This window comes from Poeciliopsis prolifica, unplaced genomic scaffold (genome assembly GCF_027474105.1).
Source record: "Poeciliopsis prolifica strain line A6 unplaced genomic scaffold, Auburn_PproV2 SCAFFOLD023, whole genome shotgun sequence".
In the NCBI taxonomy this organism is placed as follows: domain Eukaryota; kingdom Metazoa; phylum Chordata; class Actinopteri; order Cyprinodontiformes; family Poeciliidae; genus Poeciliopsis; species Poeciliopsis prolifica.
This window is the reverse complement of record NW_026562398.1, coordinates 321,029-897,744: the sequence shown is the minus strand read 5'-3', so window position 1 is coordinate 897,744 and position 576,716 is coordinate 321,029. Positions and strand designations below refer to the sequence as shown.

At 38.8% G+C, this 576,716-nt stretch overlaps 20 protein-coding genes, 3 long non-coding RNA genes, 1 other non-coding gene and 2 pseudogenes across 44 annotated transcripts; 10 read left to right on the top strand and 16 right to left on the bottom strand.

The window, feature by feature from the left end:
- Nucleotides 1-70,445: 70,445 nt before the first annotated feature.
- LOC129370170 (uncharacterized) lies at nucleotides 70,446-74,680 on the top strand. The gene is made up of 5 exons (XR_008607025.1): nucleotides 70,446-70,588; nucleotides 71,314-71,345; nucleotides 72,450-72,680; nucleotides 72,757-72,849; nucleotides 73,556-74,680. It is a non-coding gene; the product is annotated as an uncharacterized LOC129370170 (long non-coding RNA).
- Nucleotides 74,681-88,309: 13,629 nt separating this feature from the next.
- Nucleotides 88,310-98,234, bottom strand: dhx35 (DEAH-box helicase 35). The gene is made up of 21 exons (XM_055046341.1): nucleotides 98,168-98,234; nucleotides 97,675-97,802; nucleotides 97,493-97,585; nucleotides 97,195-97,272; nucleotides 96,967-97,071; nucleotides 96,828-96,889; nucleotides 96,123-96,192; nucleotides 94,631-94,690; nucleotides 94,068-94,180; nucleotides 93,889-93,985; nucleotides 93,575-93,733; nucleotides 92,052-92,262; nucleotides 91,829-91,953; nucleotides 91,664-91,718; nucleotides 91,367-91,557; nucleotides 91,194-91,271; nucleotides 90,940-91,069; nucleotides 90,737-90,818; nucleotides 90,573-90,644; nucleotides 89,193-89,304; nucleotides 88,310-89,103 (listed from the first exon to the last, which is right to left on the bottom strand). Exons 1-21 carry the CDS (start codon nucleotides 98,205-98,207, stop codon nucleotides 89,065-89,067), a joined length of 2,100 nt encoding a protein of 699 aa, XP_054902316.1. The 5' UTR covers nucleotides 98,208-98,234; the 3' UTR covers nucleotides 88,310-89,064.
- Nucleotides 98,235-99,162: 928 nt separating this feature from the next.
- rab5if (RAB5 interacting factor) lies at nucleotides 99,163-103,146 on the bottom strand. Its single transcript, XM_055046342.1, has 4 exons — nucleotides 102,856-103,146; nucleotides 101,269-101,372; nucleotides 101,035-101,164; nucleotides 99,163-100,729 (listed from the first exon to the last, which is right to left on the bottom strand). The coding sequence occupies exons 1-4, from the start codon at nucleotides 102,961-102,963 to the stop codon at nucleotides 100,688-100,690; spliced, it is 384 nt and encodes a 127-aa protein (XP_054902317.1). The 5' UTR covers nucleotides 102,964-103,146; the 3' UTR covers nucleotides 99,163-100,687.
- A 5,176-nt stretch (nucleotides 103,147-108,322) lies between these two features.
- zhx3b (zinc fingers and homeoboxes 3b) lies at nucleotides 108,323-123,752 on the top strand. Of its 5 annotated transcripts, none has more exons than XM_055046095.1 (8): nucleotides 115,050-115,264; nucleotides 115,781-116,692; nucleotides 116,766-116,873; nucleotides 117,757-119,286; nucleotides 120,196-120,471; nucleotides 120,610-120,924; nucleotides 122,506-122,764; nucleotides 123,119-123,752. In XM_055046095.1, the coding sequence occupies exons 1-8, from the start codon at nucleotides 115,259-115,261 to the stop codon at nucleotides 123,139-123,141; spliced, it is 3,429 nt and encodes a 1,142-aa protein (XP_054902070.1). In that variant the 5' UTR covers nucleotides 115,050-115,258; the 3' UTR covers nucleotides 123,142-123,752. The 5 variants fall into 5 exon arrangements, with proteins under 5 accessions (XP_054902071.1, XP_054902070.1, XP_054902069.1 ...); XM_055046094.1 differs by having other exon boundaries at nucleotides 120,196-120,924; nucleotides 123,119-123,157; nucleotides 123,251-123,752; XM_055046096.1 differs by lacking the exon at nucleotides 115,050-115,264 and adding an exon at nucleotides 108,323-108,813 and having other exon boundaries at nucleotides 120,196-120,924.
- Nucleotides 123,753-124,391: 639 nt separating this feature from the next.
- plcg1 (phospholipase C, gamma 1) lies at nucleotides 124,392-159,438 on the bottom strand. Its single transcript, XM_055046091.1, has 33 exons — nucleotides 159,142-159,438; nucleotides 156,889-157,173; nucleotides 146,503-146,652; nucleotides 146,262-146,355; nucleotides 146,133-146,180; nucleotides 144,874-144,958; nucleotides 144,658-144,741; nucleotides 144,301-144,323; nucleotides 144,143-144,215; nucleotides 143,947-144,048; nucleotides 141,594-141,712; nucleotides 141,030-141,115; nucleotides 140,763-140,883; nucleotides 140,387-140,555; nucleotides 139,764-139,886; nucleotides 139,431-139,532; nucleotides 138,918-139,105; nucleotides 137,895-138,095; nucleotides 137,592-137,711; nucleotides 136,635-136,815; nucleotides 136,457-136,534; nucleotides 136,275-136,378; nucleotides 136,036-136,129; nucleotides 135,810-135,879; nucleotides 133,401-133,561; nucleotides 133,125-133,221; nucleotides 132,813-133,037; nucleotides 132,551-132,699; nucleotides 131,600-131,714; nucleotides 130,060-130,221; nucleotides 129,877-129,965; nucleotides 126,663-126,919; nucleotides 124,392-126,581 (listed from the first exon to the last, which is right to left on the bottom strand). The coding sequence occupies exons 2-33, from the start codon at nucleotides 157,100-157,102 to the stop codon at nucleotides 126,545-126,547; spliced, it is 3,921 nt and encodes a 1,306-aa protein (XP_054902066.1). The 5' UTR covers nucleotides 157,103-157,173; nucleotides 159,142-159,438; the 3' UTR covers nucleotides 124,392-126,544.
- A 1,458-nt stretch (nucleotides 159,439-160,896) lies between these two features.
- On the bottom strand, nucleotides 160,897-171,794 carry top1b (DNA topoisomerase Ib). The gene is made up of 21 exons (XM_055046393.1): nucleotides 171,652-171,794; nucleotides 171,306-171,330; nucleotides 169,614-169,710; nucleotides 169,148-169,298; nucleotides 168,173-168,228; nucleotides 167,931-168,038; nucleotides 167,733-167,823; nucleotides 167,571-167,656; nucleotides 167,351-167,466; nucleotides 167,148-167,269; nucleotides 166,943-167,065; nucleotides 166,674-166,861; nucleotides 165,056-165,200; nucleotides 164,817-164,960; nucleotides 164,550-164,735; nucleotides 164,256-164,324; nucleotides 164,032-164,146; nucleotides 163,815-163,942; nucleotides 163,617-163,711; nucleotides 163,266-163,415; nucleotides 160,897-161,994 (listed from the first exon to the last, which is right to left on the bottom strand). Exons 1-21 carry the CDS (start codon nucleotides 171,682-171,684, stop codon nucleotides 161,892-161,894), a joined length of 2,331 nt encoding a protein of 776 aa, XP_054902368.1. The 5' UTR covers nucleotides 171,685-171,794; the 3' UTR covers nucleotides 160,897-161,891.
- Nucleotides 171,795-172,552: 758 nt separating this feature from the next.
- Nucleotides 172,553-186,289, bottom strand: ncoa6 (nuclear receptor coactivator 6). 5 transcript variants are annotated; one of them, XM_055046197.1, is made up of 17 exons: nucleotides 186,193-186,289; nucleotides 184,067-184,404; nucleotides 183,495-183,650; nucleotides 183,277-183,399; nucleotides 182,774-182,902; nucleotides 181,876-182,685; nucleotides 181,639-181,761; nucleotides 179,461-180,739; nucleotides 179,259-179,377; nucleotides 178,575-179,110; nucleotides 178,254-178,487; nucleotides 175,164-178,131; nucleotides 173,957-174,007; nucleotides 173,826-173,856; nucleotides 173,404-173,445; nucleotides 173,037-173,170; nucleotides 172,553-172,940 (listed from the first exon to the last, which is right to left on the bottom strand). In XM_055046197.1, the coding sequence occupies exons 2-17, from the start codon at nucleotides 184,362-184,364 to the stop codon at nucleotides 172,894-172,896; spliced, it is 7,080 nt and encodes a 2,359-aa protein (XP_054902172.1). In that variant the 5' UTR covers nucleotides 184,365-184,404; nucleotides 186,193-186,289; the 3' UTR covers nucleotides 172,553-172,893. The 5 variants fall into 5 exon arrangements, with proteins under 5 accessions (XP_054902172.1, XP_054902173.1, XP_054902174.1 ...); XM_055046198.1 differs by having other exon boundaries at nucleotides 178,254-178,484; XM_055046199.1 differs by having other exon boundaries at nucleotides 182,780-182,902.
- Nucleotides 186,290-187,003: 714 nt separating this feature from the next.
- LOC129370425 (glutathione hydrolase 7) lies at nucleotides 187,004-196,796 on the bottom strand. 2 transcript variants are annotated; one of them, XM_055046406.1, is made up of 16 exons: nucleotides 196,578-196,796; nucleotides 195,371-195,904; nucleotides 194,882-195,108; nucleotides 194,550-194,701; nucleotides 193,845-193,962; nucleotides 193,680-193,747; nucleotides 193,227-193,300; nucleotides 192,855-193,048; nucleotides 191,567-191,654; nucleotides 191,109-191,236; nucleotides 190,918-191,006; nucleotides 190,677-190,829; nucleotides 190,483-190,597; nucleotides 190,247-190,384; nucleotides 190,062-190,161; nucleotides 187,004-188,976 (listed from the first exon to the last, which is right to left on the bottom strand). In XM_055046406.1, exons 2-16 carry the CDS (start codon nucleotides 195,588-195,590, stop codon nucleotides 188,804-188,806), a joined length of 2,037 nt encoding a protein of 678 aa, XP_054902381.1. In that variant the 5' UTR covers nucleotides 195,591-195,904; nucleotides 196,578-196,796; the 3' UTR covers nucleotides 187,004-188,803. The 2 variants fall into 2 exon arrangements, with proteins under 2 accessions (XP_054902381.1, XP_054902380.1); XM_055046405.1 differs by lacking the exon at nucleotides 196,578-196,796 and adding an exon at nucleotides 196,225-196,438.
- Nucleotides 196,797-198,534: 1,738 nt separating this feature from the next.
- Nucleotides 198,535-210,740, bottom strand: LOC129370328 (tumor protein p53-inducible nuclear protein 2). 4 transcript variants are annotated; one of them, XM_055046251.1, is made up of 5 exons: nucleotides 210,692-210,740; nucleotides 209,420-209,528; nucleotides 204,706-205,071; nucleotides 202,293-202,863; nucleotides 198,535-202,197 (listed from the first exon to the last, which is right to left on the bottom strand). In XM_055046251.1, the coding sequence occupies exons 3-5, from the start codon at nucleotides 204,827-204,829 to the stop codon at nucleotides 201,930-201,932; spliced, it is 963 nt and encodes a 320-aa protein (XP_054902226.1). In that variant the 5' UTR covers nucleotides 204,830-205,071; nucleotides 209,420-209,528; nucleotides 210,692-210,740; the 3' UTR covers nucleotides 198,535-201,929. The 4 variants fall into 4 exon arrangements, with proteins under 4 accessions (XP_054902226.1, XP_054902227.1, XP_054902225.1 ...); XM_055046252.1 differs by lacking the exons at nucleotides 209,420-209,528; nucleotides 210,692-210,740 and adding an exon at nucleotides 208,218-208,496 and having other exon boundaries at nucleotides 202,293-202,449; nucleotides 202,549-202,863; XM_055046250.1 differs by lacking the exons at nucleotides 209,420-209,528; nucleotides 210,692-210,740 and adding an exon at nucleotides 208,218-208,496.
- Nucleotides 210,741-216,234: 5,494 nt separating this feature from the next.
- trnaa-ugc (transfer RNA alanine (anticodon UGC)) lies at nucleotides 216,235-216,306 on the top strand. The gene has a single exon. It is a non-coding gene; the product is annotated as a tRNA-Ala (tRNA).
- Nucleotides 216,307-222,775: 6,469 nt separating this feature from the next.
- Nucleotides 222,776-224,870, top strand: snai1b (snail family zinc finger 1b). 2 transcript variants are annotated; one of them, XM_055046304.1, is made up of 3 exons: nucleotides 222,776-222,975; nucleotides 223,339-223,767; nucleotides 224,068-224,870. In XM_055046304.1, the coding sequence occupies exons 1-3, from the start codon at nucleotides 222,894-222,896 to the stop codon at nucleotides 224,247-224,249; spliced, it is 693 nt and encodes a 230-aa protein (XP_054902279.1). In that variant the 5' UTR covers nucleotides 222,776-222,893; the 3' UTR covers nucleotides 224,250-224,870. The 2 variants fall into 2 exon arrangements, with proteins under 2 accessions (XP_054902279.1, XP_054902278.1); XM_055046303.1 differs by having other exon boundaries at nucleotides 223,213-223,767.
- Nucleotides 224,871-240,790: 15,920 nt separating this feature from the next.
- LOC129370451 (homeodomain-interacting protein kinase 1-like) lies at nucleotides 240,791-244,349 on the top strand. Its single transcript, XM_055046464.1, has 2 exons — nucleotides 240,791-242,517; nucleotides 244,308-244,349. The coding sequence occupies exons 1-2, from the start codon at nucleotides 240,832-240,834 to the stop codon at nucleotides 244,347-244,349; spliced, it is 1,728 nt and encodes a 575-aa protein (XP_054902439.1). The 5' UTR covers nucleotides 240,791-240,831.
- Nucleotides 244,350-245,358: 1,009 nt separating this feature from the next.
- Nucleotides 245,359-254,303, bottom strand: LOC129370410 (deoxynucleoside triphosphate triphosphohydrolase SAMHD1-like; annotated as a pseudogene).
- Nucleotides 254,304-260,227: 5,924 nt separating this feature from the next.
- samhd1 (SAM domain and HD domain 1) lies at nucleotides 260,228-268,234 on the bottom strand. The gene is made up of 16 exons (XM_055046399.1): nucleotides 267,924-268,234; nucleotides 267,752-267,818; nucleotides 267,540-267,612; nucleotides 267,182-267,342; nucleotides 266,165-266,280; nucleotides 265,679-265,749; nucleotides 264,785-264,943; nucleotides 264,270-264,370; nucleotides 264,045-264,153; nucleotides 263,867-263,958; nucleotides 263,648-263,763; nucleotides 263,334-263,473; nucleotides 262,926-263,021; nucleotides 262,679-262,783; nucleotides 262,315-262,452; nucleotides 260,228-261,533 (listed from the first exon to the last, which is right to left on the bottom strand). The coding sequence occupies exons 1-16, from the start codon at nucleotides 268,108-268,110 to the stop codon at nucleotides 261,381-261,383; spliced, it is 1,884 nt and encodes a 627-aa protein (XP_054902374.1). The 5' UTR covers nucleotides 268,111-268,234; the 3' UTR covers nucleotides 260,228-261,380.
- Nucleotides 268,235-271,473: 3,239 nt separating this feature from the next.
- On the bottom strand, nucleotides 271,474-282,821 carry LOC129370406 (NUAK family SNF1-like kinase 1). The gene is made up of 7 exons (XM_055046375.1): nucleotides 282,320-282,821; nucleotides 278,626-278,746; nucleotides 278,039-278,190; nucleotides 276,891-276,956; nucleotides 274,683-274,802; nucleotides 273,720-273,852; nucleotides 271,474-273,613 (listed from the first exon to the last, which is right to left on the bottom strand). Exons 1-7 carry the CDS (start codon nucleotides 282,650-282,652, stop codon nucleotides 272,472-272,474), a joined length of 2,067 nt encoding a protein of 688 aa, XP_054902350.1. The 5' UTR covers nucleotides 282,653-282,821; the 3' UTR covers nucleotides 271,474-272,471.
- An 856-nt stretch (nucleotides 282,822-283,677) lies between these two features.
- LOC129370407 (bone morphogenetic protein receptor type-2-like) lies at nucleotides 283,678-290,530 on the bottom strand (annotated as a pseudogene).
- Nucleotides 290,531-291,440: 910 nt separating this feature from the next.
- On the bottom strand, nucleotides 291,441-298,397 carry LOC129370256 (kelch repeat and BTB domain-containing protein 12-like). 2 transcript variants are annotated; one of them, XM_055046100.1, is made up of 10 exons: nucleotides 298,292-298,397; nucleotides 296,766-296,966; nucleotides 296,433-296,617; nucleotides 296,204-296,336; nucleotides 295,893-296,126; nucleotides 295,412-295,770; nucleotides 293,997-294,270; nucleotides 293,179-293,326; nucleotides 292,459-292,656; nucleotides 291,441-292,317 (listed from the first exon to the last, which is right to left on the bottom strand). In XM_055046100.1, the coding sequence occupies exons 2-10, from the start codon at nucleotides 296,934-296,936 to the stop codon at nucleotides 292,169-292,171; spliced, it is 1,851 nt and encodes a 616-aa protein (XP_054902075.1). In that variant the 5' UTR covers nucleotides 296,937-296,966; nucleotides 298,292-298,397; the 3' UTR covers nucleotides 291,441-292,168. The 2 variants fall into 2 exon arrangements, with proteins under 2 accessions (XP_054902075.1, XP_054902076.1); XM_055046101.1 differs by having other exon boundaries at nucleotides 296,766-296,963.
- A 4,615-nt stretch (nucleotides 298,398-303,012) lies between these two features.
- Nucleotides 303,013-312,953, top strand: LOC129370254 (solute carrier family 26 member 6-like). Its single transcript, XM_055046098.1, has 19 exons — nucleotides 303,013-303,209; nucleotides 303,698-303,837; nucleotides 304,030-304,140; nucleotides 304,243-304,415; nucleotides 304,505-304,669; nucleotides 304,863-305,015; nucleotides 305,224-305,306; nucleotides 305,622-305,769; nucleotides 307,300-307,413; nucleotides 307,565-307,642; nucleotides 308,676-308,771; nucleotides 308,855-308,961; nucleotides 309,071-309,140; nucleotides 309,659-309,751; nucleotides 309,870-309,980; nucleotides 310,052-310,324; nucleotides 310,398-310,452; nucleotides 310,821-310,951; nucleotides 311,067-312,953. Exons 1-19 carry the CDS (start codon nucleotides 303,070-303,072, stop codon nucleotides 311,091-311,093), a joined length of 2,268 nt encoding a protein of 755 aa, XP_054902073.1. The 5' UTR covers nucleotides 303,013-303,069; the 3' UTR covers nucleotides 311,094-312,953.
- Nucleotides 312,954-312,958: 5 nt separating this feature from the next.
- On the bottom strand, nucleotides 312,959-330,163 carry si:ch211-117c9.5 (sodium- and chloride-dependent creatine transporter 1). Its single transcript, XM_055046099.1, has 15 exons — nucleotides 329,665-330,163; nucleotides 329,344-329,573; nucleotides 327,875-328,177; nucleotides 322,696-322,827; nucleotides 322,292-322,613; nucleotides 321,877-322,009; nucleotides 320,473-320,607; nucleotides 320,233-320,336; nucleotides 317,618-317,742; nucleotides 317,427-317,539; nucleotides 314,937-315,077; nucleotides 314,658-314,760; nucleotides 314,474-314,574; nucleotides 314,225-314,395; nucleotides 312,959-314,092 (listed from the first exon to the last, which is right to left on the bottom strand). The coding sequence occupies exons 2-15, from the start codon at nucleotides 329,372-329,374 to the stop codon at nucleotides 313,964-313,966; spliced, it is 2,043 nt and encodes a 680-aa protein (XP_054902074.1). The 5' UTR covers nucleotides 329,375-329,573; nucleotides 329,665-330,163; the 3' UTR covers nucleotides 312,959-313,963.
- Nucleotides 330,164-332,371: 2,208 nt separating this feature from the next.
- LOC129370271 (transmembrane prolyl 4-hydroxylase-like) lies at nucleotides 332,372-341,879 on the bottom strand. The gene is made up of 9 exons (XM_055046130.1): nucleotides 341,174-341,879; nucleotides 340,791-340,872; nucleotides 336,362-336,558; nucleotides 336,138-336,228; nucleotides 335,042-335,204; nucleotides 334,759-334,944; nucleotides 334,509-334,599; nucleotides 334,289-334,412; nucleotides 332,372-334,122 (listed from the first exon to the last, which is right to left on the bottom strand). Exons 1-9 carry the CDS (start codon nucleotides 341,537-341,539, stop codon nucleotides 333,908-333,910), a joined length of 1,515 nt encoding a protein of 504 aa, XP_054902105.1. The 5' UTR covers nucleotides 341,540-341,879; the 3' UTR covers nucleotides 332,372-333,907.
- On the top strand, nucleotides 338,186-339,875 carry LOC129370272 (secreted frizzled-related protein 2). The gene is made up of 4 exons (XM_055046132.1): nucleotides 338,186-338,715; nucleotides 339,122-339,297; nucleotides 339,372-339,458; nucleotides 339,556-339,875. The coding sequence occupies exons 1-4, from the start codon at nucleotides 338,186-338,188 to the stop codon at nucleotides 339,873-339,875; spliced, it is 1,113 nt and encodes a 370-aa protein (XP_054902107.1).
- LOC129370270 (cyclin-dependent kinase 17-like) lies at nucleotides 341,880-385,929 on the top strand. 6 transcript variants are annotated; one of them, XM_055046124.1, is made up of 18 exons: nucleotides 341,880-341,979; nucleotides 352,317-352,477; nucleotides 356,832-356,993; nucleotides 368,152-368,285; nucleotides 372,121-372,246; nucleotides 377,145-377,201; nucleotides 377,291-377,405; nucleotides 377,533-377,627; nucleotides 377,711-377,773; nucleotides 378,179-378,302; nucleotides 378,895-379,015; nucleotides 379,563-379,660; nucleotides 379,761-379,866; nucleotides 380,029-380,071; nucleotides 380,154-380,244; nucleotides 380,328-380,405; nucleotides 381,129-381,250; nucleotides 383,003-385,929. In XM_055046124.1, the coding sequence occupies exons 1-17, from the start codon at nucleotides 341,927-341,929 to the stop codon at nucleotides 381,230-381,232; spliced, it is 1,731 nt and encodes a 576-aa protein (XP_054902099.1). In that variant the 5' UTR covers nucleotides 341,880-341,926; the 3' UTR covers nucleotides 381,233-381,250; nucleotides 383,003-385,929. The 6 variants fall into 6 exon arrangements, with proteins under 6 accessions (XP_054902099.1, XP_054902100.1, XP_054902102.1 ...); XM_055046126.1 differs by lacking the exon at nucleotides 341,880-341,979 and adding an exon at nucleotides 343,420-343,764; XM_055046125.1 differs by lacking the exon at nucleotides 381,129-381,250 and having other exon boundaries at nucleotides 341,881-341,979.
- Nucleotides 385,930-387,354: 1,425 nt separating this feature from the next.
- ddx20 (DEAD (Asp-Glu-Ala-Asp) box polypeptide 20) lies at nucleotides 387,355-393,321 on the top strand. Its single transcript, XM_055045800.1, has 11 exons — nucleotides 387,355-387,569; nucleotides 387,837-387,931; nucleotides 388,602-388,770; nucleotides 388,869-388,983; nucleotides 389,070-389,212; nucleotides 389,301-389,439; nucleotides 389,555-389,613; nucleotides 390,652-390,734; nucleotides 390,852-390,957; nucleotides 391,892-391,993; nucleotides 392,083-393,321. The coding sequence occupies exons 1-11, from the start codon at nucleotides 387,374-387,376 to the stop codon at nucleotides 393,162-393,164; spliced, it is 2,289 nt and encodes a 762-aa protein (XP_054901775.1). The 5' UTR covers nucleotides 387,355-387,373; the 3' UTR covers nucleotides 393,165-393,321.
- Nucleotides 393,322-395,377: 2,056 nt separating this feature from the next.
- On the bottom strand, nucleotides 395,378-498,688 carry LOC129370364 (potassium voltage-gated channel subfamily D member 3-like). Of its 2 annotated transcripts, XM_055046321.1 has the most exons (9): nucleotides 498,609-498,688; nucleotides 498,393-498,497; nucleotides 496,450-497,629; nucleotides 418,234-418,402; nucleotides 405,636-405,737; nucleotides 400,752-400,784; nucleotides 400,545-400,637; nucleotides 399,423-399,685; nucleotides 395,378-398,919 (listed from the first exon to the last, which is right to left on the bottom strand). In XM_055046321.1, the coding sequence occupies exons 3-9, from the start codon at nucleotides 497,550-497,552 to the stop codon at nucleotides 398,745-398,747; spliced, it is 1,938 nt and encodes a 645-aa protein (XP_054902296.1). In that variant the 5' UTR covers nucleotides 497,553-497,629; nucleotides 498,393-498,497; nucleotides 498,609-498,688; the 3' UTR covers nucleotides 395,378-398,744. The 2 variants fall into 2 exon arrangements, with proteins under 2 accessions (XP_054902296.1, XP_054902297.1); XM_055046322.1 differs by lacking the exon at nucleotides 400,752-400,784.
- A 34,233-nt stretch (nucleotides 498,689-532,921) lies between these two features.
- LOC129370368 (uncharacterized) lies at nucleotides 532,922-535,496 on the bottom strand. Its single transcript, XR_008607048.1, has 4 exons — nucleotides 535,383-535,496; nucleotides 534,347-534,430; nucleotides 533,682-533,774; nucleotides 532,922-533,509 (listed from the first exon to the last, which is right to left on the bottom strand). It is a non-coding gene; the product is annotated as an uncharacterized LOC129370368 (long non-coding RNA).
- A 2,074-nt stretch (nucleotides 535,497-537,570) lies between these two features.
- LOC129370369 (uncharacterized) lies at nucleotides 537,571-540,102 on the top strand. The gene is made up of 4 exons (XR_008607049.1): nucleotides 537,571-537,684; nucleotides 538,638-538,721; nucleotides 539,292-539,384; nucleotides 539,555-540,102. It is a non-coding gene; the product is annotated as an uncharacterized LOC129370369 (long non-coding RNA).
- Nucleotides 540,103-576,716: the final 36,614 nt, after the last annotated feature.

Sequence of the window (576,716 nt, the reverse complement as noted above, 5' to 3'; positions counted from 1 at the left end):
ATGAAAGGTTTGTGTCAAAACAGATGTCCCAAAACCATTTGACCCTGCAATGTCTGGCTTCAGATGAAGAATATGTCAACTTATGTCAGTTGCAAGAGCTAAGTAGTCATTTTCTGAAATGGTCAACAAGAAACAGAAAATTGCATGAATAGGTCCTTTTTTGATGGATAATTTGACTTGACTTATTCTTCATCTCACTGCACACGTGGCAATACGGCCGGCACAAACGCAGTGCGTTTACACCGCTTTTAATTATACAGACTCTTATTAAAAGCATCTTTTCATCTGCTTATTGGTTTCTTTAGTTACAACCGGGACACGGAGAAAACCCCATCTGAATGCTGAGCAGTTGAAGCAGGCAAGATAAAACACCAGAAGACTACATCAGGGTCCACTCCCGTCAGCTCTGAACAAAATTGAGGTTTAAGTTCACACAGGCTCAACAGAATGGGGCAACAAATTGGATGAATGGATATGCTTTTCAGACGACATATTCAGATGGAATGGAGAGAATTCTGCAAAATCAACTTGAACGCAGCAAACTTGAATGTTTGTGGATGGTGACGGGTAAATTTTTATTGCACACTTTTAGCCCCTTAGTACAAAATGAACATTATGTAAATGCCACAATGAATTCTTAATTTTACAATGTGCATTTAGCTGTTTCACGGTTTGCCCTGAACTCTGCAAGCTGAGCTTGCAGGAACATAGTTCACAGTCTCCTACCACACTGACAATGACTACAATAAAGGCTTAAAATTCATTATTATAAATATTAAAAGAAATCCATATAATTATTAGAGAAGTGGCTACACCTCCCTCCAGTGACATTATTGCACAAGTGATATAATTTATATTTTTATAGATTAAATATGTCCCACAATACCTGTTTTTAGCTATTGATTCGAAAATCCCTACAAGTGAAAGAAAACTGTCAACAATACTCTTTGTCTGGCTAAACATTTAGCTCAAAAGGTGTCATACAAGCTTGCCCAGAAGACTTGCCACATCCACCTTTTATTCTTTCTGCTATAAAGGAGTCTTCACCCATTTCCTCTGATTCTTCATCCTCGCCTACACAGCTTCAAAAAAGTCCCACAAGGGTTTTTCACACAGCACCCTGAAATATAGACCAGAGTAATGGCGCACTAAATTAACTCCTTGTAAGCATAGTCTAAGAATGGCTGTAATTAGCATATAATAGGTGTCGGAGAGGAGGTAAAGGGCCCAACCTGCCCTGGGGGCCCAAAGGTTGAGCTGAGGCCCTCGCTTCTCTTTTTCTCTAATGGCAGCTGAAAGTTCAGCCTTATAAACATGTCAGTGAGCCACATGATTAAACGGCATTAGATAGTAGATACTAGCACTGTAGGCTACCTGTCACTCTTCTGCCAGTCGCGCTCATTGCTACCGTGGTGTAGTCTGTCACACACACACACATCATTTCAAGCTACTCTGTTTTATTGTGCTATCAACTCGCCAAAATACCACTTGCAGGATAGAATAAGTAAGAGTGAGATGAAGGGGGAGAGATAGAGAAAGAGAGCGGCCCCAGTGCAGAGCAGCCTGACTGATGTAGTTCCAATAATTGCAAGGCCCTGCTTCCTCGTCCAAGTGCCTTTTACTTATTTAAACTGTTTGCTTTAAGCGCCACTGAAGCCAATTAGGAAAGGCATAATTCAATAAGGCAGGGAATGAGGTGAGTAGGAGGGCTGGGAGAAAGAGAAGGGGGAGAAGTGGGAGGACACAACATGGCTTTTCAGCAGACCCTTCATCATTTTCCTGCCCTTTTATATCTTCTACTTTTTCACAATGACAACAAGGTTAATAAGAAGGTTTGAATCTCAGCCCTGATCATTCTCTAGATAATTCTGCACTTTTTTTTTCTCTCTTTTTTTTTTACAAGGTGGAAACCTCATGTTTGGTGTAGAAGTCTTTTATACAAGTAATAGTGGGTGTCACTCAGTTAATTCAAGAACAGCTGTAATGTACACATGAAATACAGAGAAAAGTGCTAAATGTGCGACCTTATCTGTTTTACGTGAACTTAGCAAAGTCTTTGTGGTTTGTAAATCAATTTGAGTTGGCATGGGGCATAAAAAAATCTAACTACATAGGTATTTTTATTAAAAGATATTTTCCATCAGGCCAGGGAGACTCCCTGCTTGAGCTGCCCAGCAAACAGTTAAAATAAGTAAGCGAGAGATTCTAGGACTGGATAAAATGCAGCAAACTTGTAGACTAGTTTCAATAGTTGCCAGCAGCCAGAAGAGGAATGCCTCCTCAACATGTGGTGAAAGCTTCTTACCGCTGACATAACTAACAAAAACCAAAACTGTTACTATTTGAAACAGGTTTGGGTCATTTCAGTTTCATACATATTTGTTTGCTCGTATCCAGATGTTTCAGGCACAAAGGGAATCAAGTAAATTCATACCAGACTTGTGAACAATTTTTCACACTGTATGATAGAGATTTCAAGTAGTTTTCCATTTTCACTTATAGTTTGCTGTAAGAGGAAGAGAAGATAAATGACTCCAATAAGTATCATCTGTCATCAGATGATACTTATTGGAGTATCATCTGATGACATTTTGGCCTGATTTATTGGTCATTTATTTTTGGCCTGATCAGGAGTCAGTTTGAATAACTTAAAATTAAATTATGCCAGAGATTAGAGCATATACATTATTATATCCTGATTTGACAAAAATGATAAATAGATCAACATACCATGAGTAAATGAATAAAATGTAAGCAGTGGTTTTGTTTATGGGTGCAAAATGTAAGTAGCAGGGGAAAAAATAGCACAGTATGAAAAAGGTGTACAAAACTGGCCAAGGGGCGAGTTAACCCATAGCCAAAAAAAAATAGATGGCTTTAACCTATTTAGTAAAAAGCTGGTCCTCAATACTGAGCAGAAAGGTAGACTGGGAAATAACAAATCATTCCACACCACACATCTTTATGCCTGTGCACTTGAGAAATTCACTTATTTTCAAGAGGTTTTAAGCTTAATAACTACTGAAACTGGTAGTGGGACGCATGCTGGCCCAGACCTTTACTCATTTTAACAGCTGTTTAATAAATGTGATTGCAAATGGAACTTGTCACTTGCACTGGGGAGAGCTGGCCAGTCGATACCTTAGCTGGCAGGTGCCTGGGGTCACATATAAGTCAGGGAGTGATGGATATGTATCCAATAATTGATGTAGGGCAGCAGTTATTGTCAGTTTGGCTCCTGCCTCTATTGCTTATTAAAAGCTGTTGGCCTTAAGTACCAGCCAGCCAATTACTGAGGAAGCACAGTGACTGTTTAGGAGCCTGAACCCTCAGGCTTTCTGCAGGAGAAAAAAAAAAAGACCAGACTTATCCTATTGTTTTAAAGCACGAATGCCTCTTTTTTACGTTAACATGTATGTGTGTGCCTGAAATCCTCGTGTTTATTTTTTTTCGGTGGATTTCCACTCTGGCTCATTGTTCTTCTCAAGTGTTTTCCTCAAATGTGAAGTTACCGTAATACAGTGAGCATTAATCTGATGTATGAACTACTGCCTCGCATCAGGTCAGAGTAGAGCCAATGTTCCTCTTCCATTGTTGTTGTTGACCTTGCAGGTTATGAGAGAACCTGAGAAAAGTAGAATGAAGCAAACAGATCTGCTCTGTGCCGACCCGCTGGCCTTGCCTTGCACTGTTTAGTTATTAATGAACTGGCAAAATTCGCCACTTCCTCCACCTTAGTTCAAGGTTAGCTCATCCAAAGAATTTTTTTGTGCTGTTGGCAATATCTCAAAGCGGGGCAGGAATTTCCACTATTATGCGCTGCGGGAGACATGAATAGGGAACTACGTCCTGACTACAGCAGCATCAGTGATTCTGCAGCCATTTTACCACAGCAGCCCAATCTCCTTAACAGAATCTCCCCCGTTAAATGCACAGAAGGGAGAAAGCTGAATGAGCTTCAATAACGCTCCCTGCCGAAGGCTATAACCCCAAGACTGTGGGGAGAGAGGAAAGGAGGAAACTTTGGATGTGACCATGGTGTGTAGTAATTGTAAAACTCGGAAAGAGCTGCTGAAGCAGAATTCTGACATGTAGCGCAGCTTTTCAGTTCTGATCAAAGGGTCCACCAGAGCAGCGGCTGATAACCCAATCAATTCACTTCTTTTGTTTTTCGCTGAATGATGCACGTTTATCGCTAACCTCCAGGCAAAGAATGAAAAAAAAAAGAGAGAGAGAAAGGTTTGGGGGGAGGGAATGAGAAAAGCAAAATAAAATAAAAGGAGAAGTAAAAATCTGAGTTTAAAACCCAGAAGAAATATCTAAAATTCAAAGACGAAAAGTTGAGATTAAATAATTTTAGTTTGTTGGTGAATTTGATGGCTCTGTGGGACAATATTATGCGGTGCGACAGGGGATGTGACGTATGCACATGCTGATTTGAATAGAAAATGTTTTAGAAAAGAATAGAGGACAGAAACGAAGCTGGAGATGGAGGGGAGATTAAAAGATTACCTGTCTGCTGCTCCTTTTGCTTAGCACAGTGAATGAGAGCCCAGTCTCTTTAGAGGACAATTAGAGAGAGAACAGAGCAAAAGTATGTGCTGTGTAGGAAATAAGATGTTTTTTTGATTAATCTTTTACAAAATGAAAGTTTTTTTAATTATAATTGACTAAAGCAGTAAAAAAAAAGAAAAAAAAAGATCAGCAAAGTTTCACAATTAAGAGAAGCTTTCACACACCAATCAGTGAACAGGTTAATGAGTCCCTTGTTAGTACTCACCATGACAGAGGGGAGAGTTATACATGTGGTCATTTATGTAGAAGTGTAAAACTAGCTTCTGAGAAACCGATTTACTAAGTGGTGGCAGATAAAGAGCACAACGCCTCAAATATAAGCCTGAATGCATGGAGGTGAATCAAGAGTACAAACTAAAATTATTATAGAAGCATCTTAATCAGTATAAGCTGATTAGTTTCAAAGGTCATTTTGCAGAACTTCCCCATAGAAAGGAATTTTGGGAGGTAGTAAATATCATAAGTAACAATATTTAAATAATAAAACATAGTTCATAATTGTCATTATTAATTCATTCTAACTAGCTTGTTTCGGTGATAAATCTTTCCAAAAACATGTTGATTAGAATTTAACTGAAGGCTTTTCAACAGTAAAATGGATCAAAGTTGTAAAAGGCTTTATGCTTTGCGACAAAGATGTGCAGCCTTTGTTTATTAATTTATCCTGCATCCCACAATGCGATGCATACTTGAGGACAACCAGGCAATAGAAATAAGTTTTCCACAGCTGTTTTAATAAATCTCTCTCTACCCATTGTGATCATTAACCATTGTCCTATCAAAACCAAGACCTTATCTCTGACTTGTGGGTAGGATTATACAAACTTGAACATTTTAACTTTACACTTCTAAAGGCTTCAAAGCTCATTAGAAGAATGGAAGAATCTTCCAAAATCTTAAAATTAAGCACATTTGGAAGTGCTAAACAAATTGCTATGATCTATTGGCTGTCCAGAAATATTGAGAAATTAGAGACAGGAGGTTTTTGTTAATCAAGAAACCATGAAAAAAGTGGTCATTATGACCAGGTTTTAAGTTCATTTGAGGAGAGAGAAAAAGCTCAGAGGAACAGAACTTATCTGAACAGTCCTCCAGCAATCGGGCCTGCAAGGGAACAGATAGAACATTCCTCGCTTTGAGACTCGTGACAGGATGCTGGAAATTTTCCAAAAGGCATCTGAGGCAACGCTCAGACTACAGAGCGCAAGATTCTACTGATCTGATTACACCGTTTTTTTTACAAAAACATATCAGCTTCTTGTCATTGACATGGTCTGTGCCATCAAACATGACCATGCTTGTATTGTTTTATGCCATTTATGGAGGAGACACTGGAAAAGACAGATACGATCATGCTGAAAAAAAAAAAACTATTGTCGTAAAGGAGGCTGCTATTAGAGAAACTTACTTTACGACAATGACCCACAATTCAGGTTTGAATTTCAAAGGTTGGGATTCCTCCAGTGACTTCTGGGTCAAAACAGGGTCCAGTTGTAAAAGAAAGAAAAACATTTTAATTTACTAAAAATTTTCCAAATCACTTTAAATTCATCTTGTGGCTTTTGAACAAGATCTTTGTGTGAACAACTGTACAACTGCTGATTAACACTGGAGGCGACAAACACGTAAACAAAGAGGAAGTGATTTTTACCCACGTCACTTTTCATGGCAGAACAATGTTACCCATGAACTTCAGTTGCAGCCTACGTGGGGCTGGCCTGCCCTGATGGATGGGGATTAAAAGACGCTAATGTGGGTGTGGGGGTGAGTGACCTTCTATGCAGATTGACTTTACACCGGTGGAAATAGAAGCCGGTAAATCAGCAGACTGCCGTGACACTCATCGGAAAGCATCACTCCCTCTGACACCATCAGCCCAGAACATTAATCACAGGTACGGATACTATGCTTTAGCAATAGAAGTGTCCCATCCATTCAACCATTTATCAACAGCTTTAGCACAGAGCAAATAAATGAGCTGGACCGCAGCTTCACATGTGGAAGTTAAACAAGAAAACACAATTACCTACATTTTTCTGCAATTGAAAGCTTTATTAGATCCTAATTGTATTCCTGAAATTGAGCTTTTCTTCGCAAATTTGTAAGGATCAGCTTTTTTTTTCTTTTTTTTTTCTTTTTCTTGCTCTAACATTTGTTCAGAGACAAGTCTTTTGTTAGCTGTCTCTGGCAGCCAGGCCTGTTTAAGGGAGAGGGAACATCTGTGATAAATTTCACCTCAAATCAAATGAGCTCTGGCACAGCAGTGGGTCCATGACAAACTTCCTGCATGTGCTAATATGAGGATGGATATTGGAGCCAGCCAGTCGCACACTGGCACACATCTATGCACATGTAGACACCTGACAGACACGCAGCAAAACACCAACATGCTCACTGTTATCTTGAGAAAAGTGCAGAGCACTTAATGAAGGTTGTGGAGGAAATTATAATTAATATAGTTTCAGTGACGTTTATAGAGACTTACAACCGTTTTTATATTCTTTCTAATATGCTACAAACAATTTCAACCAATTTTGTTGGTATTTTACAAAGTAAGAAAGCAAGGCACTGTGACATTGAACAAAAATGTACAGGGCTTCAAAATAATCTTATTCCTCCTATCTACAATTCAACTTGTCCACCTCACAGTTTCACCCTGGGGATGGTGAATTCAGAGCAGAGTGCTGGTTTTCTGTCACAAATACAGTTTTGCATGAAGGCCAAAACGTTAAATTAAGATTTCACCTGAACAGGGCATGTCTGGTGGTGAACTTTATATTGGGCTTCTTAAAACTTTCTTTCTTCAATAATGTTTTTGTTTTTCTTACCACACTTCCATAAGACCAGATTTGAGGGGTGGAAGAATCATTTTCATGTTGCCATATTGTCCTACCTAAGCTGCAGATGTCCACAGCTCATTTAGAGTAACCAGGGGGCTCTTGGGTTGGATTCGAAGTTGTATCATAATTTAAATTTGAGCCTTGTTGTGCTAAAAACCACTGATTATTGTTTTGACTGTGAAACTAGATGTGGCTTAAGCGAGGTAAGTCACAGCCAGAATGATCAAAGGTTTGGGATACCAACTCCTTTAATAAATGTATGACCTTCCTGGCATGCACCTTGATGTTCATGAGGTCATGAGGCAAAGAAAGGCTAATAATAGGATTAAATTATACGCCTTATCGCTTTGGAAGTCAACCAAAGTGATAGCTGCAATGTTTTCTGAAAACTGTGAATCAGTTATTTTTGCTAAATAGTTGTGCGCCATTTTGTGTTGGTCTTTCATAAAATCCCAATAAAATGCATTTAGGTTTGTGGTTATCCAAGTCCAAGAGGTATGAATATTTTTAAGGTACTTTAAAAAGACGGGGAGAGAAAGGCTATGAAAGTAGTATTCATCTTTGAAATAAAAATGTCTCATAAACACCTACAGGAGAGGTAAAAGGTATTTTTTTATGATTCTTCGGAGCATAGTAGAGTAATATCAGCACTGAAGCAGTTTCAGTGTAGTACCTGGTAGAGTTCACTCAGTCTCATTGACCAGTAAAAGGCCCCAAAGAGACTTAAATCCCTTTATAGAGTGGCCCCCAGCATTTCAGGATACACTGACCAGGGGCCAAGGGGGCATTAACCCTCCCATAGGTCAGGGCTTTAACCCACTGTCTTTCCAAGCCCAAGTGTGGCCCACTCCACTCAATACCCTTTTAATTGCACTAGGATGGTTTGCGACCTATCGATTAATACATGTATTTATGTCATCCAAAGTCTGGGGGCTACGTTGTATTTCTGTGTGGCATATTCATTTATTTACCTATCTGTCCCGCCCCTCATGCATCATCCATATATCTGTCCATCTCTCCTAGGAGAGCACTTCAATTCAAGGGCTCCCATAATTACTGCAGCCCTATAATTGAGTGCTTTGATTTAGGATTTTTCTGTTCCTTTCTCCCCCCTCCCCCAAACGACCGCAGCCATCATTCGCTCCACGCCTCTTCCAATGAAAAAGACAGAAGGATGAGATATGGAAATAGAAAAATGGGTGATAGAGAGTAGAATATACACCCGCCCTTACAGACACACGCATTCTCTTACTGTCTTATCAGAATCTACTGTTTCAGTCATCCGGGACGGGGGGGAAGGGGGAGAGTTGATAATTACTGAGGGAGATTCATGCAAATCGATGCCAAATTAAAGCATTATAAAAGCTTTTATCAGCTTTTCTTTTCCAAATTGAAGGCGATAAAACCCCATTTGAGAGACGGGAGAAATGGCCCTAGTTCCTTAGTTAAAAAAGAGAGAGAGAGAGAGAATGGTAATTATGTTAACACCAATAGAATCCAGAATCCACTTTCCTTAACTCGCTTACTCATTCATAATTAATTAATTTTTCCAAAAAGTGGGCAAGAAGAACAATGTAGTCCTGTGTCTCCTCTCCCCTTTTGGGGCTTTCAGGAGAATAAGATGGAGCGCAGGAGATATTGTTGGGTTTTGTGACAGAGGGCTCATTTACATACCTACCCCTTACACTAGGATTCAGTTACTGTAGCTTAGCTCTGTGTGCCTTGGGGTGGCAATAAAAGTGGCTCTGCTTTTGAAACAAAGATTGGGCGGACCAAAATAGGACAGAAACTGAGGCTAAAAATAATCAAATCTGAAAGAAAGATGGCAAAGCACCAGCCCTTAAACACAGATATTTCTATTAAAGTAGGTTTAATTTACCACTTGATGGCAACAGACCTAAACTTTAACTCACAGCTAAAGTAAGGAGTTCCCTGTTTGTATGTCTTGGTCGGTTTACTCTGATAGCTCAAGGCTTCAGAGGAACAACAAGCAACAGAAAAAGAAACGGAGAGCATGATGTCCGCCTGACGGACAGTGAACTCAGGGTTTTCTTGTCTGATCTATTAGAAACTCAACGCTGCAGTTACAGAACGCTTAACGGCAAATCCTTGACTCACCCGCTGTGGATCTGAACGCAGCAACAGGAAAGACCAAAGACGTCTGAAAGTGTTAAAGGGGAGAGAGGTGGAGTGTTTCACAGAGAGATAACCTGTCACTGCAACATCACACATGGCTGGCATATTCACAGAAATCAGCCTAATGCCTGTCGTTTGAGTCTTTTTATTGTCAAACCCTGTAACACATACTAAACAGAACATTTTAATCCTACTAAAATAAAATTGTTGTATTTTAACAATAATCATATATCAATGCCTAGTGTCTCCTGTAGTGGCCTGAAATTATGAAAGAATGGTTCATGTAAAAAAAGGCAGAATCAAAGATGCATCCACAGAATTCAGACCTGAACCTGCTTGAGAGTCTTTGGGATGTGGAGAAGTCCACAGTGGTCAGACGCTCTGCAAGATCTTGATGAAAAAATAATACAATATCAAATGTGTATTATGAGCAAAGTTAAATGTGGTCCAATGAAATATTAGTCTGACTGTTTTACTGGAGACAACTTTTTTCTGGCCTGACTGTGTTAGTTTGGCACAACTACAAACCCAGTAAGCCATGGCCATCTCCAAATGATAAAAGTTTCTGTGAATTTTCTTTCCACCAAAGCACTAGTTGTCCTTCAGTGTGCTTCACACACATGCATATTGCCAAATTTAAGAATTCATTATTTGTTTGATATTGCAATACCTTGACTTGAAAACATATTTCTTCTGCTTGAGACTTAATTTACAATTATTTGTATTTTAGACATTAAAATTCCATTACTTTGCAGATCACCTCATGTTCTTTGCTTGTCTGATACCATCATTTCTAAATGTTAAATCAGTCACCATCATCAGTATTTGAGAAGTCTTTTTACCAAATACGTTTTTGTGCTTTTTTTTTTTTACTCTTGAGAAAGTTCTTGGGCAGCTACGTTTTACTTTTGAGTAAAAATATGTTGAAGTATTGCTAGTTTTACTTGAGTACAATTTTTGTGTACAATGTCCACCTCTTAAAATAAGCATCTTTGCACTTTTTTCTTTATGCATTAAAAGTTTTCTATATGCATACTTTTCTTTTCTTTTTATGTAATTTGGACTTTTGAGTTTGTACAAATCTGTCTATATATACTGTCCCATTTTTCTTTTTTTGTCTTTAAAACAAAAGTAAAATTGTTTGTTTGTGCTCACAATCTGTGCCAGCAAAGCTGATTGTGATCCTAACTGCAGCAAAATGCGTTATTACTAATTGACCAGCGGGACACTCATTTGAGCCACACTTTTCATTTATTTCTTTAACGTAAAACACATTATTCATTTTTAATAAGTTTGCAATGTGTCAAGAATAAAAAAAGTAAAAGGGACTGAATATTTTTGCATGTCGCTGTAGTTGATGTATATTTGGAGAGGTCAACACCAGCAGCCAGAAGTCACTTTGCCGCTAATCCAGGCTAATGTGCTGTTGACAACAGCCCAATTACACAGAGCGCCAGCTGAGTGGAGAGAAGTGGAAAAAGGAGGGGTTCACTGCAAGGAGAAGTGAGCAGAAATAGTACAGTCAAAAAAGAAACGCAGCAGATGCCTGCAGAGCACGAGACCAGGGGTGGACATGAGAAACAAAAAAACAACATTTAAGAAGGTTGTTACCAAAGATCATGTATGTGTGTGTCTCTGTGTTTCGGCAGCAGAGAACAGTGCTGTGCAAACACAGGCGAGCTGGGGTGGAAAGGCCGAGGAAGCCGGGGTGAGACAGTGTGGAGAAGCTGTGGGGAGCCTCATTACACCCAGCAGGAGCTTCACACTGCCTCATCACTTCCGGCTGAATTGGGAACAACTACTGCTTATTACCATACCCTTGCACACCACGGCACCAGATGCCGCAAGTACAGGCAGGCTGACCTTCCCACGGTTCAGTATCAATCATCCGAACTGTTTCAGTGACATAAGATGCTATCTGCAGGAATTATCGTCATTGATTCATTTATTAAATGAAAGTTTTGCTTTCATGTCCAGTCCTTGAGAGTTACCAACATGCAACTTTCAGATGAGACTGGATGTGTTCAGCTACAACATGCTGTTAATTTACTCTTTCAAACATAAAACTACAACTTTTTATGCTTACATGAACACAAAAATGCAAAAATGGCTCATTCGCTTCCCTCTAATTGTAACACCATAAACCCACCATCATTATTATTTCTTTCAAGAACTGACCCATTGTTAATAATACTTAAGAGCTTTAATTATGAACCCCATTGAGGACTCAAGTTGTACAAGGCTGGATTGATATTTCATTTTGAATCAGTTTTACCTGCTCAAAAACGAGAAAGAGATTAAATGCTTCTTCAGATTTGGGTTTGAACCTTGTCTCCATTTTCTTTTTTACAAAGTGACGACGAGTTGGAGTGAAACACGGTTGACCATTAGGGAGCTGCACCAGTATGTTGTGTTTGAGAAAGGAGCCATAAAGGAGAACCTGCATGTTTTCTGGTCCGTCTGTGTTCAAGCCCTCACACGATCATGACAAATAGATTATGACTGGAAGAGTGAGACCATAAAACAAGCAGCTAGAATGATTTTTAATGAGAAGGTAATTGGACCCAATTCTCTAAGGAGAAAGGGTAAGGAGTTCAGCCTTATAAACGGCTGCAAAAATAGAGTTGCTGAACCTCTGCCATGAAAGGAATAAGCAGATTAGGTTTTTCATCGTCTTCTTTGGAGGTTTTTTGTGCAAGACTTGCTGTTAGCAGACTGGTGTTGAAACTAGTGGGTTTACTGCAATTCATTTTCTTCTTTGACCTCACAATCCCTTTTAAACTATTAAGTAGTTTAGGTTATGTTTGCAGTGCAGCCTTTATTTACATCTGGCATAGAAAAGTAGAAATGAACAGGAGTATAAAATCCAAATCACATATAGTCTCTTGACCTAAAGGTCTTGGAAAAAAATCTTCAGAAGATTTTTTTCCAAGACAGTTTTATTGTACCCATTACTGATATTTGAAGAAATCTCACTGCCATATTCAGACAGTTGAGGGAAATAATGTCTCGATCAAACACTTTCTTGCCTTACCTTGCACCTGTGTTAGTAAGATAGAGTTTTTAAGTCACACGTGATCTAAAACACAAAGTTCAACCAAAAACAACTCTTTCTGAAACCACAAACTCAGAAGGTTAAATCCAAATAGGTTTTTAAAACTTTTGCAAAATTGAGCGGATAAAAGGGACAGCAGAGAGAATAGGAAGACAATACAAAGGAGAGAAAACACGCAGGGACTCCAAAGAGGAAGTAGGAAAAGCATCAGGAAGGAAAAAAAGAAGTGAAAGGATGGAGCAGTGAAACCAGAATAAGGGCAAGGAGGAGCAAGTGAGCGTCTGAATGAGAGAAAGAATTAAATAAAAATGCAATAAAGCAGCCGGTGTGAAATCAATCTGCTTAGAGTTTTGTTTAATAAAAATTCATGAAGGGCTGGTGGCCGAGAGCTCATGAGAAATATTGGTGGCAATGCTGGGGGACGCCGTTCTTCCGAGGGGAGGGGAGGAGAGGGTGGTGCATGTCTCTGTTGATGGTGTGTGTGAGTGTGTTTGCTTTTGGCTGTTTATCAGTGTGTTTGTTTTGACATCAGTGTGAGTTACAGGGCTGCAGTGAGTCCATGAGAGAAGGGACAAAGAAGAAAATATTGAAGGTCTTCATAACAACAGCATTCCTACAATACAGAGAGAGAATGGAAGCAAGCTGTAAGTCATGGTGTCTGCCTCCATGTTTGTGTGCGTTTGTTTATCTGCACACATCTTAGTCTTGCTGGCTGTCATAGTCACCCCTCTTCTGTTTTCTCATCAAGGCCTCGGTGTTTGAGCTACGGCAGGGCTTTACCAACTTTGTGTAAATCTCTTTCTTTAACAGCAAACAGGACGGATGGGGTGGGGGGAAATCAGCAGTTTCTGTTCTGTCCTGAAGGCTGAGGATGAGACTCAAAGCAGCATGCATTTGGCTGCAGGTTTAAAAGACTACAGACTATATAGCCTGAACTTTAAGTTAAAAATACAATTTTTATAATCTAACTCCTAAATTGGCTAATAAATCCTAATAAAGCTTCTCTGTAAATGCCAAACAATAACTAGTCATCTCAAATGACCAGCTTTGATCTATAAAGCAAATACTGTTAATTTCTTAAAACAATATCTCCATTAAATTAAACATTTTAGTTAACAGATATTTTTTTGTTTAATTTGTAAAACACTTATAGTTTTACACAAGTTCATTTAAAAACTACTGGAGTGTATTATACAATTTGTATTTTTAAGAAGTTTTGACTCAATGCAATGAGACATTTGTTCTGACAGTGACAATAACAACTAATGGTCTGTTGAACTTTAGCCAAATATTACTTAGTCAAAAATTTTGAAATTTAATCCCAAGCTTCTTAATGTGCTTATAAATATTTCCTTTACTTGTCATACATGTTAGCAAAATAAATAAGATTTATGTTGGTAATGTGAAATTTTTTTTTATCAGGGTCCAAATGTGGCGAGAGGAAGCCAAAGTTGTAAAACATGCAGTCCTGCTGATATATGGAGTATTTGTATGAATCACAATTTAACTATTATGTGTGTATGGGGATGAATGATGTAAAATGGAACCACATCATGTTATCACCACAGAATGTTACGTTCTGCTATTATGGTACTGTGTTGGTTTTTGGCGGAGGACTCAAGGTTTTGACCATCTTGCGATGAACGTTCAATGCTGTATGTGCACAGGCTATAAGTCATTCATTGTGTTTATGTAAAATGCTTTTCAAGCACCAGCTTTCTAAGCATCTTCCTAAAGTTTAAGAAACCATGTTCAGAAAACTACAATGTAAACATGTTGATAAAACTACAACACTAAAAAGTTACAAGATGATTAACATAGTAGGCGTTATTATCAAAGTCAATAAATCTCCATAACATGCCCTTTAAAATGTTGAGCAAGTTCATTGTTCAGCTATCAAATGGGCAACTTATAGAAAATAATTTAGAAGAAGGACAGAATACTATTTCTGTATAACTATTCTGAGATATTGCTGCCACTTTTATCCTTCCATAAAGAGATTTGGGTTTTAATTATGGCTCAGAGGGTGCTTAAATCAGTGCAGAGGAAACTGCAAGACTACAGAACACCCACCCAGCATGACGATATGTTAGATAAGCTCAGCAATTTCAGGACTGCAAACCTCGACATCAGCCAGAAATAATGCATAACTACAAAAAAAAAAAAAAAAAAAATTAACTCACTCATATAAATATGTCCTGAAGCGATATATGTGATCGCCCACCAGTCAAGTCTCTTTCTTTGGCCTCTCTTTAATGGTCGCCCTATTCTGATACTTAGAGGACCCATGCATCAAGTGTTACCTCCGAATGATCAGTTTTTAATTGCACAGACTTGATCAAATAATAATAATAAAAAAGAATTAGAATGAAAACTCTCACTTCAAATAAGATCCATAAAAAAATAATTCATCTTTGGCTGTTCTTTTCATTCGGAGGATCTGAACTTTGCAGTTGTATTATGAAATATCTCAATAGCCCAGTTATCTGTGCCAAAGGTCAGAAGAGAGGATTCTTCTGCAAAATTAGACAGGATCCAGCTGCAGGGAAGCCCTTGATGGCCTCATCCTTTAAAGGTCTAAAATACAGGCACACAAATATGCAGAGGTTAGGCAATGCAGCACATTCACTCAAATCATTTTTTTTAACTAGATGCAACTTTAATGACACTATTTTGAGTAATCGCTTAAAAAATAAGCTCCATACCTGTCAAAGTTTAGATTAATGCGCTCATTTGTCAGAATGCCCCGCTTTTTATAAGCAGAGGTTCAGGAGCTTCCAGGTCAGAGGTCATGACATTGTTTTTGATTTATCATCTGAAGTCGTAGGACATGTAGGTCAGGGCCAAGACAATTGAGATAAGAACTCTATCTGGAGTCCCCTCCTTCCTTTCCTTTCTTTTGCTTTCTCTCCTCAAAGCCAAAGGTTACAGAGTGAAATCTGTTTCCTGAACTTTCTGTTTATAACTATTCCTTCTGGGGCAAAACTTTCAAGAACAGAGCCTTGAAGAACAGCAATAAAATAAACATGTTGGTAAATTGTGATTTTCTTTTAATTTATATGAACATAGAGATGGTGCTCTGTTGCCTTCGGAAGCACAAGCTGTTTGTCCTCAAGGCCAGAACGTGCTGTTGACGCCACCTCTGTGCAGCGAGTCATATTACGGTAAGACATGATGGATCTCAGACATTCAAGACAGCGGCCGACAGCCTCCAAATTAAGAAAGTAAAAGCATTCAAGTTCATAATGACATCAAGCTGAAGGTTAAAGGAACTGACTATCCAGAGTCTGGACAACTGTGCATTCCCGTAGTAGTCTAAAGCAGAAAAACAAATCAACTTAAAATGTAAAAGATTTCTTAATTCGCGTTATCTACGCTTCTGATTCTGCTCTGATTGTTTTGCTCTTGAAGGTCTGAAGTAAACCTAGGCCTACTGATTAGATTGTGCTATAAAATTTCAATGCATAATACTACCTCTGTAAGAATAACTGGTATATTTGAGGTATTTTCTGCTTTCCAGGAACAACCAAGTTTTTCCACAGCTCCATCAGAAAGTTTTTCTTTGAAGTTCAGTGAAGTGTCTGTTTTCCTGGCTCTACTTGAACGATGAAAATAGCTAAATTTGCCCGAGAGAACATTTTAAAGTCTGGTGATGTTCCTTTCTTCATTTACATCGCCACACTCTTAAACAATGTCCCACACACGGTCCTGTCTTTTTCTACCACCTCGTACATTCATGCAGCCAGCACACGCTTTCCTTCCGCTCCCATTGTCGAAGACGGGGGGAATTCCCTGCACTCGGATGCGAGCGCTTTCAAATCCCTGTCATCTCAATTGTCCTCATCTCTGCTCCTCGCTCTGCCTAACATTTATGTAGCTAAAGAGAAACAGGTGAAGGATAGGACATGCTTTCTGCACTTTGTGCCATGCAAAAAAATAAAATCAAATATTAAAAATCCATAACCTTGAGCTTTTAGAGATTATTTCTAAAAACATATTGCATTTTATTGGGATTGTTTCTGATATAATACAAAGAGTTATGTTATTATTACATGGGGGTATGACGCATGGTTTTCAAATTTTTGCAAATGTGCATTTGTACTCATCCCCTTTATTCTGATAAACCTTCGAAGTCAGATTTATCAGAATAAACTAAGAAAAAGATAAATTAAGAAAAAGCAACTGCTTTAAGGAAGCATTTTAATACCTACAGTAAAACATAGTGGTGGCAGCATCATGCTGTGGGCATGCTTTAGCAAGTTCAGTGAAGACAGTTAGAGCTGATAGGAAGATGGATATAGCTGCACCTGCAGGATGATGCAAAAGACTTTGGCCTTCAATCACGACGATGGCCTTCGACATGCAGCCAGAGGATAGGGAACTCTGATCACTAGACATTCATGAGACACAATGTAATACAATGGCCCAACCAAAGTCAAAATCTAAAACCATCCAATCTGGTGATGAATGTAGCAAACAATAAAGGGTTTATCAGATGTTAAAAAAACTAAATCCATAAAGAGTAAAATGTGAAAATTGAGATACATAGAGGTCTCTTCACAGCTCTAATAAAAAAAAAGTCAATACTATCAATTTATACAATTGCTGTTCACTTAAGACCACCACTTTTAGGGCAACATAAGGTCAGAACTCTGATTTTTACATTTAACTGTGTGCTTTGCTGCACTTTACTGTCCCTCTTTTACCCTTCCTCCCACAGCCTTCCCTAATTTCCCCTCCCTCACCCACTTTAATTCCTGTAAATACGCTTTCTCTCCATGTCCCTCTTGTTTCAACCAACCCAAAACTCACACTTTCCCTATCATTAACCAACTTACGGTCCCATCTCCAACTACATTTCTGAATCCCCACCAGCTGTTCAGGACAAAGTGTCAGCTATTGGCAGCGTTTTACCAATAAAAAGGAGGGTGGTTGTCTCCAACCGTAACATGTGGTGGTTTTACTCTGAGCCGGACTGCTGCTCTCCCAGCTCCACCTGACACACGAGCACTGGTTGTTTTTAAAATCATCCCAGAAAAACAACTTGCTCTCTGCCGGAAATCCATTTTTGGCAAGCCCAACGTTAGAAGTGAAGGGGAAATAAGAAATAACCTCCTCCTTCCACCTGTGCAATTAAAAGGAGAGCCAATTAAAATTAATGTAATAGTCCCTGCCGGGTGAGTTGTTAAACAAGATGGGGGTTATTGTCCTTGGAGGAAATGGGCCAGAACTCAAGACATCTTCTTTTCTTGGTTCAATGCACCTGCCCCTCCCAGTTGGAACACCCTCTGTGGAAACTTGCTGCTGTATTAAGGTAGAGTTCCTTAAAGAAAAGTCAAGTGCAAATTAACCTGAAGTGGACACAGAACCATAAAAAGTTCCCGTTCAGAGAGTTATTTAAACATATCAAAGCAGTCTGGATTTGTACAATTCCAAGGATGAGATAACTGGCAAGTACAGACACCCATCTGCAGATTCACATCCTGCCCAGCTACAATCCTCCACCAGGATTCTTCCTAATGAACCTTATGTAAGCAGGAATTGAGTGAAACATATGTGCACCGTGAGGCCTGCGTGACTGCAGAGTGATGAAAGTGACAGAACAGAAGGAGGACATCACGGAGACAAGCAACCAAATGACAGGAACCGCTTTATCTTATGAAGTCAGTGTGTTCTGGCATTCCTGTGGCAGATGACTCTTCCCTTGGTTCAGTGTGACACTGTGCCAACGCGCGCGAGTACATCACTCCCATGCTTTAATGTCTCAATCTCAGGAGATTAAGGGCCTAATCAAGCCAGCGTCTGCAATAATGGGGGAAATGGGAAGACAGATATGGTACTTTACACAGATGATTAACCAGCAGATTGTGTGTCTGCGTACATCATTGCAAGAATCTCACACTCTGAGCTCATTAGGTTAAGCAGGTTTGTCATACCCAAAGCAAGATAACATTGTATTTGTTTGTGCACATTTATCCAGAGGTTTACACTTATTTGACTTGCAAGCTCATGTGTAGACTTTTAATGCAACACTTTTAAAGGCAAATTTTCTAATATTTTTAAACCGTTGGCCAACTCACTTTGCTGTTAAAACATTTACTATTAGTAATTTCAGTACCAACTGATTGCCTTCATGTTCAACAGAGTTCATCTTTTGTGACAAGACTAACACAAAGTAGTGAATAATAGTGAAGTGGAGGAAAATGCATTTGTAATCAGCTTTCAAGAGTCCATACTTTGTGGAATCACATTTTGCTGAAATCACAAATAGTTTTTACCAGCTTAAACATGATTAAAATCTGAAATATGTCCGCTTTCTTTGTAAACTTCACATCACTTCGGTCGGAACCTACCCATTTAAAAATGACGATGCTCCGATCGAAATTATTCCGTTTTAATACCGGTTGTATGTTTTGGGTCATTGTCCTGCTAGATCCTCCACTTTGCAGCCTATAAACCTTTTTTTCAGGTTTACTCTAAACTTGGCTCCGGTCATTTTTCTGTTATTCACAGCGCATCACTTTATTCATGTTTTATGTTGTTACAGCCTTAATTGTATTAATCTCTTTCCTCCAACACACAAAAATACTGCATTATGTCAAAGTAGATTAAAGTTTCAGAGAGCTTTGATTAACTCTTATTTTGTTGATCTACCTTTGGCAGTGATCATAGCCGACAGTCATTTTGAATATGATGCCACAAACTTTAATCACTTATCTTTAAGCAGTTTAGCCCATTCTGCTTCAAAGTACTTCTCAAGCGCCATCAGGTTGGATGGAAGATGCCTGTGCAGCCTTTTCTCTGCAGAGATGTTCAGTCATATTCAAGTCCAGAATCTAGTTTGGCAACACCAGAACATTCCAGAGGGGTTCTGATTCCAGTCCGTTGAGATCTTGACCATGTGTTTTGGGTCATTGTCCTGATGAAAAATGAACCTTGGCCCCAGTCTGAATTGAAAGAGATTGGTAGAATTTTCAATAAAACTGTAACAAAATATGCAAAAGGTGAAGTTCTGTGAATGCCTTCCAGATGCACTTTACAATTTTTTATTTTTTTTACTCTTCTTCCATAATGGCCTGTCAAAGTCTTCCAAAAATTGGCTGCCTTGGTTTTTACTTGCGGTTGTCGGAGTAAAGAGAGCTGAATACAAAGGCATGCCTTGGATTTTTAATTTCTCTTTACCATCGTGGGCAGCTTCGTGTCTGTTGCATAAATTTCCAATGATATATGCAGAAATTTATAGCATTAAAGAGGGGAAATGTATAAAGATTAAAGTGGTATGAGTTGGAAGGTACTGCGTGTGCCTTCTTGTGAAATAGTTAATTTCCACTTCAAATAACAAAATTCAGGGAGGACTAAACTTAGCCGTCACACCCTTCAAAGCCGTTGTCCATGTTGTTGAAGTTTTTCGTTTTTTGTGTAAAACCAACATTGAGAAGTTTGGATGAACGCAACACTAATTCATGGGTTGACAGGGATAACAGCTAAAAATAGTATCTACACTAATTTACATTTCTTGGTAAACTACTATGGTCTGTGGCAAGACAGTTGCTAGTATTTATGTCCGCTGTTCAGTAAAGTTTCTAAAATGAGTGTCTTTATTAATCTGTTCCACATCGTTTGCTTATGCCGCTACGTTAGGATCTCAAAACATATCAGCAGCTACAGTTTATTCTTCAGACAATTAGTGTCGTCCCGCTTAACACATTTCTTTGAATAAATGCATTATCCACTGTGTGTTTCTTTAACTGTGTGAAAATTCTTCTGAGACCAGTTTAGCTTGTCTGATCTACTACTATAACCCAATGTCCTCTCCGTGCCATAAACTTCACATTTACTAAAAGAGTCCTAAATGTCTGCCAGGTTCTATTGGTGCATTTTGTTCCTAAAGCGACACAAAAAAAAAGATGTTAAATCTTAAATCTTTATGGCTCTAATTTATGCCCTCAGTGTTTGATTGATGGAAGTGGGTGCCAAGATTATATCTTAATTGATGCAGTAATTGCTGTGTCAATAACAAGTGTTTAATAAATTGTTAATAAGTGCTACTGAGCCTCTAACAAGTGCGTCAGCTGTGTGCGCGAGCGTTTCTCTCTGAGGGGCCCTGTCAACCCATCAACTTTATCAGCTGAGTGAGAGGCCTACACACCGAATATCTCCTCACCTTGCACATAAACAGTGTTGTCACCGTATCTCCTCACCGCGGAACTGTGGAGGGTCTCCAGAGGGGGATGCGTACCTCATGAGGCAAAAGAAAGGGAACATATGGGAAGGGGACAGGCGAGAAAAGCCTGCAAGTGTGCGTGTGTGATGCTGTTAGCAAGGGGTAATGAGTGCCAGAGTTGCAGATTATGCTTATAGGTGTAACAGGGTGCAAAAAGCAAGTATGTCAATAGGTGCTGAAAAGGTGGTAAACGCAGCGGGACAGCAAGAGGACAAGTGAAAGAAATAAAAAGCAGCTGCGTGTGTGTATGATTGTGTTGGCGTGTGGAACAGAGAGCGCGGGCAGCGGCCTATGCAGTGTGGTGGAACTTCTCTCATCTCAGCGCATTTGGTTTGCTCCCATTCTTCATTAACTCCATTAACAGATGAGCCGCGGCGATTAGCGGAGCTACCCGCTGATTCAGCTCGCACACCCCAACCCCCGGCTCCCCCCGAACTCCTCTATCCTCTCCCCCCGCTGTCGTTCCGTTGCATCCTCTCTTCCTCGTCTCAAAACTGTTCCGTACTAAACAAATTTTGGTACAATTGGGTTAAAATACTGATCACGTCTGATAATTTGCTGCAATAAGTTAAACAACCTGCTGTGCATGGAGGACCATAAAGTCAATCTATCTCTCCGCAGTGGCTCTTTCATTCAGCTAACAATTTTTACTGCTCTGTGCCATCTTAAAGCCCTATGCTCCTCCAGCAGGCATTGCCAAGGGGGCAGTCTGCCTGCCGCACACTGTGCCATTAGCCAAAATTGGCTCTTTAGCTAAGAAAGAGGAGGGAAAACACAGATCGACTGCCAAAAGTTCCTTTGCACAAGCAAGAAAGGGACATTAGACATAAAGAAACAAGCGAAGGAGGTTTTCCTTTAATTCTCCAGCATCTGTTCCATAATAGGCACGATTAACAGATTAATTAGACTTGCATTCCTTCCTGCTTCATTCGCTTCCTTATTGTTCATTTACTCAAAAACAGATACTGAAGTTTCCAGCATGCAGAACCATAAGGCTTCCCTTACTTACCTTTCCTGGCCCTCAGGTAGCATGAATCTTCTTAATGACTCTTTCACGTGTTTTGACATACCGAAGCATCACAGTTCAGATCACAAACCCATATGACAGCAAAAGGACAAAATTTTGTCCATCTGTCAAGACCTCAGTTTTGACTTCTGGTAGGTGATGCATCATACAACAAAGCAGCCGTCACTCAGAAACTCTTCAACAACATGTGAGATCTAAGGGGTTGTTATAATGGCTTTGACGCTTTGGGACGACGACGACAACAAAAAGACTTTCAAATGCATAAACACAGGTTTCTTCAGGGGCTTGGTGTATGATTGTTAGGTGCCCATTTTTGTGTTTTGTTTTGTGTGTGCATGTGTGTGTGACTCCGTCTTCTCCAGCTTTCTGGTTTTCCATCGTGAAATTAATGACCTGCCAGGTGAGTGAAGAGGGGCTCCTTTTTTTCCTGTATATTTGTGTCAGTTGTGCACAATGGTGAGTATTGTGTACGTGTGTGTGTGTGTGTCTGCAAATGCTCATTTACATATGTCTTCAGTTGTTTATATGTATTCATATCTTGAATGTGCAAAGGCTGTGCTCCGTAGATGGCGAAAGCCTCGGGAATTGTGTGTAGTGCTCTTTTTGCCCTTCCGACACAAGGCGCTACCTATAAATTATTGACACGTCTCTATCGTCTCCTTTCCCTCCCATCCATCTCTCTCTCTCTGCCTTCAACACTCATCTCCACACTTAAAAAGGGGATTTCTACCTGTGTTTCCTTTCACAGAGTCACGTACGCAACTGATAAACAGCAGGGAAGAGGCCTTCTGATTGAAGCTCTGCACATTGCTCCAATTTGACTGAGCATCCCAACACAGAAATCTTACGACATGCAAAGGAGCCTACCTCCCTCCATGATTTCATCTTCATCAACTTATCCCCTTTTCAATCACTCCTTCCATCTTTCCTCATGCTGAAGACAGAACCAGCTTTGCCATCTGGCTGCAAGTCAAAATAATATTAGACTTCTTTTTATAATTAAACGACTTGCAGCACTTTGGGGAAAAGTATTCATGTTCATTGAAATTTTTCTCGTTTTGTCACATTGGAAATATAAGCTTTAGTGTAATTCAATGGGATTCTACTAGTACAAAATAGTGGAAATAAAGAAAAATTACAACGAATAACATTTCTATAATGTTGCCAAATATCCTCAATAGGGTTTATAGGTGGATGTTGATAGTGGCATTCTAACATATAAAAATGCTTCAATCTAAGTAATTCTATTGTAGCTCTGGATGTATTTTTAGAGCAGATTGTCTCTCGTCTTTTACAGATTTTATTCCAGGATCTGTCTGTGTTTAGTTTTATTCTTCTTCCCTGCACTGCTGGCAAAATTCCCTATGCCTACTAAAGAAAGAGCATGGTGCTACCACCATTAAATTTCACAGTGAGGACGGTGTGTTCAACATAATGTGCAAGTTTTCAACCAATTAGCGTTTTTTATGCAGGCTAAAATGTCCAATTTTGGTTTTATCCACCCAAAGCTGCTCCTTCCACATTTTTATTGTGTTCTTTACATGGCATGTGCAAACTGCAAAGACATGGCTTTCTTTCAACAATAGTTTTCATCTCCTAACTCGTCAACTAGAATAGACCTGATCTGACAATTAATAGTTGTCTTGTTACGGCATTCTCCAACCTGATCTGCGGATCTATGCAGCACTTCCAATGTTACGACGGGTTTCCTGGCTGCTTCTTTAAATTATGCCGTCAGTGAAAATGGACAGGCCATTTCTTAGTTGGTTTGTCTTTCAATTTTCTGATCAAACAGAACATCTTGAGAAGCTTGAGATGTTTTAAATCCTGAACCTGCTTTAAAACGCTACACAACTTTACCTGTCTGCTGTTTTCCTCAGTTTTCATGAGGCTGTTAGTTCACTAATGTTCTTAATCAAACATCATAACTTCAAAGAACAGCTGGATTTATAGTAAAAATACACAGAGGACTTCTGAAAGTGTGGGGTTATTCTTAAATATCAAAGGAAGGGGATGAATAAATGCTGATCACACATTCAGGATTTTAATTTGTGAAAAATAAAAAGTTCCCTTTACTTTCTCACTAAGCAGCACATCGTCTTTGAATCTCTCAAAATTCAGATAACATACAATAATAGCTGTAATTGTAGCCTGGAAAAATGTGAAAAGGTTTAAGAGCTATGAGTAATTTCATAATGCACTGTATTATCACAGAGAGCTCTACTAAAATGTGTTCTGTATCATCTACGTGTTCAACATTTAGGCCCGTCTGTCTTTTGTTTTGTTTTTTAACACTGCTGTGGGTTCCCTTTTGTTCTGAAGTGCATGACAGTGCAATAGCGCCGTCTCATCCTCGTCTTCATCTCATTCAGGCCATCTTGTCTCAAGCCAATTCCAGACGCAGGCAAGCTAACCTATTTTAAAACAACTTCATGCTATTAGGATCCTAAATACAACAAAAGGTTCCAACAATGGAGGAAGAGATGCTCTGGATTGAGGAAGAGAATGGAGCAGGCTTCCATTCTTCCAGCGACTCTTGCCTGTCTCCGACATGAATAAGAGGCATGGCTAAACGTGCTGCATAATTTGTACTTTTAATGGCAGAGCCTTCCATTCCTGTGACATGACTTAATCAATAACCAGGGCCTGTCGGAGTCTCAGCACAGACTCGGCTGGCGTTTTATTAATTTTGAACAGGCACACTAACTAGGCGTCTGCTAGCAAGAGGCATTTCACACAGGATAATAGGCACGCTGGATTGATAGGTTCATTCCATGTATGCTCAAACTCTCATCCCTCTATTTTTCCCCTCCCTGTCCCTGTACCCCTTTTATTTCTCTCACTTCATCTCCCCTTTCTTTGCCTCCGTCTGTCAAAGAGTGATTTAGGAAGGACTGCTTTTGTGTCATCTGAGGAAGAAGCAGAAGATGAATAAAAAGAATGAAAAGTAGAAATAAATAAAGTGGAATAAAAGAAAGGACAGGAAGAGGTTGTGACAGGTGGAAAAAAGTCAGGTAAAAGAGTGTCATGACCTATGGTTGTCCAATATAAAGCTGCATCTGTCTTTTCCCTTTAAGAGAAGATGGTCATGCAGACATTGTTGTGTTCAAACATTCTTGTAACAACAAAAATGTTTTAAGAAGTGGAGAGATAGAACGCAAAACACAAAAATGCATCTGATCAAAAAAAAATAGAGCTAGTCAGTTTCTATTTTTTATATTTTTTTATATTTATATATATATATAAAGATACAGAATTATATTTACATGGATGGAAACAAAAATGTTGTAGATGTTGTAGTTGGTTATGAAATGAGGAAAACAGCAAAAACACCAGCATCTGGAGCAGACTTATGAGTTTGAAGAATAAAGTTGAATGATGTTTTGGTCTTTGGATGATCTTGTAGGTGCAGATATGTCCAGAAATCATAAAAATCAGAGACAAATATCCTCACAACTCAATCACAAAAATGTGATGATAAAAGTCTGAAAATATTTGCCAGGTTTTTTGTCAGCCTTTTTACTGACATCTGTGACAGCTGATTTTAAAACTAGAGAACAATCATTTACTCCGCAGATAAATCATTTCTTATAGCAGACTGTTCAGCAGTCACTTTATTTGGGAATGTTTTCCCCAAGAAGGCGATGTATCACAAGCTGTTGTCCACCATATTTACTGGCTTGTCAAATACATCATCTGAAGTTTGATACCAGGCAGGAATTATCATGCAGAAGTAGCTGCATGTGGCCAGATGTTAGGTCAGTTTACTCTTCTGTTTGGGGTTCTTGTTAAAAAAATAATCTGGTCACTTGCGTATTATAACTGCATGTATTTTCTCTGGGAAGGGAGAGAGAGGGGAGTATGACCTGCACGGAAAACAGAAATTTGATCTTCTAAATCATCACGTCGATGGTTACCAGATATCTCCACTCCCCTTTTCTGCAAAACACCGCTTAATTTCTGTTATCTCTCTGTGTGACCTTGAAGATCACCACATTCACAACAAGCACAAAATGTCTCAGCTGTGTTGTTGACATCATGTTTATCTCTGACCAAATACAGCACGAGCTTGCTCACAATGAGGGTGGAAAGTTTCAGCATCATCACATTTGGCCAGTTTGAGTCTAATACGGTTGTTTAGTTGGGCTTCCAGGGCTAAAAGGAGAGGACCAAACATTTACCCCCTGACACAGGCAGTACTGTGACTCATCTTGTTGATAGGACAAGGGACAGAGGGGGAGGCAGATGGATGGAAAACAACACAGCAGTGGGGGAGTGAGGGAGGTGCAACTGATACAGGAGGTTTTGGTGGGTGAGAGTGGAAGAAAACAAGGATTGTGTGTTTACCAGAGACAACCAAGGAGAAAAGGAATGCATCTGTAAAGATGAGTCACTATTGTCAACAACCTACTCATTGCTTTTTCAGTCATGACCAAACATGAGGACAAAGAAAGGCGTATTATGTTGCCACTTTTCAATGATCACATATAATCCAAACAGTCAATAATTCTGCATTTAGTCGTATGTCTCTTCCCTTGACACCAGCGCAACGGCACACAATGTTCCTAAGGTTTCTGCATAAGACAGGTTGTACTCTAACACTGTGTTTGGGTACTTTAGATTTGAGGAGAGGTTGTTCAAAGCACATTACAAAATGGGATCGGTTCACTTTCCAAGAATTCCCATCATTCCTTACTCCATGTTAGCCGTTTCTGACCTTTGTATCTTAGTATGTACTACTCAAACACTCAAAGATTTGCAAAAGCATAAAATGATCAGTGATCACTCTGGTGAATGTTTTGAGCAGGTTTACGTCACGCTTAGTTTGTTCTCAACAGTCTGAACCCTGTTTGGAATGAAATATCTTGGTTCTGACCAGCTGTCTTTGATTTTTGTCTGACACAAGTTGAGTTATACAGCACAATTAAAGAGTTGATTCACCTCAAGTAAAAATACTTCTATTGGTAGATATAAACACCTTCAGACAACAGAATACACTTTTACAATGACCAAAAAAAAAAAAGTTTCCTTTTTTTCCAAAGTATGTTTACATTGGGAAATAAAGACTTAAGACAAATATGCATAAAGTAGAATAGGTAAAAAAAAAAATATGAATGAAGTTTTGAACAAGATCCCAATTTCAACTCAATCTTAAGGTGTATGAATTCTTCGGTGACCTTTGGCCTTCTTATCCTGATGGACAGCAAATGTCAAAGTCTTTAGACTTCGCTGACATAACTTGACAGACTTCTCTCTGCTCTAATATGCTGAGTTTGTGTCTTTAATAAATTCATACATTAACTTGTGCTCATACTTGGCGATTCCTACCTATATTAGCTCAATATTTTGATGTTTCCTGAACCCAAAGTTTCCTTCTACTCTCTGCGTCCATCAATTTTTCATGAAAATTCAGCGACAAATTTATTTGAATGCGATCCCCGGCAGTGACTTAGAGCCGGATGAACAGATTGGGGTGGCAGTAGGCTTGTGAGCGGCAAGGTAGTGAGAAGCTTTAGCGCATACATTAGTCACACGTGCACCGACTGCCAGTGACAGAGAGTGGGGCATATGAGAGGTAGTATATAGGGTTTTGTTGGGGATGGGAAGTATTGTGTGTGAAATGCATGCATGTCTATCACAATGTGTTAGTGAGGGAGAAGAGAGAGAGGTGGGGGCACTCTGAGAATTGAAGGAGTAAATTTATCATAGTTATGGCTTTCTCAGGAATCCATTTTCTTACGGTCTGTTGACAGCAAGTCGTATCTGCATACTCCTCCTTCCCCCCTCCTCTTCATCCACACCAAGGTTGATTGACAGCACCGAGCTTCAGCCTAATAGGCCTGGTTACACACTTCAGCACTGGATACACAATCAGATACACCACATTCTTCTCATACTTCTAATATTCTTTCATCGAATCAGCGATGATGGTTCTTACTCAAATTGCCTTCTGACAAATATTCATAGTAACTCCTAGCAAAACCATAACTTTCCAGAAAATGTTTCTCTCAATTTAGTGGGCTTATAATTAAACCCAAATTTCAAAATAATTTAGAAAACCAAACCGCAAAACCTGGTTCTACCAGCATAAGGTGAAGTTATTGTGTTTCTTATCACGTTTCTAAGTAAACTCTTAAATTCTACTGTGAGTCATTGTATGTTGACACCATTTCACATCAAAACCAGATATATTTAAGTGACCAACATGAGTATGACATTAACATGTATTAGAACAACAGGAAAGAACCTGTCAGATATTTTCAAAACCTTAAAACTTTTCTCTTTTTCGAGCTGCTTATAACCAAGTACACCTTGTGCTTAGTGGTAGAAGATTAAAAACACAGTACCATCTTGTTACACAGATGTACTGATTAGAATTTTGGCAGCCCAGTTTCATTATCCATTAAGGTGCAGTTGTACATTACGAGTCAATTCAATTCAAAAATACTTCATTGATCCCAAAGGGACATTAAACGTTGTTGTAATTCATGTTATCCAAGCTTCTCCAGTGTTGTTTCAGATACTGATGGGTGTGGGCAGAAAGCGTCTCCTGTACAGAGTCTCTGAAGAAACCTTCAGCAGCAGACACTGAAGACAAGATTATTTTGGGGCAAACACTTCAAAACATCTTGACCATTATGTTTTCTATTAGTACAGTTCGTCTTGTTTAAAACTCTTTAATACTCAAAACACTTGCATGTAGGTAAATTAGTCCAATGGGACTCTGGTCTCACCATTACAGTTAAGGGGTTAAAATCTCTGTGAACCCCCAACAATTCCTCAGACCTCTTCAACTAAGTTCAACAGTATTTTAAAAACTGCACAGGTATCTTTAAGAAGAAAAATGTGCAAAATTCATTTCAATAGTCATTAGACGAAGTTTAGTGATATGTATGCATTTCTAACCTAAAGCCAGTATTCCATATCTTTTCAGTCACTTCATATTCTCCCACCTATTCTTTCTTAAAAGCTTTAATAAACACTGAACATACATATCTATATATTTAACATAAAGTTAACACTATGACTTTTGAAACCTTTCTATTTTAAATACATGTCATTGTTCTGAAGGGTGGAAATATTTTGTTTTGACCTTGTTTTTGTTTTCCTAATTATCAGCTTGACTGGTTATAAAACAAAGAGAAAATGTAGGTTTGTAAGAAGTTCTGTGTGAATCATGCAATAAGGGAGAGAAACACCTGGCTGAGAGGATGGATGGGACCTGCACTAGGCAGACGCGGTGTAGAACGGGTTTCCGTGGGACACTTCATCGCAGCAGACAGAAAATGAAAGCTAATTGTTATAATAATTATCATGACTGCAGGGAGAAGAGAGGAAAGAAACTGATTATACCCACAGAGACAAGGAAAGAGAAAGAGGGAGACGGATTACCTGCCTGTGAGTAGCCCGTCATTAACCTCACTTTCTCCCACACACTCTCTCTCTCTCTTACACACACGCACGCAATCGCACACACGCCATCTTGTGCAGTCTCCAGTCCAGTGGAGTCCCAATCTATATACCATTGTTCCCCTTGTCTCTGCTGGACTGCACTAATTGAAGGCAATCTGAGCACGCTCCTGCCAGACTCTTATCTCACCTCTCTCTCATCCTGAACACGTAACCATTCAGACACACCAGCGCACCTCTGCACACACACGCAGCTTTCGCTAACACAGCAAATAATCCAAAAAGCTAAGATTTTAACATTTAAATACTTGATTGTTAAACATAATCCAGATGCCCATTCAGAAATTTACAAATTAAACATTTAAAAGTATTTTCTCATCTTGTATCAGTACTGAGTCAACTTATCAGTTTGTTGTATATAGTATACAAACACTGATGTCTTGCGTCTCATACGGGTAGGTTAATACATTGCAAGAAAGGCATAATAAAGGTCCAGCATGGTCAAAATATGGGTTGTTTTTTATGAAAGAAACACTGCTTTGCATGCACAATTAAATTCCCGACAGTGGATAAAGCAGAGATGAAGGAAGGCTGCATAAACCGTCTGATAGAACGACTACTGCAATGTCACACAAACTGTAGACACATCATGTTGAAGTTCTGGCAACATAAACTCTATGATATCCACAAACAAAACCTGCCGTTTACGATCAAAGTACATTTTTCCATTGTCTGCTACATGCAAGAATGTTTCAGACTTTTGATGCAGGAAAGTAAAAATACATAATAACTTTGCACGTACATGATCATAACTCCAAATGATTTACAAAAAAAGCAACCACACAATAGAGGTTTTCGTTGGGCTACAGGAGTACTAAGTACTGTACTTCTGGTACTTTTTGGTTGAATAGGGAAGCATTTAAGGCCTGTAAAATCTCCTTTAAGTTACTCACCTGATACAGATTATTAAGATTAACTGTAATCTGTAACTGACAGATGTATGTGCAGAGGTGCACCAGTGTGTCTGAGAAAATAATTCTCAAGTTGTTGCACCCTCAACAATTTCTAATATATATAAGACAACATTTCTATCTATATTTGACTACCTTTGATCATCTGAGCAAAGAGTCAACAAACTTTAGTAGACCTGCAGTAGGACTGTGTCAAACAAGGCTGGAGGTGGACCCACGTTTATCTTATCAACTCCCACATTAAAGTTTTTTTTTTTTTTTAATGCATATTTTGATCATCAAAAGTTAGTATGGATAAAAGAATATGACTACTAGGTTAATTATTTTCATATTTATTGTCAGGCCAATAAATTCAAGTCTAATAGGATTGTAAGGAAGTTCAAAAACATTTTGAATTCACTATTATTGAAGAATGGTGTAAAATTCTGAATCCTCTTTCTAATCAAACTGTGATCTTTATATATCCAGGTTAAATGTGTCATTTAACCTGGATATAAAAAGGAAAAATAGCAATAAAGTAATATAAAATAACACCATTTAACATGAAAGTTAAATGCAACTTTCTAAATTTCAAAGCCTTGCTTGAAGCAACAGCAAGATATTTGATTATAAAAAGCCTCTGATAACTACTTTTGGTTTTGCAATAATAAAGTGTCCGATAGATTCATCTTCCATGCATCTCATACATTCCCAGAGCAAATCAAAAGCAGCAGTTAAATCTAAATGAAAGCTACAGCAGATCCAATATGTGTTTATTGTAAGCAAACCAATAGTGATGTTATAACTAAAGCCTGGTACATTTATGAAATATTGTAATTTTATCACCAGTTCAGAAACTAAATCAATTTGAACCATGCACTTCCCCTACATGTTCCTGGTACAGAACACTACAGGCCAAATATTCCTTTTTAATCTTCAGTACAGATGCAATCTCAGGCAAATTCTTTTAAATTAGTTTTATTGTGACTGAGTAAATTTCAGAGAAGTGGAAGAAGGAGATACAAATTATACAAACACTATAATCAAGTCATCATTCTGGGCTTTTCACTAAATATTTTTTCAAAAGATACTCAAAGATATGGGGCATGCAGAAGAAAAGGAAGGAATAAATAGGCTGTGTTTTTAATGTAATTAGAGCACATGAAAACCACCACTGTGCTGAGAAATTAAGTAAACACACTGGAAAAATGAACACACACACGCGCACACACAATGCACTGCTGAGTATAGATCGCCCTCTACTGACAAACCCGAAAAACTCAACTGCAAAACCAAGTGAAGCACATTAAACACAGGCATAATTTAGAGTATATGAAAGAATATTGGATGCTTCTTTCAAATATAATCAAAGTTTATTTTTTTCCCCATACTGAAGTAGATATAATTTCATAAGCTGAGCCCTTTTTGTTCAAGACACTTTACACAATTATCTCAACATAACACCCAATTAGCAGAACATCCAAGAGCTTTTACCAAGTAAAACAAGTTTGTAAAAATTTACACCAATTTCAAAACAAATTTGCTTTGAGATTCAATAAAGTTGCATAACAGACATTTCTCTGAGCATCAGATTGTGTGTATCTGTTTACAAGATGGGCTTATAGTTTCGTTCTGTTGGCCAAAATCATGTTAGAACTGGCTTTGTTCCTAAATAACATCTCTTTCACCTGCAATCTGCAATCTCTCTTTTGATGTTTTTTCATAGCAATGGCTTCTTCCTATCGGAGTGGCTTTCATTCCTACATCGGCACAAGACTCATTTCTCTCTAGAGGAAACCGTCTTACCAGCTTCAGTCAGCAGCTCTAAATGACCTTTAGCTTTTGTTTTAAACAGGTGAATGTGGCACCTTCAGACATCTGGAAATATTACTAAGATAAGTATGTGGAGGTCCACAATTTTTCTCATCTTTTCTGATTTCTTTCAATTTTCCCATGATGCCACACAAGGTTTGAGGTGCACCTTAAAATTGATCCACAGGTGGAAATAAAAACATTCCCCTGAAAAATTCTTCCATCATTCTGGCTTAGCAAGCAGAAATAATTTAGGCATTGTAACTGACCTGATTCATTGCCAAACAGTGAGAGGAGAAGTGGGCAGAAGGGAAGGGGAAAGGCTGCATCTGTTTATACAAAGCTTGTGAATTTTTGGTTTCAGCTTTAGCGTGGCATCTTCTCAGACTTGTGACTGTAATGTGCAGGAACTGTTTAACAGCTGGAGAAGCAGAAGATTCGAAAATGACCAGGACTCTAATGTGGCGCAGGACCACTTTGCTATAAAGTCAGTTTTGTAAAACTTCACATAAAGCACTAAAAAAGAAACATCTGTCTTTAGTGTTGGGCTCTCTGCCAGTGTGTTGAGCAAAGAAAACTGCATTTTCTTATATTTGTACTTTCCGGCCAAATGGGTGTGATGCCATGACGAGTAAAGTCAGACACAATGAGGGTCCCTATGATCAGCTTGGAAAATGTGTGCGTGAGGACATGCATGTGTCGTGCGTTTTGCGTACACACTTCGATAAGAGGCGTCATCGCGGGTTCTCTGCTCGTCTGAGAAAGTCACACTTCGTGCTCGTTTCCAACCCCCCCTGCCAGGGACAAGACCCGCTGACAGCACCCGCATTGTTATTTTTTTCATGTTTGTCAAACGCGGCGTCTCAATGCACAAGCTCAAGACACAGATGTTGTCAGCATGTTACCATCTTTTCAGACACCTCTCACTCCCGAGTGAGACGGAGTTTGTCAACTCGTTGCCGACAACATCCATGGAAACTGCACACTTAGTTTCACAGTCCCATCTCAAACCCATCGACTTGCTTTCCAATTAAATTCCTAAAACAACTCGTTCTTCTGTCTGCTGCGGAGCAAGGCCTTGGATCAGCAGCAGCACAAGAGCTATTTCTTCGCCATATGAGATCATGACGCATGACGCATGACGCAAGAGTTTTATCCGTCCACCTGCTTTCAGGAGGAGCACCTCCTGCTTCTTCCGCCTGCAGCAGACTGGCCTGCTGCTTATGTCTCCGTCTGCAGGCAGACCCCCTTTTCCAGCTCAGCAGCTGAGAAAGTGCCAATCCTACAGTTTAAAGGCCCCACTGGCCCTGCCAGCATGATAGATAGTTTAGAAATGAGGACGCGTGTTTAAAAGAGAGGAGGAGAGGGGGGAAGAAGTGGGAGGGAAAAAAAAGGCACGCAGCAGCAGCTGTCAGACAACACACAATCCAAGCTTCACTGACCATGCTCCTGGCCGACAAGAAGAGAGGCACAAAATAAAAGCAAAAAAAGCTTTTTTTTTGATAAAAAAAAAGACATGGAAAAAAACTGAAAGGACAGACAGCAGATAAAAACATCAAAAATGTGACATGCATCATAAATGACCAGTTCTGATAGAAGGACGTTTTTGTGGTATAAAGTGGGAACTAAATGTTTGCATGACTCCAGCGCAAAGACACCTGAATGCAACAGTTTGAAACAAACTGCGGTTCCAAAAAAAAAAATAAATAAAAAATGCCTTCAGGGAACTGCAAAACATAACTTCAAAAACAACAAAACGGACATTTTTCTTGAAAATCCTAATGTATCCATTCACATACACACAACCAAACAATTTCTTAGATTTTGTTCAGCAAAACTGAAATCAGAAGTCACATTAATCTGGTCTGAATGAAGCCCAAGTGCTGTGATGAAGGTGTAATTTTCATGTGTGCAGTATGAGAAAATTAGCAGGTTTTCTGAAATGTCACCCCTCTCTGCCCCCAGTCGAGTTATCCAAATTGGCTGTCGAGTTGACTCTTAGTGTTTGCAGCTCTGACACCTTCCGCTCTTTTCATCTCCACCATGCAAACACGTGCATCAACTCAACAGGTGGGACTTTGCTTAAGTCTTCAAACATTATAGTTCATGGTGCTGCAGAAACATTTTCCTTGATTACCAGTTTATAATTTAGATCGGTTTTAGTGTATGGAATAAAAAAAACAATGCAAGAATCTAATGGATTTTATTTTAATGTTCCATCACTCAGAGATGAAACAATTAAAAACTGTAAATAAGAGCATAAATTACATCAGATATAAAATTATTATACATCAGTGTATAAGCTTTTACACTTTAACCATTTTATTACTTTCAATTGGACCCTAGTCACTCAAAGTCAATCTTTTTTTCTTGTAAGTATAGAATGTATATTTATATGTGCATGTTTAAACATTGTTAAAGGCTTTCGTACATATCTGTTTGCTCTGAATGTTTGCTGAAAATACAGCATTGCTCGAACAATTACATAAATTAGATTAGATTAACCATTTGATGATTTTCTAATTCATTTTGTTTTTATCCAAGGGCTATTCCAAAACTTTTGCATTTTTTTTCACATCTTCTGACTATACAATCACAAACAATTTCACTGGCATTTATGTGATACAAGTAGTGCATAACTGTGAAATGGGAGAAAAACAAGAATTTTTTTTTATATTTTCACAGTCGAAATTCTATGGGGTGCATTTAGATTCAGCTCCTTTTATCCTGATAATCCTGAAAAAAATACACTGAAAATACACTGAATAAAATAATCATAGATTATTCAATTGGAAAATGGAGAAACTGGTCGGAAAACATGACCAGTCATTCACAGAAGCCCGAACAGATTATGTCCACCGTTAAAAGAGGTGGTGGCAGCATTATACTATGGGAATGTTTCCCATTAGCAGGCTGGAAACAGGAAAGCTGGATGGAGATGCACACACTGCACTCCCTGAAGAAAACCTGTTGGATGCTGCAATAGATGTTGTGGGTTGACAACAATTTTAAATATTCAGCCAGAGCGTCAATGAAATAGTTTAGATCAAGGGACATTCATGAGTTATAGCAGCCCAGTCAAACTAAATGCCAAAATCTAAGTAAGAATTTGAGATAAGACTGAACTTTAATGTTCAGGACACTCTCCACAAACAGGAAAAAAAGTCACTCTGGAAGTGAAAGCATGGTAGAAGTGTATCCTAACTTTCTTGTGCCAAGTCCTGTGCATAACTTTTCAATCAATTATTTTTGTGTGTTCTTTGGATTCTCTTTACGGTGTCAATGCAGTCAAATGGGAAAACCCCACAGAGTTTGCAGATGTATACCCTCCATCTCCTTTCCCATTGCTCTCACAGGGACCCTGCCTAAAACTTATTAAACAGATCTTAAGAGCATCTTCATTCATCATTGCCACCTCTCTTATGTATCAGTGCCTCTCTGTGTGTGTGTGTGTGTGTGTGTGTGCGTGTGCGTGTGTGTGTGTGTGTGGGTGTGTGTGTGCGTGCATGTACTTGTGTGTGTATTTATGTGTTGCGGGGCTGTGAATCTATGTGTGTGTTGCCCCAAGAGGCTCACTGTCGGTTCAGAGAAGGGATGATGTAGGAAGATTAATACTGGTGTGACGGCAGAACCATGCCAGGGAGGAAGGGTCACTCATTACCCATCTGACCAGCCATTTTCAACCCCAAAGACGAGGAATAAAAAAACGCTCACACAAACACAAGCACAGATGGCAGCTGTAGAGAGGAGCTTCTCTAAACTGTCTTCATCCGCCTTCCCGTTTCCGTGCATTAAACGCTTTCCACACCACCCTCGCCTGTCCCATTTTTTTTTTCTTCCCAGTTTTGTCTTTCTTTCATCTGCCTCTCAAATTGTTATCAGTCCTGCTGAAATGCATCACATTAGTCTGGCTCACTTCAACAGGGGGGGAAAAAAACCCTGACGTATAAAATGAATCGACTGCCTCAGACTCATCTTTATGGCTGGACCAGGGAGGATGTATGGACGGAGAGGAGATGGGATGTGCTGCAGACAGGAGAGGGGTCAAAGACTGCAATTACCACCCAATTGATTTCCATTGGTGTGATGGAGAAAATAAGTGTTACTCCGTCAATGTTCACTCAACCTGGCAGTGAATCCTCCTCTGAGAAACAGAGAGAAAGACAGAATTCTCTCAGTCCATTCATTCAGCCTGTCATTAATTAGTGTGCTCATTTAATTTCTTGCAAATGTTTATTTGTTCACTGAAGCAGCTGATGATCTGCAGCAGTACACTTCCAGACAGATATAAATTTAATTACATAATATTTAGAAGTGCTTGTTGTCAGAGGGTTTCTGGAAGTTTCACCAAGTTAAATTTAAGACCTGTTTTTGGGGTGGGGTATTTAAAATAATAAGGGTTATCTTCATGGCAGTAAGAAATTATATTTAAATTTCATGACATAAGCATGTTAATTGCAGCCGTCAGCCTATAGACCATATAACTCTGGCCTATAGAGTAGCAGACAATATAACAGGATGTTTTCATTGTAATTGCCAAAATATGTAACAAACCAATTTTAGCAGAAAAAAGTCAAGACAAGGCCAAATGTAATTAGAGACCCACTCTGGAAAATCTGGACATATTCAGAACTTCTTACAGAATTAAAATGTATTGAAGACGATTGAATTTAGGAGAGTTTATAACTTTAAAACCCTGCCAGAAATCCAGGTCATGTCATCCAGAAATTTCTCTGAACTTCTAACTAAAAGATATTTTGGCATATAGTTTTATTTCTTTCATAGTGTTTGGCCGGACAGAGGTAGTCACAAACATTACATTTGCCATTACCAATACGGAACAGGGTTTGTGTGCAAACCTGTACAAATAGACCCTTTCTGTCATAAAGAGTTTCTGCAGGTTTCACCGAGTTAAATTTAGGACCTTTTAAAGATCTCTTGTCCAAAGTCATTTTTAGGTGATCCGAAGATTTTCCTGTAGATTTAGCTTTGGACCTTGGCTGGGCTACTTGCAAACTTTCATTCCCCTGAAGTTATTCTTTGTGGATTTAAACTTAGTGTAATGGTACAGCTCTCCAAGAAATCCCTGAAGGTTCTGAGCCAAAACTAACTTTCATCTAGAATTCAAAACTTCTCTCACCTTTACGACACGTTTCATCTCGAGAAAACTACCATGTTTCATTGTGTACATGGATTTGTTTTGGTGAAGTTATTTTCTGAGAGGCTCACCAATTCAACAGACCAAAGGAGACACCGTTTTTCTCTTCAATTATTTTTTTGTGTGGCTTGTTGTCAACAATGCTGCTGATTTCTAACCTCTCTGCAAACACTGGTATTAACTGGAGGATGATGGCAGATGTAAACCAAAGATCACTGGATGTTGAAACAAAATTAAAAGCTGTTTCAAGTTTGAGGGTCTGCTCAGTAATGGAACCAGGTCATGAGAGATTGTTTCTGACACTTTCATGTATTTCATGTTATATGAAACAGTTCAAACTATTTTCTCCATCATACTAACCTGGAATAAAGTGGTATTTTTCAGAGACCCTGGAGATGGATCCCAAATGAATGTACAAAATAGCATCATAAATTGCATTGAACTTGCATGAATAATACGGTGAAGGGTAACTTGGCTTTAAACCCAACATTTTTAAGTGAAACTTAATAAGTGTATCCCTTGTTAAGTTAATAGTGGATGACTTGACATGAAGGTTCTCAATGTAATTCCCAAACGTCTGATAAACAAATAAATGTGCACATTTCATATTTATGCAGTTTGGAAATCTGGGCACGTTCATGACTTTTTAAGCCCTGAATTTGTGATTATTAAATTTAAGGCTTTTTAAAACTGAGCAAAAATCCTGGTTAAACCACCCAGGACATGATCACTAAAAGAAGTTTTGGAGTGGAATTCTGTCTCATTATGGTTTCCTTAAAACATTTTTATATCAGTTGTAAATAAAGATCTGATGAAGTCATATGCTGGAAATTTAGCAACATGAGCCGATCAAAGAGGCAATTAGAGGATCAGATGGAACCTGGTGTGATTTTATAGAAAGTACTTAGATCCTTTAATGCAAACAGAGTTGGTATCAGTAAGTTTGACTAACTCTTCCACTGCCAGGCCTTTCTGTAGAAAAAGACAAGAATAACCACAAACTCTTTGGGCTTCGATATTTTCTCTTTTTTTTATTTGTTTCCCCATTTTGTCTTCTTTTTTATTACCCTCTTATTCTCTCTGTCCCTCCCACAGTCTCCCCTCCCCTCTCTGAGCCTCCAGGCTTTAGGGCCAGACTGTGGTCTGTCGATAGAATCAGTGGAAAACAGTTTGGAAACCCAAACCTCAGTGAAATTATTTGATTACAACCTCCCATTACTTCTTGGTTTGGAGGCATTAAAAACTCGCTGAAAAGTAATGATTTCCATTTTGTGTTTGAGTTGTTATACAATATTTGCTGTGGGGTTTCTGCTTTTTCATCTGAGGGTAGTTTGCAAGAGAGGATTTGCTTATTTTTTTCTGTTTAAATGAGATAATTGATTCTGTGTTTAAGGGAGGAAAAAAGACAAGAGGAGGCACTATTAAACAAAAATGGAAAACTTGTGCAATTTACCACACTCCATAAAGTCCCCCACTTACCAAGCCAGGCCTTTTTCTCATCCTGTGGGGAAGGTTTGAGTTAGTCTGCAGTAGTTGACTAATTAGCCAAAAGTCACAGAACAATGACCTTGCAGTACAACAGAAGATAGACAAGGACTAATTAAGGCTACTTTGCCTCTCACCGGCAATTAAAAAACAACAAAGCTCTGCAAATTTTCACCCCAAATCTCTTTGTTTCTTCTTCTTAGACTCTCGACCCATTTATTCTTTCCATTTATCTCCTTAAAAACAACAATGTTCCTTTAAAATGACAGCAGTGTGACAGAAGAGTCTGGAACATGAAAGAGTTGTACTAAAGGACGACAGAGAGGGAGGTTAAAGAGGAGAGGAAGAGGAGTTTGATGACGTAGTTTGTCTGTTAGGTGTTTTTTATTACACACACACACACACTTACAGCAGCTTTTGTGTAGTTGTATGAACGCAGCCGTGTGTGCGAGAATGAGAGCACACATATAAGTGTGTGTGATTGGGCTGTTTGGCAGGTAGAAGGCTGTGAGTGCAGCCTGTCACAGCCCAGCCCTGATTACTCTGCACCATTCATCAAAGTGTCACCTCTCTGACAGCTGCTAATAAATATACTGCCACAGACCCCCACTCGCACCTGGCAGCGCACCGCATTTACACACAGGCATACACACCACGGCCCCCTCGAACACACACACAGACACGCAAACGCGTTCCCTCTGCCACCCCCAGCAGCACAACGCAGCACCAAGCAGCTCCAACAGCAACACATCCTGGAGCTCATTTGCTAATTGCTGCATTTCCCATCAATTCTGCTTCTGTCTTGTTCAAATGTCAACAGGAGAAAGAACACTGGAATAGATTAATAATATATAGAAGATGTGACATTAACGCATCCATATTAACAAGCTGTGTATGATCTGTCCAACTTCTAGCTGCGATGGCATGACCCAAACTTTATCAAGTTACAGAATCTTGAAAATGCGTCTTTGTGACAACAGACCTCAAGGTATAAAGTGACCTTGAATGTGTATGGTCAATTTCCTGCTTGAAGGAGAACCTCGGTCCCAGTCTTTGAGTCTCCTATATGGGTTTGTTGCAAACTAAACAGAAGTTCTTATTCCTTTCTTTGAAGAGAGGCATAAGTATCAGATTTGTCAAGGGTAAGAATAATAGATATTCTGGAAACAAATTCTCATTCATAAATTGTGAATTTCTGCAGCTCCCCCAGAGATACAATGGGCCACCTGGCTGCTTCTTTAATTAATGAAGTGAGTTGTAGATGTACAAATCTACAACTCACTTTAGAGAAATGGTCGTATATTGCTATGTCTGAAGAAGATGACCTAAGTTTTAGTCTTTAGGATATTGTTTTTAACTTTTCTACAATATTCTCCATCACTGGCCTGCTGTCATGATGCTGTTTATTTACAAATATTTTCTGACAAACCCGAGGTCTTGAGTTGGATTTTGTTTCATTTATTTTTTCTGTGAAAAAAAATGTTTGAAAACCATGCATAATTTACCACACAGTTTTTTTGTTTGTTTGTTTGTTTGTTTGTTTATTCAATGCATCTAAATGCTTCATACATTTATTCTAGAATGAACATACATTAGTTTCTATTTACAGTAAAACTTGTGTAGGCAACTGAAACAACCCTGCAGCATGTGGTAATGTACTGCTGCACCGGGCCACAAAAATACCAAACACTGCTGCCTCAAAAATGTGCATTTGCATGTAATTGCTGGTTTGCTTTCCTTTATTTCAATTCATTTGTCGTCAGTGTGGAACACACACCCATGTGGTGATCTTCCTGTCCGTCTATGATCAGGAACTGTGGGATTGCTGCAAGAATTTGCTCTCTAACTGTAAATGGAGCCTGCAGGACTCCTGTCTCGGTTATGGCAGATGCTCCCCGGCTCCCCCTGTTGGGAGACAGATGAAGCGTGTGACTCAACAGGGCTGTGTGAGTGGCTGTGCCTTGTGTAACACAATGAGTGGGACTTCGGTGATCTAGTGGCGGAAGCGTGGATATCAGTGTATCCTGCGCTGGACGGTGTCCTTGCCAAGCTGAGCGTGTGTTCAAGAGAGTCTGTGGGCGAGTGTGTGTGGACACAAGGCTGTGGGCATGCTGTGCTGGCAGATGGCATTGCTGCATTGCCGGGGCCACCCTGGATAACAGAGGGGAGGACAGGGAGAAGGTGGAAATGGGGGAGGCAATAGGATGTGAGTCAAAAGGCGGCAGTGTGAGGATAGTAGTAAAAATGAAAACAAAGTGGGAGTAAGCAGATGGGAGTAAAGTTTGCATTATTACAAGAAAGATGCGGTTGATGGAGGGATGAAATAATGCATCAAAAGGAATGAGGAAAGTAAGGAGAACATGGACACTTCCAAAGAAGAAAGTTTGAAAGCAGGAAATTTTCCAGTCCAAATGTGATTTCTTATCGTGGTCAGTTGCCAGCTGCAACTCGAGTTTTGACTGCAAGCGTGTACACGTGTGTTGCCATGCATTGCATGCCTGCTGGACAGCAAGGCTGGGCCAGGTGTAGAGTGGGAGTGTTGGGAAGTCTGGGAACAGTGGGCCTGTTAATTAGAGAGGGGTGATTAATGGGACAGCAGAGGAGGAGCACTGAGTTAGGGAGATGAGATGAGCGATGGTGGAAAGAGTTGAGCGGAGGAGATAATAGGCTTGGGAAAAGGAAATAATTAAAAATAATAATTTCTAATAACCAAAATTAAGTTTCAGCCTGTGTTCAAACTGGGTTCAAGATGTCATTCCTGCACATGACGTGATCGGTGACGACGTCTGAATAGATAGTATGTGCGTTATTAAGATGTAAGAAGCGGCATTGTGACAAACGCTCCTCGGGGGATGTGCCGTGTAAACACCAATCATTTGGCAGATGCGCCGTGAGCAAATTGGCAGCCTATTCCCAACGGACAAGACACACACCATTATCACGAACGAGAAGAATCGAGTGCCGTCTCCCATATGAGGAGCAATTAATCCACACCGAATCAAACTTCCAGAGAACAGAGCGAGGGGTCATAAAAGTGGAGAAAATAAAGAATTGTGAAGAAAAGAGTGGAAGGGAGAGAAGAAGAAAAGAGTGGAAGGGAGAGAAGAAGGAAAGAAGAGACGTCATTAAAGAGTTTGGAACATTTCTGTTAGGATCAATTTCTGCTTTGGTTTATGTGCTAAAAAGCATCAAGGAATTTAAACCCTTTTTTGAAAAAACTGAGGAGAATAAGGGACAAATGAAGGGAGGAGAACTATATCTGTTAAGCAGCTCAAAATTTAAAAGTGTTTCATGCCTTGCCACATTCAGCTCTTCATTTTCCCACTTTTACATCACCACAAACTTCAGTGCATTTTGTAGGGATTTTATAAGACAAACACAAAGTTTCACATAATTTTAAAGTGATGGGAAAATGATACGAGGTTGTTTTTTTCGTTTAACTGAAAATCTGAAAAGAGCATCATGCATTTGTATTTAGCCTTCTTTGCTCTCATATCCCTAATAAAATGCAATGAAACAAATTCCCTTCAAAACTTATCGCATTCCTAACTACATTCCCGTCCATACATCATTTCTGTTTTGGGTTCTTCATTGGGGGGCGCTTTCTAAGGGTGCTGATGCTGCCCCCGTTAAGTTGCCCAGATCACACATATCAGAATCTGCCAATAGACCCCGGCCCGTTTTTAGCCCTTTGAATGTTTGTGTTCACATGTAGAAGCCAAGTCATTTTTTTCTGCCTGATTGCTCTGTGCCAACACAATTAAGGAGAAGACTAAAAGGAAATGTTTTACTAGGAAGAAAAGTAGAGCTGGTCAAGTTTTAATCTTCTGCAGATGAGGGATTCAGAGAGAAAAAGCAAAAAGAGGTTGGAGAACAATGTGATTTGGGATATAGCACATAATTTACTCATTTTGCAAAATGCTGTTTTAACAATACATCGGAAACATTTTACTCCATTGCAGACCGGTTGGCTTCCTGCCGTGAGACTGACAGCAGAGCCAGAGTAAAAGAGATGTTTTCAAAGCTTCTGCAATTCATCACTCTGTCACGGGAAAGCCCAGTTCTACACATAATTTTAAGATGTAATCACAGCTTTCAGAGGAGGTGCAAAAGGAGGTAACACTTCGAACTTCCCGAGAATAGGGAGTTTGTTGAATTCACAAAACTACTTGTAGTAATTTCATATGTAAAAGGAATGGAGTTTTTTTTTTCTTTTTCAAATCGAACTCAACTAGTAAATTAAACATCAAAATGGCAGGAACAGAAACTCTGCTGCAGTATTAAATTAAGACAGTCATTTTAATTTAGATTGTAATATGGCTTTAAGTATGGAACTGAAAAAACTACAGATGAATGGATGAGCGTAGGGACAAATTGTCAGATGGACAGATGGATAAGTTTTGGGACAGATGGAAGGACAGACGGATGGATACAACTTTATCCTCTTGGTACTGAAAATAAAGTCTGATCACATGTTTTTCCATATTCCGTTTTCTTTTTCCACCATACAGACCAAGTAAGTACTTTCCTACTTTCCCCTCATCGTTCCCATAACCAAAACCTAGAAATTCAAAAAACAAAACCCCCTTATGTAATAAAAGGCCTGACAACGGTCCCCTATGAATGAGTAAAGACCAATCAGTTGAGCTTTAACCAAAAGACAATGTGACTGAGCACAAAGCTGCGCATCGGGATGTGCTCTGCTCAGCATTCTCATTACTAAATGTGCTTGATATCAACTCTGTTTTGCTAGTACATTAATATTTTCCATCGCTAACACCTTTCCTCTCAGTGCTGTCCTGGCAAATTAGCTGGAGAAAGCGGTTTATCAGCTTGTTATGTCAATCTCTCAACCCCCTACCTTGACATTTTTTACCCTCCATGTGTTCTTGTGTATGTGTGCGTTAGATCAGCAGACTCTTGAATAGAGAGTGTCGGCTCGCCGGCAGCCCCTGCTTCGCTCCCACAGAGCAACTGTGAGCGTGTGTTTCCTGCAGAGCAAACATGTTAGTTCATCTGCTTTCACAGTGGGCAAACAGTGAAGGGGGCTCATGAGCAGTGTTAATGGAGAGAAGAGAGAGGAGCAGCAAAAGAGCGGGTGGATTGTGGAAGCAGAGCAGGAAGTAAAAGAGCAGACAGGTTTGTAATTTAATGTGCAGCGAGACTTACGTCAGTGCTTTACGCAAGTGGCAACTGATTTTTATGTGCCTCATATAGACTAAGTAGCGTGTGCGCGTGTGTGTGTGCGTGTGTTAGGGGCTGCAGGGAAAACTCAGAAACTCCACTAATTGCAACTTTTGGGTTTTGCATGAGGGTCTTCTCAGGCTAATATCATTAGCTAATCTGCTGTGTATTGTCCTCTTCACCCTCACTGTCAGCATTCCCATTTCTGGTAGCACAACAAGCACGTCCCTGCCCCCTTCTACCCCCCATCTCCAAACACCCCCACTTACACTCACACCCGGTGCCTTGCTTCCCAGAGACCAGATTGCTGAGTCCAGGCTTGTACTTCTGGAAAGGCCCTACATCTGGCCTACACTGACAAAGAAGATTAATACCTCAGACACTCGCAGGCACACAAGCATGGGCATACTCGCACACATCTCTCACCCACGCACCAAGGTACCATCGTGGATCATCCTCAAAATGCTCATAAACATGCACGATTCAGCCTAAATCAAAACTAAAAAACAGAGGGCATTCCACCTTCCCACCACTCCCTTTCATCCTGTCTGTGTTTCTTTGGGCTGTGGACCAACCTACCTCCCAGTTTTCCCCCTTCTCACCCCCAAACCACCTAAGTCCCCCACCCACACATTCCACTTTGCACAGAATCTGCAGGCCACAGAAAAAACAACTTTCTGCTGATGCGACTACTCCTTCATCCTTCCGTCTTCCTCTCGATCGCATCACACACACACACACGCACGCACGCCAGTTTTTGGGGCTGAATGTGAGCCCTGAGCTGTGCTTCAAACGTTACATCTGAGTGGGTTACAGCATGCTCCAGGTGGCCCCCCTCCTAGAGAGCAGAAGTCCACAAGGCAAACATCCTTTTAAAAGTCTGTTTTCAATTAAAACCAGCAGAAGTCTCAATGCAGTGCCTTGCAGAATCATCAATATCTCTTGCGCTTGTTATAATTTGGCACATTACAACCACAAACTATGATGTATTTTATTGAGATTGTACGTACAAGAGCAGCAAAGTAACTTCAGTAAAATATGTGGCTTTGAAACTTTTTTACAGATACAAATGTGAAAAGTTTAACATGTGCATGCTATTGGCCTCTTCATGTGCCAACCCTTAAAATGAGATATGTATATAAAATACAACAGAAAAACTTAACCCTCTCATTTGTCCCTCAGTGAAACACAGTAGTGGCACCATGATGCTATGGGATGCTTTTTTTTTCTTTTAGCTGGAACAGTAAAGGAAGTCAGATTTGACTAATGCAGGGCAATAGAAGAAGAAAGCCTTAGAAAGGCAGCAGGAAACCCGAGACCCTCCAGGAACTACGACCCGAGACTTAGCAAAGTTCAAACAAAAATCCAAATATAAACTTGTGGCAAATCAAGATATTAATGTTCACAGATGTTTTGCATCCAATCACACTCAGTTTAAGCCTTTTTCTAGAGGAAAAAAAAAAAAACAGCACCATTTTCTGTCTAGGAGTATAAAGCTGACGATGCTAGACACAAAGTGGTGATTTTGTTAAAAAAAAAAAAAAAGCTTTGCATTGTGTTTCTTATAAAAAAATATATCTAGTTGTGATGTGACTTTTGCATGGCATTGTATTTATCAACAAGAGTACAAAAGAATGATTTACAGATGCTTTTACACATTGCTAAAAATAGTTGAAGGTGAAAACTTAGTAAAAGGAGCCAAAGGAGATGAACACTGCACAAAAAACAGGATTCAAAGGGTTATTTCCAGATGAGAATCATTTCTGTCCTCAATCTATGTGAGTTCAGAGTGGAAACTCCCTGGCATTCCCCCTGCGGGCTGCCAAATGTGTAGCTCGGCCCACAAGAGAGTGGAGAGAGTGGTGTCAAAGGAGCGAGAGGTGCTGACATAACCTCCTTCCCCCACATTCACCTGCAACGGCCCACATGACTCAAGCAGCACACCTGTCACTGGAGGCTGAATATGTACAGTTGAGCTGAACAGAAACAGCATAGAGCAGAATGGAGAGGTGACAGAGAAAAAAACATTTTACTGCAGCGCCAAAGCACAGGATCAGATAAAGGAGCAATTACTGAGATAGGAACGACTCTTACACACTTCCCCTCATGTCGTCACATTGCTAATCTGAGAATAGAAAGACAGCGACGGAGGGAGCGAGACAAAAAGGCTCATCGACAGAGGGGTCCATGTCAGGATGGAAACCGAAAGGAGATGATGCAAAGGACGTTCTGCAAGCTGCTGGGTTGGTTCGATTACGACCCAACCAGAAATTACTGCTGTGTTCAACAAATACTGAAAATAAGTGATTATAAAACACAGATGATCAATGGCAAGCAGCAACACTGTTAGACTTTTAGTTTAATCAACTAAAAATTAAAACTGCACATCAGCTTTAAGATCAAGCAGAAGAAAAACAGTTTGATGGACAAGTAACAAAAAAATGGTGATGAATACCTAAACATTGAAAATACTAGATTTTACTTTGTTTTTTTGTTTTTGGTTTTTCAGAAGACTTTTTTATGCATAAAAACATTTTTTTATGTCTTTTTACATGCTTTCATGTTTCAATAGGAACAGCTAATATCCCCTAATTTAGCTAAAAAGTTAATTAGGACAATAAGAGTTGGTAATATGAACCTTGACTTTTATCATAATCAATATGCTTTACCACTTATTTAGAAAACAAGTCACACCAAAATGTATTTTAAAATTTTACTAAACATTCTTTCTAAAAAAAAAAAAGTAGCTAAAAATGTATCAAAATAAATCATAATACTACATGTCAATTGGACTTAAACAAAAAACAGCTCAAACTAACATCTTTTTTCAATTAAAGTTTATCATAATCAAAATAAATGATAATTTCTTTCCACGATAATGATAAATTTTACAATAATTTCTCATCTCTACATGATATTTAAAAAGTTAACAACTGAAATTAAATCTGAGTTCCAGTATGTTTCCTCTAAAATATAACCGATGACTCCAAACTGAGAAACCGATTTGTTGCTGGCTTTTACAGCTTCTGTGAAAATAAATCAAACCATCTTTTCAACACTGTGTGTGAGGTGAGGAAAGAGCAGAGAAAATGTAAGTTATTTAAACAAAAATAATAAAACACTTTTACCATGCAATTTTGCCAAGAGTCATATTTCAATATCAGAATATAAAAGGGAGCATCCGTGAAGATGATAAAAATGAATAACTACGCTGGAAAGTGTCATGATCCAAGTTGTAATGTTGTTTGGGGTATATTGTAGGTGTATTCTTCCACTCTCTGCACCCTATCGGACCAGCCTTCCGTGTCCTTATAAATAATTCATTTTTTAATCTGATTTCCCAGAGCGGCTCTCAATGCGTTAGTCACATATTCAATAACGGTGCGCCGTGAATAATCTGGTTCTGTGTTTCTGTGATCCCACCACCACCACCACCCCCGGTTTCCACAGAGGAGGTGGGGAGGTCTGTCAGAGACGTCGTGACGGTAAGAGCGGAGGAGAGGAGAAAAGAAAAAGAGAGGAAAAGTGGAGTAGGAAAGTCAGGTGCATCATCTGTCAACTTCCCTACGAGATGACAATGAACAGATGCGTGCAGTTCTGCTGCATATCCATGTTTCGGATTACTTGTCTCTCTCATTTGGAGCCAGAGCATCAGAGCTGCCTCTCCTGGCGGGTTCTCGCAGCCACGCATCTGGAGAGCTGGGGATGACTTGTTCAATGATTAAACAATTTCTCAACTGACAGGAACAAATAGGAAACTATAAAGATGTAGGGGTGGGAGGGGCGGCGATACAACACAGAGTAGTCTTTAAGCACTTCTAATTTAAGCATCATGTAGAACAGAGTACATGGCAACGTTGTGCTTTTGTATTTTGACTTTTCTGTCCAAGATCGGTGGAACCACGAGAATATGTCAAAAAACACTGACATAAAAGGTCTAAATTAGAAACACACATCACATCTTATTTTTCATACTTCATTTTTTTCTGGTTCTGGGATCATTTCCAGTATTTTCATACTAGAACCCAAAATGTGAAAAACAAGACAAATGATTTATAGTGGAATACAGCTCATGGAAGAATTTGTTTTTTAATAACAATAAGAAAATCTAGCGACAAAAAAATAAAAAAAATTATATATATATCTTGCTTTATTTTTCCCAAAAGCACAAAAAAATATGAAAATGTGGTAATACTTCTTTGCAGTATAATGACAATGTCATTTATGCTATTGTGCCTTGGGTGCTGTGTTTTTTTTCCCAGCCACTCTGTCTGGCCGCAAACAACTGAATGCACTGATTTTATTATGCTGCTTTTTTTGCGGCTCACTTAAAAAAAATTTGTTTCCTTGCACAAGAACCAGTTAGATTTCTTTTTTCTTACTTTTGCCAGTTACAAGTACACTCCAGAATAAAAAGCCATGGGTCAGTACAAGGATTCATGCCATATTGGTATGAAAGACAATGTACTGTATCTCACTCCACAATAAACACTTTAGATACAGTGTAATGCTAAAGAATATTTCAAAAATATTTCAGAGCAATGAAATAGTGAAGTTCTACATTTGACAACATGTAAAGTGAGCTCCATAATCATATCAGCAAATAAGGCTCGTTATATCCCGTCTTGAATTTTGTGAAGTATGTATTTGTGTAAAAGTGTCTGTTCAGAAAATGCCTGCAAAAGGCAAAGTTAGATGTCTCAAACATCCAATTAGTTCACTCTATTTTGTCCTCTCAGCAGGTCTGTTCATATTCAACCACATTAAGTTACTAAATATGAAGCAATGGACCAAACTCTATAAAAACCTTCATCTATTAACTATTATCCTGCAATACTTTGTTACTAGGAAACTTAACCTCTGACCATTCTGCTAGATAAGCAAGCAGATAGTTAATCATAAAGATATTTTGTGGAAAAGAAGAAGAGTTACTAACTCCTAGCTCAAACACGAGGCAGCAAGTGGAGATGATGTGCATATCTAGATGTACAGAAATCCACACGAACACCTGGAGAAGAATAAGATTCAGTCCTTGGCTGGACAAACCTGGAGCACCCCCTAGTGTTGCTTTACTATAATCCACCAACTTGCACTGCTGTGAAACTCGCATCTAAATAAAGAGGGCAAAAAACTGCATTGGTTCCCGACCGCATTTATGAAAGGGCATGTTTGTTTGAGGAAAAAAAAAAAGGCCTATAAACTTTTTTTTGTTTTTTACAAGATGACTTAAAGGAAAGATTTAAAAAATAATAGTAATTAAAATAATAATGATAATAAAACGTAAAGGACAGGATTTTGGTCATCTCATCCAACCTCAATAAGTTTAGCTCTGTTTAATGTGCTGATTATTTACCGTCCACTTTAGCGCCACAAGAATTTAAGCAATTACTGGTTTGTAGATTGGAAAGTTTAAAACTGCCCAGAAGTCTTTCACTAAGGCCCACATCTCCCTTCTGAAAGTGATCCAAGGTCCTGCCCTGCATCCAAATCCTCAGTGAAATCCTAATGCACGATTCCATCCAGGTTCGTGTAAACGTTTGTGTGTTTGTGATTAAAAAAAAAAAGAAAAGAGGAGAGATATGAGAGCCGAGGCGTTTCTGCAATCTTTGCACATCCTAATTTGGTACTCGGGGAGTTAGCACACCTGCCAGCTTCCTGCTGACGAGGGTGATTTCTTAACTGTTGTTGTTTGTGCGTCAGTTTAAGGAGAGGTGAGGACAGTGAGAAAAGGGAGCGAAGTCTGCGGCGGGCAAGACAGAGCATGCATGCACGCACACACTCAGATCCCCGGCTGCTGCCAATAAGAGGCAATTTGAACATGTAAAAATGTTGACTGCTTGATGATTGATGGTAGTTATTTGTGGCTTTCTAACCCCCTTCTGTTACCACCACTTCCCCTTCTTCCACTTATTTTCTTACCTCTAATTTCATTCCCATTTTTTGATGCCCCCCTTGCACCCCATCCTAGAATGATTAACATTGTGTAATGTTGTGTAAGGGGTCCAATTTCCATCAGTACCACTCTGTCTGACGTGCAGAACCTGAATTTGGACTACATAGCCATGACCCTTTCTATAATGGAATTAAGTAAAAAAAAAATAATAAACTTTTGTTCTAAATTTAATAAGATTTCACCAGCTTTTTATAGGGGAAATTAAACCTCTGGCACAATTTCAGTTTGAAAAATAACCAAGATTTCTTGTAAAAAAAAATTTTTTTAAATCTTCGCTCTTATTTAAGGGTATAATTAGGGGTTAGAAATTAAAATCTCTAAGTCTTGATATCTGGGTGACTGCCATCACTGCCACCTCGCCATCCATCACCTCCAAACTCTGCTCATCGAAGTCTGTAAAGAAGGAAGAGAAAGATAAGGAGATAGGAAGAGGAGAGGACACAGGAGGCCTTAGAGCAACTTTCCCATCCATCATTTCTCCGGCCCAAACTTTAGAGGAGCAGGAAAAGGAGAAGCCAAAGGCACACACGAACTGTTTTCACAGAATGATCCTTTGCTTCCTCCCACGTTTCCTCAAGCAATCAACGGAGCACAAGCGTATCCTTAACTGTACGGCCGCAGGGCCAGGAATTCCTCCAATTCTCTTCCTGACCCTTTATGGCCAGAAATCATTTTCCTTTCTGCCAGTTTCCCCGTTTCTTCCTCTGGCCTGGTCCGCAGACAGACGTGGGGGAGGGTCAGAGAGAAAGCGGGAGGCAGGAGGAGTGGGTACAAGACAGGACAGGGCCTTTAGTCTAGAGATCATTACCTTTACATTATTAATGTATGGCCAAACCACAAAGGACACTCGCAGACAATGAGAAAGAGAGTGACTCTGTTCTAAACAGGAACTTCTAGAGAGAAGGTAGATTCCTAGACTAAACTATGTTGAATGTTTCCAACCACGAGGCGGGAATTTCAAGAAAAATGATGAAAGGCAATTTAATACATAGATCTTATATGCATACAATTTAAAATTCTTATCTACAGCTGACCTTTTTTAGCACTTTTAAGCATTACAACCTCCAGCCAGTGCATTTTACATGACGGATTAAGAAGAACTTTTGTGAATGGGAAAAAAAAAAAAAATCATGTGACTTTCATTCCTTTTTACTATTTGAAATCCAACAGCCACCCCTTTTATTTCAAGATCCCTAAATAAAATGCAGTGCAACTTATTGGGTTCAGACATCACCTAATTAAAACCCAACAACTCAATAATCAATATTTTTGGAATAATTTTTTTAAAATATTTGTCCATGTTTTCATCTAAAACAGCCCTTCCTGAGTCAGATCACAGAGAATATGTTTATCACACTGACTGCTAAAGGGATTTAGGTCATCCTCATATCTGAGGCCCTCCATGCACACAAAACAACCCATCTTCAGAACAGTGCAGCAAAAGATTGCACTTGTTGAGAACTCTGATGAAGTTATGCGCTTCCTTCCATCACGCCATTTCTGCTTCGCCAAAAGCATCCTGACCGTGGGGTGCTACAGCGGGACTTCCACAGGTGACACAATTACTTTGCAGACAGAAAAACAAAATGGCAGAAAGGTTAACACTCCTTTGTGCCGAGGAAGATGCCTGTAATCCCTGCCCTATCTTCAGGAAAGCTCAACCACACTTGATGCAACTTCTGCAACGTGAATTACATCTAGTAAACAGTTATCACCACGCTGAACGCTTCCATGGGTTCTCGGAAACCGTAATTGTGAATGACAGTTTTAGATACTTCACAACAAACGTGGTAGCACTTCAAAATTATTTTGTCTTGTCAAAATTCTATCCATTTCAGAATCTGGTTCATTGGGAATTGCCACACTGTCAAGGAGTTTACTTATTTTATCTACTAATGAAAGCTGCTTTGAACCTGCTGCAATACAGTTTTGTTGTAAATTTGTACAATTACAGTAAGCCCAGTTCTCAAAACAGCATACATCTCCCCTCACATGATTAACACTGCAACCCAACAATGTCACATGTTAGGAGTGCGAAAATTTTGATTTTGCTTTCTGGATAGATCTTGGCCTAAGGAATAGCACAGAGGTTCTTTGTCTTTTCACATTAGAGATTTAGTGATGTGCCAAGCATATGCATGGCTTTGATTTTAATAGAGTGTATTTTGCAACCGTGTCCTGTATAAAAATGCAATCAGATTAAGTGTCTGTATCAGCAAATGTTAAACCTTTAGCATGTCTGAACTGTCAAAAACAAAATGTCCTGATTGGGACATATTAATATTATACCTTTATCTAAATTAAAAACCTCTAAACATGAATTTTTCTTCTATTTTTTGTGAGCATATGTGTGTACAGCATAGTTAAAGAATAAAGAAGATTTAACACACACTTTGGGGAAGCCATAAGCATAATTAAGAAGTGTGCTGTGTGTTTCATTAAATGCTCAATATATCTTGTGTTTTCTGGATCATTTAAGCCCCATTACAGAACAGTAGCACCGCTTTAATTTCTAAAGTGCCTTTCAAAGGCATCACCTCCGGCACTTGTTTCTGCTTTCGTATTCACACCTATGCATGCGAATACATTTGAATGCGAGCATCATATGCATCAAGCACACCGTCACACACATTTCTGCACAAAAACAAAAGTGCCTCCTACACCTGCTTTTTTACCATAGAATAAAATGTATTATATATATATATATATATATATAATATATATATATATATATATAGGAAGGTCCATTTTTATTCAATTTCAAAAGCTTTTCTTTGTTTTGCCGTTTTATCTCCTTTTGTTCATATGTAATTTTCTGTGTAATAGATGAGAGCAGCCTTGCTGTAGCTGCAGTCGCTGTCTTGGCTCCCTGAACCATTTGACTTGCCAGGTTGGCCGGAAGATAAACCCCAGCACTAAGTGGTGCCAAGGTCAGATTCCCTCTTCGGGTGTGTTTGCATGCACACATTCTTGGACTTGTTCGTGTAGTTTGAGGTGTTTGCACGGATGGTGTGTGTTTGGTTACCATTGTGCAAAATCTAATTGGAACCGTCTCATTTAATTTTTTTATTTTTTTTACATTTCTAAGTTTGAACTTGAAAACTCGCATGAGAAAGCACGAGCTGTGTGTCTGCTGAGCCAGCTGCAGGCTGAGGGGAGGTGAAGGTAAACGGAGTGTTGTTCAGAGCAACTGATAGCCTACATCACGAAAAGTCTGGGCTTCCTGTCCGGGTTTTGTGGCCAAGATGCTAAACGCTTCAGGAAACCAGATACACTTGCACACGCTCTAAAGAGATGGAGAGACAAGGAAAGGTGGGGGAACATGAGGGATGAGAGAACAAGTCACTTTGAGGTTCTAGTAACACCTCTAAATAATCTGAGGTAATTCAAGCTGTTTAGAGTCAAATCAGTATTCAATTTTCAGAGAACGCCTTCATCATTTGTTCTCCTCCTCCTCTGTAATGAGGTGGAATGTGGCTAAATTAGCAGCTGAGAGGCATTTACAAGACAATCAAATGATCCTTTACAAAACACACTCAATATGCATTAGATGTAGACTCTGTGTATTCAGACTGGACTCCCTATGCACTCAAATGAGGAGGCTGGGTGGATGGGGTTGGGTGGCGCAGTGACAAAAACAAAAAAAATGCCAAACTGAAATCATCCATCACCGGCGATAAAAAAGGCCTGCAGCAGTCCGAGCGGATGAGAGGAGTGAGATGTTTGCGGTGGCCCACTGGGTTCCCTCCCACCCCCTCCGAACAATCTCCACGAAAGACGAAACGTGCAAATGAATGCGTAAATGTTAAGAAATGTTCTCTTCTATTAGACGAATTGCATCATTAAATCACATTATAAAAACAAAAAATGCACCATTAATTTTCTTCCCCAAACAGCCGTAAGTACGCGGCGCTCCTCTGTCCGTGCGCCCATCTCCACCAAGCCCCACAGGGCGTCTATCTCAGAGCCATTTCATTCCATTATACACAGATCATGAGATTGATCTCAGGGGAGAAAAGAGTCAGACGCTAAATAAATAAAATAAATAAATAAAACCAAAGAAATTTTCTCTGCAAGTCTCAGACATGCCAGCAAACAGGTAGTGTGTCCTTTTCCCCTCTTGAACCTCCCTCCATTAGGGCATGAAAGGTAACATGAATAATAGATAAGGGAGGTGATGAGATCAATCAGAGGCTATCAGTCTGGGAGATAGGAGTGGACAGCATAGGGTGTATATCTGCAGGGGACTGGACTAGAACAGCAGGCCGGCTGTCAGAGATAGCAGGAAGAGGTGGAGATAAGATGTGATCTATGGAACATGGGGACGGCTCAGCTAGAGCGTCGCCGTATGAATGCAGTGCTTTGCGAAGGTATTTGTTCTCTCGAACTATTTCTACATTTTGTGCCGTGGTGCTTTCGTAGACCCACAAATAAAAGGAAATATGTCCTCCATTTTCCCTCATGCCAGTGACTTGGTTTTTATCCTTTTGAGATAAACATTCATCTTCAATATAGAGAAGGTGCGTCTTGTTGAATAGCTGTCATTGTCTGACACTTATGACAAATAAAAGAAAGCACAAGTTTGTTGTACGTCTTATTTTGGTGGGATACAACTCATTCTAGTAAAGCTTATTGTACCAGTGAGCTTATTTAGTGGTGAACTTTATGTGATCGTTCAAATTTAACTTGTAATCCATACAGTCTTTAGTCCAAGGGAGACTAGCTGAGTGTTGATTTATAATTTGGCATTTTTGTGACCAAAACCACTGTTTGTCTACCTCAAAATGCAGGAAACTATGAGTTATTCACATGTGGATATACTGGGCCTCAGTGACTGTAGTAAATTATGAGGTGATACACAGTCATAAAAGAAATAAATGAGCCTTTTGCTTGCTCTGATCTATAATTATCAAATGACACAAAGTTCTCCCAGATTCCCTAGTAAAAATCAACTGACAACTGATTACACAGCAATTAAGGATAAATCCTGTTTGATTTATTCTTAATTGGATAAATCAAAACACTTGAAACTATAACGTTCCAATTACAGCAGAAAACTTACCTTAGACATACATCCAGGATTTAGCTGCACATTAGATACTAATGTGCTGCAACGGCCCAGTCAAAGTTCAGGCCTAAATCCAACTGAAAATATATAGTAAGATTAGAAACCTGATGCTCAGATGCTATGAATTTAGTCTGCCTGCACTTGAGTTGCTTTGTAGCAAAGAATGAGGATAAGTCAATATCTGCATGTGCAAAGTTTTGAAAGGTAAGCACCAAAATACAAGAAGTTGTAACTCCAAGAAAAATTGGTTTCATCTCTTCCCAACTTTGGTTTTCTAAAATCTGCCTAAATACGATGGAGAATTAATTGCAAGACTTAAATTAATGTTCACCGATGCTCCAAATCCAATTGGACTAAGCTGTTTTATAAAGTTGGAAGATACATCAACTAAAAGACCTGCACCTGTAATGGCAGCAAAATATTCCACAAAACTCAGAAATACTCATGGGGTCTGAATAGAAATTTAATGTGAAAAAATGTAGGAAAGTTCAGGTATCATGCATACTTTAGCAAGGCACTTTAAAGCGATGGGCTGAGAGAAACTTCAAAGCTACTTGCATCCATGTCTGCGCCTACATGTAAGCGACCTCCAGCACTCCTGTGTTCTCACATCTGTGACAATGCCACTGCAGTATGACAAATGCAAACAAAAGGTTCCTCTATTCATCACTGTGCACACACACGGGTGAGGGCTAATTATACAACTGAGAAAATCATGACATTTTGTTTGTCCTCTAAGAGATTACAATGCTGAGCGTGAGGAAGGGGAAAAAATAGCCTTACAGCCTCTCACTGAAGAGACGCATAAAGGTGGAGAAAAGACCAGAAACACAAAAAACAAACAACAAACATAAATGTGTGTACACCACCTATTCCTTGTCTCTGCTTGTGGGCATTATTAATCCAGTGCACAGTGAGAAGATTTTGACCCTAAACAGAAAAGTACTGTTGAGGCTACAGGAGGCATTGATTTATGTGAGTGCAACTCCTTCCACATTAATTATCCCCATGCAGGTGCAGGCCCAAATTCCTTTTCCACCAGCTGTAGCCGCATGCTGTATACACCCCTACACACGCATACACGCAGAGGCTTGAAATAAATAAATAAGGCAAACACATGCAGCTCGCCCCCATTGTCTTGCCAGGCTGTACCTCTGGTATCTGGGTGGCACAGAGAACAGTGGCCATCAGAGCAGTGAAGGATTGCGCACCCAGATTTAGCAGACACACAAATAACACACAAACAGAAGATGCATGAAAGCTGAACTGATTCTGGGACGTCCTCTTGCAGCCCAGATTTTAAATGCATCCAAGTGCTGTTTTTGTTGTTCTTCTTCTTCTTCTGGAAAACACAGTTTTATTGTAGAAAAAGGAAAAAGTGTTGTTCATTGTGTTCATTACCGTTTCCATATTTTGTCCTCATACAACCACAAACTTCAATGTATTTTATACACATAGTGTGTGATACATCAACACAAAGTTGAAGTGTTGTAAAGTAAAAGAAAAAATTGGGAGACACGAGCTTACTATATTTGCAAGCACAAAATTCCTTGATCATGTTGAAATATATTTGGAGAAAAAAAAAGAGCAAATTAAACTTCTGTCTGTTAAACATAAATAGCAAACGCAGTAGTGTGTTCTCACTGTGTCTTCTGAGCGCCCAGAATGAATCCGCTCCAGGTTCCAAGCTGAGGCGTTGCTGCACTCACTAATTGAGCTACAGGCTGAGCAGCAAACACTGTTTGTCTTTCTACCTTGCAGGGTGAGAGATCAGGACAAAATAAATATCCTTCAGAGTTTTGACCGTAACCAAGCAGCGTTATGCTTCATTGCAAAACCTTCTAGCCGCTGCATGCAGACATGTATCTTGCTAACTTGGCATAGGGCACACATGCGCAGTCAGTTTGCCACAATCAAAATAATATGAACTGATGGCGAGAAATTGTATATGGTAGAGTTCAGAATTTATCCTTTCGTCACTATATGAAGTCATCCAGATCCAAAAGAGCAAAGAAGCCCAAGACCATCACACCACCACCACGATGTTAAACTGTTTTCTAAAAGTTTTACATTGAACATAAGGGATGCAAACCTCCAAAAAGTTCCATTTTCGTCTCACCAGTCTGTAGATTATTCTAAAGGATTTGCAGATCATCAAGTTGCTTTTTGATGTAAAAAGTTGCTTTTTGTGTGCATTAACTTAGGTCAGCAGTGGTTTTGGCCTTTGACCTTTCAATTAAGCAGTGACCACAATTGATGCAAAGTGCTTAGATGTTCTGGGACCTCTTGGGTGAGTCATCAATGTGCTCTTGGAGTCATTTGGGTAGAATGGCCACTGTGAGCTATAGCACTCATTCTCTAATCTTTTTCAGACTTAAAGATTTAACTTTGTCTTCTGTTCTTTAATTTCTTTAGATCATGGACTGGTGTGTAGCTTTTTAGAGCTGTTTCAGCTGACTTCAGGCTGTTACGTTTGAGTGAGTTTGTAATTCTACAGCTCTGGGAGCATTGGAGATGAAAATGGAAAAAATATGATTAAACATAGTTTATTCATGATTTAACAATGAAGTAAATGTATATTTTACATACAGTTAGAACTAGAAAACCTTTAGGCTTACAGTGGGCAAGAATCAGGATTTGGTGTCACGCCAGCAGTCGGTTATGTCTTATTTAAACTCCCAAATTAAAAACTGAGCCACAATTATAGTGATAACCAGACCTGGCAGCCACACTGGAAACTTGGCATATTCTAAGTCATATTTTTAATCAGGATCTCCTTCATTTCCTTCCTCCCACCAGGCTGGGACTTACACCTGTGTTTGTGTGTCTGTGTGGTACCAGTGGCTCTACCATCGCACTTTCCCTAACAGACCAAGCGGTATGTCACTGAGGGCTGCTCTCATTATGGCCTATATTAGCACCCTACCTCGTCCTGATTACTCCCCCGCTGAGCCGAAATCTACAGCGTGAGTGAGTTTCTTTGCGTGTGTGTGTGTGAAACGGAGAGAAAGACAGAGACAGAAGTGAAAGTGTAAGGGGGAAAGAGGGGCCTTTTCCACCCTAGGACGAACACCATCTTCATTCCGGTGACAGCTTCCTCATTTCTATGAAACAAATGGCTGCCAGTATCGGTCGGCATGCATCAGAAGCCTCAGCGTGGGCCCCATCACTGCTCCTCTGTCGCTCTCATTTATTACCCAGTTTGTTTGCACTCTTATCCTCGGCCTTGCCCTGCCAGCCCATCCATCAACAGACACACACAGATCCACACACACTCACACCCACGCACGTCAGTCTGCCGACTGTCAGCACCTTGCAGTCGTGGACATAAGACACAAGTATACTGTTTTGAAATTTGCATCAGTCCTCAATATACTTATCGTGACACCCTTATACTATATGTCATAAAAACACAAATTTACACATGCAGATCAAATGATGAGGTTTCCCCTCCCCCCATTTTCTGCAACATCAATTCATCACTGTCACCTGTTCTCTGCCTAATGCTGCCTCTAGGTTCAGTTTTATGCCATTGCAACAAATCACATCATTACAAATCCACAAGAGTTTAGAACTGGTCAAATACTCACTCAGCTTTATCCGATGTGCACAATCCTTTATCACACAACATACTCTTAATGAAATCTTAGAGCTATTAAAGAACAAGTAGCTGATTTTATGGCAAGTTGGAAGAGTGAAACATCATGGAAAGAGGAAGACATGCTTAAAAATGTACAAAGTCAAAATCTGTATGGAAATAAATTCACTGATATAGCAACAAGCCTGTGGAAGGCTGTTGTGATCTTTTGGGCTCTTCTCATGCAGAATATTGCTGTTCTGCATGGTTTGAATCTTACATAAAGAACAGGGATTTCTTTGTTTCAATTGGAAACTTCTCATCAAAGAGGTCAAAGGTCACATGTGGGGTACCCCAAGGTTCAATCTTAGGACCCCTCTTATTTAATATTCATATTCTCCCACTAGCTCAGGTTATGACAGGAAATAATATTAGCTACCATAACTATGCGGATGACACACAGCTCTACATTACGATGTCACCAGGTGACTCTGAACCCATCCAATCACTGAATAAATGTTTAGAACAGATAAATGTGTGGATGTGCCAAAACTTTCTCCAGCTGAACAAAAACAAAACTGAAGTCATTATTTTTGGACCTAAAGAGGAACGATCTAAAGTCAATGCACAGCTTCAGTTATTACAACTAAAAACTAGCGATCAGGCCCGAAACCTGGGAGTAGTGATGGACTCGGACTTCAACCTTGCGAGCCACATAAAGACAATTACAAAGTCGGCCTTCTATCACCTGAAGAACATCTCCAGGATTAGAGGACTAATGTCTCAGCCAGATCTAGAGAAACTCATTCATGCGTTTGTCTTTAGTCGCATTGATTATTGTAACAGCATCTTCACAGGACTGTCCAACAAATCAATCAAACAGCTGCAGCTGATCCAGAATGCTGCTGCTCGCGTTCTCACTAAAACCAGGAAGATAGAGCACATAACGCCAGTTTTAAAGTCCCTCCACTGGCTCCCTGTAGCTCAAAGAATAGACTTCAAAATACTGTTGTTAGTTTACAAATCACTGAACGGTTTGGCACCACAATACATCAAAGATCTGCTGTTGTATCAACCTTCCCGACCTCTCAGGTCTTCTGGTTCTGGTCTGCTCTGCATCCCCAGAACCAGAACCAAGAGAGGAGAAGCAGCTTTCAGCATCTATGCACCAAAACTTTGGAACAAACTTTCAGACAACTGTAAAACAGCAGAAACCCTGACTGCTTTTAAATCGCAATTAAAAACACACCTGTTTAGAATTGTTTTTGAAATGTAATATGTAACAATGTATTATCTATTATATGTTGCATGACTTTGTGTTCTTGTGTTTATGATGTGAAGCACTTTGAAATGCCTTGCTGAAATGTGCTATATAAATAAAATTTGATTGATTGATTGATTATATTATGCATCAACACATTTTATCAAAATGTCTTATTTATTGATACAATTACTACAGTCACATTGTGTAGCTAATGTATTTGCTCAGTTTTTAACCCCTGAAAAATGACATAAATCCAAATGCTTTCAGGGACGCATGGGAATGTTAAAGATTGGCAGCAGCACAGTTTTACATTTGTTCACAATGCAGTTAATAATAGTAATTGCAGTAGCAGTGATCTCACTCCAACTCCTGTTAAAACACACTTAATGAAAACTGTCACGTTTTGGCTGTGTATGAGGAGGATCGGCGATGCTGTGGTCCAGTGAACTTTGTTAGAGTGCATGAACTCAGATGAAGCATTATGCTTAGAGTTAAGATCCTCTGTGGCCTCTTGGATATTCGTCCTACAGCCGGATTGCTGTAGGACCCCTTCTCTTCCTCGTGCTCCTCCCTCCCTCCTCTCCCATAGAGAACTTTGGGACATTCGCTCAGTCAGATCAGACCCACTGAAAACTGGGTTTTTATTGTTTGGCAGAACAATGAAAACCCAGTTCTGTTTGATTTCTATGCGAAATAACATATTCCTAAATAACGATTGAAAATGTTCAACAAAATCAGCCATCTCCCCCGTATCTAATTCATATAAAAGCTGTGAGGTTAAGTGAGGAGAACACAGCAGAAGAAAGTACCCAGGACTCTGGATGATGCAGAGATTAAAATTAAAGAATTAAACTCTTCTCTTTAGGAGAAAACCAAGTGCAATTCTGTGGGTGAAAAAACGCTCAAGTTTCATTTTTATATATCTTTTATGATGAAATTTGTAAGACTTTTTAAAACATTTTTTAAGTACCAGATATGCTCATAATTCTGACAGAACCTGTAATATTACATGGTGGCTCCAGATAAATATTTGTTTAATTTTAGAAAACAACATCTCTTGATAAATTCTTGCTACATAAACTATTGTTACTTTCTACAAATCAAAAACTAATCAAGTTATTGTACTTGGGTAATTAAACTGAAACCTTCTCAAACAACATATACTCCAAAGTCAACAACTATTTTTAAGAGTAGACCTACTGATGAGAACAGCTTGTTATTGACAGGTGTTCAGTGCCGACCAGGCACCATGAAGACGGCAATATAGATTTCTCTCCATGTCTTAAGGACACCTTATGGAACAAAACCCTTCACCTTTAGGTTAAATGTTCCCTCATGGAAGATATGGCTTTTTCCAGGAACAGGTCAGACTGCGATAATCAATAATGTTAACTATGTTTACCGGAGCTTTGACTTTAACTACTAGGTCAAGTGGAAAATACTTTGAAAATAAACAATAAGGCGTTGAGAGAAACAATTCCCCGAGTCAATACTGATGGAAGACAGCAGTACAAGTCCCCCAAGTATGATAATGTTCCATCAGATGCATCAACATGAATATAAAATTACTGGCATTGTGCAACGAGATATTTTCATGCCCACACAAAGCGCAGTGTGGCCACACGCATACACAGGCACACACAGTGCATATTTTGGGGGCCAGCTGCCAGCAAATGAAGGATCTCCTTCCCAATTCACTTGTTATTGTGCTGTCTGGGTGACAAGTATACCTATAGAGTGAGTATTTATTTCCGGAATGTTTTGTTCCGTTTTCCAGCAATGATGAATGTTTCTTTTATAAATCCATCGCTGGGCCTTTTAAACCATAAACAATATTTCTCAAGCCCAGATTCCTTGTGCAGCAGTCTTGGGGAACCTTGAGATTTCCAGGCTCTGATTTAATGGATCGTAATTCTTGAAAGGCAATCCTTCTTCACCCTCCAACGCTCAGATGCACCCTCGTTCAGGGCAGCCCACCCCACACTCGGCCCCTGCGCCCCCTCCAGATCCCCAGGCCGGTCCAGCACCAGTTAAAACCGTTCAGCTGGAAACGGCACTGTGGCCCCCTGTGTCAGTAGATTACCGACTGTAAGCTGACAGAACAGGGCTTCGTGGAAAAGTTTTTTTTTCTCTCATTTTTATAGGTTATTATGGTAACAGCACGGTGCCTGGTGGTGCTCCTATGCTGCTGACCAGTTGGTCAGCCACTATGACCACTATCATAATGGCTGACTGAACTTAACTCCTGATCTGTCATTTTAAAATGTCCTCAATGGGAGCGCCTCGTCAATTCTGAGTCATCTCCAAGTGCTAAAAGACTAAATCTGTCAGGTTGTTGTAATTTCAAATATGAGGCTCTGCTTTTAACTTTGCTCTCCATTTGTATTTCACTGTGGTGACACACAGAAGAGGTGAAGGTAGTTTCAAGAACCTCCAATAAATGCACATCGGCAAGTCAACAAAGCACAAGGGAAAAACAACAGCAAGTTTAAAAAGCAATCATTAAGCTGGTATCTCTAATTGTGTTCTTTCCTCTCCTCATGTATAATCCCTGGTTCCTCGGTTTGCCTTCATTAACAATGGATGAATTAATTAGAAACCTTTATAGGATTTCTGCACAGTGAACCCCAGAGATAAAACACATCCTATTCCTCAGACCTGTTCCTTTCCTTCTGTTCTTTTTTCCCCCCTCACCACTCTCTCCTGCCTCTGCTCTTAATTGTATTGTTTGCTTGTAGTGTCGATAGCAGGATTAATTTCACTATAGATCAGGATTATTGACCTTCTCATCAATGTTATTTCATTTCTATAAAGTGCTAATTATTGGGAACAGGGGAAAGCAAATTGCACTGTAACTTGCCTCACTTGATTTCCAATTAAAACAGACAGAAAACAACATAAATTTCTTCTTGGTTGTCTTCCATGTAAAGTATTTCATAGACCAGTTAGAAAAATTGACATCTAGTCAGAACGTCGTAAGTGACTGCTGCACTGGTCTGGTCAGGTTTAAAGCTATGTTCTGACCCACCCTTGCTGTCCAATGGTGGAGAAACTAAAAAATACTTAAATATTACAAGTAAAAGTACTTGCTGAATGTAATACCTAATAGCTAATACAATATCATTAAGTGTATCCCATCATATTTAATTTTAATACATCAAAATTGTGCCATTTTAATGAACAATGCCATAGATGAAGCACATTTTTGTGTGTTTACTCTGTGACAATTTGAATCTAGATATACATGCAACCAAATTGCTTCTCAAATTGATCTGAAAGATCCACATTCCCATGAAAACACAAATATTAAATAATAACTTTAACCAACGTCATCAATTCAAACTTTTCTTCATTCTGCTTTGCTTCCATCTCTGTGCCACAAACCACACTGGTCTTATGCCATCCCTAAAAACATAATGCCCTGGGCATTTGCCCCTATTGCCCATGTCAGAAACCACAACTATCTGCACCATTATACATAGCAATGAAGACAATGCCCTAATGGTGAACAACGCTCAACTATGAACACTGTCCAAGGCGCAACAAGCAAGAAGTAACCAACCCGAAGGAGCGCATTGTGATTCTTCTCACCCTCTATCGCTGTAACGTCTGCCACCATGACAGGTGACAAAAACAAGAGAATGAGCATGCTATGCATGCTCTTAGATTCTTGTTTTATTTATTCGGCAATTAAATAAATATATATATATATGCATATAAATATATATTAATTAAATAAAATAACTACTGCAATGTAAGAGCCATTTAGAAGAATTGGATCGTTCAGGAATATATATTGCAGACTTTTGGTCCCATATCTGCGACACATCAGTCAACACCTCTGCACAATGATGAGTGACAACTGTTTTTCATTCAACATATGTGTCTCTGTACATGTGAGCTAGCTTTGGTAACATCATGTTCTTTAAGTTTCTTTTCCAAGTGACGATAAAAGTTGGACATAGTCCCCACCATCTGGAAAAGCGAAGCGCTGCTGATTTCACAAGTCCCTGAACTTCACATTTTAACAGAGAAACAAAAAACGCAATGCAACTGGGATGTAACGAGTAACGCGATGGAATTGTGGAAATGTAGTGAACTATAAAGTACAGATACTTACTGTAAAATGTAATGGAGTAAAAGTTGAAAGTATCCAAGATAAAATCTACATAAGTACAGATACATGAAAATTGTACTTCAGTAAAGTAACGAAGTACTTTTACATCGTTACTTCCCAGCACTGTTCCTGTCACACTTGCTGCACTCACCGCTCCTTTCTTTGTTGTCTCGCTTCGTTTCAGGGAAGGAGTTGGGCACAGTTCATAAACAATTAACCGGCTGGATAAGTGATACACTCAAGCTCTAACAGACCTGAAAAACATCATGTTATAAATTCTGTTAATTGACTGCAGGGAGGTGAGAATCAGGCCACTGAGACTAAGCAAGCACCTTCTCTCTAGCGCCGGCCCTTTTTGCATCGTTATTATCTCATGTGAGTTGACAAGAGGTGTGTAGATAATTGCATGACAATGTTTAAGGAAGGCGTTACAACGTGTGAATCAAGCAATGATTTGAGATCCCTCCAAAGGTCTTCATATGAAAGTAAGCCCTGAAGACACTTTTCGCCACCTTTTCTTCACCCCTCCCCTCTCTAGCAGTTCTCTAATGAAATGAAAGGTCAGAGCACTAATAAAACTATTAGCAAAAACGAATCTCTCAGATGTGTTAATGCACTTTTAATTCCTGTTAGCAAATTTCATCCCCCAGCAGTTTGCGGCCCGCTAATGAGAAATAAAACGCCCCGCTCCAGGGATGGGGGCAGGAGGGTGGAGCGGGAATGGGTCGATGCTCTGGCTACTCCATAGCGTTCTCCGTACACACACACACACACGCACACACCCACACACACACACACACACACACAAGTAATGTACACTAATGTTAAGAGTTGCACACAGACACACACAGCGTGAATGTGCTGGGTGTTATTCACGGGCCGAGGCCTGTTTTCAGCCCTGTGATTCTGCAGGGTTAATTAAAGAGCACATCTCCATCTGTTCTCATTCAGCCTGATCTCAGTCTCTTCCCATCGAGCACACCGCACTGTCGTTTCACACACACACACACACACACACACACACACACACACACACACACACACCCACACACCACACCCACACACAATCACGTTCACTTTTCCCCACTCTGTCTGCTCTTTTTCATCGGGTGCCATACTTGACATGATGGCCTTCGCAGGGACACGGATAAACATGCCTGGACTTATTAAGACGCGATCTGGCCTCTGACCCGGCTTGTCTGCTGACCTGACTAATGAAGTACACCCCGAGCTTGACCTTGATGTCTTCAAACCACCAGAGGATATTCAAGCCACTGCAGCCAAGGCAGTCATGGTCTGTGTGTTAAAGTGCCGGTCAGCCTGATGCCACGTCTACTTTCCAGGAAATCAGGGTTCAAAGTCTTTTAATGGGCAAATTTTCTCCACTTAAAAGGAGCAACAGGCTCTCATAATAATTCAGTATTCTATTTGAAAGTTATTTTAATAGTAAGAAGCACAGCCATCCAAAAATGTACATATATCTTTAATAACAGGAGTTTTCTTTTTTCCACGAAGAAAAATCACACTACTCCTTTATCTATGGGATACAGTCAGAGTCCAAACATTTTCTTTTGGATTATTAAAATGTGCAGTCTCACAGTTTTTTGGTATAAATTGAATTCCAGGTGACTAAAATATGTCTGCACCTTTTTTCTAATACATCTTTGACTAATCCCTTAAAAAAAAAAACCTACTAAAAGATTTCAAAACTCTCTTACTTTCCTATCACCTCACACAACAACATTTTGTGTATTTGGTGGATTTGTATCCGATAAAATGCATTATACAAGCAAAATGAAGTAAATTCCCATCCACCTAAATACAGTGGAGGGGGGATTTTATGTTTAATTTAATTTGTTAAACAGGAAGAGCATTAATCAAAGAAATAGCCAAGTGACACATGGTAGCTCTGGAGGAGCTACAGAGACTGACAGATCAGGTGAGAAAATCTGATAGGCAATTATTTGTGCAAATAATACGTCTAACCCTCATGCAGACTGTCGAGAAAAAATAAAAAAAATAATAAACCATCCAACAAAAGGAAAATTGCTACAACTACCATTTCATGCGAGAATAAACTTCTTTAATTGAATACAACTATTAATCTGAAATGCACAGCAACAGAGATGAGACAGAAAAAACAAAAAGCATGAGAAGAAAATAAAGAAGCTCTAAGGGAGGGAGGCACAGACTTTCTATTACCAAACTAAGCCTTTTAATCAATAAAGAGATAAAAGATATTTTAATCAAAGACATATTTCCTTGTTTGTCTAATGCTTCTGCCGCCACTGTGCACATAATCTTTAAACGGTAAAAACAATGCATAATGCTCTCCCAGAGAGCCACTCATCCATATAAACAGAAAACAGGAGCAGTCAGCAGAAACGCACACCAGCCCAGCCCAGCTCACAGACACTCCATAGACGCCAAATTACATTAGGATGGGCATATTAAGGGGAAATGCATCCTGTAAAATAGGATATTATTCCCACATACAAACACATTGCTGGTGCACACCCACATTTTTTGAACATCATATTTTCTGGCCCTGTGCACAGCATTCCATAGCAACGCTACCTTGTTTGTGCATGTACACAATGCGCACGCACACACACACACACACAAGCACACACACACGTGCAAACCATGTTGCTATTAGTGTGAGGGCTTTTTGTCGGACAAGCAGGCATCCGCTGGCCGTGGGTAAAGCGTTTCAATGAGATTAGAGAGGTAACTGGAACCTTTGTAGATCTGCTGGACTGAGAAAACAAGTCCAGCAGCAGTGTTCAAACTGGATCAGGTTCCAGCAGATAATGAGTCCAAGACTAACTGACACTTAATTGAGCAATAAAGGGTGCACGTTTATGTCTGGGGAGCAGGTAGGCGAGTAAGTAAGAAGCGTCACTCGCCTGTATATTTTTTGTTGACCCTGTAAAAACAGAGGACCTCCAGCACATGGAGCTGCACTACGTTCTACGTGTTAAAAACAGCCTTGGCGCACATGTGTGTGTGTGTGTGCTTGTGCATCAGCTAGTGTGAGGTCTGGACTGTCAACAGAGCATCGTAGTTTGCACTTCTGCCGAGCACCGGGGAGCAAACAGCAGGTCCGGTAATAATGATTCATGCTTTCCGTCAGGCCCCCTGACAGGCAGAGTTCGATCCCCTGTTCAGTGCGCTGTAGCGGCGGCAGCCGAGGCCGGCGCAGTACCACGGACATCATCATAACAGCCGAGGGAGAGCTGGGCTGCTGACATATTGATCGGCCCCTCAGTTAGGAGATTTGATGGATTGACCCCAGACTCTTGACTTTAAACAGTGAAACGCAGAGGGCAAATCAAAAAGTCATGGTGGGGGGATGGGGAGAACGGAGATCAGCGGGGAAAGGGTGAAAGCAAAACAAGTGACTGAAACAAAAACTCAATAAAGTCATTCATGACAGCTGCTAAAGATTATGTTTGGATTCAGATTAAAACAAGAATTAGTTTTAGGCATTTTAACCAATTGTATCAGTTTCTTGGAGCAAAAGGTTATACAATCAGCATGACTATTGATTTCAGGTACAATAACATACCAGAAAATGTCCACTTTTTCTCAGATTTGCTAAACAAAATGTAAGAAAATTAAATAAATAAGTCACCATAATGTGATGTTTTAGTTTTTAGTTTTACCCCATGCTTATTTTTTATATTGCAGTAGAATTTGTGTAACTAATTACAATAATATTTGTGCCATATTTAAAGTATTTTTAATAAAACATTTTTATATGTACAATCTAATTAAAAGCTGTAAGATGGAGGTATTGAGGAAGTTGTGATTAGAAGAATAAACACCTCAAGTACACCACAAAACTAATATATAAATTATCTACAATCCCATAATGAGCTAATAAATCTTCCATTTGACCAAGTTTCTAAATGACATGTAATTTTTTTTTATTCCCATGTTCACGTGTATTTCAGAAGAGGGAAAAAAAAAAAAAAAAAACCAGCCACTGATTCCAGCCATCAACTCATTACCTGTGAGTAAATTACCTCACTGTGGTTTGAAGATGTGGTTCGGGGAAGGATTACAGTCCAGGTGAACAATTCTTCACGTTTAGGACCCGGAACTCTAAGGGCGATTTTCTCGAGGTCGCAGTAATTTTTAACAAGAGTAATCTGTCTCACACCATGGTGACCTCTGACTCAAAGTTACTTTAGTGCAATGCTTCTGTCTGTAAATGCTCTAAACACAAACTCATCGTCTTCAACTGTACTTAAATTAAAATCCAAACTCTAATTATACATTTACTTACTCATGTTTTCTCTAGAGACTTGTTATCTTCATGTTTTTAAAACGCCTATGCATCTGGAACATTTCCACTTAAATATTGAATGATGTACACAAGCAGTTGGTACAGTCTCATTATACATTATCAACCAGGTTTTCTCTATAATGTTCATAACTTCCGTCTCTTGTATTTTCAACAGGCCAACAGACCACTTACTAAAATAATGTGTATCATTATTCTTGCAAACAAACCTCTTTATCCTGAAAAACTTTACCTTTATTCTTAAAACAAGCCTTTTTCAACCGCCGTACTTTGTCACATAACCACAAACTTCAGTGGTCACGGATTTATCATCATAAAATAAAAAATTTATATCATCATTTTAAATTGGGTGGAACATACATAAAAAACTGAAAAGTGTGGTGTGCATTTGTACTTATTATATTTCTTAAATAAAAGGTACTGCAATTTCTCGATTAAAGTAAACAGAGTCCATCTAAGTGGAATTTATTAAATACAGTGATTCTGTGACAGCCTTAGAGGTTTGTTAGGAAACATTAGTGGACAAGGTGCATCATGATAATAGAGGAACACAGCATAAAGGTCAGTAGAAAAGTTAAAAACAACTGTAAACTTTGAACAGCTAAACTGACAAAACCAGGCCATCAGGGTGTGATTCAGAGAAGCAACTAGGATGCCCAGAGTACCTCCGGACGAGCTGCAAAGACTCAGTGAGGTGGACAATTTGTCAGCATTTATGAAAGTGCTGGAAAACGAGAGCCAAAAAAAACACCAGTTTCTCAAGCCACATATGAAATATAGCAAAAGATTGCCTGTTTAAAAACACCACCACAGTGGACCCTTACATATTTGCAGATTTTTCTATGGAACATAACTCAAATTTTTTTATTATAACTCGCATTTATGGGGATTTCTTCAGAGAGGATATACAAAATATTAGAAAGAAAATGCAGCTTGGGGAACAAATCCCTTGGCTCAGCGCTACTTGAGGCACCGTTGGTTGGTGTCAATCTAGGAGCCCATTCAATTTGGCACCGACTGGCTGCACCGTCTACAGTGGAGAAAAGGAACACTGTAGATGTTAGCTACTGTGGTAGAGATAAAACTGTTTCAACTGTGTGCATCAATGCACATTAAGGTATATGTGCTGTTTCAAATGATTAAAATAGGCAGTTAATAGCTTTTTATAGGGGGTTTCATGTATTCACGGATTTTAGATGTTCATGAATGCTTGAGGTTCCTAAACGATGCAAATCTTAGGGGTCCACCATAGTTGACCTTTCAGAAAAATTTGGCAAAAAACTTCAATCTCTGGCTGGGCAAAGCTGGAAGTGACATACAGTAAAAGACCTGTAGCTGTAAACACAACAAATAATGTCATGACAAAACAATACAGTGTACATCACAATATATATTGTAAAATATATCACTAATTTTATCACTAATCTTTATAAATGCAACTTGCATTTCTCTAACCGGTGCTTACCAGCAGCACTTTATGGGAAGCATTGGATACTTTATAAATACACCTAAAAAATTTGTTCATGCCCCATGCGGAGAGCATTGATCAGCATTCAGTAAGTGACGGCCATTATTGAACAAGCAAATGAGCTATGAACCCAAGCTACTCCATTGCTAATCAAACTTATTTTTGTTAAAGCTCCTTTTTTATTGTTTATTTCCTAAATCAAGCAGAAGAACCAATTTTGGCATCGTAAATATGGCTCACAAGATTTCCATTTGTGAAAGCGTGTTCTTCCTCCCGTCCAGGGAAAGAGTTGCTTAAAAGAAGCAGCTCCACTGTCCCACAGTCAGTGCTCTGTGGATACAGAAAGAGCTGTGAAACAAATATTGAAACCTTTTGACAACTGTAGAAATATTTCTCAGATCAGTTTGTTTTTCTGCCAGGACCTTCTTCATCTTCAATGACTGCCTGCAAATACAACTTTGACTTCAAATTTGTAAAATATAAAAAGAAAACAGAAAGGTATTGTGTGTGAACAAACGCATCCCTTCTTCACTCCTCTTAAAGCAACCATCCACTGCAACTCAGACAGACGCGCTAAGTTGCCTTAGTCCCTCGCCTCGTCAGGCCCTGTGGGCTTCAGAGGCCAGGCAGGACCAGAGAGGGTACAAGCTTACACTAACGATAGAGGAAGCCACACTCTAAAAAGTGTATTTGGGCTGTAGTTAATGTTATGGCCTTTTTTACATTAACCTGACTTAATTGTTTGGCTTTAGTTATGTCAACTTACTTTCATGAGTTCAATTAACTTAAAAGACACACATTTCATCTAAAACAACGGTTAACTTTGAGTTGACGTGAACCAATTAAGTTGAATGCAGTTTTACGTCTGACGTCATTACGCAAGCTTTGCCCGAGACAGATCCACTTCTTGTACCGACCGCTTGTGCAGCCGCCATTTCTTCTGACCATCGACTGTCCACCGGATTGTAAAACAGTAAGTATTCTACACATCATGGCAAAATATTATTTAAACGGTGTAAAAATATTAATGACTTTTTCTACCTTTAATTTGAAACAGTTAACTGTTTTTAACGTCGAAGTATCATCAGTTATTTGCTTTGAACACATTTGCTAGTTGTAATTTGCCGCGCTATTCGGCATGTTTGAACTTAACTGCTCTGTTAGTTAGTGAACGTTTATTTTGAGTGTGTACTTTTTATTTGACCCTAAAAACTGAAATAGCTGGAAGCCGGGTATGTAGTGAAAAACATGAAATGTGATTTAGACTGGAGACGTTCAGGGCTGGTGCTGGTGGACCGAGAACTGCTGGCGTGTTCCGGTCGGAAGCTAGACTGGGTCAAAGTGTGGGAGCAGCTAATGCACTGCAGTGGTGGCCAGATTTTATAACAAGAACTACTGGACAGGTTGATTTTTTATGGGTAATCTTAACGTACAGTTTACGGAGGTGTAGTGTTATACGCAAAACTAATTTAATGTGACGCAACTGCGCTCTGCTTGTCACTTGTCACCGTGAGCTGCAGTCAGGGAAGCATTTGTTCCAATTGTCAGCCTGCTTACTGACGACATGATATAAAACGCATAATATCCTGACTGCGCTAATAATCCATAAGATGTCATTTTTCTTAAAAAAGCAAAAAACAAAATAAGCAATTCATGTTTGTAGGAACTTTGAGTTAATTTCTCTTTCCCACTCTCCAGGCCTGGAGCCAAGCATCATCAGACCATAGAAGGTAAGCCATATTTGCTTCACTAAGCTTCTAATTTAGAAAAAAAAGTTAAGTTATTAGTTAATATGCTGTATTGTATCAATAATATGAAAACATATACTCTAAACTAATTCAAAAATAGTTTCGATAAATAACATCATTTTAAAGTAAAAGGAATAATAGGTGGTCAAAGAACGAGATGAAATTAATTTCCTCCAAGGGTTGATGAGCTCTCACTCAACATGGGGTCAGAAGCTCAGTCATCTCGGAGAGGCTGAGATTAGAGCTGTTGCTCCTCTACATCCAGTGGAGCCATTTGAGGCGGCTCGCGCATCTGATTAAGATGCCTCCTGGAAGCCTCCCTGGTGATGTTTTCTGGGCACGGCCTGCCAGGAGGAGGCCATTGTAGCGGGACTATGTCACTCAGCTGGGCTGCAAAGTCTTTAGGATTCCAAAAGGTAGGGAGGTGGCTGGGAGAGGGAAGCTGCCCTTGCAACCCCACTTTTGATTAAGCTGTTAAGAATTAATTATAGTTAAACAACTTTTTGTTTTCCCACCAATATCTAACATTATTTTAATTTCTAACACTTAAAGAGTGGACAGACATAAAAATAGAAAGGCAATGTCATTTTTTGTCCCTCATAGGGAAAATTACATTGCAACAGCAGAAAGTGACAGGCAATTTGTTTACACAAACATACATATACCAATGTGTGTTTTTAAATATGCACACACAGAGAATTAAGAGAAACATACTGTACAACCAGGGCAAAATTACAACCTAAAAATACTTTGGTAGACTTTAAAGTTTAATCCCATCCTAAGAAATATGCAATTGAGAAGGACAATTTAAGAGATGTGCAATTTTGCCTAAAATATTTGCAATACTAACAATATGACATTTATTAATATAGAGAATGTTTTTTTCTAGGATATTAAAAACATACTGTAATAATTATGGTTAAAAATGCATTCAGAATCTATATTTTACCAAACAGATTTCAAGTATTGCATGGGGTAAGATTGTAACAGTACTCAAAATTGACTCTGCATCCATATTTGTTTAATCTTCCTTGCCTTCAGATTTGGCAACATACATGTAACACAGTTCCTCTCTTATCCTTCTAGTGTTTCACTTCATGTGGAGATGCAAAGACTGCGAGAGCTTGTTTTCCAGAAGATCTGAATTGCTCAAGCACTACAAACTAAACCACAGGCATTATGGACGGGGCTATTCATATCCATGCACATATTTAAGTTGCGCATGTAGATTCAAGACCTAAAATTTTGGCAGAGGTGGAATTTGCATAATTTTGAAGAGCATTATTAACCCGGTGGACATGTGGGCTGCACATTATGGTATTTGAATATATTACTGTTACATCAGAAATCTTGTCAGAGATATGGAATATTGATAACAATACATTTTCTCCAGGTGGAGGACATTGGGATTCGAAGGGAATGTGTTCTGAAAGGGCTCATCACCTTTCTTGGAGAGGATCCAGAAGACCTTATTAAGGAATACAGTGTAAGTTTCTTTTAAAGGTTTGAAGCCGCATCTTAACCCATTCAGGAAAATTGAAAAATTCAATGTCAGTTGCTTGTACCTTTTAAATTATTTCTGGCCTGCATTTTCTATATTTAAACATATGTTTTAATACATCAGGCAGATTTGGTGTCAGAATTGTAAATTTAACATGGTTATGTCCTGCTTAAATCCAACAGTGGTGTGCTTTGCTATTCAGCAAAGACCATTATCTAACTTCACTATCAACTTCATTTCCTGTTCACCAATATAACAAACAAGTTAATAAGAATGTTTTAGTCATGCTATTTTCATACCAGCTCCAAAATATCTGATAAGTAACAGAAATATGCATTTTGTGTTGATTTCCAACCTAAGATGACCATTGGCTTGGACTACTATTCTGCTTTGATGTATAATCTATGAATTTGTTTAAGCTAAAACCTGCAATATGACAAAACACATATAAAGTTACATCCTTGTATTATCTTTTCTAAAAACCTTAAAAATCACCCTTTGAGTTATTCAATTTTTAATGCAACTTTGAACTTGGAAAATTTATCAAGGATATTTCAGATGCCATAAACGATTCTCTTCAATTCACAAGCTGTGCACTTGTACTTAATGCTTGCATTTATAAGGCTTTTATTTGTCAACTGACAGATTAGTTACAGTCTTCAAGTTTAACATATGGTTTATCTCACTACAGGGCAGCTGTGGAGATGATGCCCAGATGGATCTCAAACAACTCACCCTGGCAATGTTTGTGATTCGGAAGAAGGGAGAGGGATTGGAAGAATCCCCAGAAGACATTGGCATTGTCATTGAGGGAGTGGAGGTGTTGCATGACCTGACTTCAGTTGCCTCAGCATGTGCCCTGCTTCTGGGTTTGATATATGCCCTTAACCTGGCTTATCCGAAGCCTCTGCGCTTCACATTTGAAGTGTTTCAAAAAATCTTCATGCAACTTGACCAACACAAAATGTCTCCTAAAGTTCAGAATTTGTTAGGAAGACTTCAGACCTCTCAGTAAAGACAATTGTATGTTGTGCAAAATGACAGATTATTTTCTGTCTTTGTTTGAACATGAGGGGGCTGTGTTTTGGAAGCTTAACCTCAAGGGACTGAACTTTTTGAATTTCTTTTGGGACATTGTGCATATTAAAGCCACAGCATTAGTAGGCTGCTGTAGTATTGTTCACAGACACTTTCACAGTGTTTTTTCATATTTTTTTTCAATTTGGATTAAGCAGTGCTTAATGTTTACTATTCTGTTCTGATGTCAGTTAACTTAAGTATCGGAGATGGTTTAAATGCTGCAAGCCATGACCCCACAACCTTGTTTGAAAGCATGTAGATGTTATTGCTTGTTTTCAGTTTGTTCTTGAAGATGTTAAAAACAGACACACATGTTCTTACATTTTATGTAAAAACAGTTTAGGGATTGAGAATGTTGATTTCCTTTATTTTAGGAGGACTTGTGGTAAATCTGAAAAACATTGTTTTTCAGAGGAATACATCTGGATTCTACAAGCTCACACAGGGATGTCCAAAGTTTGTCCTGGAGAGCCATCAATGTGCAAATGTCAGATGGACTATTTCAATACCACCTTGCTGAATTTACACACCAGCAGACACTCAGCTGAGCAGAGGCATAGTAATGAGCACTTAATTTTATTTGGAGATTGGATTCATCTGAAAGTTGGAGGATGGTAGCTCTCCAGAACTGGACTTGGGGTACCCCATGTTCAGTTTACTAAAAAGCTAACTCAATTAAGCAGACAAGCAAAAGATCTGTGTAGTATGTTCAGTGCAAAATGTGTTGTGAAAAATCTGTAAGTTTGTGATTTCACAATAAAATTTAACATTTTCTATTTGTGCAGTGTAGATTTGTTATAACCAAGTTGAATTTTTGGGTAGTGTAAAGGAATTTTACTGCTATTGTAAAAGCTAAAACATACTTTAAAAGTGATTTATATTTAAGCATTATTGTAAGTACAAAATATGCATAAACGACTTTGGGGTAGTTTCATTTTTTAACTTAGAACAACTTACATTTTTGAGTTGACTTTCTATAAATTTAAGTAAGATGGATTAAACATTTGTATATGAAATAAAGTAAATAAATTGCGTTAGACTGACCTAAATTTATCAAGTTAAACAAACTAAAAAAATTATGTTGATCCAACTTAATTGAATTACTTGTTACCTACAGAAGTAATTCAATTAAGTTGGATCAACTTTTTTCTTTTTAGAGTGCATGTCCAGTGGGCTGGAGCCTGAGAAGACCCTGCACCATTGTTCTGCCAACCCACTGACAGCGTGTGATTTAGGACCAGAGCTGCCCAGGAGCGTTAGGGGAGGAATAGGAGCAAGGGAGGTCACAGAGTGGCTCCACAGGCGCCCTTCAACAATCCTACCCGAATCCCTCCATCCATGAGACGGCAAAATGAATCATGGCTGACCCAGTGCTAGGCCTGAGCTTGGGCCTGGCCTGGCCATTCCACTTCCATCAACCCCCTCCTCTCCCTGGAAAAAAACTTGACAAATCTGGTGTTTATTTACTTAAAAAGACCAGGAGAAAGAGCAAAGGGGGGGCAGGTAAAAAAACTGCTTAAAATCAATACAGAGTTAGCAGTTCCTGCCCTGCTGCTGCTCTTTTTTTGTTTGAACGGCAGAAGAAATATAACCTGGAGCCTAATAAGAATCCCAGGTGGAGACGGGTTGCAGGTGTCCTCTGCAACCTGCACATAACCAAAGGGAAACTCTAGAAAAGGTACAGCCAGCAGAGAAGAGGAGAAGAGATCCAAAAGTGCTCTTTAGACCAGCTGACATTAATGAGGTAGGTAACAGTATGCTGGGCCCTAAACAGTTAAAAGAAACACAAAACACAATAGTCAAAGTCCAAACTGTAGATGATGTATGTCCTTAGCCAGAGACATGAGAGACAAAATTTGTCTTCAAAGTTTGACTCCAGACAACGAAGCATTGAATCCACAAAGCTTCCACTCTCACCACATGACAGGGAGAAAACAGATAAGGCAAGCTTTCATGGGAGAGGGAGGGTGGCCATCACGCTGGCCCCCTAAAAAGAAATAGCAGCGGTGAGCTGTCAAGGTTTCTGTCATATCCTACATCACCTCAGCCGCCCATTCCATCCCATCTCTGGCAAGCCATGCAGACGGCTACGGCCAAGGATGAAAGTGCTGGAAAATGGAAGTCATTGTAAACCATTTTCTGCCCTGGAGCCCCCACCTCAGTCGTCCTCTCCATCTCCACCCCTCTTCTTCCCAACTGCTCTTGAAGACAAATGGGCGCAGGGCAATGACAGAGTGCCTGGTCCACAAATCACCAGCGGCTGAGCTGCACGTCCACTGCTTCCTCTTCCCCCGCTGCCCCCTCCCTGCACGTAACCTCACAACCCTCCACCCCCCAATTCCCGGCCGCTCCATTAGTCATGTGCACACGGGCAGCAGCCAGCAGCCGTAATTAGACAAGGACAAATCGCCGGTCGCGGACACAGACGAGTCCGGCCGCTAAATAAGGCCCTTCCATCCTGTAGGGTGGGCGGCAAAAAAGGGCCAAGAAGGAGACTGGGGTGTCAGACAGAGAAGAGGGAAGAGGATGGTACTGTCCAAAGAACAATATCATGTTGGTTTGGCCTGAAATGATAACTCATTATTATACAGCAGGACAGATCAAACCCATTGACCAATAAAGTAAACAGTAAATCCAGTATGGATCAACCTCTGCTGCGCTCCAGAATGATCAAAGCCTGAAGTTATAAAATACTACTAGAGCACCTGGTGCTGCCTTTGGTAAGACTTAGAAGTAGTTTTGGCATCAAAACATGAAAGTTAATTTTATGTATAGCTTACTTAAAAAAAAAAAAAAAAAAAAAAAAACATTAAAAAGTGTGGTGGAGAATATATGAATAACTTCCAAAGAGGCAAGTGTGCAGCAGAACAAATCCTGGTAAGCACTTTACATCTGAAGCTGCAATATGGATCATACAAAGTTAAATAGATGTAAGACATTCCTTATATGTTTTGGAAAGGTCAAATATGATCAAAATGATATTTACTGTGCTCAAGATGGACCCAGTGTTTGTGTTAAAAGGTGACACTTGGATCAGAGATCAAGTTTGATCAGTGATCCACCCAATAATCAAGAGAAGACCAAGTGTTTTGTTGCTGCAAGTAATATTTTGACTTGCATTCTGGAAGAGTAAGACATTTATCTGTAAGGTAGAATTGATTCATATTATTCTGATACAGCAAAATTACTTTAAGAAGACAATCTAAAGCATTCTGAAATACTGAACTGTGCTTAAATTATTAAATTTAACTAGATTTCCAAATGTAGCTTCACTTTTATTAGAAGGAGGAACCAAATCAAGATAGCATTACATTCCTTTGAGTGCAACTCCACTACGTCATTTGTTTTTTTGATGGCCCAATCAGTTTTAAATATATAAATGAAGTAAATAATGCAAAGCTGAAGCAATAAAGTGCAATAAAGAGGTTTCAGGGTCCGTTAAGTGCAACATTAGAAGGATAAAATTACCCAAACTGAGAACTTACTGAATCAGATTACACATAGACGAAGAAACCAGGAGTCAACAAAATATAAATTAGAGCCATATGAGTGTAGAGCAGCCTGAATCCACAGAGGAGTATCGGTAACAATTGCTTTGGCCAGGTCAGAGCTGCAATACATTCCCTGGGCAACATGAAACTGACCAACACACACGCACAGCATGCTCCACTGGAGCAAACTTTATTGATCTGCCACCTAATTTCCTAATTAGTTTTTATTGGATTTCATAATCGTCATCAGGGCACATCAAAAGAAACTCAAAACCCCAGCAACATTTTCTGCCCTCCTCAACATAATTTTTTTAACAGTTAAAATGAAGCCATGTATTCAATTGCAAGTCCCCAGCTGTGAGAGCAACTCTTTTTTTTTTTTCCATTACCCCTCCAGAACTCCTTGGACAGCAAACACTGCACAAACACACCATTTCTCCTATGTGCAGTAACTGATGTTTAGCATTGCACATTTTCTGCATGATCTGCTGCTATTTGTCACAGTGCTCTCTCCGCAGTCGCCTCTTACTTGTAGCACTTGTTAAACACACTGCAGTATGGGGCCTGGAAAAATGTGGAGACGGCAGAAAAAAAAAAAAAAAAAAAACAGTACCCTTCAGACAACAATTTAGTTGTTTAGCCTTTCTACTTCCTTATGTTTTTACATAACTAAGCAATAAAACTCTCCCGACCAAAAACTTTTAGTCATGCTCCTTTCTCTTCAACGTTTCTGCTTATGAGCCACACCAGCCTGTCAAGGTTTATGCTCAAGACACAAAAACTTCTTTAAAAAATAATCTGTGATTAGCACAGCTGTCAGCTTCATGAATAACTGAATGTCAATCAGCAATCCGAACTATTTAAAAAACACAACCACGGGTTAGTGGTTGTGGTTTTTTTCCTTAAAGACTGCAGGACTTATGACTGCTATGGAATAACATTTTCTACTTTGTGCCATCTAGCTTGTCACAAATGAAAGGACAACGTAGAGGGATGAAATGGTAGTCTGCACAGAAAGTGTGTATTTGCAACTCTGATCTAATCTCAATACCATAACATAAAAAATAAATCTGGAGCCTTTTGTTCCACTGCCAGATATTCATCAATTGATCCATCTTTCCATCGTTTTGTCTACGGCATGGACTTTAAGAATGCAGGGGAGCCTTTATACATCACATGTTTTAAAAAAGCAGAAGGAGGGAAAAATATGGAAAAATGTGACAAGAGTCCCGTTATTGTTAGTGGACCATAAATCCAAAATGATGAGTTAAAGAAAAAAGTGCAGTGGGAGTCAAAGACCACAGCCCCTCGCAAAGATTAATACCCGAGACTCTCCCCTTACTCTTATAACAACCTATTTTAATGATGTGAAACACCAAATACACCTTAATGTACATTAGCACACAGTAGAAACTGCCTCAGCACTGCCCCAGAAGCTGAAGTCCTCAATCTGCCAATCAGCACCAAGGAAAATGATTAGCACTCCTAGTTATGCCCCTTTTCTCCCTAGGAACTTCAACTCCTATAGCTTAATTTTCTGTCAAATATTTTAAATGTGCTCCTCGCAAATCTATAATAAATGTTTAGACTGTTTAGTTGTGCAGCAGCAATAGTATTGTTTTTTTTCTACAAAGGTATCAAACATTTTGCAATCCTCTGTCTGAAAAACTATAAAATATTCCTCTTTAGTCCTTTCTTTCCTTTTCTCCTGATGTACATAGTTCCACTTAACAGCAAGTCAATACCATTTAAGCAAAAGATCATTTCTTCTGATTTACTATTTATTTTAATCCAGATTTCTTTGATCCAGTCCAATAATTTACAATCCAAACATTTAGACTCCAATCCAAACAAAATTCTACAAAATTCTATAATTAAATAAGTGATTCATTATTTTGAATACAAAAAAATACATGAGTTTAAAATGATTTATTTCCCTAAATAATGTCAACAAACCACTCAACCAATTAGATAAAGTGGAAAAATTCTGCAGAAGTCAGAAAAATCTTGTAATGCAAAAATAGCACAACTACACACTGTGAAGTACATTAGTCAACCAATTAGATATTTTTTGCTCATGAACAAGAAAAGTATTTAGATTAAATATTTTTATGAAACATTTGAATGCAGTAGAAAATAAGGCAAACATATTTAAACAGGATTAAAGTCTGTTACAGTTTTATCAAATTTCACTGCCTTTTTTCACACAGCGAGGACATGACTCCAGCTGTTGAAATCCCTCTAAATGACCCAACCTGTGCTCACACTGGGGTGCCTAACAGGGTCCCAGGAAAGCAGGACAAACTTAAATCCCAGTGAAGATGTTTTTGGCCTTGATCACCACACCCATCGATCCCTGGCTGATTCCCACTCAGATACGTCTTATTTTATTAGTGGCTTCGGCCTTCTGCCGCCCCATTCGCCTGTGATCAATACTAGCATGAGGATGGCCCTTATTTTTCACTTTTAGTGCCTTAACGCTGTTTAACCGTGTCACCTGATAAACGACAGGCCCTCCCCAAACACTGATGTCCTATTGATTTCTCCCTCATTCGGCCATCCCTTCCTTCGTCACTGTTCCATTGTTTTTTATCTCCAGTTATCGCTTCTCTCCCATCTCTATACCTTGACCCCCACGTTCACAAGAGACCTTGGTCGTCTCTGACAGGGGAATGTGAAATACCAGTATATTCACCTCTTCACATGTACTAAGGAAGGGAGAGATACTTTAGTGCTGCGGGAAGGATTCTTGTTTTCTACTTTCCATCAACATCATCTACCAATGATGCCCGCACTTGCGAGCCGGAGTGGAGATCAGTGTGCATGAGCGCATCCACTAAGCTGGATGCAGTGAGCACAATGCAACAGATGTTATGACAACCTGGAGGGAGACAGCTCCATCCATCATCCCCTGAAGTCCTGATGATCGAAGCAGGGTTCGGAAGGAGCAGGGTTTGTGGAGAAAACGGCTCTGGGGTAACTTACAATCCACTTACATGACTTCTATCTGGGCTATAATTATATAAACATCTAATGTGTGCGTAATATGGCGGAAACAGATGAACTGTAGAAAAAGACGTCGGCGATCTGAAATAAAACTCAATTTACAAAAGGAATTACAAACGGGAGGATTGACGCGCTTTTTGACTGCACCCGTTTGAGTTCATCTCTTTTCTCAGACAGTACATTATTTATGCAAAATTAAACCTGCTCTTATTCCTGCTTAGCCTTGCTCATCCACTCAGTTACCACTTTATTGATCTCTCATCTAAAGCACTTCTGTAAATCCAGTCTGCTACCTTCCAGCCACAGAGCCAGGAGAGACGGGTTCCTTATCACCAAATAGGTTATGATGCCAACTTCAACTTCTAATTCACTTGATAACGTTATCTTATTGTTGTGAAGTGCTTGTTTTTATTTTTACCCTGGTAAGTGTATCAACGTTTTTGTTTGAAAGTTTATGAGCTTAAATTTCACACAATTGTGATTGTGGTTTGTGTCTGGAAAAGAAGAGATGTGGAAATATTCTTAACCAAAACTTTTTTTTATTAGAAATACACATCTAATATTCTGCAATGTGTATAAAAATATACATAAAAGATGTGTGTATGTGCAAAGTTTTACTTTAATTTGGCCACACTGCAATCAGCTATGGAAACGTAATATTAAAATTTTGATGGAACAAACATCACTTAAGGAACAGTTTATGCAATTTTAACTGTTTTTGGAAAAAAAGAACAAAAGAATCATTCCAAGTGTTCTCTATAATACTGTGGGTCACAGTTTCAACTAAAACATATCCAGAACATCCTGTACTAGTTCTTCCTTGTTTGTTTATGTACAGTTTCTTTCAATTGCATCAACGGGCCAAGCTCAAAATCAAATCAAAATCCCTTCATCTACAACTTAAATTCATTTCATAACCACAATATTGTGCATGACGCCAGCACAAACCATGTACCTACTTTTCTGTATTTGTTGGTTTGTTTAAACTTTCTAAACTACACTGAACATCAGAACAGCATTTTAGTGTACAAGAAAAGAAATTAGCAACACAGAATAATTTACTCTTCAAAATACAATTCAGCTATAAGTCAGTTAGAGAGTCTGGCAAGGTGTTACCTCTTTGCATTTCATTTAAATAATTAAACATCGTCTTTTATAGAAGCATGGCCTAGCATCTTTTATTAGCCTCTGCCGTCCACTCCAACGGTGGGTTAAGTGATAAATTGACATTTACAGTCTGCCCTGCCAAGTTACACAGGGTACAGAGCACACTGAGAAACTGGCCGTGAAGCAATAACTGGGGAACAGGCAAGAGATTTTCTATTAACACAATGGGAGAGGAGTAAAAGAGGTTGGGGGGAGAGGAGTGGGTACGTGAAGTCCATTTTCTTGAGCAAAACTGCCCCACTCTTACAGCCGCTCCAGCCTGTCTGAAGAGTTCAAGGTGTAGACTTGGAGGAGCTCTAGCCCCAGCTAGTGGTATTAGAGTCCCACTGCCAAGACAGACCACAGCAAACACATTAATCATGACCAGGGGAGTGTAAAATTCAATCGGCTCCTTCCATCCATTTCATGTGAAGCAGACTGAAGGCCGGCCTTGTAGTGCCGGAAAAAGGGAGGATGGGAAAAAAAGGGAGAAAAAGGAAAAAAAAAAAAAAGGAGCTCCCTACACTTCATCAGAACCCCCTACTTCATAACAAATGGAGTGTCTCTCCAGTGGAGGAGTGCCATCAGAAATGCGCGGTCTCTCTATCCATTTAATCCCGGCAGCGGAGGAAGGGTCAGGGAGGGAGCAGTGGGCGCGTGTTCTGCTCTCCGCTTGCCGCTTCTCCAGTCACACAGTAAACTACCTTTTAGGAATTGTTTCTCAATAAGAAATGATCAGTCCATTTATCTGCGCCAGGCGGGCCTGTCTCCTCACCCAGACCTCCAATATTTTTCGTTTGACCTGATCAGGGCTATAAACTAGACCGAGACACTTTCAATTTGTCACCCAAGGAGGCCTCTGTGAGTCCCAGGCTACTGATTGCATCCAGCCTCCCAAATATAAAAATTCCTCTGGAGCTTGAAACCTAAGTGTTTTTTTTTTCTTCTCTTTCAAGTATACAGCAGCTCAGAAAAAGGGTCCAAGCAGTGGAAATTATTGTTGATAATAGAAGTCTCTTATAATGTTGTCTTTACAATACACATTTATGTATCAAATACACACAGAGCCTTCAAGTATTCATATTGTTTTTACATTTTTTGGCTTATTGCAACTTCAAACTTCTTTGTGTTTCATCTGGATTTTATGTCCCAGCAACATGCAGTTGCACTGAAATGTGGCATGAAAAGAATATATTATTTCATTTATTTTTTTTACAAATGGGAATCTGAAAAATGTGGCATGCACATGTTTTCAGTGCCACCTGATTCAATGGGAGAAGCATCAATTAACTCAACATGCTAAAACAAAAATATTTGCCTTCTTCACAAAATAGTTCAAACTCTAATTGAATGGTAAGCATTTGCCAACAACTTTCCAAGTTTCACCATAGGAACTAGACGTAAATCCCACCCAAAGTGAGATTTACTTTGACTGGGCCACTCTAAGATAAGAATATGTTTTGAATAGACCCGGGCAATTTGTAGCCCTTGGAATAATTTTATGCGTAAAGGTCAAATTTGACAGCAAATAAGGTTGATGTAAATTTACATTTTTTATTTTTTGTTGTTCTCATTACAAAGTAAAACCTTAAAATGGAAAATGCTAGAACACAAAATCTTTGGTCTTCATCGACCATCATTTTTGCTTTTGTTTTATTTTATAATGAAAAACTACTACAAATATCCATTCACTTTTATTCAAATTTAGGCACACCAATTTATTAAACTTGACTAATTATAGCAGACAGTTTAACAGAAAGAAATACCCAAATCTTTGTTGTTGACTTTAGACAAAGACAAAATTTCAGACCAAAACAACATTTGGGATATTCCATTAATTTTTTAATGACACACCAAAAAAATCAAAACTGTTTTGGTTTTCGGATCTACAATAATTTGAAGATCCCTCAGACTACTTTGCACCTTTCATTACCATAGCTAATGCTTAGTATATTGTCAAGATGATTAGAAAAGTGCAAATACTTTGAACTCAATGATGGCATGTGGCAAAATAGTTTGAACATCCCCTTCTGCTGTCACTCTCACTGTATGTTACCAGTTATTGTAACATACACAAAGTCTAAGGAAGAAAACCCTAACAGATTTTCTTCCAGGATTAGCCTGCATTTACCATCTTCAAACTTCTCATCAGTACTAAACAGCATTATGTCCCTTCAGATGAAAAGCATGATGCCACCACCACCATGCCACCACCACCATGTCTCAATGTGAGGAAGGAATGTTCAGGGTAATACAGAATTTTTCTTTCCAGGAATTTGCATGCATGTCAAAAGGTAAAATTTTTATCTCATATGACACCTTTTTGCACCTTTGCTGTGTTCTTTATACATCTTGTGGCATATAAGTTTTACATGTTATTGCTGTCTTCTGGATAATCTGTCATAAAGGCAAATTTCATGAAGCATTTGATAAATGGAGTGACAGAATCTCCCATTTGAACTGGAATTTATTCAGATGTAAAAAGGGCTGAATACATAGTCAATGATTTTTTTTATTCAAATATATGTTGAGAGGGAGGGGGGACTTCCTCTCCTCCTCTTTACAATTATGAACTACACTGTGATGGTCTATCACATAAAATTCACATAAATATTCATAAATAAAATTAAAGTCTGTCAATATAAAATATGAAACAGGTAAAGAAGCACCTTTAACTAAAAAGCTACAGATATCTTTGAAGGGCTCAACAAGTATAAGAAAATAATCCAAAAACAGGTGAAAATCGTTCATTACTAATTATTCAGGGTGGAAACATATTAACCAACTTGTTTTCTTTCAAAACATGAACAAACGTTGAACTGGGGATAATTACACTTCACACATGACTTCATCTCCCATCAAGCCCTCTTAAAATAGTTAAACATTCCTTGAATTGGATGGAACATGTCAATGATTTTTTTGACAGCACTGAAATATGACGAGAAAACGCTGAAGCACACACTCACAACCTGTTCAAACTGCCGCCTCGTTCCGGTCACATGCATGCTATTAATCACTGATGTCTCCGGCTGTCACCTCACATGTACGAGCTTATAGAACACTAATGGGCCACTGAGCGAAGCAGGAAAACATATGTACTAATGTGGCCTTTCTACACTTACTTGTTTTTGTCCTCCGTGCAGATATCAGGTGGATGGAGTCAGGCTTCCCATTGGATAATATTGAGATAATACATGCAGATCCAGTTCCCCCTCAAAGGATCCCTAGAGAAAAAAAAAGCAGGAAATGGTTTTTCTTAAAGCTTTTTAGGACAAGGAAGACTTTTGTTCCACTGTACGTCAGCAGACAATGTCATAATTGCGTAACCTTAATTTATCTTTTTATAGCCGGACTAATAAGCCTTATTACTAATCAGTCAATAAAAGTCTAAAGATACAGTAGTTTGGAATAGTCTTTTTTTTTCTTTACTGTCAAGTTTTATAACTCTACTGTGCTTTGCAAAAGTTTTTATAACCTTTTTCCATTTTGTCACATTAGACCAGGGGTGGGCACTGCTGGTCCTCGAGGGCTGGTGTCTGAGATGTCTCCCTGGTCCAACACACCTGAATCCAATATCTGAATCACCTCCTAAATCCAGTCAAGTTCTCCAGAGTCCTGCTAATGACCTCATTATTTGACTCAGGTGCATTGAAGTAGAGATACATCTAAAAGTTGCAGGACTCTAAACCTTAAAGACTGGATTTGAGGACCCCTGTGATAGCTCAACACCAAGTAGTGCATTATTCTACCTACTCCTAGTGTTTTTGGCATCTAATAGTTGTGGGGTGCATAAAGACTTGGATAGATTGTCCCGAAACCTGTGCCATCTCTTTTGCTTTCTTGTTTGCATCACCGTTCAGGTGAACCCAATTTGTCATTCTTGTGCTAACAGACACAACCACTTTTTATCGGTTGTGTCATCTGGGATTGACATCTGCAGACAAACGTCTTTTCTTCTTTGCAGTGTAAAAAGTTACAGATTAATAAATTTAACAGCAAAACTAATTTTAAAGATTAGCCTAATCTATTACTAATACTATTGGTATTGTTATCAACTCTCCAACCATGCAAATCTCTTAGCACGAATGAGGCTTAAAACACAGTAAGTCAATTTATTTATTTATTTATTTATTTAGTTTTTTGTAGATACACATTCTCAAATTAACCACACAGTCTTGGAGAAGATATGATGAAAACTGTTGTGGAGAAATGACGTTTGGGACTCACTCAAACAAGAAACATAAGTGATTAACCAAATCATGTGCCTTTCAAAGCAGTTAATCAGTACAAGACTTCCATTAAAAATAAATCGTAAAGCATATAAAGTGCAGCTTTAACACAACGCTGTGTTTTGTTTTCTCGGTCAAAACAAACTTTGTTTGCAATATGCAAAATATGCATGAAATTAATAAGTAAAATGCACTCCAATCTTTTAGGATCCTGCCACTTTTGTTGTGAGGCACATTTATCTACATGGCTGAAGGACATTGTTTCGTTTTCCCCTCTAATAGGTTTAGTCTTATTTTATTTCTTCAAGATTCACGAATGCGTGATTTTTGGTCCAATATCATTATCTAAGTCCATCAGGCTTCTTTGAAAATGCGCGACCATTAAACAACAGGCAGTATTTAGGCCACACCTAACCACATCTGATGGCGATCACTGTGTCACACACAACTTTACATCTAAAGACACAAACACATGAAGATATCTTTAAAGTACCTATCAGGGATATAATGCAAAAAATTTCATTAAATGCTATCAAAATTCTGTGTTACACTAGAAAGTGTATCAGATTGTTTTTAAATTAAAAAATAAAATATCAAGGTCACCTTGTAGCAGAAAGGAATAAAAGGACTTGATGTTTTTTGGGTTTTTCTTTTTTGTGAATTGTTGTTTGAGACTTATTTACTCATGTTTTCTGTTTCTTATGTTTTCTTATCTTTTTTGTTTGAAAGGAAATATAATTAAGGTAATCTTGCTTACAATTATTAATGTGGGTCTATTTTTTTCCCCGTTTTACATTTTTCAACACCTTCTTGAAGCTCTTTAACTGAACTAGTTCAGGTTATCTATTCTGTATGATTCCATCTGTCTCTTTTGTTTTTTATACGGCTGTGGCTGATTTTATTGATGTTTGCTGGCATTTGTTCAAGCACAGCTTCCATAAGGTCCACAGGTCATTTCAGACCTTTAATTTTATTTTTTTCCAGCCATTATGCAGTGGATTTTTTTTTTTTTTTTAACGCTTGGATTGTTGTTCTGGTCCAATCTTCAACTTTCTTACAGATAGCCTCACATTTGTTTCTAGAATTCTTTGGAGTTCATGGTCCATTCAATGACCATGAACAATGACTTCTATGTGAACCACAATCTATTCCCGAGGCAAGTCAAAGTGCTTCACATGAAAATAAAGGAGTCGGGATAAAGAGATTGACATTAAAATCAAGAAGTATTGCAGTGTTATCAAATAAATCAGTAAGAATAGAAAAGAACGGATAAAGCAATACTTTACCTTCTCTGATTTCAGTTTGATAAGTCCAAATAATCACATTTGTACTTGTGCACAATGCACATCACTGTTTGATAATTAACACAATTAACACACAGTTGTCACAGTAGATTAAAATTTCCCTTAAAATTTGTATCTTAATATGTTTTTCTTTTAATGCTGTTATGTAAGTAAACTTTCCTTGTCTAAACTGGAGAGCAGTGCAAACATATTTTTCGTACATATACATATATTCAATAAATAAACATGATGTTGGCAGGATCTCATATTGTTGCAACAAGGATCTTCTTAGTTAAATGGACTAAAACTGTTTTAACACATTTCCCGCCACCAAATGTCCATATCACGCAGTGTTTTTAAATATAGACCAACATATTACTACAGCTACTGTCCCACATACTCTCCACAACACATCATTAAACTGACACGTGTTAACAGTAAAAAGCTGAAACAAAAAAACACTTTTGTCAAATTAAAAGCACACAGTGATCAAATGCTCTGACATTCGCTGACTTTACTTAAAGCTGAAGTTCTAGTAATATTTGTAGAGCAACAGTGACACCTCCTGGCGAACAGACTGCATGACAAAGCAGAACCAACTAAACGCGAAAAGGCAACCATAAGCAATCAGTTATTGTATGACAATAAGGCTTTATTTAAGGATGTCACGAGAAACGGACAGGTGATAGTTTTAGTCTCGGAGGTGAGCTGCTACACATGTTTACAGATGGCTCCTTCACAGACTGCACCGAGAAGAGTGAGATCTCAGTCGCGCTGGAACTGTGTTTTCCTGAAATACATCTACATAGTGTATAGGTCTTGGTTAGAATGCCATTTCACATGCAAATGTACTTCATTTTATAATCTAACAGGTTTAAGTGCAAACTACCAGCTGTAATGTGCTGTTTTTGGGTGATTTTTACAGTTTCACTTAACTACTCTAGCAACAGTTTCTATTATAGAAATAAACAAAAGTAGACATGTCAAATTTTGCCATTCCAGCAGTGGACCAAGTGAAGTAAAGCTTTTAGGGTCCGAGGACAGATATGGGCAAAAAACACAAGAAGTTGTTCATGCAGATGACATGGAATCTGGTGCATATTAGGAATTACGACCTAAATTAAATTAAGAGAATAAACCGTATATTGTGGCTTGTAATGGTTGAGAGGTGTGTCTAAATGCTTTTTGTTATTGCAGCAACAAATGGCACTTCTGTCCTCGTTTTAATTTCACAGCGATACATGTACAACATTTGGGAGTATTTACACATTACACAAAAGTGAAATGTGAAACAAGCTGTTTTAAACAAAAAAAAGAAAAGATTTGGCACAGTGTGGTGACAAGGCCACTAAATCTGAGCTATACTGGAGCTAAGAGGGAATTCAGTGTAAAAGAAACGCAGCTTCTTCACAGTATCAATCAGAGAACCAGGTGCTGAATAAAAAAATAGAATGAAAAATCCTGAAATAAAATCTGTAGGTGAAGATGATTCAATTTAACTTGGGTGAAAATAAACTGAGTGGAAGGTAGGTGACTAAAATATAAAGGCACCTAGGACATGAATGGACCAAATACGGTTAAAAAAGAAATCCCTCATTGATAAATTACATCACAGTCTATTGTCATTCAGTATTTTTCAGAAACAGAAAAAAAAACAAGTTTGAAAGAAAATAATAATAATGAAGCCAGGTGTGGATGGGCCTGTGGTACTGGAGCTGAAACCTGCTTAAATCGATGCCCGTCAGGCCCAGCCTGGCCTCCTCAAACATTCATTTCTATGTAAACAAACACACAGCCAAGAAAATGACATTACCTCTTAAAAATCTACAATTGAGATCAATTGTAACACGGCCACTCAGTGTGGAGAAACTTTTCTAGGTGGACATGGACAATAAAATATATACAATGAAAAACGATGGGAGCACAGTGGCAACGTTGTTTTGCTTTCCCTTTGGGATGGTTTATTCAGAGGACTCTGGATCTCTTGCTGGCCAGTGACCCATGCTACAAGACAAAAGGAGCACAATGAGCACAAACTAGTCAAAACATGGAGAAATGATTTAGGGGATGTGGTGTAATTGATCAAGCCATACCTTAGCTTGTTTGTAAAAATGAGGGGCCAGCTCGACCAGCCAGGACGACTCCACAGCCGTCACATCACGCATGTAGTATTTTGATGTCTGCACCACTTCATTAAAGACAACCCTGAGAAGAGAGAAACAAAAAGTGATGAGTAAGAGTTGGGCAACTTTTTTTTTTTCTCAAATGACCGTACTCAAAGTACTGTAAAATGTGAGGTGGATTTTAAAATTCCTCTCCCATAATAAGGATTGCATTAAGAACCAGCTTCTATCAGCTTTGCACATTGTTGCTCATTCTTTAAAAACTAGTCCAACTAAGACTGGAACATTTTAAGCCCAATTTTCAGGCTAACAATCCAAAATTCTCCATTGGATTCATATTTGGTCTTTGACCATGCAATTGTGACAGTATTTTTAAATTTAAATCATCCCCTTGTTGCTCTGGCTGCATGTTTAAGGTCGACCTCCATCCTAGCCTCAAGTCTTTTGGCACATCTAAGATCTTCTTCCAGAGCCACCCTGTATTTTTCTCCGTCGATTCTCCCATCATTGTTGACCATCTTCCTAATTCCTGTAGAAGCAAACCATCCCATGATGCTGCCGTCACCATCTTGTACAGAAGATGGTTTCAGGATAGTTTTGCACCATCTCCATCAAAAGGGTGTAATTTAATTTTATTTAACCACACCACTTTCACAACATATTTGCTGTGTCCCTTACATGTGGTTGATGGAGAACTCTAAATGAGTCGAGTTTTTTCGTCACCATGCTTCTGTCAAAGTCAGATTTGAGGAAGCGAGAGCGATAAATGTCCTGTCGACAGATTTGTCCCCCAGAGCTGTGGATCCCTGCAGCTTCTCCGGCGTCTGATTAAATCTGTCCTTGTCCAGCCTGTCAGCTGAAGGGGACAGCCAGCCCTTTCCACAGACTATACTGAGATTAAATCAAACTGAGGTGGACTCTTATTTACCAGTTAGGTGACTTTTGAAGGTTGTTTTATGCTCTGTATTATGGCTGATTAATATGAAGATATATATACAGTTGAATATTTTAATGACAATATGGATTACAATTAACACACATTTCCTGACTCCCTTCATTCTTTCTTTTTTCTTATTAAATACAGCATCCTAGATTTTGTTTAGAGGTACATTACACTTTAAATTTTCATCCTTTTTTTTTGTCCCGCTTCACAATTTCTCCCTACATTCTGTGGTTCTATCACATAAAATTCTAATATAATATATTAAGGATTATAGTTCCAACATCTATAGGTTTGAATACTTTTACAGGGAACCACATCTGAAAATATTTTACCAAAAGTATTCACTAATTCATGCACTGATACAAAGTAATAGATGAGAAACATTGAACCAAAGATCACATACTGACCACTTTGGAGGTTTCTCTCCATACAGCACAGAACTGGGGTGAATGTGAAGCTCGAGATCATCTCGTAAAGTTCTGGCAAGACGACAGAAAACCCGAAACTTTAAAAAAAAATCGAATTAAAAGCTGAAAGTCATAAACAACCCAAGACTGAATTGCACTCTCACCGATAGGAACCAGAATGATGAATGCGGGCAGCATTAGCAAAGAATCCAGACACGATGCACTTCAAGATCACATCTGGGTCGCCTGTGTAAAACATGCAGTAGTAGGACTTAGTCAAACCTCTGCAGACGAGTAAGGTCACAATGTTTCACGTCTGTGGAAGCCTTGGCTAATACAATATAACATTATTGTGACAAACACGTACCCTCACTGGAATTTCGTGGCACTTTGAACTTGTTCATGAGACGGCGCAGCTGCTCTCTCACTGTGATGGCGCGCTGCAGACCTTTGTAATTGAGAAAATGCTCCTGACACCATTGGGAACTTTTCTGATGCTGCAGAAAATTTAAAAAAAAAACAGTCCCATCGCCATGATTAGAGGCACAAGTTCTGGGAGTTCACAACAGCCTGAAGAGTTTTCCACCACAGAACTGAACTGAATGCGTCCGCGTGCTGTACCTTAATGAATGCCTCGTATACATTCAGCATGGTGAGGTGGTCTCCCTCGGCGACTGCAAATTTTCTGTGTTCGCGAGCCTGCAGGGGGGCAGATTGCCAGAAAAACAGAATAACTGTTAAGCTGATGAAGCAGAAAGTACAAAATGCTCCGAAAACAAAGGAAAATCCCTTACGGCATCTTTCTTCTGATTGGGCGGCACAACAAATATATTCTGAATCTGCATCATCGATGCTATGGTCACTATCTCTTTGGAGCAGCCAAAGTTTCCAGACTCCAGGAGCATCTTGGCGAACATGGGGCTGAGAGGAAACTCAGCCATCCGCATACCCAGGGGGTCAGTGAGGCGGCCGTAGTGGTCCAGACCTGCCATCAAACACGCAGACTGTAAACACTTTCTGTGGCTGCACGGCTTGGCTAGTGTGAAAACAGCAGCTGTTTTCCCCCAGCTAACAATCAAAATGTCTCTTACCTCCGAGAGCATAAAGAAGCTCCAGAGCCTGAACCATAGTTTGAGCAGGAGGAGGCTGATACAATAAACCACGAGAGAGAATTAATTCACAATCTGCTGTCCTAAAGAAGTTCTTATTAAAGTGGGTGATCACTTCACTGAGTGGGTCCAATGTGAGTGACCTACAGAAAGGAAACTGAAACGCAGCACATTGTCTATGCCTAGCGCTTTTAGCTGAAGGATCACAGGCGCCAAATTGGAGCGCTGCATCTCTGGAACAGTAGCGGCAGGCAGCTTCTCATAGTCCTCCTCTGATGAAGCACAGAAAGACAAGGTGGTGATTATTAAAAACACCCCGGCTTTCCTCAAGTACTTTCTTGTGATTCTGTTACAGCAATCCGACACAAACCTGTGTACAGCCTGAAGCACTTCCCGGGTCGGTTTCGTCCGGCCCTCCCGGCCCGCTGGCTGGCTGAAGCCTTGGAGATGGGAGTGACCACCAGCGATTCAATGGCGGTGCGAGGATTGTAGGCCCGGAGCTTCACAAACGCACAGTCGATGACGAACATGATCCCATTTATGGTAATGGAGGTTTCAGCTATGTTTGTGGCCACCACAATCTGGAAATAGAAAGGAAATAAGATAAGATAGACACGGACAGAAGTAAGGTCATCATATCCAAAATGGCCTTTTATAGAAGTCTTTCTAAAAGATAAAAATTTAGAACCATCTGGTGTTTCCTGTTTAAGATCAACTGCCTGATTAAGCATGGGCATCATTTGATGGGTAAGCGACTTCTCAGCAAATAAATGTATTTTGGTTGCAGTTTGAGTTTCACTTTTTAATAAAAAAAGAAAACAAAATGGGAACAAAAAGGGAACAATCTAAGATGTTAGAACACATGCATGTTTTGTATAGTAACACACTTGTGTCTAAAATAACACATGTAAACATCAAGAGTTAAGGTTTTCAAAGTAAGTTTATGATTTTTCAATAAAAGATTATTGTTAAATTAGTTGGTCATAGTCAGGTTTTCCACCTTCTAGCAGCCGCAGAATCAGGGCTGAATTCCCATTTCCTCGAGTTAAAAGTAGAAAAGAATTAGTTCAGTGATGTGATCAGAAGAAAATCGGAAAAGTTTAGGATCTCATCTAATCAGGACCAGCAGAATTTTTCACAATCCAAATTGAGCTGTGCTTTATGAGCTTTAGATGCAGATAAACAGCACTAAAGTAAATAACTCAGCATGCCGATCTAAGAAAGGTTCAGAGTTCACTTCAGCTCAATAAAAATGGATCAGAAAAGACTATAATTAAAAGACCCAAAACATTAGTATTACCTTTCGATTAAACTCTTGTCTCAACCTAAACAGAGTGGCACAATTTTGTAAAAGAAATCTATAAAGATGAAAATATATTTATATGTTTAGAAACATGTAATGAAAACATCAATATTTCAACTCACTGAAATCTGTCTGCTATTCCCTTAAATTCATTTTTATGAGACTAGTAGGAGGACCAGCATACTTATCAGGTTGGTCATTGCCACACATGGACCTCTATTTGAGGATGCAGCTGAATATTTGTAACAACATTTGCTGGCCGTAAAGCTTTGTTTAGCTTTGGCTTCACTTATTTCTCAAGTTAAGCCAAAGTATGAAAAATACCCAGTTGGCATTTAGACAGGAGTGACGCTTCCTCCCAAGACCTGATAATTCAGAAGCATTAAATCAGTAGATGGATGGGAGGACAGGCAGAAGGGAAGAAACCACAATATTCTTATATCTTCAGTTTGTTGAGGTTGTTCAAGTAGAATTTTAAGAAGGATACTTTGTTTGGCATAGATTTAGTCAAATAAATTGAGAAACAACCATGGAAAATACCCAAACAATAATGCTTCTCTATAGAAATCCACAGAAAGATAAATATTCACCTTCCGAACAGTAGGGGGAGCCCGTTCAAAGACTTTCATCTGGTCTGCGTAGGGTAGGCCAGAGTACATGGGCAAAATCCTCAGGTGTTTCTTCATCCCATATCGAGAAAGAGCTCTGGCCTGTTCCTGCAGGAGGGACACAACCTTCTCCACTTCCTCCTAAGATGGATTTTAATATAAGGATAAAGAAAAATCAATATGTATGTGTCAGCGTTACAAAAGCTTAATGACTTTGGGGATGATCACCCTATAAATAAAAAAAACAAGCAAAAATAAATAAATTAAAAATAGCAAACATACATATAACCACTGACCTGCCCTGTGAGGAAAGCAAGAACGTCCCCGTCATCCTCCATCTCGTGGATCTTCATCACAGTCTCCACGGTGGCTTTTACGTAATCTGGGACGGGGCTAAGGATAAACCAGAGATGAAAGTCACAAAGGAAGCGATAAGTGATCACTTCTTCCAGGATGAAGCTCCGTTCTGGACTACCTGACAGTGTAGAAGATGTCCACCGGAAAAGTGCGTCCCTCTACTGTCAGGATTCCACACGTGTCCTTGTTCGGATCCCCGGTTTCATTCAGGTTAAAGAACTCGTGAAATTTCTTTAGGTAGTGAGAATATTACAGTGCATGGAGAAAAAAAAAATCTTAGTTTTTAAAATTGCAATTATATTTACAATTATTTTCCTCAATTAAATACGCCAAGAGGTAAAACAAGAAAATACATATATGCATATATATTTGCAAGAAAACAATTAAACCACAAATGTTTTAAATTTGACAACTGCCAAGGTCTGTAATTATTATATTGTTTGCAGCATTAGATGACAGCCTCATTACACAAAAATCATAGCAATTGTCAGGCATATTTTAGCTGACTTGCTTAATGCTGAGAGTGTTTTTGACCCGATCCTGGTCATCTATCCATCATCGGGTCATCGCAGATGTGAATGCATCCTTATTCCCCCTGAGGGCTACGCTCCCCTGGTGCTTGTCGTTGTTGCTCTTTTCAAGTTAGCCTAGCATATCTGTTCATCTTAATGATGCAGTCACCTTGGCATCAAGAGTGGCAGAGGCCACAATCACCCTCAGGTCTCGCCTCTTCTTCTGAATCTGTCGAGGAAGCAGAGAGAGAAAACGGAGGAAAGTGATTGAAAATACATTTAAAAAAGCTAAAAGAAGTTTGCTGAATTGAGTTTGATATGACTACAGACGAGTATATAAGCACTGACTGATTATGAGAACTTGCCCATTTAACAAGGAATGAACAAACTCTCTCTTTCAAAATTGTAGTTTAAATCTTTTATAAAAGCTTCCACAGGCTGACTATGTATTTGTGAGGTTTCTGCATGATTATCTCACAGTGCGAGTCCCTCCTTCTGCCAACATTCAAGCTGAATTACATCAGATCCAAATGTTTGGGAAGTTATTTAGAAATTACATGATGATAAAATGACAATTAGTTAATTAGTTGAGAGGATCAGCCAATAGCAACACAGGAGAAGCTATTAAAGGACCGACGGCAGATCCAAGTTCGACCACAATCAACACTATTGGTAACTCAGTCTGCCTTAATGGACTGAATCTTGCAGCCAGCTGTTGCAGCCACAGGGCTATTTTATGATGCCAGTAAACATTTAAATGACTTGGAGGCGGCATGAGACAAACAGTTTCGGTCAGAGAAAACCAAATCTTGGTCTCCAGAGTCTTGTTTATCAGGTAATTATTTGATTCAGGTGGGTTGGAGCAGGGACACAAATAAAAGCCAACAAGCGTAAATAAAGACTTCACCAGGACAAGTCGGCCCAAATCTATCTAGAGATAGAATAAGTAGCCTATTGCTCTACAATTCTATTATTTTAAAATACTTTTAATAAAATAACAGGTAAAGTGTAGAGGAGACTGAACGTATCACGGCTCTTACACCCACCTATTGCCATGTTTCATGTTTCTCTCTTACAAGAAAATAAGTTGTTGTATATGAACTCTCTCATTGAGGTAATATAGTTTTAAAACTACGGTCAGTAAGTTGAGAGCCGCAGTCCTTTAGAGAAGTTGTCTATAGTCTGGCTGAGCATAGATCAAATTAATTGACCAGATATCATTTAATTATACTTGTCTTATCGTATAAAGAGTAGAACAGCAAAAAGGAATTTACTGATCTGCTTCATTAGAAAGCACTGCTAAAATAAGTAGGTGTGTATCTGTTCTTGCACAGCAAAAAAAAAAAGATAAACAGATGTCATGGAAATTATTGAAACATCAAAAATCAATGTGTTGTTACTTCATAAAACAAAAGCAGAGATAATTTTATAGTATTTTTACTCGCACGATAAGAATCTAAAACCTTCATATGTCTAGTTCAAACTGGTGATCAACAACAAGAAAAGTCAATTTTTATGTAATCATATACAAATCAACTTTGAATGCTACGTCAAGTTTTTTGGAACCTGAACTTTTCTCTACATATGAAATCTAAACTTTTAATGTCAGAGATCATTGATTTTTTTCCAAAGTCAACAAACATTGCATCAGTTGGCATTACCTTCTTCAGTAGACCAATGGCTATATCTGTGTACAGAGTTCTCTCATGTGCTTCATCCAACATTAACACGCTGAAAAGAAAAGCATAGACTTAGTAGCCAATAATGATCCCATCCAATTAATGTTAATGCAAAATGGACAAAAAAAATAAATCCTGACTTAAAACAAAAACTAAATATACACTCTCTGGCCATTTTATTAGGTAGACATGTTCAAATGTTTATTTACTCAAATAGCAAATTAGTGAACCAAAATCCAGGAACATGACATGGTGAAGATGAAACAACTGAGCATCAGAATGGGAAAGAAAAAACAGTCAACTGTATGGCTGTTGTATATTGCTGATCTGCTGGGGTTCCCATATTTATCTATCTCTTTGGTTTCCACAGAATGTTCAAAAAAAAAAAGAGAGAAAAAGAGTAGAAATCGGACCATAATGAACTGGAAAACATTGCCTTGTCTGATCAGTCTTGATTTCAGCAGCAACATTCAGATGGGAGGGTCAAGTTTGTCCTGAACAACATGACAGCATGGCTAGATCATGGGTTGCATTAAGGGCTTAAGTCAGCAACAACTGAAAGATGCCATCACGTCCATATTTACCAATCAACGACATGAAAGCCAAAGAGTTCTGCCCCTCTTATAATAGGAAAGGTGTGCCTAACAAAATGGCCTGTGAGTGCACCTTCTACTTCCAAACATGTACCTGTATTTTTTTAAAAGCGGGTCGGCCATCATTTCTCGCACGAGCATGCCATCTGTCAGAAACTACAACCACAGAGGCATTAGTAAAGACCGACTGACGCCACGCACAGGACGGACTGCAGCCACCTTCCTCGAGCTACCTTAATCCTCGTGGCGTGAGGATCGGAGCAGTCATCGAACCGGATGGTGTACCCCACCTCGTGTCCCAGCAGGGCCCCTCGCTCCTCCGCCACACGGTTTGCCACCTATCAGCAAACGAGAACAAAGCCTGAAATTTGAAGCAGGCAAGCGTCCTACAGCGTGAACCAAATTCGCCTGCAGCCGGATGACATTGGCAAAAAGTGAGAGGACATAAGCTGAGCCCTTACAGAGATGGCGGCCACACGTCGAGGCTGCGTCACTCCAATCACTTTCCCCTCTGCTGCCCAGCCAGCCTCCAGCAGGTACTGATTGAAGGCAGATGAAAAAGAGAGAACAAAGCATGAATAACAGATTCTGCATACATTAAGCTTTAGCTGATGTGGCTCAAACTCTGTTCTATAAAGAAAAATAGGCTTCTAAGCATTCACTCAAGGTCATATTGAACCGCTGTGGAGGAAACTGCTGAATTTGTGCATCTCTGGGCAAAACGCTTCAAACTCATTTGATGGTTTTACAGACACTAACCTGGGGGATCTGTGTGGTCTTCCCGCATCCCGTCTCCCCAACTATTATGACAGTCTGGAAGCTTTCAGCCAGGTATAAGATGTTGTTTCTGTGCTGCATTGGGAATAAATAAGAAAATGCACAAACTGACAGGCAGGTGGCCAAATACAATGAGCTGTGCGTGTGTGGAAGCAACGAGAAACCTTAAAAACTGGGAGTTTTTGCCGTTGTTTCTCTATAGAGAGGGCCGTGTTTGGGTTGAAGATGAAGGGGGATCCGGTGGTCTCTGAGCTCAGATCCCGTTCCTCTGAGATCCCCGGAGCCTCGGCGCCTGGAGGAGAGCAGATGGCGAAGGAAAGCAGGAGGAGGAGGAGATGTTTTATTAAAATGTTTCACCGCAAACTGCGGGTTTTCAAAGAATGACAGCCAGGATCTGGTGCACCGCCCTGCAAAGGCCTTGCGACCAATCTATAAATTATTATTATTGTTATTATTCCAAACTGGTTTCGTCTTGGTTGAATTCATCGCAGCTTATCCGGAGTTTAAGAGCTCAGACTGCAGAAAGCACGCAGCAGCTTTCTGCAGTCTGGAGACTCGCGTTCATCATCGATTCACGACAGTAACTGCACATGTGCAACGATCAACCTGAAATAAATCAACATTACAAGCCCTCTCCCTTGTTTTCTTTGCACTTACCCGGCTTCCAAAATTTCATCGTGGAGTGGGGAGCCGCCATCTTGGCTTCTACGTCACATCATTTTTTTTTCTGCATACGAATGATGTCAGAGTATGGCATGCCGATTCACCAGTTAATCGGTGAACGCGGTATAAGCAAGAACTCACGGTTTAATTATTCATTGTAAAATATTAGAATCGTATTATTGTATCATATAACGATAAATACCGTCCTGGCTTTTATGCCATATAGTGATAATCAATATAGCTTATATGGATTGCCATTTACATTGAGATAATTTTATACAATAATTTCAGATGTCCAGAAGTCGGTTCAATTCAATTAACAATACTTTACTCATCCCAAAGGGAAATTGTTGCTGTAATTCATATCATCCGCATTTTTTCCAAAGAGTTCATCTCATTAAAAAATTTATGTTTCCCTAACAATCTCCAGAGGTTCCAAAGCAGTGGCCAGAAAAAAAACATGTTACCAAAATAATGACATACGGAGGTCAAAAATTTTTAATAATGCTGTTACTTCAAATATTCAAAACTGAATCAATTTTATGCTTATAGAAATATATATATATATATATATATATATATATATATATATATATATATATATATATATATATATATATATATATACTTGAAATGTAGTTTCAAGTAAATTACAAAAGTGTATTTATAAACACTCCTCAGTTTTTGATTCAAGCTTATATTTATCGGTTTATATCCTCTCCAATATATAAATTTTCTTCAAAACACTAATACATAAAAAATAAAATAATAATAAATAAAAAGCATTTAAAACTGTTCACTATATAAGCATCTAAAATTATATTGGAATGTTACGTCCTGGAACCAGAAGTTCTACCTGTTTCTAATATTTCACAACTACGTGACATTTTATGTTGTACATGAAAATGCTCCATTGCCAATGAAGATATAGCTCCTTATAGAATAAATACATGAAAAGAATAAAAAGTTTTGCAATGAGAATACTCAGGTCTTTGAAAATGGAGGCCAAATGAAGCCCATGTTTAATGATTCCCAAAAGATTTGATCAGAAAATACAATCCTTTCAAACACCAGCTGCATATTGAATAACAGTATCATAACATCTTAGCAAGAACTGCTTCTTCACTATAAAATACTGAGAAATATGTTACATCTAAAGAGATATAACAAATACAAATAAATCTGTGTAATACAAGATGGGATTTGACAAAAAAAAAAATGACAGACTATACAAAGTTTAAATAAATTTTCCAACATTGCTTATCTAAATGAGTAGTTTCCAATCCAGACCTACTGCCCTGCAACTTCTAGATGGATTCCTCCTCCAACACATCTGCATCAAATGATTACAATGCCTAGTCAAGATTTTCATAAGCAGGCCTGGTAACAAGTCATTCATTCGATTCAGATATGTTGGAGCAGAATGCATCTAAAACCTGAAGTGCAGTACCTCTTTAAGACTAGGATTGGAGACCCCTTACTATTAAAGAAAAAAATAGAATTTTTGCATTTTTCTCTTTTTTTTTTTACCTCAAGTGTATGAATAATGGCAGACAAAAACCATCAGCAAATCATGGCAGTGCACAGATCAGGTTCAGCCTAAAAACAAGTCTGCATCTGAACATAAACTCCTTCACTCCTCTTTGTAGTTCAAGACTGAACTTGAGCAAACAGGAGTCTCTTTCCAAACAGCATCTGCGTTAATATTAGAATATATTTATTACCAGCTGTTTTTGGATGCAACGTTCCCCTTTTGTTAGACTCAAACATTCGACAAGCAAAACCAAATTAAATAACAATTCTGGCTCTTGTTAAGACAAACTACGTAAGCTCCAAAGAGACACTATAACTGTTAAGCATGACTCCTCATTTTTTCACAAATAATTTAGTTGTAAAATTTCAGAGCAGGTATTAAAAAAACTAAGGAATCAGAATTAATTAACATAGAGTGGCTTTGTTTATCTGAAATGTATTACTTTAAAAAAAGGAAGGTTTCCACACACTCATGTTGAAATGTCTCTTTGTTTGCTTGAGACCTCAAAGAGTCGAATCGAACCGATAAGCAGGTTGGTAGCTGTAACTTGTCATCTTTGCAGTATAAAGTCTTGATTCATGTCAGTTATTTAAATTTGAAAAAGTAGATTGATTGAGCTCCGTTTTATATCAACAATGTATTGTGATAAAATCAATTTTTTTACTTTCAGCAACTTTAGTGTTTGTTATTGTTATTTTTTAAACGGCACAAAAAGAAGAAAAAAAATTTAATTAAATTTGGGAAGCATAAGGAAAGATGTCCTTTAAAAAACGGAAGCCTCAAATGAAAGAGATGTACAGCTTCTGAACGTGTTCATCTTGCCGGATCTTGTTAAGCAAACTTGCATTCCCATAATGCTTTGCATACAAAGACGTCTTCACGTAGAGCACTGACACCTCCCAAACCATGAAGTTCTTCAGTCTCATCTTGTCAACTTACTTCAACAAAAATGTTCATATTTATTTCTTCGTGCATTCCTCTCAATCAAAATGTAGAGCTGTGTAAAAGATTATCCACACCACCTGGTAAAGAAAAAAAAATTCAAATAGATTGTTTTGGTGATTGATTCGGGTAAAATTTTAATCTAAATAAATATTTTCTTGCATAGCCTTAACTCAGCTTATGCATTTCAAAGTGGGACAATACAAATAAGAGAAACAAAATTATCCAGCACAGAATCAAGATAAAAGTATCTTGATTCTTTTATCAAGATAAAAGATAAAAACAATTTAAGATCTATTTGAGATCTTTTGAACTTAGCAAAAAAAAAATTAAAAAAAAATATATATATATATATATATATATATATATATATTAGTATATTTACCAGGAAAAGGGCAAAAGATGTCATGAAGCCTTCTTTGGTGAGTTCCCACGTGCCTCCATACTCTTCTTCGTCAATCTGCTGAAAGCTGCTGAAGTATATGTACAGGAGACCTGCATTGATGACGCAGAAACTAAAGAGGCAAACAAGGGAAGATGAGAAGTTTTCAAATATTTTCACCCATACAAACTAATATTAAAACTGGAAAATATTAGATAGCGAGCTCAGAATACATACATGGCTATTCCTAGAAATCCTTTCAAAGGTGCAATGCCCCATATCACACCAAGGATAATTGCAATAATTTGTCGAAGCCAGTAAATCACATCCAAAAACTCATCCTGTGGAAAAACCACATTGACAGGCAATAAATGTTATGGGCCAGATTTAAGCATTTAATTACAACCCATTCATAGCTATTAACACTGATCACTTCATTTATCCCAATTGAAACCAAGTGCATTAAAAGTCTCACGTTAGTAAGGGACACTGAAAAAATACAAATAAATCAAAGGCCATATCCAAAAATAGACCAGGTATATTTGGAAACAGTAGTAAGTAATTTCACTGTCAGACGATCAGAACTTCACATGTTTAAAACAAGCGACTAATAAAAGCTATGTTTTCAAAACTGACTTTAAAGGGATAATGAATTGCGATTGGGTTTTCAGTTGTCAAGAACCGAAAAAAAAAAAAAGACATTCTGATTTGATTCTTTCTGGTGGATTGGTGTCCCAAAATTTGTTGGGAAACAATCTACGGTTTTACATTACTCAAGCTGTAATGCAGCTGCCACACAAGCTGTGATGGAACACAGCAACATGTGCACAAAGTGGAAAGAAAATCACAACAGTTCAGTTACTTTCCATGCTGGGAATTTGTGTATTTTTCAAGATGGTAGAGGTAGATTTATATTTAAGTGAAACTGACAATTAAAATTCAATTTCCCACTTAAATGTCTTGAGGTCTCTAGGCTTTTATATATTTTCTTTTGTTAATAATTATAATAAAAATAAAAACAATTCAAACATTTGACATCAAGCACAGGATTGACTTTATTTAGGGAATGTAATGTGCAGATTTCTCTGACGTTGTCACTGTAGCTATCTCAATGGAGTCAACTAAACTTTCTTTGACAGATAACTGTTTACTAGAGAACATTATACAGTACAATCAAACTGATTTTGATTATACTGTATTATAATTAGCATAAAGTTGCTACACATGTAGATGGACCTAAATGAAACTATATGAAAACACCGTAATGCAAAAAAAACAAAAAAAAGATTTAAATTTGGACAGAACTAGACCATGACAGCATATGAGTTGGAACCATTTAGATGACCTTTGTGAATTGGTGCAATATCTAATTTGAAAAATAGTCTCATTATAAGATAACGAAAACATTGAAGCAATTGGATTACTGGACATAATCTTAATTTCAGAAGTAATGTTTAATTTGGAAAAAAATATGATGCCTTTTTTGTTTTTAAAGGTGCAATATTCTCTTATGCATTTTTGTGGTAAAAACAAAATAATAATGGTCAATTAAATGCCAATTATTTAATAAAAATTGTTTACCAAAAGTGTCCTAATTTCCAATGCCCCAAAATGTCAGCTTTAACGACAGACAGATCCTGGGAAGAAAATCTTTCATTATGCCAGTCAGCTAAACTAACCAGATTAATCCTTAGCGTAAGGGTTAGCTTCGGCTACATGTCTTTATCCATACCGGTTATTAAAGTCCGGAAACTCACAACTTCTAGCAGAAAATAGAAAGGAATTGTTACAAAAATACAATTAAAAAGTGCTTAAATGACCCACCTTCTCTTCCCAAACGGCATTACCGCAGAAGGCTTTGTTCCATGTGGATTGCTTCACAGCCCCATTCAGCAGGTGACTTTCCTCTTTCCGCTTAGAACTGCTCGCCATTCTTCTGCTTTTTTCAATCAAGACGCGTTGAAAAGTTGCAAGTCGTATCTAAAAACACCTTGAGTAAGAGTTAACTCCCCGGCGCCGGCCAAAACAAGGTGGTACTAGGAAATTTTTGAGGATATTAGACGGACCTTAGCTCCGCTGAGCTGACAAATTTCTGTCGTTAACAGTTAAAGGGAGTTGGCGCATGCGCAACACTGTTTAACCCCAGTGTGAGCCAGCCAATCAGATAGTGCGACGTTTAGGCAGTGTTTTGGCAAAGTGACTGAATGAAAACCACAGTGACCTCTGTTGGACCAGAGTCATAACAGCAACTGAAGTACTGCAGTGATTCGCAAGGTTTTTTTGCTTTTGCTGGCCCAACAAAGCTATTACACAGCTTCAATATCTCACATAACATCCCTATCAACACGCTCCGTTCTTTGTTAAGGACGACTGTTGACAAACAAGAAATGAGAGCAACAAGTATCTCCATTAATTAACAGCCCTTACAGCACTGGATTCTCCTTGACCTGCTTTGAAAAAAATATTTACAACCTGGCACAAACAAATTATTCCACCTTAGCTCACTTCTAGCACACAAACAATAATAGCAGCACTTAAGTGCTTCTAGCTTACTCTGATGAACAAATATTTGATTTATTGCAAACAGGTCTTTAAAAACAAGCAATTTGTAGGACAGAAAAATAAAACATGCATACATAAACAAAATAATTGGCTTACCACTCTTTTTCTGTTTGAACACTTATTTAATTCTATCCTTTATCTCAATAAAATGGCTTACTTACAATCCCCTGATTATCAAAGTTTATAATTTAAACCATGCTATAATATTTATGTCCCTGTTTGATATACTGTGCTTAAGAGCCAACAAACAAAATATACTACAGAGACCAACTGGTTACAAACTAACTCATAAAACAAAAAAAATCTACAGAAACATAATAGTAATAATGACAATTTAAATAACAATCAGACATATAGCCATAGAATAGCCTACTTACCTTGCCAATGTATGCAGACAAATTCTTCTTAATTTGTGTTTAACCATTACACTTTGGGTTTTCTCCAGAAAACTTGCTGAGCCCGGTGGAAGAGCTGCTGGGGTCGTCCATCAGCGGTCTGCTGTGTGTTTGGGTCAACAAATGTCAAGTTACAGAAAGACTGAGGTGCAGGATGAGGCATCAAACTCAGAAATAACAGCATGTGAAGACAACAGGCAACTGATGGGACGGCACGATTGGTTCACAACTCCTCAGTCAGTTCAGTGTTTCAACTATAAAACCTTTACTTTAATCTGTCTTTACTGTCACTGGTGTAGAAGGCCAGAAGGTGGCGCTCTCGTGTTTCTAACTAAACAGCTAGTTTAGTTAGAAACTTTTCTAACAAAACAGTTTAGTTAGAAACTAGTCCAGCAGATTGAATGGTCATTATGTACAGCATTCACTCCAACTGACCAGCAGAGGGGGACAACAAATCGCTTGCGTTGAGTCGTTGACTTTACAGCACTCCCTCATATAGAGTATGCACGTAGCGACGGTGGAGAAGAAGAATTCCCTTCAACCAGTTAGTTACACTGGATGTTATTTAGACGTGCAGAATAAAGAAGCATAAATACAGAAGAACACCACACTTTTCAATTTTTTATTTCTAAGGCTTCATCTTTGTCTCTCAGCCTCACAAAAAGACCAGCATCATGCTGGTCTCAAGTATTTTACAACATGTGTTTGGTTCAGATGTTGCTCAACTATTCATAGGATGTAAAATTATCCGGTAAAATGGGACATGTTTGGAGGGCCTCCAAAGCTATTATTTTTTACCAACTTAAGGAAAAAACAAGCTTAAATTGATTTCTTTTTTTCCCCTAGTTTTCTGTCTCCAAGAATTTTGTGTTTTTGTAGGTAAGATAACATGAAATCTGGTTTTAGTGATCTGTGCATTTTCTATAGCAATACTCTCTTGCATGGACTTTAATTGACAAAACAGAACATCGGGATTTATCCCTTTTGTTTAAGTGAATACTCATGGACCAACATTGCATTTCTTCTAACTTCTGTCGCTTCCTTTTCCAGTCCAACAGTTTCAGGAGAAAGCACATCCCAGCAATGTTTTGTGTTGACCTAAATAACCCTTTCACTTCCCATCAACAGCAGAAATTCCTTACATTATTCCCTGATATTGCTCATTTCTGATTAACATCATTATTTTCTTTATAAAAATTTGTTTTAAGCTTTTGTTATGACACTTAGTAAGAAAATTTCAGTTTCTCTTTTGAATAACTGACTCATTCAGGAAGTGGTGGGCGATGTGTCAGCATTTTCAGTTTGGAACAAATTTATAACAAAAAGCTGCTTAAGGATTTTTTAAACAAAAGCAGGATAGTCATCACGTGGGCTTATGCTGCTTATTGTTGCTCACTTCAGATTAGTCCATGTGGAGCACCACTGATTTGGGTCAGTTTTTTGGGGGGTTTTGCAAGGGATGAGAGAGTTGTGAGTCTATGCTAACATCCAAGAACCAAGTTGGAGTCTGAAACTACAAAGTCATGAGAAGGTTTTTTTATTATTATTATTTTATGTCACTTACTATCACACCAGCAATGTGTTAGTAAGGACAGATTTATGCCAGAAAATTTAACCATTCTGTTGAACCTTTGGCTGCTAAGGAATCATTAATGCTGTTTTATAGTAAAAAATTACAACCATTCAATACACTAAGTCCTCCTGACACTTTTTAAATAGCTTGAGCCAGGAAAATGCTGATTTCTTCTGGTGCATTAACAATATTTTATTTTGATCCACTGTACGTGCCTGTGAATATTAATGAATATCATTGTTTCTATTTCCCATCTCAGATCCCATCAAATCTCCATTATTTTATCTTCTGTGTATTTTTTAAAAATGTTTTTTATACCCTGAGCTCTTCGGACTGTTCTGAATCTATGACCATGAAGGTGATATGTTTATTTCAATGGCTCTGTAGACATAGCAAAGACTTTCACAAAGTAACTTAGCCTTTTAGTTTGGCTTCCAATAATAAAGTCACATACCTGTATGTAGAGATTACACTTTGAACAATTTTTGGGCTGTTTCTTATGACAATTTTATAGCATATGTGTGTAGGTCTATTGCTGGATGAAAACGAGCAGCCATGAAGTGGACCACATGATGAAATATTTTGCTTTCTAGTGCTTTCAAAGTGTCCCTCTCTCAAAACTTAAAGCTATTTCACATTGTCTAATGCAACGTGACAATTGCTTTTCAATTCTGCTGGCATAATTCCTTCCTGGTGATGTCACAGGGGCAACACCTGTCTGATTTTGACCAGTCTTTAGTTGTTAGTTACTGAAGGATTAAATGGGATTCCCATGGTGCTCATTAATCATATTTCCTTTTATTAACTCACCTTTATGTAATGTATTTAATCTAACAACTAAGGTGTTTTAAAAAAAGCTCTGTTTCTATTTCAGGAGGACAGTCAGACATTGATAGAACTTGATACAGTTGGGCCTTAAATTCGCTGATGGTATTTCACATTTCTTTTTAAGTAGGTACTAATTTTATGTTTGTTTAGATTCTTTCCCTAGGCTGTTCTAACCAGAACTTTTCACATTTCATAACCAGGGTGCCATGTCTCTGCTCCTTTTTCTGAGGCAGCTTCAACTTTGAGTATTATCCAGTTGTTCAGTTTCATTGTTAGGTTTTGAAAATGAAGTAAAAGTTCAAAGTTCAAAACAAACAAGAAAAAACACATGCCAAATCCTGTCTGTACTGATGGGTTGGTAGTAGGAGCATTGTTTAATCAATAAAATAAATTAGTGTGACTACAAATGGGTGATTCTGGAGTCTATTAACAAATGAGTCCAAAGTAATCATTGAATTTCTTATTGAAGTGATTGCTCTGAAGAAATAAGAGTGAAAATTCCAATTAATTTCTCTTCTGGATTCATAAAGTATTTTGAATTGCTTTAAATTAAATTAAAATGAATTGAATTAAACTGACTTGAACTGAAATTATATCCATTTTGTTATTCTCAAAATGGATATATATAGTAAATAAATGTACTTAATTTCTGTAAGGCATGCAGACATAGCTTAATGTAATGACAGAAAGTCAACAATAAACAAAACAAATTACCCTTCAAACGTGATTACTGATATTTGTGTCACTATTTATTCATGGGGCTGATAATAAATCATCTCTAATTACATCAAAACGTATTTTCAGATTTAAAAAAGTAGTGCTATATTTTAAAGTGTAATAACTTTTTAATATCATTCCATAATCACATTAATTAAAGAAAATGCCTCCTTGATTCACAACACATTTACTGTCCATTTATGGCCTGTAACAAATCATTGCAACGTTGTTCTGAGAGGTCATAGGTGAATTGTTTTGACGGATAGGAGGATGCTCTTACACCTTCATGGTCATAACAATAATGGCCCAGGGAATGAAAATTATGTGCAACATGTGGTAATCTATCTGAACACAAAAGAGGGAATCTGATACACAACTTTAGCAACTCTCTACATCTCCATCATTGCCAGTAAACATGAAAAGAACAATATTTTAAATATTGCTTAGACCTGATCAAGAGTCATTTGAAGTTAATGTAAACAGAAGCACTTCATAAAACGCCTTTAGTTTGTCAAATTTTTTAACTTGAATTAATAATTAAAAATGTTGATTATTTTTTTCACATTTTATTTGGGTATATTTACTTAAATCACTTTCTAAAAAGTATTCAGGTACAAGAACAAACTTTCTATGGAAAATATCAATTGAGTAGAACTATGTAGCATGCATTTAAGGTATTTGATATAAAAATACTGTGTAACAAATACTTTAGCTTAATTCTCTCATATAATTAGATAAATAATTGTTGGTTTGTTCATCAGTTATGTATGCTTGATACATTTGGTGGGGATTTTCAAAATAATGCTTATGCAACTGAAATAACACATGCATTAATCACCTTATAACCTCTCTTCTTTTGCATTGAATTGGTTGTTTAAATATTGTGAAAATAGTGAGAACAGAATGATCACTCTTTTCTTAGGTCAAAAAATTGAGTTCGGTTATAAAACGTTATTAAAGTGTCATATTATGATTAAGTCATGAAAACGCGATAAGTTTTGGTAAAGTGTGCTTTTTAATTCTGAAAGGTGGACTGTGAAGGACTGTGGGGATGCATTTCTTTTCAGCAGAGGCAAAGACATTAGTTATGATAGATGGGTGCATTTACTGCAGTCAGACATAATCAGGGTTTTATAGTCCGGGGTGTCTTTTGGGGGGACTATCCCTTTAAGAGAAGTTACCTGAGAGGAGGGGGACAGGTGAGAGCTGCTCGAACATCACGCTAATCCGCAATTCTGTTAGTTTCTGCGAGACACTTCAGCGGGAGTTCAGAGCAGAGGTACGCAGGGTCAGGGGGTCGAGACGGCGAATCTGACTCACTTTCTCTCACTCCGCATCTCCGAGCTCGAGCCCTCACGCCAACTCAACCGTCAGTGACGTCTGCGTCACGTGTGCGTCTCTTCCCTCGGTACGTCCGTCGTATTTTCCTCCCCTCCGCTGTCTGCTCCAACACCGACGCGGAGCAGAGCCGAGCCGAGCCTGGCGAATCAGACACGAGCCCCAAGACAGAGCGTCGCTGTCCGGACGCCGGGTGTCGCGTTTGTCTGCAGCCGATGGACGGAGGGGTCTTCCACCTATAAGTTGTCATCAGCGAAGTCCGTTAGTGGCTCCTGCGTGAGCCCGAATCAATGTAAACTTTTCTTTTTTTCTTTTTTTTTTTTTTTTTGAAGAACGTTCACTGCGCACAGTGAGACCCAACAAAGCGAGGTGAGTGTGGTGTGTTGATACCCGTATATTTCAGTGCTTCATCTCAACTCAAACTTCTCCGAGCTGAGGGAAAGCCTCACCTTTGTGGGCTTTTGGCTCAGCAGCGCTGGCCAGCTGCATGTCGCCTGCTTAAAATGGCGACAGCCGACAGGGGTGGGAAAAAGAGAGAGACAGTGTAGGGTTTTTTTTTTGTTTGTTTTTTGGGGTGTGGAGGGGTTGTGGAGGGGGCTCGTCTCTTTTCTCCTATCTGAATTGGCCATACTGCTTGCAAGCCTTAATAATGCACACGAGCGAATTAAGTTGGGGATTACTCCGCCTTAAGTTGAGCGGAAGATGCATCATTTTCGGATACGTTCAGAGCTGCTGTGCTCAGTGACGCGTCGAGACACTTTTTTTCCACTCCAAATACCGCATTTCTACAAAATACTGTTTCAAAGAAGTAGTAAATAAACTGTCGAAATATTTTACAGTTCATGAAAAGTTACATGTTGGCTCAGACCGACTTTAGTTTGAATCAAGACTGACCCGGAGTTTACAAACAATAAGCAGCAATGTTTATTTTTGTTATTGTTTCGTGAAGCGTTCAAGTGATTGTTTATCTTTAGAGATCGCAATCGGCTGGTTTCCCCCCTAATTGACTCATTAATTGTTTCTGACATAAACATTGCAGTACAGCTTTATTTATGAAGCATTTCAAACTACTGCACAGGACTGAATGGAGGAACAGAGAAATAAATGGACGTTTTCTTTCTTATTGATTACATTTATCCCTGCTTAGAACTCAAATCCTTTTCAGAGAATGACGTCAGCAAACATTTAAATGTATGCACTTATTGGGTTGAATAAAAAATTGTCTTGGAGGCCTTGATGCATAAGCAGAGATTAACATGTATTCATCTTCTTTCTGATAGTGAAAACTGCTAGTTCTGTTAGTGAAATCTGTTGCACCCCTCGATAAAAATGACCAGAATCAGCAGGTCAGATCTCAAAGGAAACCGGATATTGCTGTCGACCAAGAAAAGCTGGGTCTGTGCGTTTCTGTTTATCTTGATAGTTTGTGTCACTCCTAGGATTAGGCCAAAGCTTTCCCTGGAAGCTAATTTGTGTCTGACGTCCACGTGAGTCAAAGGTTCGACGCACAGCTTAATCCAGCTTTCTGTTTATCGCCAACGGTCCACTCTCACTAGTGGCCGCTTGCCTCGTCATTGCTGATGATCACATGGAGAATAAAAATAAGAACTCATGAAAAGCATGAGGTGATCAACTTATCAATCATGTGAGAAAATATGTTGAACTTGTAATAACTGTCCAGTGGTGTGCATTTTTTTAAATTAAATTGACAGAAACACAACTGGGTAATAATTAGCATTTTAGAATATGTTTTTTTTTATGGATAAAAACAAATCAACCACTTTATTCTGCCGTCTTATGAAAGTTTTGATCTCCCTTGCGGCTCGAATGAATAGCAGACATTTCCCGATAACAGAAAATACAGCCTCATTCTTAAACAACTCACGTCACTTATGAAAAAGAGCACACTCGGAGTTCTTTCCACTCAGTCGTAACTTCCATACTGGGAAGTGTTGACGTTCTCAGGAAAACAACATTTCTGAGTTTTCATCTGACCTCCAGTGGTCGGAGCTGATGAAGCTGAACGTTGGGCGACTCCACCACCTTCAAGTTTCTTGCTGTCTCTTTAAAAAGAAACGGGCTGATCATCTGGCGTTAGGAAACACTGTCGGAGACAAATGACTTTTGACAGAGGTTGGCATATAATGTGAAGCATCCTATTCCAATGTGCCCCCCTTCTCTTCACAAACTGCTTACATTTGTTTTATTGTTGCCAAATCTTTCTTTAAAAGGCAGCGTTGTCAAATAGAGCTCAAGCACTTTGCTGCAGCTGCACAGAATACAAATTAAAACATTTAGATGAAGAATTGGACTGATAATAAAGCGTCGAATTAACAGCAAATACCCCACAGTCTTATGTGACGTCACGAGAGGCATGTGCATTTGGAAGCTGGTTTGTGGGAGGTTAGATTTTATCTATATTATGTAACAATTTACAACAACATAGCAAAACAAATGGCGTTGTTGTGGAAGTGACAAACTATTTAAACTGAGTTTGAGTCTCACAAAAACATCTCTGCCTTGTAGCTTTGTTGCTCTCATTGTGGTGTATAACTAGTATTATGTTTTATGTTATTTCTGTAGGAAATAAAAATCTGAAGGCATTTTACTAGAGCCCATTTTAAGTAAAAAAAAGAGACATTTTTGCAAATTGATGCAAAAAAAACCTTTTCTTGCTTAAAATTCAATACGAAAGCATCTTCTTACTGCATGCTTAATAGTTTGTAGCAGAGGATGCATTTGCAGTTTAAAATACTTTTAACATCAAAATGTGAAAAGCTCAGCCCTACAGCATAGGGCTGATCTGTTGACTGCTGTTTTCAGTAGTAAAAGATGCTTTGCAAATTTTCTTTCTTTTTTTTTATCTTGATTGCAAAATGAAGATATTCTTTGGATAATTTTGGCTTAACTGTTGCTCTAAGTTTGTTATTTTTGTCAGAAAATAGCCTCTTTTTATGTATACCCCAGGGAACGATTAATCGATTATTGAAATAATAATTTATTGAGAAATTTATCTGATTAATTGCTTCCGCCCCCGCTATGACCACTTCGCTCTACAGGCTGTTTTATTTTTTCCTGAGTAGCTCCAGATTTATGTAGCTAATAACTCTTCTAAGGAATCAGTTAACATGAGAAATGTTCTGACCGCATTAGGCGAGTTGAGTCGTTTTATCTTTCCTGTATCCAACCGTGTAATTTATAATTAACTTTTCACCAGTTATGACCAAGAAAATCCCGACCGGGCCTGTAGCAGACTAGTTTGGATCGTCGCAATATCTTCACTCTGCTTGACTGGTGAACAGCCTGTGATGTCGGCCATTTTAGGGTGGACTACAAAGAGCGACCGCCATGTTTCTCTCCCTCCCCTCTCAGCAGTCCAGTTTAAATCCATGCAGCCGCAGCAGCCACAGCGGTGCAGCCCACGCAGCCCATCCTCTCCCTGACCCGAGGAGCAGCCCACATTGACTCTCAGGGATCCGAGGGAAGGAAGGAAAAACGATGTAGGAACACTGTAATTGAGGTTTCCCGATTGTTGTGGAAGACACAAGTCGAGATGCACACAAGATGAGCGCGTGATTGACAGCTGGAGGTTAGCTGGAAGGTGCTGGTTTATGGTGGGAGAAAGTAGCTGAAACAAGCACTTTTATCTTGTACTAAGACAAAGAAAAACATGGCGGAAGACGTGGAGGCAGACACTGGAAGGTGGATCGGGCGTGTGCCGCCGCATAGGTGCAGTCTTGATAATTGGTTGGAACACACTTGGGGTTTAAGGCTGTTTTTAGGGCCCTCTTCCCCTGAATGAGTGAGATAGCATCTGGCGTAGCTCTTGCAGCATAGAACATAGCAACCCTGTGTGACGGAGGCCCCTGCAGGACCACAGAGTGCTGTGGGGGAAGCAGGGGGAATAGGGGCAGGATGGCAGATGTCTGGACACAGCCCTGACAGGAAGAGACGCCGTCGGCTCCGGCCAATGGAGACGGCAGCCACACCTATCGGAGAGACGGGAACGCTCGGTGCGGGAAGCTGCACTGAAATAGGAGCAGGGCAGGGACTCTCCAAATACCACTCTGAGGGGTGTGTGGAACAAACAAGCCCCACTCTGGCCTGGGACTGCATGGCACAGGAGATCTCGCTGTGTGTGTGTGCATGTGTGTGCGTGCATTTACCCACATGCGTGTGCTTTAGAGAAGTGAGCTGGTAAGAGAAGGCGGGGGGCTAGGAGGTGGTTGCCATGGGGACAGTAACACACCAGTGCCGCTGCCGACCTGTCTCCGAGTGCCAAACTTGTTCGGAGAGGGAGGCGGGGTGAGGGAACAGCAGGAGGGGGCAGAGGGAGGAATAAAACGGGAGCAGCTGAGGAAAGGCCTGTGCAGAACACTCATTAGAGTTGAGGTTTGTTTCCTAGAGCAGCATCTGTAGTCTCAAGTGATCAGCTGCAGGATTCTCAGGTGAGCTGATTATTTGGCGTCATACTCTACTAAAGCGAAGATGCCTTCGGTTTTAAAAAGATCAGACTTTTTCTGGACCACATCAGTTTCTGGTTTTAAGGTGGAACCTGGGGACACACGAAGATAAAATCTGTTATTTTGTTTTCGTTAGTGGTAGCGGTTAGCAACCCAATAGGCAGCAAAGGAAATAATACTTAAACTACGACTGCTTTAAAGTTTGAGTAGCACTTAAACACTACTACTTAAACTGGATCTTTTAATAACATTGAAAAAATGTGCATGAGAGTACATTCTCTTGGTGCATTCACAGACATAAAATGGGGGCAGTTTTTAGCTTTGTTGCATTTATTGGGCAAAGGAAAGCACTTCACTTATCAAAGATCAGAGCCGATCGAGGGGAAATTTGTGTTTATTCTGCTCTCTTGTTGACTTATTGCATTGGTAGTTTTTTTTAACTTAGAGTATGGAGGTATTTATCAATTTTAATGTGTTTTTTTATATTATATTGAATTAAAAAATATGTTTTTTTTCTTTTCTGTTTCCCTTATTGATTTCCAATCTCAGCTGATCAAGAAAAAAATAGGCCCAATTTCATCCTCTGGCCCGATTGATTGATTCATCTTTGGTTTCAAGCTCAGACATTTAAGACCTTGTTTTTATGTGTGTGTCTGAGAGGGACTGGGAGACGTGTGATCTCTCACACAGTAAAAAATGGCAGCCTCACCACCTTCATAAACAGGCTTCACACAGGCATGCAGACACCCACCCCCGCACGTTACATGCACATGCACACACACCCACCTCCCTGCACTTTACTCTCAACCTCACAGGAAATTCACACGTACAAACGTTGACAGTGTCACACAAAACACATCCACATTACCATCATGGCTAGGATGGTCAGTCGGTGAATGTCAACGCACAGAATCGGTGGTCAAGTTGACCGAAGTTGCCTAAGCAAAAACCGATGAGGCCAGGGGACTTTGTTTCAGCCGTCACCTGAGTTAAGTGACGCCTCTCAATCAGTTTTATACCCATTCGGTTTGGTGTTGGAAGGCACTGCAAGCTGGTTTTCATGAGCTCCAGGTTGTGTCCATTGGCAGAACATTCCAGGCTTCACAGCGCGGTGGGGAGGGAGGGAAACAGTGTGTGACTGAACCTCGGAGCACAACGGGGGCTCGGAAGTGCGGGGGTAGGCTGGTTGCAGTGGTGGGGCAGGGGGGGTACCATGAAGGAAAATTCCTCACAGAAACACCTCAGTGGTTTCTTGACGATAGTTAACACCACCATCACCCCCCACACCCCACCTCAAACGGCCTGCCCATCCCCCCACCATCATCAGCATCTACCGTTTGCTCTCCCTCTCTCTACTCTCGCCTGCCACCCACACCCAGCACACCACGTGATGGATGACTGCGACTGCCCACCCATAAGCCATTGTGTCGGTCATGTGACCAGCCTGGCTTGGCAGAGCGGTGCCCCCTGATGCAGAACTGAATGGCGGCGGTGGTTGGGGTGGGGGTCTAGGTAGGAGGGGCAGACGGCAGCTCAAACCAAGGGCAGTTGCTGCTCTCAGTGGGGTGGAAGAAGGGGGGGAGAGGGGCATCATGTTCCCTCAGAGACGAACCTCAATTGCCCGTTAACCCCTCACACAGATGTATGCAAGCACACTCACACTCTGCCCCCTTATTTACCTTTAAAAAGGCCCAAAGAGTCCTCCTTTAATGCAGATTTCTTTTTTTTAAAGATAAATCTAGAGGCTGACTTCGTTCTGGTTCCTCAAAGTGAACTCTTTGTACGTTGTGTCACACCCCAGTCCTGAGGGGGTTAACTGAGCGCAGAGCTAATGTACCATGACCCATGTGTGGGGCAAACCAAGCATTTGCTCATGCTGTTGTAGGTGCAAAGAAAAGCAGCAGGTTTGCAATTCGAGAAAGAGATATGCAACCAGAAAAGGAGGGATTTATTTAATGACCACATGCAATCTGGGTTTCTTTCACACCTTGGCACAAATATGTTGCAGGAAGAGGATTACACCTTGTTTCAGTTTGGATCCCCTTCTATTCGGTGAATTTTGTGTTCAGTGTTTAACGTTTAAGGAACATTTTTGCAAGAAGAAACGCTGTTCTGCGTTTCAGCTGTGGAGGCTCGGTGAGCTTCTCGTTCTTTGCATGAGATGTCATGTTGGGGCAGAATAGCTGTGAGAGTAATTGCCCTAAAGCCGTCCTTCAATCCTGCATCGTTGCCTCCATGTTAGGCGGAAAGAAAGGGAGGAGCGAACCCCTTCACTCCACAGGAAGCTTCGCCATCTCCCCATAAAGACTCGGACTCTGGATGTGGGACGATTTTTAAAAATCTTTTTTGAGATGCAGGTGTGTTGCTGTTGGTCCTGATTTTTCAGGAATGTGTCTTTCCAGAAAATATGTGATGAAATGCAGCGTTGCTTCATTGTCAAGTTCCTGGCTGTATTGAGCAGCAAATTTTAAAAGAAAAATATATTCAGAGTGCATTGAAATGTGTTTAGTGCCACTTCAGAGGCACACAGCTCACAGTCTCTGTGGGGGTGTGTCTGAAAGAGAGGAAGTGAGAAGGAGTAGCATGGGGGAGGGGAGTAAGAGGGGTAGTATAGGGTCTCTCCCAAAAAGCCTGTAGTGAGGAGGCAGACTGAGACTGAATGGCATCATAAATGAGATTGAGTTTCAGGGGATGGGAAAGTTCAACCTTACTTTTAGCTTTAATACTTTAAAGATGTTTTTTTTACCCTGAAGATCCTGATATTACATGAAACTTCTGTAAGAAATCCTTTTATTTTTGTTGGCCTACCTTGTCTAAATTCCAGGTGATCTAGATATTTTAGATATTTTAATTTTCTCTCTCTTCTTTTTCAGGATTCTACTAAAACCTCTGCAGAGAATCAGTTGGGGACTTATGGACGAGCCCGTCCACTCGCCTTCCCCCATGACTGGACGATAGTGAAGGAGGAATCCATCTTCTCTCTCTCAGCCCCTCAGCCATTTGACCCCCCGCCCACCTCGTTTCCCTCTGGTCTCACCATGGCCAGCAAAAGGAAGTCCACTACACCCTGCATGATCCCCAGTAAGGTCATCCGCTCTGTGGAGGAGGCGGAGCGGGACTCTCTGGTTCCACTCCGTCACTCCAGGGTTCCTGGAGGTGACAGACGCAGCCCTCTGGATGCCAGCGGTGACCCAAATCAGGAGGCGGGGGATGCAGATAAGGACGGCGGCGGCGGCACTTACACTTGCAAGCTGTGCAATTTTGAAACTCACGACCTCAACTTGTTCTTAGATCACGTCTACACGGGGCACCCGGACTTTAGGGCGGACCCTGGCTTCGTCTGCATGAGCTGCGGCGTGTCGGCGCCAAAGTTTGAGGGGCTAGCTCTGCACAACGCCAGAGTCCACCCTAGCACTTTGAATACGACCCTGCAGCTGAGGAGGAGGGAGAGGAGGGTGGTGGTGGAGCAGAACCTGGTGATAGGGGCAGAGCTGTGCAGGGACAGCGAAATCTCCATCACTAAGACGCCAATAATGAGGATGCTGAAGGGCAAATCTGAACCCAAGAGGATTGTGGTGTCTCACTCGGTGTCAGACGAGCCCGCCTCGGACGTGCATCCTGCCTCTATATCCAGGGAATCCGAAAGAAAAGAATCTTCTGCTGTTACAGTCACCCACGTCTCCACAATCGTCCACAACGGAACGAGCAAGACCACTCTGCCCTCGGCGATCCAGATTGTCAACGGCTCGACGGGTTTACCCCTACTGAAGACGCCCATCACACAGGTGGCACTGATACTGGTGTTTTATTTGTTTTAAGTGAATTTACTTTATTAATTGTGTTTTTAATTCCTTTCAGGTTGTGTCTGTAGCTCAGAACCGAAGTCTTCACCATTCAGCACCTATCACAGCTTCCTCTACTGCTTCTTCCGCTTCTTCATCCTCATCCTCACAAAATCTTCCCAAGGTATGAATTGGCTTTTGTGTAAGTGTTACACAATTTACTATTCAAGTACACGGGTTATATGCAATCATCAGCGAAAGGAAACGTACATTTTATTTCTTTTTTATGATGGGTTTTATCATCAGTAGTCCAGGATGGTGTGAAAACACAAAAGCTCAACGAATTAAAAACAACAATTAGGTTGGAAAATTTTCAATCTGACATTTTTGTGGAATACTTTGCGTTACTTGTTTTTAGTTATTTTAAAATTGTTGCCTTCCTGCCTGTGGATCTGGTTTTGAACAATAAGCCACACAATTTTAATGTGGCCGTAAGTGGAGCCCTTTAAGATTCATGAGGACAGCTGTGTCCTCCAGACCCATTGACTTGCATGAAAGTACTTTTGGAGTGACCGTTAAGAGGTCAATGCAAAACCAGTGTTGATGTGTGTTTTGGTCAGAACTTTCTTAAAAACTTCCAACAAAAATAAGTTGGACAGGAAAGTGTATGTTTCAATGAGGTCCAGCTTGAAAAACGTGGCTTAAACCATTTGTGAGTAAACAACATATTCACACTCAGTACAAATTATTATTATGTAAATTTTTTCAGGGCAACTCATTTCCACAATCATTGTCTTGTTGGATCAGCCAACTGAGCCTATAACAATACAGAGCTTGCAGAAACATCAGGATGAGTAGTTTCATCCTGATGTGGATGAAACAGGAAAGGTTATGCCACAAGTTTCAGCAATATTTCAGATATTTGAAATAATATCAATATCGACTGATATGAAATATATGATATATAATGTATATTTATAATATATTTTGATATAAAGGTTTCATCTATGTCGTTAAACTGTACGATTCAATCCGACTCCACCCTGATTTTCCGTCTCTCCCTGCAGGTAATGATCCCTCTGAGCAGCATCCCCACCTACAGCGCCTCCATGGACTCCTCCTCCTTCCTGAAGACCTCTTTCAGCAAGTTCCCATACCCCACCAAGGCTGAGCTGTGCTACCTGACCGTTGTCACCAAATTCCCCGAGGAGCAGATCAAGATCTGGTTCACCGCTCAGCGACTGAAGCAAGGCATCAGCTGGTCCCCGGAAGAGATCGAGGACGCCAGGAGGAAGATGTTCAACACCATCATCCAGACGGCGCCGGTCAGCTCCCAGAACCAAACCCAGAGTCACCACAGCCCGGCGCCACATACCATCACAGTGCTGCCCGCCTCCCTGGGGCCCACCGGGATCCCTCAGTTCCTGCAGGGGTCTCTTGTCAGCCCAGGCGGCGTAATCGTCACGCAGCCTGTTGTGGCAAACGGAATCCAGGTCAGCAGTGCCCCCGTGGCCCTGGCGGTCACACCGAAGCCCCAGGCAGCGGCTCGGCCCACTATGCAGGCCCGACCCGCCGCTGCTCTGGTGGCGGATAAAAGCCCCAGCATGCTGGTTGGAACGGTGGGCAGCAGTAAAGCTGTGGGAGGGGGCACCAACAGTACCAGCAACACTGAGGGCGGTGTCATCAATCTTAGTCTTGGAAGCAGTAGTCATAGCAACACTAAGGGGAGCAGTGTCAATGGTAAACACGGCAGTGCTAATGCTAACTCGAGCGAGAAAAACAGCAATGATGTTAGCAGCCGTGCTAGCGCCAGAAACACAGACAGTAAACCTGGCGGGGGTGGGAACGGGGACGGTGGCGGCTCAGGGCAGATGGACAGTAAGACCCCCACAGAAAACAAAGCTGTCATCAGCAGCTGTGAAAACCTGAAGAGCAAAGATGCTAATGGTAGCAGCAACCATCACAACCTGGCCAGTGCAGGAACTGAGGAAGCAGATCCTTCTGGTTGTGACTCTCCAACCATCAAAATGGAGGACGCTTCATCTCCCACCTCCAAGTCCTCCTCCCCAACTCCTGCAGGTCCGGGCTGCAGCTCCGGCTCCCGGACCCCCTCCAGCACCTTCCTGGACCCCATCTTTTACAAAGGCAAGAAGTCCCAGGAGCAGCTCAGTACCCTGAAGGACAGCTTCCTGGTGAGCCAGTGGCCCGACCAGGAGGAGGTCGACCGCCTCATCGGCCTCACCGGGCTCACGGTGCGCGAGGTCCGCAAGTGGTTCAGCGACAGACGCTATCATTTCCGCAACTGCAAGAGCTCCCGCTCCAGCACGGGTGGGCAGAGTAAGCCCAGTGCTGGAGCGGGGAATGGCGGAGGTACACCTGGTAGCAGCGCCGCCGGCTGTAACACCCCCGTTGATCTGTCGGAAAGTAGCAGCAGCAACTCCGGTGCCAAAACTCCCCAGCACAGCTCCAGCACCGCCACCCAGAGCCCTCCGCCAACACAGACCCCCACATCGCCCAGTGCTCCTTCCAAGAGGCTCTTCAGGTTACACGCACCTGATTTCACAGCCGTCCGCTACAAGGAGAGAGACCCCCACCAGGTGAGACCCAAACTCTCTCTCATTGCAACTCTCCTGAATTTGGACCAATCCTCTTAGCCCTCTGCTAATTGAACTTCCTGTTTCACAACGTTTCTTGAAAGCCGAATCTGCAAGAAGAAAACATATGTGACGCTAAATGGTAATGCTTGTATTTTTTTCTTTACAAAATCCATTTTGACAAATTCACAGGACATGACTTAATATGGATTAAAGATGCTATTTCAATAAGATACATCAAATAGTTAAAATTCTGTCATTTGGGAAGATGTGCAGCAATTTCAACTTTTTTGCAAGACCATGTCGGGCCAAAAATAAGGCAAAAATAAAAACGTGCAAATCTGACTGCAAGCTTTTAAAAAAGGTGTCAAAAATCAGTCATTTTAGGTTGCAACCATCACACAAAAATCATTTCACCATCCTGGAGAGACTGAAGAGTTGTGGCCTGTGTCTGAAGCAGAGATCCAGGATTTGATCTTTGACTCCTGCTTTTCTTGCGTTCAGCCGTCCTGACCCCGAGACGAGGTCAGAAGCTCACATGGGAGAAAAGGGCCTTAACTGTGTCTCCGTGTTCTTTCAGATAAAAGCAAATTTTTCTCTTTATTTGATAACCAGAGTGAACTTTCCCCAGCCAGTGAGTTTTTGGGTAGCCGTGTCAGCTGTAGGAGTTCTCTTTGCTGCTGATAAGCTTTATGGAGATGCTGATTTCATTTCCTGTTAGACTTTGTACCAAAACCTGCTTTGGTACGGCTGCGTTTGATTGGTTGGCTCATCCCTCTAACATCGTCGATGCAGTAAATCATGCAACATGAGCTATGACTACAGTACACGGGAACACTAAATAACTAAAATAAATCAACCTTCCCATGATTTTGACAGCAATACTCATCTCTTTGCGTGTCCTACGTTCAGGTAATAGCCCTTGAGGCCAGCTTTGCCCAGAACACTGACCCGTCAGGAGAAGAGGTGGACAGGCTGCGCTCTGAAACCAAGATGACTAGGCGGGAGATACACGGCTGGTTTGCTGAGAAGAGGAAGCGAGTGGCTGCTGAGAAGAAGAAGGAGGAGGCGGAGCGGGAGCCGAAGGAGGACGAGGAGATGGAGGTGGATGGAGAAGAGAGGCAGAGGGATGACGGTTCAGGGGAACCGAAAGTGAACCCCATCAAAATAAATCTGAAGATGCTGAAGGTGACTGAGGCTAGCAGTAAAGCAGAGGGGGAGGGATCTGGTAGTACGAGCTCTCAGCCTGGCAGCACGCCTGCCTCCACCCAGGGTCCCACCTCTTCCACCACCACTAAACCTTCCCAACCTTCCACCCCAACACAGAAAACCTCCCACTCCCCCAAACCCGCCACCGTCCGAGGGAAGAAGACGGCGGAGCAGCTCCACCTGCTAAAGCAAGTCTACGCCCGAACCCAGTGGCCCAGCGCCACTCAGTACGATGAGCTCATCTCAGGAACAGGGCTGCCCAGGCCTGAGGTGGTGCGCTGGTTCGGGGACTCCCGCTACGTCCAGAAGAATGGACTGCTGAAGTGGCTGGAGGAGTACCAGAACCTGGCCCTGGAGGAGGAGCTGCAGAGGGACGGCTCCAAGGTCCTGCAGGACCATCTGGACGCCCACGGCAGGCTGGACGACTCTCAGGTACAGGTCATCACCCACTTTCCTGTCTGACCACACTCAAAAAAACGGTACTGGAGTCAACAAAACACAAAATGTAATGAAGTTAGTTGCAGAATCTGCTACAATTACTTATAATTCATTGTACTTCAATCGAAAACCATATATCAATAAAATAATCGTTTTAAATTCATATTCCCTTTTTGCACACATTTTTGAGTAAATATACACATATAAGCTCAACAGCGTCCGTCGCTGCTGAAACACATTTATAAAAAGCTTCTGACTCAGAACTTCTGCATGTGTAACATGATTAAGTGCATGAAAACATTTCAACATGATAAAAATGAATGTCATTAATTCATCAAAATGAACACGTTAAAGTCCCAGCTCTATTTGCTGCATAAAAACCAAATAGTGTAACAAAAGGATGGCATAATGTTTGATAATAATTTTACAATATTTTTTTAAGTTTGAGTACTATTGATTGATTTCAGTCGGAAGTTCAAAGGTTAACTACCCAAGTGATCAACATTCCTGCGATTTATTTGCATATGTAAACGCTGGTTTCTAAGCCGTTGAGCACCTCAGCAGAACAACAAAGGAGGTGAAACGATTTTGTGAAAGCGTTTTCTAAACGTAGGCATGTTAATCCTGTATTTTTGTTTTTCTCGCTATATAAATATCCAGAACTATGATTCTAATAATAAAGTAGGCTGTGTGTCATGTTTGCAGCAGCAGGTGAAGCTGATGCTTTTCTGTTTTTGAATAACAGCAGTTGGATCACATTAGGCACCATGGTGTTGTAAAACTCATCATCAAACCATGAGGCTCTCATAACACAGTCATGTGACATTTTAGATAGTTTTAAAAATTATATATATATATATTTCTTCAGATGCGAGCCATGCTGCTCTGTTTGCTGTGGGAATTCTCAGGAAGCTTTTTGGATGCTGAGATCTTTGAAGTTTAAGACACACCTCAGGTCTTGATTCCTCCTAAATTCATCTGTCATCTTTTATCTCAAAAGAGATGAGAGTCTTTTGTTCACTGAATTACATTAAAAAAAAATCTCCTGATGAAAGAGGAAAGTTTTAGATGTTTTCATTTTGAGTGAAATCATCGCTTTGCTGTTTTTGTCCTCCCACTCCAGAGACGCAAACTTTATGTTGTAGTTTTGTTTATTTGTATGAGAAAATGTTTCTCTGTTTGGTGTTTTATGTCGGTTCGGTAAACATTCTCTTTCTTCCTCATCTATTATCCATGTCTCCCCTGTATGACAGGAATTATTTGATGAAAGCAAAGTGGCAAAGCAAAACACCTGGTATAAACAGTTATAGTAAATATTTTATATCATCTTATTATCTATAATAACAGACATTTCCCAACTATTTCTAAGAATTCCTCATTTTTTGGGGGGGTTTCATTTATTTTACTACAAAATAAAATGCTTCACATGGTAAATGTTTAGATCACTGAGGTAAATGACATTTTGCATGAAACATGGAAAGAACATTTCAAATGAGTTGAATTTAAATGATCAAGGTGTTCAGCTTCAACACCCGCCTGCGTCTAATCAATAAAACCTTTGTGATTACGTCCTAGTTAAAGAAGCTGGCTGAGAAAACTGGCCTGACGAGCGACTTGGTGCGGCATTGGTTCTCTACCAGGGGAGCGAACCCCGACGCTAAGCAAAGCGCTGCACAGCGGGGGGGAACGGAAGCCATCGCTGCAGAGGAAGCGGCGGCGCCGCCGACAGGATCCTCGGCTCTGGAGCCACAGCCGGGCGGCGGGACGAATGAGAAGACGGAGCAGTCTGTGTGTGGGTCAGAGGCTGACGCCGACAGCTCTGCTGCTGCTGCAGGTAATCCTGGACTCCATCTTTTATTGGGTTTTTTTAACCACAAGAAGAAAAATGTGTGTATATGAAGTATAATTTGACTTCAAGAAGCTACCACTCACACACCTCTTAATAGTTAAATGCAACAGAGAAAAATAGGAAATCATCTGTGTGTGTGCGTGTGCATGCGTGCGTGTGTGTGTGTGTGAAATGATCAGGTAGCGCAGAAATGCAAGGGTGGAACATACAAACACACCGATATTATGATGAGTAATGAGGCGTGCTGTGGCAGATATTCACTTTCCGCCCAACTAAACAGCTCAACTATAGATTTACATCTCTTCTGAATCACTTGTTGCTTTTTTTTTCCCTCAACAGGAAGTGAAGAGGCCTCAGTATGAGGACAGAGTTCACAAGGCAGGTGGTCTTTGTTCCGGCAGGACAGCAGATGGTTTGTAACTGGATCAGTGGTTTGAAACTGACCCCAGATCCGTCATCTCCCTCTGCTAGAGACGGACACTGCAGCCAGCCCTCCGTGTGCCATGTGACGCCATCATCCCGGTTTTACTTGATGACCACATGTTTGGTGGACGGAGGTCTGACCACGAGCGATGGGAAGTCTGTCATCAAGTCGTCGCCTTAGATGAACTTTTTTTTTCCCTCAGTCTCGCTCTTTCTGCTCAGCTAAACATTCAAACTCGGCCGCTCTCGGCGCGCCTTCGTCGCTCCTTGAACGCGTTTTCTCTGCTTGGATCGGACGGACTTTGATCTGGGAGACGTTTGGACTGAAGGCGGGCATCCTGTGACGCCCAAAGCAATGGGACGATGTGCTTAAAACCAAGTGGAGTTCGGATCTTCTCGTAGCATCAAGTGCTTCTCTATGTCTCGTTTGTTTTTATGAAACTGTCTTAGGAAAAAATGCAAAAGATCTGAACTTTTACCACAGTTCCATACTTATGCTCGATGTACAATTTTTACATGTGCATTTGGAGAATAAACAGAATGTAACAAATTCCAACTTGTTTCTCCTTCACTGGTCCAAGATGAGTGAACCAAACAAAATAATCTGAAACATTTTACTGTTTGAAGGATAATCTCTTTAGAAGACAAAATACAGAAACTTTCAACTGAATTTCACTGAGATGTAATGTGATACAGTGCTCACTGTAACCTGCGTAGAGGAGCAGCGTTATTGTGATGGGTTTAAAAAGACTGGCAAATTTCTTTTAAGTCTGGTTTGATCAATACAGCAGTTGATAAGTAATGGTGATCATTTATTGTGTTACAGAATGGCTGGAAAATACATAAGAAGGGTCTCTAATCGAGTGTTCTTAATCTGCTTCTAAGAAAGAGTTGCTGGATGTATGTAGTCCTACTTACATTAAAAAGAATGCAAAGCAACCTAAAAGTTTTAGGTTGTGCCTAATTTTAACACTTTGCATTTTTCAAAGGCTTCCTGCACCGTAAAGATTCACTCATTTCTTCAATCAAGGGATTCAAAGCCACACAAAATCATTCTGATGGCTCCAAAGAACACCAACCTTTGGTCAACCCAGGGTTAGTTTAAAGCAAATATGTGGGAGAGAATGGCTCAGTCAAAGACCAGACTCAATGAACAACCTGAGAAGAAAAGTAAGGCCCAGAAAGGATGTATAAAGCAGTGAGTATTTTATTGATTTTTCAGGCTTGAATATGTTTCATATGAAAGGCAAAAAAACAAAAAAAATTAATACTTCTCGTCATTGAGGTTTAGGCACATTACAGGAAGGCAAATGTAATGCATTGCTCCACACACATAAAAAAAAAAAATCTAAACACACTGGAGGAAGAGTACACGTAAGACAAAGGAGCTTTGGGATTAATGATTTGAGTGCAAATGCAACAAACTGCCCCAGCTGACCAGCATGATGACCCCGCTTTCACCTTACATCGTCCTTTATGGCTTAAAATGCATCTCAAAATTCTAAGAATGAGTATCAGTCAAAATCAGGGAAACACCGTTTGTCCATCGAACTTGGACCTCGAGTCCAGCTATAGGCTAATCCGTTTCCAGGCATGTAACGATGAGATGCAGCGCTGAGCTGCATCTCTGTGGAACTTTGGACCTTTCATTCATTATCGTTTGGTCGCTGCCGGTCTCCAATGCTCGTTTATCTCAATGCTGTGACTCCACTTGCACCGAAACGAGTGGGAAAGCAGAAATCCCGTGTGAGCAGAGGTAGAAGACTTTTTCAGCGACGCTTCAGAATCCACCTCCATCTGTATTCATCGGCAGAAAGCGATCCAGACCGGGATACTGGGCGGCAAAGCTGGGTCACTGTTACAAACTCCCATCTTTGTTTTTTTTACCCATAATTCCAGCACGAAAATCTTGTATTAGGAATGAGCAGAATAAACTCTTGTGAGAGTCTTAAATTTACACACCGCTGTTAAAATTCATGTTATTGTGATTAAAAAAAAAGAAAAGATTAATCGCGATGATTAGTTTTTGTTTAAAGGTCTTTTACACTTTTAATGTGACGCAGCCTGTATAATCGAACTTAAACATAAACAAACCAGCTTGAACCTCATTGCATAAGTTTAGACATCCTACAAATGACCAGTGGAGGCATTTCCTGACGACTGCAGACGTTCAACTGGAGCAACTCAGCCTGCAAACGTCTTCTATCTAAAAATCTCAATTTTAGGCATTAAAACGTTTTAGAGAAAACGTTTTTGGCTCAACCCGCGGGATGATGCGTTTGGAGGCCATTTTGAAAAGTAGAGGCCAAATATGCGACATACTCTCTAAAAACTAAAAAGCTGAATGGTGAGGACGCTTATAAAACAGGCAATTCCAGTTCTCTGGCATTTCTTAGATGAATTTAGAGCATCTGAAACATGTATCGTTTAACAAGGGTGTGTTTTAAGACACTGATGTGGATAAGAACATGATGGTACTGGGTGCAAACAGAAACAACAATCAGTCACCATCAGAGTCCAGGCCCGACCTCCATGGCTGCACCGCCGAGGTGCCAGTAGGGTCAGTGGAGGTGGTTAGCAAAGCAAGACCATGGAATGATGTGCAGCTTTCGCTTCGTTGGAATGTAAGTGAGAAACGCGATGCTCCTTGGAACGCAAAATCAGGCCATGACCTCTTCCTCCCCGGCTTCAATAATTATAATGATGACAATAAAACCAGAAACGCCTCTGAGATTTCAGTCCAGGCTGTAAGTCAGAGTCAGAGCGGAGGCACGTAATGTCTGTCACGAAGCAGAGCGAGGTTAAACGTAGCCGCAGAAAGCCCTCATGGTTCACGCCGACATGAAGTCACATGATGAACGTTTAAAGGTTTAAATAACTGGAATATTTAAAAACATGGAGACAGGAGCTCTTTGAGAGCAGGCCGGCTGCCGCTGCTGCTCTTCGGCCGACGTCGCAGCAGGAATAAATATCTGTCCAAACAGCAGAGAGAGAGGAGGGACCGGAACCAGAACCGGAACCAGAACTGGAACCGGCTCTGTCCCTTTCCTTCCGTTTGGTCTCCAAACTAAGCAGCTGTTGTCACAACGACGACAACAACAGTGGAAATCACAGTCCAGGACGTCTCCAGCCTTCCGGTTTCTTCTTCCTGTCTGCCGCCGTCTGCTTCCTGTCGGCGCCCTTCCGCCCCGCAGCAACCTTTCCCTCCTCCTCGGTTGGACACAGAGGCGGTGATGGGGAGGGGGGGGGGGGGTCTGTAGGAGGGAAAGCTGCCTGAAATGTAGGCCAAAGCGGTGGTGGGCGTTTCCATGGAAACAGCAATCACAGCAGTCAGTGACATCATCAGTACTGGGAGAGGCGACTGGTCCTCCGCAACATCCTGGAGAGAAAACGGAGATAGGGTGAGGTCCACGTCCTCTTACACCACCGACAGCAGCTGTCCGGCCGTCCACACACTCACCTTCGGTTCTGGGGGTCCATCTGGTCCAGCAGGGCCTCCTGGGACACCCGGAAGTCGTCGATGGGTGACTGGTAGCGGGATTCGAACGAGCCCTCCCTCCCTCTGTAGGACGTGGCCTGAGCGGGCGACTGGGGCAGCGGGGACACGGTGGACGACGTCGAGGACACGGAGCCCATCTCTCGCCCCACCTGCGCCGACGCCGGCGCCGACACGCTCCCCGCTGCGGAGAACGGGCTCAGGACTTCGCCGTTCTCATCCTGGAAACCACGAAGCAAAACAGGAGAGGATGATCCAGGAGCAGCACAGCTGCTGGTCCGACAGAAAAAAAAACAAACTTTCATTTCACCGGGTTTGAAAGAAGCAGTGAAGCTGAGCGATCATCACGTCTTCTAAGTTAGTTAATCGCTTGTTTAATCAGGATGCAGCTTGTTACAAAGTAAAGACAACTTATTTTCATCATCGGGGAGGCGAGTATGAAGGGACAGGAAGCCCGAAGCTATTTAAAGAGAAACTGTTTGTCGGGACTGGAGCGAGAGAGAGCAAGACATTCAGCAGAAATCTGAAGCAACGTCGATGACAAACACAGCTCAAGAGTTTAGAGCATGAAGAAAAAGCTCAACAATTCTGTCATCAAATTAAGTGAGACTTTCAAACTATCGCAAGCCGACATTTCCACAAGGGTGGAAAGCGGAATATTGTGAAAAGAGCCAAAGCATTTTCGCAGACAGCTGGGTGAAGGGAAAAGCAAAATCCATCCACTCAGTGAACTGAGGCTGGAGCCATCAAGATCCAGCACACACATCGATCAATGTCCAATTTCTGACCAAGAGGCATCAGACGCGTCTTACCTGGGCGACGGAGAAAATGAACTGCACTGTCGTTTAGAAGTTCAAAGTCAACCTTCCAAATGAAAGGAAACTTCACATTTCATTTGGGAATGAAGGTTGTAGAATTTGGAGGAAAAGTGAAGAGGCACAGAAACCTCGCTGCTTCAAATCCAGTGTGAAGTTTCCAACACCAAGCGCATCCCGTCTAACCTGGAAGCTTCACAGCAGCTCACACTCCCTTCTGCCGACAAGCTGCACGGAGATGCCGGGTTCTTTTCCCAGCAGGACTTTCCTATCGGATATTTACACTGGTGACCGTCTTTCAGCTGGAAAGTTTTTTTCCTGATGCAAAGAGTAGCTTCTCGTTTCTTAAACAGGGATTCTAGTCTGTTTAAGAAGAGTCAAATCATTGGCATCAAGCAGATGAATTATCTAAGGAGACTTGAGAACCTAATATCAATACATTATTAAAAACTACAAGGGTGAACCACCGTCATCTTTGAGGAAGAAATGTGGTTGGGATAAAAGACGTTTGTGGTCGTGACCAATTAAACGTTTGGCGACACCAAATTAAGAAAAACAACAGTAGAAATTAGAGGCGTCGTCAATAGAGAAAGTAAGATCGTTTCGTCACGGGAAACTCAATGAACTGGGACTGAACAGCTGTGTGACCATAAAACCACTAATCAGTGGCTAACCAGAGAAAAAAAGGCTTTCATTCGGAAGGAGGCATAAAGATGTAATCTGATGAGTCCAGATTTATCCTCTTCCAGAGCGACAGGCGCATCAGGGTAAGAAGAGAGGCAGATGAAGTGAAGCACCCATCATGCCTGTGGGGGCAGCACTATGATCTGGGTGGGGGTGGTCAGGTCAAAGTTCAGCAACAGGTTATCCTATCAATGGATTGGTTCTTTGCTGGCGGGAGGGAATTTTACAAGATGACAAGGCCAGGACTCATTGGGCTGAAACGACGCCACGGAAAATAAAAGCTAAACGCGTTCTTACGAAATATTAAAGTGTTCTTCCTTTTTTGTGCCAGCCAGTATATTTTGTAGTCTGGCCAAAAGAACGTATGTAAGGATTTAACTTTTGCAAATGAGAAACAGAAACTTTTCACAGTATTCAAATTTTTTGTATCTATATTTGTAACTCTTTGAGCCAAACAGCTTGAATGCGTCTGCATGTCAAAGTCTGACTGATGATCGGCTGATGACAGGAGGACGAAATCCTGCTGTTCATCAGTCGCTACTCTCACCTTTCTAACTCGATTTGTTTTGTTGTTTTTTTCTACTTGGTGTGAATTTCCAGTCAGCTCGTCCGTCTAGTCTTACTCTGAAGTGAGATTCAAATGACCAGGAAAGAGCGCTTTAAATATTCTGCTACTCATTACTGGAAGGGATTACAGCAGGCGTATTTTTAAAACGTAGTTTTAAAACGTTTTGAAGGTTGTAATTGTCTTGTTTTGCTGTCGTGTAGCCCAGGACTCCGGTAAAATGACATTTTTAATCTCCACAAGTTTTTTTTCTCTTCCTTGTTAAGTAAAGGCTGCAAACGAACATCGGTGAAGGTGGTGTGTTGAAACCATCAGAACCCCCAGAAACCCGATCCAATGTAAAAACTGAAAGACTTAAAAGAAAAAACTAAACTGGAACATTTCTCAACAGATTTTATTCAGTTTGTACAATTCTGCCATTTGGAGTCAAGTACAATTGACTTAAAAATAGTATTTACATTTTAAATAGTAAACACCACCACCAACACCGAAATAAAATTCCCATTTACAACATAAAGTTTAGGTTTTAGGTGCAACGCTACAAAAGTAGCAGAATATGTCTTATGGAGATGCCATAATCTCTTCAGGGTTTAACATCAGTGAAGATTTTGATTTGAAGATTTTGACTAAAATAGTAAAATAAGGCATTTTAAAACCTGGCATATGACGCTTACATACAAAATGTCAATGTAAATCTTGTAGGTTGGAATTATATTTAACAATTTGTAAAATATATACACATTCTTTCCCCCTCATCTCACACTAGTCAGCGACATGTTGTTCTCACATCTAGAACAGATGTGAACATGCAGCTTCAGATATGAATCTGTAAATAAACGAGTGAAACAGACGAGTAGCACTTCTGCAACGATGAGAGAACCGATTCTCCCAGAGTTGTCAGTGTTTAGACACTTTTAACCATCTTTCCATAAAGCCAATTAAATAAAATACTCTTGCGGCTTTCCTCGACTAAAAACAGCAAACCTCCTGGTTTAGCATTAAAATAATTTCTTAATCATAAAACAATAACATCTATATGAAGCAAGTGCATGGTGCCTTATGGCTTTTATAACCGGCGGGTTTAGAAGAAGCCCGGGTAAAGAGACTAACCCACCCTTCCTCTGGTGATTTCCATGTGGACCAACAGAGAAGCCAACTCCAGATCTTCACTGTAGCTGTTCTTCAGCGGTACCGACCTGTAGCCTGAAAAACAAAAACACACGCATTTACAGCTGCTTGCATCCACGCAGCATCGAGATTTTCCTCTCAAAGACAAAGATCTGGGGAGTCAACACACCTGTCTTGAGGCTCTGAATGGGGAATGTCGCCTGAGCCAGAAAGTTTTGGTCGTTGAACATGTCGATTTCATAAACCCCGAAGCGCAGGAAAGCAAAGGCAGAGTTGCAGACCGTGAAGGAGAAGGACTTCCTGGGCCAGGTCGGGTTCAGGCCGTTGTCAGCTGGAGAAGACCGCAGACATTGACGCAACATGAGACACTCAGAAATGAGCTGAAATAGTTATTTATCCTCCAGACGATGAGTCTGAGGTTGTCACAGCGTCCGTCCTTTATGATCAGAGGCTCCTACATATCAATAAGTACACGTAGGAAAGTCTTTAATCTTATTCTGCGAGTTTAAAACTCAATAAGCTTCTAAAATGATCCATATTCATTTACAGATCAGTTGCAGTTTTGAAAACAAAGTTCCACACAATGTCTGTTCCCCACAAAACAGACATAAATCACATAAACACAAAATCTAAATTTTGATGAATGCGGATACATCAAAAAACACATTTTGAGCTGGATGTTGAAAACGCTGAAGACACCAGAGGACCCAAAGTGTTTTCCTCTCTGGGATTAGTCCTCCCTCTTTCTCTCTTGTAAAACGTTTTTTGTTTTTTTTAAATAATTCATGAAACTCAAATCCAAACTGTGTGAAACTTTGAGAGACGCTCACGCTAAATCAGCTGAAAATATGTTACATTATAGTTAGAAATTGCTTCTCAGGTCGTGCTAGTGTGAAAAAATTTATTTCTTTACTTAATTCTTCATTTTTGTAAGCAATAATTGCATATTTTAATCAGTTTACGTTACTTATGCCTTTTACTGTTCCTAATTGTTAAATATCTGTCTCCGTTTAAAGCACCATATTTCACTTCCATATAAAGAACTCTATTAAAGAATGGCTGGATGGCCTTTTGTTTTGTCTATTTACTTAATCATTATAATAAGTTAATTTGGTTTATAATGGATTAATTGATTGTATGAGCGAATCATTTCCAATAATCATTCTATTACTAATCTTTAAAGAACCATTGTTGTATATATGTGTGAATGAAGCTTACTTTGGAGACACTATCGTGGCTCTGCCACCAGGGGGCAGTGTGGCACTCCTTTCTCACATTCCACCAACTACAACAACATTGCCAACGGGCTTTTATTGACATGAAGGAGCCACATCCTGTTAGGCATGTGGTCTGATCAGAGCATCACTGCACTAACAGAAGCTCTGATGACACTCATTGAACCGGATCAGTTGGAAATAAAAAAACTAAAATCAGCCACATGTTGAGAAAACCCCCACAAGTTTCAATGTAAACCATTCCACCTGACAAACTACAATTATGTCAACACTGCACAATGTTTTTGCTTTTGTATTCCCAGACAAGGACAAATTGTTTGCACAACTTCCTGTTTTCCTACGACCACAAAGGAAATTTTACACAAAAGGTAATTGATCCAATAAACAATGAAAAAATTAATTTAAAAATAACTCCTTCCGACGGATTTGGCGCATAGGCTCATTCCTGGAAGCTGCAGTTGAAGCGGCGCTCACCTGCGTTTTCTGTTTTCTGCTTGTCGTTGTCGTAGTCCGCCCCACACACCTCGATCTCGATGAGAGGAGAGACGATGCCTCTGCCGTGCTTCGGGAGGTGCCGAGCGCCCAAAACCTTGAAATAAACAGTCACGAAATTCACATTCATCCCACCTCAAACTACAAATACACATGCAGTCATTCATTAGATTTTTTTTTTTATCTACATGGTTCTGCTGAGCTGGACTTCTACAACTTATTTATAGTTTTTGCTTATCATTTCAGTCAGCTTGAAGCTTATGATTTTTCACACTGCTTGATTTACAATTATTGCAAAACTGCTTTTGACTTTTGAGATATTTAGACTTCAATTGAAAAAAACAAAACAATTCACATCTCTGAGATGCAGATACAGTCTGGGAATTTGCAAGCATAGAAAACGTGCAGCGTGGTGAAGAGTGTGAGAGAGTGCAAGCAAAAGAAGAAAGAAAAAACAGGTTGCTGTGAGCAAAGTTGTTCTGTGGCAAATTACCACAAAGAACTGAAAGCATGTGAAAGAAGCCCTGGTTTGACTCAGCCGAGGGGGAATCAACAATCTCACTGCTCCTCTTAGGAGGTGGTTTCCCATCTTTGCAGCCTACTTGCTGAGTTGTGCTTCCTAAAACAACCGACTGAAGAATACAAACATCTTACTACGTCTTAATATTTCAATGCCACTCTTACCACGTCGAAGTCAAACAAAATGAAGAGAGCAATACGGTAAAGGGCAAAATTGAATGCAAAATATTTTACCAACATGTTTCTTCTGATTGAAAATAGCATAAAAACTACAACTAATGCAGTTAGTTGTGTCTTAAGTCTTTAATTTTACTTCATAAGTAAAAAAGCTAAATCACAATTAATCAACTTTTCCAAGTCGTCTTAATAAAGGCTCCTTATTGTCTTTTACTAGAATTAAACCTTTGATTTTACCTCTATTTTCATTGAGACTTGGTCTACACCACGTAGTGTGTTTTTGTCGAAGGGATCAAAGGTGTCGTCTCTCATGATGGGAGGCTGGAGGACATATCCGCTCCTTCCATTCAGCATGAACAGCGCCTGGTTCATCTGCATCGGCTTGTCTGTGGACAGGCGGAGAGAAAATGGCCAAAGGAGGTGAAATGAGTGGGAAAAAACTGAAAAATAAAAAAAAGAAAGCCCAAAGATGAATTCTCCTTTCTGCACTTCAACGAACCAGCAGTCTGAAAGTTGAGCGCGACCAGCTGGGAGCCGCAGAGCCACATGGGGAACGGGTCGTAGTTGGAGGAGTCGAGCCGCTGGCCTCTGGGGTAGATTCTGGACAGCTGCAGCCGGTTGTACTGCAGGAACTTCTTCCCCTTGGTTTTGTTGACGTACTTCTCCGCTTTGGTCTCGGGAAAGGACGACATGTCCTGGAAACAGGCCCGCTCTGTGCCAATCTCTGAGTGAGGCAGAGAGGGAAGGACCGCGGTTAATCTCAGAACCGGTTTAACTTCACCATAGATCACAATTTGTGTGTAATCCTCACTTTCTTCATCAAACGGGACCGGCCTGCAGTAGATGACCAAATCTGATAGTTCCAACGCAATCTTCTTCCTCCTCTCCATTATCTTGCCTTCTTCCAGCTGAGCACGGAGACACAAACACGTAAACATGGCAGCAGTAAGGGCAGCATACAGCTCAGTGTGTGTGAAAATAACATTAGCATTCACATGCACTGCACTGTTGGTGCTCATGAAATATTTACAGCTATTATAAAGGAGACAAAGTTCATATTTCTGTGCATTTCCTAATGCGTTTTCACCTTGGCCTCAGAAGTTGCAGCAACTTCCTGGATTTTTGTCTTCCAGTCTTGAAGTTCCTCTGCGCTGTTGGCAGCGACGTCCAGCAAAGTTCCCTGCACTGTGTTGTTCTGAACCAGAGAGAAGACGAACGGTCTGCTGCCCTTCCCTTCAGTGCGCGTGACTGAAGACGAGTAAAGAAAAAGAAGAAAGAGGGAAAATAACATGACATAAGTAACATAAGTTACCAAATAACAGTCCCAGTTAAATCTAGATTTTGTGTAAAACACTAAGCACTGAAGATGTTTCGCTTCAATTTTTTAAAAATAAAAATGATTTATTCTAAAGCCACTAGATGGAGATGTTGAGCTAAAGAAAAAAAATATATATAAGGGAATCTTCTGGGTCAATATTTAACTTAATTTGTTCATACTTTTTTTTTTTTGGCTGAGACATTGGATAATTATTTCCTCTTGTTTTGGATGCTGTGCAGCTGAACAGATTTTTACCCGAATTTCTTTAGTTGTTTTTTTTTTTTACTTTTGTCCAGTTGTGATGTGTAATCTTGACAACAATGTATAGTTTTTACAATTGGGAGCAGCTGATAAGCATCTCAATGGCTCAAATAATACATAAACTACAATTCCTAATCCTAGAGTGGTTGAAAAGGAGACTTCATTGATTCAGAGCAGAACCAAAGAGCAGAGAGAGGAGGAGGAAGTTCAAACCATCTGTTAAATCAATAATAAAGGGCAAAGATTGACTCCAATGTTTCTCTGCCCAGCTTTCTAACCACATGATCAGATAAAGAGGAGTTGCAAAAACAAAAACACGGTAACTGAAGACTGCCATACCGAAAGTGTTACTGTGGAATATCATCTCTGCTGCCCTGGAATTGAACCGGAAGCATGTTCTGATAGCCATGACACGCTCATGTAGCAACAGTCTTCTGTCAGACGCTTTATTATATTCACTGCAAAACTGACTGCTACTGGAGAACCTTCATCAGCATCAATAACCACAATCACACTTTGAAGTTAGTTGGACAGCTGATTTAAGTTCTGACATTTAATTTCCCTTTTGGAATAAATTTAAATAAATAAATAGCCATCCAAATCGCCTTGATTCGATATAAAACATAATTTCCAACCCAATCTAATAAATGGTTTAGGCCTCGTTAGGGAGCAACGACTACCATAAACCATTTGTCTTAACAGGCAATTAGATTCTTCTAGATGAATCTGGGTCCATTGTTCTTTGCAGAATTGCAAATGTTTACAGCTTGTTTACATTCACACACAACAACTCTACCAGACTTTGACTAGGCTACCACAAATGCCCCAGATCGTTACACTACTGCTGCATGTTTGACTTTCACGGTATTCCTCACTTGTGAGGCAAGTGAAGATTTTTTAGCCAGATTCATGCTGCCAGATTTCATGTCTCTAAAGGTCAGGCTGCGATCAAGCCATGGTGTGGCTAGATCAGGAGTGCCCAGAGTCGGTCTTCGAGGGCCGGCATCCTGCATGTTTTAGTTCTCTCCCTGGTTTAGCGCACCTGGATATAATGACAGCTCAGTAGAGGCCTAAGAACACTGACATGCTGAGGAGGTTGTTACTACCACCAGGGAGAGAACTAAAATGTGCAGGTGCCGGCCCTGGAGGACGGACTTTGGGCAACCCTGGGCGAGATGAATGACACTTGATTTAAAGAGGTCATTCAAATCTCTGAGATGTAGATGCAGTCTGGGTGTTTGCAGGAAACGCAAACATGAAGCACAGTGATTCGGTTTACACCCGACCCCTTTTTCACACAGAATCTGATTAGTTTGGATAAACGTCTTTCTTAGTAAATAACTCAGCTTATTGCTGTCTCATATTTAAAGAAAATTGACCCTATGACTCAAAGTATGTAGTCCTTATTTTTCTTGTACAAGCACTTTGAATTGTCTTTGGCTGAAAGGTGCTTTATAAATAAAGTTGCCTTGCCTAAAGACAAATGTTCTCACAATGAGAGAATAAGATGAAAATCAACACAGTGAACTATCGTTTTCTTCATGAAACTGTCAAAACTCTGCAGTCCGGTGGCTTAAAGGCAAACTGATAAAATATGTAAATACAAGCTTTACATAGGTTTCCAAATGCATGCTCAGAGGGTAAAATTCGAACAACCTTATCTTTTAATTCACTGTGGTTTTCCTAGTCTGAACATGAGATAAAAGCGTGTGAAAAGCTATATAAAAAAATAATCATGAGCAACGCAATCTTTGAGCAATGAATTAAGAAAGAGGCCGATAAAAGAGCAGTCAGGAAAGTAGTAACACAGAAAGCACCAGCCTCCATTTTTCAGCCTGAATTGGGGCCTGCTGGCAAGGCAACAGGTTGCTCTGCAGCCCTGCAAAGAGTCTGACAGGAAGTGAAGGGGCTACTCACTAATCTGGCAGGAAGTTACGTCCACACTTCCTCTCAGCAGATCTCCGAGAGGGCTGTTTTCTGTAATCTCCTGCATGAGGAGGAGGAGAAGACAAAAGTAGACAAAAAAAGAAACAGATTACAAAATGTTTCATCTCTGTTGACATTTTATTCCACAATATGCAGGGATCCAATGAGAGAGATTCATGATGTTCAGCAGAATAAACAACAAGGTGGTGATCCTCACAGTTCTGTCTGGCTCTGCTGCCGCTTGGCTGATCTCCTCAACATAGTTTGCAGGGAACCACATCTGCTTCTTCCCTGCACAGTCACCTTTCCACCTGCGGCAAACACAAAAAATTTAAGAGCATTTCTAACCAATGCCACAGCGGCACTATGTTATAATTCACTCACTGCTCTTATTCTCTTCCTAGAAAAATGCAATCTCTGCGAATGGAAGAACAATTTCCTGCGCTTCTCACTCACCATCCACCTTCCTGTTTGTCTACGTTGGTGATGACGGCGTTCTTGGAGAAGGAGAGCTCGTCGTCTCTCTGAGCTTTATACTCGTACATGGCTTTGACTGTACACTGGAACACCCAGAGAGCGTTATTAGATAAATAATAAATAACAGGAAGTGCGAGTGTTCAGAGACGCTGGAAATTCACCTTCAAAGTTGGCATTTGATTGGCCTCCACGTAAAAGCCTGGATTCCTGCCCTCATACAGCGACCCATAGTCTGGCTCCTGTTGGTCAACATGCAGTGTTTACAGTCTGTGGAGCGTTCTGACTGAGTTTATTTATTTTTAATTAACGTCTAGCCAATATGCAGTGAATAGCACTCACGGCAGTGCCTATCTTCTCCAATGTGTCATCGTTGATGGGGTAGCGTAGCTTCATTTTCCGATACAGAGGGTGCTTTTCATGATAACTGATGAGATCGACGAGGCTGTCGAACTCTGAAGTGCCAAGTAACACAACCTGACCTTCCTGCAGCACTCTGCAGTGCTTGATCTTACCCTCGGCCCTGAAACCACACAAAAACTCACAGTCATAATGACAACAAGTGGTATACAGTTTAGAAGTATGCAATGCCGAACAAAGGTTTGACATTCTGTAGAAACATTTAAATGCATTTTTGAATTAGATGGACAAACACAATGACAGAAAATTTGTCTTTTAATGTCACTATTTTTTAGAAATTTAAAATAAAAAAAATGGGAGTTTACACTTGAATCCAGTTAGTATTATTCATTGCTATATAGAATCACCCGTTTCTGCAGTATGTGCAGTTTATAAACCTAAGGATTTCTGTCTGATGAAGTCACAAAATCTTAATATCAAAATATAAGATGTTACTGTAAAATCTCACAATAACTTGGTCTATGTTCAAAACACCTTCTTTTACATGCTCACTGTATCCTGTGGTATTCATACCAAGATGGACTCTGGATATTAGGTGACTGCCGCAGAAAATTAGCTGCACAGAAATTTATTAGGGGTATCAGAGTAAAGAGATCTGAATACAAACAGACTGGTCATTTTAGTTTAGATTAATAACATGTCATTTCCCTTCCACTTTATTAATAGTAGATTGTGTTTGTCTATCACATAAAACCCCAATAAAACACTGCAGTTAAGGGTGACAAAACAAAACATAGGAAGGTTCCGGGGGCATCAATACTGGAAAGCTGTACTAACAGCTCATGGCTAAACCAGGTCTAGTGAATTAAAATAAAAGCTCAACATAGATCAAAAAGGAAAATACAGGCATCAGTCAACAGGGCATCAAGATGGAGTTACCTGAATGAAATGGCAAAAGAGTTGGGCTCTGTCCTTTTCCTGACTAGGAAAGCCCCATCACGAGGAACCCTCATCAGCATGTTCTCTGCCTGGCTCCTTGAAAGGTTGGCGTGGTACCATCTGCAACAAACAACCCAAAACACACCATGAATAACTTCATTCTGATTCTATGGCTCTACGTTATCGACTTATCAGAGAAAACAAAGCTAGGTTAATCCTGAGTTCAAATATGAACACAGTAAATCCATCCGTGAACAGCATCATCAAACGATCTCGGAATTTAAAAGATTCCTGCAAACTCACTCCTTGCTCTCATGAGCGTTGGTCTGAGGCACTGGCTCGGTCAGCTTCATCTCAAACTCGTTGCAGCGTAGCGCCACATGCTGGTAGTGGGTGATCAGAGCAAAGAGCGAGTCGAACACCAGGTTATCCGTCAGGTAGAACTTGGGGCTGCCAGCTTCTTGGCGAGAGTGGATCCGGCAGTGCTGCACACGCCCCAACCGCCTAGCGTACCGCAGGAGGAGAGGAAGTCAGAACAACAGTGTGCTGCTTTGTATTTTCACTGTTCATGCATTGGCAGAGAGTTACCTAGGTTCATTTCAATATGGTAAAAATATTCCCTGACACTAGACATTGTAAAAATGACGCCTAGCCTGATGACCTCTAAGACATAACTAAATAAAATCCCACACAATGGAGATCATTACTAACACACACTTATTTTTGACATTTATCGTAATTTGGTGTTTAATTTGTTCAAAATGAAAAGCGATGCATGCCTGAGCAGCATGCAGGGCCACATTTATCTGTAAAATTATTGAAGTATTTCTGTATGACCTTATCAGCCTCTAATGTCTCTGAAGAGAAGTGGTGGCTGCTATTTTAGACGTTGCTTCCTTTCATTGATTGTTTTAGACGTTTGTTTCTGCTCCAGCCTCCTGAGCTCATCAAAGTACATTTCAATCCATGGCTGAACTTTGACCGGTCGATGCAAAAATCTTTATTTTTTTTAGTTTGTTTTATGCTTAACTGCTTTGCAGATTCAAGAGAAAAACACCAGTGGGAACCAGTGTATCCAACAGGTGTTGTAAATACTGCTGTACATTTTGTTTCTGACCAACGAGTCGTCGAGCATCATAAACCAAACATGTTTTCACTGCTTCTATCCAAAGGTAATCAGAAGAAGAAACCTTGTAGATCAACACTTGTATAATTTGTCAAATTTGCTTGTTACTTCCTAATAAATAGATCAATCTCAGTTTATTCTCTCTGCTTTTTTTCTAGTCTCACAGAAAAGTCTTAAAGCACTGTAACTGCTGTATTTACCAGAACGACAGTGTGTAGTCTCCTACAAAGGTTTCGCTCTCCCGGACCAAGAAGGAGCCGTCAGGAGCTCCGGTCTCTTGGCAGTAATCTGACAGGAGCCTCTCAGCGATCTGCCGTCCGTCCCGCCCGGCGCCAAGCTTTCCATGAAACCATTTCTCCGTCACATGCTGGTCCATAGTATTGAGCACCTTACCAGAAACAAAGACATCAGCCAAACTGTAGCTACAGTGTTTCCATACTCTGCAAAATGCATCAGGTTTAATACCATTTTCTCATTGGCCACCTTTATCTTCCAGACCAGCAACGGTAGTGCAAGTTTCACTAACTTCTGTTAAATGCTTTTTAAGACCATCATTATTTCAATTTAAGACCAAACATATACTTAGAAATATTTAAGTAAGTTCTGCACCTAATTATTAGTGTACTTGAATTTGCATAAAAAAGTTAAAAAGATTTTCTGTTTATGGTCCCCCCCAGTGATGAGATGGGATTTATGCCCTTGCTTGCACTAACCTCCTTAAGCTCCTCATCCTCGTCATTACCCAGGTTATTGGTGGTCTCCTCTGAATAGTAGATCTTATTGTGAGTCAGGACAAAGAAATGAGGGTACCAATCCTGTAAAAATAAGAAGATTAAAGATGCAATGAAATGAAAAAGCGTAGAAAACTTTCAAAACCAACGGATAAGAAAAACTGCAGAACTTTGTGTCTTTTTTTACAGCTGCAACATTTAGAATGACTGGAAGAGTCGGGGATATGAGTTGCAACTTTCCAGTCACCCATCTGTCTCTGAACGGCCTTTCATGTGGCATCAGCTCTGCAGTTTCCAGGCAGTCAGAATGCTTACATGGTTAATGGGATCTTCCAGGTAAAGGATGCCGTTTTTGATGGAGTTGCTGATATCATTCTCGGAATAAGGTGTGGCTGTCGGCACCTCCTCGTAGGCACTGCCCTCTGCCAGCTTCTTATGCTGAGGCACAAAGAAAGAGAAGGACAGTCAGGAGCAGCAACATTTTAACCTGCGTAGAAACGTCATTCCTAAAAAACTGAGAGTGTTAATGGACAAATATATGTTAGAGGAACACAATATCTGAACATAGAAAAGATTTGACATAAATAAATGGTCAGATAAGTAACCAAAAAAAAACTGCCTAACTCACTGAGCCACAGCACTCAAAGAAATAGGAAGTGAGAATCATATTATAGTATATGGATATTAGTGCAACACCTGGATCCACCCTGTCTGATATAGCATGATTATGAAGATAAGGTTTATTTTCTTGATTAAAGAAATTACTTATTTTCTTGTTAAATGTTACATTTATTTGGATGGAATGAGCGTGGTTGCTAAAAAAAAGATCCTTTCCCGTCCTCTCAGCCTGAGGGAGGTCAAAGTAAAGATCCAGAATTCTTGCAAAAAAATATAAAAAATCATACAAAAAGTGCTTAATTGATTTCTTAAGGCCTGACCTTAATGAGAATCTTCTTTTTGAGCTGGTTGGGTGAAGGCAGGCCGTCTGCAGCCATATCTACGGCTTTGGTCAGCAGCATGTCTCCAAACACTTTCTTGAACTGGGTGGCCATATTCCTCTGCTGAACAATGCTACAGTGATCCTCAATGGACAGGATGATGGGATACCTGAGGGAGATGCACCAATTAAACCAAGATAGGTTGAACATTTCCTAAAATATCTTTTACTGCAGACATATTGATAAAGGATGACACATCTACATTCTTTCCACTGTGCAATCTTCTGATCTCAGTCCTTTCTTAGTCTTCTGTTATCTTATCAAGAACAAAGGTCATAAAGGAGAAACACAAGCTGGTGAAGTCAGGAAGACTCACTCGGATGTGACAAAAGCGTGGTCTTTGATGGTGTTCAGAACATCGTTGAACTTGATTTTCGTCGTGAGGGTGTGTCCGTGGTAAATAACTGGCATCGAGTCAGGACCATCCCAGCAATCCACTGAAAGCAAACAGACGACTTTATTCTTAGTAACAAGAAAAACATGACGTATTTGCAGGCACCCAAGAACCTGTCACGGTTCAGCTAAAAGGTTGAAAGTAATCTGACAGTTACAATGACAGAGCAGGTCACGTGTGCTTACGTACATTCGATGCAGCGACATCCCATTCTCAGACAGCGAGCGTACGCCTCCAAGGACGACTCGCTGGCAAACTGGTCTCCCGTCAGGTAGCTAAAAATAACCACGCAAGAATAACTTATGTACACAATGTAAGTTCGTACGTTAACAGTCAACCAGAAATAACAGACACACAGTGTCTTTGTGTATGTATTAAACAAACAAAATTACAAGTCCTGTTTCTCTTTTGTCAACCGAAGTTCTTGTTTCATATCCATTCAAACAGACTCAAAGGAACATGGGAAATTTTCACTTCACTCCCTCAAAAAGTATTGTTTCACGTCTAGGACAAAAGGTTATCATCAGAAGTGCCTTTCTCACACTTTTCAATGCCTGGAAAAATACTTATTCTTACTGAATACCAGCATGAATATTATTCTGGAACATAATAAGGAAATAATACGCTTTTATCTGATACAAGAAGTCAGTGTAAAAGGCTTGTTTGGGGAAGAGGATGCCAGGCTTCAGCATTCCCAGGACCTGACTACAATTGACAGAAGAAAACGTTCTTCATAGGGACAGCTTTTCTTACGTGTTGTGTGAAGAGGAGATCCAGTAGTGGGACAAGGGGTTGTTCATGTTTTCAGCACACACCATGTCCAGGGAAGAATCCCAGATGGTGTTCTCTTTGGAGAAGAGGTATGTGAGGAACTGCAAAGAGGAGAAAAGAACAAAAGTTTGTGAAGGAAACTATTTCAGAAATCCTGGCTTGGTTTATCCAGTTAGTCCAGTTCAAAAAGTTACAATTTTGAACACTGAGATAAATCTTAAACTGGTTACAGCTTGCAGATGAAAACTCAAAATGACACTGCAAAACCAATAACAGATTATTTTTAACTCTTAAATGTCTGGTCACTGAAGATTATGTGCATGTGCATTACAGTAGGTGGTGTAATGCTTTGTCTGGACTGCCTTTGCATGAATGACTACATTAATGCAGATTTTAAAGTAGCTCAGGATGCTTAAATAGCCTTTACATTGTTGGCTGTGATCTCTCTCCTCTTCATTTTGACAAGAACAATAGATGAGCTTAAGATCAGGCAGGTTTTTCCTGCATGGTGATTAAACAAGGTATTGGTACCTTTGGCAGTGTGAGAATGTATCACGTTCAGACGGAAAATAAAGCTCGTCAGGAGAGAAATAAAGTGGTCTAAAATGTCCTGATAGATGCACTGACATCAAACTTCATAAAATACAGTGGAGCAACATCAACAGATGACGTGTCCCCAAAATTACCACCAGCTGTGTAAATGTCACACTGGACTTCATGAACCAGATTGTAAGCTGCAGTCCACTCTCTTTTTAAAAGCTTTTACTCCAGTTCTCTCCAGGCTGCAGTTATTCCTTCTGCTTTGACACCTTTTCCACCACATTTATTTCCATCTGCCCAGCTTCCTAATAATAAACTTGCATTTGGCACTAAAACATAAATAAAAAAATCAGAAACAAAAGAATAGACAAGAATCTTTTGCACTGACTTCAAATGAACAAACAAAAAATGCTAACACCACTAAAATTCATCTCATTCATTATATCCAGGGTGCTTTTAGAATAATTACAGATTGTTTGATATGCAACTACAGTAATGCTTTTTCAACTTTTAGTCATTATGTGAAAACGCAACAAGAAGTTGCTGGATTTTGTTTTTGCCCTAAAGATAGTTAAAGCCTGTTTCAAGCTAGAGAAATTTCTGATAATCTCAAGCTTAAAATCAAAAATCCTTTGGGTGGTCCACCCTGGAATGAACAGGTTCACCTCCTGTGATGGAGTTGAGATCTGTGAATGTCTGTGGCTCCAGTCATCTGCTATTAGTGACAACGCTGTCCCACTTAGATGTTTGTCACTGTGGTTTGTCAGTTCAGTTTTTCTTCTCTCTTGCTGAAGGTGTAGAAACAGACTTCTACAGTATTTTCTTGTTCTCTTTATCTTTATTTTTCTCTAGGCTTGTCTAATTTCCTCTTAAACTTTGTATCTCCCTTTTTTCCTTTATTTACAGTCTCTGTCTACTACATTTGAAGTGTTTTATAAAAATCAAGCGTAGAATTCTACACTTGATTCTACTGAAAGCTACAATGCTCCACTGACAACTATCCAGAACCACATTGTTCGACAGGACACACTAACACTATTTTAAAAACAGAAAGAGAAAAAACAGGGTGATTATACCACTAATTTAGCACTGGTACCGTTTCAGATGGGGTCCTGGTTGAAACTGCAGTACTGGACACATTCAATCCTGTAAACAATTATTCTATAAGCTGCAAATGCTTTAAAAAAATATTCAGGCGGTAGTGCAGGTTCAACAGTTTCTGTACAGGAAGAAGTTTCTTGAGTCAAACCCAAGTTGAGGCCTTTCTGTGTGGAATGTGCAGTTTCTGTGCTACTTTGTTTCTGCGGTGGTTTTTAGCTGATTTACCCCGACTTTCATTACAAGTCAGTGGTGACATGTGAGATATAATGCAGCATCTTGCAAACTGCTGACAAAGCAAAATTACTTTAATGAACTGAAGTGACTTTCTGGTCCAACTGAAGACTGTATTTCTGCTTGTTAGGTGAAGGCATTATCTAACTTCTGCCAGCATCTTCTGCAGACTGGTTCTCACCAGCTTCCTTTCCTTTTAAGTCATTACATTATAGGTGACCACAAAAGCATCCTTCGCATTCTGCAGAACTGTCATGAAGCCTTTTGGTAAATAGCCTTTTCTGACTGCGTAGGAGATGGTATTTTAGGCCAAGATCTTCGGTATCCATATCAGTGTCTGAATAATCTCCCACCCACAGTTGTAGCACAGAGAGGGGCATTGGAAAACTTTACTTCTGAAAACATCTGAAATGTTTCCATTAACGAGTGAAACCCTCAGAACAGAAGAGGTTAATTTATTTACCTCCTCTGGATGGAAATATGGATCCTCCACTTCCCTTAGGGGGTCTTTCAGATAGCTGAACATAAACTCCTGAACCTTGTTGTTGTCTGAGGCCCATAGTTCCTTAAATGCCCAAACAATAAATAAAAAATACAGTCAGATTAGAGAGCACAAACCGAAACAAGTTCAGTGACATGTTAAATAGCTGAGGGATCACCTTCTGGTATTCGATGAGGAAGCTCTGGAAATCCTCCAGGGTGATCCTTTCATCAACTACGTTACCCATGAACCTGTTTGAGAAGGAAGCAGGAAATTAACAACTGGCATTCAAAAAAGATTTACTGTTCACATCAGAGTCTCGTTTTTAGGATCTACCTTTGCATAAAAGGGATCTCCACCTGAAAAGAGTAAAAAAAGAAAACAAAATATTTTAGTTAATTTCTATCACAGTGCTATACTAATGCTGTATGCAGTTCTGCTTATGTAGACAGACAAAGACTTCCAGCAGGTTGGTTGAGGCCACTGGGGTCATCCATTTAATGTGACCAGAGTCTGTCTGCTTGCTCATCTGTGCGTCCTAATGGCCTCTACTCGAGGGGTTTGCTGGGTTTCACCCGGTGCATATTGATCTTGCAGCCATTTGAGAACACACAGATGGGGGATGAAGTGAGCCTCAGCAGGGGATCGCAGAAGGGGAAGAGAGATGGGAGCACATAAAATGTCTGTACTTACATTTTTCTGCGTATCGAACATGAGGTTACGATAAAGCTGGGCGAACTGGCTAAAGGTCACGTCTCCATTCCTGGTTTCAGAGTCCTTGCAAAGCAAGAGGAGAAGGATGAATGTGTAAGGAAGAACCTTCATAAATCATAAATCTTATGGTGGAACAGGAAGTAGGCAAGGAGAGAGAATGGAAAGGTGGTCTGTGATAAGACGGAGAGAGGTTACCGGAAGTTTGTCTTTGATGAACCTCATGTTTGGCACCTTGTAGTTGACCTGGCTCAGCATGTTCTTCAGATCCTTATAGGATATCCTACGCGCACACACAGGCACGTTTTGTGAAAACAAAAATGATTAAACACTAAAATGCATGAGCACGTAAAATCCATCCAAGCCTGGACACCATCCTATCAGATTTATTTTTCTACTGCTTCGTTTCTACTACAGAGCCTGAAATTGTTGGCAGGCTATGAGAATAGCCTTAAAAAATAACAAAGACAGGGATGTAGCAAACAAACATCTCTGCACATCTCCTTCGTGCTCTGCAGTCTGTTTCCTGCTGCAGGAAAAGGGGCTAGTGTTTGGCTCTTAGGTCAGTTCCTTCACTACACCTCAACTGAGCGCTGACAAAAACACCCAGCATCCAGATAGAACCAGTTCACTTTCCTCTTGATTATTAAACGGCCACTTGAAGAAGGAAAGTTATTTGCTGCTGATCTAAAAAAGGCATTTCACAAAGCAAACTAAAAGAAAATATCTTGTCCTCTATAGCAGTGGCGACCAAACTGTTTTTTTCCCCCCAAAACCATAAAGTTGAAAGTGCCGAGCGATTTAAAAATAAGAAATTTTTAACTAATTATGATGACCCTGTTGAACATTTTCAGTCAGACTTAAAAACTTAAATTCAAAAAGTGAAATTCATATTACAGCATACAAATGTACTATACAGAGATAAACACTTTAAGGCTTTGTTTCTTATAATCTTGATAATTGTGGCTTATAGATGGATTATAGAAATTTCGAACATTGTGTAAAAGTTGCCCATTGAGTGATCCTAATCAGTTAATCAACCACAAGCACATGCAAAGGTTTCCTCAGCGTGTCTCAGTCTGGGTCAGGACACAGTCATGGGGAAAAACTGCTGACTGGTCAAAAATACTGGACTATTGCTCAGTGGCCAAAAGTTCTCATTTCAAAAGAAAGCAAGCTTTTCGTCTTCAAATCAATGTTAGAGTCCTTTTGTAAAAAGTGCAACTGAAAATATTGGTTTTATGTTGTTTACCAGTTCCAAAGTTAAATGTTCTTTTGATAATAAGGTGTATTTATTTTTGACAGAATATTTATTGCATGCTTAAGTTATCACCATTACATCAGTTTAAAATGGTCTTCAAACAATATTATCATTTATCGCAATAATTTTTGAGACGATTAATCGCTCAGCAAAATTTGTTATCGTCACAGGCCTAGTAGTGCTGTCTAGAACTTACCTGTCTTCTCTGTTGCGATCAGCAGCATAGAACTGCTTGCGTAACCACCTGGAGGATGAGAATGAATGGACTTAACATTTTTAATAAACAACAAATTTGGATGATAATGACATGTATGCTTTAGTGTACCTTTCTATTTGTAATGGTGTTGGTGATTTCAATGTATCGTCCCTGAGCCACTTTAACCCCTTCACCCACATGGACATCTCCTCATCAGATGTTGCTGAGGAAAGCAGTCATTAAGAAACAAGAGTCATAAATATGAAGGTACTACATGTAAAAACAAACAGTCATAATTGAAAGAAGATGTCCCTTTTTCCACCAACTGAGGTTTGCTACAATGACAGATGAAGAATGTTTGAGTGCATACCTGCCAAGCTGAGGGATTTAAGGCGAAACTCCGTGCCGTAGAGAATAACAAAGCAGAAGTTGTCGAGCCGTACTGCTGAGTCCTCGACATAGCGCTCAAAGTCCCGGGACTTCTGACCAGGACGGATCTCTTTGATCTCTCGAATGTCAACTGTTGGACCAGACACACACAAAACAGTGAGCAAAACAAAAAAAGTCGCCATTTCTTTTCAGGACCATTTCCAAAGATGATGGGAAACTAGGCACAGGGCCATTCACTGGAATCCAGATACACCCAAGCTTTTAAAAAGGGATAAAAACACTTTTTGCCATACCATTTCCTTAATTACATACACTTAGTACTCTACTCACTGGGCTATTAAGTAAACATCCCCTCCATGAACTGCATTCCTTCATCACATGCCCATATGATTTCTGCCACTGAACCTGCACTTTGAAATCCAGAACACAAGACCAAGGAACGCACAGATGAGCCTGTGAACTTCATGAAGTCAGCTTTGATGACATTACAGGGTAAATATATTTTATACATGGTACTGTTTGGGAATATTGTATAAAAACTTATGAATTTAAAAATATATATATATTTATTTTCTCATGGAAAGTTTATCATTTGTAACATTGCCACAAATCCCCAACCAAAATCCCCATGAAAGGTTTCTGGGAATTTTCCACCCCTTGATGTCCTTTCAGGGAATAATGCAGCGATGCCTTTGCTAATCTGATGTAATGTACTGCCAGAAAGCTGCCTGTAGGAACATTATTACACTTTGACTCTCTTAAGAAATATTAAATAGAAAAAATACAGTCAGTCAAGGTGGAAAATAAAAGGGTGAGTCCCATCCACTGGTGTTTAGCAGCCGACCTGGAGCAGACAGCTCACCTAGTTGATCAGTTGATAGCTTTTTATGCTTGAGGTGTCCCTCAAAGAGCAAAATGTCAACAACTAGAGATGCACTAATCAATTTTTTTTGCCCAATATCAATATCCAATATTAATATTGCTGTTATGGCCAACATTTAACAATGTCTTTTATATTACATCTAAATTTTATAAGAGTCAAAAAATACCCACAATACTGCCAATGTTTCTCTGCTTCAGCTAAAAATCCCACAATCCTGCACTGCATCACTGTCATATAAGCAAACAAATATCAGATAGTGACTTCACTTCCTTCTCCCCCCAAAAACAGAAACGGTAACAAGTTGGAAATTAACACTGCATAATGATTTCAGCACGGTTTCTGTTATGGGACAAACATAGGTATAAAAAAACAAAACAAACCAAAAGATTAACATTGTGTTAATGTTGATATTTCTGGCATCAAAACATCTCATAATTTGTGCAATAAGCAGCTGAAAACAACTACTAATATTAGCAACTCAGCATCATATTTGTTATCTTATTATCATTCTACATTACAGTAAACAAACATTTTATGGTTAAGAAGAGCATCATAACAATATAATTGTCGTTAAATTATTTTAGGAACAGATGTTTTGACAAGAAGGAATTATTGGTAGTTTTTGTTCTAAATAAAATAATTTGGATTATTTTTGACTGGATATATATATTGTGACTTAAAAATACAATTTCTACTCCAGGTTATTATAGTCAGAAACTCAAAGTCAGACATTTGCCTAACATGGACAAAGAAAAAAAAACATGAGTAAAGCTTAATAAGAAACAAACTTTTACATTCTGGGCCTGTAAATGACAACATTTTGTAAGACATAATTCTGTGATAATGTTAAATGTGTACTGAAATAGCTTCAAACTTTCTAAGAATTTTTTTCTTTTTTTTTTCCATTTAAACCTTATGTATAAAAATGTTAAAAATAACAGTTGAGCTAACAGGAACTTGTTTTATGCACCCCCTTATCACATGAAGCAGAGGCTTAGAACATCAGACAAACCACAAATGATTCACTTTATGTGCCATACAGTACAAAGATAATGATCAACACGAATGACACAAATATGGAGCTTACAACCAATAAAATCACTTGAAATTGCATATCGCATCAGAGGCACTTCTATATAAAATCTGTATTCTAACAGGAAACTGGGTAAGCTATGGCGCATAGAGACACTGTCATCTTTAAGGTGTGTCTTGGCGTGATTATCAAGTGGTCTGGAACTTTCCAAGAGTAAAGGCTTGAAGTAACTCGTTGGGTCCCTGTCGGTACTACTTAAGTCGATTTTGAAAACCCAAAACTCTCCTGCTAAAAACACACATTTCTTTCAGCTCCTGCTCCTCTTCCTGCCCCCATACCACACATCCTGTGCTTTTGTCGCCTACACACCACATCTGTGCTTGTGCATAGGTGACGCTGTGCATGCTCTTTTGTCGTGTAGTTTAAACTAGGTCTTCTCGTAGCTTGCCAGTCATAACTCACAACTTAGTTTACTTCACCCACTACACAGCCAGCAGACATCCGTTGACAGCAGGGGAGCTGGAGTTACTGTTAGTCATTTTGAGTCAAAATATTTGGAAGCTTTGTCAGGAAGTAAAGGGGATAGCCAGAGATGTGATCTAACCCTCTTCAGTTCCTCCTTCCATTTCGGTCAAATCCCAGTTCCACAACAAAGTCCTCATATTTGCTTCTTTTAACTAAAAATGCACATGAACAAGTAACTAATATGGCTTCAGGTCTTTATTTAAATATTTAACCGTAAGAAGGATCCACTTATTTGTTTAAGTGGATCCTTCAAGAACACTGTAGCTCACAATATGACACTACACAATCCACATTAGTTAACTTATTGGATTAAGCTAAACTGGAGACTCATATTTTCTCAACAGCTACTCACAACAACATAACTCAACCTTCTCCAGGACACTTAAACTGGATCTACTCAGCTCCAGGGCTGAGCTCGTTTTCCAATGGGGAAAAAGACGAAATTGGCAACATTTTTATTGGAGCTCATTCAGAGGCCCTTTATGCTTGTGTACTTATTTTTCACTAATTTGTTGACGCAAATCTCATAAAAAACACTGAGATGAGTGTCAAGAGTGTAAAAAACCCAAAAAAAGTGCGTCACTTAGAAAAGAAATGAGAGGTCTGAACTGAGTGCATGTGCCCTTCTTTTGCAGGAGGGCTGGAAAAAACAGGTCATAGCGACAAAAAACTTTCCACACATGAACGCAGGTAATTCACACTGCATTTCTACAAATCAGCTACACGCAACCTAATAAATGACTTATTACTTAAAAAGAAAAAAAAAGACACATTTTATGATTTTTTTTTTACTGATGGCTCTTACGTTCATTTCTGTGTTTAAAATCTTAAAGTAGTTAAGCAGAAACTTGTGACAGAATGACATTGTAACTGCTATTCTCAGCAAAGTAAAACAAGAGGGGTTTTTTTTTAAGGCAAATTTGAGCTAAATGCAGCAGAAAATAAACTTTAGGGTAAACAGTAAACAGCTGCTGCTATGGGGTCCGACTGTCAGATTACTGAAAATATGATTGTTGTGAGAAAACACAAATGATGTGTGAGAGTAAACAGCTGCAATTGAAATAACACTTCACAATCACATGGCTTCACTGAAACCACTTTCTGGTCTCTGAGCGGATTGTAATGGTGCACTAGGACACAACACACAGATTCATCACATATCCCTGCTGCAAATGATCAAGTGTATATCAATGGAATACCACGTTTCTGGCAATAACATGTTTATGGGAATAAATTATTCCCATTCCCAATATGTAATTCTAATATTGTACATGCCATTTTTAAAATTTGATTGTCAGAACACTTGATAGAATAATCGGTGACTAAAGTAACTGTTGGTAAAAGTCCTAAATAGAAATTGCTGGCAAATACTGTAATAACTAATTTTACATTTATTTTTTTTAGCTTAACTCAAGTCCTCTCAGCACTCTGTGTAACAACCAGGACCCTGAACAATAATCTCTGAAGTGCAGATGACAGTCCATCAAACAGGTTTTATATCATACTGCAATGCAAAATATGTATTTATTGGCTAATAAACACATTAGCCAGTGTTTATTGCATTCCAAGTTTTCTGCAATATCAAGAATATAATAATAAAACGCTAGTGGTGACAACAGTTGCTTTAAAAATCATTCACTTTAGAAATGACACCTAGGAAGAAACCTATTCTTTTAAGCCCTTTGCAAACAACAGATAGATAAGTAACAGCTGGTGAGCTTGTCTGCACTCAATAGAGATGTGCCTACAATTGGGCTGTTGACGGAAAAAGCACAATTTTCAGCCTAATCAACCTTCATTAGCAACAGCTTAACAATAATAATCTCAAATGTTCATTTTTCCAATTGGTGAACACACAATACACAAGACTTTTTGCTGCCGACAGCGTTACTAAAAGAAAACTTAACTTTAGCCATTTTTAGTTTCATAATGAAAATAAAGTCAAAGAAACATGAACAGACACAAGAACTTATTTACAATGAAACTCTACATGCTGCAGCATGCTCAGACATGTCAGTAGGTTATTCAGGCTGTGGGACAGTGAGAGAGAGCAACACTTGCACAAAATTGTTGTCACTAATGAAGACAGCCTTTATAGAAGTCTCCGGGAATACTTTTGGAGAAAGATGTTTAAGTAATGCACACCCTGCTAACGGTGCTAATTGCAAAGATGCTATAATTTCAAAATGTAACTGTAATTATTTCACTTTTACAGCATAACGATACTTAGCATTAACTGCTCTCTTAGACACACTGATGTTGCTTCTGCTCCTTATTTAAATAAGCAACTACCTTTTTGGAAGGCCAGAAAAACCCGTTTGTTTATATATCACAACTCTTAGAAATAAAAACTAGCCAGAATAGGCAATATTAAGCTACACATCACAATTTCAAAAAGGCCCACAATATAACTATTTTTTGAAAGAAAAAAATGTCAATTGCAAAAAAAAATACATATGAAACAGTGAAAAGGCTGTGATTGAAAATGAATCCACAAAATAATATAACAAATTATTAGTTTCTATGGCTCACATATGAGTCATAGAAACTTGACTTTGTCAAGCCCAAAAAAAGCAACACTTTTCTACAATTATCATTTTTCTTCATGATATTCTGTAACTTACAGAGAAACAGTCTTTAATCATTATGTTTCACTTTAAACTTAAGCGTTGCAATATATGGTTGTCACTTTTCTGCAGTTGGCAGACTTTTGCAACCTCATTATTTGGGTAAATGTGTACATAAAACATGTCACCTATGTCTGTGATCGTTTGTGCTTTAAGAGCATTCGTATTTTGGAGCACTTTGTAATCATATTGTGAATATTTGGGACTATTATGAGACTCTTTTGAACCTTGTCATGCAGCTTTGACCCCACTGACTTTCTACGTCCAGAGATAAAGACCACAGCAAAGATAACTTACTCTCAAGAGGTTTCTGTCCCAGTGGTAAAACTGTATAGAAATTCAAGGTGATCAAATGGCTTAATAGTAAGAGTTGATCCTTTTCCCCAACATATTATTATGTCTGTCACGATCAAAAAAATTTACTGGATGACAAACTGTCCCAGAAATTATTGCGATAAACGGCATTATTTTTAATTTGAGACAAATTTTAAATAATATAATGATATTGGCATAATAGTCCATGAACTGCATTATTTATTGATCTCTGAAACATCAATAAGACTTAAGTTCTCAGTACAATTGAAGTACTATTTAAACATTTTAAACACCCAAATAAAAAAAAAATTAAAAACTCTAAACAAAAAATAAAATGGAAATAAGATCAAAACACAACCAGAACCATAAACATAATGGCTCAGACAGGTAAACAGACAAAACTACCAGTTTTAATTTATTATACAATTAATTGATTTATTGCGACAGGGTTACATAACATACTAAGCACCATCATGTCATACTGACAAACTTTTATGTGGAAGTCACCTCTGAAGGAAGAGGACTACGGTAAGTTAACCATGTTCGGAATTGGTGAAGAGCTTAAAAATTACATTAGGGAAACTACGAAAGGTGTAAAAAGTTTCTTTAAAGAAAACCATTTTCTACTGAGGCTGTCCCTTCAGGTTATTGGAGGTCAGATTTTAGATGACAGTAAGGAGCTGCCAGCATTACAGCAAAGGTTTTCAGATCAAATATATTTGACTGCCTGTAGACATAAGACATTTCTGTTGAAGTTGCTCAGTCAGTTGCATGCCTTAACCTGAATCAAAGTAATTATGTGAGTTTAATATCATTTTACAGTTAGCAACAAGCCAGGAAAATGTTCAAGAATGCGCACTATAGTCGACTATAGGATTCTGAGCGAAGTCGTTGCTTTTAGCTTGAAAAATAAAGACAGTGCGACTTTCGCTTTATACCTCAGAAGTTAAAAGTAGCAGATGGCTTTGATGCATGCTCATGTCACTTGTCATCAGGACCATGCTCAACCAGAATGTCTACAGATCATATGTGAGATATACAGAAGATCTGATGAGCAAGATATTGCGACAAATCTATTTTTGACTCAGACTTTACGCACAGGTACAGAGTGAAATGAGAAGTGAGACCCTCACCTCTTAAAAAGACTGAGATCCGACACTTTTTCATTTGAAATTCAGTGCATATTTAACAACCCCCAATTTTCTGTAAATTGATCCTCATAACCACATCCTGCTTTATACTAAGCCACACATAAATCTTAAACCATCAGGTCATGCGTAAACCACATGTTATTAGGTTTGAAAGATATGTTAGAAGGACAAAAAATAGATGAAGGCTAATTCATAGAATGTTTACGCAGAAAATGTGAAAAATAGTCTTCAGCTATTATAGCCGTTTCCTTCTATGATTGGTGTGCATCATTCCTTAACACCACTGATATGATAAGCGGTAAATAGTCCAGGCCAGACTGATCCTGATTGATGACATACTTCCAGCAAATCCCAAAGACTCTATTTCTGTACATTAATGAACAGCCTAAGCTAATTTCACCTCTCCATGAGTATCGAATAACAGCTATGAGCTCATAGGCTGTATGAAACCCTTCACTGTTAAAGAAGGCAACTAAGCTCCCCATCATTTCATTTTATTTGTTCTTTTTCTTTTTTTTTTGCGTGCTCTCTCTCTCGTTGCATCCGGAGCAGACCACAGCTGTGTGAAAGCCAACAGACAGGAGACTTAACGACTAACCGAAAGCCTGCCTGTCTTCAGCTTGACACCCATTAGTGTAAAATTCTTATTAATGGAGCAGATAGGAAAAATGAAATACTAGGTCTTCTCGTCACTGATCCAGGATTTATTTTTATGTAATGTATAAACATAATTTCGTCAAATACTCTCGTCTACAGTGGGCTGGAGAGGTTGTGTGAAATAGTATTGATCCAGTAAAAGACAACATGTTCATGTAGTTAATTTCAGGAAAAAAAAATTGTCTTCATTGTAAATATAATTTTGCTTGAAATACTAAACCACAAATATTTAAATCCAACAATCTGAGTTTAAAAAACAAACACAAAAAAAACTATAAGGAAAGGGAAGTGAAACAGTCCAGCTTTCCAGAACCTTGGTTGTAAAAAAACAATCACTTCTGCAGAAATAAAAAAATCTGGGCACTGGCTGAGATACATTTAAGACACCTGCTTCTAAGAAAAAAAAGATCTAAATTAATAACTAAGCAAAAAACGGATCAACATGCTCAAGCTGTACAACACATCGACTCATTTGGCACTAATAGAAGTTTTTGCAACATCCCAATTACAGAAGACTGCTTGGATGGGAAATTTGATTGCAGAGTATGTTTCAATTCCCATTCATTTACACTCAATATGGTAAAGTGGAGCTCCAACTTTTTGTGGTTCAGTGTTCACAATTCACCAATAAGTGCACATAACTCCAAATTATGCATGAAAGATTAGCACATTTCAGACCTTTGTTTGTAAATAATATCTTAAATATCTGAAAGAAAATTCAGGTTTGAAAGCTGAAATACATGGGTTCAATGCTACTTGGCATGTGATTGGCTGGCACTTGCAAAGAAGTGATAGCGCTAAGGAAGCATCCACTTGCTACCAAGGCATTATAAGGAGGCTTTTCAAAGTTAACTCGTTGATCATAACGCAAATTCCTTTCAGCGCTGTCATTTTCTTTAACATAGGATTGACAAAACGGCTTTGTGTTACTTGAAGGAGTTCTATTTTTTCACATATTGTCTCGTATTGTACCGTCTGTTATAGTAGTCAAACAAAAATGTAAAAAAACCTTTTTTTTTTTTTAAACAAAAACTATCTACTTCCGTTTTAAACATTATTTCCTTCTTTGTCTCAGCTCTTTCTCAGTGGGGCTAATCCCGTTTCCTAAAAAGTCGATTCCACTCTCTGTCCCACCCTCCTGTTCTACTCAGCGCAAATTGTGCGCTACACTCAGAACAGCTGTGAGTGCCGCTCAGTAGCAACAAATTAAACCTCTCTAATTATTTTACTGTTGCAGACAAAAACAACAACAACAAAAACGCAGCAAAGTAGCATTTTACATTCTATTATTCATTACTGAAGAAACACTAGACATATTGAAACAAATGAAAAATATAAAAAAACGATACATACAAAAGCAACAGACATGAGAAAGAATCCCATGTTACAACTGTCCTGCTTCAGAAATGACTTACTTTGAACAGCACTCTTAAAAGTCTCTTTTAATAAGCTCCTCCTACAGAAAATAGGAAAACACTAGGAAACTAATTATAACTCAGTTTCCTAGAAGTCAGACCTCAAACAAATACAACATGTGAAAACTTCCCAAAAACAAGTCTTATCCTAACGGCGCTTTTTAAAGAGTCCTAGTTCTGTACTTCACTCCCCAATGTTACATTTCATTCATTGCACTCTTTGTTTTCTTGTTATAATCCCACTTAAAATCTGTTGTCTTGGTTAATATTCCTAGATGAAGGGAAAAAGCAGTTATCTGTGGGAGTATATACATAAGAGCATTTCTGGCATTTTTGTTTTTTTTAAGAGAATGTGTCACCTTTATGAATTTTCTTTTTGTAGTATATTCTTAATATTGTTTGTCATGTGTGGTATTGATGAAATTGTAACACACATTTGCATCAAATAAGTATATTTTTAGCAAATTTTACAAAAATAAAAAAAAAAACAAAGTCAAAGTATGTGAAAACCATCTATAAAAACCTGATTAATTTGTTATTAGTCATGAGTTAATAATGGACAACATACAGTTAATTATGATTAAGTATTTTAATCAATTGACAGTGCAAATATTAAGGTATAATCGGTGTTTTAACTATTAAAATTGGAGTTATAAGCATTTTTAATAGGGGGTCTATTCACAGGTGGTTGAGGTCCCTAAATGCCGCATATACTTGGGATCCACTGGAACATGCACTGGTTCATTATGCCCACTTTGTAATATTTCATATTGCATTGTATCTAAAAGTTTGCATTTTTCATATAAATGCTACAAAAAGTTGAGTAGACCTGAAATTCATTTGGAATAATACAGTGCTGCTCACTGCCCTCGCAAGTAGAAGGCTCAGGAGTTATTCTGTCATTTCCAAATAATTTTAATCGGTTGTTTGGAAATATTTCTAGTTGTGAAAAACACGAGACGGTCATGGTGTGGTAACAAAGAGAGAAGCATCTTCCACTACCAAGCAATCCCTGAGCACCATACCCATTGATCCCAATTGGCCACAATAATGAGCACTCCTACAATAAGCACAAAAGCACAGAGAATTTCATCATCGCTTCAAAAAGGTCAAATTGGAAATCTGTCTTGAAAATACTTGCACCTCTTTCTCAAAATGTAGCAGTTTCACACCCACTGAACCACCATCCAGCACCCTAAAAAATACAGTGAAGAAGTTTGCGCATACGTGTGTATGTGCAAAGAAACGTATTCTAAGCTTCATTGGCTCAAGTTGCTGCGATTCTAAAATTAATTTTTAAATTAGATCATTTCCAGAGTAATGGGGATTTCAAAATATTCATGTTGACAGAAAAATTCCTGAAAATGATCTCGTGTTTTTTTGTTGTTGTTGTTGCTGTTTTCTGGGGATGTGGTTGGTTGCTTAAAAACATGTTGGAGAAAAATAAATAAAAGTGACTTAATCATGCTCTTTTCAAGAAAACTCCTGCTGATTTCGTGGAGATAAGGCCAAATCACATTAAGCACATACTGCTAAAGCACAACTGAATGCAAAAAACGGAAGAAATGCTGGTCAGACCTGTCAACCCAGAAAATAGTCTGATGCATTAAGACTACAAATTAGAAGGCTTCAGGAATCACAACAGCCTACTTCCATGCACACAAACTAGTTCTGGCACAAATGGCATTCCGTCCTAACATTGTTCAAAAAGAAAATCATTAACATCTCGGTGTGTGAACGTGTCTTTGCAAGCTACTCACTCTCTCCTTCAATTTTGTCAGTGCTTCGCGTCCAGATAATAGTCCGCGTCTCCAGTTTTACTTGAAAAGTCCGTCTCTCCGGCCTCTGGGACTTCTTTGAGTAAAACAGAGTCATTACTGTGCCCAGCTCCAGGTCTCGGTACAGGTTGTTCATCTCCGTGTCGTCCATCCACGGAACAGGTCCGTTGGACAAGAAGCCAGAGGTCCCAGCCATGTTCACTTCCCCCGTTTGTTATCCGTTTCCTCTCAGAACAATCTGCTTGGTCCAGGCCTAGACAGGGTTACCTACAGCAGGAGGGGGAGAGGAGGAGGATGCATGAAACAACAGTTCCCCGGAGTATTGCAATCCTGTATGTACATTAAACTAGGGCAAATACTTGGAAGTTAAATCCTGGAAAAAAAATAATACTGGAACCAGGGCTGCAGAATATACTGGATCCCAATGAGCAACGCAGCTTCATAGTTTGTCTGGTCGAAATGTTCAATTAGCTACAATATTTCAGCTGTTAAGCATTGGAGGAACTCAACCCATTTATGTATACATCTGATTTTGATCTTAGAGACTAAAATGCTAAAGCAAGATTACTCTGATATTGTGCAGCATTGTTTTAATGCAACAACTTTGGCTATCGTTTGAGCTTAACTCTCTTATGCTACTGGTTGAACTCATCTCCTAGAAACAAACAAAACAAAAAAGAAGAATGTTTACATTATGAGGTGCTAATTTTCAATGATAATGTAAAGCAGACATGTCCAGGTTATTATATATTCATTTTCTCCTCATTCATTCATTCTTGTTGATTGCACTGCTTATTATTGTTGATGTTTCAGCATGGCAAAAAACATCTAAGATGTATCATCTAAAAATAACATGATTAGCTTGCAGAAAAAAAACATAACTTACTATCTAATTTCATAATTTAACAGTATTGGGCTTCATTGGAAACAAAATACAAGCTTAGCAGTTTTTGTTCAAGTCACAATAACCACTGCTGCCGTTAATGGGGCAAATGTTATTTTTAGGATGAATAAAAGAATTATAATTGTTCTAACTATCAAATCTGGGCAGTCATACAATTCCCTTTGCAGAGTCTTTTATTTAATTATCTAAAGAGTTTTCAATGCAAATCACCCATGAATGAAGTTTTAATTGTCTTCAATCTTAAACCTACACACGGTCTAGGGATCACTTAAATGTTCATTTTGTACACCTATTGAATAAATCACCTTTTTCGGTATGGAACTCCTGTAAAAATGCTTACATACATGTTTAAAATCAGAATTGCTCTCAAACGTTGAGCAACCAAAGCCTAAAAATAGACATTTTAAGATGAAGCAAAGAAAAAAAGTTACCTCTATTTATATTAAACACGCTTTAAAGAAAATCCTTCCACACAGTAAATGAATGCAATGTAAACAGGATTTCTGCTTACTATTTTGACACAAGGGCTAAAAAAAAAAAGAGAGAAAAACTGAATTAAATTGGGATTTCTGGATCTTGATGAATTTTTCACTTCTTATGCCTTCTTTCAGATTTCTCAGCACAAATACCTTCAATACGTCAGTACAGGGTACACATCTGCATCACTTTCTTTTTTCTTTTCTAATCTCGAGCATAGATTAGAAAAGAAAAATATAGATTTATAAGGAAAAACATACACTGTAGTCATTTCACACATGCTGACTGTTCTACACAACTTCACACTCAGACAGGAGAATCATTCTTTAACTATCATTAGCAGTGCTGTAGTCAAATGACAGCTCATTACCTCCACAAAAACTGTTTTTTTCCGTCATTAGACATTTAAAACTAATAACACCACATCACTTTTAAATAAGCCTATTTTTGTTTTCAATTTATCCCGGAGGCTGTCAGGTTTTATTTTAATCTAGAATGATGTAAAAGACGCAAACAGGCCTGCAGGAAAAAAACAAAGCTCTGAATACAGCCAAGTTTAAGAAACGACAGTGTGAAAGCAGCGAAGGGGGGACAGCGGTCCAACAAGGAGCGTTTCACTATTTTACCAGCGTGGAAATGGGGCCGGTGGCTGCTAGCATTTTGCCTGGGCCGACAGGAGAACACGGCTGGATTTCTCCGTCATAAACAGGTAGCAGCAGCTACCGTGCCTTTTTCCCCCCTCATCCTTCTTAATTACTCTTAACACCCAGGGAGAAATTAACAAGGGAGAGGTGGTGGGAGGCGCGGGGGGGAACAACACTTAGCAGGAGCTGGGGAGCTCCGTAACTACCTACCGCAGCAATCTCGGCCCGACCGCACATCTCTAACGGCTGCTCCTCATTTCTCCTCGAGCGCGACTCCCCTCGTCCTTCTTTCTCCTGCTCCTTTTCCACGCTGCGGACCCGGGTTTCCCGTGAATTAAATCATCACCAGGCCCTCTGAAGGCACCACGAAGCCGACGACAACAGCTACGATCCCAGCAATACCCCCCTCTCCCCTCCAGCCGTCCATAGAGAGAGGCAGGCAGCGGTGAGCCAAGACTACGTAACTTGGTCTGTTCTCGGATCCAACCAGCGGAGGCCCTTCCCCCCTCTCAGTCCACGGGCAGCAGCATCATCCCAAGCAGAGTCAAAAAGCGAGCTTCCGCTACGGATTTTCAAAATAAAATATGAACAACGTCCGTTTGCTTTAACAAGCGGATGTTTCACCTAGAATGCGATTAACAAAATTGATCGGATATTAGCAAAAAATTAATTGTGCAACAACAATTTAAATAGGTAAATAAAACTGTAAAACTGTCACAGAAATTAATATTTGAACTCTAAATTGCACTTCCAATGACTACTGTCTACTTTGGCACAGTTAAACTAGTGTGGGTTGAGAATACTTGCTCATGACTGATTGCGTAGTTATTTTAGTCAGTGTTAGTTGCTGATAGGCCATTACAAAACTTTAAATGTCCTCCCAGATTTAGCTGTTTGATTGGACTCAGTGTCATGCTGAAAAAAATCAATCACTCTTCATCTTCAGCTTTGTAGCTCACATCCTCTATATTTTGAATAATAATTTAGACATTGGAGTTTGGGCCTTCAAAATGAAGGCCCAGAGCATGACGCGTCCATCCTTCCATTTCACTGAGGGCATAATATTTGTTTGATTGTGCTCACGCTCAGTGTTGATTTTGTGTCAAGCAATTATTTGGTTCATTTTTATCCTAAACTCAAAGTTAAGCATCAGGTTGGTGAAGCTTTGGAAACTGCCTGACCAGATTTTTTTTTTTTTTTTTTTAAGTAACTTAAGTAAAATATCTAGCTTTTGTAATATCACTGCTGTCCTACATTTTCTCAAATAATCAATTGCCACTTTTTGTTTTGGTAGCTTTGAAACTTTTTGTACACTTCCTCTGATTTAGTAATCAAGCGGTAGTTTTAACTGAAGGATTACAAATGGACAAATCCAACTAGGACAGTTTTGTTTTTTCTTGGTTTCATTCAATGCAATATCACTGATAGCAGATGTGAACCTTAAAAGAATGAATGCTGAAACTGAATCAAATGGTGGTTTGACAAGGCATGTGTGGAAAAAGACAACATGCTTTTTAAAATTTATTTTTACAATCTTAACTTTTCAAACAAGTCTATCATAACTGGGGTGTGTAGACTTCTGACAACCATTGTAAGCTTTGATTTTCCTCAAAAAATGACTTGAGTTTGAAACGGACTGCGAATGCAGAGCTGTCTTTTACTTTGAAAGTGTTAACCTTACTTCCGGAAGCTCTTTTGAAGTTTCACTGTAAACTTCAGGTAACTTTTTCTCAACAGAAGCGCCTATTTCAGTCTCTTTCTCCTAAAACTTTTCGTTACACTGTTCATTGTCTCCATTCAGCTGTTCCACAGCATGTCATTGAAAACAAAACACAGCAGAGATAAATTCATATGGAAGAAAGTGATGTTAATTTTAAGGATTATTTGCTTGAATCCATCTGATGAGCTCTAAACAGCTTGGTTTAATTCTACTGTGTACAAGATTAGGATAGCAGACAAACAGAATAAGGTTGATGTTTTATTCTGAAAACTACAAAGCTCTAAACAACAAGCTTTCAAATCAGCATGGGATTGTGTGATAAGTGATCAAATAACAAGAGATATTCATGACAAAAGTTAATCATTCACATTAGAAGAGTTCTCAAAGACATGTCCTGCTCTATTATAGCATTACAAAAACTGCACACCTACAAGGATAGATGATGTGATCATTTTTGGCTAAAAAATCCAGACCCCTGGATCAAAGAGAACGGTCTCTTTGAGCTCTGGCACACAAAAACATGATGCTTCGGGCATTTTAAGTAACCAAAATCACCTTTAGGCCTTGTTCACTGTAAGACTGAGGAAACACACACTCACTAAAGACTTGCAAAAGAGCAATAAGGGCTTTTTGTTGAGGATGCATACAGCACACGCTTCAAAACAATGACAATATGTACATCCCTGAAATAAACAGCATGGATAAAACTTGACATTCTGTGTGCTAATGTGTGTTAGCATAGTGCTAGAGTTTAGTTCCTCGCCGTCACCACTTTGTCCAGCTTAATTTAAACACCACCTAAACATTCGTCAAAACCATCATAATCTCTTATGTTAGTGGAAAACATAATAATTTATTATTCTATCAGAATTATTATTCCCTAGATCTGATGGCTTAGCATCTCAGAACATTGACTCTGACACAACTTACTAGTTAACGTGATCGTGGTTGCGGGAATACGGTCAAAGAGCTGCAGCTACATACACAACATCGCAATGTTTCTAAGGAGAGATGCCGTTCGGGGCAACATGGTGAAATCTTTCAAGAGTTGATTTTCGCCTGTACACAACTGGCCGATATTTACAGCATGATTATTAAACCTGTCTGTGATCACAGCTGGGGTGCCGTCTTGGCTTCGTCCCACAGCCATCGCACAGAGGAATCGTTTGACATCGGCGACAAACCATCTGTACAATCAAAGGCTTGAGTAGAAATGTTCAAATAAAAATACTAAGTGCAGTTAAAATTCATAATCCTTTTCGGCCATGTCGATTGCCCAGGCAAACTTTTCCCTCTGGGTCTTGTTGTAGATCTTCTCAATTGGAATGCTCCACTTCTTGCACCTGGAGAGAATGGGATACGAACCAATTAGGGACAAAAATCTGAGCAGCAGTTTGTGCTACTAATTCTAACTCTTCTTCACTGAAGCAAGACTGGACAAAAGGTATTGCATTTCCATGCAGCTGCTGGTTTTGTAACGATTTAAGGGGATTGATTCGTGAAAACAGGACCGGGTGAGTCTTATCAACTGCAAAAATGGCACCTTTGAGAGAAATTGAATTATGGCAAACATGGCTGAATTCAAGCAAGAAGACTTAAATGATACAAAGCGAACAACCAGAACTAAAACAAAACACAAAAGAACAGCATGAAAACAGAGCTGGGTATCAACGGCACAACATCAAAACCAAACTCAACCAGACCATGGCACATGTATGAATTTCCACTTTGTATTATTGTATCAGAAAAGAACTTCATGATAAAATATTACTTGCGTAATTTATGGATTTTAATTTTATTATTATTAAAACTATCATCAAATTCCACAAATCCTCAATACAGTAATTTAGCAGGATGAAGTGAACTGGCAGGTTCCTGTAGAAACACAGACTGTTCAACCAACTGCGCTTTAGTTTAGTTTTGTTTATAACACTGAACCTGTGGATTCTGTGGCACTTGCATTTATTGTGTAGTATAAGGTTTTAGCTCTGTTACACTGGTAGCCAAGTAACGACATTTCTTTGTCAAGATTCACCTTGTGTTTTTTTTGTACAATGACAATAAAGGAAGTCTAAGTCTAAACCTTTCCCCCATGTTGTCACAGGTCCTACACTGTAAACCAGGTCTGCAGGAACCACCCCATTGCTGAGACCCCCCATCCCTTACACTGCAGCAGGGAGCATTCCTTCGTCCATTGTGCTTGAGGACAAGTTTCTCCATAAATAGCTGTGGAGCATCCTTTAGGGAGGGCGGGCCACTGTTCACCCCTTTCTCTGAGGCATTCTGCCACAGACAGTTCCTCATGGACTTCCCACATGGAGGAAGGAGAGCTGTTTGGGGATGCACCCTAGCTTTCAGAAACAAACCCCATTGTTCATGGGGCTTTTTCTTCCTCTTATTTTCATTCTGTAGCCACTAGCTTTTTCACCTCTGCTGCTTCTTTTCCTACAATGCAAGGCCATTTCCTGCCTTTTAGTCACTGAGGTAGATGTGATGTGTGGCCCACAAGGTACACAAATGGCTGGCCTATGCATCGGCCGGTTTCCTACCCTAACGTTCCAGCTTTTTCAACCACAGAATTCCCAGCATCGGAAGAAAGAAAGTGCGTGAATACCAGGCAACAGAGATGCGTGGATCCAGGTAGTTGAGCTTGGAGGTGCCCAGCGCAATCTGCTTGTTCTCCTCTCTGTCCGTGGCTTGAACCTGGAGTTTCATGAGCTGCTCCTCTATCCTCTGCAAGGCTTTACGCTTCACCTCGACAGTCCTGAGAGTGAGCGAGTACAGAAACAAGAACATTAAAATAAGCCAGAGATTTTGATGATAAAATAAAAACACACATCACATGCACATTCAGCTGTGGAGGTTAAAAACATATTTCCTTTCTACCCCAAAATGGACGGAGAGTGTTAGGGAAGCGATAGATTAAACACTTTGCTGACAGCTAACAGCTCTCAGGCGTTCTTACTTTCTACTCTTTTCATCATGTGAGGCCTTGTGATCGGCCTTGGCGGCCTTCAGCTGCTTCCTGGCTGCAGATAGCTGCTTTTGTTTCTCGTCAATCTGCATCATAAACACACGGTGGATGAGGAAATTAGTGTAGATGATGCATCTTTTTTTTTTTTTTTTTTGCTTCTTGAAAAAACTTTTGCTAAGGCAAGGTTACCTTGGTCTGAAGATTCTGCATGGACTTCTCAAATGTTTTGGGCGGAGCTCTCTGGTGGTTACACAGGATGGCTACGGCTCTGTTAGCTCGGTTGTATGACAGGATCTTAGCCGGGATACTGTCCTCAGCTGTGAACCCAACAACAACAGAAACGGATAAAGGAGAACGTTTCAAAGGAACACAGATGGTTGAAGTGAATAGAAGTAAAGCTGCTCACGGCAGGTGAGTTCCTTGAGCTGCTGCTGCAGGGTGATTGAGGCATTGTAGGTACGGAAAACTTTGGCTGTCAGCCCATCCATCAGCTCCTGTAAGTGCTTGTTGAGGATGGAAGTCTACAGGAAACGCAGAAAAAAGACAGATAGTGTGCAGGTGAGGAAAAGTACCACAGACCTAAATGTAGCCCCATCACATCCTGGAGGCAGATTTTGGCGCTTTTCTTACATTCAATCTGTCAAAGAGGTCATCCTCTGGCTGCTTGTTCTCCAGAAACAACTGAAGATTTTTAAAGACCTGAAGACACATAAGCAGAAAATCAATGCGGATGAGAAAAACTGTACCCTCATTCTTTAATTCCATTCACTGTTGCACCATAACATTTCTAATGAAAAGGGGAAAATGACATCTGAACATTAGACAACTATATCAACGTCTAAGCACAGCGGCAGTTTCATGTCGGGGGTCTGTTTTGCTCTGTGATTCTATGGTGGTGTTGTTTGTTGTAATTTTGCAGCTCACCCGCTTCTCCACCGGGATCTTATTGTAGTAGCGGATGGAGTCTTTTCCCAAAAAGTCAAACTCCACCACGTACTCCTGCTCGTCCAACTTGGGATACAGCTTGATGTGCTCCACCCTCAGCGAGCAGCAGCCGACCGTGTCTGCCGTCTCACCTTCCTCCTTCTCGTTCCCAGCCCTCAGAGCCAGCTACGCGGGCAGGGCGAAGCGCAATGTCTCAGTTTACTGTTTCAACTTCATTTAAGACAGCAGTTACGGAGGTTCACTCACCTTGTCAATAAAATACAGCGCAACGGCCCTCTGCCGGATCCTCATCTCTTTTGACTTCCAGTCGTCTCTGTACTGAGTACGAATCCGGTCCACGCATTTCTTTAAACACCTGGCGGTCTCATACTTCTGCCAGTCCTTCTCTCCCTGCAAAAACACACAAATATTTTTTTTAACTGAGGTAAAAATGCATTAAAAAAAAGGCTAATGAATGCATGGAGGGTTTGAGAAAGAACAACCACCTTGATTCTGGAGCTCGGGTTCAACATGATGTACTTGATGGAGCCCTGGATGTTCTCTGTCCAGGATACTAACCAGGTCACCTTGTTGTCATGGCGAACCTCCTTCCACTTTGTCCCTGGTGGAGGTTTGGGTTGCTTGGAGTCCCTGTGGGAACAAACGGCTGGTTTGATATGAATGTTGGTGTATGGTGGACTAATTCCACCAAAACTACTATTTACAACCCATCAGTAACAACAACGATACAGAAAGACAGAGGCATTTTTCATAATAAACACTGTATGTGAGATATTGTAGTGTAGAGATTATAACCAGCATGTGAGGATCAACACGTCCTCTCTGGGTTGCGCAACTGTTGGCTTTCTTTTACAGGAAGAATACCTTTGACACATTGCCAGTGGTGTGTATTTGAGTGTGTATTCTCATACTGTTGCCGCTTAAATAATAATATTCTTGCCACTGAATAATATTCATTTCCCTGTCTTTTTGATGGTAACTCATTGCTGTAAATGAGTTATAAAAAGAAACACCACGGCAAGCTTTTATGACAATAAACTGAACTAAAGTCTATAAAAAGCTGCCACAACAAGACAGTAAGAAGGAGGGAAATATAAAGAACGATGAGCGTGAAGACTGAGTTGAGGATGATAAACAAATGTGAGTTATAATCCTGAGGAGGAACTCCGGCAAACTGACTCAATCTCAATCTCATCTGACCCTGCAAGATTCCCATGATGTGAGTTCACGTAACTGGATTCAGGTTGGTTTGACGGGGCCACCTTGTGGTATACTGCAGAACTAGGTGCTACTTTCACTGACCTCCTAGGCTTAAAAACAAATAATATATGATTGCCATACAGACAAAATATAGACAAAAATAAAACACAGAAGAGATGACTTCTCATCAAACAATTAGAAAATGCTTTGCTTTAATATTTATGCAACATAGTCAAGAACAGACGAAAAAAAAAGTGGCTGAAGCAAGTTTTTTTCAAATTAATGAATTAAGACAACCCCTTATTCAATAATAAAAGTCCGCTGATTTTTGAAATTAATTTTTGTACTAAAGCATTGATATACGCAAACCAAAAACCCAATGATTCATAGGATGATGCTGTCACAGGAAGGTCTCCTCTAAGGATTCATACATGAAAATAAGAACAAATGTTAAGGTCTACAATGATGGCTACAGCAGCTATTAGCTGGTTTGGTTTTAGTCTGCCAGAGAGTGGAGTTAAAGAAGCAAAAGAGGGTCCTATTTTCATCAAAGTTTATTTTAACTGAAGACAATCTTTTAAATGTCATTAAAAATAGAAACCTTACCTGAGCCTAAAAGTGAGTCTTGATGGACTCCTTTTAAAATATACTGTAAATATGTGGTTAAAAAAAAGAAACGCAAGATAGATATTGAAATAAAGACAATCCCTAAATATTACAAAAAAAAAAAAGAAACGATAGCTTCAACGGGCTAACAACGCCTGTATTTCAATGTCTTTTTTGACACATGGAAGTGCATCTTCCTTTTCTTTGGGTCTCCAGGTAGAGCTCTCTGGTTTCAGCAACATTAGGATGGGAGAAACAGTTGTTGAATCAGGACATAAGAGTCATTTGAATCCTTACTTGCTACAGTTGATGATGATGTCTTCGGGCCTAATGCGTCGTTTCAGCATCCCCATCTTTGGATGGTCGCCTCGTCCTCGGAACAAACCCGGCGGCTCGATGCGAAAGTTTCCAATCCTTTCCTTGTGATTGTCCATGATGCAGAAACCATACTCCTGAAGGATCCGCTCATTTTCCTCTTTGATTTTCTGGAAAACAGTTCTGAAAACACTTTAACTTGTTCCGGCACGTTCCAAAGACGGACAGCATCCGCATAAATGAGTACCAACCTGTTTGTCTTCCTTGGACATCTGTTTGCGAGCCTCTGATTGGGCTTTGAAGTACTCGCTCATTTCTCTGAAGTCACACTTGTTCAGATCTGTGATTATTGACTTCTCTTCTGATGTCATTTCCTAAAACACAAGGGAAATCAATGAAGTAATCTCTGCTTCTTTTTCTGAACTAATACATATCGAAGGTAGGAATTCTCCCTACCTTCCTCCAGTCTTTATAGAAGTTCTTCCTAAAGATGTCTTTAGTGGTGTACTCATGATCTAACATCTTGGCAAAGAAGGTGGCCACTTCCTCAGCGGGAGCACTAAGCTTCATTGGTTTACCTAAAAAAAACAAAAAAACATTACAATCTCAAACAATTAAATGTCTGTGACTTGCAGCGTGATTTTCGAGGTGATACTCACCATCATAGTAGAATTTGACTTTGCTGGGCAAAGGGTCATAAGGTGGAGCGAAGACCGGACCCTTGTGTTCAAGAAAGCGCCATTTAGAGCCGTCAGTATACCTCTCCTCCTCCCACCTGAAAACACAATCAGGGAAGAGAAGAAACATCCCAGTCGCCCATCGGTACTTTGATTGTCATTTTCTAAGTAAAAGAACAATTTGAGCTGAACTTTAGCTTACCATTTCCATTTCTCCTCTTCTTCTTTTTTGGCTTTCTTTCCCTCTGCTGCTTTCTTGTCTTTCGTCTTCTTTTTGTGCTTCGTATTCTAAAAGACACAATTTACATGATTTAATGTGAAGTTTCGTCAAGGCAACTCAACAGGGCACGTTAAATCGGTATACCTCCTCCTCTTCGTCGTCTTCATACTCATGTTTCCTCTTCTTGGCCTTCTTGTCGTGTTCTACCTTGACTTTCTTAGGCTTGTATTCAAACCTGTAAACAACTCCTGCTTTAATAAAGGTTCAATTACAAAGTAGCATAAAATACATTTTTAATTGCAGCTAATTGCAGAAATTTCAATATATTTGAATGATACATACTCCTCATCGTCATCCTTCTCACGTTTGGTGGCCTTGTTGTGTTTGGGAGACGGATAGAAGCCATTGTCATCTTCCGGCTCGCTTTTGATGGCAGCGGGACTTCTCTCTCTGAATCGCACATTAAGTATCATTTAAGTAAACCAAACAAACACATACGTGTGTGATACAATGGTAGGCTAAGATCTTGTTAATTGTACTTGATCATTTGCATATTATATATATAATAAAGGAATACTGCGAACCTCAGATATCCATTTTCCTTCTCCTTTTTGAGTTTGTCAGGATGGGATGATAAACTCTGTAATAAAAAAATAACAACTCCTTTAGTCAAAGCTAATAAACAGCTGGTCACAATTTAGTCAGCTTGACTAAATTATGTCAAGCTGTTGCGTTTTCTAATCTCTGGGAAATACAAAAAATTCTAGAATAGGGCTGCACACTGTGGCAGCTTGTTGAAGTAGCAAAATAGTAAATAAAGCACTCTTTTACTCTGGTATTTTGGCCATAAGTACAACAGTAACAGAAGGGTTCAAAAGCAGCATCTTTTGATGAGATAAAGACATATTATGGAGCAGGAGCAAAGCAGAGGGAGAGAAAGAGGAAGTTTAAACATTCTTTGTCTTAAGTCTTAAAAGGGGAACATAATCTCTTGCAAATAAGATGGATGAGCTGCTGAGGACCGAACCAGAGCATCGGGTAGGAAGCATTACATGTTTCACTAAGACGTGGCTGAAGGGTCATATCCCTCTCTCCAGACTATACTCCTCCACAGACGATCTGAGATGTAATCCACAACATTCTGCAGTAAAATATTGTGCCTGCAGACCTGATGTTGAGATGTTACCTCAAAGATTTTGGGATGTTCACCAGTGACAGCTGAAAACCTAATTTCTCTTTTAAATCAATACATTATTTTTAAGTCAAGCTGAAATAATTAAGTAAGCAATTGTTTTACGAACAAAATAAAATCATGATGTAAAACTAAAACAATAGTCTGAAAGACACTTTTCAAGCCAATTCCCAAAGTGGAAAAGCAAGAAAGAAAACATAGATGGCTCAATCACTAATGGATAGAATAACAAACAGATGTTTGAATGCAGCCCTGCTCTATTTTGTTTACCATACTTGTCCAGACCTGTGAAATGCTTAGATCATAAGCACCCAGTAAGCACGTAGTCATCAAGCTCACCCTGACAGACACTAAGGAATCAACAAACCTTATCCTCTTTCCTCTTCTCTTTGTCCTTGTCTTTGTGTTTTTCTCTGTGCCTGTCTGTGCTGCCGTCACTGTGCCTCGGCTTCTCTTTGTCTTTGTGTTTTCTCTCAGAGTACTCCTTATGTTCGCTGAAAGCCACGGAGGTCACAGAGCTCCAACCCAAGAGGTCAGACAGAGCATGTCAGTGACATTAACTTCTTTAACACAAAGTTAAATCCCACCACTGTTTCTCCAAGAACAAACCGCAACACATGTTCTGCAGATGTCACTGATGTGGCATCTGCAGAACATAAACTTCACTGATTTAATATTTCAGAGTTTTCTTAGCAGTAATCCCAGTAGTATTTGTGAGCATATTTCTCACATAAGATTCTAAAGCAAGCTATATAGTAATGTAATCATGAGACAAACGAAAAATAGATTCACGTTCTGTTCTTCACTTAAGAGGCAGAAAAAAAAATGTGTACCTGTTGCTATGCTTTATTTTCTCTCGTTCCTTGTCTTTCTTGTGATCTTTGTGTTTGTGCTCCTTTTCTTTGTGCTTGTCTTTATGTCTGTGAGAGTCTGCGACACAATGAAAAGATCCAACTGAAGTCACTTGTGGAATGACAACTTGAAGTTAGTTTGATGGAAAAAAACCCACAAACATTCGAGGATAATCTCGGGAAGTATAAACGCTCGCCAGGGCGCCATAATTCGCATAGAGCCTGGATAAGTATTGCCACGTCTGATGTGGATACGTAAAGCAAACTAAAATTAACTCATTTACTAAACAAGCATAATCTCACCCAAAATTTGTAAAAGTAATTTTAATAGATCATATTTGATTAGTGGAGGAGGTTAAAATCCAGTATCAAACATTAACTGTAAACAACAAAGTTCTCTGTGCAACATGTAGTTGCACTCCTAACAATTCCTACAAATATGTCACTTTTGTTTGTAATTTATTCTTTAAATTTAAAGAGTGTGTCGTTACTAATATTCATATACATTACTAAACAAAGAAAAACAATTAAATGGGCGTTTTAATTTGTAGGCCAACACAAATCAGAGCTAAAGCTGCGATGATCCATGTCATTTAAAATGTTTTTTTTTTAATATGAAGAGTATGGCGTGCATTTGCATTCAGACTCTTCTATTCTAATAACCCTAAATAGATGCAACCATGGCTTCAGATGTCACATAATTAGCCAGATACGAATTATCATCTCTGTTTCCACTTTACATTGTTGTAAATTTTGTACAATTGCAAATATTAATTAAAAAATAGGTCTGTGTTCATAATGTGACAAAAGATGTAAATACTTTTAGTTGCTTAGAAAAAGCACCACTGATAAATAAGTGCGGCTTGAGCACCGACAAGCACTTTTTGTTGAATTTGAGAAAAACTAACAAACTATACCTGACATATAAAGATTTCTATGCAAAGAGAAGAATGCTCATGCATTTTGATAACAAATAATCCCAGTGGGAAATAGGTTCCCACTTTTTTCTCTAAGATCAGTGCAAATGTAACCTAACAGAGGGATTAGAAACTCAACTTTTAGAGTGTCACACAGAGGGGGGTGGGTTATAATTAGATTAAAATAACATATGCTTTGAGTAATTGTGTGCAAAGTCCTCCAGTTTTGGATCAAAGTGCTTGAGCCGACGTCTGCTTTCCGTCGGCGGTGCAGACAAACCGGCTCTTCTCTTCACAGGGATGGAGGCAGAGAGCAGCCGGCCGCTGAGATGCGATCAGCGCCCCGGCTCTCGCCTCCATATCGCGGCGGACGGCTCGGCTCGGCTCGGCTCGGCTCAGCGGCGCCCTGGATGCCTCGCGCAGAAAAGAAAATGGCGCAGAGACTAAGTCCTCAGCCCCAATTCCATCACTTTCGGCTCCAAAATGCATCCCAATTGCGTCCGTGTGTCGTCGCACCGAGGCATGCAAAATTGACCAGAGATCGGCCTCTGTCGGAATATGCTCTTCGTTCTGAGATCCGAGGGCGGCAAATGCACGTTTTAGACCCTCTTTTTGAACAATAGCCGCAAGAGAGTGGAGGAGAAGGGACTTAGTCTCTGGGACGCCATTTCTGTCCTTTAAAAACTAACAGTAGACAGGTAGCAGCGGTTACAAACTGGTCAGGATGCATCAAGAAAATCGTCAGAAAAGGACCTACCACTTCCTTTAGATCCACAGTTGACCTGGAAATTGTGAGAAAAATAGTTTTATTATTTCATTTTTAAAAACGCCGGTAGGCTGGCTGTTCAAGTTGCGACTGCAAACTAGAAATACGTTCCTGCGTAAAAAGCAAACTAAACACTAAGATATTAAAAAACAAACAAGCAATACAGCGCAAACAACCTGGATACCTGGAGGGCGCTTTCTGCGGTTAGTCGCTTCAGTTTTCAGAGTTAAATCAATATTTATTTCATAACGTGACGGGTATTACTCATATCATGTCAGTTGTGGGTGGAAATCTTGATTTAAAGAAAACAAATCCTCGACTATGAAGCGAGAGCTACCTGAGAGTCTCCGCGTCCATGATCCCCACTCATGGTCAAGTTGTTTTTGTTTGGAGCGCAGGCAAAAGTTATCACTGACAGGACGACAGTGCAGTGGAGGATGCGAGGTTCAGGGAACCCTCTCTGACAGCCTGGAATGGAGTCCCAATGTTTGTCGACTGCGCATGCTCACTCCATTGGAGAACTCTCTCCTTGTATAAACATCTATGAGGGCTGGCATTTATTACTACTGTACACCAATCTTTTTTTTTAGTTATAAACATGTCGGGGTCAGTCTTGGCATTACTGAAAGGTTTGCCTTCTCCAAACATGGAAACCCCCTATGGATTATTACGTTCACAGATTAGAATCACAGATATTTAAATACATTTATTCAGGTTTTTTTCAGATTGAGATATTTTTTTTCCAAGATTTTTTTTCTCCCTCCATTTGAGTTTTAGATTTTTTTTTCTGTTTCTAGTATTTTAGCAAAACTATTGATGGAAGGATTAAGTCTTGAAGCCAATTGCATACCTTATAATCTATCCACAATCTGTGGTTATGAGACACAGACACCAAACTTAAGAATGTAAACTTGGGTATAAGGAGAAAATGCCCATAGTGTGGCCTGTCAAAGCCTTAAAGTGGGTAAGGAGCTCCAATATTCTTGGAAAGTTTGGAGTAGAATTGCCAGGTTTTCTAGTCAAATCCTGCAGGCAAACGCAGCACTCACTAAAGGGACTCCTTCTGGCCTAAAGACCCCTCTTGGTTGCTTTCCTGAACTTGTTACCTTAGCGGCCCTATCTCGGAAACCATAAACCGTTAAATGGGCGGAAAGGACACAGTCGTAAGAACAATCCATTCTGGTAACATAAAAAGTCTGAAATTAAATTCAACATAATTGACAAAAAGAGCCAGCATGTCATTTCACAGAACAAAAGCAGTAGAAAATTTTATTTGATTTTACAACTTAATCATACAGTAAATGGTGAGTTTCATTATCAATCTTCATGATTAATCCAGCATTTTATAGAAAAAAAAGCACATTCACACAAACTGTATACACACATTCTAGCTACAATCACACATAAAAGCGTCAACAAAACAATAGCTTTACTTTTTTTTTTCATAAAACAATCTGTACATAGTATCTTCGTCTAGTTTAGGTTTTAAACTGAGCCAGATAAACTAAGGTCAACTGATTCACAGCAGAAAACAAAAACATTTACAGTACAGTTCACAGGTAAACGACCACCATTGTGCCTATTTAGACTTCCTTCGTTTGGCTTGGGTGGGGCTCGCTGCGGTTTCTGTAAAACCAAATACATCGGTTAGAGAAAACTCTCTAATGTCTTGCGGATGTGAAAGGCACCGACTCTGAAACGTCACTGCGGTGATTATTGTACCTTTAACTGCAGCACTGGTCCCAGGCCTGGCTGACCTCTTCCGGACGCCGCTGTCTACCGCTGGCTCCTCCTCCGCCTCCTTCTCAGCTCGGGAGCTCCGTCTGCTCGGCCCCTTGGGCTTCTCCACAGCAGCTCTGGGAGAACCACAAAGACAAACAACAAACAAGGGGAGAAAAAAACAGGACGTGGATCTGTTACTAACGAGCGACCATTTCTGCTTCACTCAACATTGCAATACCAAAGAGGACTCTGCTGTTTTTCCTCATCTACCACAGATACTGTCCATCTTCATCCCAACAGCATCCACGACTACGTCGACATGATCACTGCTTCTGCCTTTGCAGCACAACCATGTCAAAATACATACCTTGGGACTATGTTGATGGGCGTCTTTCTTTTCTTTGCCCATCTGTGATAGAAGTGGAAAAACAGCGGTAAACTATCAACTGTGCTGAACAAACAGTTTTACCACCTCACCATGTCACGACAATCCCAATGTGGAGATACAGCCATGTGGTAACGATCTGCCTTTGATTCGACATGCTTTAAATATCATATTATCTCATGCTGATCATACATACCAAGTCCGAAGGCCTTTCCTCATCACGTACCCCCATGGCCAACCAAAAAAAAACCTCCAAATTGTTTCAATGGAGACAGAAATCCCCAAGAATATCCCAAGATTGGTTGTTTCTCTTCATGAAATTAACATTAAAAAAGGGGACAGCTTAGAAGCCCCGCCACCCAAAACAAGCAGAGGGGACAGCAACAGTAATTTTGGAGCCTTACCCCTGCTCTGAACCTGCTGAGATGTCTTCACCTGAGAAACACAGGAGCAAATGATCTATTAGGACTCGAAAGTTTCCATAAATGTCGATGCTTGGTTTTTTCTTCTGGAAAAAAAAATAAAGATCACTTACCCGTCTTCTCAGTTGAGGCCGGCTCCTGTGAGGCTTCTGGCTGCAGAGGTGCTGAAACATGAAGAGAAAGATCTACAGTTGTGGAAAACATCTAGATGGACAACAGTTGAAAAAGCTACAAGAAGCAGCTGTGTGTGTGAAAATAAAGCAACATCATGTGCACCATAGCAAATAAATTTGTTGGCACCCTGAGAAAATGTTTATATAGTTTTCATATAAATATGCATTAAATCTAATTTTTATTTAAACATACTGAAAATTTAAAAAATGTACAAAAAAAAAAAACAACCCAGAGCACAAATGTCCCATATCAATGTCTTTTGACTCATACAATTTTTCAAAATGTACAAGTTAATCAGCTTTTCTAAAAACATAATTAAATCTTAAGTGTGAGTTTTCATTCATCCCCCAATTATTTACCGTTAGGTGATTTTTTTTTAAAAATTCTGCAGTTATCTTTATGTCAAGTAGTAGCTTGGAGGCCATGCAAACAATAAGCCTTTCTGGTCAGGTTTGAAATAACAGATGAAGTAGTGGAAATGTCCTTTTTCTCACTACTAATGGAGGTCCTGTGATCCTATGGGCCAGTTCTTTTTCCAAATGCACCAGGTCTGTTATGACCCAATTACAATACCAGGACATGTTAAATGAACATCAGGTGAACTCTACCAGGAATCTTGGTGAATGTTACACGTCAAACTTAAACCGAGCAATCTTTTGGTTTTTCAATGAAATAATACCGGAGCGAAAAGTGCAAACGTAAGACTTATGGTTTATACAATTTAGTGAAATAGTGCAAAGATGTAAAAAAAAAAAAATTATTTTTACTTGATTACTTCGACATTGTAAAAAGTTACCAGAGAAGACTAGGTGATGTTTTGGGGGGTGGAAGGAATCATAGTAGGGGTAGCAACAACTGTGGCATTGTAAAAAAAAAATCTCTACCAAGTTTTTCACTGTCAATTCAATTAATGCACTCAAATTAATTGATAATTATTAGAATTTATTAATATTGGGAGATAATGGCGCTGCAATATGCTTTCTTTTTATAAGTCTTTGCTATTGATGCCAATAAATTTGTATGCATATGCAGACAATAGCCCTAAAATTTCCCAATTAGGGCCAAAATGTAAAAATCAAATGACACAGGAATGACGATACATATATTAACAAGATGAATATTTTTCATGACTTGCTATGAATGTACCTGGGGAGGCCTGGGTGGATTCAGCTGCTGCTGCTGCTGCTTTTGCTGGCGGCGGCACAGAAGGCTCTGCAGCTGGGACATCTGACTGGCTTGCTGGAACTGCACTGGGAATACCAGTAGGCGAGGAGGTGATGTGGGAAGCCTCACCGGGTCCGCTTGCAGCAACAATTGGAAGAACAGATGTTACAGAAGATTGTATGGGAGGGACTGTCGAAAGCAAAGCACTGGAAGAAACCCCAGAGCCAACTACAGTCGCAACGGTAGCTTGAGAATTTACAGGCGGTGGCTGATTTGGGACCGAGACTGGTGTAGGAGCCTGTCCAACAATCTGAGTAGGAACTGTAACTTGACTGGGGATTTCTTTAGAAATCACAGGTGCATTATTATTTGAACCAGCAGTAGTATGAGGAGCTTGCGTTTCAGTCTGATTAGCAGGATGTAGAAAGACCTGCTGTGGGATACCCCCTGTATGACTCTGCAGAGGCCTTTCTACAGTAGTTTGTTGGGAGTCGCCTTTGCCAGAAACGGATACAGTGGCTGATGTGGGCATTGCTTTCATTTGGGAAGCAGGGGATGGAGGCACAGGACTCTGTCGAACAGCCATAGGGCTGGAGCAAGGAGGTGGAGAAGCCAGAGGTGGCTGAAAGGAAGCTGATACAGATGGACCTGGCTGATGCACCGGGACAGCAGATTTCTGAGAGGAACTCGCCTCACTTGGAGTTTCTGGTTTGATGCTTCCTTGGTTAAACTGCTGAGGAGCTACAAGCGTACTAACTGGCCCTGATGGTGACATACTAGTGGTTATGTGGACCTGTGCAAGACCACTCCTGTTAGACTGAGCGCTTGTCATTGTAGCCCCTGTTGTTTGAGAGGAGCTGGGGGCATGAGAAAGATGGATGTTTGCAGCTGAGACCTGTAAAGACCCCACCATGGTAACAGACTGTGATACGACTCCCGAATTAGGAGCCACAGAGGAAGCTGGGACCTGGAAAATTGGGTTAATAAATACAGGTGTAGTGGTGATAAACTGTGCAGGTCGAGGGCCAGAGCTCTGATGCCGGATGTCTTGAGGTCTTATATTCTTGTTAGGGACAGCCACCATGGTGGACACCATTGATGTTGGCACCTGTGAAGTGGGGGCAGATGTAATGGGGTTTGATGTAACAAACACTGTTATCTGGTTGGGGGAAATGTTACTAGATGACGCGGGAATCTGTATGACTGACTGAACACTGGTCACAGGTTTTGAACTGGGACTTGGTTTGACAGCTGAACTAGCAGCGTTTACTGCAGAACTGGCACTAACAGAGGAGGCGAAAGTGTTCTGACCGGAAGCAGGCATACTGGTGCTTAGACCTGGATTGGCATTAGTGTTAGTGCAGACTGAGCTAGTAAGAGTAGCTGCTGGATTTACATTTGAATTTACAAAGCTAGGTAATGGGTTGTGTTTAAGACTAAGGGTACTACTAGAGTTTGCAGCAGTGGATGGGTGCGAGCTTGGAATTGAAGTAGGTGGCAAGGCAGAACCACTGGTAGGAATGAGAGCAGATCTAGGTATAGCTGGAGTTTCATTTGCAGTAGTAGCAGGAGCAGCAGCTGTAGTAACAACAGACGTTGACTTATCTGTGTTCTGAGAACTGCTGGATACAGGTCTATCTGAATCCAAAGCAGACTTGTTGTTTTCATTCCCTGTTTGCGTGGGCCGAAGTAACATGTTTGGAGTATTTGCGTTATCCAGTAACTGGTTAAGGGATGTTGGAGCTGCTCTAAGAGCAGGTGAGACCTCTGAGTCCTGTCCAGTAGCTAGGTGTGTTGGGGGTCTGTCAACTGTGTTAGCCTGTGTTTCAACATCAGGTTTGACCACCTGATGTGCTGGCATACGAGGGCTTATTCTTGGCGATGACAAATCTCTAAATTGCTGTGTCTGGGCTGGAGGTTGAGCAACTGGTCGTTGCTCTGGTGGCATTATTCCTTGATTTTCCCTAAATCCATCAACAGGGTTACCATGAATACCATGGAGGGAGCTCTGACTCTGCTGCGTCTCTATGGCTCCACCAGTTTGTGAAGGCATTGATACTGGACTCTGTGGTACAGAGGAAGGACTTAGCATCATGGTTTGTCCTTGAGGATTAACCATCTGCTGCTGGTGAGGAGGACAATTCATGGTATTTTTTGTCGCCTTCTGCCTTCCTGGACTTGGAGTGGCAGACTTTCGACTGGAAGCCGGACTCGACCTACGACTGTTGCTAGGACTAGCCCTTTTATTCTGACCCCCAGACTGTTTGTCTTGCTTGGCACCTAAAACCCCTACACCGGCTCCAGCAGATTGTTGGTTGCTGGAGTTATTTCCTCCTAAATTCCCGTTATTGTTGTTGCCTGGCAGAGTTAGGCCAGGAGGAGCCTGGCCTATGGCTTTCAGAGTTGTTGGGTTCAAACCTTGTTGGTCAAATCCCCTGTTAAGGTTTGGCTGTCTTGGAGGAAGAGGAATGTTAATTTTGGGAGGAAACAAGCCTGCAATGGAGGCGTTTAGTCTCTCAGGTGAAAGGTTAATTTCTGAGGGCTCAGTGCTTGGTGGTCGATTAGTTGGAGTGAGGGGATGGTGGTACGGCCTAGGGCTTGCTCTATTTGGGGTTTTGGGTCTTGAGCTCTGTGAGGAGGTTGGGACACTGGAAAAATGAAGACCAGGCATGTGGCCTCCTTGCTGGGGCTGAGTGGTTAACTGCTGCTGAGGACTGGCTCCGGTATGTTGAGGCATTGTTGTTTGCCCAGGACCTTGCTTCATCAATTGAGAGTTGGAAGTCTGGCTGGAAACCATCTGCTGTGTTCCATTTCCAGGTTGAACTCCAATTTCTGAGCCAGCAGGTCTGTCTTGCTTTGTGTGGGGACCAGTGGAGACCTCCTCAGATCCACTGCCTTGGGGTCCTTGTCCTACATCTGGATGAGACATTCTTCGTGCAGCACCTGAGAGCTGGAAAAGATTTTAGAAAGTATTTTAAAAAGTTCTGATTACCTCTGCACTTTTAATCAAAAGTTGTCTTTTGATTATCAGATATAAATGTTTATATTAAATCCATTAATATTAAGCCTTACTTGTGGGTTCACCATTAGGGGCATCCCCCTGGTTTTGTCAGGTGAGGGTGGGACACCACCATGGCCTTGAAGGTTAATCATTACAGGCATGTTTCCCTGCTGCGAAACAGGGTGCCTCTGCACGTCTGTTGGATTGCCTAAACCTCTAGGAGGGAGCTGCCCCCCTGGGGGCATGGGCATGCGGTTCTTGGATTCCTGTTGCATCTTTATCATCATCATCATCTGCTGCTGCTGCTAGAATGTAGAGACAAACTTTAGGAACAAGATACAGCTTCTGATGTTGACAAGAAACAATACCAATAAGTCACACAATATGTGTACCTGTTGCTGTAGGCTGGGCTGTTGCAGCTGTTGCTGTTGTGATTGCTGTTGCTGCTGTTGTTGTTGTTGCTGCTGCAGCTGATGCATCTGTGGTTGACTTTGTCCTGGTGTTTGTGACCCTGGCATCCCTTGCTGTGCTTGAGCATTCTGAAGATTCTGCATTTGTATCATCTGCTGCTGCTGCATTTGTTGCAATTGTTGTTGCTGTTGCTGCTGCTGCTGTTGTTGTTGCATTTGCTGCTGTTGCATTTGATGTTGCATTTGCTGCTGCATTTGCTGTTGTTGTATATGTTGCTGTTGCATTTGCTGCATTTGATGATGTTGCTGCTGCTGCTGCTGTTGTTGCTGCTGCTGTTGATGTTGCTGCTGTTGTTGATGTTGTTGTTGTTGCTGCTGCTGCTGTTGTTGATGTTGTTGCTGCTGTTGTTGATGTTGTTGCTGCTGTTGTTGATGTTGTTGCTGCTGCTGTTGTTGCTGTATGTACTGCATCGGTACCTGTTGCAGAACTCTCTGTTCTCCAGTCTGATTTTGAAAGCCTATTCAAAACAAAGAGGGTTATAGTCATAACTTAAAAACAAATCCAATTTTATAAATTAAAAGAGTATGCAACTGTAATAATTGTTTGACTAATTACTGAAACTTTGTACTGAATAACTTAAGTTTTCTTATTTTTATAAAATGTACCTGTAGGCCTATTAGGAAAATCGGGGAGTTTTTGCCCAGAGTTTTCCAAACCCAAACCCTGCTCCCCACTTAGATTTGGCAAATCTGCATCTTCCATACCAACAGTCCCATCAAGGCCACTGCGAGGAGAAACAAAATGAGCCATGTGACAAAATAACCAGTTTAAGCATTCAACATAACTGTAACATATAATTGTAATTACCCAAGACCCTCTACTTGCTGCTGTCCATCACTCTCTTTGGGCTTCTTCTTTCGGGGTGGTTTCTTCTTTTTAGGTTTAGCTGGATTATCCCCACCTGCTCCCTGCTTCCCCCCTGGTCCAAACTGGCTTGCTGAAATATCACTCTGCAGTAGGTTGACCAGTAATGGGCTGGTCAGTGTAACATCTTTGCTAACAGGAAAGCCACCTGGCTGTCCACATGGTCCTCCAACTGGCATTTGACCAGCAAACTGTGGGTTGAAGTTCATGCCATGACCTGGAAAATGACCATTACCCATCTGCATATGCTGGGGGCCTCCCATCATGCCTTGCTGCTGCTGAGCTTGCATATCAGGGACCATCTGCTGCACACCTAACTCCCCTGTCCCACTATTTGGATCTCCAATGACATGTGGATGCTGCTGAGCGGCCTGTTGTTGTTGCTGCTGCTGCTGCAACATAACTTGTTGTTTTTGTTGCTGAAACTGTTGCAACTGTTGTTGCTGGTGTTGGATGAGATGATGGCCAGCAGGGAGTCTCATCTGTGGGCCATGCATTCCCATAGTTTGATTAGGATTGCCACCTATTGGGATCTGCTGAGGCTGTTGTTGGTTCATCTGTTGGTGCTGCTGCTGCTGCTGCAGCTGTTGCAGCTGATGCTGTTGCTGTAACTGCTGCTGCTGCTGAATCTGAGCCATTTGCTGCTGCTGCTGCGGAGTCATCTGTTGTGGGCCAACCTGGCCCTGGAACTGAGGCATGTTAGCAGAAACATTGGGCGAAGGGCCACGCATCATCTGGCCGGGCATAACCCCAGGTGGAATCTTCCCTCCAAATGCCTGTTTGTTTCCTTGCATCTGGTTGGCAACCATCTGCTCCATTATTGAGTTTTGTTGTTGCTGCTGCTGCTGCAGGAGCATGGCCTGATGCCCTTGGCCTCCAACCATCTGACCCTGCCCATGCATCACCCCCTGGCCTTGCTGTGGCATCATTTGCTTGGGTGGGGTCATCCCTCCTCTCTGCCCTTGACCAATGGGCCTTGAAAGGACAGTCTGACCTCCACCCTGGCCTTGAACCATCTGGCTGGGGGAGGAGGACACAGGCTGGGCCTGATGCTGGAGGCCCATCATTTGGGTCTGGAGGCCAGGCTGCTGCTGGCCCATACTAGCCCCAGCCGTGGTGCCAGGGGGGGGTCCCGGCATACTACTCTGACCAGCCATTATATTAGGTTGAGCGTGGGGTGGCCCCTGCATCGAGTTTGGAGTAGTTGCTGTTGGCTGGGCTCCTGAATTGAAACAGAAAAAAATATATATGAAAAATTGTAGAAATTACTTTTATATTTTTTTATGATACAAACATATTCAGATTTTCTCAGATTAGACCAGTGGTTCCTAAAGTGTGGGGGCGCGCTGCCTAGGCGTTTGGGGGGTGGTGCCGTGCAACTGCAGGGGGGGCGCGGGAAACAGTATGGATGAATAAAAAATAAAAAAAACAGTTACACAAAAGTGTTTCACTGTAAAGATGGTTTGTAGTGTGTTTTGTTGCAACCTGAAGCGTGAAATAAACGTGAGTGGAGTTTGAAAACAAAATATGTGTATAGGTTTATGTCTGGTTGAACGATGTGTGTGCCCACTTGATTTTTTTTTTTTTCTTTTTTGGGGGGGATTTTATTGGAATCCATAGGGGACTCAGAAAATCTTTGGGAGTCACTGAATTAGACAATCTAAACTTCTGTGCAAATTTGGTCTAATTTGGAAAATCATTTTGTAACATTCTGCAAATTATCAATAAATAACAAAAAGTGTCCGATATTACTCTGACATTTAGGAAATTTAGGTAATGCTAACTAACCTAAAATGAAAAAAATTGGTTGGATGTAATTATGGTGAATGAGGTTATGTCTCTTCATGCAGTGCATGCAAATAAATAGTTTTAATTTATGTACACTGTTGTAGCGACGCATGTTTTTACAAATGTTGGTGTTCGTTTTTCTCTGATTATTTTCTTCTCAAACACAACGCCAATAAAATTTGACAAAAATTTTAAATCTAAAAGAAATTGTGAATATTGAGTGAAGAACAATAAAATATAGTTTGGATTAGACCAATATAATAAATTTCCCCCAATCATACAGCCATCATTCTGCTGTGTCATTTGAATTTCTCTTATATTATTAGTTTTTACCGGTGTGAGTCATTTGTTGGTTCTGCAGCTGCTGAGTTGCTACAGGGGCTCCTGGAGTGCCACCAGTCACCTGACCTTGAACAAAGTTCATGTTTGGAAAGCCCATAGGACGCTTTGCCATGCCTGCAATCAGTAGTTATTCAAGAAACCATCATTACATTAGAAATCATAACTTTATAGTGATTGACATGCATGGAAACCAAAAAGAAAAAGAAGCTGTTAACAACGATTACTCACCGGGGTGGACTTGGGCTCCCGGCTGCCCATGTTGGGGCATTCCCATGAATCCTTGCTGCATGTTGCCCTGCTGGCTGAGAGCCGCTCTGCCTGGTGAGCCGACACCCTGGGGGAAACCCTGAGGAGTCGTAGGTCTCTGAGCCATCATAGGAGGCGTCCCAGGAGAACCTTGCTGAAACGGAGACGAGGACGATCCAGGTGACTTGGCAGTGATGTTGCTTTGTGGTCCAGATGTTGACGGTAGGGGCAGCGGGGGTCTGGGTGGTCCGCTGACACCACCTGGACCAGCCTGTTGGCTTTTAGGTTGCGGCGTAGCAAACTGCCCCATTCCTGCAGATTGTTGCTGCTGTAACTGCCCCTGCCCCATTGCATTAAATAACTGCCCCGCCTGCTGGCTACCAAACGGATACGGGGGTGGGGGGTGGTTGGGGGTCTGAACTGTAGCCAGTGACGGAGGACGTTGAACCATTTGGTTTTGAGGGGGGAGTTTTCTCCAGGCAGGGCCTCCTTGGGCTGCTGGTGGCTGGAGTACGCCAGAGGGCAACTGATTCCAGCCAGGGGGCACACCCATCGGGCCCGCTGGGTTGAATGGAGGTCGAGGTCCGAGCTGGGAGAGCTGAGCCTGCTGCTGAGCTTGCTGCTGGGCCTGCTGCTGTTGCAGTGTGGCAGGGTTGATTGGTCTGCCTGCCTGCAGAGCGTGCATGTGATGAGCAGCCTGAGCAGACATGGGGGCTGAAGCATGTGCAGCGCCCTGTTGGTGCTGAAGCTGCTGCTGCTGCTGAACTGAAATCATCATTGGATCCATCACATCTGTGACAACAGAAGAATTTTGTTTTGCAAGTGCTGTAATGTATTTGCAATTCCAACATCAATCATTAGATGCAGCAAAAATAAAGACCTAAACCTGTATGTAAAGCTGGTCTCTGTGCACGAGCGTGCATCTGTCCACTGCTGCCTGGCAACATAGGCTGACCCACCATGCCAGGCCCACGTGGGACCATCGATGGATTGGGCATCCTTACCCCGCCTAGGAAGAAAACAAAAACATCCCATCAGCTGAAAAACATGCCTATTCCTCCCTTCCACTACCACTTCATAGGGCATGACATAAAACTCAAATAAAGCTCATTGAGGTTTGAGCTGTAATGTGACATCATGTAAATAAGTTCAAGGGACATGAAGACTTTGCGAAGAATTGTAAGCAAATCAAGCAAAATCAATATTCTAAAGTGAGCAGAACAATAGCTAAAAAGAAAAAAAAAAAGAATGCTGAATAAAACAAAAGAAAAAAAAACATTTATATTGTTTTTATAACTTGCTCAGACGCAGATGTTTTCTGTAATATAGTTTGTCATTCACTGGATCATCTGTTACTATAAATTGAGAAAAGTAAACCCATACCTGGGCCAGGCTGACCTGGAAAGCCACCATCCATTCTCATCTGACCAGGTGCCCCAATTGGTCCATTCACTCTTACTTCTTGTCCTCTGTTTGGTCCAACAGCCACATTGATTGCTCCCTCGCCTGAACATTAAAACATAAAAGGAAAGCAGTAGATATGAATTTGCATGTTCATTAAATTTCCAAAGAAATCCATGTTTGGATTATGCTTCTGTCACCTTCTATTTGCACAGAGAGAATGCCCAGGTCTCTGAGCTGCTGCTGGTTGTTCTGGGCCAACAGTCTGAGACGCTCTGCTGCATCTCGGGGAATGTTGAAGGTAACACGGACGCTGTTCCAAGGCTCTACACACTGTGGCTGCAGCTTATCAGAGCCTAAAAGATGGTAATTAGATATATATTTGAAGTGATGCAAGAACACATATTTCATATAATCGTAGTGTAGTTTTTGTTTCTTATATGTGTTACAGAAAGACAAGATGGAGATGGAAAGATGAAAATGTCTAGAACACACAAGAGTTCACAGAAACAAATTGTGCGACTTGTCAAAGTTTTTAGGGCTTGTATATTTTATGCAACAAATTGCAAATTCTTTTAATAAAAAATATCACGTTATATTTTCACACTTATCAAGAATATGAAAGCCTTTAAAATTTAAGAAAGTTAAAACCACCTAATTAGAAGGAAACATAAAACATAATAAAGCAATTTTTTCCATTATAAACTTATAAACAGAGGAAAATTGAATCTGATTAATACATTTACTATGTCACAAAAAAAAAAAAACTAACCCATGTTAAGCACATTGGGTATCCCGCTGAGAACCGAGTCAAGTTTCTGAGCAAAGTCCTCATCGTTCATGTTGCCTTGAAAGGCAACAAATACTGTGGAGTCCTCGTCCTTCAGACCGTGCTCTTCCATCCCGTCTGCCTTCTTAACCTCGTCTACTTCAGTTGTGTTGCATTTATGGCAACTATCAGCTTCTTCAACTGCATCGTCCCCAACACCCGAGTCTCTGTCTGAATCGTTATCAGACTCCAGGTGCTCAGCCTCCTGGGACACGTCAGGCGTGGTTTGTTGGTGAGCCATCCTCCGCCTGTACTAGGAGTGGTGTCTGAACCGTTTTAATCTGCAGTCACATGTAAAAAAAGACTCAGGTTAGAACATCTTACAAATAAACAACAAAAATGTCAAAAAACTAACTAACTAGGTTTTCTTGACATAAAAAACCTGCGGCTTATAGTCCGGTGCGGCTTGTATATGTACAAATCATGCAATTTAGCTTCTGCGGCTAATATTCAGGTGCGGCTAATAGTCCGGAAAGTACGGTACACAAAATTTAAGCAATACAAAGTCAAACATATTATTCCTTCCTAATAAAAAAAAACAAACAAGCCAAGCACTCAGAGGAACTGGAGCTGCTCACTGCTCAGCTTTTAATTAACTTAACTCATTTTTTTAATCAAAATGAGTTGATGGCAATCAGAAATGACTTGTTGACATAAACAATTGTTAAAGCAATATTGATATTTACAAAACCACAATCGCAAAAAAAAAAAAAAGACATCAAAACACTTATACTGCACTTTGGAATGATAAAAACCACAAAGTGCTTCACAAAAACTAAAAATACATCAAATGATTTCATTTAGGGGAGATGGGCTAAAAAAAAAAAGCTTATAAAAAAGTAAGGGGCGTAATGAATAACATACTTGGTAGGCTACAATTTCTCAGTGGCCACAGTTTCCGATATTATACTTGTATCACACAGTCTGCTTGCCTTTTAGAGTAAGGCAAGCAGAAGATATTGATATTAGCAGGTCAATTGGTTGCCACCTGGCCCAGGTAGACAGGCAGCATTAAAGGAGCCACAATGCTTAAAAAAAGAATACAACACTCCTGTATTAATAACTAAAGCTCTCCAGTTTTTCTGTAGTAAAACTGATGGGTGTTGCTACTTTAATTTCCACATTATTCTCTTTAGCAACAACAAAAAAGTGTCGAATCACTGTTATGGCTGCACATTACATAGCAGATATATTGTAATAGTGATGTCAGTGTGTGTGGTACTGGTGTGGCAAAGGACTTAGAAGCAATAAGAAATAGGAAAATTCCAGCTGTCAGGAATTTTCATGTTTAACGCCAAAATATATCGAGTTTTTGGGCTACGGATCATACTAGTAAAAATGATAAATACTGGACTAAATTATGGGCCAAAATTTACACTGAATGTGCGGGTGAGCTTAAACATAATTGCGCACTTAAACGACCATTGTTGACACTCAAATATTTGACTAAATTACCTCTGGATAAGTGTGTCACATTAAACAGCGTATAGTAATGTATCTACAGTAAGCACATTATGACTGAAGCAGCACTCGATGCACCTGTAGGTCACATCAATTTGACCGGTGATGTTCAGTCTATCAAAGCAGACGTATCCCAATTTTAGAGGCGTCTTTTATCCATGTAAACTATAATGTGGCTTCTACCCCCAGCCAGTTAATATCACAGGGTTTAAATGGAGCACTTTAAACGAGGTCCAGCTTTTTTGAATGATGATGGGGCCCAGCAGGAGTATGGGCCTTAACGCGAATATAAGGCAACGAAGTTCCCGACGCAAACGCTCATATACAGTTTCGTTTGTCCAAATGCACATTCAGCCGACACCAGACAACGTCTGCACCCCGCATTTTCACGTTTTAGGTGATGCATCTTAAAAATATGCAAACTGGAAGTCAAAACTGTTCATCCGAGCTTCTCCGTCAACTACAGCTAATTCCAGCTAGCCACCGCTAGCCAGCTCTCAGAAAAGGTAACTCATCACGAATCCATTTAAGCGCCTACGCTTAGCTGAAAAAAAATCACTTATTTTAAATTTCTGCATCTTACAATTAGTAAGAGAGAAACACCTTACCACACATAATCGCGGGAAAATAGGGTTAACCAGTTGAAATCTGCTTGCTAGGAAGGCTAACAAAACATGATTCTCGTTAGCAGGTTAACAGAACGACTTCCGGTGATGCTTTCCAAAATAAAACTGCAGTTGTTGTAAAAGCTTGAGCAACGTCGTTTAAAAAAACATACAATTTCCTTTATTTATCCCTCGTGTGTGTCTGGATATTTTGTTTTTAAATATTATTTTCGCCATGATGATGTGTTGTTTCTGTGTTAAATACTCCTTTCCTTCCATGCGGTGGAATTGCAAAAATAGTATGTATGTATGTATAGATAGATAGATAGATAGATAGATGATAGATAGATAGATAGATAGATAGATAGATAGATAGATAGATAGATAGATAGATAGATAGATAGATAGATAGATAGATAGATAGATAGATAGATAGATAGATAGATAGATAGATAGATAGATAGATAGATAGATAGATAGATAGATAGATAGATAGATAGATAGATAGATAGATAGATAGATAGATAGATATTTGCACAAAATAAAAATGGATCAGAATTAATGTTGATGGCAATTCTAGACAATCAATTTTTCAGAAAGTCTCCCCCCAAAGAATATGAGCATACAAAGGGACAGGGGGAAAAACATGAGATTCGCAGAGGTTGAAATGCTGAAAAATCGAAATTATGAAATAAAAAATGAGTAATTATTGTTGCTGCCCCGTTTTCACAATCACAGGTTTCTCTGTTTATGCGGCCATCCATACGTAACCCTAACCCATGTTGAAATCTCATTTAAATGAAAAACAGAAAGATAGAACTAGTTAAACCTTCTTTATTGTTTGGTCGGATGGTTAACTGTTTGCCCAGATATCAGATGTGCAAATGTGTGCGCTGCACTCCAAAAAGATGAAAGACCAAAACTCATCTAACTAGCTGAGATTGGCATTTATATTTCAGTGATAAAGTATGCAAAAACATTTTGCTCAAAAGTTAAATACAATCTAATACAATTGCACCGGTACACACATAAGACGCACTGATTTTTGTGTTATTAAAACTATATAAATGATAACGCATACAGTCAAATAAACATTGTCTTAAAAACAGAAATCACATTAAATTATTTGGAAAGAATCCAGCCACATAAGCTTAAAATTAAGAACATTTAAATATTCAGTTTCTACAGGATTAGATTAATTGCACTCATCAAACATTTACTGATATCTAAGACCTGTGGAACTTAATAAAAATATCTTGATAAGGAAAAGAGAAAAGAACATAATTTAGTCTACAATTGTGGGTATCAACTTATCAGTGTCAGTGCATCCGTACAGTATTCACAGCACTTCACTCTTTCCTCATTTCATTGTGTTACAGCCTTATTTGAAATTGTTTGAAATGTATTTCTTTCCTCAAAATTCTACACACCAATGCTCCATTATGACAATGTAGAAAAATGTTTTTGAGAGTTTTGCAAGAAAAAGAAAAGAAAAACAAAAAAGAAAAATTATTTGAGTCCAGACTTGAATCAAACTAAACATCCCCAACAGAGATCTGGCTGCATGGATGTCTCCCGTCCAACATGATGGAGCTTGAGAACAACTGCAAAGAATGAGATAAATTGCCTAGAGATAGGCAGATACTGATTTTAGGCTGTAATCATTGCCAAAAGCGAATCAACAAAGTATCAAGCAAATGCTGTGAACACTTTTGTAAATGTGATTTCTAGGTTTTCTTTTCTTTTTTTTAAATAGAAGACCAAGAATTAGCTGGTCATAAATTTAGAAACACACGACCATAATGGAGTGTGTGTAGGTTTTTGAGGAAAGAGATTAAATTGACACAATTTTGGAATAAGGATGTAACATATCAAAAAGTAGAGAAAGTGAAGTTATCGGAATACTTTCCGGTCCCAAAAAGTCAACGCAACAGTTCCATTTCCAGCAGCTTCACCAAGTAACATCGAATCACAGTTACATGCCACAGAAAGAGCAGTGGAGGTTGTTAGTTTAGTCTGAGACGCTCCTTCTCAGGTGAGATGCAGCAAGGATTTGTAAGAGGTGTAAACATTTCTACTAAGCTCTAGGTGGTTATGTGAAATGCAATCACAAAGTCAGCAAAGGTGATTCACATATGTTATAAATGATGACTTTTTGGTCTGGCATACCCCTTCATTTTTCCAACGAATCCTTGCAAAAGAGTGATTATTTTCCAAAGGAATTTCACTCATAACTCCTGAAAGCCATTTCTAGTGCAAAACTCGGGAACTTAAGTAGTAAACAAAATAGTTCCCATTTCGCCACCTTCGGACAAATAACTTCACCAACCGCTCATACTTCTGTTTCACTTTGATTCAATAAACTTTACATTACTGTGTATAATACAAGCAGCTGACTTTTAAGCCATTTCTGGGATGGGTGTGTTCACTATTATCAACATTAAAGTGGATCTACTTTCCAATTGAAAATTCTAAAAGAGGGTCAGATTTGTACCGTGTTAGTTCGGGGAAACCTCCATGTGTTTCTGCTGTTAGATGATTGCAGAGCAGATTAGCTTGTTTTATTTATTAAGCGGCCTCCTTTCTTCGTCATTAAAAATCACTTGCTCTCGCACTAAGGCATGTGGGACATAGTGAGGGCGGAGGCATCAGCACTGCGGGGATCTTTCACCCCGATGATGAGATCATTGGTTCTCCGTGTTCCCTCCACCAATGAAAGAACTTCCCTCCATTCGACATTGTGCCCTTTTGCTTCCAGCAGCTCCACGTCATCCTTTAAAAACTCAGCTGTAGCAGGTAAAGTAAAAGAAAAAAGAACACGACAAGAAGGTTAAGATATTTTTTCTCATGCGGTTTAAATATAACAAAGGGTGTAGCAATCACAACTTGTTCAGGTTATGTGTACTGCATGTCTCTATGAGATATTTTACACTGTTGGTCACTTTTATAGCAACCCTGCCTTCAAATAAGTTAATCTTTTAGTGTGGGAGCATAATCTAAAACAGAGCTTTTAAGAAAAGGCACACTTTTTGTTACATTTTTGAGCTTATATGGCCATGTGTTAAGGATGAACATTTCACCAGACCATTTGATGACCCACTTTCTATTTTGTGGCATAATATCCGTGCTGTGCAGTCAAACAAGGTTTCCACAGCTTTTGGAAGAGAAACAGGCCCACACCATAACAGATCCCCCACCATACTTAATGGTCTGTGATGCTGTGCTACATACAAATTCTTTGTTTCAAGCCAGAGCCATCTGGAGTGTGGCTCTGGCTGATGTTTGTTCTCAGCTGATGTTTGTTCTCAGCTGACCACAGTGCGTTCCTCTTATAGTCTCAGTAAGGTATAGTAAATCGGTGTGTTTGCATGTGATACGACAGGAAAGACCCGCATATGGAAAGCAGCTAATAGCTGTATACAGGTGCTGCAGTTTTATAACAGTGATGTTTGTTGACGTTTTCGTGTCTATGATACCATCCTGCTCTCTGTGTGTTTGGTGGAAAAATAAATATGGGTCACTGTCCAACTTACAGAACACATACATGGGTCTCAGTCTCATGTCATGTTTATACTTCAGAAAGACAAAAATTTAAGAGTTACTGTAAGATCCCAGAAAGTCTAAACATCTGACAAAGTTAATAAAGGCATTTAAAATTGTCTCAACATTTTGCTTAGCTCTGGTAAACTGCTGGTATAGACACAGACACTTGGTGTCTTTGTTTGCCAGAGGCAAGCTTCTACTTTACAGAGTGCATAATAAATTATGCAGATAAAGGTAACGATTTGCAACAGAACATGCTTAGAGCAGGAGAGGTTAATATTACTATGTTTGTGATATTAACCTCTCCTGATAAAAGAGGAAAAACTCACCGTCCACTAGGAGTATGTTGTCCTCCAGCTGTGGGTGGAGTCTGCCATACGCTAAACTGTCACTCATATTTTTGCGCAAAGAGAGAACATTCATAAGTACCTGTGGAGGAATTACGTGAACTGTAATAAAATATAAATTTTATGAGAGCTGTACGTGTAACAGGACTAAAAGGTGAATATTTAACCTGTGTGATGCCGCTCAGGGCCTTCTCTCCGTTGGAAGATCCAACGGCCACATATGTGCCGCATAATCCCATGGCTGGCCTCACCGCTGTGGGCATCAGGAAGGACATGGGTCTTTTTCTAGCCTCAATGAGGTTATGCTGCAACAACAAGGAAAACAAAGAAAAGAGCCGTAAGACGGTGCAACAAATAATTTGTTGATGATGAAGAAGTAGGTCAAGCTGAAGGTTATACATACAGGGTTAGGTGATGAGCTCAGTGTTTCATTAGGCCACGAAAAGTCCAGGATCTGGCTATTTAGAAGAATACCTGACGCAGTCACTATCCTACTGCCAAATGGTTTATTTAGCGAGCTAAAAGAAAATAAAAATACAATGAGTTGCAACCTTAACAATTTGGGTATTTTTTTATCAAACTGATAATAAGACGTACCTGACGACTGAAACAATGTGGTCATCTGGGCCCATAACCATGACTTGTGCGGCTGCTGCTCCGTCGTTCATTGGAAATGATGAAGTGTAATGGTTGACAGAGAACGCTTGGGAGTCGTTGATCATCTTTCGGAGCTGGGAAGCCTCTGGTTTACTGGAAGACCAAAGGGAAGAGGTTCTGTACTGACGTTTTACTAAGAGAGAGAATAATTTGGCGTCTTACAAGGTGGAATCATTTGTACCTCAGCATCTTGTCAACAATCTCTGAGACCGAATTGTTAAACATAGGGTCTCCCAGCCCACTGGAAAGGGCCAATGCTATCTTCACAGCCTGGGGAAGTTATTGTCAAATAAAACAGAAGAAAACACAGAAATCAATCCAGCAGGCAAAGTGGTGATACTCTATAATCAGAATTTAAAAATTATTATTTACCTCTGCAATCCAGTGGTAGGTGCTACTTCTGGGTACTTGGCTGGTGATGTTGTAGCCTTCAAGAATATTGAGTGCAGTGATCAATCCAACACCCGCATGTGGGGCTGGTGCGGCCATGATATGATGTCCTTCAAAAACACCAACAAATCACAATATTAAAGACATGATGACATCAAACACAAACAAATCAAATAATAAAATGGGCGGAAATATGTGGTTACTAAATAAGATCAGTGTTTGCATTGAATTTGGATTCCTAGACTAAAAACAGGTCACTTCAGGTCCAAAAGAGCATCAATGACACTTCTGCCAAAGTCAAGAATGAACATTTAGGTCATTCTAGAATCATCCAGGAAACCCAGAGGACTAGTAGAAAAAAGTGTCTATACCACATCAAGTGAATATAGTAGTTGAAAGTGTCTCTCCAACTGCTCAGATGGGTAACAAGGAACATTTACCTTGATAGGTGATTTCCACCGGCTGTTGTATGACAGTGCTGTAGTCTCCAAAGTCTTCCTCCGTCAGCACACCATCTTTTGCTTTCACCTATTACAAAGCTAGAATTAGGTTAAATATGTTTATATTGCTTGCTTTTACAAAACATATTTCATCAGTTTGAGTTAAATATGTTCCTTGTGTCAAGTAAGAGACAAACTTTTCAAGATGGCGATGAGGAACGAGATTTTCCAGTGTTTGCAACCGACTGCACTATGTCATCTATCATCAAGCTAAAGTCTTCCTCGAGTGTGTCAGTGCCTCGCTAATCAAACACACAGCTTAACACCAGGGAGTGTACTTTTAAAGGTCAGGACCTTCAAAAGTAGGGTCACTGAAATGGCTGAGTGGCAATATCAAAGGATGAATGGTTTGTTTGTTTCTAATACGCTGATATTTATTCAGCCCTGTGTAGGTCATTTTATTGAAAAGTCAAATCTCACTGTTCAGCAAGGGTTTTATGTGACAGACCAATAGCGCAGAGATCAACAAAGAGAAAGGAAAATGATACATCCTGGTACAACAGCTTTTTATGTATCAAAAATATGAATTCAGCCACCTTTCCATTAATATTGTTTAATTAAGTTGACTGCAATCGATTGCCATCAGAAGCAATAAGATTACACAGGTGGGATGCAGAGATCAGCATATCAAGTGAGACAATTTGTTTACGACACAACTGTGAGTTAAGCACTCCAAAAATCTGGAGTTTATGGGGTAAGAAGAAAGTTATTGTCGAAATAAAGCAACAAGAAGTCCTGTTTGGAGTCTGTCAAAAGCCATGAAGAAAAGCCACAGAAAACGTGGAAAAAAGTGCTCTGGTCAGATGAGACCAAAACTAAACTTTCTGGAGTGTTAATGCAGAAAAGTTGTCCTCAAATCATCTGTACAAGGTTAATCTGCAGCTTACTCATCAAAGCTACACAATCAGTAGAGTTATCATTGAATGCCGCCAAAATCTATAACTTTCTTTAGAGCATGATGCAACAAGACAGTCTATTATAAATGTGTTAAACTACAGGCTATATAGAAAATTTAATATAATTTGTGTTTATGATATTCCTGTGCAACCAGTGATAACCATATTATCAACATCAATTCCATTTTGACATTAGTGTTCAATAAAACCAATAAAATGATAGAATAAAATGAAGTAGACTTTTGATTGTCTGCAGAACAAAACTCATCTTGTAGGAACACTATACAAAATTTATGACTGCTAATAACTAGACAGAAATCAATCTTCCTTACTGCAGCCACCATTTCCTGTGCCAGCTTCCCAGTGTAGAACTCTGATATTCCTTTGTCTGCAACCGCATCCAAAATGTCTGCTAAATCAAGGCGCCGGGTGAACTGCCCGGAAACTGGAGCGTGACCGTTGGGGAGGAACAAATCCCGAAATGCGTCTGACACATTCTTATTCTTCACTTCATTCACAGCTTCCGCTGCAAAACAATAAACAAATGAAAGGGAGAGCGAGGTGAGGTTACAGCTGAAGTTTGTGTGCCTTCACTTCAAGTTGTTTGAGAGAAACAAGGTGCCCTGCTTCTGCCTGCAAAAAGGAGCAACTGTAAGGACAATTAGTTGCACCCGGAGTCTGGCATGATAATAATCTATAATTACCCAGATCGTGAGTAACGTTGAATCCATTTCTGGCTACATCTGCTGCCATGGAAACAACATCCTTCCACGGTATCCTAACAAAACAAAATATTAAGTCAACAGACAACTTAATAGTCATGCTAGCAATCCTCAGTTAATCATCTTAAGTTGATAAAGCCAGATAGTATAAAATACTGCTTGCTGGCACATGATAGCACAGCAGGCAACAATTTCACTGCAAAAGCAACAACTTTGCTCTGGAATCACAGCCAGATCTTGTATTTTACATCTGAACATGACAGATGTAAATAAAATATTGTTACAGTTCACTTAACACATAAAAAAAGCCATAAAATAAAAGCAAAATATTTAGTTTTATTAAAAGAATTTTAACAGAAAAATGAAATTAATGGAGATATGCAAAATATAATGGCTTCTAATAGATTTAACAAATAACTTTATCTGCATAAGGACCTGCCATAGAGCTGGTGAGCCTGATGCATCCCACTGAGCATCCCTGGAACTCCCACTACCAACCCTGACTGAAAGAAATTAAACGACATGTCAGAGGCAGCAGAAAGCGACTTCAGACCTTTATCTCTCACTTCTACCAGGCTGACATGAAGAAGAAAAACTTACTTTAAGGTCAAGGTTTGCGAGCAGCATGTCCTCCTGAATGGCAGCTGGTGCCGTCTCTCTGAAGTCAATCACTCTTGTCTCATTTTTACGAATGTTGTGCACCAACATGACGCCACCACTACACATCAAAAGAGCGCAACGCAGACGTTCAAGCAAGCATAATGATTAAGTTAGCAAGCATAAAGCATGTGATGAACCAATAAAAAGTAGTGCTGATTGTATAATTATTGTTTTTGAACATTCAATTTTGGCCTCATATACGCTATGTCCACTGCATGCTTTGTGGAGAAATAGTAGAAACAACGCTTCTTATGTTGTTCATTCAACAGTGGTTTTATTTCTGCCATTCTTCAATGATGAAGGCCAGATCTGTGGAGTGTTTGACTAACAATTGCCCAATCATCAAATTCTCTCACCTGAGCTGTAAATCTCTGCAGCTTAGCTCAGTTTTACCACTGGCCTCTTGGCCGCTTCTCTGATTAATGCTCTCCTTCCCTGACAATCAATTTGGGCTGGACGGTACGTTTGCAGTCTCTTCCGATACTCAGATGATGGACTGCATGTAACTCAGTTAGATGTGAAAAGCTTGTTATTGTGTTTTATACACAATAACAAGCTCTTTAAACCTCACCAAACTTTTGTTATTGGTCTTCCTGTGATGTTCCTTCATCTTTATGTTGTTGTTTTTAAGTTTAAGAGACTCACCCTCCAATGCCAGAGGTGTGAGGGTGTACAATTCCCAAACAGAGAGCAGCAGCGATGGCAGCATCCACACTGGACCCCTGCTTCTCCAAAACCTCAAACCCCAGAGATGTACACTGAGCTACATCTGTCACCACCGCTCCCTGGTTAAAGACCTAAAAACATAAAAAGACAACAGAAGGATGCATATTCATCACACCTTTATTGTGAAATGGCTTACACAAGTGCAGACAAGCAGATACACACCGTAATCTCTTAATTATTAATTTCAGAGAAGCAGAAGTGATGCAAAGCTGTTGGCATTAAATGAGCAGGAAGCAGCAGTAGGCCAGTACCTGTGGATCGCCAAAGTAGATCTGCATGATGAGGGCAACAGTGACTCCAGTAGCGAAGGTGAGACAGGCTGTGATAATGACCGTCAGCCCGTCCCGCTGACAGGCGCAGTCCTCTGTGAAAGGGTCGACGGCGGTCTCCCGCAGCGAGGCGACATCGTGGCCAGCCAAGTCTGAGGCGGAGGATGGGAGACGCTGCAGGCGAGCCGTCTTGAGAAACAGATCTGGGTCTGGGATGAGTAAAGCATAAATGAAAAGCAGCCATAAGTGGGAAAGAAGATGACACAGTGTTTCACAAAAAAAAAAAAAAGCACCTGGTGTTAGATTTCACTTCTAAATTACAACTCAGTGTAGTGAAACTAGAACTAACTGAACTTGTGTGAGTGATTTATTGCAGTGGTTCTAACCAAAGATTTAAATGAACAGGCAAGATAAGCACTACTAGGAAGTATTTTTGCATAATGATTCCTGAAGTGACTTCCTGTGTCCTACCTGTGTCTTGCTCGCTCAGGACGTTGTCTTCATCTTTGCGGGATTTCAGGGTGTTTTCTCCAGATGTCACATCATCCTCTGGCAGCCGGGGGAAGCTGGTGATGCTCATGTAGTCTACTGGAGAGTAAGCGCTCCCCAAGGTTGTCTCCGGGTTGGCATCCTTGTCCACTCCACTTGCACCCGGATAGGCTGCCACGGCTTCTGGAGCAGGGTTGTGCATGACTTGCAGTGGATCTTGTACTGACTCTGTTTTCTAAATTCTTGAATTAGGCCAAGAAATACATGTTTGTAAAAAAAAAAAAAAAAGTGGTGGAGGAAGGTAATAAGAAATCTATTGATTTCCTCTTTTTAGGGACTGCAAATCCGGAACCTGCAGCTTCTTTAAATCCTCATGATATCCCAATCCTGCAGGGATTTGTAGTTTTAAGTGTGACTGTGGCACATCTAGATCACTGCAGCCGGGTTTAATTGGGAAACGTCTCATTAAGCCAAAGCACACGTGTGTAGCTCCAATGCAGGTGCTTTTCCTTCCACCTGGACATAAAAACAAACATGCAGATTGACTGACTAGTTTTAGATAAGCAGTTTCCTGATACAGCGACGATGAGCTGCGTCTGATGGGATTCAATAAAACTACAAGACGCCTAAAGCAAACGTTTGCACATAAGACGTCATGTTCAATGGAAAGGTCAACTAACAAACGAGTGTGTTGTCAGTAGAAACAGCAGCGTTGTTACCTGTTAAAACTCTGAGGTTGAATTAGTGCGCTGTTTATTTACCGCGCTGCTACAAGCTAACGCATCTTTCCATATATACTGCTTCTAAGAGCATCGGTGTGAGGCAATAATACTTACCCTCGTCGTAAAATAAATGTTCAATATAAGCGTTCCTTGGCGGTGTTTTTTTTAATTATTTTTTTCTATGTTTTTATGCGGAGCCGGTGAGGAGGAAGGACGGAGACCGAATCGCTCCCCGCAGACAGACAGACAGACAGACAGCCGCAGCTCGACGCTGAAGTTCACTTCCTATTGAGTGTCGGACAACCGGTAGGACTTGTTTGGGGATAATTATCAGAATATGAACACTCTGTTTTAAATATCCATTTGAGTGTAACTGAAAGGTAAAATTGGATGCCTGTAATATTTTCCAAGCGAAAAAATTAGCCAGAGGGCTCTGGTCGTCTTCTTTATGCCAACGTCAGACTTACTTCAGTGGAAAAGAGCTTGAGGCCTTGATGGTTCACTGAAGTCTCCTTCTGGGAAACATAAATCCCGAGCCTCTTCTCTTCGCCTTTCTGCATCATTGCAGGAACAAGAGGGGAAACTCTCTGCGCGATTCCAGGACTTGCTGCCTCCGAGTGTTGGTGAACTGGCTGGAGTGGATAAGCATGTCATAGCAGGTGCATAAACCTGCTCAACCTTAAACCCTCCCTTTATTTATTGTCTGACAAAACAATGAAAGAGTCTCAGATGTCGGTCTACTGTTACTTTTTCTCTCTCTTTTTATTATTTGTTCCGCAAAGGGGGGAAAAAAGATGAGAGAAAAAAAAAACAGGTGGCAGCTATATTAATAGTTGTGTTTTGACATGGGCAAAAGGGCTTTTTGCCCAGGGTAGCATCCCAACCCAGGGCGCCATGAGACAGTGACTGTGTTCATGAGACTCTGACTCCTCTGGAACCCAACGTACAAATAAATAAACTCCAAAATAGAAGCTTATATTTCAGTTCTGATATTAATTGGGAGACACAGATGTCATTCCAGGTCTCAACGCCAATAATTTAAATACAAAAAAACAGACATGCAAGTCTGTTTTTATGTAAGGTACAGAAATTTCTGAAAGCTTATGTGAAGATACTACATCTGCATAATATCGTCACTTTTCTCCATACTTTATGGCAACATTATTTGCAGCGATATACTCACTTGCACTCCCATTTAAAGAACTTTTTATTCAATTTTCTAAAATTTCTTGATCGAGCTCTTGGTTTTCCTCGAAACATTTCCCATTTTAAAAGCACACTTGTGAAAGAGCGCCTCTCCCTCCATTTCCCTTCATGTTCTATTTTACTTTGATTTATTAATTTTGTGCAGGGAATCAGAAGGAGGAACTTAACTGTGGTGCTGTTAATGCAACTCCCCCTGGCCACATTATAACATTATAAACCTGAGACAAAAAATATCACCCTCACTGCCAAAAAGAAATCATGGAGATTTGTGCCGTTCCTTTGGGGTGTTTATTTTTAGCATAATTGTGTGTGTTTTCACAGTTGCTGTATTGAGTTTCTTGTGCACACTATTTTAAGTCAGTGTTACACACAAGAACACAACGCCCAGATCTACAGACAATATTTACACTTGATCGCCACACCCGTCTGTTCACATATTGTGGATTCATTCCTGAACTATTTCTTAACTACATTCACCTTGTTGTCTCCAACTGTATAAGCATAACCAGCCCTTCATTGCTAGGGTGTGTAAAAGAAAGTTTGAATTTCATGTAATAAGTTAAGACATATAAATAAAGATTCTCTTTAACAATATTTTTATGCCAAACTGTTTATTCATTAGAACAACTAATATATCACTTCCTACATTTGGAGATGTTTAATTGCATTCATAAATTAATGTTGCACTTAAAATAATGACACAGAATTCAGGTCTTAACCTGAGTATTTATTCTTGTTGTTACTGTTATTGATCAGTTTCTTTTTTAAATATATGTATATATATTGTTATTGGAGGGGCGACTGTATGAATGCTGAAAATTTCCCATCCGATGATTTTTTTTTAAATTTATTTATTTTTGCATAGATCTTGTGTGTCAGTGGATGACTTGTTCAAGGATGGGGAATCAGTACATCACAAAAACCATGCAGAAACAGTGAAAAGGCACAATCACCATAATTATCAGATACACCAAACTTCAAATGTTTACAGGTTTATGTTTTGTTTTTGTTTGTTGTTTTTTTAATGAATGAGGGAGGGGTTGTACCAACTCAGGTGTAATATGGACAAATCCTCCAGAGTATTTTTAAGCTGCCATTATTTTCAGGGCACAACATGATACTGAAAATCGCCTCCCAGACATTCAATGCCTTTTGTTTGAAACACCCATGCTGTTGAACAACTTCTAATAGCTATGTGGGAAAATACGAGCATGTCCATGTTTTTTTCTTTCTTTCTTTAATGCAGTACATTTCTTTTCATATATAGAAACTATTTGTCTTTTGCCTCTTTTTGTCCACATCCCCAGCATCCATCCACAACCAATTTTTGAGAACTTTCACGCAAAGCATAACACCTTAATGATAATCAGACACAACATACAGAAAATATGTTTCATTTTTTGAGTGAGGAAGGGCAGGGGGATAGAAAAAGATTCAAAACAGAAAACAATTTCCAACTGCAGAGTCATCTGTGGTGATTTTGCACACTTACATACACTTGTGATCTTTCACTGTTTTATTTGCAACAGATGGACATTATCTACCTCTCAGGCACAGAATAGTGTTGGAATACTGTGGCTATCATTAAAGACAGTCGTGTGTGTGTGTGTGATAAGTTCAACACCTCATATGCTCTGCATTATTGAGGATCTAAATGGTTACATAATATTTATCTTCAAAGCAAACAAAAAAAAACAAGGTAGTAGGCTATTCACTTTTTTTATATTTTGAGTGCAAAGACTTTTTCATTCATAGGATCACAAGAGGAAACAAAAAAAGGTACATCAGAAAAAAAATCTTGTAATGTCACTCATTCAAGCAAAACATCAAGACAACAATCAGAAATGAATCCACAGACAGTCTTTCTGTTGAACTCCTGCAGAGATGTATTCAAACTATGTCATCGTTGCTGTGTGACGTCGTTACCATTCATACAGTAGGTGCTGTGCGACACTGCCCTCTACAGGGCAGAGTTTGCCTATGGCACATTAACTGAGTCTAGTGATGTTTTGGGTGTTTTTCTGAGACCATTTGCAGTCTCGTCGAACCTCAGTCCCCACTGGGAACCTCAGCCCACAGTGGGGCCAGAGCCTCTGACATCTATAATGGAGAGTTGTAAATTGTTTTATAATATTTACAAGAAAAATAAATGACCAACACTTTTTTATATATATATAATTAGTATTTTCCCCAATATAGGAAAGGTTCTAGCATTTAATGTGCCAGTACACCTTCTCACACATCAGAATCCAAAACAAAAAAAAGTTTCACGAAAGAAAAAAATAAAACAAACAATCACACAGCACACTGCTAAAACTTTTACCCACACAATATCTGACAGTGCAAACTTACATCCATGTCTTAAAATAATTTACAAACATTAGTATACACTTCAGCACCATTGTTTAATATTGTCGAATACATATCAGTAAGCGAAATCGTAAAAGTGGACGATGTTAGAGCTGGATGTGCAAGCAACAAAAAGGGCTGGACATTTATGGAGTAGTTGGTAGAGCGATGTTGCGTGTTGATGAAGCGGTGCGAGGTGATTGCTGTATGACACTAAGAAAATTGTTGTTTCTATTTCTTTTAATACAGTGCCTTGCAGAATTATTCATGCGCCTTGAACTTTTTCACATTTTGTCACATGGCCACCACAAACTTCATTTAATTGGGATTTTTAGGGGACCAACCAAATTAGGGTATGATTGTGAAGACTAATCTTTATGAAAAAAAATGGTTACAATGTTGAATTGTTACAAGAAAACCATAATAGATCTAAGCCATATAAAAGACACAGCAAATGTGTGGGAAAGTGTGCTGGTCAGATGAGACTAAAGTGTAAAACTTTTGGCTTTCATACAAAATCTTGTGTGTGGCAGAAAATGAACAAGAACACAGCATTCCCACTGCTAAACATGACAGTGGCAACATCATGCTGTGGAGTTGCTTTTCTTTAGCAAAACAAGGAAACCGGACAGAGGTCATTGGTAAATAAGTAGCTAAGTAGCTAAATAGGACAATCCTAACCTATCTCCCCCGCAGTTGAGATAAAGGCAGGGGTTCACCGTCCAGCAGAACAACGACCCTAAATATACAGCTACCAGGGAATGGTTGAGAGTGAAGCCCTTTCATGTGTTGGAATGCCCCAGTTAAAGCTCAGACCTTATGACAACAGAGAAAATGTGTCAAAGCTTGAAAACTGATGTTCATAGACCCTCAGCATCCAGGCTTACTCGGCAAGAGATATTTTGCAAAGACAAATGGGCAGAAATGTATGGTTACATGTCCAAAGCTGGTAGAAATTACTTGCAACTGTAACTGCTACAAAAAGTGGTGCTATCATTGGCTCAAAAGGAGCAAGGTGAGCCACAAATTTCAGGTTTTCTACTTGTACACATTTTCTTCTACTTCAAAATTATTCTCTACTTGTTGGTCTCACATAAGCATGTAGTGGCAATGTGACAAAGTGTGAAAAAAATCAAAGGTTATAAGCCTTTTTCCAAGGTATTGTAGACCACTTTCAATATGTTATTGTAAAATTAAAAAACCCAACCATAACTACATAGTTAATTTAAGTTCACAGCACATTTTGTTGTTAAACATGGCTGGGCAAATGACATAACTCCTAGGAGAATTAATTTGTTAACTTCAAAACCAAATCTTTCCATCTGACTGCAGGAAGAGTTTTATCTTCTATCTTGGTGGAAATTTGCAAAAGAGACTTCAGATAAAATAAGATGGAATCCATGTTATGAGAACAAAATAAAGAGTTGCCTTCAATACCGCTTTTCACCTACCATGTCTTGTTGTCCCTTGTAACCCAAATGTTGAGCCCCAAATCTCTGAATTCTCACTTGCTGTTCTGAGAGTTAAACCACTTTTTTAAACCATATACTGAGGGATTCATTTTACTCTTTAGTCTGTTTTGCACATACTCTCACCATCTCCTACATGCTGTGGCCTTCTTCACGAGGTAGAGAAGAGAATCAATTGTTTCCTCTGGCAACACTCCTTTTTTAGTAAAGCAACTTTGCAGACAAACCAACTTGTGCTGACTTTTCTCTTCTTCTCACCAGACGGTATTTTCTTCGCCCTTTTGTAAGCAAAACTAACCGAATTAAAACCATGATCATGTTTATTAGATTTGCTATGAAGAGTGTTCCTGCAGTCAGAATATGAAAGAAGGGGCTATTTCAGTCTTATTTTATTTTTTATGATGGTTACACAGTATTATGGTTTTAAAGAAGAAAAATAAAACTCATATGTCTTTAAAAGGTTTTTATAAATCAATAAGACTCAACTACTGCCATTTTGAGAAATTAGAACTGGATAAAGCTTGAAAATGCACTTATTTTTTTATTTTTTGTTGTTTATTCCGGTGGACAAAAAGGGGGTAGTCATATCGTCTGTGAAGATCGACATTTAGTAACTGCTTCCTAACTGCAGATTGGATGAAAATTGACCAAGATGAGTCAATCTGTGACTCATCCTGACGTAATGTATGGAAATGGAAGCTGAAAATGCTGTGGGTGGACACGTGTTAACTATGGTGGATTCTGCCCTACAAATACCCCCAGACGTAAACAAAGCCCCTCTTTTTGATGGTGACCTTAGTGACAGAAGTTGCGCTTGCTGGGCTGGTGAAGGAAGGTGCTTCTGGCCTGCGAAGCGTGACGAGGGACCTGCTCCCTCACACGGTTTTGGCGTTGGATGTGGCTGCGGCTCAAATGGCGGCGCTCCATGCGAGCCTTGTAGCGCTGGACCCTGGCCACTTGGGTGACCTTGGCCAAAGCCCCAGCCTGGGCAGCCGCTCCACGGTTCACCCGAGTGGGCATAGTACTGCGGGTGGCTGGGGGAGCTGCTGGTTCAGTCACTCTGCTGCAAATAGGAAAAAAAAACCCCGAAACAGCAGGACTCTCATTAGTTACAAAAAAAGGTGAAGATGAGATATAGTGTGAATAAGAATTTCTCACCTCCCACTGCTCGCCAGGCTGACAATGCTCTCCTCCCCCACTACAGACAGGTTGCTGCTGGAGAGCATGGACAGGTTGTTGGGGGAGACATACACAGACATGCTGGGGTGCTCTATGAGCAGGTCCTCCATGGGGCTGGTCTCTGCCGTGGCTCCCTCTGCAGTGAAACAGGGGGGAGGGGTGACAAACCAGCTCTCATCCATGCAGCCTCTCTCTGATCCTGACCTACTGGCACCCCCACTGCCCCCGCACTCACTCCCAGAGCCTGGAGACATTGACGGGGTGGAGGAGGGCGTGGACAGTCTGGCCCGTCTCGGGAGGCTCACAGGTGTGGCGGCACCTAAGTGTGGTGGACTAGCACTGGGACAAGACAGGGGCTCCGAAGGTGCTGCTGGATCCCGTGTCTGACCTTTATGCGGCCTGCGACGCTTATGAGGCAGACGGGATGTGGAGGCCGGGCATTCAGTCCTTGTTTGCATGTTTTGGTGATCTGCTAATTTACTGTCAGGTGATGCTTGTGCAGTCAGTGGGGTTCCCGCATCATCCTCCACCTGCATCATGCACTCAGAGTCTTTTAAGGACATGGCACAGATGAGGTCAGCAACGGGAAGGCCAATAAAGGCAGGAGGATGATTTTAAAAAAGTTTTTTTTTTTTTTGCAAAAAAAAAAGTTTTTTTCAGAAGGCCATGCGGGACATGGAGGATCATTTTAAAGGGACCACATACGCACGCGCACACATACCGATGTGAGATATATAAGGGTGTTTAAACAAAATTTGGAAAAGGGGAAAAAAGAAGGGGTAAGGAAACACAAAACATAAAGGAGTCACATTATTAGTTGTGTTGACCCTCTGAAGTTGCAATGATGTCAGTGACATAATGTTTTGATTCTGCTGAGAGGTACTTTTGACGAGCTTTGGGTCAGGTAGCCCCTTCTCCATTTTGTACCCACATATTGCCATTTCATATCTTTAAACAAAATGATTGTTTCTCACAAATAATGTTTCTCACATCTTATGTTTATTTTTCTTCCTTGTTAAGTGTCTTAAGTATGTAAAAGATATTACTCTCATACCTCATCTACGCATAATTCAAAACTCAGTACCAGTCCATTTTTGTTGTTTATTACTCAATTAAAATAGTGTGATGAAAACATTACTCCTGATTTCCATGGATTGTCGTTCTAATGCTCAGAACTGTCTAATGAAATATGTCATATCTGCACCCTAAATCTAATCAAAATAACTGAGTGACCTCATGATTTCTAAAATATATATCAGACAGATAAATGTGTCTTCTTACGGTAATCTAAGAGCAGAAGATAGAAAATTACTTAGAAGCAAGTATATTGCTTTGCCTCGGTTGGCATGCGTTGATGCATGGCTGGTATGACACGTCATGTTTCTAACTGTTAATTTTTCAACCCCAAAGGTCAAGCAGAAATTGACCAAAACTGCAAAGACATCAAATGGCAAATGGACAAAATGATCAACACGACTTTTGGTGTGCTGATATGTGCTTGGCTCCATTAAAGGCACCAAAACAAGCTTTCTTTTTACAGCCGTTTGTCGAGATCCCACCATGAAGAAAAAGTGGATGAATGTTCCTGTGCTTTCATCTGCAGAGAGACTGCACTGGTGTCAGGGCAGCCATGTAGAGGTACGTCATGCCCAGATTGATTCTACACTGTACTCCATCGTCCCCATTTACCTTTCAGATTTTAACCACATTATGCAATGGCAAGGAAGAGATGAATATTTCTTACTTCATAACACACAAATTAATTGCACCATCAGGCATAACATTGTGACCACCACCCCAATCGTGAGTTGGATCCCTGAAAGGTTCCTGTGACATCTGGCTCTGGGTGTAAGCAGAACCATAAGCTGTGAGGCGGGGTCTCAAAAGACTGGACTTTAATGTCCAGTACATCCCACGGATTCACCTTTGGATGTACATCAGGGGACTTCTCTTCAAATAATTCCTGGCCTATTTCTGCTTTCTGGCAGGGAGTATTGTACTGCTGAAAGACAACCCCACTGTCAGGAAATATTGTTTCCACCTTAACTGGTCTGTAGCTATGAAGCTCCATAAATACCAATTTGAGATGCGACTGAAGCTACAGTCTGTGTGATTTGAGTCTTAGGTCCCCATGTTCATCACCAGCCCTATTTCTGATTCACCACTGCTTCTTCCTTTAACCTCTCCGACACTGCTGTCTACTACAAACTGCTCCTTGTCAAACGAAAATCCCTACATCCATTAACACGCATTTCTTTTAAGATGACAATCTATGTGTCACTTCACTTTTAGTGGTCGTAATTTTATGCTGGACCGGTGTATTTTCTACTGTGATGTTTAAATAAAATAACAGATTCCTCCCACCACTGCATCCCTGAACTCTTGGACTCACCGGCCAGGTTGACGAGCATCCATCCCTCTTCGTCGGCTTCAGTCACACATGGATTGGGTCCCTTCAGATCAGCTGTCACCTCGTCCACCTCCCCGAACAACAGGTTGCTAAGACGCTGAAACATTTCTGCTTGTGTTGTCAAGTTTTGATGCTCTCCCACAGAGAAAATGTATGCAGTAGCTGCCTTTTTTTTGTTGTTGTTGTTGTTGTATTTATCAACGTAAGAGTTGTTGTGTAATGCTGTTTGTCTGCCTGATGTTCTTGTTTCCACTTAAAGTCCTGTGCTTGAGCTTGAAGTTGACAAATCAATGCAGGAGAGACTTTAGTAGTGCAAATGTAAGGTTTCACTTGGTTTGGAACAAAGGCCTGGGGAGAAGAAGAGAGAGAAATTAAGAAATGTTGTTAATTTGATTAAACCTGTGAGTTTTAAAAACATGGTTGTAGCAAAAAATTGATAACGGAGACCATAGAAACTCCAAGCAGAAGGACCCAGATCTGTTTGAACCCATGAACTTCTTGCTTCAAAGCAATAGTGCTACCAATTGTGCCTCTGTGCAGCCCTCATAATAAACACATTCACAGTATATCAAACAGTTGACAGTCAATTTTAAGAAAAAGCTTTTCATAACAAAATGCCCCAGGATGATTTACTGGACTCGAGCCGCTACAGCGGATATCTGTTGTCACAACTGATTTTATTTGTATGCAACTATTGATTTTGATAATTATTTATTTTTTAAATTAATGTTAAGTTTTGATTTAAAATTGAAATGTATCGGTTGTTGGATGACATTGTTTTAAGCTCTAAACTGTCAATTACATTAACATATCTGTGAAGAAAACATGTACAAAAAGTGATTTATGAACAAAGAAATGATTCATTAAGGAAAGAGCAGAATGACAGTGACTAAACCTCCCTCCCCCAGTAGATCTAGACAACCAATCAGCAGTGACAGAACAGATGGATAAGCCAGAGAAAAGGAGGGTGGAAGAAGGTAACACAAAAGAGACTCCTGCAACAGCAAACACTGTGACTGGTTTTTATGCCTGCAAATAAAACCAGAAATGCAGCAACAACAGCTGAGGCAAAGGACAAGAGCCTCACCTGCATGTGAACATGATGATGTAATACAGAGCAATGTTTAAACAGTTTGCCCTGTCAACCTTCACAAGTTCAAAGGGCATATTTTATGTACTTAAACCAAGTGACTGTAACAAATACCACACATGGTCTCTGTGCAGCACACTGACACACTTCAAGAAATTGAAATGAAATTTATTTTTTAGATATTTTCCAACTCAATTGAAATTTGTCCCAAGTTTTTGTCAACACTGTCGGATATAAAAAGAATTTAAAAAAAATCAGGCATTATTGGGGGCCATTAGAACTTCAGAGGACCTCTTTCTTTCTCTTCCTTTGCTAAGAGGGCTAGGCAGCTCTGCTTAGCTTATATTATTCTTTAGATTTTTCTTCTGTTTTGTTCCTAAGTTGTTTGTCACAACCATGATCTGTCAACTATCTGTCAATAACCATCAATTTACAAAACTTTGATGAAAGTTTGTGACATAAATGTTTAATTTTAGTCTACTGTAAAGTTTTCATGGACATGATGAGCTATAATATGGCCTCCTTTAGAATAACATCATATAAATTGAGGTAGTTTGGCAATTCGTCAACTCAATCAGGGTTTTTACCTGACAGTGTGACTCTTTCAGTGATAGTGTTGACAAATCGCACTTAATCGTGCGGTTAATTTATTTGAATGTATTTTACATAAATGTCATTACTTCATATGTATCAAGTATTTCTTATTCCTCATTAGTTTGTCACCACCTTCAGTTGTGTGCCAACTCCATCATGCACTGTCATCTCCTTCAGATGGAGTTTATGTTGTTTTTTTTTTTGTTTTAAATAATATTTATTTTGTTTCTTGAGAAGCATTTGTCTGTACAATTGAGTAAAAATATCCCTAAAAGGGTCATTAAGAATTTTTTTTACATTTATTTCCATCGGATGGTGATGACAAAGTTCTGGGTCGGGTCCATTAAAAATTGAATTTTCAAAAAAAAAATGTTGCCTGCACTTTGGCATTTTTACATTTCCAAAACATTACTTGTCATATTTGCATACATAAGCTTGAGGAATAATTTTAAAAAAAATTTGGGAAAAATGTAAACCCTTTTTGTCCCACTTCTCAAGAATCACTGATGTAACAGGAACTTGTGTGAGAAGGGCAGCAAAACGAGCTTTGGCTCAGGGAGCCACAACAAGCTCCTAAATGCGGCCCTGGCTTTGCCCTCAGGTCTATAGGGAGAAACAAAAGCTGGTGACAAAAGCAATTTAATTACACAAGATGTTCACAAACTTACAATGCAGATATATTATGTATTAAACGCATAAATATCTCCAATTGAGACTTCCACTGAGGGGGAGGAGAGGAAGGAGCGCGATGGGCGGAGCTCTGGAGAATTGAAAACAAGAACCCTCTGACGTCACGTCGTGTCACGGACGCTGACTCTGAAGCTCCAGCCCATTTTGCGACCAAAGACGAAAAATAATAAAAAAATAAATAAGACACCAAACACATCGCAATGCAAGATCGTGTATTTTGAAACACATTCCGCTGTCCGCGTCTGCTCCGCATTTTGAAACGGCAAAAGCCGTCTCCTGCCCGACGACGGGTCCCGTGAGAACCTGCGCTTACGTAAAGCTTATGCCGCCAGCAGCACCGATATTTACACGGAAAAAAATGACAAAGACGCCCGCGATGTTTGTAAGGTAAATAAGAGCAGCTGCGGCTTCGGTTACAGGAAGCAGGGAGAGGTCGCGACTCCCTCGGTGGGTGTTGCTGGTATTCAGGTTAAACATGAATTATCCGCATAAGCTCCGCGGCTGAAGGGGTCACAGCAATGACAGCTGTGCCTCGGCGCGCCGCTCGCAGGGCATCCACTGGATCGGGCTCCGGCAACACCAAACACCGGCGTTGGTACCGAATTACTTGGGATTTTATGCAAAAATAAATGAACACTGAAGGTGTCCTCTAACCAAAAAAAAAAAGAGGCTGAAAAGACGTCAACATCCGCCATGGACCCACATCAGGATTTTGGTGCAGTTTGCAAAACAGCGGCCGCTGGCTGAGCATATATATATAATTTAAGTCAGGAAGGAGTCAATTTCATAGTAACATATGAGGGCAAATCGGCCTTCTCACGCATCTTATTCTGCCTTCGCATTTATTCACGTCCTAATAATAGATCATCACAGATAGAATACACTGCGGACAGAAATAGCCAACAGTATGGGTCACAAGGACAAATGCCTTATAACTGAATGCCGCATTATTCAATAACCAGGAAATGGTTTTGATAAATGCCCCCTCTCCATCCCATCCCCCCCAAAACCCCAGGATAACCAGAGGCTGGTTATCCTGGCAAATGTGTTGCCTTAAGATCTACAGCCAAGACACAAAAGACTAAACTGAAGGCAAACACAAAACGAAAACATTACATACCTGCCTTTGAGTTCAAGTTGTAAACGAGGAGTCAAAACACAGTAGAAACGACAACTCTTAAAGCATAGCTTTAGATATAGCCTTTACGTGAGGTAGTTGGAACACTAATATACAAAAATAAAAGGCTTTCTTCTTAGAAGAAGGGCTTCGTGTAAAAAAAAAAACAAATTTACACTGATGTTATCAGATTATAACATCTGCAATTGCTTCCTCCTCTCCTCTTTTTTTTTTGTTTCCTTCTCTGCAGGTTTTTCTGTTTATTGCTGCCTTCCAGCTGATCCTCGGATCAGAATGTAGAAACGTACAAAACAGCTGATTGTGAGATCACAATGTGTCGGCCACGCCTTTCGCACGCCTCCCAGATGGCGAGGCAGCCAATCAGAATATTACACCCGATAGGAGACGAGAGTCCTCTAAGCAACAGGGGTGGGTGGGGGCTGGGCAGGATGGAGCTGTCAGCCTGAACCCAGATGGAAATGGAGACTGATCCCTGATCAGCTTCTGCTTTCCAGGGGGAGGGTAAGCTGATCCAGGGCCTGCTCAGGGACTAGATGAAGATGTGATGACAGCAAAGTAATGTTTTAGTCAAAAACTAATTCCCCTGAAGTAAACATATTAGTCATAGTATATTAAAATAATACTTAACTCCATATTCGTGCTGTTCTTAATTTTTTATTTTTATTTTTTTGGTGCAAATTCATGTTACCTAATCCTATTTGCATGTTCTCATCTGACACCACACATATCAAGCTGATCATTAACTGAAAGAGATAAGCCTCAAATATTCAAATGAGTGAACAGCCACAGTGCAGATAGCACTAATGTTCTTCTTTTTTTTCAGTGACGCTGCTGGAATTTTATTTATGTAAATAGTCATCTCTTCCTCCCCACAGCATCACTCAGTTCATCCTACCTTAATGGGATGCACCTAAATGTGCCTTTCATCACACTGTATACCACCCACCCACTCCTACTGGCTTTTTATGAATGCAGCATCTGGGTGTCCTTTTGTTTTTTCTGGATCTTTGGTTTAAACCCCTGGTGGTGTTTTGTCCTTCCTGCAGTCTCCAATATCCTTTTTTTTCCCATTTTATGCAAAGGTGTGAAGACTCACATCATGGCACACATCCATACACACTGCTGTTGCCCACACTGGTGTAGATTTATGCTTTAAAAATGTAACTTCATAAAGAATTGCGCACCTGATGGATCGCCAAACAGCTTTATTCACTTCCACATGTCGGTGTAAATTGCAGAGAACTCGGGTTCTTCTGCATGCATGAATTCTCTCAAGTCTTCTGGTTTCACCACCTAAAAACAGTAATTAAGTTTAGTCACTATTAGTTGCCTTTGAGCTCTTTCCACGGTGTAGAAGAAGGACATTTGCTCTCTTCTTGTAATGGATATAAGTATATTAAGAAGGATGGCTTGTTGGATAATATTTAGTAGAAACACGTCTTAACAGGCCAACAGAAACTATAATTAAGCATTGACATGTCAAATAGCTTAACTGGAACCAAAGTTAGCAGTCCAATCTATATGGAACAGTTTAGAGTTTTGTTTTTTTTAAACTACACCTAGTTTTGGCAAATGTACAGTTTGTATTGCATTTGGTCCTTCCATGTGCTTTTGTGGAACTGGACCAAAATGCAGGCAGTTTATGGTAATTGTAGATATACTAGGATAGAAAAACAATCACTGAACAGAACATTACTAAACAGTGGAATCTAATAATACAAACCCTGCATGACAAAACTAAACAAAACTTAATCAAGTCACACAAGTTCATAAATTACCATGGACTTTTCTACTATTAAAATAAAGTAAAACCACTATGTAATTGATCAATTTTGATATTTCTATTTCTATTTTATTCCCAATCGTTTATCCTTTGCTCCTTAAAATAAGCCTTCATTTTTAAAAAGGTCTTCAGCTCTTCTCGGTCCACTGCTGCTGTTTATGCTCACATTTTCACTCCTACAACTGTTTTGCTTGAGCCACATCACACTGTCCCATGAATCATGAAGGCTTAAAATGCTCCTGGACATCAAAGCCTGATCTTGTATTGTGTCTTTGCATGGCAGAAAACATAACAGGAAACCTGCTGAAAGTGTTTTTTTTGGCACCTCCCTGTTAACAACCACTGATATTCAGTGACAGACATGAATTTGTGTATTTAAAAGCTGAAATCCTGAATGATTAACTAGATGGAAGATTTGTGAAGGCCTCACTTTGTTGTGACTGCACACTTCTGCAGAGTTCTCAGTTTTTTTGGACAACATACAGTTAAATGTGCAAACTCATGTCAAGTGCAAAGAATGGTATAAAAAAAGAGGTGGGTAGGAGATCTGCCCAAAGCTTGTAAATAAAGTCTGACTCCTCGGCTGCAAAGCAGTTCGTGTTTTGGTGCTCCACTGTAAGGAAGCAACCACAACAGAAACTCAGCTGGAAACTATGAAAAGAAATCACCACACCTGTCTCCAGATTCCTGCTGAATGTGTCACAGATTCCTCGTGAAGATGTGATGTTTTAAATAAAAGCAGTCCACAAAGCTGTCTTAAGTCTGGGTGGCGAGGCCGATACAGTTACCAGGTGCTGGGTAACTGAAGCATGTAGGCAACACCGAGAGACAGAAACACACCGAACACACTGACATCCGAACTCAAGTGACACGCTGAACACAAACATTCCCCGAGAACAGTATGTGCATCTTTGTCTAATGTTTGTGGTCTCTAGCTAATCGGGACAAGTCACAGCCCCGGTAGCGCTTGTTTTGTCATGCTGTAACATTGTTTTAATAGGTTTTTCAGTAGAAAGCATACAAAACATAAAACGGGTAGATACCACGATGTTTGTGTTTGCTATTATGCACTATAAATGCTTATAGTATCCAAAAGGCAGCAGGGATTATTGTTGTTTCCCTTATTTCACTTGGGTGCTTTCACCTAAATTCCCTCAGAGTCCTGCAGTTTTTTATGCTGGTTAGGAAACCAGGTGAAAGGTCGCAACTTTGTCGCCTTTATTGCTCTCTCATTTTAACAGCTGCTATTTACTTATCAAATGGTGGTAAAAGACATTTTCTATCTGACAAGTCAAACAGAAAAAAAAAAAGTCTGGTGCTTCACATTCTCTGATTTTACTTAGCTTATTTTAGCTCTTTAGTTCAGATGCTTAACTTCACAATATTTACCTTCATCTTGCATGTAGTGTCGGCTTTATTTTTAGTGCCTCTCTTGTCTTAGGCCTCCTACCGTCTGGCTGACGATAAGACAGCAGCACCCAGTGATAAGAAGTGTTACCACCGAAAAACTGGCACTAATTTTAAGAGATATGCAAAACCTCTTCATCTTCAGCACATCAGGATATCTTTTTACAAAAATGAACATACAAAATGTAGTCCCTAAATGTAATACAAGGGTCATTTTATAAAGAAAAAAAGCCACAACAATGTGTATTAATTTATATTCAGCTAATATTTTGTATAAATGCCTTTTGTTGCTATTACAGCTGCAAGTTTTTTGTTGGAATGTCTCTAATGGCTTTGCTTATCTTCAGATTGATGTATTTCCCCTTTCTGCTTTGGAAACTAGCTCAAAGTCTGACTTGCAAGACAGCAGCTTTCTTCTGTATCTCTGGCTATATGTTTGGGTTTGTTTGTCCTTTTAAAAGGCAAAGCTATATCTTAGATTCAAGTCTTTTGCAACATTTTAAATAATTTTTTTCTCCCAGAACATTTTTGTATTTAGCTCTGTCCATCTCTAACTGTAGTCCCCTTCAGATTGCTGACAGAACGTCATTTCAAAGCACAATATTGATGCCAGTGTGTTTCATGTGTGTTCAGAGTGTTACTTTTCTTGCCAATGCACCTTCTTCCTCGTACCGTGTCCCACATAGAGATTGAATTGTGCCACACTGAAAATTGGACTTCTTACACCTGCTTTCCTTTTGCTGCTCTTCTGGACAGGTCAAGTTTGTGATGTGCATAACTACTGGTGGTTATAGTGGCTCAAGAAAAGTCAACAAAATGCAAAAACCACACTAGGTCATGCTTAAATTGAAATGATGCAAATATAATACAACTTTGAGAGAGAAGTGGGGAAAAGGGGTATCATTATGAACACAGATTAATATTTCTGGCACATTTGGAATTCCATAGTATTAGGATGACTTCCATAGACCTTTTGCAAGGCAACCGGAAGCTGTATCTGAAAGGGCTGCAGCACTTCCTGTTTTGGTGTTTCCTGTTTTGTTTTCCTTGCAATTCAACTTAATACAAAAAGAAAGTCAAGTATGCTGCCAAAGTGTGTTTTAATTGAATATTTTTTGCAAAAGTCTAGGCAATTAACTTTTTACATAGCATTACAACAATTAACATACAGTAATAATTTAGTCTGCAACACAAAATTGGCCTTGATAATTTACCAAAACACAACAGTTGTGCCAGATTTGATTGACAGTTCCTATTAAAATGAGAGGCACCGGGGAATCCCAGATGTGGTCGCACTTTACTCTAGTCATCTACAATGATCCGCAGCTGAGCAATGGTCTGGGTCTCCTCTGTCTCTTCCTTGCTGAACTGACCAGGACGCCTAAATGGTGGAATGATGAGTTTGGCTCCAACGTCATGAAGGAGGTTTTGAATGAGGAAGTCTTTATCTGCCAGGACTTCATCTCCCAGCTCAAGCAGAGGAAGGATTCCACTGACCTTCGTTATTTCTTTGTCGGAGATGCAGCCTGCGTACAACGCTGAAACAAATGTCACATCCCACAGGGAGCAACTCCAGTCAGCCCTTTCAGAGTGGTGTGGTTCTTGTAGGCAAAGAACATTTCAGACTGTAAGGTGAGGGATGATGGCGTTTCCAGAGCAACTTCTGTGCAGTCCAAGATGACACGGACATTTGGAGAGAACTTCAGAAATTTCTGAGGCATACTGGCTTTTACCTTCTCACGACGAATCCACAGGTTGATGGAAGAGAACACAATGAAGAGGTAGTTGGCCCAGGTGATGGCTGACTTGAAACATGTCAGCAATGAGCTGCTCCTTCATGCCCACTGCTACCCAGGCAGGGCTGGCTTCAGCACATGCTTCCTCTCCAAGTTTCTGTCCTCAGTCACCAGGCGTGATGCAGAGGTGCAATGGACTCCCAGAGATCCGGAACACACATTCAGGTGGAAATTTGGTGTAGAACCGGAGCTGGTCATCAGAGGCACAGTAGCGGCTAAAAAGTGTGGCAGACAAATCCACTTTTTGAAGTCTGGCCTCCAACTCCTTAATATAATCCAGAGCTTCATCAAGTGCACCTGTAAACCACAAAATAAAATAGCAAAACATACGGTTAGCAATAAGTTTTAATTATATATTTGAAACATTACTTCTGTGAAGATCAATACATGTTGAGAGTCGGAGTATGTATACATACAGCCATTGACTTAATCTCTCCACAAAATACATAACCACATAATTTCATTATTATCTGATAATAATAATAATAATAATAATAATAATAATAATATAGCAACAGTTATATTTTACTGAAATTATCTTACATGGAAAATATGTACATTTACCTGCGGGTGGATGTGCCTTGTCGTCATGATCCGCAGTAGCATCTTCAGCCTGGCTAGCTTTCTGAGAGGACAAACTGCCGTTTCTTAGCCCTCTCGAAAGCAGACTCTCTCATTGCCGGTGCAGTGGAGTTATTCCAGGCAAACAGGGAAGGAACAGCTCCACTTCTAAGGCGGCTGGTGGTGGATCCGCTAACAAAATCCTCCGGTGTGAAGTGGCGGCTACATACGAAAGTGCTCCCCGTCTTTATGCAAAAGTCCGGACCTTCATCTCTTCGGATCGCCTCCGTTGCTCCGGGACCGTCGGATAAGGCTGTTTTCTTGCCCCACATGAACAAACAGGGCCTGAAAAAAAAACTGCGCCGAGACTGAGCCATTTTCCTAGCCTTTTAATATAGCTAACGCTATAGCCACTGTAAGTTGTCCAACCCCACATCCGCTTGCAATTTACCCTTCAAAATACTTGTTAAAGATTCGATTTAATATCGATGACAATAAATGCTCCTTCTGTGAACAAGATATCGAAACGATCGACCATATCTTCTATGATTGCAACCATACCAGAACTTTTTGGTCTTGTTTATAAAAGTGGCTCAGTCCAAAACTCAAATTTCTTGATTCTATCTCTAAGGATATGATAATTTTTGGAGTTCTGTTACCAAACAAAACTATGGAACTATGTTGTAATTTAATTTTTTGTTTGGCAAAATTTTTAATACATAAACAAAGAGTGCTGAAATCGTCCCCAATCTTTAATATTTTTCTTTCTGAATTCCAGTTATATTTGAAATCCTTGAAATATATTGATTCATATGAAACCCTAACTGAAATCTTGATGGAATTGCCCACTGATGTACATTAATACTAATACCTAAATCCCCTTGCCACTATTTTGATAGTTTTTTTTTTTTTTTACTTTTACTAATTGTAATTCTATTTTTTATTGTCAATATTACCTTGTATTCCAATTTAAATATGCCTCTTATTCATATATCTTATACAGAATTGTACTAATGTGATTGCTTTACTTATTTATGATTATTTTGTTTCTAAACTGTGTTCATGTAATGTCAGGGTGGTGTGACGTCTATGTGTATAGCCCCTGACAGTATTGTTGTGTATATGTATTGTTGTGTGATATAATTTCAATAAAAACTTATTACAAAACAAACAAACAAACAAACAAAAAAAAAAACACATCCGCTTTCAAACCCAGAAGTGTGAAAAAGGTTTATTGTGACTTTTGGTTTGGCTTTTGCGATCCATTTACCCTGGGCCACCATACCTTGTCATAACATATTCCCCTCCTTTGACTGTGTGCTCATTTGATTTAATAACATATTAAAAAAACATCAGCATTGTTTGACTGCATGACAGTCAGTGGCCTGAAAAGACATCCTCTGAGACAGAAAAGTCTGTTTTAAAATATTTTAAGAGACAAATTTACACTTTAGAAACATGCCAGACTCCAAATCATTTCTCCTGTCACCGTCTACTAGGGTTAGCCAGTGTGTGGCTTTAGATGACTAACTGCTCTGCTTGTCTCATATTGCATGCAGCCTGTCTGTACTTGAAACTCTTCGCACAGTCCCCAGATAACCCCTCGTCGACAGCACTATGTTGATATTGCTTACTCGGTAGGCATAGCCTGATTGCACTCTTTAATCCAAATGTACAGGAGGGAGCAGGATTGACAGATTTTTTTTTTTTTTTTTTTTTTTCCTGGGAGGTCTCTGCTCTACAAAGAGAGCTCTCCTCTGCATCCAATGGATCTGGCCCTACAAGGCCAGAGCGAGCAGGGTCTGGAGACATCGTCCTTGGCAAAGAGTGCATACTCCCCGACAAACATGGATGAGAACAGTCTGTGCTCACCAGACGGAAGGGGGCAACGCTTCCCCCTCCCTCCCTCCTGCCCCCCCTGGAGGGCATTACGAAACGTAACCAGGAGAGCTATTTTAAATTCTCTAAAGGATTACGCTGTCACGGATGACAAGAAATGAGTTGCAGGCGCCATTCATTTAAGAATATATAGACGGGAACCTTGTCCGGCTGTCTGTCCTTCACTTCTGTCAGTTAATTAGTTGCTTTTCAGTCAGTGTGGGATCATCAGGAGCTGCTTGGTCAGAGCGAGGTTAAAAATAGCACAAAGCGTCAGAAAGGTTAAAAAAAATCAACTTAAATTAGAGCAAACATGTTTATTTTTCGTTACATGCTCTCGCGTCAGTTCGTCGTCATATAAAAAAGCGCATATGCAAAGATATGCTTAATTAATTATTCCTGTCGTTTGGAACTCGGTGGGGAAACTTGGTTAAAAAACGGAAATTGAAACGGCAAAATAAGAGCTGAGAGTAGATCAAAAATAAAGTTTCGTACATACAGTACTTTTCAGCAGGCATCCAGTCAACTGGTGGTGATGTTTAAAACTACTTCCTGGTCAGCTGTGTCTCCAGTAGGGGATGTAGCTCAGTGGTAGAGCGCATGCTTTGCATGTATGAGGCCCCGGGTTCAATCCCCGGCATCTCCACTCTTTTTCGACATTTTTTTTTTTTTTTGTTGAACGTCTTTGATTCGCAACATTCATCAAGAAGAAATCGACGATCATGTTTTTAATTAATAAATCTTTTCAGAGTAGTGTCAGTAGTAAAAAAAAATAAATAAATAATAGTAATAATAATAAAAAAATAACATGACCTGGTGGAACTAAGACAAAACTAATAAATCTTCCAGTTCATATTAATGAAGCAAATTAGTTTTACTTTAGAAATGTATTGTTTTGCAAAAATGAAATGGATGTTGTTTCAACTAAATTGTGCCAGTACAATTGTTTTTATTAAGGGATGTTTCTCTCCAATAGATTTTAACTGCAAAAAATTAAAAATTATAAAGTTTATAAAGTTTACTTGAAACTGTTCATTCAAGGCATTTTTAAAAACATAAACAGATCCAATTTGAATACTAAAATAAAAGAACTTTTTGATGCATGTCTACTTCTGTACAGCTGTACTGAAGGTCTGAGGTAATAGGTGCTTTTGAACACAGACACATGTAAGAGTTGGATAATCCATTTTCAGAGGACCGAGGTTTGTCGCACCTGAAACTGACTCCTTCATTTCATTAAATAGATTCAAATTCAACCCTGGTTTAAGACGGCACAGATAAATTTACATCGCATTTGCAAAGATTAAACCTATCTATTGTCCTAAGGCCAATCATTTCCATCAAAGCATTAAGTTTGTAGTAGTTCCTCCTCCTGAACAAGCCTGAAAGACTTACTTTTACTGACTAAAAAGAAACTCAAAAACAAGAATAAAATAAATAAATAAATGGTTACAGTGTTAATGGCAGCTGCAGCTCTATTTGTTTCAAGAAAGGCTAAAAGAACATTCCCTATTGATCATCTAATGGTTAAACACAAATTGTAGTAAACCGCAGGTCGACCTCTGAAGAATATGCTGATGGTTTCTCGAAGGCTGCGTTTTGAAAGTTGTTGATCTAAATTTGAAAATGTTTTGTGGTGAGGCCCATTTGTCAGATAAAAAAGCACCTCTTTTAAAAAAAAACAACTTTTGAATTATCAACATTCATGTCTTAAGGACAGGTTTTCAATTAGTCCAATGTAATATTCTCAGTAGCTGTAAGTGTATAACAAAACCAAAAGCTGTCTCTAATTGTGGTATGAGGAAAAAATGATGGCACTTTAATTAGAAAAAAATCAGGTAGAACTTGTTTGGAAGTTTCCTAGAAAAAGGCTCTACCTCTTGAAAGAATGCAGAACCTCAGATTTGTAAAGACCTAGACAGCTTCTGAAATAATATATAGACGGGAACCTTCTATAGAACAAGTGCTTAGGAAGATAATAGTCTCCAACACTTTCTAGACCAATGAAATGGGAGGAAAATGGAACCCCTAATTTAGATAGTTGTATCCTTCCCTTTTAATAAGAAAACTTTGTTAATTGAACTAGTTTTGCTCATTTTTGAGCAAGGAAGAATAAACATTGCTTACAATAAAATTTTGTCTGAGCATTTATTTTTTGAGCTTTTAACATGAGCAATGTTAAAAGAGGTGCAGTTTCCTGAAACAAAACAACAAAAATAAAAAAAATATTTTTTTGATGAAATAATTTGAAATGAAACTATTTTTATAACACTATCTTTTTGTTTCATAATATTTATGTTTAGTCACATATTGCTGACTTCTCATACTTTTTGTAGCTCTGGAGGAGATTTCTTTTTTCAAAATGTGGAATAATGTGATTAGAAATAACTAATAGTTTGAGAACAAATGTGAATTATTCTTTGTCGCCACCTTGTGGCAAATTGGAGTATTTTCAAGAGCTGGTTCACATCTCTAACAGCAGGGGGCGCCAATTTAGTATGTAGGTCATCTGAAATTTGAATTTGCTGAAAAAATATGAAGAAATAACCTACGATCGACAACAACAGCAATAATAATAATAATAATAATAATAATAATAATAATAATAATAATATAATAATAATAATATCAAAGCCCCAATGTGGCAAAAAAATAAAAAATCTTTAAGCTTTACAGATTTGTTTGTACAGAACAATTGAAAAAGCCTGCTGCATGCAGGCAATAAAGGAAGGAAACATAAACACTGAAGCATTATGACAATATTAAGCAAAGAGGAATAAACTGCATAGCTCATAACATTCTTGAAAAAGAAAATTTCATTTGTAGAAATAAAAAATCACATGAAAATTTCACAGGAAAAAATATCCTAGGTTTTTAAATAATGCGATAAAGGACATGTCTACCTGTTGTTCAGAAAGTACTGAAACATAAAACATAAGATCACATCAGGATAAATTCCAAGTACAAGGTTCTCAGTCTGACCGTCTTTTTGCTTTCTAATAATTTTTAGGTCAAGGGGAATAAATCTTGAGCATGCTCTAACAAACCCCAATCCCATCATTTTCTCTCTGGGGTTTGAGCTAACATCTAATTTCACCACCTTGCATGAAAATAGACAATGTTTCCACCTGTGTGTGAGATGTAAATGTTTGCTTGTGACAAGTGTTTGTTCTTGACAAGTGTTTGTCAAGAACAAACACTTGTTTGACTCACATGCAACAATACAACTCTGGACAAATCTAATAACGACTGACATTATTATCATTTGCCGATGGATGTGTAAAACCTCACTTGGTCTGTAAATTGACGGGCTCTGCAAACAAACGGCATGAGCACAAAGAAATGAAAAGGTGAATATAACTCTGCCCCATTATTAAGCCGTTGAAGTGTGAATAAAATTTATAATAGAAGTGAATAAATATATATAATTACACAGGTCAATAGTGACCTAGTGAATAGTGCTTACACAATGAAAATATGTCAAAATAGACCATGCCGAGTAGAAATATTAGATGAGACTTTAAGCGATCATGTCGTAAATTTCTCATCACGTCATGCTCAGACATACAGAGCGTGCCTTGCTCAAAGACCTGACACACAATGTGACCAAACTACAGATCACGTGTAGGAGTTGGTGTCCAAACGAACTGCAGTGGATTCCTGCGGGACAATCTTATCTTCCTCCTCGTAGACCCGTGAACTTCAGGCCAACACTCACACATGCGCCCCGGTTTGCGTGCACAAGCAAACAAAGATGCAGCCATGAAACTGAATGAAGCAGTCAGAATACATCTGGGATAATCAGACAGGTCGTTCATCACAGATTCATCCAATGGCTTTCAGAATAAATCTGATGGACTTCAAGACGGGTACTACAGACTCAATCAAAGAAGAGCTGATTCCTCTGTCTCCGCTGAAAAAACTCCATTGACTCAATGTAAATGTAATCAAGTGGTCATTACCTGTCTCCTGAATTGACTGAGTGGTTACAATGCACCTGATTGGCCTAAGGGTTTGGAAATGTAAAAGTGCACTTGATGCATGCATACAATGACAATAGATGTTTAGGTGTCACTTCTTTTCAAATACATGATGGAAGTCGGCGCCGTTAGGCTCTGAAAAGCAGATAGAACGGAAAAGGTCGAGCTGGAATGATGAAAAACGAGGGCAGATTTCATTGTGAAGGAAAATCCTTGGGATTTTAGTTGGGATTTTCTGTTTCACCTAAAGTTTGATGTAGCATTTGCATGTGGGAGCGACGCCGTTTTTGTTGTTGTGCTTGAGTTTGAGCTATTAATTAAAAACAGCAAATTCAGCATCTTGCAAAAGTATTCACGCCAACTGTTTGTCACCTTGTAACCAAAAACCTCAGTGTATTTCATGCTGAGTAACACTGAGGTGAAGAAATAGGAAATGATGCATTTAAAATTCTTTAGAAGCAAAATAAGAAAGTTTGAACCAGGTTAGAAAACAAGTCCACCTGCAAGACATTTGGGATGGGCCCTTGCTAAGCTTACAAATGAACATTTATGTCACTTTTTATTTCTTTTTGCAAAACAACTGAAGTTCAGTCAAATTAGACTGACAGCGACTGCAGAACAGAAAATTGCTACCAATTCCCATATGAATGTAGACCTGTACTTTTTCTGGGTCATTTAATTGTCCAGAACAAGAATCCCACACCATAATGCTGCCACCACTATATTTCACAGTATGCTTAGGGAGATGTTCACTGTTAGTTTTAAGGCCAAGATTCTGAATCTGTCTAAATCAACTTTTACGCGACCTGCGCAGAAAAGTAAGGAACTAATTTGTCAGCAGAACATTTTGCAGCTTTGCCAATTATTGCGACTTATTATATCATGAGACCGACTTTCTCATTCTTGAAAACTGCATTCCTTTCTGCTGCGGTGATTTCAGAGGATTTCAGAGGAGAAATGAGCAGCTTCTGTGTCTGGTTTATGCCTGGAGCCACAGATGAGTGGAACATCTGTTCCCTGCAAGAAAACCAATTCATGTCGCGGGGTCACTCTGGCACACTGCAACACAAATTGTCTGCAGTCTTCCCAAATTGCCCCTTCCCCACCCCCCACCCACCCCGCTCCACGAATTGAATCGTCGCCACCCTTTAATGACCTGTTTCCACTCGCACGGTGATGAATACGGGAACCGAGAAACAAGCGACGTGACACAACTCGCATCAGTCTCGCTTCAAGCTCAAAGAATCATCAACCTGAAGGAAGATCGCCTTCACGTGTCTCTCGGCTCTCCGCCTTTTTTTTTTTTTTTTTTTTCCTGCAGCCCCGCCCCCGCCGGCCCCCGCAGTCTGCGTGGCGTCAGGATGAACGAGCGCCGTAACGACGCGTGAACTTTTGGGCATGCGGCGACAAAAGCGCCTTCTGGACAGGTGCGCTGACCCGCCCCGTCACCCGGCATCCGACTCCCTTTGCGATGCTCAGCAGCTCCAGTTGAAGGCTGAGGCATTGCTGTTCAGTGTCTGGCACCCGATGCGCATTTTCAAACGCTTTTGCGCACCAGCAACCTCAACGCAAGCGCAATGTGCAGTAATTTCAAGGTGAAACATAAGTGCAAAACAACCGAAAGGGGAAAAAGACGTTCAATTGTGGCCCAATCAAAACTTTTCTTTTTTTTCTAACAGACCGTGCAGACTGAATTTAGGCTACTGCTCATTTCCTGCCGGCATTTCACACCACCCCAAGGCAGGCGCTTAAATAGCCCCCGACTTTCCATCATCGTTTGGTTCCTGTCTGCTCGCTTAATTTATTTTTTTTGACCTCGGTTCCCGCAGCGAGGAAGCAGGAGAACAGTGTCGCTCCTATTCACACTGACTGATCTCCTGCTGAGAGGAGAGGAGGACAGATCAGGATGAACTGGGCTTTTTTGTGCTGAAGAGGACAGGTCGTTTGTCTCTCCTCTTTATGAACAAAACGCCTCCTTCTCATCTATGTGTGCGTATAGAGTGATAAAGGCTCGATTGTTTCTACGGGACCACAGGAAACATATATGCGGTTTCCAGCCTGATATTAAAAAATAAACAAAACAAAACAAAAAACATTTCTGGCAATGTGAGAAATAAATGCAACACCTGATTTCTGATCAAACGCAATTAAACAGTTAACTGAACAGATGTCAACTCTTGGTTTAGTGGTGTCTTTATTTCTTTTTTCACTCCGTCCTGGTCCCTTAACTTGCTCAGGACCCGCAGAGACTCTTTAAGGGACCATCGACAAATTATTGTCTAAATAACAGTTTGCGCTGATGTGAAGTGGCTCATCTGGAGTGGATGCTGAATTTAGTTTTAGAAGTAGGACTCTTCCTTCGTTTGTTTAAGTCATTTATTGTTGCTCTCACTGATCATTGCGAGCCAACTAAAAATGAATCCGTGGTGTTTAACATAGGCTTCACATCATGTGACCACAGTGACTGGTGCCACTGTATAAAATGATTTGTACTTTGCATGAATGTTTTTATGGAAACCTATATTTTCAAATGACTGCTAACTTGTTTTTCTTGACTGTACTTTTTGCATCTCATTTTATATTATTTTAAGTATTATTTCAAAAATACAGAAGTTGGGATTTAGACTTTAATTTTCTGAAAGATTCAAATGTGTATATATATATTTTAAAATCAATAACTTTAATTTTGATATTAATAATAATTTTTTTTTTTTTAGAAAAACAGTGCAGGATGAATTTATGAACGTGATTTGACTAGTAATTTGTTGACAGTCCCTACGAGAAGCCACGCTGCAGCAGGTCTCACTGTGCCATGAAGTAAAAGGAACATTTAAGCTCATAGCTTTAACTACTGAATACCCAATATTCCAATCTTGTCACTTATTTTATTACTTTTTTTTTTAACCTAATTATAAAATTTATATTTCAGTAAAAGCTTACGGTGTAGAGCCGTGGTGACATGCGCAGTCGCCGAGCGCAGATTTTGGCACATTTGGGCACCTGAGGGGGCCGGTGGCGCCCCGGCGTGAAGGGGTGTGTCTGGGCGGGGACGTGCCCGCCCACCCCGCTGCTTTCTCCCCCTTTATATGAGGAGGCAAACTTTCAGAGAGAGGTAGACGCAGATACATCGCAGGCTATCGTTCCGTTTCAACTCCGTCAGTCTGGAAATAGGCATCAAGCCAGGAGCACGGGGACACGGTCGGCGTCTGGTTGTAGAGATCGTCTCATTTGAGGACAAAAACCCGGGCTCAAAATGCCTCGATCTTTTCTTGTCAAGAAGTATTTCTCCAACAAGAAGCCTTATTACAGAGAGACCCAGCTGGAAAGTCAAACAGGTAAGTTTTCCAAGGAAATGTTCCAGCAAATCAGGGTTAAAACGCTACATTTAAGTACCTGCAGTCAGGAAAGAGTTGTGAATGCAGCCTGCAGGTGAAAAGACCGATTTATTCACCTGGAAAATGTGTTGATGAGAAAGGTTGATGCTCTACAGAGTGCAACCTGAGAGCGAGAATGATAACAAGATTAGATCATCTGTTTAACCCCACCTGACTTAACTTGCTCTTTGTTTTCAGCTTTTGTCCCAGAAAGCTTTCCACTGGCCGAACTTCCAACACGAAACAACGTGTCTGCACTCACTTGCCATCCCAGCAGCCCCTTCTTCACCACCTCCAACGCTCTGTCTGCTCCCCTCTCCCCAGTCACCCCGGTGTCCCTGCCTCCCTCTCCGCTGGGCCCTCTGAACCTCACCGGCTCTTCCTCCAGCAGCAGCGGAGAGGAAGAAGAGGACGGCGGCCGTACCTCGGATCCCCCCAGCCCGGAGACCATCCAGAACATCTTCCACTGTCTGCACTGCAGCAAGAGCTATGGCAGCCTCTCTGCACTCTCGCATCATCAGCTGTCCAGCCACAAGCTCCCTCCAAGCGGTCCATTACTGCAGACTGCTTCCATTCCCTCCGAGGTGTCCCCACGTCCAGCTTTCCACTGCAAACATTGCTCCAAGGAGTACACCAGCCTGGGAGCTCTGAAGATGCACATCCGCTCACACACTCTGCCCTGCGTGTGCCCGACCTGCGGCAAAGCCTTCTCCAGGCCCTGGCTGCTCAGAGGACACATCCGCACGCACACAGGTAAAGATTTCAAGTCGCCCCATTGATTCACACTTTGTTGAATTTGTTGTTTTGACTTTGTTGATGCAATTGGCTGCACCTTGTGCTCATTGATATTTATTGACCCGATGAGCAAATGTAATTGCTCAGCAGGACACAATCTAATCTGAGCCCACCAGTTGGTCTGCATGCGAAACAACAGCATTAACTCAGCCGGGGTGTTCTTTTCCGCGGAGGATCATTTAAAAACAATGACTTTAATGAGTGCAAAGCGTTGCTCTGGTGCTGATGGTGTTCTCTGTTCCTCTGTTCCCCGTGAAGGTGAGCGCCCCTTTGCTTGCCAGCACTGCAACCGGGCCTTCGCCGACCGCTCCAACCTGCGTGCCCACCTGCAGACCCACTCAGACGTGAAGAAGTACCAGTGTGGCTCCTGCTCGCGGACCTTCAGCCGGATGTCCCTGCTGCACAAACACAGCTCCTCTGGTTGTTGTCCCTCATCATAGACCGCCTTGAAAAAGACACAGCCGGAGCTCCCCTTTGGGTTGTGCTGGGAGCCAGCGCCCACATTCGTGTTCAATTCCTGTTTTTATAAAAGTGCCTTAACTTCACGATTGTCAAATTTGAAATCACTGTTGTTTGCTGCGTGTTTTTGGAACTGTGGCAGCTGAAGGCGTAGTCAATCCCCAGGAAACCTCGCTGGTGCCGGCCGGTCCGGGACCGCGGCCATGTTGCAGCTGCTTGGGGTGTGTTTGTGCGTATGCGAGGATGTCATTCCTCACCATGCTATACATGCATGATGTGTGGGTGTTGAGACAGCTGTCTGTGCATGGTGCACCGTGGAGGCAGGGCGCTGAGAGACGCGCTAGCTGCAACCTCAACGACAGGTGACACACGCAGACAACATTTGCCCTTTCCTCGCTGCACAACCACACTAGGATATAAAAGCTCACTTTAGCCTGACCAAAAAACTGTTATTAAAACTGTTTGGAATGTGCGTCTTTTTTCTTTCTTTTTCCTTTTTCTTATTTTTTTTTAAAACATTTGGTTGAAGATAAATTTCAATGGATGTACTTTACAAAGTTGGGGTATTTTTATTCCTATGTTTTTTGTAAAAAAAATAAAATAAAAGGATTTCTAATAAACTCAGCTGGTTTTCTGTGTTCCTTTTTTTCATGTACTAGTGTTTCAGATGACTTTGTATTGACACAAGAGTTCATTAGGACATGCATGACAGTTTGTGAATGGGATGATAGAGCTGCGCACAGTTGTATGGGTTGGTGTGTGCCACAGGGAGCAGGGAGAGGTTTATATGATGTTGAGTGATGGGTAGAACACCTGCACACACCTGCCCGTCGGTCGGGGAAACACTGGGGACGCACACCGTGAGCACGGTTGGTGGTCAGACTGCGCAGAAAGACGCTGACCTGGGGTAGGGGGGCGGGCTGAGCAAATAAGCAACGATGAAATACCTGTTCACCTATCTCTTGTCAAAGCATCTAAAAGAAAGCAGGAAATTAGACAGGGCAGTTCAGATCAGCTGATAATGGGTTCGTCTGAAGCTAAGTGTCCGGGGGTGCAGCATGTGGCAGCAATCTAAACACACATATATACTCTGACGCCAGCATGTCTTGGTGAGGTAACAGAATTTACTCCTGATTGGTCTTGGAGCAGGAAGGTGCATGCGTGCACCGGTGTGTCTGAGGACGCCGTCAAACACTGAGATCAGATTGCATGACTTGGCTTGCTCAATGTAAACAGCACGCTAAACGCTGTGAGCATGCAAACACACAACCCCTGAATACAGAAGCTTACTTTGATCAGGGGGGATTTTTCATTTGTCCGCTACCTTTTTTTTTTTCTTCTTTCTCTGAGCTCATGTGAATGTGAGAGTCATCTTAACAGCTGCACACCTACGCAGTCACAGTGAATCAAAGAGGGCCTGAGTCCCGCTCGAAGGGCCGAGCGTGACACGTGTGGTGGGCAAACAGTTTGGAGAAAAATGCACAGTAAAAAGACGTGTGTAATGTAAACACACAAGGAGAAATTGCAATTTCTCCTTGTGATATCTCCATTCTGCCTCCACAAACCGTACACTTGATTCCCTGTGTACTTTCGAAATTAAACTGACATCTTGCTAAGGGGACATTTTTTTGGTCTGTGGTGTGTAGGAGGCAGTTTGACTCTTTAGCTGGGAGGCGATGAGATCACTGGAGCTGTCATCTTTCCTTTTAAATGATGCTTGGTATCATATTGGACCCCTCAAAGTATTTTGATGTTCACAGCCTCACGCGCGTGTCCCCTGACTAATTTGGCATTCCTGAACCATTAGCGACAGACATATAATACCACCGCCTTGAAGAGCGATGGCTTCTCTTTCTGCTGTCTTTTCACTTAGATTTTCCCTAAGAAGAAAAATGTGGCTCCATCTGCCTAAATTTACCTGCAAAATGCTCTAAGTTTCTAGGAGCTGGTCTTTGCAAAAGGCCTTTTCAATCTCAATGAGAGTTTCCTGGCTAAAAAAAAAAAGATAATGAAATGGAAAATAATTTTTTTTGACAATAACGATGGTACAAACTTTACACAGGCTTGTCTCAGGCGAGCAACAGCCTTAACTTCAGCCCATCGATGCATTAAAGTGCCAAATGTCTCATTATTTTTGCTTAATTCTGTTTTAATCCAGAAAAAGATAATTGTTAAGAGAATATTTGACTTGTGTTTGTCATTTTTTGTGGCTTAGCTGCTCTTCATATTTTATTAAACAACTCATAGGACAGGTTAGGTTAACTGCATCATAGCTTGTCCTAGAGCCATAAGGAGTTGCCTTTGGGGATGTGATTTGTGTTTTCTCTGATCTCGAACTCAGAGTGTATTATTTTGAGATCTAAGAAACAAAACATCTTACGGTTTTGAGTCAAAATATGCATCACTTTGTAGAGCAGGACTCAAATGGTAAAATAAAACTTTAGTGTATTTATTGTGCTATTCATGATGTAATGTTATTTGTTACTTCATTTAATTTGTGTCCAATTTATCCTCTAACCTTTTCACCATCAGCATGACTGAGATGCTTTGGTAGAGTCCATCCATCCATCCATCCATCCATCCATCCATCCATCCATCCATCCATCCATCCATCCATCCATCCATCCATCCATCCATCCATCCATCCATCCATCCATCCATCCATCCATCCATCCATCCATCCATCCATCCATCCATCCATCCATCCATCCATCCATCCATCAGGTTTGTTAGGGGTGCAGGTGCCCAGAGGCTGAGTACACCAAAAAGTATAACTAAAAAATAAAAATTAATTAGCTTCTTATCACAAATTGTAAGCCCACTTTAAATTCTGTGACGCTGCTCTTTTGTGTGTCAGACTTTTGTGCCTCTGTTTCCATCTTTGACACATATTACTGTAATAGCATTTGTAATGTGAAATTTTTGTCCCCTCTCTGGCATGACTCAATAAATTTTATTCTGTTGGGAATAGATTGAAAGACTTTTAAACCCGAAAAGATGACATCGTTTCGAGCTTTACTCTTTTATCAACAGATGTCTCATTTCTCCCCCAACATATTTGTGAATTGAGTCCAAAAGTTTTCTCTCCCTGCTGATGCAAATGCCCGTGTGGTGCTCACCAGGAATATTCATAACCTGAACTATTTCACATTTGGTTCTGTTACAAACTATAAACTCCTATGCAGCCGTAGGATTTTATGTGGGGAAACATATTGCATAAACATGAAACTGGTACAGCTGAATGTGAATCCATAGCGCACTTGTTAGATTGTATTTGTCCATCGGTTCATCCGACAGTCCGTGGTTGTCAGTCCATTAGTTTACTTGTAAACAATCAAATTAACATTCTGTTACTCTATTTCTCATATCCAAATAAAATACACTGACATTTACGTTTCCAGTGGAAGAAACAGTCATAAAACTGAAGATGCAAAACAGCAAAAACAGGCCCTTTCCTAAAGTACTTGATGCAAAGCATCTGTCTTAGTTACAGGGCATGATTGGATGAGTGTCTGTTGATTTTCTATCAAGGTTATCAGGGTTTACAGTGGCCCATGCTGAGTGGGAGAGAGAGTGTGTTGATGAAATCAGAACGTCAGGCTTTGCAGAGCCAATTCACTGGAGGATCAGGTTCAAGCCAAGAGGGTTAAGTCACTGGGCTAAAGTTTCCAACCCTCTTACAAGCTGCAGAGCTCTTACACAACTGCCCAAAGCCTCAGCGCCAACATTCTCCACTGGAGCGATCTCAGAAGACGCTCCTCCAGCCCTTTGTCCTTTCAAAAGATATTAAAAAGTCTCAAATTTACCTGAGCCTCATCTGCCTCCAAGTAGAAAATTAAGCAACATGTATGGGGAAAATAAATGGCATTAGGTTAGGATTAAAAAGTTGATGTAAGGAAAATAGGAGGAGGTGAACAACAGGAGAGGAGAGACTGGACATTGGAGGGGGAGGAGGTGGGTGTCTGAAGAAGAATGGGTGTATCTGTTTGCAGGCCATTAATCAAATCAGTGGGGAGTTGAATTTACTGAGGAATGCCACATGTTGCAATGCAGACTTGATCAATGACATGTGCTGTGAGGGCAGCAAGATAGGCTGACTTTAGACGCCGCCGCTGTAACAGGCAAATCAGCATGTAAAACACATCAACATCTGGCTTAGCCAAGAGTCAAAATAAGGAGGAATTCGTCTTTATCATCCAAAGCATTAGGAGTGCGTGCCGCTCTGTGACAGATCCACACAGTGGACGCAGATCTCTGCGCACACAGAGCAGTTTTACCCAAGGACAGGATGCGGCCTCGGAAAGGGGGCACACACCATTTCCTGCCCACCTCCGCACCCCCCGCCGTCCCCTCCACCAAAATGTGTCTGTGTGCATCATGAGGCTTTAGCCTTGCTCCTAAACAGCAAGGCTCTGTCCCACAGGGTCAAAGGTTACAGGATGAGCCGCAAAGAGACAGGAGGACAAACAAACGTGACACTTTGTCTGTGGCAGAAATGTCCATCTTTGTGTTGCAGAGAACCGTCAACAGGCATGTTTCCTTTGGCTCTGAATACTGGAGAGCGCACAAACTCTACTGCAGAGCTCTTGTGTACCACGAACATCCAGAGGACAATGTTCACTCATCGGGATTTCACTGGATAAACCAGAACAAAGCTGTGAACAATTGTTCACAGGGAAATGATTCTGAAAATGTTGGTCCACCTTTTTATTTAACCTCTAAACTCCCCTGTCTCATATGAAGAAAGCAGCCCACAGCACGATGCAGCCACACCTATGTCTGAGTGTGTGCATAGTACTACACAGTGCTAGTTGTCGAGTATACAACTAAAACTCCTGTCAACACATTGTCCCACAATACCAGTTTTGGCTGCTTTTTGAATTAATGTTATCATTTAGTTAACAATATGATCAAACAGTTAAAAATTCAATTGGTCATCATGCTTGTGGCCAATATATCTTTTTGAAATCGTTATCATTTCAGCAGAAGCCTGGGAAACACAGCGCAGAGACACAGCTCAGTGGAGACCATGTATTGATTGGGAAAGACATGCAGTGAATTATGAAACAATATGACAAAAGAGGTCCTGTTAGGTAAACTGCCGAGTGGCTGAAATCTTAGAATTGGAAACTATTTCACTTTCAAAAGCGAGCAGCAGCTCTGAGCGTCATTACAAAATGACATTCTGCCTGATGAGTGATTCATATGCTCCTAAATATTTAAACTTTCTGATGCCACAAAGTGATTACATTAATGTATTTTGAAATATACTATGCCGTCTTGGCTCAACATAAATGAAATTCAAGTTTTTATTGTTTTTGAATGGGCAGCGTTCTGGTTTGTCCTGATCTGCCACACAGCGATTTGTTTAGAGGCGTCGTCAAAACTGCACAGACACACCGGCGCTCGATATCACAGCGTCCTCTGTGTGGATCACCCACCTCCGAGTCGGCTGCTGCTGAGAGAGTCCCACCATCTGGCAGAGTTACACTTTATCCACCCAGCAGGCTGTAATACAAACGGAGAAAATCTGGTTTGCAGTAGGTGGGATATGGGAAAACTGGTAAAATAGAATAGAATAGGTTTAACAGTGGCAAAATTCAGAAGTTACAGCAGCAAAACAAGAAGGTCAGTGGGAGCTTGTATATTTACTAGATTGAGGTTTGAGTCATTTTGCAAATTTAAAAGAAAACTAAAACTCATCAACCAAAGCCTAAAGCTCTCTTCCCACTACTTTTCCTGAAGGATAGATTTGACCTCAGTCCTATCGAATGTTCTTCCACCTGAGCTGTGGATTTTTGCAGCTCCTCCAGAATTACCACAGGCCTTTTCCCTGCTTTTCTTCACCTGTAGGCTTGGTGAAACATTACATTGAGATTTTGTCCTGGACTTTCTATTTGGTAACAAAGTACAGGAGGCTGGATGTGTTCACCAGCCATATGTTTTAAATCATGTTTACACATTTATGAAAGCCATGTTTCTCTTTTCTTCTACTCTGCAACTATGGACTATGTTGTGTTGATTTGTCTTTGTAGCATGACAAAATTCACAAACAATTTTTGTAAGTACACAAAGCAGAACTGGAACATTGAAGAATCTGTCTTTTTTTATATGACTTATAGTATAATTAGAATGACTTGCACACAAAAAAGTGTTTTCAGTCTTCAAATAAACTCCTATTTTTAACCAGATTGGAAGGAGGAACAAGACGTGCCTGGAAGATGACCTGCAAAAAAATTCATTTTGGTAATAAAATATGTCTAAATGTTTTCTTGCAAATGCAATTATTTTAAAATAAATCAATTCCACTGCAACTGCAATTTATTTCAGCGATGAGCCAACCCAGGACTAAATGTGGTGCAAGAAAGGGAGTGTGTAAGAAAGCTTGGAAACCACACACACACACACACACACACACTGGGCAAAGGCCAACGTGTCATGACATGAGAAAACAGAGAAAATACATGGAGCTGACTTACTAAGGAGGATGTTATTGCCAGAGCAGATAAAAATGGGTGACAAGCTAATCAAAGTAGGAAGATTGAAAAGTATTAGTTTTCTTTGGAGCCAGATGAGTCTGTTAGAGCTGGCAGCAGCTGAAATTCTCCTGTTCCGACTGTTTTTCTCTCTTTATTCACTCTCTTCTCTCCCCTCACGCTGTTGTGTGATTCAGTTTTTTTGATTTTTTTTCACCACAGGTATTCAGGTATTTGCCTCCAGGGTGCTGCTGGTAGTGCAAGGAGTTGCAAGGTGCACTCTCGTCCTCGTGTCAGGGCCTGTGTGGACCCAGGGGGCCACCAGCTGAATGACGGGGACAGTCCTATTGTCCCAAAGCATTCCACGTGAACAAGGTAAAGAGCAAGGGAGGTGGCGATCTGCAGCATATGTGTTATTGTAAAGAGCACAGATTGACTCCCGTCTCCTCCACCTCCGCTCCTCGCCCCGCCTCGCTCCGTCCTATCCTGTCCCCTGAGTTGCTGCAGGCTGAGTAAAATACACCTGCCTGAAATCTACACCTCAGGGCCAGATGCCTATCTCCAAAATCTCCAGAGTTTTCCATAAACACACCAAATGTTGCACACACGCTCAGAGCAAGAACATCTGGTTACATCAAATCTGCTGAAATTGGAATTTGAAATCAATTCTCAAATTTCCTTGCCCTTTAAAAGTTAGTAGAGAAAATCAATCAATGTCTGTTTTCTGAAAGCCCACTACCAGGGCTAGCGGGGGAAATTATGTGTATGAGCAAAATCTGATCTTTGTTTTCAAAAATGTGGCTGAATATAAAGTTGACATCTCAAATGTGTTGCAGAGTTGCAACAACAAAATCAGCTTAATTAAGATAAAAGGGCTATTTTGTTTTCTAAATGATGTTCATTCGCTCAGTGAAGTAAAACACACAAAGAACTGCAGACCTGAAATATGCTTAGGATTGATTGATGGGATTATTAAACATCAGAGGAGCATCAGAAATCAGATATTTGACTTGCTTATTAGAGGAGACAGACAACAGTGACAGCAAAAAAAGGAAATTGCTCAAATGGGATTAAAATGACATCTGGATGCATAAAGTAATAGTTAATGTCTTTTAAGGGGAGTTGTGTTGAGTAAAGAAGTCAGTATTTTACTTTAAGCAAGTGTTAAGGCACCAGAAAATGTTCATCGAAGTGGCTGCATCTAAATATTTCAGGGTGACACGATGTCTGTGCATATTAATTAAGCAATTTCCTAAAATCATAATTTTTAGGATAAGTTTTTTGTTTTTTTGTTTTTCCAAAAAATGACTTAGGTCATTATTTTAGACAATATATAGGTTATTTCCACAAAACTCCTTGGAGCTTCAGTCTCCTCACACTGAAAGATGCTAACCAGATTTTCTAAACCTTGTTCTCTCTGTCTGTCACACTTTTTCTCAGTAACTATATTTTCACACATAAATCTGTCCTGCATGCCTTCTTCTCAATTTCTGCACACCATGGAACCCTTGAACTCCGATCATGTTACTTCACGACGGATCTGATGTTTCTGCGTTTGCTTTGGCATGAGGAGAATCATTCTTGGCTTGTTTTGACTCCCCAGATGTGCACATTTATGAGACAGTGGATGGTCTAATGTTGCATGTCTGAACAAATGGTCAGTGCGATGCGCATGTGTGTCTATGTGTAACTGGACCCTCTCGTAGTAAGTGGGCACAGGTGTCTCACCACCTGACCACACCCCCAGGCCAGACGGCACCTCCTGTCCCTAACACCTGTCCCCTCCGTCTGTGAAAAGACCTGCGCACCTCATCCCCTTCTGTCTCACACACAGTGTAAAGCTTGTCTGGGAGGAGGGCAGGTTGCTGGTCTGTGACCAAGCCGGAGGGAGGGGGGGGGGCTTCTTTAGGATGTAGTGAGGGGATCACCAGTTTGTCTTGAGTATCCATGCAGCTGTCCTGCTGAAACCAGAACTCAGACCAAGGATGCGGCTCAATGTGGTGCCGCCGCTGCGGACTCGGCGACATCGCTGCAAGCTGTTGGAGAGCGGCTGCAGACCTTCGTGTCTTCACGAGCAACAGATGGGAAGGTATCAGAACACTTCTACCATCTATATGGCTAGCAAACAGTGGAAAGATTTGGTTTCAAAGTTGCTCTCATCGGTCTTGTTATTAATGGGTATTTTATTTAACTCTGACAGTGATGAAGATGTGAAGTCCAACTGTTGATCCACCTGACTTTTTAAGAAAAGTGTGAGGGTTCCCACCTTCTTTTTAGTTTTTAATCTTTTTAATTTAGAGACACCAATTAACCTGACAATTATGTGATTGAAGAAGGAGGACGCCAGAGTACATGGAGAGTACCAAAGCATACGGAGGGAGAACATATAAATCCAAGATCTTCTTTGAGCAAGACAGCAGTGCCACCGAGACTGAGCATTCATCTGTCTGTCCGACTGTCCATCTTTCTATCTATCGATCCCAGATAAGCCCCCAGTTTTGTCATGTTCTTGATCAACAGTAATGAGAGACCCAGCTCGAAAGTACATATCAGTATTTAAGAAATAATAAAAGAGAGGAGTAAACAAAGACATTTAGATGACGTGACAAGCACTAATTCTTACAACTTTTCCTGGATTTTCACAGTCCAATGGTGGACATTTTACCCAATCCAGAAATGGTGTAAAATATCCATTTCTGGAAGTTTTACACCATTAGGTGTAAAACATCCAGAAATGGGGGATGAATCAATACTTTTAAAAAAGATTTGTATTTGCATGATGAAAACAATGTATTGTTTTTAGTGTTTTGCTCTTGAAACATCCAGACCAAACACTGAGACATTAGAATGAGCTGAGGATTTGAAACAAATGTTTTATAACCAAAATGTGTCTTTAACATCCGGTCAATTAAGGATCTTTCAGCAAACAACTTTATTTTGTTTTGTTTTTCTCAGCAAATACAGAAAAACAGGCGGTATTAACTTTTATTCCAACAAATAGGCTGAACCTAACCCAACGTATTTTGTTTCATTTTGTCAGATGTGTCCTCAAGACATTCCCAAAAACATCAAGCATACCAAGAAAACAAGGGCTTTCAGGTGTTGTATTAAGAATAATAAGATGATCCATGCAGTAAAGTACACCTGAAGAGGATGAAATGTATTTCTTATTTATTTTTTTTGCTTGTGTTTATGTGGATGCAGAAGAGAGCCAGAGAGAGAAAGGGAGGGCGAGGTCAGAGCAGCCTGAAGGCCATTGTAAATTCCTCTCTGGCTCAACCAAAGACATTCTTCTCTGCTGTTTTTCTTTCTAATCTCTATGCTCAGATTACCAGCTAGAGGGCCTGACAGGAGAACGGGTGGCATGCGTGCACGCACATGTGCCAAAACACGCAGGGATGTACACATGCGCCGCATCCACACACATAAATCAAACACACCTCGCTGGAGTGGGAGCCAGGAGCTCCAGCCCGATGTAATGTGAGGAAGAAACTTTTGGTCAAACACATTCAAGAAAACAAAACTTACCAACACACTGAAATCATTAGGCAAGAGATTGTGTTTTTGAAACCCTGAGAAAACATCACCCCTGTGGAGAATACTGAAAGGATTCCCACATGACAGCAAACCCCCGCCGGTGCCACCCAAACACACACAAAAATGCCCCGTTCGAAACGGGAAGTCTTTCCAGATGTGACCAAGACGGTTTCACTGGAAAAATGCCTCGTTTAAATATCTGTTGCAGAAATTGTTTCTGATTTGAAGACATTTATTTTAACCCAGTCGATTAGAGTCACATTTATTACTTGTTTCATAGCTTTTTGACTCATTTTGTCGCATCACTATTTTCTACCAACATCTTATTATTTCATCCCAACTTACTTCAATTTCACATCTATAAACAAATAATTTCACAAGTAGTCAGAAATCACTTACCGCGCGCACAGTGCATTTCTCTTGTTTTTTAATGAACTATCAAAACAAATATCCACACAAGGCGAGAGTCTGAAGTAAACTGACTTAAAATAAGTGACAGTTTAAATTTTTTGTCACATCCAGTGACTGTGGTTTTGATCCTTGTGTCTGCTGAGCCCTAATCAAACGAAAAATAACTCATAGTGAACTCCCACTGGTGTATATCACTTATTTGAGACACAAGAGATTGTGAGTAGAGAATGAAAAAAATCATTTTAGATCTTTTTTTTTTCAACGTATTTTCTTTCAGTCTGCAAATGAAAAATGCATTTCATTCAACTACAGCATATAGCTGAACAGAGGTCCTAAAAAGAGTCTTACTGACTCGATTTTAACATTACCGACCTTAAAGGCTTAGACAGGATTATTTTTAAGGTGAATTAATTTGTACTATAGAAGCTATTGATGCAAAGAAAATCTCTCAACTCCCTCTTCACCAAATTTGCGTGTTTAGAAAATAGGCGTTTGCGATTCTTCTTGCCTAAAAGCTCAAACATAGAGTAGCTGGAGAGAATTTATGGACATTAATGTTTAACTGAGATTAGTTCAGAATCTCAGTTGTATTTTGGTTCCGAGTTTGAAGCTCTGGTTGCCTGTTTAGTGTTTTCTCTTTCTGCTCCAGGCTCAAGATTGCCCAGTATTTAACTCCATCCACCCACCCATCAACTCTAACAAGGCTCCCCACAGTGAAAGACGGCCTCTGCCATTTCTTAAGATGGGGCTGATGGGCAGTGTGGCTTTTTTTTTTTTTGGCACTTAAAGCATTTTGCATGTGAGTATGAACATTTCCCTCTTGCTGTGAGTTGTCCAGGGGAAACTACATGTTTTGTTTTGCTTGTCCTGTATTCGTTGCGTCAAACTCCAAATAGAGCTTCATCACCGTTTACAGATTTTTTTTTTTTGTAAAAAAAAAGAAAAAGAAACATACTTCAAATTTAATGTTATAAGCAGTTGTTTTTTCTCCCTCTTTTTTATTTTGGTGTTTCCCAATGAAATCAAGTGAAGGTTGTGGCCGCAATAAGAGGTGCCAATACTTACGGATGGCTCTGGACAGATCCCAAACAGCTGGGTAAATTTCGACCCCTGCTGTGAGGAGAGTCAGGATTTTTGAGACTTTACTGCCGGCCCAGTGAGGAGCTCCAGCAGGGGGCTCATACCACCAGACCCCTCTGCAATCAACATGTAGATCAGGGGAGATTTGTTGCTGCAATAGTTGTTTTTGTTTGTTTGCTTTCAATCGTAGCAAACCTACTGATGTAAAGTTTACAAATTCCCTGCAATTTAGCTAAATGTAATGTTTCAGTTTTGATTTCACAAAAATAAGGAGGGTTTGGGTCTGATATAGGCTTCAATAAAACGTAACACTAAATAGTAAAAGTGGGAGGGGGATGGACCAGAGCAGATCCAACACAGTAAAGCGATTATCTCCACTTAAGATCAGACCCCCCTCTGTGACAGTAGAGCTCAGGCTGAGCTGAAGTGCTCAGATGAACCAGCATGAGACCTCCCTCTTCAACAGGTGGGGAAAAGTAAGAAAAAGCTGCACAGAGAGCGAAGGATGAAAAGACAGAAAACCCGAGCACCTGTTTTAGTCTTCCTTTTTGCGGGCCGGGGCTTGCTCTGCCCCGCCCAAAGCAAACCATTCATGTCTCAGTGCCTGCTCAGCTATGTGAGGGAGTGCTGGAGTCGGTTTTCAGGGGCGAGAAAGAGACGCTGGAATGGGAAAACAGTGGAGGTCGGCTTGTAATTATGGGTAACAATTGTTAACAACTGAATCAGATTCAGCGGCTTTTCAACGCCGCCTCAGCTGGTATATAAGTGTATATAGAGAAGAAAGAGTAAAACCCTGAAGAAGAACTAAAGATTTCATGAGGAGCAGGTGCTTGGTGAGTTGGCCTGCACTGTTTGAACACATCCAAACATTCGCTGCCTTGTTATCTGATCCATTCCCTGCAAAAATACAACAGCAGGCTTATCAGAGCTTTTCAGATTCTCTCCCACCTGATATCTAACTGCGCTCACACTTAATGCCGGCATGCATTTAGAGCTCACTAGAGGCTCATTAGCCTCCCGGTGGGGGGGTTAGAGTGGGGAAGGGGGGTCAGGGGCTTCAAAGTGGCAGGATCATTGCAGAGTCACCCAGCAATCCTACCATGGGGGTCTGGAGCCGCAGCGTCTCACCCCTAATGAGAGGCCGTGACACGCACACATATGCACACAGTTTGACCCCAACAGACCAGCTGGAAAAGAGAGGCTGACCCCTTCTCCTCCCTCGTCTCGCCCGGATTCAACTGCACACATTCTGTGTGAAAGTATTCGCACCTCTTTAACTTTTGTTGATACATTTTGTTCCGTTACAGCCACAAATGGCGGGTTTTCAAAACTATTTAGAGCCAGATGAACCTTCCTGTGATTTCCAAATGTTCTGCGGCCGCCAACGTGTTTTCTTCCCAAATTGTCTTTGTATGAGTCGATTCATCTTCCCTTTAGCTCTGAGGAGCTTCCCTGGGCCGACTCAAGAACACGGACCCTGCAGCATGATGCCGCCACCACCATGTTTTTCAACATTTCTATGAGATTTTCTGTGTTTACACAAAAAAAAGCACAGAAATGATTTTTATTTTCGGATCATGTGACATCTTTTGAAAGGTGGCAGCATTCAGAAACACTGCCAGCGTTTCATGGTATCGGGGTAAAGTGTACTGAATATAAATGATGGTTAAAGGGTCTTTTTTTGTGTGTTTTTTAAAAAAAACAAACTTTTGAATAATGTTTATTGATTTTTTGTCTGTCATTTATAATCCCAACAAATAGTTCAAAGCTCACTGCTGAAATGGCTTAATGGAAATCTGTAGAATCAAAAGTACTACTTCCAGAAATACTGGAATTTTCTTTACTTATGACATTGGAAAAAAGCCTTGTTATAAATTAAAAAAAATATGTCAGTGGAACTGGTACTCTTATCAATATTAAGGAATTATTGACTTATAGAAAGCTCTTATATTTTGCTGAAACTTACTTCTAGATTAATTTTTTTTCTTATTTCAATTGAACGAAAATATTTGCATTAGAAAATTGATGGAAAATATTTGGTAAGACTTTGTGTTTATGGCGTGAACGAGTTTACTAATGTCCCATTACCACCACGGTCAACACATTTCAATCCATTGGCGCCTTTTGGGACATGGTGGAGCGAGCGGTACACATCAAATACAATAAACAAATCATTGTGTCGATACAGAGCAAAATTTTTGAAGAGTGTGTCAGAAACTTTGTTGAATTGATTTCATAAAGAATTAGAGCAGCAAGGAACACCTAAAGTTGAATAACTGTTTTTTTAGTGATCTGCATCCTGTTTTTTTTTGCTTTGTTGTGCACTTTCTGCTTTAAATTGAAGAAAATGAAATTGATTTTTTCCGTTTCTTTATATAAACAGCATTTACGTATGACTATGCTGGATAAATGTTTATCTATTAGATGTGATTTGAGAGAATAATTAACCTTCTGCAACTGCTAGGTGTTTATAAGAACGTATTTAAGGACCAACAATTTCAGTTCTCAGTTCTCGAACGCCCCAGAAAACCAGGAAATCAGGCATTTATCAATTAGCACGAACACATTTAAAGGCATGTTGGACCGGCAGAGTGGGGGGTAAGAATAGAGGAAGGGGAAATGAGAGAGCAGTGGGGGGTTTGCTTTCTGCCGGAGAGGCAAGTGCACCACCACCAGCAGAATCGGCTGCACCAGCAGGGGGAAGGAGGGTGCAGGGTCAAGGGAAGAGGCACCTTGCAACAGCTGGTCTCAATTATCCACGGAGGCACCGCTAAGTGTACAGGAGCATGTGTGTATGCAAGTGTGTGTGTGGTGAGGAGGGGTGGAGGGGCTGAGACCACTGGCGCCAGGAGGAGTGCAAGAGGTCAGAGAGGATGAAGATTATAAAAATACTGGCAGCCAGTTGGCCTTGGTGCTGCTGCTGCACGGTGCAAGTGTCTGATAGAAATTTCTTAAATGCATCACAGGACGTAGAGACGATGTGTGTGTAGAAGCAAACGTGGGTCTCCAGGATGTATCAGAGCAGTGTGATTCCAGAAACACCCTGTAACTGGTGTCATTTCAGAGGGGAAGAAGACTCCCAATAAGATTTCAGTCAATTATTGTTTTGGTAAATTAGAAATTAAATAAAATGTTCTTTAGAAAAATAATAATAATAAAAAGATTTACTGAAGATTTGGGAATAAATAAAAGAAAGTGTAATAAAAAACACACAACCAAACATACAAACAAACTAATACACTTTATCCAAATTCCTCTGCTGGAGGGTTCGTTGCAAGCGTCTCTTTGGTGCCATCTAGTGATAATCAGCTGCAATTGTGGAAAAGGATTTCGGGGGAGGTGAAGCAATATTTGTGGCCCAATTTGGAAGTGAACACTTTTTATCAACAAAGTGTTTATCATCAGAAGTATTCGACAAAACGAGGAAAGAGTTATGAGCCAATCTGTAAGAAATCTTGTTAAAAAAGGAAACATGGACAGAAATAAACACCGCACTGCCACGAGAAAACAGTTGGAGGTTATCTCTGTAGCTCTATATAACAGCACCACCTGGTGGTGAAGTTAGAGATGACAGACGATGTGCAAAAGCAAAAGAAAAAAAAAGCAAAAAGGTAATTAATCTATAGATTGGTCAGTTTCATTACTTTGTTTTATTAAATATAAAAAATATATATAGTGTATTAATTTCTGCACCAATGTATTAGATCTTGAGCAATAAAATGTATATGCGTTAAAACATGCTGCTGTTTTGATTTTTTAAAAATTATTTCTTAAATGAAATATTTTATAGGATAAGTTCACAAACACAGAACATTCTTAATGGGGCGCGCGCACAGTGCCACTTTCAGCATAATCAAGTCATTATATGACTTTCAGGGCTCTGTATATCAAACATGACTTTAACGAAATGTAATTTCACAATTTGACAGCAGCTCCAAGGAGGAGCTATGTGAGGATTTCTCAAGCATGCAAAGAATCAAAAGCAACATGTTTTAGATGAGAATATAACACCAGGGCCTGATATAAAGTCAATTTGTACATAACACATCTTCTTTAGAGCCATATATTAAAGCTGGTATTATTAAACAGATGAAAGGAAAGCACATTAGAACCGGAAAATTCCTCCTTGAGACATCGGTTTGTAAATTTGACGGACAATTCAGCACCATGGACAGATCTGCAGAAGTGCTGTCCATGGTTCTGAACTCACCAACAAGAGACAGACTTCATCAAATTCATTTATGAACATGATTCTTCTGGCATGAATTGGTTTGTGTAGGCTTCTTCTTCTTCTTCTTCTCCTTTTATTTTTGCCTGTTGTTGACATTGTTGAGTTGCTTTATTTTTCTCTATCGATGGCTAAAACTAATGTCAGGATCTTAGTGTGTGAGATTCTTTCCTAAAGAAAGTTCTTTGCTGTACAGATGATGATGATGATGATGATGATGATGATGATTAATGTTATTGTTGTTGTGTTGTTGCACTATGAATTTTTTTTTAAAATCAAAATTGCGGAATATAAATGATTTTCCGTTTGTTTGTTTGTTTGTTTTTGTTGACATTCATTATATCCAATGATTAATCATATTACTTGTTATCAAGCACTATCAAATGAAATATATACAGCTGAAACTGTGTGCAGTTGCTTCCAAAACGTTAAATGTTTGCTGTGGTTATTATTATTACGGGGGTTTTAAAAACCGGCGCAAACGCCGAGTTTCCGGCGATAACTGCGAAATACATTTGAACCACAACATCCGCGCAGAAAGCAGAAATATGTTGTCTGTATTTTCGTCCAGGCTTTTGCGTGGTTTTCGCTCGCGGCCGCTTCAACCTTCAGGTCTTCACCGTCGTCGCTCCCGAGGCTGCGCAGATCGACGCGTCTGAACCCAACAGAGAACAGACACGCGCGGCTCGCCCTGTGACGTCACAGCCAGCCTCGTCACAACGTTCGATCACTGAATTCCAAAAGGTCCCCGCGCCGTCATTTGAACACAGTTCAGACTTTGCAAGGATGTTCAACTCCGTCGCAAACATTCTGAGCAAAAAGCATGGAAGGATGTTTAGTTCTGACAAAATTATTTTGAACAAAATGGATGCAAGGATGTTCAGCTCTGACAAGATCCTCTTGAGCAAAAATTCATTCAAGTGGAAGGAGCACACCATTATCCACAGTAAGTTTGACTCATACCTTGTGGAAAACAAATTAGGAGAGGGCAGTTTTGGAAAAGTGATCCGCTGCAGGAACCTTCACACAGATGAGCTGAGGGCCATCAAGGTTCTAAAGCGAAACACCAATGCAGGCAAAGCTGAACTGAAAGCATTGAAAGCGATTAGACAGCTCGACGCTGACAAGACCAACTTGATCAAGTTTTACGAAGGGTTCAACTACAAAGGACACAAGTGCCTTGTCTTTGAGTTTCTGAGTCAAAGCTTGTATGACTTTTTCATAGACAGAAAGCTTCTCCCGCTGCACGTGTCTGAGATAAGGGTCATAGCTCAACAGATGTTAGTGGCTCTGGATGCACTGAAAAGCATCGGCATTGTTCACTGTGATATCAAATCAGACAACATAATGCTTGTGAACCACGAGCTGCAGCCGTTTAAGGTGAAGCTTATCGACTTTGGCAACGCCATGAGGAGATCCACGTTGGAAAGGGTTGAGATGATCCAAGCTCTCGGCTACAGAGCCCCCGAAGTGGTGCTGGGCCTGCCCTTGGAGGAGGGCGTTGACATGTGGGCTCTCGGCTGCGTTCTGGCCCTGGTGTTCATCGGAAGGCACATGTATCCCGTGCAATCCGAATATGAATTCATCAGAGTGATAACAAAGCTCCACGGTTTCCCAGAGGACGAGATTCTCAAGAAAGGGACGAGGGTGAGCACTTTCTTTACGTTCACTGAGGATTTGTTCTGGAAGCTGAACACGAATGAGGAATATCAAAAACTGACGGGAAAAAAAGTTGTCAAGCACAGTTGCATTGACAAATACATAAAGACTTTCGATGAGTTGCCAAGGTTGCACCCAGGACTGGATGATCTTGTTGAAGAAAAAGACACACGGGCTTTCATGAGCCTCCTTAAGCGAATGCTGCATATCAATCCGGCAAAAAGGATCACCCCAAGCCAAGCTCTCGGCCATCGTTTCATAACCATGTCACATCTTTCGCATAAAAGCAGGGGGCCGTACGTATCTTTGGCCCATGCAAACATGAGAGAGTCGCAGCTGGAGGAAGCAGAGGTTGGAAGGTATAAAACATCCAGTGAAAATCTGTGCATATTTGGTTCAGCTATTTCATGCTTTGACCACCAACCTGAAGAGGATTATGAAAATGAGGAATATATATTTTCAATAAAAGCTGGGAGACTGAACACTGAAAGCCAAACTGACCCAGGGTCACAGGGGGAGATGGTACACGGGGTCGAAACATCTCAGAAAGTGGCGGCAGCTTTACAGCAATACAAAAAACTCTCGTGCAAGAAAGGAAGAATCCTGATCCATGTGAAGCCCCAGATGTCTTCTCGAGAAACGCCCCTACCTGTCAGGAAACAAATACGACCAACAAAGCTGCAGAAGTGTGTTTCCAACTCCAAACTGCCCAATCCATTAAGATCTGAAGGTAAGGTAGACAGAGCATCGTCTGGTGCTGTCAGCAGTATACCAGGTCCTTGTAAAGAACCCACAAAATCGGAAAACGAAGATAGAAACCTTTCCTTCTTAGGTGAGAATTACTTTGACAGTGCTGAGGTAAAATTAAATGAAAACTGCCCTAAGACGATTCTGAGTTTCTTTTCCTGGATATTTGAGTGCTGCAGAGGAAGCGAATGAATCAAAAACCTCACGGATTCACAAAAATAATCATCTGCTTGTGACGTATGTTCAGTTGGTGCTATTGAAATAAAATATAAACTTATTTTATTTATATAGCAGTAACCGAAAAGAAAAGCATTTCAACAGGTATTGAATTTAAATTGAGTTCAATTTAAATTCAATTTATAAATTGGGATACACCACTTGTAGCTAGGCAACAGTCAAACCACACTTTTAATAAAGTAATAAATAAAATAGACATTTTTTAAATAAAAACAAATCTATTCTGATTAGGAAAGTAATCAGAATTACTTTCCTAATCAGAATATATTTAGTTTTCTAATTACACACACATATATATCTATACCTATCTATCTATAGATATATATATCTATCTATATCTATATAGATATATAGATACAGGTCTATATATCTATCTATAGATAAATATATCAAAAAATATATATATCTGTAGATAGCTAGATATAGATATATATGTACATATATATACACACATACATATGTCATATACATATATATAGATCTATATCTATATAGAGCTATACATATATATATATGTATATATATGTGTGTGTGTGTGTGTGTATATACAGAGCTCTAGCAGAAATTCTACTGAACTTTTTTAAAGATTCCTAAACCAGCATGCTAATCAATCAATCAATCAATCAATCAATCAATCAATCAATCAATCAATCAATCAATCAATCAATCAATCAATCAATCAATCAATCAATCAATCAATCAATCAATCAATCAATCAATCAATCAATCAATCAATCAACAAATCAACCCCTGCACATGTTTGCTCACTCACTCACTCACTCACTCACTCACTCACTCACTCACTCACTCACTCACTCACTCACTCACTCACTCACTCACTCACTCACTCACTCACTCACTCACTCACTCACTCACTCACTCACATTCTATTACACTTATGTACAAAGAAAAATTGATAAAAAAACAACAACCCTGACACCAGAAAAGTGCTTGCATCTACTTCTTCACACCTTGATTGAATTTCACTCGATAGCTGCATATTTGTCTTGTAAAATGAATTATGAGCCCACCAGTTTCAATTCCTGAAAATGAAAGATATAGGATCATAACAACACAGATATATCTGATTGTTTCATTTTAATTGAACAAGCAGTTTAAAATGTCCTGCATGATTGGACTGAAGTCAAACCGTGTGATGGTGATACTGGTATGAACATAATGGATATTTGACAAACAAAACCAAATAAAAACCATAAAATAAATATGTAAATTGAACCATATTTTTCTGAAAAAAAGCTGTTTTAGTTTAACAGTCTATGACTGTTTCACGTTTGTTTATGACAACAATCGTAATTTACCAAAACTAATTAAGTGTGAATGAAATTCATAAATCAAATACCCTTAAACCAAACACCAACAATCTAAGACTGTTTCACTGAATATTTTTACATTTTCTTTCTAGAAAGTTACTGAATAATTTACATTTTATTCATGTGGTCCAAATATTCATAATCAGTCTGACATAATGCATATTAAGGTTTATTTATTATTTTGAATAGTTAAAATAGGCCTCTGACAATATCTATACATATTGGTTAGTGTTCTGTTAGTACAGGGCCTTAGAAAATAGAGAAATCTGCTTTTTAATGTTATGACACAACATTAAAATGTTAAATATCTGACCAACTGTTTATGCCATGCAGTCTGCAGAAATACCTGACAAGTTCCTGTCCATCCACTACTGAACAAAATGTTAGTGAAATGGAGGCAAACAGTAGTTTGTAATTAAGCTAATAGAATTAACTTTTATGAAAGGTTCCTAAATCAGCATGCTCACTCACTCACTCACTCACTCACTCACTCACTCACTCACTCACTCACTCACTCACTCACTCACTCACTCACTCACTCACTCACTCACTCACTCACTCACTCACTCACTCACTCACTCACTCACTCACTCACTCACTCACTCACTCACTCACTCACTCACTCACTCACTCACTCACTCACTCACTCACTCACTCACTCACATTCTATTACACTTATGTACAAATAAGAATTGATAGAAAAACAACCCTGACACCAGAAATGTCTTCCTAAAACTTTAATTGTCCACATTAAATGATTAATAATAAAATACTGAAGTTAAATCCAGGGTCATTTAATACCACAGACCAAACACTCAGGCTCATGGATATGTTAATGTCATTAACTTATTCATAAGGAGAACCAAATGAATTATTACAAAACTTATTTCTTAATTTGTATTCTTAAAGCAGATCAGACATTAAAAATGTCAACTAAACCAGATAATAATAAAGATGTAAGAGGATTTATTTTCTCTAAATGGTGGAGGAAAGACTGAAACTGTAATATTCATAACCTTCTCAAAGGAAACAGTTTTTATAATTGCTACACAGCTTTTGTTATTTTTCCAATGATATTTTGATTATCTTTGGTAAAAAGTGTCCTTGAGACTTTTTTCATTTTCACCAAATGAAAACATGTTCAAACTACTTCTGGTCAGAATAAAAATTGAAATAATGAAACTAAAAGAATAAAACAAATACTTTAAGTCTAAATTAGTCACATTAGCAATACAGAGTATCTATAAAACTCTTCTTGAGTTCTTTAGTGGGTGGAAGAACAACAACTTTTCTACAGCTGAGCTTCAGGTTTTGGTAACGTCTTTCAGATGGAACCAAAAAAACAAATGTTGCACAAAGATGTTGAAAGAAACGAGACACAATGTACCATCACACCATTTATTTTAAAACAAGTTTGTTAAAATGATTACATTCTCACCAATCCTGAGAAAATTTTAAACATTCAAGTCCAGATTTAATGGCACTACAACACATTTAGTCAAGTAATGTCAACAGACCTGGAAGGTGATGACAACAATATGATTTACCAAAACTAATTGATTAAGTATGAATAAAACTAATAAATCAAATACCCTAAAACCAAACACCATAAAATAATAAAATAATCACAAATGACAAATCAAACATTTGAATAAAGTTTCAAATTTATCGTTTTTACTGTATTTATTGATGTGTAAATATTGTCTATGTTAATCTAAACCTTCACCTTTAAGAAAAAACCCATGTAAGATTAACTTCCAAGCCTCTTTAAATGCAAAAACAGTTTGTTTGCACTTTTACAAACCCATTTAAATGTATGCAGGTTATATTCATTGACAAGAATAAAATATATTTCTTTCAAGTTCTCTGGTTATTCCAACCTGGATTCAGAACCGGTGCCATGATTACTTCCTAAAAAACAGAAAATACAGATATTACAAGTTGTGTGAGTGCACAGTGTACATAATAAATAAAAATGCATAAATTGTTACATAAAATGTAAACTACACAACACAGATCATTTTGACGGTTGTAAAACCAAAATAACTACATTACCGGTTTTACCTTTGAGGAATCACTTCTTACAGAAAGTGGTGGTACAAGAACAATAATTAATATAATATAATTATAATATAATTCGTATAGAGTTATATATGTTATACTGTATTTTTATAGACTTGAGATGTTAACCCAAACAGATATTTACATTGTGGAATAAACACACATTTGGTGGTCAATTAATCCAATTCAAGTAGATAAACTCCTAAAATTTTTCACATACTGTTTAAATAAAATTAGAAAGTTATGAATCACAGCTAACTAAAAATAGCTTATGTGTATTATATTTGGTTAATTACAGCCTCCAGAAATACCTCAGGCTTGAACTGGTTGTGCAGGGGGAAATATGTTAAAGATGTCTCTGTCAGCATTCAGATCCTCTTCATTTGTTCTCTTAGTGTAGATTCTGAACTTCTTCTCTTCAAACAGCGCTGGAAGAAGTAGAGATACCTGAAAGAGATGTAAGCAACACATGGCAGTTTGTATTGAACCATAAATTAGAAACACTTGTGGTGAAAATTCAAATGATTTTGCTTCAGAAGAACAAGTGACAGAAATGAGCAAATCAGGAATCTAAAATATTCTGTTTCATTCTCACCTGATCTTTGTCGATACGTTTGGCTACATCTGGGTTTTGCTTGCTGTAGAATCTCACGTATTTTATGGGATCTTCATTCTTCATTCCATAGTTAAACTTGACTAACTAAATAATAAATGAATAATGTGAGGTTACAAATGATATTCCAGAGAATAAATTGTACATATCAAAGTTAATTGCCTCAGTCAAAAAAAGATCGTATTTGCATTAAAACTCACTTCCACTATATAATTGTCTGGGTTTCCCCCTGTGTCGCCGAGATGCTTCTTCCACTCATCCTAAACAAAAATTGCATAAAATGTTACAACTTCCAGATTTTTACTTAAAAATAAAACAGTATAGTTACAGTATGACTGCACACTGGCGGAGTTGGTGTCACTATTGCCTTCCAGCAAAAAGGTCCTTGGTTCGATTCCTGGCCCAGAGTCTTTCTGCATGGAGTTTGCAGTTCTTCCTGTGCATATGTGGGTTGTCTCCGAGTTCTCCGGCTTCCTCTAAATTAATCTAACTTATATATAAATCTAAATTTTCCATTGGTGTGTGTGTGTGTGTGTGTGTGTGTGTGTGTGTGTGTGTGTGTGTGTGTGTGTGTGTGTGTGTGCATGGTTGTTTGTCCTGTCTTCCTCTATGTTGCCCTGGCGACCTGTCCAGTGTGTACCCCACCTTTCGCCTCGATTGTCAGCTGGATATAGAAACCAGAACTTCCCAACCACATTAGAGACAAAGGTGTTAGAAAATGGATGGATGGGTAATTACAGTGTTACTGAATACAACTGAAGTTCTTAGGATACCTCCAGTTCTTTCAGACTCTTGTCTGATGAAAATTCCCCCAGACACACGTAGCTCTCTTTTCATTATCCTTTTCAGTATCTCTCTTGCCTCCTTAAGATCATCAGAGGAGGAGTTCAATATCTGATCAAATATAGTATCTACAAGGTAAACAGAAAAACACAAAATTGGTCAAATCAAAGAAATGGATTTAAAATCCTCTAAAAATTCAGACTCTGTTTTAAAACATACATAAAAAAATACCAGAGAAAATTTTTATTTTTCATACAGAAAGAGTATACTTTGAGCAGCTGTCCATAAAAACACTGTTATATTTCCTACATCCTTATACCCCAGTCACCATGTTAATTTAAAATTCTCATATAAAAGTCTGATCACCAAAATTGATGACAAAATGTTGGGAGGTTTTCCAGAAAAAATGACATATGAATAGAAGAAAAAATAAAATCTTTCTATGTTAGAAATGCAATGTTACTTTGTGCTAATTATTCTTTGTTGTAAATTAAAATAGTGTCCGCATGTCCATAACAATGCTGCCTTGTATCTATTTGAGTGCAAGATCTCTACTGTGTGGCAGAGATGAAGCCACTAGAAACAATGTTTTCTGGACAAACCAGGCTGAGTGAAATTCAGGAAGGAGTTTTTAATTACACCCTAAAAACATTAATGGCATGAAGCTGTTAACCCTTTGCTTGCTCTATTTGGTGTTGTGCGTGAGAAAGGTAAAACTACTAATCGTGAAAAGCATTGTGTGCTGAACTGACTGAACTTCAGTGAAGTCAGTGTTAAATCCTCATGGACTGAGAGGATGCTGATCAGGATAGAAGCCACTGCTCAAAAATCTAGAACAAAGACAATAATCTGTTATTCAATATTGAGAAGCCTTTTTATGGAATAATTCTTTTTTAAGGTTATTTGATTAATTGAATTTCTTAGATGGCTACTTTTTTGATTGATTTTTGCTAATGTATCTTGTGTATAAGACAGATAAGGGTGGGGAGAATGTAGATTAATATACTTCTGATTATGTTCTGAGTTTCTGTTCAAAAATGGTTTTAAAATAAGTGCTGGATAAACTTTCATCATTAAATTATGAGAGCTAATGCCAGTTTTACCCATATGGACCTTGTGGATGCAAATTGTTTATAACTTTATTCTTATTTCTGTCCCTTTGATTTTGCACAACTAAAAATCCACATTCAATCAAACTAACAACGTTTATGTTTTTCTCCATTGTTGTGCAAGTTTACTCACCCGTCAGCTTAGTGTATGCCACCATGTCATCAATAGCTGTGGAGATAGTGTACATGTTCCTACTCCTGCCTTCAATGTTGATGTGTCCATCTGCTTTCAGAAAAGCGTCTCTGATCCTGAAGGACAAACCCAGCATGTAATGGTGAGACAACATTGCATAAAATAAAAGGTAATAAAACAGAAACAGCATCAATCAAGCTCCAGCAAAGTCAAGAGCTCCTTACATCCACTCTATGCTGTTGGTCACTTTGTGCTGGTAGGCTCTTTTGTGCAAAGAGAACCTTGTGTAGAACATGTTGTACAGATTGAACACCTCCTGTTAACAATAATGACAACATGAAGTGGCAAATATGGTAATTTTGAATCTTAAATAATGAAAAAAAAAAATCAAACCTTGTCTCTGTAACAGATCTGCTTCATCCCATCCACTTCACACACTCTGGCAAATTTAATCAAGCGATGGCAGTCAAAGTTGTTCTGCATACCCAAGTGATGACAGTCCCTGACACATGGCAAGAGAAAAATAATATGTTTAAAGATTTATAAAATTTAAGACAAGATTGAAATTTTGAGAGGAGAATGAAATCTAAAAAGTCACCGAGCAAAATAGTCCCACTTATCCACATCAATCTTGTTCCTTGTGTTGGACACAATTTCATAGAGGAAGGCCTTCTCTTTAGGACGGCCACGGTGTGGCCACTGTTAATAGACAACCACAGAATTAGAGACAAGTACTGATTTTTAAAGTTATATTTTCTGATTCCACAAAAGGAAAAGTGAAATAAGAAATACAAATTGTCCTTTATCAAATGTACATTAACGTTTTTGATACAATGTGGTAATTTTATACAATATATTTAATTCCTTCTATTCTTTTATTTATCTAAACTTTGTTTTTCCACTTAAACTGTTTTAAAGACAACTTTTCACTTTCCTTGTAAAGAAGTACTTTCTCTAATTTACATAATTGTCTTTATTTATCAGCTCTTGAAAGTTTATCAGATTCACAGAGTGTGATGACCAAGTTGAAGATTATACTCATATATTTCAAAAGCTGAACAGATGGGTACCTCAGTAATATTTGTAATTTCTGGAGGATCGATCAGCTCCTTTATAAAGTCCAGGTCTTCTTCTGGCACCAGCTTGTATCTCTTCATGATTCCTATCAAGTCATTTTCTTTCACCAGGTGGTCAAACATGTCTTGAGATGCCTTCTCATGCTGCAAGAAACATAAATTTAGTTATTCTAAGAAGCGACAGTCACATCTCAAAAATAAAAGACATGTATTCTGAATAAATAAGAATCAGCCAAAGTTTAAAGCTTCAGTAAGCAACTTTTACAAAAATATGTATAATTTTTTCACATTTTTTTTAATATGTGAAAAAAATATCACCATATCATTATTGTATACAGAGCACCCTTGAGTGAAATGCCTGACATGCTCAGCTCCTGGTCAAAAACAACCAATCAGAGCCAGAAGGAGTGTGTTAGCATTGTCTATCAACCTCTTGTACACATGGCTAAATGTGCTAATGGCAGAGAAACAACTTGACGCTCCAGGAAAATCTTTTATTCGACATCATTAGTGGTCATTCTAAGTAGCCCAGCATTCTCAACAAGCTCTGAGTGGTGGGATGAGTGGCATTCCCACGAGGGTGATTGACAGCAGCAAGACTCTCCACCTGGATCTGTTTGGTTATTTCTAATTAGCACTGGGAGAAGAAAGAGGAGCGTGATTGTTGTCGCTGATTATTTGTCTCATTCCATAATGTCACGGCTTTATCAAATATGTAAAAAACTTTATTTTAAAATAAAAGTTTGATACTGCTGCTTTAATTAGACAATATCTTTAAATTTAGGCAGATATTCTGGTTCTGATCAGACTTATTTTCACAAGAATCTTTTATAAATTAAATTAGTAATCTTTATGGAGATGCTGTTTGGATTTTCAGCAGGACTGGGCGCTTCTCCCTACTACTAAAACCCAGAGCTGTTTTTATGACCATGGCATTTCAGTGTTAGATAGAGCAGTTGTGATGATCCCCTCCTGTCCACTAGGTGTCTCTAGTGCACTATTTGTTTGTTCTTTTGTTCTTTTCAGGAAGCAGGTAGATGGGCTGTAAACCAGGCAGCTGTTATATACTGATATCCAGTAAAGTGGGAGATTTTTTGTCACGGATTCAAACTGACCAGCCAACATTTGTCACTATCCGCTTGCAGTTCAATGACAAAAATGGGAGGTAGACGAGCGGAACCATAGAAACAATTATTTATTTTATCCAAAATATGCTCTGGGAAACTGCACAGCCAGTCAGAGAGAAGCGTGGACCAATGCTGCTTGTTCCGGTCTGGAGGTCAATCAAGCAGGCTGGTGACTGACTGGATGTCAGTATATAACAGCTGCCTGGTGCGATCAATTAACAGCCCATCTGCCTGCTTCCAGAAAAAAACAAAATATCTAACAACTAGGGCACTAGAGACACCTAGTGGACAGGAGGGGATCATCACACAGTAAATTTGCCTGACCTGAAGTCCATGGAGAATCTATGAAGTATTGTCAAGAAGAAGATTAGTGACACTAAAACCAACAACGCAGATGAACTGAAGGCTGCTATCTAAACCTCTACTGAGGTTTTGATTACACCTCCAAAGAATCACTGGCTGATCAGCTGTATGCTACACAGCAATAATGAAAAATACTATTTTTAATGATCATATGTAAATGTACATTTTTGAGACATTGAATTATTTTCATTATATGCAAAGTATAATCATAGCAATGACCAGAAATAAAGGGTGGAATGAATAAACAAATATAACTCTCACTTTCTGAAATAAGGGATATACAATATTGTTCTATTTAATTTTTTGACAAGCACTGATGTATTTTATTGCATCAGTTTTATTTAGTCTGTTTAGATACCAGCAATGACAGCACTGAATATTTTTTGTCAATCCAGTTGTCAAAACTTAAACCAGTTTAAGCCTTAAACAAGTCCTTTTGGAAAGTCATATTCTTACTAACTCGGTAATCAACTTCAAATCTTGTCATTTTTAAAGCTGGTTAAAAAATAACTGTCATATTGTAACTCCAATTCAAAGAGTGGAGGAAAAATGTTAGCTTTCTTTTTCTCAACCCAGTCTGAAAAAATAAATGAGGCAGCAATTCAGTATGGGTAGAAATAATTTCTTACGCTCCAGTCATGACCAGGACGTGCTTTGGGTATAAACATTAGATCAAACATGTGGGAAAATGGTCCATGTCCTGCAAAGAGAGAAATGGAGTAAATAGGGTCAGAAGTCTGACTAGAAATAAAAATGTCTGAAATTGATCTCTTTCATTCTGGAAACCAGTGATCCACTAATCTATTTTTATCCTAAAATGACTGAGATTAAAACTCAGTTTTGATTTTGATCAAGTGAAGATATTGTTTAGATACATATACAGATAATAATATCATAATAAAATTTACTGTTATTTTATAGATTTTTTCCAAAGTTAAAAGACTTATTTTCTAATTTAAATTCAGATTTTATCTAAATTATTGATATTTTTTAGTCTGTATTGATTTGGAAGTAGATTGTGAAGAAGTGGAAAACTTCCTTTGCCAAACTCAATAATGTAAAATGACAATAGTCAAAAGTAGCAATAAATATAATTCATTTTCTCATGTGAGGCAAGGAAGTAGATTTTGTGAATATTGTGAAGCAGTTTTTTTTTTTAAACACCTCACCCAGGTCATGGCAAAGTCCAGCAATCTGCACACAAAGGATGTCTCTGTCATCAATTTTGAACTTTCGCTGATTTTCTTCCTGCTTCTCTTGGAGAGAAGCAGGATTTTCTTCCTGCTTCTCTTTGAGAGACCGAAGAAGTTCTCCAGCCAAGTGCGCCACCCTGTAACAGCAACAAAAGATCTCATACAAAATACAATAAACATAAAAACTAAACTTTCAACAGACAAGTAATGTTAGCTCTAAACCAACATAATATTTAGACATTTATAGACATTGTGTAAGTATTTCTCTCTTAAAGTATTTAAGTTAAAATCATTACCTTAAGTGAATTAACAGCAATTAGGTGCAATAAATACAGACATTTACCCAATGCTGTGTTCAAAGCGGTTGTGGGACGCTCCAGGATAAACATAATATGTTCCACCAAGCTGCTTGATGTTTCGAAGTCGCTGAAACTGAGGCGTGTCGATGATTTTGACAAGGACTGGGTGAAGCTCGATTGTGCCATGAATGGGATCATTGAACACCTGAAAACCAGGTATAGATTCACATCAACATCACTCATTTAAGAAATGAACCAAAATAATTAATATCTGTGAAACCAACAGGACCGAAACTTGAGTGATAACTTTGTCCAAAAATCCTATGAGAAATGAGAATAATGAGAAATCTTATTTACTCTTTAATAATAAGCACATAATATGACAAAGTAGATTCACAAAAAAAAAGACTTTCAAAATTGAAAAGAAAAATTAATAAACATCTCTGGGTAAGTAGTGTAATTCAAATTTTATTTGTAAAACTCAATTAACAATTAATTTGTCTCAATAAAATCCTCCTTTACAAATTGTCATATTCTTACTTTACTTTGTATCACTTATACTGTATTTTAATTATTAAATATTTTGTATCCCACCAAGTTATTGTCTATATTTAGTGGCAACAGAGTTGTGAGCGCAGAAGAATAGAGAATTATATCTCCCTCTAGTGGACACATGTCAAACTAAAGTCCCAGGTTTCAAATCTGATTGGTCAAAGATTTTCATTAACAGTTCAAGATAAAAGTTGTGTGTTTAGATGTTATTTTGCTAATCAAATTAAAGCAGTTTCTGTCTCTATACTGTCAAACTACATCAGTGTGAAAATATGTTCAATGTAACATTAAGTACTAAAGTGTTTATTAATGTTTTAACAGTTTGTTATAAGATAATTTCATCGAAGCATTCTCCCACAATCGGCTTTTTGTGGACATTAGTGAACAAAGTGAAAATTTGTTTTTCACGCCTGGTCCAATGGAAACAGTTTTACCTTATAATCCTTTTTTTCTTTTGCTTTTTTTTCTGAGACATTAACTTCCACTGTTTCTGAGATATTATCTGCCATTGTTTCTGAGGTTTTGCAGGATCAGCAGATGGTCACCAAAACTCTTGAAATGAAGATCAAATGACTGATGAAAAGATTCTGTAAAGAAGGAAAATATTAAAACAAAGACAGACATTCAAGTGTGAAACAGATAAAATAGCATTTATTAATATGTAATGTCAAAATGCCTATTTTTAAAACAGATGTCAAACACAATAAATATAAATTTTTTCTGTCACTCAATGCAATATTACCAGTGCAGCAAGAAAACTTCAGAGTCTCCTCAGAATCTTCAAAGTCAGAATTTCAACCTGCTACAACAATTTATATCGACAGCTGTAGTGCATCCTCCTCCAGGGCGGGGTTATTACCTTGTGTAAAAGAGAAACACAAACAAAAGCACCGCCTCCAAACTTATTAATATGCTTTAGACAAATAAGAAACACATCATTTAATTTGTTTCAATAAAATGAAACAAATGTCATGAAATTGACATTTACTGAGAATGAAACAATGCCTGTGGCATTATGATTATTAAACAGGAGTTTATAAATGTACAAATGCATTTTTTTCTAAATAATAGAAGTAAAGTTACATCAGAATACAAACTAAATAATAAGAAATGATACAAAAATAATAGGCCTTCGCGATGCTTTGCTGCTAGAGCCTCATAAATTCCAGCCGATTTGTCTGAGCTGATCAAGGGTCTGTTACTGCTGAGGGACGCCGTCAGGAATCTTGGGCCCTCTGACATAAAATGTAATTGGCTCCCCTTGCGCAGCTCCTGTTACAATTTTTTTGAGTCTATCTGACCCATCAAAAGCATCACAATTTTAAAGGCTTACAACTGCCTTGCTTTCTTTGGTCCAATACTGATAACTAGAACAATATTCACTGCTAGTGAATCTTACATTCAACAGTCCACATCCACTTTGCAAGGAGGTTGCTTAAATTGTTTCTATTAGTTTTACTGAAATGTTTCTCCCCACAAGCAAAAGTCACAGGCAATGTGCAAAATATTCATAAAGCAAGCAAGACTTCTCAAAAAATGCTATGTGGTTGCATTTTATTCAAGCTGCAGTATATAACTTTAATAAAACATATATTTTCTCTATATTTGTTAAAGCCGTCACCATATTGTGACCGTTTACGAGACAGAAAATCTGTGAAAACAGTCAATCTCCTCTGCTCCTTGAGCTATTATAACTGGCTAAAGTAATGCAACGTTCTGACAAAAACAAGCAATCAGAACCAGTGGGAGGGTCTTAGCGCTGTCAACCACTCTCATGCACTCACTGCTAAATTTGCTGATGGTGGAGAAACAACATATCATGACAGGAAAATAGTTTATCTGCTTCATTGGTAGCTATGCTAACTCGACTGAGCATTCACAACAGGCTATGCTAACTCCAGCAGAGCAAAGGGAGGGAGGATGAGCAGCACCATATGAGATTGTGATGGACAGCACTAAAACTCTCCTGTCACTGACTGCTTGTTTCTAGATATTACTGGGAGAAAGCAGAGGAAATAGATTTTTCACATATTATCTCTCATGCCATACAGTGACAACATAATGACAGTTTTAACAAATATGTGAAATTTTTTTTTATTTTTTATAAAAGTTACATATGCAACTTTAATTTCACATAAGAGAGGACAGGCCAGGAGGGACGTAGGTTACAGCTACTGCTGACTGATTATCTGTTGTTAAGTGGTAAATGGTTCTAGGGAATAGTTAAATCTTGGTAATTATTTTTTCTTAATTCATTAAATGCCAGTGAAATGGTATATAGCTAAGCTAATTATGCTGGATGGTTGATAATTTCACAGTCTACCCACCTCTCAGAGAAAAACTGGGTTACAAATTGACGCTCCTACCTTTCTTTAGGGAAGAGGATTTAGACACCAAACTGTCTAAATTTTCGGACTTTTTTTGTTTCAGTGGCCCTAATCCTCTTCTGTACCAATTTGTTTCTCTATGAACAAAAAAATAAATAAATCCAGACCAACAATGGAAGACTTGATGCTACGAATAAAAAATGCCTGAACACACACCATTACTGAAAGTGATAGCGTGCAACAGCTGATGTTTCTGTGCTGTTTTAGATCATCTGTAACAAAACAAACTCATGCCAAGAATGAAACCGGTTTAGGGTTAGGCTAACTGATGATGATCAATGATTAAATGTTTGAGGTACATTGTCATGCCCTCTGACAAGACTGGCGAAAATACAATGCTAACAATATGTAGAAGCAAAAGTAGGAGATGTTTGTCTTCTGTCATCTGTTTGAATCAAATCACCAAATAAAAAGGCATATTGCATAACAAGCACCAAAACTGTATGGCTGTTAAACCCAAGTCATCACTTCCATCCAGCATTTTATCTGTTGACAAAGGTGGACGATTTCGCTGCTGATTGAAACCATAGTCATATGCATGTATTCTACCAGCAACTTGTTAAGCACTTAGGAAGTTGCTATGAATGTACTTCAGAATCAGTTTTACCTCAAACTGACCCTCAAGAATATCATGCATTATGTCAACAGAAAAATTGTTAGCCGTGTTGAAATACTGAAGCGAATTCAATTGACAAACACGTTTCACACCATATGCTGTACATGAGGAAGCCTAGGATCTGCTTGTACAGTTTGACAGTGTTGTGCATGTTCATCTTGAGTTCCTAGAACAACTTCTGGATGGTCTTCAGAGAATACAGCTTGAAAACTGTGCTTTTCAAGGAGACAAAAATGACAGCAATAGCGAGCGCCAAATGACTCCACAAAGCCAAACAGACCATGCAATCCAAGATTGTCCCCTGTAACCTGAACCACAGAACCATGAATCGCATGTTCTAAATTTTGAATTTTAAGTTCCTCTGTCTCAAGTACTTTCAGATCATTAACAATAGGTTCAAGTATCAAATTAAAGTTGTATCGTTTGATGTCCTGTGCATGGAATAGAGCACACAAATGAATATTCAGCAAAGACGAATTAAAGGCTGGACTGAAATTTCTTAGAGTAAAATAGATAGCACCTAATTTATGTAACCCCTTTTTAGGTCCCAATGCATTTGCAGTTTCAAAGTCGTCATAAAACAGCGGAATCTGAAGGTTGTGTACTCGTGACGGCATCAAGATGCTCTTGAATGTCGGGTTCTGTTTGAGAAGATAAAAAAATAAAACCATTATAATCCATAGCTGCAATAGACAAGACAGTTTCCATATGGACAAAAAGCATTTAACTTATGTGTGATATAGTCCTAAAACAGAAACTCTTCAGTGAAACAGCTTCAAATAAAACGAATACAATTTGCAACAAATACAAACCTTCTTGAAGACCACAAGATGCCTCTGTGCTTGATAGCCAGACATCTTCCTTTGTTTTTTTTTGGCCCAAGGCAGAGGGGTGAATAAGGTGTAGCAGCAGCAAAATTGATGAGGTCACTATCCCAACCTGTGAAATTTGATCTTAAATTAACAATCAGCAAAATCTATGCAATTAAAATTGGTATGTATGCATCACTAAGTGAAGCTCACACAACTGAATCCAACAAAATGTGGAAAGAGTCATTCTTACTCATGTCATTATTCCCTTCAGTCCTCAGGAGTATCAGCTGTCATCATCTTTTTACTATTTTTGTTATGATGCGTAACCATAGCAATAGGGTGGCGTACAACAGGGAGCAACTGAAAACATTGGAAAAGCTGAAATAATACCACAGCTGAAGCCAGAGATGTTTGTAGCCTGATGTGCTACATATTGAGAGCATCAGTGGAATTATAATCCAGAAGTGGGAAGAACAGTGATGTGTTCAAAACTAGTATGCTGACTGTATTTGCTTGGCAGTAGATGTACAAACAGCTATCATTAATGCAACTTCAAGAACATTAGTTTACATCATTTATTTTAAATGCTTCCTTGCCTCTGAAGATGATGGCCATACAAACACATGAAGTATGAAAACTATGGACAACACCTTGTGTCAATTATCCAGACCACATGAATGAAAGCATTGATGCTAACAATGAAATATACCTGAACACACCCGTTACAGAATGTTATAAAGTACAACAGCTGCTGTTTCTTTGCTGTTTTTGATCTCCTGTAACAAAACAAACTCTTGCCAAGAATGAAACAGGTTCATCACACCATTGATTGTTGGAGTCCTTTAAATCCAGACCAACTTGTTCTCATCATGTAGTCAATGGATTCCTGTATTAAAGGAACTTGACACAAAGACTTGTTTGCTTGTCACTGTCAGAAACAGTGATTTAGAAGGTTTTATTTCAAAATGGTTGCATCTTCCTCTTCATACCTTGAATGAATTTCACTCTATAGCTGCATATTAATTGGATCCATTCGTCTTGTAAAATTAATTGTGAGGCCACCAGTTTCAATTCCTGAATATTAAAGACAACCAACATAAGCATAACATAAGCATGACACAGATATATCTGATTGTTTCATTTTAATTGAACAAGCAGTTTAAAATGTCCAGCATGATTGGCCTGAAGTCAAACAGTGTGATGGTGATTCTGGTATGAACATAATATAATATTTCTTTGCAGCTTGTGATTGTAATTCTTAGTGCAATCAGTGACCAAGAATTCACCAGTTTCTCTGCAGCCTTTAGCATGAGTTATGTAAAACAATAAAAACAACTTGAGTATTTCTTCTTTAGCTTCAGGTGACTTTGTGGTGTCTCTCAATTCTGAAGAGTTTATTTCAATAGATTTCGTTTCTCAAATTTTCAGAAACCACAGTTACCAACATTGAGATTTTTTCTCGTTTTCAAACTTTCATTCCTCCCTTTTTGGAGGAAAATTGCTTTTCGGACAACTGTTCGTTCTTGTTTGGATAGTGTGCAGACGGACTGATTTTGGGCAACATTTATCATCTTTTTACTATTTTTGTTATGATGGATTACCATAGCAACAGGGTGGCATACAACAGAGAGCAACTGATTAACATTGGAAAAGCTGAAATAATACCACAGCTGAAGACAGAGATCCCAGGAAAATGATGTTTGTAACTTGATGTGCTACATATTGAGTTTGAAATGAGAATGAAACATTTCTTTAAATAACATAAAAGTGATAAAGCTGGTTAAGGCAAAGAGAAACACACAAAAAAAGTTTTGCTGTCACCAAATATATCAACAGTAATTTTTCAGAGCATCGGTGGAATTATAATCCAGAAGTTGAAAGAACATAATTTTATAACAAATTGGCCACAACCAGATTGTCCAGTTTCTCAAAGACGAGTCAAATAAATAATCAAATAAGTTTGTCCAAGAACCAGGGACCACATGAAAACAGTTTACAATCCACTCAACAATGGCCTCAATGTAAACTCAGTGTTGACTCGGGTAGAAAAGCATGTTGGAGCAGGTTTAGAGTTTCCTGTAGAGAATTTGGAAAGGCCAGTAAATAATGGGGGAGTAAAGTCCTGCTTATACATGGCAAACATGAAATCTCTGGATGTCACTGCAATCACATTCTTTAGAGGAAGAATGAAAGGGACTTCACAAAACTGATGTTTGTAGGTGTCAAAATCATGGTTTGATTTATTATGATTTATTATGGACTGACATTTTCAATGTCAGTCCAATTTTATCCATTACTTTATTTGTAAAATTTTGAGCTCTGATTCTTTGTACTTGTGAATTATTAAGATTACATCTGTTGTTTTTTTCCATTGCCACATTAGAAAGTGTTAGATTAAGAACATTGTGTTCAAAACTAGTTTGCTGGCTTTATTTGCTTAGCAGTAGATGTACAAAGATCTATCATTTATGCAACTTTGAGAACATTTGTTTACATCTTTGTAATTGTAATTATTTATCCTGTATTATAAAACAACTAATATATATACAATCCATTCTACATATTCCTGTATATTCCATATAATTTGTGTAATTTGTATAATATGTACATAGCTCTCATATTTATATTTAGATTTTTACAAAACATTTTATTTATAGCACATCAATATTATTCTCTGTTTATATCTTTTTACACCTGTTTATAAATATTTATATCTTGTATAACACTTCTGGATAGATGCAAACTACATTTCGTTGCTTTGTACATGTGACAGTGCAATGACAATAAAGTTGAATTCTATTCTACTCTATTTTAATTGCTCCCTTGCCTGTTAAGATGATGGTCATACAAACATTTGAAGTGTCAAAACTATGGGCAACACCTTGTTTCAATCATCTGTACCAACAATGTAAGCCTTGATGCAAAAAATGAAAAATATCTGAACACACCCATTACTGAATGTGATAAAGTACAACAGCTGATGTTTCTTTGCTGTTTTTGATCTCCTGTAACAAAACAAACTCTTGCCAAGAATGAAACAGGTTCATCACACCATTGATTGTTGGAGTCCTTTAATCCAGACCAACTTGTTCTCATCATGTAGTCAATGGATTCCTGTATTAAAGGAACTTGACACAAAGACTTGTTTGCTTGTCACTGTCAGAAACAGTGATTTAGAAGGTTTTATTTCAAAATGTTTTCATCTTCCTCTTCATACCTTGAATGAATTTCACTCTATAGCTGCATATTAATTGGATCCATTCGTCTTGTAAAATGAATTATGAGACCACCAGTTTCAATTCCTGAATATTAAAGATAAGCATCATAACATAAGCATGGCACACATATATCTGATTGTTTCATTTTAATTAAACAAGCAGTTTAAAATGTCCAGCATGATTGGCCTGAAGTCAAACAGTGTGATGGTGATACTGGTATGAACATAATAATATTTCTTTGCAGCTTGTGATTCTAATTCTTAGTGCAATCAGTGACCAAGAATTCACCAGTTTCTCTGCAGCCTTTAGCATGAGTTATGTAAAACAATAAAAACAACTTGAGTATTTCTTCTTTAGCTTCAGACGACTTTGTGGTGTCTCTCAATTCTGAAGAGTTTATTTCAATAGATTTTGTTTCTCACTTCACAAGTGTTATATTCAGAAATCACAGCAACCAACAGTATCAGTTAATTTTTAAACAGTCAAGCAAAGATCTGCTGAGGCCTCAACATGATCAAGTAAAATGTAAAGACTAAAATGTTTCAATCCTTGCAAGCAAAACTATTTTCTGGAGAAACAATAAATAAAGTATCAAAAAATTCAACCAAAACACAACTCTACATGAAATAAATAGAAAGTTCCTCCCTCACCTCAAATAATAAAAATAAATGTAAAAACACTTTAAATGTGCAGAGCTGTTTCTTTAAATGTAGCAGACTATGATGGTGGTTATTAAAGGATGAGTAAAATTTGATGAAGATGCTGTGTTGAAAATTATAAAAGTCTTTAAACTGCCTAATGGATATTTGACAAAAAAAAAAAAAAAAAAAAAAAAAACTAATTAAAAACAATAAAATAAATATTGCTAAATTGAACCTTATTTTTCTGAACCAAACCTTGTCCAGGACTCTTTCACTAAATCTTTCTCTTCTAATTTCTGTGTTTTGTATAAAAAGCTATTTGTGGGCTCCTCAGCGAACTCGACTTGTAGAAAAATATACTTGTCATGTGACACTCATCTGTTTCCTTCTAATGTGCAACAAGGGGCAGGTGTCTCTCTCCGTTCACTGAAAGTTAAGTTGAATCTTAGCTTTCTGGAGTCCGTTCATGTGAACGTTTGTTTCTTTGGAGCTGCAGGCATCACTGTCTTCGCCTTCATTGTTGGTGCACCAGCTGGGTTTCAGAGGAGTCAGCTCAGGTGCTATGACATCTCCATCCTACAGGTAAGAAGGAAATGTTTGTTACGAGATTTGCAAGGACGTGCCAGTACCAGTAGAAGCTTGTGTCGTTCTATTTTTATTAAATTAAATTTTGTACTTTTTTATACTATACCACCCATCTATACTTGAACACACCCATTACTGAATGTGATAAAGTACAACAGCTGATGTTTCTTTGCTGTTTTCGATCACTTGTAACAAAACAAACTCATGCCAAGAATGAAACAGGTTCGTCACACCATTGACTGTTGGAGTCCTTTAAATCCAGACCAACTTGTTCTCATCATGTAGTCAATGGATTCCTGTATTAAAGGAACCGCACACGAAACTTGTAGATTGATAAATGCCTGCGGCTTCATCAGCAGATGAACACAACAGAGACTGATGGCATAACTACAAAATCATGTTCATCTTTATGAGGGTTTTTGTTGTCATTATATTGTACGCTTAATGACTAAATCAAATCAAAAAATAATATCCTATGCTGCATCAAAAATAAATGTGATTTTATTTTTACAGTTTCTTTCTAGTAAGTTACTAAAAAAGTTACATTTTAGTCATGTGGTGCAAATATTCACAAACAATCTGACATAATGCATATTAAGGTTTATTTATTCTTTTGAATTATTCAAATAGGTCTCTAACAATATTGGTTAGTGTTCTGTTAGTACAGGGACTCGGAAAAGTAGAGAAATCTGCTTTTAATGTTACGACAGACATAACATTAAAATGTTAAATATCTGACCAACAGTTTATGCCACGCAGTCTGCAGAAATACCTGAGGCTTTGAGAAGTTCCTGTCCATGCACCACTGAACAAAGTGCTTCTTGGCGGCCTCCAGGGTCCTCTCATCTGTCTTCTTGCAGTACACCCTGATGAGTTGCTCAGCAAAGTGCTCTGGGAGAAGTTTAGACACCTAAAAGGAATAACAGCACCACATAAATTCAAGATGGAAAATTTTAGACATTTATCTCAAAGGTGTCAAACTGCTGTCTTTGGGAAGTAATTGATGAAGCTTTCAGGTCGATTCCTGATCCAGTACGGTTAAATAAACAGCTAATCTTGTTAGTCAGCAGATAGGTTCTACAGAGCCCTGATAATGAAAGAGGAACAGTGGATTCGGTTTTACATTGAATCCTTACCTGGTTTTTATTGATTTTTATGGCTTTTGTTGGGTCATCCTTGCAGTAAAAACGCACGTTATTGATGGGATTCTTTTCCTTCATCCCATAGTCCATCGTGATAACCTACAAGGAAATACAATATTTTATAAAATAAAACACAGACAATAAAGCTCAAGCGTTTCCCCCCAAAAAATGAACTCCTGAAGTTTTGAAGAAAGGTTATAAAGAGATCTGACCATTTAAAAAAATAAAAAATAAAACTCACGCTGACAACAAAGTCCTGTGGCTGAAGATCAACATCACGAGAGCCACTGTGGGGGATGGACTGAGCCAAATCTGCCTCCCAAATGTGAATATTTTCCTTCAGATAAGAAAATAATTGGTAAAGTGAACAGATATTTCCATTTGAACATCATTAAGATGAAACACAAAAACTATAGTAGAAAATCTGAGTTTTTAAAAATTATTAATTACCACAAAATTTTTATTTTAACTGAATCCAAAATCTGGGAAGAACATTTCAATTTCTGCTCTTTTTAGTTTATTTTCCAGTTTCCAGAATATAACTTAATGCAGCCTTTCAAATACACATATTTTCATGTGTATTTGAAAATATGCAAAACAATTCAGGTTGACCTAAATTTACAAAACAGCTGTCCAATTACAAACAAACCTGAGTGACAGTCAAGGCTTTGTCTGGTCGGGTTTGCCCCAGACACTTATAGAGTTGCCGGCAGATGATTTTGTGCAGTATCAGCTTTGCTTCTGCAAGCTCTGGAGAAGATGAGTTCAGGATCTGTTCAAACACATTATCTACAAAACAAACAGAGAAAGAAGAAACCAATGTTACTTCAACTCAAGAAACTTGTCTAATTCATTGAGAAAGCTTGAAGTTAATGATACAAAACCATACGTTTCAAAGGCTCATTCAGCTTTCATTTGACTAAAAATGTAATTAGATGTAAATTTACAGTGTTTGTTGCTGACCTGTCAGCTTTGTGTAGGCCACCATGTCATCAATAGCTGTGGACAGATGGAAGATCTTTCCCTGAGAGCCTTCAATGTGGATGTTTGGATCTGCTTTTAAAAATGCTTCAGTGATCCTGTGGACAGAGATCAAACTTATCAGGACTTCAGAAAAAACTGCTGCATGTTCCAAGAAGGAAAACCACAGCGACTGAGCAAAAGAAAAGAGTAATAACTAACATTGTCTCGATGATGTTGCCCACTTTGTGCTGGTAGGCTCTTCTGTGGAGACAGTTCCTAGTGTGAAACATGTCGTACAGATTGCCCACTTCCTGTTTAAAATCACATCCTGCCTGTTAGAGACCAACTTTACTTTTTTTAACCTGTTAATTAAGAAATGAGATAAATGAAATTACACCTTGTCTCTTGTGCAGATGTGCTTCTGTCCATCCACTTCACAGACCCTTGCAAATTTTAGGAAGCGCCGATAGTCAAAGTTGTTCTGGATGCCCAAATGATGGCAGTCCCTGAGGACAGAGAGCGAGACAACAAAAACATTTTATGCAATAGCAACATGACTTACATTGCAGGTTGACAATAATGTAAATTAACACTGAGTCATCAAATCACAATAGTTCCCCACCTTGCAAAATAGTCCCACTTATCCACATCGATACCGTGCATTTTGTTGGCAACAATCTCATAGAGGAAGGACTTGTCTTTAGAACGGCCTTTGTACGGCCACTATGACAAAGAAAAAGCAAATGAGTTCGTCATTGGCAAATATTATTTTAGGAGATTGAAACATGTTTTATGATTCAGGTGTGGTTATTTACAATAATGTCAATCCGTCTTAAACAAATACACCTGATAATCCACATCAGTCCAAATGTTTGTGGTATTATCCTGTACTGTAAAAATTTTTAAAAACCCTAAAACATTTTGAGGATTTAATTTTGTGGGAAAAAAAGCCATCAGAGTGCTTTATCTTTGCAATTTTGGCCAAGAAAGCAAAAAGTTTGGACACCACTAGGTATGGGATTTTATTAGGTTCAGAATTGAGAAGATGAAATAATTTTTTTAGACTCTGCAGAAACTCTGAATGTTGCAATACCACAGTGATACAGAGCGATTTGTTTTCTTCAACATGTTGGTCACCTTCTCTCCTCGTCCTGAGCTGCTCTCTGTCGGTCCTGCGATCTGCTCCTTGATAAAGTCCAGGTCCTCTGGCAGCACCAGACCGTACTCCTCCATGACCGGTCTTAGGCCGTTGTCATCCACAAGGTAGTCAAACATTTTTAAAGAGGCGGCCTCGTGCTGCAAAACAGAACATAAAAACCGTAAACCCTAAAACAGAGCAGAACAAAATCAGCAGAAAGTGAATGGATTTTTGACTGAAACAGAAGATCGGCTGATATTGTGCCCTGCAGGATGTTGTAAACTCTTATTTTACACATGTTTGTAAAGACTCAGCTTGGTCGTTCTCATGTCTTTATCCGAGCCATAAAATGTTCTGTTAGCTCAACAATTGATATCAACAGCTCTGTGCAGAACCCCTGGCTGGCAGAAATATTTACCCTCCTCAATAAAATCTTCTGTACACTTTAGATCCATAAATTTACATCCTGGTCAGAGAGGTCCTCTTGGCATATTTGAGTTTCTTCATCTATTAATACATTTATGTTGTAGTAAACTGGCTTTTTCCCTCCAAGCTACTTCTCAAAACCATCGAGCCGTCAATATTTTGTAAAGAAGCTTCCCTGTGAAATAACTAAACGGCACAGATATAAATGGAAGTTAAGATCTTTGTTCCTCATTTAATGTGGTGGAAAATGCATCAAGATAATTATATTAATCTAATAATCATGTCTTTATTTTAATGACAAAGTGTCCCGAGTTACATACCAACAACAGCAGTCACTTGATTAATAACTGAACTAGGACAGGGAAAGTTTCTTTTTGACATCTCTTTAGTTGCCAAATTAAACACTAGTATCAAGAACACCTTGTCTTGATACTGGTTAACAAACAGACAAGAAAAACCAGTTTTACCTTCCAGTTAATTCCTGGACGTGCTTTGGGTATAAACATGCCATCAAACATATGGGAAAAAGGTCCATGTCCTGAAAGGGGAAGAACACAGCAATACTTGGTTTCCAGGCTCTTTCAGAGGCGAGTGGCAAGATCTTAAAAGGATTGGAGCAGTGTTGAAACTGTTCTTACACCCAGAAACTGAAGCCAAAGAATTGGAAAACATCAGCGATAAAACCCTGTAAGTTCTGTGTTAAGTATGTATAACAACATCGCTTCAAAGTTTAAAGACAAACTAATCCCTGAATGGATTAGTTTGTATCAACTGACACAACAACAGTTGATGTTGTGGAGCAACAGGTTTTTAAAAAGAGAAATAAAGCCTCTTCCTTTCCTCATCACAAAAGGAAATGCTCACAATGACAACATCCATGCTAGTGTAGTGAAGGCCCTAAAAGTTCAGAATGCTCTGATTGTGAGAACCCATCTGCCCAGAGCAGCACTGACCGAGGTCATGGCAGAGTCCAGCGATCTGCACGCAAAGAATGTCCCTGCGAGAGATGAGGAGCTCTGGCTGCTTCTCGTTGAGAGCTTGAACAAGTCGTCCAGCCAAATACCCGACCCTGTAAACAGCCAAAAACACAACACAGAGGCACGAGAGAAACACTCGTGACACTTGACCTGCTTGATACAGCTGACCGAGGGAAAACAAACATGCCCATTTTAAAAGTACAGGTCGTTGGTGAAGTTCCCACACCCTGTCATTTTGTTCCACACGGTAATGTTTTTATGTGACATTTCCATTTCACGTGCATTATATAGCGGATATAAAAGAACAGATTGTTATAAATCTGTCCTTTGTTGTCCCACAGCAGGAAAATTCAGGTGTTACAAGAGCAACCTATGGTCAAGCATGCATATTCACATTGAAGGTTTTATAAAATATGTAATTATATACATGTGTGTGTATAAAAAAATAAGAAAAAACTGTGCAAACAACTGGGATGTGCATATGACTGCTGCTATAATGATTTATTTATTTTTTCAAGGAGTAGCGATCGTTATAATGTGATCTGTATGTTTGAAAATGATTGAAAATTGCTGTTGTGCGTCAGCACATCCAGTCTGAATGTGTGTGTTTTTTTTCTCCAGTAGTTAGGGGAATATAAATCTCTAAATGTGCAAAGCAGGGAGAGGTGTAGCTCTAACTGCAGTAAAATGTACAGCTACAAATGAATGTGACTCACTGTGTCTTGATACAAATGCATGCACCAGAAACAAGATTTTATTTGTAAATATATTTGAAATTACTTTCTTTTCACATAGCAATTATGCACTTTGTTTTGGTTTATCAACTACAAACCCAATAAATAAAATAAACTAAAAGCTCGTGGTTGCAACTTGACAAAAAGGAACAAACTTTGTAATGATGATCATTTTGCAAGGCACTGTGAGCATTTCACTCCCAAATCCATTACATAAAGTTAATTAAGAGCAACTGGGGTGTGACATGTAGACACTCACCCAATGCTGTGTTCAAAGCGGTTGTGGGAGGCCCCAGGAAAAACGTAATACGTCCCTCCAAGCTGCTTGATGTTTCGAAGCCTTTGAAACTGAGGCGTGTCGATGATCTTAATCAGAAGCGGATGGAGCTCCACGTGGCCATGGATGGGATCGTTGAAGACCTGACAGCCAGGTAGGAAAACGACATTAGGACAGGATCACTTTCACAATCAACAGCGTCACACAGGGGCCAAAACACAAACACGGAGGAGACTCTTCTTCTTCCTTTGTGCTGTCTGTGTGGATGCCCTTGGACCTACAGTCTGCTTAATGTTATCTGAACAGCCTTGACAGTCTGACTTGGTGGGAAAATGTTCACCTTGCTGGGCTCAGCTTCAATCTGCCACAGTTTCCTGAGGCTGTGCAGAATCTGCAGACGGTCACCGAGACACCTGAAGTGAACAAACAATCAGAAGATTTTCCTTTAAAACCTTCTTCCTGAGCAACAGATTCAGTGCAGAAGCAGAAAAGGAAGTAGTGGCCACGTTTCCCTTTATGCACAATGACATGCTGTTTTGTGGAAAGGCTTACTTTATGCCAATCTTCTCCAGGTCTTCATCCTTGAGGTACCTCAGTCCCACACCTGTAATCTTCTCAGCTGGTTGCCATCAGAACAAAAAGCGCAATGCCAGTGAATACGTCATGTTTTGCGTTGCTAGCGAGCATTATGTGTATTTGTGGCCAACTAAAAGTAAAAGCCAACCTCTGAACTTATCCTTCCACTCTTCAAGTCCTTCTCTTTGCAGGTATTGACAGGTTTCCTCCACTCCCCACCGCATGAAGCCGGAGTCCAGAGGCGAGTCTCGGGCCACCGACACTCTCTTCTCCGGGGTTTGGAACTCCTCGTCCGGGCTGGGAGCCGGACACACGGGTCGCTTTCGACTCTCCATGTCGGTCACGCTGACAGGCGGGAATGAGTGAAGCCGGAAGCAGTTTCTCCACGCTGTCTGAGACAGCTGACTCGGCTGCGAAAGCGGAGAAAGACGGTGAAAAGAAATACCCGGGTTTTGTCGTTTCGCCCGAGCAGCTAAGCTAGTTCAAAACACAGGCCAATTTCCGGTTATTTATTTCAAAATGAAAGCCCGCCTTTATCCTTCGGATACAGACGACAGTGAAGCGACACACAATCAAAAACAGTTGCCATTATTTGTGTTGCTTGGCCAATTACAGTGGGAAAGGAATGGCGTTTATGTGTCTTTAGCATAGAGAAATTGTATGGTTTTATTTTTATTTCTTTTTTCTCCTCTGACCTCTGACATGCAGCCGGTCATACGAAATGGCATGGCAATGAGAGATGAGTGACGCTGACAGATTCTTCCTGTCATGATGGAGCTGTCTTTCCCATCCATGGAGGAGTCATTGATAACTTTTGTTACCTGCATATCCACTTGAGCTACTAATGCTCAGCAGGTGGAACACCAACCATTGAACTGGTGTCCGAACAAGAAGTGTGAGTTTACAAAAATATCTAATCAAATCTTTCCTTGGAGGGACGTTTTTATTTTAATTTGGAAGTTTAACACTTCACTTCCGGTGCGAAATGAGCAACCTTCTGACAGTTTATTGTGACGTATCACGCAGTGGGAGCGGGGGGAAATGTGTGACGGTGAGCAAATCCAGCATTAGGAAATGTGACGATAATAAGTCGCATCAATAATTTTTAGCCTCCGCTAATTGCATAAGAAAAACAGGAAACACATCCTCATCCAGCGCTGCGTCGTTGGTGGTATGTCAACAACAATGTGTGTGGAGAACAAAGAAATGAATGCATCTAACGCACAATGCGTGGCTTTAATGCAACGATCAACAAGCAATGAAAACCAAACTTTTTGCGTTTTGTTTGCAAAGTGAGACTTGGGGGAGTCAGCTGTAAAAGTGGAAGTATGTGGCTGTTCTTTAGTCACATAAAGACTTGATTGTTTTGCCTACTTTCATTTTATCGACAGCTAGATGTCCAAATTTCCAGATGTCATTGAATGTACCAAAAAGAAAAAACTCTTGCGCGCTTTTATTGGCTCATTGATTTACATATTAATTCATTAATGTATTGGTTTAATTGTTTAATGACAGCTTATCCCTGTGAAAAAGTACTTATTTCAATATTAATCATATTTCCTGGTATTTTTAGTGAAGTTGTTTTGTCGTCGTGAGCGCGTTTGGCTCTGTTTGTTTCAGCGTCTGTTGATTGATACCCAGGAGGAAATAGTGTGAACCTTAAGAGGAACTGAGAAATGTTTTTCTGCTCCTTCATTTCTAAAAACAAAACAAAAAACAAAAAAATAAACAAAAAAAAAACTGAAAATGAAGGAACATGGAGCTAATCATAAATAGGAAGGTTCTTTATTAAATGATAAAATTAACCTTTGCAAAATCCCATCAAAACCTTTCAAATTTTTCAATTCTCTCTGCGAATATCTTTCATATTTCAACGTGTTTCAGCAATGACCACAAGATGGCACTGTAGCTCCGGTCTAGGATTGAATTTGCCTTCAAACCTAAATTGAGTTCTTTAAAGAATGAGAATCACCTTGATTTGTCTTGGCAGCTACTTATTGTCGAGAATGCATTTTGTCTGGTCTGTGACTAAAAAGCAAAACAAAATGGATTAATCTATAAGTAACGATAAAATGTTAAAACTGATATGAAACAACAAGCTTTACTCACAAACCTCAGAAAAGACAAATCTAAATGTGCATATGAAACAGAAATACTTCTTATAAAATGTCTACTTACAGGTCCAAAACACACTATCACAAAAGACGCAGACAATCAAATCCTTTTTTTCACAAGTCCAGGTTTTATTCACTGATGTAATCTTAACTTTTCACCTTATGCATTGTTTTTGTTGGGCTGCCCCCCAACATGTTAGTCTGAAACCCAGCTTTATGTCTTGAAACATTTCCCTGTAAATGATTTTATTTATTTATTTTTATTAAATGTTTTTAGGGATTTTAAGATAGCATGCATATAAGTGTGTCATATGTTCATGATAACGCAAAGCCTCTTAAGAGCAGAGCCTCTTAAAGTAGTCCATAAACCAGTGACATTTTTCACCCTTGTTCGCTCATTGGTACTTGTATCCACACGTGAGGCACTAAAGCAGAAAGCCTCTTAGCCTACAAGATTTACTTTGCTAAGTATTTGCAATTACTGCAGATGTTTGCAATAGTTTAACATTTTCATAATTATTGGTCCACAATACATGCCACTTAGAGAGGTTGTCATCCAGATCAGGGCGGGCCCTCAGTGCTTAAAAACTTCAGCCATTCTTCTATAAGCATCGAAGGCGTATGTTTATTTAATGTCACAAGGTTTTCAACTAAGAAGGCTGGAACTACACTGTCAAAACAGGACAACATCTATTGTAAAAGGATTTTAGCTATGACAAAAGTGCATATTCTGCATATGTACACATCTTTTCACGAAGAAGAAACTGGCAGTGCGTAACATAATAAGAAATAATAATTTGATTTTAATCATCTAAACATAACGTTTTAAGCCGGTTTAGTGAGCAGATTTATTTTGCCAGTCAGCGAGGAGACTGAATGTCTGGCAGTAGATTCCTGTTGATATATTTTATTGCTTCCCTGCACTGTGGGGGTTCCAGTTTTATCACTGCGTAACACACAGACACCCCAGCAAGAACTACAAATTACTGCCACCGCTGTGTTTCACAAAAAGAAACGTACAAAGCTAAATGCATTTTGAGACCTGGCATGGAAAATCTGAACATATTTAGTGCTTTTATGGCCTACATATAAGATTATTACATTGAAAATATTTTAATACACTTTAAAATATTGCAGAGACCCCAAAGGGGAGACTTATGAGAATATTTTCAACAAAAGAGAAAACAAGAGGAAAAATGCATGGCTGACTGCTTACTTTTTTCCAAGCAGTTTCTTTTACAATTGATTTGTTTTGTCTCCTTAAACAAAATGACCAACGATGTCAGCAACCTGTACTCACTGTTTTTTCTTTAGAAAAAAAAATTTTTGCTCAAAGAAAAGCCACAACAAAGCCAGTTTGTTGAACAGAACCAACTTTCTCCAGACTGGTAACTAAATAGTAAAAGGTAAGTGGGAAGTTTAATGTTTCATTGTAGTGTGCTTTCAGTTATGTTATGTTATGATTTATTATAATGAGCTGGATGCCCATGTTTTTAAATGGCACAAGTTCTTGTTCAGATTCATGCTTTTTTTTTTTTTTGCTTTCCCACCAGAAAAAAAAAAACATGAAAGTTTGACAACATATTGATTCAAATAATTTATTAACTGTTGCAGAACAAGTAAAAAATAGGTCAACACAAGGAATATCCTTATTTTTTTTAAAGCACGTCTTTTTGCACGGATCACCTTAAACATCCACAGCAGCACAAGTGTGGTTACAGCAAAAATAAAAACAAAAACAAAAAACTATCTGAAACTCAATCGGTTCAGGTACAAATGAGCAAATAGCACACAGTCAATACTGTGAGGAATAAATAAAAGTGTTAAAGGAAGCAGATCTACTTTTGCTGCTTTATTCATCTTCTTATTTAGTATTTCAACACAAAATAAAACACAAACTGCCCTTAACGCACTTCAGAGTAGTCGAACTCCTGGCTCTCATCACATATTAATCTCTAATTCTTCCTGTTGAAACATATTTCACGAGCAGAATTACACAAGAACAAATATTAGATGAAAACCTGGTGAAACCTGGCTGTAATAAGGCAAAAGTTTCCACAGAAACAACAAAGTGGCCTTTAATCTGCTTAATAAAATATCCTAATGTCCAAATAGAATCAATTAATTTCATAAGGCTCATAAAGTAAAAAACAATTTTGTCAGTTTAGTTCCATTTGACATAAATAAAAAAAAAAGCTAATTAGATCAATTGCAAATACTGTCATGTAAATATGTTGAGTTGTGGAAATCGCAAAGGGTTATCACTGTACACAAATATCTCATCTGTGCACGTAAAGATAACTTGTGTTTTTGAAAATTTTTTAAAAACAAACATTTGTTGATCCTCACATTTCACACGCATTGTGTACAGTAGGTGATGTTTCACTGTGCAGACGAGATCAAAGTGAGGAGATTTGATCTCAGAGGTGGATGGTGGACCCCCCGGGTCATGTGCTTGTAAGTGCAAATACAATCACAAATGGTGCTTCACATTCCCAGTTAATGTCAACAATTGCAGTGTTCCAGAGATCAGGATCCTTCACTCTTTTCAACACAACAGCTATTGGTTATCACATTAATTATTATTTCTGTCCTTTTTTGTTTCCTTTAACCTCGTCCTCCTCAGAGCCGCCGCCGCTGTGCCGCCGCCCCTGGGAGAAAATCCTGGGTTGTGACTGAGTGCTGAGGTCCAGCAGATCGAAGGAATCAGAGGAGAAGAGGCTGTCCTCACTAATCACACTGGAGGGGCGGCTGCGTCGGCCCTCGGTGTCCCCAGAGGACCGCAGGAGCTGCTGCAGGGCCTCGGGGAACGTTGCAGGTGCCAAACAGTCAGATGGATTGGGATTGTCAGTAAGATCCAGACTGCGAGAGAACTTGCCGTTACGTTTCAGAATACCTTTCCGTCTCCTTACTGCCTCTGTTCGCATGTTGGGACTCTCTTCTGCAGTCGGGAAAGTCTTGTGAGAACCTGACTGACCTGCATCGCTCTCTTGTACTCTTTCTCCAGAACAATTTCGATCAGGGGCTAAGTTATAACCCGAGCCCCGACTCTTTAGTATTCCTTTCTTTGGCATCTTAGAAGAAGGCTGACTGAACGTAGGTGGGTGAGGAAGGGTTTTGGACAAGACATCTACATGCGTGTGAACAAGTGTTTGTGTCCGATGCGGGTGAGGGAGAGTGTTGCACATTTGGGAGGAACTTTCCTTTGGAGAGTTGTGAAAGACTGAATCTAAACTCCTCTGATGCTTCAGTATGCCTTTGGGTTTTCTTCTTTCTGGGGTGGAAGTGGCCACTGGAGCAGGAGACACACCTGCAGAACCAATATCAGTGGAGGCTCCCATGGTAGTCTGTGGAATTGCATTCTCCTTGCGTGACTTTCTGAGATTTGAAGCTCCTTCACGGACTCTTGCTCCTCCTCCTCCGCAGTCATTTTTAAAAGGTAAACTGAAGTAAAATGAGTTCGATGTTAGCTGAGGACGACAGGAGGAGTCCAAAGTCCTGCTTCCAGGGTCAGATGTCATTTCGCCAGCTTTGCCCACCTGATTCTGCCAGTCGATGTAGCGGGCCAGCAAGGGCGAAGGGCATTCTTGGTGCGGAGATGTGGGGCAGTCACAAACACTCTCATCGTAGCCCCAGTTTACCCACCAGTGGTGGGCAACATCCTCTATGGTGGCCCTCTCATCTGCACGTACCGTCAGCAGCCAGTCAATGAGGGCACAGGCATCTGGGAGGAACAGATCAACAGCTATTTAAAGAGGCTTAACACAAAGCAATCACACCTGATTCGCCTTAAAGACGTTTTATTGGAGGTGAACGTTTTATTGGTTTACCTGAAGGCGGGTTGGGTCTGCAGTAGCGGCCTTGGCTGATCTGCTCAGTCAGTTTTTTGTGATTGGCCCCATCAAAAGGCATGCTGCTGTAAACTAACGCATACAACAGCACACCGAGAGCCCAGCAGTCCACCTAACACACAACAAGGGTAAAATAATGTCTTCTATTAAAACAATGAGCTTTAAGAAACTTTTACACTGTGAGAAATATCAACGCAAAGAAATATGCTCTGCATTGATCTTCGTAAAGGGTTTGTCTGGGAGTTCATATTGTTCATCATCCATTTAGAGTGAACACTTTCAATGGACGCATTCTGACAAATAAAATTGTACACACACTTTTATTCAATCCAAAGGCTGCTGTGACACAGAATGCAGAACAGATATAAAGCAACGATGTAATTAATTTATTCACGTAAACTTAAGTCATGCTCGAGCTGAAAATCCGGTGGAATAACAAAAGCTGACGTAGTGCCATACCAGGAGTGAGAAAAGGAAATAACACAACAGGAAGAAAGACAAGGGATGTGAATGAAGGAAACTGGGAAGTATTATTACACACAGAGGATATTGACCGATTCATTGTCTGCGAAATATCGGAAACATGACATAACCACATATCTGGAAGAATAAGCATATACACAATATGCTTATATTCATATATAAGCATATGTGAATGTGTGCTTATATGTGAATATAATCATATATATAAACCAGGCAGAATTAACGCTGTGTGATATCAGGAAGATATATAATTAGGATCCTATCCATGATGAGATTGATGAAATCAAAACTGATTTGCTGCCATAAGAAGTAGTGATGCAGAAACTATTTCTAAAAGCACTTTTTTTTTACACTTGAGAGCATTTAGAAATCCCAAAGTTCAAAGAATAATTTGATCTATCCTACAGAAATAACATTCCCAGTAAGTGGTGTTTTAGACCACCATGATGACGGGCCCACCTCTGGTCCGGTGTACGGCAGCCCCTTGACTATCTCTGGAGCAGCATAGAGAGGACTTCCACAGTAGGTCTGCAGCAGGGAGCCGGTCTGGAAATTATTGGAAAGGCCAAAATCGGCAAGCTGCAGAGAGAAGGCGGAAAACAAAACAACAGGTTTGGATTTGAAAGAAGACAGAAAACACAAACAAAACATGAACAATAAACACAACAACATTATAAAAACGCAAACTTTCTGCTGGAGTGCACACATTGCCAAACATTCACGTTACCACTCACATCCTGGACTCTGGATTCCTTTTCACTGACTATTCTCTGCAAATTTAGTACTGAAAGCACAAAACAACTCACAGCTATTTTAAACGGTCCAAAATTAGCCCTGTGAAGACTTTTTGTCAGTTAATGTGCGAGAAAGGAAAGAGAAGAGCCAAAAACATCAGCCTGGCGCTGCTTGCACGCTTACGTAACGGAACAATCACTCATCCAGGCTGCGAGGAGGCATAACCACACACACAGTGCCCCGACTCTATCTGGAGAGATTATTAACATGCACACCAGCCCACTATCACAAGCTCTGGTGTTAAAAATACATGGCAACATTTTTTCCATCACACGAAGGCCCACAACAACAGAGACCTAAATCCAAAAGGTGACATTGTGTACACAACATAGCTCTGTGGTCTTTATTTGTTTATGCAGTGGCAACAACGGTGTGTGTTTGTGAAGCAAGATCGTGACTTTCCTTCACTTGTTCCAACAAGGTTTAGACATCTCAGATGGCTTAATGTCCAAGTTTAATAATCACAGATGCTAGGAAACTTTAGAAAGACCAAAGAAACCAGCTTAAAGCCAAGCTAAAAATATTACAGGTGAAGATCTGCAAAATATGAGAAACTAAGCAGCATATCAAAACTTTGAGCCATATGTGCTTTATTTTTTTGTCTGCAGTAGCACATACATTGAAGTGTTATTGATTGCACGTTGAGGTCAATGTGAGGTTAAATGTGCAATGTCAACATACTGTCAAATTCAGTAAATTAGAATATATTTCGTGATGACTCTTGCTTGTCAGATTAAAACTACCTTTTGATAAATAACATTTAAGCAGGTAGTGATTTTTTAAAACCATATTTCTGTTTTTTAGTGGTCTGATGTAATATTTTAATCTTAAATGTCGTGTTGTTTACTGTTAACAGAAAATTATGATTAAAAGAAACAGATGTTAAAACACAAATGACTAATTCATTTATATAATATGTTTCATTTGGTGATAGGCTTATTAAAATGAACAAACCTTTTAATAATATTCTAATTCACTGAATGGGTCTAATATTCTAATTTATTCAATAAATTTGAATATTATAATTTATTGGATAAAATAAACATTATCGTTCAAGAAATGTTATTTGCTCTGCAAAGTGTTCTTCTTTAAGGGGGATTTTACACAGTGAAAGTGATCAATTATCATCATAATTTGCTCATTTTCCTAAAGTATTCACTGCATTCAGACACTGCAATGCACACAAGAGTCTAAACTGACCCAGACTCAAAGTTATTTAAAACATGGCTTAATGTTTCTGTTTTCTTATTCATGCCATTAAACATTTTTCTATTGTGCAGACATAAGACAAACACATGAGTGTTGGTCATTTCCTGCAGCACATGCTCTGAGAGGTCAGTGTGGTGAGCTTGTTTAGATTAGGTAAGAATGAAGAACTGCTGGGAAGTCTGCACATATTGCTTTTTTAAAAAAAAAAAAATTAACTATCTGCCCAGATTGCTGCTGGATTCTTTGCGTTCCCTTTTGGCCATGAACAGCTCCCATATAAGGCCAGTAATGTCCAGGCAAGTCCAGAAAACATCCCCTGGGTAACTTTATAAGACTGCACAATGTTTACTGGGGTTCGGTGTGGATAGTATAAAAATAACATTGCCATTTTCGTGGGGATGAAGTCTTTACATGCATGTTCAGAATGTTCACTTTTTTTCTGTCTTTTGATAGAAAGCTATGCATATCGCTCCATTAGTGAAAAACAGTTTTCATGCAAAAATGCACCTTTTTTTGGGGAGGTGGGATGTTTATTCAAATTAATTGAAATAAAAGTTAGTTTTGAATGTAATGTGTAGATTCTGAACAAATATTAAACATCTTTAAGTCAGATCAGAAAATGATGTTTTTCAAATGTGATTAGCTGGATTTGCTGAGCCTTACCTTTACATTTAAATCTTTGTCTAAAAGGATGTTCTCCAGCTTGAGGTCTCGATGCACGACACCATTCTGCAAGAGAGCAGAGACAGAGCACGAGATCGCTGAGGCAGGTTATCAAGCAGAGAAACAATTGGCTTGGGTTTTTTTTTTTTTTTTTTTTTAATCTGGCTATGACTCAATCTCCTGACCGGTGCCAACAAGTCAGGAGACATGTGGAGTCTGGAAAATCGGAGGTGGAAAACCCCCCATTTCAGCTCCTTTTGGAGGAAAGGTTTGTTGAAGGATTGAGTGTTTCCATAGATACTGAGTTGGCAGTGACTCACAGGAAAAGACAAGGCCTCAATAGATATATATGACCACCCAGGAAGTCGAGTGACGCAAAAGAATTCAGAGACTCCATTCTTTCATTAGTTTCATCCTCTTAGGTGCATTTTGTGAAGGAAATGACCCATGTCTCCAGAATGTGTTTTCTGCACAATCGGTTTATCCTTATTTTCATCATGGCTCATTTTATGGAACAAAAAACTCTGGAAGAGCTGAAAATACCTCTGTGTGCCCTGCATACTTCTGCAGCACAGTCAATTATTCATTCATGCCAGAACATTTGTTTCTATTTTAAGAATATAGTCAGGAGCAGCAGGACAGCAAATTCCATCCTTCCTGCAAACCGTAGGTGCTGGATGTCATTTCGAGTTCCATATGTTGAGTTTGTGGAAAATCAACAAGCAACAAAACGTGTTTGTTACTTCCAGCTCAGCTGACCGTCAGGCACAGCTCCTCTCTAGCTGCTGCTGTGTATTAACCGGATTTAAGCATTTCCCTGGTAATTCCTGCTTTTTGGCAAGGCTGCTAATTTAATGTTGACATCAACAACAGAAAAGAAGGATTTGGTCCTTTCCCAATTCATAAAGGAGGTCGGTGAACATGTAAATATGTGACTGCGAACAGCGATCAGAGCCTAATGTGCTCCGAAACCAGAGAGATCTGAAACTAAAGTCAGGTTTCAGCACAGTATTATGATTAGGATTTAGTGGATTTAGCATTACAGTATTTACTAACGCTCAGCTGAATACTCGGCACATGCGTTCATGTGTTGCCCCAGTTTATACTCAGTTTCTGCGGCACATTTGAGGAGCGTGTGCGTGTCTGACCTTGTGGCAGTAGTGGACGGCTGAAGCAATCTGCCTGAAGATGCTTCTGGCTTCTGTTTCCGGCAGTCGCTTCCTCTCCTGTATGTAGTCGTACAGCTCCCCTCTGCTGGCGTACTCCATCACTATCACAATCTTATCCCGGCTCTCGAAAACTGTCAACACAGCACGCAAGAAAGGTTTCACAGGCAGGGTTTCCACACATTCTTCATGATTTGTTTGTGCTATTTTGTTGTGGCACTCAGCTCTGCAGAGTTCTAAACGTAGAAATTTTAAGAACCATCTAGATCTACTCGGGTCAATTTTTGAGTGCATTTTGGGCATTATGGAAAAATATGAAGAAATGATGTGCGCCAGATAAAGTCAAAAAAGTGACACACCAATAAGTTGTATTGGGAAAAAAATGTTTTTTTAAATGCACAGATCAGGAAGCCATTTAAATGACTAGAAAAATCTTAGTTGGATGAAGTCATTGCTGTTTTTGTCTGAAAGAATAATGAAGACAAAATATTTATGTGAACTGAGTGAACATAATATCACTTGAATAAGTGATATCTATGCCTCTCTCTACTTATGCAACACGGTCTTACCCTCATGGAAGCGTATGATGTTGGAGTGTCGGAGTGAGGAGGTGATCTCAATCTCTCTCTGGATGTGAATCCGGTCCAGATCGTCGGTGATGCGTTCTTTTCGGATCGACTTGATTGCCACCTGGGAGTGAAACATACAACTGAGCATTAAAAAAATTTTCCAAAATGAATTTAATCTCTGGAAAGCTTGTTCTGGCGGTACCACGAGGGAAACTGGGCGATATGGTTTATTCTTTCTTTAACTTCTAAAAATTAGTGTTTTTGCACATGCGCACTCGAAGCACAGTTATAGACACTCTCTTGCACAATCTGTGGGTATTAGAGGTGATTATGTTGGTTTTAGAGGCTGCTGTCCAGGGAAGTAAGCACACTAAGATGCGGAAGGTTGACAGCTGTGGAGTAAAAACTCCTCTTCTTTAATCCCTGGCGCACCCCAAAGTAGGCCCCCCAACCTCCTAAATCCACAAATACAGGAGCACCACAACAGACCTCCCCCAACATGAGCCACTAAACGGCTCTGGATTCTCTTAGAGAAACAGAACGAAGGAGAGGAGCGAAGAGCGGACGTCAGAATTTAACCTTAGATTAATACGCATCACAGGATGTGCACAAGCAGAGTTGACATTTAAACACACAATAATGTTGCTGTTTGAATATGGTTGAACTACACCCCTCCTCCCCAAGGTCACTGCCGTAGCATTCTCAGCTGCTGGAAAAATGTTTACGGGACACGGGAAGACACGATTCACACGCTCCGTTAGCTGCAGTCGTGCAAGGCGAACACAAGCCACTGAATTCCTGCGACTGGCCTGACCTTCCATAATTGATGAGGAAGCTACGTAATGAAGGGAAATTGCTGCTTTTGGGAATGCTTTGCATTTTCAACGGTCAAACAAGAGACGTTCAGAGACATTTTCCCACATTAACTGAGATTTTGTTCTGAAGTAAAATCTCCACTGCTGGGCTGCAGTCTGGAGTCCATATGCTGAGCAGTTATCAGCCGAATGGCACTTGTCCAGTGTTGGCCTGCTAGTGAGTTGCTGACCTGAATAGCCAGAGAAACAAGGGAATAGTGTGACAAGTGGAATTCATTAGTAGAAGTCCTTTATGTCACCATTTAAATGCAATAGTCAGAGTTTTAATTTTGTGGAATCAATCAAACTTACTTCAGATATAATTTGTTACATGTAAAGCAATGTGTGTGTGTTCTTTTTGTTTGTTTTTTTCTTTGCATTTGTTTTCCAAAATTATTGTAAATCAATATTTAATTAAGACAGAGGCTATCCTTCCAAAAACAAGTTTACCCTGACACTTATTTTTGGAGGTGTTTGTTTCACAGTGATGGAAAACACTGCATGGATAGCAGGAAGATTTGCCAAATCATGGAAGCGATTTGTGAAGAGGATCAGGTCAAATTGGGATGGGACTTGAATACTGCAGAATCGACACTGACACAAGTCAAACGTTGCTCGTCCGACCTCGTCGACACAGATACACACATACATCCGGATTATCAGTTTTCTTGTGTCTATAAACACTTTAGATTTGTGTGAAATACGGCAGTTAAAATCAATACTTCGTCAACCAGGTGTGTTTTATTGTCAGAATATATCTAGTAGGAAATTATACAAAACAAATGAATGGATAAAATGAGATGCTGAATCAAATTTTGCAAAAAGAACAAATGGAAGGGAAAGAGCAGGAGACAAATTATGGAGCAAAAACAAGTTGTGTTTTGCTGTCGGCATTTGCCAAGCATCAGCTGCTGAAAATTTGCATAAAGAGAGCATTGCTCACCCTTCTTGACAAGTTTCAATCGGGGAAGCTTGAGAATGTGTGCACTTGTATGAGCTCACTCTGCTGTGTGCAGATATCAGAAGCACCGCTGTGCCTCGTTGTTCTGCCAAATAATGAGCGGAGTGACAAATTCTTAGATTAGAGTCGCTGCTTCACAAATGCAGGAAACATAAGCTGCAGCTTGCATGAGTCACTAAGAGCTGGTCAGAGTTGCGCTTTAAGTGAGAGCAAAAGAAGTAGAAATCCAGAGGCTATTTAAGGTGAGAGTAACAGGAGTTTACAGCTCCATCCGCCTTTCTCTCTTCTTCAGGAGGCTGAAAAATTGACAAGTCAGGTTCGATTGTGTGCCAAGTGATTATTGAAGTCTAAGTTTTCCTGACATGGACATACATGGAGAGGCACACATATGCATCCCAAGAGTCACTAAAGCATCTGCGAAAGATTTAGCTGTGGGATTAGACGGGATCGTTGCCAAACAGACCCTGGACCTCAGTGCTCGGCTAAACACAGAGCCTTAAGCTGTTCCTTTCATAGCCAACAATCACAAACTGTGCTGTGTGCTGCTTACAGGCATCTGGACCAAGACAGGCACGCTGTAGTAAATTGACATTAAAGGAAATCATCTCTTTCAGGGTGGAAGCAGAGGATTTGGCTTTGGGATTCTATTAAAACAAATCAAGGTGTTCACATGGAGAAAACAAAAAAAACACAAAATGCAATAAGCGGTAAATGTGAAGATCTTTTTCGCAGTGTTTTTCTTTAGCGATTTGAAAATGCATTGCAATTTAGGACCTATAAACATCTGATACAATTATGTGTTAAGGAATAAAATACATCTGACACATATACAATTAGTCAAATCTTAATCTGAATCGTTCATTTTTTTAAAAAAAATTAGTTTTATTCTGATCCTGTGATGTTTCTGGCATGTTGGTAATTCTGATCCTGAATCTAAAACCACTGTCTCGTCTTCAATTTGCTGTAAAACTCTCCTCTACCTTCTCCTCCTCCTCTTGCCCTTTTTGCTGAGCTCAAACAACAGCCCCTTCGCCTCGTTTCCAAAAATAATGTCCGTTTTGTTTCAAAGAATCCTTGGTATGCGTTGGTTAATGGCACAAGGAATTCTGCATTTTCCCCAAGTCCTAACAAACCCTCTCACTCTGCTCACACACACACACACACGCACACACTCAGCAACAGAAATCCACTATTAAAACAAGTCAGAATCTGCGGTTCGGAAGTAAAACAGACAATGTCTGTCAATGCATAAGATGGGTTTTTGCTGGTTTCCAGTGAACTGGGTCAAACCACTGTTGGAGGCTGATTGTAGGGTTCTTACCCCAAGCACTGAGTGAGTCAGAGCAAAGGCATTTCAGCCTGGCAGAACAGGAAGCAAGTATTCAGCATCAATAATTAAGAACCACAGCAAGTAGATATAGACACAGGGACCACAAAGCGTCACAGAGGCCCCCTATCAAAGAGGGCGGGGGGCACAAATTTAATGACACACACCCCTGGTACATGAATTTAGGAGACAACAGAACAACATCTGATTAAATATGCATTTCTGTTTTGTCCTTCATCTGGCCCCTTTTGTATGTTCATCCCTCCTGGCATCATCTGGAACCTGGGCTTGAAAACATGAACTCAGAAACTATTTGGTTGTTTGAACAATGTGATTCTACAGGGACTTGTATTTAATTACTTTGTTATCAAAACATTTTGGTTTGGTGAACCACCCCGTCATTATCAGCCCACCTCCCATTTGTCCTTCCTTAAAAAAAAAAAAAACTATAGACGCCCCTGCAACATCTCAAAAACTGCTTGCTTCACTGCCAGAGTTTAGAGACCATTTCGTGAATAAAATCTACATCCTACAACTGTGACATGCACTCACTGTTCTCATGCTGGCTCTCTCCACCGCTTTTTTGACTTTGCCGTAGGTGCCTTTCCCCAGCGTCTCCATCACCTCATAGCGGTGCTTCAGGTTGTGTTTATGCTGGTGCTTCTTCACTTCCACCGGCGCTGCCGCCGCGGCCAGGTCCGCCTTCCTCTGCCTCCTGTCTGCGCCGCTGTCCGTCCCCCGGAGCTGCTCCCCGTGCTGCTGCTGCTGGTGCTGCTGCTGCTGGTGGCGGCGGTGGCCGCTGGACGCCGAGTCCTGCAGGCGGCCGAGCTCGGAGAGGTGGCTGGGGTTCATCGCGCCTCTGCCGTGCGACTCCCGTCTGCCCATCCTCCCCCCGGGCACCGGAGCGCAGCTGTCAGGAGCTTGTGCAGAGTTTGTTGCGAAAGCTGGCGCAGGGAGGCTTGGAGTTGCCCATATAGAGAGTTTATAGGCGCAAGGAGGAAGTCGCAGCGCAGATAAACGCGCTAAGAAGGATCTGAGTCATTCTCTCTCTCTCTCTCTCTCTCTCTCTCTCTCTCTCTATCTCTCTCTCTTTCTCTCGGCTTAATGAGCTCAGCAACAGGGAGCCGCATGGTCCAGAGAGATGGGTGGAGCCTCCAACATGCCGGCGCGTCATCGGGCATCATTCTGGCTTTTGCTCCTTCTTGACTGAGTAGCACAGAAGGGAAATATGCCCGGAATGTGCGGCCGCTTCCCCCACATCACTCAGCCGTGTTTCCTGATGCTTTACCAGCCAGAGGAAGTAAAGCCTTTACTCATTTATCCTCTTCTGCGCCCTTTACGCAAGATTATGAGGGGAAATAACAAAACAAAAAACATTACATTGTGTAAAATCAGCCAGCCGTAGAAATTGATCAAATGTTTTTTTTATTTTTTTTATTTTAAATATTAAAGGTATTCAATGACCTCTTAATAATTCATATGTAATGCCCACCTGAAGGGTTTAATTGAACTTACTGATAATACATTTTAATGATCCCTTTGGTTTTTAACAGACAAAATTAACTTCACAAAGAGAACGTCACTTCAAGAGTCAGAGAAATTTGTAATACATATGCAATCCAGTAATTTTTACAGCTATGACGATGCACGTTAATATATGCCTCTTATTTTCTAAGAGTTGCTGCTATATTGAACCCAAATGAGCCCAAATTCAGCCACAAACTGCCTGAAGTTCCTCTCACTTTTCTGCCAAATATCTCTTGGTTTACCTTCTTGAAACCAAAAGCTGGTGATATAATAATAATAATAATAATAATAATAATAATAATAATAATAATAATGTGCGAGTTTTTTCTCAATAAAAAAATGAATAAAAAATGAAATCTGCTATAACAATAAATACTCAAACCTCAATCAAAAACGTCTTTATTGAAAGCTTATGATCAGATTACATGTGAACTGTTAGTGCGCTAAAAATGAGAAACTCCAACAAACAGCGGTGAGACAAAACGAGAACTACTATCTTTATATCTGTATGTGTATCAACTTGGAAGGAAAAAACAGAACAAAAACCATCGCGTTCAGAAGGTTACAGAGACATTAATTTGTCCACGACGCACGGAGCTGAGAGCCGTGCGTCCGTGTCTCGGTCCCAGCAGTCTGTCAGCAGCTCCTTTAGGCCAAGACCCTGGAAAAAGGTTGAGTTAGTTTTCAGTCAGCGCGTCACACTGTTGATATTCAACCGCACAATCACGAGCGAGAGCGAAGAGTCTCGGTTAACACCTGAGGCGACGTGTCCCAGTCTCCAGGAATGGAGGGTCTCCTGTCCATCTCAGACACAAACAGGATGAGCCTCTCCAGTGTTACATTGGCATCCAGCTCCAGTTCATAAGGCAGGAGATGCTCTGGAACAGCGCCCCCTGTCGGTGACAGTGTTTGCACAAACTGAAATGAATTTAATCTGTAATCTGTTCGCACAATAAGAGCTTTTTCTTTTTTATTTTGCACAATTTAGGATTTCGAAGAACATAATATGGAAAACAAGCTTTACGCAGAAAACCTATCAGATGCTGCCTGGGTTTCTGCTTTTTTATAGCACAAAATCCTAAAAGTGCATTTTGAGTTTTCAATGCACTTGTGGGGAAACAGACAAAGAGTGTTGAATCAGTTCAAATTTATTTTATTATTATTTTTCACTAAACCGCCTGACACAGCAACCAGTCAGGATGTGTGCACAAACCGCACAACTGGGGGGGTTTTAGGAATATCCAGGGAGGGACTTCTGAACAGAAGAACATTTCTTACAGGTGTTTTGTGACACACTCGTAATATCTAGGACTTTTACAACTACTGATTGAGAAATGAAAGGCTGAGTTAAAGGGTGAACTCCTGCGGTCGTACGAACATTCGGTCCTGGAGCACCACCATCTGGTCAACACTTCATAGCATTAAAAACCTCATTTATAAAGATGTTTTTCAACTGAAGGTTGAACTTAAGGACCTATAGTTCAACATTTTTGTTGCATCATATTTATGTAGAATAAATCCAGATTAAGTAGTCCCTGGACCCACAGGTTAATCCAAGAAGGACTAATAAAATCAAACCAAACTCAAGAATGATGATGATTAAAAAGCTTACAAAAATCGTTTCCACAAATCACTATAATGTCTTTTATTGTGAATTTGTTTTTAAGATCCCAGAACACTTCACTTTGATTTTGATGACTCTCCTACTAGATGTTGGCTTCAACTTTCTGTGAATTCACTGAATAGTAAATGAAGATGGCACCAGGTACTGCAGGGAAAGTCAAAAGTTTTTTAACAACTTAACTTCACATGAAAAATCCCAATCTGTCTCATCATAAAATATTATAAATAAGGTGTTCATTTCCCCCCAAAAAACAACTAAACAATGCAGTTCTGTTCCAAAAGATCAATATATTACTTTGGCTACAACAGTAACTTACCTGCAAACAAGTCAGAGCAGCGCATCCATATCTCCCACAAAATCAGACCTAAGGCATAGATGTCGCCCTGCAGGAGAAAAGAGCTGCTGCTGAGGTTCACAGAGCCCTCCAGCATCTCATCTGCATGTAGTTCACAGAGCAGCAATCAGGGGACTGTGAATTTGACTAAAAAAAAAGCATGGTTCCTTTTAAGAGCTTGAGGAGACATAAAATTGGTCACCTAGCGTTAAATTGTGCAGATTGTTTCTTTTCTGTTGAGTGTTTTTTTTTTTTTTAATGAATTGATTTGGCAGTAAGATTTTTGATTCCCAACAAATCATCTCACCGTCATGGTTGTGGAGTGGTTCCTCCAGAAGCGATATCCTGAACAAGAACGCAGGATCGTGGAGGATCCAAAATCGCACAAGACACAAGTCCCGTCTGCTCGCACCAGCACGTTGGAGCTGCTGAGGTCTCTGTGGGCGACGGGAGGTTTGTGCACATCTGTGCGAAAGAAAGACTCAGACATTTCAAATGCTTCCTTTTAATCACATTTCCCTGCAATGACTTGTATTCTACACAGCTGCAGCTGTAAACATTTGCAAGAGCTATGTCTAGATTTCTGGATAATTTGCTGATTATCCAAATAATTGCTAAAAGCTATTTATACATTCAAAGTGGTATGAGCTGAAAGATGCTTGACAATGAGATTTATGAACCCGACCATATCAGCTTCACCCTGCTTGCAGCTCATCATATCCTCCTTATTATTGTTGGCAACATTAGCAAAAGAAGCAAAAAAACCCAACACATTTCTCTGCTGCATGAAAGAGAGGTGATATTTTGATAAGTTATCACATTATGTCTCATACATTATGTATCAGTTGTTTATGATTTAAGGAGGCATTCGCTTGTGAAGAAGTGATTAATGTAACTCTGAGACAATTCCAGCAGAATATCCTTGATTTCTGCACACTATATGCAAATGTGTATACTTTTTTTTTGCAAACCCATTAGAAATGTGGTGTTTTTTCTAAACCATGCGGTAGGAATCCATATTTCATCACCCGGCTGATCGAGTTTCTGTAACAGTTTTCGGTCAGAAGCAACACGTCATTGTCAGTCCTGTCAGATTCAGCTCTCTAGCGTGCATGCTACAATGTGAACATGTAAACACATTTTTGTGGTGTGGGATTCTGGCCAGTACCATTGCTGTGGAGGTCACAGTGGAGATAGGAAAGTCCCTCCGATAAGGACTGGCACAGCCTCATGGACAGCATCCAGCTGCTGGCGTGTTTACACAGAAAGGAATGAAGAGAACCCTGAAATCAAAGACAAGACGACTGTCCAGGACTCAAGAAGTTTGCCACTCAGTTCAGAGGTCAAAAAAAAGGTGACAATATAAATCCAGCCTTCAGCTGGAGAAATGCAAACTGTCCACATTCAAAACAAAAACAAAAGGAGGGATGTAGATTACTCTTGGATCTACATCCCTCCTTTTTTTCTGTTAGATATCTAAAAAGTTGTTTTCTTGCATGTTTCTAATGGTTGATAGAATAGCATCTTATCAGCTTTACAAAATATGAGGTTGATTAAAAGTCTAAATTAGGAAAGTAGAGTTTCTAGTGATGAAGTTGTTTATTTCTTTAATAATGTTATTTATCTAAAACTGGCTAGCACAAAAATATTCAGTGTTTTTCTGAAACCAGATGTTAAGATACAGGAAGGAGACTGGTCCCACGTCCCAGAAATGGACATCTTTTGGTCCAAAGTGTGCATATCAACTCCAGGACAAAAGGGAAAGATATTATGAAAATCTCCAGAAAAAAGTAAAATGCAATCTAGCCCTTATTCTAAAAGCAATATTAGTGGTCAGAAGATTGTTTGTGAATGCATTCAGGGGTAAACCTATTCTTTTGATATATCTTCTTTAGTCTGACAAACAAAAATCTAAACATTTTGCCTTAACAACTATTTTGCTACCCTCTCGTTTCATCTGCACCGTTGCACTTCATGTCACATAACATTTAGTTTTCTGTAAATGCAAAAATGTCTGTAGATTCAGAAGTACATTCACACATATTTAGCAAGTTATATGTCTAGATTTCACATTTTTTTTATTTAGGTTGAGTTTGGAAATTGAACCTCTCCATACTTAACTGTATTTTAGATGTTTTAGACATTTTTCGAACTGTCATTTGCTAAACATTCAATGAAACAGGAGCTTCCCTTTGACTGACTTTCACATAATAAAATAACACCTTTGCTAATAGTGTCACCTTTTAGCAACAGGAAACCCCTTTTGTTTATGAGGATCATTTCCTTTTTGTTTCCTATATGTTGATCTTTCAGTAAATTGAAAACAATCTAAGTAATTTACCCCAACCAAACCCTTTATGCGGCTCAGACTGGTTAATATGAAAGGACCTTTCCGTACTCACATGTTCAGCGTACTGAAGCACAATGAGCAGGCTGCCATTGTCTGGTTTCCACTCCGTGCCTAAGAACTGGAGAATCCTCTCATGCTTCATCAGTGGAAGCTCGTAAACCTCCTTTTCATTAATAAACTGATGTTTCCAGTTTGCACTGTACACTTTCACAGCCACCACACTTCCCCTTTGCTTCCCTTGATAAACAGTTGCAAATTGGCCTCGTCCCAGAACCTGTCAGATACACAAAGAGAGAAAATCTAGAAGCTTTCAGGACTTACTAAAATGTCTGAAGAACACTCTGAGACTCACCCCCTGCAGTTCAGTGTCCGTAATCCGGTTCTCTGAAGCTTTTATTTGACAGGAACACTGTTGTTGGATGTTATAGTCCTTGCAGGCCGACTGCAGATTTTCCTCTAAAAACATAGAAGACATTTTACAGCGGATCTGGCAGACATGCAGGTGTATTTATTCGCTTTAAGATGGCCGAACTAAACATCTGCTAAGATGTTGCAGAAGAGTAGCAAAGGTAAAGGGGAGTTATGTGTCTAAGATAAAGACCAAGGTCAGTTTTAGCAGAGAATGAAAGAGACTCAAGGTTTACTGGAGACGTCCTGAAAATGTCATAAAAATAAGATAAAAAGTTCAAACAATTACTCAAGAATATTTATTGTTTTTTTTTTTTTTGATTTAAGAACAAAAACGTTTGTGTTTGTCTGCTGAGGTCATCACACAGGTGGGATCAGGATAATAACTGGTTTGTTACTAAAGTGGCCATCAAGGTCCAGCTGCTTTATTAAAGAAAGAGATCTGGATCTTAACCAGCACATCTGAACCTACCTTCAATTTGGATCTTCGTTTTGTCTGAAAAACAGGACAAAATGAAAAAGAGCAGTAAAGATACCAAACATGAAAACAGCAGAAATTAATAAATAAAAATATTCACACTTCAGGTGAGACTTGCTATATACTTTAATAACCTCTGAAACTTTACCAAAGTTTAAAGCACATGAATTCTTTCATTTACAAGTAAACATGATTTTCTTTTTCTAGAAATTATTAAGAACTGTCAATTTGTCTTGTATGCCCAACATTGTTTAACTACTCAAAAACATATTTTATTTTAGACACAACTTTTTTTTATGGTGACTTAAAACAATTCAAATTGTTTTTCATGATTTTGTGACAGAGGCTGATACAACAATGACCAATAAATATGTATCTTTTCATATCCAGTTAAACCACTTGAAATCCAATCAAAACTAACGAGTTGTTAATTTAAAGATTCAAAATTTGTTTATGACATGCAATTCTCCTAAATGTTCTCAGTCGGATCAAAAAACAGGGTTCTGATTCATCTTTTATGAGTAATCTCTGCAAACCTATTACTGATCCCCAGAATCAGTCTTTAGTAGAATACATAAAGCACAATTAGGCAGCTGTGTACAAAAGATGAGAAACATGAAAATTTCTCCTAAATCCATTAGAAGGAAGCTCGAGATGGACGTAGAATTTTTCTCAGTATTTTATTCTCATCCTCCATTTCAGCTCTACTTGGATGTCATTTGATTGAATATCAAGTATATCCATCTATCTACATTGATCTAAGAACGAGACATTTAAAGATTTGGTGTTAACTTGATATGTCTCCCAAAGCCTCCTAAATACAATACACCAGAAAAATGAAGCTTACTTTTTTCCTTGTAGTATATTCTCCACCAGATAGCAATAACAATGACAGCAGTAAAGGACGGAATCACCACCACCAACAATGCTTTTGTGATTTCAGCTGAAAGAAAAAAAAGGATAAAAAAAACAAATACAGGTCCATTTCCATTTATTTTCTTTTTTTTAAATTTTTGTTTGAATGAGTAAAATTTTGTGGAAAAAAGCAGAGATTTTATTTTTAGCTACATCCAACAGTTATTTGTAAAAAAATAAAAAAATTAGTGAGTACCTGCTGTATGGTGGTCGGTTTCTGGAGGCTGTTCTGGTCCTGGACTCCACGAGATGTTACTGTTGCACATGTCTGTATTGCATGTACATGTAATGAAGTTATGTATGAAGGGTGGTTGCGCCTTGCAGGTTTCATGTGGGCAAAGCATGTTTACGCTGTCGCATGCTGAAAAACAACAAACATGTGGATAAGAACAACGCACACAAACTCTTGATGTTTCAAAGAATTATTCCTTCATAAATCTTTGCTCTTGGATGTTGAATAAACATGAACTGTGACTGCTTTTTGTTAAATAACTCCCCGATTCTCTCATTTGGACATGGAGCTTTCTCACCGAGCGTGTCGACCTTCAGCTGGTCATTCACGATCCGATAAATGGCCAAACAGCAGTCGGTGTTTTCACAGAGCTGCACAGAGCCAGTCACATTCCCAGCTGCGGAGTAGCCGTGATTCCTTGAGTTTGTCACTTGGAAAGCACAACGTCTCTTCTGTAGTAAGGACTGGTGACATATTTGCATAAAGAGACATTCTACAATGACAAAGAAAGTGTTGATTAATAATTGAACTGGTTCAGGTTGGCATCCATCAGTCTTTCTGTTCATTCAGACAACTCTTCTTTATTTTTCCTTCCAAACACATATTATGACTAAAGCAGAGGTTGTTTGAATTTGTTTGAACTATTTGCATCAGTTTATGTAGAGAATTATTTATGTACCATCTTAGTTTCAGGAGACAGGATCATGCAACACATGCACAGACAGCTTCTGTGGTGCAAAAACATTTTCTAGTTCTATTATTGCAAAAAGCTATTCAAAAAATTCTGATTTTATAAACCGTATGATGACTAAATAGCAATACGGATGCACACAGCAAAAACTTTAAGAAAGAAAGAGCTTCACTTCACTCACCCAAAGCCAGGAAAAACCACTTCTTCATGCTGGATTGAGACTGGAGGCTGGGAAGCTGAAAGTATCCTTTCTGAGAATGTCAGAGGAGTTTCCCACGTTTCATCACTCCCACTGACACACCTGCGCTGTTATCCTTGCAGAAGGACACTGGTTGTCTTGAAGCCGCTCAGAGATACTGCCAGTGAGTCTGCCTCATGGTTGCTGCGAGAGTTTCCCCCAAATCTGAAGATGATTTCTGCTGCAGAATTAATTCTCCCAGATTTGTTGGTCTTTTTCTTTTAAAACATAAAAGTAGCAGGAATACTGATGTTCAAAGCAGGCAGCTGAAAAAAAGTTAACTGAATTTGCTTGAATTTGTTTTTTTATTTTGTAAATGGTTTGTCGTGGTCACAGCTTCAAGCCAGGCGACTGAAACAAACCATCTTGTGCCACTGAGTTATGTCTCTGTAAAAGTAATGTATGCAGACTTAAACTTGCATATCAAGCTTTTATTTACGATTCAAAATGACAAAGTATATATGTACATATAAGAACAATTCCAACATAAAAACTAACAGTATTAACTTTTAAATGTTTATTAGCTGGAGGGGAAAGGGAAAAGGTTTAAAGCATAAAAACCCCAAGAGTATTTGCATCTGTCACAGTCAACAGCACAGTTTATCTTTAAATGACCAGTTTTCCTTTTATATCATTAAAAACTATAAATTAGACGCATTTCTTTATTATTATCTACAATAGGATCCAAACTTAGCAGTAGTTTGGGTGAAAATATTTTATACAGTTAAAGGTATTTCGCCTTTAAAAACTCTAGGAATCTTATCAAAGTTCACAGCCACAGGGACTTTTTATCACTGGGTTTATCAGCAGGAGAATAACCCATAAAACTTGATCAAATCAACACCAAAAAACTTGATCAAATCAACACCAAAATGATCATTCTGTCAACAAAACTTTATTCATTCCCTGAACATCACAGTTCAAAGACCCACATCCCAAACAGAAAGGACCCAGGCTTCTGGAAAAACTGTGCAAAAAGTAATGGTCAAAAACACCACTCTCTGTGAAATCGTATGGAAAAATAAAAAGTGCTGTCTATTTGTCAAAAATGGTAGTGCAAAGTTTTAATAGTACAGCGCTGATACACAGTTCATTTCACTGAATGTGTAATCTGAATTTCAAGATGAGCTTTCTATAAAAGCATGTTACTGCATAAATTTTTTTTTACACATCTTAATAAACATTTTTACATGTCTTTTCCAGGGTAGCTATCAAGCTTGGAGTGCACTTTATACAACAATGTCAGGAAGTTTATCCTTTAAGATGTTCATGTCAAATAAGTTTTAAAAAGGCTTTTTTGTGCTTATAAGTTTTAGACAGTTTTTGTAAAAGAAACAAACAAAAACAAAACTATTCTATAAGCCTTTCTTAAAAGCTATTTAATGAAAGTCATCCATTTCATCAAGCAGCAAAATGATTCATATAAACTAAATGCACACAAGCCTATTTCATTCAGTCTTGTTTTGAGACGTCTGACATGTGGGAGTGAAGTATTTATGTCAGAATGAAGCTTTGTGAGAATGGCCACTCGTTGCAGTCACCCCCCACGCACACATATCAGGCCCTTGCATTGTTTCTCAGAGAGTCATGAGGAGGTGCTTGAGTCAGGGTGTCAGGAGGTCCCGAGGGTTGAGGTTAGCCACCAGACAAACATCATAGCTGTCGTGCATCGCTGCTCGTCTCTCCACAACCGTCCACACACAGTCTGCAGGGTCCAACTCCAAAATCTCCTTGGTGATGATCTCATGACGACCTGCAGTAAATGTATGATGATGACTGACCCAAAGTCTAATTTGCAGAAGCAATGTTTCATTCGTCATCTTGCATTCCTTTATTCTGATGCATCCAAAATGCAGCTTGAAAACCGTATATAGGAACAGGAAGTGTCACTCACCAACCCCTTTGTAGTATCCACAGAGGTAGAGCTTTCCTTCTACCGTTCCTATGTTGGAGGCGTTGGTTCGAAGCGAAAGCAGGGCTGTGGGGAGTGTTGGACCCGGCCTCCAGCTGTCTGCATCTGGGCTGTAAATTTCTACAGAGCTGAGACAGCGCCGTGATTGTCCACAGTCCTCACCTTCGCATCCTATACCGCCTGTAAACACACGGGCAAAAAAATTTTCCGTTCAGAAAACTTAAGATAAACTTCATATTCCTTTGCCCAGCTGCATTTTCACTCTTTCCATTGACCAGTTTTTTGGGTTAGTTGTGTCTATTTTCTTCAGCAGAGCCAGTGAGCTATTGTAACAAATAGAAATGTGTGCTCTGTTTGTTTTTCTTCTCCATATAAATAAAGTCACAGTGAGGACGGAGCAACAGAGGTCATTGCTATCGAAAGCTTTCCTTTTTATTGCTCTTTTCTTCCAAATAGTATTCCTGGCCCAGTGAGCCTAAGTTAAGCTTCTAACTTCTTCATTTATATTTGTATTGTCTCTTTATTTCTTATGTTATAAAAAGTTCTCCATGCTAGATTTTGTGTTTTGCCAAGTCTCATTCAGGACTGGGCCACTGACACGCAAACTTCAGACCCGTTTATAACAAAAAGTGCCTTAAAATAATTTTTTTATGCAAATTGTTGCTATATAAATGAACTAAACCGATAGTCCCAGAGTCTCACCTAATATGTAGATTTCTCCGTTGAGTACAGCTGTGCCGCAGCGGTACCTGGAGTATTTCATCCTGGCACACTCTGACCACCTGTCTTTGCTCGGGTCAAATCGAAACGCTCTGTTACTCAGCTTGTCAGGCTCATCGTCTGGCTGGTCCTGAGGAACGGGAGAGAAGACGGGTAGTTCAAAGACAGGAAAACAGGAAACTCATTTAGAAATCAAAGGGGCTTTTGTTCAATTACAGATAAGACTTTAATCTATGCTTGAATTTAATCAGCTAAGAGATGGACAGAGCTTTTTTAAAGCCTTCGTTGTTTCTACCAGAAGGGGGCGCCAAAGCGTTTTCATAAGCATGAAGATTAATGAAAAGAATAAGATCAAATGTTCTGATGACAGTGTAAATAAACAGGTAAGTAATTAAATACATGGATAAGTAATTGGTTTCTTTATTCCTATTTATTTATGAATTTATTTACTTATTTCCACATTTATTTCTGCCTATCCTTTTTCCGTTTTTTTTGTTCATTTGTACTTATTTGTTCCTGATTCATGGGACATATGAATACAAAAAATGGAAAAATGATAGGCAGAAATAAATGTGGAAACAAGCAAATAAATAAAAAAAATAAAGAAATGTATAAACAAGCAAATATAAATAGGAAAAAAAAGAATCCAACTATTGACTTATTTAATCTATTTCGGGTGAAATGGCTCTCCATATGGTTTAGGATTTTTCTTTTAGTTGTCCCAAGCCTACACGAGGCATCGCTTTCCCTTCAGACACATGATTACATGCACCTCCAGCACATTGTACTTCCTCCTGTACCTGTGGGGTCCAGCCGCCCAGCACGTAGAGACCCTCCTTCAGGCTCACAGTGCAGTGGCAGGCCAAAGCAAGTGGTAAAGGTGCGAAGCTGAGCCAGCTGCCTCCTCTCTTCAGTGACCATCTGTCCACACTGTCCGTTATGACGTAGTGATTACGCACTTTCATCTGACCGCCAATGAGGTACAGAGCATCTCCGACCAACCCCAAGGCATACATGTCTCTGAAGGGTGCAGAGCAGAGCTTCACCCAGATTTTCTCTTCAGAATTACTGTATCTGAAACATAAACAGGCAGCGCAGAAATTTAAAGCAGCAACATTTTTGAAATGTCTCATTTTTCACACACAGTACCTTGAGAAGAATTCATACTCCTTTTCCCCAATTAGTATCTTTACATTGACACAAATCAATAGCACACACATTTTGAGGAGGACAGAGGTGATCCATGGATTCCAAATTTACGTTGTAATAAAAACATGGAAGGTGTTTCTATACAGCTTTCCTGAACTCCATCAAATTCTTTGATCCAGGTGTCTACCAGCGTTGAGCATCTGGATATTCATCGCTGTCTCTCAAACTCAGTCACGAGAGCATGTGAGTATTTTATATTCGCTGTGGCTACGCACCTGCCCTAAATGAGTGAGTGATTATCAGGCTTCTACAGATAGATGTTGGAGGCATGCAGAGGAGTTAATGCAATTACTTGAATCAGTTGTGGTGGAGTGGGGATATGTCTAAAACATGCAGTCCACTGGGCTCAGAGGACCAGGGTTGGGAACTTCTGTCCTAAATGGCTTGCAGCAAAATGCAAATATGATGTGTGTATCGTTGCTATTATTTCAACAACAGGGATGCTTTTTTTATGGCAGTCTTCCATTAAGACCAGGTTTGTGGAATACATGATTAAATTTGTCTTAGCGGTTCTTCAGTTCCTCCAGAGTTGTCATGGACTTCTTGCCTGTTTCTAGGAAAAATGCTGACCTTGTCAATCTGTCAGCTTGGGCAGGTATTTTATATTCTTTCCATTTTCAGAGGGATTTAAAAGCCAAACCCTGCTGAAAACGCTGACCACAAGATTTCCCCTACACTTTGTACTGTGTTCCTTAGTATTCGCTGTGGTATTTGTTTTCTAAGCACCCATAATAACTAAAAAGAAAGATGAACACATGCTCAGCACCTTTTTTTAGTATTGTTTCATCACATTCACAAAATGATGGCCTAAATAGTTTTTGCCGAAAGATAATTTTTGGGGGGGTTAAAAAAATCACCACCTCTTGCAAAACAAATCACTTTTGGCAAAAAAAAAAAAAAAAAAACATCACATAGCTCATTATTTTAGGAGAGTGACAATTTGGAAAAGTTTGCAGTCGTAACAAGTTCAAAAAATATAAATGCTTTTTCAAGGAATAGTCCTAACTTGTAGATGTCCAGCCTCTTCCTCCTGTGTTGATCCTCGGCCTCTACAGCCACCAGTATGCTGCTGTCCCGGGTCACTGCTCCTGCTGTGACCTGGCCCTGACCGCCATAGTCTCTCAGCGGAGACGGGATGTAGTAGGTCTTTCTACCAAGGGGTGCAAAGCAAAAACTTTGGTCAGCAAGTCCTCCACGTCTCGCTGGCACACCCTCTGTGTTCACTCCACCCAAGCAGAGCAGCAAATCTGTTGTCTCCATGCCATATCGAAGAGGTGGACGAGGTGGAGCGGACGTCTCACAGAGACTCGAGGTCTGCAGGGCAGCATCGATCATGCCAAAGCACTCTGCATCCCGCAGCAGTACCTAGGACGTTCATTTCTACGTTAAAAGAAAACATCTGCACATTGTACCTAATAATGTTTTGACATTTTTGGGTTATGACTAGTGACCTCATTATTTGGTCATTTTCTCCAATCCCATCTCACCGGGTTCCTCCTCCTCGCTTTCCGGAGGAATCCAGGATCCACCAGCTCTAGTCGCACTCGCCGGAGCAACTCCACAGCCTGGGTTTCGCTCTGAGAGTTGCTCCTGTGCCTCTCAACCCACCGCAGCACCAACTCGAGCACAAGTTCCTCCTGTGATATGTTGAGGTCATCCGATCCCAGGAGAGTCCCAAGACGCTGGGAATCAAGGTCCAGCACTTCTTCTTCCTCACAAACCTTGAAAGATGCAGAAAATAAATATTTTTTTCTTATAAGGCTCTAGTTGAAAGAAAATTTGACAGCAATAGCTCCACCTGGGTAAAGTGTTGACAGATGTATTTCAAAGCACAGTCAGCCAGATCAATAGCACCAAGATCTCTGGCCCAATAGTACAGCCCAACACAGTTTGAGGCATCCATGTGGGCCTCCATGTGGCTCTGACACAACCTAAAAAAAGGCATTGTGGGAAGTAAAAGCCTTTTAGCTCCTGTACAACAGTCGCTGGTTCTTGGAAATTCACCCAAACCGAGATTATTATCCCACCTAAAAGCTCCATCCACATGGAGCAGGAAGGCAGCAGCAGCAGCAACTCCCTGGATGTTGTCGTTACAAAGCGGGAGTTCAGCCGAATACATGTACTTCAGCAGCAGTTCAAGGCTCTGTGCAGCTGTGTCTCTGAGGGGCACCTCTCCTCCTCGAGTTTCCTTCAGACCACATGTAAACATAGCCTGCAACCAAACAATCACTCAGTTTCAATAGACTAGATGTCAGCTTCAAACTGTTTTGCCAAACACAGGCTGACACGTCTTGTGTTGTCCTTTGAAATCTTTAAAATCTGCTCTCTACAGAGTGGCATTTTTGTTGTTGTTGTTTTACCTGGAAGTAAGGGCTGAATGCAGACAGAACCACCTTGTGGCATGGGAAGGAAATGCCCTCTGCAAGAAGGATGACGTCAGTGAGCTCTTCAGCTGCTCTCATTCTGGCGAGCTGCCTGAGCAGAAATGACCCATGCTGTTCCTGAGCAGACGGCTGCACCTCGCTCTCCATGGACACTTGTTTTAGATGACTGCACCACTGCTGTCAGTTTGGAGATACGAACGTGACATTTTATGCAAAACGTGTCGAAGTAAAAAGGGGATGAAGATTCACACTTATTCCCAAATCTTGCTTTATTCCTCTGTTGATTCAAAGCAGCTACAAGATAAAGTCCATCTCTTCCAGGGGCATGCACAGACAATTCAACATGAAGAACATAATGAGAAGCGCCGTTTGCAAAAACATTTCTTTCCCCCATTTTTGCAAGGTCAGTGCACGGGTTACACTGTTCTTACAGAGGAATAATAATAATAATAATTAGTTGGGCAGTGATGGACTGTAAGAAGACTTTCTGTCTTCTGCAGAAAATGTTTTTCTTCTCCTGCTGGGAATAATTAAATTTTCTGATTGCAATGCTTAATATGTGATGTCATAGGGGTTTGGGTCCTAAGACTGAGTTTTAAGTCTTTAATTTGGAAGAAAAGTGATTTAAGAATCATCAAGATGTAATGTGAAGGTCTTCAATAAAATTCGCTTGTTATAGCTTGCCAGAATAATATGTTTTGTTTGTTTTGAAAAGGGAAAACGTAATGGGAAATGTTACCTTTAAATTCAGCATTTTCTTATATAAATTTAACAGTTGATCACTAAGTGAAACAGAGCCGGGCGTCTGCTGGATGTCAACAAAGCGGTGTAGCTCGGAGCCTTGCTCCAACTGTTGGAATGCGAAGGTCATCCTGAAAAAATGGGAGGAAGATGTGTGGTTTCGATGCAGAGTTGTAAATGTGTGTGGGCTGCCTGCAAGCAGCCAGAGCTCTTGGGAAGACTGCTGGTAGTGCAGCTCTCTTTGTTCTAGCAAGCTTAATGAAAGTCTCACAGAAAAAGAATCTAAAATCTCAGGAAAGAAAAACGTCATCATGTACTTAAGAGAAAGTTCCTCAACGCTGGGAGCATAAATAGTCCATGCAGTTCCTGAGCAGCATGGACCTCGATCTCCATAGAGGCTCGATGTAAATGTCTTCACCATTTCTGTCAGTTCCGGGGTAAAAAAAAAACTTGTGATTTTATGCCTAGTTTGTCAAAGGCAAAAGGGAAAAGAGATCGAAACTCATTCCAAGTTTCACTTTATTCTTCTGTTAATTTTAAAACAGTTGAAACAAATGCATTGAGATTTATTTCTCAAATTCGTACAAAGTGCAGCTGTGACAGAAAATAATACGAGCGCCTGATAAATCCCTTCAAGACTATTTCCTCCTAAATATACAGTAGACAGTCAATGAGAAGGTTAAACATTCACAAGTCCCTTCCAGGGGAAAAACACACTGAAGAATGCTTTTAACAAACTTAAGAAGCAAAAATAGTTTTACCTGTTTCCTAAAATCAAGGGGTTTCTCAACGTAGATCTCATAAATTGTCACATTACAAGCTGCGTATCAAGGCTTGTTTGTGAAGGTGTGCTGCACTTGTGCTCTGTGCTATTTACAGCTTGGGAAGGCATAGCAGTCAACAACAAGCTCATAGATGAAGTGAGTTTAAAATAGATCAGCCACCGCCAGCAGAGCCGTAGCTGAGTTTACATTTACAGCTACGCTACTTCTCATTCTAACATCAATGCTTCATTTGAATTTGAATGTCTACAGCAATACAAGTCTCTTGTTTTCAAGATCAGAAACTCTGGGCCATATATGTCCTCAGACTCTTGAATGAAGCCATGGGAGGTTTTGACATAAAGATTTTCACTTACACATTTACAGGGTGTCATAGTGCAGCAGACATCCTGTCAGACATCACGTAGCTGTTATAATGAAGAACAGTCAGTCACTGTTTATTGAACCGAATTGGGTTTATTGTTGTATCAGCGTAAACAACTGATGCTATCGGTCAAAGCAGATTTATTTATCACATAGGTCTTTCCTTTTCATGTCATTCATGGATGAAGTCACATCTGTCATGTGGCTTCATGTGGCGGGAGGAGTGTCTCTGTCTTCTCGACAGGTTAATGGAGGTGACATGAATTTCCACACAGTCTCATTACAGGCTGACTATTTGCTAACAGTGTTTTCATGCACAGTTGAGCATGCCATTTTCCACAACCACAAGGAGCAAAGTTTGTACTATGAAATAGTGAGTGGCGTGCATAGACATTTGCTCCATGGTCAAACTTCTTCCAACCTGTGGGCATTCGGACCTTTGAACGCAGGTTTCACTCATGCAGGCCTCAGTTTACACTTGTTGTGAGTACACAAACTTTGGTCCAAAGATCTTTGCCTGTCAACAATGACAAGGCAAGATTTGATTTTTATTGCACATCTGAAAGTTCTGTCGGTCTGTCGAAAGGAAGCATCCTGAAAGTTTGATGGCTCTGCAGAGTTGTTTCACTCATCCCACCTGGTTTCTATCCAGACCATGGATCTGTCATCCAGGACCAAAATGCAAGCCTGCATGTTGAGGGTCGAACCAACACTTAAAAGAAAAAGAAGGCAATCTTATGGTAGACAAACAAGAATAAAGTTATCATGATTATGAAATGGAGCACAAAAATCTGATTATGACAATGTGGCCTTTGGTACACAGGCGCAAAACAATGGCAAAGAGACAATGAATTAGGGATCCTGGTCTAACATAAAATGAACAAAATGCTAACAAAACATCAACTATATAATTAATTTCAGTTTAATTATATAGTTCATACTCAAAACAAATGTCATCTCAAGGTACGTCACAAGAAATTCATTCCACCTCATCATGCATACCTGATCAGGAATGAAGTTGTGGAGAATTAAAGCAATATCTAAAACTTTATTAATCTTACAAGACTCTGTTCAATCCATCAAGAACAAAGAGTACAACTCCCAACCTACCAAAATACAACCAGTTTACCAAAAACTGAGAGGCCAAACACAGAAGGCCTGAACCAGCAAGCACATGATAACTGGAGCAGCAGAAATCTACAGTTCAGATGGGATAAAGTTTACAGGACATTTATCAGATGTGCATTCCACAATTCAAGAGACAAGAAATAAGTCAATTCTGGCGGAAAGTTATCAGTACTCTCATTGCCAGTTTTCCAGAATCTTCATAGTTTGAAAAGCAAAGCTCGAAGAATGTGATTTGGTCAGATAAGACCACATTTAACTTTTTGGCCTACATGAAAAATAATATGCAAGGCTGTAAACACAACTTTCTTTTATGGCTTTGTGTCATAAAAAGGGTTGATTTTCTAATGTGACAAAATATAAAACTTTAGAATCACACAGTATGTTCACCATCTATTTACAAAAAAAACATTTTGAGCTTCAAGTTAGGAAAAACTGAGACAACTGATTTAACTTGGCTTTCAGTTGTACATTAGAAGCTGGAAGCAGCCCAAAGGTGAGAGAAAACTTTCATAATGGTGCAGACACTTCAAACTCAAAATAACAGAGATGTTTGAAGAATGTTGGTGTTTGATCAGCCTTGACTTAGGTGAAGATTGAGCAAACAGAAACATCAGTGTGACTTAGCTTACGCTGACTAGGTTTGAGAGGAATTTGCAAATTAGCAACGTAAACATAAATAACATTTTCAAGAAAAAGATTGGAAATGCAATTTTTTGATGCAACCAAATTATTATTTTAGGTTTATTGCTTTCAGCATTTTTCTATTATAATCTTCTTAAAATGAGGTCACGCATTAACATCAAACATACTGAGATCTGGAGGAACAACTCAACATTTTCAGATGTCTGACTTTGTCTTTGCATAACTGTCCCTTGATTCAATGTCCTCTCATTCAAAACAAGCTGTTCTTTCAGCTGTGCTTGGTCATCAAAATGTTCCTGGGTTTTAAAATAACACATTTACATGTGTGTGTGCGTGTGCGTGTGTGTGTGTGTGTGTGTGTGTGTGTGTGTGTGTGTGTATGGGTGTGTGTGTGTGTGTGTGTGTGCGTGCGTGTGTGTGTGTGTGTGGGGGGGGCTGTGTGTGTGCGTGTTTGACAGGGCCCGTGGTTAATATGTCGAAGAATGTTGCATTTAACACTGATCCATTGGAAGTTCTTGTTTTTTCTTAAGTGCAATTTCCTCATGTGGTTCAACTCTTCCTTCACTTGAGAGCTCAGTAAAGTTTTAGTAGTAGTCTCAGAATAAAAGACAAAATGACTCAAAATGTAGAAATGTAAATGCATCATGGTGTCTAAGACAAATAAGATCAATAAATTATATCAATAATAAAACCGTTTTTTTCTGATTCTGTTTGCAAAAAAATAAATAAATAAAGCAACAAATTTTAACTTTGATTTTAACAAAATGTCTCCTTTTTGTTTTTTCTCACAAGACGTATTATCCAGACATGTATGGTAGTTATCGACATTGAACATCAGCCTGACAACCAAAATTAATCTCAATAAAAAAGTAATATAGACATTCATCTCCGCTGAGTTAAACCTACATACTTTTCAAGTAGTTTTTTTTAGCAGTGTGCGTCAACAATTGTGCTAGCTGTTAATATTATAAACTGACCCTCAAATGAAAACAAATTTACATAAGCTAAGTGCAAAAATCTGCAAAGAAATTCAATCATTTTATTCTTAAATTTAACAATATGTCCATCATCATATATCTTTTCTATTCTGAATTTTAAGGCTAAAGACAGAGTTGACACTTACTTTAAAAGTTTTATGCAAGAGATTGAGTAAGCTGATTGCAAAATTAGTTGTGATTTTATCTTAACATCGCTAAATATCTGTGCAAAGATAAACCCTGGCAAGTAAAAGGTTTTGGCAAGGAGAATGAGTAAAGAATCTGTTAAACTCAACGAACCCAAGACAAGTTCACAAACTGTGAGATTTTTCCAAAGTCTCTTTCAGTTTCCAAGCTACTGTACTTTGAAAAAAAAAAAGTTTTTTTTACGGCTATTTTAATTTTTCCCCCCACTTCTCCCATTAAACATAAAAATAACTTTGAAACGAAGTACTGAATGTTCAAGGAATCGACTCATACGTTTTAAGATATGTTGGCTGCATTTTGCTCAACATGGAAAACAAAATCACAACAGTAATCCAGTGGGTCATCTGTTATCTTCCATCAGAGCGAATGTTCTTTGTTCATAAAATTCAGGATGTCATAAAGATACGATTTCGATAAAACTCATTCATACACACAAACAACGATGGATGCTTGCAGAACACAAAAGACAGGTATATATGTGTTTGTTTGCTTAAGCGAATATCAGCAGTGCTGGCTCTAGACCAAATTTAAGAGGTAGGCCACTGTGCAGACAGTGTTTTCCACGGGGACACAAAGCAAAACTGTGAAACAAAACAAAACAAACAACAAAAACCTGCTTATTATATTAAGCAAGTTCAGTGGTTCCCAAAGATTTTCTGCCTCCCCCTATGGATTACAATAAAATCAACTGGGCACACACATCGTTCAACCAGACATAAACCTATACACATATTTTGTTTTCAAACTCCACTGACGATTATTTCACACTTCAGGTTGCAAGAAAACACACTACAAACCATCTTTACAGTGAAAAACGGTTGTGTGTCTGTTTTTCTTTTTCTTTTCATTCATCCTGCAATGGCACTGCACCACCCCACCCCCACTCCCTGACCCCACACACACTTTGGGAACCACTGACCAAGCCAAAGAACTTCCTAGGGCTCTGCGGTGTAAATGTTTCAGACCCTCAAGCTAGCAGATGAAAACTGTGATCCTTTCTCAAACGACTGAAGCTAAAAATGCAACACTTTAATTTTTAATTCAAGATGAAATAGGTCCAAAATATCAAGTAGTTAGGGTTTCTGTGCCAGTGCATATCATCATATGTAATTGATTTAGCAATTACAGTAGATGGGCTAACATCTTCAGTAGACGGGCCAACATCAGGGGGCATTGGCCTGTATTAACTCCTGTCCAGATCTGAGAATCAGGGATGGTGTCTCTTCTGAAGACAGGAGAAAACCAGTCACTCCCACACACTGGTGCAGATTCTCATTCTCAGTCACTCCCTCAGTTTTAAAGAAAGCAAGCGCTGTTACTCAGTACTGAAGTCTGGTTACACCTGACACATCTCTTCCACTCACAGACACCCTTGAGCAGAGAGCAGGAGCCTTAAGCAGACACAGGTTTTATACAGGTTTTACTCGACCGGACAAAGACATGGAGGATAGATACACAACTTTTGGGGAGTACGTCGTCCACCGGGAAGTCCTGGATGAGTCCCGCCTGGATGTGGTGGCCCAAAAAGGGACATGGTCCACCAAACCAACCGTTGGTGAACGGATGAAAGACATGCTGAGGTAAAACCAAAGAAGAGAAGAAATGTGAGGGTGGAGGCGCTGCTGATAAATGACAAAAAAAAAGGAGACAGAAATATGCTCTTCAAATCTGGTTTTATTTGCCTGTGCATTAATTTGCGTTGAAGTGATTCATTGATGTAGAACAACTCATAAATAGACAGAATCAGAAGAAAAGGTATTGCTATAGTTTTCTGAAAAAATGACAAAAAAAGTGAAATATTGTGAAATATTTAGCAACATATGTCAAGCTCGTGTGTGCTTTGGTTGGAGATGCTCTTGCAATGTAATAAGAACAGCAGTGGTTTTATCCCAATCTCTACTTTATCTCAAGGTCAGCTGATAAGCCTGTCAGGAGGTGTCTCATTTGACTGTGCACATTCATATGAACAACTTCTTGTTGGTTAATAAAGACAAATAACCTGAAAACAAAACACTGAGAAATGTTTTTCTTCTTTCTGCTTTTTGGTTTGGTTGTTTGTTTTCTGCAGGTGCTCCTCGTCTCAAGTGAAGGACGTACTGCTGACCAGGATTCCCATTCTCTCCTGGCTGCCAAAATACCCATTTCGAGAAAATATCGTGGGTGATGTGATGTCTGGCTGCAGCGTGGGAATCATACATCTGCCACAGGGTTTGTATTTATGCAAACTGAGTTCTGAGTTTTTTGGTTTATTTGTTAAAAACTAACTATGTGAAATTTAGGGAGGTGGGGGTTGAGCACTGATGCTTCGCTTTTAATGGGAAGACAATGGGGCAACCAAAGTAACAAAGCAGTTGCAGTCTTTAACTGCATTTCTTTTTTTTTTTTTTTTTGCTACATAAGGTATGGCATATGCTCTCCTGGCCTCTTTGCGCCCCGTGTTGGGACTTTACACCTCCCTCTACCCGGTGCTGGTCTACTGCATCTTTGGCACCTCCAGGCACATCTCTATTGGTGAGAGGAAACATCTAACTGAGGAGTCATCATTGACCCTCCTTTGTCTTCTACAGTGGAAAGATTTTCTACATGTTGAAGGTTTTTTTTGTGTGTGTCCAGGTACATTTGCTGTGATCAGTATCATGGTTGGCAGTGTGATAGAGAGGCTTGCACCTAACAGTAACTTTATTGTGAACGGCACCAATGGGTCCGGGATTGTGAACTTGACTGCAAGGGACTCATACAGAGCACAGGTAGCGTGTTCTCTCACAGTCTTGACTGGAATCTTTCAGGTGAGTCTTTATGTTAACGTTCCCTCTGATCTCATCACCGTGGGTGAGTTGCCTGAAGAATCATCTTTCCGTTATTTTTTCTTTGGAAGATCCTGCTGGGCTTGGTAAAGTTTGATTTCATTGTGACGTACCTCTCTGAGCCACTAATTCGAGGCTACACCACAGCATCGGCGTGCCATGTGTGCATCTCTCAGCTCAAATACGTGTTTGGAGTCAGCCCAGCTCACTTCACTGGCCCATTCTCCATTGTTTATGTGAGTATCTGAGAAAAAATGAAGAAATTCCAAGTTTTTTTCTCTTCCCTTTCTTTCAAGTCAAAGTTGCAGCTGGCGCTTCTATTAATTTCAAGCCATTAATCCCAGAATGGATGTCAACATGGCAACAGTCATCACATTAAGATTTCCTGCAGGGATGTACTTCCTACTTTTACTGCTCCCTTCCACACAGACTGTGGTGGATGTTTGCAGACTTCTTCCTCAGGCGAGGGTCCCGGAGCTGGTGATCAGCCTCGTGGCTTTTTCCGTTCTCTTCAGCGTCAAACAACTCAATGACTGCTTCAGACAGAAGATATCATTACCAATCCCTATAGAGCTTGTAGTTGTGAGTACTTTGCTTTCTCGCTTTCATTTTCACTTTATTGCTTGCTGTTTCTCTTCAAATTCCACTAGGGGGTAGTATAACCCTAAACTTGGACTGAGTGAAGAATGGTTGTAGCTTTCCTAAAAGACTGTTGTATTTGTGTCCAAAGTAATGATTTACTCAGTCCTCATTTTAAACTAGCATCCTGTTTGCCATTACTTTCCATCAGATCATCACAGCAACAGTCATAACCTACTTTTGTGGACTCGCCAGTGAATATTCAATTGATGTGATTGGAGAGATTCCCAGTGGGTGAGTTCACACGTCTGGCTTTAAAATGTGGAGGATTTTTTTTTTTTATTTTTTGGCTAAACAAAAAGAAAAATAAAGTAGATGGGCAGGTGAACACACAGAGAAATTGAAATAATATCAAATTTCTGGAGTACACGAGGGGTTTCTGGTGAAACCTGGTGAAGAGACCCTGAACATTTTCCCTAAAAAGTCAAATAATAAGAAAAACAAATACATGTGGGTTATTTTATTGTTTTTGTTTTTATTTAGAAATCAACAGTCAATTATTGAATCTGCTTTTTATTAAAGCTATACAAAACATTTGTCTTTCCTCAGTCTCAAGCCCCCTCGTACTCCTGACGTCACACTCTTCTCAAAGATATCCAGCGATGCTTTCGCTGTGGCCATCGTTGGCTTCGCCATCAGCATTTCACTGGGCAAAACGTTTGCCCTCAAACATGGCTACAAGGTGGACAGCAATCAGGTGAGGAGGTCACACCCTCAAGCAGCTGACAGTTCAACTGAGGTTGAATCACTGCTCTGAATTTAGAGTTTGTTGCCTGATCACTCACAGTTGTTAGAGACAGTCACACTTGTGGAAAAAGTGACTGATCAGGCCTCAACCTGACCACAAAGACAGGAATAACTCCGCTGCTGAACAGTCTCTTGCGAAACTTGCCATGCATGCCATGTTACTAAACTCTTTATTTTACAAACCAATACAAAGCATAATTTGCAGAAGGACAATCATAAATGATTTTGAAAGCCTGTTAGAAATAAAAGTCTGAAACTGTGACATGAATTTGGGTTCAGCACCCTGACTCAATGCAGTGTAGGACCAGGTTTCACTCTATCAATTGTGACTCAGTTGTGACTCTTAAATGTGTTTTGAGTTAACATATTTTAGTTTTTTTATTTTAGTTTTATTTATATAAGAAAAAGAAAAAATTAGAGGTATTAATCTGGATTGCAGAGGAGCCGAATCAGTCATCTTTAAATCCTCATTTCTGCTGCACAAAAAATTCTTCATCTAACCAGCTGAGGGACATTAAATCTTCTATAGGACCCAGACCCTGCTGTCTGTTTAGATCCACTTATGAATTTTATTTGAGACTGAACATTTAAATCTCAAAAATGTCTTTTTATCTGTACCAACTCACATTTACATTATTTCATTTTTGCCTCTGGAAGTTAGATCATGAAGAATCTACATGTGGAATACAACAGTGGATAAATGCTGGTTCACCTTTATGATAAATCATATTTCAGAACGCCTTTACATGATAAATGTTCCAAATTATCTGCAAGGAAATTGAGTTTGTGGTTTCAATTAGTTTAAATGAACCAGAACAAATGAGTTTTGATAGAATGTTAGACAGAAGTTGCATTAGATAAAATGGAGAAAAAACAAGTTTTTTTTACTGTTTGCTAATAACATAATCCAAATGCCAAACCATTTGGCATTTGTATTGCACCTACTTAACACTGTTAAGTAGGTGATTAAATAGTGTTATTTTTTGTTACAAAGAAAATGATCGTATTGCATCAATTTACTGTAGACATCTGTATTGTTCCATCAAAGCAAGTTGTCTCCAAGACCGTTTAGTCATTATTATATATCTAACATGCACTATGATGCATGTTGGGTCTCTGAATCTTCCGCTGTGGAGAGAAATGGATTTTAGCACTCAGAAGCTCTAAATGGACTTGCTAAATGTTTCATGCTCAACAAGCGTTACGTGATCAAATGTCTTAAACATTTCTCCTGGCAGCTGATCTCATAGTGCAGTAGGCAGACCAAGACATGTGAACAAACAGAACATTTTTGTCCAGAAAAGTTACTAAATCTGTGGGCATGCAGTTCATGAAAACAAATTAAAGGCCTCTCAGCAAACCACTGAAAAATGTAATCATATTAGCTCTGAAAATCATTTATATTTCGACCAGTAGGAAAGGTAATTAACATTTCACTGATGTGTCTTTTTTTTTCCTGTTGCTGCTTTTCTTTTTCAAGGAGCTGGTGTCTCTCGGTCTCTGTAACACCGTCGGTGGTATGTTCCGGTGTTACGTTGTGACGTCCTCATTGTCTCGAAGTCTCGTACAGGAGAGCACCGGCGGCAGAACTCAAGTAAAACAAATTTTTATGTGATCACATCGCAAAAGCAAAGGAAAATGAAATAGGAACTCTGCCGTAGAATTCAGCTCCAGTCAGACGTTTGGTTGAAACTTCTGTACATTTTGCAGATTAACATTTTGCCCTGGTGTTTGTCTTTTGTCAGATTGCTGGGATGGTCTCCTCCGTTATTGTGCTCATTGCAGTTTTGAAAATTGGCTCCTTGTTTGAAGATCTCCCCAAGGTAGCACCGTTTCCCTTCTTCTCTCACTCACAGTGGTTTCTGGTATAGATAAAACAGCTTTTTGCATGTTTCTCTAAGATGGAGGGTCATTTCACTGTTTTTAAATACTCCGAACTGAACCTAATCGTCAGTGCAGATCGGTCATCACAACATTCTGGGAATGAGATAAACGTTCAAACAGAAACTTTGAAACACGTCAAACATCGACTGAATTATTCTAAACATCACTATTCGTTTCAACACTGTTTTGGTTTGTAAAACCTAAGGACTAAATTTGATTTTAAAGCCCACCAATAATCACTGCAATCCCTCTGAAATTAAATTCAATTGAATACTTTTTATCGTCTCACAGCGTTTTAAGTTTTGTTGCAAGTCATATCATCCGCGCATCATCAAAGACTTGTTGTGGATGGTGATGCTGTGGTCAGTCAGGATCTCCTGTAGAAGTCAGCTTTGCAACAAATCTTAACACGCCTCTGACTAAAGACTGCTGCCATCACAGCCTCATGACTGTCATGACTTGCTGAAAGTTCAGTATTCAAACAACACAGATGATGTTCTGCAGTAATATGTCCTGGATGACACCGTCAGTCGAAGGCAAACTCTGCTAATCAACTTCATTTCCTTCTCTTTCTTGTCTTTGGTTCTGCTCTGCATCGATGAAACATCCTTTTCAACTCCTCTGGTATTCTTGGTTGTAGTTCAGGTATTTTGAGTTTTTGAGATGCGGATCAGTTTCCTCGAGTTGTGAAAACAATACCTTGTTGGCATGGCGACACATCATAAGAAATGCCCAAAAGTAAAAACAACAAAAAAAGTAGGAGCAAAAAAAAAATAAAAAAATTCTTCCAACTGCATAGTATCAAAAACCAAAGGGAATAAATACCACAATCAAAAATCTTTTGAACTAATGTCTACAAAAAGAACAAATCAGACAAACATGACAGAGATACTCTAACACGCTGCCAACATGAGCTGAGTTCATACCCAGTAAAGCCGGGGATTTTGTCTGAATTCATCTGTGTTTCCTCAGGCGGTTTTATCCACAATCGTGTTTGTGAATTTGAGAGGAATGTTCAAGCAGTTTATGGACATTCCCATGCTGTGGAAGACCAACAAGGTTGACTTGGTGAGTCTTTTTCATCCAGTTCAAATTAAATACAGTCTGTGGAACTGCTGACACGTCTGACTGCTGGTGTCGTTGCCACACAGCTTGTTTGGATGGTCACATACATAAGCACCATCCTCCTCAATCTGGACTTGGGTCTGGCTGTCTCCATCGGCTTCTCCATGCTCACGATCATCATCAAAACCCAACGGTAACAACACACCTTTGATCATACTTACTGACAATGATTGCACTTTGGTCTAATTAGTCAAAGGATGCAGGGCAGCTTGTCTTAATCATATAATTGCTACTCGTTTCAGACCCAGGTACTCAATCTTGGGCAATGTACCAGGCACAGAGCTGTATCTGGACATAGATGCCTACAAAGAGGTAACATTATTGCTCCAAAACAAATCATCTAAGTTTTATTCAGTTGTAATATTTCTGTATCGGATGTTGCAATATCAATTTTATTGCTGGTTTTGCAAAGGTTGAGCATCTTCTCAGAAACAATGAGAAACCTTGTTCACCGGCCACTTGAGTTATTTTACTGTGAATAGTTCTGCATTGCTTTTGTGTTTTCTCATTAAAGCATACTTCTAAACTATACTTGACTCTGATAAGTCACTGAACAATAGTGGCACAAATCTGAACATTAGCATCTCTACAAAAAGTTAGCTCAGTGGCACTGCAGTCGACCTTTTTCAAAACTGGAGAAAGGTCGACTGCTCTCTCCAGGCTGGAGGGAGAGTCTTTGTCTGAAACTTTCAGAGTTCAGCTGCAAAAATGAGAGTTCTGCCTTGATGTGTCATGATGAAGAAGGAGCTAAACAAAACACGAATCTTTCAACTTACGGTTCAGAGAAATTTATGACTGAGTTGCTTTTGTCTATTATTGCATCCATGTAGGCCAAAGAGATCCCAGGAATAAAAATCTTCCACTCATCAGCCACTATCAATTTCACAAATGCTGATATGTACTTGGAGTCCCTGCAAGAGAAGGTGTGTGCAATACTCTCTCTTTCTGCTGGTAACATTAGCCTCTATGGCTTCATTATTTCTCTCTCTTGCCTCACTTTCTTTTTCTTTGTCTTAATTATGACACACAAACCCTCTGTAGAGTGGAATCGACATAGGAAAGCTGCAAACTGAGAAGAAGAAACAAGAAGCCAAGCAGAGGCGTGAACAAGAAAGACTGAAAAAAAGAGAACGGAATGAAGCAAAGAGAAATGTATGCACGCTGCAAGTACACTGGCGCTGGCTGATATTTTTGTAGTGATTACTCTTTTCCTTTTTCGACAGAGGCTAAATAAGAATACGGACAACCAGAATGGTGTGGTTTTGAGCATGCCAGGGACAGCTTCAGACATCTCTGGCAAAGGTCAAATCAACTGGGGTTATTCCGACAAAGTCACATCCGACTCTGATTCAGACTCATATGAGGTCATCACTGTGGATTCAAATGAAGGTGAAGATGGGAGGAAGAGTAACTATAGATCTGGGACTCACAGCATCATTCTGGATGTCACATTGACCAGCTCTATGGACACAGTTGCTGTGAAGACACTGAAAAATGTACGTCCGCATCTGGATTTCCTGGTTAGGTGAAGATCAGCAAACGATGAATCAAGTTTTGTTCTTGTTTCAGATTTTCAGGGACTTTGGGGATGTCGGTGTGGCCATCTATCTAGCCGGCTGTCAAGGTAAAGCCACCCGCAGACAAAACAGAGACAGAAGTGAGGTGAATACAAAATCCAGGCATTAGGTTTTGATAGTGAATGCATCAAGGTCTCAGCCTGTGAGGCGCCACATGGTTCCGGATGGAGCATAAAAGTCAAGCAGAAATATGTCAGGATGATATGCGTTGCCTATGATGGTCAGCTGAATTGCTGTAATTGTTCTTGAGAAAAGTACAACAAAATTCAGCTCTCATCTAATCAGTGGATTAAAAGCGACAGCAAAAACAACAACAAAAAAACCCATAAAAACAGAGGAATAAATAACACACATAAATACAAGCAGTCTCTTAAAGTCATCAACTCTGCTCTGTCTTTATGCGCTGCACACACAGCCTGTGTGGTGGAACAGATGGAAAGGGCAAACTTCTTCTCCGAGTCCGTCCCCAAGAGCCGTTTGTTCGTGTCGGTTCATGATGCCGTCCTTCACATGTTCAAGAAGCGGGGACAGGAGGACAACGGTACTGTGAGTAAATCACACTGCAGTGGCATTAAATGATAGCATTTTACTACACATAAATGTTCTTTTTTTTTTTTTTCCTTTCTTTTTTTTTTCCCCAAGTCTATTTTTCTTATTTCAGGCTCTTTCTTGTGATACCCAAATGTGACCAGGAGGGGTCGCATTTTTCTTCTTTTTTTTTTTTCCCCCAATCCACGCAATCTTCGACCTCTCCTCCCCCTTTGCGTGTTTCGCCGCTCCCCATTGGTCGCCGCTGTCTTCGTTCAACCGGGAGAGAACGCGCCGCCTTGACATGGCGCCCGGTTGCCAGGGAAACACGGGGATCTGTTGCCTCGGCGACCAGCTTTTTATGATATGGTATAACGAGATGGCCAGGATTACGTCACTGCGGCTCTCTCGCCGTGCGGAGTGTGTGGAGTGTTTGAGATGGCGGCGGGTGGGGGATGAGTGGGAGAATGCAGCGCGGGACTAATGAGAGAGAGTCTGTATTTATGGCATCCATGAGAGGGAGCAGAGAACGACCTTCCGGCAAGAGGGGAAACTTTTGCAAAGGAAAGCAAAATATCTGCCGGTCATTTGTGGCTGATGTGACTTTGTTGTTGCATTCAAACGCGGGGGGACAGCTTTAATCAAACAGATGGATGCACTTATATCTTACTCACAAGTCAGAGAAGTCATAACTTTCAACTGCTCATGTTGAGCTTGCAAAGAGTTCAACAGCATGTAAGTTAGAATAGAATGGAATAGATGATTCTGGCCTTTTCTCATGTTTTCCTATTTATTTTTTGAAGATGTTTGTTGGGTGCAATTGCAGGCTTAGCCTCCTTTTAAAATACTGGTGCACTGATCAGACAAGCAAAACAACATTACTTCCTTGTCACACCCGTGAGATGAATGATCAACTTGCAGAAATCTGTAATAAGTCACAGATTTCTTCTTTTTTTTTTTTTGTCTTTTCCTTCAGCTTCTGAAGGATAGAAATGACTGTTCTGGATCTGTGAGCAGGCAGTGTCTAACTTGCAGTTGTTTCAGTGTGGATTTCCTGTCATGTCTGTATGGTGTGTTTATATAGACACCGACCTCCAAACTAAATATTCATGGACATATTTTTAATTGACATATTTAAAGTGAAATAATACATATTTAGTTAGTCAAAAAAAAAAAAAAAAAAAAACGTAGAAAATAGCATTTTTGTAATTCCATGGATACCTCTTCAAAACATGCATTTTTGAAGAGGAACAGCTAATTTTTACTTTCCTCACTTTTGGTCAAGTTTAGCAACATTTTATCACTTAAACTCAAAATCCATTTTTTTGTAAACATGATAACAAGTGCACTTTTGAAAGTTTTTATGTTTTTCACTAACAATCATTTCTGTCTTTTCAATGAAAGGTTTAAATGCAATTTTTTTTTCTCTAACAATATCACTTGGATTTGTCATTTTTTAATATAATTTATGTAATAGGTATGAATAATAACAAATTTATTGTGTCATCCGCAAGTAAACTGATGGAAAAAAGCCACCGATCCATAAAATATACCTGAATAGATTTATTTCAGTACTCACAAATTCTGGAGAATGTTTCATTGTATAAATATTTTTGTTGAAAGCATTAAGAGATATTTTTAGTAAGAGTTTGTTTAAATAACTTAATTTTCTGTTGCCACATTAAAGCAAAACTTTGTATTCCATGGAAACATTGCTTCTTAGAACATGTGTTCTGCCCTCTTAGATTTTAGACGGCAGAAGAAAATTAGAGAACTCAATGGTGCAGCTTCTGAAGGAAAATACCAACCTTGTTAAACCGGTAGACGCCCGAGAAAATGACATGTTTGGCATTGCAGGGCTAATATTCCACTGAACTCCACTTCCAAATTACCCCAAATGTCAATGACCTCAGACATTTGAGGTAACTGAACCAAGAAGTTGTTTTTTCCTGTATTTTGTGTGTATATATTGTACATTTTAGTGAATGAAAACAAGGAAATAAAACCCCTTAAAAACACAGCACATCTCTTCATCTGATCGTTTATTGCTTCTCTCTGTTGCATCCCTCTCTCTCGTGCTTGGTACACAGCTCATTTGGATGTTTCTCTCTTCTCTGAACGTGTTAATAATCTTCATTAACCTCTCCCCAAAAAATAACACTAATTCACAACACAATACACAAGATACTTAAGTTAGTTTATAATACACAGCTGGAAATGGTGAGGCATTGTCTTGTTGTGATTATATATTTTCTTTCTTTTCATTTCTTCTTTTTTTTTCAAACAAATGGAAGTCATTTTTATCACACTTAATGAAGTGAATACAGCTGGCAGAAATTACTGTCCATAGGCAATGTGACATGTAATTGATGGTAACACTGCCATGGTCCAACAAACACACACACACACACACACACACACACACACACACACACACACACACACACACACACACACACACACACACACCCTTGCATACACATGCAAATGCCCACGCACGTACAGAAACACGGGGCCCGGGCACACATGCGGCTACATGCATAAACACTATGACGATGGGATTTCACCAGCAGACATGATGGGAGTTCATCTCGACAGTTTTAACCAGAGGTTTCTGCTCATGTGAAACAAAATGCCTCGCTGACTGAGGGCCAGCGGAGGCTTTATATATACTGACAGAAAGGTGCAGAGAGGAGAGACGCTGCAGCTATGGCAGACACGATAACACCCACAATACGACAAGGGGACGAGACAGCACGAAGGCAGGAGGACGGAGGCAGCGGGGCAGACAGAGAGCAGGTAGAGTGAAGAAACAGAGCAGAGGGCGTGACTTCATGAATGCAGGTGTGTTTCAGTTCTTCTCCAGTGTTTTCTTTGGTCCATTTGCCCAGGATCTTTTTTTTTTTTTCTTTTTGTACATTTTAAAAATTGTAGAGTGTTTTACTGATTTGTATTTAGTTCAGACAAGGTCAAGGTAGCGTTTGTGTATGTTTTGGCGGACATGTATTGCTGAGATCAAAGCTCAGGTCGTCAGATTACACTCTCAAAGAGGAGGGTGCTCTTCGTCTCTGCAGCAGGGAGCAGCTTGGCCTCGCTTTCTGGCGCCAAGTACTCCAGGTGGTGTCTGCCCCAGATGGGTTTAGTTAGGTTTTGCCACCGCTGCATTAGGGAAAGACAATAAAAACACGACAAACTCTGAGTCAGGGGAAATGTTCGACCTTGTTTTATATCCAAAGACCCAGAATTATTCAAATGTATCATTAACTGAAAGCCCCAAAAAGAGAATCTCACCTCTCGCAGAGGTCCTTTGCATCGCAGCAGCTTGAAGAGAACAGTAAGAGGAATACAGAGCATAGAAGAAAGAGCCAGTACCCATCCCAATGCTTCTCCCCATGCAGGGTAGGTGTACACCGTGTTGTAGGTGAGGGGTTGGTAGTTCACCACGTGGAAGAGGAACACTGCCTGAAAAAACACATAAAACCCCATCGGATAAATACAAACCGGCAAAGTTAAATAGAAAGGATCCGAAGCCACACATACCACACAGATGAAAGGCGTGATATAGGACCAGCACCACTTCATGTAGGGTAAGGGCTGATAGCCAATCATACGAGCCACGTCGTCCATAAAACGGTCTGCGCCTGGGAAGGGGGACACAAGGACGTTGTTTTGAAGCGCCTGGCTGTGTAGTTTCTGTTGAATCTGCTGCAAGGAGTTAACTCACCATAAACCCATGCAATCACGACACACTCCCAGAAGGCCTGCCACAACAAAGTAATGCCGCTGGCGGAGTAGTAGTCAAAAATTTGGAATACATACATCCCTCCCTGACGGAAACAGAAAGAGCATTCAGAATTTATTCACTGAATTACTTTATTTACTTTCATCCAGTACATCATTAATCTGCTCTAAATATTTTAATGTTTATGATGATCTTTCAATGTAACGTTCTTACAATCACAGTAATTTATGATAAAAAATACATTCAAAGCCCGTTTTGTACCTCTGTAACCATGGACAGGTCAATAAGGAAGCAGATGATGCAGCAGATGGCAGCAACTATTTCTCGTCTCAAAGAGGAAAAGGCAGATTTAGGAGGCAGCATGTCCATGAGTCCTGTTATCAGGCCTTCCACCCCTACGAACTGAACAGTAGAGAAGATAGGAGAAATGTTCACGAAAATCTAGTAGACAACGCAGTGGCATCGAGACGTTTGGAACTTTCCTACTTTTTACTTGTGGACAGTCATCAGATAATATCAGAAAGTTAGAATTTCAAAACTGCTAAAAAGTTCTGGCTCTCCCCACAGTTTAAAGTGCTTTTTAATGAGATGCCAAAGGAAGGGCTGAATTGACTGGAGCTTTCGCTGACTGCACTTTTCCCCTCACTTGCAAAAAAAAAAAGAAAGAAATAAGGCAAATAAAGCTGTCTGAAAATATCTCCCGTCTAAAAGAACAGATACATTTATGGTGTGGAAACTCAAGGAGCGCCACTCATCTCTCTTTAGGCAAAAGTACAGTCTCTTTAAAGAAGCCCACAAATAGCTCTGTCGCAGAAAACGGCTTGAGTAATTAACCAGCTGCTATCCCTGTGTACAGTGCCACAGCTGCTTCAATACACAAACAGCAAAACAGACAAAAGCCTAAATTTAAAGGTTGTTTCTACAGGGCTTTTACTTTCTACATATGTGTATTGCTTTTAGTTCCAGTTGAGCAGAATATTTTAGTTTATTGATCCACAAATGGGTTTTATTTTATTCATGCTATTAGTTATTTTGTCACTGCTTTCATTATCTTTTTGTAGTTTGCATGTTTTACTGATTCGTTTACAGCAATTAGTCACCTTTTCTTTTAAATGTAAGGTAGAAGTTAACTTTGAGTACCTTTTACTAATGATCCAAACCCAAAATACAATAATTAAATATTATATTGTACTATAAAAGCAGCATAAACAGCAGCAGGAATAAAAGCAACTTTTCTGAATTACATAAAATCAATCAGCTTGTGATATATCTTGTTTAAATTTTTTATGCATATGTAAAATGCTATTTTAAATGATGTTGCAGTGCAATTTAATAAACTGCATGAGAAATTAGTGAGGATCTCAGACCAACCCATGCCTGTTTGGAAGCAACAACATCAGGTTCAGACTCAAAACATCTTTGTTTTATCAAGAAGTCAATGTGAAGTGTTACAGCAGACACTGAGTTCTTTGTTTCTACCAGACTGCTGCATGAATCCACTCACTGCTTAGTGTCCCTGTCAAACTGCAGATGTTCATTGTGAAAAACTGAAAAAGTGCATTATACACTGGAGATTTGAATGCCATCCCTTTCCAGTCTCCCTGCACAACAATGTATTTATGGATGCTTGCAGGAAAATAGTTTGGCGTTCAAAATAGAACGCCAAACTTGCAGCACGTTCTTGTGCAACGTGGCGTTGGCAGAAGGAGAAAGAGAAAACAAAAACAAAAAGGAGAAGAAATGAGGACAAGAATGGAAAGTGAGAGTAAGTGAATGGGTCTGAGCGCAAACAGACACTCTCTGTGTGAATCAGACAGAAGTTTCATTGAGAAATCTCCAGGCTGCTAGACAATAGATGTAGGCCTTGGCTCAAACAGGAATGTAGCAAAAAGGGTGCAAAGAAATGCCATAGATGTGGTGTGTTTAAGTCGTTCGTGTAGAAAATAACAAAGTGGCCGAGTTACATTGAGGACAAATGATTTTAATACCTGAATCATATTCATGTATGTTTTTGTGCGTTTAGGGATGCTTTTTGAACCAATCTTTTTTCAGGGTGAAATTATCATACAAAACACAGCCTCAATTAATTTCTCATATGGTTTCGAACTTTTTTAAGATTAGGAAATATGTGCTGAGATCTTTTAGCCTACTTTAAGCTGTAAGGAATTTCTTGATTCTGCAGGTCAAACAGTAATCAGGTTTCATACCTTAATGGAGGTTAGTCTGGATATATTTATACTAAATCATCATTTAAAACATGTATCTTTTAACCTTAGTTGTTATTGTCTGACACTGAACTACTGTAGTTAATCATGTGAAACCTTTAATTGTGAAAAAAAAGGAGAATCAGAATAAATTTGTAAGAGGATAAAAGCTTTTTGTCACCACAACATAGTCATATTTGACTGTATGATTTAGCAATCACATAATTGTGTGAATTGGAGAAAATTCACTGTTAAATTAACAATTTACTGTTAAATTCACAGTTAATTGTGAATTCACACCCAGTGTTTGTTTTTGAAACTCATTGAAGCTGAATGCTTTTAGCAATTCCACTCTGGACAAAGAATAGCTTAAAGTCTTCCTTTAAGGCGCAGGATTACTATAAAAATTACAGCTGTGGTGCATCTGTGCAAACGTTTCAGACTGGATGCACTTTAAATTTAAATAGACTCGCAGTGTCATGATAAGATGTTTAACCCAATGACCTCTGAGCTAACTTCTTTCACCAAGGTCAAGTCTCAGCATTACCTGACTGTCCAGGCCCAGTACGAGTAACATGAAGAAAAACAGCGCTGCCCAAAGCGGTGCCAGAGGCATCAGAGTCACAGCCTTGGGATAGGCTATGAAAGCCAGGCCTGGGCCTGCACACAGAGAAACATGGTTAGAATGATAAAATCTTTCGATACTGAGAGTGACTCATAACTGATGAGTGGACTCACCACTCTCAGCCACCTTACTGATATCCACTCCCTGTTCTGCAGCCATGAAGCCCAGAGCAGAGAACACAACGAAGCCAGCGAAAAAACTGGTTCCACTGTTGATAAGAGCCAGGATAAATGCATCCCTGCAGGGAAATGCAAAAAAAAAAGAAACAATTACACAAAGAAAAAAAAACTATGTGGGGAAAATATGTCAGAGCATATGACGTAACGTAGGCTTATGTAACATACTCAAGACAGACCCAAGCAAAGAGGAGATAGCCTGGGATGGTAAATTAGAGATCAATAGCAATTTCTCTGAAATACATAGCTGTCTTAGATAGCATGTAGCAAGGAGAGTTAATGCCTCCGACTGCCAGACAAGTTGCACTTCAAATCTATATTTCCATTTTGTGTACTATTACAAGTAGTCATGTGAGTTAAGTGACTCATGCTGGAATATGCTCATTGTGGGAAATACTGAGGCACACTTCAGAATCTAAAATAACTTGTCTGTTTTTGGACTTATACACCACTCTCAATCCAACTACAAGTGTTACTGTATTAAGGTCTACAGTAGCACAACTCCAGGAATGGGGAATGTATAAACAACATCTGCACTGGTTGCTGTAATGCTGTTTCATGGTAATGTTCGTGTTCAGAAAAAAATGTCAACAGCCTGTAGGAATCAATTTTCCTTCCCCAATGCTGTTATTTTTTCTTTTTGCTCTTTCCACTGGTGCTTCTGTGACTTTTCCTGTAAACAAACAGAAGTAAACACCTTGAACCCCTCTGAGTAGAGAATGTCTGAGAATGTGTGCCGTGATATAGATTTTCTACAGCATTCAAACAAGGAATAAAGAAAATTCTTTGACACCAAATGGCGCTCAGGAAAATTGATTGCTTTATTTCTTATTAACGAAAAGACAGCATGCATTAAAATAGTTTGAACAGTGGCTGCCTTCCAGTCATTCCAGCTATTGTGTTCATTTTCAAGGTGCCCAATCAAATGGCTCCGGACAACACTGTTAACAGATCGATAGAGTATTATTTTAGATTTTTAATGGTATGGCAAACATACCATTAAAAAAAGCTGTTAACCTTTGGCGTGGTTGGGAAAGGCATGCGTACCTATTGAACTTTTTCACATTATGCTATGTTGCAATTAGGAATTGCAGTGTGCTTCATGGCAATTTGATGCAGCATAACAAGTCAGAGTAGTGCATAACTGTGAAGAGGAAGAAACGTTCTTCAAATTTCTTTGCATTATATTTATCTGACTTTTCCCCTATATTCATAAAGGAAATCTTGTACAACCAACTGCTTTCTGAAATCACACAATTAGCAAAGATACATTATCTGTGAGTAAGAATAGACCCTGTGAAGACCTCCAGGTTTTGTAAGAGACTGTAAGGACCTGCATGTATAACTCAGTGCGTATCAAAAAAGGGCCACTGCTCATCAACCTGAATACATAATTGCCACTGTTGAACCTGGTAGTGGCAGTATTATGATGTGAGAAAAATATTTACTTTGGAATTGATACAGAGCTGAAGAGAAGATGGACTGAGCTAAATTCAGGATAATTCCTGACCAAAACCTGTCAGAGGCTCTTAATCACCTGAGACTCAGTTCACCATCCAGCACAAATAAACTAAACAGAGCCAGAGCCACGATGAAATGATTTAGATTTTCAAACCTAAACTGACAATCTGCAGGAAAATATGAAAATTGATGTTGAAAGACAGGTTTTCCATAAATCTGACTGACCCTGATTGTTATTTTGAACACAAAATAATTGGGAAACGTTTCAGTCTTTGCATGTGCAGTGGTGGTAGAGAGATACAACGACTTGCTGCTGTGATAGCAGAATGAGGTGATTCTACACTTGATGGAGTCAGGAAGGCTAAAAGTAAATGCACACCACAGTTTTCATTTCTATCTATACACATAAAAAAAAAGTTTATTTTCCTTTCATTACTATTCAATTTTATTTGTATTGTTTAGTATACATCACAATAAATACAATAAAGCTTGTTATTGTGAAGTGAAAAATGTGAAAAAGTTCAATGTAGATAGAAAAGGTTTCAAGAACACTGCATTTTCTGCATTTACTGTAACAGAACATGATCTTGTTACTTCCAACTAAGGTTAGAGAGGAAATGAAAATGTCTAGTAGCAAAATATTTATGAAATCCCTTTTTTATGAGCATTCCAAATATGCAAATATGCAGGCTGTGCTGTGAGATTTACCAAAGAGGTCCATACTACTGCAACTATTGCTTAAGGACATTAATGTCACAAATGTCGCTGAAACATGTGAAAACGCATGCAGCCAGCAAAAATGAAGCCATATTCGGGCAGAACTTTACACACACTTTCAGGAAAACTATAAGAGAAATATTCTTTAAGTTGGAGAAGTCTGCCCCGAGGCATTTTAGATTTAATTGATTCTTCCAACGCATTTCCAAGTTTAATATTTATATAACCAGAGAACAGTGGACACATTAATAATAAGACATTGGAAGACCAAAATGAGGGTGTGTTGGGATGAAAAGTAAGGTCATGACCTCTTTTTAAAGAGTCCTCTTTTCAGAATCAGAGGTGTCTGGATTTTATGCTGTGTAAAAACTCACTGGTAACAGTTGTTATGGAAGCGGTTGTAGCTGCCCAGTGCAGTTAGGGCACCAAGTCCGATGGCATAGGAGAAGAAAATCTGAGTGCCAGCATCAATCCACACCTATCATGGAAAATTAAAAGACTATTTCCAACGATCCTGATCCATTCATTAAGATGTCTTTGTTTGTTATTACTTGGTTTCTGGACTGGTTTCTGGACTGTAAAACAGAAAAAACAGTGTAGCGGAAGAATGTTACCTGTGCTTCTGCCAGTTTGGACCAGTCTGGTTTTAGGTAGTAAATAATTCCATCCAGAGCTCCAGGCAGGCTGACTCCATGAGCCAGAAGAACAACCAGAACCAAGTAGGGGAACAGTGCTGTGAAGTACACAACCTAAACAAATCACACATAAAAAACAGCTTCAGGTGCACTTCTTTACAATCTCAGACAATTAATTCTTTAGATTTTGATTGTTGATGTGCAATGAAGTCCTTTGCACATTAAACTTAGTTAAGTTAAAGTTAGTTAAGTACCAACTTTGATTAGTTCTTAAGTGTAGCTTTTTGTACAAGATTTTGCTTGTCCAAAAGGTGTCCAAGTGAAGGAGACTAACTACAAATAAACAACACAGTTTTCTCAGCATTTTAACTTCATTATGTTGCTCTGGTACTAAAAGACTTTAGCATGGCAAAATGTGGAAATATTTAAATGTTTTGAAAATTTTTGAAACTTAAAAATATATAAAGAATAGAGTTAATTTGGTTAGATTCCTTTTAACTATTGTAGAATAGTTCTTATCACTTTGACTGGGTGATTATCTGCTTTGCAAATACTCAAGGCACAAGTAGAAGCAGATGAAGCACTTCCTTTAGGAGATGTGAAAGGGACTCTGGTGAATTACTGAGAAGAAAAGGTGGCCTGTTGATGGAAACCCAGAAAACACAGACACTCCCTGCAACAGTGAGTGTTTCGGTACACCTTTTCTGAAAGTTCTCTGTGTCAAGTTATTATAAGGAGGGCGCTCCCAGTTACTATGTAAATGTGTGAGTCAGGTGGGAATAAAATATTGAAAGAGCACAGTTTGTCTTGGTCTGAGGTAAACATGGGCAGGAAAAGGCCCCTTTGAGCTTGCAAACATGTACATAGTGGAAAGGCAATAAGCAGCTTACAGCAAGTCGGTTCAATCTGATTCATTATTTTTACCCTCCCTCTATAAGCTTTAGCTACTGTGGGAGTCAAAAGAATGTACATTTCTACATGTTACAAAATGAGGATTTAGAGCAACGTTTTGAAGAAAACCAAAACAAGAAGTAGCTAAATGTTTGCTCAGATTACATTCTAAGAAATATTTGGGGATCATCAAATGTTTTGGTTTTAAAAACTTTCTAAGAAAGTTCTTCCATTTCAGTCCAGAACCCTCCTCTATGCTAAAGCTGATATGGAGCTGAGAAGGAAAAAATTGCTGCAGTTACTTTCCCTTTCAATATTCACAGCATAATACTTTAAAACAGAAAGGCGCACACAAACATTTGTGGCTGTAAATGAGCCACTATTTATAGCCTGTCAATGAGGCTATAGAAAATAATCTGATTTATATAAACCTAAATAATGACATGTGATGCTAGATATGTGTCAGCATTTTGCCTCTACTTAAGACATTACCTTGCCAGTAGATTTCACTCCTTTCCATATGCAGAAGTAAACGATGACCCAGGTGGCTACGAGACAAAGCACCATCTCATAGCTGATCACACCGGGTTCATGCAGGCCTCCAGAGAGACGGAGCACTTTACGTCTGGAAAGGAAAGCACGAGCCTGATTCAGGGCTAAATTAGGCCAATAAAAAAACAGAATGATTTCAAAAGTATATTCACAGTGCAACAACTTAAACACTGTGATTGAACTGGGCTGTGTTTTTGCAAATCAAATCACTAGTTTGGCTTGCAAATTGAGAAAAACACAGAGACATCAAATATACAAAACACATTTCAAATGAGAAAACTGTAACATTGCCTGTGTCTTTCTTTGTGTTCAGTTTCTAAATTTTGTCACGCTCAAGTGAGGCATCTAAACCTACTCCCAGAACTCGATGATCGGGGAGCGCAGACCCTCAGCCTCCATGCAGCTGTTATTGATCAGGAGAAGGGAGGTCAGGTTCAGCGGGGGCAGGGTGGATGAGAAGTTGGAGGGGGAGGCAGCAGGCGTTGGCAGAGCGCTGCGGTTGTAGCAGGCACGTCGGAAGTCCATTGTGCAGTTGGGAGTGTTCCAAGGGTGTCCGCAGGTGGCCCACGGCAGTGGGTCAGTGAAAGAGTGGAAGAAATAGTAGAGGCCCCACACCAGTATCATGATGTAGTAGGTATTACAGAAAAACACAATCACCATTGATGCTAGTCCCAGACCTAGAGAAGAGAGGAAAGCATTTGATTCCCTCAGCAGAACTCAGTATCAGACTTCGCCAGAGAATCACAGAGAAGTATTTACCCTTAAAAAGCGGAGCGATGTTCCACGCAGAGACTCCTCCTTGCTTCATGAACTGGCCCAGTGCGATCTCCAGGAAGAAGACAGGGATTCCCCCGATGACCACGATCAGCAAGTAGGGGATCAGGAAAACCCCTGAAAAACACACATTCACACAGACTATTTAAAGCAGCTTTGGTCATTTTCCACCCACCGTTTATAGGTGCAAAAAGGACCTGCTTGTAAAAGCATGTCAATGTGTAGTCACTTTTGGGAAACTAAGCAGTACACTGACCCACAGCTAATTCAGTAGAACAATTCACTGTAGCGTAAAGTTCATGTTTTAATTTTTGAGCTTCTAACCTCTGTGTTTCAGTAAACGTGCCAATGTCGCATCCAAATTATTTGGTGTTTTTTCAATATATTTCTGCTCCTAATATAAATAAATATTGGGAATTCAAAGCAGCAAGGCTACAATTAAGTATTTTCTTTTCATCGCTGTGAAGTCGCTGAAGATGGTAAAGAGAAATTGGAAGTTGGCAAAAACTACTTTTGGTAGGGCAAAGTTTGGGGGGAAAAAATGCAATAAGACACCAGTGAGAAATAATTGATTTATCTGTGTAGTATCATATATCAAACAGAGACTGGGAAAGTGTTTTCATTTTCTATTCCAAAGAAAGACACATTACAGGAAAGGCAGGCGCATTGGCAGAAACAAAGTATAATACTAAATGTAAAAGTCAGGTTTAAGGTTTTAGGGACAGATGACCAATTTGGAGATAAAAAGGTAAGAAAAGACGAAATATGTGAAATCCATGGAGGAGGACAGACCAGAGGCTCTGTGTGAAATTACCACAATATTGTCCTTTTTCACAAGTTGTTGGACACATTAGTAGAGTACGGTATCAGACTTTAACTTGGAAGCTGCAAGGTGAAGAGGCAGAAAAAGAAGGCGGTACAAGGACAATCGACAGGAAGCCGAGAAATTTAGAACTTGGTTGTGCTAATGGCTTTCTGTGTTGTGTTGATCCCTCCTTTTGGATTCTTATACTGCAGCACAAGTGTGAGCTGATCAGCAGAAGGGGGAAAAACCCACAGAAATGTGGCATGAGTCATTCAAATCACTGAATGGAATTTCAACCACTTGGTTTTGTTAATAACACAGCCGAGCGATGCCAACATAGTGCGCAGATGGGAGGGAGTCACATGACGGCGATGACGCAGAGCAGAAAGAGGCCGAGAAGAAAAGAGGGAAAGATGGATAGATTACATGAGAGGCAGCCAGGGAACTGGGACAGCGATATGGAGCTCTGACAGAGAGCAACAAAATAAATATCACACACCGAAGCAATGACTTTGTGGGCTCTTCAGCTTCAGGTCCTCTTTCTTTTTTAAATGCCGTTTCTCTGAGAGAGGGTAGCTTTAGCCAAATAAGGAAACATTTGCGAGTCAAAGAGAGAAAAGGGTTGGGAGAGCAGGAGAGAGAAAGACACTGAGGTCTGTGCTGACATATCTCAACATATTGTTCAAATTATCAAGTCGCTGGCGTCTGACAGGCTTAAATAAATCCTCTGTAATCCTAAGAGGACGAGACACATTGGCTGATTTACAGAGAAACATCAGATTTGTAGGGGATTATTTACATAATTTTACATTGGTTTAGTCTTTCACTGTTTTACGCAGGCAGCCTTTTTGCTTCATTTAGAAGCAGGTGTTGCCGAAGACTTTTGCTGTACAACGAAATGTAATTGATCAAGTTGTCGCTCCGCCCTCGAGTTGATCAAGGACGTAGCGACTGTCGCAGATGAGAACGTGCTGACGGCGAGAGGACGAATGGACGGGTTATTACGTAACATATATACGCCTCCCTATGCGGGAAGAAAACACCTCTGTACGCATCAGGATTTCAGGACAGGTGCGCAGGAGGCGCACTGTGTGAGGCAGAGTATTGTTATATGATACCAGCAGGTGGGTATCAGAGTTACTGGTCACAAGACACACACACATACATAAAGGAGGGCAGCGTTATCGCACAAGCAGTTTTATTTCAATGAAACACCTCATAAAAAAACTGAAAGGTGGGTAGGGCAGCAATAAAGCAAAATCAAGGGCAAAAGTCGCAGTGAGGTGAGGTAACTCTTGGCCAAGGTGACTTACTTTACCAACCTGACAAAATGCCAGTTGAATGATAGGGAAACAAGAGCAGGACAAACACAGCTGGACTATTTGTTCTAAGACCGACCGTTAAGTAGCGGCTGACTATAATAAATAAGGAATCACGTGGAGAGGCTAAGCTTTAGAGCTACGTGTTCACAGGCACGCAGGCCTCTCTAGACCTGCCCTCACAGCACGGTGGCTCACCATGTTGGCAATAAACCATACGTACGGTGTGAAGTGCACTTACAGATAAACCTTCAGTTACTGAGATTTCTTTTTCATGAAAATCCAATTTACATATAGGAAAATTATGTACCCTTGAAACGGATTAAACTTTCTCTTCACTATAGATATAGTGAAGGTTACCAAAAATGATTTCTACTTGCTTAAAGCTTGAATAATGAGCAATTTGCTTTGCCAATATATTAAGCAACTTTTGATACATATGCTTAGCATCTCCAATGTTTTAGGTATGCCTCTATAAGAATGACATAGATAACATGACATGTATGTAAATATCTAGTTTTGACAGGATATTGCAGTTAAAATGACTCTAAATCATTGGAAGTACACTTATACTAAAGATTATTGATGCTCCGGGGTCATTTTAGATAAGAAATTATTTTACATTCAACTGAGAAGTTTGTTTCTGTTAGTAAAGGTGGCAAGCATTTCACAAAAGACAATAAAGCCCAACAAAAGCTACATCACTATATATAAAAAAGTTGTTCATTTACATTTGAGCAGAAGAGCATATTGAATTTTTGTATCCACTTCCCAAGAATCAGTGGAAAATTGATGTTATAGTAAAACCTCTATAAACAGGCGACCAGCTTTTTTCATGTTTCTACTGCTATTTTGATTATTTATCTTTGGTGATGACCTCCAAGTCTTTGAAGCTGGAAGGCCTCCTAATCTTAAGCTCCAGATTCTCTATCAAATTCAAGATAAGATTTCGGCTGGGTCGCCTCAAAACACTAATATTACTTCCATCTCTAACTGAACTCTAACAGTACGAATAATCATGGGTGGTTTCACTCTATGATGGATGTTTTTTTTTTGTACTTGAGAAGCGCTGAAGAGGTCAGCATTTGTTTATTTGTGTAACAGATCAGGGAAGCAATCAAGGCCTGCATTCAATTCCGCCTTTGTTTATGTCAGTTCCTCACCAACACAAAACAGACGTTTGATGATGGCAGGCACAAAGGAGAAGTCAGGCAGATGGAATTCCAAAATTTTAAAACTGAAACAGAAAACGGACCAGATGATCTCACAAGGCTGTGCAAACCAACTGAATATCTCCCAAAATAGATATTTGAATCACTCCATTGTAAAAAAAAAAAAAAAGAATCTCTGGAATGAACAGAATTGTGTCTAAATAATTATAAGGTATTAAATAATCCACTGTTTAGAGGGTTTTAAAACTTTATCTAAGATATTCACTCGACATACCATGGATTCCACCATGTCAATACTAATTATAGAAAGATAAAACAAAAACGTTTTCTGTGAGAAGCCTATCACAACCCCAAAATTCAAAAAATGTGGTAAAGCCCCAGAAATCAAAGGGAGTGCACTTTAACTCATAACTGTGGAATGAACTTTAATCCAAATGGTTAACAAACTGATGTTGAACTCTTATGGAAGAAAGCTATGCAGAAAGACATGCAGATCAGATGATGACGGGGTTCATCAGGAAATGTGTCAATTGCACTGAGGAGTTGATTCTCATTAGGGAAACACAAGGGGCAGAAACCGCTGTGCAAGCTGGTTAAATGCAAGGGCTGCATTTTCCATGTACAGCACCCAGCTGGATGCTTTATCAAAGGTATGACTACCTTCAATCAAAATAAGTTTTATTTGTATTGCTTGTTTCCTTGTGGTTGTATTTTGACTGTGAAATGAACAGAAAACACACGCACAAACACTTTAAACAGAACACAGATGGAGATCATGAAGAAGATTTTACATTTTTAGTTCCACACCTGATAATTGAAGTTGATTTACTGATAAAAATGAAAAATATTATTTATTCTGCTGTAGAATAAAGGATTCCTGTAATTCATTGGATATAAGCTAATTTTCTTTTTAAATAATTGATTTATGTGGAAAGAATACATCATAAGTCACTACAACATGAGATAAATATAAGTGAAACTATTAACAATGTGATCTAATATGTTTTTTTTTCTATCAACAGGCCTGCATTTTACATTGTAGAGCTCTGTGTGGGTGAGAACTCTCAACATGTCTTATTAATAATCGGGTAAATTAACTCTGTGTGCTTTCATAAAATACTTTGATAGATACCACATTTACTTTCCTGATGGTCTTCCTTTAAATGGTCCTAGACCAACTGGAGAAACATGTGAGCAATACAGTTTTGAAAAGCTTTTCATTATGTAACATTTAATTAGAGATCAGGCTTTCACTGGTCTGTGCCAATTTCTGACATTTTTATATCTGAGCTGACAGTCTTGATTGTGGATGAGTTGAATTTAATTTTTTAAAGACAGCTGTTTCGAGGATATTTTGTTTTCAGATTAACCTAATTTATCAATTAAATTGAAAAAAAAAGAAGAAGAAAAAACAACGCTCATCCTACAACAAAAAATGTGCTGTTGGTTCTTTGATAGAGCTGGTGAAAAGATAATGAAATTACATTATCCTCATTTGTTCCTGTGCAGAAATGATGCATGTGGTCCTAATCATTATCTGATTTTTACACAACTCAGTAACAAAAATGTAACAAACAATGCCATTTCTAGACATGTTTTACAGTGAAAACAGAAGCGGTAGTTTTCAGACTTTTTTGCATTTAAAAACCTATTTGACCTGACTCAAAGACAAATGTTAAATTAAATTAAATACTAAGGAACATCATCCTGTTTTTATGAGCCTTTCTAAATCTCAAGCAACTTCATAGTTTCTGAAAGTCAGCACTGAGCATCAGACATATTCAACAAAGTCTCATCATATGTCTGTATTTTCAGGGTGCATGTCTGTGAGCTCAAAGCAGAGACCTCGAGCAGCCTTTGAAGCTCACCTCCTCCATTCTTGTAGCAGAGATAAGGGAACCGCCACACGTTGCCCAAGCCCACAGCGAATCCCACGCAGGACATGATGAAGTCCATCTGTCTGGTCCAGGTCTCTCGCTCTCCTTGCTGTCCCGCCACGGCCCCGTTCCCAGTCCCTGCTGTGGTCCCGTCCTGGGTCTGCGATGGGCCAGCCCCTCTACCCTCTCCACACCCTGGGTCGGCACCAAGCACCGGCACCAGGGGGCGAGCTGACCCCCCGCCCTCCTCCTCGGACAGGGCCCCTGCCTCCGTCTGGGAGACACTGATTTCATCTGAACACAGAGAGAGGAGTCAGATGACAAAGAAAAGGGAGATGGGGTGAAGTGGAGCAATGAATGGATCTGAAATGGATCTGTATGAGAGCCAGACCTGAATAAACTAGACACATTCTACGTCATCACAGATGACCCACTGTCTGTGAGACCACACATACAATGAATGAAAACTAAAGGGGCTTGAGTCCCTTTCATAAGCACATCTCGTCACAAACCTCATCTGTCTTGCAAATTTGTATTTTGAAGCTACCGGTACTGTGTTGGAGTGCACGGTGATCACTGATCCCTCCCCCGATGTTCATTCTATGTCTGCGTCTCACAAGCGGCGTAATTGGTGTGCTGCAGCACACAAACCCAGCAGAGCCGCCTCGACACAGCTCCTCTGTTACTCATAAAGCTTTTGTTTCCTCTGTTTTACATAACCCACTAAATAAGGGTGAGGCCACGTCACATTTCACCAGTGGCATTCCAGGATATGAGAAGTCAGACGCCCTGAGATGGATGCAAAGCCGGCCAGATGAATCCAGATCGGAGCAGTTTGAAGGGTGTGTGTGTGTGTGTGTGTGTGTGTGTGTGTGTGTGTGTGCGTAAGGATGAGGAGGGAGGAACGAATTGGGAGAAATTATTCAGGCATCAACGTGGAAAGACCATGTCTTTGGTTTGAGACGATTCATGTGAGGAAGAGCTGTGTGGCGTATTGTTACTGTAATTAAAAATAAATCAACAGCCTGGTGGAGAATACAGTGAGACAAGATATTTTATATATATATATTAAAAAAAACACTAGGATTGGGGAATAAAAATCTATTTTAAAAAAAGCTGGAGAAATAACAGAAAAATAAGCCTTTCCAAGCTGAGAAATGAAGTACAGTGGATGCTCACTGGAAATAAAGTGAATTCTCCTTTCAGAGGGTAATTGTTCAGCCTCAGTGTGAGTGGAGGCTGCATGTGCCATATTTATTGTCATATCTCATGATGTATTAAGCAACAAAGGTAGAGGCTGGTATAGTCCAGCTGTTGTGTCTGATCCCTGGTGAATAACTTGGAAAACAGCGATGCACTCATTTATCTGAAGGTGTTGACATGTCTGCTAAATGTTTAATCAGCTGTAAAGTTAAAAAATACATAAATAACATTAAAGAGGATGTCCATGCAAGGCTTACCTTGGCTGTTCTCTTCCAACTCCGGTGACATGTTAAGTGAAGAAAGAAGCTTGTTGTCTTTGTTATGGCAGGGGGAAAGTTTTTGTTTTTTTTTTGAAGAATATCTGTTTGTTTGGAAAAAAAAAACGTACCCGGCTGGCTCGGAGGGGGAGACAGAGATATGTAGCCACAGTGTAGGCTACACTGCTCCAATTGTTCTTGTTGTTATCTGAGTTTGTTATTTCTTCTCACTGAAACAATCAAAAAAAAAAAAAAAAAAGGATTCAGTTGTTGTTGTTTTTTTCTTTTGGTTTCTTTTTTAAATATCGATCGTTGGAGCACCTCAGCTCAGCCGAAAGAGATGGAAAAAATGTCACAAAGCGCCGCGGTCAGTTGAGCCGTTGACAAGGAGGAGATTCAAAAGCAGTCGACGAAGCACTTAAAGGTAAGCCTGAAGAATCTCATGGATAACCCCTTAAATGAAAAATGATACTACGCCTAAGGGTGAATAATTTGTATGATTATTTGATTCAGCAGCTCGGTTAGAAGTCCATGATCCCTGTTCTGAGAGGTGCCGCGGTTCGACGGCTCCGAGAATGTGATCCGCTCGACTCGACGGTCCGTTAGCTGTGGCGGACGCTCTACCCCCGCCTCCTCGCGCTGCCGGCCGACCGACGTGATTGGCTGAGGGGAGTTTCCCGGTGCGGTGCGCGCACAGCATCAGCAGCAGCAGCAGCCCTCAGCCAGAAAGCGTCACGACAAGGATGCGTTGGTTACGTCCTTGGCCTGACATCAATGGAAATGATAGCAGATAGGATAGGGGGCACAGCGCGCGCTCTGATGCCGTCTGGTTTGTTTGTTTTTGATTCGTTCCATATCTCAAGGCCCCAGGAAATGTGTCAATATTATCCAATTGACATGATCTTGGTTTATTTAGACCCTATCTAAAATCTTTATCAAGTTAAACCTGCCATTGATTATTTTAAAATTATCTTAAAAATAAGCAGAGAGGGGAAAAAAAAGGTTTTCTTTGGTCACTCTGCAATTTTTGTGCAATTACTGGGTATTTTTTGTTGTTGTTGCTTGTTTATTCTTACATAAATGTTGGAAGAAGGAATGCTGGCGTAATTTTATGTTTTACCCCAGATTTGTATATTACACATTTGTTGTTTTAGAAAATATTTGAGAAAGAGCGACAAAAACAAAAGTGCAAGTCTTTGGAAGGTGTCAATCCCATGACATTTGGCATAAAACTAACAGTAGGAAGAACATCATACCAAGAGGAAGATGTGATGCTATTGCAATGATCTGAGGATTCTTTGCTGCTTCAGTACCTGTGAGAATTGATTACATAAATTATGCCCTTAAGCAGAAAATCCTTAAATGATCAGTTTATTGCCATAAGCTCAAGTACAGCTGGGTTATGCAGCAAGATAATAAGCTGAAGCATTCAGAGGCAATATGTCCACCTCTGAACCTCTCAAATCAGTCTTTGTATTGGCTGAGTCAGTCTGGACTTAACTCCGACTGAAATGCTGTGGAAGGACTTTAAATATGATCGTGATTCATGATCAAAAGCAATCTAAGGAGTCCCAATTAACACAATTCTCCTGGAGACAGTGGATCAAAATTCCTCCACTACAATCTTACATCATGTGCCAAGTTTGACTGGAAAATTAAATCAGTATATTCATAAAGCTTGTCATCAGAGGGAAGCATCAAGTGTACAAAGATTTCACAGTAGATGGCAGTTCTGTGCTTGGAACATATTGGACCAACAGCAGAACATGATATGGCTCCTCAACAACTTGAATTCCGTACTACTTTACTATTCCTCCTTCTCCTCACTGTGCGGCCCTGATTTATTTTCTTCCTGTCATTCTTTTTCTTAGGTAAGAGGTCTGGGTAAGAGGCTTCTGGCATTGTGTGACAGCTAAAGCTCATGGATACATGCGTGTGTGGTAAGTCTTGATGCACTGACTACTGAACATGCCTTTAGAAGGTCTCTCACATCCTTGAAATGGTTTGGTATACAACTTTGCCAAGGCTGTGGTTATTGTTGACATTTTCTGCGTGTCTTTCTTTCACTCAACTTCCCATTCGCATATTTGGACCCAGCACCCAGGAAATGTTTTGAGCAATAGCATTTCTGTGTTGCCCTCCTTGTTGTAAAGTATGCAGTTCTGCACTGGACTTTGTAGGTCACAATTTGGATGTTAACATTTGATTAATAAAAAATATTTTTGTCTGCTTTATATAGTATGTTTTTTTTCACAATATTTTTGGTTTTCACTTGTCAAAATGTACAAACATGTAAGTAAAATATATAATCGTAACTGTTTTGTATGCAAGCTTCACTCTATTATTTGAATTGAAAAACATCAACTTTTTAGTGATACCTTATTTTATTGAGATTGTCTGTAACATAGAGGTAAAAAATAGAAAAACATGTAGCTGTTGCCTACATGGTATCTTCCAGCAGACAATGGTTACAATTATAGGTGCCCAAAGTTTAGGATGGAAACCAATCCCAGTCTTCACCTTAATTTTAGAAACCTAAATGATCAGTGAAAAGGTTTGAGTTATAAATGTTACAAGGGACAAAAATCATTTCCAAAACCAATATAATGATAGTTATTAATGTTTGTGAGCTGTGATAACCTTTTTGGCTTATTGCAGTCCCAAGTATTCATTCTACTGTCAACTTGAAGGACTATCATGTGATTTCAGATTTAACTTTTTAACATTTATAACTTACTAATGACATTAACAGTTTTAAGAATGAACTGTTCCAGCTCATGAGACTGAAACATAACTTTTGAGTTACATTGTTGGAAAAGTCTTCTGCAAACATATGTCTGTCTAACAGTTGTGTAGGTGAATGTTTCTTGTGACATTAAAGATGTGATTTTAAATTGTGGTTTTAATCTTTGTCTGAATTAGTTTTGTTTCATGCTTCAGATTAGGGGGACATACTTGATTTTGAACGACATCTAGTGGCCAAAATGTGGATCAACGTCATCACAAAAAAAAACCCACTCAAACACCGTTAATAAAACATAGCTTTATACAGTAAACATCTCAACACACACGAGTACAATGTACAGACTTACAGATTGAGTGCAATGTCAACCATTCATAAATACCCAGTGTCTTTAAATAAAATTACCAATTTCTGGTAATAAATAAATAAATAGTCTGAGACAATAAATATATTTTTGTGTGGAAAAAAACACTCAGCAAAACATATGAAAGACCTACATTTGTCTTTTACCTGAAGGACTGCCTGTGTATCATTCTGTCCAGCCCATTTTAATCCTGACTCCTGGTTTTACAGGATGACGACAAAGTCTTATTGAATAACACTTCATGATAACAGATCATCATCTCTGGACATAGATGAATAGAGCTGAAAGAAAAGATCTGAGAAACATTTTCCCTCAGGAAACACATTCATTGATAAGCATTATGGTAACTTCTAACAAAAGGCTTCAATTTCAAAGCAATAAATAAGAAAATAAATAAGGATAGCCTGAAGCAGGGGCAGAAGCCTCACAAACCAAAACAAAATGCACACTAGCTTATCTCTTATATTTGACTGCATGCTTTTGCATTTCTCCTCATTTTGTTTAGAAATATAATATATATAATATAATATAATATATCAGTTATATATCTTTAAGGTGCGGTTTAGGTTAGAAACATTTACAGTCCTAAATTTCTGGGTAATGTGTCTGATGAATAAAATTTTAGGGAATTGGCCCCATCAGTATTAAAATCATGATATTTTATAAAAAGAGATATGTGATGCTATTATGTGCAATTACTATGTCGACTAAGAACAATGCAAAAGTCTAGAGCTTCTCTTTATCGCTTAAATTTTGCACTTAAAAGGCCCGACCTGCTTCTTTGGAACTGACATAGTTTTGAGATTTCCACAACTCTTTCACAGTAACTAATCTAAATATATTTCTGTTCAATTCTTGTACTTGAAATGTGTCAAAGAAATGTCTTTTGAGCTCGGCAATCCATACTTATGAATCATTATGGAACAAATAAAGGCATCTAAATCTAGTGTTGTGCCCACTCAAACAATTTGACTGAGAACCAATAATACACAGTTTTTTGCTGTTAAAGGTAAAAAAAAATCTAACAAAAACTGATCTTGGCTCAATTATTGGATAACCTCACTTAAGAAGTTGTGGCTTTTAAAAGAATCTGAAGAAACTGGCCAAGTGATGAAGAAAAGAGGATTATGATATAATTTAAAGCAGATGATTAGCGTATGATATAATTTAAAGCAGATGATTAGCGTATGATATAATTTAAAGCAGATGATTAGCGTCCATTAGAAAATAGAAATAAAATTGGAACACAGATACATTATATCTCAGCTGATCTCAGTGTTATGTAAGTTTTGAGCTCTTTGGGACTGAGCCATCTATATAAATGATGAGGGCTGCTCCTGACTTTTGCAAAGTCCTCCTCATCATCTGATGTTGTGTAAATGTCAGTTAGACCACACTAGACGGAATAACTCCATTTCCAAAGCAATGTTTTGATGTCATGTTGTTTCACAGCCTGGCTATAGATCCAGGTGGAGGTCGCTGTGTGACAGAGACTGGTAGTGCTCATCCATACCAGACTTGGCTTGATGCCTCTGAGCAACTAGTCTCTGGTAGCGAGCCTGCTGCTGGTGATCAGGGTCCACATTCACCCAGCTGTTGGCCACCCACTTTACTCCTCGCTTGACTGGACAGTCACCATGCAGGGAATACTCGTCTAACTCGCCCATCCAACCTAGAGAAACATGGAGGAAACAACAGCAAAGACGGTTTACTCAAACTTCTTGGTTTATATAACCGCCAACATAGATACTAGATTCAGGTCTAAATATGAGCAACATGAGTTAATGAACACACTGTTAAGATATAACATATAACAAAAGGTTGTTGTTTTTTTTTACCTCTGCCATCAGAGAGATGATTATACCAGAGGAGAGCTGTTCCAGCGGTTGGGGTCAGTCTCAGGTTCCCTTTGCCACAGGCCTGTTGAGTGTCCGTCAAATCAACTCCATCCTGGACCAGAGCCTAAAATACACATCATCAATAAACATGAGGTGTCTAGGCTTTGCTGAATTCCATACAAATGCTCATACAAACGGATGTACACAAATCCGAATTCACCTGCTCATTGTAAGTACGATTGTCCGCCACAGGAAAGGTACTTTCACCACCTTCCTCAACAGAGCTGAGGTAAAATAACACCGTCAAATACCTGAAGAAAAACAAGCAAACAAATAAAACAGAATAAAAGGAACACAGAGTCCTTAAAGGCTCAGATTTTTATTACATTTGATTATAAATGGCAAAATTTTGAAAGTCAAACAGCAATCTATTTCTGGATTCCAGATCTGAGATGCGAGAAGCTGCATACCTGCAGGAGACCTCTGTGAGAGCAGACGTGTTTCCTGCCAGCCGTGTGTGTGCACAGGTGGTCTCTGACTGAGACGAGCTGCTGTCATAGTGAGCGTTGGTGAAGTCTCCGTGCTCGTAGTGGGAGACCTGCAGTGGCTCACTTAATTCCAGAAGTGCAGAGGGCAGACGAGTCAGAGCGATTACTCTGAGCAGGAGACAGGAGGAAACAAAATAAAAGTGCTCCATTTTAATGCAAGCTGTATATGTGAAACAAAATGGAGGAAGTCTATATGGATAGGGACCTTTTTCTGAGGGTTTGCAGAACACGGTGAGATCCAAGCCCCTGAAAGAGCCATGTATGTCGGTTTCTCTGCTTAAAGTGACTATGCAGGCTCCCGCTTCGCTGTTGCCGTGGACGCTGGGACACATCATAAACACGCCGAAATTCTCCGAGTGTCAGGATTCCTGCAAGGGACATAGAAAAGAGGAGATCTCATTAAACAAGTCGTATAGGATGCAGGACTGTGATTCCAGTTCAGTTGAATGAATTCCTGAATTCCTGTTTAGTGAAAAACCTTTCTAGTCATTTCTTCTTTGTTCAGCCATGTGCTGATTTTTCCAGCTAAAACTGTCCTGAGTTCCCCTTGGAGACCCGAGTCCCAGTCGCAACAATAGCTCTGGGGTGCCAGAGCAGAGGTGACTAGAGGACAAGGGAGTTGGGGAATACAGGGTATCCGGGGGAAAATTAAGTGAAAGGCCTGACAGACAATTGGGTTTTAATGAGATAGGACGAGGCCCTTCCGGATGTGGAGAACGCCTGGCACAATGGTATCGGGTCAAAACGGTGCCTCTTCCTGCCTTAACATTCACAAACACTCTCACGCAACCGCAGCCACAAGTCAGCTATTTACAGTCTCTTTACCAGAACAAAAGCAGGGACCACACACACACAAACACACACAGATTAATTACAAGAATTTTGAAAATGTATCCAAAGATCCTAGAGAAAAGCCAACAGATGTTCTGAAAAGGAATCCATATTATTACGTTTTGAAGGTTTCTACATGTTTTTACAACAAAGCTGCATATTTTTGAGAGTAAAATATCCAGTGTTCTCAATATTTTTTTAAAGCCCATAAAACAAAACAAAAAAAAGAGGTCAGGTATTGAAATAGAAACAAATAACACACTCTGTAAGAGTGGATGAGTGGGAAGACAAGAAAATCTGGAAATAAACGTTCACTTATTAGCACTTACTTTCTTTCCCAATAATTATCCAGACATGAAAACTACTTCTTTCAAATTTCAGATCTTTCTATTTTGCATAGCAATCCAGCTTTGTCTCTACTATTACCCAGAGCATTTAGAAATATGCATATGAATTACAAAAGGACTAACCTGTTGGAGAGGCTTCCAGGCCAGTCAGTATTTGCCGTAAGTTGTCAGGGCTTAACCACGTCCCATCTCGAGAACGAGAATGACTCACAATCTAGACGGCAAACAAAATATTTTGTCTTTTCACAAAAAAAGGAAAACCATAATTTAACAATTCACAATTTCCGTTTCAGAAATGTATATTCCTCCTGCATCTAAATGTGGGTGTGCTGTTATCCTGAGGATACCTCCTGCTTCTGAAGAAACCCGTCTTGGTTCAGGTCCAACAGACGGAAGACCTCTTCCGTGCTCAGAGAAAGCAGCGGCTGGTTTAACTCTGTTTGATCTTGGCTAGGTGTTGCTGCCTGGCTGTCCATCAGACCTTTGAGCTGGGCCAGCTGTACCACCACACGGCACTCCTCCTCCGATAGGAAACCAGGGATCTCTGCGGAAAAAACATAAAAACACATCAATAAATAGTGACAGGCAACACACACCACAAATTTGATGTGGATGACCAACACAAAGCAGTGCAGATGGAAGGGAAAACACATGGTTTCAAACTTCTTTGCAACGTAAACGCTGAAAAGTGTGCGGCTCATTTACATTTGCCGTATCACCTTTTGCTACAATCGCCTCAGGGTGTGTTTTTCTTATTTCTAGTCTGATCTGACAAGTAGTTTATGCCATATATGTATATCTCTAAATAGTAAAAAGTTTGATTTTGGCCCTTACTGTAAAAAAACAAAAACAAAAAACAAACCAAAAAAAAAGAAAGGTAGGAAGGTACAGTAAATATCAAAATATTCACATGAAGGTCCTCCTATGAGGCATAAGGAGTAAACTAACAGTGCATCTAACGAGTGCAGGTTATTCCCCTCGGTCTGTCTACATTGAGCCTCTTGTGATACAGCCTGTCCCTCAGGCAGCTTTAATGAGTGGCAACATAGAGAAAGGAAGTACCGGCGTCAAGGAATGAGAAAATGCTAAAATCAATTAACATAATACAGGAACACAATTTGAATCTGCTATCCTCGTTCTCATTTTGCACACCCTAAACTACCTCATTGTATTGAATGAAGGCAAAATAAAGGCCGAGTCAGTTTTTCCATCTGTTCTAATTTCCAAAATCTTTTCCAGATTGATTGGCAGTCGAGTCTTAAACGTGCATATTACTAAATGCATGTAGTTATGATGTACTCTTTGATCATTTGCCTTTTCTCTCCTGCAACCCATCTGTGTCTCCCCGTCGTGACCCCTTCGGATAAAGAGCTTCCGGCAGGTTGGTTACTTGTATAGTAGAAGCCTTGTTTGGCAACCATGTCATTTATACTGAACCCTTGGTTAATCCCCATTGTCCGGTCAAGCCTCATTAATTTGGACAACTGATATGAATGAAGAGGGACCGAGGCTTCCTCTTCTCCCCCCCATGGCTGTCTGTCTTTCTCCCCCGGAAAGGAAGTGACCTGCTTGTCAGAGCAGGAATCACGCCATGGCGACGCAGTGGGACATTTTGTGTATATCTCCTGCACATGCTCACACATGTAGAGCTGCCCATACAGAGTTCAGTTGTTGTTAACTTGGTCAATAATTACCTCAGGCTCTGAGGAAATCATTGTTTCCAATATCACCACAATTTTCATCATTCAGTGTACAGATTTACATAAAATTATCGAGATTAGAAATCTTCTCTACAGTCTTGACTCAAAGCTTGCAGTCTCTAGAAAGAGTAAAGGAAATTCTCTGCCGAGGACTGAATATGATCCTCGATTTAAAGTGTAAAGAAGAAGAAGAAAAAAAGAACAATTTAACAGTTGTTTATAAAAACATCCCCTTACAAAACCTCAAATCTTACAAAAAATATTAAATTTACTCAATAAATTAATGCACTTCTCTCCTGGCACCCCGTCCCTACCTCCAACAGCACTCTACACCTCCCCTTTTCTGTTTCTATGCAAATCTGTTCACCGCCCACTATAAATACATCCATTCTGACAACATCTCCTCCACTTTAACCAAGAGTTCATTGTCACTTCTTGATTTGCCCCCCCCGTTTTAACTTTCTGACGACAATGTTCTCCCAGTTAGCTCCTTTGCTCCTTCTCCTCATACTTGCTGGGTCCAGCAAACCGGTGAGTCTACGCAGAGGTCAAGCACAGCTGGACGGACATATCAGGACAGAAGACATGCTTCAATCTGTGTTTAAGGACAAGGGCAGAGACCTGACAAATGTGGACAGCAGGAAAGAAGATGTATTTGGAGATTCTTCTTCTTCAAAGCAAGGAATCGCAGAAGCAGCAGAAGACGGAGAAGCGTGGGGAGAGCCTGGTGCTCCGTCTAACTTCAGATCCACACACTCAATAAGCGACGGTAAACTGTGGGATCCCCGCTTCTCTTCTCGATGTGTGCCAATCCCTTCCAGCATGGCCTTGTGTCACAACATTGGTTATGATACCATGCGGATCCCTAACCTCCTAGGCCATGATTCTCCAGCTGAGGCTGTCCAGCAGAGCGCCAGCTGGTTGCCACTGTTGGCCAGAGAGTGCCATCCAGACGCTCGCATTTTCCTCTGCTCTCTTTTTGCTCCAATCTGCCTGGACAGGTACGTTTTGTTTTCACAAAGTAGAATAGAATGTGTCAAAAAAAACAAAAAACTGACTCAAAAGACTGTAGCGTTCTTATTTTGTAATTTCTTAAAGCCATTAGCACTACAGCAAGTTACACCGTAGAAGAAGAGTTTCAAGAGAGAAAAAAAAGGTGGAGAAAGAATACTTTTTTCAACCAAAACCGACGGGGTCATCAAACTATAACACTATTTAGAAATGATGCCAGTTGGTGCTAATCTCAGATAAAACTGCTCTGCTTTCACACAGAAACTTTAGTTAATCACAGGTCTCCTTTTTATCTCATTAGCACATTTTAGCCGGGTGGTGTGTATTCTTAAGTCTATTTAAAAATTTTCTTCTAATCACTGCTGTCCATTTCCCTCTCCATGCCGTCTTTGACAGGTTTGTCTCCCCCTGCAGAAGTTTGTGTGAATCTGTGAGGGACAGCTGTGCACCAATCATGAGTTGCTATGGCTACCCCTGGCCTGAAATCCTGCGGTGTGACCAGTATCCTGCAGACCACCTCGTGTGCATCTCCTCCATCACCAACACAACTGCCTACACCGGGGCGCGCGGAGGTGAGCACCCGCACACGAGTAAATGAGTTGAGTTCATTAAACCAATTATTCAATTGGTGGTTTAACGGTTTCAGTGCCTCAGGCAAGCTGTCGGGACTGTGAGCTGGAGGAGGCCTCCTCCTCAAAAGAGACACTGGAGACATTCTGTAGGAGTGATTTTGGTGAGTACCGAGATGTCTCCTCCAACAAAAACACCCTGCTTCTTTAACTGAAAACAAAAGTTAATATTGCATTTCTGTTTATCTATTATCCTCCCAGTTGTGAAGCTGCGTCTGACGAGGCTTAGGTATAGTCCAGTGAGTCTATCTCAGTTCTCGTTGGCTGCAAAGCTGGATGTTTTAAAGCGCGGGTCTCTGCTCGGTGAGCAGATTCGCTCACGCATTGAACTGTGGCTCGAGAGAGATGCCACATGTGTTCGGAACATGACCCGACAGCATCCACGAGGCGGCACCTTCCTATTAACCGGGACAGTCCAGGGGGAACGCCTGGTGGTCAATAAGGCTTATGCTTGGCAAAGACAAGACAGAAGCCTCACTGCAGCTGTGCGCAAGTGGAAAAGTCACAGGTGCAGGAACTAAGATCTTACAGAATCTTAGAACATTCTGAGTGTGAGATCAACCACCCTGGGTGGATAGAGTTTAGAGTTTGGCATAAAGCTACAGCTTTAAATATTTGTTTGACTTTTTAAAAGGAATTCAAAGCAGTTTAGGACTGAAAATGATAGCTACAGCACATTCAGGATTGAGAAACTGTCACTATGAAAGCTGAGCATAAAAGATGATGGGAAGATGATAGGAAATGTAAATACTATGTTTCTAATCTTTAATTTAATGTCGCTGGTTTGTTGCTGGTTTATATATTTCAAATTAATTTTCTTATTGAGTTTTCTTTCTATGCAAATCTGCTTACTGTATTTTCTAATTAATATTGGTGAAGCAAAAAAAATCTATCTGTTTCATTCTTTATATATGTATATATTTCTGAAGGTAGTTCTTGAATCATAAAAAATGCATCCTGTGTGTTTTTTTTATTAAATTTTGTTAAATAAATATTGCAGCATAATTTCTGTCACTTTAATTTTGTTTCATCGTTTTTGACAAAATAAACCATATTTTCAAAAATGGCAGTTTTATATATGGGGAAATGCAGTTACATCTGAAATGTAACTTCTGCATTAACTTTTTTCCGAGCCTAACAGCAGTCATGTTTATTATAATCGGTTCTATTTTATTGTTATTTGGGGGAAATTCCATTCCTCCTTGGAAAAGCATTTTGCAGTGTGTTTCATGGCACACTCAAGTTACCCTCTCGGATAGTGTTTCTAGACGTTCTGTCAAACTGGTTGAATCAGGCATATCTTGCTAACATCGCAGACGCCTCAGGTGGCTGCAGGACAGGCGGTGTTTTCAAATAAAAAAATGTGAACCAACACATTATGCAACTTGAGTTTTTCATAGATGACAGGTCTTGTTCAGGTATTACGATTTACTTACCAAACAGCAAAGGTTTCAGGCTGAGTGTTTTCATCTCGTGTGTTCTGTCTGGTACTACAGACACATGTTGAACATGTCCAACCTGGAGGAGCACAGAACATAGTTTTAATGTAGAATTAGTGAGGAACTGCATGCATATATTTGCAAAACGATGTGGGCTGTTATTTATTTCCTATTTATGTGTAATCATTTGTGTTTCTTGATATATGGACATGCTGGAAAATAATTTTCCATTGGGAAAAATTTAATTATACATCACCACTGAACTCTACTTAAGGAATCAGCAGTTCTCTGGTCAAATACTCACTCTCAAGCAGTACTGTCTCATATTAAATTTGTGATCAGGAAATTTAAGTTCTTATAAATGATACCAAAGATCTTACCCGTATCCCCTCCATACGATGTAGGCTGAAACTCTGACTGTATTCCTCCACATGCAACTCTCTCTCTGATGGAGCAGGTTGGGGCAGGCGCCTGTCCGTGTTGATGACTGGAGCTGAGGACGCCCCATCTCCACGTACTAAATCCCCGGGGCCGTTGTTGTAGTGCACGTAGAGTAGCAGTGCAATGACATTCAAGATGTAAACATGGAAGAAGACCATGACCACCACGAAATAAGCCCGAGAGCAAACATTGCTTCTCTGGATGTGCAGCCGTGTGGATCGAAGAGGAGGAAGGTTGTAAGGTGGTGATAACGGCTTCTGGCTGATGTCTTCGTGTTCCAATAAATCTTCTTGAGCTTCATCCATCGTTTACAACACACAGATATTGTTTTAAAGTGTTTACAGTATAACGTAAAAACACAAACCAGCCAGGCTCGAGCTATCTTGGAAAATGTTAGCTAGCTATTTACATTAGCATACTTGGGCTGTTCAGCTAGCTACAGAGTTAGCCCCATTGCAAACTCCTGCTTCTTTTTTATTTTAAGAAAAAACGACACTGTCGTGTTGGCTACTGTTACCCGACGAATTAGGACAGCATCGATTGAGCAAACAAGTGCAGTGACAATCCTTTTCTTTAATAAATACATGTGTCGTCATTATATAAAAGCTCCTAATCCCGTTCGAGCTAACTGACAGCTGCGCTGCCCCTGACAACCTGCCTAACAACAAGATAGACCGCGATATTCGTTGTTCATGAGCTGCTCTAAAGTGTTAGCGACCTCTACCGGCCAGTTCCCAATATCAAGGTACGTTTAAATGACATTTACTCTAAATGTCAAATTTTAGCAGAAGGAAAACACTGCTGGTTGATTTTTTTTTTTTTTTTTTTTACAATTTAAGGTAATCCTGTGTTCGCAGAATGCTGAAACGCACGTACTAATTTGTTAAGTGATTTTGTGGAATGCTCTGAGATCTGAAACCTTTGTAAACTAAAATGCCATTTTTGCTCTCGGTGCAGCTAAATAAACCCCAATCAGAGCCACAAATTTTTATACATGACCACTTGAAAAAGAGACAACGTATATATTTTTTTAAAAGAAATAAATGTGCTGTCGTTTTTAAAAGAACCATCATTTTATTTTTGTTTTTTAAATAAGAACAACACAAAAGCAGGACTTTTCTTTTGCATAGGATGCTGATATGTGTGAACAATTATGTATAAAGGCATATAGATGGCTTCATCATGTCAAGAAGAAATGGTGTAAACATTATTTCTGGTACTTGTCACTCTGTTGTGGGAAAGCTGTTTAAACCACTATTTGTCATATGCACATTTAAAAACAATTTTCAGTCGTTTATCATTTTTTATCCAAAGTTATAAAGAGCCATTGAGAAAGACCTAATGAGCCACTTGGCTTTCTAGAGCTGCAGGTTGCAGATCCCCAGAAATAAAAAAAAAATATATATATTAATAATTTAAGACAAAAATAAATAATATGTACATCATTATTGGTAATAGTCCCGATTATTATATAATCATGAAGCCAGATTTAACCATTTGATTCTAGATATCAACTAATGCAAACACGACGCACTTCTCTTATTTAGCCGCAAGGTGGCGACAAAATACATGTCAGAGACTCCCAACTGTGCTGTGTCATTTGTGATACGCGACGTAATGTGTCGAGGCTGCCGGGTGATACTCATAAAATATATAGGCCTATATATACATATTCTTTTTTACAAAAGCGGCAATAAGGAAATGTTGTTATCGACAGAACACAATTTCATAAAGATGGGAAACATTAATCTCGTTGAAAGTCTACTGTATGTAAAATATTCATACCATATGTGCACAACGAAAAAAGAAAAAAAAGAAGAGAGAAAAAAAACTTAAAAATTTTTTAGTTGGTTTTTAATGGGGCAGACGAAAGGTGACAGCTGCTCTGTCTATTTACTCCCAACGCCAGCTAACGAGTTGTGGATCATAGTACTTAATTTCCATAATTGTCATGCATTATTTACTCGAATTTTCTCAGAGGTGCACATTTAAATACAGATCAGTTTGGATAATGAAGGCTAATTTCCCCTGGTGATGTTGCCCCTTAAATTATTCCATCTGACTCTACTTTTTTAAGACAGAGTGGATAGAGGTGGGGGTGGATGTGAAAGGGTCTAATACACTCTCCCTTAAACACACACACACACACACGCACACGCAGGCATAGCTACGTAAACCCCTTGCGGTGTTTTCCGGGATCACGCCACCGCTTCCACTTGGGATCCACACAGCAGCAGCGATATGGCTGATCATCACCGAACGGGACGGCACTGAATACGAGCCAAAGTTTGACCTGGATTATGGTTTATTACTGATTAACAATGCACTCTGTCGGAGCACGGGACGCTGCCGCACGTCCGCCGACGCAGGGATAGGAATTACCGGACAGGGGGAACGATTAGTTTGGGATTTTTTTTTTAACAGCAAAGTAGTTGGAGGAACTTGTCGCAGTGGCTCCAGTCCCAGTGTGCTGCCTGGATTACCACATACAAGCGGAACAATAAGTCTCCTGCGGCAGGAGCACGAGCAGGTCGGTGTGGTTTGTTTGTGTCGGGCCCTGTCCTCACTGCCTGTTTTAACTAGTCGAGATGATGTGGAAATAACAAGCACAGAAACCATTTCTGTCGCCCTCCCTCTCGCTTGTCGTTGCAGGTGTATGCTCGTTCTTGAGACTCGCTGAAAGAAATGCTGTAACCCCTGCGTAAGCGCTCGTGTGTACCTCATGCGGATAGTTTGGTGCTCTCCTTAAATCACAACAGACATGGGAATCGCCTTTAATTAGTCGCACCATTGAGAGATTTGGATAAATGGCGATACTGTGAGTACAGCAGTACAAGCCCAGTCAAAGTCCCCAGAGGATTTTGTAAATTCCCGATACTTTTTTTTTTTTTTTTTACTTTCGTGAAGTGTTTCCTATTTCAATAGAAGCGCAGTCTCAGGGTTTGCCCCGGCTCCTGTTTCCTGAGTTGTTTCGGCAGGCGGTAGGGTAACTTTTGCTTTGCCCTGCCTGCTTCTCCTCCTCCCGGATACTTGCGTCAGGAAAACACGGGGCGAGAGAAACTGACCGAAAGCACCAAAGGCCCAGGAGGTAGAGGAATCTCTGCCTGGACTGGGGTGAAAACTTGAAGAGCTGGGATTGGTTTCTCGCTTTGCTCCTAATGTTCCGCGCTTCCTCCCGGTCACGTCACGTTACCCGCAGGTCACCGGGACGTGCGCTTCCAAGTATGACGGGCTGTCCAGTGCTGCAGTCCTGCGGTTCTTCCATTAACGTCGGTAATAATAAGCCCTTATGCACTTCAGAAACGGCCACGGTGGTGTAACTATGCAGTTTGCGTGGGTCGGAGCGACAACAAAATGTTTGCAGTGAGTAGGGAGTATTATTTAGCGGTAAATCATTGATATCAGTCCCAGTGTGGGATGCACAGATTGAAAGTAATGCCTCACATCATTTCACTCGTCCTTGAGATGAACCTCCAAAAATGTTTGAACCTGCTGTTTTTGAAAGTTTTGAGTTTTGTTTTTATTCCATTATAATTTTATACATATCCTTATTTTATTGTTTTTCCTGTGCTATAAATGATTGTTGTTAATATCAGAATTTTTTATTTTATTTTAATTTTTTTGGTGAATGTACACTGCACTGACAAAACAAGCAGTTTGAATTTAATTGAATTAATTTGAACATTCTGCCTGGCTTTATTTGAATCAGTTTTTTTGAGTACACTCTTCAAAACTAAAAGTCACTTCGTTTAAATACCTTTTGTACTTAGTCACATAAATTACTTAAATTCTTGCTGACATTTGATATAATATTGCTCATCTCATTACTTATCTTGCATAAGAAAATATACATAAATAGTTTGTGATTAAGATATAAAATACTACTGAAATAGCTAATGTATGCCTTTAAAAAAAAGCATCAGCATTGAGCAGAAAAATGTGTCATGATACGAGGATATTATATCAGTCATTAATATTTTCCGTATCATCCACAGCTCTAATGCTTCATCACCTCCGTCGCTAAACGACTTGAAAGTGAAATTTAACGTTGAAATTCTTACTGGAGTACAGAAACTTTATTAATTGTAAATCTTGTTAAAGGTTCCAAGTTTTGGTCATTTTACATGCCTTCATTAAGTGAGGTTATTAAACATATCAACATCACTGTGCATTGCTGTTCACCATACACTGCAAATGAGTTGTTATTAAAATAAACTGTTGTTAAAATTTTGATAGTTGTACATTACATTTGCCAACTACATAAAATGGCTGCTGAAAGAAAGAGAGAAAATGAAACGGTTGATATTTTATACTCTCCAAAGCTAACTTTTATTGTGTAATCTAGTTTCACTTCATATATTTTTATCTAGTAAGAAGAATTCCAGGCATCAAATATATATAATATAAAATAATAATAATAAGATGTATAGTGGACTCCTGGTATTAACAGGAGTTAGAGACAGTTGAAATTCTTGACATTACTTCTAATGTCAAGAAAAATTCAATTTTATTACAATGTTATGTGATGGACTATGGTCCAATGCTTCACAGTTTTGGTAGCACTGTTGCCTTGCAGCAGGAAGACCCCAGGTTTGACTCCTATCTTAGGGTCTCTTCTGTGTGGCGTTTGCATGCTTCCTCCCTGTGTGTGTGGGTTTTCTTTGAGTGCTCTGGCTTCCTTCCTCCAAAATTGTCACTATTACTTTAATTGGTCTCTTTTGCTTATGTGTAGTGTAGTTCTGTGTGTGCATTGTCGTTTGCCTTTTGTGTGTCTATGTCACCCTGTGATGGACTGAATGTGTAAGAATCTCTGCTTCCGGATGTGCAAAGCTGGTGGAGACAAAGCCCAAAACACAAGCAGTAGAAAGTGCAGCAATGATGTTGCTATAAATACTTCTGTAAAGCACAGCATGTGGAGTAATTCTCTTATTTGTTCCTAGTGTCTCTTCTGGTTTGTGAGCACAAAATTTGAAGGTGAACGTAACAACGTTTCAGTTTGTGTACTTCTGCATGTTTTAGATGTGTTTATTTTCCAGCACACCTGATTGAAATAATTGCACGACCTCCTCTGCAGCCATCAAATCCTGCAGAAGCATCTCTTAATCACCCATTCATTTAAGTGATTAGAAGGAAGGAGAAACATAAAATGTGTAGGTCAGGGGTACTTGAGGACCAATTTTGGAAATGCACAACTCTTCTTGTGGTGTAAAATAGAATATCTATGTTCTATTTTTAAGGAAATATTAGAAAGTCATCTTGAAAGTGCAGAAAAAGTGTCTGGTGAATATCTTCATGTGATTTAGACAAGTGATGTAATTCAAGATGCAAAATACAAAGGGCCCTATTGCCCTATTTTGGTAAATAAGTAATTTTGTGCATAAGAATTCTTTTGAAAGTCTGAAAGCAGAACTGACTTGTAAAATAAAAGCGAAATTGAGGAAAGGCTCTTTATCCAGATGGCACACATTGTGGTGGAGGCGGTGCGCAAATGTGTATCTGCAAACTGGCTTTGGTCACATGTATTTATTGATCACTGCATGCATCATGACGAACACAAAACAGTTGTTTGTTTGAGTCTGGCCTTTATAAAGGGAGGAAGGAAGCCGTTGTCGAAAGAAAGTCACAAGAAGTCTATTTTGCAGTTTGTCACAACACAGGTGGGGGACAAAGCTGAGTTGTGGAGGAACGTTCTAAAGGGCTGAGAGTGAAATGTAATTTTTTTGTTGAACGAACTCTACATAGAGAAAATGTAAGTTTGCATGATATTCTGAACACACTGTGTTCACCATGAAACACGGCGACGGCAGCATCATGACATGGGAATGTTATTCTTTTTTCTCTGTGATCAGGTTACAACTGAGAGGGAGAAAAGTCCAAGAAGCATAAATATTTTTACCAAGGTGCTTTTTCAAAAACAGTTGAGGTTTTTGATGGCATGCATACTTGAGCCAGGAGGGCATACAAATAATTTACCCTATTAATATGGTGATACTGACTTTAGCCAACATGTTTGTGTCAAAATTAATTAATATGCTAACACCAGTGTGTTTCAATGAGAAACAATTCCCCTGTCTTTAGTTCATAAAGATTATGAAAACATCTTATTAGCGTTGCCTCTCTCCACTATTTCTTCCTACCACCTGATATCAAATCATTTAGGGTAAGTGTTGGAAGAGCTGTTGAGGAGAAGCCATTGGGTCCATGAGAAGAATGGACCATTGTTTGGTTTAATTGGCTATGGGTGCGTTTGTGTGTGGGATTCTGTAGTTGGGCAGATTTGTGCATTACTCATGCATCCAGAGGCTGCTGCTCAAAAAGCAGTGTTTGGAGCACCACAGTGTGTGCCCGCTCCACTCTGCCACATTGCATGTATGTGCAAGCATGCATGTGATTTGTGTGTCAGCGAATTACATAAAAATGCAGGTTTACGGTAAAAAAAGAAGGAAGGTTTCAAGGCAGGAAGGCTGAAAACAAAAACGGGGGCAATACATGCCATGAACCAAACTATTTCTATTGATGGAGTGTGTGTGTGTGTGTGTGTGTGTGTATGTTTTTGTTTTATGTGGCACCCGCAAATCCCGAGTCAATTTATTGTTTCCCGTTTTATAGCAGCCAGAGAAATCCAATACTAGCTTCTCAACATTACATTGGTGAAGGGTCTGTGGGAAAAAAAAAGAAAGTTTCTAAAGCAGACATGATCACATTTGAATGTGTTTGTGTGAGAGAATGAGGCGAGATCGAGGAGAGAAGTAAATTCTCATCTCTCGCACTCTCTCTTCTTCTTCTTTTCACCTCAAATCTGCAGATTTTGCCCGGGCCTGTAACCTAGCAACCCAAGTGGTGTGTGTGTGTGTCTTGAATAAATTCGACTTTACCTCTCCTCTGTCCTTCTCCGGGATGTATCGCTTGCCAAAATACCACAACCTTGCAGCCACCCCACGTGTTTGGAAACACATGCTCACAAGCTGTTAACGGACGCAGACTTATGGTTTCGTACAAAGAGGTTTTATTCCTTTGCTCCTTTTGTGCTTTTTATTCTATTGACCTTTGATCTCCTGCGTCCACCGCAATGCTTGAATTTTAGAACTCGTGCCTTGCTTTTTAAACTCATCTGAACGGCAGAAAGAATGTAAACATTTTAGAAGGTGAGGCTGCATCCTTCATCTGAATTTGTCCTTCTTTTCATCCGTGGGCTGATAGTGTTTGGTGAGTGTGGTGTGCACATGTTGGCAGTGATCGGCCACATGTCTCAAACCTCGCATGGACGCGCTGCTGCCAAGTTTCTCACTCTCAAAAACGTCCATCTGCATCACACAAGACCAAACGTCTCGTGGACATGTTTAATGTTGCATTGTTGCTGAAATTGTCCATGAACCATCACAGGTGCAGGTCTCATAATTCTTTTAATGCAATTTATCCCAATAAAATAGAATTTTGCAAAAATAGATTTAAAATTCAAAAAATATTTAAATCAACATTAAAACAGGGAGGAAGTTACAAAAAATAGAAGAATAAGAACATTTAATATTTAAAGACATTTAAGAAATGTTTGAAGATTTTTCTATTTCAATAAATATAATCTCAATAAGTCACATCACAAGCTTTTAGTAGATCAGAGGACTGTAATTTTCAAAGTATACTTATATTATAAATGCATTTTTTTCCTCCTGTTAGAACCTGGGCTGTTGCAGTACATTCTGTTTCAGAAATGCCGTTCTCCAAGTTCCCTGTCGGAAACACAAAAATCTCCCCCGAAACGTTGGAAAGTTGGCCATCAGGCATTTCAGAGTTCAAAACCTTGTCTGGCTGGTTTCCATACAAATGTTGTGAAAATGGCAGTTTCACTGCATCTGCGAAAAAATAGTCAATACCAAGATTTAACAAAACAAATATTTAAGAACCACCCACTGGATAAATAGTTGATGGATGCCCTAGTGAAAAAAAAACAACAAAAACTTTAATATATTTCAAATATACTTACATTTGTGTAAGTACGTTATATTTAGTAAATTTCAGATTTACTTATGACTTTATTTTCATTCCACCACCAAGTTTATCATAGGAGTTAAGACAGGCCTCTCTCAAAAGATAACGTTTGAACCTTTAAAACACAGAGAAAGCTTTCTTTCTGAAAAGCTTCCTCCTCAGGAGAGAAAAATAAAGAAACAAGGGCTAAAGACCTTTGCACAGAACGGCTATATCTGCCCACAGATCAATTAGTATTGCACAATTAGTACAGCACTCCTTTATGTTGTCACCCAGTGGAGGATGGGTTTCTTATTACTATTCATGCTATATCAACGCAGATAAGATTAAGACTGTGAAATTAGTTGCCATGATGTGTGTGCGTCTGCATTTCTCTGCTTGTGAGACCCATTTTTCCTACAAATGCTTTTTGTGAGGAACCTCTGCTCCTTGTGGGCTCAACCCCGAACCCCATAAGAGGAAGTGAGGTTTTCAGGTTAAGGATTAGATAGTAATGGGTTTAGGGTAAGAGTCAGGTTTTGGTATAGAAATGAATGCAAAGTCCCTGTGAAGATAGGAAGACGTATGTGTGTGTTTAGGTGCACGTTCGTGTGCGTGTGTGTGTGCACGCTCACATGCTGGAACAGGAGCATCCCTGTGTGTTGATGATAACATTTCAATGTATTACCTTGGTAATAGGAAAAGCATGGGTACCAGCTGTTTCTTATAATGTGACTCATTATTCCTGATAATTTGTGGATCTTAGCTTCAAGTTTGCATGAGGCTTCCTTCTTAATGGAGTCTGGGAAAATATGCAAAACAGCAGGGGGAGGGAGCTTAGATCCATGATAATCCAAGTAACAGATGATGTGAAATAAAAGAGGGTTGTTATGTTTTCACTCATTTGTTCTAGTCTTAAACTTCATGTCTTGGAGGGGAAAAACCAAACCATGGTCACATGAATTGGCAGAAACAATGTTGTTAGAAATAAAGACTCTGCCTGTGCACATCTTCTGGCAGAGAAAAGCCAGTTGTCCTCAGTGAGGATGTTCCCTCGAAGCGCTGTGTGTTTCTAATAGGTCTGACAGACTGAGAGCTTGAAAGGATGAATGGCTTTTGTTGAAGCCTCCGAGGATGGATTCAGAGTGAAGGGCAGTGGGCGCTGGACGTATTTGCGTGTACTTTGGTGTGTGTGCTTATCCGCTCCAGAACCTTTTTTGGATTAGACAGAGGGAGCGAGAAGTGGAAGGGAAACAGAAATGGTCTGCCAATGCTGCCTTTGCTTTGAGAATGTAAAGCAAAATGTATTTAGAGTATAAAAACAAGCCATCCACAGCAAAGTGCATGCATGCAAAGAAAAGGACATCAACTTAGGAAATTTTGACTACGTAGCAGTCAAATATGGAAAGAGTATATAGTACAACTGCAAACCTGCCAAGACATGGCTGTCCACTCAAACTGGACAGGAAAAAGAGAAGCAGCTGAGAGGGCTAAGGCAACTTTTAAGAAAATGCAGAAATTCAGGTAAAATAGGAGAAACTATCAATAGCTTATAAGTTGCTTATTTATATCGAAGAAGAGCAAGAAGAAGCAATTGAAATCCAAATAAAGCCCTGTTTTCTGCTAGCCCAAATACAATACAGCAAAAAAAAAAAAAGAAAAAAAAAAAGGAAGGGGTTCTGGTCTAATGAGACTGAAGGAGTTGTTTACCTACATGCAAAGCGCTTTGTGTGGTGCCAAACTAACACTGCACAGTAGCTAGATAACACTATTCTCAATGTAAAACACAGTGGTAGCAGGATCATACTGTGGGAACTCTATGTGAGAAAAGCTAAAAAGCAAAATAGATCAAATATGGGAGAAGTAAATACAGCCTAAAAAGCATGTTAGCTATAAAAGACTTGAGACTGGAGCAGCAATTCATTTTCTAGCAGGATAACAACTCTAAACAACCAAAATATCAGTACTGCATTTTAACCTCTGTAAAACATTTGCGTTTGAAAGTGCTCTATGAATAAAGTTTTGATTAGCTGAAGCGGTTTAAAGCGGAAATACCATAGAATGGCCCAGTCAAAGTGCAGACCCAAATTTTGTTGGAATTTTGTGGCAAGAGTCGAAAATCTATGTTCATATAAACAGTCATCCATTTAATCTGAATGAGTTGCAGCTATTTGGCAAAGAAGAGCGAGCATAAAGTTCAGTATATAGACGTGCAAACCTGCTGGGGGACATTCCACAAAAGAAATCCAGCCATGATTGCAGCACAGGACTCAATGCTAATGCGCTTCCCTTCAGTTTTTCTTTTAGTTCACAAGTACACAGCATGCTGTGCTGGCCTGCAGTATATATTCATATACATATATACACAGAGCAAAACTCATAATAAAAACTGTCGCAAATTTGCACATTAGACCGTTCTGTGCCACCTGGGACTGAAGTGGGACTCGCAGCTGAAAGAACAACTTGCTCCCACTGCTCATTATTTTAACGGTAGGGTACTTTTCACATGCAGCTGCATGTTCAGTGTGTTATTAGTTATAAGAAATACGTAAAGACCAATTTTGTGATTTGATTAAGGTGTTGCCCATGGATCTCAGCTTAGACTTTACTACTACAGAACCAACTAGTTATAATGCTTAAATACTAATTAGCTTTAATTTTAGTTTGAAGCATATCAGTTTGTTTGCAGTGGTTCATCTCCTACTAGTTGTGGGAATTGTGCATGCCTATGCTTGTCAATCACAAATCATCTGGGAAGGCTTCTGTTGTCTAAAATCTCTGGCGAACTGCATAGTCAGCCATTTACATGATTTTTTTTTGGGGGGGGGGTACATTTTTGTTTGTTCTCTTTCCCTCTCTGGGTTTGTCTGTCTCTCATTCTTTGTCTTTTATTCTGCAGTGTTTGCACTTGGGACACGTAACAATGAGAACTCACGGTGTGTGAACAAACACAATCATAGAACTTTAGGAAATGTGCAGGGGACTCCACTCTAGTAGTTTCGCTGTACAGTAAACATTATGAAGGTGGCGACTGTCACTTAGTGTAATTAGAGAAATGTTGCTAATCATGATGTTAATTTTTGTAAATTAACATGAGGTTTTACTCCTCTTCCTTAGGCCAGTGGGCCTCAGTGGTGGAGGTGAGAAGATGGACAGGATGAAGATAATCAAGCGGAGGCTGTCCATGTCTCTACGAAGTGCTCGACCTGTCGATGACTCCCTGTCTGAACTGGCGGAGCAGATGTCTCTGGATGAGCCTTCCACAGCCAGGGACAACGGTGAGACATGTACTCTCAGGTGGTGTTAACAACACCACCTTAACATGCCGAAATGAAAGCTGTGTTCAATAGAAGCCCTGTATTACAGACATTGTATCAGTGCAAAGGCATTAAATAATTTGGACAGGTTAGAAAGTCAAGGAGGAACCATTCTTTTCAAAATATAAACTTTTTATAGAACGAGAACACGAGAGAAGCATTACTCCAAAGTTTGCATATTTAAAGAGATGTTAGGTTTTATTACACCCAAGCCTTTTTTATTAGGGGAATTTTAGCATTAACCATCATTAGTTAGGAATAGTTTATGCAAATCCTGTAGGCTTTGAACTTTCTCTAAGCAGCCAAGGTTTCGGCTGTGTTAGTTTCTTGCATTTTCAGAGAATGGAGATAATTGCAATCACAAAAAATAATCTCCTTTGTTCCCTACATAATTAAAGTGAACGAAAATGCAAGTTAATAGTTGCTAGGAGTAGCTCCGATCTCTAAAATATCTAAATGACATAGTCTCTTAAGATCGCAGGGTAAAACATTCACATCCAAAGACTTTAACAAAAGTAAAGAACTGACTTTTGTTCTCTCATTCACCCTAACATGCATTTAACCAAAGTATGTTGGTATAGCTTAAAACAGTGCCAGATGCACAAAGAACCAAATCTCACAAAACATTAAGTTTTTTTTTGTTGCAAGAATGGGAAGAAACTTTTGAAACAAGATGCCTAATTTTTCACTTTTGAATATTGTATGCAATCTGTAACTGTAAAATATATAAGTCCACATAACTTAATTTAAAAGAAAAAAACTTTCAAACATGATTCATCCTTTCAGATTTGTTCAAATTCTGACATTTGCTTTTTTGAGTTAGAACCTGGATTTTTCCCAAGAATTAAACAGAATAATAATAACTTTAACAGCTTTAAATGAATAACTCTGAAGGACTCATCAGCTGAAGTACAGGGACAAACAGAAATTGTTACTATATTCATAACCATGCGTTTAGAGACTAAAATAATACCTGAAAAAATGTCAACATTCTTGAAACATTCAACAGCTTATTAACATTATTATGTTAATAAGTTATATGCAGACCTTCTCATGCTGCACAAAAGAGAACAACAAAAAAAATAAGTATGATGTCATGGACTTTCTTTGCTTCAAGAATATGTATGTTTATTATATTTCCCTGGTTTCAGTTACAGCATCGCCCACAGTTTCTGTATCACTAGTAAAGATGTGCAGAAAGCTTCAAACTAAAAATAACCCTGCATTACAATGTCATAATCCCATGCAGAAAATGAACAAAAAACTAACCTCTCTCTTGATTACGTTTATGCAATAGAGACAGTTTTTAATTTGGACTGGGTGCAAAACTAAGTTGATTAAGTGTCAAGAGAACTCGAATCCAGGACTTAATATTATTCCGAGTATGAAATGAAGGTGAAATCAAAAGATCTCCAAAGGGACATTTTATTTTTCTATCATTTCTTTATATTTCAAATCTTTGCTGAGTGTGCTGTGGGGGATGCTGTTTACCATAATCTAATGAACTAAGCGCTAGCAGCTTTGAAGTCTTCATCTGTGCATTGCTTTTTATTTAAAATTATGGTGTGCTAATCATCACAGATTTAATGGAGAGGGTATTCTTGGTTATTGTTGCTAACAGATATTTTATATTTGTTTTTCACTTTGATTTCACAGAAATAATTTGTTTTGTTGCTCGTATGTGCTCTCAGCCCCAAACTGTGAATGTAGAACTGTGTCCTAAGTAATAAGAGTCATAAAGGGCGAGCTTGGACACTTGCAAATATTCTTACAGCACCGCAACCATCTTCATCATCACCACCCACACCTTCATCAGCTTCATCACAATAACTTCCTTGTTTACCTTGGTCATCAAGGCTAAAAGACTGAATAGCACAAACTTTTAGTCTTGTGACCTCATATTTTGTGTTTTCAGTTTCAAGCAAACCAATGTCTTTGCTCATATTGAGAAAAGCAATGTTTGCTTGAAACTCTGTCTGGATGCCATCTGCTGGGCATCTTCAAGGATTACAGTTCCTGCTCTCAATGTAGAAATGAGACCTCAATGAGGCTTTCAAGGTTGTTTTTGTCTATCCTGGCAGCAGGCAAAAAATCAAGTCTGCAGAACAGGGCATAATGTTGGAAAAAATAATAAATATCCTCCCAGAAAAGTAGTATTTAAAGCTATACTGTAGCTGCATCGTGCTGTGATCATTTTTTTATTTTTATAGCAGAAGCAAAAGTCTTGATTTCCAGCTCCAATGCTGCAGCATCTATACCGCTATTATTATTTTAGTCAGTGCAATCCTCTGCTTTTGCTTCCATCTTTACATTTTTACACGCCTCTCTTCAGCCTTTAATAGCTCAAGCCGTGTCAGTCCATTTTCAGAGAGCACGGGCGGCAAGTGCAAAGAGGCCAGAGGAGGTAATGTAGAGGATGAGAAAAGAAGGGGCATTAAACTTTAACAACTACTCTACATCACCGTCTACTTATGGCCTTTCGCTGCACTGTGATACCTCCCTGCCCACATGTGCTCAAACTCCCACATGTTTTCATCTCTACATCTGTGCAAAACTGATAAAAAAAAAAAAAAACTTATCGTGGAGGAGGAGAATTTTGTAAAGAAAGATATTTTTCCTTTATAATCACACTGGCATTTTAATTCTATTTGAAGTAATTATCTGTCCTTTGGAGATCCTCTTTCTTCTAAAACAAGTGTGTTAATGCCAGTGATGACTTAGTTACTTTGAAAAAGTAACTTTAATTGGATTACTGATTACTCCTTGAAAAAGTAACTTAATTCGATTACTAACTACTTGATTTGGAAAGTAACTAAGTTACATTAAAAGTAACCTTTTTAGTCCATGCACTGCTAACAGCGCTCCACCACCTGTGAAAATGACATTGATCTTTCCTAATACATAATTGCAAGTTATTTTGTAACCCTGCCCCCAGCCTCCAGGTTGTGTGTTAAAGCCCGGTGTTTGGTATAAGAGTGCAGCGCACAGAGCTTCTCCTGCCGCTCCACAATTCAGATGGCTGCTGCAGAGACTTGTGACATTTATATAAATATTAATAATTATAATGGCGTTTAGTTGCACAACGTTACGGATTGGTTCATTCGTGGCTGTTTTCACGTTTATTGCGCTGTTCAGATTAGTCTCGATGTTTCCAATTTTCTGGATAGTTCAACGTAATTCACAGATAAAATATTAACTTGACTTCAACAAAGACACAGTGGGACGGATAATCCAGGAAATGACGGACAGGGAGAGCTTGACTAAAACTACTGTAATGATGGACAAATTCTGGGGTTCATTATGAGGTTCATTATGAGTCTCTGCTTATTTCCAAGCACAAATGAGCAACTTCACGTTCAAAAACGAGCCCAAAAAGGTGCAACACGTGACTCATTAAATTTGTAAGCAACTTAAAAAAAAAAGCCCAAAGCTGCTTATAATAATCGGACTTGGCGACAGAAACTCAAAATACTTCCTGTTTTTCCACCAACAAAATTGTTTACATTTATGCCGCTGCTGACATTGTCGCATAAAGACGTTGGTCACGCGACAAGACGCGTCGAGGGAATACAATTTAATAACAAAGAAGATAGTAACGCACAGCAACGCAAAGTGATTTCAATTTGTAACTGTAATCTGACTACTTGATTTGAAATTGCAACGCTTTAGATTACTCGTTACTGAAAAAAGTGGTCCAACTTCAGTACTTTGTACTTTGTGACGTGTTATTGACAACCCAGGTTAATGCTTATACTACAACATATTAGTATGATGTGTAAATGATAAAACATACATTCTTGGGTTTTGCTTTCCAAGAAAAAAAACATTAAGTTTTTATTAAGGTTAAAAATCTGTCATGCTTTGCTTTTTTCTTGCCTGCTTTCTTCAGTCTGTGTGTTGGATTTTTTGTCTGCATGTCTTGCTTTTGTCAGCTGTCCACATCATTTGTGACTCAACATGTTTTCCAGTTTGCATGCCTCACACTTTTTTATTTCACATTCAAATTGCTATGTGCCGCTGCTGCTTCATTTTCTAACCTGAACACAGCAACTGCACATGTTCTTTGCCTTTTACCTCTTATTGCACCATATTGTACTATTCCTATGTGTTCCATATTCGACTTGACTCTGTTTGGTCTCAGTGTTACTTGGTGTCATCTCTCTCTTCCTCTATTTTTCTCCCATTTTCTATTCCCAATTGTTTTCATGTGTCCTGTACTTTGGTCCTCTCTGCCTGTCCTACTTTTTGAATCTTTTCGGTCTTTTTTCTCCTCCGTTCTCTTTCCATGCCTGCCCTTGTCTGTTGTGCATCACAGTGCCCGTGGTGTGCTCAGCGCACCCTCCTGCCTCTCATAGTGCTCCCTCCTTCCTGCGTCAATATGCCGGTCATCTGGGCCGCACCGCCTTGCGCAGAGAACCAGGTGGAGGGCTGGAGAGGGAAAGAGCCTTACTGAGCCTGCACAGGACTGGATCTTTGGGTATAATCACACATACATGTAAACATATATGTTAAGTTAGTTGTTCAGTGCCAAGAAAAACTCATAAGAAAATATATCAAACCTTTGCTGTGTTAGTGAATATTCCAAAACTAAGTCGGCTTCCTTTCATGCTGATAAGATTGCATACTGTCTCTCTTTGCGTGGTCAAATTGAACATAGATTCTAATAATTATTTGCTGTGGTGTTGCTTCATTTGCAAACACAGCGAGGTTCTCAGGGTTTTCAGAATCAGCATTGTCCTTCTTGGAGATGACATATACTTCCTTAACTAATAAAATGAGTTCTTATATCAGGAGATCCCAAATTATTCAACTTCTAAACAACAAAACAACATGCTATCATATGTAGTGAATTAAACAGAGTGATGACAACACAAACAGCATCAGCATTAACTTGTATATAGATTGTAGCTTTTAAAAATCTGCGTTCATCTTCTTTAATTATTTTTGCTATGACATTTGATTTTGATTTTGCTGCTTGTGACAGTGTTTGAAATTTCTGCCAATATTATTTATGATGTGGAGAGTCAAAACCGTAATCTAACGTGCACAAATACAAATCCATGCTTATACTGAAGCCACAAATACTGTCTGCATTCTTTCTGTCTGCATTATATAATGTTGCATTAGGCTTTATGGATCCCTGTAATCTTATTTCTGAGTTTGTCTGGATGGCTAATGTCAGGAGCCATAGAGCAGGGAACACTAATAAAAGTAAATGATGGCTGTGGTGGAGGTTTGCCTTGTTGCAGGATATCAGCCCTAAACATAGTGATTTCGATCAAAGCATATTTATCTGCTAGAATTACTCAGTTACCATGCGAACCAGGTCTAATTAGGGATGTTTATCAAGACTCAAAAAATTTACTTTTAGAGTTGTTCTCCATCCAGTCTGAGTGAGTTTGCGGAGTTTTGCAAAGAAGAATGGACAAAACCTTCAACGTGTGGAGGATTAAAAATTTTTAGAAACGTGAAGACTTGCTGCAGTAGTGAGGGGTGATGTCTACAATGTAATGACGAGAGGTACACATTTCAAGTTTTACTTTATAAAAATAATTGAAAACCATATATTATTTACATTCTGCTTTGTGTAAGTCTGTTGACTGTGAGCCACTGAAAGTGTAAGCCAGAGCCCACAAATTATTGGTTTGGTGGAGTGACTTTGAACTCCACATCTGCTTCTGAGCACTGAAAATCCCCCAAAAGGCCCAGTTCGTGACTCAGAACCTAGAATAGATGCTGCTCTATTATTAAAATCTTGATAAGGTGTAGCTTGAAATGTTATGGGGGACTCTCTGTGGGTGTGTGTTGCCAACTGGTTGGTCTTGCTGACTCACTGTGTGCCATTCGACAGTCAGAGCACGTTGCATCCTTTAATTGAGCGGCTTGATGCAATCTCTCTGTCCTGCTGCACTAAGAAGATAACCCACCACTTCTCTGTCTCTCACTTTCTCCATCCTCATTTTACCCACCGTCTGTATTCATCTTTATGAGTCAAGGTAAAAGCACAATCTCCTTTACTTCTACTGTGTTCATGTTAGAGCATGGTTAAAATAGTAATTGGTCTTTATCATGTCTTAAAATTATATGAATAAGCTCGCTACACCCTACTTTCATAATAGTCAAGAGGATTGGCTGCAGCAGGGTGGTGATTCGGTGATTGTCTTCAAATCTGATTATCTCTATTATTTCTGAAGTTTTGGCAGTTTTCAGGTCTGGAGCATTAAGTGTGTGTCCATTTAATTCATAGGAGAAAATACATAAACAGGGATCTTAGAGATAGAGATGTGACTTTTTTATAAATATCCCTATAAACACACTTACAGCGATTTTTATAAGGTCATCTCTCAGAGAAAACAATCATTCACAAGTGGAAAATACAGAGAACAGCTGCTAATCTTTCTCAAAGTGGTTGTTTCAAAAGTTTTACTCTTAGGTCAGGCTGTTCAAAACCAACTGAAATCTCACCCAAATATGGAGAAACTACATCTCAGCCTCTACAGGCCTCACTTAGCTTGTTTGGTATAAACAGAGCTGACATGGAACATGGAAACGTTTAAAATTTGAGTGTAGAAATAAATTTGAAACAGAATTAGAGTAGAGACATCTTATTTCTTGTCTTATTGCCGAACATGATACATAATTTAAATTCTAACAGTTATGCTTTTATCCATCCATCCATCCATCCATCCATCCATCCATCCATCCATCCATCCATCCATCCATCCATCCATCCATCCATCCATCCATCCATCCATCCATCCATCCATTTGTCTTGCGTTGATGGAAATTTGAGACCAGAAAAATTTTAGTATTTTCACCACAAAAACCATGCAGGAATGGTCTGTTAGACCTCCTAACTGTTTGAAAAAGAAGTATAGGTTTGCAGTGCTTTGAAGAATTACCAGCAGAAACACAGATATTAGATCGCTTAGTTTTAATCACCGAATGGCTTAGCACCAAAATACATGACAGACCTGTTGTTGTATCAACCGTGCAGACTATTAAGGTCTTCCTGGTTCTGCATCCCCAAAACCAGAATCAAACATGGAGAAGCAGCCACATGGTTTTTATGCACCACTAATTTGGAACAAACTTCCAGAAAACTGCGAAACAGTCCTTTAAATCAAGACAAGCAGCCATATAGTCAAATTTGAGGCAGTGTTCTATCAGAGAAGAAGCCAACCCTAAACAGACTCACTGAAAATTAAATGGATGGATGAGCGTTAGGGACCTGGTGGAAGTTCAGATAGCAACTTGCTATAAATGTTTTGGCAGAAACTACGAAGGACAGCGTATAAATAATGGCCTTTAAACTTTAATAGACTGAAGCAAGGTTGTAAAAAACTATTCAAACATTGTGACACAAGACCCATAAGATATTCCTTCTTCAACTTGTTTGAAAATTGATCAAATCATTGAGTGTGATTAGCTTTTTATGTGCTATTTCTGCACTTTATGTTACAGTATAAATCACAGTGTAAAAGGTCAACTGATATATCAAAGTATCCATTTTTAAGACTGAATAAGAACAGTTATAAACCCTTAGAACTGAAAGAAATTCTCTTTTTTTTAACTACGACTGTATGGGCAGACACAAGTCGGTAAATAATGTGGCATTTGGTGGTAATTCTGTTCTTTAGAAGTGCGTGCCCAACTCACAGGTTTGCATTAATCTGTTGCTAAATAGGGCGACACCCACACATGCAGCGAGGAATGATTAGCGATGCAGTTTTCAGCCTCATCTCTGCCTTTGTGTTTGTGTGAAAATCTGTAGTTACACTGTTGAGGATTAGTCGGCCAGCCTGTCGGTTTCACAGCGAGAACAACTCCGCTGAAAGCTGCCGACTCGTCTCCAAACGCGTCGCAAGCTGCTATTTTTGATAATGTCACAGATGTCTGCTCTCCTTTGCTCCCCCTTTCCTCTCTCTTTGTATATAAGATACTGAATTAAAATATTAAATGCAAAGACAAAATAATTTTTTTTCCTGCAATTTGCACACCTTCAGAGACCTCATCAGTGAAAGGGATTAAATGTGGCACATTAATACTGCATTAATAGCTGGAAGCCTCTCCCTCATAAGCTGTGCTCCCCGCTATCCATTTACAGGTTCTTGGATTGGACTTGATAAGAACAATGGTGCGGACTCCTTTTTTTGTGATTGCTGTTGTAAGCTCGCTTGAGGCTTAAGCAAGACGTTGCTAATGAATGCTGGTAATTTTCAAAGCCGAATGTGCAAATGTGTTCTTTGGGGGTTTGGGATATTGGGGATCAACATAAACAGAGCTAGAAGCTTACAGGAGGCACTCCAGTCCCAGTAATTGAATAATAAGATTCCTTAGATGCAGAGAAGAGCTTTAGAGGTAATTACTGGAGACTAAAAATCTCCCAACCCCTCCCAGGCTTGTGCGTATGGTTCTCTTTTATGCATATTCCTCAGGGATAAAAAAATGCACTTTGATTGTTATTGTTGGCTTAGTGTAGAGACGGCTTACATTATATATTATTTTTAGAAAGAAAATGTGACAACACTCCTTTATGTGAAGTAATTTGACTGTAGATATGCTTAAAAGAAGGTGGCAGTATGATGGTTCGTGAAGCCTATGGGAGCAAAAAGTGGTGTGGGATGGTTGCAGATCAAGGGGAAATTGTTTCGAGTCTGACATTGTGTCTGTGAACATGAAGCGACGTGGAAACAGTAGTGGATGGAGGGTTAGTGGAGAGCTTTTTATTCTTGATGTTTCATCCGGCCTGAAACTACAGGATTCATCTTTGGAAACCATCACTTTATTTGCAGCTCATTATAAGCGACCAGAGCTCTAACCTAAGAAAGAGTGTGACTAATGAAACACGACATGCACATTTTTGAAAAAGTAAACACCAAAATGCTTACAAATACTTTTTTAGTTTCCTCTCCACGTCAGACATTTTTAAAATCTTATGTCTGTTACTTTAGGAAATATTTGAATTAGCCAATGTATTTACAATACACAAACTGATATCAGCTGTGAATGGATGGTTATTAGGTTTATCATTATTGACAAGTAGGGTGTGGGAGCCTCTGAATGAGAGTGTTTTCTTAGTTAATGTTTACAAGACAGCCTGAAAACCGTCGTGAAGGAGGATGTGAGGCTTTATCTATCACCAGCTTGTGGATCAGTTCTTTATAGTGTTAATTATTATGAGGAAAGACAGGCTTTTATGACTTTATCTTGTTGACATTTAGATAAAGTGTCCATCCAAGACGTCCCACTTTGTCTAAATACTTCTTTGAGGCGTTATCTTCTGCTGTATTGAGGATCCTTCTTGCAAAGAAAACTTGGAGGGAAGTATGCATGACAATCTGAAAAAGAGGAGATTTCCACTGGCAACCTGGCCCCCATGAGTATTTAGTCATCAACACTTATTATTACTGAAGCTCTCTGCACCAGTGGGCCAAATCACATCCGTCTTTAACGTCTACTTTTAAAGACTCAATTACACACCTGCAAAGTTTAGTAAGATCCTTTCCTTAGGTGTAAAGCTACTGTGAGTGTTTAGATAAATATATAAACACTCACCTCACAGCCAACTTAATGGTAGACCCCTGTGTGAGTATAAGTTTCCCCACAATTCACACACACCTGACAATCACTGAAAATAAAACACTTCCTTCAGAATGACCTTCTAAATCTAACATTTCATTTGTTTTGACAAAGAAAACATTCTGTGAGCAAAGATCAGTAATATACTATGTAGTTAATTTTGCATCAATAAATTTTTTCATTAAGAAATTCATTCTCACACTTCTTGCACAAAGATGTTAAGCAAATCCATGCATTTTCTCATGGGATTTATTTACTTAAATGAATAAAAATAAACATTTTGTAGAAGAGCACATTTTATTGATTAAACAGTGGGGCAAGCAAAGAGGTTTGATCCATAACGCTGAGGAAAACACTAGTTACTTTGAGTTTGTACAGCAAATTCATTCAAAGTTCTTTAATCATGAACTGTATAACAGATAACGTTGTGGTTTTCAGATCCCATTTGATCCATGTCTTCATATAAGCAATACTTACTTGTGAAACTTTTACAGTTTTATTTGGTACTGAGATCTTTAATCATTAAAAATGTATCACGTATGTCAGTACACTCATGCCTCGTTCTGGCTGATAATTTCTCTGCACCAGCCCCTGTATGTTTTGTCTCTTTTAGAATCGGTTGATGATTGTCGAGATTGTCACATATTTTAGCACATTTTCAGTAATGGTAGAAACAAAATCTGTGGAATTTCTTTCTGGTTTCATGAACCTATGTTTGGTTTGTAAACTTGTCAAGATTTAAAGAACATCAACCCCCCATTTTAAACGTTTCCTGAACACAGTCACAGAGAAAGATGTTCACCATGAACATCATGGAGAGAATAATAAAAGGGGATAAGGAAAGCATAGATTTCCTGGATAAAATAATGTGCTCTGTGTATCTTATAAATGCAGTTATTTTTATTTACACAAATTAAGTTTATAAGCTGATTGCACAAAAGAGGCCACAGAACTCATCTGTTATCTATGTGTCTGACAAAATTGTAAACGATGCAACAATTTGTGGTTTGGGTTCAGATTACGCAACTCCAATGCTAACTCCAATGCTAACTCCAATGCTAATCATTTAAAGTTGCCTAGACTGGTGTATTTTTATACTTCTATTTAAGGCTATTACTACTCGCTCAGTACAGTATTGCACACCAAGCTAAACTGCAATCACAATATCAGTGTTTGCAATATTGGGATCTCAAAGCACTGCTTCTATGCAATATTTTGTCAAATGTTATAAATCAAGCATGGACATTCTGTATGCCAGTAGTGTATTAGTTGTGTGTAAGGACTTTCTCTGCCCTTGATAAATCTTAACGTATATTTACTTGCCAAGATTGGCTATTGTCTTAGTATTCAGAAGCAGTATTACAGATTTTCCTGTAACTGTGCAGCCACAGAATTCTGTTATCTGTACGCGAGAGTCAAACAGTTAAGTAGGTGATATGTCTTTTTAGGTGGGTACATTTTCTGCATGTTGAAGAGATGAGCTGTGATACTTGCTGCCAAACGACTGTGCTGTGTCACACCCATGAGAAAGGACAGAGAGAAAAAGTGGAAAAGCTGCTAAGATGCCAGAGGCATCCATCAAAAAGCCTCAGGGCTTAATTTTATCCGTAGAGAGATAAGAACAAGGAACCAGAGAATAGAGAGTCAGTGAACATGAGAGCGAGGAGGGGAACAGGGATGGGGTTGAGAAAGAGGCTGATCATGCAGAAAATGCTGTCATCAGTTCATGACTCGAAAGACAAAACCGATCTTCAATACCATCTACGATCTCGGCGCGAGCGACAGAGAGATGGTAACAAGAGGAGGCGGAGAGAAAGCGACTGCTATCACATGAGAGGGAGGGGAGTAATGGCAAGGTGAAGGGAGGCAGCGAGAGGACTGAAGCACTGATAAAAGCGCCACAGGCAAGGAGGGAGTGATCGAGAGAGGGAAGTGGAAGGGAGTAAGCAGCCTGGATAGAGTGGTGTGCAGAACAACAGTGGGACCGCAGAGGACATGAGAAAAAACATCTGACACAACAAGAGAGAAACAAAAAATAAAACAAGGACAAGAGGAATCGGGACGTCACGTGAAAAGAAAAGTAACAAGGGATACAGAGGAGCCGATAGTTGAGCATGTGACAAATGAAACTGTTGTCTTCCCTGGGAGGGGTAAGATAAATGTGTTGTGAATCTCTGCACGTGTTTGCTTGCTTGTGTCATGAAGATACAAATGAAGACAGAGCACCTGTTATTCTGAGACATCGCATGCATTGGGCAATCTCTGCAGCATTTTACCTACCTGCACGCTGTTTGACCTTCCTTAGTCAGCAGGAGGAGTGCGACTGCAGAGAGAACGAAGAGAGAAAGCAGGAAAAGTGAAGGGAGAGTGAGTCTACAGAAAATACCCTGAAAGGGAGATAGAATGTTGAAGTGGAGTTGCAGCTAAGGGAGTTGCTGCTGTTATTAGTGCGCCTGCACTGTCCTCATAATCTTAGACCTCTGCTTGGAGCTCCTGTGGCAACACAGTAGACTGCATCTTTGTCAGACGGAAAGCCTGGACCTTTAATTGTCCACAGCTTCTAAATCAAGACTCCTGCCTGGATTTATTGACTTAAACCTCGTCTGAAGTGACCACAGTTCCTTGAAAGGGCCTGGACTTAGTTTTCTTACTGTGTGAAGTGCATTTCTGAACATTTAAAGATATTCAAATGTTAGTGCCGTGAGTCTTCTTCAAGAACGGATATGTCAGACAATCCCCAAGGGTGTTCTGGACCTGCTCTCAGAGTGGGAGACTCCAAGGTGGGAGAGACTAAAATGGGAGAGGGGATGAGGATGGGGGAGAGAGACCCCCCTTTGAGGCTGTCGCCGTTCCGTATGCTTCGAATGCTGGACTCGTGCCGCCCACCAGGAAACCGGATTGGTAAGTCCATCTTTACCCAGCAGCTCATCTGCACCCTAATCCTGAATATCCATCAATCCAAGGCAACATCTGAATGTATTGGAACTGTATGCATCTTTCAAATATAGGTAAAAACTCTGGCTACAAATATTCTACAAGTAACATTTTTATCCCTCCAAACTTAAAGATGACTTTTGGTTGCAATGTGGTCCCAAGGGATTCTGTAAAGTAGGAGTTCTCTTTTAAAAGTTTGACATAGTTTAGCTTGTAAGAGCAGTAAGTAAAAATACTGAATTAAACAGAGGAGGTTTAGCAGATTCATAACAGGAAATCTAAAGATTTCCTTTAGTCTTTGAAGTAAATCTCGGACTTTCTTCACAGTTTGAGCTACTCCTCACTGGGTTTTGCATCCTCCTTTTGAAGTTCGTTTTTGTGTGCGCTATATAGAATCCCAGCTTCCTGTATCACATGCAGAGCTGGGTGAGGTTGTCCTGAAAGTATCCCGCTCAGTCTTCAAGCATTTAGTCAGCAACCCTAACTAGGCCAACTGGTCTGCTTGCAGGGACGCAGGGGTAACTTGTGACATTTACTGTCTGCTCTTTGTCTTCAGAGAAACAGGAAAAAGGAGAGCTGCAGGAGATATTAGGAAGACAATTTGGTGGAACAAGAAGTGTGTGACATTTGTGCTTTGTACTGAATGTGAAACGACCTGGTTTGGTTTGCATAGTGATGGAAATTTCCTCCTCCCACCACATGTTGTCTTATCTCATTCACCCTCATCTACTTTACTGTTTATGCAAACAAGCAAGATCAGGGTTCTCTAAAAGAACTTCCTTTGTTATACTTGTCGTACTTCAATACTCAGTTGTCACAAGCTTGTGGAATTGTGTCAGCTTCTGTTCATTTGTAGATGCCCAGGATCAGTTTCCCTTGACTCTGGTATCAGTTACCTCCAGTTTAAGGTTTCACCATCTGGGTTGTGAAAGTTAATTCTTGATTATGTGACAACTGGCTACTCCGTGGTCTGACCTTCATTAATGTTATGACCTGTATTCTTACATCAGAAGTGTGATGTGATTAAACCTTTGAACACAAACTGAAATTTACTTATATATGTAAGTTTACTATTTGTCATATTTTCCTTTTATCAACTTATAGACACTTAACATAACACATGCTAAAATAATTTTCTTACAGTCTCCTTATATTTTAGAGGCTTTAAAGAAATAATCTTAAAGTCTTACAAAATAACCTTAACTTATTATATAATCTGATTTATTTCATTTAATGACAAAACATGCAACAGCTATTACTACTGCTATGAGATAGTCGCATCAACAAAATATTCAGTTCTTTAACAATGTTTAAAGCTTTAACAAGTTAGATATGGAAGTATAAACACAAGTGAGTGTTAGTAGCCATTATCTTTTGAAAATCAACTATATGGAAATAGTATCAGAAAAATGTGATTTTAAATTAGAGTGTTAGCTTTTTTTTATGTTTCTCTTATTAATGTAAGGCTTATGGCCTGACAAGAGATAAAACTCTACAGCATAGTGCTTTCTCTGTTTTCACTACACAATGGTGGAATGGGAGAGTTCAGTCATTCTAAAACAATTATATAAAATTATTATACAAAATGACAAATTATTAATACATCTCAGAATTATTGAAATGAATAGCCCAGTTTGGATAAGTCTGTATCAGTTTGCATATCCGGGCAGCTGGCATGCTTAGTATGAGGATATAAAAAGTGTGACTAGATGTTTCTAGTGACGTCAGATAGACTTGAGAATATTCTCAAGCCTTACAAATAGAAAAAATAAGAATATAGGATTTAATTTATGGTATTTTTAGCTTAATTAAATTATTGCTAGAGAGATGTTTAAAACTCCATAATATGGAGTGACAAAAATGGAATGAGTAATGAAAAAAACTGTAAATATAATTTTCTGTTCTTGTTTTTGCTTTGTTCTATAGTTTCCATCCTCAAACTCTATGACAAAGTATTCAGCTTGTCTTTCTCGTATCCTTATTACAGAAATAGATACAAATGAATGACCTAGAATAAGCCTTAGCTGTCTGCAGCTGACAGTCCAGCATACTAAAACAAATAGTTTCACTTTTCTGGCCCAGAGTTTTTAAATCTCATGGCTGATGTGTCATAGTCAGTCAATGAAATTATCTTTCTTTCTTTCTTATCATTTCTCTCCTCCATGTTCATTCTCCCTCTAACCTCCTAATCTCTGTCTGAATGTCTTATCTCAAGCTGACTGGCTGTATCAAGGGTAAATGGTGCAGTTTATGGCAGATTACTTGTAAATGTTTCCCTTTCTTGAATAAACTCAGTGAAAACATGAACACCAGCACCAAGGTCCAACCGCACGTGTTATGTGCTGTTCATGACCCAGAGTCTCTGTGACAGCAAGTTGAGACCATTTTGTCCCTTCCCCCACTTTTACCTCACAAACACACCAACATGATGGAGGCGGTCTTGTCAGCTGCTCCATGACTCATTAATCAGATGGATTCTAGGCCAGATGAAGGTGTTGGGGGTGGCAAGCAGAGATGGGAAAACTCCTGTTCCATGCAGTTACATTGATCTTTGACCTCCTCACCTTATGAGTGCCATTTTACACACACTTGGCTTACACCCCTTCCTATTACTGGTGGTGCCATCAATCATCTGGAGGTCTGTCTTTGGCTTTCATAGAACAGGGAATCTCAAGGACTCAGAGCCTTGTTAAAGTATTCATACCCTAGGAACCTTTTAAAACTGTTGTGTTTCAGTGACACACCTGAAAGTATTTTATAGGACTTTTATGTGATTGACCAACACAAAGTAGGTCAATCAACTATGCTGTGATTGACCAAGGAATGAATGAATGGATATCTCCAGATAATCTGGATATTGACATTGACAAATAATATGCTACTTAGTCATAAATAAAATCCCAATGAAGTACATTAAAGTTTGCATTTGTAATGTGAAAAACAAAAATCAACAGAAATGAATAATTTTGTAAGACAGTGGATCATTACAACTATATAGGACAATGACTTGTTTTAATTAGCAAATCAACAAATAAGTCTATAATTTACCAAATGTATTTTGAGTCTGTTTTGTTTGTTCCTGAACCACAGAGTGACTTTGCCTGGTTTATGTGTTACAGGTATTGTCCATGAAAATGTGAAGATGGGTTCAGATGGTGAAAGTGATCAAGCGTCTGGGACATCCTCTGACGAGGTTCAGAGTCCAGTGAGGGTCCGCATGAGGAACAATCATCACCGGCGCATATCTAATGAGGTGCATGAAGCTCAGAGACACAAATACACTAAGGCTTTTACACCTGACAGACTGCTCTGAGGATCTGGCTCTGAGGAAACAACACCTGGACATATTAATCATTTGAGATTTGACACCAGAGGCTGTGGGGAAACCTTCTCTCTGCCACCATCCGTTACACTCTGTACCAGAACTTTAAGGGGTTTCAGATTGTAAAGCTATCTTGATAGATTGGGCACACTAATACATCAAAATAGTGCTGGTTTTGGTACTTTTATACTGGGATCCAGAGTCGTCTTATTTAGGTGGCAGAAATGACCCATAATCTGTTTAATCACCAACTGTTTCAGGTCGGTTTGGTTCTTGAACCTAACGAAGCAGTTTGAGTGTCAACAGTTTGCCAAACAAAGCCCCAATAAAACGTGGTTAGAATCAGTAACTATAAGCAGAAAACTTTTGGTGTTTTTCCAGCAGAAGGCAGATCACTATCTATTTGTAATAGGTATAACAACCTAGAAAACCATTATATGTAAAACATGCAGTCCTAATTGGGTATAATAACTTAAAGCCTCCACTTTACATTTTTTAAAGATTATTTTTATGTTACACCAACTACTTCATAGCATATTACAATATTGGCTCAAAAACGTGATTACATTTTGAGCAAGTTACTATTTTATTATTTAGACTAATAGGTATTGTCTAATATTACAATATTACTGTAATATTATAATATGATGCTTATTCTTTTAGTTATTACCCTCATCACTTTTTATTGAAATTAAGAAAATGGAGTATTCTGCCTTCAATAAAAACTTCAGCATCGAAAAGTGTTGTTGTTAGCACAATTTCTCCCTCCAATTTAAAGAATGATTATCTAGATGTCAGGGTCTTAAGATTTTACTCTCTTACTGCTGAATTATCAGAGAAGCTCGTTTCTTTTATCACCAGTAAACTGCAGAGTATTTGCAGCATTTGCTGTTGGCATTTAACACCATTGCAGCTGCTGCAGGAGGAACAAATGGCACAAGACACCTTGTTTGTATCTCAGAAATGCCAGAGGCATTGACAAAATGACTTATTAATTGGTTTCATTAAATTATGAAAAAGAAGCTAGCATAATTTACAACTTTTCTGTCCACTTTTGGTGTGTACTCCGAACAAAGACAAATCCCGGAAACAGATTCCATTTGGCATTGCTTTTGTATGTAATTGTACCTGTTCTAACGGCATTCAGCTGAGGTTTCTGTTCGGAACCTTGTTTTGAATGTAGCACTTCCCTCAAGCCTCAGTCAGTGTGCATCTTTATGAAGGAGCAGCTGACTGATGAGCACAGCAGTATTACTGGAAATGCCTCTGGATGCCCAGTTTCTGATGGCTGTGAGCAGTGGAAAGGACTAATTTAGAGCATGTTTACCACGAGGAGAGGCAAGAAGACGATGGAGGGGGGGATTAATGTGGGAGCAAAACATGCTGGGGTGAAATATTTCTTGGTATAAGGAAGACAGGCAGAGGTATGGTTATGCATCTGAGGATGCTAAAGTATCCTGATGGAGAAATGAAGGGCAAAGAGAGATAAAAGAAGTGCTTTCTCTCCATATCCATCACCCCTCCTTTATTCACCCCTTCCCCCCATCTGCCTTTTCCCCCTCAGGAATCTGTCCATTCCTCTGCTCCTTCTTCCCCTCCTCCTTCTTTTTGAGCATGTGGATGGCACACCACCACAGTGCCAGCCCACTCTCTCTCTCCTTCCCTCTCTCTCCCTCACTGTGTGTGCAGTCATGTATCAGGTCACAGACATATACATTGTTGAAAGCGCATGTGTGTGTAAGTGCATTGAAAAACACATTTGAGGAGGACAATGAGGGAGCTACTAGAGCTGATCTGCATTGTGAGTATAGGGAATGCACGTGTGTATTTGTGTGTGTGTGGGTGTGGGGGGATTTATTGAATCTGTAGTAGTGAATGAGCGTGTATGCGTCCCAGTGCCTTTGTGAACTTGTGACTCATACCATTTTTGCCCCTCAAACAGAGCACATGAATGAAGGCTCCTCTTATTATTAAAGACATTGTAATATCTTTCCATTCCCGTTTTTCATTAAAATGTGTGTTGAAGTTAAAAAGTATATTTACCATTTCTTGTTTGTTGTTTTTTATTGCTTGAAATTATTAACCATTTGCTAACGCATCAGGCACGCCATTTCACGTTTGTTATGCATTTTATATGAGATGCCTGCTGTTAATCTGGTTGATGCAGTTTCAGCTCAGATAAAACTTCTACCAGCACCGAAATCCATCTATTAATATTATTAATTTATCCCAAAAGATACACAAACACTCATGTAGCCTGAAGCCAATGTTCTCATGTAAATTTACACAGATTAATTTGAACGCTCATATCAAGAAGTCACACTGTGGGGGTGTTGAGGCTTGGCCAATCAGCTGCAGCTGCCATGGAAACAAATTGTGACTGGCACTGGTGAAAATATTTTACATGGATAACATATAAGAGGCAATTTATTGCAGGGAATGACGAGTTGTTCCAGTTGTTTTAGCTTCAGCTGCATGCAAGAACTACTCAAGAGCATTTTTATGGTGACCTGCTTTATAATGGAAGACTATGTTAAAAAAATGTTATCGTCCAAATTTAATTAATAATAATAATAATAAATTTTATTTGTAATGCACCTTATATTTCAAAGAAATCTCAAAGTGCTACAGAGACAAGAGTATTACAATATACAACAATATAATTTACCTTTAGCTAAAATATTCAAATGTTCAGGTGCTGCAGTGATTAATTACTATTTGTTAAACAACAACAAAACAATTATTGATTTGAGATCACAATTGTTACACTTTTTCTTGATAGGAATAAAGTAATAAAGAACGGAAACATAAAAACTGATAACTGGTTCTATTATTGGTTGATACTGTACAGCACAAGTGTGCATCATCTCCTTTATCTTAATACAGTTACATAATACACTAAATATTTTCTGTCAGGCGTCCAGAGGCAGGACTGTTAAGCAGCCAGAGACATTTACAGGTAATCTATACTGCTGTGGGCTACATCAGATTCTGTGATTTCTTGCTGTTTGGATGGCAAACTTTTTAATAATGCCTCAAAGTGGAGTTCAATTCATATAAAATTATAAACCTAAGATAACCTTTAAATAAAGATTCTTTGTCTCTAATCCCTTTAAAGATATTATTGTCATTCTGCTCCGATACTTGTGGTCTGCCGTAACTGATGAATATTACTACTTTGTGTTTGTGGTGAGTTGCAGTCTTTGGGATCTGGTCAGCATTTTCTTTTCCATGAATATTGAAATGCTTCTTTTCTTTACTTCAGAAAGACTTTTTTTAAAGTGTTTTAAGTTTTTATGAATCCTAATTATGACCCTAATTTGATGAAAACACATTCTTCAGGATATACTAATAATAGAAACGTATTAATTCAAAGACAGAACAATAGACACAGTTATATTTGTCCTGTTCACATTTAAAAAAAGATTAAACATTTTAAACTTTGAATGTAAAATAATTTTAAAGCCTTCTGAGGGACAATAAAGAATATTTCTATTCTAATTTTAATAGCTTGAAAATGTTTTTTAAAGCAACTTTGTGCAATTTATAGCTATTCTTTTTGTATTTTACTATGGTGTACATAGTAACCAGTTGCTTGTTATGGAAATACGGATTCTTGAATATTTATTTCAAGCTTTCATAGTTTTGGTTTTAATGTTTAATTGGATGGTTGTTTCAAGTTCTTATGGAATTTCTCCTGTCTAGAGTTTTAAATCGGTAATTTAAATGCACGTATTTAGTGTTCCTCTCTTACTTTCTTACTCAGGACATAAACAAGCGGTTGTCTCTCCCTGCTGATATCCGACTGCCAGAGGGCTACTTGGAGAAGTTTGCCATGAACAGCCCACCTTTTGACAAACCCATGAGCCGCAGACTTCGCCGCGCATCACTGGTCAGTATAAACTGCATATTTTAGTGTGTGTTTATGTAAAGAGAGTCTGCTTCACTCCCATGTGTTATCTTTAGACATACTAGCCAATATCCCTGGGTGCCACCTGCTTCATGTGATTGTGTATTGTTGGAAATAAAAGCAAGATGAGCTATCCAGGGCTTTTTGAGCCACTGTAATGGTTGATTAATGTTATTGTACTATAACCACAGAGAGCCAACAGAGAGGCTCAGCCCAGTTTCAAACACACACTGAGTTATGCTACAGGATGTACAATGCCTCAGCAGGAGGACGAATAAGATATTCTGCATTATGTATTGAGGACAAGAGCATTGTGGGTATAAAGGGAGGGGTGCTGGAGAGGGGAGGACATCACAGAGCAATGGATGATGGGAAGAATAGAAAAATCTTTATTCATATGCAAAATGTTCCTACATATTTGACTTTTTATCCCTCTAATACTCATCTTGGTTCTTCTATTAGATAATGTTTCTTCCGTCTTCGATTTTCAGGTTTCCCTTCCTCGCTGCTCTGTGTTTCACCAAGTTCATCCCACATTTGCTGTGTTTGAAATCAAATTTAGCTTGCTCCACCGATACACATCTTCAAACCAGATTACCAAATGCCTTGAAATTCAAGATGATTTGACCTCCATCGATCATATTTGCTGTAATTATTGAACAGGGCCAGTACACTGCCTCATACTTCCTCCTTTAAGAGGTTTGCAGTTTTTCTGCAGGACTCTTGCAAAGATGAAAACAAAGAACAGTTGCTCAGATGTCTGCAGGAAAGTAGAAGGTGTAAAGGTGAAGCAGAGAAAGATTATAGTTTGCTATAAAATTAGGCTGTGCTCATGTGGAGTTTTTTGGGTCTGTCGACCTGTGTGTGTAGCTGTGGATCCTCTGGGTTGTTAAATGTATGTGATGTAATAGATCAATCAATAATTCAGCAGCAGTGTCAGACTCATCTGCTGCAGCTCCTTTCCTGAATAGGATTTCACTCCAGGACACCTTGAAGTGAGCCACTGAGTGAAGATGAGAAGAAGCAAAATACAGCAAGGGGATGAGAAGGAATAATGGTCTTACAAACAGAATGGCCCTGGTTAAAAAAGTTTCATCCACTGTATGCCTTATCCTTAGAAAGCAAGATCACAGCTAGATTTATGTAAATATGGCTTTTTTATTGTAACATTTTACACGTTTCTGTTTATGAATTTTTCGTTTTCTTTTTTACATGCACAGATACTCCTGCTAAATCAAGCCTATATTCTGTTTTCAAGTATCGGTGTGTTTTTCTCTGTGCTGCTGGTGTGTTTGCAAGTTGTTACTGTAATGTAGACGGCATGTGTCTGGTGTCACATAGCAGATACCCTTATTTGAAACCCTGTATTTTGATCACCGAGCCTTCTCCTGAGTAATGCAAGTGAATTTGGTTGGTATCAGTTTTCGGTCGTAGCTGTTGGCCGTAGATAATCAATAATTTAAAGCAGGGCATTGAGATTACACAATGCTGTGTGATAACTTGGTGTTTTATTTCAAAGCACAACACTTCCATAGCCATTGGAACTGGTTAAGATGTATGAAAAGCATAAAAAAAGAAAAAAAATCATGTTTCATTTGTGTATTTGATTTCACACTGAAGATTGTGTGAGATCAAATCTAGAGTTGATTGAAGATTTATATATATATATATATATATATATATATATTTTTTTTTTTCTTTTTCAGCAAAAATGATAGCCATTTTTATTTCATTGAATGTAAACAGTCTGCCAGTAAAATACAGCTTTACACAATGAAGATGTAGGTTGGATAGAAAAGCTTATTTTTATTTCTTAAACTGCTCTGTGGTATTAGGGGGTTTGCAACTTGTTTATAGATATATTCTAACATGACCTGGGCTCATCATGTTAATAAAAGGGCTTTTCTTTACTCTCCCCTCTCATTGCCATCCTCCACTTCTCTTTGCAGAAAGCTGTCATTTTCTCTCTCCCACTCAAACACTCTCGATCCATCTCTCTCACAGCATTAAGCTTTCTTACAAGCAGCACATAAAAGAATCGTAATTGCAAATGAAATGTTGTTAAAGTAATGGAGTTTTCTTCTTAGTACACGTTTTCATCACAGCTGCAGACATTTCAGCTTTTGTGTTTCCTGCTTGAGGTTCCTCTCTATACATCAGCCTTCACTGTCCCTGCACAGACTCATGCAAAGCTCATGCTCATATTGTCCCGTTAGTTTAATTTTGTCTCTAAAACTTGTTCTGACCTAGTTCTGCTGAGTAAGCTCACTGAAGCGTTAGGAAAGAAATGAACCCAATGCCATCGAAGCATATGCAAGCAAATACACACTCAACTCACTCACTCACTCACTCACTCACTCACTCACTCACTCACTCACTCACTCACTCACTCACTCACTCACTCACTCACTCACTCACTCACTCACTCACTCACTCACTCACTCACTCACTCACTCACTCACTCACTCACTCACTCACTCACTCACTCACTCACTCACTCACTCACTCACTCACTCACTCACTCACTCACTCACTCACTCACTCACTCACTCACATACTGCTTGCAAGTGCACAAAGCATTAAGTACTCAGAGGGCAAACCACTTGAAGAAAGTAGGTTTGATGCAAAAAGCTTAGTCTGTCTTGGCTTTAGGGATACTTTAAGTAGACAAGAGCCATTATGGATTTTAAAAATGCTACTATATCTTGTATTGTTGGATTGGAATAGAATTAGACTGAAACAACGTGGTAATAATGTCAATTTTTTCCCTTATAGGTTGAATTTTGCTCATGAAAATGACTCTCAGTCAGAGGAGAGTCACTATCTCACATTGGAGCTTGAAGTATGTCTAATTCATAATTCATAAAGTTTTATATGAAGTCGACCCACCTGAAAACACCTTCCAGCTCTTCTAGAAAACCTTTCCACAAGATTTATTAGTGTGTTTATGGAAGAGTGATATTTGAATAGTGCATTTGTGAGGTCAGACACTGCTGTCGGAGGAGAAGGTCTGGCTCAGAGCCTGAGCTGTAATTTAGCTCGAAGATCTTCTAATTGAAGTCAAGACCTTTTACAGACCAGTCAAGTATTTCCACACCAAATGTTATCATCTATAACTTCATAGACATTGTTTTGTGCATTCATACACAATAGGATTATATTTAGGTCAGATATCAAGACATTGGTTCACAAAATCATAGTCATTGCCAAGAGGTACAAAAGCAGTGTATTCTATTGTAAATTTGATTAAAATAGCTAAATTATGCATGGCACTATGCACGAATCCCCACAGTCGCAATCATTTGTTCATTCTGTTACTGTTTCTGAACTTGCTGAAATGTTGACACTTCCCTTACAGAGATCACATGCTTCATCAGCTAAGTTGGTCAAAGGATATCCCTCCCCCTGCATAAGTACAAAAACATGCACTCCTGGCATTCATATGCATGGTATGATAGGATAGTGGGGTTTGTTGCACAGACAATTAAAACTTGTTTTTGTATATGTTTGATAGACAAGAGGCAGAAGGATACGCCCTGACAGGCCTGTGGCTGTCGCGGCTTGACATAGCTTTTTCTATTAATAATTCATGCCATGGAAACCCGGGGTGACATACAGTGAGAGTCAAACCTGTTGGATATTAACTCAAGACAGGATTCATCTAGAGTTTACTCTGCTGAGAAAAAAATACCCTGTGGATCTTATAGAAATTGTTAAAAACATACAGTAACCATTTTCACATATTTATCTCTATTTAGTCTAGTTTCTTTAAATATGTAGAAAGCTGATAACATACATGTTACAATAAATAATTACACTCATCAAATTTTTTTTTTTTGGTACAGCTGTTCAATTGCTTGTTCAGACAAATAGCAAATCAGCCAGTCACATGTCTTCCTGACCTGCAGTTGGTAAAGATGATTTGCTGAAGTGCAAGCATCAGAATGGTGAAGAAAGGGAATTAAAAAGACATTGAAAGTGGCAAACCTGATGGTCAGTCTTACAATGGAAAGACTGACGATTTATTGAGACTTTCACACACAACCATTACTACAGTTTACAGAGAAAGTAAACTGCAGTAACATTTAGTAGTATCGGCAGTTCTGTGGAAAATAACAAATTGGAAAACTTTGTCTTGTCTGATGAGTTTTGATTTTAGCTGTGACATTCAGGTGGTAGGGCAAGAATGTTTTTGTTAGGAAAGCGTCCTGTTTTCTATCACCAATTCAGGTTGGTGGAGCCATATGGAGAAGATATATTGTTGGCACATTTTGTCTGGTTAATGAAAGTTAATCATAGTTTAAGTGCCACTGTTTACTTGAGCATAGTTGCTGATCATGTTCAACATTTTTATGACTGCTATATACTTATCTTTTGATTGTAGCAGGTCAGTGCACCATGTAATGAAGCTAAGGTCATTCCTAACTGGTATCATGAACATGTTCCCAAAGGCCAGCATAGATACCAGATTTTATGCATGCCATGAAGAATTAGGACAGCTTTTGTGCAATGTTGAGTTTCAGTTGAGTTCTCGGAAAGTTGTTGGAAAAAGTTGTCACTGAGTGTATATTTTTCTTAATAAAAACGGTTTAACTTTATGAAGATTTGTGCTGATGGCAGGTCTGGGAGATGTTGCACTTTTAACTAGGCACAAATATACCTATGTATTGAAATTGGGCTTGGTGATTCTGAAGCTGGATTTTACTTCCAAGAACCGTGACACAGAGGATTTCAAGAGACAATTAGCATAATGAACTGCTAAGGGTTTGCTTTACGTGCAAATAAGATGCACTGAAAACGGATCCAAACTGGCACAGTGACAGTGTGACAAGATCCAGTGAATCAGCCTGACTTAACCCATCTTTTCTGTCCTCCTGTAGTCTGAAATTGGCTTTGGGAAACTTGAGACGTACATCAAACTGGACAAGCTGGGCGAGGTTAGATCAATAATGAAAATGAGTTCAATCAATATTCAGCTCTCAGATTTTAGATTTCACAAATGCTCTCACACTTTCCATGTGTGCAGGGCACCTATGCTACAGTGTTTAAAGGCCGAAGCAAGCTGACAGACAATTTGGTCGCTCTGAAAGAGATACGCCTGGAGCATGAGGAAGGAGCACCATGCACCGCCATAAGAGAAGGTACTCTAATCAAAACATTCATGCTACCCGTCACATAAACATAACACAATACATACAAAGAAGAATAATTGACTTAATTGTTGTAAAAGAGTAAGTTCTTATGGCTCATTTTGTTTCTTCCTTTAAGTGTCTCTGCTGAAAGACTTGAAACACGCCAATATTGTCACCCTCCATGACATCATCCACACTGACAAGTGCCTCACTCTGGTCTTTGAATATCTGGTAGGTACCTACTAAATCACACAGAGTGTTTTAAGGACAGCAACGTTCATAACCTTAATGCGTTTTCCTTCCACCTTTAACAGGAAAAAGATCTCAAGCAATATATGGATGACTGTGGGAGCATCATGAGTATTCACAACGTCAAGGTAGCTTTCAGGTTTTGCATCTGTTGGGTACAGAAAAGCATGATTTAAAAAGAAAATCCATTTCTGTTACTGAAGGAAGAGAGCTTCTTTTTTGTCTGAGGAAAAAATGGGCCAAAAATGCTTGCATGGGTTTTCCATTACAATGAAAATCAGGAAACTAATACAGTGAAATCAATTAGGACTCTTAATTAATGTGGTTAAATTGTACTTTAATTATTAATTGCTTCTTGATTAATAAGAAGCAATTAATATCACTAGGTATAACTGCCATTGGGCAGTTATAACTAGTGGTATATATTGTTTTAATAGTAGTATTTTAGGTTACGAAGGAGGGAATGATATCTCAACTCATACCACCTATTTTGTGTAAATACATTAAGTCATATACTCCTTTTGCCTCTTCAGATCTTCTTATTCCAGCTTCTAAGAGGTCTAGCCTACTGCCACAGAAGGAAGGTTCTTCACAGAGACCTCAAACCCCAGAACTTGCTAATCAATGAGAAAGGAGAGCTCAAGCTGGCAGATTTTGGTAAAGCTTCATTTAACTATCTACAAGCAGAATGTGGTCTGCTGGCATTTGAACTCACTGACCTTTTACTTCTAAAAAAACCCCCCAAATCCTCAAATTAAGTTTGAGGAGTCAACATTTAAATTTGCTGAATTCCCAGAAGTAATTACAATACTTTTTCTTAAGAAAAAAATACTTTTATCTTTGTTATGTTAAGTGGCTGTATTACATAAATCAGAACAAATAATCCTTTATTAGTACTAAAGAAAAATTATTTTGTTGTGTTGAAGATTAACAATGAGACTATTATTGTAAAAGCCACAATTTTTGCTTCTTAAATTGAGACTATTTCTCAGACCCAGCAACCTACTATAGTATGCTCACCTCCTCCACATTCAGGGTGAACTGGTTGTAGAAATCTACCCAACACTGCCCTCATCTGGTAAAACATGGAAGATGACCAACTGACTTAAAATCTGTTCAATCTCCAAAACTTAAAATGTAAAACATATTTATGTAGTCATAAAGTTACATAAAGGTCAATACATTTTTAAGCAATATTGTTTTTGTAAATTGTGAAAATATTTTATGAAAAAATTGTGTTTCCATTTAGGTTTGGCTCGGGCCAAGTCTGTCCCCACAAAGACGTACTCAAATGAAGTTGTGACGTTATGGTACCGACCCCCAGATGTTCTCCTGGGCTCAACTGAGTACTCCACACCCATTGATATGTGGTGAGAAAACATACCAGCTCAACAAACACTGAGATATTTACTGCTTATTTATGGGAGGGAGGGTCAGGGAGTCTTTTTCCTCCGTTACAGCTAGATTTTAAGATTTCAAAAGTTGAAATGTAGTCAGAAAAAGAACATGCTACTGTTCACTTTTCCTTTCTGACACAGGTGTGGTTAGTTTCAAGGTAATAGGTACTGTAAATTGTGGTTGCCTTAAACAAAATTTTTCAAATGATCAAATGTTTTCTGCACATGTAGACATATTTGGTGTCAAAATGTATGGTTTTATTACTCTTCCTGTTGGTGTTCTGTTTTATTTTCCCAGAGGATGCACTGTTGAAAAACATAGTGTTCACTAAAAGACAAAGCGTACAAAAGTTATCAGAATGTTATGCTCTGCATTTAGTTGAATCATGTAAGATCCATAATGCTCCGGATTAAAGCCTCTCACCTAACACTTTCATGCTGACTGCTGTGTGACGTTCCATGTGTTTTGTCTTGCATGCTCTAATTCTTACCTGAACCGTATTTTATCTTACTCTTCCAGGGGTGTTGGCTGCATCTTCTATGAAATGATCACAGGCAGACCTCTGTTCCCTGGGTCGACTGTGGAGGATGAGCTGCACCTCATATTTCGTATTCTTGGTGGGAAATCCATCAGATCCTGATGTTTTGTTTTTTCCTTGTCATTTTATGTTTTTGATTGCGTACACTCCATGTTAACTATTATTTTTCCCTCCAATAGGTACTCCCACAGAAGCAACATGGCCCGGAATAACGACAAGTGAACAGTTTAAAACGTACAATTTCCCCCGCTACCATGCTGAACCCATTGTCAACCACGCACCCAGGTACTGTGTCTAAGACAGCCTGTGTGCTTCTTGTTAACGTTCTTGTGATATTTGAGATATGAAAAGCTGAAGTATTAGATTTGTTTGAAAGTATTTTGGTAGATTTCATTAGGAGCTCACATACCTTCGTCTCATCCCCTTTTTCTTCTTTCTCCGTCACAGGATAGACAGCGATGGTCTTGACTTGCTGTTAAAGCTCTTACATGTGAAGTACCTTTCTTTTTATTTATGAAGACACTAAGAAAAGTAAGGATAAGTAATTAATATTTCTGTCTCTTCATCACCAGTTTGAAGCAAAGAATCGTATATCAGCTGAGGAGGCGCTAAGACACCTGTATTTCAGAACTCTGGGAGAGCACGTTCAATCGTTGCCTGACAGTGAGTGCTAATATTATGAACTGAATGTTCACCTTTCAACAAAAACTGTCTCATCGTGCTTTTCTGTGTCTTTGTGTTTTTAGCTGCTTCCATCTTCTCCATAAAAGGCATCCAACTGCATAAAGATCCAGGGAAGAGATCCTCACTTCACCCAGAATCAAGTAAGTCCCAGATAACAAACAGAGGAAGGAAAGGCCAACATTTAGGACATCTTTACTGAATTAGGACAACAGGACTTGTTCCCTGTCTCTCTCCTCTTCACTTTTCTTTTTCTCTGTAAGTGTTGCCTTGATGTTGCGTGTCATAACACTATGTGGTCTCGTCACAAAACAGTTCTTCTTCATAAGGTTCATCCTCTAAACCCTAAATATCAATATTTATCAATTATGAAGAGGCTCAAAGTGTATAGAAAAAACATTGGCTTTCTAGAATTTTGACTGACTGTGAGTAACTTTAAAGGCTTGTTTCACAACCTCAACTGTACTTTCTTCATTAATCTTTCAAACACAATTTTTGCTATGAACATTAGCAATTCAGTTTTATATGTACGGCATTTTGTAGTCATCTTTAGTTTCTAAATTTGGTTCAAAACCAAACAAAAAAGTAAAACGCTGATAATACATACTGTTTCAACGGTTCCAACATTTTTCTAATGTTCTTGTCTTTTAGTCACAGTCTGTGTTTGTGCATCTTGTTTTACTTTTTGTTGTCGTTTTGTCCTGTTCAAGTAAACCGTGTTTTCTCTTTGGTACCCATGCGCTCTTCTTCTGCTCTGCTCATCTTTGCCTTAATCCTTTCTCTAACCTCCCTTGTGTTCCTGCTTTAAACTCCTCCATAACTCCTCAATATTCCCAACCTTCCCCATTCCCTGACCCTTAAAAAAGCGGTGGCCCATAAGCTAGGCTCTGCACCCTCGCAGTACTTCCCGAGAGAGGCAGCCAATCCCAGGGTTCAGAGTCACAATCTCTCCTCCACTTCCACTGGCTGACTGGGCCCTAACAATCTGGTAAATACTGTCTCTTCCTCTCAGACTGTCTTCTATTCACTTATCCTTCTCCTGTTGCTGTTTGGCATTTCTTCTTCTTTCAGCACCTTGTCTTTGTTGCAAACTGACTTTATGTGCACCTTACATCACACTACATTATTGTTTCCCATCACATTTTGTTCTCTTATTCCATTCTCTGAGATGTTTGTCACCTTGAGGTTTCGCCGTTTTAATTGTTTTCCAGAAAGTGATTTTCTCTGCTGTTTTATATCCCTTCTCTCATCTACTGTACTTTGCCACACTTTAAAGCCCAGAACCTAGAAGCGTCATCTCTGCTTCCTTTTTCTTAGTGAGCCACTGGCAGTGCTTATTTCAGGATTCAATAAAGCTGTGGTACAAAAGGAGTAATCAGAAGTCTGGTTATTGCTTGACTGTTTTCATTTGCAGTCCTGTTTAGGTTTCTTCAGCGGGAGAATTAGCATTTTCATGAGTCTGTAAGTTTAGATTTTATGGAGAGTGGATTTGTTTTTTGCCTTTATTAGCATGGAAATGTGTGTTTTGATGCTTTATTGTTGTGTTTTGCAAGCACTGGTAAGTATGGACAACTGTTAGAGAAACTCTATGACACAAATAACAGGGAATTTTCTTTGCTGTTGAACAAATTCTGATTGAAAGTCTAGATGTTAGAGAATAAATTCACACTATTACTGTTGTTTTATAACTAAAATGTTTAACAAACAGAAGTACAAAGATACCAGTTTGCAAGGTACACTTAATTTGAAGAAACCAATCAATATATTTACCAATGTTTTTCATTTGACACTATTCTGCATATAACTTTATTAATTTCGTATTTATGATTTGGATGGCATCAATTTACATTTATAGTATGATTCCTTTTTTATTTTTTATTATTTATTGACTCTGTAAGACACTGACGTAATCCATTTCTAAAATATATTTGTAAAATAATTAATTCACATATATTTCTCTTTTACCATGTCACTTTATTATTTTTTTTTTCGAAAGACTAAGCTTAATTTGTTTTTACCACCTAACTGAAAAGAGTAAAAATTACCACTGTGCTGACCTAGCTTTCACCTTTAGGAAAATGGTCCATTCTTTCACTCAAATTTGAGTATTGGTGCAGTTGGCCTAACAGCATGACTTCAGTTTTTTTTTCTTTTTAAATTTAAGCATCATCTGTTTCCCGATGTAGTCAGCAGAAAAGTAGAGTAGAAAGTAAATCTTGCAATATTTCACAAAAAGTAGCAACAGTTCCAATAAAACAAAATGGTTCAAGAAAGGAATTGTGTGGAGATTAGCAGGTGTGGAAAAAGAGAACTTTCACTGAATGTGTACCTTCAAAATCGCAACAATTACTGGTTCAGTTTAATGAGTTTATACATTTATATACAGCATGAATTATGTTTCTCTATTATAGTGTAATATATGAGGGTTGTCTGGGAAAATACAAATTGTAATTTAAAAACTGGAACTAGGAAATTAAATCACTACTTAAATCAGCCTCACTGACGTTCCTGTGAAGCTTAAAATTACAAAGTTTTATATTGGAATGATTTGCTAAATTAACTGATTGATAAATTGTGTCTGAACATGGAACCAAGCAATTGTTGCAGTTTTGCATGTGTTGTAGTGGTGTTACTGCTGGCTTCTTGAAGGGAAATTTGCAAACATTTGTGCTCAGAAATGAATCCAAACTGTCTTTCTTCCTCTCTCTCTTCTCCTTCTCTCTCTCTCTCTTTCTCCCAGGCCAGGGGAAGAACAGGAGACAGAGTGTGTTGTTTTAGTGCTGGCGGTTAGGTGAGATGCAGAGGAAAGTGACACACGGAGCCGTCTCATCGAGACGAACATTTACCACCTCTGCCACACACAAACTGAAGGAGCAACGCACACCCTGCCACACAAAGTCATACACTCCTACCAGAGGAAAACAAAGACAAACACACGCACATTCACATTCATGCAGGAAATGTGACAATAAAATCACACAAATCCATGGCTGAAGAATTCTAACTTATAGATAAAAGACTCCATTCAACCCTAAAGATGAAATTAATAAAGAAAAAAGTGAAGCTGGAAGAAAAGTGGGAGAATATATTTTTCTCCTTGCTGCTACTACCACTGCTGTCCAGAAGAGGGTAGCATTATGATGTGAGCTGACTCAGATTTGAAACAGAACTTGCTGTATCAGTGAGCTGTGAGGAAGAAGGAGTCGAAGTGAACACGAATCAAAGGCAAAGAGAGTAAGAGGTGTGCACTCAGACTTTCTGCCTGAATTATTGCTGTACATATATAGATTAAGCTGTAGACCTCTTGCTTTTTTTCATAGCACACCTCAGCCTGAATCCAAACTCTAAAGCATTGCACCTCAATCCTAAACCTTTACCAAACTCCTTAAATGATGTTTTTTTCTGTCTTTTTTTTATACATCTCTCTTAAAACACACTGACTTACACTAACGGCTCACTGGAAAATGGAGAGTGTGTGGATAATTGGAGTTTACAGAGATAAACATTTGCACCTTATTGCCCAACAGAGGTCAGGGCGGCTGTCTTTCTGTTACCTCATCAGTCACTCCAGCAGAGTAGGATGCCAAGTACACGACTGAACAAGAATCAATTGAGAAACCAAAAATGAGCCCATTGAAACGATAGGACATGGATAAGATCTTTTTCTTTTGCACTACTTCCATACTTTATATTTGAAGAACTTTGCATTCCTGCAATGCTGTAAAAAAACACAAACAAAAGAAAAAAAAACACTACACTGCAGGATGCTGTTGATCCGTTTCTTTGAGAAGGATAACTGAAGAGGTGAAGGAAGTGTACAAATCCACACCTGCTGATTCCAAGACACCTCTCTCCCTCGTCCTTTTTGCCTTGACCGAGAAGTTATTCGTTGTCTCATGTTCAGGTGTTAATGTCAAACTGTCTTCTTTGTATCTGATTTTACCTCTAACTCATGAATAGACCCTTAAAAAAATTATTTTGTCAAACCTTATGTGCTTTTTTTTTTTTACTGTTTTACTTTTCTTTTCCTTTTTTGGGGGGGGAAATAAATCTGTATATATGATCATGAGATTTACTTTTTCAGAAGAAGCAATGATTATTCCAGGATGCTGTTCTCAGTCTTAACAGTGGGCGATAAGCTGGGGACATGTTGCACATTCCTTGAGCTCAGGACTTTTTGCTCGTGTTTATTCTGTGGATGCTGTGAGGTGCAGGTGATCGCGTGTTTCCCCAGGAGAGCAAATCATGGTCCGAAGTCCTTTGCAATGCTGGTTTAAACTGTATGTAAAGAATTTCAGTCTGTGTTGTCACTCATTCTCTGTTAGATCCACTGTAACGTTGCTGTTCAGAGACTACCTGATATTGTGTCCTTTCCCATCATCTTTTTCAGCATGTTTCTGTATTAAACACGCGTTTTTATGTTGGTATGTGGAGTAGCTGCTGCAGGACGTGTTGCATGGGAAATGATTTTATCACATGAATATTACACCCTACAGCACATAGAATGAACCAGAAGACTGTACCAAAAACATAGCAAAGACAATGACAACACAGTGTAGTGTAAGAGTGTGAAGTGCTACCTGAGACCAGAGAGGTTATACAACAAACCTAAGTCAGCTGAGACACAGGATTTAGGCACTCAGACATGCAGCGTCCTCCATATGTCCTGCCACGTCCTTGTAAAAAGACGGGAATAGCAAAATCAAGTGAAAAAAAAGATTAAAATACAAAAACATTTTATTTTATTGCAGTGATCTAATCTGAAGTGCATTTGACGTTGTAGAACTGATTTAATTTTAACATATTCAGCAAAAAAATTGTATTCATATGTACTCCTTTTACAAAATTACTAGCTTTTTCAATTAATTAATTGTAACAGAAGTTATTTTGAATTTAGATTTTAACCTAAATATAGCAATTACTTTCGGTTTTTCATTCAATTTTTTTTAATCTTTTTGTTATGACTTTATATGCCTAAGTCATAAAATCTTTAGTTAGAACAACAATTAAATTTAAAAACAACTGAAACAGACAAACAAGAACACAAGTTAATTTTGTTTCCAGGGACATTAAGGGAGGTAAAAAAGTATTCTACAAGTCATTGTTTGAGAACTTCTGCAGAAGTTTCTATGTGAGATTATGTCACTGCAATAAAAAAAAAAAAAGTAATTTGAATCATTTTAGTTCCTCCGTACTTTTTACTTGGTGTGTCAGTGAGTGTGGATGGCACTGCAGTGTTCATTCATCCATTTTGGTATTCCAGGCTGCCAGAACTGGACGACCAACACCGCTCTTCCCAAGCACCAGGTGTTCAAGCACACAACTGTTTTTACACACCAGTTAGCTGACTTGTCAACTAGTACTGTTTCTGTCAGAAGGCCCGAGTTTCATCTGCTTCAGACACTGACCTTGGGTTGTTTCTGCATTTTCTCTGAAATGGATTTCGAACAAAGTCAAGCGATCCCATGCCCTTGCCTGTTATAAGGACTACTTATTTTCCTAGAGTGTGACAGTATGTAGCATGTACATAGATGATCCCTCACTCTGTATATATAGAAATGTACAGGTTTGATACAGCTATTCACATTCTAGATTTTTTTTCCCTTTTTTTGCTTTCTTTAAAGTCCTAGCAATATTTCTGTAATCAATAAAAAGCCATGGAAATTGTTTGATTGCACATGTGTTTATTTGAGAAGGTGGCATGACTTTCTGATCAAACCGTAATACTTGATAAATATATGTTTTTCCAGCTCAACACATTGAATCAGTCATAAAAATATAACACAGTTATGTATGTTACTGGGAACAAAGCTGTGTGAAACACCAAAATCTGTCTTCATATCTTTGAAAAAGAAGTTTATTTATCAAAATGTGCGGTTCAAACGAAGGATTCATGTAAAAGTAAATCAACCTTAAAAGTTTAAGTTTGATTTTCGGATTTCAAATGAAGTAGAACTGGCTCACCAAAAAAGGAAACAGCAAAGCCCCAAAGGATGCAGCCCAAACGTCCCAGGCTGAAGCGTCCCATGATACTGTGGAAAGTGGTGGGCAGGCCTCCAAACACAGCACAGTGAGGTTAACCAGGGCATAGGTCAGGGGCTGCCTTAACTTTAGATGTCTCACTGTCACCACAATCACAACGATGTTGAAGATGATCCCCGTCAAAGAGAAACACACCCATGATCATGGCCAGTATTGTGTATCCCCTTTGAGACAGGAGGTCTTTGTGGGTTAAACTGTTAGATGAGATGTTTCCAGTGAGGGTAACTTGCTTCAATTTTAAATCCAATGTTTCAATTGGGTGATGAACTCAACCATGAAAAAAAAAGCAGATAAATGTAACTCAAATCCAGAACTTCCAAGATGTGCGTGTTTTTTTTTTTATCAAGCAGGCTCTCAAAACATGACAACACAAGAAACAACAGCATTTGCGCTTTATTTGTTACACCATCTTCCACACGATGGGTGATCTGGAACAGAAAAGACACTGAAAAATAATGATTCAATAAAATCATCTCTAACTCTTGATGCTTAAATCTGTAAATCCAGATTATAAAGATAGTGCTAATCATATCCTCTTAGACTGCACTTTGGAATTATTGCTGAGTTTGATGGCAATAACAGCTTGCAAAAACATTACGCAGAGGTTTGGTTTTGATAATTTGCTGTTCTTTCCAAACCATTGGAATTTTTTTAATCTAAACTTTATCAACCCCGGAAAGTCCAACAGAAACATATGAGATACCTGAATACAATAAATTTATAGGTCAATGTTATAATTGACCTATCATAATTATAATTCATCCTCTCTTTACACCTTTGTGTCCAATCAAACATGTTTTGATGAACGGGCAGATAAAATATGACATACAGACAATAATTTAAACAATACTCTCTTAACGTGAGTTATTAGATTTCTGTGCTTTATGAGTAACTGCCATTACATATTTGTAACAACTTTTAATCTTGTGGTAATTAATAGCTGATTGGGACGGAGCTACAAAAAAGAAAAAATAACGTACCATCCCTCCGCCGCGGCACTAGAGGGCGCTAAGTCAGTGCTCTCCCGGCGCTTTGAACTCGTTGGAATCGCCGGTGGTAAACAGCAAACATGGCTGCCTCCATGAGGAGAGCAGCTCACGACATAGAAACGCGAAAGAGGACCGACGATGTGCTTCTGGCGGAGGGGATTGACTTCGGCTCTCTGCTGTTGTCTCAGCCAGTGCTGGACGGACTGTCCTCCGCGGGGTTTCAGAAACCGTCCCCGATCCAGCTCAAGGCGATCCCGCTGGGCCGCTGCGGACTCGGTAGGCGAAGATCAGTGTCAGTCAGTGACTCTGTCTTCATGTGTGCGAATGATATTTGAGCGTAAGCATGTCTGAGCATGATTGCAGTCCGAAATTATTAAATCTCTAAAGATTATAAAAAGGCTGCTTCAGATAGATAGATAGACAGATAGATAGATAGATAGATAGATAGATAGATAGATAGATAGATAGATCGGCAGATCAGCAGCTGCTGCACCTGTTTTCGTCTTACATTGCATGAGATTTTTTTTGTTCACCTCGTTTCAGATTTGATTGTACAAGCCAAGTCTGGGACAGGAAAGACATGCGTGTTCGTCACCATCGCCCTAGAGTCTCTCATCTTGGAGAATCCCTCCACTCAGGTGAGTGGAAATAAGCTGACACTAATTTTTGTGCATCTTTGGTTAAATCCACTCTGATTCAATTCAGGCTATTCACATAGCATCATTTCGCAACGTGTGATCTCGAAACAGTTTACAATAAAAGTCAGTTCACCTCAGCTGATTGCAATTGATCTTAGTTGTCAAACTGTGCATTAAGTTCAGGTCAGCATTCAAATTAGATGAAAAGTTTTCTATGTAAGAAAACCTGTCTCGAAGTCTGGAAGCGTTCATTCCTCCTGAATGGGCGTGTCCCTCATGCTAAGGATGCATGTAATGACACCGTTTAAGAGAAAGAAACCTCCAGTGGGACCTGCCTCAGTGTGAACAGCCGTCCGCCTCTGCCAGGACTGGCGTTTTTTTTTTTTTTGAGAATACACGGTATGCACACAAAACAAGAAACAGAGTCACCGCTCCAGGTATAACAGACCACAGACGCATGGTTAGCGCTGCACACTCTAAGAGGTCTCTTTAATCTGATGACTGTAAGCCCCTGACCATGTAAGAGAAGCGTTTTTAATCATCTGAAAGCCTGTCTAGTTTACATGAACCTGCATTACTTTCTTCCAACCTTGTAAGCTCTTGTCTCACTGCCTTGGAAGCATCCTCTTATTTTTTTTTCCCCCCAACAATAATTTCTCGTCTACTTTAGGTTCTCGTTTTGGCTCCGACACGTGAGATCGCCGTGCAGATCCACTCGGTGGTGATGGCCATCGGCTGCGCCATAGAGGGCCTGGAGTGTCATGTTTTCATCGGTGGCCGACCTGTGAGCCAAGACAAAGCCCACCTTAAGAAGTGTCACGTCGCTGTGGGCTCCCCTGGTAAGGAGCCTGAGGGTTGCTGGTGGACATAAACTCCTCATGTTGTTGTTGTGGTGACGTTTGTTTCTGATGATATTGTTCTTGGCTCGCTTTCTCAGGTCGCATCAAGCAGCTGATTGAGCTGGGCATGTTGTCCACCGGCAGTGTCAGGCTGTTTGTCCTGGACGAGGCGGACAAGCTGCTGGAGGAGGGCAGCTTCCAGGAGCAGATAAAGTCAGAACAGTTCGGCGCAGATTGTTGCTAGAATTCAAAACCCATTTCATAAATTCACCCATCTCTGTGCTCGCTCTCTTTCTCAGCTGGATCTTCTCGTCCCTGCCTGTCAACAAGCAAATGCTTGCACTCTCTGCCACCTATCCAGAATCCCTTGCTCAACACCTGACCCGCTACATGAACGAGCCCACTTTTGTTAGACTCAATCCGAGCGACATGGGCCTGAAAGGTAAGACGCTTTTGACAGTAAAGCTCAGATTCCGACACTTGAAATCAGCTGTTAACTTTGAAATGACGATGATCTGCTCTTTGCTCAGGTCTGAAGCAGTATTACAAGCTGCTCCAGTCCCATCCGCTGCCTCACAAAGTCTTTGAGGAGAAGGTGCAGCATCTACTCGAGCTGTTCAGTAAAATCCCATTTAACCAAGCCTTGGTGTTTTCTAACCTCCACACCAGGTAATAACAATTTTAATTTTAATATTCTTTTTTACATTTGCTGTTGGATATCTTTATCACAATGAAGAAAAGAGACATCAAGATATATTCTTGACATGCTGGATTTCTCCCTCAGGGCTCAGCACCTGGCAGACATCCTGTCCTCCAAAGGCTTACCTGCAGTTTGTATTTCAGGTGAGGTTAATACTGTGATATGAAATAAATTAAAGCAAGGGGGGAGAATATTATTAGCCGAAATTGGTCCTGAGGTCCAAACAAACGATCTTTGTTAATAAATGCGAAAAAGATTTCTGTGTTTCCGAGCGCTGGAGTTAAATTTGGCAATGAAAATAAATGTAGTCTAAATATGATACACAGTCTGTTCGAACTAAGATTAAAATCTACATTTATGTTTGTTTTATTGTCCATAATCTGTATTTATTCCTTCAGTCTAAAGACCTTAATGTCACTTTATATTTTTGTTTGTTTAGTAAATCTGCTCCAGTCCGCGGTTCAGTTTATTATCATAAAGATGCAGCAACCGGATAAATGAAAAATCCTTTCGGAAAGGAAAAACTGACATTAGCCAGTGCTTTACTGTAGCTTTAGGATTCACAGTACATACCTGTCAACTGTGGATGGACCATAGTTTACTGTTTACTAGTATATTATGAGGAAAATATTGTGATACTTCTGTAATAATAAGCCTGTAAAGTGGTACTTTCATGGTAAAAAAAAAAAAAAAAAAAGATTTAACCAAATGAAAAAGAAAGTAAATCAAGTAAAAATTCAGGATTTCCATTTCAACCCCCCCAACAAATAAGATGTCTAAGGTTTGATTTAAAAACAAAAAAAGTAGAGCAATAAAAATGTAGAATTAATAAAGGAGGCACCTATTTATTAATTTGCCATCAAGTTTTCTAAACACCACCTTGTGGTCAGGAGTGTTGCTGCTGACTAAGACATCCGCCATTTGATGATTGCGCAAGCGTTGACCACTTTCTCTCAAGAAGTCAACAGTTAAGTCAAATTGGCTCTGACGTTTAAAACGACACACAGATGTCCCAGAACGTGTAGTTGGGCTCATCGGGCCACACAATTTACTGTCTCAGCAGGATAATCAAAAATATGCTTCTTCATCACATTCTTCATGTAGTGAAAATCAACATAGGTGGAAATAATAGTTGTGATGTGAACTGCAGTGACTTATAACATAAGTTCTGATCCTTGCAGGTGGTTTGAGTCAGGACCAGAGGCTCGAGGCGATGTCCAAGCTGAAGCAGTATCAGTGCAGAGTTCTCATCTCCACCGACCTGGTGAGACGAGAGGTTTTCCACGAGTCACTCTCATCTTGGAGCTGCATGTGTTTGTTAGCTGTCCTCTGCCTTTCTACGTGAATAAATTTGGTTCTGGCCCCCTTTCATCTGAGGCAGACTTCCAGGGGAATAGATGCAGAGAAAGTGAACCTGGTGATCAACCTAGATGTGCCACAAGACTGGGAAACCTACATGCACCGAATCGGACGCGCTGGGCGGTTTGGTAGGTCTCCATCAATTGAAGGGAAACAGAAATGTGTGCTGCTTGACCTTCAGCTATTATATTGGCCCAGGCGGCTGATGATGTTTTAGGAGAAATGGCCCAGGCGGCTGATGATGTTTTAGGAGAAATGGCTGTTTGCAGAGAGGTTGCATCATCCTTGCAGCATCAACTCTGTGTGCTTCACATTTCCCAGGAAACTAACAGTCATGTTGCAGACCTGCAGGATGGAAACAGAACAATTACAAAACATTGCAAACAAAAATCCCAAATGTTATATCTCATTATGATTTTGTGTAATAGATCAACACAAAATCGTTGTCAAGTGGAATAAAAATAAAACATTGTTTTAAAGATATTCACTGGTGGATTGAAGAGAGCTGTGTGAGGTTCCAGTGTTTTAGGTTTCATTTAGTGCTACTGGAGTAAATGAACAAATGAATACAGATTTGTGAAACTATATTATTCTCCCACTTCACAGTCGTCCACTGTGTGTTTGTTTTTCATACAAAACCCCAATAGAAACCATTTTTTGGTTAGATGTTAAGAAAAAGATTTTCCTCATCCCTGCTTTATTTATTCACTGATCCAGATCTTTAGCAAGTGATGTTGCTTTCTTTTTTTTGACAAAGCAAAATTTCCACCGAACCACAAATTTAATTTGCCCGACAGTTACTGCATTAAACATCGTTCTGGAGATGAGCTTTGTATCCCCTTTGTATCAGCAGCTTTTAAACACTGGCCTTATTCAAAGGGTTCTGGGTAATCTGCATCTGATTAGAATTACATTGACCCAACCACGGTGCTGCAAAGGGAAGCATTATTTAATCTTAGCTTACATGCGCTGTCAGTGTCCCTCGTTACACAACCTTCACTCATTCTTTGACCCTCTCCTGCTAGCATGGGGGTCCTCTTCATGATCTGCCTGTGATTGTAGGCACTCAGGGGATGGCTGTGACCTACTGCTGCCATGGGGAAGAGGAGAACAAGATGATGGCCATTGCTCAGAAGTGTGGCCTCAGTTTGTCTGCTTTACCTTGTGAGTTCGTAAGAAACTTGGTCTTACTTTTTAAGACTTTTAATTGAAAGCAGATCAAGTAAAGTGATTCTCGTCTGGTGTCATGACAGCCGTCTTGGAGCCTGGTTTGATGGACGAGCCATGCGACTGGGACGTGTGCGCCGATGCTGCCGCTCCGGACACGATCTCGCTGCTGATTTCCAGAACTGTAAAGAAAAAGCGTACAAAGGTCGGAGCCCCAGCGTCTGACGTCACCGGGAATAAATCTGTAGAGTCCAGCAATCAAAGGCCAGATAAAACCCAAACGGCAACCTGGACACCACAGCATGAAGAACAAAGTGAAAGCCAGGTGACTTCTACTGGGATGAAGAGTCAGCAGCAGCAGCATCCTTCTGAAGTGGCGCCAACCCGGAAAGAACTACAAGACGCCCTGCCGAAGATCCCGCCCCTCAGCTCATTCAAGACCAGCCGCTCAAAGTTTGTGACGATGGAGGAGGCTGAGCTGGACTTCCACACCTTCATCACTGCAGGTTTGGGGAGGACAGTGGAGGTCATCAGGGAGTTCAGAGGCAGAGAGTCTGGTGACGAGACTGGCTACAATGAGTATGTCACACTGCAGGACGACGGGGCCGCGACTTTGACCCGAAGCAGTGAACGTTTATGGTCGCTTTCTGATTCCTGCAGCTCAGATGTTGGTGTCAGACCCGAAGGTTTGCATGAGACCACAGTGACTGTGCAAAAGACAGTTTTTAAGCATGTGACTGGATCTGCATCTACCGTGCCCAAATCCTCTACAACCGGAGTCTATGAGCAAGAAACCTGCACAACAAACACCAGAGCTCCAACTCAGCCTGAGAGCAACGAGTCTGTAAGAAGGAAGCAACCCAGTCAGAACACGTCGGGGCAGAATCGCAGGGAAAAGCCAGCAAAAGTAAAAGACGACAAAAAGTTGCCGGAGAAGATTAAAAGAGAGTCGAAGACGGAGACTGATGAAGAGGAGTGCATGGAGGTCGAGGAGGACTGGAGTTCTGAGGCGTACTGGAAAGCCTGCTATGAGGCCTGGAGCGATTACTACTCTGCTCTGTCCGCTTTTCCAGAGCAGGGCTACCAGAGCTACTACAGCGTCGCTCACAACTGGATGGCAGCGTATCGCATGAATGCAATCTACATGCAGGAACTCATGAAACACTAATTCAGCATTTCCAGTCATTTACGGTAGAAAATGTCTGCAAACCCAACAAGAAGGTTTGGGTCGAAATGATGCACTCCAATTCTGTATTCCTTCGTTAATTCATACCACATCTATATTTTCAATTATTTTTTGTAATAAATCGTCCTGACTAACTATTTACAGTATTTCAAATCCCATTCTGTACAGTCAGGCTTTTTGTTTTTGACTTGAAGTCGTATCAGTGTATGCTGTGTTTGCATGGTGTACATGGCCAGAAGACGTTTAACCCGTGGCTCCTCTCCTCCTTCCCCTGATTACAGGGGAACCTTTCTACCGATTCATCCAGTCAGTGGTAGATCTTTTCTTCACCTGAAGCATTTTGTGTTTCTGATTTAAGCAGAAGAATAAACAGTAACTGCGGCAGGATTTCTTAGAAATATGTGAAAGAGATGTCTGTAATATCTTACCTAATCTGAGCCATGGGAAATAAAATATATATATAAAAAAAACAAGCAAAGCTGCTTTTCAACACATCAATAGCCTTAAAAAAATCTAAATCTGCATAAACATTTCATCACTGACCCCTCCTTGTGAAGGCAAAAAGGATTTTCCGTTTTGATTTTATTTTTATTTTTTAATGAGACAGGATTGTTGAGCTTCTAAAAGATCCTCGGGGTGTTGATGATGAAGAGGATAGTTGAGGATGCAGAGTCAAAAGTTCCTGCTGTTCGTCTCGGCCGCTGTGGACTTCCTGAAGCGCTCTGCAGGCGCGCTGCTGCTTTTCTCTGTTCTGCTCTGTGGGAGAGAACGGCAGCTGTTGCTGTACACCCGGCATCGTTCATCCATGTAGGCGTGTCAAAATGCTTTACGGTAAATATCGGCATGAGGTGATTGAAAACAACTGCCTTTTACTGTAAAACAGAGCAGAAGAAGCAGAGTTTTGAGTTTTATTTTCAGAATTTGGGTTACTTGCTTAAGCTGCCTGAACAAGAGCGGGAGGCAAACTGGAAGAAATTTAGGAGCTAATTTAAAAATAATTTATTGTGGCAGAAATAAATTGTAACTGAATATGTCATTTACGCACTGAGACATGTAGATAACAGTAAGGCAGGGAGCATGCAGAGTGCTGGTTTGTTTGTATTGTCCATTCTGCTCATAATCAAAGGTTTAAGGAAACATCGACAGTCTGGGGTCCAGCTGAGGCCGGCAGTGTCCCTGCTCCTTCTCAGCAGGCCACTGCCTCCATGCTGGACAACGACTTCCTGTCCACATAATGGCCTTGTGATCTTGTTCTGGAATGTTTCCATGCAGTTGTGCGCTGGACGTTGTGAAAAAGCCAATGGTCTTCCCACAAAATCAGGAAACATTAAGCATATTTTCTCACATAAATCAAACACGAGTCACCACAATTGCAAACTTCTCAGTTTTATAATTGCAAACCTAGCAGTTTTTCCAATATATTGGTGAACCTGAAAACGACTGGTCACTGTCATTACCTGATCTGAGTCATTACCAACAGTGATTCATAAATGCTTTATCATTTAATGTAGATCGCAATCATGCTGAGGGCTGCAGCTGCAAAATGTTCTGCCAATAAATTTCCTAGTTGAACAGGAGCATTTAGAATAAAAACAGAAACCTCCTGATTGGACTCTAGTGAAAAAGTAATAAAAAAAAATTGCAGAAACCTTATCTGAGACTGAACAATTCAGAAAAATATTACATTTAATTATCAAATAACTTTAGATAAAATTACTGACACCATTTGCTGCCCCAGCTGCAAAGAGGAGCATTTGCTCTTTGTTTTTAACCTAGATCATACATACAGGTGGATTTTTGATTAGTTCACTTTGCACAATCTCTCTGGACCATGCAAAGTTGTTGAAGCTGATCTATGTTCTGACCCCAAAGCTGAGATGTTAGTAGAAGGTAGTTTGGTCAGTCTGTATAGATTCAGCCAAATGTTTTTAGATAAGAACCCAATTTCAACCAATTTCAGATTTTTGACAGACAAATGTGCTGGTAAAGAGTCTGTGACGCTTAATCCGTACTCTGAACGATTCTATTCCCTTTAGGAGAGAAACTGGCCCACAGCATCATAGCTCCTTCACTTGCACTTTTCCATATATTTATTTGCCAAACCAAGCTGAAGTGTTTGCCGTTGAAAAGCTCAATCATGGGTTCATTTTAACATAACATGTTCCAGCTGACATGTAGCAATCTCCACCCAGAAGCGCTTGTGATGTAAGGACAGAAAAAGCTCATATTTAGCTGACATTTAGATTTCTTCTAGAGTGACATTATGGCACTGCAGTCAAGGATTAATTTATTTTCTTGCTTCTGCACATCTTCACCAGGAAAACCAATGAACATTTCACTTTACACAAATTTTGCTCATCCACACTGTGCATATGGGACTCAATTTGTGCAGTAACTCAAGCATGACCCAAACTTTTGGCTGAATTCTCAGTGACCCTTCTGCTCCATTCAAAGAAACCTCTTAAAACTAATAGCTTATGCTTTTAGCTTATGCAAATTACCATTTGGCACTTATGGAAGAGCAGAAAAAAAAGCAGTGAAGCTCTGTCTTCTTGCCATTTCCTGCTATTTACACACTTGGACTTATAGAAAGGGTTAGAAGGTGACGAAAAAAGTCCACAGACTACACGTTTTTGTGGCAGATATAGATGTTTTATCAGGCGTTTCACAGTTGGGACACAAGACAAGGTCATAAATAATATCCAACACATGACAAGTTACGCACAGCAGTAGTCTCAACAACAACAGGTGGAGGGCAAAGCAAAGAGTAAGGGGAGAGAAAGAGAGAGGAGTACGAAACAGAGACGGACACAACCACGAACCTATCTTTGTTGCTTTTTAATAAAAATGTGACCCTTCGACATGTCCAGTGCATCATATGCTTACATGGAATGTCAACTGGTGTCAATTGATAGTAGAGCTGGTATAAAATAACCTGTTCCTCTAACAAGCAGCAGGAAATGAATCAAGTTTTAAAAAATATCCCCAGCGGCAAAAACAGGGAGTTTTGCTTCTGCCTCCCCCGTTCTGCTCAATTCCAGTAGACTCTAAGCTTCTTAATGTAAATTCAATTTCTTGATTTCATTGTTTTTTGTTTTTTTAAATATAACAAAAAAGCTTTGTGTCTGTGCTTGTAAATTTTTTTTTATATGGCCATTTTGACTAAATGCAAATAGTGGATCTAGACTGTTATCTTTGTGCCCTAAGTTACCAATCTCAGGGCAAGGTCAATATTAATAAGTAGAAATAAAACACATTTGATTGCGGTTTTGTAGAATTAGTTTGCTTTTTTTTTGGGTTGTTACTAATTTCTGGAGGAGTTAGAACTGACATACAGCAGAAGAGACAAGTTGATCTAAAGTTTCAAAAAAATAATGTTCTAATACAACACTTGGTGCTATAAAAGAGTTAATCTCTGCAGAAGTAAATACAACATACAGGAGGAGTGCAGATACTCCAGCAGTTCTAGTATTGCTTTTTAAAAGTCAGACATGAATCTGTTGCTTAGTGTGTGTGCTCTTAATCACCACGTTTAAAGGGCAAATAGCAAAATTTCTATGTCCCAAACCTAAAAATCAAGAAAATCTGAAACATAACAAAATCACAATCAGTTATTTTGTTTTTTTTTTTTTCACCAGCTTTTTAAAGTAGTGAAAGACATTTCAAAGCAAACATTTTAGCACAGATGAACTTTTGGAGCCACACCTCTCTTAAAGGTGTGACTCATTTTGGACAATAATGTTTCACCTGGATCCTCAGAAAAACAACTTCTTTCTTGACAAAAAAAAAAGTAATATATGTATCACATATTAGTGGCATTGTTTAATTGAATCATAACTGAGTGAGCGTCGTTTGATCTTTGTTTGCTGTGCAAGAAAAGTGGGTAAAAGTAAATATGTAAAGAGGGCTATTTTCTAATCACACAAGCAAGGTGCCACTGACAGAGTCAGTGGCACCTACAAGTACAAACAAAATTGAAAAGTCAAAATGTGATATGAGCCTTTAATCTACAGAGGTGGGCGTTTAGTCAGCTGGTGTTCCCTGTTGTAATGATCTAAGACACAACCGAGTGCTTGTAACGTTGCTGAAACCTACAAATTACATTCAATATGGAAAAAGGCCAAAAAATGGTTCATCTACTATTTTTTTAATGTCCCTGTGGTCAGTTTTTACAACAGATTTGCCTACTGTAAAGTCTCCAGAAGATAAAGTGAAACAAAAAACCTTTGAAACATCAAGGAGGACAAAAAGTACAAACACCAAGTTTGCTAACCACACAGAATACGTACATATATTCAACAACTCTGAAAAATGCTCGCTGAGTTAAGGGAAGGAAAAAAAAAATGTTGACGGCTATAAAAACTACTGAAAGCATACTGTTGTTCACATAGATGTCAGGGATACAACAGGACAACAACAAGAGAGAGAAGGATGTAGAGAGGAGAGCAAGAACAAGAGGACAGACTCACTGCTTCTGCCAAACGATGGTCAAATATTACAAAATATTCTATTAACAATATTCACAAAGATCACAGGCTCAGGGCAGATTTTTGTCAGCAAATTCTCAGCAAATGTTTTGTGCTTTTCTTTGTGTAGATTTGGATTTATAGTAAGTTTTTTTTTTTTTTTTTTTGCAAAATAAATTGTGTTTCTTGTGGCCATTTGGGCTTCTGGTGCCAAAACAGATGGGTAGTGATTCAAAGTAATAACTAAAAAAACCAATATTTAGTCCTGCAAACTATGCACAAACTGAGTGAAACCCTTGCTGCTGAGAATTTTTGACAGAAATATGTGCAAAGAACCCTTCGAAGTGGCAGCTAGTTATATATATCATATACTGAGCCATAGATACTTCCAGAAGAACTGAAATACAAGTTTTCAATCAACCGAGAGGAACACACGCAAACACACGCAGACGCACCTCCTTTCAGAAACAGAACAACTTACAATCTATCAAACACTCATTCACAATCACTGGTAATGCCATCACACGGACACCTACTGCTTTTTGGGTTTTAAATAAATTATGCTAAGGTGGAATAATGTTTGACCTGAAAAGGGGGTTTGTAGACCAAAATGGCTGAAACGGGCAGTACTCTATTTCAAAGGCATTAATCAGAGGGGCGTGATTTTTTTTATTTTTTATTTTTATTTCCCTTTTTCTTTGAGTTGTCCTCATTCCCCCTTAACTCAAGCATAAATTATAAAAAGGTGCTTTTGTGCACAGTGACACACAACTAACTCTGGGAACTTACCTCTGACACCTAGAGGCACACAGTCCTCTTCCTAAATGATTCCCTATCCATCCCTCTTGTTCTTTTACGCACACATTCACATATGAACACATGTTTGCCGACCACTAACATGAAGATACTGCGTCAGAAGTCCATCCTCCATGTGTACAGGGAGTCCGTGCCAATGCAACGCATCACCAGCAGGGGGCAGGCTCCACCAGGGCCAGAATACGTCTCTGAAAGCCCTTTCCACCATAGTTAGTCCTTCTCGGTCTGTTCCTGTGAGTCGTTCTCTGTCTGTTTGTGCGGCGTTGCTGCAGTCCAGTTTTCACAGAGCAGACACCTTCACCACATTTTGCAGGGTGGGAGCGGCGGGCAGGTGAGCATCGCCTTCCGGAGTCGTCACTGGCGGTGTGGGAATGCTGATGATTGCTGTTGTGATCTGGCTGCCCTGGCAGTTCAGAGGAGCTGGCTCTTCTACGCGCATGTTTAAACTGGAGCGGCTGTGGGGAGGAAAAACAGCAAATTGATTAGAACGACCCCAGGGAAATACTTTCACCCAAACCTCCTAACAGAACTGTTCCAACTGAGGAAGTTATGTGTGCCACTTTGGTTTTCCATGGAGAAAACCTGTAAAGGTTTTCTTCATGGATTTTTCTGGAGGGAAAAGATCAGAGCTAGGTGAAGGTCTCTTCTAACTATCGACTTTGCAACCTAACTAATTTGGCAGCATGTTTATAATTATTGTCCACTCGCAAAACCTATTCATCCCCAAATTGTAACTTCCTTGTGGATGTCTGGAGTTATTGCTTCAACATTTCAACATGAAACTCTTTGCTCGTGGTCTGCAAATCATTAAAGCTCAAGGACACAGATTTAAAAGCAGAATCTGGATTCTGCTTATACTTGCTTATTGCTTCTTTGAGCAGATAAACATGGCATCTTCACACATGTGGATCAGGATAAGGCAAGGTATAGTCAAGTCCTTTAGGACCTCTGACCTTACCTGGTACTTAGGGGCTGGATGTGGATGGTGCTGAGCTCCTGCAAGCCTTGTGGGTGTGTGTGCGTGTGTGTCAAAGGCTGCATGTGTGCTGGAGCGCTGGCGTTCGGTAAAGGGGTGTGGTGTTGCTTCTTGCTTCTCCGGGTGCAGCACGTCCCCGTCACACCATCTTGGCTGGACAACGAAGGGCTTCGAGACGGATAGTTCTGCAGCCCTGCTTCCAGGTAACTCTGCTGATAATACTGCTCATCTACAAACTCGTGGTTCTATGGGGCAAAAGTAGAAAGAAAACATCATCTATGTGTAAGGTCAAGGAGTTCTCTCACAATGCATACACTTGCTGTGATGGCCTGTTTGAATTATTTTAGTTTTCTTTTTTAAACTGTTGTTCTCAATGTCTTTGTAAAAGCTGAAAAGAACTTATTAAAAGACGAGTCCTGAGCAATTAAAATGAGCTCTGGCATTTGTGATGAGAAAACTGGACAAATATTTAAATAGAATGATGCTAGGATGTTGCTGATGGGTTTTCTCTTAGGTTTGCTGAAAAAAAAACTCTAAAATTTAAAAGTAATTAACGTTTCAAGTTGTGCAAATTAGTCCAAAAAAATTTAAAATATGACATGAGAGTATATAAAACTTCTGACTTGCGCGCCAAATGAAAACAAAAAGGATTTTAAACAAATTCATTTTGATTTTTAATGAAACCAATATAATTGTTTTCATGCTAATGTTTGCCCCCTACAAGATAAACACACAAAGAAATCATTCGTATTGATTACTGCGTGGTGTTTTTGTTTTCACAGATAAGAAAGCTGCTAAATATGAGTCTGGGTCCTCACGGATCAGAGCATGGCAGAACAACTGCTTGTGCTTGGCTAAGTGAGATATAAAGTGGAAAATGTGTATCAAAAGCTAAATGAAGCGAGTCAGAATGAAATGTACTGTACTGTGCAAAGCTCAGTTCTTATTAGCTCAGCTGAGGTTTTACACTCAGCTTTTAGACGTATTTTACAGTCAGGGATGATGGATTTTAGTGCGATGAGGAAAAAAAAAAAAAAAAAAGGAAATTCATGACAGATAGAAGACAGTACTCAGTTCCAGAAGCTCCAGCAGCCATGCACTCACTGTGGTTTTCTCCAGACAGTGCAGCAGATGGTGGTGCTGGCTCTCTATTAGAGAGGTAGATTTGCTCAAATGCTTCTCATCCTCAGTGGAACCCTGGAAGATAAGAATTCACACACAAACACAAAACGAACGTTAGGCTTCACTCTCTCTCTTCTGGAAGGCGCCCAGGTGACGTGGGAGGTGTGCTGCCGAATGCCGTCTCAGTACCTGATCTGAAAGGTTCATCTTGTATGGAAGTTGCTTGAGTTGAAGAAGGAGACAAAAGGAGAACAAGACAGGTAGAGTTTTACTCGTGTTCACAGTTCGGCGCTGAGAAAAGACAGCCGTCAGCGTTTGCAGTCATGCCATTCAGACAAAGAATGTTTACTATTCCAAACCCCAAGAGGAAAGTCTTCTGACTTCTAGGGCACCAACCTGTGTGGGGAGGGTGGAACGTCTAGCATTTCTGGCACATAATAGATACACTGCAAAAAATCCCCTTTAAAAACAAGAAAGAAAATGTACAGAAATAGGGCATACATTTCTTAAAATAAGAAAAACTATCTGTCAACAGAACAAGAAAATTGATCTTGTCAAGATTGTCCAAAACAAGAAAAAAAAATATCTAACCAAGATGAATCTACAAATATCGTAACATTGTTGTATTTTAACTTTAAAAAAAGCCAATTTTACTTGTATAAGTAAGATGTACAATCTTACTGTAAGAAAAATATTCTCAAATAAAATGTTACTTGATATAGAATTTCTTGAAACATCTAAAACTAGTTTACTTTCATTGTTACAAAAGGATTAAAATATATATTTTGTCATTGCATATTTTACTCAAGGTTCTTATTGTAAGGCAAAAATCCACAATCTAATTGACTGAAACAAGAGATGTTATCGGCTTGTTGGAATGAAGACATGAGCTCAATTACTTTTCACTTCTTTATTATGTTTAAGTTTCACATAAACACAGTAGAACAAAACATGACTACTTGTGCAGATTTAAAGGCTGGATGCATCTGATTCTGAAACAATCCCGTAAAAAGACAGAACAATGAAGATCTAACTCATCTGCCACACTCATAAGATGCCGTAAGTCACGCAAACCAAACTGTCCAATGCAAAAAAATCTCGGGATTAGACATCAACAATATTAAAATAGGAGCTTAGTCCACAATAAACTTCTTCCAATCAACCATAGCCTTTTATATGTGGAGTCTTGTCTCATTCACGCATGACGTTCTCTGTCAGCAGCACAGAAAGGAATGGCTCCATACACAAGTGCTGAAAGGTGTAACAGCACACTATGACGTGCATCACGCTATCAGTTCCAACGGCTGGCAGGGAGTTGGTTTCACGATCATCACAGAGCTGAAAAGTGGCCTTGTTTGATCGAAGTTCTTGGGTCATCTGCTAATTAGAACACAGTCAGAAAAACAATCACAAAACAAATCACTTTTTAGTGACTGTGATCAGTGCTATGATGAATAAATATAAATTTCTTACCTCAAGGATGTGAAGGACAGCATCACTTGCAACTCCCAAAGTTTCTTGTTGCTGGTCCAATATGTGATGGAGATGTGTCTGGCAATGGCTTGGATTACTTGAAAAATAAAACACGTCTTATTTTTGACCATTTGCTCAAATACAATAATACAGGAATTCAAGATGCCAAATAATTAAAGTCACTATAATTACTTAAAAATTACTTCATTGTTTGAAAGTGTGTTTTTAACTACATTGCATGTGTCAAATCTGCTCTACTTGAGTAATAAACAAACAATACCTACGCTGTTCAAACCTGGACTAGATTATTACGCTAAAAGTAACATCATTCAAACCCTTTGTTATTTCTGAAACTTTTTTCTGATTTGTGAAATAAATTGCCATATTATTGATTATTCTTCAAACTGGGACTACTTAAATTCATAAATCAAACATAGTGTTTGAAATATCCTGAAAACAGTGTGGAATAGTGTAATATAGGCTTTAAGTCTAATTGCATTTTGATTTTTAAATTACAGCAAATTAACATCCTCAAACCTAATATTAGTGAAATATTAGGCAGAATTGCCCTTTAGCCATTTCTAAATCAGAAACTACGAATGGGAAGCCACCCAATCTATATAAAAAAAAAAAAAAAGAAAAAGGAAACTACCAAAAACTCATGTCGATATTAATTTTAAGCAATAGCTATTGTAGTTAATGTCTGCTCAGAGCAGCTCTTTAACCTGTGGGTGGAAATGGGCAACCATTACATGCTGACTAGCTTCAGAATCAGCTTATTTTACAAAGACAGACAGCTGCAAATGAAGCTTACCTCTCAGTACCACAGTTGTAGGATCTATACACGAAAAAGGTCTTCCATCTTTATCCATGTTGACAATAACACAAGGGCTTCCATTTGGACAGTCTGTTTTAATTATGTGAAGAGATTTTGTTAAGTATTATTTGTCCTTGAAATGAAAAAATTTCATTTAGATAAAATAAGTTCCAGACTTGAAGTTTGCTTTGTAAATATTGACATTTCTTGGTGAGAAAAATATCTTGTCAGAAAAAAAAACAAGCATAAATCTCCTTAATTTAAGCTATTTAATCTTACTAAGATTTCATTTTTTGCAGTGTACACAGTAAACAGTTCACATAAAATTTCCATTATGACATTTTGCCTACTTGTCTGTGTTCGCTAAAGGGAACTATCTAATGACTTGTTTACCATATTCCTTATGCTTTATACCACTGAACTGACATTTATGTGTTGACTTGCATAAAAAAAAGTTTGCATGAAATGTCGGTGGTACTTCCAACTCTGCAGATATTTGAAGGAAGTTCTGGTTATAACTAAGCTGAGCGAGAAACACTGATGAACAAGATGTGAACAAATGTAAAACCGCAATATACCTTTTTGTGAGTTCACATGGTGCTGGTGCTGGTGAGATTTGGGGTAATAATTTAGCTCAACCTTAAATTAACACAAAATAATCTAAAAAAAAATGACCCAGTAAAGGCTGGAAATATTGTCACATTGATCCTTTTTGAGATGCCTCATCAGTGTTCTTTTCCTGTTATCTCTTTCCTGTTATGATTTACTCACAGTCTTGTAATAAGTTCCCTCTATGCTGCCCAGAAGTACCTGTAGTTCAGTGAAAAGTACTGCTGTCATCCCTCATAACAGCGATAAGCAAGCAAAATGCCGCATTAGGAAGAATTGTAGTAGGATCTTTCTGCTTGTTGAGCTGGTGTTGAAAACAGAGGCTTTCTGTGCTGAGACGGTACATTGACTCGGTGTTCCTCGACTCGCTCGTATCGCGGTTGCTTATCTGTAGCTAAAGCAGCAGAAGAGCACAGGTGTTTAGGTGTAAGCTATTTCTGTCCCCCCCACCGCCCTCCATACATATGACTACAGGTCCGTATCAGCAGTCTATCTATCTGGAGGCGGCCATGCCTCACTACCCAGGTGGCCACCATACTGTAGAGTGGAAACAGCTTGAGCTGCCGGGTGACAAAACACATTGTGTCGCTCCGCGTGGTGCCGGGCGTACTGTGAATAAAAAAAACCTCCTAACGATTAAACAGTTGACAGCCGTTAACATTTTGTTTAACTTTCATGCAGTCATCAGAAACGACAGTAAAAACCATCTGTCTGACCTTGCTTCTCAAACCACCCTGAACTGCTGAGGTAAGCGGTATAGTAAAGCGGTTTGTCACAGAAACCTCAGATAATATTAAGAGAAACACAAAATGTGATCAATAAGAACCAACAAGACGTTTTTTTTTTCTTTTCTTCTTTGCTTGATCAGAAGCTTCACAAAGGAAAAGGTAACAAGTAACCAGGACCAAGTGCTGTTTGCTACTTGTTCCGTTAGATTTAACGCTGATGTTAAATCTTGATAATGACATCAAACAAAATTAACTCTCTTTCATTCAAAATTTTAAAAAACAGTGAGAAAAATATTCAACAAGGAGTTATTATTGTATTGTCTGAGGGAAATATTTAATGAGCCACATACATAAATGCACACACAGCAGTGATCACAAAATGTCATATCTCTGTCGACTGCATTGGACTGTGAGGCCTGGGCTTGTGAGAAACCTCTGACTTAACATATTTCTGTGTTAGTCTGTATGACATTGGATCAGAACATCTCAGTTTGGCGGCACTTGAAAAATATATAAATGAGGAGTTTTAAAAAGTTAGAACACACACCCTAGGCAACCATTTTGTTTTAAGAAAACAATAATTATGCCACATTACTTGAACAAAGTCTTTATGTTGGGACTGACTTTATTGATAATAAAAGTGTTTATGGAACATTTTTTTTATGTGTTGGAAGTGGTGCTGGTATGTTATTTACTTAAAGTGCACAAAAATAATGTTTTTTTTTTTGCCACAGTGCATAAAAACTCAACTTTTGGGACATGGAGTTCTGTATACAATGAGAACAGGAGGTATTTTCTTTGACTTAATCTGTAAAAATAGAAATTCTTACTTGTATATAACTGGAACCATGTGACACTTTCTCCTAATTAATAGTAAAACACTACAACATTTTTCCACAAATACAGTCACAGGTCTATAGTTTCCAAAGCCTTGCTGTAAATGTGTTGTGTGTTTCTCAGCCAACAAGTCTCACTGGTGCCAATCTGATTGTGTTCTCACCAGTTCTGCTGGAGAGAGATACAGCAAAGAAGACACTGGAAGACCGAGTTATAAAAGTGGAACAAACACTTGTTTTTGTGCTGTGTCAGCCCCCGGGGCCACTATAGTGCTTGCTTGTAAACCACTGGATTTTGGAGAGGCAGCGAACATCCTTGTGTTGTGTTTACATTTCGTGCTACATCGCCCCAAGCCTGTTCCTCAGCTGGGCAGCTGGGCTCAGAGATGCTCACATTAAATGTGCCGCTCGCAAGCACAGTTAGTTCCTCCGAAGGGATGCTGGGATAATTAATGGATATTAGGGAGCAAGGCTTGAATTTAGAATCTCAGATAGAGCACGGGTCAGGTTTCATGTGTCACTGCTTAAAATATGTACACTTTTAACTACATCCTGTGTGGCTGGTTGTTTCTTGGAATAATAAACGATGTGGCGCTGAGGCGAGTCTTACCGTGAGCTCGAGAGCTTCGTTGAACAGGCCGTTGCGCTTGCTGTGGAGGAAGGCACTCGAGCTTTCTGTTTTTGAGAGCCGTATCCTGGCCAGGCGAGCTTTCTGCAAAGAGCATAAAAATCACCTGTTAGTGAGGGCATATACCACATCCTATAACAAGATGATTGGGGATCTCTGACATTGCACTGATTTAAGCTTCAACGTGCTTGATATTGCAGTTGTGAACTCATTGATCGCACCACGCGGTGCTACTGCATTCTCTCTGATCTCCGGTGATAAATTCGCTCTGATCCTCAAATATACGTATTCATTATTTATGGGAATCATACACTCACACAGTCCTTGGGTTGAGAAGCAGTTAGAGCGGCAGCTGTTAGAGCAGACAAATCCGACATAAATCAGGCACCTAAGTGTCATACGGTAATTTGCACCATTTAAAACAACAAATTCAATTGACTTGGACCATGTTAGCAGCTTTTCTCCAGCTAAATGAAAAAATTTGTAAGAGTTCAATGCCACGGTCCTCCACTTTCAGCTCAAAGTGAGAACTGTCTGAAGTGCAGGGTTAGTCATCAAGCTAACTAGTTACGGTTTGTGAAAAAGCCCCTTGTCTCAGGCTGTCAGCTCTCTTGTTAGGCACATTGCAACAGATATAAACCAGACAGAGAAGAGACAAGGAAGAACTTGGACAGGAAAGTTCTTATGCAAGAGCAGCAGACAGTAAAATGATCCTTCAGGAGGAGCTATTTTAAAATCTGTATAGAAAGTACTTCTTTAATAAAATAGTGTTTGATTCAGTATCACAGAATGAAGTGTTGCATGTGTTTATGTTTTTTTTTATTAATTAAGAGAGAGAAAAGATGAAACAGATGAAATTTGAGAATGAAAAGACCAACATCACAAGTAAAAATATTGTTGCGACTTTCTCAAATTAGAAATCCCACACACTTGTTTTTCACAGTTCTACATTTAAAATGTAGCCAAGCTGGAACAACCTGTAATATTTATTGGAAAGCTGTTAAAGAGCATTTTTCTTTCCCAAAAAACAACAAAGGCCGACTCAAGCTGGTTCTAGGATGAGATATCAGGTGTGATGTTCATGACAGCTTCCACTGGGCTCATCTTTTTATTGCTGCCAAAGTCTCAGAATAACACACAGCTAAAAAACAAAAAACAACCGACTAAGGGTGTGCTGCATAGCACTGAACAATCCAGAACTGTTTGAAGAAGGGCTGCAGTAAATATGTGCCATTTCAAAAACATATTTTTTGCAAAAAAAGTAAAAAAAAAAAAAAGATTAAAAAAGCATACCTGTGCACACCACACACCAAATACTATGTTGAAGCACATGTTGATTCTTAAGTTCTGCTGTTCTTTTATGATTTTTCTGACATTTGCTCCTTTTGCTAATAGGTTAAAAATGCATGATGGATATACCACAGCACAGGTAGTACTTTCTTGAGAAGAAATACTTCCACTGTTCCAATTCAAAATGTTATGGTTTTACACAGTTAAACTTGGTCATATGTTATGAGTCCAACAATTATTTGGCACAAAAGCAGCTCTACATATCATAAAAACAACCGAAATTCCCAAAATCACAATGCCCAAAGTGAAAGACAGTGATGACCGCATCGTGCTCTAGGAATAAATTTCTCCTTTTGACCCAAAACCAGCAGGTGTCTGTGAGAAAGCTGATGATGAAGAAGGATTCAATTTCTTATCAATCACAGTGAGTCCAACAATACATCAAAATAATAATAATAAAAAAATAACCACTTTGTCAGAGGAAAATTGAAGAGTCCAGAACTAAAGAACAAAACCTGACAGAAAATCTGTTGAACAAGAAAAGGGCTGTGGACATGATACATCCTCCCAGGCGGACAAATTTGATGGATCTTTGCACGGTGACGTAGGGAAAAAAAGTGGCTCAGTCGAGATTTATCATTCTGACAGAGTTCTACTGAACAAGACCGAATGCTGAAAATGGGTTAAAGACTGCTTTAACCAAGAGTTTTTTAAGGGTTTGCACACTTCTGCAAATGTATTGCAACACCTTATTCATTTTTAAATTCAGATTACATTGGATCAGAGCTCCATGTTTTAATATGCTCTGCTTCTAACAGTAACCCAGAGAGTTAATGTTTTATGGTTTGAATAAACTTTTTTTTTTTTTTGACAAAGAGATTTATTTCCATTTGAATACAAAAACATTCACAATCTTCTGCAAAATAAAACTTAAGCATAAGCTTTAAAAAACTGCATCGGGATTTTGAAGTTTGGATCTACCATTCACTACTGTAGTTATATGTTGTGCACAATACTTGCAAGTAATTTATTAAAGATATTAGGCAAGTAGATAAAAATTATTTATTGTTGTAAGATTTGCAGTCTTGCAGAAAAAAACTTTTGCAGGGCACTGCTTTCAGGTAGCATTGTTGTGCAGGTGCTAAGCACCCAAACTGCTGACTTAGTGATTCCTGTGTCCATGTGCGCTTTATGACTGTGCCAAGGCATCTGGCCTCATTTGAAGCTAACTTCTATGAATCTTGTTATGTCATGTAGGGAGTTATTTATAGGGCAAGGTAGTCAAAATCTTCCATCCGCACAGTCGTGAAAATTTAGACTCCATGCTGTTTGCTCCCTGTTGATTCATACTAATGAGAACCATGTTAGTGTGTCGACCTCCCAATCAAGAAATGTGAAGTGAGAAAAATTTACCTTTGAATTGTCCCTCCATGAATGAACTTTGCCAATCTGTGTCCACAAAAAATTTTTTTTAAAAGTTGTCTGTTACCTTTTTCATGCATTGATTCATAAAGATGGCTGTACTGAAGAAAAATTGCTGAATAAAATTCAAGATGTTATGAGATTGGATGGGTGGATCCAACTAATGCACTTCTGAGGATTGACAGGTGGTTTGGATGTGTTCTACAGAGGTTTCTAAAAGCATTCCCACCCCTTTGAACTTTTCAAAGTTTTAATAATTTGGGTCTGGATTTTGACAAATCCATTCTAGCATAATGATTTGCTTTGATCCAAACTTTTCCTGTCAAGTTCTGGCTATTACGTTAAGAGTAGAATTCAAATTATGTCTCATTTGACCAAAGCAACCTTCTCCATATTTTCAGAGTCTATTATGTAGGTTGTAGCAAGTTGCACACAAAATTTCCCCAAGCATGATTATTTCAGCAATAGAAAACCTGTCAAGGACTGCAGTCCACTCTTGCAGATTGTGGACTGAAATTTTTATAAATGCACAAAAGATGCAAGATGACATGGCGGTAAATGGCAATCAAAGATTATATCCTCTCACGACTTCTATTAAAAACAAGGTAATGGCAGAATCATCACAAGTGAACAAAGACAAACAGGCGGACATGTGTCCATATATCTAAACACATACACCTATACCACCTTTCTTGAAATTATTTATCTCTACTTCTCCTGAATCATTATGTCATCTGCCTTCAGTCCTTGACAGGTTTCTTTCCTCTCTCTGTGCCCTCACACGCTACGAACATTCACTTTGGCACAGCATTCCCAAAGGACTTTGGAATAACCTTCCTGCCTGCTCAGCCAATAGGATTGTTTCAGCCGGGGTCACCATGCAAACAGCAGCCTATGACTGTGGCAATAGTTGCTAGGCAGCACAGAGGTAATAGAGGGGACGTTTAAAACATGTCCTGCCAGAGAAGATCCACTTTCACAGTTCTGATTGATTCCCGGGACCTCAGGGACGGGGGCACTCCCGTCTCAGACCACAACACGCCAAACTGAGGATGTACTCTTGCTGAAGCATTGTTAAGAGCAAGGAGAGTTATACTGAACACCAACATATGGATGTTATCAGAAGGAGGGTAAACAGGCAAAAATAACTGTCTTGTGCAACTTGCACGAGAGAAGAAATAAACAACAGATAGTGTATTCGCCCCTGCTTAGACATGGAAACATACTGAGGCTTCAAATGGAAAACCATTTGCAAACTGTAAAAAGTACAAGAGATGGTCTTTAATGTTTATGAATTGTTTTCAAACACATCCCCATATTCTTCAATGCAAAAGTCTGTCCTTCATCTTAAATCCATCATCATGATTGATACATTTCACATGGAAATTCCAGACTTGTCCTCTGAAGCGCTACATTCAAGAAGCTAATTTATGAACAGTAACACATGATAATTCTGATATGTGCAATGAAATACCCCCAAACTGAAACATCTGAAAACTTTTTTTGAAACAAAATAGGGTTTTGTTAGGTGTCTTTTTTTTTCAGAAGCATTCCTTCTGAATAGAGATACGTCATAAAAAAAATTATTAAAAAACAAACCATATCAGTTTCAACAGCATGACTGATTAATTTTGGAGTTTATTGTATGTTCATTTAAGTATCTCTGCCATGTAGAGAAACAATCAATTTATTAAGGAAATTACACCCCATTTACTCCTTGGTGTTCAGTCAGAGGTCATCCTGTTATCAGTCCTTAGTATTAGTATTAGTATTAGTAACATTAATACTAGTAGAACCTGTTAATGTTTCAATATGACATATTCGCTGAAAATTCTCACCTATTTTTGCTGCTTTATGCCACTTTTGAGTTGGATTATACGTAATATAATTGAAATATATTTTTTCTGACAAATTGAGTTACTGCGCAAAAGAATTCTGAAATTTAAAAGTTTCAGAAAAATTTCAGGATAGCAAAAAGTTCTAAATGTATTGCAGCAAAATTTTTATGCAAAACACCATAATATATATATATATATATTTTACATTTTAGGTTTTAAGTCAGCTGGATGGACGAATGGATGGATCCATGACTGCAGGACCATTGAGAAACAGTAAATATCATACTAATTGTTGAATAAATTAAATGGTTTTAATTATACATTCTTTGATAGTCTGCTGTAATGAAGAAAGAAAAAATGTCATTACTGCTATCAAAATGTAGAAATATAGTTCACATCTTTTTCTTTGTAGTACAAAGGACATAACATATTTAAGAAAAAAAAATCAAAATGTTATTCTGATCTTCTTTTTTGCCTGGAGGCCAACATCAAGTTTCTGTATTTGATTGGTCCCCAGCTGGCGAACAGCCCACCAGCTGGGGACCAAGCAGACAACCTTGTGCAACACGTTTTAAGTACGGAAGGAGGGAGCGTTGTTAACCGAAGCGTTGAAGAGTAAGGACAGCACCAGCCTTCAAAAAGAGTCAGGGATGTTTAAATATTGCTTTATGACCTGAAACTAATTAGTCTGAAAACTTTCTCCAGTAACCTCTTAATTGTTAGTGAATGACGACCCGCGGTCAATATGAAGAAAGCTTAGTGCAGAAAAAATATATTCCTCTGCAGAAGGAAAGAAACTTAGTAACCTAAAACTACAAAGTACTTTTACAGTACATATTGCTGATGAATAAAATGAGTTAATTCACAAAGCTGTCCTTTTTGACTTTAGTTTCTTTTACATGTTCCTATTTCTGGGACTTTAAATTATTCACTTTTTATTTTCAGTGTTTTTGAAAATAAAAAAACACTGAATGAAGTTAGAAAATAATCTATGTAAAGTTGTAACATCTGGATAATAAGACTATGCACTGTTCTAATATGTTTGCTAAATAAAATAAAAACTTGTGCTTCCAAATAGTCCAAATATCCTGTTATTTTCATTTAACAACTGTACACAAGGGGAAAGATTGTAAGTGCCTGTTACCTTGATTGCACATTGTTTACAGATTTCAGATTTGTTTATTCGTTTTCTTCATGAGAAACCAGAATGTTCCAAATGACAGGGTTTATACATGCTGAATAAGGGAAAACCAAAAAACCAGATTTAAAACACAATTTAGACAATTTATTTCATGAAATCCTATGCTGGCATAATTTATTGGAAGATAGGGAGGTTTGTATATGGTCTGCTTTTTTCTAAGGCCAGCAGTGCAGAAAATATTTTTTTCCCCTGATAAAAAATTGCTCCAACTTTCACATTTATGATCATATTAATGTTGTGATTTTAAAGTCCCCAAACTCTCACTTCTGTGAGAGTGGTATTATATTGACCTTGGCCATAATTTAAATGCTAATAAATAATCATATTCATTCAGAATGAGTTTTGAATGAATACCATTAACATCTCGTTTAAATTTATCCAACGCTGAGGCTTGCTTGGTAAAACAACTCTATTTACACACTTTTAAAAACCTGATTATCTCAGTTACAGTGAAAAATAACAAACTAAAAATAAACTCAATCCCTGCCGTGAAAAATCAAAAGTAGCAAACAGCAGATGTGTGGCTCGGTGTAAACATATTTTGGCTCTTGTAAAACTTTAAATTGATCAATGTTAGAAAAGCAAGATTTTAAAGAAAATAAACTGTTACAACATACTGTCAACAAATTGTGATAGTGGCGATCTCAGTATGAGCAAGTGAATCTGCCCAAATATTTCCATGTGAAAACTGCAAATAAACAAATCGCTTAGCGCCAAGTTTGTTTTTATTTTTCTGTTTTATGTGGTCAATAACTCTTTGAAGCTCATATCTAAGAGTCCCGCCAGAGCAAATACTTTATTTTATTTGCTGCCAGCCGAGGACTCTAATCTGAAATATTCTAAAACAAATTAATAAAGCGCTGTATACACCGATATCACACATCTTTGAGAGCAGTTTTAAGTTTTATGAGATGCAACTATTTTTGGGTCCAAAGGGAAAGCTAAGAAAATCATAACACATAGTGGATTGCGGTGGTTTGATTTGTGTGTAAGATCTGGCTTCCTGAAAAGCAGAGCAATCAAGCTTTGAGACGGGTTTAGGTTCTGCCTCAGGCCTTCCTCTGAACCCTGCAAATGACAGATTAGACCATCTGATGAGGAAGAGCACCTCCACACCCACACATAAATAACTGTGAGAAGACTTATTTTGTTTGGCAGCTGTCACTCATCTTAAGAGTTGCTTTTATACAGAATGACAGTTCTGCCACAAGGAAATAAGTCTGAACCGCTTTAGGTGAGTTGCAGTGTGACAATACACATAAAAGGAAGAAAAAGAGGAATACAGTATCAGAGCTTTAGGGAGTAGGAAAGAAAAGTTGTGACTTTTCGAAAATCCATTGGGGAAGCAGACGGGAAGCCCTGAACTTTGGTAAAATTGATTTTAAGGAAATTGTGTCTGGCGACACAAGTGGCCTGTTGACAAGCTGCTTTGGACTAACCTTGGTCGAGGGTTTGTCTCTTCTTTGAAGATGAAAGCGCGCCTCTGTCTGCAAAATGGTCCTGTTTTCTCTTTGTGTCCTTTCTCTTGACCCCATGCTCAACAAAGTAGCCCATCAACACTTCTCTGCCTCCTTTTTTGGTCTATCTCATTGCAACTCACAGACAACTGTATTGATTGTCTAGAAGGCCAAAACACTCTCAGACAAAGGTCATTTCAACTTTTGACTTCAGCCTTCCGAGCAAAGGTGGAAAAAAAAAAACTGTCACATGATTTAGAGAAAAGAACAAGAAATGGAACAAGGCACTTTCTCTTTCTCTCTTTCTTTTTCTTTAGGTTTAGTGAAATAATGATCCAATATACTTACAGCATGTTTAAACGACATGGACTAAGAAAAAAAGCGACCTACAGTAAATACAGAAAATATATTTCAATTAACAAGGAGGGGGAAACGTTTTGTTGCTCTACAGACTATGGCATCCAGCGTTGAGCCTCTGGTGGGTTTTTTTTGTCCTCTTGCTACATTCAGCAACTGGTGGCATCCTCATGTAGCTGCTCTCTGTGCAGTGAGATAGATCAGGGGCTGTCTCTTCACCGCCACCCAGATGGATGGTTAATTGTAAGGGGAGCTCGGCTCACAGCTAACAATTAGACCTGAATGAAGATTGATGTGAGCGGGGGGCGGTTAGGAAGGTAGTAGGACTCGTATGATGAGGAGGCCAAAAAAAAAAAAAGAGGGATGTGAGAGAGATGAAGAGGAGGCTGGAAAATGCTTGGGGACTAACGCTGCACGTCCTCCCCTCAATAACTCCTCCTCCCTTTCGTCCCATCTGTTCTCCTTTCGTCATTTCAATAAAGTGAAAGGCAATCTAAAAATTGCTTTCTGATTTAGCTCTCAGTTGAACCTAGCCTTATTCTAAGAAATGACCTCAGGAGGAATGAATTTTCTGTGAAACATAACCACTTGTTGGGGAGAAGTGTGGAGAAAATGATGTTTTCGCAATGGCAAATGACTAGTGGCACTTGCAAATGGTTAGTTTAATGACAGGGAAGGTCGTATGTCATTTAGGTTGTTGAGCATTAAAAACACTATGTGTTCTGCTGAAGGCAGTAATGGGGTGTTGAAGACCGTGGCATGCCTGAGTGATTCATGAGTCTGGAGGGGCATTAAGAATCACAGCTGTCATTAGCAGTGAAAAAAATAGACAATGCAACGATGAGGGCTCTGTCTTATTCAGAGGTTAAAACAGCACATAATAAATAAATAAATATTAAATTATGTAGCATCTAATGAGCAGGACTCATGTCAAAAAGGATTTGCACAATCTTATTCAGTCGCTTCTCATTTATAATGAACAGGATGAGATATTAAAACGCAGCTACATTGTCCTGTTGAGTTTTCCTAAAGGACGAACTGATTTCTTGTTGTTTCTTCTCTATAAATTCTTAAAATATATATAGCAGTTTTGAACCTGATTATGGCATGACACGGTAAGCCAATAAAATTTTTCAAACTTTCAAATATCCTCAACAAGATGTGGAACAAAACTAAGAAAAGTAGAACATTTTAGTAGAGATGCAATAAAAGTTAAGTTACTTATCATTTTTTAAAACAGTCAAATGAAAAACCACTGATTTAAACAGTGATACTTTAGATATTTAGCAGTTGGAAATATCCATAAAACCAATTCCCAAAGCCTGTTTTTACTAGAGGGCAAAAATATGTTTGGAGCACACCAAACAGATACCAGGACTGTGAGGATAGCGGCAACACCTAATCATGTTGGATAATTAAAGTCGGAAATGACACCGATTAAATCTAAACGATCTCAAATATCACATTTGCAAATCTCCCATCATCCATGGCACTTAGACCTTCAATTGCCATCGCAGTACGTCGTTTTGAAGACCAAAGCATCCAGGTGCAACATCACCACGAAAGCGGAGATAAGGTGTTTCAGTCGGGGTGTTATGAAAGAGAGAAAAGCAATCCACTGGATATCCTGGTGCTTGAAGCAAATCACTGACCTCACCGCGGGGCAAACCAACGAGACATCAGAGTGCCTGAAGAGTCGTTTAGTGCTGGCTAATGAGATCTGCAGCACCATGCTACAGTGCTTCATTGGCGGTGGGCGAAGGTGTGGGTGTTTGGTGGCGTGGCGGTGTTTCAGGACACTGCGCAACACTGCGACTCAGTGAACACACACGGGAAGCTGCTTCGGAGAAGGTCAAGACTGAACCTGACGGAAAGTGAGGTGGAACCAAATACAGAAGTGCCGCTGCTGCACAGATGCACCCCTCCATCAGATGCAGATGGGGATTTTCACTCAGCAGATGCATATGCACACATAAACAGGCCTACAGACATAAACTTTCCTTCCAGCCAGCACCTCATCTGGGTGATGGTTATTTCAGGAAAGAACACAACATCAGGACACGCATCGCCTCCAGCTCTATCCCGTGTCTCTGCTCCCTCTGCTCACTCCTTCCCTCTGGCCTTTCTTGTCCCACTCCTCTTCCCCTCCTTTATCACCATTTAGTTCTTCATATCTCATTTCAACCCATTTCCCCATCTAGATAATTCCCTCAACTTCCCAATCCTCCTTTTTCTCCCTGAGCAGTCGGCTGTGTAACAAAGAAGTCTTGTTCGTCAGACAAGGTTACACTTAGTTAAGACTCGGGCAGCAGTCAGGTCACAGTTGCAGGACTTTAAGCAGACTTAAATGGCAACCAGAGAACATGTCCAGAGATGGATGGCATTAATCACAAGGAAGGTGAGACAGAAAAGCAAGTGTGAATCGGGGAGAATTGCAGTGGCGGATGGAGGAGCATGGATGAAGGAAGGAGATGAGCGAGTGAGAAAAAAAAAAACAGCCTTGCTTTGAAGAGCCGTGAATGGCAGTGATGAGAGAGAGGGATGGACTCTGAAAATATGTGTCCGCGTGTGCACGTCTGCCAGCTCTGAGCAAACACACGATCCATCTACGGCGAACAAAAACTGTCAGGCTTGCCCTCAAACTATGATTACCAGCTCAGTTTTGTATGAGAGCCAGCTGATGCTACTACAGTCGCTTTGGCTTTTGGGTGCAGCAAAAAAGTGACTTTTTCAAAGATTTAAAGGCAGCAATATGTACCAGAAGGAGGACTGAATCATTAAATCCCAAACTGTTTCAAAAGAAAGTTTATCGTACTGGGTAGATCTGCATTTAAACTGATGTTGCCTTCCACAAACTTGGTGCAGATTTGGCTAATTCCTCTTGACAAAAGCAGTAAAACTGAGTCAGGTTTGCTTTTTCAGCAATTCCCACAGTTTTTCAATGGGACTAATCAGGGTTTCCTGATCGACTTTACTGTCTTCAAGCAACATTTTTAGCTAATTTGGTGATAATATTAGAGTCATTTTCCATTTATAATGCTTTCAGGCTTGAATGCTTCTACCTTTTTTCTTTAAATGCAAAAAATCCACGTGGTTGTCTCATTAATCTCATTATCCTGCTTTATTTTTTTTAGCAATAAAATATTTAGTAATCATAACGGAGCTAAAATCCATAAGGTCTGGTTAGATTCAATGTCAAACAGAGACAGAACAACTTTATTTTTGTACAGTGTATAAAATCAACTGTACTATATTGCTGAAGTTGCAGTAATAAAACACCTAAAGAACAAAATGTGGAAATAATGCAAAGAGGGGGAATTACTGAATTGAAAGCATTAAGTTTTGGTAAAGAGTTTAGATTTTAAAGAGCACGGGTAATTAAGGGTCTGGAATGTTTATAATAATAAAAGTCTTCATTAACAGTCAGCAAAATTAGCAAAACACTGGATGTTTCTGTATGTAGGGCAAAACTAGTTTAATTTTATAGAATTAAATCAGCTGAAAGTTAATAAATCACTTTGTTTATATCTGAATTATTAATACTGATGGCCCAAATACACACAAAATGAAATTCTGCCTGTGTGCTTGATTCAAGTGTTTATGCAACCCAATGATTTTCAGATTCTTATTCATATATCATGTGATTTGGAGATCATTTGTCTGGCTTTAGAATGCGTAGCAAAAGACTTCAATAATGTTAATAAATCCCTTTGTAACGAATGGGCTATGGATTACCGCTCTGTGGAAAATCCCTTTGGCACGTTTATCTTTCCTACTTGATGAAAATGGAATTTTAAATGTAGATAATCCTTTAATAAATAAGTGCAACACCATTTTCCTTCTCTCACAGATTTTGTGAGAAGCTGTGTGGTCCAATGTAAGGCTTTTGAATTTTATGACAATCTCATGTTGACAGCACAGCCGTAAGAAATGTGTGGACAGACGAAGTGAGAGAACGTACAAGACGCTGAACTGAAGTTCCCTTGTATGGAGAGATGAAAGACGGGAAGCAAAGCTGCAGTTTCTTCATGCTGAAACATAGCAGCTGAGGTATTTTGAGGATCTAATGAGTGCCTTGGGGCAGACCAAGAGATAACTTCAGGGATTACATATCTTCGTTGGCCTGGAAACGAATAAACTTCTCCTGAAGAAGCAGAAAACATTCATGTGTCTGGAGATGCAGAAGAAAACTTGCTGTTCATCTTTTTAAAATGAAAGAATTTTAACTTGATCATCATTATTTGACATAAAACCGAACGATGACGCATTCTGAATATCATGTAAAATTTTATTTACATGATATTCATTTTATTTGATTTTATTTCGCACTTTTGCCTCTCTTGATTTGCATGAAGGAAAGAAAAAATATTTGTAGCTCAGACTCTTTGCAGCTTTAATAATAAATAGCAAATTATAGTAATACTTCAAGCAAAACAGCAGAATGACAAACTAGTGCCCCAACGCTGGGGTTGAGCTGGTGAAAAACCATGATTCTACACTGTCCCGGGAAAAAAAACGAGAGCAGTTACTGATCTGAAGGTGCAACAAGGTTTTAAATATGTATGATTTTAAAACAGTTAACATTCCCTGTTACATTTTCTCTGTTTTCAGGAGTAAAATATCTCTAAAAGCTGTTCAGTGACAGCAAGTTTTCACAACACACTCCACTTGTTTGTTTGACCTTTTAGTTAATTAGCCAAAATCTAGAAAATACACTTGCAGATATATTTGAAATATTTGTTTTACAAACAGTTTCTGAAAGTACCGAGTATTTTACTATATAGCTGTGCAATATTGGACCATAAATGTAAACTTTGACATTAAAATCAGAATATAATAATCTCAAGTAACAATGAACCATGCCATTTTAATAAGTGGCTTCAAGGGGTGATACTGGACACAAAACTGGAGCTTCTATGTTTGATGTATAAAACTGTCAGAGCCCCCTACTGGCCTGGAAGACTGTAGGCCCAAACCTCTGAGGCCCGTCTGAAGAGAAATAAAACTTTGTTCACCTGAACCTTCTGCGCCCTCCGCTTGTCTGCTCTCTGATTCTGGTGATAGATGCGGCTAAAGTTGGACACGATGACAGGAACAGGAAGGGCAATTACCAGCACCCCACTCAGAGAGCAGATCGAGCCGAAGATCTTTCCTGCAATCGTCTTTGGGACCATGTCGCCATATCTGTGAGACACAGGGGAGGGGAGAAAATAAATAAATAAATTTAGCAAAAATCTTGCAATGGAGATATGCATAGCTAACCCCGCTAAAAGAATCATTGAAATATTTCTGCAAAGTCACTCTCCTTACATCTGACGTTCATCTTTTTAGCTGCTTGTGCCGCATGCATCAATTCTCACAAGAATAAAAGCCAACCTGTTGACTGCATCTCTCTTATCTTAAAAAGGCGACTGGAACCAAACCTTTTCCATCACCAAATGACACAGTTATGTCAACTGACTCACTCACTGAGATCTGATACTATTAACCTTTACAGAGAAGGACGAGGACACTGTGAATGCCAGGCACATTTCCCAAAAGACATTTATTCCAATTATTTCGAAAATATTTGCAAGTCAAAAGCAATTTTCTGTTTTTGCCCATGCTCAAAAAGAGACAACTCAATTATGAAACATATCTTACAATCTTTCATTTCCCCAGGGGAGATGCTCAGGGTGCTGGCATGACAGTGGAGAAGACAAAAGAGGAGAAATCCAAAAGCTAAGATAGCACCAGTAAAGTTGAAGAATAATAATAAAAAAACGTATTCTTAACAGTGCTCATTTTTTATTCATGAATAAAAAAACTTTTCTTTTTTTTCTCAGAGGCAGAAGGTCAACTGAATGGACTGGACTAAACTTAAGATAGTTACAAATAAGCAAACAAATGGAGCACTAACAAACAGGGCAGTAAATATGTAAAGACTTGATGTCAAAAAGACAAATGTTTCCTTTTAAAGGGAACTGTAAGATGTTGTTATTCAGTTGGAAAAAAAATAAGAGCTGCAAATGACTTCATTTTATATCGCTTTTTGAATGATGTCAGTATCAGAACACCTGCGGCAAACACATGTTAAGCACATGTTGACACATTCAAAAGCCAGTTTTTTTTTTTTTAAACACACTAAACCACTGAGACAATGAGTCACTGAAACACTTTGGCTTTCGAGACGAGCAGAAAGTAAAAGTCGCAGAGGCAAAGCGAGGAAGACAGAAGCAGCTTGTTGCACATGAGTCTGGCTCCATGGTGTCTTTTCACATTAGCTGTGGCAGAAGTGAACGCAGAGTGTCAGAAACAGGGAAAACCGAGTGATACCGTTTTCCACTGAGCCACAGAGTACATGACAGACAAGTCCTGTAACACAGAGATTACAGTAAGTTGATGTAGACGTCATGTTGTCAAAACTGAACTCAGTGTGCCACACAAAGATTATGGGTTTGTCAAGGAAATTATACACAGTAAAGAGTTTTGCACATGTGCATAAGAAGGAAAACGGTACTTAAAGGGGTGTTTATTAATTCATATAGCTCAAGTGGGTTTGCATTATATTATGTAAGTATGGAGACACATATATGCAATGATTGGGCAAAAAAGGGTAACAATCTAATATTTTGTTGGATCACCTTTAGTTTTAATAGGACAGAATAGAAAAACATGTATTTTCTCTCCCAACAGGTGATCTTCACCAACAAGCATTCTCACATAATTACACAGAGACTTTAAAGCAGATATTGCATAATTTCTTGTGGTTGTCTTTCCTGGAGAAAAGAGCCGTACACGTTCTGTCAGATGGGAGCAGCTAGAATGAATGATGCATGAGGTAAGATGGATCCTTCCTGATCACAGAGCTCTTACGCAGTTCAGAGACAGGATTTGAGGAGATCTGGTAGATTTTGCTGGGCTGCTGAAATTGGACTTTGTGTCATCACTGACATCATTACTGCAATAACAACAACAACAGAATATCAGAATTCAGAACCAGCATTGGATCTGATGTGGCCCATGTCTAATTACTCCTGTTGGATGGATTGTCCCTACAGTACATACCCACACAGATAATAAAACCTAACATGCTAAAGGTCAGAGACAGAATGAAAAAAGAGTGAGAAAAATGCGGATATATCACAATGCAGCTCTATGTAAAAGTGCAATTTTTTTTTTTTTAGCATAGCGCCTTTCGTTTGATATAATTAGCTAAAACATAAAAGCCAAACCTTTTTAAGGAGTAGTAGTAAATGATGTAATATATCTTAATTTTTTGAATATTGTTTTCACCTTGTAACTTGAAAAAAAAAAAAAAAACTTTTATATTGGATGTAAAATAGGTTAAAATGAACTTGCCTTACCATCTTCTTGTGAAATTATGTAATTCTTTTGTGGACAAATGTTTTCTTAGAAGTCTTATCAACACTATTACCATTTACAGACACATTCACAGAAACACTACCAGCAAAGTACAGAGAGGTAGTTGGCTGTGGTTGGATGCATCAGACCCATTATAGGTGTCTAAAGATTTAGCAGAGTCCAGATCTACTAAATCAGCTGGTTACTGCTGCAAGATAATACTTGTGCACAAGAAGCTGTGAGTCTTTCAAAAGCATCACACCTTCTGCAACAAAACCTAAAAATAACCAGGTTTTAAAAAAAATATACATGTCAATACTTCAGAAGTCTTTTTAGTTCTCAAACTTGCAACTAAATTACAAAAGATTAAGCTGGTACACAAAGCATCTAGTGCAAAAGCTGATTGTTTGAGTACTTGGCAAAAAAGCACTAAAGATGCTTTCCAAAACATAACAATAATCTGCTTTAGAAGTTGTGCTGATTTATAATTTAATGAGGCACTGCTCTTGCTGTTTGTTAGAGAAAGTAAAAACCCAGGACAGCCACACATACATGCATGAATAAAAAAACAAATAACAAAAAAAAAAAAAAAGAAAGAAAGAAAAACAACACACACACAAACTCATACAAAACCCCATTTGGTTTATTTTGGTAGGGGAGATGAAACCTCATGCTCATTAGTCACAGTTTCCAGCATAAAAACAAGCCCAGTATATGGCTGTTTGAGTGGAGGGTGTTTTCATTTTTGCAACAACAAAGCAAAAGCCCTGCCCACACACAGAGAGACACTTCGGTCCACAACCATAACTGAGAGCATATTTACAGAGAACATTTATTCCCCCTTCCAACGTCTTTAATGGCCTTTCCACCCAAATTAGGATATACCAATCCCATCACTGGGAAAAAGGTCCTATCACTACACAACATTTTATCTTCTCCCCTTTTCAGAAGATGTTTCCATTAGGGGGAATGAAAAGCTAATCATATTCATCTGCAAGCTTTCCTTAATGGGATCCTATCAGAGGACCTGATGGAGGCCCCTCTCTGCTAATACTACAGTCAATTTGCCGCTCCCATTTAGTCAAGCTGGTCTGTCTCTGATGATACCATCTTTGAGTCATTGTAAGCTGCACAGAAATAAAGCTGGGCTTGAGTACAGTGGAAGAAAGAAAAAGCCGGCGCTACGTAGTGTAAGGCTGTACATATATGTGTGCACGCGTCTGATAAGTTAAATGTAATTTCCTCTGCTCTGAATGCAGACGCAGCCGCTGTTGTAGAAGTCAATGTTCGGCAGAGATGAAAAAGACGGATAAACAGAGGGAGGGCTAGAAGATTTTCTCAGCAGATGTAGAGCAGCCAGAAGTTTTTTTATTTTTTTTTTTATCATTTCTCCATCTGTCTGCTTTCAAACACGCACAACTATCTTTTTTTACCCTGTGTACTGTTAGCCCGTGCTTCTGCAAATCCTGCACACAAACGCTAAGGTCAGGTGGGGAGGTCAGTGTTCGGTCAGCGTTGTCGCATCCCATCACTGAAGTGCCATGACTCGGCAAGGTGCATTTATAATATCTCATATAGATAGATGGTGAGATAACTGCTGGGAACAAAGTGAAGGTGTGTGTGATGAATGGTCTAAACATAAACACATACAGTGTGATTATGGCTGCTCAAGATAACAGACAAACACTGACCTATGGCAGAACGTCAAATGATTTGTTGTTTAAATCTATGAGACAAACTCATTAAACCAAACAGCAGTGAAATGCAGCTTCACAACTGGAGCCGGCTTCTCTTTGTGAGTCAGAACCTTTTCTGCACATGTGCTGCAGAAACATATTGTCACATTGATAATTGTTTCTTTCTGAGTTCTTTTTAAGAGGAGACTTAAAACAAGAGAGCGAGAACAAGAGATGGTTGACTGACATGGTAAGTGTTAATGGGTGGATCACCTTTTACAAAATGTCTCCCACCCGATTCCTTTCTAATTCTCCTTAGATGTCTCCAGATAGGAGTTTCTATCACAGCCGTCTTACGGTGGCTTGGAATCACACAAATAAAGACACAACTTTAAGTGTTACATGTTTAATTAAAATGGATAAAGTTTCTTAGTTGGTAGTTGCTTGCTGCAATATTTAAAAGATAAAGTCAGACAAAATTCATGGAGCAAAACTCGAAGCTCAAAGTCCTTTCAGTGGCTGACTGTGCTTTTACAACTGCTTTATAGAATAATATAAGAATGGCAGCATTTGACATGGATCAAAACACCCACAGTCTTTGTTTCCACTGCCTTCCCACACACAAGCAACATCTTGATGTATGTCAACACATTCTCAAGTTGCACTCAGCTGTAAATTTACTCAGCAATCGGAGCTCTGCTCATTTGAAAGAGTTATTGAACGAGAATACAAACAAATTCCAACTCCTTTCTTTAAGAATGACAACACTGCTGCACCCAGAAGCTGAGAGTTTAATTTCCTTATATATTCATGCATATTTTTACCTTGTGAGGATAACTTCAGGTACAGACCACTCACTGTGAACCATAGATTCATAAAAAACCCAAGTTTAATAAAAATCCACAGGAGATTTTTGCATTTGATCTTTTGCATCAGATGCAGGGCAGTTTCAGCAACACGGACAGTAATTATTGTTTTAAACAAAATGTTTAGCTAATTTCTGAACATTTTGGGTTATTTTTTAAACTACATTTAAAATAAAACTCACATATACATATATAGACTTATTAGAAAAGTTTGATCCATGTCAAAAATTTGCAGTTCGAAAATTATAATGTTATATGGGACCAATAACAATATGTATTTTTATTACAGAAATTTTGACGTTCTGAAAAATATGTTGATGTCCTGAACAGGAAATGCACGTAGTACTTTCTTGGTGCACCTTCTGCATGAATTACTGCATCAATCCAGCGTGGCATTGAGGTGATCGGCCTGTAGCTCACCTGGGGGGTTAATAAGGAAGCCCAGGATGCTTAACAGCAGCTTTCAGCTCGACTGCATTATTGCATCAGGCTTCCAATTTCCTTCTTTCAGGTCAGGCAACTTTGGATGCCAATCACCCACAGTGATGCTGTAGTCATTAAATCAGGTTGGTATATTTGGTAATGTCGGAAGGGCCAAATCTGAACACAAAACAAAGTCAGCATCTCCATAAAGTTTGCCAGCAGAAGAAAACACGAGGTGCCCTAAAGCTCCCAGGTAAACTTTGTACCTGACAGACCAACAAGAGCAGATAAAATAGCCCCCCGAATAAATCTCTGATTGTGATAAGTTTTTTATTGAAAATGTAAAATTCACTTTCACCTGAGGAAAGAAAATTTGATCACTGAGCAAGAGTTCAGCTCATTTTCTCCTTAGTTAAGTTGGATACTTCTGATGTCGTACCGAGACGTCTGTGTGCAGCTGCTCTTAAGGCACTGACTTCAGATGGAGTCACTGCCTTGTGAACTGCTGAAAACTCCTTATGGATCCTGCTTCACAATAATCTTAAGACAAGTCTAATACTTTTCTTGTGTGCTCTATTCTACCACTGTTTTTTTATTTTTCCAATATATATATTTTTATATACATTGGGATACAGCACTCTGATAAAAATAAATACATTTTAGCAATGGGCTTTTGTGACTTACCTCCATTGTGGAGGATGTCAATTAGCTGAAATGTTCAATCAGGAATCCTACGTGTGAAAGACCACCATGTCGGGCATGTTTTTAATAAATTACATTTTGTATTTTTATTAGGTGCATAAAAAAATCACTTAAAATACTATATGTCAAAGCATCAAAGCTCATCCAATGGACCCCACCAAGTTACAATTATGCATTCACAGATTCACCAAATGTTTCTGTGGAACAAGACCCCAAATAATTTTCTGAATATCAAACACATTCAAAAGAAAATGCAGCTTACAAAGTATACCTTGTTTAGTGTTTGAAAAGCAGGTAATCCATAAGCACTAATCATTTTCCTTAATGCTGATAGGCTGTAACCACAAAAGAGCAGATTAAGAAGACTATTATTTTCTGGGGTAGTACTAAGACAGTTTCTAATGTGCGTATTAATTGATATTAATGTGTATTTTGTGGGTGTTTGTAATTATTAAAGGAGGCATTTTGGAGGCGGTCTCAAACATTTGTGGATTTAGCTCTTTTCAGAATACTGCGATTCCTATTTCCAGAGAATACCAGGGATTTACTGTATGTCCATTTCAGGTTGTGCTACTTCAAAGCCAAGTAGCATGTAGTTGTATATGCAGTCTGACTTCTATCAAATTATTCATTAACACTATATTGCTTAAGAATATTTTGTAAGTAAGTTGTTTGTGGAAAAGCCTGACCATAAATAGCTCCATGTATGCCTTGTAGATTTACAGTGGTGGTGGAAATATTTATTTTATTTTATTTTATTTGGTAGGAAACATGTCATGGGCTTGTGTGGCTTGGCTGTATTGAGTTAACCAGACAGAAAGAATCTCCTCTGTAGGCCTCTAACCCTTAACCATCCATCCATCTGTAGTCCTGTCTGACATTTCATGGACAGCCAGTCAAATGGAAGTAACTCAGATAACATACAGCTCTTCACGGATGGGCCAAACATCTATAATCACCTCCACAAATGTCACCACAGGAAAGCAAGAAATAAGCAGGGGAGGAACAACAGGTACTGAGACAGACGGGCACAGAGAAAGAAAATTCACTGTGTGAGAATATACTGAGAGGAAAATGACTTGAAATACTGAAATCCAGACTGCGTCAATGTTTGCTATAAACCAGCCTTCAAGGACATTTTAAAGAGGAAATATAAGAATTTGACAATATTATTCACCACTGCTTCGAGAGAGTTTAAAGTAAAATATAAATAATATTTCAAGAATTTTACTTGTTAGAAAATTCAACGAGTTTCAAAAATGCTGACTCTAGTTTGAGAATGCTCTAAACAAAGAGACACATCACGACTTCCAGCTGGACAAATAGTGACTTTTTGAATAGACCACATAAAAACGCTAACCTTGGATTCAATGGAAGCTGCAGCCCTTATGTGAATGGCAGCTCTCTGAATAGCATGTTAATTGCAGCGGTGACCTTGTTTTGAAAAACTGCACAATAGAAACCTGGGTACTGTGAAACCATGCCAACAAGCTGAAATCTAGAACGTGCCGTGTGAAAATGATAGATAACTGTCCCTGCCAGCTGTCCTGGGTCCTCTGATAACTTCTCTGTTGCATTTATTGTCTGTCAGTCAGTCAGTTCCTGTTGCCACCTGTTTTATCTACAAGAAGAAAAAACTGCAGCAATCTAGCGGGTTCAATGTACTTATGTACTATGGGGTGGGTCACTGGCACAAGTGAGATTATCACAAAGCAGAAATGAACCATTGTGTTGCCAAACACAATGAGGCTTGCGGCTGAATCCTGACATCTGCGGTCATCTAGGGCCACATTTCCTCTTCACTGCCTCACACAAGGTTTTTCACTTTGTCAAACCAGAAACTTGGTGTAAAATCCAATTTCCAGTTTCAGCTTTTCAGAACTCACTAAAAGAATGGCATATAGGTTATTTCCTCATTTACATTTATCAAGTGATGAGAAGGGAATGGGGAAAGAAACACAGATAAATTGATAAAGTAAAGGGAATTACTCTCACCCTGCACTGCAGGCGGACGAAAGGTCATTATCATCACTCACTTCACAACCAATCTCACACTGAATCACACTGAGGAATCGCCACCATCTTTTTTTAATGCACACACACACCCCCACGCACACACACACGCACACTTTGGGCCACATTCTAACTTGACTGCCTTTGAAAACCTACTGATCCCCATGTTATGATCAGATTTCAACAACTGTGTTTCTTTTAGTTTTGAGTGGGTGAGTTGAGTATCAATATTGCTAAATTTGGGGCTGGAGAGATATGGTAGATAAACTCTGAAAATAATGTTTTCTAGACTTTCTGTCATTCATTTCTAATTTTAGGGGTAGAGGCCATGTCCCACCATGACATGCAGGATATTAGATATCAGATTATGTAAAACAGTTTTGCTCATTTTTAAATAAAATTTCTGCAGTAATTGCACATTTGTTTTTCTGCACTGCACTGATATACTATATAGCAACTGTAGTCTGTTGACATCGTAATGTTAAATATACAATCACATTCCACTTTTTTAAAGGCCATTATACTCAGTTGGAGATCCTTTGGATTGTGAGTATGATGTTTATATTTTTAATAACAGCACACTTCTTATTTATATTCAACAATTTTTGATTTCTGGGGTGACGTTGGTGGGAGATCCTCCCATAATTGATGGGCTTCCTGGTAGGCTCACTTTTGTCAGGGTCTTGCAGCGAAGCTGTGGATAAAACCCAGCAGCTCGCCACCATCAACAACAGTCCATTTCAGGTTCTCTTTGGCCGACATGTGCAAGCTTCATCAGTGCGTAGTGAGTCCAGATGTTTCGACTCAGACCTCAGCCCATTCCTTGTGAGGCTCCAACAAATTTATGACTAGATTTTGCTTCCCTGTCTTCTCAAGCTTGCAGCTTTCTTTGCTCCTTTTGCACCATTTCTCATTGGTGCAAAAGGAGCACCGGTAGGAAATGGACAGCCAGTCAAATGGATGTGACATACTCAACTTTCAGTGAATATATTTGGTTATAGCACTCGGTAAATCACTAGCTTCTATCAAAAGAATTTTTGATAGAGAAGGTCTATCGAAAGACCTTCTCTAGAGCGAGGAAACTTTTGTAGTTTCCTTTCTCTGTGAATGGTGTTGATGACTGGATGCTGGACATGTGTCAAGTCAGCAGTCTTTCCAATGACCGCTGACTTGACCTATTGACCCAGACTCAGAGACCATTTATAGACTCAGATGGTCTCTGAGTCTGGAGAGACCATTCAGTTGTTTCATTTAATTAGCTTAATATGTATAACATTATAATTTTCTGAGACACTGAATTGTAGGTTGTAATTGTGTATGATCATCACAATTACAAGAAATAATAGCTTATGTCCCACTATGTATAATTGTTCTATATAATGTACGAGGTTATCTTTCTGAAAGAAGGAATAAAAGCAACAAACTTTTTTATGATATCCACATTTTTTAAGATCTACTTCGACTGTAGATTTTAAACAGAAAAAAAATAATAAAATAAAACAACTAAAAAGAGAGCCACTATGCTTTTGTTGAAGGAAATGAGGCAGCTTTTTAAAGTCTATTGAAGCTAAATGTCAATGAATGTGTTATGGTGATATAAATGTTACATTTGTGAGGAACAGAGTTAACAAGCGTTTTTTCTTCACCTCAGCACACTTCTTCGCTTTTAAAGCCTAAAACCTTTGACTCCTCGCAACTCCAAGTTTCTACATATCCCTAAAAAAATGATGTTTGATGCCTGGAGGAGACTGTCTTTAAATCCTGTGATAGACTTATTTGTCAGGATGCACCAAATAACAAGGCCCTGTCACAGGCTTTGCTCATTTGTGTGAGAAAATGCGTGTATGAGTAATCGTGCGCGACTGTGTTTGTGCCTGTCTTTGTAATAAGCGATTACCAGACTGTTTTCAACAAAACGCTTCAGTGAATCCACTTCCAAGCAAAACAAGGAAGTTCAAACACAATTACCAGAAGAGTTGAGCAGAACAACATTTAAATATGAATCACACATGAGATAGAAAGAGTCCCTAAAGCCTGCACCACTGACTGCCTGCGCACTGATGATGAAAATCCATTCAGCTATTAACACATTTTCATACTGCATGCATATCAACAAGCTATGGTAATTCTCAGTCCGTGTGGTTAGGTGCACACTTTCAATATGGGTATATCAACATAACAGGAAAAATGCTCTAAAGGTTTGGAGAGCTGATAGAAGCTCGTTCAGAGATAAAACCAGTAATGTCTGCTGATAATTGAAAGAGGAAGCCCTTTATCTCTGCAGAAGTGACTGTGCTGAGCAGTGAACCACCATGGCTGAGGTAAGGAGGAGGGCGGTCGAGGAGCTGAGGAACAATTACCTTGATATGTGGTTCAATTAAGCTTCAAACAAGAACTAACGACCCTCGGTTGAAACCTGCATCTCTGGAGAAATGTTTGGTTTCTGTGATGGATCCCCGCTACCGGAGGCAATTCAACAACAAAATGGAATTTAGGCATGCACAGGGGACTTCTTTTCCTTAGTTATCAAACACAAGGGGTGGGTAAGGCACCACAGTTCATGTCGAGAATGAACTTGGCAATTTAAAGAGATGAAGTCTACAACAGAGCCCCAACAATATGCTCAATGATAGATCATGTCAGGCAGCGCAACATGTTTTAAATAAATCAGAGTCCCATTTGCTTACTACTATATTGTTAATTAGATGTGAAAAGTGGTTAATTAATTTTAAGAGAGCAATTTACCCATTTCAGTATTTATCAAAACGTTTATTTACAGCAGATATTTACACCTCTTACAATAGGACAGATATTCTTTGTTTGAGTGATTATTTTCTGTATGGATTAATAAACTTAAAATTCAATTTACAATATTTTCAAAAGTTTGAAAATATTGTAAATTTTCTCCAATCCACAAAAGGAAAAAATATCCATACAGACTCAATTATTGTCTGTCATGCACTATCACTACAACTTTGTTAAATATCACTGGGAAAGTTACAAAAGTCCACAAAGATTTTGCAGCCATTTGCCAATGACTACAAAGTAGTCATTGGCAATGACTACACTACAATGTAGTCATTGGCAAATTAACTTTTAAGCAGATATTATACATACTTTTCATTATTTCTGTATTAATTATGTTTCTTGGAATGGTATAAAGTAGTTTTCTAATTTTAAATGTCATGTTTCCATTGCATTCACCAAAATTAACAGAAAAAAATCTGTAATAAATTAGTCTCCCAGTTTTTTAACCTATGTTGTACAATAAACATACATAAACATCATTCAAACAATTCAAATAGACCATTAAAACCATAAAAATAGCACAAACACAATTCTTCACAATGTAAGACTAAAAATATTAAATAAGTACAATTATATTTTACATGATCTGATTGAAATCCACTTAAGTTTTGAATGAATGAAGACTGAAAACCAATCCTAAAAGACTACTATATCCTGTCTCGAGGTAATATCATGTTAGAAGCCAAAGGATTTGAGAAACTGAAACCATTTAATGAGTTCAGAAACCCTGATGGACTCATAATTCAGAAGCACACGTTCCTCCCTTTCTTGCATCATCTCGAAAACAGTTTGGAGCCCATCCAGTTTCTCAGACCACGTCATGCCATAGTATAGCAGGGAGGGTTGTGAATCAGACTTTCATGGACGGTCTAGCTTATTTCATAAGCTAATGCACATCTTATATTCAGTAGAACAAATAGAGAAACCTGCCTACCTGGTGCTGAAAACATGACACATTTAAAAAGTGGAATGTATGATAAAGGGGGCCCTCAACTATTGTGCAGATTTTTCTTAGCTGTGAAGCAAAAAAGTAAAACTGAAATTTTTTCATCAAGAAACTTGGAAGCAGAGTGGCTGTAGGGCATGAGCCCTTTCTGTCTTGAATTTCGTGTAAGAAAAAAGAAAGATATTAAAGTAAAAATACCAGATATGGCCATATTCTTTCATAAAATTTCTTGATTTTTATTTTCTTCCGCTGGACTGGTTACTGTGTTTCTCTTATGCTATTTATGCTCACTCCTAGTTTCCCCCACTACAAGCACCGTCTCTGAGAATGAAAAACTAAGTGTGCAAAGTCTCTTCATTTAATATTTTTCATTTATATAAAATAGAAATAAACAGACTGGTCTTTATTGTCCTTATATGTGGAGGCATAATAAAATTAATAGAAATTCACTGAGCGATGCACTGTAGACGTTCAAACACTCATAAAAACACGGCGCTCCTTAACATTTGGGCTTTTAAAGCTATCGACTGGAGTCAGTAAATCTTGCTCTAAAGACTGTGAGTGACTCCAGTTTGCAACACTGCTGCTAAGCACTGATCAGAGACCAGACACTTGTAATTGTAGACTGTTGTTCTAGTAGCAAATAAAGATGGAGATATTGGTGCATTTGATCGCAGTGATAATTATTGTGTAATTTGTACTAATAATCACTCTTTTTGCTTTGTAATCCACCAGCAAAATACAACATAGGGAGGAGCTTTCTAGTTTATTTAGCTGTAATAAAATAAATAAATAAATGATGAAGCTTTAATTGCTGCTGTTATTAATTAGGAGTCATTTGACCTGTTTGAAGTCGTGACACAACAAACGTTAGATCCTCCATCCTCAAGTGCTGTGAAATCCACAGTTTACCACTTTGCTTGGCTGCTTGCTTTTACAAGATAATAAAACGTAAAAAAAAAAAAGCATTGATATTTTTGATGCAGTGTCACAACAGGGACTTTAGTGAGCCAACTAAGAAATATTCTATAAATCTTTAATACAAATCATACATCTGATGCTACTCCATCTAGCCAGTCTGCATGCTTCTGATGAGCAATTCTGTTTGTGTTGTGCCTTTGATTCTGCTAATGAGATATGTTCTGCTGTCAGTGCTGTGATTAAGGTTTCTATTACATGAAGAAAAACAGCAGAGACTGCAGAATGCAATTCAGAGCATCCACAATAAATGCGACACCTCTGTCAAGAGGATGATCTCTTTCTTATATGTTTTTTTCAGGTCAGCACGACCCATAAAATCCAGTTTGTCTTGTGCACATCCAAAAGATAAGTTCAGCTTCAGGGTTTGCGTGAAAATAGCTCTTTTGCAGGATAGAAAGGGTACATTTAGGGTTTCTTTCACCCCCAGAGCATCTTTATTTCTTAAATATATGAGAGCTGTAATATTGCATCCTGCTGATGGGTCCAATTAACTGTAAATGGTTCTGGTGCTCTCTGCTTGCAAAAATAACACCATCCAGACTAACTGACTAATCAGTTACAGTAAACTTATGCTTAAGTTTACTTAAGCATGAGCTCTCTTAGACAATATATATATATTTTTAATATACTTGTCATCAGACTGCACTTCAACAGATATGTTGAAAAAAAAAAAGATTTTATTGGGTTTGTTAAAAGTATCTGCAGACTCCATTATCAGTTTGTAAGGTCACTCAGTTCAAAGAAAGTTTAGAAGAAAAATAATTATTTTGTTCTCCCTCCTTCTCTGGCCATACTTTATTCCTGATAGAGCTGATATCCAGAGATTAAAAGATGAAACAGTGTGGTGAGATTAAAAAAAAAAAAAAGCAACTGGGAAAGGAAAGGTTAGAGGTTAAACAAGAACTCCCCACAGTAATAGAAAAAGGTGACCATGTCTGATCTAGTGCAGAACTCACAGAAGGAAGAAACAAAAGCAGATGATAAAAAGTACATTAAAGCAGGAGAGGGCTGAAGGGATGTAAATGCAGAAGATGGGGTCCGCTGAAAAGCAAACTAAAAAAAGAAAGTGGGTTTGGAGGGTGACCCAGAGAGTGACAAACACTAAATGAGATAGTGGGTGAGAGGAGAGATAGAGTGACAGATAAACACAGAGAGAATTGTAAAGCACATTTCGGCCGTCGGATTGCCTCTGCCTCCCATTCAGAAATCGGACTGCATTTGTTTAACTTTGTGAGACAATTTCCTTCTGTTGTGATAGCTGAACTCATTCCTCTGTGTGATTTTTGTGTTTGTGAGGACCAGCTAGCTCGCCAAGTGCCTCTGACTGGATCTGTTTGCAAATGTGGGTCGGTCTGACGTAGCCACAGGAGTAGCAGTTACCGTCAACAGGTGTTGCCATGTTTCATTTCTTGCACTGCGAGTGGCTGCGACACAATAGCATGAAACTCATGTTATTATCAGAGGTGATGCAATTTTCTTTTATTGTTTTCCTGCCTTGGCTTTGTCCTGTAACTGCAGCCACAATTCAACAATCCAATTCAATGTCAGTATGTCAATTTGGAGTCTAATGTGCGAACAAAGTCAATATAAGAAACGGTATCAGAAGCTTTCAGGCAAGCCTGGAAATAATGACTTAAATCTTAAACCTGTTAACGTTTTTAAATATGGGCAGGGAATTTATTAAAGTTCAGATCAGCTGTTTTTACCCTCAATATTAGAGCAGCAGTGAGTTTTTTTTTGTGCCGCAAAAGTAAGAACTTGATTTTAATCTGACCCGACAGCCAAAAACCAAGTTCAGAGGAAGAGTTTGAACTGAGTAGAGTTTATGGTTAGGTTTTCCACCCCGACTTTACGTCAAAGGCAAATCTTCTTGTAAATCCTCTCAGGTATTTGTCAATAATTTGGAGAATTTCACACTGGAAACATGCAGCTTTTTCATCTGTCCTCATTTTAACACCAAAGCCAGCTCTTCCTCTCAATTCTTTGATGTTGCCTGTTGTCATGGGGACATCGCGAGTGCTGCAATGCTGAGCAGCATACAGAGTGCCGTGTTGCTGCGGTTAAAAGGGTTACATTAACAACAGCAGCAGGTTACATTAGAGAGCGGCTACATTACCCATTAGAGGTAGCAAAACACATTTGTGGCAGCAAGGCCAGCGCCATTAGCATTTAGCGCCAACTTAACAGGGCTAAGCATTCAACCTATTTGATTTAAGTGTAATTTATACTTGACAAGTTTCTGAGAGTCAGAACTTCAGCTCTCAACGTCCGAATTTTTATTTGCAGGACTGAAGATATCAAAAAAGAAATATGAACAGAATAAAACAGAGAAACATCCAATAAGCCTGCATCTCTCTCTGGCACTGATAGCGGATGCAGGAGGCGATACGCACAGTTTGCTGCTCACCACTCCTTGAATCAAAGTTTTCTTGTCAGATTGTTTATCTGCGGCCAGCAATATTGGCTCACAACAGGCTGAGCTTATCACACACTGTTTTGCAAAGCCTGACGTATTGACTATGAACACAGCCAACATGGCTCCTCTCATCAGTGTCCGACTCAACAGCAGCATCGACTGTACTGATCTATGACCAAGTCTGACGGAGGGCCAGTCAATGCAGCTAACGAGAGCTGGCTGGCGTTTCCAAATCTGCTTCATGCTCTTCAATCCTCCCAAGTCTGAAAAAATATGTCATCAGAAATTGACTTCTTCATATGCGAAAAGAAGAATACTTAAAGAGGGCTCGAAGAAATCCTTTTCAAATACTGTTTTCAATTTTAAATGCAGAGAATGAATTACGGACCCGGAAAGATTATTATAAACTCATGACAAAATAGACATCAGTGTAATTAAGAGCAACACTTTATAACCTCAGTGAATTACAGCGATGAGTCTCAGCCTTTTTTTCCCCTTGAAATTCACTTTCACATGCAGATTACATTTGCATACACCAACTGAAAAAAATAAGCCACTAATTTACCATTTTTTGTTAGTTTATTCATACCAGCTATTTGAAAGTTACTCTCATCTTTTCCTCTGTTCAGGGGGGAGTTGTGAAATGTGAAGCAGACGGTTGTGAAGTTTTTTTTTGAGAAATTAAAATAACCATAAATAGGAGGTTTAAGCACATCGGTGTACTGCTCAACAGCCCCTTACTCTTCTAAAACTGATCTTTTGTTTTCACTGTAAATTGTCTTGAAAACAGCTAAATTAACTACAAAATAAAAAAAACACTGACATTTAATTGTATTTATGTGACTCTGAAGGTTCAGTTCTGAATTCATCACTACACCCAGATTTCAAGTCTGATCTCTAGTTTCAACACTTGAATGAAGTAATGTAGAGCTATGTAGCATCTCCACCAATACACAGTGGAGTATCAGAACATATACAGGGTTGTTTGGGTGACTCTGCTCTTGCCTGTTGGTCTCATAATGTGTTAATATTACGAAAGGCCAGATCAAGACATTTAAAGTTGTTAAAATATTTGCTTTAAAATGTGCTTTATGTTCTAAAAAGACACCATCTAGACACACAAGTTTCTGGCTTTGGATAAAATGCACCACAGTCCTAATCAAAGCAGGTAAACCAGTCTATTCTCAGGAGAACAGTCAGACTGAACTGCTATGCTGCATGTCTTTCACACTGACCACTTAAAGTGCATTTACACAAGAGCCACATTCACTCAAAAGAGTTCACATTATGCACTGATAAGAAGATCAGCGAGCAACTTGAGCATAAGTGATATGCCCAACAGTATGTGACAGATGAAGATGCTAGAATTAACCAGTGACTTTAAAACGACTGCTTTTCCACTGTGCCAGAGTTAGTTATTGTTTTGGCATAAAATACAATGTTTCAAGCTGTGCATATAGAGCATATGTAGGAAAACAGGTAGTTTGTCAACATAAGACAACAGGAGCTGATTTAGTTTAAAAGAAACTCAGTTTTTATATTTTTTTAAAGATATCTACTGATTAGGAACATTAATCATAGATGTGTTGAAAGGCCTGTATTCTTCAGCATGTCTTTCTGGCTTCACAACTCACACAGCTCAGACTGATGTGTATAAATATGACTGATACCAGGTGTATCTGACTGAATGCTGGTCACTGATCACGGCTTATCAAGCTGATACCTGTCCGATCACAGTCATCGGCTGATGATTGCCGCTTCTTTAACAAGAAAGATGAGCCTGAACCAACACTGGGAGTAGCTCACAACGGTCAACCTGTCAGCATGGATCAGTGAGGAAGAAGGTAGCTGTCTGGCTGCCAGTGTGAGTGGAGAAAAGTAGGTTGCAGGAAAAACTGGGGCATCACCAAGACTCAGGAGAGGTGTCTCCATCCCAGCATCCTGTCCTATTTCACTGCATGGCGAGACTGGCATGTGTGTGTGTGTATGCATGTGTGTGACTCAACAGAGGGAGCACCCTGGGCAGTCAAGAGAAAGCTTTAGGCAGGAGGAGGCAGTTAGATAACAGGCGGGCACCAGGTAGGCTCCTTGTGGGAGAGAAGGGGCTCAGTGACATGCCTCTTTGCTGGGGTGGAAAAGATGTGCTGAAGCCCCCCCTCACCCTCCAAGGGCATGGAGCAAATGTCAGACTATGCACATGCACTGGAAAAGGGCTCAGAGTTTTATTGAAATTTGTCACCTGTGTATACATGCACTTGCCTATGAGCGTGTGTCTCGATGATCCTTCATCTGCCAGATGAAGGATCAACTAACAGATGGAGGGAGGCTGGACACAAGTTAAAATGTAGTTAAATTTTCTTATCTGACATTGTGAATGCCCCTTAATCAGCCACAACATTTTTAAAAAGGAGCAAATATTTTAAGTTATAATTCTTCTTCCACACATGTACGAGTTACAGTGTAACAAAGTCCCCATCAGTACATGAATCCACTGAATGTTTACTCCATCTCTGATAGGCATTATTTATACACCAGTCCCCATTTTCCACTCGTCTGGAGCTTTCAGAGGCATCACTAATTCATCCCCTCTGTTAAATTTGAACGGAAACTCTGGGCCTTTACAGCTGCGCCAACTTATATTCTGGCTCTTTCTGTAAGCCTATATCCAGGATGGACTCATCCCCACGCTGCAACTCTACCCTCCAATCACTGACTCTTGTAATCAGATCTGAATAAAAATGTGGGTTCATGTGTGAATGGTGCACAGCTATTTGATCTTTGACTCTGCAGGTCACGGGCAGCTTGACAAGTGGAGGAGTGTGACAATGTAGTGTTGGGTTGCCAGGTTCAGTTTTCAGTGGTTTAATTAGTTGGTTTTGTTATCTTGAGAAGCAATGAGAGCTGGTTTTATGTTGCGGCAACTGTGAATAAAACCGCGGTTTTACTTGGGCCTGACTAAATGACGGTGCAGTTTGTGCTCTGACATTCTCTGAAAAACCTCTGAGACGTTGATGGAGTAACTGGATTTAGATAGAGGAAATGGGATAATAGATGAGATAAATTCACTAAGTAGGTGATTTTAGAAGGATGTATTTGTGGTGAAGACAATAAACAGGATGCTTTTTAGATATTTATTGGAAATTAAATACACAAATGTACATTATTTTCCTTCTACTTTACAATTATGTTGTACTTGGTATTAATTCATAACATCCTAAGAAAATACATTAAAGTTTATTGTTGCAACAGGACAAAATGTGGAAACTTAAAGGGTATTAGTACTTTTTCAAGGCACTATATTTCTTGACTCCCTTTCTCTGCTGTTCTGACAATGTGATCATCTTCACTGTTTCCTTCTGCGACCCATCAGCCTCGTTTTGTATATCTGGCTTTGTCATTTTCTCTCCCTTTGTCATTTCGTCTGTGTTTAAGATTGGCTTCTTTCTAGACTTCTGCTTAAAGTCAGAATGTTTTGTATTCATGACAGATCATCTTGAATTTGGACTTCAGTACCACCTGCTCTTGTTTGGCTCCACTTTTTCAGTTGACGCTGAAGTTCATCTTTCTGAAATGAAAAGGAGTGCAATAGCCTGGAGACAAATATTCTTCAATAATCTCTTTTTCGTAACACTTGACCCACACAATACTGCCTTATGTAGCAAATAAACCCTGGAAATAAGTTGTTGTTTGTTTTTTTAGTAAAACAGTGAGTGAGCAGTAACACCTGTCAAAACAGGGACCAGACCGTCAGGTGAGGTCCTGTGATGTAGTGTGGAGAGCAGTGGGTGTCTCGGCTTACTTACATTTCATCTATCGATTCTGTCTGAATGCATCTTGACTGATCTGGGAGCACGAGTGTGTGTATGAGCGAGACAGAGTGAGCGGTCAGTGGGTGGAAGAGCAGAAAAGAGGCCAAGCTACATGCAGGCACTATTAAATTTTAATTTCAGAAAGGTCAGTTTTTCCTCAAGGTCAAACGCAAAAATAATCTTCAAAGGAAGGGAGCCTGAAAAAGCCACTCTCTGTAGGACTGCTGGGGATTAACCCGTCGAACAGAAAAGCTACGTATTCCACACTGAGAGGAAGGAGCAGTATGAAAAGGACGCCTGTTAACATGCACCATAAGCCAATTAGTAACCATGGCAATGAATGGACGACAAAGGCAATATGCCCCCTTTGGCAGACAAAGGCTTTCAGATTCAAGTTTGTGGTGCATTACACCTACTCACACAGAGCCTAAATATGTTAGACACAAACATACTAGTGCAGGTTGGCATGAATCCTCTGTGCTGTAGTGGGATCATCTAGGAAATCCACTGCATCTACATTAATCCACTGGACACAGTTTTTAATGTTGTACATAACCAGTGTTTTGTGTCCCTCAGATGCCCTGGTGAACCCCATTCACCACATCCACAAAAGCACTTCGAATAAAAAAACGTCACAAGACATAATGTACTTTTTTATGGTTTCTCTTTCCCCTGCTACGTAAAATAACTGAATGGGTTTCAAGTTAAGATCATACAAATGTTATATTTTAACAGTTTCACTAGAACAATTTTACGTGGGTGAAAAAGCGATGAGCTTGTAGATACAAGCTGCATGAAAACTTCGCAAAGAAGGAGGCATTTTAAACACGTGTCTGTCGTGACAAAAGAGGGATACAGTGAAAATGTGCTGCAACAGATAATTTATTTGCTCTCTGCTTGTCCTGGTTGCCTCTGAAGATCCACATTGTTAGATCAGCTACCATTTTACCCCCTTTCAGATGTGCACTGTATTAAACTCTTCAATCTTTGGTTGGGCTGTCTGTGCTTACGTCCTGTCTGCTCAAACCCCCAGTTGATCATAGAAGATGACCGTACACTATGAATGTGGCTCTGTCGCAGGTTTCTTCCTTTCAAAATGGAGTTGTTTCTTTTAAATGTCACCGCGTGCTTATTCAGGGGGAGAGATTGTTGGAAAGTTAATGACTTGACGCAATTTGATGTTTTTTGGGGTTTTTTTTTCCCACAATGCAACTTATTACAAATTTATTCTGACTATTCAGGATCATATATTCACTATAATAACCAACAATCTTTAAGATTCTATGTTTTTTCACTTTAACAACATCACTGTGATTACATGAAGTTTCGCTAGTTGCTGTGTCAATCCGGCTCCTCGGCTGTTCAGACGCCCTTATCTGACACTTTCCAAACAACTAGAAACCAAGAATATCAGAAGATTAACCATCTTCCATGTCTTCTAACATCTGACATTCTGAACCAAAATGAAAGAGCTAACTCTATATTTGGCAGGGTTGTAACTGACAGACATCAACATGAGGATGATTTATTTAGCCAGTAGCCACCAGTGTAACTACTGTGCTGTTTTTTGGCTGGAAAAAATAAATAAATAAATTGAGAAATGTTCATTATTTGCCAATGTAGCATAAATACCTTTATTTTGAGTTGTTTCAGGTTAGAAAGAGAAGGTGGAGGTTTGACTGACAGTATATATATATTTTTTGCAGTGTTACATCTTTGTAAATTACTAACTTTACAGAAATACTCTTCAAAGAGCTACTCCTTTAAGGTCTTTTTGAAAATGCTTCGCCACATGTACAACTGATAGACTCAAGAAGAACGAGGAGATTTCACAATGACTTGCATACGCTCTCCAGACATGACAGATGCTAACTGAGACACGTGTGCAATCACCAAGCCTCATTTCATTTCCTCATCTGTGACGGTCTTGTATTCTCTCAGGCAAATGCAAGTCCTCACAAAGGTAGTTAAATGTCACAACACACCTGTATTCGAAGCTTCCACAGACTGGCTGACAGCTGGTCTGCCTGGTCCTTTCTACCCATCACTCTGACCTGTTCTTTGCACCCTCCATCTGGCTGTTCTTGCCTTTTACTCAAATCAGTGCCATCTACGCGCCCAAGCAGCTGGTGTGCCAGCCAGTCTCTGGTCCCTCACCAGTGCATTCTCTCCTTGACCACCTAAGAACAAACATTTTTTTTTCCCTTTACCACTTTAACTCTAACCCTACTTTCTGTAATTATCTTTTTTTTAGTTCATTCCTTCTCCTGCCAAATATGTTATATCCAAATCACCTGATACAAACAGCAAAGGACAGCTTCCTAGTAAATTTACTCCTTAAGTATTTTACCCCAAAATTAAAAGACAAGACAAAAAAAGCACTGCACCTCTTAAATTTAACATAAACAATCTTCATTCAAACTTTTATGCCCTTATTCAAGCCGTCATCGATGCCAATACTGCAAGCAAACAGTAAGAAACAGAATGTTATTTTTAGTGCTGTTTTGCTTGCTGCAGGCCTGGTTCTGTGTTCGTGCAAACACAGCAGCAGAGAAAGATGCACAAAAAACAAACCCACACACAGAGAAACACATGAGATTTGCATACACATATCTGCAGACTTAAGCACACTGGCTAATGTGTAATTTCATAGCCTGACATTCTTTCCATTGAGCTGTGTACGTTGAGTCCAGTCGATCCGTCAAAACATTTCAGAACTCCTGTGCAATGCTAAAACGTGATTGCACACAAAAAGACACAAGTGCAAAGACACTCAGATACGCATCACCATCTGTTTTTGGAAATGTGTTTAAGGACAGAAACCACACACACGGGAAAAACATAGTAAAACTGAAAGTTGGAGTAGTTACTATTTTTGGGGCTAAAATAATAACAAGCTTAGAAACACCGAGTGCATTTTCATATACACAATGCTTTTGCGAAGATAAACTTTACAAGATCTTGCAAAAACATTAAAGTATAAACTTTTTTGCAGTTTTGTTGTGTTAAACACAACTTCAAAGTAAGTGGGATTTTCACAGCAGTACGCAGTTGTGAGGTGAATAGAAGAGTGGATATGCTTTTGTAAATTTGCTAGAAATAAAAGCTTCTCTATTTATGCTACATAAATTACACCAAAGTTCGCAGCCATGAAACGTTATGAAGTTCAACAAGTGTCAGTATTTCCCCCTTTAAGGGTGTTCACTCTCCTAAGTAAGCAATGAAGTTAAAGACAAATTTGATTAAGAAATAATAAAATATAGTATTACCCACATTTTTATTTCACAACAGTCCATTGAATATGTTACTCATTTACATGCAAGAAATATTTTACAGATTCTTCAGCAAGAAGAACAGATGGACAATCTTCTTCTGTTGCTAAACATTTGAAGCTCAGCGGACAGCATTTCCATTTCAAACACTTCAAACTTGCAGAAGAGAATCGTGTAGATGCAAGCACGGAACTGAGCATGACTATCCATATTAGCATTTATTATGACTGGAGGCAGCTGAGGCACAAGGCATTTGCACTCCTTACTTGTATATGTGTAGAGAGCATGCAGTATTTATAGAATGTGTTTGTGCTGTTTTCCAGGCGAGACCCTGCGCTCAGTTGAATGCATGTAAGCCTGCAGCACAGAAACACCCTTTGGCCAAGTACTTAGGCGAAGTTTGCATCTTTTCAACATTGCCTGTGGCAAGAAAGTTGTTTTGGATCTGCAATTATCATTTTTTCATGCAGTGCAGTATTGAACTTGACAAACTGACGCATTTTCACATGTTTTACCACTGAAGGGTAACTTCAGCTGAAGATTTCATGATTCATATTTCACCACAAATCAAGCCAATAGAACTAGGAGCTTGCAGTGATGATGGCATGAAATTCTTTTAAGTCAAAGTGTTTTAACCTTTTTAAATGGTGTCACGAATCCTACTATTCAAACCGTTACATCAGCCAAAACAAGCCAGTCACTACTTCTGTCACTCAGCCAACAGTCTGTCTGTCAGAAAGCGTCTCACCATATCAGCTTGACGATTTATTTTTCCATAGGGCGGCATTATATCGGTACATGCATGCAATAAAGTCACATTCAGACAGTGTATGGATGTGGTGGCCTACCCACCGGCTGTCTGTGTAGATGATGCTCCGTTGTTTAGTTCTGCACAATTAAGTTCACAACAACCCCAAAGCCCCTCTGGTCCCGCATAGCCAGAGGCTTTGCTTCATTACACAGCATTCAAGCACTGTTCCAGGAACACTCGTAATTGGCTTCAATGTAATCAACGTACTGAATCCAGTTTGTTTTAAATTAACCTCAAAGTCAGCAGGAGGTGCAAGTTTAAAGCAAGAGCCGCCTCCCCAGTGGCCTGAGAGTGCATGAAGCTTCAGGCCGGAAGGGAAACTCTGCAGTAAGGAAGAAAAAGTTAAACAAGTGTGGGAAAAGCGTCCAGTAGTCACGTACTTTTCTGTTTCCGTCGCACTGTCATGCTGAAAAACTGACACAAAATTACTGTAGGGCTCCCGTGGCTGCTACATAATTTAATCTGATTTGCTTTCAACTAATATCCCCCTCCAGCAAGGTTCAAGGCCGCAGCTGTCCTGGGGCTATGATGGCCGTATTCGTATCAGCTTCAACGTTTCCTGGGTTGGGAAGCAAAAAAATTAAATCATCGTTTATTACGCTGATGGAGTCTGCTAGAGAAAATTTTAAAGGGAGCTATGAATGTCAACTTTTGGATTTTCGTCATGCATTTGAACTGTGATTCTCTCTAATTTAACGCAAAACTTTCTCTAATCCACTCGGATTCAAAATTATGCATACATCCTCAGTTTTACACAGAAAGCAAAGTCTAATTAGGGGGGACAAAGGCTTAGAATCAGTAACTGGTAACTTGTAATCGTGATTTCCAACAGCATACAATACTTTAGCAGATTTTACTGAGTTGACAATGGGAAATCTCAAATAACTCAGTCTGGATCAAAACATTGTAGTAATAAAAGATGGAACAATCTTTTGGAGCCATTTGTAACAACTGCACAGTCCAAGGCCGTTACTTCAAAGACTCTCACATATAATTAAGACTGGTGAAAACCACATGTTCACTCTAGGATAAAAGTTAATTGGTTAAATCAGCAGGCTAGGAGAAATGAAAGGAAAAAAAAAATCTATGTTTAAAACTTAACGCCTTCAAGTTCATCATGGATGAATCGAATACCCCCTGTAGAAAAGATTTATGGTTATAATAAAAATTATGCTATTTGGCCACTATGACAAGAATGAACAATTTGAAACGAACTTCACTGGTTTAGTTAACTAAAATCTCCAGTCAGAATTATGCCAGAAGCTGGTTAATGTCTACAAATCTGCTTATTTAAACTTAACGTTACTGGGGCATGTACACATGCAAACTTGTATATATACTTTAATGCCAACCCTGTGCATTTTGAAGAAAATGCCAAATAAATGAACACTTTTGGATTGTGAAAAAGTACTTTTAGATGAATATCTGAATGAATCATTGAACCCTTGGGATTCCCTGGTCATGAAATCTGAAAAGTGTATAAACTATATTATAAAACCTATATTATAACATGATTTATGTGTGATACCTTGCGCTGCAAATAAACAAAGCTAAATGACAACACAAATCCAAAATATAACGCAGCCAGAATAGTAGCACCTATTATGTGAACGCAGGGAGCTAAATTCAGCACACATGCTGAGTTCCTGTGAACCAGAACAAGTGAGTGTTTAAACAAGTATTGTGACGCCTACACAGCCCACACTGCATATTGAACTACATCAGTAAACCACAGCAAAGGTCCAGTGGGTCATCAGCAGTAACAACAACAGCTGCTGAGAATAGCCTTGTAAGGCTTTACTGACTGTCAGTGTGCTGCTTGGACTCTGAAGCAGCAGGCACCAGCTGGCTGCAGAGCAGCACTGTGGTGTTTCACGTGGAGCTCAAGGGGCTGCTGGGAAGTGTATGTGCATGCGTGCGTGCGTGTGTGTGTTAGAGCTACATAGACCTGTGGTGAAGAGAGGATAAACAGACAAACGCTAAGGAGAAGGAATACGAGGAACGTCAAAAGGATGCAGGGGTGCTGAACTGTAGCAGAATAAAAGCAACCATGAGGTGTTGATGAAATTAGTCTACTGGAATGAAACTTCCTACAGAAATTTCTTTATTATTTCTCACTATTGGGTCAGGATTAAGTTAAATTGAAATTGCATTTTGAATTTGGACAAAAGAGTATTTTATCCAACCGGGTTGAACAAAATCTCCAACCCCCCCACCTACATAATTCAAGATAAAATATTCTCTATGCTGCTGTTTGAGCACAGAGTAGTGAAAGAGATGTGTGGTTGCAAGACTAACGATTACTGAGGATTACGTCACCTGTAATTACCACAATAAAATGAGGAACCCCCGGAGCAAAACACTTAAACATCTCCTCATACATGGTAATTATTTGGCTTAAAACAAGCAATTGAGGAAGTTTGTCACTTAAAGGCAATCATTAAAGTGACAAACTTCCTCAATTTACAAAAAAAAAACAGTTTTTTGCTTCTTTAAATCATTAACTCATTGCAGGCAATTCCTGCAAAATATAGATATCTAAATATTGCAATTTTAATTCCAAGATGTAAATGATGACCAATCTAGACAACAAAACTACAATTCATTGATAATCGTCTTGCATTTTTTTTTGTTATTAGTACTCAGCGGTTGTTTTGTGCTGTGGTTTTCCATTCTCATTACATTATAAACTCTCTTTACTTGGATACAAACATTAGGCCTCAAATTGCTATACTTTTTGATTGATGTTGTTGAGCCAGTGCTTGGATGAATGTTATTTCGGATATGCTTCCAGAATCTAATTGCGATCTTTGTCTTCTACGGTGAAAATAGTTTATCTCATTGTCTTTTTTTAATCCTTGAAACATGAGTGACGAGCCAAAGAGAGACGGAAGAAATGAAGAGTAAAATTACATAAACTGGTGAATTAGTGACAAAAGCTCTGAAACTGAAGCTGTAAATTTGTTCAAAGCCAAAGAAAGAGAAGTCAGTCAAAAATGTGTGCAACTCCAAATGATCTGAATTGTAAAAAAATGTCAACAAGCTTTGCAAGTGTTGAATGGAAACCTATGCAGCAGTTAGCATCATGCTGTGCCGAGGGTTTTTTTTGGGGGAAGATGACTCGTGCTTTTAAATATAGCACAATTAGTATTACAGTAATAATTAGTAATACATAAAGCACTACTTTGTATTAATTTGCTACAAGAGCGATGCATGTACAACAATACATGCATGTCCATCTTTGATCTTTTGGTTGCAACATAACAAAATGTAGAAGGTTTTGAGTGGTATCAATAGTTTCCCAAGGCACAAAATGTCCACTTCAAAACAAAGAATATCATTTGGTAACCCTCAATGGGGAAATGCACTTCATAAGAGAAAATAAGAGTAAAAAATGAACTTAAGAAGTACGAATTTTGAGATTCATGCCAAGCCATTTAGGGCAAGGGCTAAAGATAGCTTACCGGCGAGGAGCATTGAGATCCTCCAGCTTCCATGGCCTTTCGCTATAACAGGTGCCCTGAATTGTAAGCACTGTATTTCATGCACCTCCAGTCATAAATCTGTCGTTAAATGTTAGAAACTGTTTCATCTTAGCTAGCCAACAGATCATCCTTTCAGACCAGTGAGCCATAGGAACTGTGGCAGTGACTTTCTTATGATCACAGCTGAAACATTTTTAACTCTATAAACTAATCAGAAGACCAACAGGAATCTGCAAAGCAACAATTCTTGGGTTCACATGGTGGAAGATTGGTGTAATTATTCTTTTTCTTCAGTCATGAGAGGAGAGAGTGTCTCTTTCTATGAACAGTTTCTTCAGTAACAGTTCGGTTTAAACAGCCATAATGGGACATTTTGTGAAGTGAAAATAAATAAATAAAATTCTGCAAATGAATCAATGCTCCAAATCCTGTTTCTATATTGAGCTGCAGAAGGGGAAAAAAAACCCTCAACATACTCGGTGCCCTAAGAAGTCAATAGAAAAACTCTTCAGTCCTGCAGGGAGTAAGATAACAGCTACACATCAGGGATTCCACCTGTGGGGACATTTTCTTGTGTTGGGAATGGCAGCCCTGAAATCCCCGTGGAGATGGCTCTGTTCCCAGGAGGTCTACTCCTTGGAACTATTTCTCAACTACCTGCGACAGCACACACACACACGCAGGCAAACATGTACACTGAAATTGACATTTAACTGCATGTGGAATCTGACAGAATGCTTAAAATTGAGACGAATGCAACCCCGACGCTGCGCTGCCGTCAGCCACATCTCCGGTTCTCACTTGGTTATAATTCATTATCACCTGAGCAACTGTGTTTCTTCCCCTTGCATCCTCTATCACAACTTAACATGCACACTGCAGCTATTGTTCACAGAGTAAAGACATGCTTTTATGTCCCTGCATGATATCTAAAATGAAGTATGACTGAAAGGCTTTGGGTGACTTCAGTGGGCTTTGAAGTTGGAACAAAGAGAATTCCTGCTCGTCCCATCATACAGCCCTTTCTGTCTTTCCCACTCTTCTTTTCTTACTCCCCTTTTTATGTCCCTAAATAGTGCACCTATAATCACCTATTCCGTTTTAACTCACCTCAGTAAAAAAAAAAAAAAAAAAAAAAAAATCTGATGATGATGATTTATCCTCCGATCTTGGGTTGGGAGGGTTATAAACTGTTTAACAATCCTCCCTACTTTAGGGTTTCTTGTGCTTTCTCCAACTGTCTCATTACAAAGGCCAGGAACGTGAGATGATTCAGGTTGACGGCAAGGCCAAACACTCTGTCCATATTACAAATTGGATTGTACAGATGTAAACCCGGGAAGAAAAACACATGACAGAATGCTGAACATGCACAGAAATACATCCGGGTGCATGACGTTCACAACAGGGAAGGTGCAGACAAGACCAATGTCTTTTCAGGTCTGAGGAGTTGCACCTCTGCGCTCTGAGCTATTTTTAGCCGCTTAAGTCCTCAGACAGTTAACCCATAGCACCCTTACATCTAGTGAAGCAGATGCTCCCCCAGAGGTCCTAAGCAAAAAGAGTTCTGCGATTACTATTGCTGACAATTGTCCTTATGTGTTCAACTAACAGGGATTCTGTATACTCATAGAGCTGACCTGTGATTTAGAAAATGTTCTGTTAAAATAAGCAAACCAAGCTAATATTAGTTAATATGTAAATACCAATGAAAACACAATCATTACCAACTAATACATCTTTGAGCTGCATCACAAACTTGTCATAAAAAGTTTTATCTTCCAAAAAAAAAAAACACGCCACTTGATTTAACTGTATATCTTAACGGAAACAAAACATGTAAAATGTATTTACCATTCTGTTTCTTATTATTTCTTGTCGTCAAGGCCTGGATTGCTGTCTAGGTTTGGTTATGCATTCACCGCTCCCCCCCTGAGACCGCTGCAGCCATGCTTTTATCCTCCACTCATCCCGCTCTTTGCGGGGCAAGAGCCTGGGGGCACACTGCTTTCTCTGTTCAGCATCCCGCAATGCTGCCCAACTCTCTCTCTCTGTGAATGTGTGTGTATTTGTGTGTGAGAGTCAGACACAGTTTTTCTCTCTCATCATGCATCGTTTTTTTTTCCCCCTATGCGTATAAGCAGCATAATGTAAATAAAGTCCAATGCAGCTACAGCGAAGAGTAATTGGAGGCATGTGTTTACGTGTTGCGCTTCTTGTGGGAATCTGTTTATGCAGTCATATCTGCATTTTTCCTACCAAGACGTCCCTCTTTCTAATGATGTGCTGTAGGAGAAAAGTTTCAACCCTTGTTTAAAAACACCATCAAGTTACAAGAGGTGAAACCGATATGAATTTTGCATGAGCAATATGTCCAAAACTGCTTTCATTTTCAATGCAAAACATATAATGATCAGGGGGACAACACCACTGACATATTTTACGAGCAGACTTTTACTTTGCTGAAAAATAAAAGCATATGCAGCGCCAGCCACTTGTTCCGAATTTGTTTTGTTTTTTGTTGGTTTATATTTGAAATTCTGGACTTATTTTTTGAGACGTGTATGACGAAGAAAGACTTAATGTACTGTAATAGTTCACATATCCAACTTTTGCTGCTTATAAGCTCGATTTCAAAATTATTTGATCCCCGATTGTCCCAAAAATAATCCAAAAGTCCTTACTCTGTGTGCTGTCTATTGTGGCCCAGCTTTCAACAGGTGAACTTGTACCACAGTTTGATAACTATGGCAATAAACCATTGTGTAATTAGAAGTAATATTAAATAGCTAAGAACATTTCTTGGGTATTTTCCCTAAACAATTAATTATTGCAAGTGGATTTGCTTGCACAAATTTAGCCACAAACAATTTTGACTCGGGGACTAGTGTTTACATTAAATTGTAAGCACCAACAATTTCAAGTGTGAAAAATTGTTACACATTAAAAACATACCACTAGCAGCTGTCTTCTTTCCAAGAATTCAGATCATTATATCTCTGACTGCACTGTTTGTGACCGGATCGAGTGTTGCAAAGTAATGATGCTCATTTTACTCCGGGTCAGGATGTCATCAGATAATACCATTCACCTTATAATATTTCCCTCAAAAATAATGAGAAATATTCCAAGAAAACATAATCCATGCTGAATGCTGTGGAACATGTGGTGTGATCTAACCTGCAGGGACAGACAGGATGTACATTTTTTATGCCTTTAACACTGTTATAATTTACAGTCCAGACACTGGAAAAAGAAAAGAATCCTAAACAATGTGGGACGTTCAGCCATGAAGGACTTAAATACAACCTGAACTGGCAGAGATCCCACTGGTGCTCGACCGACCGTGCAAAGCGCATAAAAGTTCTATGTGGCTCTCATCAGAGTATGTGTTCCCTATCCAAATCACTGTCTTGTCAGTTAAAGCTTCAAGTCCTAAACGGAGAGCTGGCAATCCAGCCAAATTTGCAGTACCGTTATTCTGCCGAACGTTGCGCTATCTGAAAAATTCCAAATTTCTGAAAGGAGAGACGTTGCACTTTCCAGCCAATATCTGGTTATTATGGGAATTTCACCCCCACCATAGCAGGGAATGAAATTAATCTTAGGGGCATTCTTTTAATAGATGGTAAATTACACTAGATTTTTAAATTTCCAGTTATGGATAAATGGACAAATGTATTTACTCACAGGACTTTTAAAGAACTGCGTACAACTAAAATAAGCAAAAATAACCAGGTGGACATTTTAAATTTAAGACAAAGGGTTTAAATTTTTGATAAAATTCAATGTTGTGGGGTCACCAGGTGGCTCAGTGGCAGGGCAAATGCCTCACATACAGTAACAACAATCCTTGACAAAAATATCCCAGATTCGATTCCCGACCCCACGCCATTTACTGCATGTTCTCTCTATATCCTTCTTCCTATCAAACTACTAATGGATTAAGACCACGAGCACCAAAACGCTTTAAAAAAACACTCAATGTTGCTTGCCAGTTTATGTTACAAGATAGACTATATTCACATTTGAGCTGATGGTTAACATTGCAGTTCACATGTCATTTCTAGTTCAACTAAAATCAAATGTACAAGCATGGACCTAAGAGGAGAAGCTGCTGGTGGTCAGAGGACCTAGTGATGCTGGTGCATGGCAGCTTCACTTTCCTGTCAGACTGCCTCAGGGCAGTCGTGGCTTCAATGCAGCTTACCACCATTAATGTACTGTGTCCATGAATGGATGAATAACTGAGTGTAGTGCAAAGCGCTTTGGGGTCTTCTGGAATAGACAAAATGCTCTACAAGTATAAGCCATTTGCCATTTCGAAACAGTTTCCCTGCTCTTCATGACCTGATCTGCGCATGTGTCAGACCTCATTTTGTCTCAAAGAGCCACTACACCATCCAGCCTATCGGTGAACAGTGGACGGTTAAAAGACGGCAGCTCCTGAAACTCTCACCGAGGATGAGAATATAGTCTTAAGTTTTTGTCCAAGCTTGTTATAAATTACTTTTAACTTCTGTTAAAAGCCCGTAAATGATTTTTTAAATTTTTTTGTAATTGGGTTGTGGCTTATCAAGCTTTTTTGTGACCAATTAAACTTGTTGACTAATAATAACAGGTGATAATACTTTTTGAGCTCGGGACTGAACTCAGTTCTTGGTCTGTCCTATAGTCTAATCCTGGTGGGACATGCTTGAAAAACCTCCAAAGGGATTCACCAGGGAGGAATCCCAATCATATGAAAAACAAACTGTAAGATGATTATAATCGCAATAAAAGCTTGCATGAATGACAGAACATGATTCCAGCTGCTCTACTGAGAAAGCTCACGTCACCTGTTTTTTTTTTTTTTTTCTGGAACATCATTCTGTTTTTTACAGTGAACCAAAAGCACTGACAATGTATGTGTTTCTGCACACAGAACAGTAAATCATGAGATTCATTTCTTGGATTACCTCTTTGTACATCTTGACAGACCAGAAGAACACCTATCTTAAACCAAGCAAGGCCCCAGTCCAACTATTAATCTTATTATAACATTATGAAGAAGGTGCAATGAAAAAGTTTTTCATAAACGTACTATATTAAAACCCTGATCTAAGACAAAAAAAAAAAACAACTAATACCAGAGCATCATAAATCAGAACGTTTCTAAACGAGTAAAACTGGCATTATATGGCCTGTAAACTGAAGACTACGAAACAGATCTCCAAAAGTTAGACAAGTTTTGCATGAGAAGCTGTGCATTAAATTATGTAACAAAGTAAGAGTGTGAAATTCAGTGTGTAAAACCCAAGAAATATATGCTACTATTTATTTGTACAATTTCAGAAAAAAAAGTAATGAGTTGCAATATATGTTTGGGCTAATTTCAGGATACATGTATCAGCCCGAGCATGCATGAAAACCTGCACACATACCATCTCTTCCTAAACCCAATTAGACACTCTGTCTTTTTGATCCATGGTCCTCCATGCATGCAAAACAAACAAACAGGAACATTATTCTGGAGATTACATAACCTAATATAATGTGAATATTATGCTTTCTTGAAATTCTTTCATCATTTATATTTCACCCAGCACTCCCAGATTTCTCTGGGTTCATCAGCCCATCTCTTGGTAAAAGCATTGCTTCACATGTTCAGCTCAATGAAACACAAAGAAAGCTGATTAGGATTAAGGGGTACAAATATAAACTATCACAAAGCAAGCAAATGCAACATAAAATCTACTGAGAGTTGATGGGAAATAATTATTACCACAATGAGACCTACAAACGTCTCAGTAATTTTATTTATGGCTATATAAACAAAAATAATTTCACAGAAGTTTACAAATATGAAATTCAGTTCGCCCCCAGAAAATATATGAAATATGAAAAAAATAAATAAATAAGAACAGGACACACTTAATGTACTAGTGCTAAATACTCACACAAACTATATTCTATATTGCACATGAGTGTTATTGTTCAGGTTGTATATTCTGGGTATCCTTTCTTATCCAAAACCTCCCACACACACCCCATTTAAAAAAATGCACCACTGACAGCTGTTCTTTGGCACTTTAGGGATCAGTGTAAAATCTATGGTCACTGCCCTGGGCAGTTGGCAGGAAGACGGATGATGATTTACAGTGTAGAAATAAATCACAGGAGCAATAAATGACTTCATCACTCTCCAGAATAGTGGTGAAAGGCACAAAAAAAAATCACTGCTCATTTGAAGCTGAGGTTAAGCAGTTATTACTTAAAATTCATCCAGTAAAACACACACACAAAAAAACTTGCAGAATGAGCTCAGCAAGTCTCTGTTAAATATCCAGCGAAATAGCTTAGATTTAATAAGTATGTGTTAGTCTACTTTTAAATTGCATGACATCTTTTAAAGGAAGAGTGGCTGTACCTCTCCGTGAACATGATGTTATGATAAAGGACAAAATAATTTGATGGCTTATCAGAGGTTCTACATGAAGTCACCAGTGGAAAAGAGTAAATTTGTGACAATAAACGTCAAACACTAAAATTTAATCGAGTGATTACTTGCAGTTTTTCTCGCAGGTACATACCAATGAGTCATGGGGTTAAAAAGATAAAGGAGTAATAAGACAGCCATGCACTAACACATATAAACATAATCCCACATCCCAAAAGAAGACCGTTTAGGATTACTTCAAAGCATGTTGCCTCTTGGCAAAAAAGTAATCCCTTGTCACTTTCTCATTTCTATCTCTCATCCCCCCCAACCTCTCCTAAAAAGTCACAGCTGGTGCAACTTCACAAAGCCTGCCGCATAATGTCCATTAATGCAGTGGGCGTGCTCCTGCCACCGCTGGCAAATACCAGCAAGTGGGTGTCAGAACTTCCAATCTTATTTATAACCTCTGACATATTGATCCTTTGATTGCCTCTGACTCTGCATATGAAATTGCCTCCTGCCCATATAACTATGAACGGAGCCTTCGATGGCTGCACTGATGACTGTGATGGCATTTCTCTGTGACAAAGTGCAACTCTAACTGCCTCTGAAACGCTGTAATGAGGCCCGTGTACAATGAGAACTCATAGCGGACTTCCGAAAGCATTAGCAGAGTGTGTATGAAACAAAGTGATAATAGAAATGAAGTCAAGCCATTTCCTGCCTGAAGTCGCCTGCTATTGTGGATGCAAACTGAGCTCCTGCTCTCTTCACATCGAGCTAATTGCCATATTTGTTAGCACTTTTAGATGAAAAATATTTTGCACACAAATGACAAACAAAACAAAAATGGAAAACTATTAGAGATTTCAATATAAACAAGACAGCTGAGACACTCAGGATGGGAGGAACACGGGTTTCTGATTTACAGTCGCCTGCAGTGGATGCAAGTGTCACTGCAACAAGTCTTAATTGGTCTGAGGAGGCAAGATCTGTCATGCTAGACAAAGGAGAAATGTGGACAGAAATACAGAGGCTCTCACACAGGCAAACACAACGAGCAAATATTTCTATTCAAACAAGAAGGAACATCATTGCTGGACACCCTATTTTTACACCCTGCTTCAAAATAACAGCATTCCATGTCCATCCATGTGGAAAAGATGAATCATATATGCTTGAGAAAGTATATAAATGACAACAGCAACCTACATAAAGAAACATCCAGCACATGAATATTCACATCGCACACTCCACAGATAAAGATGTGTGAAAAGTCTTAACACGAATACATATTTTATTGAAGAAGGATAATAATAAACACGTTTTTTAATATTTTTGTTTTTACATAAAACCTTTGATTTAAGTACTTACTTAAGCAGTTATTCAGCAGGGAAAGATTATTTTAAGAAATAAATGGGTTGGTAAAAATCTAGGGCAACACTTAGTGGCACCACTAACCATATGAAATAAATCTAGCTTAAGTAATTGTTTATTTTCTGCTTTATTTTGCTCAAGTTGATAAGACTGTGAAGTTTTGATCAGCAATTGCTGACCTCATGTTGTCTTAGTCTTTAGAATGGGAAAGACTAGAGAACATATTCAACTCAAATCAAGCAAGGCAGATGTGAGTTGATGATTAAAAGTAGAATCTTGGCTTCAAAAAAATATGTACTTCTCCTAACTTCCTCTTGACCGCAAACAAAGCAACAGTTTAAAAGTTGAAGACATTTAGTCAAATAAGCTGCAAAATGGCTCACTGGGCAAATGCTAAATTGCTAAATTAGGAGTTTTAAATTAGGAGTCTTATATTTTAGGTCAAAGGTCAGATGTCCTTTGACCTTTTGATGTGCCCCTTTTCCAAAATATCTGTGTCAAATAAAAGAATTGCCTTCTGACTTGCCATCAAACTGAAAAGAATCCTATTACTGACCTATTTCATTTACCCGTTTTTGAGCAGGGAAACATCAAAAAGCACCAGGATGTTTTTGTCTTGGTCAAAAATAAATTTCTCTGCATAATCAACTTAGTGACATTTTATGGAAGGAAAACAACCACTGTCCTGTTAGCAAAAGGGCTGCCAATAACTGTAGACATCATCTACACATTAAAGAGGAGATTTTTAATTCCTTAAAACAAAACAAAGAAGTCTAACAGTGAAAAGATGTATCACATACTTTGACTGAGGGTTGTATTTAGAAATTAATGATAGTAACTGAAGAGGATAGCAAAAACACAGCCTTGCATAAATCACCAACAATAGCATTTAAATATAAAACTGTAACTTTAGCATGAATTTTCACATCTCAGATTAATTTTCTGCATCACATAACATGTCATGATGCTAATGCCCAGCCTTAGTAAACACTTTGAATTCTGTAATTACCATAAGGAAAATGCAGGGAAACACATTAACTGTAAAAAGACAGACTGTGATTGATAAAAGTAAAATAATGTATATATTACATTAGGAGGCAATTCCTGCATTTTCCTGCATGTTCCTGTGGCTGCCCTCAGGTTGAAGCCTGACAGAAGAATTAAAGAGAAGGAGCAAGAATATACCTGGAACAAAAAGGAGATCCAGCTAAAACTAATCAATTATTTCTGAGGCTTTGTGATAAAATACAGCTTTAATCTAGTTTCCTCTGTAACTGATTTACAAAATTCAATAATTCCAGCCTTTTAAAAATTTTAATAATCAATGTGATAATATTGCACACAGATGATTTGGTTACTGTGAAAATAAATGCTACAATGTATAACTGGACAAATGTTTTACAGCTTATGTCTGAACCTGGCTGAAGAAGAAACTTCTTTAGACACTAAATATGGAAATACATGTTGAAATCCACCATATACTGTATCAATGGACACAACAACACTATTACTACAGGGCCAAAATTTGTTTTTGTACACTTGTGCTTCACAAATTGATTCTTTGGAACAGGCCTTTCACTAATGGTTTCACTTTTATAGATGTTGAATATTGCCAACTCTGTTGCTGACTTGACCTAATTGACCACAATAAGGCTTCAAACAGAAAGCACAGAGGACATCAGTAGAATTGAAGCTGTTTACTGTTGTTGCACAGCAATGCATTCTGGGTGATGAATAAACTGTACTGAGAATACAATACCCAGTTACTGCACCGCATCACGGATGGCGAATTTGAAGAGAGGAAAAGGGAACTGTTGTGCAAACAGTATTCATTCACTTGAAAATATACGTGCATGAACAGAAACGTCTCACTGCTTGAAGAATTCGATAAACGAAACTTCAACACAGATGTTGAACTTTGTGCAACTAAATGTTTACAGAGCAGCCAAGTAAATTAATGCCTTATAATTTATCCGTAAAAAACGAATTCACCAGAAGATAAATGTGCTAAATGTTTTCAAAGCCAAAAACGCTAAACGCTGGCCAAAAGGCTAAACAAAAAAATTAGCTCCACTGTTAGTGCATCAGTGGAAGTTTGCCCAGTGCTATTAGTAAGTGATTCTAATCTACTTTGTAAATAGCTTAATCAAACAAAAAAATTGTCATCTCACCAGAATATTAATGTATTTTGACCAGAGTAACAGAGTTGAAAACTGACTCACTCATATCCCTGTTTTTATTGTCCTACTCATATCTTGTGTCATGGTGTTCACTGTAGAATTTAGTGGTTATGGTGAAGATAGTACGGTGGTTATGGTGAAGATAGTACGGTGCTACATTTTGAATAAGGTTTTATTGTCAATCCTTTCCTTGGGGTCATTAAATCCTCGCTGCAACTGCTTGATGTAAAAGGACTCTCGGCCTAACCCTTAAAAGCTTCTAACTTTTTCAGACAAGTGGACATTGGAGCAGAAATTTGACTGTGAGCGGGCCCTGATTTATCTGCTACCTCTTTCATTCACTTTAGAAAACAACCCCGAGGAAGCCCAGCATCATTTATAAAATCACAGTCAACCACTAAGGCTCTCTCATAATGGATTTACAATCGAGAGAATATGCTTAATCTGGGTTAAGGCCCCTCTGTAAAGCTGTGCTTTGACTGATGGAGGGCGTTGATTTCCACCAGGGAAGGCGGCACAGACCTGAAAATACATCTCAATGAGACCCTCGGATGCGACATCTGGGGTTGCCAAGGCAACCGCTTCCCAGGAGTAGGCCAGCTGACAATCAAGTGTGGAAATGATGTGAGTGAGAGTTTGTATTTGTGCATGTTTTCTGTCACCGGGCTGACAAGGCGAGACACAGATTAATCTCAGCAGATTAAGAGTGTCTGTGTTTATTGTGAGACTGCCATAAAAGACAGCAGAGGATCAAAATGAAACAGGATTTAAGGGATTTCTTTTTCTTTCTTTTTTTCACCTCAAAACACAAATGACTAGTCAGAGGAGGACAGCATGATAGTAACTCAAGATGAGGGGAGGAAAGGGGCAAGAGAAGAAGAGCGCGTTAAAAGAGAGAAATAGGATGAACCAAGGTTAAAAACGAAGCTCATGGGAGATTTCTAAAAAAAGATACCAGAAAGAGAGACAGCATGAAAGGCACGGTGCATGGTTTAATTAGAGTGGCTATAAATAACCTGGGGCCTGACATTTGAACATGGAGTACCACTGAATCTCGCTGTGTTTTCTGCAAGATGTGTCTGATGCTTGAACACATGCTGCCAATTCCTATGTCCTCCTCCTTTTCCTCATGCTCTCTCCAGTCTTCCAGTAGACTCTCTTCTCTGCGTCTAACCCACTTGTCAATTACCTTGTCTCTCTAAAACATATGTAGACGCACGTATAAGTATGCTTGTCAGTCACTTCCCCATATAATCCTTCCCAGGATTCCTTGTACCAGAAAAGAGTAAAAGTGACATATCAAAAACAGTTTTTTCATTAGCTGCCAGGAAGAGGAATGAACACACACAGACAGGCTTAGCATCAGGTATGATGTCGATCCTCAACCACTTATAGCTCATCCTGACACGTCGTCAGTCACACTAAAATGCAAATCTGTCACTTTATGTTGACACGGAAACACTAATTCGCAATTCTATCACATACTTCAGAGGCGGTTCATTAGTAAGGGCTAAATGGACATCGCAGTGAATTGGAACATCACTGAAAAGTTCATCTGTTTTGGCAATTCATTGCAAAAAGTGAAACTTGTGCATACGCTTATGAAACAGCAAGTCATGTATTTGGATACATTTTTATGATCATGGTTTACAGCGTGCGCAAACCCAAATTCAGAAAGAAAAATAAAAGAACAGAAATTTTATAGCAACAATGTTATGATTGTACTAAAGCCTACACAGACTGCTGACTTGGCAGTTGTCCAGCAGACAGTCACGACACAAGCAGGATAAGCTACAGCAGGTTATGGCTAAAGAAACTGGCAGTTCACAGAATGTTGCATCCAAGCATATTCGCCTCAAGAAAATATTTATTGAATAGACAGAGAAAAACCTTTTGCATGAACAAGTTGAAATTGTGGTTGCAAAGTAAAAGGTGAAAAGATGTTCACATAAAGACTTATAGTAATGTGGTTAAGTGTTGGATGGGGGATTACACTTAAAAATGTCTGCTTAGATAATGTCTAGTCAGGACTTCTGACCTAAAAAAGGAAAAAAAACATATTTCTTTGGACTTGCCAATCTTAAGTGGGTGATAAGAGGGTTAGAAAGTTAAATGGAAGGAAAAAGTGGAGAAAAAAACAACTTCATCTATCTTAAACCAAATTGTATTTCATCCAGAGAAAGATAAGAAACACCACAATAGGTATATACGCACAGTAGTATTAGGATAAACATACAACTGTGATAATATTGTGAAATAATACAACAACAATGCTGATTGCAACTAAGCAACATATGCCAAATATTCTCTGTTTTACAATCTCTCTAGACTGACAATTGAATTCCTGTGCAACTTTGTTCGATTCTAATTTCTAATCTGACATTTCTTCTGTCATACAGAATTGATGCAGCAATTCATGCAAAAGGAGCTCCGACCAAGTATTAAATACATACATTATGCAGCACATTCCTCGAAACTTAAAATTTTTATTATCTGTCAGCTATTAGAAATTATTGAAATACGTCACTTGAAGCCCACTAGATGTGCTTTAAGTGATATATCATGTTTGAAATCTGTATTAAAGAAAGAAATTAACTTTTTGAACATTACTTTACTGAATTGCACCTATAGAAACGTCCATACAATTCACTGGATGTTCCATTTTTGGTTATAGTTTATGAAGTTTGGTCTTTCTGCTCCACTGTAAAGGCTCTCATTTCTTTTAGAAAGTTGCTATGGGAACTCTTATCGGCACAATACAAGAGGTCTGCATGATATTGAAAAGTCTGAAATGCAGCCTGTAAAAGAATGGAGAGCAAAAAAAAAAAAAAAAGTACAGGAGCAGACTGAGTGTTCTGAACCCAAGTGTCAAAAACAAAGAGCAGTGAAGGAGGAGGGCGAGGGCTGAAGAGACAGAAGAATGGTGCAGAAGTTAAAGAGGACATATAGCTTGTTCATCTCTGTCACAGTGGAGCCGACCAGATTTGCCCGTGATAAGGCCAGTCATTACTCATTGAAGCCCAGCAGTAGCACCTTCACACACACACACACACACGCATGCATGCTTGTCTGTCTCCCGAAACATGCACCCAACCATTTACCTTGTATGTGTCTGCAGGGGCCTGAAAACATGTGGAGGTGAAGGAGTGAAGCGGGGTCCAGACATCTGGACAGATATACAATAGAGTAGACGCCAAAGATTGATAAGAGAGAAGCAGCAGTGACCCCATGAGATCAGTCAGACGGTGGAAAGTGACTCCTACCGAAAAGGGTACATCCATCTTACAAAATGTTACGACACCTTTCAAGTGTTGAAGAAAAAAAAAAAAACCCAACAACTAGCGTAGCCTCAATCTATTCTAAGTAACACTATTAGCAGTTTGACCTTGCATAAAAACAAGGGAAATATCTAACTATTATAGCACGGGACACTGGGGATAGCAGTAACATGTGGAGACAACTCTAATATGGCTGCAGTATGTGTTATCACAATATCAGTGTGCACAATATTAATGTCGTCATATAAAGTTGGAAGTGCAAGTTTGAAAGAGAAGAAAACAAAACACAGTCATGCATCGCGCCTGAAATTGTAATCACAATCTTTACAATTTGTCTAATATTGTGCAGCACTAACCTCTACTACCACCAACCAGAGAAGGCATGGCATAGCATCACACCTTTCACTGGTCAAGAATGGAAAGAGGTCACATTTTTTGGTCAAAATACCAACTATTGTTATACATTAATATAAAAGCTTAAGATATATAAAAAATTTGTAAGGGAAACTGTAGCACATTTTGCATAAAAATCCCACCACTGTTCATGTGATGAGTGGCAGTTGGCATGACAATGTGTGCAAGTTGAAACCTTCATTTTTCCCCTCATTCAAAAGGCCAGTGATCGGGTTTAAGTCTGGTAATATGGTTCTGCCGATAAGCACAAAGGGCAGTAATCCGTACAAATATTAGTCCAGGTTTCACAAATGGCTCTGTCGAATGAAATAATTTGTGTGCAGTATGTCTGTTTCATGTTGAGCGCGCATTATGTCCACAAGCTTACTGGACCATTTGGAAAAGAAGATTTAAAATAAGACTGGACAGACAGAGAAAGGTTTATTGAGTGACTGAAAATTTTCATTGTTTGTGTCACATGCACCTTCACAGCTTAGTCATGATTCATATTTACACGTACTGCTGTTTGTCCATGTGAGACTGTGACAAATACAGCAAATGGAATAAATCAATCTTAAAGCCCTGTTTCCACAACAATAATTTCTGGTGAAAATGGAAGAGTTTTGATGTGTTTGTACTGTACATTTAGAGTACAAACTTTTCTCTGACAACAGTACAGATTGAAAACGGATTGGTTCTAAAATGTGCCGGAGTTTGTTGTCTTGTAAACAGTGTAAATGGATCTTTTCTGTCAGGGAATCCCGAGCTCATGCATAGTATGACACAAAATATAGCTGATTCCTACAATCCACAGAAGAAGAAGAAATTATTGACAATGCTGGTGTTACAAAAATTTGTTTTTCCCCATCAGATACGGTTCCTCCAGTTCTTCAGCCCAGGTGGCAAAATACACGTGTGCTTGTTAAATGCTCTAATCTAGAGAACTACGGACACCGTGAAAGTTCAAACATTGTATTTCAGCGAAGTTATCCCACTTTTTTTCTTAATCAGACGCACAAAGTGTGTTTCATCCCCCAGTATCTGGCCTTCAAGCAGAACTTTTTTTTAAACAGAGGTGCACTTAGTTTCAAAGAATCTAGCACCAATAATTATTCTTGATTATTTTGATGATGACACTTGACAACATGTAATGTTAGTTATTTATTTCATAATTAGTCACTGTATTTTGTTCTTATCATATAAAACACTTTGAAGATGTTGTATGAGAACCCGCAGCCAAGTAAACCATTGACCAAGCAAAAGCACAGTCTGTACCATCCTCTGAAGCCCATCCGTTTTTATTATATGCACCGCAGTTTGGCACTAAGCAAAGCTCAATAACAGCTTGGGGCAAAGCTTGGCGAGACTGCAGTCATTTTCATATTCTATTTGGTTTAAATTTGATCTCAGTTACCAGCAACACATGGCCGCACATCTAATAGGCTTAAGAAATCCAACAAATGGCCACTAGACAAGTCAAAAGTAGATAGTTAATGTGAATATCGTCTCATCACAACCTGTCAGTTTTTGGGATTAGAGGCATGCATCATCAAAGCTAATAGGACAGGTTTTAACTTCTAAAATGTAGTCATTATCTGCTCATTATTTCTAAAACGCGTCCACTTTTGCACTTTATTCAGCAAAGTGCTGATGTAGTGTGCAAAGTTACATGCAGAACCCCAAAATATGCAACACCTGCCAGTTTCATAAATGTGTTAGAAGTGAAGCACAAAGTCATTGTTTTCTATTACGATAAAAGCCAAAAATGATTATGAAATTTAGTAAACAAATTACAGCACATCTGCCAACTTGTCTAGTTTGTTATATTTAACAGGATATTGTTCACAAAAAAGCCCTATAAAGCAGCTGCATGACTCATTATTTTTTGACTCATTATTTTTTTCCACATCTTCCACTTTATGTATTTAGATACATAAAGTTTAATGATTGTAATCATTTGAAAATCAAGCTGACCAGCAGCACCACCATACATACTCATATCAGACTAAAATAATTGTAATTCCACATTAATCTCCCCAAAAATATATTTTTTTTGTTTGTTTGTTTTTTGCACAAGCTTTTATACAAGTGGCTTGGGGTTTCCATAGTCAGTAATGTCAAAAACAAAATGTTGAGTGATATTTGCAAATATTCTTTAAAAGCTGTTTAAAGAACCAGAGTGTCTTTGTGGCTACCAAGCTTCAGGAAAAACTTGGTAATGGATCATTTTAGAGTTGTGCAGCAAACATGTCAGGGTCAAATTTATTTCATTGTGCATCCCCCTGAAGGAAATCAATCCGTTACAAAGTTGGGGCTGATTCATTTGTACTTTAAGAAATGTATTTCTTAAAGTAGGTCATGAACCAAGTAACCAGAAACATCTACAATGAAATACAGAATGAACTCTGGAGAGGTTTAAGGGACTTAATTTGCACTTGCTACGTTTTGATCCTGTTGCATCATGCCAGAAATCTTCTAGGTCCAAAGTCTAAGAACCAGTAGCAAACTACGGAAGATAATTTCCAAAAACTTGACTTGAACCAGGTTTCTTTTCGTAAGTCATTTAATCAATTAAAGATAATTGCAGAAACTCTTCATTTGTAGAATTTATAATGCAACCTCAGACTACGCTTAATCAAAGCTTCTCTAATTTGCCAGCTAAATCAATGGGATCATTACCAAAAATTTATAACAAAGTTGAAGAATATGTTTTCTTATGCTAAAAGAAACAAAATGATATATTATGAGGAAAATTAAGAGGGGGAATCACATACAGATACAGCAAAGATTAACCATGAAACATAAATAGCATACCAATCAGTATCATTATTTCTAAGGGAAATTTTTTTTTGTTTAGTTATATTTGTGTGAATTCACTTAGGAAAAAGCAAGACATATAACACTGACGTTACCTTTATTTCTATAAGAGGAACGAAGTTAAAAGGGAAAAAAGGTGTTTACTTTTATCCATTTGTTTTTAGTCAAGTGGGTTAGGGTAACTCTAACCCACCCCAAGTGGGTTAGATTTGACTCCCAGTCCTGGCGACATTTGCCGCACGTCTTCCTCTCTCTTCATCCCCTTTTTTCCGTCAGCCTACTTTCGGAAAATATGGGCCACTAGAGCCAACAAGATCCTCGGAGAAAAAAGTATCAATTTATTTATTTTGCTTTGTCTTTCCATCTGCTTGCTTTATTCTTGTGAAGGATCTGAAATAAACCTAATCTAATCTAAAAGCTTCCTAATTAAAGTTGATCAGCCTAATGTTATGTAAATGTTATCATTTGTACCCACTCAAAAGAGTTCAATGAGACTCTCTCTGCTTACCTCAGTGTAGTGCCCAGATTTGTGTGACTGGGTTTAACGATCTCTACGGACTGGGACATTAACACTCCCCTTCAAGAAATGGTGCCAAACAAACAACAAGTAAAGAACATAAAGAGTGCGATCATGGGCTACAAAAAACCCAACAAGGTTTGTTTTCCCAGAGTGGATAATTTATCTCTCAGGGACAACAAGGAGACAAACCTGTATTGATAGTCTAGTGAAACACCACTTAGTTCTTTCTTTGCTGTTTCAATGACTGAGTACACAATGAATAGAGAAGTGCATCATTGCTCCCTACGAAGCTTTAGCAAAAAGTGTTTATGTCTGAGTGGAACGCTGCTGTTCAGCGGAGCTAAAAATACTTTGAATAGAAATGCACGCTTGTCCACGATGTCCAAACGCACCTTAACGCAACACTTGATCAACCACAAGAAAACATCTGGATGCTTGGACAAACTTCTGTCATGTATCTTTGGTAACTTGAAACACATAACTGGGCTCATTATGTATTACTGAATCTAGCTTCTGTTTGCTGCAGCAATGAAACACATTTCAGGCAGACAACAAAAGTTAAGTCACGTAATAAAGAACATTATCGCAGTGCTATTTTTTTGGCAGCCAAATAGCCTCTGTGTTAGTGTGTTAGGAAAGCTAGATTGGTCCCTGTGTCTGCTAATGTAGGCACAGAAAAGGACTGGACTGTAATGTAAGTCAGTGGAGCATGGATAACACACACACACGCATACACGCAAACACACATATTGGGTGACTTTCTGGGGCAGAGTAAATTCACCCAGACATAAAAAGGGCAGGAAATAACAACCCTGTTATAAGTCGTAAACAGAATGAGCATCACTTATTGCATGTTATTAATGAATGCTTAGCTTATTCCATAATGTACAAGAAAATTACGCTTTGATAGAAAACATAATTAATAATACTAAATATACGGCATTTATATCCTGAAGCATAAAATTGTACACAAAACTGGTGTTGAATGTTGCAGACATGCGTGGTGCCAACACTGCTAAAGATTTATTTTTGTATAGAACTATTTTAAGAGCTGTTATTGATCTGTCTGTCTGCAACCACAGAACGAGATTGGGCTGTGTGACAATCTAGGACACAAGGATAAGTGCCGCATGTGTCACAACATGCATGACAGACATCATAAAGTAGTGTATTTTGAGATCAGTAGTGCATGTTTAAGCCCCAAATCCTTTTTGGAAAGTGATTCCCAAGAGTGAGAGCTGAAGGTAACGCAGCTAAAGCAGCTAACTTTGCTTTTTTTTTTAAAGTGAGGATCACTGTTAATAGCAGAGATGAAATCCTAAAACCAAAGACTTTCTTTTCCCAGCTGAATTGGTCGTGAGACAAAACTGAAAATCCATAAAAAGACCAGTTATTATGTAACATCTATATAGGAATGTGCTGAGAGTATACATATATGTATTATCTGATCCAAGTGCGTCAGCATGTTTGGCTCTACTCAGTGGTCTCAGCTGCCTGTAATTAGAGTGTACGCAATGAGTGTAAGAATAGTGGTCCCAAAGGGACTTAAGTGACAGTGTTGAATTGGCACAAAGAATCTTTTTATTCCCGCACATAGAAAATTACAAAAACGCACATTGTTTTACAAAGGTTTTTTTTAATATGGAATTATGAGTAAAAGAATGAAAGAATGAATTTGTACTGCATTTATCCCAATAAAATTACAAAGTATCTTACAATTCACATTAAAGAAAGTTGTTTTTATCGCATAGTTAAAAGGAGGAGCACAGTCACAGCTTTAAGCATCGTGTGAGTCTGCCTTTCAAGACCAAAAGTGAAGAAAGTGGAACTTGCAAACAAAAAGCTAAATATAATTGTATTCGTTCTGTCTCATTAGGGTTGTGCAATATATTGTAACACCATATACAGGTGTATGTAAAACAGTAAATTACAGTTTGAAAATATTATCAAATCTTTATGAAGTATGAATCAAATGTAGAGAAATCTGTATTTTAAATGTTTGTCAATTGGTAGTTTTATCTTTACATTTGACCACAATCAGCCCTGAGAGGAAATGAATGATCTTGAACAGAAAATAGAAAATGAGTTTGAAACATCTGGTCTCAAGTTCCTATTTTGACGCAACCGTTTAGAAACAATAATGATGAAAAACACTTTTGAACAAGTTGTTTGGTTGTCCTTCAAGAAACTCAAAATGGTTGAAAACGAAGCCAAAGTTTGACTCGAAGGACAAGTTCAGATGTTTAGTTTGTACTTTGACCAGAGGAACCGTATAACGGTCTTCTCAGAGATCAGTTAGAAGAAGTTACTTTTTCATCAGTCAGTAATTTCATCCAATCACATAAGTGATTCTAGCACTTTGAAAACCTACAAGGCTTTCTATGCACTGCAAAATATATATATAGTTTACAGCTTCAATGATTCCTTAAGCTCGTTATTCTCCTCATCATCTGGAGACATATATGTTTTCATGCAGACCAGATGAAAATGTCGTGGTGAGTGAATGTATATTCACCATTTTGTGTTACAGCATATCCATGAACAGATGTGAAACTATGATACTACCAGGTTCTAGACTATGGTCTCATGCTAATGAATCCCACTGAAACCAGACAGTTATAGTTAAACCTCATTGCCTCACACTGACAGTGTTGTGAGTGCTGAAGGGTTTCTTGTGTTGCCCCTCTTTCTTTCTCCGCTTTCGTACCTCATTCTGTTCATCTCCAGCTCTCGGAGTTGCAGTCAGCACACAGAGGGAGCCACAGCACATCATTAACCGTCTCTCGCAGCAGTCTGCACCCCAAATGCAGAGAGCAGGTCTTTTATGTGCTGTGCTTGATGGACGGCCTAATTCTCTATTAATGGAGGGAACGCAGCCTCATTGCTCATTAAAAATGAATGGAGACAAGCTCTCTGTACTGATAATTACATATATGCACACACACACACACACCTGGGAACAGCGGACCCTGCGTCATCCAGACAACAGCGGGCATTTAGAGAGACAAACACGGTGAGACAGAGGCAGACGAGAACAGACATACACAATAACAAGGAGTCATCAACACTCACCATGAGAGCAAAAATTAGTCAGAAGAGTAAAAATAAGACTTGGCCTGATGGAGAGCCGATCACAAAGGAGCACAGATTGAGTTGTATAAAGCAATCAATGCAACAAGATTGGCTTAATTAAAATGGAAGATTAAAATGTGTCAGAGTAAACAACACCAAAAGATGTCTAAAAAACATATAAGGAGTTACTACAAAGGATTAATCCTTTGTATTACTAAAATACAAGGAATTATTCTTTTGTCCAAGTCAATCAGAACAGAGATATGTTTTAAAAAGTCAAATAAAGCTGACATGACTGCGCAAAGCAACAATAAATAAAAGCCAGTAAATGAAGCAGGGAGAATTGGAGTGAGTCAGTATAGACTGAAGGTTAATGATGGCTGTCTAAGTTTCTCCTCCCCACCCCCCAAAAAAAGCAAAATTAATAAATAAATGAACAAACACAAATCTATGAGGCTGATGCCATTTTGCTAAAGCAGGCAGGTAATTAACTACAATGGCTAATTAATTCCAATAAAAGAGAGATGCAAATGCCTGAGGTCAGAGGTTTTAATTAATGACAGCAAGACATTAAATGACTGTTTGATCAACAGAAAAATAAAAAAACTTCTAAAAATATCTGTCTACCAGAGTTGACTGGTGTGGGGCACACAGCAGCAGGCAGTCAGCCGTGCAAATGCGACTGTTTGTTCAATTACTGCTAATTTATGTTTACACAGGAAAACGGAAAGGAACCTAAACAAGGCCAAATAGCCCCCAGTGCAAAAGCTATTAAGTAAAGCAGCTTTTTTTTTATTGATTGACTCAGATATTAAAATTGCAGCCACCATCAAGACCCCCTTTTTAACTGTGCTCACGTTAGAGGAAGAGACACTGTGATGAATTGCTCTGGGATGACGGGAGATGCCTGGTTCAGATTCTAGCAACAGTCTCTCCACATGATATAGTTCCACACAAGTAGAACTGTTCCCTGGTTAGAAGCGCTGAGTTGAGACTTCTGCTGAATCACAATTAACACAAGCAATCTGCTCAGATTCGAAATAAATCAGTTCATCTAAAAGGCTTTGAACAAACTGATTTCCCCTGGAGTAATTAATCAGCCTTCATGCATGAGTAATAAATAACTGAACTAAACAGAAGAGGCTTTTTTTCTTCTTCTCAGTTATAATTTTGTGGTTAAACTGCTGTGTTATAGGAAGAAATCGTTCCTGAAAGAAAAAAAAATTGATGGAAAAACAGCAAAAGTAACAAAAGTCAGTTGGAAATTTTTCTGGAATTCTTTTTAAATAAATACATTGAGGGTTTAACAAATCACATTCATTGTATTTCAAAGAATCTAGTTCAACTAATGTAGATTTTATTCTTGACAAAATATGTGGAGGTCGTAGGGTCAGTACTGTCTGAAGTTTGATTAATAGGAAAAAAAGATTAGAAAAAAAACTTAATCTTTAAGAATCTTTAAGGAAATCTGTCTAGGCTTGATCAGTCAAACAGATAATGCACTAAAGGTGGTTAAAAATAGCTTTTACATTTAACGTAGTTTAACATCAGTGCATATCCAGGTATGGCTTTTGAACAAAAAAGTAATTAATGTTAGTTAAAGTTAGGGCAACATATAATTTCTCTGTCCTTTTTCCTGTATGACTGCATAGGACAATTTTACTTTTAATATATGCCAAAATCTGCAACAAATCACATTTCTATGTTGCTTAGGACAGCTCTCTTACTTGTGCACTTCTCAAACCTTTTTTTTTTCATTTATCAATTATGGATTGTTGTGTCCATTTTCCTGGTTCACTGTGAATTCACCCAAATTCCTTTGACTGTCTAAATTTCTTTCAAATAGTCAAAGGAAATTCCTAAATTGCTTGCAGAAATATTGAAATGATGATTCATGCAAACATAGTGCAATTAAAATCTAAAAGCTTTTCTCAGAGAAGACAAAATACATACATTTTTTATCACTGATTCAAATTCATAACATAGAAACACAGTTGGAAACTGTATTTGATGGATTACAACAAGGGCTAATAACCACAGAGAGCACAGCTGTAGTTGTCCGCTGTCTGGTTTGAGTGTACATTATTAATTAAATAGGGTACAGGTCCATGCGGGCATCATTACTGACCGCAACACCATGGCTATCCAGGGTGCTGACAGCACATTATAGGGATATTAACAAGAAGGAGTGCATAAGTGACTACTACAGGACACAGGAGGGCAGCGTCCCTCGATATACAAGTACAGGAATGATATAATCTGTAAATGTTTTTTTAAAGCAAGAAGTTGCAGGATCAGGGGTCCTTAAGAAATATAGACTAACAATTACTGTAACCAGAGTGGCAGCAGCACAAAAACAAACCTTTTTAAAACATGCACACTCATACTAACATGTCATTTTGGAATCACCTATTCACTGAACACGCTTGTTTTTGAGCTGTTGGAGGAAGGTAGAGAAAACTTAGGCAGTTCCCAGCTGAGGCAGTATGAGTCACTATTCCTTTGGGTAAAGACACACTTTATGTGTATTGATGTCATCCCAGCATTAGCCTAGCATTTCTGCAAGCACCTTTGCAAAAAAGAAATCAGCAGCAGGAGCAAGGACTGAGTTTACTGAATGCTGTTGCAGAAAGAACCAAATTTGTTGCTGTACAGAAAAAGACAAAACTGCAGCGTTCAGACTTTATTATGGAGTGACTTAAGTGGGATTTAACTGAAGGACTTCAATGAAGTCTAAATCAGTTAGACTTTTACTACTAAGGGTAACTGATCTGTCCAATAAAGCATTCTCAACTACATTCAAGTGAAATCCATTGTTTAAAAAGCTTCAACTTCTTAAGTAATAATCAATACTTGATGGTTTAGGGATAATTAGCAGGAAAATAAGAATCAAACAAGTGGCGCTAATGTTATGTCTTATCAGTGCATGTCTTATCAGTGCATGTCATTTTTAACATTAGCCAGGGTCATAACCATTCAGATATTTTAAAATGTTGTTTCCTTTAAACTCTGTAATTCTATCTTCAACACAAAAACCTGCAAAAGCTTGTGTTATTATAACTTTAGCAAACCAGAAAATGCAGAATTATCTGTATCCACCAATGAAGTGATAAAGAAAATACTACTTTCAGATTGCTTCATGTCTTTATTACAGCTGCAGATGTTTAAAATAAAAGAAGAGAAATTATGGACTGTGACTTCATGCAATCACAACATTTTTATCTTATATGCAGGTTCATTATTTCTGTCTTCGAAGAAAAGTGATGATTTCCTTCTGTAGGAATGAGATACGTGGTGAACATAATAAAAGAAAGGACATTCTTTTGTGACAAAATGGCCAAACACAAATGGAAGCAGCACAAAAGAGCTTGAAAGCAGAAATATGACATCCAGTTTCAAATGGAACGTATTCTGTTGAAAATGACACACTCTCAGCATACATTGTGATCCTCCCTGCCAGCAGAGGACAAAGCATGCAGGGCCATACAAATGGGCTTGATGTTCAATCTTGTTCCTCACTTAAACAAAACATGTTCAACTGATGAAAAACAGAAGACGCAGAGGGCTTTACGGTCTGAATATCAAAGCAGAGGACTGGTGAAGAAGTGGGAGAGTGCATGAGTAAGCATACAAACAGGCATAGACACGCAAACACATAAACCCAAAGCCCTGAATACCAATTGGGCAAATGGAAAAAGATAAAAATCCCAAATCTGTCAGAAGCATCCTGCGAACGCCCTCTGGCTACAGGGTTAATTTGTTCAGTTTGCATACGTGGGTGTGTGTGAACATTTCGCCACGCGCAAGAGAAAACTCTTCAGAGAGATGGCTCTGTCCATCCGCACTGCTGCGACCCACAACCACGGGCAACAGATTCTGGATAATTCATCATCTTCATTATTCCACAGGCCATGAATAAACAGATTGAAGAAGCAAAGAAGGATGCAGCCAGCCAGCCAGCCACCACCAGAACCTCTATTTGTCCTAACACACAATCTGTTAGCGCTGACAGATTACCGCACATCACTGGGCCCAACATTAGCCTGTGACAGTGTTTACTTCACAAGGCTCCCCTCTAACTCTTTCACTCATGCCTGTCCAGCCCTCTGTTTTCTCCTTTTCTCTGTCCATCTTTAGTGGCTTCCTCTGGAATCTGAGCTGTTGATTTTGAGCAGGCAGGAATCTGATGGGTTTAACGACAGATTTTGACGGAAACCAGGAACGCTCTGAAACATGTGGCAATGCACAGAAAGCAAAACTGTTCACTAACAACATTTAAAGCAATAGGCTCTAAATAAGTAAAGACAAAACACCAGGGGTCTACAGAAAAGTCAGGCTAACTGGAGTCTCTGTCTTTTTGCGAAGGCAAGTTTTCAACAACGCTCATAAAAGATCTGAGCAACTGGTAAAAAAATATGGATTGTTAATATGAAAAAAAGCGTTGGAATACTTACAAAATTAAATTAAATGAATGAATTTTGAAATAGTTTATTATCCACTGATTGAAGTCGGGTTAGAAGAAGACAGGACTTTGAAAATATAGATGAACATAAGAAGTAGTTGTGAAATCATTGTGCATCACCTGAATTCCCAAAGTTGAATCTATAGCTGTAGCCCTAAATTTGTATTTGCTTTGAATGTGTTCGTGGGGCCGATTTAAACAATCAGTTTTTGTTATGCTTCATTGTGTTGTAGCGCCAAGGTCATGAAACTGCTGGAGAGGAACCGGCTTCCTTTTGCCTCATAATTTCTGAAAAACTGAAGTTGTTTTGTCCCTTTTACTTCGTCTATTCATACAGACAACAAGCATTTCCCCCAAGCAGCAAATTCACAAAAGACTCCATGCCCTTTTCTCCCCTTTCGCCAATTTGCGCCCACACATTGTCATTTTGTTCCTTTCTTCCTCCATTTTGACACCATTAGCAAAATGTTTCAACCCAATGTGATTACAACTGCCTAACAGTACGTTTTTGTTTGTCATGTTAGATGAATATGTATCACAAATTATGTAGATTTTCAAATCTTAAAATTTCTCAAGCCTTACATGAAAATTTAAAACTTAATTCATTGGGCCAAGACCAAAAAAGTACAAATTTTCAAAGTCTGACTTCATTTAATAAGGAAAAAAGTTTTCTAAGCTAAACCTTTGAAAGAGTAATTTCACCCTTAACGTAAAATGGTTTTGCCACTTATGGCAGAAAAGAACTCCCATGATGCATTTGTGATGATTGGCAATCAAGAGTTTGACATCACCTTTTGGTGAGAAGTGGTTCTGACCGTAGAACTCTTCTTTTTTATGGTTAAATCAGTTCCTTAATAGTTTTTGTGACCTTCAAGATGAGTCATGGATGAGGTCTAGGAATATTCTGGTGTATTGTGCAGAAGTTTCACATGTCTACATTTGTAGATGACAGCTAAATCCCAATGCCTTGAGCAGATATGTCTTTGTGACCCTTTCAAGATTTAAATATTAGTGACTGTTTCTTATCTGCTCTTTAATTTTCTATGGATCATGACATAGTGTGTTTCTTTTCAGATCTCTAACCCTACTTCATGTTGTCAGACAGGTTCTACTTAAATGATTTATTGATTGTACAAGTTAGGCAGTAACTGTGTTGATCGCTAGTGACACTAAACTAAAAGCGTTGTTGATCACAGCTCCTAATTTATTAAGGTGATTAATGACTTTTCATATTTGGCCAGGTTGGTTTGTATTGCTTTTTTGTGTTTCTAAAAAAATGGTGGGACCATAAAAGAAATAATAAAAAACATATAACAATACAACTAGGCAATGTGACCTTAATGTAATTTTTCCACCACAGAATCAGTATTTGAAAAGTGCTTAGGCTATTTACTCAGATTTACTGTAAAAGTTATAATTATTTGGTGAGCTGAAATATGTAAAAGTGATAAACCAAAATCCAGACAAAAATCTGAAATTGCACAATCACTTTCTTTTATACAATGTCCGAGCTTTATTGTACATGTTCACCTAAATTATTTAAACTAGGACGTTCCATTGGTATTGAATGCTGATAGCATTTTAACTTTGACTGTGCTGTTTTACTATTTTATTCCACCATTTTCTTTCTTGCTGAACATGTACCTTATGACCTCAGAAAACGGCACCCAAATGTGGTTCATTATGTGACTTAGCATGAAGCTAGCCATTCTTGTTTTCCGATGACTTTCTCCTGGTGTGATCCAATCCTCAAATTTTATGAACCCCACTGGTAAAAATCAGTGGTTCAGACCTCCTGGGACAGTATCGGGTCTGCTGTCCATCTGTCACACAAATGCTTGCCAGATCTTCACACTGATGAAAGCGCTATGACAGCTGAAACTGTCACGTTTGTTTAATACACCAACAACTGAATTGCATGTGAATCTAAAGCTGCAAGCTGGAAATGAAAATAACTTGTAGACTTAAAGATACCAACATTGAAGCCAATTATATTTTCTTCTGAAGTAATGAAACTATTAAATCCTCCAAAGTGTTACTGTTCCAAATAAATTAAATAAGGGCGCCAATATGAGGCTTAAAGATTTCACTCTAAAGCCAAGCTCCTTTATATTTAGGCCATGTGCATGTGTGTATGTTTTATAATAAGTGTGCAGAGCCATGCTATGCCAAGAAGCTCAGTGGGAAACCACAATCATCAAATCTCAGATCAAGCAGACTTGGACACCTCCTCGCTGGTTTCCACTGGGAGACAAATGAAAAGCAAAGTTCTTATTCTATCCACGCAATGCTTACTCCTTCTCTTCATCGTTCTTACCATCTCTCCACAAGTCCACTTTTGCTGTACTGTTACCTTGAGGCTCATATGCTTACCTCAACAGATTTTTTTTTTTTTTTTTGAAAGGAAAGGAGCAATCTTTAAAGTTTTCTTATAAAGTATCAAAACTGCAAATGTGGCAACTTTGGTACAAAACCAATAAAAGAACAGGTGTGCTTTCTATTCTGAAGACAGGTTTGACTGCATTTCAAAATCCGGGTTTGGAGAAAGTTCTGAGTTCAACCGAGTGCTCGTCAATCATGTACGTTTCGACAAATCATTAAAAAACATCTGCATTTTCTTTGAGCTGCATGCTGATGAATAAGGAGATTTTCCAGACACCTCAAGATTTGGAAGGTGTCAGACTGAGAGCTCTTGGAGTTGCTTGCTTCTGTCATTGCATGCCCCATCTGCTAGCTAAGGAAATGTTCTCGGCTCTAGGTGTGCTGTTCATTCACTCGTCCATGCAAGGAAAAGTAAACAGGAAAAGTGAAACATAGGGAACAGAGTAGTGTATCTGAACAAAAGAAAAACTTACATTTTTGAAAGTGTAGGAATTTAGATTTTTTTTATTTGAATTGGATAATCATGATTTTAATTTCAAAGTAGTCTTAAAATATTTAATGAATGAGTATCTTAATATCTATTAGCTAATTAGGCAATTACATTGTACTAATTCAAAGCATTCAGTGACCTAGAAATAGTGAAGAATGGCTATTATTTCAGGCCACTGTGTTGCTGGCCATATCTATTCTTCTCTGCCTATACAGAGTCTTCCAGTGGTTCCAACATCTTGTAGAATTTAGGCTATGAACGTACATCTTGTCAAACCCGGTATTGGCAAGATGTACATAATGAGGTTAAGTTTAAGCATGAGAAAAGTATCTATTACACAACAATAATTAACATTGTTTTGGGGTTAAAATGAAAGTCTAACTGTTCATACAAGGTCCGAGATGGTCACTAAAATACCAAAATCGACAATTTATCCCTTGGGAAGACATGTAAAACATTTTTTCTCCAAAGAAGATTTAATTAAGTCTTTTCCTTTCCCCTTTACTGTCTGCTACATCCATAATTTGCTCCTCAGCCAGTTCCTACTTCTTGCCTCCTGGGAAATCACAGCTGATCCTTGCCTCTATTGAATACCCATGCCTTTAACTCCCCTTCCACATTTGTCTATTCTCTTCATCCCTTTAAGCCACAATGGACAACTCCCAATCAATCATGTGGTTATCAATTAGCAATCTTGTCTTTACTGATCGATAAATCTAAATGCAACCCTGTTTTCTCTCCGCAACATGACCCCATTCCCTTTTTTCTACGCCATGTCTTTTAACAAGCCCCCTTAAAAAAAATGTACACATTTGTTTATTCCTACACTCAGCTCTGTTGGAGTGCTCTTTTAAGTACTGGATCAAAGTCAAGAATACGGTGGGTAAACAGAAATGTAAGCTGGCGGCTTAAACTCGTCTCTGCCACCCCCTAACAATTTATACATACTAAATACACCTGCAACTTCCCACTCATATTCTGACTAAGAGGTATGCACACAAGTAAATGGATCCATACAATATGGATCTAGCCCTTGTTATTTCCCCTCTTACATTAGATGCTTTTAGCTTATGTATTTAAGTAAAAAATCAAACTATAACAATTTAAAAGGAGAAATTGATTGTCCTTTAATTTCAATGTGAGATAAAAGTGCCACATTTGTAAAAGTCATGAACAAAGAGGGATGAGAAATAAATTGTCAAAAGGGGCCGTTATTTATGTCCTAGACTTTTACTACTAAGACTATATATAGAACAACCATACATCAAGGGACACTTAATATCAGTTTCTTTAGAGCAGCAATATACAGAAAGGAACACAGATGGATAAAACCAATGAAAAAGCAACAAAAATAATTCTATAATTGATTTTCTAAATTAACACCAAACACATTCAGTGTTGCCAACATATTTCCTGCCTGATAATATATGTCAAAAATAATAATAAAAAAATAGCACCACACTAAGAATGGGCCAGTTTGACAATGTTCATGATAACCTTCAGTAAAACAGTATTATAATATTAATAAAGAATGTAACTTAATAAGTATTCTGGGGAGGATGTCTCTTCTCTGCAGCAGTCATTTCCAGCAAGTTGACAATGTGCAGCAACAGGTGGGGGAGGAGCAGTTTTGCATTGCTTTACATTCCATACAGTCTGAGAAAAATCTATTTTCTGTACAACACATTTCAATAAAAGGACTTTAAACTGTAGGAATGTAAACCTATATCTAGAAAAAAAACAGTTGAAAACGAAATAAAACTGTGTGGACTCTGTAACAACTCTTGGCTCCAGGAGTTAAAAAACCCAAAACAAAACAAACACCTGTGTGTGTAACAGGTTATACCCCTCAGGGGAAAGCTGCTGTTTACGCTGATGTTCAGCACTGCTTCCAGCTTAGGGTTCAAGCAACACATCTTATTCAATGAAATCCTAAATTAGATGTGGAGCTTAATACGGGAGAACTATGCATGTACCCCTATTCACAGATTCTGAGAATATTTAAAGAAAGACTACAAGGCTTAAGGAGGTCATGAAGCTAAGTTTCTCATTTAAGCAAGCAGTCAGCAATATCCCACTCTTTGTGATCCTACCATAATCAAATAATTCAAAAGGCATCATGAGTTTTCAACCATTTCTGACTGTTTTTACATAATCGAGGACGCTTGACCTACCATCCCTCATCCCTCTCTCAGCGCCTCCTCACTTACACAACTCTCCCACCTACAACACTCAGCATCTTTTATGAAGCCAAAAAAGGGAAGTGTGAGATGCAGAGCTGCTACACTAAAAAAATTACACATATATTTATATATGTGCATGCATATATATAATATATATATATATATATATATATATATATATATATATATATATATATATATATATATATATATATATATATATATATATATATATATATATATATATATATGCATGCACATATATAACCCTATATATATATATTATATATATATATATATATATATATATATATATATATATATGTATAGCCATCTGGTTCTTATGAGTAAGAAGCATTACCACAGTTATGAGTAATCCACCTTATGAGTCAGAAGCAAATGCTTGTTCTGCAAACTGTAACATTTCACACTCGTTTATTTCGTTATTGTGCATAGAAAATTATTCAAAGAGCTTTAATTGTTTCATGGGTCCAAACTGACTCTTTTTAAAAACATTTTTCTTTGCACCCTGCGGCTTTACTATGTTGTTTACGTCACTTCATCTGCACAAAACTTCGTGGAAGGGCACAAAGGGGTCAAATTTGTCAGCAGGTTGCTTGCAGAACCTCTTTGGCAATACTCTCAAAATGATTGCCCCTTGACAACCTTTCACCAATCAAAGACTGTTCTTTTGACCTTACCATCTACCTGGAGCACCAGAGGAGATAAGAGACAGACAGACTGATTACACAGTCTGTCACTGGGTCATTATATAGCCTTGTCTAATCCTGTCTGCCCCTTCATCTTTCTCCTCCTTGCCTTTTCTTACACCCTTTATCTAACAGTGAGGCCTCTGACCCTATGTTGTTTCAGTAAATAACATAGATGCCCTTCAAAAGGAGAGAAGAGATTGCAAGACAGTGGAAGTTAATAAAGGTGGTCTGAGTCTGCTGTGAACCCAACATAAATGAACTGGAAGAAAAAAGGATGAGAAAAGATGTGAGTGAAAGGGATACAAAAAACAAAAATGGCACCCTCTAAGGTTATCAGCAGCTGTAGTAAAGAGGAATTAAATGTACCTTTTATAGCAGCTCACAATCAACATTTTAGAAAAATTTGCAAACATTGAAGTTTTTCTCATTAGCGGCCACTTACATGCATAATTTTCTTTGTAAACTGGTCAGTTTTATAGGTAAATGTCTAAAAACTTTACTTAATCCATAGTATTCTACAATTATAACCTTACTAAGAGCCCTTTTTTTCCCTAGTCACTCCTTGAAATGGAAATGTCAAGAGAACATAGTATTATTTAAATTGGGACAAACAAGGCTGGAAAAGGACTGAAATGTATTGTTTCAAAGCTTGGTGTTAAATTAAGCGAGAAATGACATCTGTATATCACAAATCCCTCCTAATAACAGTCTTGTATACATTGTTACCAGCTGTCAGAAACTGTTGGTGTCAGTTTATCAGAAAAAGAGGAACACATTCTTCCCAGCAAATAAGCTCGCTGAACACTTTAATGATGTATCACAATTTTAAGAAAGTAACCATTTCAAACCTATGAAAAACATCATCATCATCTGCAGTGTTGCACAAAGTTGTTTCACAGAAATAACAGTTGCTTTTCCTTCCTCCTTTATTTCGTAAGGTCTGATCACCAAATAAGGAGATGATAATGGCTGCATAGGATAGCATGTTCATAAAATAATATGTTGGAGGGAAAATGTTTTTAAATTCATGATTACATTTTTTTTTACAAACAGATGGTTCAGAGAAATATAAATGTACCATTAAAACAAGTATTGACAATACTGTATTCATTTTGAGATTTTCAGATACTGGATTTGGAAATGCGGTCAACATTTTGGGAATTCCCAAGTTGAGATAAGGGTCTATTTTCTCCAGAGAACATGCATTGAGACTATGGTTTTATAAATAGCCTAAAATATGAGTGATGCACCATTATTTACGGTAATTCATTTCATTTCAACCATTATGTCGTACACAAATTACTCTGCACAGCTGCAGACCGCTGTGCTCAGTATTGCTTTAAGTTTTCAAAACCAGCAGAAAATTAGTAAATATTGGTTATAATCAGTCTTTGGTTTCACATTAACTTATTGCTCACACTGAGCCAGCCAGCTTTGACACAAGCTATTATTCATTTTTCTTTGATAATCTTGTGATATTAATTATTTCTGATATTAGCAGAGGTTTGGTTTTAATGGAAGGAAACGACAACTCACCACACTCAACCAGACAGCCAAACAAAAAAAACTAAACAACCTATGCGCACATACACACCAAAGCTTAAAAGAGAGAAATAAATTCAGTGAACAATTTGAATTATTTTTGTCGGTCCTACAATATATTTCTCCTAAGACCTGCTGCTTGCCTGAAGTCTTTTGCTTTTTTAGCGACTGACACGTCTATAAAATACAGCTTCAATTCTGGTCCCTTCTAAAACCTTTTGCTACGTCTGAGTTCAACACTTTACAGGTACAGAAAATAGTTACAGTCAATCCTTCTTTTCTTGGTGGCAGCATCCACTCTGAAGATCATTGTCAGTGCAACCAGGCAACACTTACAAACCATCTATTCAATAAGTGGGAAGAAAGATCGGACTTTTCTGATCCGGTACTCACCATTCAGAGCAGATCCAGCTGAAAAAAAAAAAAAGACGGGACTAGCTGAAGAAAAATTTTATACCTGACACTTTTAAGGCCCTGCTTGGTATGTCTGCATCAATACACAAAGTTGCCTTTTTGCTTTCACCAACATTTCACTTTGTGTGTTGCTCAAATACACAGAGCTGATGAATAACAGATGGTGGCAGTACAGTAAGAATCAGAGACACAGCAATGATAGATGAGTGTGTCATGCTGTCATTAGTCCTTTATAGGAATGTCAACAATGTGTCCAAGCCTGCCTCCTGCTTTCACCAACTCGTAAGTGCCCTGTGTAACTTGAGCGTTGAGGCTCATTCTCGACACTCACGTTCTCCTTTTGCTCCACATAATCAATATATTCACAAAAAAATACATCAGTTTAGTATGGCAATAATTTAATTGGCAAATGCGACATTTAGAAAATCTGTCACACTGTCTCTTTGAGAAAACTAAGTTGCTCTAAAATAACTGCTTTATCTCCTACTATAACAAACTAGTACACCCCATGTAGAGAATGTGTTATCATTGCCCTGGACGTTTACATCTTTATAGCAGCGTGTGCAGCAAGTGGTGGGCATCAACAACTTTGAGTGCATGTACAAAAAAAAGACACTGCAGTTACATTCTCTTATGTATGCAGGGAAGACTTAGAAGAGACTATTGATTTTGTGAAAAAGAAGAGGCCGATAACGGATGTGCGAATTTGTCATCCGGGGAGAGATTCAAAGGGAAACGGCCAATGCAATCATTACCAGCAAGGAGCCGGCAGGGAAGCACTCGCGCACAAACATAGGCACATCTTTATAAAAATGGACAGGAGGCGAGGGAGAATATACATCTAAAAAAGGTAAAGCTCACAATGAATGGGGTCAAGAAGTTCACATAAACCAAAACATTAAAAAAAGCTAGGGATATTTTCTAAGATTGCTCAAAGTTACAGCTGATTTTTTTCTAAAGTTTTAGGCATTTGTACGAATCCCACTGACCAAATAAAACTCCAACAGGTGTCTGATGAGAGACAGGGCACTCTCAGAGTGAGTCACTGCATCTTAACCACTCGTACTGCGCAAGTCGAGGAAGAGCTTGAGCTGATGGAAGAGGAAGACATTGTAAAAATCAATAGGATAGCATTCACCATGACTGCTATAATGTTTTTGCCTTTCACGCTGCATAGCTCCTGGAACAGATTGTTACTCTGCTTGGTTATGCTTACGAATCCTTTTCAGTTCAAAACGGGAAAGGTCACTGTCACGGCACATATAACCTGCCATGGTCTTTTAGCAAAATTATATATTTTAAGGTAAACACATATCTAAAGTAAATGTGGTTTTAACATTGCAAAATTCGGTAAATAAGTATTTTCTTTATGCAAATAATTATTACTAAAATATAATCTATATGCCTCTAATGTCAGTCCCACCAGTGGTAATTATACCACAACTTGATCTTTAAAATTATGCAGAAATGAAGGAATTTCAATATATTCGCAAAAGTTGTTACAAAAAAACAAACATAAATGCAGTGAAAGGCATATTCAAAAATATAACCTTTAATATTAAAGTTCACGTCTCACACTTAAGCTATTTTTTAAAGTACCCCAAACATCTAATTATAGCTGCTGGCACAGTTATGCATCGAGTTTATATTCTGCACATTGTGCGAGACGTTTGTGAGTAGAAAGGTTCTGCGATGAGACAGAAGGAGAGGGATGTGTTAAGAGAGGGGAGATAATAAGAGGGGAGGGGAGGCGATGGTAAAGGTGGAGCTGATGATGGGAGTGTGGATGGTTTCTATTTTTAGCCCACATGTGTGATTATATGCCAATAGATGTTCAAACCAGTGAGTGAGACAGACTTTACCAGGCTATTACGGAAGGATTCAGTCTGCTGCCACATTTGAACCTAATCCATAATATTATAACCTAGTGTGGCACTGACAAATTGCGTTTCTTTGTAGATAAAATCAGCATTTTATCTACATCAAATACATCAAATTACAGTCCATTTTTCAAAAGGATGACTGAAGATAACCATTGGCTCCAATATGACTTTCCCTGCCAGAAGGCAAAGGTGCTGAAAACCTCTAAAAATGAGTGAATTGAACAAGCTGAAATTGAATTGAGTGCAGGAAGAAAACAGATCAGGATAATATTCATAAAGTCACCGAGAGAGTGGTTATTCTTAAAATGATTGTGCAAAAACAGGAAGGACATAGACGATAAAACACCAGCACACACGTGAACAAAGTGACATCAATCAACAGATACCAACTGTGAAACATTATAAATAAAATCCCCAAAGTAAAAGATTGATACAATTTCTCCAAAAAGACCCTGAAGACATTAAATGAGCTCTAGAGTAGAACAATAACAGTAGTGATGGCACAGGAAAAGCCAAATCTGCTGAGAGCATATTACAACGTTTTTCTGAGTGTGGCTTCAGTGTGGCTGATACATCTTTGTTTATAAGGCTGCCGTGCAAGGGCCAAAGCCACTTATTGAATTATGTGGGTATTCTATCAATCACTCCTTCTGCGACTGGCCCCCACTTACTAAAGCATTTATCTGATGAGCTTTCATAAATGGGCTAATGAATTGCAATGTCCTCTGACTTTGGTCAAATCATAATCACATCCTTTTCAGGAGGAGATAAGTGAGGTCCTGTCTATGTTTTACAAACTGAAGGTTTGGAGGAGGCAGTGCGGACGAGTCAGGGTTAAAAGACTAAAATTAAGTGATATCACCATTCAAAAATATACAGAGTGAACTACCAGTGTTCACTTTATATCACCTGTGAATAGCTAAAATCCACTATTACTTGAAACACCCACTAAAATGCTTCTAACTGCCTATTTTAACAGACACCAAAATACCTTAGCATTTTTGAAGGTGGAGTGTTGGAAAGAGCAGAAGCTTCTTAAAGAGACAGGGGTCAATTTCAAAGCATCAAATTGTGAAGTCCAAATGAACTGAAGTTATGTTTGATGTAAACATAATTTGTATAACAACTGAGGATATGGCAGTCACATAAATGTGGCTCTATGAGCCTGGACAATACATCATATCATCCCTTCCACTTGTCCAGCAAGGCCATTGCATCTTCTCTCACTGTGGATTCTGAAAACTAATACATGTTGAGGTTCTGATTTACAAAGCAAAACAACTTTCACTTCTTTGGAATATACAGGGTTTTTTCTACTGCATTTTTGTCTGTTTTTCTCACTTTATAGCCACATGCACACATGCAAATCTGAGTAAACAGCAACAGACAAACATAGACAAGAGTATACACACAAAAACGCACCCATTTGGAACAGCAAACTCTCAATATTAGCCATCTGTGAATGTCTAAAAACATTTGGCCAGGTTTTTGGCATTAGTTTGCTTGTCTGTGGGGTCTGGCTCAAATGTGTTACCATTTCTCAGCAAGCCTTCTGTACAGAGCACACATCATCAGTGACCTCACTGCTGGAGGATGGGGCACAGGCCAAGTTTACCACTAAGAGCTGCTCTACAGGGGAACGAGGAACACAGAGATACTTCTCTATCCCTCTGCTGTCTTCCTTAAAAACTTCAATTTGCTCTCTGACCATCTCTTGGCCCTTTGCTACAGTGTATCACTTTCAGCTTGAGAAAGAGAGCCAAGGAACTGTCCTCTCTGAGCACATTGGAAGACCTATTGTTTCTCAACACTCTTAATGAAAATACAATTAGGTCACACAGATAAGACTATGCACTAATTACAAACCTCAGATGAAAATGGAACCTCTTTATCAGCGGAACTACAGCTAAAACGAAAAAGCAAAAAGACACGTAACCTGGAATTGACCTTGTGTTAGTTACAGAAGATCAGGCCACATCTGCATTTATCTAAACGTCACAGGTCTCCTATGATACAGACGGAGTGCAACCCTAAGTCATATGTTATTCTCCAGCAATGCGGTGTGCGTAGTTTGTGCGTTATACTCAATCCTTTGATTGTTTTTTTTTCCTCGAGGCAGTTTGACATTTACTTTGTTAAATTGTGAATGAATTGAGTGAAGTTAATGAAAACGCAGAGGCTAATGTGTCCAGAGCTTTATCTGACTGTGTCATGCCTAGTTGGATGGAACAAATGGAAAGATGTTATCCCCCTTTCAACCACCTGCTGCCGACCTGGCCCACCTGCCCATGAAATATTTATTATGCTCCAGAGCACATGGGCTTGACCTAAATCCACCTATTAGGCTGGCCAGCATCACAACAATAATTAAGTGAACCGTGCATTTAAGGGCTGGCAGTAAAAACAGTCAGTTGGCTCTTAATAGCGTGAATTTGGCTGGGTGAATTTGGTTTACATACTTTACATCACTTTTATGAGAGATCCAAAAAGAAAACAGCTTATGACTACCGTAGACTTTCCTTGAGTTTTATCTGAAATTTATCCTAAAATGTTTGAGGAAGCAAAGGGATGAACAGAAGCAGTTTAGATAATGTATTCTCTGCAACATGCAGTTAATTTAATTTGTAGGATATAAAAACAAAAACAGGAAGGCTTAACATAATCAAGTAGAATTGCTGGATTTGATCCTTTTGTAGTTTCAAATTCTGGATCATGCTGAAAAAGGTGTCAAACAGCAAACGTTGTGATCCCTGGCTTATCCACTTTAAGAATTTGCAAACATTTTCAGTTAGAATTTACCAAAAAAAATTTTTGCAATATTTTACATGCCAAATGTTAGATCCTAATGGTTAGTCCATTTATATGCTTTATTCAGCCCCGTTGAACAATTAGTCTTTTCATATTCAGGTGTTAAAATTTGTTCTGTATTTACATCCAGAATGAAAAATAATCAAGTACAACAAACTATTTAATGGTTAAAACTATGGCACTAACTGTGCATCTGTTCTTCTTTAAATGCATCTTTTGATAAACATAAACTCATTAATTCTACCAATGCAACAGATACATATTTTTTTAACCATCATTAAAAAGACATTCTTTTTTAAATGTGACAACACTGAAATACAGTTAGGCTGTGCTACAGTTATTACGACATATTGTATTCTGTTTTTGATCAGGATCAGGCATATATTAAAACAATAGCTTTATTTATACTTATGCATCATCACCTCTCCCACCTCCTTTGTAATATAAATAGCAAAGAATGATGTTTTTTCTTTCCTCCCTCACATTACCGACATGCTGGGGAGATGAGATTTCCACACAGTGTGTATGTGTACATGCCCAATTCAAGTATGTATAGAGCACAAACTGTGATAAATTAATTGTAATTTAGACTGTTTTTTAAAAGATGCCTGTGCACTGCAGCACTGCAGGTTCAAAGTAGTGTCTGTACGAGAGCAATGAAGAGAGGGGGAGGAAGAATGAGAAATGAGCAGGATTTAGGCAGACATTTCATGGACTGTAGAGCACTGCATTACAAAACAATACTCTGAAGTCTTTTGGGATTTTTTTTTTTTACTTACTTTCACAGCCACATTATGTTGTAAGTAGAAAGAATAGAAACAAACTAGGAAGATATTTTAGAAAGAATTTCTGCACACTGACAAATAAAGCTAAGCTGCATGTTACAGAGAGAAACTATTAGTCAATTTAATCCATGATATTGTCAATAAAAATGTCATAACATATGATCCATCCATCCATCCATCCATCCATCCATCCATCCATCCATCCATCCATCCATCCATCCATCCATCCATCCATCCATCCATCCATCCATCCATCCATCCATCCATCCAATCCATCCATCCATCCATCCATCCATCCATCCATCCATCCATCCATCCATCCATCCATCCATCCATCATCCATCCCATCCATCCATCCATCCATCCATCCATCCATCCATCCATCCATCCATCCATCCATCCATTTTCTAACACCTTTGTCCCAGTGGGGTCAGGAGGGGTACTGGTGTCTCCAGCAAGATGTAGATATATAGACAGTATCTTCACTCTGGACACTTGCAATACATCAATTTCTCAAAAGTACATCTGTGTGATTTCTCCATAGTCCAGTTACAGTACCTCATATTTCTCTTTTTATTTTCAATGGTGTAAGAAGACTCGATGCCAAAGAAAAATAGTGCTACCATATATCTCACTATATATCTGACACTGTAGCAAAACTGTTTGACCACCATATAAATCAGTTTGTCACATTATATTTTGGACATGTAAATAAATCCCACTTTTATGACAATTTGTATGTAATTTTTCTGTCCATTTCTTATTGTAATCAACAATGGCTGTGATATACCATATTTCATAGGCATATTATTATATTTTGTACAAACACAAAATTTATATTTTTGAACTATAAATGTTTCAAGTTAAAACATATTACCCTTTTATCAAAACTTAATATATGTTTATCTTATCAAATTCTAGGTCATACTTGGATTAAGCCATGTTTACTGGCAGGTTGGGTAAAATTGTAAGAACCATGAATAAATTGAGAAGGAACTTAAAATGCAATAAGCTGGAAGAATAAGTTTGATCTGATTGAGGTGGCAGTATTTCTTGTTGATCAACTGGTGGGCATGTGAAGCTCCACAGATAAAGAAAAAGAAAAAAAACTACACCACCTGAACTGTATTCACGTTGTGCTGTCACACAGAGTACTGTAAAAGATTTAAAGATACATTTAACACTGAGAAAAGGCAAAATTGGCCAGAAATTACCCTAAATTAATGTGGCATCTTGACTCCCAAGACCAACTGAAGCCTTTTAAGTATGTAGAGATGTAGAAACTAATGGTGTTTCTGAACATTGGTTTTAAGTCTTTAGCAGCTCTGATAATACATGATAATGACTGAATATATAACTCAACAAAGAGAAGAGGATAAAAAATAGCTCTTAGTTTAGGACTCAGAAACGGCAGTACTTGCATTTCATGTGATTGCATCATGTAGCCATTTACAAATGTATATCCTTTTCATGCCACTTGAGACTGAATGTCATGAACCCATTTCCTGAAAATTGTATGACCAGTATCTGTTTTTTATTGCATATTCTTTGTACAGCGTACTGCTTTTCAGCAGAACAGAAGTCATTTGTTCACTCTACATGTGTTCAGTTGTCCCCCACAGACAGGATTTTAGGGAATTATTTTTGGATTCCACATTAGGGTTGCAGACGACCTCCCCCCACCGCCAAAGAACCTAATTGATTTCTGTATTAAGTATAATACTCTTTCATTCCCCACAGTAGGTTAAGGACACATCTCAGAAATTATTTCGCACGAATGAGACAGCTAGGTGGACTTCTGAGCTCTTGAACAAGTTATTTATGCAGCTTTAATTCAATCTTAATGAGATTAAAACTTTATGCTGACTGTCTCGTGTGAAGTGAAGCCGGTGAAAATCCTTTTATTGAGCTGCAGTGGACCATGGCCTTGCTACTCCCTGAGCATGGAAGTAGAAGTTGGGTCATGTGTACAAGTCGGGAGTTTGAAAATTGAATTAATATTACCACCAGTCAACCTTTGAAGGGCTTACTGAAATCTGCTAATGGTTTTAGTCCATTACTTGACTTTTATGCTCTTCCCAGCGCTTGGTGTTTTCAGATGGCACATAGCAGGTTTAATCCCTCTGCATGGGTAATCCCCCAAAGACATCTGCATAAAAGAGAAAAGTTGATTCCTAGCTTTGGGAAGGACATATCCTGCATCCTCATATAAGTATGGTGAAGCACACCAGAGGTCAAGCAAAATTTTTGACCATCAAATGAAAAGAACACTTTTTTTTTATTAAACTGACCTAAATCAAATGTCACGACATAAAATCCTGTCAGATTATCTTCCATGAAGACATCCCCCCCCCAACACACACGCACACTTTCACAAAGGCACACGTTCACTAAAGGGGGGGGGAGAACTAGCAGGACAAGCACTAATCCGCACAGATTTAGTGTAGCAGAACAATTGCTTTTGTCACCCTGGATAATCAGCCCAGAGTACAGTTTATAAATTACAGTACATCCACTAAAAAAACAAACGGGGAGACGGTGAGCGTGCAAGTGAGAACAAATGTGTACCCTGCAAGTGCATGAGTGAGAGAGCATAAAAATGGAATAATGATGTCAACATGTTAAAAAGCCCGTCTGCAAGCCTCAGAAAATTACTCCGTCTCATTCAGAAACGGTTTGTCACACACTCTGCAGGGAAATAAGGGGTAATTTCTTTCTCTAACTTGGCCTACATATATAGATAAGTATCATTCACATTCCCTTCAGCCTCTATTATCCAGACAGTAATGAGCGTGTCTGCCCAGTGGACACAATAAGGCCTAATCCATGATTGTTTACATTTGGGTGTTTGCTCAAAGCAAGCTAAATCAAGGGCCACTCCAGTAAAATGACAACAACAATACTCTACTAAGTGAGGATGTAACTGTCCTTGTGTATCAACCCTTATTTATGCAATTCAGTGTTTTGCTAACTAAAGAAGCAGTTAGCATTTATTCTACTTTTTCACAACATTGGGAAAATATGCTTCTGGGAAAAGCTCACTTTGCTTTAGCATCTCACCCATGTCATTAAAATCAGAGATCTAGAACAGCAAAAATCAATTTAATTGCTGTAATACATTACTGACATGAAGAGCATGAATATATGTCTAGGGCTGAGTCTCAGCTGTCAGCTGAATGTGAATATTTCTTTAAGTGATTAAAGGAAGAAAAGCCATTCCAGTTTATATTCTTGGCTGCATAAACAATTTGCATTTTATTTAAAGATATTCTGTGTTAAACCAATTTAATGACCATGACTGAGCTATCCCCTCTGGGGAATACACACTGTTGTTACAGTTATGCTAACCAAACTAAGAGGTATTATTTCAGAACAAAAAACCAAAACATAAAATACCAACTCCATCAGAATTTTGTCTTTATTTGAAAGTAATGGTGCAACTTTTACAGTGACTGCTCTTTCACTTCCGTAAATTGGTGTTGACCTTGCTCCTTGTACTCATAAATAATGAGCCCTTGTAGCAGAATGACTAGAAAAAAAAATGCAATGCTATTAAAGGATCTTTTTTTCTTTTTGCCACAGCTCTTAAAGAGAAATCACAACTTGCTGGAATCGGTATGAGCAGTAAAAAACAGATATTAGAAATTGGTCTGAAGTCTATTATTTCAGCTCCGATCTCTGTCACAAACTAAAGTAGAAATATCACAGAAAAGAATTATAAATCTTATCATGGGATTTTCTGTGGGGAGGAGTCATCAGCTGAAGAATACCACCACACACTGGAAACTGATAATCAACAGCTCATTATGGGACTCCTTGCTGAGAGCCTGCTGGTAATTGAGATGGACACGACGCGAGTGTAGTCGGCTTGGAGGGATCATAGATGAAGGAAATCAACTGCCAGGAACTAAAAGGCAGGTTTGGGATAATGGGGGTGGGGTCAGTTTCAAAGACACAGAGCATTCTTTCTTCTTTTAATCCAATCACTCCATTAACTCTAGCCCAGTTAAACAGGATTAAGCAGGGGAAAATTAATTGTAATGTTTGCATGCATGGCACAGTAGACATAAAAAAAAAAAAACAATTGTACATGTATGAAAGAGCTTTAAGAGAAACTCTCATGATAGATTATCTTTCACATTCTCATCAAACCCATTCCTTTTGGTTGACAGGTGGCCAGGTAAATGCATTGTACACAAGCTTGAAATGCTTGGCAGTCAAAACAATTGGGCAAACATCCAGATCTATTGATGAAAAATAGGTCCATTATAGTCCACAACCTATTGCACTGTTGTTGTTTTTTTTAGATAAGATTACTGTTCTTATGTGTTAGTTCTAACTTTCATTTTAAATATTTGAAAATATTATTTTTTACTGCTGCCACTGTAAAAAAAAATCATTAAAGAAATCATTTATTAGGGACAAGAATAAGCTCACAGTGTTTGCTAACAGAGACAGTAATTAAAACCCATTCTGAATTTTAAACTAATTTCGATATCCAATAGAAAAATTGATTCATCATTATTATTTCTGTGATTACAGAGCAAGGCGACTTAAAAATCTACAACTAAATTCAATTTGTTTACATTTTCTAACCAAAATATTTCCCAGTTTTATTGAGCCAATTAATTTACACGTTGCCTCAACCCAATTTATTACTGTCACTGCTTTACTCGCCCCATTTGCTGCTTCAGACTGGGACAATTCTGTTTGAAACCCAGTTTTGCACATTTCTACACAAGTACTTAGGATTTCTTTTCAGATTCCTGCTCGCTCACCTACAGGAATGCTGTAAACTCACTGATGGAAAATCAACAGAAGTCAAACATCAACAGCACCTATGGAAGAGCCAGGTGAAAGAAAGCTCCACAAGAAAGCCATGTATATTTGTCCCAGCATGCATCCTCTCAATAACTTAATGACAGAAGATGGTGCTCAACATGGACGTACGCAATCTTTTATATTTACTCCATAAAGCCAAAAAACAAAAAAATAAAAAAATACAGTATTTCTTTTTATAATAAACCAATTTTATTTTTTTCTTTCTGGATACAAAGCAGATCGGTTTATGCTTAAAGTGCTCTTAGAAAAGCATCAGGCTCACAGCGTCAGAGATCATTCACCATATCTAACTATGAGTATTACATGTTTTTTTTACCACATAGTCCAGCTTCATTTTTGTACCTGACCCAAATAAAAGGGTTTGTTTCCCAATTTTAATCCTAACAGATTAAAATATACAACACCCTGCACAGGTTCAGCATTGTTTTTCAAACTGTAGCTGTTTATGATTGTGATGATAGTATGGAAAAGGCTTCCGAAACAATAATGGTCGTTATGAAGACTTGGTGATCCCAGGATGCCACTTTTCCTTCATAGACTCTCATTTAGCCTTGTTTGTCACAGTTATAACTTATTATAAATTTTTACTTCTTGCCCAAGCTATGGTTACTGGAAAGTATTTTCTTGTAGCCATTTCTTAATTCTTGAAGACCATCAAGAGAAAGCTCAGTTGTCTTTTTGACTTTTAGGAGATACTTCAAAATAAAGTCTCATATGATATTCATATGAGAAATGGAAAGCAATGCATTACTAATTCCCAGATACTCTGATCCAGTAAAGGTATAAATTAAAACTGCTTCATTTCAATTTAATTTATGGAAGTTGTGATGAGCAAATAAAGATTGCACCAGAGACTGTGCAATATAAAATAAATAAACAAATGAAAATGTTTTCCATCTTGTGTTTTTTTTTATTTTTTTTATAATTATTAAAAGTACATAAATTAACAGCTTGGATTTTTTAAAGTGAGATTAAACTACTGTCTTTTTTAACCTTTATTAAGAGTTGTTTGTAAGTGCAGAGAGAGCTGAATGAATAAACTTAAATTTTGCAAACTAGCTCAGTGAAAAGAGAAGACAAACACAAGCTGTCAGGTGACTGAAATATCTTTCAGATACCAAGAACAAAATGTTCCCAGACAACAGTTAAATGAAGGTTATCACACAAATTCAGGAACAATTTTTTTTTCTTTATTTATCCAGTTTATTTCTCTTTCCTTGAGACACTTAAGGCCATCAGACAAATTGACTTGAGATCTCGTAAGGCCATGTGTTATATCAGCACTGGCAGCAGTGGATTTACACCTAAACATGGAGATAAATACAGTATCACAACTACCCACTGCTTTGACTTCCACTGTACCCACAGTGGGTAGTTGTTTTGCCTTTTGGAAAGTTGTGGATTTAATTTGAGCCTCCATGATGAGCTGCCCCTGGCCAAGGCACTTAGCTCCAAGTTTCCTGGCAATCTTCGTATCGGTGTATGACTATGTTAGAGTGTGAATGGGTGATTGAGGCTAAAGCACTGAGTGTTCCTTAACAATGGACTTTAAACATTATAGCATTGGAACACAGTCTCATGCACAGAGCAGCAATTGCAAGTTCATATTGGAAGTGTGACGCGTACTAATGTTCATTTCCTTCACACTGCCTAGATTTTCTTATCGTGATAAGTACCTGTTTTTACTGAAGGAGCTCCATCACACACAAACCTGCTCTTTAGTTTGATGTGAAAGAAAGCATTACTTAACGTAAAGAAACTTTCCTTACAGCTATTTAAACTGAAATTAGTGTTGATCAACGTGCTTTGACTTCCATCTGTTTTTGACTAAAAATCACAGCTTGAGGTGCAGAATAGTAACTTGTTCTATATAATGGTGCCAGGTTAACATTGCTGTGAATGCAAATGTCGCCTCAAGTATTTCCATTTATCTTCCCCTGGAATAAATCCCTTGGAAACCCTGTAATGATCACTTTTTTCCTCTTAATGAATAATTAATTTTTTCTTAAATTAATCTTGATTTAATTAAGAAATTAAAAGATACTTGTGGGGGTGGAGGAGTTGATTTGATTCAGCATATGGATGCTGAAGTGCACTGAATATACAAGGAAGAGGTTTTTAATGCTGAACTGCATATCAAATCAAATGTATGTTCTCATTTCTTACATGTACCAAAGACATAGGATTATAAATCATTCCTACACCAAACCCCTGTGGCGTGTGCATATTTTGCACTAATGATCTCCTCCCCATTTATCAAACTCCAAACAACTCGGTGGACATAGCGTCAGGTTACCACTAATTTTGACCTTGAAAGGAAAAGGCTACAAACAGATAACTGCTTTCATAAATCCAGGACAATGTGTCAGCGACATCACAATAAGTCATAATCTCATCACCCATTCTAATTAATAGCCCTAACAACAGCTGTCTCACATTTCTCTCACTGCTGCACAAATCTATACTCGCTCGTTTCAATTTGTCATTATTTTCCACAAGCTGCTGCCTCGAACATACTGTAAATGCTCTACGAATTTAATGGCAAAGACTCATCAAAGAGGGCGGAAACTAATGACTGGATGAATATAAATGAGCTTTTCAACAAGGAAATACAGTCATGTTTGTTGCATCACAAGGAGACATACCAGATATGATATGCACATAAAACCTGTGCACCAGTCAACAATAACGTGTGCAGGAGGCTTTGTGTGGTTGTCAAGGAGACACCGAGCTGCACATTGATCCTCAAGGCTTAGTGATCAAAAAAGGAGCTGGCTTCTGATAAGCATATTAAATCACATACAGGCATAGCTACAGTAATGACTACAACACAACCAAACACGCCAGCTCTTATCGAGATCTCACTGCCTGAAGCAGCCTAATTGGTCCACAAAAATTAGTAAGAAAAAACATTTGGCATAGTCTTATTTTTGTCCTTTTCATAGTCACAGTTGTACTCTATGTTTTACACACAGGTATTTTAGAAATCTGCAGAAGAAAATAAATCAAATTATAGTAAATTGATGATTCACAACAAGGTCAATTCAGACACACAGCTTTACCCTGTGTGTCTGACACCTCAAAGACATTTCTTCCTTGTGTGGTATCATGGAGAAATAAAATAAAACGCACTTGGACATTAACATGTATGGTTCAACCCTGAAATATATTTCTGGACTTCCAAAGGTAAAATTACATACAGTGAGGAGGAAGCCATTATAGCATAAAGAAATATTACAGATTACAAATTAAACTGAGAAACAAAGATCTTTTTGCATGTATGTACTATTTTCTGATGGAACTGAAATTGAAGTATTTGGCCATAATAACCATCAATACAGTTTAGAAGGAAAAATAAGCAAAATAAGCACAGTGACCCAAGAAATAAGACCACCTAATTCTATTTCAAAAGACAACAAAATAAATTACTTGGAGTGTTCATATCAAATCCTTGGTTTCAATTTAAGTAAAAAAAAAAACAAAACTAGATTTAAAGCTGAAAAGCTGCATATGAACAAAGAAAGCCTCGATTATTCCAGTTCTGTGAGAAGAAATGGATCAAAATTCAAAGTTTATATAGCTATGTGTATAAAATGCAAAAGTAGAACTACTAAATGTTACTGGAATTAATCTTAAGACATGTTTTTCAAATCCACAGCATCAATAAGGAACCACCGTTATTCTTTTTCCTATCTTGTCAGCTGAATTTATAGATAGAAGGCCTTTTGTGGAAATGATAGCTTTAGTTTATCTGCAGTCTTTCTTTCTGTACACAATCATGTTTTGGTGTAATATATACGCGCAGAAAGAGGGAGCAGATGTGACCCTGTTGTCTGGGAAAGGAAAAGCGACTGAATCAAGATGTTTTCCAAAAATTTGTGATCCGATTTTACATTGCAAATAAAATCCATAATCTATAATCCTAACTGACCCAAAAGGAATAAAAAAAGGGAAAAGGTTATTTCTCTTGGTATGCAGTGGATTACCACATGCACACTTCAGCTGTATTTTCCTGGATTATGGTTCTAGTCATCTTAAAACTAACAATCGTAAAAGCTCCCTGAGCCAATAATGAAACAAACATCATCTTCAGAAATTTGATTTTGACAAGTCTTCTGTGCATCATCATCACAGAGGAGCTCAAGTGAACAACAGCGTAAAACAGCAATGCTCATCGCAGGTTTTGTTGGCGGAGACGTGCTCTTTAGCACAGATTATAAGATTACATTAAAGCCAATACAAAGGTACAGAACTTGATCAGCTTCTCATAAATGATCGAGGCCCTTGACAAAAGCATACTGTGAAACCAGATGAGTGAAAGGTCAGGCTGGTGTCTCACAAATCTGAAAGTACTTAGTATCTTAAGGTGCAAATTTGTTATATTGTGTTATGAGAATTAAATACACACAGAGCGGATAAGAAGACACACATTCACACCTTTTCTGCTGTGTAAATCCGTACTTGTCACTTTGAGTATCAGATAAACTATTCACGTACTTGCAAAATGCAAAATGCTTAATATCAAAAAAATTAGGCAGGATGGAGAATTTTTACCACAGTTATCACTTTTCCTGCCAGAAATGTAAACAGCCTCAGGCACAATGAATATAATAGATTTTAGTCACTCATCAAAATGCTGATTAGCTTTTTGTCTAGGCTATTTCTGCACATTATTCTTATTTAGTAGTAGAAAATTATTTTATTTTTTTCAATGTGTTAAATTTAAAAGTCAGACGTTTACCTGACAAAACCAGGTTTAGACACAAATACTTCTTAAAGAGGCAGAATGTTTATCCTTCACTATTAAGCACTATTGTTAAGAATAAATGGTCCTTTGAATGAAAGTTTGCTTGAGGGAGCTTTTTGTATGAGCTCTAGGGTAGCCTATAATTAACTTTTTTGGTAATTAAGGCAGTGGTTTTATTTTACAAACCTGCTGGTTTCACTGTAAAAAAATAAAAAATAAAAAAAATAAACAAAAGCAAAAGGTGGTGATGCTGGGGGATGCAGGGATTCCCAGAAACAGATAGCCAACGTAAAAAAGGTGAAGACATAAAAAATAATTAGTTTCCCCAAAGTCAAACAGCTAGTCAATTAGGCAACCTTATTTGGTTGTCAATGACTCTTGATTATCATAACCATTTCAGTGACAGAACGTGTTGCTGGACGTTAGTAAACTTTGTTCAACTTATTAGGGAAAACCAAGTAATAGACTAAACAATTTGATGATCCTGTCAGATGCTCCAGAGATTCACAATATCATTAGGGCATAGGCTTTCTCATAACCTCCATAATATGATAAAATACATACTTGAAAGCAGTAAAAAGAAAAAAAAATTGGATCTTCAGAAAAAGTGCAGCTAAAGAGATTTAGAGAAACAGCCATGGGATTCTGTCTTTTAACTAGATAATGCAAATTCATTTTCCTTCATGGGGGAAATGTGTTTCTCAAGAGGTGCAGTTGGTAAAGGAATCAGATAAGACAAAGATACTATGGGAGTATCTAACTCTTCCATGACTCAATTAGCATTCTGATGAGCATGATGCCATTTTGAAAGAGAGTGAGGTAATTCCAGGCATGAGGCATTCAAATGAGTCTGAGTCATTGCTGGAGTGAAAATACATATTGTCTCTGATTAAAACCGCTGAATGGTTTTATAAAACCATTCTCTGAAATATTCTATAACCGTATTATGAACATATTGGTTTTCTGTCTGAACTTGGATAATATTTTAGCAATGTGAGGCCATAAAGCTTTAATAACTCTAGCAGAGCACCTCTAGGAGATGATAGATATTCACATCATAGTTGTGCAACCAAGAAATCTGCAGGAAAATATGTGTTGCCATCATGCCAGTCTGGACCAAAATTACACCTTGTTGAATCTATGCCAGGATGAATTATTAGAATTTCAATAGAAAAAGCAGGCCAGCCAAGAACCCAGAATGTGTTTAAGAAAGGCTAGATAAACACAAACTAACAAAAGACTTCAGTAAATATATCAACATTATACAAACTGAGCAAAAAGACAAAATTTAATTTTCTCGATTGCATGGTGTTTTCTCAAAAGAACAGAGGTTTTCTGTATAGTCATTTGTCCATTTTGGTAATGGTCACTAGCTTTTCAGATCATAATTCTACAATCAGTACTTAAATACATATCACATCACAGAAGCTGATATGAAGAGATAACAAACAGTGTGTAGGTCAATAACCTATTCATGGTTGCAGAACTAAAGGGAACGTGGCTAACAACTTGTAGCATTCACCTGAGCGGCATTTATAAGAAATGTCAGGTATTTCCACCCTATCTAAATAAAACCTGTTACGGTCCTAATACTGGCTGTCCAAATGCCCTTTAAATGATGCACTTTAAATAAAACTTGTTATTGTCCATTCTTAAGAAGTAATCTCCAGCTGCTGATTAATGTCTTGCTCAGATGAGATGGAGACCAGAAGATCCTGCAGTGTTTTTGTTCTGCATAGACATCTAGAAATAACAGCGCAGAAAGTCACCCTTGTTCCTCAATTCTGCATCACTCCTAAAGCTCTCTTTTGTTATCAATTTGTGGCTTCAATTTTTTACTTCCTCTCAAGGTAGATCAAGCATGTATGGACGGATAGATTTTGACTCCCAGTCTATGTAAAGACATTTTAGTTGATGAAATTAAAGTATGTTCTTTACAGTTGTTGGTGCCTTGCAGAGTACTCTTTTTTTTTTCTCCTACAGAAAGTGCTCCTGGCTCAGTGCTCTATTTAGTTGTGCTTGTATCCGAAAAGAGGCACTGATAGAGCTATTCTGTCAGAATTAATTTCAGGAATAGCTTTGTCCCAGACCTGACAAATGACCAGTCACACTGATCCCAGTTCAGTGTGGAGTTTCTTTCTAGTGTAGAAGAAGTGGGTTTTCTCCACTGTCAGCACATCGCTGAATTTTAAGTAGCGTTGCAAAGTCAACAAGATACAGATACAATCTGATCCACTTCATTAAGCATAACTGTTTACCAGCTGTAATTATTTAATCAACTCCATCTGTCTGCATGGCATTACAATTTTAATCAAATCAAACTGTATCACTTTTATCATTGAGTTGCTTTGGAATAACTTGAATTAAATGGGACTGCATAAGTATGTATCAACTGAACCCATTTGTCTTATAAAGTAAATTGAAGTGAAATTAGTTGTGAACTGGGACTTAACAATTCAGTTGAATTTAACTGACCTTTAATACAAATAGTAAGACACAAGTTTGAGGCCTAGGAACCAAAATAGTGTTGTGTGTTTTTGTGCCATTACCAAAGATACATTTCCAGTTTATGTAAGTTCAATGGACAATAAAGGAGTCTAAAGTCTAAAGTTAAGTACAACACTGTTTGAGGGAACTGGCTTTCACCGTAGCTAGAAGAGTATGAGTCTTTCCTGACACCTTTTTGCGGAGGGGCGTAAAAAAAGTATTTACAAGATCTTTGAAAAACTAACATAACCTAAGAAGAAAACATTTGTGTTTATGCATACCTAAACAAACAAACACCTATTTTCTCTGAATGTGTTTGTGCTGGTTCCATGCATTTATGACGTCACCTGTATGCAGAACGCAAAATGTCAGGAAGGTTTACATTAGTCAGCAGATCCAGTGGACCACCTCATTAGTCACTCTGACACCCTCTTCTGGCCCTGGCTTTATTGATGAGACCAAGCTCAACAGCTACCCCTCTCTTAACACACACAAACACAGACGCTGATCCTCCTCTGAAAGCAACAGGAGACTGATTCAGCAGCTCAGGTGGAGAGGCCAGCACTGTGGCTGTGTATGGGCTAGGAGCTGCTGCGTGTCCAGAAAATTAACATCCAACAGAGCAGAAAATGTCTACGGTTTAACAAATGTTTGTTTGCAGGTGGAGTGCACAGGCAATCCAGAAACAAACATGTCCACAACAACAGATTTGTGCAGGTTGTGAATGGCAGGGCATGGTCATAGGGTTCCAAGTGTGTCACAGCAATGAGCTCAGAGCCGTTTATGGCCTCAATGACTCTGACATTTAGCAGGATGCTGCAATTTATCAGCTTCTCAGTCTGACTCATGCGCAAAAAACATACACACAAAGTCATTGAAAGCATCAGGCCCAATAGTGCTACATCCCATAACTTTGTTTGTGTGCATTGTTAAATGAATGCATGTTTGAGTCGATGCACTTATAAAAAGAGCTTGCTGAATTTTATGATGAAAACTAATCAGTGCATCATAACTGCTCAGAATCTTCTTTCTGTAGCAGTCAATTAATGACAATTTACAGTTTTTAAACAGGATACAATAACAATCTGAATGCCGCATATTGATCAATCATTAACTTAGTAAATGGCAGCCTTTCTGCTTTTTAAAATCTGTTAGTACTAATAATCCTAATTGTTGGTGATATTTGCAAATGAGCAAATATTTGATTCATTTTGAATAAAGCGCATTTACGTCCTTCACATTTATAGCCTTAACCTCAAGGCACTTTATCGCCATCCAACAAAGAGTAAGTCTATTTGCGGGAAGTAGTTGAAGTAAGTAGGAGTGCTCTCCACATGCAGAGTCACTGTTTCAGTTGATTCTGGAAGTGTATTACTGCTAACCACAAGGGCAGTTAGAGACAGCACTAATGCCATAATCTGTTTCTCCATCGCCTCTCTAATGTTTTGTTTCACTAAGGCGCTTTCAACTTCCTCTTTTTCTCCACATTTCTCCATGTTCTTTTTCTCAGTGATGTTTTGAAGTCTGAGCAGTGGCACAGTCATTACTGGAAGAGAATATCTTGATGGGTGCTCTTCCCAGAAGAGTAGTCACGAATAAAAAAAAGATTTACAGAGAAAACAGTGCTATTTTTCTGCAGTCATAATATGAAAAGTTTAGAAGAGATACTTTGGACTGAGTGGACCTGCTTTCAGAAGAGCTTGCAGGTTTTAAGTCCACAGAATCAGACGTTTCAAGTTAAGCTGTAATCAAACATTTACCCACACAGCTAAAAATAGAAATGGATCCATTTCCAGATTCATTTGCCGAGTCTCAGAAACATGCATACATGCACACACACACACAGCAAATCACAACCAGATAAAAGACATGTGTGCTCTTACCCGAGCGTTGTCATAGTAACGATGGTGTACCAAAAGGAGGCTGGGATGCTGGTGAATTTGCTGGAGGTTGAACCCTTCTCTGCGTAGAACATGACAGTGGCAAAGATAATTATGGCCATGGTGAGGGAGAAGAGCAGAAACCCCAGCTCCGAGGCACAGCTCTTCAGCGTGTAGCCCAGGATGCGCAGGCCCTGCGAGTGACGGGAGAACTTAAAGATACGGAACACTCGGAAAACCCGCAGCGTCACGAAAGCCCCGCTCACGTCCTCATTGTCAGTCATCACCAGTCCGATGTAATAGGGTAGGATGGCCACCACATCGATGATGCTCATGACAGATCTCATGAAGCGGTAGCGGTTCGGCGCAGCGAACAGGCGCATCAGGTACTCCACCGTGAAGATCATCACGCAGGCAGTGTCCATGCAGAAAAAGGCCACAGTGTAGCGCTCGCCACATGGCACTTCCTTCATGTTGGGCGCTGAGCCGCAGGGAACTGTCTCTACCACGTTGGTGATGACAGAAACAGCAATGAAGAAACCAGTGACATAGTAGAAGACCAGGGCCATCGTGGAAGTGTGAGGGTTCTCAAATGCACGCCACATGGTTTCCCTGAATGTCATGTTGGGCAACTTGGCATCTTTGTTGTCCTCCTGGTCGTCCATGAGGCGTTCTGCATTCTCTCTCTTCCTGTCCTTGTACTCTTCATAGCAGCAGTCCCCGATGATCTCTGGGACAATGCCAAAGAAAGCTAGCTCCTCATCATAAGAGGAGATGCACTCATATCGTGGATAGTGGAGCTTGCCAGTGCGGTAGAAGTTTAGCACACTGCGGAACACATCAGGGTCACGGTCAAAGAAGTACTCTTTGGTGTCCTCGTTGTAGAAGAACTCCTTCTCCGAGCTGCCGAGCAGCGTGTCCGGATAGCGGTCCAAGGTGTTCCTCCAGGTCTGGAAGCGCCGTCCACTGACATTAAGGACTATGAGCTCGTCCTGCCTCTTGTTCTTTTCAGTGGGGGCGACCGGCATGGGCAAGTTGGCCACAGGCATCCAGCCGATCGCCGCTGCCCGAGCAAACGGAAGCCATGCCGCTACTCCCGCTGCCATGATGGTTTCGGCTCGGGGCGCAGGGGGAAACAGGTCAAACACCTTCACAACCAGCTTGACTTCAGCCTCTTCACCATCTGTGATAAAAACATGGAAGAAGTCGATGAGGGTGGGAATCACTTACTCAAACAACGTTTCAACTGTGATTTGGATATTTTGATATTGAGATATTGCAAAATAAACAAAATCACAAGCTTATTAGGAAAACAAACAACACATACAACATTTTAACAATTTATGTCAATATATATAAGTTATTAAAGGAGTAACAGAAATGACATCCATCAGTAACTAGTTGAGAGCTACATTCTAAGACAGGGTTTTGATTAGCACAGTGGGTTTCAGAGCAGAGACAGATTGCACCTTCAATAAGAATCATCTGCTTTCACTTCAAGGTTATCTTTCTCTCCTCCTTCCTGTGGAGATGCAATAAGAGAGAACCTCCTCAGGTTGTAATTAACTGCATCTCACAGATAAAAGAATCCAGAAGCAAATTAAAATGACTAAATTGGCATCTTTTTTTTTTCTTCGCATCTCTAAAACTTTGACTTTTTTCAGATCAAACAAACCTGTTGAGTTCCAGCTGGAAGAAGTAGAGAGAGAGAGAGAGAGAGTGAGAGAGAGAGAGAGCGCAGGACGCAGCGTAAACCTTGACCGAGCAAACTGTTTAGCGAACATTGAATGAAAGCACGTCGATGTGACGCCCGGAACGTTAGTGATCGGTAAGCCTCGCTTCTGAATCTGCCGGTTGCAACGAGTCAAAGAGACACAGAGAAGATGATGGAGAGAGTAAAATGCCTTCTTGTTGACCGCTTTCGGTCAGTCAGGCTTCAAACTCACCGATTCAAAATTCTCCATCCAAAGAAACACGAGCAGCCTCTCCGAACTGTCAAGTTTCAACCAGATAAGGATTTTCTTTTTTTTTTCCAATTACTGAAAACGAGTCTGGAAAAAAAAAAAGAAGAAAGAAAGACAGTAGAGAAGTTATTAAGCTAAAAGAAGGACGTTTTTACTTAGAAAGAAAGGAAAGCGGAAAAGTGGCGTTGAGCAATTTACCACAGTCGTTTTCTATCAGTTTCCATGATGCGGGAGGAAAAACGAGGAGCGGAGTCCGCCGTGAGGACCGCGGTACCTTGGCTTTTCTGGATGAGTGGTAGGAAGAGACGGAAGAGGAGGAGGAGGAGCGCCCTTCCTCTCTCTCCTCCCATCTCTCTCTCCTCTGTGCGCAGGGTAGGTTTGTAAACCTAACTACAGTTGGTTCAGGAAATACACTGCTCAAAAAAATAAAGGGAACACTCAAATAACACATCCTAGATCTGAATGAATGAAATAAATATGAAAATATTTTCCACCTGTTGTCTATTCCCTTTGCACAACAGCAGGTGATATTGATTGTCAATCAGTGTTGCTTTCTAAGTGGACAGTTTGATTTCAAAGAAGTTTGATTTACTTGGAGTTATATTGTGTTGTTTGAGAGTTCCCTTTATTTTTTTGAGCAGTATATAAGTTGTTTGCTTTTTTTGTTGTTGTCATAATCCTTTGGATATTTCAGCTTTTCTGTTTCAATCTTTATTGTTTTCAGATATCGTTCATTTCCTGCCTTAGTTCAGTTTATTCTTCTCGTTTTGTTTGCTTGCTTGTCTTGTTAAGGCTCCTGCATGGCCTCAGCAGGCTGTGGAACATTTTTAATGTAGCAGTGGCATTGAAATTGATTACAGGTGATGAGAAGATGGATGGAAGCAAATATAATATATTTGAGAGACATTGAAGGAGCCTAACTTTACCAGGAGGAAAGCAACTATAAGCGTTCAACTAAAGCTTTGGGTTCCTCTGGAATAGATCAAGTGCTTTCCAAGTTCAGGCCTCTAGCTAGTCAATTCATATACAGATGCAGTTGATATTAACGTCTGCATTCACACATTAATTAAAGCAATGTGCAGTCTTAATTGAGCCAACAGGGATCATACCAGAATTTCAACAGCTAACATACAGACTGCAGCAAAATCATTTTGGTCACAGAAATGCATGTAGTCCATATGAAAAAATCAGTACTTCTGGCCAAATTGTATTTTTCACCATAAAATCACTAAGAGATGGTTTATAGACCCTTGTTTGAAAATGACAAATTGCAAGTCATTGTTACTTGGACACTCAACAACACACATTCCCTTGCCCACACAAACTCAGACGCTCTTGTTTATGCTTCTGTGGTCCTCTATAACTATCCTCAGAGGCAGCTTTTTCTTCTTTTCTTTCGACTCAATCTAGTCCCTGACCGTAAACTGCCCTTTTGGAAAAATAGATAATGGACAAAATTACTCTTCCTAGAGAAAAATATATTAACTCATTAAACTCAAACTGGATGTCACAAGAGGAGGAGTTGAAAACGTACAAACACAATGATCACTCCTCAAACACATCAGGTCACATGCAGGACAGACATTGGCCTTTGCAAAGAAACTGTAAGAGGTTCCAATAGCTTAAATGTCATAGAATAACAAGGTGGGCTGTATTTTACGGTCAACTGCCCCCTGTAATTATCTGTAGACATTAAAATCGTAACTCCTTTGGCAAGATAGTGTGTGTCTGCAGACTGAGAGTCAACCTGCCACAGCTTGGCTGGTTAACACTCATGTTTATACCATTGGAATCCGTTCAGGTTCCAATGTAATGTCTAGGTATTACTACAGGTAAAAGTAAAATGCATTAGTTTGACCTGAATGTGTATTTCAGGATCAACGTGAAAACTGAGTGTGAGGCAGTACGACAAGTATAATTCATGTTTGTATTTTAATGTACCCCTTAAACCTGGAATAAATGTATTAAGATTGTTTCATATTAGAATTTTATGAAAAGTCTCTTGGTATTTCTGAGACTGATCCAAGTTCAAACCCTTATGAAACTGTTTCTATGCTGGGAATAACTGAAGAATGATTCAGTCTAATATTAGCCAACTGCTAGACCAATTTCCATCTTATTGATCCAAGAGATCATTTTAATTTGTAAATTTATTTTTGATTCAACCAAAGAATCTCAGAGTTTATCCTCAGTGACGTATGAGCCTCCTTAACCAACAAATTCCTACTATACAGTGCTTTGACTTTGAAAAAGCAACTTGTCATACATTTCTTTCAAAGAACCAGAAACATGAAGTAGAATGTAAGACTCAGGTGATTTCTAAGTTTGATTGTTTTTAGTAATATACACACACACACACGCACCCTGACACAGATATATAAAAAACATTCAGAGTTTTTGGTATGACACACACCTCTCAGGCTTTATCCTAAAGGTCTTGTTTTGACATTCCCCTCGTTTTATATAAATGTTTTTTGCTGACTTTTTGAGATCAATTATTCATGAAAAGCATTTTACCATTTACCTAATCCCCATTAGATGTCTAAAATCTTCTTTTGGGGATTAACTCAGTGACTGTAATAGAGTTTATCTATGGTTTGCCAAATACTGATTCGACAGTCCTTCTGTCTTCTGTTAAGCAAGGCAGGTAATGACAACCAGGGAGGTTGAAGATGATCTCCTGGCCTCGCTCCAGCAAACAAAGGGACCAAGACAATAGGTCCTACACTTATTCCCAATCTTTAAAATTTCATCATTTTGTTTACCTATTCCGGGAATTAGCGTAGAAACAAGTTTTGTGCAAAAGAAGGCTGTTTCTCAGTCATGGTGACCTACCTAAGCTATAGTACCACAACGTGACCATATTTTTATTTCCAAAAAATAGGACGCTTGTCCCAGTCCAGAAATAATTCAATAAAACATTCAAAATTGATATGGGGCAAATTTAGTCATTTTTAAGCATATGGGATAGAAATTGACCAACCGTACAAACTACACTTGATTAGTAGAAGTGTGTATGGAAAATTGACCTGTAATAATAAAAGCTCATTCTTAAAGTCGATCTACACAAAAATTACGCAAAAGTTAGAAATTATTTTCAATGTAGTAAAAACAAAAAGCAGTCTCATAAAAAATACTTCAGTCTTCAGTTTTAGTATTCAATTCAGTCAATTGAATAAGTAAACTCTCACTTTGTACATAATTTTTTATAATTTTTGTGACCATCTATGGGACCTTTGACACCTGTGTCACAGAAACACAGGCCTTGTGCACAGCACACTCCACCACCCAATTGTTGCAAAAGGGGTGGTATGAAGAATGTTTATTTTCTGACTTGTCCATAAGTATATTTTAAGACATCAGCAGCAGTGCAGCCTGCACTGTATGCTCTGTCTGTTTCGTCTATGAACAGATAAATACCAGTCACTTGGGACCAGCTTGGGACAAGGAAGATGTCATATGAATGTAAAGGTGTCATATTCCATGAATAACCACCAAGTATACTTGATTCCAATCAAATTCAGTATGCCTACTGGTATCCTGAAATACTCGGACATTCAAAGAAAACCCCCCAGACGCCATGCACAGAACTTGAAAAGTGAACAAGTCCAGGGAAAAGAGCAAGTCTGGTCACCGTAAAGTACAATGACTCTAAATTGTACTAAATCAGGTTAAAAGATACCAAGACTTGATTGATATTTCAGAATACACCATTTACTTCAGTTGAGTCATTTGTACATGTGAGATTGTTTCTCTCGCTGAAATATTTGGTAGTTATTTGGATTCAGTCACATTGGAAAGTTATCAATCACTAATTTCAAGCCTCAAAAAAACAATAGTAGCTTGGCAAGACCCACGGTCAAACCTTGAGGTTCAAACCTCTTTACCTCTTTATCTATGGTGAACGAACACATACATCAGATTAACTGGTTGGGGTAACCTGCAATGAATTAATATACAGAGATTTTGCCCTAGGGTAAATGAACAAAATTATATCATAACAATGCAGATGAAAGCCCATCCATGTTCCGATATTCTCCTTATTTTCCTTCCCATATTAATGCAGAGTGAGGAACATACTATCAATGGAGACACACCCAACTGGACTAGAACTGAACCAGCATTTATCTGCCAGAGTAAGACATGAAAATGGATAAAGGGCTTTCCCTGAATACAACCTTATGACTAAATCTGGATAATATACTCAAAATCAAAAACAATGTATTTCAGATTACTTTACACACTGTGAAGCATAAATAATAAAAAAAAAGGTAATAACATTTTAAGAGGTTGACATTTTCATAGCAAACTGAAACATCTCAGAACAGAAGGTGATACGACATCCTTTCTTTCTTTGGAAGAAGTCGACAGGAAAGAAAAATGAGTGGAGTTACTGTCGTTTCAAACACTTCTGACATTTCAGCAGAAACATACACTTTGCACCAGCTTCATGCTGCAGTCACCCCAACACCTTTGCTGTACATTGAACAGACACAGTTTTCCCTTAATCTTTCACAGTCAGAGTTGAACAGAGAGCGAGAGACACAGCCTGTGTCTACTGAGTGTAGGTTTCAGTGCAGGACACGAACAGGCACATTCATACCACAGCTTTTACTTTACAAGGTTAGGAATGAGACCACAGGATTTCCTTTTCTCTTGCAGAACTTTAGTATCTTCCAGTGAATGCCACAATCTAATCTTTCCATGCAGATGGACAATAATATTTCTTTCATGTCATTGTCAAAAGGTTTAATGTCAAAACAGATCAGTGTAAATCTAGACTCTGCTTTTTACATTTAGATTAAAGTTTAAGGACTGTGTAAGTGGTTGAATCTTTACTTATCCCACATGTATAAAGTTGAAATGAGTCATACATTCACCCAAAAAAAGACATATCAATTTTTTCCTCACTGTCTGAAGCTAAATTGGAGGAAACTTATCTCATTATGGGCCAGTTAGAATCACTAAAATTATTTGCTAAATGACAACAAACTTCTTTTTTTTAATTCAAATTTAGATGTTTATATGCATTTGGTCAGCATTTTGCATAGGCCACAATCAAACCTTTATACAATGATTTAATTGTCTATTTAAGTTTCTGATTTAACTTGCCATGCAGATGCACACAATTTGGTTGGCCACCTTAATCTTCACTTTCAGTTCCTCCTATATTTGTGCCGTATCTTAAAGATTTCAAGGAAGAATTAATTAGGTGTATTCAGTCGTCTTTTCTGTACCAATGTTCCTTTTACGTATACAATATCCATCAAGCTACATAATCAAGGATCACACAAATCATTTTGCAGATGTTCAATTAATGGAAATCTATCAAAAATAAGACAGAAAAGAGTGATTCAGGTCACTGATTGTGCATGTAACAACTTACTGAGCAAAAGAACAAAAAACAACACTGCAAGTTACTTTATGCATAATCAAATTAATCTCTCTTCTAGGATGTCATCCTCCCTTTTCATTGGTGTGAAGAGTGTGGGAACTTTCTTGAATGATGATTGCTTAAGTAGTTGGGACTGCAGTGCATCTTAATGGCTGCTGATGATGAGAAGTAATCACTGAAGGTTAATAAGGTTGTACAGTACTAATCAGGTTTGTTGGTGCTTCCTTGGCTTTTATAAATAAAGGGAGTGAGGAAAGATGGATGGAAACCAAATTCTGCAATAAAGTGCAAGGGGACAACACATAAAATATTGCTATTTTCAGGAGTACTGCAGATACCCCTGAAAATAGCATATATAAAACAGCTTAGTAGCTGTTTTATATAGGAAGGTATTTATACCTTCCTATATATATATAAAACAGCTTAGCAGCTAAAATCCAGGAAGGAAAATATTTCACTTTTACAAAAAGTCTCAGCCTGAGCCAGACATTAATTGCATTATGTTGAGTCCATTCACAGCCTGTAAGATTTGAAACGAGGATCTTGTCAACAATGCATTATACACATTGTATTGTCTAATTTCTCTCATTGCCAATACTTTAAATTGGCAAAATCCTCTCAGATTCTGACTAAGATGACATTATTTTATTGGTGATAACAATGAAATATATTTATCATTGATTCTTGATTTGGATGTGACATTTTCGTTTTGATTAACAGATTGCACAAAGACATTAAACATTTTGTATACTCTTTGTGTTTTCTACGGCCCCAATTATTGAGCAGTTACATTTCAAGCTATTCTGCTCTTTCAGTAATGACAGAAAAGGGCTTGAACACAAGAGCAGTATTGTTGTATTTTGTCAACAATACTGCTCCTTTATACGTTTAGAATGAGTAATTGGAACAAACATACATAGAGTCACCATTTGGCTCACACAGAAAGTGTTTTCTGATTTATGTTGGATATAGGTTTACAGTCACTGACTAGTTCTGGCTGTGCAAGGAGTGACTTTGGCAGGATCTGCTGTAACTCAGTCAGAGCTGGCTGTTGCTTTGTAGTGGAGGAGACATAATATTGTCTCCTATGTGTTACAGCAGACAGAGTAATGGTCTAAGGTGGCGGAGAGGGAAAGGCTTGGCACCTCACACTGTCACTTGCAGAGGAGGAGATGGAGAAGATGCCACAACATACACAGAAAGAATGGCAACATGAGCCAAAGAGCTAACACTTGCATTAACTGTGTTTAGCACAAGGATGTTGTGTAATGTGAACATGGGCAACTTTGTGTGAGTTCTAATGTATATAAAGTACAGCTAGCATATTAGCTTAGGTAATGTGGTATGTCATACTTCAGTCATGTGGGAATTGAGTCAAACGAGAACATAAACCAACATAAATGTGTTGCATCCAAGGCTTTTGTGCTGCAGTGGAAAAGACACATTCAGCTTTAAAATCAAAGGGTTTGAAGCTCTTCAAGGATGTACTGCAGATGACAGACAGACAGATCAATGGCCCAATTTTCTTTGTGTCCAGCCATCTATTGCCTTGTGTCCTGTCTGCTGATTGGCTAAGGGCAGTCTCATGTGTATTAACGTGACATTAGTTCAGCAGAGGATCATTTCTAATTGTAGACCTTCTTCAAAGCTGAGGACAAAGGTGTACTTTTTAATTTGGTTTCTCTTTCTATGTGGATAAAAAAAAGGATATGACAGCATCTACTTCACTTACTGAAGATCTCTTGACCTGAAATTACTGCGTTAAACTATTTCATGACTAGACTTAAACAGAAGTCAGATAGCTGTTCAGATTAATAAATGAGTTAATTTTTGTAGTTGAGGGCAGATTTTACCAATCTCACCAAGGACAACTTACTTAATGACTTTCGATGCTGACTTACATAAGCAACAATAGCTTCCTCCTTTTTCCAAAATACCTTCCTGAAGCACAGAAACATTTCCCATTTTCCTACATCGCATCCCCTATGGTCTGATCAGTGCATGGAGAGCATCCTAATCCTTTTATCCTGCAGGAAATATACTTTATCACATCGTGGCATGTTATCAGTTACACCAGGCTAGGACAAACTTTGCCGACAGGAGCATTAGGGATTTGTGGGGTCTAATTAAGAGAACAGGGTAAACTACCCCTGGCTCATCAAGAGAATGAGCCCAACCCTCTTGCTCTCAGATGGCTTATTTTAATTAAGATGAAATCAAGCACTTTGTAAAACAAACATGTCAACCTTGGAATGGAATGTTGGTAATCAATGTGAACATAAATGTTGAGGATATATATGTATTTACTTAATATAAGTTTAGTTGAATTAAAATCATTTTTCTTTGGTTGGTGTGTTTCTGCAATCCTATTTTGATTTTTTAAAAGTCATTCTTCAAAGATGGAGGTCTTCTGAGTTTCTGCTTATTTTCAGATTTAAAAAAAAGATAAGGATATAAGTTGAATGCATATTGCAAGGTTTCATCCACAAATGAGTGCTTCTTTAGGTTGGACATGGAATATCATTGTCTTCGTCCTTTTTCTCCTCTTCACAGACGCCTTTACCTCCTTTAATCCTTGTCATCCTTCTTACTTACTTATTTACTCCTTTCATATTGTTTTTGCGGTACCTCTCTTTACTTGATTTAAACAGTTGTGCTGCAAATTTGACTCTTCACCTTTCTTTTTTTTCCATTCTGGGGCTTATGCTCTCTCTAACAAAGGCTCACTCCAAGCAGAATACTGAGAAAAACATTGCTTGAAAATGTTTATTGATCTGGATCTGAGCCAAAGTAAGAGGATGCCAGAAAGCCAATATGTTTGTAGAAAACAATCGAGTCATAGAGGGGATACACCATTCAATAGTCTTAACCTGATCAATGGAGACAAGACACTGTGACCTGTATAAAAGCAAAACATTTCCAGCTGCAGGTTAGGTTCTGCTGCTTCATACATTTAGAATGATCTTTCTATTGAGCTGCATATATGAGCAGTCAGCTGTGACTATAATGGAGATTCAGGGCTTTCATTTGTTTTTCTGACTGAAGGGGAGCCGAGTTTAACATCTGTTCTATAATAGATTAGATCCATTACTTATTCGAAAACTTTATATAAACCCATTAACTTTGCATTTGAACAATGAAATGAATATTACAGCTCTAGTTATTTCTGAAATGAACTGTTGTTGCTATTGATTTTGAAAAAAATGAAGAATTTAAACATCATTGGCTTTTTTGGATAATATTTTACATCTTGACTACTTATATTTTCAAATGAAAAGTCAAGATATAAGTTGTAGCTGAAAATCCTGGAAATGGCAGGTAATTGAACATCCCAGGTTGAGTACTCAAGGTGGATGAATCCATTTACAATCAGAGGTAATTTTATTCACATTGAGGCATAGGGTTTGTTTTTCTGGTTCTACTTCTGTTTCCTGCTGAAAATGCACTTTCAGTGCAAAACTTAAAGAGAGAGAGAGAGAGAGAAATGAGTTGTGCGTTGGAGAGGCTCTTTTGAGGCCTCATTACCATAAATCAGACATACATCAAAAACAATTCAACATTGGGACCAAGCATTCTTGAATTTATGCAGTTTGCTGATTCAGTAAGTCTGCATATTAGATTCATGATTGAGGGACACAAGAGGCAAAGCTTTCTACTTGAAATCCTAAACTTTTATTTAGAAAAAAATATTATTCTAACACTGCAAAATGGTTTATAGCCACCATGTAGAAAATGACTGGCAATATAATAAAATTTCAAGCAACTGCTTGATTTTTGCCAAGTTCATACTCCTAAGATGTTTGATTGAAAACGACAAAAATAAGTGTTTTGGCAGCTTTTCAGCTGCATTCAACAACACATTGATCATTATTTCCTCTCATTTCATTTCTGCCTCTTCAAAAGTCAGATAAGAGCTTTCTTTGTGAAGTGAAGGCTGTTTATTTGGAGAAAATGTGAACGATGGCCAACCCACAAACACACGGTGCGTCAGAAGCTGTAAAAACGCCTTCATTTCAGCGAGCCAGACAGAACCAAAACAAGAATGTGTGATATGTAGTTATTGATCACCACTGTCACACTGAGGCTGAAATGCACAAAATCATATCTTTCTTTCATTACGCCAATGTTTAAGATGTGTCAAACAGCGTCGGATGCCAGTTATTTGGATGGAAAGTCTTGACGGTGGTGACATCCACTCCGAAACGTGATGTGCCTCAGCTTGTCCTTAGAAAATTAAGACATTTTATACAGACATGCTCCGAATCACTGACACAGACGGTGATCTATTTGTGGTATATCTATTTTGATAACTGAAATGGGCTACAGACCATGAAACAGCTGTGACTTGACCTGCTAGGAAATGATTGTGAGTGTGGGTGTGCATGTAGACTTGCGTCTCTGTTTTTACATGTGTGTGTATGTGTTTGTTTGTGTGCTTTTGCCCTGTCACACAGTAATTACAAGACACACCTGATGCTCTTCTCGTTCTAAAAAAAGAACATCTTGTTAGGTTAGTCTGTAACGAAACTGGCAGTGTAGCCTTTAAATAGACTTTCTAAACCTATATGCTTCTAATGTGCTGTCTTTGTCAAAAAAGCTGGGAAGGAGAATGTGATTATGATTTCTGTCAAAAGTGTTTAGAGCATTCTGGGTAGATTATTAATTGGTTGATTTGCCTTTAAGCAGACATCAGACAAACTTATTCTCTCCAACATCAAAGGAAAGGCTGAAACAATGCGATGATGTGTTCCTCATCACAGAGGAACACACACACACACACACGCGCACACATGTGTGCGCACACACACACATATATATAAACAAAATATAAATATGTACATATATATATATATATATATATATATATGTATATATATATATATATATATATATATATATATATATGTTTATTTATTTATTTAAACATATTTTATATAAATACATGTTTATATATTCATATAAAAATAAATATATATATGTATAAAGTGCATTTAATAAGTCACAGACTGATCCTAGCACTGTGTAATGAATAATACATGACTAATCATGATAAATGAATAATAATTAAAAATAATAGTGGATAAATAGCTTAAGACCAAATGCAAAAATTAAATCATATAGAAATCTATTAATCTCATGTTAAATAAATTAAAATATATTACTTTTTATTTAAGTATTTATGTCAGCTTGAATTATGCAGACTGATCGTTGCTATGGAAACGATCAGAAGCAAGATGTCGTGCCAGAAGTCCAGTGAGGTCACTGATGAGGTCATAGACGACATTATTTACATCACAATAGATCAAAGAGGTTCTGTTGCTTAAATGATTGAATCTGAAAGCATCAGCCAGATCAAGACAGTTTGTAGAGAGTGAGAGTTGCACAGGAAAATCATGTTTGGACTTGTCCCTTTCTTCATTCCCCTCCGCTGGGGCATCGGGTATGCAGTAACCACCGGGATGAAAAAACTTACCGATCATTACTTTCCCGGGAAGGATTGTGAAGAAAGGAAGGATTTTGAAGCAAACATGGATCAACGTGGAGAGGAGGATTTGCTTTCACAGAACAAACCAACCCGGAGGGGGAGGTGTGTTCTGGAAAAACAACAGGTGTGAGTGGGACCGCGACCTCAGACCCAACAAGGACCGTCCGTACAGAGGACGACACCACTAACTCTGAGCAAACCTTCCCGGCTGGGGAGGTTTGCTCAGAGCAAGAAACCAATGTCTGTGGGACCACAGACATGGGTGTGACGGACTCTGTGTGAGACAGTCCTGAGGGGAGTCCGATTCTCTATGAACAAACTGACCCAGCGAGGGAAGTTTGTTCAAAGATGCCGGAACATGAGGGCGAAGGGCCAGTCGCAGAAAAGTCTCCCCTGGCTGGGGAAGATTTGTCTGCGGCTGACCTCGCAGCCAAAGCTGTGGCTGAAGTCACAGAAAGAGCTTTGGTTTCGTTGGTCCCATCTCTGGCCCTTCCGATCAATACTCCTCTCCACACCTCTTACACAAGGACGTTTCTTTTAAGAAGTTCCCTGGACGAGGAAGGTATTTTGGCTCAAAGGCGTATTCTCACTGCAAGGATAACTGTTGGGCTTGAGATTGATTGTCCCCCGGACATAAAAAAAGAAGACGGAGTCGCCTCAGATTTCCCAGAGACAGCAAAGACAGCATTGGTAGGCCATGGACTAGCCGAGGACGGACTCTGCTACAGCTGGGTGGACGCTGCTCTCCAGAGCGTCCTGAACCTGGGCGTCACACGGAGGTGTCTCGCTCAGGAAAGGGACTTTCTGGAGGCTTCGTCCATCCCCAGTTGGGCGAGTCTCATCCTGTCTGCTGTCCATCACTCCGGCAGACATTTTAGTCAGGAAGACCTTTCCCCTGTTTTGATGGAGCTGAGGGAGAGGTATCAGCCATCAGACTTGGGAAGGGACTTCTACGTGAAATGTTTGCTGGAGTCATCTATGGCCTGGCTGGACTCTTTCGGCAGTGCCACAGATAGAGAGTTGTATAACAACAACTCTTGTTCTGTCTGTGGCACTGTGTTTCTTGAGCTGCTGAATAACGGCTCCCTGCTCTCCCTACCACCGGTGAGATTTCCAACCAGTATTTCCACTCTTGTGTATTACTGGTTGGTTGTGCGGGGAAAACGCCGTTGTTCGGAATGCGGGTCGGCCTTGGAGAGAAAGCACTGCCTTACTAACAATAAGGTTTTAGTGTTTTTTCTCCACAGGCTGACCAGGAAACACCGAATACTTTCCAGTCAGGTCATAGATGTGCCTGCCAAATGCGAAGGTGGTACTGAAAGGTACCACCTGTCTTCTGTTGTCTGTGGGAGATCAGAGTTGACCCACTTCTATACATACTTAATGACTGACGGACAAATCATGAAGGCAGAAAACCAGAATGTCTCTACTGTAGACTTTAACAACTGCAGTGAAGACATCTCCAGAAACGGCTTCATTTTTGTGTACGAGAAATCATGAAATTGTGACGTTTGACGTGATCATCTCTCCAGCCCACTCCTCCGGAAGAAGATAAAGGTTTCTTTGCAGAGAAGCCAAAAATATTAAATTCAAAAGAAGAAAAAATCCCAGAAGATCAAACATTTATGGGACAGGGAGGACCACCAGGAGGACTCGGAGGGAAGACCACAAGGAGGCGAGGACATGGAGGGAGGACCTCTAGGATATGTATGTATATGAATATAAATATCTACGTAATCCCGCTTTTTGCAGGGTTACGTTCCAAATACAACCAACGTAGGCAAAATCCGTGAAGCCTATCGCTTTTTTATTTTATTTTTTTTTACAATTGTTGTACAATGAAAAACTCCATAATACATTGAAACCAAAGAACAAAAATTGCGGAGATCAGCACCGCGACCCGAGTCGTTGGATTAGAATCGGAGAAAATGGAAAATTATTACAAAAAATACGTAAACAATATATATATATATATATATATATATATATATATATATATATATATATATATATATATATATATATATATATATATATATATATATATATATAACTTACCCAGTGTGCAATGAAAGGTGAACTGCGATAGGTCACTGTATGTATAAATATGAAATTCATATGTAGGCTCTATCCATACGTGTATATACATATATATATTAATGCACACACACACACACACACACTAAGATAGCAGTCTCTTTTTGAAAAGCAATATTCAGAATGAATGCTTGCTCCTGCACAAACAAGTCCTCTATTGTAATAAATGACCACCTCCTGCATGTCAGCATAACTCTCTTTGAATCATGTACACATTTTACATGTTTTACATTTTGTACTACTCATTTTCCCAATGATTTTTGTTGCTGGCACAAGCAGACTTCACAGGTAAACATGGAATTCGATCTGCCAAAACAGGCTTCCATTCTGGGACACTCATCAAAATGGCACTGGGGAAACAGGGACTTAATTAGTTCCTCCCAAAGCTTAAAGCCCACGCTGCATATCCTTTGAATTCACATTTCAATAGAAATCAATGTTAGGCACCCCATGTGAGCAGAATGGGCCATTTACTTTGAAGCAGATTTCACTACAGCTGTCATCGTTTGTCGATTTAAACGGGGAGGAAGTCAAAGAAAAAAATAAAGAAAGAAACTTGATACAAAAAGAGACAACTTAAAAGTCATCAAGCAAAACTAGGTGAACATAAGTTTGTACAGTACAATGTGGAGCTCAGAATGATGCATTACATATTATGTATATAAACATTTCTGTTGAACTATGTTGAAGAGATGGGGAAAAATGTGTCCCTTGAAAGCACTTCACCTCAATTTGACGTCTTCCTGCTCTTCCCCCTACCAGGATGTAAGCTTGCACAGTTCTATGTTCCTTGTCCAACTCCATCAGCAGTTATTATTATCACCAGCAAATTCTTATGTAACGTGACAGTATCATCTACTGGGCCTAAAATTTACCTAGTATCTTCAGTCAGATTCTTTGAAAAATGATAATAACATTTAACTTTCCTTTGGGATCTATAAAGTATTTTTGAATTTGAATTTAGAATTTCTGACTCCCCTCGTGTGTTTACTCTGTTAATAGTTTCGGCTTTTCCGCTTCCGCTGCTCACAAAGAGTTACTATCACTGACATTAACAATGACCTATTCACTGAGTGGTTTAATTTTCTAATCACACAGTTCTCGAAATTACAGTAATGATACGAGCAAAACATATAATCAAGTCCAGTAGTTATCCATGTACTAGCAACATAAAACCCTTATATATTCTCTTTTTCTCATTACCTCCTCATCTGTTTTTCCTCTGTTTAATTAATGGGTTTCTTTTACGATGCTAGCCATTTCCACCAGTTTTTTATTTCTCCTTTTCCTTTCCTTTTTCTTCAGTTTGATCTGGTTTCAAAACCCCATGTGAATTCCTCCTCCATTTCCACTTTCATCTGTCACCTTCCCTCTCCTGCATGGTCTCAACCCTTCTTCATCTGTGGTGTCTCTGCCTTCATTCACCTTAAGCTGCTCTTAATGATGAATGAGACATCCTTTCCTTGTGCACAAACCTGCATAGCTCTGTGGGGTAATGTTCTGGCTCCTCTCTGGATGTTCAGACCTAATTTCTTATTCATGGGCTGTATTAACACCAGCCTCACTGGTTGCTGTAAATCTGAAGGCCCATCACTCTAATTACTTTGTTTTCAAAGTTAAAACATAATCTGTTCTTTTTCTTCATAGTAATTCATCTTACAGTTCTGTTCAGTTTCAAAGCAGCTTAGGCAGTGGCGGTTTCTGTGGGCGACATAGGCAACCGCTCAGGGTGGTATATTGTGAGGGGGGGTGGGACTTGTGCATTATACTTTCAATAGGGTGATTCTTATAAAAAAAAAAAGCTAGTAGCTCAACTAAAATAAAATCTTCAACTGTTTCTAAACCAATCCCCAAACCCACAAGAAAGAGCTTTTAATTTGTTGTTTGATACCATAACAAACCTTTGGCACAATAGACTGAGAAACAAGAAATATCTATCACTTTCTTACATTAGTTAGTAAAGTATAACAACCCTTTCAGAAACTGCACCATTTAAAATTTCCTCTTGAAATCTTCTTCATAAAGAAATGCTTAACTTATCAGCGTCTGATATAAATATATATTTCACTGGACCAAACAGTGACCTTCTTATACATAGGTGGACCGGTGGAGAAGGTAGAGGGACAGTCATCCCAATGTCTCTGTAGGTGTATAAATATATACAATTATTTTTAGTTCCAATTCTTCTGTCATTGCATAAGAATTTTTTTTTATTCAAGCTTGTTGGCAACCAATTGCTTTTTTATTTACAGCATTTTCTAGAAATAGTTTTTTCAGAAAAAACATCCCACACATAAACTTTTCTCTTTTTGTAAAACACATTTCTGTATCTTAAAACCTTGAGACCTACTTTGAAAATGAGAACACATTTTCTGAAGTAGAAATTTATCAGCAATACAAGCTGCTGTTTTTCAAACTATCGTGATATTTGCGATTCTAAGAGACTTCTACTGAGCCGCCTCTGAGAGCAAAAATGTTTTCGGATTTGAAAAGTGGTAGACCCCAGGTCTAGAAGGACAACAAAAGTTAATTTTCCGTGCATAATGACTTTTAAGGGCATTAGATTAAGGAAGTGAGACTGAATGGGAAAGTAGACTGCAGGAAAATCGGGGCTTTTTTATTTAAACCTAATGGTCAATCTGTTTATCTTCTTGTGAATATTGAACATTAGTCACAGTGAATGAATAAGGAGGGTAGATTTTATTGCAATAATGCCATAAGAAACCTCTGGCCACTATTATCTGAAAAGGAGTCATCCAGGTATCTGCCTGCATAAACTGGCCATGAACCGAAATGGTTCCTGCTTTGAAAACCTTGAGCAGAACAAACTGTCTGTGTAAAAGACAAAACTTGAATAATTAATTTAAAAAAAAATCAGCAATAAAATGCAATACATTGCAGTTTCTGGGCTGTTAATCATCGTCTCGTGTAAATTGTACACAAGAGGTCAGGGAACTTGGAGAGAGTTCCTGGTGTTCTGCTGGATCAGAATAAACTCAACCTGGGAGAGAAAGAGAAATTATTATTTTTTTCTCTGTGAGACTATGTCGAATATGACTGTATTCTATTTTGTTTGTTTTGGTTATTTGAGTTTTGTTTTTTTTTCTCCATCGCCCTGCCAGAACAAATCCCTCTAGGGGGGGAAATTAAATAAGTTTTGAGCCACTGTGCTTCTTTAGTGAAAGTCCCGCATTGCAGCTGCTGTATATTCACAAAAGCTTAAAGAAAATATGTGCCAGCCTAAACTCCTCCAGCAATATATTTTCTTTTCTCACAATTTTTTGTCATCCCAGTAGGACCTTTCCTTTTCCAGATGGATATTTTTACTATTAACAACATAGTTTTGTGTTGAGTGTAACTTCAAATCTGTGGTGTTATGAATTTTGGGACGGGCTTTGTGTCTTTGCATGCATCGTCAGAATAGTGTTAGTTGTAAAATCCGACATGGTAGTAATATTCATGTGTGTTGCTAGAGGGCAAAAACAAATGTCTCCATCTTTGCCTTTAAAAGTGCCTTGAGATGAAATCTGTAAAAAAATAAGCTGACCTCAGCTGAATGTGTCTGTTAAGATTTTGGGACGTTTTGGGTTTTTCGGGGTTGTAGCTTGTTTGTTCTCTTTTGTTATTCTTGTTTTGATTAGATTAGTCAATGTAGGCGCTATCTGATTACTAAAACCTGATGCAGAACAATCCCAGGTCGGGATGTGAACCCAGGACCTTCTTTCTGCAAGGCAGTGGTACCAGATTATCTTTAACATTACAATTAAGATCCATTCACTGTGGTTAGTTATTCTTTCCAAGTTTTTGATCTTTCAGCATAGATCAAAAAATTTTCTGCAAAATGTTAATGCTAAAAACCAAAAACACATTTTGTTTTATTTCTGTTTCTAGTTTCTAGAATGAGCTTACAAAATGTTTCTCAGCTAAATACTTGGCTGAACACCGAGTCCAAAAAAAGATGAAGCTTTTCAGCAGAAAGTGTACTTGTAGTGCTGTCATAAAATGGTGGTGGTGAGGTGGTGAGGCAGACGCTGGAGACCCAGGTAGGTGAATGGTAAGAAATTTAATGAAAACAGTCCACAAAAAACACAGTCAACAGAGTCCGCGGCCAGGCAGCACGGCTGAGCGGAAGCCAGGGCTCAACGCCGGTAGCAACTGGTCATACAGGCGGCTGACAAAAACAAAGGACAACGACGTGCAACAACAATTGACAAGGACCCGACGAGGAACAGAGGACACAGGAGGGACTAAATACACAGAGGGTAATCAAGGGAACGAGAGACACCTGGGAACAATCAAGGGGAAGACAGGACAACGAAGAGAACTCAGGACACAGAAAAACACAGAACCTGACAAGTGCAGACGGATTTATGGGTTCTTTTTTTTATTGTGGTGTTCAGTGCTCTCACAAGCCTTCAAAATAAATAAAAGCAAGCATTTTTGTCAATACTCTGACTCCTAGTCCCTTCAAGGGAACACATAACTAATCTAACGAAAGCTTAACTGTGCCTTGCACCCTTCTATTTCAAAATATAGGGTGGTACAGAGTTATGATGCATTTAAAAAGGCCTTTGAACTTTTCTTTTAATACACTTTTAATGTTATCTTCAGGATCATCAATTTTTTTTTTTGCTCATTCCCTTAGGGCTCTAGCTTTTTATAATGGGTTTATATGACAGGTTGTGGGTATATCATTTGAAACCTGTCATACAGTCAGCGCTCAATGGCTGCATAAAGAATGAGTCTCAGGGAATAACTGTGCAGATTATTTCTCTTGCAGGATAATGTTTCTTCTCTCTGCTCGAGGATCAAATATGTATCTCTGTCGTGCTGGGAAAAAGTTGTAAAAAGTCTCTGCTTTAACAATATTTACATCTAATGCCACACAGCCAAAGCCACGTTTACCAGTTGCTTGACCCATGGATCATTCCACCATATTTTATTCATGTTTGCTGTCGCATGAATCTTTTATCAAGGTGTATGCCTTGACTGTGCTTTTTTTTCTTTCTTTTCAAACATCCATCCTTCACCAAACTGCCTATGGAAAAAATGCAAGGATGGCTGCTGACTGCAAGCTGCTTGCGGTAGATGTGTTCTTAGCTTTTCAGCTCGTTGTCTTTTAGTATAAAATTAATTGCCAAGTCATTGTGTTTATTCCCCTCTGGGACAGTGAAATCTGATTAGATATTCAATCTAAATGGCGACCAGAATGAATTATGCATGACTTAAAGCAGAAACCCCTTTGATGCCCTGTGGCACTGTTCTGTTTTATACAAAGTGAACACTGATTGATGAAGAAAATATTAAACACTTACATTTGCCCGTGCAAATGTAAATGTCGACATTTTCTTTGACATTCAAGTAAAAAGAGTACAGAAAATTAAACCAATAAGTGAATTAAAAATTTAAAACAAGACTGGAGCAGTTCATCTTTGTCTTTCATAATTTTGTAGAAGTCCTATAAAAAGAAAATAAATTAAGCAATTCTGATTTATTTTTTAGTAATGAACATAACTTATTTACTCCCTTGTTGAAAGTTTATGTAGGATATTTTACACCTCTGACTTTTTTCTTGAATCACAGCTAAAACACTGATTCAGTTTCTTGAAGTATTTTAGATTTCTCAAGTTACAAAACTTGAGAAATCTATTTCTCAAGTTTTTTTGGAAACTATGAGTAATAGACCAACATAAAACAGTGCGTGCATTGTCATAGAGAGGACATTTTCATCTAAAACTATTCATTTGTAACTAAATGTAGGATTAGTGTCATTGCAAGGTTAATTTCCACAGCAGCCTTTAAATGGTTTTCTTCCAAGATTACCACCTATTTAAATCCATCCACCTTCCCATCAACTGAACGCTGACTAGCGTCCGTGAAGCTGTGCAAGAAAAGTATTCCCACAGCATGATGTTGTTGATAAGTTTCACGGTGTAGCTGCTGTGTTGAGAATAATGTGCAGTAGAGTTTTATCATTAATGCAAGGATGGAAAGTTCCAGCCTGTTCCATTTCCTGTGATGTAAAGCTGAAAGACACGTTTTCCATTTGACTGGACCTCATGCACAGGTGTTGGTTTCATTGACCATTGAGTCAACGTAGCACATTGAGTCAACGTAGACAATGCATCCCTGGACATTTCGCTATTATCATTGTGCACCTCCCTGGTTTACAGAAGACACTGTTCACCGTTTGGACTTTTGGCTTTCTATGTTTCCTCTCTGAGACACTCTTGGTGAGAGGCAAGGCTTACCTGGCAGAACAGAGCTCTTAGTTGCAAATTAAACTTATAAAAAGTTATGTGTGAAGGTCTAGATGAGAGAAAACTAATCTCGGCTCAGAATGGCACTTTAAGTAAAAGACAGCATGACTCTGTGCTTTATTACAACAGATAAAGCACTGAGAACTGTATATGGGCACACTATTGTACTGGAGGGGGATTTAGGAAAGATTAAGGGCTTAAAAGTTCTATGTTTGCCCATCAGCTTGCCTGTTAAAATTAGGTCAATTTTATTTCAAGGATTATACCGATATGACACTTGGGTCAGACTGGAGAATTCAAATGTAAAAAATGCTAATTGCTGCTCTGGGTTTTTCTTACCTAGAATCCCAGGTGAATTTTACCCACATCATTTATTCACAGTTTGCCCTGTTTCCTTTTGTCCTGGAGGATGTGGCTGCTTCTCATGTTACTATGTCAGTAAAGGACATGGGAAGATGAGAAGCAGCCACATCCTGCTTGTCCGATTTCAGTGACTTCATCTGATGACTGTTTAAAATATATATATCTAGCACAGGACACATTTATTAATCCTAACTATCCTTTGGTAACCCATAATTTTTGTTTGACACTGAACTTTGTAAATTTTGAGTTTGACAATTGTACAGCTTGCAGAAAAACTTCTCATTAATGGAGATTAGTCTGTTGACTTCCAATAAGCTCAGAAAGCAAAGCAACTATTTCACAGTTATGCTTTTACTTACAACAAAGCCCCCTTTTAACACTTGGTAAGTCGTGGATTCAAGTCTTCATTGCTATGGCCAGATGACTTTCAAGTTCTGTTTTAAATTATTGTTCTATGCCCCATCATTAAGACAAACTAATGAGAATGACAACTTTGTTAATTATGCATGGGACACTTTAATTATTCATTAAAAACTTTACTTTATCCAAGGTATTCCTCTAAAGTATTTAAGGACTTCTCTGATATTACCTGGTGTCAGAGTTTTCTTGCTATTGTTAGCCTGAAATCAATGCTTGAATTTACACCTGACTACAATATATAGGCAAATGTTGTTCTTGCAAATCAGCTGGTATCTGTAATCACACTGGCAGAGAAAAGCAGCATGAAAAAAGTATGAAAGTATGCACATTGGATAGCACAATTATTTATTTAAGGACAGTATTATGTGGTCATTGATAAAGTAAAAGACCGGCCAAAAACAATTTCAGTAAACTGTACCCTCCATTTCTGAGAAGGTTTTCAATAAGCTTATTTTTGTCAGACTTTGTTGTGCTTTCTCTCAACCAAATTGTAGTGGACAATGTTCAACTGGGGAGTCAAAAGAAAAGTTGCATGTGATTGGCATAGATATTGTTAAGATATTGCTTGAGCTAAGACAGACGTAAGAGTTAGATATTCAAAACAAATGAGCCACATGTTTATTTTTCAGATTTAAAAATATCAAATAACATAAAGTAACTCAGGTGTCTGCCAAATAAGATCAGTACTAGTTTAAAATAATACCAGAAAATCCTACCCATTCATCTATTAGTGTGTTATGATCTTTGTCAATCTCTGTTCTAAGATCTGCTAAAGCCAACACATATCACAAAAGCATATACCATTCATTATGGTCTTATTTAAACAAATAAAATTCCACTTACTAATTTACTGTTTTTTTTTTATTCTTTTTTTCTAAAAATTGAGTATGTTTTGCATAATGACTTAATTTGAGATGCATCTTATATTAAGACTATATTCATGTATGATACTTTATGAATATTACTTCAGCGACTAAAGCAATATTGCATACATTGTAGCAAGACCTTTAAAGGCCCTCAGACACTTTTGACCTTTAGGAATACAGTGCATGGCTTCAGGTTGTGAAGAGCACAGTGTTCTTACGTCACATTTTATGGCACAATGGAGCCCCACCTTGATGGTTTTCCCTCAGGTGACGCTCTTTGGATGCAGCACCACCTGGACTTTAACAAAACATCAAATGTAAAATCAGAATCAGACTTAAGAGCAAGTTCTTTATAATTTGAGCATGAACGATAAAATTCAAAACATGTTCTCATCTGTGCTTTGATGACAGCAGTTTACAACGATGACTTCTACAAAGAGATCTTTATGTCAGACAGTGAACAGGGCGTTCCATGGTGCTGATGAGGTGAAGCAGCATGATTCATACTCTGCTTAGGCTTTTTGCAGAGCCCCACTCTACATCGTATTTGATTAGATATTCAGAAGACTTCTTGGATATAACTGGATTAAGCCCCATCACTTATCTGCTTCACTACAGCGTTCCATAAATAATCTCAATATTATAATCATTCTCTGTAATTAGACATTGACAGTGTTTTGTGTGGTCTTTGCTCATAATCATTCAGTAATCCATAAGTATATAGACCATAATGTCCAAATGTCAACTTATCTCAGCTTCATGCTACTAAAAACACTTTTCATAGTAGATACAATAAACAAGACAGTTACATATTGTGGCCATGTGACCAATAAATTACATAAAGTCATTAGAATAATTTGTTTAAGTTAATTAAACTCATATTCGCTGTGCATTCATGTAGGAAATAATTAAATATATGGGTGGGGGTAACCGTCATTTTTCAAGTGTATCAAGTGATCTTTAGACAAAATGACAATTAGTGACAAGTCAGAGCAAAACAGCTCAAACAGCAAAAGGTTTCGCTCAGCTCTGACTCTAATAATGGTTTTAAAGATGCAATTCTATGTTCAAATTACTGAAAAACAATTGCAATGTATGTCATTGAATGTTGAATGTAGTATTCTGATCTTTGCCATTCAGTAGATGTAATCAACCACATAAGTCCCACAGAAGTTCAACCAAAGCCAGAGAGGTGCTGCTTTACAGAGGCTTTGCTGACAACAAAGGAATGATCATTATAACTGGAAGGAGGCAGTTGAACGGGCTAAAGCTAGGCTCAGGTGGCACACAAAGTGTTGATGGGACAACTAGCCACAGTCCATGAATACCAGTTGAGAGTTGATGAAGCAGTGGACTAATCACCCTTGGTTGGGTCACCCAGGTGACGGTGTTTGATGATTTAAGAGCAGAGATACCCAATAACCCTGGGTTCATCGCTGTTCGAGCTGCACTATTCAGATGTCTAATGGATCTGGGATCTAAAAGAATCTTTTACAAAACACACTTCCACTCAACCATTGACAAATTATGTAGCATACTATATGTTTTGTTTCCTGAGGCATCTTCATACAAAAAAAGAAAAAAACTCGTAAACATTAGAATTGAGGAAGTGGTGCATGAAGGGAAGCGCTGAAAATAGTCCTCAGAGTTTCTTGATGCGAGCATGAGCATGCTCCAAGTCAGAATGCAGAAAGCAGTGCTGACGGTCCTCTGAGACTTTAAGATCAGGAAAGATAGAGATATTGCTGTTACTGCCTTCAGCTGGAAAACACAGATCTGTGTTGTGCAGCATGAAGCAACACAAGTTCTTCTACATCACTGAGCATAATATTCTATTTATACAGAAGCTTAAGAAAAAAATCTAATAAATTTGTTCTTCTGTTCTCCCTTGATGCCTGTTCAGTAAGACACACGTTGTTTGAGAGGAGAGAGATCTTAAGAGAAAGTTTCTTCTTTTGATGAACCTCTGCATATGCTGAGAATCACCAACATGAATCAAGCTCCCTCACAGCCAATGATGGGCTGTGCAAGAGTTCAGCAGGTATCAGAATATGTGGTTCAATCAAGCAATGCCTTCTGATGTAGGCTGGACGTGTTGCAACTTCTGCCTCTCTTCTTAAGTCAGAAAACGATTTCTAAAAGTAAGACATGATATGTTGGGCACCCATATACCCTGTGAAACTAACAGAAAACTGTTCTGGGGCATTCTCCCAGGAACCAAAACTTTTTTGAGGGCAAAACTTTGGACACTCTTGACGGAATGTAAATGTTTAAACAGCAGTTACTCATTTTTTTATGCTGTCTGGAAAATCGAGAATGCTTTTATTCAGGGGTCCAAATTAAAATACAGACAAACAGAAGCACATTTTCTGAAGGCCCTGTCATATCTATAGAGTGTGGGTATGGTTTATAATATTCATAGATAGTCTGTGAATTTAATTGAAAGATGAAAAATGTACTATTATTTTCCATATATAATGATAATCTTTGGTTGAAAGATTGATACTTTATATGCAGCCTATGAATGTGCTTAAGTATTTTTTCTTTTTTCATGAAAATTTCAAAAGAGTAGGTGAAACACTTATGCAGTGACAGCCACTCAAATCATCTGCATAATACCAGGTTGAGATTAAATACATTATAACCATTATAATGACATTTGCGTAGTTGGTGTATATGCCACTTCTACACTGCGAGAGTTATGATGTGGGATTATTTGGACACAGCCAATAATTTGCTGCTTTGAGCAAAAAATATTTTCAAAACAGTTTTTGAATGAGTTTGGAAACCTGAGCAAATTTTAGAAAGATTTTTCCTCATGTTATTAAGGGAAACCCTGGGATTGCAGACTCCCTACATTTGTGCTGACTCTGAGTTTATACATTATTTATGCTTTGTTTGGATGACACCTTACACTTTGGGGAATGAGGTTAGACAGAAAACATTGTAGTCCCAATAGACTCATGAGTTAGTCTATTATAACTACTCTTTTGATGTAAACCACAAGAGTAGTTATAGTGACTAACTCACTCAAGCCATGTTGTCTGGGTGTGATTTCAAAGGCTAGTGAAGACAATTTTTTTTCTTTACAATATGCGCCAGTTTGGCGACAAAACACAGGTTTTTCATTAAGCACATTCAGAGATGGTGTTGCCTCCAGTTGGATATTAGGGAAGTGGGAGTCTTATCTGTCACAGTGCAGTCTGTCCCAGGTCTCACAACACTCTGAGGGCCTTATACTGTCAACCATGTAAAAAGAATTGACCCATAAAGAATGTCTGCAGGAGGAGGTCTGAGACTGGGAATATCATCTAGAGAAAATGACCTATGTTTTTTTTTGTTTTTGTTTTTTTTGTTTTGAAGGAGGGCTGCAGTGGAAAGCAGAGAGCAAATAAAAGTCTAACAGGAATGAAATTCAATACAGCCCGCAGGGCATATCAGGAAAAGAATAATTCATTGAAACCTTTTAACTGTCTCATTAGTGTAAGCATCCAGATGCCCGAAGTCAAATCACTGTACAGTGTTGATTAACAATTAAAAGAGAAGGGAGCAAAGAATGAATAATATCAACTTGGTTTATTTTCACAAAAACTGCAACAACTTGAGTGGAGAAAGAGTTTTCAGAGAGAACATTTCAAACTTATCAACTTATGGGTTACAAAAAATTCTCAAAATTTACATTATGCTACACAAAATTAGAAGGAAGGAAAGAATGCTAAGAGAGCAAAAGACAGAACAAATAAAACCATACCGAGGCAAGCAATAATAATGAAGTCTGTGGAGCTTCTCCAGAAAGGTACTTTTGGAAATTTACCATTTACTTTCTGGAACTCTCTTGGGGCTTACCTAAAACCAGCCCCTTGTTTTAAGGCATATACCATGTACCATCTCGATCATGAAGGGAGCTTAGTCATGAAGCCTACTAGAAACTGCATGTATTGTAAACAACCATCCCCAACTCCAAAGGTAGAGTTGCGAACAAAAAATAAATACTAGCCATGCTATGTTTTCTCTTTGGACAGATTGTGAAAGTACTAATGTTTTTTTTTTTTTTTGTGCAAACAGATTTTATGTTTTTCGAAAATAATTTATGGTTTCTGAATATTTGTACATTTGGCCTTATTAATGCACTGATACTCTCTGTTCTGCTGATAAGTTAAAGATTCTTAGTTTACTATTTGAAAATATAACAAATATAGTTACTATATAATCTTTATCCTGTTCTGCTTTCATCTGTTGAGCAGATGGATGAACAGTTGAACAGTGATTTTTTTTTTTTTTTACACATTTACAGTTTTCAGCATCTGAATGACTTATTTACTAGATCATGTCTCCACTGACAGTAAAGGAGAGAAATGATGTAATTTCAAATGGGTCTGGTTTTATCAGTTTGTAAGTGACATCTGATAAAGTTTTTGTTGATTCATTCCCCTTAAACTGTTGGACTGGATAATTTGTTTCATTTTAATCAATGCATGTTGTAACCAATATGTTCAAACGATAAAACTTTTGAAAGAATATAAAACATTAGTTTATCAAATTGCATATTTTTGTAAAACCAACAGTCTTTCATTGACCTAAAATTGTTGTTTGTTTATTTGCACCCTGTTGTAGAGGACTAGCATTCCTAAGTGAAAGCATCCAAAATCTTTTATTTTGAAAGGTTATTGGCACAATTTTGATTATACGACACTTAACTAAAAGTAGATTGATCAGTTTGTCTGAATTAAACTGGTAGGGATAAAATATTAAAATCTAAATCTGCTCACAGTCATTCTATCATCTTAATCACCTTCCTTGTGCAACTTTTCATTAGAGAAACACAAGTTTCAAAACTCACAACAAAGCAAAGGGAAACAAAGTAGAGTGACTCAGATTTAATCTGTTTTTACTATGTAAATGAAGTAGGCTGTGAGTTTAGCTCATTCAACAATGTCCTGTGGAACTTGTCATCTTTATCTGAAATACAGTGCTGTAAGATCCATCTAAGCTCATCATAATCATTCTCTTTACTGTCAGCTCGTAAGGCATAACCCTCTTTCCATGATTCATAATGACATTTATACATGCACCTTTATTCACAGTGTGTCATGTAAAGAGGCAATATCATCCAGATCGCCTGATTGAGATTTATGGACAGAGAAGCCATGATTATGACTCTATTACACAAAGATTAGCCATAGGTGCATGTTATCCTGACTTTTCACACTTACACTGCAGGGGCCGATGTTAATAAATGGGCCCCAGTTCCAGTCTTTACCAACTGTTCATTAAGTGCGATTTAGCAATAGAATAACAGATGGCTGCTGTTTTTGCTGTGGCGCAATGCTGATGTTATCTGTAGATAGATCCAAAAAGATGCATGCAAAAGTGATAATCATCAGTGATTGTTTTCTGTTTTTTCATAGGATGAAAAAATGTGTGCCAATGAGTAAAATAGCATACAAAAGGTTGGATAGCAATCCACTAATACTGCCTCGGCAGTCAATTTATCACTTGTGTTTAAGCAATAATGCCAGTGCTTTGATGCGGGAGGTAAACACTGCATTGTTATGAGTTCAGTACAGCACATTAAGGCACAGCAGTGTAGTTTGGAGCTGTGGCGCTGTAATGTAATAACAAGGAGAAAGAATATTAGCTCATTCTTTGTGCACCAGGATCATCAGCATGATACAATAAACCAGTGGATAAATGCTATTAATGACAATGGCGTGCATTATGTCAGAACAGATGAGATGCTTCTTGTTTTTCCACTTAAGGCTTGAAACTGTGATTTTAAGTTTCAAATTCTTAGCGGAGTGCCATTAAACAAAATATGACTTTGTGTGTTTTATTGCCCTGACAGCAATACTTGTATTCTTGACATCAGTGCATGCTGTCCGTATTTGTGGACAAAGACATGAAAATAAAATCAAACACTTCCTGGCTAAAACCAACCCCGGTTATAAACATGTCAACTTCTGTTGTTATTAATTACATTTCTGGTGTAGGAGACGGATGATGCAAGACTCAGTTGTATGTAATTTACCTGAAGCTATTTCTCCTTTTTGCACATTGTAATCACTACTGATAATTCCTTTGAGAATTGTAACATTGATCACAGGTTTTAGGGGTAGAGAAGTACAACCTGCTGTGATGTTTGTGTTTCATCTCTATTAAAAAATATTTTGACCCCTCTTCAAAGCCGTCACCAATCTCCCACAGCAGCGAACGTCCCCAACATGTCTAATTAGGTTTTTTGTGTCTGTATCAACTCACCTCCCTCAAAAGTAAAGAGGGCATGCAGCAAGCATTGATATGAAAGGCTCCAAACACCAGCAACACTCATTAGGATTTGCAAGTAATATTTGTCTTTTTCAAACATTTTCCTTCCTCGTTGGTTTGGGAAGCAGAGACATACCACCTGCCAGCACAAGCTAACAGAAATGCCTAACAACATCAGGCGGTTTAGTGTGTTCTTGTTAGGCTCATGATAGTCAAACCCTAGTTGTAATGAGGAAAAACATAATGGATAAATAGAAAATAAGAGTTTGTCTTCTTATGACCATGGAGGAGTAATCGTGGATTAATACTCTATTTAATCGCACTATTAGGAATGTATCAGGTGCACAGTAGCCCTTCCGATAAGCAATATTTCAGTGTATAAATTGCTACAATAAATTTGCTACAATCAACTCTACAAATAAAATTTATTTGACACACAACATATGTTGTACATTCAAACTAAAGCTTCCACCAGATAGCCCCAAGACTGCTAGCCTACTCTTAAAAAATTATTCTTAACAAGTAAAAACTTTAACAAAACATCAAAGTTATGTTACTTTAACATGGTTTAAATTCGGCCTCTTCCTGTAGTCGTGATTTATGGACGCACTTTTTATGCATGCATAACCTGTGGTACTGTAACATATTTTTCTGGCCTCCATTTTTAAAGAAAGCATCAATACCATCTGTAGATCTGCGAGATACATCAGGGATTTCAGCAACTGTTCTGCAGATGGTTAATGCTTGGACTGTCAGTGTATATTTTAATACTGGACATGGTGTGGTTGAAAATGTTCACATTAGTCGTGCCTGCGAACGTCAGTGCAAACTAACAACATACAGTTAGGGCCAGAAATATTTGGACCGTAACACAATTTTCGTGAGTTGGGCTCTGCATGCCACCGCATTGAATTTGAAATGAAACCTCTACAACAGAATTCAAGTGCAGATTGTAACGTTTAATTTAAAGGTTGAACAAAAATATCTGATAGAAAATGTAGGAATTGTACACATTTGTTTACAAACACTCCACATTTTAGGAGCTCAAAAGTAATTGGACATATAAACATAACCCAAACAAAAAAGTTTTTTGTCAGTATTTTGTTGCGAATCCTTTGGAGGCAATCACTGCCTTAAGTCTGGAACCCATGGACATCACCAAACGCTGGGTTTCCTCCTTTTTAATGCTTTGCCAGGCCTTTACAGCCGCAGCCTTCAGGTCTTGCTTGTTAGTGGGTCTTTCCGTCTGAAGTCTGGATTTGAGCAAGTGAAATGCATGCTCAATTGGGTTAAGATCTGGTGATTGACTTGGCCATTGCATAATATTCCACCTTTTTGCTCTCATGAACTCCTGGGTAGCTTTGGCTGTATGCTTGGGGTCATTATCCATCTGTACTGTGAAGCGCCGTCCAATCAACTTTGCAGCATTTGGCTGAATCTGGGCTGACAGTATATCCCGGTACACTTCAGAATTCATCCGGCTACTCTTGTCTGCTGTTATGTCATCAATAAACACAAGTGACCCAATGCCATTTGAAAGCCATGCATGCCCATGCCATCACGTTGCCTCCACCATGTTTTACAGAGGATGTGGTGTGCCTTGGATCATGTGCCGTTCCCTTTCTTCTCCAAACTTTTTTCTTCCCATCATTCTGGTACAGGTTGATCTTTGTCTCATCTGTCCATAGAATACTTTTCCAGAACTGGGCTGGCTTCTTGAGGTGATTTTGGGCAAATTTAACTCTGGCCTTGATGAATGGAATTGATGAATGGTTTGCATCTACATGTGAACCCTTTGTATTTGCTTTCATGGAGTCTTCTCTTTACTGTTGACTTAGAGACAGATACACCTACTTCCCTGAGAGTGTTCTGGACCTCAGTTGATGTTGTGAACGGGTTCTTCTTCACCAAAGAAAGTATGCGGTGATCATCCACCACTGTTGTCTTCCGTGGACGCCCAGGCCTTTTTGAGTTCCCAAGCTCACCAGTCAAGTCCTTTTTCCTCAGAATGTACCAGACTGTTGATTTTGCTACTCCAAGCATGTCTGCTATCTCTGTGATGGATTTTTTCCTTTTTTTCAGCCTCAGGATGTTCTGCTTCACCTCAATTGAGAGCTCCTTTGACCGCATGTTGTCTGGTCACAGCAACAGCTTCCAAATGCAAAACCACACACCTGGAAACAACCCCAGACCTTTTAACTACTTACTTGATTACAGGTTAACGAGGGAAAGGCCTTTTGAGTTACTTGCAGCCTTTAGAGTCCATTGTCCAATTACTTTTGGTCCCTTGAAAAAGAGGAGGCTCTGCATTACAGAGCTATGATTCCTAAATCCTTTCTCCGATTTGGATGTGGAAACTCTCATATTGCAGCTGGGAGTGTGCACTTTCAGCCCATATTATATATAAATTGTATTTCTGAACATATTTTTGTCAACAGCTAAATAACAAAACCTGTGTCACTGTCCAAATATTTCTGGCCCTAACTGTAGATAACATGAGGGGTAACACTCTGATCACTGTTTATGGATGAGGAAAGCACTGATGATGGCTGATTTATCTGTATGCTCGGTGGCTGGTAAGCACATCTGTATTTAGAAGGTTTTCTGTTTATCTAGGCTTCAGTTAAAAGAAATATCTAATACTGAGGTTGCATAATTATGAAGGCTATTAAACACTGATTTGAAAGGTTCATTTGAAAAGGCAACTGGAGGAGCTCCATAGAAGAGGGAAATAATGTTAAATAATTCAGACTGAAGTATCTGTTTTTGTCTGAACGGCATAACCGGAGCAATAGTTTCTCAAAAAAACTCCCACCACGGTAGATCTACTATACTTTTATTAAAAACCTTTTGAGTCTGGCTTAATTAATATGTATGTTTCTTGATTCAGTCATCATGGAGGTTTGTGTCTGCAGTTTCCATCTCCTGCGCCTTCCCCTCACAGCTCCTTCAAACTAGCGGCAATAGCAATTAGCAAACACCTGGTGAACCTGTATGTCTGCTGAGTTCATCATAGGAACTACATCTCAATCAACGTGATGATGTGCTGAAGGCAGAGTATTGGGAAGAAAAGGAGTTTCTTAAAGAGACAGAGACCAATTACAAGACATCACATTTCTTTTAGTCTATGTTTGATAGATGCAGCATTTTCCTAACAAATGAAAATAATATAGATACTATGCTACATTTTAATTATAACTCCTTTAAATTCCTCTCTTTTCCACAGTTTTGCTTTCCCTCACCGGCACTAGTTCTCTGCTGGTTATAGTTAGTTACCTTTGTGTAGACTGAATAGAACATCTATGATCTAATAATATCCCGTTGGCCATGCATATTTCATGTGTTTTTACAGCTATTTCTCAAACCCCGCTTTGGCGAGTCACTTCGTCTTACATTTGGATGTCACTACACACCTTGGCAAATCAGGCTCCATTTCCTGCTCCAATTACAGCTCATGTTTAATTCATAGCCGATACATACATTCTAATTTGACCATATTAAATTATTAAGCTAAAATGTGATAAATGATGAGGAAAACATTAGTTCTGTGATTTAATGATATGAAAGCATTACCTGTGTGGTGTAAACCACACATCTTCAACAAAATGTAAATGACACATTACTGCTTCCCTACTGTTCCCCAAGGTAATATGTGACAAACCATGAGTTAAAGTGCCTTGGAAACCATAACAAGCAACAAGTGAAACATATGTCTCTTTTACTGTGTCAGATTATCTTGTTTATGTGACACATGAGAAATATTTACATATGGGGTAAAACACTTGGGTTAAAATTTGTACTTTGACTTTGAACATATCTTTAATAATACTCCATATCCAAAGTAAGCAAGTCTTCAATGTCATTTGAGTTGTCACATCTGAAAAAAGTCAACAGGTCAACTCTAAAATGAAACACAGATATTAGATACCAAATTTATCTCTCAGAGTAAAACTAGTCAACATTGTTTGTTGAGAAAAACAATAAGAACACCTAAATCTGAGTGATGAAAGTATCATAAAAAGTGGTCTGAACCTCCATGTGGGGACCGTTGTCAAATAAGAGTTGGTGGACATCTCTTCAAAAAGTATCTGGGGGATTTGTCAAAAACTATTTATCAGCAATATATCTCTATCAGCCTGTATTAAGTCCCCATAGTAGCTAATTACTACCACGGCCAGTTGAGGGTGGTTTTCCTCATTTTTTCCTTATTAGTTTTTAAACCATTAATGTGTTGCAGTATGAACATAGGTTTTGTTTGTAACTGATGTCTCTGAGTCTAGACAAAGTGTTTCATGAAATTTGTTTTAATTTACTGCCTTTATAAATTCAAACCCACATATTCTTTTAAGAACTTCCTCACTTTCTGTCACTATTCCAGCTTTTCCAGCATGCCTGACATCACAGCATCATTAAGTTCCCTCAAACTTCTGTTCAGTGTGTTTAAATCTCCTTTGTGGTTCATTAACTTATATTGTGCAACTGGTGCAAGAAGGAATTGTGGAATTTGAGCAAAACTTTAATGACCTGAATGTCACGTTAAAAATATATTTAAAGAGTAAGACTCTTTCTCATATTTACCGACAAACCTTCACTATCAATATCCTTGTTCACACTCTCCTCTCCTCCTCAGAACTCAGATCCAACCACTACTGCCAACAATCTGGATTCCAGCCATCATTACATTCACTATTATTGTTCTTCAATAAACCTTTTAAAACTTTTCCTGGTCTCCAGAGAGCAATCATGCATCTGGGTCAGGCACTTAAGCAAAATTATAACAGACTGTGCTATAAAACTGGCACAATGTGCCTGGAAAATACATAATATCCCCCTTTAATAGACACTTTGAAAATGAACAAAATGGAGCTTCAGATGTTATTTTTGTCACCGTTCCTCTTGGAGCCGTATAAACATAAATATTTCTAAACAAGTCTGAGATACGATGCTGAATTTGGGTCGACTGTTTAAAGAACCTATGATCTAACTAATGGCTTGGCTCCCTGAGCCAACTTACATGCATCACCGATGCATTCTCTGTACTTTTATGAAGTTCAAGTCTCACTAAATGTGTTATCTGATCTAAGAAGTTCAGTGGCTCTATATGTGATTGCTACCTTAGCCTACATTGTAGAAACGCCCTCATTAGGAGAAAAAATCCTCACACAATCAAAAAGGAAATGGCATATGAAGTTGTACAGCGAACAAACACATTTACATATGCCAGTTTGTCATGACTTTGTCTGCTAAGGAGTGAAAACAAATGTACTGCTGGATCTCTGCAGTTTGGATGTAATATCTGTAGCTTCAAGCCTTATGTCTCCGCCAGCCATGACAAATGATTAACTCTAATCATATGTCTCCCAACTCTGAGACTCATGAATCATTCTGCATGAACAGATTAATAGCTCATAAATCTTACGAGGAACATTATATCTGTGCAATTAGAGCACTCGCGCCGCAGCACAAGTCTCATGGTATATTCAAAATGTTTGGTGAATATTAAAGTGAAACGAGCAGTTAGAAACCCAGATCTGAGCTCGCAGAGGAACTGAGTCTCTTCCTGCAGAAATACATCATGACGGCCGAGTGTGGCTGCAGTTAATGGCACGGAGAATACCAACGGCGAGGAAGTTACAGCACTTGATGTGAGTGATGCACCAGCTTTGCCACAGTTGGAAAAATGCTGAGAATCTCAGACCATCTGTAGATAAATGCCGCTGTTTAGGGGTGTTATCATTAAATGCCTGCCATTCTGCAGAGATGCTCTGTGTAATTCTAGATGAATGACAAGCAACAATAGGTGCATCCATTTTGTGAGGTATTACACATCATAACGAGCAAACTGAAATAACCAGAATGAGTTCCCCTTTCTTCTAAAGTGGCTATTTTGCTGTTGATCATTTCTGATTACAACGATGTGTGTACCTCTAATGACAAGCAGCAAAATAGTCTGAGGTGTGGACTCAGGCTATGCACACAAAGTGAATACATCCGCTTTGTATTCTGTCTATTTCAGAAATTTTGAGTAGTTCTTTACAGAAGAAATAACTTCACTGTTATGTTCTGCTTTGTGTTGGAATATATCATAAAAAAATGTTTAAAATGCACTGAAAATATTTACCTCATAACAACATGCGAACAGATTAAATGTTTTTTTGCAATGTGCTGTATTAGCAATATGAAGTAGACAGCAAATGTCTTTCTCCAATTTTCTCTTTCAGCTGAATTGTTCTTTTCCCACTCACATAGGAAGATTATCCAAACTCTAATTTTTATTGATAAAAAGACAGCAGGGGCTGTTTATCCAAACAATAACAAAATGTTCTGCTTGGGAAATGAAGACAATTTTGTGCCATTAATGTGACATTCTCTCAAATTAACCAAATTTGGTTTAGATTTAATAGCTTAGATTTGCATGGCTTGATTAAAATAAAGAAAAACACGTTCTTTTAATCACATTTGAACAAAGCCTGGAAATGAACCTTTTTTTTTTTTAATCAAAATCTTATTTTTAATACCTTGAAAGTGATTATACATAGTTTGCCCTGGTTGATCCACACACATCTACACTGAAAAAAATAAGTCATTGGATGAACATAAAAAAATTATGGAAAGGATTTCCACCTGATTACTTTGCTTTATTTCAGCACCATGTACTTGTGTTACTCCTATTTAAAGCAAATGTGTTAGGTCAACCTAATTTATTAAGATTATTCCAATGTAAAGCAAATGTGTTGGCTCAACTTGTTACAATGGTGATTCAATGGGTGATTCTAAATCAAACATGTTGGCTCAACGTAATATATTGTGGTTATTTTATATAAATAAAATGAGTTGGCGAAACATAATTCATTAAGGTTGTTCTAATTTAAACCAAATATGTTGGCTTAACCAGAATTATGGTAATGCAATGGATGATTGTAAATCAAATGAGTTGGCTCAACTCCATTCATTAAGGTTATTCAAATTCAAATGAAATGTGTTGGCTCAACATATTTTTTAAAGGTTCCTTTAACTCAGTTACTATAGCGTGACCCAGTGTAATGCAATACAGCCAGCCCAACTAATCTGCAATGTTTAGGACCAAATCATTGATGTAACTTCATTAAGATGAATGTAAATCTAGTTGAAACCACCTTATTTTACAGTGGTACCTTCACACTACCTGATTCAGTAGGTCCAACTCACTAAAAGCAAGTTAGCTCAACAAATATGCTTCATGCTAAAAGACAGCTAGTTAATCATGTGGAAATCCTTTTCATTATTTCATTACGTTAATTCAAAGACATATTTTCAAGCGTTAATCAAGCATTTTAAGATAGCACTAGGTGAAAGTGTAGGAAGAACACTCAACAATTAGAAAAGGTACAACACAATTGTATTTTCAGAATTGCTATACATCGTTTTTTTACACAGCACAAAACACAGCTGAGTTGGACATTGAAATAAAAAAACAACTACAAAAAGGTTACAGTTTCATTTCCCAGCCAATTCTTTACAACATAAAACATGTCAGTATAGTTGCTCAACTTAGAGAACTGTAACAATATAAATCTTTTCTACTGCAGACTTTAAACACTCATTTTCCATATGAAACTTTACTCAACTTAGCAGCGAGTTTCATATTGAGAACTTGTGCTTTCTTTGATAAGTTCTTTCCATCCAATTTCATTATTATTTTCTGTATTACTTCAAAGGTATGCTTGAGTTACTGAGCAAGTTGAGTGCTGAACGCACTAAACTTGAGGGTAGCTCAAGTTTAGTGCGTAGATTAGTCCCAGCAGCATCACTATTGCAGAAGATACACTGCCCAAGCTGTTCATAACTTCCACCTCCTCCAGGACAATCCCAACATCCAGATGTGCATCGGCAGCCTCTGCACCCTCTGCTCAAATGACGATTCCGAGGACAGTCTCGGCTTTGGCCATTTCTGCACATTCATCAACGTCCTAAGGGAGTTATGGAAGGGTATTGGGGGGGGGGGGGGGGGAGACAATTCACATATAATTAAATAAATAAATTAGACTGACATTGATTGAGTCACTCATGGACCTTAGTTGGTGAAAGTATTTTAACAACTCTTAGGAGTTCTATTGTAAACACAAAGAGAATTTAACATACCATGTACTCCCTCACCAGCTTCTCTGGATCTTCATTTAGGTACACACACAGACCTTTGAGGATGCACTCTCGTCTGACCTCAGCAGTGTCTTCCTAAATATGCAGATCAAAAAACAATGAGAACAATCTCAAAACTCCAGCAGTATAGGTTCACACACTTGAAAACATAGCTACATTCAAAGGAAGTCACAACAAAAGTGATCAGTGGCTTGCAGTCTATTTGAAAGATATTTAAAATTGTTAGTATCCCTTCATTATGCCATGACTAAAATTGAGTTTAACATCTCATTTAAACATCTAACTGAAGCTGTTAGATGTTTAAATAAAGACATGAATATATCACCAAAGAAATATGTGAAAAGTACAGAATGGTCAACACAGTCTATATCCTTCTACTTAAATGAATATGCAAAGCATTCCATGTCTTACAAGTACATGGACAGTCTATGTGTGGGCATGGATAACGTCGCATATGCCGGTGTTTAAGTGTAAAATGTTTTAACAGGTCATATCTACGAGACAGAAAGAGACTACACTCCTTACATTTCCACATCCCCACGCAAATAAAGACAAATAAAACAGACTGGCCAAATAAATGTTTAGCTGAACCCTAGCTTTATAAGCTCTCTACTACATTCAGTCACTTTAGATCTGGCAAAACTTACTATTAGCCACTGAAATCTATAACTTGATAGCCGATGAGCCCCTTGACCAGTACTTACGCAGGTGGATTACAGACAGGTGATGTTCTGAAAGAGATCAGATATATTTTCAGCCATTAAAATATGCAATTCATACTGAACTGAGTTGTATCTTTTAGTACAAGTCCCTTGAATGCCTCATGAATATAACCACTGGACACATGCAAGCACATATGTGCAGAACAATGGTGAATTGAACATGGCAGAAAGCAATAGTAACATAGGTCAAAATGAGCACAAACAATCAACACAAAAAACATCAACATTTCAAAATTAAACCAATGAACTTCAATATTGTTTCTGAGCTACAATTATTTGGGGACAACAAAGAAGAGTCCAAAAAACCCCAACATCTTTACAGCAGAGGAATATGTATTTTAAAGAAAAAAATAGAAAGCTCAAGTCTGTAATAATGGATAATCCATTGAGAGTTTTAGCCTGACAAAATATACTAGAAATCCATAACTAACAGGTATTTTAGGAACATTTAACAAAGCTCAGAAAGCAATGCTTTCTGCAGGTTTCACCGACTGAAATGTAGGACTTTTTATTACCATAATTAATTAAGAATCTCGATGATGATAGAAAGGTACCAAAGTGTGTGTGTGTATCTACATTTACCTCCATAGTAACATTACTGAAATAGAATTAAAATAGTTAGAAATAGACTGATGTTAGATCCGTGTGTTAAAAATCCTCTAAACCTCCAGGGAGCTCAGGAGGAACAAAACTGTGACATTTCTGGGTCCATTTGTGTCACTGGCAGCAGCTTTGTACACTACATATGGCTCTGCAGACTTTTTTCGCACAAAATGTACCTAACATGGTGCGGCGATAAATGTAAACAAAATGCTATCTGCCTTAACCTAACCGACTTAATCTACAGAACATGAAATAATGTGACACAAGTATGGAACAAGTAGAAAATGGTGCAGATGGTAGAGAAATTTTAAGTTACATATTTTTATATGGACTTAGATGAAAATAGTTTGACTCTTACCTTCTTCAAATTAAGTAGATGCACGCCAGGAATCTCCCCTCTGCCCTTGAAAAAACCCAACAAGGTGCAAGCCAGTTATCTCGCGTGATTTTCCGTAATCTCTTGATGTCTCTGGATTCTCTTCAGCGGGAGATTAGTCTGACACTATAGCGCTTTGGAACTGACGTCACTGTGTTTTTTTTTATTAGATTAACTTTGACAAATATTGATATTGAATAAAATAAAAACACACACACACACACACACACACACACACACACACACACACACACACACACACATATATATATATATATATATATATATATATATATATATATATATATATATATATATATATATATATATAAGATACTGCGCAGGACCCTCAAGCCTGGGAGCTTGAGGAATTAGATGTATTCAAGTTGAGATAACGTCATTCAATCACGTTAGTCCAGTTGAGAGAAAAAACCGATTGTCTCGCGTTTTCTCGCGTGATATCCCGTGATCTCACTCGTTGTCATCAGCACAATATCAGTCTAAATATAATGAATCATGTTAGCTCAACATGATTCAATTTTATAAATGTGAAGTCGTGGAATATCTTGTTTATCCAACATGATTTTATCACGTTTTCGTTTCAAACCCAACATTATTGTGTGAAAGGTACATGATATTTTTTTGTTAATGTAATACGCCCCGACGTTCTTTTTTTTTTTTGGCGGAAGATCTAGCTGACGTAATTGAATCACGTTATCTCACCTTGAATACATTTTATTCCATTTGCGAGAAAAAACCGATTGTCTCGCGTATTCTCGCGTGATATCCCGTGATTTCTCGTAATCTTGCGTGAACTTGCGTGATATCGCGTGATCTCACTCGTGGTCTTCAGCATAGGATCGGTCTGACTATAATGAATCATGTTCGCTCAACATGATTACATTTTATAAACGTTGAAGTTGTGGAATATCTTATTTATGCAACATGATTGTATCATGTTTTTGGCTCAAACATGGAATTATTTAGTTAACAGTACATGATATTCTTTTGTTAATGTGATAACCCCTGAGGTTCCTTTTTTACAGTGTATGAATATGCAAATAAACCCCCACATCTCTTCCCAGCCACTCACCCTTGACTCTGCTCAGTCACTGCAAAAGTACTCTTCGCCACACAATGATAATTAGGAAGACAGGAGCATCAGCTAAACATATTTAGGATGGAATCCAAGGAGAAAAACAAACAGAAGGCACCACTGCACTGTAAAAAAGGAACCTCAGGGGTTATCACATTAACAAAAGAATATCATGTACTGTTAACTAAATAATTCCATGTTTGAGCCAAAAACATGATACAATCATGTTGCATAAATAAGATATTCCACAACTTCAACGTTTATAAAATGTAATCATGTTGAGCGAACATGATTCATTATAGTCAGACCGATCCTATGCTGAAGACCACGAGTGAGATCACGCGATATCACGCAAGTTCACGCAAGATTACGAGAAATCACGGGATATCACGCGAGAATACGCGAGACAATCGGTTTTTTTCTCGCAAATGGAATAAAATGTATTCAAGGTGAGATAACGTGATTCAATTACGTCAGCTAGATCTTCCGCCAAAAAAAAAAAAGAACGTCGGGGCGTATTACATTAACAAAAAAATATCATGTACCTTTCACACAATAATGTTGGGTTTGAAACGAAAACGTGATAAAATCATGTTGGATAAACAAGATATTCCACGACTTCACATTTATAAAATTGAATCATGTTGAGCTAACATGATTCATTATATTTAGACTGATATTGTGCTGATGACAACGAGTGAGATCACGGGATATCACGCGAGAAAACGCGAGACAATCGGTTTTTTCTCTCAACTGGACTAACGTGATTGAATGACGTTATCTCAACTTGAATACATCTAATTCCTCAAGCTCCCAGGCTTGAGGGTCCTGCGCAGTATCTTATATATATATATATATATATATATATATATATATATATATATATATATATATATATATATATATATATGTGTGTGTGTGTGTGTGTGTGTGTGTGTGTGTGTGTGTGTGTGTGTGTGTGTTTTTATTTTATTCAATATCAATATTTGTCAAAGTTAATCTAATAAAAAAAAACACAGTGACGTCAGTTCCAAAGCGCTATAGTGTCAGACTAATCTCCCGCTGAAGAGAATCCAGAGACATCAAGAGATTACGGAAAATCACGCGAGATAACTGGCTTGCACCTTGTTGGGTTTTTTCAAGGGCAGAGGGGAGATTCCTGGCGTGCATCTACTTAATTTGAAGAAGGTAAGAGTCAAACTATTTTCATCTAAGTCCATATAAAAATATGTAACTTAAAATTTCTCTACCATTTGCACCATTTTCTACTTGTTCCATACTTGTGTCACATTATTTCATGTTCTGTAGATTAAGTCGGTTAGGTTAAGGCAGATAGCATTTTGTTTACATTTATCGCCGCACCATGTTAGGTACATTTTGTGCGAAAAAAGTCTGCAGAGCCATATGTAGTGTACAAAGCTGCTGCCAGTGACACAAATGGACCCCAGAAATGTCACAGTTTTGTTCCTCCTGAGCTCCCTGGAGGTTTAGAGGATTTTTAACACACGGATCTAACATCAGTCTATTTCTAACTATTTTAATTCTATTTCAGTAATGTTACTATGGAGGTAAATGTAGATACACACACACACTTTGGTACCTTTCTATCATCATCGAGATTCTTAATTAATTATGGTAATAAAAAGTCCTACATTTCAGTCGGTGAAACCTGCAGAAAGCATTGCTTTCTGAGCTTTGTTAAATGTTCCTAAAATACCTGTTAGTTATGGATTTCTAGTATATTTTGTCAGGCTAAAACTCTCAATGGATTATCCATTATTACAGACTTGAGCTTTCTATTTTTTTCTTTAAAATACATATTCCTCTGCTGTAAAGATGTTGGGGTTTTTTGGACTCTTCTTTGTTGTCCCCAAATAATTGTAGCTCAGAAACAATATTGAAGTTCATTGGTTTAATTTTGAAATGTTGATGTTTTTTGTGTTGATTGTTTGTGCTCATTTTGACCTATGTTACTATTGCTTTCTGCCATGTTCAATTCACCATTGTTCTGCACATATGTGCTTGCATGTGTCCAGTGGTTATATTCATGAGGCATTCAAGGGACTTGTACTAAAAGATACAACTCAGTTCAGTATGAATTGCATATTTTAATGGCTGAAAATATATCTGATCTCTTTCAGAACATCACCTGTCTGTAATCCACCTGCGTAAGTACTGGTCAAGGGGCTCATCGGCTATCAAGTTATAGATTTCAGTGGCTAATAGTAAGTTTTGCCAGATCTAAAGTGACTGAATGTAGTAGAGAGCTTATAAAGCTAGGGTTCAGCTAAACATTTATTTGGCCAGTCTGTTTTATTTGTCTTTATTTGCGGGGATGTGGAAATGTAAGGAGTGTAGTCTCTTTCTGTCTCGTAGATATGACCTGTTAAAACATTTTACACTTAAACACCGGCATATGCGACGTTATCCATGCCCACACATAGACTGTCCATGTACTTGTAAGACATGGAATGCTTTGCATATTCATTTAAGTAGAAGGATATAGACTGTGTTGACCATTCTGTACTTTTCACATATTTCTTTGGTGATATATTCATGTCTTTATTTAAACATCTAACAGCTTCAGTTAGATGTTTAAATGAGATGTTAAACTCAATTTTAGTCATGGCATAATGAAGGGATACTAACAATTTTAAATATCTTTCAAATAGACTGCAAGCCACTGATCACTTTTGTTGTGACTTCCTTTGAATGTAGCTATGTTTTCAAGTGTGTGAACCTATACTGCTGGAGTTTTGAGATTGTTCTCATTGTTTTTTGATCTGCATATTTAGGAAGACACTGCTGAGGTCAGACGAGAGTGCATCCTCAAAGGTCTGTGTGTGTACCTAAATGAAGATCCAGAGAAGCTGGTGAGGGAGTACATGGTATGTTAAATTCTCTTTGTGTTTACAATAGAACTCCTAAGAGTTGTTAAAATACTTTCACCAACTAAGGTCCATGAGTGACTCAATCAATGTCAGTCTAATTTATTTATTTAATTATATGTGAATTGTCTCCCCCCCCCCCCCCCAATACCCTTCCATAACTCCCTTAGGACGTTGATGAATGTGCAGAAATGGCCAAAGCCGAGACTGTCCTCGGAATCGTCATTTGAGCAGAGGGTGCAGAGGCTGCCGATGCACATCTGGATGTTGGGATTGTCCTGGAGGAGGTGGAAGTTATGAACAGCTTGGGCAGTGTATCTTCTGCAATAGTGATGCTGCTGGGACTAATCTACGCACTAAACTTGAGCTACCCTCAAGTTTAGTGCGTTCAGCACTCAACTTGCTCAGTAACTCAAGCATACCTTTGAAGTAATACAGAAAATAATAATGAAATTGGATGGAAAGAACTTATCAAAGAAAGCACAAGTTCTCAATATGAAACTCGCTGCTAAGTTGAGTAAAGTTTCATATGGAAAATGAGTGTTTAAAGTCTGCAGTAGAAAAGATTTATATTGTTACAGTTCTCTAAGTTGAGCAACTATACTGACATGTTTTATGTTGTAAAGAATTGGCTGGGAAATGAAACTGTAACCTTTTTGTAGTTGTTTTTTTATTTCAATGTCCAACTCAGCTGTGTTTTGTGCTGTGTAAAAAAACGATGTATAGCAATTCTGAAAATACAATTGTGTTGTACTTTTCTAATTGTTGAGTGTTCTTCCTACACTTTCACCTAGTGCTATCTTAAAATGCTTGATTAACGCTTGAAAATATGTCTTTGAATTAACGTAATGAAATAATGAAAAGGATTTCCACATGATTAACTAGCTGTCTTTTAGCATGAAGCATATTTGTTGAGCTAACTTGCTTTTAGTGAGTTGGACCTACTGAATCAGGTAGTGTGAAGGTACCACTGTAAAATAAGGTGGTTTCAACTAGATTTACATTCATCTTAATGAAGTTACATCAATGATTTGGTCCTAAACATTGCAGATTAGTTGGGCTGGCTGTATTGCATTACACTGGGTCACGCTATAGTAACTGAGTTAAAGGAACCTTTAAAAAATATGTTGAGCCAACACATTTCATTTGAATTTGAATAACCTTAATGAATGGAGTTGAGCCAACTCATTTGATTTACAATCATCCATTGCATTACCATAATTCTGGTTAAGCCAACATATTTGGTTTAAATTAGAACAACCTTAATGAATTATGTTTCGCCAAACTCATTTTATTTATATAAGAATAACCACAATATATTACGTTGAGCCAACATGTTTGATTTAGAATCACCCATTGAATCACCATTGTAACAAGTTGAGCCAAACACATTTGCTTTACATTGGAATAATCTTAATAAATTAGGTTGACCTAACACATTTGCTTTAAATAGGAGTAACACAAGTACATGGTGCTGAAATAAAGCAAAGTAATCAGGTGGAAATCCTTTCCATAATTTTTTTATGTTCATCCAATGACTTATTTTTTTCAGTGTGAGGGTGAACTGAAAGGAGCTGGTTTCATTATTATTGCACTCTGAAATAGCTAAAACTTAATAACAGGTACAGCAATTTAGTCCATTTGACCCTCGTGAGCACTGTTTAACATCGGTTTAATTGGTTACAGCAGGTTTTCATAAGGAAGTACTGTGCTAGTAAGTGACTTACTCTGTTAAATCAAGGCACAATTCATCTCTGAATTAAGTTTCTAAGCCACAGAGGTAAGCTCAATTTATTTCCATCCATTACATTAAGCAGAGGTATGTATAAAAGTCTACATGTCTGCTTAGCAAAAAAATTTGCATATGTTTCTGGGTACTAAAATGCAGTCTGGTGCAGATTCTGAAAGATGCTTGCTCCACTTATTTATTTATTTTTTTAAACCAAATTACTATAATAACAGTCACAAAGAATGACAATTCCCTTCAATTTCCCAACAAACTTTGACATTCTGAAAAGATCAAGGTGGTCAGTGTGCCTGTGTGAAAACATCTGACTATGAAGTCATGTTCTGTATCGTCATCAGGATGCAGGTTCTTCCAGGAGAACATCAATGTGACCACTGCGGTCTTGGTTTTTCTTTGCTCTTTCTTGTCTTCTGTTCTTTTTCTTTCCTTCTTCACCTGTTTCGTTTTTCTCCTCCTGTCAGCTTATCTGCATGTGTCTCCTGCAAGCGCTTCTTTTTCAGATTCCTGGCAGCACACCCAGGACAGCTGTTGCTCAACTCCTTGTTACCAAATATCAACCATGGCGTTCTCCTCGCACTGCCAAGATCAGTTGCTCTTGCCAGATTGGTGAAACTCCAAATGGATCCTTGCTGTGATCTTGTTTAATTGTCTTTCTCGTGTTGTCTAGATTTTTTTTTTCAGTTTAATATCACAAATCAACAAGCAGGAGTTCAGCTTACTTGTCTTTTAAAAATCCCATCAACTAGCTGTAGCTTCGGCTTTCTTTTGCATGTTAAACCTACAAAAGAATTTTCCATATCCAAACATGCCATAAGTATCATTCTATCAACTAGAGTTCCTGCAATTTGGAGTATTTCTTTATATTGTTAGAAGTGTGTTATTGTGATTTTTTTTTATTAGAAGGGAAAAGTGTACGGTAATCAAACAATTTTTTTCCTTTTCTTTCTGTGAAACATACTATTTACTTTTAAGTGTTTGTTTCAAGGATGACTCCTACTGATGTAGCGTCTAATTTTCGAGGCAGTCGTTACACATTTACGTTCTAAAACAAACAAAAATTAAATGGTTTCAGGAGTTTTTAAATATATATAAATATATGAAAAAATATATGTTGTACATATTTGAAAATGTGTTAATACTGAAGAACAACTACTTTAACAAAATGTTAAAATAAAAAAAAGTAGCATTTTCTAACTTGTACATGTTTCTATTTTGGTCTGTAGATGGTCAGGCTTTTAGTTTAATTTATGTTACTGTTTTGATCATTTCTTTATTGTTTATGTCCTTAAGTCTTTCTATTTTTTGTTTTCTATCATCTTGTCTCTCTTCCACCTTTAGTCTCTCTCTGCTGCATTCATTCACCTCTGATTAGCCTCTCTGGTTCTCCTGTCATTTCTTCGCCCATTTTCCAGTATATGTATCTCCTTTTCTTGGTTCTTCACTGGTTCCTTTGTAACTCTAAGTGAGAGCTCCTGCTTCCCTCTACGTTGGTTTCTCTCAGTTCTTTTTCTGCGTTCTAGTCTACCCCACGGTTCATTGTTTCTTCTCTTTTTGGAGTGTTTTTGCAAGCTCTCCTTTTGATTACTTATTAAACTCTCTGCTCCTCATCTCCTGCCTCCACTTTGTCTGTGCCTGGGTCCTCTTCAAACACCATAAATAAAACCTGAAACTCAGCTCTGGTATTTATACCAGCATGAATCATCATCTGTTTATTTGTTCTTTTTCTCTTAGCTTAAGATGTATAATCAGGTCTTCCAAGCTATTGTGGCTTTGTTATTTAATCGAAAAATATGTAAGATTTGTTCAACGAGAGATGGGACAAATGTCATCGGAGACACAATGTGTTATGTGTAGCGCAGGTGAAATTAAATTGTCATTCTTCACTTTTTATTGGTTTAAGTTAAAGCTGGTGCACAGTCATTGTGAATGCTAAATAAATAAGATGCATTTTCTTCATTTGCAAAGCACACTAAATTGGAAAGTATTTGCGTGTGCATGTATGTGTGTGAGTGTGAGTCCAGACGTTTAGATAATGAAGATGCTTTGCCTTTGGAGGCATGGTGCCAACAGTGTAGCGGTAGACGATTGTGCTTATTTAAAAACTGAGCACATTTCCTTTTACATCTACACTTTTCCACATCCAACAAACACTTAACCCAGAACACTTCTAAATTTGCGTTTATTCTTTAGATAGTACATATTTAAGTCATGTGAAATAACATGCTTACAATTAACTTTTTCTTTGTATAATTTGGAAAGAAATAGTTGCAGTTAGCTTTTCAGCAGCAGGCAATTACATACTCTGCTTTACATAGTCACTCCAAGACCACCAACTGCAAAACAGAACACTAATCTAATTTTACAGGTCAAAGGTATCGTCATGAATATTCAGATTTTATTTTCATCACACACAAAGCAAACAAAGTCAGGTCTCAATCATTTTGCCTTCCATGAGAAACAAAATCTAATTTAACAACAAACTAGATTCATTCAAATGAAAACAGCCACGTACTTGAACATCAAACCTATCCCAGAGTACTTTGCTTTATTCCACTGGGAAATTAAATTATGATCCTCACTGGATTAACTACTGGCATCTCTCCTAAATATGCCATTACTTGGTTTTATGCTTTTAGGTACTGTCATACAGTAATTTAACTCATTATGTTTGGAGTTAATTCAGAGTGATAATGACATGAGAAATAATTCCTGGTGATGCAGGAGCAATTATATGAATGGGAAAAAAAACATTTTTGTTTGAAGTAACAGAAGAAAATATATTCTGCTGAAACTTTCATTCAACATTTTGCTAACTAAGCCTGATTGTACAGTAAATTTTCTCTGGTTCCATTAAAAATGTGGTTTAAGATTATAGAAGACTGTTTCTTCTTTGAACTCCATATTTCAAAAATACTTTTGACCTGAAGCATTGTTTGGGCAAGTTAGAAATAATTAAATAATGCATCTCTAAGACTTTAACTGCAGGTGGTTGTTTAAGGATTTACTCATCTGTTTTGACATTTTCTGATGTAGAATCCTGTGCGTTTTTACTGCACCCATGACTTTGTGTGCAACATTGAATAAACTGTATTTACTGGGCTAACTTTGTTTCTTTATCAGTAGCACATTGTCAGGCTCACTGAAGATAAGAACTGCAGCACGTCTATGAAGAAAATCCCATTTGAAACCTGCTGAAGTGTCTAACCTTTTCTCATGGTGGAGTAGTGGCTTGCCAGTGAAGCATAACCCATTGTTTACAGCATTGGATAAAGAGTGGCCATGCAAATGATTCAGGCTTTTCCTAGAAGAAGAAAAAAGGTATCATTAGTAATCATAATTTTTGATCAATTTGTTTTGATGCCTTCAGGGGAGCATTCTGGGAAACCTTTCAGGTATTTAAATCCCTTCATCCTTCCAGCTGTTGACCTCCTAAATTGGCTTGTTGAGCCAAAGGCTACTGCGAGACCCACTGCCTTAAGATCTCTTTCTATGTGTTTTTAACTGAGGAATCTTTGAATTAATTCATTTATGATGCTGTTAATGTTTTCTGTTTTTGCGGTGAGTGTCCTGTAACCTTCCACTTATAGTTACAAACCCCATTTTTTGAAAATGTTTTGTTTAAAAGAGATACCTACATGAATAAAAAATTAACATTTTGGAACTTGCAGGATAAAGGCTCATTATTTAATTTTTTCTTGTTTTCCTTTATATTCACATTTCCCCCTCCTTTGCATTTAAAAGGTTGCATGTTGTTGTCTGTTTCTAGATCTTGATTTTCCTTTTTCCATCAAACTTTTTGCTGAAGACCCAAGCTTTGTGACTGGCTCCACTTATCCTGAATCATACCAACCAGACAACACATCAATGGCACCATGATAAGTAGCGATAAACAGTGCCTTTTTTTTTTTGTCTCCATAAAGTTTGCAAAGTGGTGTGACATAATGTTGAGTTTAATTGGATATAGTTACATCTCTGCTTACCAAGCACCTCCTCGTGACACTACATCTGCAAACTGGGACTTTTTGTCATTTTGTTCAATGACGTGGGATTTGCTCTTGTACCACTTCAGTAACAGGGTGAAAAATGTTTTAAGCAATGCACAGTACTGGCAACTGATGATTGAGATATCAATGTGATGTGTTGTGTGAATGGTCTTATAAATATACCAGCGATGAAAAGCTGCAGGGCAGGCACTTTTATGTGAGGGTGATTCACATTATATTCAATACCCGTAAAGCTCAACCAGGCTCTAAATCGATCCACACACTCAGGAAATGACACGAAATTGCCATACAGCATCTGACACAAGCACAATGGATATGTTGCAAATGTAGCTCTACAAGTAGTTTGGGAAATATGGTGCTGTGTGTGTGTGTGTCTCTAGTTGGCCTTAAAGATGACAAATGTGTGTTGAAACCCTTGCGTCTGAATATGAAAACGTTGGGAACAATATATTACATGGCTCCCGAAGCAGGCTCTAAAGTGAGAAAAGCCTCATTGGAAATTAATGAAACAAAGTAAAAATGGTCAATAAACGCATGTGACAGTCCTGTGGTTGATTTATCGCTTAACAAGTGCAGAACAAAAGTAAGTTTTTCATTAAGCTACCAGCTTCCAGTTGTGTGAGAGCACAGGTCAACAAGCAGAGGAGTAAGCGAGCTTCATCAAATATTCAGGTGTGTTAAGTCCAATTTTAACATTTCAATTCTGAAGAATTGAAGCCACAACGGAAGACCATAGTATTGATTTTTTTTTTTTTTTTCTGGCGGTACTATGAAGAGTATACATTTCCACTGTAGACTCTACTTTCTGGGTTGAATAATTTTTGAAGGACGCCTAAATTATTTACCTCATAAACCTCCACAACATGTCTTACATATCCAGAGTTAAACCATTTGCTACCGTTTTCTAAATCCTTCAAAATGCAACAGAACATCTGTTGTTTTAGTCGACCAAATGTGCACCACCTGTAGAGTCACTTACAATGTTTTGGATGTTGATTTATAATCAGGTCCCTTATGGTACAAAAGTTTTCTTGAGTTACTTTAGATAAAAACAAATCTCTTTTTTTAAAAGGGAAATGCAGCTGTTAATGAGATTTCACATCCTGCTGTTAACCAATTTCGCATCTGTTGGTATATACGCTGGTGACTCAGCCCTTGTTCACAGAAATATCTCCGGTACATGAACTTTATCACATTAAAGAATATCCATTAAAACAATATGTTCTGGTTTCTGCGATGTCTGTAGGGAAGAGAATAGAGATTAGAGCAGGTGAGGATAACCTGAGATGAATCAGTTTGGATTTGTTGAGTAATAACATTGTCTATAGTGAACATCCAATATTGAAGGGAAAGAAGGATCCAGATGGTGGGTGGCAAATTGGATACTTCCAAAGAATTTTGACTGTAAGAGTAGGACCCATAAGAGTGTCCAACCTGAGAGGCACAAAGAAGAATACATCTTCAAAAACTTTCACTAACTGAGAAAATAAGATATTGTTGGTCTGACCAGGAATGGCTAATTATTAGACACAGATTGGTCATTCATCAGTTCCAAGGTGGCTCCAAATAGGGAATTGCAGATAAGTGTGGAGAGTGCAGCAGGTGGACTGAGCCTCCAGTAGCGATCCTCTGTTCAGGGAACAGAGTCAAAAACATGGCCCCACTTGTGGATCCTAACATCCTGACCACTATCCTGCTGGAATGAACCATCAGAGTGTGAGCACTCTCTGTTTATAAAAGTATGGATATTATCAGTAGCAATACTGAGGTAGTGGTGATTAAATATAACTCATCTGGTACAAAGGTTCCCAGTTGTTCCTGTCGTTGCCTTGGTGTGGTTTTCACCATGATGAAATGAATTACGTCTTTATGTTTTTATCATTTAAAGCACTTTCAGGTGTTTAGTGGCTGAACTGCACTATACAAATAGACATGCCTTGAACTGCTGCCATGCAATGGGTTCTCTATTAACATTGACAAACAATTGAACAGATGTACCTCATTAGGTAAACAGGATGCGTATAAAAGAGAAACACTTTGGTTAGTTTTCTAACTTTCTAATTTAAATGTATATATATAAAAATTGAAGCATTTTAAATATGAAACAAATTTATTTACTTTTGCTCAAAGAGTTTGTGTGTTGTGTGGCCTATCTTTGATCCTTGTAAAAAAAAAAAAAAAAAAAAAAAAAAGGGTTTTCCATTTTTATTAAGATAAAGATGCAAAACAGTTTACTTAGAGTTGTGCTGTGTGGGAGAGTTATTTATCGACAACATTTTTTTCCAAATCAATCATGTGGAAAAAGTGCTCAAATCCAGTAAGAAATAGAAGAAGGTAAAAGAAAAAATCAAGACTTCCGCTGACAGCAGTGAGGATAGAGGCAGAATGAGTATTAAAACTATCGATTCAGCTCAGCTCCTCCCAGCATTTGGTCTTAAATTTTTGTGTTTATTGTTCCCTCCCAAACACTGAAATTGAATTTCCGCCCGTGGCTCTGATGCATAACGAAAATTGTATAACCTGAAAGAGTCTAAAAAACTTTCCTTCAACACTGAATCCATTCCATTGCAATTTACAAATGTTTCATTATCAGTCTCATAAACTTGCATCAATATGCAGCCCTCAAGCTGCCACCATGATTGCTGTTCTTTTCCTCCATCTGACCGCGCACGGCGGTAATTACCCATCCTTCTGCTGAACCGTAGCAGCAACATTTAGTCATGCACTCGTGTGTGAACAGGTGTATAAAAACGTGGACTTATATGTTGGATTTTCAAGTACTATTGATAATATCTATGTTGTTTTCTACTTGATTTGGTACATCACTCATCTTTATTCACTGACAGGATGTATTTGAACTTCAGTAGATGCTGCAGAGTTGCATTAACTCATTAAATGCAGAATTGAGTTCACAGTCACCATCCTACCATAATGCACCAAGCAGGGACAAAACTGTGCATCAATGTTACTCAGGATGAGGATGAATATGTCCACTGACTTCAGGAAAAATAACAGGGATTGATCTTTCACGACTTTCATACGGTGAAATCTTCTGCAGTGAGCAAAAGATGGTCAGCTTTGAACACTAGCTACTAGCATGTACACCAAAATATTTTTTTTTTACTTTGTGTACTGTTACATAAGTTAAATCTTTTAATGTAGAAGATGAAGGTGAATATAATCAATTATTGCTCCAAGACTGATCAGTATTCAAACACAGTGTCTGTGGCCATTGCGGCGTTCACTTTTTCTTCCTGCTGTTCCAAATTAATAAGTTTTCCATTCGCCGGCCCTCCGCTTATCTTACAGTGAAAGTCCTGTATCCATCAGCAATGAGATTAAAACTCCTCAGTGGTGAAATATCCTCTTTTCTGTTCTGGCGTTTATCATTTATTAATGACTGTAATTGTTCCTGGCACCAGCGAGTGCAGCAGCCCAGACACTGGATATTAAATCACTTCATCACCCTGAATGAAAGCTGCAGTTTCCTCTGCATCAGACGTCTTGATACAGTTTACTCACAGGTGCTCTTCACTTTCATTCAGCATCAGAGTAACTTTATCAGTTGGGAAGTGTGTTTCTCAAAAACCTTTATGTAACAGATTTTATCAAATGTAGTGAAAAAGAGCCCATGCATCTTTCCAGGAAACATGAAACCGTAAAAAGCTATCCAAGTTGCATATATTGATTAGAACAAAGTCTTTAGTCGTTTGGCTTTGGTGATAGTTGCTTGAGGTTTATTTATTTGCTAGTTGCATAGCTGTAGGCTTTAGGATGTGATGCAGTATGTTCATTACATCCTCCTTTAAAGAGACTGGAATGTAATTGGATAGTGGAGATAAAAAGGAAAAGAAATGAGAGAAACATCCAGTTCATCTTAAGAGCACTTAAAAGATCACAAAAAAATAAGAAAGACTAAACTAAACTGAACGGGCAACATAAATATTAGAGTAAGTTTTGTCAGTATAATTTTGAGCTCAGCTTTTCTTTCATCTCATCCCACTTATGCACAAAAAGTTTGTTACTATGAATGCCATCATTCGCTGTAAGTGGAATCTAAATGGCCAAATTATTAATTTGAAACTATCTTATATAGATAGATATAAGATAGCATGGCAGAAATGTTAGTTGGCTTGTGTTTCCCCCTTGGTTTTGGCATTGGCTATGCAGTAACAACTGGAATGAGGAAAGTGTGTGAAAAGGTATTTCCTGTTAGAGAAATACCTGAGATATCTCTCAGGACAAGAGCAATTCCTCAGGTTATGACGAATTTGACGCTTTTCTTTTTGACCCATCCCCAAATGAGAGGCAAACCTCCCGGCTGGGGAGGTTTGCTTCTCTTTTTGACCCATCCCCGACTCAAAAAATGAGTTTGACTCTTGTTTTTGACCCATCCGCGTCGTTACCTTCGTCAGGTAACGAAGAGTTTGACTCTGGAGAAGTTTCATCAATAGATCCTGCTGCTAGAACAAACTATTTTTGAGCCCGAAGAAACTATCACCAAAGACACAGAAAATGTGTTTTGTCAGCTGGGAAACAACATATGGGAGCCATTGCTGTTAATATTTTTTGCTTTGTTATTATTTTTCAAACCATTGTGATTTATTTATGCATTTCTTATATATGCTATAGCTGGACTTGCTTATTTTTGGGATCATAAACCATTAAGAGCTTAGTTTTAAATTTAAGGCGGTCAGCAAAAGGTAGGCCTTCACCCATCACCCACTCACTAAAGCCACAAGCGGAAATTCAATTTCAGTGTTTGGGAGAGAACAATAAACAATAAATGCTGGGAGGAGCTGAGCTGAATCGATAGTTTTAATGCTCATTCTGCCTCCACATGTACAATTGTAACAAAATTGTGCGCTGTTCTGGACAGGCGTAGCGTGGGATCATGTGGTGTTAGTGATTATAGATCATCTGTTGCTCACCTGGGTGACTTTAGTGAGTGGGTGATGGGTGAAGGTCTACTTTTTGCTGACCGCCTTAAGTTAGTATGTTTTTGTCTCTAATCACTGTTTAATTGTACGGATCCATTTTTTATGCTGCTTGGACATTGTTCTGCTTGAATATTGACAAAAATAAATCATCTAAATGCATCCTGGATTGCGTTTTGATAAGCTGGCGCGTCAACAAGGATTCCCCTATTCTGCCGCTCGGCGACTTTGTTTGACAGTTGCCAATATGCGCGATTTTTTAAAAACAGAAAATAAAATAACAGTCGTTTCAATGTATCAATCAATTGAGTGTTTGTCCAGTCTCTTTCAATGTGTCAGTCAATTCTCTCAGTATTTCAAGGATAGTGACAAGTAGGGTCACTATCTACCATATCACTGGGTTCTCTGGGCTGGGGCTCGCCATCCAAATTCAGAAGAAGTGGGTCTTGAAGTCTCCAGGTCAAAAGTGCACCATAAAAAAAAAAAAAAAAAAAAAAAAAAAAACTGACCTGGAACAAGGTCAAAGTAAAACTTCTTAGAATATAAGTTGCCAATATCAATTCAACCTATGTATCAACAAATTGTTAGAATTCAGAGATCTTCCATCATTGCTCAAGTTTTTCTTTTCAAGTTGTACAAAAATCATCAGTTTATCAGAATACAATGTTTCTTACACATCAGTAAAACTAAAGAAATTAGCTTAATATATGGTAAAGAAAAATAATATAATAAAGTAATAATAATATATATTTCACTCTAAAAGTGCCGGTACATCGACAACACTATAAATTTCTTGTAATCCCAACGGAAAAAGCACTTAACTGAACCGTTGAAGTATTAGGACACATACTAAAAGAAAAGTAAGTACAACTACACAGAAAAAAATATAATATACACAACAATAATAATGCAAAATCTTACTGTACTATTTTATTTTTATTAAATTTGGTCAGATATTACGTATTTTTGCCAATTTTCAACCAATTTACTGAGCCAGCTGCCGTGCGATCACTCGCCAATGCTGTGATGGTGTCTGACGCTAACGGGGATCTTTTTTCCCAGTCGCAGTTGCTCTTAAAAGAAACTTTCAGAGATAAAAAAAAAACGAATTTACTATTTTCAATTATATATTTTTAGAAACTATATCAATATTGTTTTTCTTACCGTTTGTCCAGATTTTATAAGCTCTTTCAGGCTCTGACGAAAACAACGGTTAGCTGTGAGTTCTCAACCGCGCCTGACGCGTTCTGAGCAGAATCACAGCACAGTAGTGAAAGGGGCGGGACAATCAACCCCATTGGCTGATGTAATATCAGACCACGCCAGCCATTGGTTGTCCAATCTATCAGCAAAACATTCACTAAAGGCCTATTTCACAATTTTTAAAGATTGTTAGCACTTTTTGATGCATATTTCTGAGTAAAACAAAACACAAAATCTATTTATACTTTACAATCTTGTAAAAAAAAAAGACATCAAATTAACATAATTAACTTTTCACTTTTGTTTTTAACACTGGATTACATATGTAATACAGATAGGGGTGCACTGATTGCACCCCTATCGGTAAAAATCCTGACCTTCCAATTCCAAGTTTGCCCGATAATGATTTTTACTTGAAATGTTGCTAAATGTAGCAATAAGTCATTAAACTGGCAACAGTGGGCTGACTATTATTAACTGCAGACATGACTGGGCCGGTCTGCCAGTCAAACCTCTCACTGCAGAGCAGAAGAGGACAGCGGCTGATTTTTACATCTTTTCTGAGCTTGATAAGATCACTGATCTATCAGATCAGTGCACCATAAATACAAGCTTACACATCTTGCTGAAAAGTAACTTATAAGTTAATTTTGCCTTATTTCAAGTGTACTAAGACATTTGAACTAGAAACCAGATCAAAAATGCTTGGTAAGTGGGTTTGCTTCGGCCTTAAATGCCCAAATATGTGTTCATCTTGCCAAAGGCGTCGCAGACCATGGTGAAGTTGCTGCGCAGGTCCTCCTCCACGTTCTCGATGCTGCGTGTGTCTTAGCAGATCTGTATATACTGGTTGTAGTACACGGAGAACTGCCTCTTTATGGATTTGGCAAATTCTCTGCAGGATTAAAAGAAAAAAAAAACGCACACAGATTATTGCTCCTGAATCAACAATCAGGATTTACAGTTTCAGAGCAAGATAAAAAAGATTTGAAAAAAACACCATCGGTTTCATTTCACAGTTTGATGCACGCTAGAGTGAAGGATTTCTTTATGATGAAATTAAAACTAGATTTTTTGGCTATACACTCCAAAAACATAAAATCTTACCAAGTGTTTATAGTATAGTTTCTAGTGCAAATGTAATAGTTCACCTTAAATAAAATGAAACTAACTTATAAGTAACTTTTCAGCGAGATATAGGTGCTTGTTTTAAGTTAATGATTTCTTAATTTAAAAAATAGCAATCATTCCACTGGCAGATTATTTAACTTATAGCAAAACATTTTTTTCATGTTAAGACTTTATGGTTTTTTCAGTGATATTTCATGCTGAACTCCTTTAGCGTTGTCATCGGTGTGGTTCTACTTGTGTGTTTTGTTGTTCACCTCATCTTTTCCTTGGCCTCCTCAACTCTCTCAGAGACAAAATAAACATCCAGGAAGGTGGTGATTAGACCCTCCTGGTTGCAGATCGTCTTTGGGTCAAACATCTTCACACAGGCTTTATCAGACAGAGCATGCTGGGAAAAAGAACACTGATCAATTATCTTACCATTAATAAGTACCTATTTTATTAATATAAAAGAAAAGAAGAGATCTAACAACAAAACCCAGAGGAACTCCACAAATTATAAAATGGAATCAGTTTCCTGCAGCACAAGGTCACTGTCGTACCCTTGTTTACAATGTGTGTAGGTGTGCTCGTGTGTGTGTGTGTGTGTGTGTGTGTGTGTGTGTGTGTGTGTGCGTGGGTGTGTGTGTGTGCGCGTGGGTGTGTGTGTGTGTGTGTGTGTGTGGGTGGGTGTGTGTGTGCATGTGTATGCGTGGGCATGTGCACTCTCAATTGGCAAAACCTACATGAATTAAGTGAGATTATAGAGCTAAAACCTTCCTGCTGGTTTACTTTGACCCTATGTGTAAATCTGGCAAACATCAGCGTTAAAGCAAATGTTAAAGAGAGAGACTATTCAAGAGGCAGAAAGGTATGACATGGCAGCTATCATTCTCATCACTGTCAATTCTTCTCAGCAGCTCAACTTTGAAATCATGTAATGCCATAATTATTCTCTCATAAGTTGCCAAGGATGATCTATTCATAAAGCTTAACGGGTGATTGAGAAGTCCTTTGACATTCAATCCTCACATAAAAATTAAGTGAATATTAACTGTAATGCTACAGGACATGTATCCCAGGGCGGTGTCTTGAAATGCAAATAGAGTAAGATAAGCCCAGCTACCAAAATGGGAAGATGAAAGGAGATTAAAAAAAGCAGTTCAAATGGAGGCACATTCTGATAAAACCTGATAAGGAATCAATTAGCTGCAGCAAATATCAAAATATAGAGTTTTTTTTTATCTTAGTGATCTACAGATCTAAATTAATAGCTTTGGAGCCCTATCGTAGAAGTGCTGCCATGTGAAAACAAGGAGAGAAACATTTATCAGCTATTTCAGGAAAGGTCAAAATAAGCACCATGAAAGGATGAATAGTTAAGACAACACTATGATTTGTTTAACTGCAGTAAATTGTACTTATTAACTGAAAAAAGTTCATGAGTAAGTCAGTATAATTGCTGGTAATTACTATTTGCCGTGGAATGTAAATGAAAACGCTCCCGAGATATTCGTCCAACAAGGATCTTGGTCAGATGTCCAAACTATCTAATTTATTACTCATTTTGGTGGGGAGGAGCAGCAGCAGCTTTATTTTGCCTGAAAAGCATGGCTCTTCACCTTTATTTAAAGGCCATTGGTTACAGGGGAGTCATTTCAGACCCTTTTGCCTGGGAACTCACTCTTTTACTTATGACCCATATCTCATGACGATTGGACGGGGTTAGAACGTAGACTTGGACTTTTGCTTTTTGACTCTGCTCTTTTTTGTCACCACAACAAACCAGAGTAGCACCTGCACTATTAGAGATGAGCCTCCAATACACTGGATCATCTCTCTCTCAACCCTATGGTCAAACCTGAAATGGACGGCAAAATCCAAGAGCTTCTCCACTTCAGGAGCAGTTCACCTTGTTAAATTAAAGAACTGTAGCGTCAATCTTAGAGGAGTTGTCTCTCTTTCCATCCATTTCAAACTCTGCAGTAAATCAAAGCAGTGTGTGGACAGTATGTGTCTCTATGTATTGTTTATTTCATGTGAGACATTAAAATGACACAATCATTTGTGGTTTTATTTGTCTGCACCCAATTTTGTGGGAGTTTAGTTTTTCATAAAGCTCACATTAGGAAATGAGCATTTTCTCACCCACCCAGAAAACTCTGAAAAGTCTGTTTAAGGTGATAAGCAGCATCAAATTGACAATAGAATAAACCGGTAAGTCTGATAAGCATTACAGACTGCTCTGAGGCAGCGATATTTCATTAACAGAAAGTCACTTATTTGCCAACGGACAACAGAACGTTAAGTCACCGTACAGCGCATCCTGCATACAATGAATTCATGAACAAGGAACTAAGTTTGTCTTCAGTTATGTTCAGAAAACAAATAATGGACATGCTGGACATGTACTTTCTTAATGTTAGTGCTGTTGGCAAAAGGTGTGCATGTTGGTGGTTTCATAAAAGCCTTTTTCTTATCTTGGTGTTGCTCTGCTTTAGGCTGTGTGTTGCTACAACCCCTCTTTTTTCCCAAATTTGCCTTTTGACTCTGTCCTTTGTGCAGTCCAGATAACCCGCACATGTTTGCTGAACAACCAAACTTCAACGATTGCCTTAGCAATTCTGCGAGGGCAAAATATGCTTAACTATTTCAACATTAAAGCTATTCTGCTCTTCTTAACGCCAGTATCTTAAAGTTGACTAAAGCCTCCTTCACAACATCTAAATAATACTTACAATCCTTACTCAATCAGAACAAAAAATGTGTTTCAATGATAAATATTTATAGCAAGTTAAAATTTACAAATGGTAAGTATGGTTGATCAAACTGAACAACATTGTACATATTTTTTGAACAAAACTTGCTTTATTCCCTTTGACATATTCAGTTCAATTTACTTGAATAACACCACTTCTCCACAAAGTCACCTCAAGGCATTGTGCACAAAAAAGAAGCAACTTTCAGAGATAAAATATACAGTGCATTATGTGTGCAGTGTGTGGATCAGTCTTAGAGGTTCCAACAAATACTAGAGGTGGAGAAAGAAATTCAGATTTTTAGAACAGATATATTCTGTACATGTTCTGCATATGCATGATATTGTAATCATTTTTACATTAATTAGTCATTTCATTACCCTTTATTTTGTCTTGTGCACTAGACAAAACAAGTAAATAACTTGTACTTTTCATGTGCAGTCCAATAGCAATTGACTGTTTGAAGCTGTTTTCTCATATTTGAAGCAAATACATTTGGACTAAGTTTCTTCCTGTCTTGCTATTTACAGTCTAATCTCTCCTGTAAAGATGCTACTCATGAGGAAAGCAGCAACTCCACACTCGTGCTGTGAGCAACACGATGCTGTGAGCATTTCTATCTCGGCTCTTGCAGATAATAGCTGGCCTGAATCCTGATCAGGACCTGTGCTGCTGTGAGCAACTGAGAGGGATGATCTGATTCCCAAATGCAATTCTCTGGCATGAGAGCTTTGACAGATCAATTACACCATCTTCCCCATGCCATCAGTGGTATGACGGTTGGTTGATAAAAAGAAGCAGCCATAAGCCTGCAGATGAATAGCAATTTGGTCCTCTGGGTTATCGGAAACAGCAGTAAATGAAACCAATGATGTGGTGTTTGTATGGGCATAGGGTTACACATTATCAAGTCTTTGAGGAGCAGGCAGAGGCTAAATAGGCGCTCGGCACAGATATCATTGGTTCTATTGTCGAAGTCATTGTATCTGCATCACTGTGATGAATACATGTAGACAACAAGAAGTATAGGAACATCTAAGACATTTTTTCCCCCCAAATGACAGCCAGTATCACACTGTGAGAGGGCATGATGTTAAATATTGACAAGATTTGGGTGTTCTGAGAATCGTGTGTTTTGTAATTTCTCTTCTTTCACTGGAATGTGAAGCCTTGTGATGACTCCAGAGTTATTGCTTTCTCTCTCTTAACCCTGGCCAAGAGTTTGGTTCTCTAGGCCAGGTGAAGTTTTGGCTCTCAACCCAAAGAAGCATCAGGCTATACAATAAATAAATACATCAAAATATAGGGTCAATAAACATGGAATGGATGTAAATGATCTGCGGGGAATTTCCATCCTCCCTAAAAATGGGATTGGATCATGATATTAACTTCAAACAGGTCAGGTTAGATGATTCTTAAGTTGGACAAGGTTTGGCCAATCAGACATCAATACGTAATTGTGCAAAGGTGTCACCCAATGGTAGAACAATGGCTCCTGTGGCTTTGCTGGAGAACATTGCCCAGATTCAGGAGTTTGTGTTCAGAGATCAGACTGACTTGCTGGCAAATGATGATTTGTGGCTTATTAGCAGCTTCAGATTGTTGCAGGTCTGGAACAGTGCATTACTGGTGCTAGTTCAAGTTTTGAGCATGCTGGGATTCCTTGCACCCAGAGCTGGCTCTCAGGTCGGGAATGTCATTGTCATCCCTCATTGTCAGCCAGCAGTTTGGAATGGACTCATCTGTATGTTCCTCATTCTCATAAGACTCCCTCATACAGCTGAAAAGACATAAATTAAATAGGAATTTGCAGCAATTAGTCGATTTCCTAATGTGATTGGAGTTATTGAGTGCCCCCATATTTCTATTAAGGCTCCGACTGCAGATGAATGACTAAAAAACACTTTCATTCTGTATCTGTGCACAACAAATGTATGAATGTAGTGGGATGTTGGCCTGGTTCAACACATGATTCCTCCATGTGGAATAGGCTTCAACACAATGTTGATTATTTCCCACTCACTCTAAAAGAGGCTCTGGCGCTGTCAATTTTAAATCCTAGCTGAAAACTCAGCTGTTCAAAGAAGCATTTTCACTTTGATTGATCAACGCAGTTTTTTTTTTGTTTGTTTGTTTGTTTTTTTGCTTTTATTTTTTTAATATGATCTTGTGCGTCTTGAAAAGCACCTTTTAAAAACAGTGTGTTATTATTAGAAGTTGTATCAGCCTTGTATTGGAAAGAGCGGTCCATTGCCAGTGTTGTTTTAGTTGCAAGAAGAGAGTTTACCAAGTGTTTATTCTGAAGTATTATACAACACTGAGTTGACTATATTTGAGTGTGGTGGTATTTATTTATTTTTTTCTTTCATTAGTAAAAACATGCCTACTTCAGCTGCTATTGGACGTAAGTATAGACTTATTGCACAGAAAATTTTAATATAGATTTTGTATGTTAAAGGCAATATTTTGATTTTGTATGCTAGGGTAGCCATTGTTCAAAGACTTTTGTTTTTTAATTAAATCTTCATTATGTCCAAGTTTAACACTACTTTTCTTTCGTCAGAATGCTGGACTATAGAATCAATTATAAAGTCAAACGTGTCATCAATTCTTCTTTTTTGAATTGCTGATGTTGTTTTTTAATCAACATTCAACTATGAAAAACTCCCAAATAACTTTATGGTTGTGCTTTTGAAACTTTAAAAGCTTAAAATTAATGTAAGATTCCTGGCAGCAATGAATGTATGCAAACTAGGCTGTGGAACAGCGGATATATTTGTGAGTTATCCACATTTAAATCTTTCCTTGTGTCGCAGTCTGGAGTTCAGCCCTGAAGCCTGTGTCTGTGATAATTACACTGTATCACACCCAAGGTTTATTTTTTGAAAAGAAGAAGCAGAGACTGATGGAGCTCACTGTATTTTTAGAGTTTAGGCTGCCCTTTTGTCCTGATGCCCATCCCTCTGGGGATGATGATTTAGATCTGCAGCTGGGAGGGGAAACTTTCTATAGAGCTGTTTGATAAGCATGTGTTAAAACATCAAGCACCATGTTTAGAAAATAAAGTTCTGCCAAATTTGCTGTATTTGATGAACACGAACAGCAAACAAAAAGATATCTGACACTTACGCTTGAATTGTTGAACAGTTCTAAAAGATAAATTAGGAAAGCAAGACAGGCTTTAGTCAAGCAGAGACATCTTTCCAATAAAGCATTTCTTCCTCTGCTTCAAACATCTTAATGTACCATCATCTCAGCCAGAGATGCTGCCGGCCAAAGGATGTCAAAAGAATATTCATGATGCTTGTGGACACAAGGCAATTCTGCCAGTGACAAACTTGACATATTGGTCCATCAATGCTCCCTTCTGTAGACAGTAATGACAAAGTAGGGCAGAATTCATAAATCACAGGCCAGTAGGGATGTTGACTGACATTGATGCATGCAGAGACACTAAGAACACAGCACAGGGAGGTAAAAAGACAAAAGAACTGCTCATTGACTGCATTAGAGGCAAACGCTGATCAATTGTGCAATATGTAAAATGAAATCTGAGACTGGTTTAGTGTGTACACAATGCAAAGAATTGCAATAAAACAGCATTATGCGTCACACGGTTTGTGCATTTCTACATCAACAAGCACATGTAGCAAATTTCTGTACACGCAAGTAAAACTAAGTCACCTCTTTAAAAACAACACAATTATGGCTTTAAATACAGTATCCATGCTACCAATAGAAACTTAAAAATCAGCCCAATGGACATTGAGAAGATGGTGTAAAGAAGGATTGTCCATAAATCAAGAAAATCTAGACATACCAAAACAGAGTATCTTCAGTTGATGGCTTCTTCATATTTAATGTAATACAGACAGCGACAGGAGAACCTTCCTGCCCATAGCCATGAGCACCTACAAGAATTCTGTCGGTGCTGAGTTCTTGTATAATAGGAGTTAGAACAATGTTTAATTTCCCTTTGAAAGTAATAGAGTATATTTGAATTAAAATTGAGTTTTGACTTTCATAATATCTTCACGCTGCACCATCTTTGACAGATATATTTCTTTTACTGTTTTTATTTTGAAGATAACTTATAATAAGATGATGAGTGTCTATTTTCCGCTTTTGTTTATTTCTACCGATTGGCTGATGATTGCCACTGCTGTGAACTACAGCACATAAAGTGGTTAAACTGTTGCTGCCATGTTCTTGGCTTAATTGTTTTTCAGAGAATGGGTGACTGGCTATAAATTGATCTCTTTCCATGTCATTTGTGTGAATACAAAAGCTTAACTGGTCCACCCATTTGAAACTCTGCAGACACCTGTGATTACTGCTAAGCAGGTTGTGCTGGCCACCCAATTAATCAAAGTTGGCAGTTTAGTTTACTCTTGTCCATATATCAGAATTCCTGAGTGGTACACTGAATCCAATGTTTTCATTGTAGCCATGCCTGTGTGTGGCCAGAATGGTGTGTGTGTGTGTGTAAGAGTGAGTGTCATTGAATGAGAGGTAACGTGTGTAGTGCTGTGTTCGCTCCAGTACTTCATCAGCATAGTCCATTTATTACTTTGTGACAATGAGAGTTCTCTTACTTTGTATTATCTCCAGCCTTTACAATTTCCTAGGGGTAAATGATCTGTGCGTATATGCTTGATACCTGTGAATAAAAGTAAATATAAAGACAGACTAGAAAAATAGCTGTTTTCACCATTGCACAAAGTAGTTTTGTATTATTTATTGATGGATTTTGGATTAATTTGTTCTTTAAAAATAGACTAAAAATCTACCTCCATCTAGATCAGTCTGATCCACAGTTTCTTTAGGAGTTTTTTTTTTTTATCTGGTTTTTGCAGCTCCAATCTTCTGTTTGAACTCCGTAGATGGAAGTTCCTAATTATCAGTGGCATGTGTCTGGTTGGATGAGTTTGTGATCATGCTGTGCCTAATATGACAATATGAAGACAATTTGAAGACTGTTTGGTCACATAATCTGAACACAACCTGAATCAGTGTTCATATCCCAGCAGTAAATGATGTCTGTGGATATCTCCGAGGTGAGATCAGCCTTAAATGATTGGCTGTGTTTTTACTCGTACATGATCGATTGCCAGGTAAACAACATTACCATTTCAAATCTGCCCTCGGGGTTGTTAGCAACTGCTTCCTGGGCTGGATGACTAATTGAGGGAAGCTGTGGTTCCAATTTAAATCTTCTTTTTCCATTAAGATCAAGGATGACTTCTTAGCAAGGGCATATGTAGAGTAGCTGGTTCCCATGGACATCTTCTGTGTTCTTTGGGTGTAAGGCTACATTTATATTCATGTTTGCAAACAGTGCGGTAACACGGAAATTTAGATAAATTAGATATCTCTGTCTGTGAATATGGAACAGAAGCGGGAAACGAGGTTATGCTATGCACAGGCGTTGAACATCTCTGCCCCTCTTCAAATCACTGTGTCATTCTCTCATATAAAAAGAGCTGCATAAGATATTCATGTGTGCCAGTAACCTAGATTTTTAAATGTTTTATTTGACAGCCTATCTCCCGTTGCTGCACACAGCCAATGCGGCCTCCTTTCATTGCTTTGATGTCTGGACTAAGGCTGCGTTGATATGCATATGTATGAGTGTTTAAATTGCAATGAGTGAGCACATCTTTGTTTCTTTATGCTTGATACTGATAGCAAGTGGAAAAAGTATTTCTTTTGTGATGTGTTTAAACTAGGCCACCTTCAGTGACTTCCTTCCCATGACAAGAAAAGCTTTTATTGACACCCATATTTGTCATGTAAAAAAGACAAAAAAAAATTCCAGAGTTCTAAGACCTGTTTTAAAATTTAAAAATGCATTTGCGACAACTTTTCCTATAGTGTTTAGGCTTGAAATATGTCATTTGAAAAACTTTGAGACTGCAAGGACAAAGGCAAGAACAGAAGGAAGGACACTAGACACAAGGACACTAGTTTGTGTCTAACTAAAAGTAGAAACAAGGAAAGAAAAGAAAGACCCCCCAAAAAAGAAAGGACAAACACAATGAAAAAAGCCAAGGAAGGAGTGACAACACAAGGAAGAAAACAAAGGAATCGGACAGAAAGTCAAAAAGAGAAAGAACACAAGGAAGAAATTAATGGGAAGGGAAATAAATTTGAAGTACACTAGAAATAATGATGGAGAACATAACTTTTAGACAATAAGATGGAGAATAAATTCTAGACACAAATATTTTCCTTTTTGTTCCTCCAAACTAATTCAGTCCTAGAACTCACTGAAGTCCAATTCCATACTATCTCAGACTTTTCTAGGTTGCACAGGAAACCTGATTGCAATCCTCAACATGCATCAAATTACAGCAGAACTGACACTGGTTAGGATCCTGACCTACAAAACTATCAGAGACTCTGTCACTGACAGCTTGACCTGCCAAAAGCTTATCAGATACTTCTTTGGCACAGGTGTCACCTGAGTCCCTGCTTACCGAAGGAGATGATGTGATCTGATGTCCAGCTGTCACTTAAATAAGATCACCGGTTAACACATTCCTGTCGACGTGCACACTGATTTTAATACAACAAAATACACTTCTGGACTATCCACTAAAGCATTAAAATTCAGATGAATAGATACAATAACCACAAACCAATCGACAAATGAAAAAAAAAAAAAAATAGAGAGTGAAGCCGGTTTCTCCTTGTGTTCTTAACTTTACTAATGGTGATATCACATACTGTCCAGGTACATCTCTCTACATTACAATTTAATAAGAAATTACATTCATTTTTTATAAATCAATTAGAAAAACTAATTGTTGTGGATATGGATTCTGTGTGTATAATCCCCTGTGAGTAATGAATCTGATATTGATCAGTTACACATTTCAAGTTTTTATTTCTGGCAATTTTAATAATTATGGCCCAAAATCCAGTTTCTCAGAAAATCTTAACAAAATATAAGCCCAATAAAAATATATTTTTATTGGGCTAAATTGGGTATTTCTAAATACTTTTAGAAATACCAACTGAAAGCTATGTATACTGTTGCTGCTGTGCACTCAGCTCTTGACCAGGGCTTTCTTTGCATGAATTACTGCGTTGAGATCATCCGTTTGAGATCATCCGTTTGAGATCATCCGTTTTGAGATCATCCGTTTGAGATCATCGGTTTGTGGTGGTATTAAAATGGACACCCAGATTGCTTTTAACTGAGGCCTTCTGTTTATCTGCATTGCTGGGTCTGGCATCATCTCCCTTTTGACCATAACTCATAGATTCTCTGTGGGGTTTAGGAACAGTATGATTGTAGGATTGGCAAAGGTAAAGTGCTGCTGGAAGATAAAATCAGCATGACCAAAAATGTTGTTAGCTGAGGGAACCATGGAGTGCTCCAAAATATCCTGATAGATGCCTCGCTGATTTTGGATATAAGAAAACACATTTGACCATCACTATCAAATGACATGAGTCCCTAAATCATTACCAACTGTAAAATTCACTCTCATCCTTAAGGAAGTGGTGTTCTGTGCCTCTCCTGTTTCTAATTGACACTGATTTATGAATGAGGAAAGTAATCAAAAAAGAAAATTTTAGACCCCTGAGCAACAATTCAGTCTGTTTTCTCCTTTGTCCAGTTGAGAATCCCAGGAAAATCACACAAGTATTAGGACACTTACGGCTCACAAACTGACCACAGTCACATTCCACAGTCAAATTTCACACCTTGTGAATTTCCAATCTCTTAACTTCACTTTACTTGACAATCTTCCCAGCCCTTATGCTTTTTGTCCTCTGCTGAACATTAAATAAATTGAAGACATCACTCTGTGAACAGCGAGCTTCAATAGGAAGAATCTTTCACTCTATGTCATCAATACTGACATGTAATGCTTCTCAGAGACAAAAATATTTCAGGAAGACTAATATGAGTCAAATTCTGTCTAGAAGTTTCTTAAACGTTTCTGTACTTCGTTTAAATTAAGAGCTTGTGATAATTACCACCAGACTTAGCCAAAATGAAATTGACTGTTGTGCCAAAACAGAAAAAAAGGAATACCACCAAGACATATGACTGATGCCTGAGAATGACTTCATGTCTGGACTGAGTGTGCCAGTTGGACATGTTTAATTTTGGTATCCTACTTCTAACAATAGATGCCGAAGTAAACATGTTCATTAATGATTCCATTGATCACTGATTTATTCAGACCAACTATACGACTTGTAAATTGAACAATTTAATTACTTCAACATATACTTCATGAAGTGTAGCCATATTGAATCTGATCTCAGGATTACTCAATGATCACTAAGAGTCCTGGTAGGAAGCTAAGTGGTGTTGCAATAAATAAATAGATGACATTGTGTGTGAAGACAGATTTAGGATAGATAGTCCTGAAACATGTTACATATGTGCAAAATCCAAGACTTGTGGCTTTGAAGAATAAACCCTATATAGTAGAGTACAAATGTGAGTCAAAACTTTCTTGCTGTGTAGCTGAATACTTTTATTGTGTACCCATGAGTTACAGCTGATAACTGTAGTCTGCTTCCAGTTCCAAGAAGGTCTCCTGTTCCACATTTGGTTTTTATGTGTCGAGTCTCTGATTACACCACTTCTTTATACTGAAACACAACTTCTGCTGGACAGCTCCCAAGAAGAGTTGTCACAAATGTGATGTAACTAGTTGAAACATGTACTTTTATATTCGAAGAAGGACATTTCTAGTCACCTTTGACAGGTGCTGGCAGTTGGAAAGAACTAGTTCGCTTTGGTCTAGTTCCGTATCATTTCTGCTTGGCAGTAGCCATCGATTTAGCAAGGATCCAGGGTGAATTTTTGTCCTGTTTCTTTAAGGACAAAAAAATAAATTTCTTCTATGTTAAAATGGCCAAAAATAAATAAATAAATAAATAAATAAATAAATAAATAAAATAAAACTATTACAATTAAGATCAGCCATTAGAATCCCACAACACATTTAAACCAAAATATTAGTGTCTTCATTCACGCCTCCATTGGGGGATTGGAAAGAAGTGGGATTTGAAAGGGAGATTTAGTTTAAGCATAATTTTTATGTTTAAAATCAAGTTAATTTCCACTGCTTTTCATTAACCTTCAGACCCTCAAAATAGTTACACACACGCACGCACGCACCCACAGACACGCACACGTACATATATGACATATATATATATATATATATATATATATATATATATATATATATATATAAAAAGGTGTGTGTGCGAAAAAGGTCTGTTTGTCAGACCTGTATTAGGCTATATACCTGTCAATGGTTTTTGCTCTATCTCTTGCCCAGTGACAAGCAGGACCAGAGTGGGACTCATTTTAAGTCTGGGAGTTTCATGCCTCAGTCTGACCCACTTACGTTTGCAAACATTGAAACAAAAACCAAAAAAACATATATTTAGAACAAGATTCTAGATTTTGTTTTTTACCATGGATATTCTGTAAACTTATTTTTTCCTGCCTCAGTGATTGATTTTAGGTGGCAAATACCAGGTCACCCTGGCAATAAAAGGTCTGTTAAATAAGATGTTACAGATCAGATACAGGCTTCCTAATAACTTTCTGAAGATGTCAAGAAGAATTCATTCAGAGAAAGGACATAAGCACAATCCCTGCATCATCAAGACAATGCAGTACATGAAAAACAAGAGTTATTAATCTTTGCCTAGGACTACAACAGCAAGATCTTGAAAAGATGGCCTTTAGTCATATTTGTTTTTAGGAGACTGGAGGTTAGTAATAATATTGTCATTACTTTTTTTTGGTGAAAGTTTTATTTTCGTGAAACACATGTGAACACGAATCTAAGAGGAGGCAGAGAAGGTGATGCAACTCTGTATACCAAGTTTGCCTCATTATATGGTCACTGTGCATGAATATTTAACTTTTAACTGGGTCTGTGTGCATTGCTTGATGGAAGGGTGAAGGATAATTAAATGTAGGCAGAAGAAGAGCCTTATTCCAAAATGAGAAACCCACCATTTGACAAATGTGACACCCTCTCTGACACAATGATAGCTGACATGAAACTAAAAACTCATTACAGGATACTAATGAAGGTATTAGTCGTCAAAAATTGGATCACTTCTGATGTGGTTATAAATCATCTGTTTTCCTTAAATGTTATGTTAAATATATGGCAGATAACCATCTACTGCATGCCTTTTCATTTGATTTTATTTTTAATTTGAATTTGATGGATTGTATCTATAGAGGCCTTCTGATGGCATCGACCATGGCATGATGAATTAAGGTCATTTTACGGGCAAATCCCAGGGTAGCCTTTAGAGATATATAAGAAAGATATATGATGATAGAGGAAATGTTTTACTTTAAATCAGCTTATCTTCAGCAGAGTGTGCATGTATGCGTAGGGAGGGATATATCACAGCAGCCTAATCCCACAATCATCTCTCTTCTGTCCCCATCTGAGGCTGGAGATAATGGCCAATTGACATTCACTAGATTTCTAGACAGATATCTGTCACTCTCGCCGCAAATCCATAAAACTTATTTACTTGTAAATGGAACATTTAGTATTTTTGTTGCAATCAAGAAATCTGCTCATCAAATCATCTTTATAAATACAAATTTGGTTTTACACATAGACAATTAGCTAATAGTTGCTTTTTGCAGTTTAATCACATACAGACAGACATGAAATAACTTTTTTATTGATGGGATTACAAGCTTATTGCTTACACTGATTGTGTTTTGTTCAGTGAAGTAGCAAATAATTTTACAACAAAAAAAAAGCAAAAAACCCCACCCCAAAAAACAACAACAACGAGTAGCAGACTTCTCAAACAGAAAAATGAGCAGACATCCCAGTGTTCTAACAAAGATAGATAGTTTTCTGTCAAGCTCCACAGCAAACGGTGACCCTATGAATAACAGTCGCACCGTTAGGCATGAAAACAAGCAGAAATAAATCAAATCCTTCACTGAGGGATGTCAGATGATTAATTGTCACCATTTGCATTTGATAGAAAAAAGCCACATTCACGCTGAGGATTATTTGCGATTCAAAGGAAGGTCTATTGATCTTCATAGAACTTCTGGATAAAGGTTTTTTTTTTTTTGCTTTAAAAAAGCAACACAGCAACGAATGCCACTACCAATGTTTATTTACACATTGGAGATCTGCATCAGAACTAAATTTGACTCTTTGTGAAAAGTTGTTCTTTTTTTTGTAATTTTAAGGAGTGGATTATTTACACATTGGAGATCTTTTTTCTGCAGAATATTCAAAAACATAGGTTTTGAAGGTATAAAATGGTATGAAAGTGCTGTCAATCAATCAAAAAAATTCAATTGGATTAATCATACTCTGGCACTTTGATTAATTGCAGTTAATTGCTGTGTCTAACTTTGCAGGGTTGAAATATAAAGATTCATGCAGTTGTTTAAGCCCCTCCTGCCACAGTCCCACCAATTGAAATGCAAGCAATCATCAGATTTTTTTGTAACGTGATAGTGTGCGAACATTTATTTTCCTCCTTGACAGCAAAACACTTCTTTTGACGTTTCCTGCAGCCTTCTGGTTCACATGCAAAATCCTTTGTGTGTCAGGGAAAAAAACACTACGCATCACCTCACGGTAAAACTGGGTTCTGGTACCATTACTCTGTGGGGATTTTTTTTCAGAGGAAAAAAGATGATCCTAGAGGATATGAATATAGATGATGCTACATACAATGCTTATAACAGTCATAAACTAAGATTTTTATAATTTCTTGGGGGTCCTAAGTGGGATGTAATCAGTGTATGAAAAATTAATGCTTGAATAAATATTTTTTGTGTCAAGTATTTTTATTTAAATAATAAATGTTGTCCTTGTCATAGCAAAAAGGAAATTAAAGGGAATCAGCTACTTTCTTCAAAACATTGTTCCACAGGTGTAGATAAGCTTACTCAGGTAAATACAAATGATATGCACAACAGTTTGATAGGAAAATGCTTTGGAACAAATAATTTGTAGTCAACAGCACCGACAGAGGAGCAATATGGGCATTCGTTCGTTGATGTGTTGCTTTGGATTACAAAAGCAGCTGCTCTTAACAACAAACTCCCACTTGATTCTGTTGTTCTTGCAAAAAAAAAAACACTGAGTGACCTTTACACAGGCACGTACTTAACTTTATGAAACTCAAACATAGGTGTCAGGCTGCATCCTGGAAATAGCCCATTTCATGTGGAATGATAGGCTAATGTCACAGTCATAACCACTCCTGTGCAGATCCCATGGTTATACTTTTATACATTGCTTTGTGTGCTGGGTTTCTGAATTTAGTGGCTTCTTTAAATCAAACCCTCTTTTTTTTCTTTCCACATTTTCACATCATCTATCTCATCTTGTCTGCTTTTGGTTCCTTCAGTGTCTAAAATACACCATTTGCCATTTTCAAAGAACTGTATTGATCAACATGACACCGAAAGCAAACACCTCAAAACACCAAGTAAGAACCCACCGCATCCAAATGACCTCTGACCTTCCTTGTTTGGACACATCTGGCTTAAAAGCTCATTACAAGATTCATTTGTGGATGTTGCTTTATGGATGTGCGCACTGTGATTTCAAACCATTAATATGACAGTACATAGAAGACACTACAAAGCAGTTTGGTGACATAAGGAAGGGGCTGTGATGCAGGTTAAATGTGGGACCAAACAATGTCAGTAACACCTAATATTCAATTTTCAGTCTTAAATAGTAATACTTCTTAAAGTACATGGAGCATGCCTGGTGTTTTGTTCTTGTTACTGTTTCAAAATATTCTTTAACTCAGATGTCGAAAAACAATCCGGTTTTCTGCTTAAATATTTGATACTGCTCGGTATTTCGTGTCTACCTAATCAGAAAGGTGAAGGTGTGGGAATCCAGACCTGTAATTAAACATTCACAACAACAAACATTGTGGAAATACACATTTGAAAAGCAATTTTCAAAAAATCTAAATATAATCTATAAAGCCTTATTTCTTCATGGGTTTCTGACTGCAAATTTGGGAAACACTGGCCTAAACAGTTTGGCATGATCATAAACAGCAGAAAAAAAAAATTGCTGTTTTTATTTTGTGAGTCTTCATTCTGATCAATACAAGTGATCATAAACAACCCTCTTCTGCTGCAAGACTAATTGATCCTCCGATCTACAAGAAAGTAGAACTGATTCAATCTGTCATCAATCAATATTACAACTTACACTAATTGGTGTTCTAATGGTTTGCTCCCCAACATTTCGGTTTACTCTAAAACAAACATGTACAGCAGTCTTGCTCCACGTGACAAATCAGTCAGTTTATAATGGTTCATAAACTGACTGATTTGCAAAACATCATTCATTTACTTAAAACATAGATGCGCTAAGGATGACAATACAACAGATAACTGCAGAGAGCCCAAGTCGGATAAAAAGGCAGAGTTTTTATTACCCTGTTTTCAAAAGTTATTTTCAGTCAGAGATGCCACATCTTATCAGATATTTAAAGAAAACTATTAGGATCTTACTATGAATGCTCAGTCTGCCTATTTTTACCCCTGAAAGTGACTACAAACAGCCAGATTATTCAAAGCAAGGGGCTTTGAAGACACTCCACCCTCAATCGGTCTTAAACTTCCCCGTAGCACAATCGATGCTTACAAACATGGCTGCCTAGCACCAGTTGCTTAGTAACCACGAGGCTGCAGCCTTCGACTAATTCTGCATCAGGACTAAATATAGAAGCGCCTTTGATTCATCCCCCTCACTGGATTGACAGAAGGAGTCTTTCTTCAATGGCAGCATGCTTGTTTTTTTTTTAAACCCTCAGCTGTCTCTTGAGTTGGGATCAAAATCTGACACCTTTTCGGGAACAGGTACGTTCTCATCAAACACGTCGGGGGGGGGGAGTCATTCATTCCTCCACATGAGAGCAAGACTTTCTGACAATGTTCAAGTAACTCAAGCTGTAATGACTGATTCACAGAGAATGTGGTGCAAGTAAGTAAAAATGCTAATTTTAGCATTTATGTGACGCAGACTCATCTTTACACAATTAAGTAAATCAAATCACACTGTCTCTAAATGTGTCCTTACTAAATTTGACTCTTTGTGAAAAGTTGTTCTTTTTTTTTGTAATTTTAAGGAGTGGATTATCAAAAAAAAAAATAGCTTACATTTCATAATTATTATAAAATCATGCATCAGAGAGATGGTCTTAGTTCCAAAAAAAAAAAAAATACACATTTTCCTCCTTTCCCATCTTCAATTCTAGAAACTCTGTCATTATCATTTGCATCAGTTGGAAGCATCTTCTACTGTCCAACAGGCTGACTGCTCTACTGGCAGGGAAAGTGCATTTTCCTGGAACATGTTTCCCAATACATGTCACATTCCAAACAGTCCTTTGAGATATTACTTCTTCCCTCTGATATTGGGATTTGCAATTCGTTGTGCAGCCTTGATACGAGGAAAACTGCACTCGGAGAAATTAGCCTACCAAATCTACACTATTCATATTGGAAACACATTTGGCACGAATCCATTTTTGTTTGCACCCCACTGCATTCTAAAAAGGTCTCTCTGTGTCTTCACCAATACACAGCACTGACAGGTTAGAGCTGCTGACACACCCTATTTATGCCAAAAAATTTTAAAACGGAAGAAAGAAAGAGAAAAAAAAGCAAGCAGAGAAAGGAGGACACCCCAGTTGAGCAGCTGAAATCGAGCATAGCAGAAAATGTAGAATATTAATGAACTTTCCCTCAAAAATATGGAAAGCAAAATCTGTTTAGGTCTGCTCCTCCTCTGGTTTGTTTTCATTTTCTCTTTTGAAGATACACCCTCTTCCTTTCGAAATCTGTCAGATTGTTCATCATATATTTGATAGACGGTGGAGCTACAGAAGCATAGCCTCAATTCAAACTCAGTGTGCAACAGTCACTTGCACATTAGATGGATTTACATCCAGAACAAAGAGTGTAGAAAAACTTTTGATGATGATGAAATTAAAAATGTAAAGCATCGTTGAAAGCTTTCTGTCTTTCTTTTTTATTCAATCCTTTCTTTCATGCTTTATTCATGCACTGTATACATTAATACGGTATCACCACCATGTTAGAGCTGCTCCTAAAATTACCGCTAAAGGGTATTTTTTAAACTTTAATACCCACAGTGCCTTTCACTATATAAATAAATACAGCTTTGCCTCATACCGGTAATATATGTAGGATATGCCAGCTATGCAAATGGAAAAAAAAACCTCTTCTGCTTTTTAAACCTGTGTATTTGATATGGCTCTTGACAGAGCAATGCATTCACAAATCCCTCTATGTCACAAAAAGAAACCATGCATCTCAAAATAAGACTGTCTATACAAAACAGAAAAGCTTAAGGTGCCTTTTGGTTAACTATGTATAGTGCTTGAAAGAGCACGTATTCTTTCCTTTAGATTTTCATCTAGAGGCAACATAAAGCTTTTGTTCTCTTTTTACCATTTTTATGTAGCGCTGCTGCCATCCGTCCATGTGGTTCAAAGGAAGTTCATTCGTGCCATACAGCTGCAGATCTTCACAAAACTCCTTATTTTTGATGGTGTGGATTTTCCCTCCTCCTTCTTTAACATCAAAATGTAACAGAATTGTACAATCCAAGCTTAGTTTACTATCAAACAAGCATTAGGCATCCATCAATCCATTTTCTTTATCTACTTAATCCCTTTGGATCATGTGTGAAGTGGTGTGGGATTGCAGTGTCTAAATTCAGTCTGTGAAGCAAGTGGCTGAATGTCATACTGTTTTTGATCATGCAGAGTGTTAGATTTTTTTAAATTATAGTAGTAAAATGGAATGTTTACATAGTCCACAGAATATATTGGATTTGAAACTTCTGTTTGTGTCAACTGGTTTTCAGCAAGTTTGCTTCAAAATGTCATTTTTCAAAATTTAGAAAGTCTTTATGTGTTTCAAAGAGCATCTGTTCTGTGAGCCTTTTGATTTAGAGCCAAAACGCAAATTATTGAGAAACTTATACACTGACATCAACATTATTAGCTATTGATGGTATAGCTACATTTTCTTACAGTGCTTATAAAGTACATGGGGGAAGGAATTGAGTCCAGATGTGTAAATAAGCAATAGATAATCTCTTAAAAACCACTTAGTTGACAAACATAGCTTTTTAATTTTGTTAACTTATCTTGTCTATCACAACAAATTACACTAACCATCACTTAGCAACTTTCCTACAGCCTGTTAGCTGATTCCAATCTAAAGTGAGAAAACATTAGACATCCAAATTCATAAAAAAGACATAATATTAAAAAGGCTGGATTACAGCAGATTCCCCACACACTCCCATGGTCCCATTAAACAGCTGCTCCAAAAAGTATTCACATTCCCTTTACAGGCATCTAGAATCCCCTTGTAGATACATTTATTTTCTATGTTAACATCTTCTTGTCAAGCTAAATTGGCGAGAGGGAACAACCTGGACAGAAACACAAGGTCCTTGAACTTAAACAGTTCATGTGATCTGATTAGACATTATTTTCCCCTTCCTCTGTGGCAGCGCTGATGCTAAAAGCTAAGAAGTCCAGACAGGTTTTTCCAACACTTTGGTTTTCTCCATGTTTCCCCTTTTGTGTGGTTAAAACTGAGACAGGTGACAAATCTATTGCCTTAAACCCTGGAAAGGCAGATAAACTCTTGATGAACACAGCTGGTTTTGAACAATAGGCCTAAAGAGTTTCTGAATGCCCTTCACTTTTTGCTTTTTTGTTATTGTGGTCCTTGCACATTGCAATAATGTTATTTAAAGAACCACTTCGTGTGAAACACTAAAAAGATCAGAGACAACAAATGCTGAGCACCTTAAATAAATCTTTGCCAAATTGTCTACTTTGCTTCTCCTTGATTCAATCACCAAAAGACAGAAGCAGAAAGGCAGACATGTCCACAAAACCGTCACACAGCACTCTGCTGAGTTGCTGTCCGCTCTCAGCATGTAGCTATCAGAGGGCCTTGACACAGAGTGCTGTGAAAGAAACCAAACCTAACATGTCAGTATAATCATGAGGATATTTAAAGATGGTTGATTGTTTGAGTGACACTAATCTTTTATTGCAGAGCATTGTTTAAAACATATAATAAATAATTGTGAAGATAGGTTTACTGTCACCATACCTTAATTTTACATGCAATAAAAATGAACTTGACAAGTTGCTTGTTACGAATGGCACTCCTCTTTGTCTACCTGTTATTTTCTTGCAACAAGTCAACTGTGCACCTGCAGTAATCCTTGACATATCTTTAAAAAAAGACTGACTTTCTATAGTGTTAAAATTTTTCATCTTTATAATTTCATCAGTCATTCTAAATTAGCCATTTCCAACAGATTTAACTAAACCTAAAAGAATGTCCCAAACCTTTTTGAACTAACATTTGAAAGAAAAAAAAAAAACTAAAAACTGTGCTATATCTGTCTTCATCATCCCACTGCGGCACACTGCTCCTTTTCCATAATGAGACCTTGAGATTGCCCTGTTAGGCTGTCAGTATGCAATACAGATCAGTGGAGATGTCTACACTAGGCTGATTGCTTTCCTTTGAATCAGTCTGAATGACTTTACCTCTTCTTTTCTCCTGCTATGATTTCCCATGAGTTCTTTCTTTTTCTGTAAGAGGTTTGTCTGTACTCATGTTCCAGACCTGTGTCCCTCTGTTTCTTTTGGGAAGCTTGGGGAGACCATGAAATGGGCCGAAGTGAAAGAAAAAAATAGTTCGTAGCTGATTTATTTCCAATGTTAACAAAAATACACAATCTCTCTACATGACACATACACCCCATATCGCTGTGCGCATTATGTGTTTTCATCCACCACACCTTTGAGCAATTTTGGGGTTCAGCAAGCTGTCATTTGACATCTTTAAGACCTGACAAACTGTGGCATAGCAAATAAACATCTAAATACTAAATTCCTTGAGAAGATTAGAAAATTCTACTTTTACATTGAACTGTAAAAGGAAACCAGCAAAACACATAAAAAGTTGAGTCAATAATTTTGATTCTGATCTTTTAAAAAAGGCAGAATAGTGGAGACTACTAGACCTCGGCACAGACATCCGGGTTTTGATTGTTGAACTCAGGACCTTCACTGTAAGTCTTCCCCTTTTTTTCCCTCTTACTCATTTCCTGTGTGATTACAGTGGGTAAAGGCAAAGAAGTCTTTAAAATAAAAACATGACTCGACTGAAATCCAGATCCAATTGGGATTGTTGTGGAACGTCCCTGTATCAGACATCTACAACCTACAACCTGCGGTTCCTGCTCGGCTCTCTGTAGTTTTTCTAAGCTACAGTTTGTAGTTTTCTAAATGACAGAAAACCTTTTCTTTTGCTAGCTCTTCTCTTTCGAAGCGATACGTCTTTGAATATGTGTCTCGTGCCAACATTGCAAACTGTTTTCCAACCAAAGCAACAGAGGGCGGAATAAAAAGTCCCATTGACAGATGTTTCTCATGTCCTGCTGAAACATGCAGTTTTTCATTGCCTAAAACCACCACAGACGAGGTACTTACAGTCTATGTGGCCGTGGTTCTACTGTTAACGTAGCCGCTTCACAATTACAGAGCAATGGTGAAAAGGAAAAAAAAAAAGAAAAAAGAGCTGTAAGGTGGAAAGGTCTCTGTGGTGGAGAGCGCCTTACAAAGACTCAACTCTCCACATGACACTTTATAGCATGACCTTCGATCACAGCGTGACTGTGTCTTTTGTGCTGTGCATTTTCGAGTGCCGCCTAAAAGCTTTTTCTGGGCTCCTTTGAGGAAATAGATTTGGTCATGGAGAGATGAGAGCGATGCAGAACAGCAATCTATACCCTGAGATCTAAAATTTATCTTACTTGCTTTCTTTTCCAGTTTCTCTCATGTTGCTTACAATGGTACGTAGAAACATCCCTGTTAGCAGATGGAGGCTGTTGTGAAGAACGTCTTCTATTCCAGTCAGACCACAGATTTCCATCTCTTAAAACAGCTATGGATGTTTCTCAATATGTATATTCTGTTTTTCAATATTATTTAACCTTTGTTCTTATTATACCTTGATCTTGACAAAGATGAAGAGCAGGTTTATATTTTTACATGTATATAAAATGCTTTCTTCTAAATGCATCTGGAAGTACTTTGTTTTTGAACTATTCATGGTTTCGGTTGATTATTTGCTTCAAGCAAAATAATAAAAAAATCTCAAATTACAATCTAAAAATTCAAATGTTACATGTCCGTTTCTAGGCATGAAATTACATTGAGAAGGGAGTTACTTTAAAATATTCTCCACATCATAGCTCTGGTTGATCCACTGAGTTTTTTTCGCACACACATCAGCCTCTGAGATTGACGTTTATGGCTGTTTACATAGCAAAGACGCTTGTATCCTTTAATCTTATTTGTTGACTTGTGAGATGAACTGATCAGTCAGTCTGTTGCAACTCAGCAGCATAGTGAGGCTGAACTCTGCAACACTTCCACCAGCCTCATGCAAAGTTACAGAGCTTGCCCTGAGATACTCTGCTGTAATACATCCACTGCAGGTGAGCACTCCTTTTTTTATGTAATTAAAGCGGTTTGCTAAGCAGGAGGCAGAGCAATTAGTAATATTCTCACTGTGTGGAAGATATGAAACGGTATGTCCCTGCAGTGAGATTTCTGAAATGATATGAATCCACCAAAAACATGAGAAACTGGGTGGGAAAGATGTCAACGTTGTCTTGGAGTTTTGAACTGAAGCAGATTATATCTGATTTAGTGTGTCAACAAATCATATCTAATCACATTTATTAACCCATCATGGCACAGTGGTGTCATTTAGAGTGAATTGCTTAAACAGCAGTATTAGTGAAAAACTTTGGACACCTCAGGAAACGTTGTCCTATGTCTAGTTTTTGATAGCAGAGCAAAAATGATAAATAAATCACTCCTTGCTAGAACAGAAGAGTCGATTTTATATCAGGGATATACATACATATATGCATATCCGTCGCCATGAAACGTTCAATCCATTTTGATAAAAATGCAAAGCAACACTGTTAGAAAAACATTATTTACATTCAAACTTCCTGAGAACTTTGCTTCTTCGTGGAGCTGACTTTGGTGCCAAGATTGATCATAACTTTAGTGGAAACTATCATCATGCTGCTCTAGATCAGTTTAATAAGCAACATGTTTGACAAACAAAAATGATAAACGTTTTAAGGGCATTATTTTACAAATAGCAGGTTATTATTAAAAGGACAAGCAGACCTTTATTGATTCCCAATTGATCACTGCAAGATTCTGCTTTCTGGACTTGTTCCTGCACAAAATTTCAAAGTATTCAAAAGAAACATGCTAAATTATTCTTTAACCACAGCTTTCACCTTCAGAACAGCCTTCCTGAAAACTGCAGCTTGGAGCGTTTGTTATGTTTTTACAAGCAAATGTAGTTTTTTGCTTGTAAAAAAAAACAAAAAAACATTTGTTTTGTCAAATTAAAACAAATTGTAAGTTCGAGTGGCTCCGATTTTGAACAATTACCATACTTGGAATTTTGGCTCAGGTTAACACTAATTGAGTTCACTCCACCAAAAACCCTTTTTAAACAGAGACTTGGACAAACTATTAACTTCGGAGACCCTCCCATGTGAGCAAATGCCTTTTATTGGTTTAATGAGCAAAAGAAGCTCTTAATGTAGATTGCACCCAAAAACTATTTATGCTATTATGGTGAAACTGTTAATAAATTACTGTAACTTGTATGATCTCGAACATGAGGTTAAGGGAAAATTACGTTAAATAGTTAGAACAAAAAAAATGATCTTCTGTGACATACTGTAAGTAATTCCTTCAGATTGTTTCTTTTGGGTCATTGCAGGTCCATCGTCCACACAAAGGAGAAAGGTTGGAATTATGACATTAAAAATGAGTTCATTTACAGTTCTCAATACATTTAAAGTGTTCTTTTCTCTCTCATGATATTCACTCTCTCTCCTATAGCTTTAATTTCACTTTCATGACCAATCATCCAATTGAAATGCAAATTTAATTTATGCCTTTAACCACTTACAGCAAAGTTTGTAATGTGCAACTGCTATTGCTCTGTTGGTGACACCGGCTCAGTAATAACACAGGCAATGTTTTATAAAAATATAAATATATATATATAGGCATATAACAGACTGCAAGAGGTGCTAGTGAATTTTGATTAATTTTGTCACCTCAAGGTAGATCCAAGTTTTTTCTCTCATTTCCCGTTTTTTCCTCTGCGATACAAGCAGCCACTGGCTTTCGTTTTATGTGCAGCACCTAGTCATAAACAATTATTTTATCCATCTGTTTGCTACATCATGAAAAAGCAAATATTAAGGACCTTGATTGTGTTTTCTGTAGAACAAACTAATTTTCTTCAGATTATAATCCCTTTTTTTCGTTGTTGCTCCCTTATTGCGAGTGAGCACAAGGCACAGCAACCCTAAATTATTTATGATTACGTTTCTCTCATACCGTGGGCTATTCAAAGAGGCAGCAGAGCA

What these genes read in the sequence shown, in the direction of transcription:
- dhx35 (XM_055046341.1), bottom strand. Translation starts at nt 98,207, where the DNA reads ATGGCGGCTCCCCACTCCACGATGAAATTTTGGAAGCCGG. An exon ending in AGACCACACAGATCCCCCAG is followed by an intron (nt 97,273 to 97,492) that starts GTTAGTGTCTGT and finishes GCCTTCAATCAG; the next exon opens with TACCTGCTGGAGGCTGGCTG. An exon ending in CTCACGCCACGAGGATTAAG is followed by an intron (nt 96,890 to 96,966) that starts GTAGCTCGAGGA and finishes CTGTGGTTGTAG; the next exon opens with TTTCTGACAGATGGCATGCT.
- rab5if (XM_055046342.1), bottom strand. Translation starts at nt 102,963, where the DNA reads ATGGCGAGCAGTTCTAAGCGGAAAGAGGAAAGTCACCTGCTGAATGGG. An exon ending in ATGCCGTTTGGGAAGAGAAG is followed by an intron (nt 101,373 to 102,855) that starts GTGGGTCATTTA and finishes GTTTTTCCACAG; the next exon opens with GATGAGTTTTTGGATGTGAT. An exon ending in CATCTTTTGCCCTTTTCCTG is followed by an intron (nt 100,730 to 101,034) that starts GTAAATATACTA and finishes TTTCTTTACCAG; the next exon opens with GTGGTGTGGATAATCTTTTA.
- zhx3b (XM_055046094.1), top strand. An exon ending in TGAAGACGCCCATCACACAG is followed by an intron (nt 116,693 to 116,765) that starts GTGGCACTGATA and finishes AATTCCTTTCAG; the next exon opens with GTTGTGTCTGTAGCTCAGAA. An exon ending in AGGAGAGAGACCCCCACCAG is followed by an intron (nt 119,287 to 120,195) that starts GTGAGACCCAAA and finishes TCCTACGTTCAG; the next exon opens with GTAATAGCCCTTGAGGCCAG.
- plcg1 (XM_055046091.1), bottom strand. Translation starts at nt 157,102, where the DNA reads ATGGCTGGGACCTCTGGCTTCTTGTCCAACGGACCTGTTCCGTGGATG. An exon ending in GATCGCAACAGAGAAGACAG is followed by an intron (nt 144,959 to 146,132) that starts GTAAGTTCTAGA and finishes GTGTGCGCGTAG; the next exon opens with GATATCCTATAAGGATCTGA. An exon ending in ATGGACCCCCAGAACCGAAG is followed by an intron (nt 126,582 to 126,662) that starts GTGAGTGTGTGG and finishes TTTTCTCTCCAG; the next exon opens with GATGTTGCGGAGGACCAGTC.
- top1b (XM_055046393.1), bottom strand. Translation starts at nt 171,684, where the DNA reads ATGAGTGGGGATCATGGACGCGGAGACTCTCAG. An exon ending in AAGACGACGAAGAGGAGGAG is followed by an intron (nt 167,657 to 167,732) that starts GTATACCGATTT and finishes TGTGTCTTTTAG; the next exon opens with AATACGAAGCACAAAAAGAA. An exon ending in CATGATGAAAAGAGTAGAAA is followed by an intron (nt 163,416 to 163,616) that starts GTAAGAACGCCT and finishes GCTCACTCTCAG; the next exon opens with GACTGTCGAGGTGAAGCGTA.
- ncoa6 (XM_055046197.1), bottom strand. Translation starts at nt 184,364, where the DNA reads ATGGCTCACCAACAAACCACGCCTGACGTGTCCCAGGAGGCTGAGCAC. An exon ending in TCTCTCTGTGCAAATAGAAG is followed by an intron (nt 183,400 to 183,494) that starts GTGACAGAAGCA and finishes TTTAATGTTCAG; the next exon opens with GCGAGGGAGCAATCAATGTG. An exon ending in ATCCACCCAGGCCTCCCCAG is followed by an intron (nt 174,008 to 175,163) that starts GTACATTCATAG and finishes TTCATGTTTCAG; the next exon opens with CACCTCTGCAGCCAGAAGCC.
- LOC129370425 (XM_055046406.1), bottom strand. Translation starts at nt 195,590, where the DNA reads ATGCACAACCCTGCTCCAGAAGCCGTGGCAGCCTATCCGGGTGCAAGT. An exon ending in TCGCAAACCTTGACCTTAAA is followed by an intron (nt 193,748 to 193,844) that starts GTAAGTTTTTCT and finishes AATTTCTTTCAG; the next exon opens with TCAGGGTTGGTAGTGGGAGT. An exon ending in CCCTGAGCGGCATCACACAG is followed by an intron (nt 190,162 to 190,246) that starts GTTAAATATTCA and finishes ATTCCTCCACAG; the next exon opens with GTACTTATGAATGTTCTCTC.
- LOC129370328 (XM_055046251.1), bottom strand. Translation starts at nt 204,829, where the DNA reads ATGTTTCAGCGTCTTAGCAACCTGTTGTTCGGGGAGGTGGACGAGGTG. An exon ending in GATGCTCGTCAACCTGGCCG is followed by an intron (nt 202,864 to 204,705) that starts GTGAGTCCAAGA and finishes TGTCCTTAAAAG; the next exon opens with ACTCTGAGTGCATGATGCAG. An exon ending in AGCCTGGCGAGCAGTGGGAG is followed by an intron (nt 202,198 to 202,292) that starts GTGAGAAATTCT and finishes TCCTATTTGCAG; the next exon opens with CAGAGTGACTGAACCAGCAG.
- snai1b (XM_055046303.1), top strand. Translation starts at nt 222,894, where the DNA reads ATGCCTCGATCTTTTCTTGTCAAGAAGTATTTCTCCAACAAGAAGCCT. An exon ending in CCAGCTGGAAAGTCAAACAG is followed by an intron (nt 222,976 to 223,212) that starts GTAAGTTTTCCA and finishes CTTTGTTTTCAG; the next exon opens with CTTTTGTCCCAGAAAGCTTT. An exon ending in ACACATCCGCACGCACACAG is followed by an intron (nt 223,768 to 224,067) that starts GTAAAGATTTCA and finishes TTCCCCGTGAAG; the next exon opens with GTGAGCGCCCCTTTGCTTGC.
- LOC129370451 (XM_055046464.1), top strand. Translation starts at nt 240,832, where the DNA reads ATGTTTAGTTCTGACAAAATTATTTTGAACAAAATGGATGCAAGGATG. An exon ending in ATTACTTTGACAGTGCTGAG is followed by an intron (nt 242,518 to 244,307) that starts GTAAAATTAAAT and finishes TATGCCATGCAG; the next exon opens with TCTGCAGAAATACCTGACAA.
- samhd1 (XM_055046399.1), bottom strand. Translation starts at nt 268,110, where the DNA reads ATGGAGAGTCGAAAGCGACCCGTGTGTCCGGCTCCCAGCCCGGACGAG. An exon ending in CTGGAGAAGATTGGCATAAA is followed by an intron (nt 267,613 to 267,751) that starts GTAAGCCTTTCC and finishes TGTTCACTTCAG; the next exon opens with GTGTCTCGGTGACCGTCTGC. An exon ending in GCTCAGGACGAGGAGAGAAG is followed by an intron (nt 264,371 to 264,784) that starts GTGACCAACATG and finishes TCTTTGTCATAG; the next exon opens with TGGCCGTACAAAGGCCGTTC.
- LOC129370406 (XM_055046375.1), bottom strand. Translation starts at nt 282,652, where the DNA reads ATGGGCAGACGGGAGTCGCACGGCAGAGGCGCGATGAACCCCAGCCAC. An exon ending in CATCATACGCTTCCATGAGG is followed by an intron (nt 278,191 to 278,625) that starts GTAAGACCGTGT and finishes CTGTGTTGACAG; the next exon opens with TTTTCGAGAGCCGGGATAAG. An exon ending in ACAAAGATTTAAATGTAAAG is followed by an intron (nt 274,803 to 276,890) that starts GTAAGGCTCAGC and finishes TTCTCTCTGCAG; the next exon opens with CTTGCCGATTTTGGCCTTTC.
- LOC129370256 (XM_055046100.1), bottom strand. Translation starts at nt 296,936, where the DNA reads ATGGAGAGCGAGGTGCAGCCGTCTGCTCAGGAACAGCATGGGTCATTT. An exon ending in AAGAGGCTGGACATCTACAA is followed by an intron (nt 294,271 to 295,411) that starts GTTAGGACTATT and finishes TTTATGTTTCAG; the next exon opens with ATACAGTAATTCTGAAGAGA. An exon ending in TGGATACTACAAAGGGGTTG is followed by an intron (nt 292,318 to 292,458) that starts GTGAGTGACACT and finishes CATTTACTGCAG; the next exon opens with GTCGTCATGAGATCATCACC.
- LOC129370254 (XM_055046098.1), top strand. Translation starts at nt 303,070, where the DNA reads ATGGAGGATAGATACACAACTTTTGGGGAGTACGTCGTCCACCGGGAA. An exon ending in GCACCGGCGGCAGAACTCAA is followed by an intron (nt 307,414 to 307,564) that starts GTAAAACAAATT and finishes GTCTTTTGTCAG; the next exon opens with ATTGCTGGGATGGTCTCCTC. An exon ending in GGAATGAAGCAAAGAGAAAT is followed by an intron (nt 309,981 to 310,051) that starts GTATGCACGCTG and finishes CTTTTTCGACAG; the next exon opens with AGGCTAAATAAGAATACGGA.
- si:ch211-117c9.5 (XM_055046099.1), bottom strand. Translation starts at nt 329,374, where the DNA reads ATGTCACCGGAGTTGGAAGAGAACAGCCAAG. An exon ending in CCGATCATCGAGTTCTGGGA is followed by an intron (nt 322,010 to 322,291) that starts GTAGGTTTAGAT and finishes TTTCCTTTCCAG; the next exon opens with ACGTAAAGTGCTCCGTCTCT. An exon ending in CAGTAAGGTGGCTGAGAGTG is followed by an intron (nt 317,540 to 317,617) that starts GTGAGTCCACTC and finishes CTCTGTGTGCAG; the next exon opens with GCCCAGGCCTGGCTTTCATA.
- LOC129370272 (XM_055046132.1), top strand. Translation starts at nt 338,186, where the DNA reads ATGTTCTCCCAGTTAGCTCCTTTGCTCCTTCTCCTCATACTTGCTGGG. An exon ending in GCTCCAATCTGCCTGGACAG is followed by an intron (nt 338,716 to 339,121) that starts GTACGTTTTGTT and finishes CGTCTTTGACAG; the next exon opens with GTTTGTCTCCCCCTGCAGAA. An exon ending in CTACACCGGGGCGCGCGGAG is followed by an intron (nt 339,298 to 339,371) that starts GTGAGCACCCGC and finishes TAACGGTTTCAG; the next exon opens with TGCCTCAGGCAAGCTGTCGG.
- LOC129370271 (XM_055046130.1), bottom strand. Translation starts at nt 341,539, where the DNA reads ATGGATGAAGCTCAAGAAGATTTATTGGAACACGAAGACATCAGCCAG. An exon ending in GGTTTCTTCAGAAGCAGGAG is followed by an intron (nt 336,229 to 336,361) that starts GTATCCTCAGGA and finishes TTTGCCGTCTAG; the next exon opens with ATTGTGAGTCATTCTCGTTC. An exon ending in ATCGTACTTACAATGAGCAG is followed by an intron (nt 334,413 to 334,508) that starts GTGAATTCGGAT and finishes TGTGTATTTTAG; the next exon opens with GCTCTGGTCCAGGATGGAGT.
- LOC129370270 (XM_055046124.1), top strand. Translation starts at nt 341,927, where the DNA reads ATGAGCTGCTCTAAAGTGTTAGCGACCTCTACCGGCCAGTTCCCAATA. An exon ending in TCCACACCCATTGATATGTG is followed by an intron (nt 379,016 to 379,562) that starts GTGAGAAAACAT and finishes TTACTCTTCCAG; the next exon opens with GGGTGTTGGCTGCATCTTCT. An exon ending in CGTTCAATCGTTGCCTGACA is followed by an intron (nt 380,245 to 380,327) that starts GTGAGTGCTAAT and finishes TTGTGTTTTTAG; the next exon opens with CTGCTTCCATCTTCTCCATA.
- ddx20 (XM_055045800.1), top strand. Translation starts at nt 387,374, where the DNA reads ATGGCTGCCTCCATGAGGAGAGCAGCTCACGACATAGAAACGCGAAAG. An exon ending in TGGAGAATCCCTCCACTCAG is followed by an intron (nt 387,932 to 388,601) that starts GTGAGTGGAAAT and finishes CGTCTACTTTAG; the next exon opens with GTTCTCGTTTTGGCTCCGAC. An exon ending in GAGCGACATGGGCCTGAAAG is followed by an intron (nt 389,213 to 389,300) that starts GTAAGACGCTTT and finishes CTCTTTGCTCAG; the next exon opens with GTCTGAAGCAGTATTACAAG.
- LOC129370364 (XM_055046321.1), bottom strand. Translation starts at nt 497,552, where the DNA reads ATGGCAGCGGGAGTAGCGGCATGGCTTCCGTTTGCTCGGGCAGCGGCG. An exon ending in GTTACTATGACAACGCTCGG is followed by an intron (nt 418,403 to 496,449) that starts GTAAGAGCACAC and finishes TGTGTCTCACAG; the next exon opens with ATATGGCGACATGGTCCCAA. An exon ending in ACTGTCTGGAGAAAACCACA is followed by an intron (nt 399,686 to 400,544) that starts GTGAGTGCATGG and finishes TTTGCCCCATAG; the next exon opens with AACCACGAGTTTGTAGATGA.